The sequence below is a fragment of the Anas acuta genome, chromosome 20, assembly GCF_963932015.1.
Source record: "Anas acuta chromosome 20, bAnaAcu1.1, whole genome shotgun sequence".
Taxonomy (NCBI): domain Eukaryota; kingdom Metazoa; phylum Chordata; class Aves; order Anseriformes; family Anatidae; genus Anas; species Anas acuta.
Window position 1 is genome coordinate 5272171 of NC_088998.1, and position 543323 is coordinate 5815493.

Here is a 543323-nt window from a genome sequence, read left to right on the forward strand (position 1 = left end):
AGCTCCCATGGAGCTGGTGCCCTGCTATAACCCCCTCAAGTCTTTTTACAGAACCCAACCAGCCCAAATTACTCTCCTTTGCTTAAAGTCTGAGCTCCTTCTTCCTTCCCAGGTGATTCTCGCTGAACTGCTGTGATTTCACATTTATTTGGGCCATAATAGTGGTGTTTGGGCTCTTACTGGAAGCGTGCAGCTCGTTACACACCAGGTGCTGGCATTCCACCTTGGAAAAGGGATATTTTTTGTGCCAGGTGTCACCATTTCCCTGTTATCCCTTTTCTGCCCCCAGCACCCTGTGGGGCCATGCTGTGGGTGCTGCTTGAGGGCACAGGCACTGCCTGCAGCCAGGATCAGGTCTGGGAACCTGGGAGCCCAGGTCAGAGCCAGCTGGCCACGAAATGGCCATGCCCAGCTTCCCTGGGACCTGCTTTCATTGCCCTGGCCATGTGCTGTGGCAGCACTATGAGACATTTTTTTTAAAGAAAGCTAAATATGCTGGAAAAATCTTTTTGCACAAAACACTTCTCGCTGGACAGCTGCTAACATCTCCCCCCTCTTCAACCAGCAGGGGATTCCCCCTGTGGCAAACGCCGCTTTTGCAGGAAGAAGACTCCCCGGCAGGATCCTTTTTCCCTGGGAAATGGCTGAATTGCCATCCAGCGAGGCTCCAGCCCCTGAGGAGGGGACGGCAGCGGCCGCTGCATGGCAGTGTTGCTCCACGCAGTGTGCAGCTGTGCAACATCTGCCTCCCAGTCCGGGCTCTCCGAGCACGATGTGACAGCACTTTGCGGACAGCCAGGCAGGCCTGGTGGTGGGACACGGCCAGCCAGAGGTCCCCAGCTCCTACCCAAGGCTCCCAGGCTGGGAATTACATCCCTGCTCCGGGAGAAGGCGGCTGGCCACCCGGGGGAGCGTGACCCTGGGCTGAGCCCCCTGCGCAGCACAGCGTCCCCCACATCCCTCTGTGGGGCCTAGCTCAGCACAGCTGCATGGATAAAGGATCAGCAGCCCACAAAAACCCTCCAGAACTGCAGAACAAAGACAAAATCCCTCTGTGATGGGTAACAGTCCCCAGGGTGAGCAGCGTGGGGTGCTCAGCCCTCCACACAGCCCCACACAGCTCTTGCTGAAGCCAACAGCAAGGCGTGCTTTTCGCTCCCCCCATCCCCTCCAGGCCCTGCTGGAGAAGAAATCTGTAATTTGAGGCTCAGGTTTTCCTCCCATTGCCTTGGTAACGTGTTTCCTTGTCGCGTCCATCACCTCAACAAAACGCACATCAAAGGCAGGAGGAGGAAGGTGAAGCACAGCGTGGCCACCCCAGGAAGCCCCACAGCTTCCAGCTGCAGGCTCAGCCCCGGGATCAACCCCACGGGCAGCCGGGCAGACCAATGGTTTTGTTAAAAAAAAAAGAGACAAAAGGCATCAATTTTGCTTTGGTTTAGTGGAATAACAGTCCTGGTGGTGCCTCACGCAGGGGCAGAAGGAGGCTGGGTTTATGCAGTGGAAATTGGGCTGTCCACAGGCGAACAAAGCCCGTGTTGGCTTGGCAGTGGGGGAAGGTGTTGAATTCAAAAGCTGCAGATTTGTTGGCTGCGTGCCTGAGTGCTACAGCCCGCCAGGAGAGCCTGCCCAGGTGTTTCTCAAGGCCTGACATGTGCCCCAGCAGCCCAGGGGTTGCCCCCCCTCGGTTCGAGAAGCCCAACATGGGGCTCTGAAGGAGAGGCCACCCTCGGGATCAGCAGCGCTTCCCTGCGCTCCCCTTCCCTTGTCTCCACGAAAGGGAAACGAGCATCCAAACAAACTAAACCGTTCCAGACCTCTGGGAAGGTCCTGAGGATTTATTTGTTGAACCTCTCTGTGGCAGCGCTTCCCTAGCGTTGTTACATGGCACCGTTTGCTGCTGAGAAAGTAGAGCAGCTGGTTAAACTTCTTAAAGTAAAATAAATAAAATAATAAAATAAAATAAAATAAAATAAAATAAAATAAAATAAAATAAAATAAAATAAAATAAAATAAAATAAAATAAAATAAAATAAAATATTTTTTAAAATGTGCTGAGCAAAGACTCATGGCCACAGGAGGTTCTGTCTGCAGGCCTGGGCTCACACTGCCCATCATCATACAGACAAAATCTCCTGGGGGGACATTGGACCAAGCTGTCCTTTCGAGCCCCCTGCGCAGATAGCATCAGGTAGGGCTGGGCAACAACCACCCCATCACATGGCAGATGTCCCCAGCTGTCTCTTGGGAGGCTGTCTGAATGATGGAGCTCAGTGGGGCAAAAAATGTACAGGACAGGGGGGTCTGGGAAGCTTAAATTCATGCTGTGGCTAACCCTTAGCCTACTGGCATAGATACTGCTTTCAGGAGAAAGCCTCACGATGCCCCTGTGCTAAGTGGCTCTGCTAGAAGAGGGTTAATCTGCTCCTTTCTCCTTTCAAATCCATTTGCTGGTGCAGTATCAGCAGAACGCTGCTGTGCTTCAGAAAACAACAGGCCAGATCCTGGCTCCCTTTGGGTCTGAACCCAACAGGGAGCAATCAAGCCAGAGCTGTGGAAGCAGCAGCAAGTCCTGACCCTGTTGTGGTCAGCTTGCAGGCTCCGTGCCCCGCTGCGGATTACTCACACCATAAGTATGAGCAAATGGGGAGGATGGCCATGGGGGGCTGGATCACAGTGCTGGAGGCAGAGAGCAGAGACATGAGAGCCCCTGGGCATCACCTGCACATCGCCCATGCACTGTGGTGCCCTGCAGCCCGCAGGTAACATGGGCAACACAGACATTTCTGTGCAGCCAACAGCTTTGCTCGGTGTCTAACATAAACTTGGGAAACATTCCCTGAGCCTTGAAGTTATATAAAGTGTGTTCCCTGCAGTGTACGGCTTCTCTGTCGGCACGGTCGTGCCTATGCAAGGAATATCCATGGTGATGGTGCCCACGGCATCTCGCCTATACTGCCTGCAAATAGCAGGAGTGCAGCTCTCATTTAAATAGGTGCAGGTGCTTGGAAAAGTGAGGAAACAGAGTCTTTATTCTGTCAGCCAATGCTAGCATGTCAAAATGAAAACATCAAAAGACAGCGTCCATTTCTACATCAAAAGACTACGTCCACTTGACAGAAATGTCATGTCAGGGACAGAAGGAGAAACACATTGCTCCTACCGAGTCACAACATCCTCTTCCCAAACTTTTGGAACAAGTTTCCTTGAGTTGTTCCATTCTGAAACATTTTTTTAAATCTAATTTTAGAATATAAAACAAATTAACATGAAAACAAAAAATGTTTCTAATTATTAAAATCATTTTGACCAAGCACTAAATATTTTTTCCAGTCTCTCACAGAGAACTTCGAAACTTTCCAGTTTCTCTCCCAGCTGGAACAAAATTCCTCTGCCAGGTCTCAGTCACCCACACTGTCTGTCCAAGCAGCTCAGAGAAGGTCTGCAAGCACAGACAGTGGAGCGTTGCTTTAAAACCCTCTGCCTCTGCTACCAAGACTCCATCCTGAGAAGAGCAAGACATTATGACATACACCTCTGTTACCAGCATCCACACAGAGCGTGTGAATTATTTTGTTCTTCAGGGCTTATGAGGCACAGAAGTCTTGGATGGTGGAAGCACAAGGGCCATCACCAGTTCTTCACATAAAGAAGGTGACTGGACTTGAAAGACACCTTCACATTTATGCAGTAGAAAGTACATAGCTGGTATTCCCAAGATTTGTCCACTCTCACTATTTAACCACCATCAGGACTTGCAAGGAAAATTGTGAAAGGGATTCCATCTCAGCAAGGCATAGACAATACTCCATGAATAAATACAGACACATGATTTTAAAGCCAGCCTGGCAGCCAGCCCTGACACAGAGAAAGGGGAGCAGAGAGCCACAACTTGTGCCTGGTGACCCACTTTGGCCATGAGAGCCATGAAAATAAGATGGTATCTGGTAACTTGCTGCTGCTTGTTTTTTGCTGAGGGATGCAGCCCCTCTTCCTGCTCTAGCCCTTCCCCACACCCTTTGGCAGTGTCCAGTGCAAGAGCAAGAGCCCCGACTTCTACAGGAGACCTGTCACGGCCCCCACAAGCGTATGCCATATTGCAGGTTGTTTGGTTATTGTGCTCAAATGGTTGAAGGACTGGACAACCTCATGGAAAGAAAGGAAGTGGGCATTCCTCCTTGTAAAACCAGGGCTTTGTCTTTCTGCTTAACACAGATGAAGGGCTCTGGTTTTCCCTGGAATCTGAGGGTCCCTGGTGGGATGCTCAAAATCACACAGCCAAAGAGAAACCCCCAGCTGCTACCACAGGCTCCTGCGGACCTCTTGCAGTGTATGTACCCATTAATTCCCCCAGAACCACAGCCTACCCACTGATTTCTGAGCAAACCCAACCTCCCCAGTCAGCAGTCAGTGCTTGCAGCACTATCTGGGATATCGTCCTTGCTGTGGGCTCTCTGGGAGCAGCCTCCTGCAGGTGCCTTCTCCTCCTCCACCATCCCTGCTGCTCCCCCTCAGGCCCCTCTCCCTGCAAAGAGCCCCGCAGATGCCAGCACCAGCCAAATGTCTCCATGGATTTTTTTTTTCTCAGCCCCAGAGGCATAAGCTTTTGTTGTTAAACTTCTTGAAAAAAAGATATTGCTTTTTTAAGAGTGTTATGGGAGGAAAAGCACCACTTCAAAATTTAAGCAAAGTCAGCATGAATAACACAGACATGCAGGAGGGGGCTACTGTTCCCTGAGGGTGACAGACATGGGAACATGAAGGGAAATGCTTCATTAATGCTTCAAAAATACAGTGCAGGGCATCAGCTTGCAGCCCAGTTCGTTACAGAGCCAGGGACGCTTGTGCTGGGGCCTCTGCTGGGGCTGCCCGACCAGGGCCACCTGCCCTGCATGGGGACTGATGGTCACCCCCAGAGACATCCTTCCAGCCTGTCCTGAAATCACCCAGCCTTATGATCCCACTCTCCCTTATCCAGGAACAGATCCAAAGCCAAATGTCTGTAGTTGGTGGGGGAGAGTTTTCTCCTTGTGCTCCCCTGAGTTCTTGAGGACTTCCAGCCCGACTCAGCATGGCGCTGGGCCTCAGCACGGCAGCGTGGGAGAGGACCTGTATTTATGGGATCTGAGGCACTCCAGGGAACAAAACCCCACAGATGTGGTGGCCTCACTCCCCGAGGAGGCTGTGGCTATGTAGGATCACCGCCCTGAGGCCCGCACCAACCACCCAGCACCGGCTTCTGCTGCGGCTGCGGGCAGCGCGGTCCCCCCAGGCCCTGTCCCAGAGCCCATTTCTTTCCTGTCTCTCAGACAGCTGTTTACATTTTTGTTTGTGTGAATAATCTCAAATATGAAGGCTTCGCTTTGCTTCTTCCCCCATTAGATAATATTAATTACCGTAGGGAGCCAAGTAGCTTGGAAAAAAAGGGGGAAAAAAAAAAACGTTCTGGAAAAGTTGCAGGCCTTGCAAGTATTTAAAGGGCCATCTGCATCTCCTCCAAACTGTAAAGACAAATGCGAGCAACAGTAGCACATATTTATTCAGTAGACATCACGGCAACATTTTTGCTCCTGTCTCAGCCAAGAACTAGCACCAGGAATGTAAGGCTTGCTGTTTCCCAGGTCCTCCTCTCCTTTGGGAATGCAGTAGTGAGGCTGTTTGGATGCATGGACCCGAGACCCAGAAGAAGTCCCTCGGGTTTTGGGGTCAAGTGCCAGCTCTGCCCTCTGCCTCCTCATCCACATGCACTTCACCTCGTCTGTCCCTTTTGAACTGCTGCATGTCTTTTCCTCGTAGGTTTTCCAGTGACATTCTGGACTGACCTGCCACCTGTAAGATGCTTACCCCATGCAAAAAAGGGTTATTCCTCTGGCAAGCAGGGAGGCAGAGAGGCAGATTTCCAATCCCCACCTCCTGCCCCACTCACTGCTCCACCTCTGGGCATCTATCAGCTTGGCTGAGACTGCTTCAGGGCAGAGACTCTGTGGGTTTAGGAGGCCGAGGACATTAGGAGAGAACAATGCAGTCCTGCAGCCCTTGGTTAAGGGATTGTTTATTGTAATACAAACAATATTATGAAGGTTTTGATGCACATATGTGAGAACCTACTCTACTGCAGCTGTATGGCCATAGCAAGCAGGACCAGCACAGGCTGCCTGAGGGGAATGTAGATTTGGGAACAGGTCTGAGACCTCTCACCACAGCCAGGCAACAACCAGGCAGTTTAACAAACCCACAGGCTCACTTGCAGAATGCCCAGCAATTCCCTCTGAGGTACAAAGAGGCAATTGGTGACATGGAGGTGGGTCCTCATGGCTGGGACAGGGAATGCAGCCATCAGGAGAGCACAGAGCCGCTCACACCATGATTTAGGTACCATCCCCATGGGAAACGTCTCCTCATTTCACATCTGGACATTACTAGACATAATAAGGAAGGACCAAAATCCATTTTATAATGTGGAGTGAGACAGACTGAGTAAGAACAATAATAAATATCAATAAGTTTATTAATAATTCATCTAGTTCAAGCAAACGTCTTCTCCAGGTGGTTATTCCATCCTGCTGTCTCTCTTTGACAATGAGCAGGGCTGCTTAGGCCTGTCCCTGATTTTTCATTTGGAAACCAGCCAACAAAGCCTCCAGGTGGATGCTGCTGATTTACAGCCCATCTCCGTTTGCAGCTATATTTACCCTGAGTTTTTTGTGACTTACCTTTCAGAGCAGTCATCAGTTTTGAAATACAGGAAGGAAACGGCAGCGATTGGAGGAAACCTAAAGTGGAATTCAGTAACAAATCTCATATATTAATTCCCGCTCCATCTTTCTGCTTCCTCAGCACTCACGTTGGGAAGTTGTGCCCATTACTGGCATGCTTTTCGACAGAGATATTATATTGCTATAAATGTCAGACATTTGAAGAACAATGCTATCTATTAGCATGTAAAAGAGTACTATTGTCTGCAAGTTACTAGGTTCAAAGACAGCATTGTGCTTGGCAAATTGCTTTCTGCAGCTCCCAGCAAACCGTCTCCAAGCGCCCTGTCACTGGGAGCTGATGGCTCACAGTGGTTAGAGACCGAGGTTCTCATCCAGCTGAAGCCAAACAAAAGGAGAAAATTAGGTAGGGAAATTGTATAGAGGTCTTCAATATGCTTTTGTTGTTTTTGTAAATAACTACTAACTTTTCCTTTCGACCTCAGCTTCTAGATCTTTCCATCTACTTGCAGTAAGCACAGACACCAAAATGAGAGAGGCCTTCAAAACCCAACCTAAGTCATCTGCTGCAGAGGGAGCGCTGCCCAGTCCATGAAAAGGAGCCAGGTTTAACCACCCAAACACCTGGTCTTTGACTGCAGGGGAACTGTGCTTCTTGTGCCGGGTGGTGGATGGCTTCCAGCTGCTCGTACAGCAGCTCTGAGCCACCTCCCATGCCCAGCCCCTTGCAGGAGCTCAGGGCATCGCTGCCGTGCTGCAGTGTGTGCAGAGCTGCTGTGTCTTTGAACCTGGGTTGCAATGACATCTTGGCATGCTCTGGAGTGCCACGTATAAATAGTGCTCATCTCCTACAGCCCTGCTGTCACCCTTTGTCTTGTAGAGAGGAGAATCCATTTCTCTGGTTCAGTAACTCCACCAGGGCACTTCTGCTCTTGAGCCACCTGATTCTCCCCTTCCCCTCCAGCAGCACCACTTGTCATCAGCTCCCATCTGTTTCTTCCCACTCGATGAATTCAGCAGAGGGACTTGTGTTTGTGGGTGTTGGGCCCACATTTAAGACTTGAAATTTGACTGTACAATGCATGAATCAAAGATAAATCTTTGCTGTGTGAAATATTACAGCAAGCACCCAGCACCCAGGGGTGGCACATGGATGGCTGCAGGGGGAGAAGATGACCTGAGAGGAACCTTGTGGAAACAAGTAAGGGTGTGAAGAATATACTAATGGGAATGAAACTACATCTGGAAAGCCTACATGCAGTGATTTGCCCCAAATCATGTTGCTATTAGGAGTTATTACCCCACTGGAGCGTGCAGTTTTGGTAGCTCAAACTCTGATGTCCTCCTTCAGAGGGGCACAAGAGGGGTCCCTTGCCAATCTCCACCAGCCCCAAAACACTTCCTCAAAGGTCCTCTGGTTCCTCTGCACCACGTTTTTCCCCCCAAGGCCCCTCTGCTCAGTGCTGGAAGAGCTCAGCTTCCATGTGGGCAGTGAGACTGGTGCTCCCATGCATCTTGGTATGAAAGCAGCAATAACCCCTGTGACTTTGTAGAAACAGGGGCTGGGGCACAGAAGCTGAGCTGGCTCTGAGGCCAGGACTTGGGGGAAGCAAACGCAGAGCAGGTGGTTGCAAACTGCACTTAGAACACCATTAACAAGCACTGCCGATTAGACTAAACAAGGGCTCATCAGCATGCAGTCCAAAGGCCACAGGCTGTGAAGGGAGGATAATAGATGAACAACAAGAAGGAGGGGAGATGAAAGGAAAGCGGAGATGGGAATGAGTTTTAATAATATTGTTTCCTAATTACAGCCCAGCAGAGGGAGCAGATGCAGGCTGTACGACGGTCAGAACTCAGCCAGGAACGTGCTGGAGCTGCAGCAAGCACCGGCTGACACAGGGGACACAGTGGTGGCACAGCTTGGTGTTGTGTCTGTACCTCCTGCAAGCTGTGCTTGCCCAGAACCCTGCTGATGGTGCTTCTTTTGGGGCTGCAGAAAGCAATTCGAGGTCTTCTGACCTTGGGCAGGAGCTGCCCTGGTGGGGTTGGTAGGAACAGCAGCAGCTTCTTTGGGCCGGGGATGGAAAGGGAGAAGGTTTTGGGGTGTCAGCTTTGCCTGAGTTGTGCTGGGCCTCTGTGGAAAGCAAGAGAAATGGCACACACAGTGCCTGGCATGGAGACGTGTCTACAGTACCAGGTGTGGAAGCATCTCTCCAGCCATGGCACATCCATCCTCCCAGGACAGCAGGAACCTTTCTCATTAAGTCCCAAAATATGTATGAGGGAGATTCAGGATCATTCTCCCAACATAAGAAAACAAAATGACTTCCTGCACAACCCCATAGCACTGTTGGGACTATGGGGCAGAGCCCTGAACCTGTCCCTAGCACACAGATGGGGCCAGTCCTCACCTTCCCCATTTCACAGAGCAATGCACGTGCAGGGAGAAGATTTCAACCCCCTGAAAACCTCTCCCCCAGCTTGGCCCGGTGGCTGTAAACCCCCTACACTCGTCCGAGCTGTGTGCAGAAACCCACAGGATGAGGAGCACTAATGCGTGTTTTGGCCCCGGTCCAAGATAAACGCCGGCTATAATAACCCTCGGGGGGAAAGCCAAACAGAGGAGCCCATTGTTAGGGACAGCCCGGCACGTTACGCTTCATTTGGGCCAACAGCACTTCCCGCACGAGGCTCAGGGCACCGGCTGCTTGATGTGGGCAAGGTGGGCTGAGGCCAGAAATAGGAGGAAAAGGGGAACGTGGGGACAGGGAGCTTCACATGTTGGTTCTTGCATCAGCCTGGCCCACAGAGACACACAAAAAAGCCTGGAAGAAGAGCAGCTGGCAGGTATGTCGGGCCGTGCTGGTGTCAGCTGGAGGTCCTGGTCTCTAACAGGGGAGGAAGCAGCGGTGGTGCCTCCTGTCCCACGCTCCCTCTGTGCATGTGTACGAAGAGGTCCTGCTTCAGGATCCCCCATGGTGAACTCATCTGGTTCCCCTCAGAAAGCGCTACAGAAGAACAGCGTTGGGTGAAACCCTGTGGCTCTCTGCTAGGCATGGCACGAGCTGTGGGCACTTGTGGAAGCTTCCTCGACCCCTGTAGACATGGTGAAGGGACCCAGGGTAAGGTCCACCCCTGCCCCATGAGGGGAGGTGACCCGCAGCCTTCTCTGTCTGCAGGAGGTGGTGGGGGGCAGCCGTAGCAGAGACGTGCCCCATGCCCCACTCATGGCAGGGCTGCTGACAGGACGCAGCGGGGCCACGGGCCGGGTGATGGAGGGACCTCAGCCATGCGGTGGGGCCTTCTCCTGCCCCTACCACGTGAAGGATATCCTCACCGTCCCCAGCAGCCACGTAGGGAGCGGCAGGATGTTTGTTTTTCTGACGGCTCGCTTGTGATGCACGTCCTTCTGGCAAAATTATGAATCGATTATTATTTAGGAGGACAGTGCTGCAAAGAAACAGTGACCTGCTCCCCAGCAGAGACAGGCAGCTCCCTGTGGCACCCAGAAGATCAGGATCAGGGTGCTGCAGCCCTCATTAGCACATACGAAAACTGCTGTGGCCCACATCCTCAGGTCAGTCATATTGTTCAACACTTAACTTGTGGCTCGAATGGGCTGTAAAGCTTACATCTGGTTAAAAAAAAAAAAAAAAAAAAAAAAAGCGGAGGGGAGGAAAGGGGTTACTGCTGTTGTCTAGTCTGTGGGTGGATTGCTGTCACAAGGAGCTGGCGTGTAACCACTGCTACGAGGAGCTGCAGGCGGCGTGCCCACATCTCAGGGTACACGCGGTGCGGCCAAGATCCAGGGCTCAGCCCCAGCAGCTGTTTTTGGGGTCAGGGCTGGTGCCTGCACCATGCTGTGCTGCTCAGCAGCTCTGGGGAGCACCTGGGGCCCTTTACACTTGTAAGCTGCTCTGATAGCCCAGAAAGGAAGTGTTAGATGTGCAAAGAGCTAATCACAAATGAGCTGCTGGGTTGTTCACAGCATGGCTGAGCGGTTCCTGCAGGGACAGCAGTGCTGTGCTCCATGCAGGTCCATGCAGGGGGTGCAAGTGGCCATGTTCGTGCAACAGAAGGTGCAGTGACACCTGAGAGAAAAATAAAAAGGGTGTTTTAGGAGCCAGGAGGGAGAGCAGATGGTGCTGGGAATGACACAGGTGCCCCGAGTCACAAAGCTGTGTGCTCTGATGTGGGATGAATTGCCACCAGCTGGGGGAAGCTGGAGGTGGGCTTTGGCACTTGTTCCTGAGCACTGGGGGTGTGAGGTGTGTCCCAGTGAGGTGCTGTGGGGGGTTCAGCTCCTTCTGTTGGCTCCTTGGGATTGCTGGCATGAGGATGGGTGCGTGTTCAGCTGTGGGCAGGTAAGGTGAGACTGGGTGACGTGCCCTGGTGGCACAGGACACAGCCTTGCGTGGGGGAATGACTGTGGGCTGGAGGTTTTCCTACGGGGTTTCAGGAGGCTTGTTCCCTTATGGAGATGCCTATCCCTGTTCCCTAGCTCCAAGGCTTAGTGGCACTGTGGAGGGGGCTGGTGCCACTTAAGGTAGTGATGGCTTCTCTATTTTCTTTACCACTCTGTGACCTGTATATCATTAATGTGCCAAGTTTCTCGGTTTGTTGTAACTTTAAAAATCCTAACAGTGGAATAAGCTGTTGGGCACCAACTTAAATAGATACTGGGCTGGTGGTGAAGATACAAACTTGGGGCATTCCCAAGCTTCCTTTCCCCAATTCCTTGTCCTTGCTGGCCCCTCAGATGTGCTGTAGCACTGGTGACTGCAGGGTGCCCCCATGATGTAGCCTGAGCTGTGCTTTTCCTTGATTTATTTCAAATCCCTGTGGCTCTCAGTCTGCTTGGAGGGAGGGGAGGATGGAGGAGATGGCCAGCTGGAGCATGAAGCTCTGGCCTAAGCATGTGCCTGACTGATTGGGGTGTCTTGTTTGGTTGATTAATGGGTGAAGATCAGGGGAAAAAAAGCCACCTGTGTCCCCCTGCTGGGAGTTCAGTGCTGTCTATGTGAGAGAGGAGCTGCTGGGAGCATGTCCTCTTTCTCCATGGATAACTGCCTGCCACCATCCAGTTTGTCACCACATCATGCACATCAGCACTGTGACCTCTCCCCCTGTGTGAGCAGAGGGCAGTGCCCAAGCTGGAAAGCAAGAAGTGACGAGAGCAGAGTCTCCAGCAGTGACAGAGATGCTGATGAGGGACATCAGCATAAGGCACCGATCTTCTCCTGTAGCAAATGCCAGCAGGTCTCTCTAATTTGCAAAACTCACGTGGCACGTGCCAGCAGATAAGGCACGTACTGGACTTCTGTGTGTGTTTTTTTGCCCTGTGCACTGGAGATGGCAGCAGAGCACTCCTGGCTCCTGTGCATCTCAGGCTTTTAAATGTGCTTCTCACTTTGAGACCAGCTTAAAGAAAAGTCAGAGCACTGATGGTTTTTTGAAGTGCTCGCTGTGCTTCTGATGTGCTGGTAAAAAGACAGATTGGCTCTTAGGAGCGAGCTTTTCATCAAAGTGTGTTGCCATTGATTTTACTAGAACTGTTGTTTCTCTGAAATGCCAAGTCTATTAGCAGATTTCAGGGCTGGAGGCAGCTCTTAAATCATCTGGTCTTACCTCCCATACAACCCAGTCCTTGCATCTCTGTCCTTTGGGCTCTGGGCTGAGCTGGTGCTTGATAAATGAAGAGAAACCTGCTCCAACCTAGAGGCTGTGTAGTCTAGGGGAAATGGATTAGTTACCTGGCCATTTCCCTCATAGCCTTTGTTTGTTTGTCAAATATCTCTTACTAAATCATGACTGCAACTGAATTTGCAGGCTTCGTGGCTTTGTTTTGCTTGGTTTTTAACCTCGTGTTTATTGGTTGGGTTGGTAGGAGCTCACAGCAGATGCTTGACACTGAATTAAAGATGTCTTTGGTCCAACCCCGTGTGGTAGCTCTTGAGATTGTGCTGCAGTGTACGAAAGTAGCTGTGTGGACCGGCCCAGTGCTGGGGAAAAGCATCCCAGGGAAGCACCTATACACTGGAGGTGATGCACTTGATCCAGCACGCTCATTGCAGTGTTATATCGCCTAGGAGGCGAGGAGCTTGGCTTTGGAGGCACGAGACATGGCAGTGCCCATCACCCCCTGTAGGAATGCATTTATCTCACCTCTGTAAGGGCTGTGGCTCAAACTACCTGGCTGAATAACAGCTCGTGGGGGCCCTGACTGCTACTGATATTATCAAGCTCCCACCAGTAAGTATGTACTGCTGAGCAAGGAAAACAGTATTTCTAGTTAAAAAAACAAACTTCAGTTTTTAACAGGGTTCAGCCCAATAAAAGGTGAAGGGCCTTTGTAATTAGAAAGGATGAAAGTGTGAACAAGCAACCTTTCTTTGTGGTACAACTTTCATTTTTGGTTTGAAAGGACCTAGCGTTTCATAGGGCTTATTTGGGGAAGGACAAGGATAACCGTTTGGTTCAGTTCCTGGCTAAAGCATCAGCTGTTTTGGTATTTTCTTAAAAACAAACTTTTAAATAGCTTTTTGGCTTGATTTGTTATTGGAAATCCAGTTGTCTTACACATTTTTTTAATTGTTTTGATGAAAACCAGCATTGAGTGGAAGGATGTTGTTTGTGCTGCAGAGCGGGTGCAGCTCAGCACAGCAGACCCCAGCTGCCGATCTGCACGCTACATCAAAGCCGTGCAGGGAGGTAAGAGAAGAACAAATCCGTGTCAGTAGGTCTGAACACATGATGCAGAGATCTGCACTTCCTGGGGGGTTGCAGGAAATGTTGAATATCGTTGGATGCTGCTGCAATATCTCACTTGAGCTGCGCCACAAGAGGGCAACCCGAGGCCACGAATGCTCTGCTCAAGCCCAGGAGATGCTGGTAGATCTGGGGAAGGATGACATGCTGGAAAATCGAAGAATCATTAAGGTCGGAAAAGCCCTCCAAGATCACCTGGTCCACCCATCCCCCTACCACCCATGTCACCACCAGACCCTGTCCCCAGGCATCACGTCCAACCTTTCCTTGAACATCCCCAGGGACGGTGACTCCACCACCTTCCTGGGCAACCCATTCCAATGCCTGACTGCTCTTTTTGAGCAGAAACGTCTCCTCATTTCCAACCTAAAAATGCAGCCACCGCCTCCCAGGTGCAGAGCAGGACCTGCCAGTGGTGCTGTGTTTTGTGGGTGTCCGTGCAGCAGCGCCCATCCAAGGGGGCTTTCTCAATGGGAGCAGTCTGGCATTGACTCCATTTGCTCCGACTGCTTCAGCATCGAGTGGATCAATGCAGAGGCTGCTGCTGTCAGCCCGGGGTTAGCGTGCTGTACTGTGCCCTGTGCTGTTAATTACTATCTGTCAACACCAAAAGCAGTAAAATGGCTGAAACCAAAGGCATGAGACGCGTTTCCTAGCAGAACTTGTCAGCATTACATTGCTGCGTGTCTTGGAGCAGCAACAGGCTGGAGGTCAGCTGTGTGACCCCGTCCCCTTGCAGAAAGGCTGCGATGGCTCTGGTCCATGCATGGGGAGCAGAAAGCAGTGAGAAGGGGTCATGGCCTGGATCCCACTGCAGCAAAGGGAGTTGCAATCAGATATTTGGTAAAAGTCCTCTCTGGGAAGGGTGGCCAAATGCTGGAGCCAGGCATGGGGATGTGGTGGAACTTCTTGGGCTGCTCGAGGCCATGCAAAAACAAACACCACCCCCTGCATCCTCCTCCTGCCTCCAAGGACAGGGATGCTGCATGACTGCAGCAGCAAGTTCAGCTGGAATTGGGACTGAAGACACAATTCTCAGCTCACCACCGGCAGTGCCAGGGGAAATGACCCTGTGGAAGCAGACAATGGTTTTAAACCCTCCTGACAGAGGAAGTGTCAGTCTGGAAATGGGTGGAGTGAGCAAAAAGAGCCTTAGAGCTGGTTTAACATGGGTGGATTTTCAGAGAGGGAGCTGGAAAAAAGCACTTTGCATGAGGAAGGGGCTTTCTGGGGCTGGCTGCTCCCAGCCCTGGGTCATGCTGGGCCGAGCAGCCCTGGCTCAGAACAAGGGCTTGTTTAAATGGTGGCAGGAGCGCAATTAAAACCGAGACACTCTGAATTTAGAAGTACGTAACAGCAGGAAAAACAAGCCGCGATGAGTTAAAAGAATTGACTTAGGCCAGCGAAGGCCAGTCCTGAAATAGATCTCGAACAGGGCTTGTTGAAAATGCTTCCATCAGAACAGTTTCCTGATGGAGAATTTGGCATTTCTACTCAAAGAAATCTTTCAAGAAAAGCATCTGCTTCTGTGGAAAATTTCATCTTTTCGGGCTGGAAAAACGGAGCATGTGAAAACCAAAATCTTTCAGCCCAGGGAAGCGTCGTGCCAGTTTTCAGGCAGGCTCCACCTCTGCAGTGAGCTCTGCTTCTGGTTCCTGTGGTCCCACACTACTCCATACAGGAGGGAAAACCCGAAAATTAACAAATCCTCACCCCACTGCTTTTGGTAGCTGTTACACACAGAGTTAAAGTCCCTCCCCAGTGGGGCTGGCTGCAAGGTCAGCTTCTGGAGCCCTGTGCTGCAGCTCCCCTGGGGCACTGAACTCTCTCCATCACCTCCATGCCCCATTCCTCCTGACGTGGGCTGCTGGAAAACCTGTCCCCATCCCATGCTGATGTTTTGTGCATCCTGGGAGGTGCCTGTCACTGGGCTGCCAGGAAGGAAAATTCATTTTTACCGGCTTTATTTTATTTCATGGAAAATAGTTCTTCATCCAGGTGTTTGTTCATCTTCTTGCTCCTGTCCCAGCTCCTGGTGGGAATCTAGTGTGTCAGATGGAGATGTTGGCCACTAAGGTCCACGTGGCAGGGTCAGAGTTAGCCTTGGAACCTGTGTGTGTTGCCTCAGGATGTGTTGCCCCATAAAACAAGTGTTGTTGAGTTTGTCTAGACTTTACTGTGCCTTCCTTTACCAGCAGTGAGAGCTTATTCTTCAAAAGCATTCAAGGAAACGGGGAGGTGCAGGAAGGAGCGGTGACACTGGGTGGGACCTGTGGTCAAGTGCTGAGAAGGGCTCAGAAGAGGTCTGTGTGTTATGGATAATACCTCTTCCAGGTCTAGTGCACAGGGTAAATGAAATAGAAGGAGGTCAGTGTGCTCATCCAAGATGAAAATAGATTATCTATATGTGCTTTAAAATCTCTGAATTGTCGAGCTCCTTCACAGCAGTGCACCAGTGTCTGCGGTGTCTGGCAGCTCCTAGATTTCCCAAGTTGTCTCCTGCTGGTTTGTTGGGCTGGAATAACCACAGGACGTGGATGTTTTGGGTTTTGAGGGTGCTTCTGTGTTCAGTTGGACCCAAGAAGAGGAACCAGTTTTAAGTCTTGATGCCCAGGACACAGCCTGAGTGTCAAGATGAGTTTGAGCAGGGTGGAGCTGTTTTGCTTCTGCACTGTTCTTCTGTCTGCACAAACGCCAAACCCTGGGAAAGGGAGGCACACCTAGCCCTGGGTCTGGAGGAGACCTTCAGGGGAGTTCTGAGCTCTCATTCCAGTTCTTGCTCACTTCTGCTGTGTTTGTTTTTTGTTTTTTTTTCCCCTAGAGTCTTTGGTGTGAATAGATGGTGCTCACCTGATGGTGTGAGGATGTCTCACACGTCTAAGACTATGCGGTGTATTAAGGTCCTTGAGCAGAAGAACTTGGGGAAAAAAAAAAAATCTGATTAGTTATAATGTAGAACAACCAAAGTTGAAACCTTGCTCTGGTACAGAAGTGCTTACATCTGTTTTTAAGCATTGCCTTCAACAGAGAAGACCGGGAAAACTCTGGGGCTCCCACAGAACCAGATACTTATATTCACACTAAGGAGTCCAGCAGACCTGAAAGGTTATGGGGGAAATGTCCTGAATCCTTTGTGCTCCCGAGACTGTCTGCACCAGGCTGGCGAAGGCTCTCTGCAGTCAGTAGAGGGAGTGTCTTGTGGCTGACTCCTGACAGTGAGAGAACTGCTTTAATTCCTAGCAGCCCTGTGCATGCAGAAAACTTCACAGAAAGGGGTTTTTGTGTGTGTCTTTGCCTGGGCATTGTCATGAGATGGGCTTGCTGCTGGCGTGAGTGAGGGGCTGAGCTGAAAACCCGCCCGGACCCTGGGACAAATGTGTTTTCCCCACGTGAACTTTATGAAAGAACTTCTCAGTCCATTTAAGAAAACAAAAAAGTGTTAGGAGCAGAGGCTTGGCCAAAGCTTGGGGTCCTGGTGCAGAGACTGGAGGGAACAGAAAAGCCTCAGTGGAGAGCTTTTCTAAAAAAACAACCCTGTACAGGCCAGGCTTGTGCTTCAGTGCTAGCTCAGGGCCTATTTACCAACCTTCCCCTGCTCACGGGGAAGAGGAGAGATGTGTTAAAGAGAAATAAGAAAGAGCCCTGTGCCTGGAGCAGCAGTGATGGGGAGCCCCAAATGCCACTGCCCTCTGTCCCCCGGGATGCTCCATGCTCCTGGCAGGGGATGAGCTCTCACACTGGTCCCAGGAGTCTTTTATTTTATTTTTTCCCCCACATCTGGGCCTGGATCTATATTATGACAAAGCCACTCAATCAATAGCGCTTGTGTGCCAAATCTCACCGCTGCTCTCAGGAGTAAGTGTGCTATTGGCAAAAAACACCTCGTCTCTTCCAGATGGCCAAGGCATCCTCCAGCACTGGGGAACTATCGAGTCTTCCTGCGCTGCCAGGATTTCTGAAAGATGTAACTGAGACAGAACATACTGCTTTAATCAGCTGGTGATATCTCAGTTGACTTTATTTGCATCTGCTCCCCACCGATCCTGTGGAGCGAGGCAGACCCGAGGTCAGGCTCTGTTGGACCGGGGCTGCACGAGCTTGGATGAGCTCCCTTGGACAGTCGGCAGTGCACAAAGGGCTGATGAGAAAGGGATTCAGCTCGGTGTGTTGGCACTTGTGTGTGGTGCTTGTATTAAAAGTCCTTGCTGTCAAGCCAGCCATCACTTATAATTAGCTTTTACTTCTTCTGTGCGCCTCCTGGCAACAGTGGCTCTTCCCAGGCTGCCTGTGGGTGCAGGCTGTGGGAAGGCTGCTCCGGGCGTGCGAACAAATGGTCAGAAATGGCTCAGGAAGGGGAAAATGGCCCCTTTATCCCCATCTCCAGCTTTGCCAGGGCATCTCAGCAGGAGCATCCCACCCGTGGACTCACTGGGGAGCACTGCTGGGGGGAGGCCAGGTGCCCCTGGGTGCACTGGGGAAGTGCAAGGGCTTTGGGGTGGGCAGGTTTGTAATCACGTTAAGGTGGGAGTCTGTTTTGGGGGAGGGCAGAGGGAGGGTGGGTTTTGTGAAGGTGCTGTGTGGCCATGCTGGCCGAGAAGCAGAAGGAGGAGATGACCTGGTGATGAGCTGGGATGAATGGGGCCTCGCAGGCAGGAGCAAGTGGTGAGTCCTTGAAGCAAGAGTGCCATCAAAGCATTTGTGGCATGATCCTGGCAAATAACCCATTTCTTGGCATTTTGGTGCATGAGATCTCTGTGCTGGCAAAGCCTTTTGGCTGAGTGCAAACCCAGAGCAGCGTGGCGTTGGGGAGGCACCGTGTGCTGCTCTCATGTGCAGAGGTCCCATCGATGCTCCGTGCCACCTCCTGGCGTGTGCCCACAGGTGGTGGAAATGGCCCCAGGGCATCTGCCACGTGGGGAGTCTGGGCCCTCAGCTGCTAGGAGGTCTGCCCACACAGGAACACAGATTCTTGTGCTAATTGAAGCTTTAAAGTCCAGGAAATAAGATTTTCTTTGGAGCGGAGAGAGGCTGGTCTCTCTGGCTGCAGGGCGGAGCGCTCAGCATAGTGCTTTTTCTGCCTGGGGCATCATTGTGGATCACAGCTGAAGGGACAGCAGCAAAAAGCGTGGAGAACAGGTGAGATCAGAGCATATTTATAGTAATGATAACTCACGTGGCAGACGGGACGGAGGAACCTCTTGCTGCTCTGATCTCAAGTGCTCTGTGGACTGATCCCTTTGGCAGCCAGGCGTAAAACTGCCTGACAGAGATGGCTTGAGCAGGTTGGTGTTACTGACAGGCACAGTGAAACAGCATCTAAGCTGGTGATGAGTTTTCTATTCTGAGGGGCTGCCCAAAGTTTTGGGATATCCTAAAATACAACTTGCCAGGTTCTGAGACTCTGTTCTGAAGGACCTTTTTTATTTTTCCGTATTGCCCGGAACACTGTAGCATCGAAAGTTGCAGACGCTTGAAAGTCAGACCGAGACTTCCTCGCAATAATCCCCCCAAGCATTCGAGATGTCACTGTTGTCTAGTCTGTGTATCCTAGACATTACTAGTTCCATCTGATTGCATTTTTATGTTTGCAAATAGAATAATCTAATGACCTAATTTCTGAAGGAAGACTGTTATTTATTAACCATGATGTAAATCCTACCAGCATCAGAATAAAGAACATCAGGCTTTTGAATTTGTTATTTTTAAAGATCCAAATCTCAGGGGCAATTAATCATTTTTCTGACATATTGAATTCAGTCATGTGTTATAGCAACAAAACTTCATATGGGCAGTTTATGATGCAACATTAACTTGTCAGCAAGAAGGACAATTCATGACTGTCTACGACTAGCAAGTGGCAGGCATTTGGACAACTGTCCCATAGTTTTGCAAGCATCAGCAAATTTTATTGGCAAGGTCTATGTAGGCAGAGTATAATATACGCTTTTCTCATATATATTATTAAGAAAGAAAAAAACAACAAAAAAATATAATCCACTGCCAGGAGTTTCCACTTATTTTCCATAACGAGAGCTGGAGGGTCTGTAAAATCTGGCCTCATAAAGAAGTTGCATCGGATGAATTTTTCTTTTACGAGGAAGATGGAAGAAATCTGGGTTTGTTCAGATGCACAAGTCTTCCTAAATTGTAATTCATTGGCTGTGTTACTGCCACGCAGAGGGCTCTGGCTTAGATGGGGCCTGGAGTGGGTGTCCCTGAGCCTCTGTCACCCTTGTCACTGGGCTGCGATGCTGGTTGGGGCGAATGGAGTGTAGTAGCCCCAGGAACAGAGCTGCAAACTGCAGGGTTTGGGAGAAGTGATGGCCTTGGCACACCAGCAGCCTGGCTGCTTTCAGGGTCTTTGAGATATCACAGGAAGGAGCTGCAAAAGGTTGGAGGGAGGAGAGGGATGTGCTTTGCTGTTGTTTGTGTTGGGGGCTCTGAAGTGTCCTTGGAAGTGCACGGAAGTGGCTTTGCTTTGATGCAGTAGAGAAAAGAGAAGCAGAAGATAAATGTGGGAGGAGGAATCACACAGGGGAAAAGCAAAGGGATCAAGAAGAGATCTCCATAGCACTGTTCTGGGCAGATATGTGCTGGAGTGAGTCCGTCTGCCGAGGCCAGAGGCTGGGCTGCTGCAGGAGCCGGGCTGTGAGCAGATCTGGGACCTGAAGCAGGATTTCAGTAGGTTGGGGACATGCAAGGGGCCGTGGTCTCGGAGCAGCAAAGCCCATGCAGTTATTATGCTGGGGTCTAGCCGGGGAGCAGGGAAGGAGTTGCAACCGTGGTCTGGCTTTGGCAGCAGAGCTGGGAGGTGGGGGTCACAGCAATCGAGGAGTGTGGGGGAGGCTTTCTGGGGACAGGAGGGAGAGAGATGAAGGAAAATTTTAACTGTAATTAGGCTGGGTTCAGGGCTGTGCCTACACCGCAGGACATCGGTGGGAAATCAGTAGCACTGGAGGAGCCTAAAACTGCTTGATGCGTTCCACAAGGCAGGAGGGTACTAAGGCGAAGTGGAGGTGGTTATGAACGGCTCGTCTGTTCACAAGAGGTTTGCACTGAGCCTTATTGCAGGAGTGAGATGATGGCCTGGAGGAAAGTGTGGGAGTAGTGCTGGCCTGTGCCCAGGTGCGTGCGGACCCAGCCGAAAACGCCCAGCCCTGTAGAGCTGGCTGCATCCAGCACGGGGTTGGGTGTGTGGTGGAAAAAAAGAAGCACTGGAGGAGCCCGTTAGGTGGGCACCTGGCTTTAAAGAACACAGCTGGAGGAGAAACCATAAAGGCAGTGAGGATGGGAGGCTACACAGTGCATGTGCAGCGTTGTGCACGGCGTGGCCTCATGGTGGTTCTCCAGGGCTCCAGAGGATCTCCATGGCCCAAGCTGCACGAGGAAGATGTGTGCAGCGAGGCTGTTTCCGTGTGAATGGCTGCAGATTGAGTGGGATACGTGGGCTGTATGTATGGCATGTCCTGGCTGCTCCTCCCTGGCCACAAATAGCACACTTCACACGGCAAAGGGAGGCTGGCCTCCTTCTTCCCATTGGGAGTAGGGATACTGCTTAGGTTTAGGCTGGGTAAAAGGGGATTCTATAGCAGCAACCTCTGATGGAAAGCACAAGTTACATGCTGCCTGGAGGTGGGAACACGTGGCCTCCAGTATCCTCACATACCTCCCAGAACGCTCGTTTTTTGTTGTTAGCAATCAGCTGATCAGAAGCAGTAATATGTTAAAGACTTGCTTATGAAGGGCATAAATGCAAATTGTCTCAATGCAAAGGAAACATCAGGAGTATAAGAAGTGATGAGCTCAGCTGAACTGGGAGCTGCTCAGTGCCCCGAGACTCAAAGAAGCACACAAAAAGTGGAAACTAGATGAAATGAATAGGTGCATGTCTGAAAAAACAGCAGCAGGGCAAAACCGTGGTAAGACCAAGCTTTCCTCTGCCTCCTGCCTTTCCTGGAGGGAAACTGATGGTGAAAGTTGCCAGAGCATTTCACAACCTCAGCTTGTCTGTCATACCGCATGGTTGCAGTTCGCTATTTCGGTTAATGCTGTATGGCCACTGATGGTGTGGGCTCACGATAGAGATCTTTAAGTAACTGGCTGGGATGAAATTAATCCTGAAGTGCCCAGAGTAGTGCCAAAGAGATTTTTGAGCACCGGTTTGTTCTTGGCTCCTTTCAAGAGCTGCTGAGGATGGCTGAGGTTACACAAAACTGAAAGGGCAAACCTAGTACTTGGCTCTGAATAACGGGGGAGGAAAATAGGAACTGCAGGGCAGAGTAGCTTATCTCTGGTTTCTGGGTTAAAGGAGCAGCTTGTGGCTGCCTAGGGGATACCAAGGCCTTGTCAAAAACACAGCCTGCTAAAGCAAGCAAGTCTGCTTCAGTAACGTGGGGAGGGGGCCCGTGGGTGGGTAGGAGCAGTGACCTTGTAGATAAGGTTTCTGATGTCTTGTTACTTGATGTTGTGAACAAGCTAGGAAAATGTGGTGTGGGCTGCAATGTGACATGGTTCATATCTGTAGTTTATTTCTTCCAAATTACTAATTTGGAGAACATGGGCAAATTGCAGGTATGAAGAACTTCCCGGATTCCAAGGAGATCAGGAGTAGTGCAGTGGTGTTTTGTCCTGGTGTTCGGATGCCTTAATGATCTGGATGATAGTGTAGGACAGTCATGTAGAAGTTGCAGGTAACAGCAAGGTGGGAGGTTTTCAAGTGTGCTGGAAGATGAATTTCAGCTTGATCCTGAAGGAACCCCTCCTAGATCAAAACCAAACCCTGTGTGATTCCCTAAAAAAACAGGTGAATATGTTTGGGAGCAGTCCACCACATGATTGCAGGAAGGAAAAAACCTGCCAGATCCTGCTCCTGCAGATGACCGTCCCAGCCTTGTTCTGAAGGAAAATGGGGCTTTGTTGGCTTTGCCAGGAGGTCCCCAGAAACCCCTAAGAAATAGGAGGGGAGATAAAAGTGAAGGTACCGCATTCAAAGTTGAGGAGAGTTCATGGGAGATCCCAAGATGAGCAGGGTTTTCAACTTCTGTGCTGTTGATTGGGACGTTGGGACAGGAGCTGCCATAATTTGGCAGCCGGAGCTTGCTCTGCTTCTGCTCACCACGGTGCCTGGCCAGGAAAGTGACAGGGGTGTCTTCAGCTGCTCCTTCTCTAGCAGGCTGCTGGCGCGGCCCAGGATGTAATTCCCTGCACCTGCTGCTTGGGAACCTCTCCAGATCCTTCCAGGTTGTGACGAAGTGGCTCTGCGCTGCTCCTTTCCAAGAGAACAACGTGATCGATGCGTATCTGCTGAGACAAGTCGGTCTGTGCAATGTCAGCGGCTTGCAGAGTCCTGTAGCGTCGGCTTCTTTCGGGTGTAAATCTAGGTATCGCTGTGATAGTTGGGAAATGAAATTTCAGTTTGAGCTTGCCTTTGCTCAGTTCCAATAAATGGCTATGGGTTGAAATGTTTCTTCTGATTGCAAAGAGGCTTTCTGCATTTTTCCTGAGCTAGGTGGCTTTCAGGTGAGCACCACAAGGAAATATTCATGTTTTAGTTGCACCTCTGAGCATTTCCAAATATACCCGTGTAGTCTTAGAGGGGAGCAAGGGTGTTGAACGCAAGGTGATGGATTTCTCTGAGCAGTAAAATCTTTCCCCTGATGACTTTCTCTTTTTGAGTTATGGTCTTGTGTGTAACCAACTGTTCTGGTAGAGCTTGGGAAAGAGGCGTGCTGGTGGTTTGCCTGTCTTCTCACTAGATATTACCATTTATTTTCACGTCTATTTAACAGCATGAGGAGAGGTGTCGTTCTGGCACCGCAGTGTTGTCAAAGGCCCGCTTGCAGTCAGCTTCATGGTGATGCAGATTCTCATGCTGTTCCTGCAAGCATCTAGGGATGCTTGAGCTTTCTTCAGAAGCCTGCAGCTTCAGGAGCCTTGTGCCTTTACCTGAGATAGCGTGGGCTGGCTGCTCCTCAAGAGCTGGCTGCGAAACATAAATGTTGTGCTGTGCTTACTAAGATATTGTGCGCAAAAGCTAGTGCCATGTACATCTGCTGGAGTGTCTCTTTGCAGTGTCAAACACTAAGCAAACTCCTCAAGTCCCCCCCAAGCCTTGCTTTGCAGAGCTGGGGCAAGCCAGGTAAGCGCAGGGAGTTTATTTTAATACGGATGAACTGTTTCAGCCTTGGGAGCTCTCCAAGCAGATGCCAGCTACGTGGAGACAGAGGAGCTTGCTTGTTCCCATGCGTCTCTTGTGCCCTGGGCCTCAAATTCCACTGTGCTGATGGCACAGGCAGAGATGCCCTTGCTGGTTTCCAGCCAAGGTAGTGATGTGTTTTCCTGCCTCTGTATTTATCATACCTGTACATCTCCCTCCAGCTCCTCCACTGCCCATCCCAGAGTGCACAAACAGACCCTGTCACCTCCGCTCTGCAAAGCCTTATTTTTCTTCATCAAAGTCACACCAAAGCGAGGGAGTTTGCACCAAAAAGCCTGCGTTTCTTGTTGCTCCTGGTTTGTAGCCAGAAGACCTCAACAAGCCATCTCGCTGCATGCCAGCCGGCCAACAGAAAACCTCCTGTCAGCCCCCTTGCTCCCACAGGCAGCACTTATCCACCAAATTCCACAAACTTGCCCATAAAATGCAATTAAATGAGATGCCCAGAACAGTATGGACCCATAATGTTTTGCTGACTGCTCAGCAGGGCCCGATGGCTTGTCTGAAAGCTTCCTCCCACCTCCTGCCTCTGCTTTAGCACGTCGCTGCTCCCTGCGGGAGGCCGACTGGCTGTCCTGGATGGGGTCGGGGTTCTTGATTGCTCCCTTTCCCTGCTTGCCAGTCCATTGATGGAGGCTGCGTCGTCTTGAGCAGGAGGACCTCCATCTCAGGGAGTTGGCCTTTGCTTATTAAAACCCATTTCTTTCAGGATTGCCTTTCCACAGCTTCTGGATTCAGAAATACTGAATCCATGTCAGAAGAAAACATGTTCAAAGGTGACAGTCGCTTTGAGTTCCAGCTGTTCCTTTGCACGTGGGTGCCTTCCTGGGGGCTGTCATTTCCTCAACCTGTCTTTTTAATTTTTTGTCTCCGGTGGATGGTATCGGAGCATTCCTTGGCTGCAGCATGCAAATCCTACAAAATCCCTTGATCCCCCTGTCTAGTTTCAGACTTGTTTATGGAACAGAGTCTGTGTAGGTATTAGTGGCTGGTTAGCAGTGGAGGAGCAGAGATGTGTTGCAGCATCAGACTGGATTCTCAGTGGTACTTGGCATAGGTCAAAAAAAAAAAAAAAATATCGTGTCCTGAGGATTGCTCAGAGGATGTTCCAGCCCTGACTGCTCTGGAGGCAGAGTGTGGCTGAGCTGGGTAGCCTTAAATATGAAAGGCAAGTTTGAGCTGTGATTTCTTGGCCACTTGTCCACGTTGACTTGGCCGTGAGACCTGATGGCACAGCCGTGTGTTCAGTAAGCTGGTGTCTGTCATCTGGCAGTGCAATGCTGCAAGTTCCCTCCAGTCTTGTGCTCCGTCCCCTCTGTTTACGTGAAGCCAGTGGGGAAATGCAGTGTTAACTGATACATTGATGGTTATCAGAGCTGTTTTGCTTTTATTTAATCCAGACTTTTCAGCCTCCCTCTGTCTGATGGAACAACGTGTGACCGAGCACAGCTAGTGCCTTGTAGGAGCGATGACGTGCTTGGGAACAAGTGACTTTCTGCATCGTGTGCCACGGGCTGTTGACACAGGATCACTGATGTACCCTGCTGATGGATCCCATGCTTTTCCCTGCAGACTGTGGCACAGCTCTGTGTTATGTTCAGATCTGCCAGTAAGATTACCAGGAGGCAAGTTAATGCAGCAGGAGGGGAGACCTCAGATGGGCTGGTACAGCACATCCCAAACTTGCCCTGCGATGAAAGGCTGGGGACCTCTGGATGTCAGCATCTGGGGCCTGCCTGCAGGTGCTGGGATGGTTTGGGACAGCTGTGCAGGTCCTCTGGCTGAGCCCCCAATGGAGCAGAGAGCTCTGAAGCACACCCCTGAGAGCAGAGAGATGCTGAGACTATTTCTGTTCTGATGGGACTTCTCTAGAATTCCCTGTGGTTGTGGTTCTGCCTTAATTATCCCAAATCTTGATGCCATATGTTAATTTCCGAGTGCTTTGCTCAAGAGAAGAGCTCAGCATTTCCCTATAGGTTCTCACTTCATTAATGTATCGTCAGCCCATAACAGAGCATTCCCTGCTGTTAAAGCAGCCCCAAGACCAAGATAAAACTCCTTGTGGACACCGGGAGGCCTGAGCCAAGACCCCGAGGAGCCCACAGCTGCCTTCCTGTTGAGAAATCTGAGATCGGAGATGGCCATCTCTCTGCAAACCCTGTTTTTCCTTCACCTTTTCCTTTTTTTTCCCTTTGTGTTTAGAAGAATGATATATCTATTCCTTTGTATAGAGGAAAATTCCTGCACACCTAGCTTCTCCTGTGTGTGTGGTGCTTTCACATGGCTCACTTCAACCTGGCTTATTTTGGTGTTTCCAGGTCAGAAGCAGGAGGACATCACCGCCCCCGGTCCCTATTAGCGAGGGCCTTCTTGGCCATAACAGAGGATGCCTAAGGCATCCTTCCACCTCTCCCACGCCAACCTTCTCCTGCACAATTCCTCTTTTCTTCCCCAAGTGAAAGAGCTGCCTGAGGGCTGTGGGGATCACCTGGCTGTGGGCATGAGCCCGGGGATATTTTGGGCAGGGGCATGCGAGGGCTGGGTGCGTGCTGTTTGCCTGGGAGATGTATCGGGGCACTGTAGCTCCGCGAGGACCTTGCCATGTTACACAGCAGCTTTGTGGCTGAGCAAAAATAAATGAGTGACTTATCCCACTGCCAAGGACCGTCAGTGGGAGGTCAGTGTTTGATATTTCCACACCCAAAAAAGCAGCCCCAAGCTAGAATTACAGTACAAAATACCCATTCAGACCTCTCCAGCCTTCTGTTTTCATTGACTTCCATCCCCTGCTTGTACACACAGAGTCCCTTCCTTTCCAAAAGAAAACAGTACTGCTGATAAGGGACACTTATCTCAGCAAGTCATTACAGAACAAGCAAGCTTTTGTGTTTGCATCTGATTCCTGCTGCGATGTTAACAAACTCCTCGTATGGAAGCTTTATTTTCCACTCTAAAGATGGCCCTTAGGGTAATATGCGAGGTGCATTATATATCTCATAAATACTTCCCACAGATGTTCCTTCCTTCCTTAAAAAAAAAGAGAGGGGGTGACTTCTGAAGGTTTCAGCATTCTGTCTGTTCTGTAGAGTGCTTTTAAACAATGATCCCTGGCTCTGCTGCACATGGATATTTACCCTTCCTGTGCTCTCTGCTGGGATGTTGCTGCCCTTTGATCCTCTCGAAGCACTAGCCAGTGCTGGAGTTTTCTCTCTCGTTGCAGTGGGTTCCCATTATGAACTGAAAACTCATCCTCAGTTGCAGCAGTTCAAATTCAGTGTGCTATTTCCCTCTGCACATGCCGGGGCACAGCGTGTGCCATGGTAAGTATTGAGGTACTATGATTATAGATCTTCATAATGAAATCTGTGCTGCAAACAGGATTTCCAATCTAACTTCAGTGCTCAGCACCTTCTGAGGTAGACCCTAACACTGAGGACTTTGCAGAAGAAAGGTCTTTCAGGGTAAATGACAACAGGTTTTGGCTTTCTGTAATTCTGTGGGCCTTCCTACCGAGGAAGGTTGGGCTGCTCTCCAGGTGCCAAGGAAGCTTCCTCTGCAACCTGGGGAAGGGGAGGTAGAGAAGTACCACCAGAAATCCAGCAGTCATGGGGCTGGATGTGGCCTCTCTGCGGAGCTGTGGTGAGATGAGAGCCAAGCTCAGTGGTCACAGTGCTCCCCCCAACCTTCCACCAGCTGCGTGGTGTGCAACTGGAATTAGTTCAGGCCAAGTGGCGAGCTGGTTGCAGCGCTGCAGTAAGGGGGTGGGAGGCAGCTCTCCCAGCATGGTGTCAAGCAGCTACTCGGCATGCAGCTACTCCGCATCAACCTCGTGCAGCCAAGATCTGATGCAATTCTAATTTTTGTTATGTACGCAAAACAAATTGGAGTGGGCTATAGCTATCCTTGACAAATAAACTAAAAACAAGAGCTGGTTGGAAAACGTCCCCCATCCCAATGGGATTTTTTTTTTTAGGCAAAATCCCAGATCGGAATATTCCAGTTCTTCCACGTGATGCTTTGCATTATGTTCCTGCTGCTCATCGGCAGGCTGCCTCGCTCGCGTCCACCGCTCCCTGGTGTGCTCCTGTCCTGGTCCCCGTGTCGGGGGAGCCCCTCGCAGCAGCAGCGTGCGGGATGCCTCGTGCCTGGGAATGTTGCCTGGTGAGCAGCAGAGGGACCCTGAATAGCTGATTACAGCTTCCCATGAGATATCGCGTGCTCTGGGCTTTGTTCAGCAATTTCTGATGTTCCTTCAGAAGGAAAGGTCACACAACTCTTAATGTGAACGAACTTTTTCATTAGGAAAATTTCTTATGGATTTTCTTTTCTGTTTTGTTTTCCTTTGCCTGCCACCTTTTAATTAAAACAGCCCTGTTTTAAACAAACCACTCTTTAAAGAGGTTCTGTTGACATATTCAAAACTCCCCCCATCTTAAATCCTTTTAAAATAAGGATTAAGTCTGGCCGCTTCCAGTCACCTGCCCAAATAAATGAGCTTGCAGTGTACTTGAGTTCAATAACCTGGACTGCTCTGGTCGAAGGAGAATTTCTAAAGCCATCAGTGAAGTGTTCCTGGTCAAAGTAGATACGAACAGCAACCAGCTTAGTGTTGGGTGTGTTGTACCTGCTCAGGGTCTTCTCCTTGGATCGTGCTGGTTCTAGCAATGTGGAAATGGAGGTCCTAAACTGCTGCGTGTCCTGCAAGTGTGCATGCCTGGCAGATCATTCTACGTGGTGCATGTAAAGGTCTGAAAGAACTGAGTAGGTTCCTCCTGCACCAACCACTTTTCTTGTGATATATTTGAAAGCCTGAAAAATTGGAAACACTTAAGTAGCCTTCAGGGAGATTACTGGCATGCCATGGCATATAGGCTATAGCTTGCCGAGCTGCGTATGTTTTTGGCCTTGCCTTGGAAAAGATAAATTGAAAACAGGGTAAATGACAGAGCTGGGACCACATCCCAGAAGGCTGTATCTCTCGCTGTCTGTCTCTTATCCACCCTGGTGCCTGCACGTTACCCTGCTCTGTCTGCGGCTAATGGTTGCTGTTACTCAAACTTTGATAGTGAGGTGACCTCGGAAGAAGCTGACTCTTAAAAACAGCGGTGTTATGAAATGTTGGATTTGTGTTTTCTCTGGTATTTTCACCTTCCTCTGTATCCCGGTTCAGTTCCAACCAATTTCTCAGCACGGGGAGCTCGCCCCATCACTGCAGTGGGAGCAGGACGTGGCTGCTGCAGGTACCAGCTGCCTCTCGGTGGGGCACTTGTGATGAAGGCCGGGCGCGTGCATCTGTCCCCTCTTGCTGCATTGAGTCCGTATGGGGGGAACAAAACCACAACCTATGATACTTCTGAAACAACTCCTTTACTAATTTTAACTATTGCTGGCAGGAACAGCTTTCACACCCTTGTACACGCTGTACTGCGTTAGCCATAATGATTCTCTACTGTCATATAATCTAATTGCAAAAATGGGCCAAATTCTGCCGATGGCACGAGGCCAGAGCAGAGAGCTCCAGAGCCCTAATCTCCCTGGCTTTATATCCTCCCCTCTTGCATCTACTTTTTTCATCTCCGATGAATAGAAGGCTTCATCTTTTTTAAACTCCAGCAGGACAACACACATGTGGACTGACTCTCCCACAAACTCCTCAGTAACACTCTCGCTGTTTGGGGGAAGTAAATATGCGAATTTCAAAAGTCTTTCTGTGTGGAGAATCTGTTTGGATTTGAACAGGAAGTGGGGAGCAGGCATATAGGTAGTAATATTAATGAAGTTTTTTATAAAGACTTCATTCAAGGCTTTCAAAGAAAATATGACTCTTATGGGACCCACAGTTTATCTGCCAAGTCCAAGAATCTGGTTGGAATTTAAAATATATATTTAAAGGTCTCAGAGAAGTAGAAGATTAGAAAATAGAGCAGCCTGGGAAGGGCACATGGGAAATTAGTGCCAGAAGAGGAGATGGGTCCTCGGGGGCCGAGCTCTGCAGCAGGGTGCTGAGCCACCAGACAAGAAATGCTTTGCTTGGCTGTGGAGTGGCAGGAAGAGGGGGTGACTGGTGTAAATCCAGTCACCTCTTCCAGCTCTTGTGCCACGTTCAAGTGGTGAAGGATGTGCAAAAGGCCTCCTGCTGATGGACGTGTGCTTTCGCAAGACCTCGAGTTCAGACTCCTTCCTTCCTTCTTTCTCCCACATGCTCATTTTCTGCCTTAAAAATGCAGCTAAATAATTTTCATCATTTCCTTGAGGGTCCCAGGGTTGCTTGTTGTGGGACTGGGGGACAAGAGCGTTCAGCAGTCAGGTGAACTGGCTGGGAAGGAGAGGTGTCTGGTGGGGAGCAGCCAGGGGCAGCAGTAAGGCATTTCTGATGGGTCTTCCGTGTCCCTAAAGCCCCTGATGTGTCTGCATCATTATTCTGGGGGGCAGAGAATCAATCTGAAAAATCTTTTGCTTATTTTGGGGAGAACAGGCTCCCTGATAGTGGCACAGAGATTTCCAATCATCCCATCCAAGCCTGAGAGGCTGTGATCCTCCTTTATATGGGAGGATCACAGGGAGAGCTTGCTCCCTTGTGGTCCCTCACAGCCTTTATTTTTCTTGGGGCTGGTAGTTTGTTTCCTAATCTGCACTGGATTGTGATCAGAGACCTCTGCTGGCTTGCCCATTCCCTGTGTCTCAACCCAAGCCATGGTTCATTCATGCTTGGGTGCTTCCAGATGTCCTATTCATGTCCCCTTTCCAATGTGCACCCGTAACTTTCTCCAAGCCTCTCTAAAAGCCTGTGTTTGTTGTTTGTGTTGCATGAAAGGCGATGTATGTGTTCACTGCTTTGGGTCAGATGTTGTTAGCCTGGAAAATAAGCAAACAAGCAGAAGCTTGTGAAGGATCACTTCTCACTTCTCAGCTTGGCTGTTTAGTTAGCAACCTGTGTACCGTGGCTGGAGACAGCTGGGCCTTGCACACAAGGTGTCAGGTGTGGCAGTGGTCCCCACCAGAAAGGCTTTGACAGATGATGTGCAAATGCCCTGTTTGTGACGGTTTTACTCTTACCTGGCAGCGATCCTCCTTGTTTGTGCGTTGCCTCTGTGCTTTGCATTCCCGGTGCAGGCAAAGTACTGCGACTTCAGGCAAAAGGCAAGAGCACGAAGCTGCACCCTGACCTTGGTCTTGTTTAGAAAAGTCAGCAAGGCTAATTTGGAGCGAAGGCAATCTCTGTGCATGGGTCAAAGACCCCAAGAACGTATGTAGGAGCACTCAAGGACGCATCTGTCCGGCCTCGTGCTCCTGTCCCTAGCAAGAGCAGCCAGGAAGAGGGTAATGACCTGCATAAAGTGATAAGTTTTCCCCAAAATATGTTTTGCTGGTGACTTGATTCTAGGGGCTTCCTCAGGCACTGATGGTGCCTTTTGGATTCCACACTTAGTGATTGATATTTTTCCAATTGTTTTTTGCCATGTCCCAAAACAAACAGTTTTACAGCTCAGCTGTGCACTGTGCCCTACTGTAGGGCTGCTTTACTCCCCGTGTGAATGTGTTCATGTCTCCAGAGCTGTGCCTGATGTGCAGGCCTGTATGAGGTGATGGAGCTCATCACTGCACGCTGGATGTGATGCTTTGGGGCCATCAGCAGCAGTTCAAGGTGGCAGGACTGTACCAGAAATGTCAGCTGCATTGAGCTTCTGGCATTTCTTTCACCTGGTATCTCTGTTCTACCTTTGCTGGGTCCTGGCCAGGTGTTGCTGTTTGATGCAGTGGCTTTGAGGTGTTAGTGATAATCCTCTTTTCTTCTCCCAGCCCCGCAGTCACACTGTAGCACAACAAATCTGTCTGCTGCAGAGGATTTGCCGGAAAACCCTGTCTGTATTTAAGCTGATGACAAAGCTCATGGGGGTTTAGGCTGTATTTCCATATGATCACAAGACTGTATTTCAGTGGCAGCAGGAATAACTACCTGGAGAACAGGATCAGGCTCCGTCAAAGAATTTGTCAGGTTTTAAACAGTAGCAAAAAAAAGAGGCTCCTGTTCTTCTGCATTCGGTAAGGAGGCATCAAACAGCATGACCCAAAGTACATCTTGACTGATGTACTTGCCTGACTTTCTTTTCACTGAAGAGCACATCCTTACACTTCAAGTCAACGCAAGACCAAATATCAGTATTTACATAACAAAAATAACCCGAGGATTTTTGCTTCAGCATCAAATGAATGGAAAGGATTTCTAAAAAAACATGACTTGGAAATAGATAATAAAATCAGTGAGCAAGCTGCTCTCATGAGCAAGCCTACAGGGCGAAGTCAGGATTTTTTTTTTTTAAAGGCTAAAGTAAACTCTGTGAAAATGCCCACCCTGTTGAAGGAGGTTTTTTGGTGACTCCAGTGGCTGAAACACCCAGAAGAGGGTGGATATTTTGGCGTGCTGGACAAACAGAGGCTAACAGGAGCAGCGAGCTTGTGACTCCCTCCGTGTATAAAATGATGGTGATTCATCCAGGTTTTTATTTTAATAGCAAGGCCACCAAGCCAGCTAAAATACATCTGAGGTCAATGCCATGGAATAAAAGGATCAGCTCAGGACAGCGGAGCGGTGACGGGATGCCAACGCCCCGTGGTGGGTACCAAGACTGGAGGCTTGTCCCACCAGCAGCCAGGTTGCCAGGCACAAAGGAAAGAACGGGCAACTGCTGCTGCTTTGGCAGGGATGGAACAAAAACAAGCACTAAGCAGTCCAGCCCTTTTGGATTTTCATCATTTTTGTCTACCTTCTGTTAAGTTTCCATAGGCTTAAAAACTGGAAACAACCTGGGGCCCTCTTCTCCCCCGCATCCCCAAACCCGACTATTTCTGTGACTTGGCTGGGGCCAGAGGAAGCTATTTCAGTAGGAAATGGTTATTTTAAGACAATCTAGAAAAGGCGATGGCTCTTTGCCAAATTAATAACATAATGCAACTAAAATGTTGCTTTTCGTGTAATGCTTCCAGGGCTAGCACAAAACCAGAGTGCAGTGAGTTTATGGGGCCGCCGGTCACTACCCTGCCTGTAGCGGTGCTCCCCACTCAGCTGCTTCATCTCCTTCCTCCTCCTGCAGCCCAGGATGTCAGGGGCTGGAGCAGAGCTGTTGTTTCTCCACTGGCCTTAATTCTAGCCAGCGGAAAGGCAAGTGACGCATATTTGAAGGGGTGACTTAAGGCTTTGGACCTGCTGAAAAAGAGCAGCTCTCCTCCTGAAAGCTGAGCAGAACTGTAATCGTGGCACGCACAGGATTTCAGATCTCTTGGAAATAATATTTAAAAATTTGTATTTACTTCAGAGAGCACATCTGCGCTTCTGAGTGGTGTTAAACAATATCCAGGACGTGTGAAGGGAGAAGCAGTTGTAGGAAGGGCTGCGTGGCTGGCATACAGATGAGCTCTGAGCTATGCTGCTCCAACCTTCAACCAAATTCTGAGGGCTCCATTTCTCATGCTGCTTTGTGAGACAAAAGGACACATGAATTTTGAGGTAAAATGAATATTAAGGACTAGAGACTGAACCCAGAGCTGTCCAGCTGTTTGTTCTGGATACAGGTTGATTTTTCACATATATCTGAATGAGATTGCAGCTCCAATTCCTTGCTTTTTTTTCAATGTATATAAACGAAGGAGGTGTTTATTGCTGAAGGAAATGCAGTGGGAAGAGCACAATTTTTTTTGGCTTTCTGTCTGGTCTCCACAACAGTGAGAGACTGTGAAAATACAAACAAATCTTTATTTCTGGACTAATTGCTTAAAGCCAGGAGCTTGCAAAAAGCTGAGAATAACTTGATGCAAAATGCAGTTCTGTCACCCCGTTTTCACACTCCTCATTTCTCCATACACTTCTGTTCCCTCTTTCATGTTAGTCCTTCCCTGTAGCCCTGTCCAGGCTATTGAAACCTGTAAGCTCATCCAAAAACTACTGAAGGACACAAAGCTTTCTTTTGACTTAATGAACTTTAAGTACGTAAGGCCTAAACTAACATGGTCCTGCTCCCAGCCCATCTGTGGAAACAAATTCAGATACCAATTCAAATGCTGGTTTGGAAGCACTTTTGACCGTTTACATAAAACTCTGAGATCCTCAGGATTTTGTTTTCATCCTTAACGCTGCAAAACAAGCCCTCAGCAATAGAGGAAAATGGGTTGGTTTGATTCGTTTGGGGAATCTACCCTTTTTCTGAATGCTCACAGGCTGGGCTTGCAGATGGCACAGCTGATGCCCTGTTCCCTCTGCATGCCTTTGAGCTGGATGCCAACCACCTCCCCAGACCCCTGCTGCTTCATTTAACTAGTTGCACTGGGGGCGATAAAGGATCTTTTTTTTTTTTCTTTTCCTCCCTGTCAAAACACTGTCTGACACTTTTGGCTTCTGTTCTGTTTTGTGTAGCAAGGCAGTCCTGGTGCCTCCAACCAAGTGGGACATCACAATGCAGACTTCTCCCAGGGAGGTAACGCTGCTGAGGTTCGCTCTGCAGACAGGATGTGAAGGTGTCCTCTGCTAGGGCAGCACCCGTCCTTCTGCTTGTGCAAAGGCTTCCCCAGTCTGACCTCTTCCACAAGACAATGAGTGCCCAGCTTAACCCAGGGGGAGGAATTGATTCGAATTTAATCATCGGTTGGATTTTAAATGCACATTATGAGTAGATTGTGTGAGTTAAAGATATCAGCATCAGTTTAATAGCAGAGCTGGAGATCCTCGTGTACTTTCAGGCATGGAAGAATGGTGAGAAAAGAGGGGTGTTTTCCACACAGCCCCTCCAAATGTTCATCTCCCGTGTGTGGCACAGAAGTGACTCTGGAGGAGGAGGAGAGCAGCCTTACTATGGAGTGTTATTATGGGACAGACTTTGCCATTTAGGCATTGAAAGAGGTAATGGAAAAAAACTCCTGTGATTTTGTTCCCTGGCTTCTTCCTCTAGCCTCCTTCCAACCGATGTACTCGTCTCCAACCAGAGCACTGGAAGCAACCAATGGTTCTTGATCTGAAATCGAAATCTATTATTTTTTCCCCTCTTCTTAAAGTCTGTGATCTTCCAACAATTGATCCCATTGGCTTCAGAGACTCAAGGCTGGGAATCACTTTGTTTTAGAGTAGTTTTCCTATAGTTTTTCTCTGAGGCTTTTTTTTTTTTCCTTCTGCTCTATTAGTTTAATGCATTAATTTGGCACAGAAGAGGTGGAGCCCATAATATCCTGTTCCTGAGGAAGGAGTGCTGGGTAACACTGTGAGCCACTGTTCCAAGCATGGGCTTATTTACTTTAATTAGAAAGTGCACTTGTTGAGTCGTCAATTAATTAGGTAAAGCAGCACCTACTGAGAGCAGATGAAAGAGCTACTGTGTGAGAGGAAGGAGGGAGGGGGAGACATGAGGGATGAAAAGGGAAAGATAATACCAGCGCTGGAACGTACATGGTGTTGGGGATGCCAGAAAGAGATCACAGGTACAGCTCTGTTAGGGCCTAAATTGGAGTCACTGTGCCTAGACTGGCTTCAGGTACAGATCTTGGGCATTTTTGGAGTCGCTCTGCAGACTGCTTTATAGGGGATCATTGACCAGGGCTTGGGGATGGATTTACTTTGTCCTGTCCCAGGCCTTGCCCAACCTGCCGTGTTCTAGAGGCTGTAGGTCAGGCAGGAGTATCTTGACTAGCTTATGATCTTTTGGCTGGCAAAAGACACAGCAAAAAAAAAGTACAATAACTTGTTTTAGAGAGGAAATAGTTCATTCTGACTTAAAAGACATCTGAATATTCTTTGCTGTTTCATTCTCTTTCTCTCCTTTTGCATTTTTCTTTGAATATATCCAAAATTTCAAAGCAAACAAGCTAAAGTCAGTTTTGAAAGAAAATTTTCATGTTGTGATTCCAGAAACAGGCTATTAATACCAGATGTTTAAAAAGTCATAAATGTTTTCCAAAAATAAGGAGACTTAAATGATACGTCATGCGTAGTCCTTCCCTTCTGACTTCTGTAGTGTGTGGGATTCGTCTCACAGATACGCTTGCATGAAATGAAATAGAGGTTTTGGGGGTTTCCAAGCAGAACTTGAATTTCTTGCACAAGAATCCAAAAGCTGGGGTTTTAAGCAATACGCCGAGCATCATGAGACTTGTGATAAAATCAGTCTGGGTTGCCAATTTTAAACTTAAACCCATCTCCCCATCAAAAAGGTTCTCTTGAACTTCAGCCCAGAACCACTGGAAGAATTCAGTGGAGCTGGGCTGAGCCTCGGGACTGACCCTTTGCCTGGCAGCCCCGTGCTTGTGGTAGCTTGAAGCAACGTAGCTAATCAAAAATGTGTTCAGCCACTGGTCGCAGTGCTCTCCAAAAGTCTGTGCTGACAGATCAATACTCTGGCACGGGACGCAGATAATGGGTTTTCTGTGATCTTCCGTGCACAGGAGGCTTTTTTAAACTGCCCTGGAACGTATGCGCTGGAATATTTCAGAGGCTTCAGATGAAATTTTATGCTCTAGTGATGACTACACAGCAATTTCCAGGGAATTGTAATAACATAATAAACCAGTCTTCTCGGAGGTTGAAGGAACCTTTCCTCAGCATTTCTGAGGTTCGCTGTCATTCCCAGTCTTTTCCATGCAGAAGTGCAAGTGTGGTTCCACGCTGGATAAAGGCGGTGTTCGTGGTGGGCAGCAGGAACACTGCGAGCTGTTGTAAGCCTTTTCCTGAAACCCTGGAATATTCCTAACAAATACATTTGTGTAATGGCACAGGATTAGGTAATGGCAGTCTTTGGAGCCTGACTCTGCTTAATGTTCGTTTCACTCATGTTCCACTGTGCAGTGTCTCTGAAGACAGAAGCTTGGTGCAACAGAGAAGCCTTTGGCAAATGAGGCAGTGAAATGATTACTACAAAAATACGAGCACTTGGGGGAGAGGGTTGGGTTTGTGCATGTGAAAAACAGAAAATTTTGGAGTTGCGCTTACTGTCCACGAGTATACGAGGGACTCACCGCTCTCTTCCTGCTGCTCTTCTTTCGTTTCTCTCTTGGCTTTGTGAATGTTACAACAAAATCTGAACATTCAGATCTGAAGAGTCCCTGCTGTCTGTCTGCTTCCGTGCTCAGCCCAGCTGCTTTAGCTCTCTTTGCTTTTTATGTCCTTGCGTTGCTGATGCTTCAGCCCGTAAAATGCTGCGGTCCCTTTTATTGACTCTGTTCCATCAGTGTATCCTGAAGCCTTTCCTTTCTTTTTTTCTCAAGCATGCAATTTAGCTTTAAATAATTATTGTGAGTTTAGAAATAAATAAATAACTCATGTATAACTTTGTAAATCATCCTCGGAGGTTTTGTACAACAGAGACAACTTCTGAACCATAATGACTGAGGTTTCCGAGGAAGCACAGGGATTCAAATCCAAACCTTTCATTAATTTTAATGAGGAACAGAACATGTGGGTGTGCATCTCTAGAAGTGCTTTAAAATACTTAACTGTTAATGTGTGAACAATCCTGCTTCAACCCCCCCCTCCCCTCCCTTAATACCATAGTCTCCTGACCTGATGCTGCTTCTCTGGAGAATAATAGCAAATGTCAAAGCAAGGTTTGCTCCCTTCATGGAAGAGGACCCTGTGGTGTGGATTGTTGAGTGGTTTGATGCCCCACCAAACAGGAGAGAGAGAGACAATAATAAATTTTAAAAATATACATATTTCAGCCCAGCAGCAATACCTGGGCTTCAGGCATAACCTTTGCCATAGGAATTGATTCTGAAGCCAAAGCAACAAGGAAAAGATCTTCTGCTAATGCAGGTCTAGAGTCTTGCGTGTAACTAACAAATATCCCCACCACAGACACTTCTTAGCTGCAGGCCCACCTGCACTGGAAAAAAAAAAAAAAAAAAAAAAATTTTTTTGGAAGATGTGTAACTTTGGAACTGGGCAAAGAGGTTTGGATGAATAATTTACATGCTGAAAGTTGTTCACTCCAGGTCAACCAAAGGTATTTGTGAATTTTGCCCAATTCTAAGTGCTTTTCAGCTGGGTAAGGAAAAGTTGAAGCAAACCCAGAAGCTTTCTCCTGTATTTGCACATCAAAGTGTTACTGTCTCCATTTCAAAAATTGTTTTTTATTAACTTTGAAAGTGATCAGAAAATCCTGGCGTGCTGTGAAACCATAGAATCACAGAATGGTTTGGGTTGGAATGGACCTATGAAGGTCACCTAGTCCAACCCCCAGTACGTGGGGTTTTGTAATACCCCGGGTGCTGCTGCTTTCAGAGCCAGCATTGCCTGTGAGAACAACCTGACTGTGCTGTAGACCTGGCGCAAACCACTAAAAAAAGCTTTCCTACTGGTATTATTGGTATTTCCACCTTTTTGAAGGGGATGCAGTTTTTCGGCTTTGTATTAATTTGATGCAAGTAAGACAGTTTTGCTTGAAAAAATGCTCATGGGAGCAAACACCCAATATGATGGCAGTGCTGATTGGGAAACTTGTTTCAAGACCAAATGAAAGACCCTTCCACCTTTGGCATCAAAGCAATGGAACCTGGTGAGGTTCTGCCAAGTCCTATAGAAGCTAAAACCATGTACGTGTGCAGTAACTTTGGTGAGGGGAGACAGAGAACTATACATAGAATAGAGTTAATCTTTGTTGGTTATTCTTACAGCGATCTGAATATTTCTAGAAGTGACGTGAAGTGTAGCCTGTCTTGTCCATACTCAATGAATTAAAAAAGCAGTCTAAAACTGCCTAACACTGCTTCTCTGATTTGTCTGTACCAAGGGATTTAAATAGCAATGGATTTTTTAAGGTGGTTTTATATTTTTGGTGTATTTTCCCAAGCTGCCACCCTAAAAAGAGTTGCCTTCATTGAAAGCACCAAAGCCAGATGACTTGACTCATGCAGTTGGTCACAGCTAAATTCAGCTTGGACTTCAAATGTCAAACTTTGAATTTGCACACTGTGCAGGGCTGTTAGAGACAAAATATTCATATTTTCTGAGATGAAGAAGCTGCCATGCCTTCCCAAAAAAATAAGCGGATTAAAATGTTGTATTTGACATTGTCAGGAGACTATTTCCATTCGGTTCTACTCAGTGCTCGTGTACCAGGCTGGGTTACTGGGACACTGAACTGAGGTTGTGTGGATTCAGCTATGGATTGTAGGTAACAAAGTCTCACAAAGGTTATCGTGTTCATTTATTTCCAAAGGCCAGCAGCAATATCTGAAGATGTGCTGTTCTAAGACATTTGATCAAGAGCTAGAAAATTAAGCCCATTAAAGTATTGATTGAGGCTCAGTACTGAAGTAGCTGCCGTTTGATTTAGAGGAACAATTTGACTTTGCCCTTCTCTGCTGTGAAAGTGGAGAAAATTAGGAGTGCTAGTACCGGCCCTCCTGCAGCAGAAATATCAAAACAGAGCCAAATAGCCCCAGGCAATAAGCTGCCAAGTAGTGGAAAAGGAAAAAAAATCATCTTTAGTTGTGCCAAAATGCCAGAGACCTTGAATGATGCTGCTGTGAAGACGAGCATCCTGTGTGGACTTTGTGTTGTCCCATGAGGGGCTCATGGTTGGCACAGCTCAGGCTTGCTTTCATGCTGGCATGTCACGTAAATCATGTGCAGCACCTGGATGCTCAGCTTTCCTTCTGGAAAGAGTGCCAACAGGTGAACCTGAAGTGAAGAGTTTAGGAAGGGATGTGGAGATTCAGCAAGTGTGCCCACAAGAGAGCTTGTAGTAGGTCTTGGGGGAAGAGATGTCTGGTGGCAGAAGGTCCCTTCTTGGGGACCCTCGGGAGCAGAGGGATTGTTCCTACAAACACATGGGTTGCTTCTTGCAGGTGTAGCTGTCTCTGGAAGGATGAACTAACCTTTGATGGGTGGTGGGCATGGGGAGGTGCCGTGGTGTGGCACTGGGAGCGGAGATGCTCTGGAGCAGGAGGATGCTTCGGGTGCTGGTGCCAACCCCCACCTGAGCTTGGGGGCAGCAGAGCACACCAGAGCTTCCTGAAACCTCTTTCATCTTGAGAACAAGAGAGAAAAAGTGCTTTGTGGAGGGAAATAAATAAATATTAAGATATATATATATATTAATTCTATGGGACATGCATCATGACGTTGTCCATGGCAGGGTCCTCCAGCAGGCAGCAGCCTCCTTTTCTGCACGGCCCTGGTGGGTTTGGAGGCTTGCTGCACACAGCTGCTCCTCCAGCTCTCATCATACAGCAACAGGCACCCGGGTTCTGCTCACCATGAAGCACCAGCACACCACCGGGGTGTCTCCAGTAAGCCCGTGTCGGCTGCAATGTGCCATCTTAAGACTCCATCGTTCATGCTTAATTGCTCACCAAGTCACAAGGGGGCACCCATGGCTAAAGCTTTAATTATCCATGGAGAGCTGCGAGCCTTCGTGTCCTGTCGGGTTTCCTCTGGCCCCTCAGCTGGCTGGGGCTGTGGGGCTGCTGCCTTGTGGGGGGAGTGGGGGCAGCCACAGATGCGAGGAGAGGCAGGAGACTCTGAAGTCAGGTTTTGGCAAGGTGAGAAAATTTCCAGTTCCTTTCTGTTGGGAATAGGGGAGAAATCCCAAGACGCTTCCTTTTGTCTGGAAGCGTAACTGAAGTCTGCTAAAACCATGAAATAATAAGGTAGGACCATTAAAATGATCCTTTTAGGCATTTTTTCCCCCTCCAGCCAATGCTGAATCCCTTTTAGTTCATGACAAATTCAGCACCAACTGTTACACTAACAAGAGACAGTCCTTTATAATTAAAGACAGCTTCATATTTTTGCAATTCAGGGATGGAATTAGAATTCTTGAATAAAAGTGGAGCTTTCTAGTGATCTTCTGCTTATGATGTTTATGTAGCAACCTAGAAGGTTATAGAGTTTTTACAGTTACATAAGGACTTTAAAATACCCACAAGTAAGCTGGTGCTTCGCCGAGGATTGAGTTGTTATTGTCTTCGTTTCTCTGTTTATTTTTAAGTTGCTGATTAACTCTCAATACCGCTGAACATCTTTATTCCCCCGGGCCCTTCAATAAGAAACGTGGTTTTCTGCGTTTCTAAAATGGAAAGTTGAATGGAGATCTTGGCTGTCTTTCCCCCACCTTCACCCCTTTCTCCTCTCTGGACTGCGCTGACTCCACATCTGTATTAGCGTGTTGTTCCAGCGACATTACGCATCCCTGTGTGTCCTTAAAACTGCAGCTTTAGAAATTTGCAAGATGAATGGCGTTGGCAAGCAACACCGACAGCGCTAGTAGTTCTTTCCTCCCCAGCTCCAAGAATGGAAAGAGCTTTTCCCACTTTGATCAGGAAAAGCCTGAGCAAACAGATAGGCTCTGGGGCATCCCCCGGGGTCACGGAGCAGGAGGCAGGGACAGAGGCTTGCAGCAAGGGGTTGTGTGCAGGGAGCCTCCTGCTCCAAGGCACGCATCTACAGACTGTCACTCACACTTCTGATGGGTGTATCATGATAAGGTAAATGAGCCTGGAGAAAGTATTATGCAGGGACGAAATCCTGGTGCTTCCCGGTGAGAAATGTGCTCGCTGTAGGAGCTGGGTGCCTGGAGATTCCCTTAGTCCATAACTGCACCCCTCTGTTCACTGCTCTTCTCACCTGGCACACAAGAAACCCAGCAGAAGCAGAGGTTTCTAATTACCCTCTTCTAATGCAGACCCGTCTAATTTCTGCTGAGTGAGCAGCAGCTCTGATTAATTTGGAAGAGGGAGGAAGGGTGTGTAATAGGTAAGGAAGCGTGGATGAACTCCATGCTTCGTTTTGTAATTTTGGGTTTGCATTTTGGTGCCTTATTTTGTTGTTGTTGCTGTTCTTTACATGTTCTGTCCAGCATGAATGAAGTTTCCTCTGGGAGAGCAGATCAAAGCTAGAGCTATCAGCTTCTATCAGATGGACCTTCCAAAAACAAATTAGCAAACCTGTGGTAACTCGTTATCTTCAGGACACGCTGATGTGTGTAAAGCCCACCAGGCTTGCTTGCATACAGCCTTAATTATGGTAAAATAGGGAACACTCCCTGTGATATGATGCTCTGTAGTCTGTAAGAGATGTGAGGTAGGATATAAAATTCATGGCTTGTGTGACTGGGGACTAGAGTCCCCTCAGGGCTCTCTTTCCCCAGACCTTTAAAAGTTTCAGCTGTGGTGCTTTCAGCACTGGGAACGTTTTCTTTGCTCTTATTTAGCCTGAGCCCAGCGAGGACCCCAGTGGGTGCCCAGGGTTTCTGTAACGTGTCAAATAACGGGAGAAGGGTGGACATGACCAGCCTTCTGGTACGGTGTTCTGCTGTATGCACACACATTTCTGTATGCTGGTAACCTTTGATGTGTGTGATGCAAGAGAATGTAAAAAAAATAAAATCTATTGTAGTTTAAAAGATGTGGGGGGAAAGATGAATGTAATAGGAAAAGGGTTAACGAGGACACAGAAGTGCGGAAGAGGCATGTGTAAAGCAACCAGAGATACTGCAAGTCCAGGAAGAAGGGGCAAGCTCTATTTTGAGCCTCCAAATCCATTACAAATCCCTCTCGCCATCCGGTGTGATCTCCGAATCCCAGCAGATCCTTGTCAGCGCTTGTTCGGGGATGCGCTAACCAGGAAGAAACGTGTGCGTTCTGCAGCCGCCTGGCCTCCTCTTGAGGAAACACCTGGGCTGTGTCAGGCTGAAATGCAAACCGCCTACAAGACGGGGAGGTCAGCTCATGCTCCGAGGCAAAACCCCAGGTCTGGTTTGGGCTGGTGGGTAGGTGCTTCAAAGCGTGCTTTGATGTCCCTCCCATGGCCAAAAGGAGGGCACAAAGCCCTGAGGGAGCAGTGATCCTTCGAAGCCAGACAAGGCATTTATCAGGGCTGCTGTTGTCTTCACACCTCCGCAGTCAAAGCAGGGGTTCTGGGGGTGAGCAGCTTGCAAGGAGGGGAAAGAGCAGCACCTGGGCAATAGAAACCTTGGAAAAGTTGGTCTTAGCTCAGCACTTCTTTTTCTTTTGGAAAACCACTGGAAAGAGCCAGGTCACTTTGTGGCGTTAGGACACCGAGCTCTCCTGCCGGTTGTGTGTAGGTGTTGTTGAAAATTAGGAATCTCCCGGTGTAGGAAACGGGGTATAAGACTGTGAGAATGATGCTCGGTATTTGTCAATCCACGCTTTACAACCAGAAGGAAAAAAGTAGCTGATGAATAGGAGAACATGGGGAAAATGTGAGGTTTTCTAATGAGTATTTTGGGATGTAGGAAACCCTTTCCTATGCATAGGAAAATGTCTAGGTTCTTGGGGGGTGCAAACGTGGAGCGCTGTTGGAAAATCGAGCTGTTGAAACAAAGGCTTTTGTTCTGGGGTCACAAGGAGGGTTACGACTGTGGAAGCACCTTGAACCAGTCACTTTCAAAATCTTTGGCTTTAATGTGTAACTTCCCTCTGTGTTTACAAAGTGAGATTAAGAGCTTTACTTCCATTACATTAACGAAAACTGATTTTTAAAGAGCCGTACAAATAATGAAAGACTCAAAATCCCTTCCTCAAAATGCAGGTCTGCCTCCAACGTGATGTTAGGGTGAGCTGTTGCTTCATTTCCCCCTCCTGGCTTTCATCCAAAAGCAAAATGGTGTTTTAGGTATCCAACCCTCCGCACCCAATTTTTCCTTCTCGTTTTCCTTGAGCAAACTGGGGCTGGACACGAATATATTCTCCCCACTTGTTTTATTTAAAGCCTATCTTGCTCACATTTCAGTCAAACAAAGCATAAACTCTTTTTGGAACAGGATCGTGACATGCTAATCTCAGGAGTTTCAGCTGAGATTTCTTTGAATTTCCCTCGGATTCAGTGAGCTGCTTCCTCTGTGCTCCCTCCCAGACCCAAGGAGGTTAAAGGATAATCAAAAGAGAAATCTTAAAATTTGCTTGATTTTCAAAGGGACCCTCCCAGAGATATCTGCTTTGGCTTCTCCTTATTTCCTACCTTCCCTTGCTCATTGTGGATCCTCTCTGAAAAAGGGGCGTGCAGATAGAAACCAGTAATATAAATTTTAAAGGTGAGTCTTTTTATTACAGTTGAGCTGGAAGGATTAATGGTAAATTCTTGTAGAGCAGGCACTGTAAGAGCTGTGGTTGCTGAGCTGCAAGCCCTGAGCAGGTTAGGCTCCCTTTTTCTTGTCTGTACTGGACACTGGGAGGCTCATCCAAATCCACCTCCGCTCAGTACCACAGGGCAGCCCATTGTGCTCGAGGAAGATGAAAGCAGTCAGGAACCTGACTTCAATAATTATCCTCAAACCTCCAAGCTTTGTAACTCGAAACATTATTTTAAGATCTTCTTTGAGAAATGTGTTCAAGCCAGTGGGCATGGCAAGGGTTGGGAAAGTGCAGTAAAACCCCAACAGTTACTGAATCCAAGGCTGATTTTTCAGAAATACAGATTGCTACCGTTTGGTTTGTTCTTTTTTGAATGAGAAAAGGGTACTCATAGTCCCAGGGCCTTAGGAAACCTCTGTCATTGCATGCTCCTGAGGCTGTAGCAGTGTTGCTGACCCTTAAGCCCTGCCGTGCAGCCTCTGCTGCCTGTTTGGGGAGACACGAGGATCCAGCTGCAGCGCCCTGCATCAGCATCCCATGTGGGCTGCTTCCCAAAGTGCTGCCTGCAGCTTTTCTGCGGGTTTGGGCACTTTAGGACAGGTACCGCTGTTAGGATGTGCCTTTCTCTTCTGGATGGCTGTTGGAGGTCTGTCTGTTCCCTGAACGATGCCCACAGGTCCTGCTGCCTCGCTCAGGCTCCACCACAAGCTCTGGATGCTGGCTGATGCGGGGAAAGCAGCTGAACCCAGCAGAACTGGTGGCTTGTGGTTCATCCACATAGCCTAAATCCCACTGCTTCTTTCCAGCAGCGTACTCTCCCTGCAGAGCGTGCTGTGTTATTTACATTTCTGTTCAGCGTGTTCTTCACTGTCTCGAAGAACAAAAGCTCGTTGGTATGGATGGGTGAGAACGCATAGCTTTGTTATTAACATCGGGATTTTTCCTGCTTGGACTCTTTGCATTGGAAATAACATCCAGTGATTAATCTAGTCCTGGCTTTGTTCTTTTTATAACCAGGGGATTGGCTTTTGGAGGACTTCCTGCTTTTTTGGAGGGATTTTGCAAGGTTGATTAATCGGCAGTAATAGTGGCTGCAGTCACCAAAATTTCTGCAGCGATCAGATGGAGATAAGCAAGTACACGCCGGTGGTAGCTGCCGAAGATGCCAGATGCCAAAACTGCAAACTGGTTTTAAACAGATCAGAGGGGCAAAAGCGTTCTGTGGGCTCCACAGTCAGCTTGGACCTGAACGTCCTCTTTGTTTAGCTGAACAAAAACCAGATAAACAAAACACTGAAGGCAATTAGCATTGTTTGCTTGCCTTTGTCCCCTTTTCTCCCAAATCATTGTAAAATTAGGAATAGTGCCAGTGAATTCTGTAGCTATTCAGTGGACTGAAGCTGGTGCATAGGAGATGAGAAACAAATCAGTGTAATACTTCTGTTTTCAATAACCAGCCCATTCAGATTAGGTTTTATTCCATTTTCTTCCTCTGCTCTGAATTTAAGGATGTTTTTTCTATCGCCCTTGAAAATGGGAGCACCAAGCATTGCTTTGGCCATGTATCCAGGGGCTGGTGCCCTGTTTCTCCTGGGAAGGCTCCTCTTTTGCCCAGCACTGGCACTCTGCTTCCTTCAGAGGTCTCACTGCAGCCTCTCACGGTCTCAAGTTGTGGATGTACCACTCACAAATCACAGCGTGTCAGCGGGGACATGCACTGGGCCTGCTGTTAAGTGGCCAATTTCCTGGAGGCAAAGGCCTTCAAGTTCACTGCAAAAAAAAAAAGGGTTAGTTCCAACCTCTCCCCTCCTACAAAAGCTTTTTGTCTCCCGCTGTGTTGGCTGGGGAGCAGCTCCCATCACAGCTCATCACTGAGCACTGCAGGAGTGGGATGGTGCTGAAGCTGGGCAGGTACCAGCCATGCTGTGCGGTGCACGAGGCACTGTGCCTTGATGGGGGAAAATTATGGAGCCTACCTGACCTTGCTTTCCTTGTAGCCACATCCCTCGAGCACCGTGCAGCCCTAGCCTGCAGTGGAGCCCGTCCTTTGCCTGCCTGTACGTGGTGTTCAGCAGCCACACTGGAGCGGTGCGGGTGTGAAACATGTTCCCTCTGTCAAATGTTTACTCCTACAGGTCCTAAAGGTTGGGCTGTGGTTTTGTGCATGAATATCCTCGCTCCAGTCTAAATGACGGTTTTGTGGTCCAGCCTGTTATTGTTTGGAAAGGGCCCCAGGAAGCACTGCACAAACACGGCTACGTGACCACAGCGGACAGTGATGGGCTAGTGGGGCCTTAGGGTAAACACAGCCCAGGTGGCACAGCTTCCCCTAACCCCACAAGAACATCTCCTGGTCTAGGAGGGACAAAGATGGGGACTTCCCATGCTGACGAAATGAAAAGCAATGAGAATGTTTTACGAATGGGTCATTTCTGGTAGCCCTGTGCTTTATCTCCCCAGCTCAGTATCACTTTGTGACAATGCCCAAGCTGTTGGGCTGCCTGTACCTCATCTCCCTGTTTAATCGTGCTCCTCCCTGCCTTTTTGAGGATGCCACAAGGCCACGTTCATGGTTAGTGGGGCCCTGCGAGAGCAGTGCACAGGACAGACCACCAACCACTAGCAGCTGTAGGACAGGACGGCCCCATTAGCAGTGTGCTCGGCCGGTGCCACGTGGCGATGCTCACAGCACAGGATCCCTCCAGAGCTGCTGGTGCTCAGCAGCCTCCTTGGGTTCCCAGGGAACACCCTTCATGCTTCACCTTCTCTAACCCTTTTAGCATTGCCTTAGACATACGGGCTTTGATGTGACTGCAGCTGTTGGCGGCGTGGAGTCTGCCCAGAGGGCAGCGAGCTGCCCACAAGCACGGTTCCTTCAGGATGTGCCAGCACAGCCGGCGAGCAAACAGGGCTGGGGCAGAGCAGCCCAGACATCTGCTAACTCCCAGGGGTGTCACACCTCTGCCTGAGAAGCTTTCCTGCTTTCCTCCCACCCAAACCAGTCCCTGCTACCCGGGGAGATGGGGAGCTTGCACACACCTTGGGGCAGCGGGGCTGCGCTGAGCAGTGGTGGTGCTGATCACACAGCACAGCTCCTTCAAACCAGTACTGGGAGGAAGGCGTAGGGACCGGTTACCTTGTGCAACCCTGCTCTGGGGGGGCAAAACCCAGCCCACACAGGCCAGGTCATTGCTGCTGGTGGGATGAGAGCAGCAGATGCCCCACTCTGTGCTCCTCCGGGCTGCGGCAGCCCACGAGCGAGGCTCATCTTCGTGCCCGGTGCGTTAATTAGCTGTCCCGAGTTGAGGCTGATTGATGTCAGTTTGCTACCTTCACTTTGTGTGGTTATTTCTGGCCAAGGGAAGATGAAGCTTGCAGTGGGTGTTTGGTATGTCAATAACTATAATTAAGTTTTTGTGGTTCCCTCGCAAACTCTGGAAACTATAATTTTCAGCATAGTCCCCTCCTAGCATTGCTAGGGGGAGAGGGTGGTCTTTGTTGGACTAAAAAATATATATATATTAAAAAAATCAGGGCTAGAAAATAAAATGCTGATCAGAGCTATTTACAAATATTTTAATTTGACGTTATTTCTCCTTTAAAGAAGGAGGAAAATAGAAAGCTTGGCATTTCTTGCCCTCTTCTAAATACTTGGGGGAAAGTTTTATACAGAAACCAGTTTGTTCCTGGTGTTTAACAGTGGCATGTTGGTGGGGGGGGGAATCTCACGATGAAGGGGTGAAGAGTACAGAGAAGCTGTGTGTCCTCTCCACGAGGTCTCCTTGCTGACCACCATGCACGTAGGACCCACGTATGTTTCGCAGTGCTTACTGGGCGCAGTGGTGTTACGGGGAAACTCCGTGGCCTCGGGGCATGGTGGATGGAGCAGGAGCCCTGGGTTCTTCCCCTTAAGTCATACCCTTAAGTACCTGGGGCTTTCTGTACATTAAGTGAACAAGGGAAACCCGTGTGGGTGGTGATGAGTTCAGGCTCAAAATAATTGCAAAGTGCTTTTAGGATGCTATGATGAAAGCCATGCTAGGCACATCAAAGAGGTTTTAGGACCGATGCCCTGTTCATCGTGCGTTTGCTTGGGTGTGTTGTGCCTGTTGCTCTGAGCAAGGCAAAGGTGAGACCACACTGCCCACGTCCATCGGTCAGTGCCCAAGGACACGCCAGCCGCTTGGCAGCGGGGCTTTCCACCTGGGGCACAGCCCCATAGGAGCTTTAACAAAGCATTGTTGCCTACAAGGGACACTGGAGATGCAAAACACTCATTAGTTCCTCTTATTCCATTCTGCTGATTAATGCAAGTCTTGCAGTGAATTTTGGTCTGGCTTGAAAGCTAAATGTGGGATTTGGTGGGAAAGGAGCCACAGTCAGAGCTGTTTGGAGAGGAGCATCTCAAGATACACTGAGATTAAAACTTGTCCTTTAAAATCTAAACAAGAAATAGTTTAATGTGAACTCATAATAAAGAAATCCCTGAGAGGAACAGTGTAAGAGAAGAAAGGCAGGTGTTGAAGCTGCCTGTGAAGCAAGATGACACTGATAAAGCATACATTTTGTTTGTGGATGAAGAAAATGTTGAAGCATGGCAAGCTTGCCAGTGGAAAAGTTTGCTGATGACATGCAAATGAGATGTTCCATACGAAGAGGGATTTGAGTGTTTTCTGAGAAACTGGAGAGTAAACAGTGATTCTCCCTTGGTTTTTGGAGTGTAAAACTTGACCCTGATGTAACCCTTGTCAGTCACAAGACTTCTTCAGTCCCAGAGACTTTGGGGAATTGGCCGATGGGGAACAGGCTTAAAAATGCCTCGACTGGGTCTGTACAACGGCCCCTCTATCGTGATGCTACTGCATAGAGCAAAGGAGGACCTACTCCCTTGGCTATGTTTCTAAAATATATAAGGGCCGAATTTGCTGTGCTGCTATGCAAACATAAATTTCAGCTGAACTCACTGAAATTCTTTGAAGTTCTGTTGCTGTAATTGCACAGTGGAAATGCTGGATTTCGTTTGAAGCTGCTGGTGCGAATCTCTGCCCTTTTGCCAATAGAAAGTGGCAGAAGTTGCCCCATTTGGACCGAGACAGTGCAGTGAATTGGAACTTACTGTGTGCTTTGCTGTGCTTTGTAATGGAAAGTCAAAGTTACTTTGCTAACATTCACTCCTCTGTGACTTTTATTTTCTTCTCAAGGCGTGGAGAGGATGTTAATGAGTGTTTGCGGTATTTGTGTATTTATTTCTGTTTGCAAATATACACAGATGTGCTCCTGGTTCCACATGGTGAATGGAGGATGTCCAGTTGCAGTCATGGCACTCTGTCAACTTATATTTGATTAAGAACAAGTCTGGTGATTTAAATCCTCCTAAGCCACATGGGAAGGTGAATACACTGCCTGCTCTAGAACAGCTGCTCCAGGAAGGTTCTCTAGCAGCTCATGAAATGCATCCCAGTGAGACTCTGTCCTGTAAAAGCCTTAGGTATCCTGTGCAGAAGGAATCAGAATTCCTCTTTTGAAACAATAATAAAATAGGATTGGAGGATATATACTTTTAATAGGAAAAACATATCTAAAATAAAGGCTTCTTGTTCCATCTTAGTCACGGTACAGAGATGCCAGTCATGCTGCACACACAGTGCTCTGCTTGGCTGCCGTGGGGTAGCTCACACCGAAAATCTGAGCACTGCAGAGCCGCGTGGGATTTCATCCAGGTGCGTGGTTCAGGGGATTTGCCTTTGGCAGAGAGAAACTGCCTTCAGTAGCCACACTGATGGGATCAGAGTACCTGATGCTCTGATTATCCCTTTAATAAGAGGATTTATGAATCATATGGAACAGACAAGTCCCACAGCCTTAATGTGGGTGGAGAGAGAAGGTCAGCAAAGCAGTTTGTCATGGAGGCAAAAAGCCTCTCTCTTGCTGGTAGGGCTTTACTGGTCCAAGGAGCTGCACTGGAAAGACTGTTAGCTGTGGGGCTACGCTGGTGAGAAGTCCTGGTGAAAGCAGGGCTTGTTGTGACAGCTAGAGAAGTCGGTGCGAGGCTTTCTGTTGGCCCTGAGAGGCTTTGGACAGGATCTCCATGCTGGGAGAGCTCAAGCAATGCTGATTGAGTTGTTTATACTGTATCTAACCCGCTGCAACACGAACCATTTGTCATTCGGCAAGTTCATCCTCCATCAGGGCTGAGCTGATGGGGACGGGCCAGCCCCTGATGTACCCAAGCCTGTGTCCATCAGATACCTTGGGGAGCAATGCAAAGGCTCCTGAGCTTGTGGTTCTGAATGGAAGATCCCACTGCGAAGCTGACCTGATGCACACCACGCAGTACGACTGCACTTAAGTTACAAGGAAAATAAATAAATCCCCCAAGCTCTGAAAGCAAGCAAACAAACAAACAAAAATTCTCTTCCATGAAACCTGTTTCAATCATTTCATTTTATTTTCCTCTCCTCCAGGGAGGAGGGGATTTAATTCACCAGTGGGTGTATAAATATTGACTTGATTTTTTTTTTTTCCTTTTGGAATTGGAGGAGCCGAGACACAACCGAGTCTCTTATTAGTTCTTACCCAAACATAAGTAAATACAGTCTTTCTGCAGTGGCTCCAGTTTGGAGAGCTTTACCAAATGCTATTGCTATTGAAGTGGAGAGAGAGAGCAAGAGTGTGTAGATGTGAAGAAGTGTGTTTGCTGGAAGAAAAAGAGCCTATTAGCTTTGAAGCAGATTTGTATGCCCTCGGTTAACATACCGAGTATGTCAGAAGAGAACTTCTCGGTGAAAATGGGCTGTGTTTCTGCTTTATGTGTTAACAATTCAAGAGGAGTATGAAGAAATCGAGCATTGTTCTGCTCTAAGTGGCACAGATTGCGTTTCAGACGGTGCAGATAAAGTGCTAGGAATTGTCTGCTGTACTCCAGGAGATGTATTTGAATTGGGTGTTTAATCAGCAGCATTTTTTTTTACATGGGACTTTTCAGCCAGATAAAACTAAATGATCTCTAACGAACCATACATCTGGATGACTGCAGGTTGTGGTGAATGTAAAAGCTGGTTGGGAAATAGATTTACACTTTTTCTTGCAGGAGAGGCTGCTGCCAACTGCACAGTAAAGTAATAACAGTTTGCTGGCAGCGATTCGTGTCTGAAGGTCTTAAACCTCTTTACACATACAACAATCTATATCACAAGCTTCACTTGGGAGATGAGAACGTAACAGCACAAAAGCAATGGCTTAAGTTGCTTCAGGTCACCCTGCAGGTCAGTGGGATAGTGAAAACCAACCCCGAGCTCTGCTGAGATCTGGGTTAGCTGTCATCCCTCAGCCACAGCCCCCTCCAGGCAGGGGAGAGCCCGACCACAGCTCCAGGCCAAGCAGCTGTTGAGAAAGGAGGCAACTCCTCTTCCTCACCAGGCAGCCACATCGCCTCGCATTGGAAGCAGCGAAGCACAGCCACGAGCAGCTGGTTGCAGCAGTAGCTGCCTGCAGTCACTGGAAGTGGTGTCAGGGCAGCACGTTTTAGCTTGGTTAAGCAAAGAGATTCCCTGCTCTGGTTCAGTTGTACCTGGGAGTTACTCTTAGACTACACAAATCAAGTTGTTTTGATGTTGATGCTTCAGAATTTAGTACAAGTTTTTGTTTAACATACATGTGTACGTGTGAGGAGCTGTCTCATCCTTGTCTCTGCTTAAAAAAACAAAAAGTGTTTCTGGTGCCATTAGTGAGCCCAGAGCAGGGTGGAGTCCAGGAGATGCTCAGCTCCGTCCAGTCTCGCCGTTCCTTCATTTTGCCATGTACTTATTTCCACTTCAGTTTCTTCTGCCACAAGGCAGGTATGATTTCCCTTTTACAGTGAGCTGCTCCCGCAGCTCTGCCCAGCACCAGGACACAGGCGTTGTCCTTCCTACAGCAGCTGGAGCTGACAGTTTTCCACTTTCAACATCAAATCAGACACTAAAAATTCATCATGTTTTACTTGAAGAAAAAAAAAAAAAAAAAAAAGAGAGAGAACATTTGTTTTCATTTTGTTTTAAATAGTTTTGCCTTAAACATTGTGTCATAACAAAAAGTTGCTTTGGCTTTTTCTAGGCTCTTCTTCCTTTCCCCTTCCCATTGAAACTGCTCAGAATCTGACTCAGGCTTTGTTTCAGTCTGTCTGTCGTGCACAGAACCAGACGTTTGCATTGCATCCTGCTGCCTGGCAGAGGCCAGGGTCCAGCACTGCTTTCTGCCTTCCCGTTGCACTTGGCCAAGCTCCGCATCCCCGCGTGCAGGCACCCGACTGCACAGAGCCAGCGGCACCTCTCAGACCAGACGTCGCACATCTGAGTGGTCAACACCTTCCAACATTTGTTGCCTGCAGCCACTAGTATTGGTCTGCTGCATTCAGAACAGGTCAGGCTGCTTGTGCCTAAATCAATTCTGCACTCCATGTGCTTGCACAAGCAGTGATCCGCACCCACGTCACTGCTCCTGGGATGTCCAGAAAGCTGACAGCATGCTAGAAGTGGGCAGTGCAGCCCAAAATTCAGAAGCAGTGTGCATGTCTGACTTGCAGAATTTTGACTTAAGTTTTAAACACCAGGTTGTGCTCCCTGCCACAGTAAAATGCTGTTGTAGCAGCAACCATGGTGGTAGTTGTCCTTAACCTGAGGGAAATGATTTAGATCAGCAGGCACTGGTAAGCACTGGGGTACCATCCATCCCTGCTGCAGGAGACGGCGCTCTCAGGGTGGTTCTGTTTCATGAAGAAAAGATGTGCTGTTTCTTTAGAGAAATATCCTGTTACCTGACCTGGCCCAGTTCAGCACGTGTCCACCTCCACCAACCCATCGGGGTCGTTTGGCATGCCGGTGGGAAAAGCATTTGTGCTTGCTGGTGCATTACTGCATTTAACTAGCAAACCTCCAGACGGTGGAAGAATTACTGCTCCACGGGCAGCAGCCCAGTGTTGATTTTGATGGTGGACTGGGTTTGTGGTTGTTTTTTTGTTTTTTTTTTTTCTATGGAGAGAGGGGGAAATTGGCCTTGGTTATCTGCTATGCAGCTCAAAATGTAGCACTGGATCACCATGCAGTGCCAAAACCGTTGGAACAGCCTGGTCTGGTGCTTAGATGTAGGGACGCTGCTCAGAACTTGTATTTTCCAGCAGCACCAGTGACTGAATAATCCCTAAACAAAATTTAGGAATCTGCTTAGGACAAACAAGGGAATGGGATATTACCAAAACCAGGCAGCCTTTGCCTGGTACCTCAAATGAAGGCAGTCAGGGACTAGGAGCTGTACTGTCTTACCCTGGAAGCATGCAATGCAAAGCCTGTTGTGGCTTACCTGTCAGTTTGACACCACATGCTTGTAACATCAGTTGAACTATCAGCTTCGCAGCCATCTGTAACACTGCAGTTCCCTGAATGTCTAAATAGAAGCGTATGGCAGGATTGTAATCAGCAGTCAGCATTTCCTTAGGAAGGGTGGGCTTGGACTTGTATCGCTGCATTGTGTTTCCTTTCATTCCGATGGAAAAAGGCTCAGTTTAATGATTAACAGCAATTCCTACCTCTCAGCCAGCTGGGCAGCCCAATGTGATATGGCATAGCCAGAAAGCACAGAAAGATCAGTCTTTGCCAGACATGGCATCCCCGCAGCACCGGTCAAGAGACAAAAGCCTTTAGTGTTCCCGAAAAGAATTTAAAACATTTTACATCAAACGGCTGCAGAAGTTCAAACATGTCACCGCTAGCCTGTGGCACGGGGTGGGATGGGGTTTGTCAAGCTGCTGAGAGGGGGGAAATTGCACTGGGTACTAACTTGGTTGGATATTTGACTTCTGAGTTTTCTGTACATCCCCTGTAGAAGTGATATTCTCCATAGTGAACAAGAAACATAACCCACAGCAGCTTTTGCATCTCAAAGTAGATGTCAGACAACAGTCCCTAAAATCAGAACAGAACTGCTACATGTTCTCTCCTCAGCTGTAGCCTCATGTTCTTACAGAGGTAGCTGAAGCCAGACAGAGAAAACCAACAGGTGAATTGGCTGGACCCCAGCTGGGCCAGCTTTTGCTTTCGTGGAGTCCTTGATTGCGCCATGCACGGAGAGCCTTCTTGTCAGCCACCTGAAGCTCATCAGCAGTTTCTGCTCATGCCCAGGTCCCTTAGCATAGGAAAGACTTGAGTTCAGGGCTTGGACTAGTGCCAGTTTGCCCAAACAGAGCTCACAAGCATGAGAAATGGCAGTATGGTCATGTTAAATATGGGATCTGAATGAAAAAGTTGTGTTGGGATTAGGAGGACCTGAGTTGGACATCGCTTCCCTGCAGCAGAGGGGCTGGGCTGGTCCCAAAGGCAGCAGGAGGGGCTGTGGGTGCTCACTTTGGTGCCAGTGGCCTAGTACAGCCCTGAAGGCAGGGCCCTGTGTCCCCAGCTCTCTGGGGGCTCCTCAATGCTCAGGCTGCTGGCATGCGACATGGCTGCCAGGTCAACCCCGGCCTAGGGCAGCCAGGTGCACCCCCTGCTGCTGTGTGGGCTGGGGCTGAGTCCCGGTTCTGTGGGGGGTTAATCTTTTGTTCCTGCTGGGTTTGCAGGAGTGGATCCATCCTTCCTCTGGAACTCTGCTGTGGGCAGTGTGTGTTCCTGGGCCACGCAGAATGGCCACATAACGTCACCACAGGGCCGTCATTCCTTCATGGCAGTCACTTGCCGCAGGGTGGGTTCCCCTTTCCCTATGGCTCCAGCAGTCCTTCACCAGGCACCAAGGTTAGATGGAGCAGATCCTCAACCCAGAGGGCAGTGAAAGGCTCTTTATCCCATCTCGCCTTTGCCTGTTTGTTTGATCCCTCCCACAGGCTTTTCCTGTGCTTGGGGTTTCACACCGCCCGTGCCTTCTGCCCGGTCATGCCACAGCCCTCAATCTGAATAGGGCATTTATCTAAATATATCCGGACACATCCCTGTAATTCCTGGTGACTACTGGGGGCAGCGAGGGATGCGGGACACTCTCCCAACTTGGGCGAAGGTAAGAACGACCGAGCTGTTATTCAGTGCTGTCCCCTTGCAGGCTGAGCAGGAGGGCAGGCACAGGTTAGTGCCTGGGATTCCTCCAGTCCTCGGAGCCAGTGCTAGGAACTGCGTGATGCCGCCTCACCACAGCCCCTAGGTGCCTTCACGCCTGGTTTTCCAAGAGGAGCGAAGGGACGGGGCGGTATTAATGAGGGCCTTGATGCTCAACCAAACTACGGACCCAGAGGAGAGGTGGGTGCGGGTTCTTTTGGAAACTGGCTAAACACGGATGAATATTTTAGAGGTTGTATTTGTTCAAGCAGTAATGACATGCTGCTTTTTTTTTTTTTTTTTTTTTTTTTGAGAGGTGTGTTTTGTCAAAAGCAAGTGTTCTGTTCCCAGCGTCGTGTGGTGTGTGGTGGCATTTCCTCCTCCCCTGTACTTTTCTTATTTTGGCTAATTAAACTAGGGCGGTCAATTCCCTTTTTTCCTTTTTTCTTGCCTTTTTTGTATTTTTTTTTTTACATTTCACTGCTGTGCTGATTTACTTGAGTTTATTTAGTATTTTAAAATGGCTTCTATTTAAATGTGGAAGGAAAGAAAAATAAATCTGCTAAATATATTTCTATTCAGATCATATGTTGTGGCTTTTCTCTTTTTGAAGAATGAGGTCTAATTTTTGAACCTGAATTCACTTGGCACTACTCTTGGCTTCAGCAATGTTGGGTTTCCTTTTGTTTTAAACTAATTCCCTTTTTCCTACTGCTGGGCTACATTTATGTCTGCATGCTAGCAAAGCTTTTATGCATGTGTTTGGTTTGAAACCATTCATATGAGCAAAGTTAAGTACGTACATAAATATTTGCAGGTTGGGGCTCCAAGTGTGTTTCGTTGTGGTCTCTGCAGCACTACGGTCCTGAAGCTCTGCCAGTCCTTTTGCTTACTGCTTACCTGTCCCTGCTGCATCTGCGTGCATCTTCCCAAAAAGCTGCAGCACGCCTTTTTGCTTTCATTTCTGTCCCCTTGCTCTGGGAAGCTGGACCCTTGTTGTTCTCTGGGATAGTACGGTTTTCTTTGAGGGGAAGGACGGTTGCTGAATACTTGCTGGTTTTGGAAAAGTTAGAAATTAGAGAAGAACAGTAGGCTACAAGGCACAGTCAACAGCACAGGAATTTCCATGCGTTTCTTTGCAAAGTTATATTCATATACATGTATAATAGCTAAAGCTTTAATTGTAAAACACTCTAGGCTTGGCTAGAATATGTTTCTCAGCAAGGAATGCATGACTGAGAAACATGGAAAAACAGCTGGGGAAAAAATAGCTGAGAAAATAGAGTTTTATGTGGTTTCTGACACACTGTGTGACTACCTTTTGTCCCTCAAGTCGCAGTCCTCAGAGCTGGTCTGGGTGGGCTGTCTGAGCTCCTGGGACTTCAGAGCACTGCGACAGGTCTGTCCGTGCACAGGAGCTCCCAGCAAGTGTTTGGGCGCGTAACGTGGCTGCATGCTTCTGGGAAAGTGTCCCTGAGGAAAGTGGACTGCGAGGCTGTTACTTATTTATCCCAGTCATAACACTGCTTATTTCAAATTCCTTTGTGCTTTATTGTTATTGCTTAAAGCTTCCTCGATAATAGCAAGCGAGAAAGAAAAATGCAGATGTTTCAGAGCAAAGGTATGAATAAAATCTCCTGCCTATAGAAACTGGGAGATGCAAAACCACAGTCCCTGCAAGCAACCACGACTCAGCCAAATGTCTGTATTAAAGAAAAGTGCTCAGCATGCCTGGTAACAGGAGACGTCACAGGAGGTCTGAGCTCTGGTGGAAACCTTAACTTTTGGCCACACTGAGGTCACCTTTTCAAGTAAAACCTGCAGTGCTGAGTCAGGCCAGCGGCTCCTTGAATTTTCTGCTCCCAGCAAAACCTTCACATTCAGGGACTCGGTGGGACAGTGTTCATCCTACTTGCAGCTGGAGGTTTTTTTTGAGGCGGTGTATCAAGGTTAGGGCCCACAGCCAGGTGCTGTGGTTCTGCCTAGTCCTTTCCCCCATCTCAGGGGGCGTGCAGCCCCCTACCCATGTGGAGCAAACACCGGGGCTGGCTCAGCACCTGCAGGATCCAACCTTTGCAGCGTAACCCTGGCAGCCCAGGCACCCCAACCTGCCCTCCTTGCCCCCAGCTCTGCCGGGCAGCCTCCATCCCCCCCCCCCCCCCCCTTCACATCCCTTGCTGCAGGGGTGCCCCAGTGCCCCCCTGCCCGCAGGGCAGCGCTGAACCTGCCCCTCGGAGGCTGGATCTCCTCTCATTAGCTGCTGTTTGCTGAAATCGGATACCTGGGGCACCCCAGCCAGCCAGCGGAGTCCCCTGGCTGCAGCTATTTAAAAGGACAAGGGCAGCCTTATAATTTCCACCTCTCTCCCATCCGTGTCCCTCCCGCTCGCAGCCCACCTTCCCTCCTGGACCCGCGGGGCCCCTGCCTGCGTGCGCCCCGGGGAAGGATTACCTGCTGAAATTTGGGGAGAATTCGGGTTACCTGCTGAATCTGGGGGGACCCGGCCCTGCCAGGGAGCCTTGGCTCGGCCAGGGGCCCTGAGCCTGGCAGGCACCCCCTTGGCTCCAGACACCTTGGGACTGAAGGGGAAGGAGGCAGGAAAGGGTTTGGGTGCTTGTGTTTTTTTTTTTTTTTTTCTTTTGTGTTTGCTCCTTTTGCTTTTTTATTTTTTTTTTTTATAAGTAGTATTATTTTTTAAGAAGTAGACGTTGTTGTAAGCTGCTGGGACAAATGAATGCCAATGAAGGTGGGGCTGCAAGGAGACGTTGCACAGCCTCCCGCCTCACCAAGTAAGTGCCCAAGGCAGCGACGCTGTGCGAGGGGCAGGGCTGGGGGGCACCCGGGGGCTCGGCTGCACGAGGGGACCCCCAGAGCTGAGGGCTTTGCCGTGTCCTGGCGTGGACAACATGGACAAGAGGGACCTGCCTGTCACCTTGGCTGCGCACGGTGGATGGGGTTTGGGGGGGGGGATGGATCCTGGCTTGGTGGGGTTTTGCTGGAAGAGTCCAGCACAAAGTCCCCTCTCGTGGCACAGCCGCCTGGGTGGGCTTGGGATCTGCTTTCCTCTGCTGGGCTTCACGTAAGGAAACTCCTAACCCCCTCCCAGCCCCTCAGGCTCCAGCCTCCATCACCTGGCGGTTGGAGGAGAGGGGGTCTGGGGATGCCCCCACCCGGGTCCCTTCACTCCCTCCCCGTGGGATCAGGACAGGGCGAGGAGGGGAGCGAGGGGCTCCTGCTCCAAGCACCACAGCCACGGGGAGAAACCACATCAGGTACCTTGTACCGTGGGTCCATCGCCGTCCCGGTGTGCTGGGCCAGAGCTGCTTTGGGCAGAGGGTTCGTGGCCGGGCAGGTGAGCATGGCCAAGCAGCCATCTCCATCAGCAGCCTCCCCCAGAGCTGGGCCTTCCTCCACGGAGTCACCCTCTCCTGCTTTGTGCAGCCTGGAAGGGGTCTTGGGTTACTCCCCTGCAGCTCTTCTAGCCTAAGTTTCAATTTTTTATTTATTTACTTTGTATTATTTTTTGCAAGTGCTTCAGTACTACAGAGGAGGGCAGCAGAGAGAGGCAGCAGGGACATCCTTAAATAATTTTCATTTCTGAAAATCTGCCTTTTCCTCTTCTCTCTAAGTCCAGAGGAGAGATCTTTGGGGGGGTGGGAGGCACATCTGCACTGCAAATAAAAATAATAATTACAACCACCAACCAAACCAAAAAAAAAAAACAAAACGTAACAGCTAAGAAAAAATACACTTTCAATCAAGGATTTTGGAAACCAGGGATCACAGCAATTGTACTATTAATAAGGAGGAAAAAAAAAAAAAGAGAGGCAAGAAATCCAGCGACCATGGGCCAGCCTGGCTTCCTAGCGTGTACTTTCTGTTCTCTCTCCTTTCTCCCAAGGTAATTGCAGTCTGCCGAGAGGGAGTTAAATGGGATTAAAAGATCTGTGTAAGCAAAAGGACCCAGAAGAGAAGGAGGAAGGAGTGAGCCGTCCGGGCCAGGGGGTGTCTTTGACACAGCTGAGCCCCTTAGAGAGGCAGAGAGCTGAGCTCCTGGGAAGGATGTACCCACAAACCGGCCTGTTCCCCTTTTTCTGATGGATTGCCGCAAAAATTGCCCGAAAGAGACAATGCACTAAACGTGATGGAGCCGGAATCAGAGCCGGTCTCCAGACTCAGAGCTACAGCAGCAGGCAGGGGGTGAGTACAAAGTCCGACTTCTCCCGGCGCTGGGGAAGGGCATCCCGGGGGGAAATGGGGGTTTTGGGGGGCCGGGGGAGCCCGAGGGGTGCGGGCGGGGAGAGCGTGCCCGGGAGGGAGCCCCGCTCCGCTCCGCTGTGCTCGGGGCGGCTGGGGATGGGGTGGGGGAAGACATTCCTGCTGCCAGGGGACGATGTGAAAACTCCTGGGCTGCAGAGGAGAATGGGCTGGGAAGCGGGGAGGCCACGCTGGAGCGGGAGGGTGGGAATGGGGCTGGGGTGTGGGGTCGGGGCTGAGAGCGCCTCGGTGAGGAGCGGAGCTGGGGGTCAGGGTGCTGGGGACGGCAGGAGGAACCCCAGCTTCCCAGCCCTGGGGAAAAGGAGCTCCCAGTATGGGAACTGGTCCTGGGGGTGGGCCACCCCAGTGCGGGTGCTGCACCCGCATCGAGATGCAGCAGCAGGCGATTCCACCTCCCCGGGGTCCCCCAAGGCACCTCCACCCTGGGCAGGCACCGGGAGGTTCCCAGCCCCACTGGGGAGCAGGCTGGGAACGCTGCTCCTTGGCCCTGCAGCGCGGGACGGGGGCACGAGTACCTGGAGATCGCCACCGCAGTCCTCCGAAAAGTGGGAGAGCCATGGGGAGGGCTGGGAGGCACGTCCAGGGAGGCAGGCGGGTGCGTGGTGGCATGTTGGTGTGCTTCGTGTCCACGCGCACAAGGCTATCTTCCCATCTCTGTACCTACAGGGACATGAAAAATGAGGGTCCCCACCCTGCCTGTCCTCTTTCTCATGCAGCCGGGGCCAGCTTTGAGGATTTTCATTGTTAAATTTGTTGTTGTTGTTATTTTGCTGGGGACTAGCAAAGGGTTAAGCCCTCTGGTTGCGTTGTCGGATGTAATGATGATTTACCGACACTCCCTTGGAAGGACTGGGATTCTTCTGCCTGGCAGTTTGAAAAAGTTGTGTACAGGATCCCTGCACTTCTGCCAGACCGGGACGGGCTGTGAGATGGGGGGAAAGGACGGAAACAGGGCAGGGGGATTTGGGGGCACCCCCCCTTTCCCCGCCTGCACCCCGAGGTCACCCCGCTCCCCGCAGCCACCCCGTTAGCGCGGTGCCGGAGCTGGACAGGGATGAATGTGCAGTTTCCTTTGTAGGCTCAGCACACGCCTGCCCTGCATGCGTGTGTCTGTGTGTGTAAAGTTATGTGGCGGGGTCCGAACCGCTCCCACAGCCTGCAAGCAGCTCTCCTCGGGAAGTTGGTGCATGTTTGTATGCTCACAAGGACTGAGCGTCAGGGCTTTGGGGCTTTTTCTGGCCGGACGTGGCTGTGGTGTGTCTGGAAATGCTGGTGACTGCACCGTCCCCCAGCTGCACCTATTGAACACTGGGTGCTCTCTGGAGCCCAGTGCCTGCCTGGGAGCGTGCGAGCGTGGCTGTGTCCCAAATGGAGAAGTGGACAGGGGAGGACAGGGGGATGAGGACTGCTTTGGGGCACCAGGAGCAGCGCTACGAGGCAGCGAGGGGCAGGGCCGGGTGCTGGGGAGACGCTTGGCACAAGGCGAGGTCCCTTCACGCTACCTTGGGGGCATGGTGGCCAAGTTAACCGCAGTCTCACTGCAGATGGGGACAGGGGGACCTTGTTTGAGTCCCAGGGCACGTCAGACCCCACTGAGGCCGGGGCGAGGAAAGGGGCGCCCAGTGGGGGTGCGTGCTTGCAGCAGGGCTGGATCTGCCCTCGCATCTCTGTGCCCCAGGCTTACACCACGCGAGGTGCCACGGAAATCTACGCTGTGGTCTCTTCTGGTGGCTCAATATGTGCGCCTTTTGTTCCCAGGATCTGCTCGGGGTTAAATACCTTGCCAGTGTGCTGCTGATCCGTTCCCTCCTCGGCAGAGGTCGCTTGCTGCCCTTCACATTATCTCCCGATGGGCTTTTCGGTGCTGGGCTCCCACTTGCCCGGCGGAGCTGTGTGTGCATCCCCGTGTCCCCACAGCTGGGTGTTCCTCTTGAAGCCTGTAGGCTCGGGGAGGGTCCTGGGAGCCCGAAGCTGCTCACCAGGACACCCTGGTGCTGCAGAGCCTGCCTCGGGGTGCTGAGCGTGGTGCTCCTGAAGGCAGCCCCTAACGGGAACCTCCTGGTGCCATCCCTCGGGGCACTGGGTCCCCACATGTCCCAGTGCCCCTGCAGCATCCTCTGGAGTAGGGCTGGTGGCTGGAGAGCTGCTGGACTGTGGGACACCCCCAGATGGGAATGGCAGTGGAGGGGAAGCAGCTGCAGAGTGAAGGAACCGAAGCCGCCTGCCCAGGCAGCCAAAGCCTGTAAAACTAGGAGAACACAAAGCTTATGGGCTTTGAAAACTTAAAATGTTATTCCTGATCGTTTCTGTTGATGCATTTTCAGTGCACAGGCTCCCCGATACCACAGAAGAAGGTTTTGCACTCTGCCATTCATTGAATGTGTCCAAGCCGTAGCACTCGTGCTCTTTAGCTGCATCTGCACCAGCCCGGCCCCTTCCAGCCCCAGCCTCCTGCTCCCGAGCCTCAGCTCGCCCTGCTTGCTGCTGCAGCCCCAGGTGGTGGCCCTAATGTTGTGCTGGGGCTGCCTGGCCCACCCACTGGGCCCCTCACGGTGGTACAGCATCCTTCTGGTGCCCCTGGGGAGGTTGGACTTAGTGGCAGGGCAGCCCTGGAAGGGATGGAGGAAAGGCCGGCTCCTGTTTCAAGGGGAGATGATGGCCCTGCAGGCAGGGCAGGTGATTTGGGACAAATTAGGGCAATGCTGGGCAAACGGTACAGGTGGGCTGGTACCTTGGGGTGAAGAGGAGGCAGCGGCACAGACTCTTGGAGCTGTGACCCAGGAGGGAAGGGCAGTGGTGTGGCTGAGGTCCCGTGCCCAGGTTCCCCTCTGCTGCCACCTCGATGTGCCACCCTAACAGAGCCCCAGCTTCATCCCCTTTCTGCTTTGGGCTGCGGGGATAAAACTGCCCGGCTTCAAAACACCACGTTACGTTGCGTTAAAGACCAGGGGACGCCCAGGTCTTGCAGTAGCGAGTTGTATGAAATTTCTAAATAGAGATTTTTTTTTTTCTTTCTCTCTCTCTGACAGTTTTTTTGGGGGCATGAGTAGCAATGATGGACACTTAGTGAAGTGCAAATGGAAACAATGGGGAATTCTATACAGCTCTGCCAAACCCCATTGACAAAATGAAGGAATGCAAAGGCATTTGTTGGAAGGACAAAAAAGGAGTTAGATGACAGATCACGCTTAGCACTTCTGTTTGTCCAGGGCTCCAGTTACTAGCTGCGGACACAAAGGGAAGGGCCGCAGTGAGCGCTGTCACTTTGCACAGCAGCAAAGCCAATAACCCGGGCAGTGATGGTGAGAAAAAGGAGACTGAGCAGCACGTTGTCAGGAAACATCCCCTGTTGTGGGAAGTTGCTGGGGGTATCCAGAAGGGTGTTTGGGTCATCCCAGCCTCATCAGTCGGTCTTGCATCTAGCGATGAGGAAGCAGGTTGTCAGCAGCAGGAGCTCAGAGAAGCAATGAATACATCAATTCCTGGTTAGGAGGACAGGGACCAGCTCTTTGAACCCCATCAGTCCTTGGTCTGCAGGTAACAGCATAAACCTATGGAAAAACAGCACGAGGTGCCTGGAGGAGGGAGGGTTGGCCACACTGGTGTTTCATCTCCACATGCTGTGTACGGCAGGTCTGCATTACCCTCATGGAGAAATGCTACATGGAGCTAGAGGCATGGGGGGAGCAAATACCAGGCCTGTATGCACCCACACCTTCCTTGTGCCTGGCTGTTCAGGCTGTGCTTGGGCCCTGCTGCAGTATCACTGCCAGGCACCGAGGTCCCTCCCCTCTGTGAGTGCGATTCCTCCCTTTCATCAGACCCTGATGGATCATTCTTCACTGCCAGGGGCCTCCTCCTGAGCAAGCAGCAGCTTTTTCTGGTCCACAGTTGCCAAAGCCCTGAGATAGAGCTCTACAGGCACAGCTCGGAGGCTGTTTTCACCCTGAATTAAGATGAGATTTGACCAAAATGGCACTGGAGAAAGCCTGGGAACTTCTGGTTTTGCACCCGTGGTCCAAACCCTGGGGCAAGGGTGCAGTGATTGGGACATTCCTGTTTAGGATCCCCACAAGGATGGGTGCAAGTCTGGCTGAGAGAGTCCCATCTGGGCTCCTGTAAGAGTGGTGGGGCAGTCCTTGAGACCTTCCTTTGAAACCTGTTTTGTGAACTTGTTGCTGGATGATATTTTGGGGAGCTTTTCTGAACGTTAAAACCTTACAGAGAGAGGCACTGCCTTACATTTTCCTTGATACTGGCAAGTTTTAGGTAACTCTTAGATTTCATAATTTAAAATGGCCATGAAAACATATCTGTCTGGACCATATCTGCTTCTCTGTTTTTTCCTTTTTTCTTAAAAAAATAAAAAAAATAAGTGTAGGTGCTGAATGGGGGCTTAAAGTGAGTACAGTTTCAGTCATCTCAGACACGCTCCCCTTAGCATGCTGAGTTTTTCAGCAGAGCCTGGGTACACCAGGCAAAATCTTTGACTGGAGGTCAAAGCTGGTTAATGCTGCAAAAAAAGGGTCTAGCACAGAATGATGCAGGGCCAGAACAGGGACATCCACATAATGATAGGTTCCCATCCCTCTCTCCTGAAACTGAGGGTGAGAGAAGAAATACCATAGTTGCCAGGGTGATCTAGTACAAGATGAGATTTCTACCTCAAAAAGCAGGGAGTGGAATCGATTCTATGGTGCAGTTTAAAATCTCAGTACGTAGGCTGTGATTTTTGTTTCCTGTTGGCTGCCAGAACTGCTTGGGAGTCTTATAAAAAGTCACCTACAGTCATGTGCACGGGATCTTAAACAACATCTACATTTTCTCTTGTTAAGAACTCTTGTTTGTTCTGCAGCTAGAAATGTAGATTTGCCTTCCTTGAAAAGCAATTTTCAGCATCCAGCTGGCTTTCTAGTCTTTTGGACAGGAAAAAAAAATACACCTGAATGGAGGAGAGTGTGGGGGGAATCGTTTTTCCACTCTGCAAGAATGTTAGCAGTTTCAAAGACATCTTGCACTGTAAATGAAAGCAAAAAAAAACCCACTGTTTTGGACCCTTGTAACATTTTGTTCAGCTTCAACCCATCATCTACTCAAACAAGATGTAAAATATTTTGGACTTCCTCTTTTGTTTTTTTAAGCAAAATTTTTAATTAAAGAATGCTGAAATTGTGCCAACCAATTACAGAAATTGCAAAGTGTAGAATTAGCTGATCGATAAGCGTTTTACAGATTGCTTCAGCTTTGTCAAACTTGCACTTTTTTATTGGTAATTCCCAACCAGGTTTGTTCTCAAGGCTGTTATATTGCTCTTGTCTTTAGATTCATCATAGTCCTTTTCTCCTCTGTTACAGAAGCTGTTGGCTGTCAGGTAAGAACTGATACATTCAGCAGGATTTTTTCTTGGCTTTTGCTCTTGAGGCTGCCACCTGAATGTGACCGTACTGGGGCTGGGAGTAAGACACGCTCTGCACAAGCCATGTGGAGCAGTGATAACTTCTGTAAGCCGCTCTGCCACAACTTGCTGCTGTCTGAAGTCTGATTTTTAATGTGCATTAAGAAGATAGTGAGTAAGTCTGGAAGCTGAGAACCCAGGGCAGAGTTTTGCTAATTAGTACACTAATTAGCAGTCGTGATTTCGGCAGATCTCCAGACTGGTTCTCCAGGGACCTCCAGGAGGTGCCAGCCCCAGCAGAGGTGGTGCTGGGACCTTTGGGTTAAGTTTTGTAGGAACTCCTCTGGGTGTTTTTTTTCTAGCTGCTACCTGCACGCCCCCGATTCTCACCGGGGAGATGCTGAGGTCACCACTGAGTCTGAGAAGTGTTACTGACAGCTTTGCACTTGTGTCCCTCTCTCTTGTCTCTTGCTTTCAACCCTGGTAGCTCTGGACAGATCCCTGGGCTCTGCAAAAAGTACCAAAGCCAAATTGCTCTGTAGTCAGTAGCTTCAACATGCTGTAAAGGGAGTTTGTGCCTCCACTGGAAAACTTTTAGGGTTCGTGTGAACCTCCATTGTAGGTGTTTAGGGGCGCTTCTTCACCTAGTAACTGTAGCAGTAGGATCCTCGTTTCGGTATTTGTAGGCCCTGTGCAATAAAAGAAATGAACGCCTCTAGTGGGTGCTTCTTGCTAGAGACTCTGTGGAAATCACCGCTTGTGGGAAGAAGCAGAGATAAAGGAAAGGTGCGCTTGATAGCTCTATAAAAGGAGAAAACTCTTCCTTTACTACTGCTACTCAAACTGCTTATGCAATCCTGTTGCTGCAGAGTTGTAACGGAAAAAGAGCCTGCATTATAAAATCCTGCAATAATTAACAGCCCCATCAGTCACAGGTCTGCCATTTGGAAGCTGCTTTTGCTTTTTCCATTAAGTTGGTAAATTTTGCCAAAGTGTTTTTCTTCAGCGCTTTGGCACTTGGCCCCGCTCTCAGCTCGTACAGCATTGGCTGCACGAGGGGTCCAGGAGCAGGGCTGGGGCCAGCTGGATCCCGTGCTGTGCATTCGTCTCCTTTATAGCCCCGGCGGTGTCACTGGAATGGAATTACGTGCTGGATTTTCCCTAAGGCTTGTTCTCCTTGCTGTGTTGGTCAACAGGAATTTTGGACGCACGTTTGGGTGGTGCCCAAAGAGTTCGCACCCCTCCGAATGCAGGTGGACTTGTGTTAGGTGTGTTGTGTGCACCAGGGTTTGTACAGATCTGGACAAATCTGGTCCTCAACAGAGAAAAGGTGTTATTAATGCTTGGGTCTTCTGGCTTTGGAGCCGATGTTGTGTTGGTCGCCCCCTTCCCCTCATGCTCTCATCAGGTGTCGAGCCCGGTTGCTGGCACCCGGTGCGGCCTTCACTCCATGCACGTGTGGGAGTTGCATCCACATCCTAACACTGTGATCCTTTGGAGGTGAGCACAGAAATGTAGGTCTTCTGTAAAGGGTATTTTAGCCTCTTTTAAGTCATAAAAAGGTTTCAGCTAGAGCTGGCTGTGAGGAATCATCATATTCTCTCTGCCTTCCTACTCCTCTTGAATGAGTGGAGCCAAGAGCTCTCCTGCACACAGCCACGTCTCCAGCCCCTGAGAGCTGAATTCTGTGGGATTCAGCAGGCAAAAAACAGCCCCATCACCCCAGCTGAAGGTCTCTCGAGTGCACCAAAGGTTTCCTGGTTAGCATATGGCTGGCTACAGGACATGGAGAAAGATTTGGCTACTCCACGCTGCTGTTCCTTCGTGCGTAAACTAAAGCAGGCCCAGAGCTCCTGAAATGTGCAGCCCAGTGTCAGGGTAATGGAAACAGCAAAAGACTGATGAGCTTCATCTCATTTTTTTCCCAGCCGATGTGGGGCCACTCCAGTATTTTGTCCCTTCGAGCTTTAAAATATTAGTTAGTGGCTGGATTCCTGCACGGATTTTTACGTTCGAGGCCAGGTTTCCCCGCTGCTGTGTAAATCACCGTGGCTTCGTTTAGCTGTGGGAAAGGGTCTCCTGCTCTAGGTGAGGATCTGGCCCAGGGTCTTGCATTGTCTCAGAGGATATTTTTTTTTTTAGTTAAAGCTGAGACTTGATGGCAGGAGAAGAGTGGTCTATAATCCCATTTGATAAATGATTCCTCTCTGCCAGATCTGAAGAGAGGAGCAAGCTCCACTTTGGCATCGCTTTGCAAATCCCACTGTTCTCACTGGCTTGGCTGAAGTGAAGAGCAACTGGTGGATGTCCCACACTGCTTTATTCTGGCCGGGGACTTTCTGTAGTTTACTTTTTTTTTTTCTCAGTTCCTCCAGCTGCCTGATGCCCTTGCTGATCGAGCAGTTAAATCTCATCTCAAAGACAAGGGAATTCAATCTCCAAACTTTCCACTGACAGTTTTAAGTGAGCTTAACCAAGGAGTTTCCTATGTTCGTTACTTGGCTCCAAATCAAGGAAGTTGGCGGGGGAAAGGGGGCTTCAGCTGCCTTTCTGGTAAAACTTTTCCCCTCTGCTGCTGTTTTCAATGGCACTTGGAGGCTTAAAGTTTAGCTAAAACAGAAAGGTTTGCCCAGTTCCTTCTCAGACATGAAGGAATCTGCGAGAACACTGCGCTTGGGAGGCTGCAGCTCTTGCTTTCTAAAACTCCCTGCCATAACAAACTGATGAGAAAGTCATTAGTGGCAATGGCATAGGTTAGAAGCTGTCCCCCACCTTGGTGTTGGTGTAAAACATGAGTCGATCTCTGTAGGATTTTACCTGTTCAGAATATTTTGAAGTATGTAGTAAAGCAACAAGACTCCCATTTTGTTTGCTGAGATGCAAGGGCCGGTGATCTGTCCCTGCGTGGCAGCCCCTTTCCTACCTGTGTCCTCACAGACGTGCACATGTACTGCTGCCATGTCTTTTGGCCTTCCCATCTTGAATTATTTCTCCATCCTGTTGCATTTCTGCTGTCCTGTCCTAGGCAGGATGAGTGCCAGCAAGCAGCAGTAGTGAAAGGACTGCTGACCTGGCACTGGGGATGCTGTGTCTAAAAACACCGGTCTGGTCCTCGTTCAGGATTTGATCAACAGCCCGTAACACTGGTGGGAAAACCTCCCGCTGAATTCAGGGGGGTTTAGAGGACTTTGAAGCAGCAGAATGAAATCTGTCAGAAACAAGCACCATTCTGCTGAGCACCCGTTTCCTAGAGGTGTGTGAACACCGCCATTGACTTCACTGGACTTGTGGTCCAGGAGAAGGCCTTTAACAGGGCTGTTTTCTGTTGTTAACATTGTAGAAACTCATTATTTTTTCTTCTTTTCCAATTTTAGGGGATTCTGCTTTGTCTGGACTGTGTTATGTTTTAGCTGGTTCCTGGGATTCACACAGGGAAATTCTGAAGGTAAATCACACTTTTTTCCCCCCTCTTTTTCAATCAAAGTAAAAGTGAAGGACTTCTGCATCAGTTCAGGACCATCATTTAATAATCCCTGAGCCTAGTGCACAGAATTAAGTGCATTTATTGCTGATCATTGCAGTGATCCACGTGATGTAGATGACGCAGTTAACAGCTGGCAAAAGAACCGGGTTTTTACAGGTGATTACGTGCCCCCCAGGACTTTCAGAAGTGCCTGTCTGCCTGGTGGAACTGGTGGGAATGAAGCCCTTCAGTGTATCTGAAACGTCACTGGCATCTACCTGCATTTGCTAGTGCTTAACTGCTTTTAGGAAGTGCCCCTTGGGGCCGGGGCATTAAGGAATTAAGCACCTCTGGCAGATGGATTTTTCCTTGACCTGAATGCAACCCAACCACTCCTGGTGCAGACACGTGATGTTGTGCATACAGAAGTTATGGGAGCTCTGAAAGTGAAAGCAAATTTCAGGAAGAAGTATCCCATGGGAGTGGTTGATAGGAGAATTACTGTGTCTGGCTTGGTCCCCATGCTGCAGGGAGAGAGCTCTATAGGGAGTGACCGTGTCTCTTCACCCCAGCTCCTCTAGGCATCCCTTCCCAGTGCTGATGGAGACAGGACAAAAGGTTGGGCTACAATAATCAGTGATCCCCATGTGATGAGGCAGCTTCAGAGTCAACAAAAATAAAAAATAAACGCATCTTTTACAACTGATAGTGGTAGCTGAGCCTCTCTGCAACATCTGTTTGTCAGGGAGCCAGCCCTTAAAATAGCAACACCTCTTCCACACGGATGTTTTACGCGGGTACATGCTGGAACTGAACAGCTTCCTGCAATCAGGAGACAACAATAAGTGGACTAGCAGGCTCCAGGGCTCTCCTCTCAGTCTCCAAAGCATGAAGGAAAAATAGAAAGTTGGTCAATGCTCAGCTGTAAGCCAGCCCATGGAGCACTTTTTACAGAAGAAAAAATAACATCCCTGCCATCAGTAATTTTGAAAAATGTAATATTTTCCGAATTCTGCTTCAATGCAAAAGAGGTGAACATCTGGCTGAATTACTTAGTCAAGCAGTTTTCAGAGCAAGTTTTATGTCAGCTCATAAAGAGGCAGAATAAATACTGTGTCTTGGCATCTCCTATTCAAGGAGGTTTTAATATGCTGTTTAGATTCGTCTTTATCATGGGAGGAAAATGATGGATAATTATGGGATGGTGCCATCTTTTTTGATTGTTACCATCAGTTCAAAGGAACCTCTTTCACTTCGCTCTTAGTGCGGCAGATATCTCCTTTCTGAGATGCTTCCTCCGTGATAAAGGAATTGCAAAGTCCTGCTCAATTTCCCTACAACCAGAGACAGGGGACCAAAAAGCAAAACCTTCCAAGGAAGCAAAGGCTGTAAGGAAACCCTGGTGATTTGAGACTCTATTATCACTCAGGATTTTTGAATGAGAGATCTATGAAAACAAATAAGAGCTTGTTCATAGATGTGCGTGAGGATGAAATGAGGCCAATGCTAGAGGCTATTGATGACCTCAGTTATTGCTGTAAGGCTCAGAGATCTTCCTGCATGCTGGAAAATCAGGGAACATCGAGGGTGAGTTTTCCCTCGGCATTACAAATCCAAATGATCACGAGGTTAGTGAGTTCATCTGATGCTCACTAAGGGTCTGGGCAGTGACTTTTGGAAATGTAGCGTTTGTTCAACCCAGTTTTAGTTGTGGGCACCAGATCTCAGCTGCTGGAATCCAGGAAGCTGCAAGTTATTTCTCTCCTGCCTTTTGGCTTCTTTCTTTATAAAGATTTTTATGTAGGGAAAGGGGGAGGGAGAGCAAGGCGAAGGGTAGCAATAAAACACTTTATCCCCTCTTTCAGAGATGATCGTGTGCTTGTTGATGTGCTGCGTATCTTGCTTCATGCACAGTCTGGTAGAAAAAGTTTTCCCCAGTTGCTCAAGCGTTGCTGCAGGAATGCTGCAGCGAGGTTTGAGGCACCTGGGAGCAGGCAGCTCTAAGTGAATGGATTTTTTTAAATAATGTGTTTTGATGGAAAAATCTACAGAGGAAAAAAAAATGGAAGGAGGAAAAAATGCTTTGCTAAACTTGGAGCTATTTAAAGAAGCCACAATTACCTTGCATTTTACGTTAGTCGATGACATCCCGTCCTCCCTGGAGACATGCCCCACCAGCCCCGGGCTGTCGGCATGGGACGCGGAGGCAGACGGGCTGGGTGCACAGGAGTCCAGAGCTGTGTGCCTGGACCTGGGGCTGGAAAATCCACATCCCTGTCCCGTATGAGGTCTGTTTAAATCAGGCTTTGCGTAGGCATCTAGAATTTGGCTCTACCTTTGTGGGTTTTCAGGGAGAGGAGAGGTTGAGTCGTGCTTTTTTTCCTTTTCCTTAAGCACTGTTTGGTGCAGTTGCTAACAAAGCAGTTGGATTGGTATTGTAAACAGCAGCGGCATCCTTTGAGCAGGGAAACATCCTTACATCTTCACACAGCAGCTACCAAATGAATAGCTCTCAGAGTGTAAAGCTTCTCTGCCTAGCAGAGACACACCGCAGTCTGTCTCTGGGAGTGAACCTAAAAATACATGTAGAAATTGGAAGCTGGAGTCTAGCTCCCAGCTTAAGCAGTAAATTTAGTTCCTTAGGGCTAAATCCTGGTGCCTTTGAAGTCTGTGGCAAAGGTCCCACTTGACTGCTAGAGCCATGCCTTGGCCTTTACTGTTTCAAGGGCTCTGGGAACAATCCAGCCTGAAGATGCTGCTGTGATTCCTGCGTTCAGTGGAGAGAGAAGAGCAAGGCTCTACCTTTGTGGGGTGAGGGACTGCCCTGTAGAGCAATACGTCAGAAAAACAGTGGGGGACCAAGGATTTCTTAGTACAAATGTACTGTTATTAACACTTGAACATGCTGTGCACTAAATTATCCTCTCTTTATGGAGTGGGAAAATATCTGTCCCGTTGCACATCTGTCTGACACATCTTCTCCAGGACAGTCTCTGCTAGCAAATGAGTCAAGCTGCCTTGAAAAAGGGAAGTGGGAATAAAGCTGATCTCAGACAAAGAAAATATTGATTGACTTGTTCTTGCATACAGAAATGGCCATTGTTTTTGCCAAAGACAAGGAACAGAGGTTTTCTCACTATTCTCCTCCCTTCCTGACCAGAGACATTACAGGCCTCAGACTGGCTTGAGTCTACAGCCCCTCTGGCCAAAAGTGAGGATCTCTTTCTAGTGCCGGTTCTCCAAATATTGAGAATTGTGCTGAATATTTAATAGTTGAGGGTAAAAGCGGCCAAATTCCAAGGCCCCTCTAGAAAAGCAGCTTTTTTTTTTCCTCTCCTTTGGACAACCTTTGGTTTGCTTTTTTTTTAATATAGGAAAACTACTGCAATCCCCTGATGTTAACTGATGTGCAGCCATAATTGGCACTGCTGCACTTCTGATGGTTAAATTCTTACCTTGAGAGATCAGGGTTTGGATCGCACAGCCCAGACAAGCAGCCTGCTCAGGCTGGCTTCCCCAAAGAGCGCTTAATGCAAGAGTTGGTCATCGAGTAATGGGGGCTGCATTTGGGCAGGGAGGAGGGAAGGAGATAGAGCTGTCCTAGCTCATTTTAACAGTGATTGCATCATGCTAATCATCATCGCCATGCCTTCATCTGTCTTTACCATGTGGTTGCCATCTTTTGTTAGAGTAAATGCTAGAGCTGGAATAAGAGAATGAGATTTTGGGCACATGGAGCCCTTTTTTCAGGTCTGGGCGTATTTACCTTTGCAGCTGTTCTCTCATAGACCTGAGCATCTTCCCCAGTTAAGTAGCTGAGCTGAAGCTGCAGCCAGCTGGCTCCAGTCTGTGTTGCTGTTGCTTGCTAAGCTGCTTTGGACTCCAAGCTGTGTGACTCCTGTTAGACCTCAGGGCCAGGAACCAGAGGACTCTGCTTGTATGTCTGCTGCAGGCTTCTCCCAGCATCAGCAGCCAAAGATGGGTGCCTCTGGGCAGCAAGTGTCCTGTTCTCTCTTGGACAAGGCACCCAGCTCTGAGGGATGTGCTGGAGGTGACTCCTACCTGCTCAGTGGCAGCCACAGTTTCTCAGCTCTCCACAAACCAAGCCTGGTTCTTCCAACTCATTTTAATAATTTAAAGTTGTAAGATGATCCTCTGGGAAAAAAAAATCACTGCTGTTGAGAACCTTAAGCAGTTCAGTGAAATCTAGGTGCAGTTTTTTCATGCTGGGAGGCACCTTTGCTTCCCTAAACTCTCCAGAGTCTCTAAGATCAAAAGCTGCTGCTTACTAATCTGGAGACACAGATACAAGGCTTTCGCTCCCTTTGAAAGTTCTATTCCTTGCCTTCTGGGGATAGAACATGTTGCAATCCCAGCTCAGTCTGTTGTTCAAATTCCTTTCCAGCTGTGTGGTCAGTACTCAAAATTAAATCCCAGGGAAGTGGAGTATTGGTGCTCAGTGGGAAATTTCCTCGCAGTGAGGTCAGCTCCCTCCAGAACATCTGGAGCCAGTCTCTGGTGGGACAGGACAGCTAGCCAGATGCACCATGGAGCTGTTGCATTTTGACAATTGTTGATGACCAAGTTGAGCATTGCACTTGCTGTTCACACTATGTGCAGGAGGAAGAGTAATGCACTCTCTATTGTCATTACTTGAAAATACTTTTGTTAGATGATGGTTGAGGTTTCCTGAAACCTGTTGCATGTTTGCATGGAATGGCCTGACCCCTCGTAGACATTTCACATGGATCCAGCCCTTGGGTTGCTCACCAACTGACATGTTCTTTGCGCTTCCCTTTCAGATGTGGATGTTCTTCAGAAGCTGGGCCTGGCAGGGAGAAGGTCGTCGAGCGGATGGTCCTCGTCACGTGCAGTTCCTCAAGGGGTCATTCCTTTCAAATCAGGGGTCATCTTCACTCAGCGAGCGCGTGTCGAAGCACCGATCAGCACCATCCTGCCCGCAGGCTCCAGCGTTGACTTGCTCCTAGTGCTGAGCCTGTGCTCCCACCGCATCAACAATGCTTTTCTCTTTGCTGTCAAGAGCAAAAAGAAAAAACTGCAGCTGGGGGTCCAGTTTGTGCCTGGGAAGATCATAGTATACGTAGGCCACAAGCGCTCTGTATATTTTGATTACAATGTTCACGATGGCCAGTGGCACAATATGGCCATCGATATCCGTGGCCAGACAGTCACTTTATTTACTTCTTGTGGGAAGCGCAGAGTACATGCGGATTTGCATTTTAAAAAGGACGAGGCATTGGATCCACATGGGTCTTTCCTCTTTGGGAAGATTAACCAGCACTCCGTGCAGTTTGAAGGAGCCATCTGCCAGTTTGATATTTATCCTTCCGCCAAGGCAGCTCATCATTACTGTAAATACCTGAAAAAACAGTGCAGGCAAGCAGATACCTACCGGCCGAACCTGCCCCCCCTCATCCCCATCCTGCCCAGGGATCCCAGCGCCTCCCCGAGTACCCCACAGCGTATGGAGCCCTCGCTTCAGGGTCTGAAGAACTTGACCACTGCCACCCCATGGCTGGAGTTCGGCAGGGTCACGGCACCCCTCAAGCCTCGGGGTTCAGGTGCAACAACCGCCGCGTTGGTCTCGTCCCCTCTGCCAAGACTGACAACCAAAGCCACGAAGGTCACAGTGGCCCCGTCTCCTGTCCCATCGAGTACCGAGACGCAGCCACCCACTCGTTCACAGCCTCGGGGGACGGCGACCACCCTCAGGGTGTCCCGGCCCACTCCCAGCACGCGGATGGAGAAAACTCCCCTTCCCACTGCCAAAAAGGCCCCGCCAGCAAGCCAGAACCCTGCCACGGCCGGCAGGAAGGAGTCCAAGCAAGAGACCAAAAAGAAGATGAACCAAAAACCGACCATCGAGTCCTCGGAAGTGCCCAGTACTGTAAAGCCCACGAGGAGGAGGATTGATAACACAACCAGCAGTGTCCACTTTGTCACCCTAAAGCAAACCCCAAGCAATGGGCTCCTTCCAAAGAAGCATGCGTCGCCCCCCACCAGGAAGGTGGATCCCAGCAGTGTCTCTCTGGTGTACACCAAATCGCCCCTGGGGTCTGCCCGTCCCGTCTCCAGAGCCCAGGCACAGGCCTTCAACCTCACCACCCCAGCTGCGACCGATGGCTATCAAATCTTTGACCCCCTTGGACCCACTCCTTTTCCATTTTTAGTGGGATTTCCAGGAGTGAAAGGAGAGAGGGGACCCCAGGTAAGTTCAAGCTCTTGATAACTCTTCCCAGTCCCAACTCAGCTGACTGGTTGGCACACCAAAACCTACAGGGCTTTCTGTAAATCTTAGCAGAATGTGGCAACTCAAAACCTTAGCCAAGCACTATTATCTCTCTGATGACAGATTTACTGTGTATCTCAGTGTAAGCATTGGTGCTCTGTGAAGGCAGATGCCCCCTAAAAGTTGGTCATTGAAGTCGTTGCTTGATGTTAGTTTAAAAACAAAAAGGAAATCCCATCCTACAAATTGCTGATGGCAGTTCTGATGGCCAGGCTGGGGTTCTGCTGTGCAGCCCTGGTTTTACTCAGGGTTCCCATTACTTCCCAAAGAAAATCCAGATGCCTCAAAACAGGCCACAAATTAACTCTTTCTTAACCCTGGTTATTATTTTGTGTTGTTCCTAAAATTCACATTTCTGGAAAAGTGCACTATTCAGCAAATACAGAGATTGCTTCAGGGGTTGTTGTGCGTTTTGTTTTGTTTTGTTTTAACAAACCCTTCTCTATTCTTATGCTGTAACTTAATTTTTAATATATTTCTTAAAACGTGCAACGAGTTTCCTTTATAAATTTAACTACTGCATTCCATGCTCAATAACCACTCTCAGGGTGTGTGTCTTGGCCATCAGAAGAGCGTTCACATGTTTAGTAATGCTAAAAGCAGTCAGGCCACACTAATTATCTGCTAACATGTTTTTTTTTAATGCAAGAATGCAAACAGGATCTTTAATCTGGCCAACGTTCAGGAGGATTTGGTGTTCCAACCCAAGCCTTTTGCTATACTGTGTATATGAGGGGGTTGTACATGTATAATAAGTTTCTCCCAGACAGACTTTGGTTGCCAAGTTCCAGCCTAGAGCAAATTTTTACAGCTGACTTCTTAAAATAGTGAAAGAAGGGTTTACAATGGAAAATTTGAGACTAGCTTAAGGAACACAATCAACAGCACTTGTGTCTGCAGATGAGCTGCTCGTTGTTGCGACTAACACCTAAAATGCAAGGGTTGTGTTTTGCTAAGCCCTCCATGGGTGCTTATCTTCAAGGTTTGCATCCCCCTGCCTTCCACATTTCGAAGCAGCGTGTTGGCTCTCTCCTGTAGGGAAGGATGCCTGACTTCACAGGCACGTCCTCTTGTAGTCATTGTGCTTGGGGTTTTGCTAAATCCCTGAGTATGCAGAGGGAGCTTCAGCACTTCTGTCTGTGGGCAGTTTTCCCTGTTCCATGGGGATGCGTTTCAGGCATCTTTCCAAGAGCAGAAGTTCAGCAGTTGTGAACTGCTCCTAAAACACCACTTACCTGTACCGGGCATAGCTGTGTGGCCTGCTGAGCTCTGAAATCCCAAACTTCTTGCCCTACAAATGTTACAAGGCTGACCAAGCTCCAAGCCCATGCTTCCCCCAGCAATTTAAAGAGCGAATTATTGAACTGGAGTGGAAAATCCCTCTCAGCTTGTGAATCACTGCAAAGAAAGTGATTTGGGCTGAGGGGAGAGATGGCAGGCTTTTTCCATCTGCTGTGGGAACAACTGGAGTCCTGAAGCCAGGCAGAGGAGAACATCTTGACGCTCTGCCTGGCCTTATCCTCTCTGGCTGCTGGAAACCGAGCCGGCGCTTAGGGAGGGAGAGGTTACAGCTTGGCTGGAGCCGGCAGCCGCACGGTGTTCGATAGCTGCTGTGACTCACATCGCTGCACCACGCTTCCCTCAGCGTCTCTGACGTGGGAAGGGAAAGAGGAGAAAGGACCAGGATCGGGATGAGGAAATTCATGGAGCGCTCCCATGGCCAGACGAGCGTGTTTCAGAGCAAGCGGTGATAAATGCTCCGTGCCTGAGTAATTACCTGGCACCGTCCTCGTGCTGTTGGGCAGGCGTTTGAGGTGAGGTCAGTGCAGCCCTTCCTGGCCTGGGGGCGATGCCGCAGCCCTGGATGGGGCAGGTCGTGGGCTGGGACCTGACGTGTGAAGTCTGGTGCGAGGGTGGGAGGACAAGGTGATTAATTCACTGGTCTGCTTGTGCTGCCTGGTACGAGGTCTTTTCAAGACCCTGTGAGAACTTCAGGTATCCCACTGCAGGCAGAGGAGGGTGTAGGAAAAGCTTTTCAGCAAGGGCTGGGACCACTTTGGCTGTGATCTGCGTGCCGAGGCAGACTGGCAGCCCCCTCTCCAGGAGAGGAGAGAGGACCAGCTTTCATCCAGATCGTCCCCAAATCGGGGTGTGATTGACAGATGGGGACGAGGCAGCGATGACTCAGGCGCTGTGGTCTCTGTGCAGTTTGTGAACGGTCCCAAAATAACCGCGGTGCAACCTCAGCCACGCAGAGGGGCCCCTTCCCCATGGTTGAGGGATGTGTCCACGTGGTTAGAGGAATACAAGCAAGGGGCTAAAAGGGGACACCTTCACCTGGGAGTAAAAGGCAGCACCGTCTGTGGATTAATCTGCCCTAAAAGACCACCACGGTGCTGTGCAACAGGAAATGGAGGCACTGTCCCACATGCAGAGCATTAATGCTTCAGGAATGTTGGGTTTTCTGGGTAGCCAGAGGAGGGAGGATAAAATGCTCTTTTTAAAAAAAAAAATTGCTTGGGAACCACTAATAACCACAAGCATTTGGGATCTCTGCTCTGAATCTCTTCTGGAGAGGGGAGGAATGGTGCAAAGAGCCCCCAGGCCTGGCGCTAGGGCAGTAGCTCAGCACTGACTCAGCACCGGGCAGGCGTCCTGCTGCGTGTCCCCATGGTCATCGCTCAGGTTTTGGGGCAGGCAGGCTTGCAGCATGCCCCCAGTGCGTGAGCAGCTTGGAAAGCCATGAAAGAAGAAAATACCAAGTTGTGTTTTGGGGGCAGCATCTCCAGTCCTGGCAGGGCTGCGATGGGACGCGCATTGAGTCCTGCCATGGAAGGGGTGGTGGTGGCTGCCTGGGGCTGGGGCTATGGCAGCAGTGGGCTTGTTGGGGGGCATATGGGGCTGCAGCCCCCTCCCCTGCCCACCAGCAGGGATGCTCATGCTCCGGGCATGCCGTAGAGCTGCAGCAACCCTTTGCCTTGGTGCAGCCATGGTCTTGCTGGGCTGCATATAGCATTACCAAACGAGCAAGCTTATCAGACACGTAGGAGCGCCAGCAGCCCCTGTCTGCACAGCCAGGTCCCCGCGTCCGAACCCCGGTGGCAGCATCCCAGACAGGTGTGGCACGGCGCTGGCAGGCAGCATCATTGCAAAGGCAGATGTTTCTGAGCCCGTCCCAAGTCTAGACTGCTCCAGCTGCCATCTTCCGCATGAGGAGTTTGTCTTGGAGCCCGGCTGCTTTTGTAGAGCAGCAGTCCTTGCCAATTCAATCAGCGTGGAGGGGAGAGAGAGGTGATTGGGAACACTGATAAAATATGAAGTGCCTATTTCCAGTCCTCCTTGTACCAGAAAAAGCTGCTCAGGCTGACAGTCTATGATAAATTAAGGAACACACAATGTGTTTGAATGTCTCTTAATGAATGAGTCATGTTTTCTTTTGAAAAAAAAAAAAAAGAAAAAAGAAAAAGAAAGAAATTGCATGCTTTGTATAATACATGGGAAAAGTTTTAGCTTCACTTATGCAGTTGGGTCATAATTTTTTGCTAATTTAACCAAAATTATCCCCAAAGGGAAAAAATCTTGTAGGCAAATGACTAAACATCAGAGAGCTCTTATGTGCATACGACAAAGTTCATTTTGAAGAGTAGTCATTGAGAGTGTGACTGAGATAGATGTACTGCAAAGGATGTGGGGATGTGTTATATGAATATATATAGTTATAGTTATTTTATAAACCTCTAAAAATAGAAAGTGAGTGATAGAGAATGGGATCCCTCTATTTCTTCACACCCCTTCAGACTTCCTTCCAGGGTCTGGGATTGCTCGAGCCTCTGGATTTCTCATGCAAAGTCTGTTCCTGAAACGTCTGTAGAAAAGCGTTTTTTATCAAGCTGGAACCCAAATCTTTTGCTATGTATTGTGCTGCCATGCTTTGAGGAATCCAATTGTGGACAAGGGCTTTTCAGTGAGAGGTGTTGCCCAGACCCAGAATAAACATCTCTTTCTTGCGGAAATGGTATTACAGGACTGGCTGCCCACCAGCGTCTTGGTTTCTGCCAGAATTTCGAGGGCTTTTGTTTATAGCCTGGTTGAAACCCAGATGTGTCCAAATTATAAAATAATAAACCTGCCTCAGAGAAGAACATGACCAAAGTGCTGGACTTTTTTCTCCAAACCTCCAGATCTGTTTCAGGCAGTTGTTCAAGCTGGGTTTTGGTTCAGGTCTTGTCTGCTTCCCTGCAGAGTGCCTGGCAAGGGCAGGGAGGTGAGGAGGGGCTGCTGTGTCTTTTGGGATGAACTTTTCTTTTCTGTTCTCCTGAGCAGAGAAATTCTAATTGCAGTGCTGCCTCTGCAGCTGCTCAGTCCCTTCGTGCTGCTGCTTCCCAGATGTTCAAGGCTAAGCAGTGGATTTGGGGCAGTGGCCTGGCATGTGAAATGTGCCTCGTCTGTCTCCGGGAAGGAAAGGCAGGTTCTCGGTCTGCGGGGATAAATAACATCACTGCTCAGGGTGCCAACCTGGGGGGAAGCTTTCGATGCATTTTCTGAATTCGCTTTTAAGGTGACTTTACTACGTGTGTGAGCATCTGAGATGGAGGAGCGTTGCCTCTTCTCTCTCCTGTTTGCACACAGCAGCGTGCCCAGCTCTGACATGCACCCATTTCTGGGATAGAGGGGAATGGAGCCACTGGTGCTGAGTATGGGAGGCAGAAGTACAGCAGAAGGACCTTAAAACACAGATGTGTCAGCCCATCAGTGTGCTCTGGAATGTGAGCTGAATCGTGTCCTGGGCGGTCATCAGCTATTTACTGCCAGGCTGAGTACCCGTCCCTGGGGAAACAATTACAGAAATACTTTGCTAGCTGAGCAATCCGAATCAGTAATCACCCAAAAGGAAGAGAGTCATTTCCCAAACCACCAGCACCGATTCCTGTACTGATTATGCTTTCCTCGAAGCTCTCCCCAGACAGGCTCAGCCTTGCTCTGGTTTTGAGACCTGAAGACACCTCTGCTGCTGGGTGCTGCTGGGGCAGGGGGAGCCCTGAGGAGGGTCCTGGTGTGGGAAGGGCAGGGGGATGAACAGGCTGATCTCAGCAGCAGGAGGAAACGGTGAGATTTCGCTTGTCCTCAGGGTCTGATGTATTTCACTTTCAGACAACCTAGCTTAATTTGCAATTTGAAGCTCAAAAAGCTAAGAAAAAAAGTCCTTTTTGCGCCAGAAAGTTTCCCAGCAGCAGCTTAGAATAAATCCTGTAATCATTTGGTGGGATCAGGCATCGTTGCTAATGCTACCGTGGGAAACTGAGAAGGGTTAAACTTCCATGTGGCTGCCACGAGCTGCTCCACGGAGCTGTTCAGGCTGGTTAACAGCTCTGCTGCTTGGCTTGAGAAGAGAGAGTGTCTGCTTCTGCCACGTTTCTCCTTGATCTCCCATTTTGCTTCGTGTGATAGCGGGCTGTGTGTTCCCTGCCACCGGTTTGCAGCAAGGAGCAGGCAAGAAGCCAGGGAGACAGGACCCAAGGTGCGAGGAACGGCAGCTTGAAGGCTGCAGGAGGCTGTCGGCTCTGCTGGTGTTGCAGAGCATCCGTGCAGAGGGAGGGCAGGAGGAGTGGTGTGCTCCTCCAGCTGCCAGGGAAGGGAAACTCTGCCTCTCCGAGCCCTTCCCACTGCTTGCAGTGGGCTTCCCTGGGGATTTTCTCAAGGGTTACAATGGAAAAGGTGCACACAGGCTCTGTTTGGTTCATTTAATGCTTCCCCGCATCCCCACAGCGGGGTGAGGATGGAGTATGGGGACTGCCCGGCCACTACCTGCAGGCAGAGCCCGGCTCCTGCTGCGTGGCGGCTTGTGGATGGACGTCTCTCACTCTTGGTGTATCAGAGCTTTGTGTGTTAAGTGGGACAGCATCCATCGTCTGTAAGTAGCTGGGCCCCGGTCCAGCCTTATTCTTCTCTGGCTGCCTCTACGGATGTGCATTTTTCTGCATGTGTGTTTCAGCACTGCTCTTCCCAGGCAAAGCCAGTTGTCTGACGTGGGCCTCGTGTTTGAAAACCAGAGCTGGATGACACAGAGCCTCATGTATGGGGCGCAGGGCAGAGGAGAAGTGAGTAACAAGGAAGGCACGGTGTGTGTCCCATCCAGTCCAGCTACCAAGGAACCACGTGAGAAAGCAGAGCGTGGCCTTGCAGCGTGTCATGTTCTACAACTACATGTGTTCATCCAGCTACCCCCGTCATCTCCACCTTGCCTTGCTTATTCATCTGTTGTCACACTCTTGCCCTATGCATATTCACTGTGGAGTTCTGACACCTTGTGCTCATCCTACAGTCACCTTATTCCTCTTACTCTTCACGAGAGGAAAAGAGGTTGTAGGAAAGGCAGCAAATTAAACCGAAGCAAAGTGGAAGGGACTCCAGAATTCTGCACAGCTCCTTCTGTGCTGCCCCAGCTATCTACTAGCTCTGTATCCCCGCTCCAGTGCAGGTGTTAACTCTCTGTATTTTTTTTAGCTTCATTGTGTTCTGAACAGCACACGTTTTTGGAGAACATTTTAACTCAAGTGGCCAAGTGCAATTGCAGCTGCTGTTAGCAGGAAGGTAGGAGAGGTCACCTCGAGTCTGGTATGCAGGAACACATTTCTCAGGCAGTTGCATCTTCTCTTTCACATCTCCCTTTAGGGGTGAATTTTTTTGGTGGAGAAGAGGTTAAGGACTTGAATTAATCTTTGGTAAACTCCATTAACTGTCACTACATCAGTTGCATTCATCTTCTGATAGTTATCTTCCCAACTGAAAGGGCAAGGGGATTTTTTTAATAAAAGCCTGGATTCTGGAGCACAATTATGTGTGGGGCTTAAAAAAAATAGTACAATTGTGTCTATTTGCACAGCTGTATAATTGTGTTATGTGCGGAGCCCTGAGCTGGCACAATGGCAAATTAAAAAGTTGTGTGTATTGCTAAAATGAGGGTCAGCTGTATCAGTGAGGGTTGTTGATACAAGGAGCAGTAATACTGTGTCAGCCAGCAGCAACTCGCAGAGGGGTCAGATAAAGTGTCCCAGGCCACGGAGGCTGGAAATCTCCAGGACGGGGAGCAGCGTTGGGTAGCAGCAGTGAGCAAGAGCAGTAGAAGTGCATCCCCGCGTGTCTCTGAGCAGGGCATTAGCTGTTCTGTGCTCTGTAGGCTTTTACACCTCTAAATCAGTCATTTTTTTTTTGACATTTTTACAGCAGATAGAAATAACTACAGAAAGAAATGTTCTGGTTCATTTGATGTCCTGTCAAATTAATAGCACAGAGAGAGACTTGCCCTGGGCTTTGTTTGCTCTTCCCCCTGGCTTTTCCCTATTGTCCTGAGGTTTGGTTGGATGTCTTTTAAAATCTCTCTCTTACACCGATAGTTTATTGCTTACCTGCTGTACCTGAGGCTGGTAACATCAGGGGAGTGTTCCTTTGTCAGTTACCTGTGTGCTTCGGGCAGGTTTTCTCTGTTTGCAGTCTTAGGCTGGGTAGGAGCCTTCGGGTAGGGATCTCCAGGGTTTGTTTTTGTTACTAAATCCCGCACTTGACGATTGGAGAGCGTGAACTTTCCACTCCTCAGGGCCAGCAACACGCAGCAGAGCCTGAGCAGTTCTGCCTGGAAGCCCTTCAGCAGCGACAGGGTCGGGCCTGCAGCAGGCCCTGCCGTCGGGCATTGCGTTTCTGCAGGGAAAAGCTGCTGGGAAGGAACCGAGGCCCTGTTGGCACCATGTGGTCTCAGGGCACGAGCAGCACCTGCTCTGTGCACTGCACCCAAATTCCCCCCAGCACGCTGCTCCCTCACCGCTGCGCCTTGGAGAGCTCAGGCCGCCTTCCAGACATCCTTCAGCCGCCTGCTCTGGACCTCTGTCCTCCCTAAATGCTCTGAAAGCCCAGCTTTTGTAACCAGCTACTAGAATATAAATCCTCTGGGAGACGCTTTAATTAACAGCTATTGTTGTTAGCCATGTTTGGCTTGGGGGGAAAGGCGTTTTGCAGAGCTATTAGCAGTTGCAAGCGGCTCTCCAGAAATCGGAATTCTCCAGTCCATTGAAAAAAATAAATAAATACATAAATGAATAAATTCCAAGAAGTTCAGACCTCGCTGGTTAAATGTTGTTTCCTAACCTGTTTCAGATCAGCGTGCAGCTGGGCGGCTGAATATCTCCAGCTTGTTCTCACCCCCTTACAAGAGCCCCCGCTTCTCTGACCTGTCTGCCTCCACCTCTCCTGTATTACAGAGCCGTGTTTAGGAATTCCCAACACCGACACCAATTTTATTACATTTTATAGCATGCTGCTTTAAAATATTAAGTGCTTGGGTGCAATTAGGTGGCAACTCGTGTCGGAGCTGACAATAGCAGTACACCCTCAGGCGGTGTGTGTTGGAACCCGTGGTTTATTCCAGCCCACCCTCGCCAAGGTGCTAACACGTCGCTGCTGCTGTGTGCCAGCACGGAGCAGGAAACTGGGGCTGGGAGGCAGTTGTGTTACCCCTGCCTTCTGGGATGCTGGAAGTGTGAAACATGGCTGTGCTCAGGGAAATGTGGCACTCGGCAGAGAGATGTGAACGCTCTGCCTCCGCTCTGTGGAAATACGTGCTTCTGCAGATGTTATGGGCACGGCTTTTAGCCCCTTATAGTGATAGTATAAGTTGAAGGTGGATTCTGGCCGTATCATTACGTGGTCCATGTTACCAGGTTTTCTCCAAATGGTTGTGCTATGGGTATTTCTGAAGCAGTCAGGAGCAATATCCTGATGTAGAGCTGTCAGTAATGCTTATTTTTATTTTTTTAGGGTCCCCCAGGTCTGCCGGGATTACCAGGACCACCTGGCAAGAGAGGTTCCCGGGTGAGTGGTTTAAAAACTTCTGTTTCTTTCCATCTGTACTTGTATCCACGTGTCCTACTGCTCCAAGGGCTGGTGTGTGGTCCTCTGGCTGAGCAGGGATTGCTTCAAGCCCCACTGCTGAGGTCTGCCCTTCTTCCTTTCTCCCTTTCCATGCTAAAGGCTTTCAGGATGCCACAGCTTGGTGATCTGCAGCCTCGCTGAGCTAAGGTTTGACCTCAGCAAAGCTGGGGATGAATGTTTCCAAATGGCTGTCAGAAGGATGAGGAGCCCCATCTCTCATTTGGTCTTCAAGATCCCTTCCTTCTTGCAAACTTGCTGGTACTGGCTTTGGCTGCTTTTTGCCTGTTCTCCACTGTTCCCAGACTGCTTCCTTTGCAGTCCTTCACTGTCACTGTGCCTTCAGCAGTAGGACCATGGTCTAAGATCAAGGATTCAGTAGCAAGGACAAACTTCTGTGTTTCCCAAACCAGAGACTTGCTCTCTGACTCATTTTCAAGATCTAGAACAAAACACCTGAGCTGTCCTACAAGTTTTGTTGCAAATTCCTGACTTTTTTTTCCTCCCCACACTAAAGTCTGGTGCAGATCTTTGAGCAGTGGATGCCATGCTGAGAAAACGCCTGGAGCTGAGCACAGCAGCTAGCTGTGCTATGTGAGAAAAGCTTTCTGCATTGGCCTAGCTGCAGAAATAGTCTCTCAAAGCTGGGCAGCGTGCCCTACCTCGATACGGTTAACTGTTGGCACATTTTCGTGGCAGCCGTGTGCTGTCCTGCAAGGTATGGTCGTGGAGCACATTTCCTGAGCACAGCACTGATGTGGGTTGGGAATCCAACAGATGTAAGTGTCTGAGGCTGAAATAAGGGAATATTTGGATTTGTGATCCAGGCAGCATCCTGGCCTGGCAGCAGAGGGAGATTTGCTCACACATACTTGGCTCGAACTCAGCCCTATGTAATGTCTTTAAAGAACAACCAAGAGGCTAAGAGCTAGAGGGTTGTACGTTCCCCGAGGACACTTGTTACAGTCCTGTGAGATCTTGCAGCAACTGGTAAAGATAAATGCACCTCCTTTCTGTAACAGTAAAAAAAAAAAAAAAAGGTCTGCAGGACCAACTGCAGCACAGACATGGATATCAACAGACCTGAACGCTGATTGAGGCTGTAAGCATAGGGCACTAGATAGCATCAGGCTTGAGACAAAGCGTTCCACATCAGATACGGGTGTTCCAGTGCTAGGTTAAAGGCAGGACTAGATGATCTTAGAGGTCTTTTCCAACCTAAACGATCCTATGATCGTGTTCTTTGGTGAAATATCAGCACAACTGGTCATGCAGCTCCAATGTCTTCTGTTTACCAATGTCTGAACATCGGCAGATGGCCTGGAGTTTGCCATTATTAGCAAGTCCCCATTAAGGCTGAGAGTTTGGTCTTACCCCAACTCACTGCTCACAGGGGGTGTTTGGTGTTACTTTTTGCAATCCTGTGGTGTGTAAACAAATTCCGTGTCTGGAGCCCCAGCTGCATCCCCTGCCTGTATGAATGACCAGCTTTCACCTCTAGCTCTGAATTCCACTACCTACCAAAACTTGAATTTTTCTAGAAGGAAAAAAAAACATCGTGGAAACCATGTCGCATCTCAGTGTTACTCCCCAGCCGTGGCATGCTCCATCCTATATTTAAGACAATCCCCTGAAAGACAATGAGCAACAAAGGATTTCTGAGCTCAGTCACTGCCAGAGGTGCTGAGAATCAGCCCAGAAAAGAGTTCCCAGTTAGGAAGTGCTCAGCACAGCTGAGCCTGGCTTGACTCAGGCTGCTGCAAAGAGGCTGTGCTAATTTTGGGAGGGGGCAAAAGGGTCACTCTGTAAATGTCTGGCCTGGAGCACTGGAGACAAAACTGCTCTGTGCGTAAGATATTTTGACTTTGCAACATGTTTCTAGTATTATTTTTTTTTCCCGTGGCTCTTCAGGGTTTAAAGATTTAACTGCAAGGAAGAGGAACTGCCAGAAACTAAGACATGCTTAGGGGAATTCTTGCATCTTTTGCTTTTGTTGTGCGTGACTCACTTAAAAATAAACGTGCAACACGGCCGGGGGGATGTTCTACCTCTGCTTTACTTACTCCTCAAACGAAGCAGCCACACAGTTTTTACACCAGCCCAGCCCAAGGGCAGCCCATAAGGTGTCCCGTGAGGCTCCAGCCCAAGCTTGGACCTCCCGAGGTGGGGGTGAGTACTGTGTGCAACTTGCAGAGCTGGGTGCCAGGGGAAAGGATGGATTTCTTCTTGTCACCAATGCAGTCTATGGCCTAGAGCATGAGACATAATTGCCCTTGTTGTAGCTTGCATAATTTCTACATTATTAATGACTGTACAGTAACTTGGCTTATTTGAAAATCTAGCTGCAGCGATTGACTCATGACCTTCTGTAGCTGTGAAGTCCATAAAGTGTCTGTCTTGCTTATGTAGCACAGTATTTCTACTCCTTTGAATTCTGTATCCCCTCTGTTTTATTTCCCTTTCTCTCCTCATATTGGTCAGAGTAAAATGAAAGCTCAGCTTAGCCTTTGCATTGAGGGTGAGACTGTGGTCAGCGACAGTTTGTATGAAAAGCTGGCTGAAGCCATGACGCTGCCTCCTGGTTTCCAGCAGATAAATCTCTCTGGACTCATGCAGTCAGAGCGTTGCTCTCCATGTAAGCAAATGTCCTGGTTTATAGTAACAAATGCCAGCCTGTGAGAGCACGAAGGAGGCTGGGTTTGGGCGCATCTCAGCGCTCAAGTGCAGCACAGCTTAGAAGCCAAGTGGGGAGCATCCCAGGTGGGATGCGTTTTCCGAGCAGCATCACTCAGGCACGCACACAGCCCCCCAAGCAGCTCAGTGCAGGTCGTGCATCGCACTCCAGCCCAGAGATGGTTTTTTGGTGACCTTTACACTCCTTCAAACACCGAGGTTTAGCGGGGAGGTGGCAGCTGGGCTGGGTTCTGCTGGCGGAGCTGTGCTAACAAGCTCTGCAAGCAGCTGCCAACAAGGGGCTCCCTCTGGAGCCGTGGCTGCTGCGCTGCCGGAGCTTCTTTGCCTCACCCCGGCCTCGAGCAGCTTCGCTGCAGGGCTGCCCATGTGCTGGGCTGCCAGCATCTTTGTGTTGGTCACAGACTGTGGCTCATTGCAGGCCTCACTGGTGTAGTTAGGCCAGAAAAGTGCCCACAACTTGATTTGACTGCAGAGAATCCTGCGAAACGTGGTACTTGGTTTTAACTGGTGCTTTTCGGACAAGTGCTTCATAGGCCCTCGTTATTTGTTGTCTCCCCCCGGTGTAAAGGAGATCCTTATTATTTGTCCTCCTCCTGTGTGATGGAGACAGAAGTCAATGTGTGACAGGAGTCCAGTTGTTGGCTTCACTCCCAGGAGAGCAAGAAGGAGCCGTGGTCTGAGCTCCTAAATAACGTAGGGAGCCAGGTCCCGCTGGAAGTCAGCCTCCCCTTCAGACAGGTGAGCTCTCAGGTACCAGGGGAGTGTTTTACCCAAGGGAGGTGTTTTACCCACGGCCACGCAGAAGGCCAGAGGCACAATTTGGAATAAGGCCCCAGAGCCTGGCGTGCTGCAGTTGTTCCAGCCCCTCAGACCACTGCAGCACAAACCCAAAAGGATGGGTGAAGGAAGCACACGAGCATTCACTGATGCTCTGGGATGCCCTTACCATCCTGCTGTGAACTGTAGCAGCTTGAGAGATTGCAAGGTCCCGGTATAACACGTCCCTGTTACATTTGGCCTGTGGTTGCAGAAAGTCTCCCTTTCCTTCAAAATGCAGGGCTTCCCCCCTAAAACAAGCAAGAACTTAGTCAGCTCTTCAGGCTCCCCGGTATCCTCATTCCGTGAGGAAGATTTTCCAGTTTCTGAAAAGAAGTGTTTGTTTGGCTTCACTATAAATATGTAGCTCATTTTTCAGTGAGCCAAAGGTCAGAGTGGGATCTGTAGGTCAGGAGCAAAGAAGTCGCTTTACTCAGTGAAACCTCAAGACATAATGGGTTTTGAATGAGTGGTCATTCCTCTGACTGAAGCCTTCCAGCATTTAGCAGGAGTTTGGAGAGTAATTCCCCCCGCCTCGTGACTGCTGAAGGGATGGGGGCAGCTGTGCACAGTCCCACTTTTGTTAATTTTTGTGGGCTGTGAAGCAATACACATAAAAGCGCTTCTGTGAGCAGGGTCCCATCTCCAGGCACGTCACCCCGAGGAGCTGGATGGTGCAGCGCCGTTCTCAAGTGGCTCTCGTTCACGGGAAAGACATTCCAGGGAGATTACAAACACGTCACCTTTGGGAAACCCTCCTCGCTTGGAGAACACATTCAGGGATTGTTCTGTCCTCGCTGCTGCAGAGCCTTGGGCTGCTGCTGCCCCTTGATAACATTTTCCATGGAATTTGTGGTGCAGCGTTTGGGTGATATCAGATGCAAGGCAGCTTGTCACTAGGCTGGGTTGTTTCAGCAGTTATAAAGGGGTCAAAGCAGGTGGGTAAAGGCACATTTGCAAATAGTAACGTGCTGTGGGATTTTTTAACCCAATGGTCTCAGCGTTGTCCTATCCTGTGTGTAGAAAAGAGAAGCAAAACTAGTATAATGATGATAAATATATTTAGGAGGATACTCATTTCTAGATATGAGCGGGGAATTGAATTAAATCCAGGACAGCCTGAGTAGAATATAGCAATTAGCTGTAGACCTACAGAGCAATTAACTCTTGAATGGCTCCTCCACGGAACAGGGGCTATTTCGGGGAGCACCGGCTGCAGGCGGGCAGTTGTGCTGGGCGCAGCAGGAGGAGAGGAACCAACATTGGACAGGGTTTAATAGAGCGAGGGCGGGGAGCTCGGGGGCATGATGACTCTTACTGGGGTTTGCAGATCAGTGCATGGATTAATTTATAAGGCCTGCCAGTTCAGATTTCATACTGCTAACAGCTCCCGAGGCGGATGCTGTCCCGTACCTTTTGTTACTCAGCCCAGCTAACTGTACCACGCTGCATCTTCCAACTCTGCCAAGAATGTGGGTGTAAGCGTAGATTCAGGACTAACCATGTTGGAACACATCAAGATCAGTTATTTTTACCATTTTTAGGACTGTTGCCAGGCTACGCCCTTTTCTCTCTGCAGTTACGAGAGCAGTTTAAAATGTCTAGCACAGCCCCTAGATTTGGTTCTGGCAGTCACTGCTGTGCCAGGCTGGACTTCCCACCGTCACCCCATCAGCAGGATGTGGCTGCTTCTTGCTAGGATGAGACCACGTTGGTCTTTGGGAACAGGATGGGGTTCTGATCATATCTTTGCTCAGATTACACACTATGAGTCTTGTTGAATTCAGTGTTAAAGCCTCCATCTTGTATGTCAAGAGCCTGTTTTTTTCATAATCACACATTTTATCCCTGGATACTGGGACCAGATGCTTTCTCCAGTCTTTCCTCCTTTACAGTTCCACTTCTGGTTAAGACTTTTTAATGATTATGTCGCTGTGCTTTGGTTTAGCTCTGGAAGCACTGCACCAAATTTGGCTGGAGGAACGATTCGTCTCCTATCCAGGAGCTCTGGGTGGGCGGCCGAGCTTTCCATGTTCCAGGTTTCCTCCTGGAAACTCTCCCTGTCAGCTAGGAGTCACACCAAGCTGTTCCCTCCAGTCTGACGCTGTTTTAAGCCTGCCCCAGGCTATGGTGGAGCACAGATTTCAGCTAACTGCACTGACGTGGGCTTAGAGCCAAGCTGCCGACTTCGAAGTTGAATAACAGCTGAATTCCCTCCTCAAATCTAGCAGTAGCCTAAATTTATGAACCCTGTTCAGTGCTACCTAGATTATTGCTTATGTATAAGTGCTTTTTAGGAACTCATCCTTTATAAAGGCTTTCCTGTTCTGGTTTCTGCCACTTGTATTGATTTTCATCCATATTTAGGACCTGGAAGACTTGGGTTCAGGTGCTTTTGCTACTACAGGCTTGCTGAACCACCTCAGGCAGCACGTGAAGTCTCTGCATCCCACCCAGTGAAGTGGACAGATGATGCCATGTTTTACTGGGGAGATGAAGTTATTCAAGACCACTGGGTGCCCGTGTGCTGTGGTTGCAGCAGCTATATGGGTTTTCAGATGATAATTTGTCATTCCAAGTCCTTAATTTTAATTAAAGTTCTTTCGGTTTCATTGAAAATTCACAGCCAGGCTAAACTATCAGAGAATTTCCGGCTGAAAATCTGGGAGGAAATTAAGAATGGGACAATAAAAGTATTTGGGTAAAAAATGTCCTTTGAAAAGTTCAGTCTCAGCCTTTTAATTGAACAGCTTGTTACAGCAGAGCAGCATGGGTTGTGAAATAGTGCTGAGCACTCATCAACTGTCTATACCACAAGATACAATAGCTAGACAAAAAAGCCTTTATTTTCTATTACAGTGTAGTAAAAATAAAACTGAATAAACATTAGCCCACTGATACTCTTTCAAAAGAGGGCAGGGGCACTGAACTTGGCTGGCAGTCGCATGTTTAATTGCAGCGATCTTCCTCGGAAATCAGATCCTGAAGACTTTGGCCCTACATATGCTAAAGTGCTTATTGGAAATACTACAGCTTACTGAGAAAGCACTTGACTGGCTTTTTATCCCCCAGCCTGTATTCCTCCTAGCTGGAGGGTACATTAAAGTGCTCCTGACGGTGGTGTAAAGCTCACACAGTGCTGGCAGAACAGGAGCCCTTGGAATTGAATCTTCAGGTTGTTTCATCTCCCAGGAACGCGTTCAAGAGGACTTAGAATTATTATTACTTCTGCCTGAAAGGTTAACAGATCTTTTGTGCTATATACAATCCCAGGATAAACTATTCTTAGCTGCTTATTCCAGATAATTCCTTAAATAGGCTTCGGAAAATATGCAGAGTGCTTTTAAAACATGATGTAAAAGGAGATACCGGTGTGTGTGACCCAAGGTGGATACCCTGACAGTGTCAATGGCTTCTGAGACCTATGCAAGAATGCCAAGTTAAATGGTTTAACCGGGGTCCTGCCTCCTCACCTCCCATTTTACTGTCCTGCCATCCGTTCTCTTCCAGGCCTCTAAAGACAAAAATCTTTTTGCCTTGTAGGGGAAAAGAGCTCATCTTAAATAAATAGCCAAGCAATTAAAATTTTCCTTTTAGTAACTACTTCTGTTCTCTTCCATTTTCACCAAAAAAAAACCAACAACTTGTTACCACCCCCATGCCCTTCCTCTGCCCTCTGCCTACCTCTGTCCCTTTTTGCTGGGACTCCTTGCGCAGCTTTCCCTCCCCTGACCCCAGGTAGCTCCTGTTCCTGACCATGGGATGTTTGGTGTCACTGAATCGCCTCATTGGCATGTATCTTGTGGGGATAAGTAAATGTCACCTTCTGTACAGGTGAGGAACAGGTGGCTGCTGTGAGGAGGGCCCTGCTGATGCTGTGTCTCGGCGCTGGCAGGTCTGGCCTCCTGCATCTCTTGTGACTGCCATGGACATCTGCCTCTTGACTAATGTTTTGTGTTTGTTGTGTTTTTTAGGGTCCTCCGGGTCCCCACGGAAACCCTGGCTTACCTGGCCCCCCAGGCCTGAAAGTAAGTATTCGTTGGCACGAGTTTTGCCTTCTCAGAGCTTTTGCCTTTTCATTTCGGAGATGTACCAATAGGGGAAGTTCAGCCTTTTTTCGTCCTGCCCCACACAAAACGAGGAGAAGCTGAAGCCATTTATCCCCTCCCCTCTGCTCGGCACAGGCCCTCCAGCAGCACAGCACAAGCCTTTTCCTGTGCCTGTGGGAGACCCTGCTGTGCGCCTTCGTTCTCGGTTCTCCCTAATTTCAAACACTGCCTAATTAGGATCCCGCTGAAGCTCTCTCTGTGCCAGGGAGCACGCTGCTTTGCTGAGATGAGGGCAGCGGAAGCCTCCCACTCACAAAGTCGCACCACGTCCTGATTTGCTCACTTTATTTCTCATGGATTTTGTGGCCTGTTCATCTGCCTGCACATCCACACAGCAGTGGGGGGCCGGCAGCACCCACATCTCCTCTGCCTTCCTCCTCCTAAAGGTCCCTCACTTCTCCTTCCATCTGCACAGTTCCTGGGCAGCCAGCACTCTTCCCAAACTGCTTGCTCCTAGATGTCCTCATCTGTGAGTCACCTGTGAGGTGTCAGTGCCAGAACCCAATGTTTTGCCCTTTTTATCCTGTGCACGTGTCCCCCCATGGTGCTGGGAGCATCCCCACTGCCAGGCCCCTGCTCGTGCCCGGGGACATTCACACACATTCAGCTCCAAAGGGGAGCTAATTCAGTCTGCTGCAAAATCCTCCAGAAAGGTGTTTGAACTCCCAGCTTGTTCCTGCGTGCGAGACTTTTTGCTGCCTAAAGTCTGTGAAGTTCTTGGGAAATTTGTTTGCTTTGTTTTGGTGTCATCGGTTACACGGGAATAGATTTATGTCTCGTAATGCTTTTCTGGGGCCAAACTGTCGTTGAGTTTCGAGGGGCAGAGCTTCGTAGAGGTTTTCACTAACAAGGAAGCTGCAGGATGTTTCAGCCAAACACAGAGAAAGGTGCAAGCAAGATTCCTTTCTTTTTATGATCTCATCAGTAGGCAGAGCCGTTAGAAGCACTGCTGATGCTCTGGGAAAAAGATTCTGGAAACCTGGCGTGCTGCCATTATGCGATTAAAAATTAGGCACTGGAGACGTGGTGGTGAGCAGCAGCTGTTTTAAATTCTGAAGTATGGCTATATGGCCTGCAAAGTGAGGCCGTAAAAGTTCTATGTCTCAGTGTTCTGCATTTATTCTCCATCAGTGATTTCCAGATCACACTTGCTGAGTTTTACAAGTCAAATCAAAGTCCTTTTTACCTAACTTCCAGGCCTGCAAATTCAGTCTGATCCAATCTGTGCAATCAAACTGTTTTTTTATGCAACAGAATTTATTTATTTTTTAACTTTAGTCCAATACCTTGTCAGAAAACATCATTTGGCTGTAATAAAGCTGTATTCAGCTGGTCTCCTATTAGAAATTAAAACTTCCTATAGCTCTTTCCCCCCATCCTGCTGAACAGTCTGTCTGGCAGCAGAAGCCCTCAGCTGGGGGATGGCTGTAGCAGGCAGCAGCAGAGATCTGGTGCCATCAGTCCGTACTATGTAGTGTAATTTTACCCAGGCAGCATTTGCAGGATCAGGCTGTTGTCCGTGAGGCTTTGTCACAAGAAGCATTGAGTTTGCAAAGGGATCTGAGAGCTCAGCCCAGGCCCAGGTGTAACTCCACCTCTAGTAGCTTCTAGAGCCTGTGAAGCCACATTTGCAAGACCTTTGCATGTGAAGCAGCTCTTAGAAGATGTGTATCATTTCCCAGGGCTTTGACTTCCCTCCTTGCCTTAAGTTCTTAGGTGTTACACCAGTCCCAGAAGCTAGTAGTCACAGAAAAAGAAAAAAAAAAAAAAAAAGGTATTTCATCTCCTTACATTTTAAATACCAATTCCTTTCACCAGGCTAGACAAACCTGCACCTGGAACCTAGTATCTTCTTAGCACATCCAGCCCATGGCCAAAATTATGGATTGTGAAGGGCAGCCCCAACCAGAATTTGTGCTGGGAGCCTTCAAGTGGCAGTGCCAGCAGGGCCAGGTCTTCCCTGGACAACCATTAATAACAGGGGAAAAAAGGAGCAACTTGGGAAAGGAAAATGAATTTATCAGATAGATACAGCTTGGAAATTATGACTAACACCAAGTCACTTAGGAAGTAGCCCAAGAGCACAGTTTTTATGAGCTGAATTAACAGAGCACTCACAAGGTCGGTCAGTGCCTACATACAGTGGATGTGATTCAGCGCTGCAGCTGCCTGAGATGTCCGTGTGCAGCTTTTCTCTGGGTGCATTGTGCTGGTGAGCACCGGTGTTGTGTTGTCAGACTATTTCTGAATCCATCCTGTGCACAGCACACCTTGTTCTGGTGGCTGGAGCTGAGCACTCACAGGCCCTTGTACTGAGCAAGATAAGCTTGAACTTAGCTCACTTTGCACAGAGTAGTATGTAGCTGTTGAGCCAAATTCCCACTGATCTGTTTGGGCACGCTTCCACTGACTTCAGTGGCAGTACACCCACTCGTGCCACCCGAGAAATTAGCTCATCCTGCTTTTCTCAGCAATTTATAACGTGCAACACTTTAAAGAGGCCTTCCTGCCACTTCTTGGCATTTCATTTTTTTGTCCTTGGCAGTTGCAACATTGCTGTTGCATCTAATTAGAAAAGACTGATTGTAGCAGATAACCTCTTAAGCAGATGCAGACATATATTTGGCTGGGGATGCTGGCTGTGGGATCTGTAACCTGCTGGGGAGGGCAGGAGGGGCGTTCTTGCTAATGAATAGATGCAGCTCTGAGGATGTCCTAGGAGTCTTTGGGACCGGGAGGGAAGTTACCTGTCCGGCAGGGTGTGTTTTCCAAAGGCACTACAAGAGTTGGGTTTGTGTTTCTTATCCAGAAGCCTTTGCCTCAGATGTTGGTATGTTCTGCTTAGTTAGCTGCTCTGGATAAGTCTCTCTTGTTACGGTGCGAGGCAAAGTTGAATTTTCCTTTTAGTGAATGGTTTGGCTCTGATGCCTCTGATGTTTGAAATACTATTAGTGGGATTGCAAAGCTGGGGTGTTTAAATTGCACAGCCATCAACTTCTCTCAGGTAGGGAAGAAAAACAGAAGAAAGCAATTTCTTCCTTTACAAGAGGAAGGGGGAAGCGAGAGGCTTGTGGGCAAGGTGCCGATGGACAAGGTGTAGGGGCATCCTCTTGTTGCAGTTGCTGCACAAGAAGAGCTGGGCACTTAATCCGCAGTCTCAGCCCTCAACATCCAACCATCTGTCCTCTCTGGCCCTGATGCAGTCTTGTTGATTAATCTTAGGAAAGTGTGATCGTGCCGTGGCTGAGCTCCCCCCCTGTGTGAGGACTGCAGCAGTGTTGAAAATAGAAGCGTGGTATGAGGCACAGTCCTCGCTAACATGGTCTGGAGCTTTCCAGGGAAAAATGTGAGAGGCTTGTATTCCTCTGCATGGCTTGGAGTCATCTCACGGAGCATGTTTGTGGAGGGTGGTGGGTGTCTACATGCAGCAGTATGTTCATTTTGCAGTGTAGAAACGAATACCCTGTGATCTTGACTGCTGTAATCTGTTCCAAGCAGTGATAGCACCCACAGCCTGCTCAAAGAGTGGGAGAATTGCCCTGATAGCAGCTGTGTGCAAAGCAAGATCGCCTGCATGACTTCAGTTACTGCTTGGAAGGCAGGCAGCCTTCATTCAGGATCTGTACAGACGCATCTGCCTTGAATCAGCAGTGCTCCCTACAGTCCGTAGCCAAGCAGTCTCTCCCTGAACCTTGCAGCTTGTGATGGATGGTGAGCAGGAGAAGGGGAGACAGACACTCTGCTAGGTGGGAAGTATGTCTGGGAAGTCGTCGCAGTGATGCTGCATGGAAAATCAGCTGGCCATAGCTAGATCTTTGTGCTGTCAATGAGAAACGCCAGGTAGTAAATATTATTACTCCTTTGTAGGATCTCGCTTTCCCTCCAAGCACTCCACTTGACAAAGATTAATTACCCCTTACAACTGTCCTGTGCTTTGGGTTAGTTTTGAATCCCAGGCTGCCGACGTGGCATGCAGAGATAGGGACTTGTTTGTGATCCCAGGGGCGTTACACAGCCAGTGCCTGATACTGTCCTGGCTGTGCCAGCATGATGTTATACAGACCTAAGCTGCTGGGTGTGCTAAGCCTTACCTCTCCCCTGCCAAAAGAATCTGGCACGCTTCAAATCTCTTCTACTTTTTCCTGCTTCTGTCTCTTAACCTGTTAGGTACACACGCCACCTTTCCACTGTTAAAGATTTTAAACCGGGATTTTCAAAGGCATCTACTGAAATTAGACGTTCATATGCTGCTGAAATTCCAGCCTGGGTTTGTCAGAAGATCGGTCTTCAGTTGTACTTTCTCTCGTCACGGTTGTTGAACAAGAAAATAATGCATACTGCCACTTAAGATAAAGTGTGCCTCTTCCCTCTGCCAGCCTGAAAGCCTCACAATTGCTCTGGCTGCTGGTGCTGTCTAATTAGTGTAACTTTCTCTCCAGTTTCATCTATTCCCCACAGTTAAAGAAAGCAACAGCAGCTAGGAAGTTGTTAAGAAGGATGGTTTAGCCACAGTAATAGGCTTGGTAATTATTTTTGTGATGGTACTTGTAGACAAGGAAGAAATCACAGCTGTCTAGTCTAGTAAGTATCAAAAGTCCTGACGTTGCCGTCTTCCAGATATCCTTTCTTTAGTCAATTTAATACTGTCAAATACTATTTAAAACTCAACCCTTTAGCAGCAGCACTCACTCACCCAAACCAGCCCCAGGAAAACAGAGCTGTACCTAGGGGCTGTAAGGATAGCTCTTTAGGAGTAGCACTTGAGATGTGAGGACGAAATGAAGATAAAACCATGTTTTTCTAATTTGGGGGCTTGGTGAAAGCAAAAGAATGTCTATGGGCAGGATCCTTAGATTATGTCATTAATTTAAGTTTTTTTTTTGTTTCAGGGTCAGAAAGGAGATCCTGGGCTGTCGCCTGGAAAAGCTCGCAGTGGACAGAAGGTAAGACTGTCCAGACTGCACAGGCATTGAGACTGTGTTGTACTAATTGTATAAGCCCTGTGCGTTCATGTGGAGGGGGTCCGTACTGCAGCCATAAGCAACACAGACACTCAAGTAGATTGTGGTCTTAAAATTAAGACTTAGACCCTGGATTCAGGACTAAAGAGTCAGCTAAGGTAGTGGCCACAGTGCACTGAAGTGCTTGCTGCCACAGCTTCTTGTCATCCAGGTGTTTATCTGTCTTAGGTGTAACCTACAGTCCAAACTTAAGTCCCTGCTGCTGCAAGCATGCGGCTGCTTAAGCTAGGTGCTTAAATAGTGGATATACATCTGTGTGAGATACAGCCACACACCGCCGTCTCTGGGCATGCAGCTGTAGAAAGAGGCAATCCCAATACATGCAATTAAAACCTTGAAGGCAAAAGAAATGATGTTCTTGCTGAGGAGCAGTGCTTTGCCTCCCGTCACAAACGCAGCCCGCAGCAGACTGCTGCTCTGAGAGCAGCTTCGCTGTCTCGCTGGCAGAGAAGGAGAACTTCGCAGACCACTGCACTGCCAAAGTGTGGATCCTGCTGTGTGGTAACCAGAAGCCTTCCCACCAACGTCTCCTCAAATTGACACAAAGCACACACAACTGGGAAGCGTGGCTGCTTTCTGGATGTAGCAACTGTTAAGGATCAGAGTTCTCCTGCTAATTCCTTTCAATGAATTATGAGCCCCTTTTTTGCTGTTTTCACAGCTGAGTGAATTTTACTGAAGCAGCAAGGCCTCACAGAAGTCTAGAAATGAATAGAAGAGCGATCAGAGCTTCCCAACACCTACCTCAGTTACTTCTATCAGTAGTGTCTGCACAATACTTTGTAATTCATGTTCAGGCAAGAAGCCTGCACCTCTTCCTTTCATCATATGCCTTGCTGTAAATTCACAGCTAATAGAAAGCATCAGCCATGAAGAGCTCAGGCCCTTCATTTGAAACCAGATGCTGCAATGAAGTAGTGCACGCCACACAAACACGAGATGGAGGGTGACACTAGCACACAATGAGATGGCTAAGTCTGAAACGATGCCTTTAACTTAACAGCACGAGATGCCTTTTGAAATGTCGGGTACTATATCAGAACAGCATCACATGGAAACCATCCACACGGACAATCTGGAACTGTTCTCTTGTAAGCATGCTTAATGTAAGAAAGGGAGAGATCCAGATCACTTTCAGCTCATGTTAACAAGGCTTTGTTCGTGTTAGCAGTAATAGAAACAAGAAATTTCCAGCAGGACTTTGGAGCAATGCCTAATTTTCAAGCTAGATACTCCAAGTGTTAGAGACCCTAAAGGTTTGATCCTAATCAGAGGAGGCCAAAATGTACTTGTGCTAATGGATCAGATGTTAGAGAGTTCTCACACCAAAGTGCTCTTTCTATGATGATTTGGATTTGCCAGCTGGGAAGTGATGCAATCCCTTTTCAGAAGTGCAGGCCACTGAAAGACCTCTCCCAAGAGCAGCCTGTAAAGTTTCAATCCATGTTACATAGGCAGGTTAAATACTTACACCAACAGAGCCACCTGAACTGGAGCCATGAGCTGAGCCAGCGTGGTAGCGCAATACGAGCAGAACCACAGGATTTGGCAGGGGGTATCTGTTGTTTTTGTTGCATTTAAAAGCTAGAATTTTCTTGCCTTGGAGATTTAAACACCTATCGAAAGGCAAATGAAGCAAGTGGCTGAATAAGAGCCTTTTTTTTAAAAAAAAAAAAAAAGGCATTCATTCTGCTGGTGAAAAGCTGGGCTCCAGCAGCAGCTGTAACTAATTAACTGGGTTTATAATTTATATGAGCCAGTTTAAAAAGATGGTGTTTAAATCTACACTTCTTACCCATTCTGTTTTTGAAGAGTCGCAATTAGAATCACAAATATCAATAGCTGTGTACTACCATAGGCAAAATAATTTTAGTAACAGTGTGCTAAGCACAGGGACAATGTTGCTGAAAATTAATGCAACTTGCTTGCTTCCTACAGGGAGATGTGGGCTTACCTGGTTTGACTGGGTTCCCTGGACCACCTGGTAGAAAGGTAAGTGTGTGTCCTTTTCTAATGGATAAAATCACTTTTGTTAATTTAAATTGCCTTCCTCTAACTCTAGCTGAAAGATTCAATTAAGCACTGATACCCAGCAAAAAAAGTCTTCTGCCTGTTTCACAGGTGTGTAAACCATGACACAGGGCTGGAGCAACTGCCTGGGGGTTGTAACAGCAACACTCTGTATGAGTACAAAATGAAATTCTGAATCCAGGTTTCTCTTCCTTCTTTCTATTTGGTGTCCACTGCACCACATCATCCCTCTGCGCCCTGACACTGGGTCCTCATCAGGAGGCTGAGTTCAGATCTGGCTCAGCTCATATGTTAACTGGGTGGACCTAGAACCTACATCAATACTCAAAGGTTGGATTCAGGACAGGTTTAGGCACTCCAGGGGAAAACCTGACTGTCTCTCCTGCTAAAGCATATTTCAAACAAAACATATGTAGGCCTCCCCTCTGTTTTGCCTGGAGACTGACAGCACCAGTCAGGTTTTGCTTTATTTGCTTCCACATTGATGTTTCAACATTAGCATTGCCAACAACATGCCTATGCCTAGAAAACGACACACGGGGATAGAGCACAAGATCCTTCCATCCTTTATGTTGCAGCAGAGCACGTGCGTGTGTTCACATGTACAAGTCCACACCGCAGTACCTTAGTGATCCCTACCTTGAGTCCACACCTTTCATACATCAAGGACACTTCAGCTGACCTTCGAGCTCCAGGCTGTTTTGGCAGGTTGGTTTGGTTTTCTGGAAGCTGTTGAAGGGAGCTGCTTGATAGTTGGGCTCAGCAGACATGACTCTCCTTCCCAGCGAGCCAACATTGACAGAGCAAAGCCGAACAGTTAAATTTAGCACTCTTGGTTCAAGCACTTTTGGTCAATGGGCCGTTGAAGATATACTGCTGTTCCTCAGGCCAATTAGCTGCACACAAACACCACCTCAAGTATGCTTTAAGACTGTAGGGAGAGAAAAAAGCTCTGGAGGAAGCTAAAAGAAACCCTTCCTCTGCGTGACAGCTCGCTGTATGCTTTATATCGGAATCAAACTGGCAAGGGTAGGGGACTGCGTTTATGTTTCTACTTCCAAAGCTGATCATGCTGTATGGAGCTAGGAGTAGAAAAGCGATTAATTATCCATCTTTTGCTGTCACAAACAACTTCTAATAAATAAGGTGCAAAGAATATCATTTTCCTGGTATAACAGCTCATAAAACAAAACCTTGTGGTTATGATCAGCAAAATGCAATGTCAGGAGAGCAAGGCCTCATAGTGGAAAAAAATGGAGAAGGAATAGGAGATTGAACAAACATTCCTGAGTCCAGCACATGGCCTTCACATCTGATCTTGGCTCCCCTAGGACAGGATGAAGGCAGGGGTATGCTTCTGTTTCTCTGAGTAATGAACAAGTTGGATGCAGAATTTTTTCCTTTGGTACAGCTTAAAAAAAAGTACCTCCCAGTAGCACTAGCCTGGCAGTGGTTTTGGTGTAACCTGGCTTTTATTAGCATCCTGTATTAAGAAAAAAAATAATAAATTACAGCTGTTGGAGAAATGTTTGGAAAAATCTTTTTTTATTTGGATTCCCTCCTGGCATTCTCCCAGTGAAAATATGCTGGTGTTTGGCTGAAAATAGGCAACACAGCTTGGCTACCAGAAAACAGCTACGCCTTGGAAATGGACATCCCTCCCTCTGACTCCATGGGGGACAGTGAAAAGAGCTCTGAGGACTTTGATCTGAGAATTCTGTGTAGAAACTTTCAGAGAGGCAAAAGAAACAAAACACTTCTCTCACTAAATGAAACAAATGTCTCAGCAGCGTGAGCTGGAGCCACAAGCAAGCGGCATACGGTTTTGGACAGCGTGGCTTACACCACAGCGCCTGCCTCGTGGATACACACCTTTGGCTCTTTGTAGGACCAGAGAGCCTGGTCTGCCATGCGCAGACATCTCAGCAGCACTCACTGCATCGTTACTGTCAGCCTCAAATGCTGTGGAGGAGGCAGTGGTTGTAGCAAAGTGCAAGGTTGTGCGGGACAGCAGCAGTGAGAGAGAAGCAGCTCTGCTGAAGTCACTCAGGGAATAAAGGCAGAGCTGTGAATTGGTCAGTGCTTGAAAACACATCGTGTCATGCTGATCTCACTCGCTGGCCTCTTTACTCCTTACATTTCCTATCAAAGTGCAGGATGGTTCCTTATAGCCAGGATAGCGTGAATTATAAATATCATCACAGATGAGCAAATCCTTCACTGGAGTGCAATTTCCTTTCTAAATCACAGCCCTTTGTGTTGAACACCCTGTAATCATCAGGAAGTGTTTGGATAAAAGAGCAAATGCAGTTGTTTTCATACCCTCTGCCCTGTCATTTTAGAGCTATTTGAAGAGGATTTAGCAGGTAAATGCTTTCACATTCCAGCTAACTTCAGCATATACAAGCTTTTCTGTTTTCTCCTCATTATAATTAACCTGAGACAGAAATAACTGCAGTATACCGTCAAGAAAGACACATTTGAAGCTTCCCAGAGCTCACTATAAATAGTGAAGAGGATATTTAATAGGATGCAACAGTAGTAGAGTACGTAGTTAACTTCAGTGGAATTCACTTACCATTATAGAGATAGTGCAGTGCTTGGTGCAGACATTAGCTCAGGTCATGCTTTGAGTGCCTGAGGGGCTCCCCCCCAGCCACCTGCCCTAGGTGGACACCAGAGGCTTGAAATCCCTGTCCTGCAGGAACCCAGCCAGAGCAGGGTGATCCAGAGCAGCCAAGCCAGGCACCTCTGCCTTGTCTGGAGCGAACGAGACCTCTCTGGGGGTGTATATCCATGGAGGTAACTCCTCCAGCTCTCTGGAAGCAAACCTAGTTCCTGCTCCAGGCCGTGGATGGAGGAGCTGGGCAGAGGCCCCAGGAAGAAACCCATGGGCTCCATGCTGTGCCAGGGTGCATCTGGCCATGCTGAACCCCGGGCTGTTTGTACTGGCAGCTCTTTGGAAGGGGTGAGGTGGGCACCAGAACAGACGTCCTCGGCCTCACAGCACCCTGCTGGTCCCAGCTGCAGGGACAGGCCGTGTCTGGCCTTCCACACCCAGGCGAGTTTGGAGCTTTGCGATCCCAACCATCTCCCCTCCTTTCTGGGCCTTGTCCAGGAGCCAGAGAGCAGCTAAACGTGACAGGATCTCGAGGGGCAGACTGCTGGAGGTGTGCAGGGGATCCTGTCTGCTGGTGCTGCTCCAGCAGCTGCTGGGCACTGCCAGTGTAGGAGCCACGGGCTGAAACGTGCTAACAGTGTTCGGAGAAAGGACCTTCTAGGAAGTTCAGATAAGGGCCAGCCGGTAGCCAGATGGTTTTTCAGATCATCCACCGCCTTCTCGGGGGTGTGCAGCTCAGAAAGAGCAGGCCGTGATACATCAGCAAGGTTGAGCAGGGGAGAGATGCGGTGAGAAGGGAATTGACGTTTTTCCAGGCCAAAATGTCTGAAATAACGAGCGAGGAGGAATGCGAAGGGGAGTGGGTAGTAGCCAGGATGGCTGAGAGCATTGCATACCTCCGCCAGTGCAGGCTTAGGCTGCAGGTCTAAAATAGCCCATGGGAAGAATAAAAAAGCAGTTAAGCAGAGGTGTGGACCTGGGAGCAGAAACAGGCCTGGGTTCATCTGGTGAGGGAAGTGAGAGGCTGAGGCCGTGGCCAGGGCTTGGTCAGGGCTTCCAGAGCAGGGGGCTGCTCCCCGTGGGCTTCTCAGACAGGCAACGTGTGCGGGAAGCCCTGGGCTGGGACAGGGCGAGGAGCAGGGGCTGAGTTGCAATTAGCAGTTGTAACCCACCCTGAAAGCCTTTTGTTATTTCTGTAGTATGTGCGCAAGGATTATTTCTTGTTTGTTTTCTCTGCCCGTTTGTTTCAGGTTAAATTTTCTGCCCCCCTCCCTCCTTTTTTTTTTCAGTCTTTCTAGTAGCCCAGCTAAACAATCATCTCTCTAACTGAATTTAATCTTCTAATCTGCTCTGACTCCACTTGACGGAGTTTTGATTTATTTTAAATAGCTGAAGTAACATAATAAAGGGAAACAAAAAATCTGAAGTGCCTGCCACTTGCAGTATTTAGCCCGTGTTTGGAGAGAGATTAGCTAAATCCTGGGGAAAGGGAACTGTCTTAAAATACATACTGATCAGTCTGCAGCTGAACAGGCTACCGTTGTAAAGCTCCAGTGTCTGCATGTCAAAAAAAAAAAAAAAAAAAAAAAAGGGAAACTGAAGCAGGTTTATGAAAGACCTGTGAGAATGATTTGAAGCCTGCAACACCTGCCAGCTAGCAAGCTGGATTAAGAAACTCATTCAAACTAATTCAGCAGAAAGCAGGTTAAGAGAGAGCTCGCTCACCATTTTAGGTAGCTTGATAACGAGGAGCTCTGCATGTTGTCATACCTTGTAATAATTAGATTAGAAAAGCTGGAAGCTAGACAAGTTCAAGCTAGAAACCAAGCTGAAACTTCCCATGACAGTAAGTGGTTTTGGAGCTTTTTCCTATGGCATTTCAACTTCTAAAGCAAAAGTGAGAGCTCTCTCTGAAATGCGAGTGACCCACTTCATGTAAGGATTGGTGCAAGAATTGCCAGATGAAATTACACAGGAATGATCACTGCTTTCACCGTGGGCTTGAGATCTGCAGTTGAGATCCAGGCTTTTCTGAAGGCAGCAGCTCAAGTCCCCCAGATTGCCCAAAGCCAACGCTTTACCCTACAGGCATGTGGTTTCCTAAGGATGACAGATAACAGTGTGGATTACGAATAGCCAGACCTGACTGTAGATACAACTGTCTGTCTGTTGATGGAGCAACTCCTTCTCAAGTAGCTGCCAGCCAGACCCTGGTGGTGCAGGCTGCTGCCACACTGCCTTGCAGCACAGCCTGGGACCATGGGCAGGATTTGGGCTGTGCAGACAAACTAGTACGTTAAAAGGTTATGATCGTGTAGTGCTAGCCCATATCCAAAGACCTGCTTCTTGTCAGAACTTCAGTCCTACCTGCAAAGAGAAATTCAAACCAAACCTTATATACATAATCATTTTTGTTTTCTAATTCATCTTTTTCACCCTATTTCAACAGGGATATAAAGGCTACCCTGGACCACCAGGTCACCCTGGAGACCAGGTGAGTCTTCTCAATTTCCTCAACCTGCAAAGAGGGGTGGATTGACTGACTCTGCTGCTAGTTTGGATCCTGTACAGCCTGCTCAGTGTGGACAGCCAGCTCCTGCCAGGGGCAGCTTGATACACACAGGGGATACACAGTGAGCTCCCACACTGCCAGGAGCTGTGCACACACACTGAGCATCAGCAGGTTGGTGGGAGGACACTGCGTTGAAGTTTCTAAATTGAATTTCTAATTTTTATTGCTCAACCACGTTAGGTTTATGTGGTGGAAGAAATACCAGCTCACCCTATTCCCCACTTTTTTTTTTCTTTTACATTAATTTCACCTGGAGTTTACTAGCAGCATCATATTAAGTACTAACATGTATTTCCCCTCCCAAAGCCCATTCCCCCTCTCCCCTTTTCTATCCCCCCTTTATTTGGTTAAGTCTGATGTTTGCAGTTCAGAAAAAAAAGGGCAATGAATAGCAGGCCCTGTTAGCAATGATGTTAAAGGATATTATACATGAATCCATTTAGTTCTGAAGAATTTTGGCAGTGCTTCCTCACCAGTAAAATGCTTCCATATGCCAGATATAGATGCAGCCTTACACCTTCTCTTAGCCTCCTTGTTTCGAACTATCTGCTGCTTTCACTGCAGATGGAGGGAGAAGGAGAAATACCAACACTTGCTTAATGCATGGATCCTACTGACAGGGCTTCTGCTTGCTTTTTTCCCCTCATTAATTTATTTTGCTGTCCACTTTTAATGTTTTCTTCTTTATAAATTTGCATAAAGTTAATTCATTCCACCCCCTCTTAAAGTAACTGGAAAGGTTTCTCAAGTGCAGCATTCACCTTACCTTGTCTCTCTTCTTTCCAAAGGGTGAACGAGGACCAGACGGAAGCCCTGGTGCCAAAGGTTATCCTGGCAGGCAGGTGCAGTAAATCTCATCGTGCTGTGCACAGACTAGGGATTTGGGTGTGCAGGTAGCTAAATATGTGCCATGCTAAATACATGCCCCACTAAAGACAGTGCAGACCCCTGGAACAAGGAAACTAAGAATCACTGAGGTTGGAAAAGTCTTGATCAAGTCCATGTCTGGCTTTCCTTCTTCCCTGCCCGAGATCCTGTAGCAATGCCATGGCCTTTCACTGAGGGAGACACTAAGGTTGTTAGAACGTATTTTATGACTGTAATGGATAAAACCTGAATTTCTGTAACAAAATCTAAATGGTTTTTGACTCAGTATAAGACTATGAAAAAACAAATAACAGCAGAGAAACAAACATGAAAGCTGCTAACCCCTCACTTTTAGGCAAGTTCTTGCATCTGATGTTGAACACGTTAGAAACCTGGAACATAAAGCATATTTCTGAATTAAAAGATTTTAGCTAGTAAAATTTGCTTATATTATCATATACATGTATATTCATATGTATAAAGTTATACGTGGTCCACTAATATATATAAATCGAATATGTGGCTGCAAAAAAAAGAATGAAAATCAAATTTTTGTCTTCTATCTGAAAAATAAAATTACTAAGACAACATTAGGGATGGTGGAGCATGCAAAGGAAAATGGAGCAGGATCAGACACTTTATTTTCTTACTGATGTAAGATGTGGAGTAGTTGGAAGACAAGTAAGAAGTAGAATCTAAAATACCCTAATTGGAATCTGTATGCAGGCAGGAGACAGGCCCTGTAGAATTTTACAGTGCAATGAGTTTGTCATGTTTTTTTAAATGGACATATTGTTAGATTTCCCCATTTTTGTATTTACATACATAACTAAGAAGGTTGGCAGATGTCAAAGACCCCAGGAAGTCTGCTGTCTTTCAGACTTCCCATGAGTTCATATGAGAGTCTTTACCCAGATGTACATGGTATTGGACTAAGCATGAGCTAGATCTTCAGCACAAGTCTGCATTCCCCCTGCCTCAGACTATCAGTAGTGTATGATCTATTTTAAATTCTAAATTAGATCGATACCTCGCTTAGCAAATTGTAGGTGGAATACACAGATGCCTGCTGGAGAATGCAGATGGTAGACCTGGGGGAAGTTCTATGCACCTGACTAAATGCTGCATTCATACCCTGAAAGGCTCTCAGAGATGTGTGTGCCAAAGAATCTCCTAGGTGTGAATGTGCATTAGATGACTAATATAAAACGGTCCGAGCTTTAATGGACATACAAGGCTAATGAATGCTGTTTAGCAATTCACAGCAGTGCTCTGCCCATCAGATAAGCAGGGTGAAATATTTGCGCTTGACATACGAAGAACAAAAGCACTTTCTTCAAACGTGGTTTGGGTCAAGAAAGTGACTTTTCTTTTTTAAAGCAGCTTTTTTCAGTATATCTGAATGCCGTGTGTATCCAGCATCGGGGCTGTTTACTTTAATGAGATTTTACTACTTGTTACTCCTGTCAGCTGTGCTGGCTCTGCAGCGCTATGGGAGAGCGAGCTTGGCTCTGTTTTGATTTGTGCATCATAGGCAGAATTGTTAACTTCGCCCCGGTGGCTGAGTTCTCTGACTGGCAATGATGCATGAGCCAGAAAAGAGCACAACTTGACTTTCAGATCCCAGGCTGTGCGTGCAGTGCTGCCAGCTAAAGGAAATATGGACATTGCCTTTTTTTATTATTATTACTCTTTTTGCTTCCAAAAAAGCCCAGCAACATTTGGAATTGGATAAAAATTGATCCGGAAACTTGCTAGAGGACAATAAACATGAAAATTCATCATGCATTTTTACAGGGTTCCTTTTCGCAGCAGTAGGGACAGAAATGGATGGTAATGCTGCGGAGGGCTAGAGATGTGCAGCACCTGCACTGCTACGTGACCTTGTAGGCTATAAAAATGAGGGGGGCTCTGTAACTGCATCAGGGCCTGACTGTGTTCCCCAAACAGGTATCAAAATACATTTGTCACTGCTATGTGTGTGTTCAGTTAGGCAGGAAAATGAAATGAGAGCTGTCGGGTACAGAGGATCACTGTATGTTGCTTCTGAAGTGTAATGCAACCTCTGCGCCCTGCTGCATGAGTCTTTCTGATCTTTATGATCAGAAATCATTACTTGAGCCCCGGGGAAGGCTCACTACGTGCAGCTGCCTCAGGTTCTGCAGAGTCACAGCTCCCCAACAATGGGAGATTTGTGTTTGTGTCATTTTGTTGTTTTTTTTTTTCCTCCTTTGTTGATACGCCTTGGACTCAGCACTGAAAGCAGAACCACGCAGGGACGGTGCTGGAGACTTGGCAGTGCTCGTTAGGTGAAGTTAAAGCCTGTCCACATTTGTCTTTGTTTTCTCCCTTCTGTTCTAGGGCTTACCTGGCCCCATAGGGGAAGCTGGTCCAAAAGGCAGTCGGGTAAGCAGCCTTTGATTTGTGTTTACTTGTTTCTACAAAGGGCTTCTCAAGAAACTGTATGCTTAATTTTGCAAACCTGAGACAAGTTCCTCTAAGTTGTTGGATTCAGGGGATTTGAATTGCACACTGGTTACTTACTGAAACACTGTTAAATTTTTTAAATTGAACTCTGAATATACCAAGATTAAAGATCAATGATAGCTCTGATGATGTAAAGCCAACCCCTTACATTGCAGGAAGGGAAGAATGGTATACAAATTCCTATAGAAGACCAAAGTCTGAACTTTCTGCAAGCCCCAATTCCCAAAGGCCTCTTTAGTTTCAATAAATGTGGCTCAGTGGTCTTTGACCGTGCTGAATATGGGCTCTTTTGGGTATAGTCTTGAGTTTGGGAGTGATTTATATCATTATGCAGAAGGGTAAGCCAGCATCTTGAAGCCATGTGCAAATATAAACATTAATATTTCTGTTCTGCTTCCTTTTGCTCATCAAATTGAATTGCTGGGAGTTCTTCCTCACTGCAAAGGATTTTATTTTTTTTTAACAGTTAAGACTCCCTTTAATCACATTTTGTTCTTTTCCTGCAATTGTAAATTCACAATGAGATTCTGACCCAATAAAATTCCCTCTCTCCCTGACACGTGATACTTTCTCTATATGCAATAAATTCAACCAGCTGGCTTTCATCACTGGGAAAACTGCAAGGAATAAACAAATGCTGACCCTCTAGCTAGCTGTATTCCTGAGCTGGGGAGGGAGAACACGTGTTCAGTGTCCTGCAGGGGAGAGGAAGGTCTGGGAGAGAACAAACAGCTTGCTCACCTCACTTCTGCAAGCGATAACATTTTCCTGGAGCATCCGTTTCACTGGCCTAACCAGGATCTCATGTAATTGTCAACTGGTAGCTGTATAATTCTGAGAGCACTGTTTAGCAGAAAGACTTGAAAATTATTTTCTGCTTTGCACCCGAGTGTTGCATACTGAAGTATTTCTAGCTCCCCAGGAAAGCCACTCTCAGTTCAACTGCAGTCAACCAGAATTGGGTACAGAGCTCTAAGGTGAGATCTCTGCATTTTGTGGAGTAAGGCAATCAGCTGTGGGCTCTTCTCCACCTCCCCATCTCTGTTTTTTTTCTTCTGCAGGGAGTAGTTCAGGAGTCGCATGGTTTGTCTTGGGGTTCAGGAGGCAAAGGCAGGCAGCATCATTACAATGTGGCCGTATTTCCCAGCGGGATATCGTCCCCAGAGGAAGTGCAACCCAAAGGGAGCGATGGACTAGTGAAAGAATTTGGTGGGGCTGACAGTAAGAGATTTAGTGATGATGGAGAAAGAAAGATGAGAGAAAATCAGTGTTAGCACTTGGCTCTTGTAACAGCGAGGTGCCACTGAGGGGGCTCCCTGCTGAAATTCACTTCCTCTCGATTCTGCATGTTTGGCACAAACAGTCCTTTGCAAAGGACCAGCACACAAGGTAACTTTGTGCTAACTGCTGAGCAAAGAGGATTAAACACAAGGCTTCAATTGTTGCAAGGGAAAGGAAATGTAGCATTTTATGCAGCGCGTCCTGTCTGAGCGGGATCTCAGAGGCGCTCAGAAACATCGCGTACTCGAAATGCGACCGCTGCTGCTGAGCGTGGAAGGAATGGGTTACTTCTGCCATCACTCCTGCTAACCTTGAACCAAGCTCCCTTTCCCTCAGGTATGCTCAGAGCCAGACCAGGTAAGGTCTCTTGTTGCTGGCCTCTTCCTGCCCGGAACCCTCCTGATCCCTGGTGTGAGGGTATGTGCCCTTGGACTACATCGTGGAAGCCAGCACCATGCAGTCCATGGGCATATACACTTGCCTCAAGGTTTATTTCATCACGGCTGCCACTGACCAACGCTGGAGGATGCTCTGCTGCTCTTCAGGAAAGACAGACTGACTGGCTGCTAATGGATAAATAGAGCTGACTACTTGTTTCTTCTTTCCTTTAGGGATATATCGGTCTCCCGGGATTATTTGGTCTACCAGGGGCTGATGGAGAACGAGTGAGTATTTTCTGAAGAAAACCTTGGTGTATTGCTTGACTGCAGTTCTTCAGAGCCTGGTGTAACCTTTTCTATCCTTGTTCCTGAGAAAAGAGGCAAGCATGCCTAGTGTTTGAACACTCCTTTAGCCTGTTTCTGCCCTTGCATGAAGACCTGTGTCCTTGTAGGATGCTGATATTCAGCTCAGGAAAACCCGCACTTCAGGCAGGATCCTCAGACCACAGTGATGTGTAGGAAGGAGCTTTTCTGTGTTGTGCTTCACTAAAAATCTGCCATCCTCCTCACCCTTGCAATCTCATCTTAGTGGGGTGGGGATGGAGAACAACGTGAGTGGGAATTTCCTGCTCTCACAGAAGTGGCATCCCAAACACAGTATCCCAGCATTTTGGGTGTCCAACTGGAGGTGTCTGGAAGGAGCCTGCCTCTCGGAAGCAGCAGTGCCTGGGGTTCCTGATGATGGCTTTCCTTCCAGTTGCATCAAGTTGGGCAGTCAAGACTGTGGGGCCCATGGAAGGGCACCTGTGGCTGTGTTCCCATGTGTCCTCCCTTCCTCCCACCCTCTCCATCACACCTTCTCCAAACCCATGTGCTCAGAGCCTTGCAGAACCTCTCTTGCTTTTTTGCTCCTTTTCCCCAAGTCCCCCCACCTGCCTCATCTCCACCCATCCAAGGACTCCCCCTTCCCCCAGCACAAGCTCCTAAGGAAGGGCACTGTAAGATGAAGCCTGTTTTATTCTCACTTTTTCTCCCTCAAACGCAAGCTCCAGAAACCAGAGAGGCCCCGGGAGCATGTGGGAGTGAGTGTGCCTGCCTGGGAGGGGACTGCCCTGCGCTCGAGAGTCGCTGATTTAATGCTTGTATAACTAAATAAGAAACATAAACAGAAGTTCTCCAGCGAGCGCCTTGGCGGTGGCCTTCAGTCGGTTCCAGACCAGTAGCTTAATGACTGCTCCTGCTAAGCACAGCCTCAGCCTGTTGCCCTGGGTGTGGATGCTGCCTGCGTGTGTCCTCGGGGCCGTAGTTAGTGGGTGAAGGTTAATTGTCCTCTGCTCTCGCAGCTGACTGCAAGGAGCTGACATTTTGCTTCCCGAACAATGCCGCAGTCATTAGCCTGGTTTGCATTCCCCTTTCTCTTCTCGTTTTGTTTTGTGTTGTTGGTTGGCTGTTTGCTTTCTCAACCAGACCTATTATTTTTTTTTCTCTGTGTGTTTTCCTTGCAGGGGATCCCTGGAGTTCCTGGGAAGAGGGGCAAGATGGGTAGGCCGGTAAAGTTTTTCCTCGTCTATTATGCAGACTTTGTTGAATGTAAACAAAACACACGGCTTTTGGCTGGGCCCTTCAGTGTCTTCTGATGGGAACTAAATGGGGAGATCAAACAAACCTTTCCATGTCTCTTTTCTCAAGCAGGAAGAAAACTGAAGATGCAAGTACTGTTCTCTTCCTTTCATGCTCTGCCCACTGCACAGGCATTTCTGTTCTTTGTTGCACTGCCCATGCTCCCTTGGGTCCTACACTGCTCAGATTCTCTTCTGCAGTGTCTTTCCTCGTGCTCCCACTGAATGTGCTGTTTAATTCCTGCTGTGACTGCCACATCCCAGGTATCTGTGCTTGTTCTATGGGTCCCATCACATTTCCCTGTTTGCTGTGATTCTCTCCAACCTTTGTATCATCTCAGTTTGTATGACGCCAGCATGCTTTGGTATAGGCACGTTTCTGTCCCTGGTGGTACAGACAGGTGAGATGAGGACATGGTTGATGAGCAAGGAGACCAGGTAAACTTGAGCATGACCAGGAGGAAGAGGTGTCTGAAGGTAGGGATGAATAGAAGGTGGAACTGAAAGCTGCACAGAAGGGGGTTTGTGCTGCCTGATTGAGGAAATCAGTGCGGAGATCAGGAGTCAGTGCAGAGAGCAGACACGTTCATGCTCTGGTGTTTCGCATCACCTTTGCACCTTGTTCTTCATGTCAGCCTGAGTGTCTCAATCTCCTGACGTTGCTCTCACAGGCTCCTTGTAAAATATCCTCTCACCCACGCACGGAAAAACCCAGTGCTTTCCCCTTGTCCCCTTGCATGCGAGCGTGTGCTTTCCAGGATCCCCACGCCCACCGCGTGCTGTTCTCAGCGACAGCCGTGCAAGCAGCTCGACAGAGCCCCATTCATCCGGGCTGGCTGCTCTTCTCTCGCCAGGATGGGGGAAGGTCGAGAGGATTTTTTTGGGGGCGGTGGTGGAAACGTGTACCAAGTCTTACAGTTTTGTAAGCCGCTCGTTGCACCAGAAACCTCCGTGATGAATAACTGCAGCGAGCCGCTCGATGTAAGGATGACTCACTGACCAGAGCAAAACAAACAAAGCAACTGTCGTTAGGTACAAGGCTTTCTGCTCTCCGGCTCCTTTCTGCACAGCCCATGCTGTGGGCTCAAAGCATCCCAGCTGTTGTTTGGCTCGCGCCTGTAATCTTCCAGGCAAGGGTTTTTTGTCTTGTGGTCACTGTTATGAACAGGGCACTCCCCTGAGACCCAGGAGTCTCAAAACCTTGGAGGCATTCAGGATTGGGATCTAGAGAAGGGACTAACTGGCTGCACGTGAGCACCTTTGTTCTTCTCGGCTCTCTCCGAGAGCTGTGGCTCCATCCCCGTTTCGTGCCATCAGGTTTAATAAGAACTCCTGAATGGACCAGTGCTGCTGATTTGTACTCCCAAGCGTGAACAAAAAGGTTATGTGGCATCTAGAGGTATTCAGGAAATCCCTGGGAAAGCAGAAAGCAGGAACCAGCTGAGCTGGTTCCCTTCCCAGCACTTATCTCCTGGCCGGGGCTGTCTCCCAGCCGGCTTGCAGCGTTCGTGAGCCTGCTGTGATTTTTCTGGTCTCTCACATCCCCTCTCCGCGAGGTTTGCTGGCACGGCTGCTGTTCCTGTTCTACTTCAGCGCTGTCACAGCAATGGAGAGCTCTTGGGAGCCTTTATTAGCTACCATCCGAGGCTGGTAAATGCTCCGGGGAGTGGGGAAGGAGCTGTTATCAGACACATTCTCTACCTAGTTTTGCTCGGTATGAGACAGCAGCGGATTAAGAGGAGCAGGGGGCTGGGGGAGTTTGCATGTGACACCGTGGGCCTCCCAGAATGATGTAAGAGCAAACGATTAAAATAGACGAGCTGGACATGAGTCAGATTTTGAAAGCGTTCCAGGGAAGTTAAGTTCTGCAGAGCTGTGCGGGACACGGTGGATCTGTCGTGGAAACAGCCAGCCCCACCTCCAGCTCTGCTCTCCCCAGTGAGCTTCCCACCGTGGGCACTGGGGCTCCTGGGCGAGGAGAGGCTGGGGCTGGGGTGGGAGAGAGCCGTGGTCAGAGCACAAAGTGCTGGGGAGAAGGAAATAGCTGCCCTCTGCACATCTCCGGGTCTGCTGCCTGGTTTAGAGGTAGGCTGGAGGCCTGCAGCTGAAGGGGCTGCCTGCTGAAACCTTCAGTTTTGCCATTGCAGTGGCTGGCAAAAATGTTTTTTTTTGTAGTGTTTTTATGGATTTTTTACGGCATTCTGTTTGGTGTCTGGAAAAAAAAAAAAAAAGTATAAAAAGGCCACATTTCCATGATGGCAGCAGGGCCATGCTGGGGGGAAGGAATGATAGATGCTGCTGTCACCTTCCATCATGGCATGCAAGCCATCTATCAGTCTTAATTCACCTTTAGAAAGGAGACGTGCTGACACTGAAGTAACACACAGGAAGAGGAGATACGGCTAGTTACCACTGGAGGTGGGAAAAGCTGAAAGTGGTGTGTTTTTCTTACACCATGGGAGACGGGTAGCTACAGTCAGGTACGTCTGCGCTGTAGATTGTAGTAAACTTCAAATAGAATATGATATTTTCAGAAGTTCTCGTGTCCTGTTAGAGAAAAACTTAAAGGGGAACTTTCAGGCTCCGTCAGGTTGGGTCCTGGGACAGCAGAGGACCAGCCCAGCCCCAGGGCTGGGAGGTTGAGGTAGCAGTAGGGTGAGCCAGTCACTAATACCTTGAGCAGTCGTTTTGGCTTCCCTAGCAGTGCTGGTCATTACTTTATTATCTTTTGCTGCCCTGTACCTCGTGTTGGTGAGTGATACCCAGCTGTTGGGCGGTGTGAGGGGGCGTCCTGTGTGCCTGCAGACCTCCAGCCAGGGGGCAAACGCCTGCCGACAGCTCGGGCACTGCCACCTGGCTCTGCGCAGCCTTTGGGAAGTGCCAGCATTGCTGTTTGGAGGAGATAACGTGATGTGGAGCTGGAAGTACAGGCACAGAGGGAGGCTTTGCACTCGGGATGCGTGGCCAGGAGGCTGACAGCTCCACTGGGGGAGCGGCCGGAGCGTGCCAAGGCCGGGTGGGGAGATGCTGCACTGCCCAGGGGGAGGAAGGGGATGTGGGGACCCACCTTCCCCACGGTGTGTGACTTCAGAGGAGCTGTTTGGCTCTTCCTGGGTTTGTGCAAAGTGGGGATAACATGTTCAGCTGCCCTTTGGGCTCAGCAACCAAAATGTGGCATGTGAGTGACAAGGATTGCTGCTCTGATGTCAGAAGAGGTTCAGTGAAGTGGCGTGGGGATTTTAAGCATTAGGGATCCCTATAGGGGTGACGCCAGAAGCCTCCCTTCCCTCTGCCTGTCGGCCGCAGCATGGAGGTCACGAGAGCCAGCAGTGATCTGGCAGCAGCTCTGATGCAGGCTCAGTATTTGTTGGGAGCATCAATGCGGTGGCAAGCTGCCGAATCTGGCATCCGTTCTCCAGGAGCTGACCACAGCCGGGGTCCCCCTTGCCAGCTCCCAGCTTGTAATGCGGCGGTGCCTTCTTGCCAAGCTATTTTTCATGTCTGCTGTCTTCTTCCATGTTGACTTATAAAGTTAATGTCTTAACTCATGCCTCCAGTGAATGCCAAGCCTCCAAATACTCTTTTTTTTCTCCATCTGATAAGTTGTTAGAAGTGCCTGCGATAGCCCTGCACTCCCTACTGCAGTGGGAAGGCTGTTGCATCATCTGAAAGCGTATTGCCTTGGGAGACCAGATAGCAAAAAGCAGGGCAGCCTTGGGGTTGTGGAGGTTTCGTTTTACAGCCTCCCCTGACCTCCTGACGTATGGCTAAGATAACTTGGTGGGGAACGTAAGCGTGTGCGGCTCTGCCAAGTTACACAGCCGTAGCTGTTGTCCGTGCAAACAATGGGGGGACGAGTTTTGCCATGTGTCTGGAAACGCTGGCATAACCACAAATCACTGAGAAAATAAATTGTGCTCCCTTCTGTAGGGATTGAGACTTTAAACAGCTCCAGTCTTTTCTCTGCTTTGGATGAAGCTGAGGCCCTTCCTTGCGTTTTAGAGGGAACCAAGCTAGAGTCTCCTGCACTACACGAGCTGAGATTTGGGAAGCTGTTAACAGCGTTTCCAAGTACCTCTTCCTTTACGAATCACTGCCAAACTCCTTCCCTGGAGTGGTCTCCTCGGAGGCACAGAAAGGCTGCCCATATGGCAAACGTGGCGTAGGAATGCACCTTGAGAGCTCTCACCAAGTGTTGTGGCTCAGATGGGCTCACATGTAAAAATACTTTAAAGAAGTATTGTAATTAAATTGTAATTTTAATTGTAATTGTGCTGTTAGGGGTGTTTGTGCAGGTAAACCAACAAAATGAGCTTCAGGAGGGAGTGCAAGTGGGCTGTAGGAGCTGATGGAAAGGACTCAGGTAGCTCGCTCTGTCTTGTACTGCTACCCCAGCACGGCACCAAAAACTTTGTGTTTTCTTTGGAACTGTTTGATTTTTTAAAAATGCTTTTAATCATTCTGTTTGCAAGAAATGTAAAGTGGAGGTCCTGAAAGTTGGCAATTAGCAGAACTCCCTCGTTACCAAGAGAGACTTCTAACCCGTGGATTGCGTTTTTCCTGCTAACCATCTAAGTTGATTCTTTGCTATCATTTTTCTTTATTAGCTTAAATTGTTGAAATAATTTAGTTTGAGCAATCGGTGTCTTCTTTAATGCTTAATCTGGTTGCTGAGACTGGGCAGCTGTTCTCTTCTGCCTTCTGGGCCGGGCTCACTGCTCTGAAATGCAGGACCAAGCCCAGAGCAAATCTCACGGTCTCTTTTTTGGCCCAAATTGCATTCCACATGTCCAGAGTTTCCCAAATCTCTGTGGTGAGACACTTGTGTGGTTACTGATCACTCTGATACCAGCACATGTTCTATGCTTGTGATTACAACATCCAAATAATCTGGCAAGCTGGACAATATTGGCATATATTTAATTTTTTAGAGAATAGGCAAAACGAAGCACTGAAAGCATAGGCAAAAGGCTTTGAAAGGTGCCAAGACCCATAACTTCTGCTGAAACCAAGGATGTTTCCAAGAATGTTCTCAGTGATTTGTCCACTGTCATTCAGAAAGCTCGTGAAGAATTAAATCAACATCTCCTAAGCACGAGAGCATCCTTCTTCCTTCGGGGAAACGTTCATTCATAAATCAGACCAAAGTCCAAAATGTTTTTCATCAGAACTAAGAAAAACTAACACAACTGTCCCTGTTGAATCTGAAAGCATTTTGATCTTGACTTGCTTAAATAGGAGGCTGCTTGATTTGGAAATCTTGGCCATGGGTAATTAGAGGCATTGGCAGATTCAGCGCTCTTCAGCATTAGGTAATAGAGTCTGTGTAATGTGTGCTCTGTTAGAGCCCCTCAGAAGCAGGACCAGATCACATACTTGCATAAAAGGAGCAAAGCTGATGGTCGGGAGGGTGGAGGGGCTGTAGGGTGACTTCAGTGGTGTCTGGCTGAAGGGGCTTTGGGGGAAGCTGGCTCACCGCAGGTGGAACTGGCTGCCCTGGAGGGCCAGGCTCCCACAGCTGGAGGGGTAGCTACGCTAAAAACTGCCACGAAATCTTTATCCAAAGGGGATGTGGCAAGGAGATGTGAAGTGTGACACAGACAGAGAGCAAACCTCCCTCTGGGGTGACAAAAGAGCAAGCCCACCAGCCCCACACCCCGCAGAGGGGGCACCCCCTTCTTTGCAGGGATGCGAGCTGTCACGGTCCCGGGTCTAGACTGAGCAGGAGGCAAAGGCTCCTGCGTAGCTGCGTGAAGTAAGGCTGGCGAGGAGGCCAGACGGAGCAGGGGCCTTGCCAGGGGCCCTGCAGGGTGACTCTGGCCTCTTGGGGACCCAGCGCTGGCCCCGAGCCACCCCGCTCGCCCTCGCACCCACCTGCGGGGGGCTCACGTCTGCGCCCTCCACCAGGAATGCTCTCAGAGGTGTCAGCTGCCAACATAAGCTACATTTGTTTATTTTATTCTCCCTCTTTTTTTTTTCTTTTTTTCCAGTCAATGCCTTCTCTCACCCTCAACCTCGTTTCCCCACCACCTTTTTTTTAATCTTTTTTTTTTTTTTTGGTTTAAATTGTTTGACTTGCACGCTCCGTCCCTGGGGAGACTCCTGGGCAGAGATTTACCTGGCCGGAGCCAACTGGCAAATGCAGCCTTTCGCAGACAAGACAGGAGGACTGGTTGGTTCGAGCAGCTTCACCTTCAGCCAACAGGAAAATAAAATCCTATTTTTGGAGAAGGATTCTGTTGGCGCGCAGACCTGCCAGGATTCCTCGCAGCAGCAGCTGCCAGACTTGCCTCCCTTACTCCACCAGGGAAAGTGTTTTAAACTGGATCAGATGGCGCATGCATACAACACACCCACCCACATGCACACACCTGAAAAGGCCTCGGGGAAGCAAAGGGCTCGGCGTATCAGACCGCTCTCGGTTTTCCCCAGGATGGCTGCTTGCGGGGCACGAGGCGAGAAGTGGTGGCAACTGCTCGGAGCAGCCCTTTGGCTGACGGCGAGGACGGGCAGGCTGCTCTGTTTGCTTTAAGCAGAGGAAGAAAGGAAGGGGAGGTGGAGGGGGATGTAATCCCCGCTGCAGGAGGAGCTGTTTCCAGAGTCTGTCTGGGTCTGGTTGTTCTCAGCAGGAGTCTCCTGGCATGCGAGAGGATGCCCTTTGCAGGGAGCGGGATGAACAAGGATTAAGGAACTATTGGGGGACCTCAAGGTGTAGGTTTGGTCACTGGTCCAGCTTCAGGCCTCTCGGTGTTACCTGGGATAAATCAGCTTGCGTCTCTGTGTCTCGGTTCCCTCTCCAGCACTGGTTCCCTGCCTTCACCGAGTGTGTGAGGACAAAGTCTGCAGCCACGGCTTGGGGTGGGCAGGGGGAGCACAGAAGCCCTGGGTCCTGCTTAGTGTGAGCCATCTGCTTGTATGGTTTTTCTCCAGCTCCTCTTCAAGTTTCACCTTGCTTCTTTCATTGAATTTCTCCTTCAGACGATGTGAAATCCATTCAGCTGAGCTTTACTCTTTTTTTTTTTTTTTTTTTTTTTTACCTTCTGTATTTCCCAGCTGTGAGATGGAGCCAAAAGTTTTGTCATACCTGCCTCCAGGCACGGCGGAGGAGCGCCCCGCTGGCTCCTGGCCGGCAGGACGTGTGAGGCGAACCTTTTCCTCCCAGCTCTGCCGCCCTTTGCCATCCCTTCCTGGTCCTGGTCCTTCTCTGCGTGTCCCCTCCCTCCCACAGAGCAAGCAGGATGCTCAGCAGGATGTTTTTCACTAGGGTGCTTTCATTTGTTATCCCACTTCTTTAGCAGTATTTCCAGGGACCAGGCTTCCCAGAAAACAGCTGCACCCTGAGAAAACAGTGGACTTTTCCACACCAAAAAAAAAAAAAAAAAAAAAACCTCTGCACTCACTTTGGGAAGGTCAGGAGACTTGGGAAAATGTGCTGAGCTCTGTGATCCCTTTTACAAACCTCCTGTAATGGGCACGAAGCGAGCTGAGCTGCCTGCCCCCGTGTTTGGGCTCCTCGGGCTGCTGGAGCAGAGCACAGGAGAGGAGACGCAGTCGGACAAAACAAAGGGGTTACCATAGTCCTTTTGCAATTCCTACACTGGTTGTTTCAGTTGAATAGCTCTAGTTTTGTTCCTGAGGAACATCTCTGGCCTTCAGGCTGAGGCAAGAGGGGAGAGGATCTGAAAAAATAGCTTTTACAGACGTGCGAGATCCAGGGAGTTAGGATGCTGTGGTCGCTGGAACTGTTCTTGTGGTTTAAACTGCTACTGCTTATCCCATGGAAAAAGAGGGCTTCCTTTTTTGTTAGGGGCTTAACAGATTGATTGCCTCCTGCTGTGAACAGCACTGTGCTACAAGGTCTTTGGAGTCTTTGGAGACATCCTTCTTCATGCCACAACCCCCAGCTTTGGTCTCATTTAACGCACAAGACTGCTCATACTTGTGTTGCCAAGCTCAAAGTTGGAGGTGCCTGGAGTTCATTGAACTGCAGCTGCTCTTTCCCTTTCTCTCCTCTCCTGGGTTTTATGATGGAGGCCAAAAATTACCAGGGGACCAACCATCCTCACAGAGACCTGTGGGCTGGGAGGTGCGTGTACCAGGAGAGCAGACGGCACGTTAAGGTGCTGCCAAGGATGGGGCTCTGCTGCTGCCTGCTGTCCTGGGGCTGGCTGTTGTAGCTGTGATGCCAGCCCACATCCCTCTGGGTTTTATTCTCTGTTTTCTGCCACTTTGACCTTTTCACAGCCCATCCCAAGGATGGGAGAAGCCCTAGCTCCGTGAGGGAGCCGCAGCATGTTGCTGTGAACAGGTTTCCATCTCAAATCCCTTGCAGGGTGGTGTTTGCCAAGTAGCCTCAGCCCAGGTACGTACCCAGCTCTCTGCCTCTGAAACAGGAATAATCTGCGTTGGAAAATACTTGGAGCTCTGCTGTTGGAACACCTATATAAAAGCTAGATATTTATTAACTCTATTAGTAAATGCCTCGAATTTCCTGTGTCTTTATCTTTAAGCAGTGAGGTTAGTACTAGAAACCGAGACGTAAAAAGAGATTAGTGGGAAACATTCATTTAAATAGTTTCTTATCTGAGCACTTTTCTGGCAGAAAAGTGCATTGTTTATATCGCTTTGGAAGAGATTTAACCCAAATTTAGAAAATCCTCTTAGTCTGGAGCACGCATTTCCCTAGATGATACGCTGCTGTGGCTGTATTGATTTCATTTTACTATTCCAACTAATAAAACCTTCCCAAACTGGCAAGGCCTTAGCTCAACAGGAGAAACCTCAGAAGCCCCAGGGCCAGGTTGCTCGGTGGCATCTGTGGGTCCCTTTGTGTCCGGCTGTGCCCCCTTAGAGAGGGAGGCTGTGGCTGGGGGTGTGCTGAGGGCTGTGCCTGCACTCTGCAGCAGCGTGAGTACAGTATCGGGCTGTGCACACTCATATTTTCCTTGGCAAGTTGTACGACTGTAAACAGCAAAATATTCCAAGGCAGTCTATTTTTTTTTTTTTTTTTTTTTTTTTTTGTCTTGCTTGAGCAATGAGTTTTCCCTACAAATCTCTGTTCGGATCTTATTGATTCAGCATGTCGCAGAGTTATTTTTCCTCTATTTTTATTAAAGAAGGTTGTACCCCCTCGCACCCCCCGCCTGCTTGTTATATTTGACGTCTTTGTCTCTAGATGGCAGAAGGCTTTTTCCAGTGGTTGCTTACCGCAGCTTCTTGGCTTTGTGCACAGGCTGGAGGGATGCAGTGCCCAGCTGGAAAGGCAGACAACTTTCCCATTCGCCGTGATGCCTGTAAAATATAAGTATTGAGTCCAAACAAGCAAGCGATAGCTCGCATCCATTCATGAGGTTATACTGTAGGGAACTGGTACAGAGGAGGTGAAATCCTAGCTCAGAAGTCAGTAGCAAAGTCACAGTTGTCTCAGCAGATCCCCCGTATTTCACCTGGGGTGTGACCAAGCAGCTTTCTGCCTGGTTGTGTTGGCCACGAGTTGTGAGCCACTGAAGGTGAGTGGAGGTCTGGCTCTGGCGAGGCAGCCTTTTACGTGTAAATACAGTTCTTAGTTTCCATCCTGATGTCCACGGTCAGAATAGCGTGGAGAGGAAAACAGGATCGTAGCCCACGTCTAGGAGGGAGAGCCTGGGGCTAGGCTCTGCCTTCGCCCTGTCCATGGGCAGCCTGCAGCCTGCGCCCCGCCAGCCCTTTGCTGACTGGAGTGCAAGCTCAGGGGAAGGCTGGGGCTTAAACTCAACGGCTTCCTCCTTGAAGACAGAAGTGTAGTGACCAGCAGGGTTTGCTAAGCACAGTTATATCCCTGTGCTGAGCTCTGGCTGAGGGACACAGAGCACGACAGGACAGGGGAGAGCCAGCTGCTGGGTGTGTTGGTACGTGGGGCACGGGGGACTTGGTGCAGCACGGGGGCTGTCTGAAAGAGAACATCATACCATTGAGTTCTGGCTCAGTACCTCTTTTATAATGGTTTGATACCTTCCAGATTTGTATCAGATAGAATGAGACGATGCAGAAGGCCTTGTGGTGTAGTTAGCACGGTCTTTCACAGCTCCGGGGTGCAGACCGTAAGGAGCTTGGAGCCGTTTGTTCCTCTGGCACACTGCAAGGTCATAAATGCATCGGAGTGAGTACTCCTGGCATCTTTGGTCAGCTCCATTAAGCATCGGCATGGGCTCCAGCAGGCATTAAGCTATTCAGCTAAAGGGGGAACTGTTAAAATGACTGTGGTAGTCAGTGGGATGAAATGATGCAGATTGACAGCCCATTTTTGAGGACAGTCATTGCAGCGAGGTTTGTGAATTCTTCCAGAACGTAAAGGATTTAGGATTGACTTTTAAGGAGGTATTGCATTTATCACTAGGACATTTCTTCCTAAAGAGGACAGGAAGGACTGTGTCATTAAATACAGAGCCTGAGCCTCCAAATGTGGGATTAAGGTTTCACTTGTAAACTACACAGCGTAATCCTCAGGGCTGCATACCCCTGTGGGACATACTGAAAGTACTTTGGTGAACCAAAAGGAGAAAAAAGCACTGATTTTCACCTTTCTCTCTCCTTCGCACTCTCACGCTTTCTACATGGTGCTGCTAAAGCCTTGCCTGCCATCTGAAGCCTGCCCAGGGCTGAGAGGACCGGGCACAACCTGCGAGGCAAGGCATGAGAAGTTGGGTCCAGCAGCCTCAGCAAGGGGTGCTTTTCACAGCACGGCCAAAGAAAAAGCCTTCCTATCTCCTCGCTGGGTTTTCCTCTCGAGGTTTCCACCACTGAATGTGCAGCTCACGGCTGAGCCTTGTAAACGAGACTTCTGGTTACCCTTCACTGGCCCCAGGAGAGGGGAGTGAATCAGCTCTTGGCCCCGCGGAGCCTCTCGCTGGGCGCGTGCTGGTGGAGCAGGGGTGGTTTGGACAAGGACGAGCAGGCGGCTTGGCCCAGGCTTCCTGGTGACCTGCTGTCAAGTGCTGCGCTGCGTGCTGGGGACAGTTTTTAAGCTGGCTGCCTTCACACCAGGCTGCATCAATAAGTAATACTGATGTTTTCCTCCTCAGGGTTTTCCTGGTGATTTTGGGGAGCGAGGACCTCCAGGCATCGATGGGAACCCAGTAAGTTGATGGCTTTTCCCCTTGTTTCTTTTCATTGTGGCGGACATATCGTGCTAGTGGGAGCTGAGTGAAGCTTCTCAGCTTGGTGGCAGCTGATAGCATTTTGTTGTTCCTCCTAAAAAACAAACGTATGCCCCTGCCCTGCTCGTGCATGCTGCAAATTCCTGTGTTCAGCTCAACATCCTGCAACTGCTGGGTCATCACGTTGCCATTTTCTTTCTGTCTCCCTCTGTCATCTTCCCTGCACCTTGGTCTTGATAGATGCATTCTCATCCTGAGGATGTGATTAGAAGAAAAATCAGGTGAGAGAAGGTAGGGATTCTTCTCATGAGGAGCAAGCAGTGGCCAGAGCATGTGGTCCATGCCACAGGGCCACAGGAATGGCCCTGTTGACTCTGGTGTGCTCTGGATGAAGCAGCGTGTGAGAAGAGCAGCAAGACAGGGCCCACAGAGAGAGGGATACATCGTCATAAGGCACCACAGATGGCTACAAGACTTCATGAGCTCTCTGAGGTGCAGGCCTGCTACTTGGTTGCGGAGAAGTCTAAAAGAGTGTGTAGAGAAATAAGCTACTTCTCTCCTGCTTTTCACCACATCTCATTTTCTGATGAGGGTTAGCTAGCTGCTACTGCATGGTTTGCATCTCACTACCATGTAGCTGTGAGCTTCTAAAGTGCTCCAAGCTTCGTCCCTTTCCTCAGCAAAAGGGAACCATTGGCACAGGTACAAGTGCCAGGTTGCCTGCTCTGGAGCCTGGGTGTGCTGGGGAACAGCTGCAGAGGTTTGGGCTTCTGCACCCCTGCCTCGTGCCTCCCCCAGCCCCAGCACTGTGGTGAGAGAGGTCTGCAGGCCCCTGAGTTCTCGGCCTCCCTCCGGTCTCCATCTGACCCCTGCTGGCTTTCTAAGAATGGGATGTGTCTCCTGGGAACTGGGTCAGGATGGTCCCGGAGACCATCTGAGCAGCTGGATGCTAATAAGAATTATTTTGCTCTGTTCTTGTAGCACTTCATGCCAAACAGTTGGGCATGTGCTGTGTTTTCCACTGCTCACAAAACATGCCATTGTGGACTGTAAAATTATCAGATGTATTAATTATTTGAAATTATTTTCTGAATGGCTCTGTCAGTTCTTCCTCAATTAGCAGACAAGGCGTCCTGATTCATCTTTGAAATTCATACTGTCTTGGCTGTTCGCACACAACATCGCAGTGTGGCTGTGGTGTTCAATGGAGTGATTTGTGTGAAGCAATCTGCGCCTTCCGCGTCTTAAGTTCCCATTCATCACATATGCGGCATAAAAGTTATTTTCACAAGCAGCCCCAGCCAGCAGGCCAAGCTCAGCTATGCTCCAGCCTTTGTGGGAATTCAGCAGCAGAGTTACAATTGCAGTGAGCTGAAAGAATTAGATTCCCAAGGAATCCTTCTGCAGTTTTCCCATCCCTCAGTCAACATAAGCCGTGGGTCAGAGTGGAATCAGTAGTCCCAGAGTAGAAATCTTTCTAGATTGTATTGCTGTTTCCAGCCAGCCCACCAGGAAGAGCAGGAGTCCTGGAGGTCAGGAAGGCTCCTTTTCTACAAAGAACTTGTTTTGTTTTCATTTAAATTTGCTAGTTGTCTAAGCCCCATTCAGAAGATGTGCTCGATGTTAGCCGAACGCCAGTTCCCAGAGCATCGGGGAGCAGCAAATGTCCTTTCCGTTAATTCATCCAGAAAGATCGCTCTTCTTTCATCTTATCAACGGCTTTTAAATATTAATGCGCCTTGGAGATCGTAGAATGAAAACAGACTGTTTCGGCGGACTTGAAGGGAGGTTCACAGGGTCACGAGTGGAGTCACAGACACAGAAAAATGCCAGAAAGTCTGTTTGCGGAACAGACAGCTATGCCGGGCTTGCTAGGTGGAGCATGCAGCTAAATCACGGGCAGGCTGCCACGGGTCCTGAGCTGCCCCATCCTCCGTTTGATCCCCGAGCACTTCGGCCGCTGCCGTCGCACGGGGACGGCCGAAGCCGCCAGCCTCTGATCTTTCCATGCCTCCCAGCCAGAGCCAAGGCTCCCGCGACCGCAGGGGCGTTCTTCCCTCCTAGCAGCTCGCTGAGAACTGTCGAGCCATTGCATTCCAGATCCCCGTTCCCGGAGCATTTTAGCCACTCTAATTAGTGTCTTAATCACAGGAACTGGACATGGGAAAGGACTGTTGATTCATCTCCTTGTCTCATGTCCCAGTGCCAGATTCATGCACTGCAGAGGAGGATGGAGCCCCGTTTCCCTCGCAGGTCAGGGACCAGCCTGTCACTGCTGATGGCCAGGAAGGGAGCACCTGGAAATCCTTCCTTCCCAGCATAGGGAATGGCTCAAACAACAATTTGTCTGGCCTGCCTCTCCCAGAGGAGTCCACCCCCTCCTCTTCCAAGAGGAAATCCTTTTGCATTAGACTGAGGCCGTGTGTTTCCACGTTTACCCTTTCTCTTAAGGAATACCCTGGTGACATAACTCAGAAATCTAGGCAGTCCCACACGGTGGGACTCAGAGCTGAGCATCCAGCTGATCTTCCCAACCACCCTTGGAGCCTGCAGAGCTCCTGGGGAGACCCAGGCCACCGTGCAGCTCCTCTACCAAGTGTCCCCAGGGATGTTCCCTCTCCTCGCTGACCCTAGCAGTGCCAGGCCTCGCCTGGATGCTTGAAGCCGACCTTGTTGCAGTAGCTCTGAGGACACAGAAATCCCACCCGTGAGGAACAATTGCTCCACAGATGTCCCAAGTATGCAGGAAAGGAACCGGCCATAAAAAAGCAATTTTAGGCTGGTTGAGATTATGAAACGCTTTTTGTGTGCGCTTGCCCAATAGTCCTTTACTCCACTTCCCATAAAATAAACACACGTAACCCTTTGCCCAGGAAGGCCGAGCATGTTTAGTCACGTTGTGTCCCCTTCTCCTTCATTCTTTCACTGGGCAAATCTTGCCATAAAAGGGGAGCTTTATTGCACCGAAGGGGACTCCACCAGATGTGCGCCATAAACCGAGCTGGTCTGTCAAAGAAAGTAGCCAGTGTGATCCAGAGCAGGGGTAGGGTTGCCTGAGCCAAGGGGAAGTTTAGCAGCTCCAGTGCACTTGTTTGGGGAGGCCCTACTGGAGCTGGACGTGTGTGAGGGCAGCTCTGACAAGCAACCCGCTGTCCATGCAGACAGGCAGCAGGATATCAGCCAAGGGAGAGGCACAGGGACAGGCTGAGCTTCACCGAGGGGTTGGTGAAGTGCTGGGGGAGCTGGACGGGTGATTTGTGGGGGTCTAACAGCTTCTCTGCTGCCCTGCGCCAGGAAATGCTCCCAGGCACCTGCTGGTACCCCTGGCACCCGCCTGTCTTTGGGATGCTGGCACAGAGGGAGTTTGTGGTGAAGCTGCGAATTCAAAGCAGACCTGGAGAGCAGCCTCTGCCTTGAAATGGGGAGCTCTGAGCCACTTGGAAAGCATCTAAGGGGAGGCCAGATGGATGAGGCAGCACGCAGAGGAGGCTACAGGTCCCCCATGTTATACCACCCCTCCTGGGTGCTCTCAGCCTCGGAGTACCCCATGTGCCAACCACACTGCCAGGGCCCATCCACTAGCACCAGAAGCCAGCTGACCCTCTCTTCAAATTGCCCAGTTTAATTTTCATCTGCATTCTCATTTTTTCATGAGTTTTACTGTTTCTTAACCATTTCCAAACCTTCACCTTTCCCCGTGCAGAGCAGCACCTTGCCGCTCCATCCCACCCTAGCTTTGCAGCCCCTGTGCCCCGTCTCTGCCCGAGCCTTCCCATCTCTCGAGGCAGCTCCCACTGCTCTCCTGCCTGCCCCATGCACATAAAATGCTGCTTTTATCCAGCCTGCTGCTGGGAGGGGACATCAGCCTGCAAATAGCTGCAGAGCAACAAGCAGCCCTGTGTCTGCAGAGGCTGAGCACCCACAAGAGCAGGATCAGTGGAGTGGAGTCTCTCCATCACTTTGGCCAGGGAAAGAGGTTGAGGAGGGGGGAGGAAGGGGGAGGGACGGTGTTTTCCCTGCCCTCAAGCCCTTGAAACACTGAGCTGCCTTTCAGCCTCTGTTTGTCTACAAAGAGCCCATAACCATGTCGGTCTGTCTTTCCTTTTAGGGAGAATTGGGAGCCCCAGGTCCTCCTGGAGTCCTTGGACTCATTGTAAGTATAAAAACAAATGGAGATCTGGCTTCTCGGGGCTTTAACCCTTTTGGTGTGCATAACTACACACAGATTTTCTCCTTCCTGTGCTGGGCAGTGAAAGGGATAACTGTGTATGGGGGAGGCGTGACGGCTGGGGAGAGAGGAGTGGGCTGGTGGACCGGGAGGTGGACGAGAGCAAACCCTTTCTAAGCAAAAGGGAACAGAGTAAATATTTACTGTTAGAGCACTTACTGCTAGATAACTCGCCCTTTTGATAACATTTACCAGGGTATTTCTTCTAAGATGCAATATTCATTCCATGCCAGAATCTGTCATCTTATAAAAAGCGAGTCCCTGGGAGCAGTAACCCAAGGATGCACAGTTCTTGCTCACTGGAGAGACCACGTGCAGGAACTGTCTGTCCTTTGGGTACAGAGGAATTTTGCGCATGCTCCCACTGTCCCACCACTAATCCAGGTAATTGCATACGTAGCCAAATTCCACCCTTCGTTACACCCCTCCCCAGCAGGAGATAAATGGCTGTAAGAAAGGGTGGCAGCTCATCCCCTGGCAGCTGTGGCAGGGGTTAGTGAATGCCCAGCTGAACGTATTCTGGTTTATTTTTAGGGCTCAGTACTTGTTTCAAGGTATTTCCTTGCACAAGAAGTGGTAGGCTCTGTTAGCAACTATAGCTTTCTTTCAAAATAGTTCCTCCTCAGCTATGATAATCCGTGAAAATTTAATTTGCATTGAATGGTTAGAAACAGTCTCCTTTTGCCGTCCCCTAACTTAATTACAGGAGCGTGTAAGTCAGCCCAGATTAAGGCCTTGGCTGCACTGGGCATTGCACAAACACAGAGCACCAAACCTGGAGATTTTATACTCCTTGGAGGAAAAGCAGAGAATATGGTGGTATAAGCGTATCTTGAATTTGGGGGATTGGGGCAAAGGTAGATGGTTTCTGTTGTGGGCTTCTTCCTGGCTTTACTTCTGAGGCAGAAAGTCAATCCTTGGCAGCACTGTTTTTTCGGGAGTCGCGTGCCGCAGCAGTGACACTCGGCTGCTGGCTGCTGGCACAGCTCCAGGCAGATTAAAACCTCAGCCCTAGATTCAGCTCAAACTGAGAAGGATCCTGTGTCCCGGGAGAGCAAGCAGCTCCCGAATTTGTGCTGCCGAAGCGACCCTGGCAGGACTGATCTAAGGGTGATTCCCTCCATTTCCCCAGGGAGAAGGGGGCACTTCCAGCCTGCCTTCTCCTCCCTGCAGGGCAGCAATCAGCCACCCCCTGCCCTGGGCTGGCTGCAGGGCACACGGAGGCGTTGGGGTTTGCTCCTGGCTGGCCCATGTCCGATCCCGATCCCTTCCTTCCTCCCCTCTACAGCCCCCTGGGGACCGGCTGTTCCCTCCGCGTGCCCTGCAGGTGTTTGGGCTCATTTAAAAGGGGTTGGAGAGCAGAATTAGAGGTAACTAAAGCCTCTTGCTCTCCTAATTAGCTGTGCGGGCAAAGCTTTGAGTAAACGCCTTTCTACAAGAAGCCTTTATGCTGGGAGGCATGAAAAGGGCATCTGTTAGGGGCCACGGCCCAGCGCTCCCGGCGTGGCTGCGGGCCCTGACTGCGGGCCAGGGCCGCACTCCCTCGGCAGGGCCGGCCCTGTTTATTGACACGCTGCCCGTATCACTGGCTCCCTTCATGGGCTGAGAGCAATCAAAGCCTGCTTCAATGTCGGCCACTGAAGGCTTCCTTTTATACGTGCGTGTGCAGGTACACACCACCACCATGAACTCCAGTGTCCCAGGCTTCTCGCACAAGGCCCGATACGTGATGCCGGGTTGTCTTCTCCCTGCAGCCGAGTGTCCATGTTGCTGAGGCACCTCTGTCCTTTCCTTCCTGTTTTCCCCTTTCCTCCCCATATCCGTCTAGATATCAGATCTGAGTAGCAACCTGAATTTCTTGACCACTGCCTTTTCTTTTGCTGTTTGGGTCTCTGTCCTTTTTTACACTCCCTTAGCCTCCCTCTGGAGAACTCAGGAATACTGTGGTGGCTTCTTTCTGAGACCACGAGTAACTTCACCAAGAATAAATACGCTCCAGGACTGTAGTAAACCAGCTCAATATTTTATTTTTTCAAATGGTGGAAGAGGGAAAAGAATCTATTCATAAAATGTATGAATTCAGGAAGAACAGACAGAACCAAAATCTCAGACCCTACAACAGTTGCAGGCTTCAAGGTGTTTTCTTAATTAGTTTTTAATTATTTTGCCACTAATTTACCACCCTGAATTCCTTAACTAATAGAGGCTAAACATGAGACGAACATCCCATGCATTTTTACTTAGAAGCTGTCCACATATAACAAGTCTCTTGGCTAGTCCCAGGATGCTACTTCTGCTGGTCAGTGGTGCGGTCCTGTAAATTGAGGGATACTGGGGGACTGGATGGGAGAAGAACATGACACCACATACAGATGTCTGTTGGTTTTGCACCTAATGACTTCGATAATTTTCTTTCTCTTACTAGGGTGACATGGGCTCTGTTGGACCTATAGGCTATCCAGGACCAAAAGGCTTAAAGGTGAGAGAATACCTGAGTTATGTGAGCTCTCGTCCCTCCATGGCACGACTGAAGATCATTCTGTTCCTCCCTCGGGTGACCATCCTGAGGGAAAGGATGGTCCCCAGTGTTGCTTGTCCATTCACCCAGGCACAGGACTGCTCAACACAACATCCTGCTGGTGATCTGCAGCAGGTGCAAGTTACTGGAGAATGCCTGGGGCATTTTCCCTGCATGCCTCCAGCCCAAGAAGGGTGTTTGAAGGTTTGGTGGAGCGTGCTTTGGGAGCAACCTGGTATTTGGCCTTGGGGCTGTGCCAGGCCAGTGCTGTGGGTCTGAGCCACCAGCTACACCAGGGACATCGATGTCAGAGACCTGAGCAAGTCTTCGTGGTGGCTCAGTCTCAGTTTGAACTTTCTTTTGTTTCAGGGGCTGATGGGAAACCCTGGAGAACATGGACTGAAAGGTGATAAGGTGATCTGAATACTCCCTTATTGCACTGTGTTTTAATTTTGCATGGGAAACCCCCTTTCTAGCTTCTCTTTCTTATTAAGCACCATGGTACTGATTCCACTCTGGCTGGCTCTTTGTTCCCTCCCTTCCATCCTACCCCTTTCCTGAAAGCAAAGTTTTGTTTTTCTTTCTTTTATGGTATCTGCCACATCCCCTTTTCCGTGGGGCTCTAGTGTAGATCTAGTGTAGATGCTCAGCTCCTCTTTGGAGCTTCTGTCTCACACTGTTGATGATGGTAACTGTAAGATTATCTGGTGTTTTGCTGGGCTTTTATGGTTTTATATTGGCTACAAGATGGGATGGGGAGGAGGGTGAAGACCTAACACTGGAAGTGGGTTTGCATAAATGTGTTTGGAGGAAACGTGAGCAGCACAGCTCGCTGGAACAGACAAACAACTGGATCCCCAGGAAGACATGTTGTGTGTTAGGTACCTCTGCTCCTGTTCGAGAGGCTCACCTCAGCTCAGCTTCCTGCCGAGAGGAAATTGCCTTATGCCGAAATGATATAAATCACTTTGGAAAAAGAGAAAAGGAGAGGGGCATTGATGGCAATGATTTAGTGCTGCTGGCACAGAAACACGCAGCTTGAGCTAAATCAGCATGAATCTGCCTGTGTAAATGTCTCATTGTCATGAGAACCATCCTCCTACAGATACTCAGCTGCAGGATTTATTTAGTCTGAAAGAGTGGGAGGTGCAGTCATTTATTGTTGGCTCTGATTGCTCAGGAGGGCAATGCAAAATGACCATTAATTGTATTCTCCTCCTTCTGTGTGATGTTTTATTCTCTTATTAGATGTTTGCTTTTAGAGAATGATTTAGTAGCCCAAAACAGCACATGGAGGAAGTAGTGTCAAGCCAATTATTTCCACTCTTATTACGTTATAGCAGTTCTTTGCCAGGGCTCCTGTCTGCAGTTTCCATTTCTCCCCTGTACTGCCTTTTCACTTTTGTAGAGAGGAAGGACAGGGCAACAGAAGGGCTTTTTCTCTAGGACAAGTTTAAGACATCGGAGATGGTTTCTTGACTCAAAACCAATTCCCAGAGGCCACAGACTCTTCTGACTGCTCCTCGGAAGAAACCTATTAAGAACTGGCCAGCATTTAAATCAGTGCTTAACAAAACTAAACTTCGTGGACATTCCAGTATCCACTGCTTTACACAGACTTCTGTATTTATCCCCAGTATTTCTCCAGTTGCTGCTATCACAGTAAATGACCAGTTTTCAGCTCTCCCTGGAGCTATCCTCACAACAGTCCCAAGAGCAGAATTACCCACCATCTCCCAACAGCCCTGTGCTCAGTCTTACAGCTCCTCTCCTAGGGTGCTGGGAAACTTTCCTTTTCCTTCCAAGTTACCTCTCTCACTGCATTTTCCTTGGACAGGACAGACTCCCTTCCTGGCTTTTGTTACAGCCCTTTCCTGATCCAGGACTGACAAACCATCTCTCCTGCTCAGGCTTCCTCTGTCCCTAAGGAGCTGACCTTAGTTTGAATATCCTGGGGTGCTATCAAACACTCAGATCAGACTAACAATGATACCAGAGCTAAGAGAGAGCTTCCAAACAGCTTGTGTGTATCCTCTCCAGCAGTCCGAAGGCCAAAGGGATGGAAAACACAAGGCAAAGGGGAACCAGATTTACTTAGGCATCGATGGCCACAGTTCTCATCTGCTCTGGTGAATGCATGCAGCTCTGACATTGCAGGTTTTAGCCAAAGCATCCGAGTTTGCTGTACCTGCTTGCATGAGTTCCTCAGTTCTCCTTATGTTTGGGGGAGGATTTAGCCAGAAACAGCTTAGTGGGGTTTGTTCAGTTACTTGGTTCTTGGCCCAGTTTATAATGCATCCCTTCTCCAACTGATCAAAAGGCTGTTGTGTTCATTTACTCCGATAATTCTTCAGTGAATTGCGCCTCAAGACATTTTATTTTCTCTCACTCCAATTTGGGTTTCATGAACAAAAACACTCATCCCCTCTTACAGCTTGTTTACATTTGTGTTTTAATTGTTTATGCTCTGGTACCACTGAGAAATGTAAATGATAGCTGGTGTTGCTGCATTTCCTCAGTTAATAGCAAGGGAAAATCGCTGCCTTCAAATAGCTCATGGTCTAAATGTACATGTGGTTGGAGGATGGGATGTTTATGCTCTTCATGAGGGCTTCTGAGTCATAGAAGTGATCGAGGAGGAAGATACTAGAGGTGGGAAGTGTACCCTGGCCTCTTGGACTCTGTTCTTTCTGGCATCATCTTTCCTCTTGTTGCCTGCCTCATTTCAACAAAGATGTTTTCCATCTCAACCTTTATTTAGAAGCTGCGTGATAAATCTTTCTTTATTCCCCCACTTCGTTTTGGCCTTATGCGTTTCAGCTGAAGGTGGTCTTAGAAATGTCTGGCCTAAGGAAATCCTTGGTGTTGGAAAGTAGAGGCAGGATTTCTGTGTTTGCGTAGTGCCCAGCCGTTGGGCTGCAGAAGGACCCTGCATAGAGCTGATTTATGTTGGAGGCTCCATTCTGTCATCTCCAGCAGTCGTCTCACTGATAATTTCTGCTGCTACTACTATTTTGGGGCTGGAACATCTTAACTGATTTCGCTGATTGCTTACTATTCGTTTTCTGTCCATTAGATTTTGACTTCATTAAAATCATCCATCATCATCTTCAGACAAAACTATCTTACTGCTATGACCAGAAACATAAGCAACCTGCCTGAGTCATGCACTTATTCTCTATGCCTGTCAGTCTGAAAGTCTGCCTCCTGCCATTCTTGAAACATTTCCAGAGCATGGTTGTGTGGAAATCTGCCTCTGCAGAGATCCTCATTTAAAGCTCGGTCACCTCCCAGGTAACAGTTCCCTTCTCTGCTGGGTGTTGGGGATGCAATTACCAGGTGAACTTAGCTAACTAATCAGAGAAAACAGTCCAGCCACTGCAGGCTGGTGTTTGCTGGCTGGAGCACACCCATCCTGCTGTGCTACTCAATGAGTACGTGAGGTCCTTGAGCTCCCTTTGAAGAGCAGATTGGTTCAGACTTATAGCTGATGCTTTTTGCCTGCAGTGCCTTCACAGGGCACTGTGAAGGACGCTGCAGAAGGACGGGCTGGCACCATACCTTGAGGTTGCACGGCCCATAGAGGAAGTTGTGTTAGAGTCTGGGAGTCCCGGTTACATCCCTGCTCGTGAACAGGGCTCAGGAAACAGTTCAAGATGTATCATTTCCCATAGGAGCTGAGCTGCCGTCTTCAGCTGTCCAAGCGTCTTTCCTGAGACTTTAAGTGGGCACCCCAAATTGCTAGTTCATCTCTGAAAGAACCGAGCCATGTGCCAAGTGTGCTGAATGTGCAAGGTGAATGCATCCAGGTCCTAGCAAGCACAAATGATGCTCAGGCAGTCGACAGGAGCTGTCAACCTCACCGAACATCTCCATTCCAGCAGCACGTCAGCACCTTACCCCAGAGAGTCCCAGCCTACTGAAGGCTGCATCTTGTATGAGGATGTTAGTTGGATTCTCTTGAAAGCAGTTTCTAATAAACCCGTTTAGAAATGGAATCTTTCTCCAAAGACACACAAGGGATTAGTGCAGAAGTTTCCCATTATCCAGTCAGAGGGGAGAGGGGTGAATGTTCTGCTCCGCCATGGCTTTCAGAAAGCTGGTAAATCTAGTTAAACTTCACATTTAAAAAGGGAAAGAAAAAAAAAAAAAAAAGAAAAAAAAAGGCCCTAGATATTTGGCAGCATCTGAAGTGCTAGATCAGCAAGGGCAGAGAGCAGCAAACCTCGCTGCCCCATGCTGACAGTAATCAGTAACCATTCATAATTAGCAGCTCCTAGCAGATGAGAGCAGCCCCAAGGGTCGCTCCTCGCACCTTCCATCTGCCACCACCTGTGGATTAGCCCAGCTCTGAGGAGCAGTGGGGCTTTCGAGAGCATCCCACATCCTCCTTGGCAAAGGATGGGTCTTTCTCCTGTCACATTTTTACAGATCTTGGCCTCTTCTGTACCTCCCTGCAGAGCTGCCCGTGCTGTGCCACACGCCACTCCCTGGGGACCCTGCAGTGTCCTGGGGTACCTGGAGCACAGCCCGACCCCGTGCCCGGCCAGCCCCATCAGCTGCAGCCCGCTGAGCTTTCTGTGGATGTGCTGATGAAGATTTAATTAGATGTCTGCGATCTCCTGTGCAGCCCATCTGTCTCAGTCTCAGTCCAAGTGTGTGGCCTCATGCAGATTTGTCCCCTTTGCACAGGAGCAGCTGGACCAGAAGCAGTTGAAGCCCAAACATGATGCAAAGTGGCTGGGTGCCATGTGCCTGAGGCTGCTGCCTCTTCCCCCTTGGGAAAAGGTCCTCACTGCGATGCTGCGTCTTTCAGGAATGCTGCTGCTGTTGTCCTTTGCCACGACAGGGGTTTTCGTTGTATTTTGGGTGTTGTTTCCTATGTTGCCTTGTTCAGTATTCTGCAAGGGGTGGCAGCTTAATGTGCAGAGCCCACCAGTGCTAGCCAGCCCTTCTCATAAAAGGTAGCCCAGAAGTTAATGGTGGCTTTTGCAGCTTCAGATTTCCCACAAAATGGGCCTGTCTTCTGTTTCCATTTCCATGTTTTCCTGGAGGCAAGGAGAGGAGGCAGACAGGGCTGTGTCTGCTCTTACAGGGAGAAGTGGAATTACTGCATAACCCTGAAGCAGAGTGGTCTTGAGAAGCCACATGGTGTGATGAGCACAGGGGGAAGGTGGAGGAAGCGGAGGAAATCCTAGCTCCTTGTTCCTATGAAGGAGTTTTATGAATGAGGACATCTGTAACTAGTGAAGGACATGGCTCGGTAAAACACCTCGAGTAGTTTTGCAGTGTTAGCTCCCCATATATTGCCAAGCAGAAAACCCTGGAAGAAGAGATGTGGGATCAAGAGCAAAATGAGGTTTTAGCCCGGACACCTCCTCTGTGTGCTGCAGGCAGCAAACCTGCGTCACGCCTGCTGATCAGCCGCTTCCTTCACAGCCCCCTCTGTGCAGTGTTGCATGAAGAGGGGCCTCAGGGTGAAGCTGCGTTTCTTTTTATAGGTGAAACATGAAGCACAGGCAATATCCCATGGGCAGATCCCATTTGCAATTCCAGATCGTGCATTCCTCCCCCTCCCAATGAGCAGAGTGCTTGCAGCCCCTTCTCGTCATCTCAGCATCATTTTTTTTTTTTGTTAATAAATACTCTGAGCTCTCCTCTTTACTTTGTTCCTCGAGTTAAGCACACACAGCCTGAGTCAGTGTCAGATTTATGTCCAAGGCAGCTAAAAGTGGGTGCCCTGGACCTCAGTTTTGCTTTGGGGTATTAATGGCCCCTGCCAATGCATCGTTCGTGCCCTGCTGTTTTGCTGTGCAGGAAAATGAGCTGGGCCATACAGTAGTTTTTTGCCACCCCTATTGTATCTAATGCTTGTGGTTCATCTGAACCAAAGCTGTGTAAATAGCTGATTTTTTCCATTTACTTGCTTTGCCAAAATAAAAGGGGGAGATGGAAAGTAGTTTAGATGAAGCAAACTGTTTGGTTTGACTCAAATTAAAATACTTCAGGCTAAAAAAAAAAGAGTAAATGCATTTAACTTTTTTTAAGAATGGCATTTCAATTTTGATATATAAAAGACTTGTTTTGAAGATGATTCAGTCAAATGTTCTGAGAACATTTACCAAAACATTTAAGCAAATTTAGCATGAATCCATGAAATGTTTCCGTCATTGAATCTTCATGCTTCTTAATTAACTTTCTTCTGGAAAAGTTGTGTCCAAAAAGTCTTTCCCAAGTCAAGTCTTAACCGTTCACAATTTCATTATCCCATGCAAGTTGCCACAGTACTTATAATTACTTCAACCCTTCGATAACAAGTGGGTGGCTTTTGCCTGAGTAGAAGTAGACTTACTCTTTCATCTCTCTGTGGGCTTTGGCTCTGAAGCAGAAGTCCATGTGTCTTCCACGTGGAGTATGTTTAAACATAGATCCTTTTACTCTTCTGTGTCTTGTTCCCTTACTGGGAAGAACATTTTGGATGCGTGTGCCATGTATGGGACACAGCTCCTCAAGCAGTTACTTCTGGTGGGTCTTATCAGTGTACCCAGTTTTTGATAGTCACTCTTCCTTTGACTTCCTATGTATTGAATTTTTATTTATATATGAATTTTCTCTGCACCCTCCTTGACTCAGCCTTTATTTATGTAAATCACTGTACAAATGAGGTTGGGAGGGACCTCAGGAGGTTACCTGGTCCAACAGCAGGTCTAAGAGGTAATACAAGATAGCCACTGTTTCTAAGAAATCCTTCCTTTAGGGATAACTACTTCTACACAGGGAGTCGGAATGCGTTAGGAAGTCCTGAAGAGGGGAAAGACAGCTCAGGTGGAAAATATTGTCACTGATGCTGTGCTCAAAGTTGGAATCCCCATCCCAGCAAACAGCAGCCTACCCCTCCCAGGGAATCACCCAAAATGCTGCCAGTGGGATGGTTGTAAAGCGTTACGAGAAGTTACTCTTGTTTTCTTTTGGGAGAGAACTGATCTCTGGTGCCTGAAGCAGGGACCCTGAGTATTGTTTTCTGTGCTGTAGAGCCTTATGAGAGAAAAGGCCCATTCATCAAGTGCTAAGCTAACTCTTCTGTTCAGCTGAATTTTAACACTTCGCCACCTTCACGGTTGCTGTTAGCCAGAGGAACGTAGCTTCTCTTCTTGCAGCCTCCATGGAAACACAATGCTTGCACTTTCATATTTTTCTTTCCCTGCAGTTTGATTTTTCAGTTCGGAATCAATGTTGGGAAATGCACACAGTGTTCAGGATCATTGTTACAGTTAATGCTATCTACAGTTTGTCACCAGTTCAGCTTTGAATGGAGCTGGTGATGAGCCTTTGGCTGTACATTGCACCGTCTAGCATCTACCTGGGCATTTGGGCTATTGCTGCTGCCTCTTTTAACTCTCTTTGGTGGTGTGTATCCAGGGTGATCAGGGAGGAGCAGGTGTGCCAGGAGATGTTGGCTTCCAAGGAGACAAGGTAATTGTTCCCCTTTTCTTCATCATTTTTTCCCCTTTTATGGGTAATTTGTGTGGCCACCAGCCTCTCTATGCCTCTTCAAGCCATGAGGAGCTGGAGCTAACTGCAGCCTGTTGCCAGGTCCTTTTCTTTAGATAGTTCCCCTTTGGAGTACTCTGCTAAAATTTATGTCATTAGATGGATTTTGTTGTTACTTATAATAAAAGACGTTCTGCTGGTGGCTTTCCATATAAAGGGCCATATTCTCATGCAGAAACTGGAAATGATGGGACAGGGTTGGACTGGTGTGCCTGTGTGTGGTCCAGCGGCTGCCGACTCAGAGAATTTGAGTGCTCGGTGCAGCAACTTAAACCCTGACCCAGTGAAGCACTTAACGCTGTGTGGAACTGCTGAGCAAATGACTGCTCCCCCAGGACTACAACGTGATGCTGACTAAGGCTGTACTTAGCACCACACTGGGGCCTACATGGCCCTGAGCCACAGCCAACTGCAGCAGTTCATGTGCTCCTCAGGGCTAAAGTCATCCCCAGCTTTAGCAGAGACATCTCACTGATACCAGGGCAATTGTCCTGGCTCCTTGCAGGGCTAAGAAACTGCTTAGAAACTCCTCCTGTCTCTGCAGAATCTGGGGCTGGAGCAGGGGGATTTGGTGTTTTTTGATGCTTTGTTGTGTTTTCTCAAAACTCCTCTCTTTCTCTCTCTTTCTCAGGGTAGCCAAGGTTTGCCTGGGGTCCCTGGGGCACGAGGGAAGCCAGGCCCCCTGGTAAGTAACCAGATGTCCTCTGCTTCCTAATCTCCCTTTCCAAAGGTTGAGTGCCCAGCTGGAAAGACAGCTTGGCAGGGGTATGCTCTGCTCAACAGGAAAGCCAGCAGCTGGGAGCTAGCTCACTTTACTCCATTTTTTTCTGATTTCTGCAGGGAAAAGTTGGTGACAAAGGTCCGGTCGGGTTTCCAGGACCACCTGGCCCTGAGGTATGTCCCACAGTGCTGGGGATTGCTGTCTGGTGGGATTCATTGTTCTTTAATCAATGGAGGTCCGGTTTTGTTCAAACAGGGAAATGGGACAAACTGTCCATCTTGTACCCTCTGACAACCCTACACTCACATTGGCTGATCTGCAGTTAGTCTTTCTGCCTGATCTTTCCAAGCCTTTTTCTTCCTATTTTGTTACTTGCAAGTCCCGTACGTAACATCTTGTTCTGTTCCTGTTCCAAAAGGTCTGTCTCCAAAGATTGTCTGTCCCTTGGCACACAGCATGTCACAACCCATCACCTCTCCCCATCTTTCACTTTTAACAGCTTGGCAGACACACGCTGCAAAGCAGAACATCCTGTTGTTTTGCAGAGGGAAGCTCTCAAGGCTTTTCTTCGGAGCTTCCAAAAGTTGTAAGAAAAAACAGTGGTGAACAGAGATGGAGCCCCACATGGTCTCACAGCCACCAGCCAGTCTCTGTGAACACTAGTCTTTTTCATCATATTGTTCTTCGACCCTTTTTGTTCTTTGGCTGTTCTTCTGGGGCAGAAGATTAATTTCTTGAGTCTTACACCTCACTTTCCACCTACCCTCCTCTTTTCAAGCCTGCGGCTTCACTCCTCTGCTAGGATATGATGGGACATAAGTGGCTATGAGGGGACCAAGATAGGCTCGTGACCCATTCTGCATCTCATGTTTTCCTAGTTTCTTCTTTCTCTATTTGTCATCGATATCCTGAAGATTTTGTGGTTGTTTGTTTTTTTTTTCACTTCTTCGCCTGCAAAATACCATTTCAAGTAGAAAACAACCCTCACTGCCCTTAACAAAAATTTTTATGGTGATACCTTAAACCCGGGCTCGGCTTTCCCCCGGCGTATTGTGGTTTTTCTCCCTCATAAGCAACCAGACAATGCCTGCGAGATGCTAGAGAGCCTCTTCCAGCACGAACGATGGTCTGTTTTCCCTTCATCACTGCTCTGGTATTTTACTGGGTCTGGAAGGGCTCTCGGTCAAGTGCTGCCACTTAGCAATCTTTGCTCTTTGTTGCTATTGGAAATAACTGCAGATTCCTTTGTGTGCTCGGCGAAGGGGTGGTGGGTGGAAAGGAGCCGCTGCCTGGCTGAGGGCGGCCGCTAATGAGCATGTCAGCACCTTTCCTAATTCCTCGCCCGCTGCCCTTTGTCGCCGAGGCGTGCAGTTTGTTTCTCAGAGCAGTGAGATTATGCGCTGACTCATAAAGATTAATTAAAACCCAAATTGCCGTTTTTAGCCCTGTGATGACAGGAAGGCCCTCACAGCAATAAATCTCCTCAGACGATGGACCTAAAGGGAGCTGCTGGGGAAGGCTGCCCTTGTGTCCAGCCGATAGTGCGGCTCCCGTTGCGGTGTTTCCTTCCCTTTGGGTGCTGCGTGGTGGCCCACACAGGGACACCACCAGCATACAACCAGTTTCACAGCATTCAGCCTTTAACTGAATCTCTCACAGAGGCTGCAGAAGTCCTTTGCACCCAAACCGTTTCTCCTTTTCTTCAGGGCTTTCCGGGGGACATCGGCCCGCCGGGAGAAAATGGCCCTGAAGGCCTAAAGGTGAGTGGAGCTGAGAGCGAAGCTCTGTAGGGGTGGGAGGCAGCCAGGGAAAACAAAGTAGTGGGAAGGGGGGAGAGAGAAAGCCCTGGAGATTCCTCAAGACTGTCCTGGCCAGCCTTTCAGCTTGGTCTGTTTGGCTTGAGGTCCCTCCAAGAGTGGGGTTTTCTTTTTTTTTTCAACTTTTTTTTCTGTAACAAAATTGACGTTGGATGACGTCCCGTGGCTGTGAAAGAGACTTTCTCATTTTAATGGCCCTTCTGAGCTAATGTTACTATTTTTCTGAGTATCTTTTCCTTTGGCTTCTTCTCAGGGGAAGCCGGGAGCACGAGGTTTACCTGGGCCGAGAGGACTGCCTGGACAAGAGGTGAGTGTCCTCAGACAAAAAGCAGATTGGTTTTAAAGAATAATGTTGAATTTTGAAGATTAATGCACACTGAAGTGGTGCCTGTGTTTTGAAATGCTTCTGTCCCTCCGAATTTGGAAGTAAATGCTTATATTCACCGGTCAGAAACCCACAGAAGAGGAGCTTCCCCTAGGCCCTGAGGCCCTTGCCTCCAGTCACTGCTGGCATCCCCTGACCCTAAACTCTGCATCGGCTTTTCTTCTTAAGTCTGTTCCCCCACACCCACACACACTCCTGAACGGATGTTAATGCCCTTTTCCCTGCACATCCCTTTGCACAGACATGCCCTGACCTGGCTTTTGCTTTCTGCTCCTTTTAAGTGTGCTTTCTTTCAACTGTGAGACCTGCAGACTCTGCTGTCTCACATGGAGCAACGTTATTAGTAAAAAGATTGCAGAAACTGAAACTGCTATTTGCAAATATTTGTTTGCCCCAGCATCTCAGAGCTTGCAGCTTTCACCTGTCACTGCATAGGAAGACTTGAAGCTTAATTCCAGTCGCAGTCATTGACAAGGGGAAATTGTCATTGATTTAATTGTCCTGGAGCTGCAAATACTTCATGGCGGCAGCAGAGAAGGCCCGAGAGCCCTCCTGCTTATCCCATTGCAACTCCAGCGACTTCAGTGTAGTTTATTCTGGGTCAGACCAGTGTAAGCTGTTTGGAGTCATGATACATTTTGCAAAAAATACTTAGTGCACACATGGGCAGCAGCTCAGACTAATAGCACCAATCATTCTGAACTTTTTCTGGGAATTCTTTTGCTTGCTCTCTAAATGTGATTAATGCAAATTAGCTCATTTATTTGCACTGAAATAGGGAAAAAATATTCTAGGCAATTTACAAAGGGAATCGAAGCCCTGCATTCCAGGTTCAGGCAGGCATGACCAAGCTGCCTTCAATTTACTCTAGTTAGTGAGCATAAAAGTAAGACTGAAGACATGGACATGGACTTTGACGTGAGCTGTGCTGAGGGACTCTGAATGTGCACCACAGAATACGACTGTGCCTTCACTGCTTCTGTTACCTGAAGCAGAAGGTCAAGGCTGTGAATTACACCCTCTTTACAAATGTGGCATACTGTGGGTGGCTTGTCTGAGCCCACCGGGCTGGGTTCCTGACTTCCAGTCCCAAGTTCAGCCCGCCAGCTCATGCCGCTTCATTACCACGGCTGACCACCTAAATGAGAGCAGCAAGAACCGTGGCTGCCAAGGGCGCTTTTAATTTCTCTTGGCAGTTGGTTTTAGACACTTGAGATAATTTTTGTGAAGCTTAATTGAAGGTCTCCTAGAAACTGTAGATCTGATCCTATCACATTAGAAACTGGTGCAGAGCCAAGGGAGAAGACCGAGTCCAATTGCTGTGTGAGATTTTGAGATAGCTCCACCGTGTAGCAAGTGTAGTCCCATTTGAAAGCAAAAGGGAAACCTCCATGCAGTTGCCAAATGGTTCTGTGGGAAATTTTGCATCTCTGTTTTCGTGGGGGAAAAAAAAAAAAAAAAGAAAGAAAGAAAAGGAGTAGAGAGCTCAACAGCATCCATATCCCTGCCAAATCAAATGAAACAGAGCCCTGTGAGCATGTCCAGTGTATCCCATGGGCCAAATGCAGCCCGTGATAAGCCCACCCAACTGGTGTTGACTTCGGTCAAATTTTGGGTGGCCTTTACTGGCAGGACTTGACTTCAGACTGTATTCCTGTGGTGGGGAGAGGAGTTGGGGAGCCTCAGAGATGTTGAGCTTCCTGCTGTAGGGGTTCAGCAGGAATCAGTTTTTAAAATGTGACAGCTGAACACGCAGCCTGTGTTTAACTGCTGCTCATACTGCAGACCTTTCATTCTTATGCATGGTGAGACCAGGCTTTGTCACTACTTTGCCCTTTATTTTAATTTCTTTTCTCCTCAGGGAGATGAAGGACCCTTAGGACCACCAGGAGTCCCTGGTCCAGAGGTAAGTTTTAGTGGTTTACTCAGTTACTACCAGCTCTGTTGACTTTGCCATGAAATTGTAGTATAAATAACATGAAGCTTCAACCCTTCTGGCTTAAAGTGGGAAGTCATCTGCTCTTCTAGAAAATATTGCATTGTCCAATCGCTTGATCCAGGACATATGAAAGTCACAAAACAGTCTTTCACAGGATGTTGAGTAAGACTCTGATTTTATAATTTGTTTAAAGTTTCAGACCTTGAAAAACTATCTAACATTCATACACAAGATAAAGTACTTTGACTGGAAAGCATCTTTGTAAGCAGCTCTGTTGTTTGCTTCCTTGATTTATGGTATTTTTCAATGAAAGTGGAAGGAAAAGTAAGAAAAAAGACAGGACATTGAAGTAGAGTCCTTTTTGTCATCTACATCACGCTGAACATGGTGATGTATTGCAGAAATGCAGTTAAGAGAAGCAAAAAGAGTATTATTGTATCTGTGAGCCTGCCAGCTCACAGGGTTTTATAATGGTTATGAACATAATTGTTATTGCAAGATAGTGAAATATCTTGTAAATTGGAAACTGCTGAGAGCTTCTAGGTGGATGAGGAAATAAATTTTTATCTTGCATTTCCCCCATTATTCTATTAGATACTTTTATTCCTTTCTTGGAGCAACGTAACAAATCCAGTTACCTCAGTGCCTGGGAGAATGCCGTAATTGTTCTCCTAGCTAGAGGGATTCGTGCTTTTCTAAATTTAGCTGTGGATGTCAGCCTGGCTTGCTCCACTGCAGGGACACTCCTGCTCCCAAACCCTCTCTCGATGCCAGGGATAGAGCCCACAAGAAGCCTACATGGCCACGTCCCTGCCAACACCAGGGAAGTGCCATCTTTGGATGTTCAGGAAGCTGGTGTCTTTGCTGGCATCACAGGAAAATTTCTGGAAGTCGAATAAATCCAACTAAATACTGCAGAGAATGAGCTAAAAGGCAGCAACAAATACCTTGGCTTGGTTGATTACAGTCCATGAATAATGTTTCTGATGTGATGTTTAAGCAATGGAATCAAGCTACAGGGGCAGAAATGTGCTGAACCTTAGAGTAGCTGTCTGAACATGTTCCACATAAATCAAACCCAATGTCACTCGAGACAGCATTTTCTTCTTGTGTTGCCTTGGCATCAGTGAGGACTGCTGCATCCTTAGCACGATAGATTGGCTGGGAGCGTTGCTTGTAAGCTGCACCTTGTTATATGGATTCACAGACACATTGCTGTAACCCAGGGCAGCTGCAGGAGTCATTATTTAGCTTTTCATATTTATTGTGTATTTCAGGGTCGACCTGGCCGGAAGGGATTTCCGGGAAGACCTGGTCCTGATGGTCCAAAGGTGAGGAAAGAGTTGGTTAATGATCAGGGAAGCAGTGAGTAGAAGGGAGAAGAGGTGGAGGGATGTCTCTTTTCTCAATTTCATAGTGCTCCAAGCCTAGGGTATTCATTTCAGAGAGGACAAGGGGAACTGAGGTTTTATCTTTTTCTTTCAATTTTGGGGTCTCGGTTCTTGCTTGTTTTCTTCAGAAGGAAGAATGATGGTGTGTTTTTTGAGCCATGTGCTTTGTTATATAGTGTTTCTCTGATATTCACCACCACCACCCTCCATCATCTCATGTTATTTTCCATTGTTTCTCCACATTTTTGTTCTAAAACAATGTACATCATTCCTATCTCTGCTGCCTAATTAGCAGCAGGAGCCATCCCAGGGCAGCCCGCTCCACAAACCCACACTCAAAAGGAAAGAGAAATCCCAACAAAAACAACCTCTTCAAGCAGTAAATAGCAAAAATGTGGTCTGGCAGCACATCTGGAGTATCTGCCTACTGAGAAAATACAGCTGCCGTCACCCAGAGACAATACTGCTGCACGGTGACTCTGGCCCCTGGATGGCCTGTCCAGGGGCACCGTGCTGGCCTTTCATGCTGCCATGGCTGTCCCACATGCAGGTTTGGATTTCTCCTCTTCCTCCTGTTTTTCTCTTCAGCCTTCATTTTCCCCGTTCTCTGAACATCTCTGATCCTACACTATGATTTAGCTTGTGTGCGTCGTTCCTGTGGTTTTCCTGCTCCATGTGACAGTAATTTGCCTATGGTGGAGGTTTTGTAAGAGCAGAATCAGGGTGCAGCATTGCCTGGGAATATTTGGGTTGCTTTTTGTTATTCTGATCCTTCCACCAGCCGGTGAATTTTCTCGATCCCTTCTCCGCTGTCACTCAGGAACAACACCTCCCCATGGCATCCACACTCTTGCTTCTACTAGATGTTCTTCAGATCTTTTGATTAATCACTCTTCCTGTGGCTGATGCATTTCTGCCTTCATCTGTCCATTTTACTCAGCTGTTCAGATAGAAACATTATGGGGTAGAAACACCCCGGCTTCAAGAGGATCCCCAATGAGAACTCACGCCTTATTAACCATAGGGATAAATCACCCAGGACTAGGCTATGCCACAGGAGAGCAGGCAGCTTATGTTTCAATGTTTGAGTTTGGGTTTGTGTAGGTTATGTCACCACAGCAGGACCAACAGCTTTTAGGGGCATTTCACTCAAAACAGCACGTTTCATGTTTGTGTCATGTTTGTCTCCATGTTTGTGGCAGCTATGTTTCTTGCTTTGGATTAGTTTTCAAAAAACTGGGCTTTGTAAGAAGTTCTTGTAAGAGGTTGCCTCTTGCTGGTTTTCCACAATTCAGAAGCAGCTTCCTAAATGATGGTGTACACAGAATCATGTTGTAATGAGTGAGGGGCTGACTGGGAGCAGCAGCTAACCATGTGCCTTCTCTCCTCTTGTCATGCAGGGCGAGCCAGGAAACCACGGCCGACCAGGGAAAGTTGGTGAGCAGGTAAACTCCTTGTTTTTCTTGTCTGTTTGATGGTCTCCTGTGTTTAACATCTTCTGGATGAGCAGTGTGCAGGCAGAGGGCAGTGGCCAGGGGCTTCTGACCACCTCAAACCTCTCTGTGGTCCAGGTGCTCCAGCTGTGACATAGGAAACACGTCTCGTAGTCTAGCTGAAGCTCTCAACAAACAGCACTGCCAGGGGCCATGGGGTCTGTTTTGAGCTAGAGGTTTTCCCATAGAAAAGTGATAAAGTCACAGTTCAGGTGGACATGCTTTCAGAGGAGACAGCAGCCAAAGGACCCAGGCCCTGAGCAGGAGAGGCACTGAGCTGCATTTCAGTGTACCGCAAGAGAGAACGTTCTGCTGGGTTAGCAGGGGACGTTCATTATCCCTGTAGGCTTCAGGGGAACCACAGGCATCAAGGAAAGAGAAACAATCGTTGCCATGTCTGTGATTGAAACCAACCAGCTTGTCTACCACCAACCCTGAAATTGCAGCCGCGGAGCCTCCAACATGTTCTCTGCGTTCCTACATGACCACACCAGGCTGGATGCAGCCGCTGGCCCTGGCAAAGAGGGTGTTGCTGCTCAGCACAGCTGTCCTTCCCAGCACTTTCTCTGCCTATGGTCAGCAAGTTAGGTTTGGTTTAGTTCGTCAGTCTCCCTGGCTTTTCTTTCCCCTGTATCCACAAGCTGGGGGTCACTTACTTGTGGGTTTCTGACCAAGCATGTCAAAAAAAAAAGCCATGATGGATCCTTTTCAGTACCAAACAATCTGATGGGCCTCGGTATGAATCAAGAATGGTTCATATCAAGGATTTATGTCTGGAAATTAGAGGCCCTTCTATATTATGGTTAATGATTTACTGCATGAAGAGCAACAACTGAAGAAACAAAGCTGCTCCACACACCTGAGGCTGCAGCCCAAGTGCTGTTTGCAGCTTTAGCACCCTGTGTATGGCCTCGGGGAGCACCTCCCAGTGCTCCGTGCCTCAGTTTCCCCTCCTGTAGAGGACACAAGCCAGTGCTGCCTTCCAGTCTGGGGCCTGGTGAGAGGAGAACTTCTGGCAGGGAAACACCTTGGGCTAAGCACTATGCCTCCTATTCTCAGGTGGTACCTGTGGATACTGCTGTATTACAGTTAGAAATAGATATTTAGAAATGCTTTCAGAACCTTAACAAGATGTTGCCACTGAAGGACAAAGCATCATTAGGATTATTATGCTTTACCATCCCTCGGGACTGACCTTGGATGCAAACTGTAGGCACTGTTCGCTGAAAAGAAAACACAGCTGGCCTCCGCTGACACCGAAACCAGCACAGTGGTATGAAAGCTGCCTGTATTATTCTTAGTCAATTAGTCTCTGTCTAGAAATATCACCCAGAAAGAATTTCCATTTCCATACCAGTTAAGTCATTAGAAGAAAAATGTCGCAGCGGCTTAGTGAGAAATAACCTCCCTTCCCATCACACCTCTGCTGAACAGTGTGGGAGTGTTGGCTTTTCCGTTCTCCTGAGTCTCAGCATTTGGTCTTGGGGCTGCGTTGGTTTTTTGCAGAGCTCTGAGGGGTCAAGCTAACAAGGTCATTCGGTGCTGAAAGCCACCTTCAGCTTCTCCCTGTTTGCTCCTGGGGAGGCCTTGGAGGCACAACAGCAGTGGTCAGGTATCCCAGACTTGCTGCTCTGCCCTCCCTGTGGGTTTCCTCTGGCTGGAAACCCTCAGCATGACAGCATGAGAAAAGACCGGCCATCCATCTCGTTGCAGCTCTCTCCCCTTTCGTACGGACACCTGTTTAAGCTAACGTGGGAGTTCCTGTAGTGTTTCCAGACACTTGAGCTCTCATTGAGGAGCTGAGTTTTTAAGGCACAGGGCAGTTCCTGATGCGTTGTTTTTCCATCACAAGGATGCTGTCTGGGAAAGTTCATTCATAAGATGCTTGTCGTCTTCAAATGCTGGAAGAAGTCCAGCTGCAATCTCCCCTGTACCCTGAAATGTGTGATTTAACCCTTCCTTGCAAGTAGATGGAGGCAGAATAACATGATGAAGAACACGGAGCCACTGGCCCAGGCCACCAGCTTTCCCATCCCAGAGCTGGGAGTTCACCTCAGTGTCCATCCTGAAGGTCAGAGAGCCCTACAGGAGAAGCAGCACCCTGCACTAGAGGCTGAAAATATCAGTGAAGACCTGTGCCAGCTGACAAACATCCTTAATGGGAATGAGGTCCTGTCATGGCAGGAACAGCTTTCTGAATCCTTCCTCCCATCCAAGAAGCATGGCAACGTTGTGGTCATCTGTGTCCCCATCACACCCTGCAGACACTCATCTAGGGGGTATTTCTTCCTTCAGGCAAGAAGGATGTTGTCCCAACAACAGCAGATGTTATTCTGAAACAATTTGTCAAAGGAAACGAGCACTGTTAGTTCTCTATTCAGTGTGTTCTCCTTGCAACACCCTTACTGAGGAGGGAGGTGCTGTGATATCAGCTCTGCAGGTGGGGTCTGACATGGAGTTGACTTGAACAGGGTCAGATGGGTCGCTGAGAAGCAAGCAGGGAATTCACTGATGTTCCTACATCTCACAGCAGCGCCTTCCCAGTGCCACTACCTTTCCTTCCAGCATCTCTTTCTGAGCTGCAGACCCACCTGGGATTCCCATTCAGGGTTTTATGGGCACGCGAGAGCACGCAGCCTCCTTGCTCTGACCAGGCACGATGTCCACGTGTCACCACGTTCCTGTCACCCATTTCCCAGAGGGACGTGGCCCCGGGTAGCTGTGGTGTGCAGAGGGTTAAACCGCGTGGCTTCCCTTTGCGGGTCAGAGCGTCCTCCCTTAAACTGCGATATTTACTGTTTTACTTTCCCTTTCTTTCATCTGAATGGGAGGATTGTACATTTATTCCCTCCCGCCCTTTGTCCCTGCTTTGTTTTGTTTTGAGTTCTAGCGAACCAGTAAAACAGAAAGGCCACCATCGGTTCCTGCTGGGAGCGACTGGCGGTGCCGTCCCTGGGAGACCCTGCTCACGCTGCGCTCGCCGTTCGCTTGTTCCTCTCAAATGGGCTATGATTTATGCAAGGCCTCATTGCTGACTTGCTCTCTGTTGATGCAGCCAAGAGGGGGGGCTTAATTATGACAGGGCTTGAAAATAAATGGGGAAAACCAGGCAGGAGTTAGGAATTACAATCTGCTGGTCCCCCCCTTTCTGTCCCCCAAGCCCCCAGCAACTTTTTAACAATCTCCATCCTTTTTCTGCCATGTCCTTGGCTGGGGAGTACAGCAACTGAATCAGGAGCGACATGCTGAACTCCCCATCCAGTACAAATGTTTTACATTCCTTCCTGTATACTGTGGCCCTTCATCAGGGCAGCCACCGCTGCTAGGACTTCACGTGCATCATTACGCAATCTGCCTGCAGTCATGTTTGATGTAGAGCTTCTTTTCAACCCTGAGAACTGGGGGAAAAATGTTATGCCACAGCCATTTTAGTGTAATGCCCATAATTCACACACACTTTGATTTAAAGGTTGCTGCCAAAGACTTTTCTGGTTCTTAAAACCTAAATCTTCTGCTGCGTATGTTCCCTTTATCACCTGTACCATTCCGGCCAGTGAAGGATATCGTTACCCGATCTTCCCCGCTTGTTTCAGAGAGTCCCAATAACTTACCAAGATTTATTTTGCCTAGACATATCTATTCCATGCTCTGTCTGCCTGCAGACAGCAGCGCTGGTTAATCCAGCCCAGAGCAGCCAGCACTGGCTGCAAACATCGCAGAGCTACCGTGCTGGAAGCCTGTCCACGTCATGGGGTCCCTGCTCTCCATCTGGCTACAGTGACACCATGGGATGCTCCTCTTCCTCGGTACGCAGGGAGCAGCAATGTCATCCCTGGAGCAGCAATGTGATGTACCAGAACAGGCAGAATTTTCCCCGTTTCTGGAGTGAAAACCAGGCCAGAAATGTTGGCTGCGCTCCCCCTCCATCCATTTACCCACACAGCAGGTGCAGCGTTTGCCTCAGCCCTGCTTGCGTTGGCAGTGCTGGCAGCTTTCTGCCCGAGCTGCGCTAACAAATGGCACATCTGTGACAGAGAGAGGGGTCTCGGGAGGGTGCTGGGCTCGTGGGCCGCTTGCTGTGCTGCAATCAGGGCTCTGCATGCCATCTGGAGAGCACCACCAGCTTGGCCGGGAAGCACAAGCAGTACATCTCGCTTCATGACCCAGATTCCTGAGAGACTTCAGGGTGGGAGCTGATGCTGCCACGGACAGTGTGTCAGAAGTACCAGCCTGCAAGCCTGAGTTTGGGTGTACAAGTTTGGATGCACCCCAGCCCCTGCAAAGTGTTTTTGGAACAGCGGTGTTCTGACTGGTAACAACATTTGCTGCAGGAGCAGGGAATCTCTGTTCTTCTGCAGGGACCGACCTAAGTACCCCAGAAACATCTTAGAGAGCATCTTCCTTCTCTTAAAGGGAGAAAGGAGAGGGATGTCTGCAGGTTTTTGAGAAATTGGAAATGAATATATTTACTATTTCTTGCTTCTTTTGTTTATCTCCTTTTTGTTTAGCAGTACATTGCCTTGTTTCATCTCATTGCTTTTCCATCCTCCCCTCTGCCTTAGCATTTGCCAACTTTGTGGCCTTGGGCTATGGAAAACCTCAGTAACTTGAAGCAGTTATCAGCTATGTATCCGCACTTGTGTCTAATTAAAGGGATAATTGATTCAGCAGCCTTTAGCAATGCCACCCAGTGGCAACCTTGCATATGCAGATCCTGCAGGTTTGCCTGCTGCCCCTTGGGTTCCTGCAGCGGGCGATCTGCTGCTCGGTGGAGCGCGGCTTTGCTCTCACTCTGTGAAGCCTGGCCACAGCAGCACACTTGTGCACTGGGTCTGCTGCAGCTTCAGACACAGCAAAAACGATGTCAGTACTGACGGAAGGGTTGGTGACATGGAGCCCCTGGTGGGATAGCAGAGCTCTCCTGGTAGTTGTTGCCTTCCCGTGGTTAGTCAGTATTTCCATTGCAGCACAGCAGCTGCCTGGGACATCATCCCTGGATGAATTTCTAATGTAAGCATCTAACTCCAGGCTCTGCACTCGTTGCCTTCTCCCATGAGTTTTTCCAAATGCTTCTCACCTGGATATTGCTCCCATGCAGAGCCTGACAAGAGCTCTATGGCTCCACAGAAGCGCGTGGCTGCTCACTGCAAGAGGCACAGCCAGCTGGGCGTCCGAGGGAGGGATGCTTCTGTGCCATCAGTGTGCCTCGGGGAGAAGCTCCACTGAGGTTTGAAGGACGACATTTAATTGCACCATGCAAAGAACATTAATGCACAAAGACTCTTGACATTTGGAGCTATTATCAGAAGTCACTCCTTCTGAAAGGCACTGGAGAGTGACCCTCGCTGTGGTTTATGTCTCTGAATACAACTGCTGGGTCTCGCATGTGGGAATAGCAGTGAGGCTATTTTATGACACAGCTTTATACTGTGAGCGTAACTTCATGGAAAAGAGGCTTTTGGTGGCAGGGGGAAGATGTACAACCTGTGAGTAGCTCCTCTGAAGCACCTTGCACCATCAGAGCACTGATGTGAACAGCCACAGCGATGCACCGGCTGCACAGAGCTCCTCTACAGGCTGCACGTGTATCTTGGGCCAGCTGGGGATGGAGAAAGCAAAGAAACAGGAGTATGGCAAGGAAACCTTTGCATTTTTTCTTGCTATCCCCTTAGAAAGGGGATATCAGGGTGAAAACCTCCCGCTTTTCTGGGACCACACTCCAGAGCGTTGCTTTGCAGGTATAGCTTTTCCCCCCGTTGTGTTTGTTCGTTCTGGATGTTTTCTTGAGGGAGCCATTTGAAAACCTCCTTGGTGTTGAAGTGCAACAGAAGAACTTGCAATTTATTATGAAGATTTTGAATTATTTTTAAAAAGAGAAGTACCAGTGGAGAATCTATCCCCTGTCTCCGACGTGCCCAGCAGCCACCTCCCGGTAGCCGTCAGGATGTTGCCTAAAGTCAAACAAGCCCAGGCATGGCTGAACCGACAGCACCCTGCCAGCTGTGGGCAGGTTAGGAAGTGTTTCAACAGGAAGCGAATCCCTTTAGTTACAGATTCACTGGACTAACTAAATATAGATAGCTATCTCCCAATGACCCTTGCTGAGACTAGGGACGAGGTCATGGGAATTGCGTAGCGGGAGAGCCGGCAGTGGCAGAGAGGATGCTCTTCTGCATCCCCAGAGCCAGAAACCCACTGGGGTTGTTGGGGAGGGTGCTGTACACCATTTCTCAGGGATCTTAGCCCGAGATAGCTTGTTTCCATCTCCCTAATTAAAAGCAGTTCTGTGTTTTTCTTCGTTATCCAAAATGTTGTTAAATGCTGACAAATCCTGTTTAGATTTTTTTTTCCAAGATATGTTCTGAGTAGTGGGACAGGTCTGCTGCCCTGCTGGCCCCTCTGGCTGTGTCCTCAGAGTTTTATTTCCTACTAGCGTCCCAACAGCATGATACTGTCCAAGGCAAAATTAGTTTGCACGAAGGTCTGAAGTGGCTCAGTTAACCCAGAGGAAACGTAGCCAGTGCAGCGGTAAAAATGACGGTGAGTCCCAGCTCAGTGCGACCCAGGAGCTCCCGCTATCGATGCTCCTGGGGAAGCTGTGCTGACGTTTGGGGAAATGCTTGCAAAACAAAGCCACGCCACGGACTCGGCCTTTCTACGAAACGTGCTTAACTCATCCCCTATAGCGTGTGTTGTGGCTCTTGCAGATCCTCGTGCTGCCGTTCCAGCTGGCGCCCAAAGCAGAGCCAGCTGTGGAGTGAGCCGTTCCCATGGCCGGGAGCAGCTCCGTGCGCTCTGGTAGCCAGGAGGAATTACTGAGCTGCATTCGAGGGATGCTCTGCTGCTTCAGCCAGCAAGGTGGACCAAAGAAATTGTTGACTTTCGCAGCGAGTAGAGCTGAGAATTAACGGTGCTTTTCTCTTTCCTCAGGGTCTAATGGGCTTCATTGGTCCGGTAGGGGAGCCTGGAATAGTGGGAGAAAAGGTAAGGTTGCTTGCAATGAGCTGGTTGCTCTTCCTGTTGCAGGATGAGGGAGACTGGGGTGGGGGAAGATTGAAGGGATTTAAGTTGTCATGTCAGTGTAACACCCAGCTGGGAAAGCAACACATCCAGGGTGTCTGAGCAAGTCGTGGGCCAGGCACAAGTCACCCATTTTGCATAGGAATTAGTATCCTTACCCTCCAAGGAGATGCTGTCAACTCTTCTCTGAAAACACCGATTATTTAATCCATAATCTGCCAGAAGGCTTGTATTTGACAGTCAATTCTGTTTTTCCTGGAGACGAAGGACCCGTCAGCCCTGTGCTCCTGGTCACAGGAGAGGTCTGAGGGGTTTAGGTTACAGATGGATTCGTGCAGAGATGTGCTCACAAGCCCAGGCTGCGTTGCTAACAGGGTCACACAGGACCAGGGCTGAGCCTGCTCTGGACAGGAGGGCTCACCAAATTCCCAGGTGCAGAAATCATCTAAAAGCACAGCCATGTATCAGAGCAAAGCTTCAAATGCTTCACTTTTCATTTACCAAGGACCATGCTGTCTGCCTGCCCTGTGCTAGCCTTGGGCACGCTGCTAAGGGCTGGTGCCCTCTTGTGTACAGCACAGATACATGCTTCCTCCAGGAAAAAAAAAAAAATGACTTTATTTTCCATAAAAAGCAAATGGCCATTAATTCCTTTCCTATTAGAGTGTAAAATTATATTCAGGGGTAGCTTTTAAAGAGAAATCATCTATGTCATTCATTATATTTCAGCTGCAGAGTGCTGGTTTTCATTGGTGCCTTAATTATTCACAGTCCAGCCATAAAGATAGTAAAGAGCATAAAATGATGCATTCCGCACATCAGCTCGCTCACTCTCTTTTATTACTTCAAGCCCTGTCCTCTGGGTAATGATGTCAAGCCTCTGTGACAGTTACGCTGTGTTCACTGCAAATGCTTTTTATTGCTTGTCTGCGGCAGCCCTGGGGAGCCCTGTGCTCTCCTCTGGTGGGGCAGTAGCAGAAGCAGGCTCAGTCCAAACTGCCAAGGCACACAAGAAGTAAAAGGAAGGACGTGATGAGGGCTGCGTTTTCAGGAGGAAAGCATAGGAATAAAGCATCTGTGAAGTGTCCAAGGTGGTTACGCAGAAAGTCAGTGCCTGAGTGAGCTCTGTGTGGGTCTCAGTGGCAGCTGCAGATCTGAATTGAATGGGAAATATGAGGTCTGCCAGGCAGGAGACATGGGAAGACCTTTTTCCCACTCCAGTAAACTCCAGTATCACATCTGTCCCTGTTCTGTGCCAATGCCTTGACCACATGAGCTATATCTAGCTGCAGATCGACTGTAACGCGGTGATGTTACACTGGTGTCCAAGCAAACCCGGGCTGTCCTTTTATAATCCGCCCTAGGAGATCTTCAGTACAGCTGCGACTTCTATCAGACTTCTCCTTTACCAACATAAACTTGGAGATGACAAAAATAACTATCATCAAATCAAAACCTCGACCAGGCCTCCAGTTGGCATAGCATCCTGCAGCTTACTATGTTGCTGCGAGCTAAATGAAGTGGGAAATATGCTTTCATTAGACAGAGCTGAGTCAGCAATCTCTGTCCTGAGAGCTGCAAAATTTAAGACCGAAGCCAGTAGAATCCAAAGATTATCAAAGAGAACAATACGGTTAATACAGACTTAATAAAATCCATACATTCACAGGAAAACAAAAAAGCCTTGCATTGGTTTACAAGGGCCAACTGGTGACAACACATACTCTGGGGCTTGCTTTTTAATAAGATGCTCAGAGCCCAGAAAATATTTCCCCTTACAGTATAGCTCTTGGAAGGTAGGTCAGAGTTTGGGCGTAAACTCCTTGGCAGCATTTGCTAACTCCTCCTCTTCATCCCCCCGAGCACACAAACACAACACACCTAATTCCCGGTGCATTACAGGGCACAGGCATTCGTGGTGGGAATTGCCAGTCTCCAAAAAGCAGCAGCTGACATCCCATAACCAGAGCTCTGCCCACAGCATCAGGGGGCGCGGTGGTGCTCGCAGAGCCTCACACCTCATCCCCCGTCCTTGGCTGAGCTGAAGGGCCAAGGATGTCCTTGGAGAAGTGAGACGTTCTGTTTGTGGGGATAAGTAGGACTTTTGGAATTAATAAGTAATTTTGGGGGTGTATGTTATTGATTTTAATGCCAAATGGTGGCTTGTTTTAAAAGGACTGGTGTTTTAAAAGGGCAGGAGCTGGGCTAAGGAGGAATCCAGCTCCGGATCCCTCATAAACACAGGCCTCCAGATCGTTGTTTGCACTGCAGTCTCACTGTGAGCCACAGGATGGGATCCCCAAATGCCTGTGATCTCCTGAATTCACCAGCCATCAGTCCCAGACAGCTTCTCTGCCTTTTTCTGGCATGATTCTCTGCTCTCAGCAAGCCCCTCACGACCACAGCTCTCAAATCCATGTCCCTGAAAAGGGCAGGACGTGTAGGAACTGGGGTAGTGCCGAACAGAGGCATGCAGGCCGTGGGTGGGATGGGCCGGAGCTCTTCTGGGATCCAGCCCCAGCACTGCCTGGACTCGAAGGTGGTCCTGAGTGGGTGGCTCGATTCTCGTCCTTCAGTGGTTTGAAGTCGATAGTAAAGTCTCATCTCTTGGGTCACAGAGGGTCAGCTAATTCTTGCTGTAGTCCTTTAGCTACCCTGATGAGGTGGGTACCTAACGGAGGATGTTTAGCACTCTGTACTGGAAGCCTCTGGTGGAAATCTGACGGCACAGGCTGCAATCTGTGGGTCTTCCAGTTGTTGCATTGCTCTACATCCCCGTTGCAGCCAGCACAGAGTGCTCATTAACACAGCTCCTCACCCTTCCCCATGCACTTTTGTCTCTTGCAGGGTGACCGTGGCTCAGTGGGACCCCCGGGCCCGCCAGGAGTCAAGGGGTCGATGGTAAGGAGTAAGTCTGCATTCTCTCGCTCTTGCTGCTGCCTCTCCCTCTGTCCTAGCAAAGGGTGCAGCTTCTCCTGCTCTTTTGGTTACGTGAGAATAGCTGCAAACTCGTCCTGTATCTGGGGGATGGAGGAGGCCCTTTGTGGGCTGGTTATTGAGGTGTAACCTCTCCCCAGCACTCCTGTTCAACAGTCTCCCCAGTAACAATGGGTTTCCATGTGTGTTCTGCATCTCCCAGCAGCTGAGGACCTGTTGCATCAAACAGATAACGAGGAACTTCCCAGGTGCTATGGCACCCGAAGGCACCCCGAGGATTATCTTTTCCCAAATGTTCTGGCTACGGGCCAGACAGGGCCTGGGGGCAGGGATTTCCAATCTCTCGTGGTCACATCCCACCATGAGATGTGGGGCTGCCTGCACACACAGCCAGGCTGCTTTGCTTTGCCATTTGCACCACTCTCTGGGGCCCCTTGTTGATGAGTTTAACAGAGGGGACGTAGTGAGATCCTGTCTTGCCCCAGCATGCACCCCCTGCATACCATAGCACAAGACCCAAAGATGGATTTTCACATTAATTCAGCCCCCTCTGTTCTGGGCTGCCCAGAAAATCTCGCTGCTTATATTGCTGGTAGAGTTGAGGTTGGGTTTTTTATGGTCTGGCATTTGCCATGTGTGCCCCAGCTCTTTTGCCCCAGCAAATAACAGACCTGCCAGACCTTGCAGGCAGCCAGCACTGCCTCGTTTTCTGTCTTCTCACTTGGGGGAAGAATGGCTGAGCAGATTTTGGGAACTCACACCAGGCATGTCTTCTTTCTTTTCTTTCAGGGGCACCCCGGGATACCAGGAGCAGTGGGTTTTCCTGGAATCCCCGGACCAGCAGTAAGTAAAGGTTATCACCTCCTCATAGTGCTACACAGCATCCTATATCCTGGGTGTTTATGGATTGAGTCAAGCAACTGTGTCCTGGCTGGTTTGAGTTCAAAAGACAGTTTGTGAACAAGACCTCGTGCACTGTCAGAGCGGGGCAGCTGAGCAGCAGCCCCCAGATGTGCCCTTTGTCTGGATTTGCTCATCTGGTGCACACACAGCTGGGGCTGGAGCAAGCAGTTGGTGAGGAGGTAGATTTTACTCCGGCTCCAGTTTCTCACACCCTCTGTTTAGGTGGAGCTCCAGCTCTCCCAGCAGCACGAGTGCCGCCCCGTGAAGGCAGTGCACGTTGTGTGCTGGAACCAGCAGGAAGGCAGCTTTGGGTGGGAACGGGAACAGATTTTGCTCAGCGTGTGAATTCCCACGTTGTGGTTAATTGGGAGGAAGATCACAGCAGTGAGATGGGCAGTGCCAAAGGCTTGGCCTCCAGACCCGTGGCAGCTCTGCCCAACGCAGTGAGCTCAGGGATGCTCTGGGCACACCAGCTGTAGCCAGCTGCTGGCTAGGGACAGATTTCACAGCTGCGTGTCTATTGTGATGATGGAAGGAAAGGATTTGAGGTCAAGCAGCGCCCTGGGGTGACCTGCCCCTACCTGAGGAACAGCAACACAGCACTGGCCAGTTCCTTACAATCAGAGCCCCCAGCAGTGAGCTGCTGCCTGGCCCCTCGTGGCAGCATTTACACTTGCTGTTGACAGAAGTCTAGGAGGCAGATGGATATCTTCAGATATCCCTTTTTAGCACGTTAGCTGCTCTGTGACTTGGGGATGGCCAGGGAATTAGGCAGGCTCCGTGCCTGTAGGCACTAGAGAGGCCGTGACAACATCCTGGGCAGAGCTGGGCTCTGCACTGACCTTGTGGCACAGAGCTCAGCCCTGAAGCACTGCCCAGTGTACCCCTAACCAGTACCCTTGGTGAGGGCTGAATTTTGTCTCACTGGGACAACAGTATGAGAAAGGACATCAGCTCTGACTAGGGATGATGAAACCTCCCTGCAGAGCTCTGGGTGCTGAGACCATCCCAGGTCCTTCTGCTTCCCTCGGTGCCCTGTTCTCCTGCAGGCAAATAACCAACAGGTTCATCCAAGCAAAATGTTTCCTCCAAGGCTGCATTTAAAAAGTTGTAATTCAGTAAGTCAAACTTCCCCGCAAAGCCAGTAAATCAAATAATCCCCTAATATTAAATCCCCGCTCTTATTAACTCCAGCTGTTCCTGCCTGTTTCTCCACCAAACAACCCTTCATTATTTGCTTCTGAAGCCAGACCTGTGGTGTGTTGTTGTTTATTATCAACTGTTAAACTCTTGGAGATGAAGCTATCCAGTGGGCCTCAGCAGCCCTGATGGCTGCTTAATTCGGTAGGGGGTGAATGGAAAGCAAAGGAATAGGCAATGGTAGGAAATGGTAGGAAAATCTGCCCTTAATTTCAGCTCACTTAGGCTTGGGAATTTATTTTCTCTCTTCCTTCTCACCATCGTGGTATATCTTTTCTGTTAATTTGTAATTTTGAAAATGATGTATACATACGCGTATATTAAAGGTCACTCATCTCCTAAAATACTTCCTTGAAATTCCAAGCATGGTATTGAATTGCTCCCCTCAAAACTTTGCCACCACAATTAATCTTTTTGTGCTCATTTTTTTTTTCACATTGGGATAACTATTTGGGATAGCCTGAGATTTACAGGAGGATATTCTAAATGCCAACAAAGAATTTCATTTTAGTATGTGTTTTTCATAAAAATCTGCATAAAACAGGCAACTGACACATCTACTGCTCCTCCGTGCCAGTCACTACTGACCTCACCAGCAACACTGAGATCTGCTATAATTACAAATATAGTTACCATAAACTAACATTTCCATTTTGAGTGCGAACAGCAAAGCATTTGTATTCTGGGTTTACATGCCATGCAGAATAACTCGGCTCCAAAAGCAAGAACTTTATTAGCGGCAGTGGTACAAGCAGAAGGAAGATCACAGTCCAACTTTGTTCTAGGCCTTGGTGGAGCTTGCAGGGTTGACAGTTGGCAAAAACTCTGAATATATAAATAGCAAACTTGATGTGGAATTTTTGAGAGAGTAAGAATGTAATGTGTCATTCTGAGGTTTTCTTTTCTGACAGCAGAAAGGCACCAACTTCAAATATGGGTTATTCAAGTTGTAATGTAGAAATAAGTCCTGTTAATTGAACACATCATTCAGTGTTTGAAACTGATACGTGTTGAACAGAGGAATAGCTATTAAATTTTCTTCTGTATTTCCTGTATGTGTATTAATGAATCAAACGTGTACAAATGCAGGATAAATGACAACATGAAGCCTTTCTGTAAGGGTGTGATGAACAGGATCACCCTCAACACCAACAGTCTGAATGAAATTAGTCTGTCTGCCAGCATGAATATTTGTGCAGCACTAACAACAGTTACTTGAAAATAAAATCAGAGTTTGGCTGAAAAGGTCGAACTTGGATACCTACAATGAGGTGCCTGATTTTGGACAACTGAAAAGCACATCCTGGTTATTATTATTTTTTGTACTGACACCGAGCAACAGCTGCTTTTAATAGTTTTGGAGGGAATTCTGGATGCTCAGCTTCTCTTCAAATCATACCACTTACACAGACAACAGGCTGCAGATACTTAAGCTTACAAACCTCAGCCAGCATCCTTGGCCTAAATGTTGATAATTGAGAGGCAATCGGTGAGTTCACAAAAAGACCATTTACAGACAAGGAAACATGGCCACGTCTTTGGCAAGCGCTCGGGGAGCCAAGTGGCTGCTCCAGGCTCTGTGTCTATGTCCCCTGGGGATCACACAGGGACTTGGGGTCTCACCCCCAGTGCTGCCTGCCTCCTCCTGCAGCTTCACTCTGTTTTCTTTCCCCTCCCAGGGTCCAGCAGGAGTCCGCGGTGCACCAGGGACCAGAGGGATGAAGGGCCGCAGGGTAAGCGCTTCCCGTGGATTTTTTACGCCTCTCCTCTTTCAGCCTTTGGAAGAGGAATCTGGTGGGGTAGTTTGGGGGTGTGAAGATGAGCAGTGGTTGTGGCAGCACCTCCTCAGCTGTGTTTCTGCTGTGTAGAAGGGTCACCGAAGCAAGTCTTACCAGGGATGCAAATACCAAGTGATGGGGATGAGCAGAAGAGTGTCCAAGTGTGGTCTGTCATGGAAGCAGTCCCTCTTTCCAGCCACCTGCAATGTCAAACAGGGTTTATGGATGCTTCTGGGGAGGATGGTAAAGATTTAGTCATCTGAGGGTGGGCCCCAGCTGGGGAAAGGGGTGCAGGTAAAGGACCGACGAGGTGCCTTTGTTGCCAAGGGACAGTGAGCAGCTGAGGTGTGGTGTGATTTAACCAGAGGCAGATACAGCAGGATATGCTGTGCTAAGAAATAGAATCAGGAGTCGAGGCTGGCAGAAATGGGGCTGACAAGGAGCAGAAGAGCCTCCCCGTTGAGCCTCGCTGGATGCAGTCACACCTTCTGGCAGTGTTGTGCGTGGTTTCAGAAAGGTGTGCTGTGCACCATCAGTGCTGCAAGGTACAAGCACGTCCTGTCTTCCCGTGTGATTTTCCAGCCCATAACACAAGCTCTGATTTTATCTGTGCATATCTAACAGTGCCACACTGTGAAGCATGTGTGAATCCATGCTCTGCCTGGGGAGAGCAGGCCCCCAGCTCGGCACTGGGGAATGGCACAGGGTAGCATTGCTGACAGTGCTGCGAGTACTCCTTACACCAGATGAATATTTCACAAACACTCAGTGTCAGTTCATCTGTGGCTCTTCCTGCTCCATTTGGGTGACAGCCGACAGCAGAATGACCTCTAGACCTGCCAAAGCTGCTTGTTTTCCTGGCTGTGACATCCAGCTCATGTCCCACTGAGCTCCTCAATCTTTCTTCTTCTTCAGCAGGACATTCGTTGCAGGAGCATCTCTGCTGTGGGTTGTTTTTCCCTTTGTCCAGCTGCTTTACAAAGTATTAATAACAAGCACACATGGGTTCTGCTGAAGGCCCCAACAACAACATATTTTGCATTTCTCCCTCCAAGGATCTTGTGATATCTGTTTCCATGTTTTGTTTTCAAAGACGTAGGCTGGAGTAAACTAAACATTTTACCCACCCCCAGACTCTGCTTCTACTGCAATTCCTGCTTGGGGAATTCAGGACAGCGAAATGTTTCCCTCTACCAGAGCTAATACTCCGTTCAAGTAGCTGGGACTGGCAAAAGGAAATGGAATAACCAGCTAGAAAGCTTTATAACCACAGAGTTATGTACCCTGGAACTGCTGTAACCTTTAAAAGCACAGCTAGACAGACACCAAAGACATCCAAGCTGAGCAGATGCATATCAGGGTTCAGCTTTTAGCGTGGGGCTGGGAAGAAAATTCCTCGGCTCTGCTCCCCTCAGCGGGAAGGCTCCTAGGTCTCAGTCCCCAGCTCCTCTCTCAGGGAGTCCCCTGGGAGTGAGGTTTCTCTGCTACGCAGCCATGATTTGGGCTGCCCAGGCTCTCAGTGAGCACAACAGATGAGAAACTGGAGGCGTTCTGCCACGGGAGGCCTTGAGTGGACAGCGGAAGATATCTCAAGGTAAAACTGCAGCACGGAGCTGAACGGGAAATGCCTTCTGAATGAATCCCAGGCTGTGTGGGCTCTCGGAGAGGTGGGTCTTCTGAGAGCACTGGGCATTTCTGCCCAGCATACAGAGGGGCAGCAGAGTCCCCACTGCCCCCTCCCAGCCCCCAGCACCGAGCCTGTCCTTACAGCAGGAGCAGCAAACACCTGCGGTGCTGGGTTCCTGGCTCGTGGGAGGTTCACCCATGTAACTCCTGTTTGGCTTCTTACATCTCTTTTGGCCTAAAGGCCTTAAGCCACAAGGAGAGTACGGCTGACGGGCCATTTTCAGCTCCACTTGTACTGGCAGGAGTGATGAAGGAGATGGATATTTATTATCTTGCTAGTAAAACCAAGAGCCAAGGTGGATTCAGCTCCCACGGCAGGAGGTGGGCTGGCACAGCAGGGACCTGCCTTCAGATGGAGCTGGATTGGGTGCCAAACCCTCAGGAGCAATCCTGCAGGGCAGCAGCTCCCACCAGCGATGTCCATCCCCAAAACGACATACCACATGGTAGAGATGCTCAGCTTGGCAGCCACAAGCTGCGTTTCCTCTCCAGAACCACAGTAACACAATCCCTACAGAATTTGCAAGACAGGCATCCTTTCTAAGATCCCCAACAGAGGGAAGGAACTCGGGCCTTGCTTTGAAATCCTACAGATTTCAGTGAGTACGATGTGGGAACGTTGCTGTTGTAAGGACCAGCAGATCTCCTGCCTGGAGGATTTCTGGTTTGTATCTCCGTCCCTCACGTTTTGTTTCTCTTCATGCTCTCAGAAGAGATTCCAGGCACATGCTATTCTTTGTTTGCTTAGTTTGTCCTGCTCTTCCAGCTCTTGGTTTTCTCAGGATGGGGAAACGATCCCCCAGTTGTAATTTCAGGCATTACGCTCTGTCTGTCCCCGTTTACAGAAGGGGTGTAATTCGATTCAGAGTGGAAACATGAAGGCAGCCTCTGCCAGATGTTTGTGGATTCCATGAGCTCTGTGGATGCTGCGTTAAAGTAATTTCACTTTTGAAGAAAATGTAAATAGCAAGTATGGTTTTGATTGTAAAGAACAATGGAGACTTTGGAGGGCCTGTATTTACATTGTGATAGATTTTGTGTTGTCGAGATAGAAGCACAACTTCTGAAAAGAAATTTCTTTAAGAACGGTAACTTTCTTTTCAATCATGACGATTGCTCCTTATCTCTTTGTTTAGAGCAGTCCCACAGACGTGGCTTCCTCTCTTCTCTTGGAGAGGATGAGAAACTGGGACTTGTGAGTCCAGGCTCACTTCCCGTCCTCACCCTTCGCTGTAGCACCTGGGCACGTGGGTAACATTCACCTAACGACAGCCGTGCACACGTTTAACCTAATTGCTTAGCCACGTCAAGGTTTATGTTTGGAGGAGGCTGATTCTGCCAGTCCCTTACTCTATCTCCCTATATTCCAAAGCCTGTTTCTGTTGATCAGCTCCATGCAGGAGGACAGTGCCTGGCCTCCAGGGTCCTCTGCTGAGGAGTTTGGTATTGAGGAGCCTAGGAATTGACTGAGAGCCTCTACAAAAGGCAAAATATTGACTGGAGCACTGACTTTGCAACTCATATGTAAAGCCACACCTGAAATCCTTCTGTAAAGTAGGATTTCTGTTCTGGCCAAGGTGTGTCTGCCCATGTCAATGGGATCTTACCCTCACTGGAGGGGATGCTGGATATTGACAGAGGCGTTTTTCAGGTCCCAGAGCACATTTCTCTCTTCCATTCAGCCGTCAGGTTCCTGCGTTAGGCATTGCCCAGGTGCAGCCTGCAAAGAGGAGGCAACAAGGGCACATCTGCACCCTCCGTGCGAGGGGACCGCTATCTCCTGCCACCCAGACCCGCTGCTTTGCAGCAGCACTGACTGCAGGACTTTAAACACTGGGAATTTGTGGTGTTCTGTAACAAACCTGAAAGCAGTTGCTTATTCCAGGCATAGCTGAGAAGTTGCTTACGGAGAAATAGCAGAGGTATTTTTGTTTTGCTCCTAATTGTTCTTTCTAATTGGCTGACAAGCATTAGAAGTGTTGGAGGAAGCGTTAGCTACAGACCAGTGATGTCTCCAAGCTCCAGCTGAGTCATCTGCTTGCTTTCCACTTGGCCACACTGTGACAGTGACGTACCCGTACTTGGATGAGGGGTGGCACTTGGTCTAGTGGCTCCTGTGCTGTGGTGGCACTGCCCCAGGACATCCCTGCACTGACCGTGGGTGAGCTGCTTTGGGATGGGCACGGCAGTGCCTTGGAGCTGCATTTTCATCCCACCTGGCTTTGGTGAAACAGGTGAGCAGGTTCTCAAATGCTCCCTTAGCCACAAACCTGTATCTCTCTGTGCCTTGGCAGTCCATGTGCAAAGGAGCAGACAGATAGTGATTTAATCCTACTTTTTTTTCTCATTACATTGTAAATCTGCCCAGAGCTCACACTGCTTGTACAGCCCTGGCCCATCAGGACCTCTCCTGAGCTGCATACCACCATAGAAATTGTAACACAACTAAAGAGAAGCTTCCTTCTCTGTTCCGTGGGCTCCTGGAGGTGCTGGGCTGGTGACCAAACCCTGCTTTCTCTCTGCACCCTCCTTACCCTGCTCTCGGGACGAGTGCGTGCTGCGTCTGCCCTCGTGCGCCCAGCTGGGCCGCAGGGGAAGGCAGCGTGCTGCGCGCCGCGGCGCTTGGCATGGGATGCTCCTGGAGAGTCGCCAGGACCTCGCTCACCCCTCTCTAACCAGTGTTGTCAGTAAAAAAGAGTTTAAAAGATTTCGCTAATTGGCTAAACGTAGCCTTTCCTGTCAGGGCGAATTAGGGGAAGCCTTCATCCTGGGTTTCAGCCCAGGAGGCTTGGGGAAGATGAAGCTTGCCACATGCGTTTGTGAACACGGGGTCACTTTCTCCTCCGTCAGGTCAGAGGCTGATGAGATGTGTTGTGATGGGATTAGCCAGGTGACTGCTGCGAAGGGAGATTGCCCTGGCAGGTCCTGCCATGCTGGTGACAGGGCTCTGCTGGAAGAAACGTGGATACTGCAAACACTGCCCCGGCCAGCCGAAGGGCTGGGAGCACCCAGCAGCCTCCAGCAGTGTGGAAAACCCCAGGGCTGGGCCGGGCAGGCTGCAGAAGATGGCTCTGAAGGGGCGAGATGCATCCTGCTGTGCTTTCCTGGCAGCCTGTCCTGGAGCAGAGGCCTCTAACCGGGGTCACTGCTGTTCCCATGTCCCACTTGCCTCTGGACCCTGTTCCTTCATCCTGTAAAACCAGGGCCAAGCTGTTGAACCCTTCCCCTCTGCACAAGCAGGTCAACCCATCATCTTGGCTAGTACAGGTGTAATGCCCCAAACAGCCAAATTGCTTCTCAGAGCCAAGGGGGCTGGTTTGTTTTCCAAGGAGGGCAAGGAGCTGGGTGGCAGTGTGCCGGTGCCATCCACGTGCTGACGCCCCACTGTCTTTGGCAGCCCAATTCCCAGCCTGGGGCAGGTTTTTTTGTTTTTCTGGGTCTTCTGCGTGCTCCCCAAACCTCCCTGTGCTGCTCTCCCGCTGCTCCTACATACAGAGCTGAAGCTGTGGGGAGCCCTGGTGTTGAACAGCTTTCTATTTTATATCATTGTTCTTTGCGGTTCGCAGGGACGTGGGTTAGTAAAATCTGCTCTGGGGTCTAGTGGGCAGCATGAGCCAGGGCAGCAGCCTCTGGAGCTGGCTAGAGCAGCCGTGGTGGCAGTGTCACCCCTCTGCTTGTGCCATCCCTGCCTGTGCACAGTCCCCCTCTGTCCGTCTGTCCCGTGGAGCAGGCGGAGCACCGAGAGCCGTGGGGTGCTGGCATGCAGCACAGGCTCTTGGTTATTCCGCCTCTGGTACGCTCAGCGGCACGGGGGTTTGCCAAGCACAGTAGAAGTTTTTGCATTATTTTATATGGACAGTGTTTGTCTGCTGTAATAATTTGGCGAAGCTTCCCGTCCATCTTCTGCTGCTACACTGCCGCTCTTTGTGCGTCTCCCTCTTCGCCTGTCATACTGGAGTTGCTTTTCTAACGCGTTGGCTCCCTAACGCTCTTATTACTTTTGGCACTCGGTTTGCATCCCGATTAAGCGCATTGGCTCCTGTTTTCCCTATTTCCACATTGGCCTGCTCTCAGAATTCCTCTTACCATTACATTCTAGCACCGCTCTGTGTTATTATTTATTATTTATATTGCAGTAGCGCCTCGGAGTCCCAGCTGAGATCACAGCCTGATTACGAACACGCCATGTGTTAATACAGTCCCTTACTATGCCCTTTGTGGACTGCTCTGTTTCCCTGCCCTCTCTGTTTATTCCCCATCAGCCTGACCCGTGGGTTTGTGGGGTATGGACGGTGCAGGGGGCTGCGCCTTGGGCTCTGCTGCCGTGAGCTCGGATGCTCATCGCAGGTGCTCTCTCTCCAAGCCCAGTGCTCTCCTGGCTCAGCACCCTCTGGAAGAACATCATCCCGTGCTGCAGGATGCCGGAGCCATGCCACGAGCTGTGCAATTTCAACTCATGGGGTCTGGGATCGCTCACTGTCCATACTCACATGGGTGCCAGCAGTGTCACGTACACCTCAGGAGCTCCCAGCCTGTCGGACACCCGCACGCACCCAGGTGCTGGCACAGGACCAGAGGTGCCAGAGCAGGCACAACCGGCTGCTCCCATCCCAGCAGGCATAAATGCATGAGCACCTGCCTGGTTCCTAGCAGCTGCCCCCTCCTTAAATAGCAGGTAATGAACTCAGCTGCCAGCAGGTTTAGCCCTGGGACTCGGGACAGTTGTGAAGGTGCTGTGTGGCAGGGGCTTTGTGCTTCTCCGTGTGCTCTGTAGCTTCATTGCCCCGACCGTGACCATGAGGCAGGTGGTGTGCCGTGGGGCAGGTGGACCAGCAGGGCTTTTAGGAAGGAAGCGAAGTGGTTCTGTGATTGTGTGATACCAGTAAGGCTGGGACTGCAACCCTGTGCATGGCAAAGCCATCAGCATGGAGGTGGTGTCTGAAAATTGGGCTGTTCCTGACATGCCTTTCTCCTCTGGTCTTGGTTTGCAGCTGGTGGTTAGTTGAAAGGGGAATAAAAAGTGTTCTGGAGCCGTGTGCTGGTGAATGGTGAGAAATGAGGCAGAACACAACACAGAAGGGATCTTCTGAGCCCTGGGCTCCGAGCTGCCCTGCTCAGCCCAGCCAGGTGTGGGTTGGCTTCCCCAGGGCTGCTCTCAGGAGCCTTCCAAGTGGCCACAGCTGGGGTGACTGCTGCATTCCCCATGAGCCGTATCCTCTGCATAAATCCTGTAAAGCCTTAGCACAGGAGTGGAGCTCAGGCACCCAAACTTCAACCTCTGAGCTACAGCTCTGCCCTGCCTGCAAAACCCAAATGCCACAAGGGTTGGAAGTGCAAGGACAGCCATGGTGGTTGAGGCTGGAGGCATCCACAGGTGGAGCTCCCCTGAGCTATCTCCTTGTGTGCCCCAAACCTCACCTGGTGGAGGTGGGAGTTGTCAGCCTGCAGCAGGGAGGCTGGGAAGCTTTACCAAACCCAGGCTGCACTGCTGATTACAGTGGCGAAGGAACCTTCCTTCTTCTCCTCCTTCTTTCCCTCTTTTTCTTAATTTATTTTCCCTTCTTTTCCCTTTTCCAGGGTGCCAGAGGCCCTGATGGACCAGTAGGCGAGCCGGGGTCACGAGGTGCCAAGGTGAGTGCCAGCTTGGCTGAGATTGCTCTTAGCAGCGTTATGAAACACCACGGACAGACCAAGGTCCCATCCTCCTCCAGAAACTGGGGCCGTCCAATGTCCCCACAAGAACCAGCCAGCAGGAATGAGTCCTCCACACAGCCAGAGCAAAATCTTCCTCCAAAGCAGCATTTGCTCAAAAGGATGTAGGTCGTGGAGCCCGTTGCCCAAATTCCCCACAGGTTGTGGTGTTCCTCAGGGCAGGATGCTGGGCATCTGGCCTTTCAAAAGCTGCAGGGAATTGGTGTGGATATCTGATGCAGAAAAACACAAGAGCAGGTGGGGTGAGGCAAAGAGCTTCACCAATACAGCGTGTGCTGTCTTTTTGCCTTGCAGGGCCGTCCGGGGGAGCCAGGCAAGCTGGGGCCAGAAGGGCTGCAGGTACGTCCCCTGAGGGACTGGCAAGGTGCAAACCCTCTGGGGGTGCTGACAGTGCCCAGAGACCTGCAGCTTCTGGCCAAAGCGCTGCAGGTGTCCGAGCACATTTCCAGCTGCTAATGGCTGTAACCGTGTGTTCACAGGGGAAGATGGGCGAGACTGGGGAGACAGGATCGCGTGGCTTCCCAGTAAGTACCTATCACTGGTGCTTTCTTTTATAAACTCCTTTTCACTCAAGTTCTTATATTTTGGTTTCTGCTCCAGGAGGAAGAACTTGGAGTGTCTCACACTTGCAGGGCCACCTTTCCACTCTTTTTAGTGTAGTATCTCAAAAGATGCATGTCACTTCTATGAAGCATGAAGGATTTCCGTGGGGTTGGAGCTAACCTTGGTGTCATTTATTTTTCTAGGGTATCCAAGGGCCTTCAGGACCTCCAGGAGCAAAAGGGGCACCAGGCGACCCGGCAAGTGTCTCACCATTCTCTCTCCATCTGTCTCTCCATGCACATACACTTTTCATTTCTTTCTCTGTCTGTTTTTCCCTACTACTAATTCCCATCTCCATCCTGGCCAGTTCCAGTGTGGTCAGAGATGTGAAAGACGTGGCTTGAGTTCTAGGAGGCCTGAGGAAAGTTAAGGTCAGACCCCTAGAAAGGAAAAGGGGACTGTGGATCAACCAGGGACAGTGTGGGATACAGCCTGGGCTGGATTTTGGAGGGGAAGGGAGAAATGCAAGGTTGGGTCTGGGCAGGGTCAGATGTAATGAGAAGAGTTGGGCTGGGCTGAGGGGGGAACAGGAGGGAGTCTGACAGTGTCAGAACTGAGCCTGCAGCTTTGAGGGAGGCACTGGGAGATGAAATGTGCAGACAGACCTGCAGGAGAGCCAGCAGGACCACTGAAACAAGGTGAGGGGCCTTCTGCTGTCTGCATCTGCGGGACTTTCCTAGACTGAAGGGAGAGGATTAAGTAGATACTTCCAGGTTACCATCAACGGTTGTTCTAGGTTGGAGCCAGAAAGGAGAAGGGCCTTCTGAGCTGTTGTTTGCCTGTTTTGATGCCTCAGAGCACCCATTACCGGTCCCTCTGTCTTGCTGGCCATCTCTGGCACACTGCATAGCTCCGCTGCGAGGTGGGAGGGAACCAGTGTTTTATCTTACAGGCTGCAGAAATGATGGCCCTTCAGAAGGGAAAACAGTTGCATGAAAAGAGCCTTGTGTCTCTGTTTTCCAGGGTCCACAAGGACCACAGGGGCCGCCTGGGCCTTTGGGAGAAATCGGGCATAAGGTAGGTCTGGTCTTTGCTCCTATTTATTTTCCCTTTACATCGAGAGTGGCAGGACTGAGAGAGAATCAAGGGTGCAGAGGTGAAACCTTTCACACCCAGGGACATGAGCAGGAAGGATTTCCCTCAAGTCTGAATATCAACTTCCAAAGCAAACAGTGGGAGCCAGAAATCCAAGCATCATTTTCATCTCAGGGCATGGGCATCCCGCTGGTAGGTGGGCAGCCCCATCTCCACAACAAGGGAAGCATTTCAAAGCTGGCCACCCTCCAGCAAGCACACCTCAGGCACAGCTCCACCACCACTCCAGGGACCACCTCTGTACCAGGGAGCAGAGTCAGAAACAAAATAGAGCCTTCAAAATAAAATCTGGTCTTTTCTGCCTCCCTCACTGGTCCCGTTTCTGACCAGGCACAGTTTTGTCAGCCAGCCTGGATTGCTGCAGCAGTCCCATCAGAAGTCTGCAGCCAGTGGAAGGAGCTCAGAGAAACGCCTGCGCTGCTGACGGTGCTTTTTGGGTTGCTGTTGCCATGAAGCAGTGGCACAAACACACCATAACCAAGGCAGCAGCAGCTGCCAAACAGTGCCCTGATGCAGGAGATGCCTCCATGACTTGCCCCTAATTCATTCACAGTCTTGGCCTTATTTGATTCTCGTTGAAATGTTAGAGTTTTGGCTGATTGTACCGGGGTACCAGTCCCCTTGGGTAGCTCCTTCCACAGGTCCTGAGCTGTGAAGCAGCCATGAGGTTTCGCTTGGTTGTGGAAACAGCAGCAAAGGTGCCTTTTAATACAGTCTACTGCAAAGTGTATGAGTCAGGAAAGTTTCCATTCTCATGGCTGCTAGACTGGATGGAGCGAGCTCTCAGCGTGGTAAACCACACTGGGGAGCTGGAAAGCTGCTACCAAGCCTCTCTGGATGCTGCCAACCAAGAAAGTACAGAGGTTTATTCAAATCTGTGTCTCTTCCAGGAGCCTTTCCCTGCACTGGCACTGCTGGGGAAACCAAAGCAGGATTTTTGCTTTCATTGGAGCTTGAGTTTTCTCTTTGCGTGACTTGACCATTTGTTAATAAACCCAGCACTCACCCTGCTCCCTCCTCTGCCCAAATCCATTTCAGCAAGCCAGGAACTGGCTTTATTCCCTGTGCAGCCGAGTGCTCCCTTTGACTATATGCTCTTTTTTCCTTTATTCCTAGCTGCAAAGAGAAGGGGGATTGTTGTCCAGAAAGCAAGTATTATAAGAAAATAAAGCCCTCAAATCCCTTAAAGACAAGCTTTGCTGTCACATCTTGGGGCTTGCTTTCCAGACTGTCATTCCCCATTCTTACCAGGAGTAGCAGAAAATGTACAAAGATTAAAGCTCCCAATAGATCTCAGCACCAAAGGTGTTTAAGGAATTGTGGCCCCATGACTGCAAAGCTGCAAGTGGCAGCTGCACACCTAGTACGAACGATTTGCAAGATGATTCTCTCTTCTACCTTTTTATACCTTAATTTTCCATACTTTGCAGCTCAGGCACTCATTTTTGGCTGTCAGAGGGATCCTGAGCCCCTCTGCCAGGGTTACCAGCAGAGGGTTGGAAGGAGTTACAGAGGAGCCTGGCAGAGGAGGCTGGGGGCGTGAGAGAAGAGCAGAGCCCCCACAGGGACCAGGCACAAGGGGATGCTGGCTTCTTTGATGCTGCGTACCCTGAGCCAGCTCCGGGGAAGTAATTACACTGCAACCAGGGCTGTGCTATCCCAGGAGGGCTCTGCTAAAGGAATTATTCCTTTGATCTTGCTTTCTACTTGGTTACAATGGGTTTTTTCATATTTTTTTTTCCAGGGACCGCCTGGCTCAATGGGACAACCTGGCCTTGCAGGTGAACCTGGCATGAAGGTAAGAAAAAGCCCTTAATGTGATTTCTCTGTCAGAGCAGGGAGGTAATAGGCACTTTGGTTCCTACAGGGATGGGTAGCACTGCAGGCTCACCCTCCAGCAGCCAATGTAGACAGCACAATCGATAAAGATAAGGTTAAAAGGAAAAAAAAAAAAAAAAAACAGTTTAACTTCAAGCCCTTGGCTACCAATTCCTGAGCCCCATCACAGCAGGGGAAGCTGTCAGTGCCAGGGACAAGCTCTGTCCCAAGGATCTTCTGCCTTGAGCTGAGGAAGGGCCGTGGCAATAAACTTCAGCTCTTTCACAGGTCTAAAAGCTGAGCAGAGAAGCGAGCCTCGAGACCCAGAGATCCAGGCAGCTTCTGATGTGAAACAAGAAGAGTCTTAGGAAGGTCTCAAGCGTAAAATACCCTCAGACAAGGTCTTGCCACAGTTTCCAAGCCTCAGCTATGTGGGGACTGAGCTCCTCTAAGGGTTATGGGGGAGGGAGCCCTGCTCCAGGGCCATGAATGCACCTTCTTGTCCACACGGAAAGGCCTATAAAAACCATCTCTTTGTTTGAACAAAATCCCTGTGCAGAGCAGCTCAGAGGGGTTTTTATTTTATTTTGTCCCCCTCTCGGCTTGGTTTGAAGGTCTGCTCCTGTGTGGAGAGCTTGTGAACAGTCTCTGTGTGGGGATTAAATGCAATTTCCTCTTTGCTGTTCTTTGCTCCCCACCCCCAGCCCCATCCTATGCCATGTTTTCCTTGGCAAATCATCTGACAATTCACTGGAGCTACCGTGTCTGTGGCGTCCTGATACTGCGCAGCTCTCTCAGCTCCCGTGCTCCCGGCTGCCCCTGCACTGCCATCCCTGGAGCAGGACACGGTGATTTGCACAAGCACCCCTCTGCCCCCTGACAGCGCAACTCCTTCCCCTTCTGCCCCTGTCACTGCATTTCCTGAGCTCTCTTCCTCGCAAAGCAGTTATCTTGGATGGCACACATGGGAGGCAGCTGTCCCATGTCCCTTGTACCCTCAGAGGGAAATCCCAGCCTCGCCGCCTGTCGCCAAGATCCATCTGCCAGCTCCAGACACCTTCGGGTCACTCATTCGGGGCCCATCGAAGATTGTGGATCTTCTCTGCCCTCTGCAGTCATGCTGGGGCTTGGAGAGCAGTTGGCTGTCTCCTCCACGAGACTGGGATGAGATAAGGATAATTTAATTAAAGGGAACAGGAAGAGGAAAAAAAAAAAACTAGTAAAAGCTGCATGAAAGCACAGAGAGGGGAAAAATAATTTATTCTCTACTTCCCATCAAGGAGCGATGTTCAGCCATGTCCCGGGAAACAGGGCCTCGGTACACGTAGCAGTTGTTTGGGAGACAACTGTGGGAAATGGGGTATCCATTTCCCACCCTTTATTGCTGAGTGTGACACCACACGGTATGGGATATCCCTCTGGTCACTTTAGGCCAGCTGCCCTGGTGATGTCCCCTTCCCATCTCTCACCCACCCCTGGCCTGCTGGCTCTGTGTGAAGTCCTGGTGCTGTGCCAGTATTGCTCACCAAGACACAACACTGGTGTGATACCAGGGCTGTTCTAGCTGTGGGTGCAGAGCACAGCGCTGTATGGCTGCTGCAGGGAATGTTATCCCCATCCCAGCCCCGCTCCTCCATGCCCTGTCCTGGTGGGTGTCCCTGTTACAGCCCCCGAGGAGTGCGGGAGGTGCAGGTGATGCCAGCCTTGTAAGCTGAAGTTGTTTGTGTGAGCACAGGGACAAAAAGCCAAAATGAGCAGCGCAACAGGAAGCACTCCATACTCATTAGCAGCATCTCAATGTCTGTGATGCCTTTTTTCTAGGGTGATCCTGGCCAGCTGGGAGCTCCAGGAGAGCAAGGCCTCATCGGTCAAAGAGTGAGTACAGTCACCTTCTGCTCGGGCTCCTCTCTTACACCAGATCCCAGAGGCAGCAGGCAGGGCAGCACTGGCTGCTCCATGCCACACGGGAGGGAGCAGGGACAGGATGAGTTCATGGACTGAAGCTGGCCATGGCTCTTGTCCCTTTTCGGGACCAAGATCAGCTGTTGGAGCAGGATGGGGAAGCCCCAGGTGAAATGAGGGCAGACTGAGTCCCCTTTCCAGCACAGGGAAAAAGCTCTCCACAGCTGGGTCTATGGAGGAAAAGCTCAGAACAGAGCAGGAGGCTGAGCTGCTGCTCTTGCCCCAGGAAGAGCTCGATCAGCATTAGGGCATGGGATGGGACACATCAGAAGTGCTGGCCTGGGCTCCTCTTGCTGCAGCCTGACCTGCTGCCATGAATCATCTGCTGAAGGCATTGGGGAGGGAAAAAGAGTGTGTGGGCACAGCTTTATGTTGCTTGCTTCTGTCTTGCAGGGAGAACCAGGGCTGGAAGGGGACAGCGGACCACCCGGGCCAGATGGAATCAAGGTAAGATGTGCGATACAAAGGGTCTGCAGCAGGCAGGGCATTCTGGTGCAGTGTGCCCTCGTCTCTGATCCCCTCACTTCTTTGATGGGTTAATTTATTTAGAAATAAGAAGTGAAGGGTTTTTTTTCCTGCAGACACACATAATGGACTCCTCGTGTTTCACTCCTCTACCCACATTTTTGGCATGTGGTCAGATCTCCAAAAAGGTCAACTCCTTCAAGATCTAGTTTCCAACAATTTGTCTGTTTTATTTGAGTTTTTACAGATTGAATTTCCAGCTAATCAGGAATTCCTGGGGCTGGCAGGGGAAATCAAGAATTGTCCATCATTATCCCCTGCACCGCTGACCAGAACATTGTTTGCAAGGAGAGAAATCAGATCCCCTTCCTCTTGGCAAGGTCCCAGGTGCTTGTTCAGGGCTTGCATCGCTCTCTTTATCTGACTGCTGTGAGCTTGCTACCTTGCCTTTGGAACAGGACTCCGATTTCTGTCCCTGCACAGCCGGCCTTTCCAAACAGGCCAACAGTTTTGTTCCATGGAAAGAAAAAGCAGCCGGTCCCACAACAATGCACTTTATTGCTTCGCTCTGGTTAAGCTATTTGCCATGTGTCTCTAGTTCTGCTTATCTCTGAGTGCTGGACCAAAAGATTCCCCATTAGAGACAGTCAAGTTGTCTGTATTCTTTTGCCACCCCAGTTGTCCCCAGGAGCTCTTGAACCAGGCAAGGTTTCCTCGAACTGAACTTGTCTCTGGGTAGCAGAAGAGCCGCTGCTCACTGCTGTAACCCAAAGAGACGTGGCTCTGCTCTAGCACAGCAAAGACTGAGTCCATCGAGGCTGGTTGGTGCACCAGCACGGTGCCACTCTCAGTACAGAATTGGCCCTTTTGATGATCTCCATGAAACGTGCCATCAGCTATAAGAGCAGACATGGCATGATACCTACTGCTCCAACCGCAAACCCTTTGCAGGGTGAGACAATGCAGTTTTGTAGTGTTCAGTCAAGCCCTGGGCTGCTTCCCGCTGGCAGAAAGAGCCAGGTGGCTGCTCCAGACAAACCTGTCCTATTTAAAATCTTCCAGCATCCTGAGCTCAGGGCTTCTGGGTGAGGCAAGGGAGTCTCTCAGATGTTGTCCGCTGTCTCATTCACATGGGAGGTTCAGGCCTCATCGCAGGAGAAGCAGAGTTCACATTACCCTGTGTAATGGGGGAGTTCCTTCTCCTCCAGCCAAGAAACTTTAAAAAAAAAATGGTTTTGCTTATTTTTTTAAATGTCAAGTGTATTATGACTCATCCTCATTCATCCTTTTGGTTGCAGGCTCTCTTCCGCCCAGACTCCTGAAATATTAATTATGTGGTGTTTTTTTTACCTTGCGAGAGGCATTTACGGTGATCCGTGCATGGTGTGGGTATGAAAACTCCCACCTTCTCTCTTCCACAGGGAGACAAAGGAGAGCAAGGCCTGGAAGGAGAGAAAGGAGAAAAAGGCACTGAAGGACTGAAGGGAAAAGAAGGGCCTCCTGGATATCCCGGCATCACAGGTGTCCGAGTGAGTCTGAGAAAGCATCCTGCTCACCTCCGCCAGGCGGTCCATGGGTTTCCTGGAGCAGCCAGGGCTCTGCTCCCAGCTGCACTGGCTGTCCGTGTGCATCACAGCCAGCCAGGTGCACGTCTTGGCCCAGCACAGCTCCTGCACCCTCTCCAGAGGGTCACTGTGATCTGGTTTCCAAATTTTGGAGGTTGCATCTTGCCCCAGAAGGATCAGTGATGAGTGCTGTGTGCTCTTGTCTAAATCCCCTACGTGCAAGATGACTTTTGCCTTCCTCGTGGCTGAAGCGTGAGCCCAGCTGTGCAGTACAGGCATCTTCTGCAACAAGGGGACAAAAGGAAGTTCGCAGTGTTTTGTCTGGGAGGCTGGATTCCATTTAAACCTTAGCAAGAAAGAAATATGCATTTTTATTTGCTTTATTTTTATTTCAAGGACAGCAAATACTGCGGACGTTAGTCCTGCTGTAACAGGACTTGCCATGTTGCAGCAAAACACGTGGGGGCAGACTGAGTGGGAGATGCAGGCACTGAACCAGGACACTGCTTAGGGCAGGAAGTCATCCAAGACATGGCTTGTTGCAAGGGTTGGCGTAAAATGTTATTTTTTTTATACAAAAAAAAAGCTGCATCCAGGGGGAGGGTTGGTCTTTGAGACGTGGATCACTTCTTTGGTTTGCTGCAGGCTTTGCGTAGGCTTTGGGACAGCTTGTGCAGCCTGGGCTTGCCTCTCTGCTGCATCTGCCCTGGCTGTCCCAGCTGGCCTCAGCCTGCAGTTTGGGGATGGCCGGGCTTTGCCCTCTGTCACTTAATTTGGGTGATTACTTCTGTTTTTCCCTTCCAAGATTTCTCCCCTAAATATAGGTAGGAGGAGGAATTAGTAGGAAATGATTTCTGAATCCTCAGGGAATATCCTAGGCTTGTGTGGTTTGCTTAGAGGTCTGATCTCAATGCTGTAGAAAACAGAAACATAATTTTGTCTCTGAGACGAGAGCTGCAGGGCCGAGGGAGTAGGGCTGGATCCGGCCTGGGCTCATTCGGTGGTGCCGGGTGCAGGATGGCGCTGCCCAGTGCCAACGGGCTGCTCTGCAGGTGAAGCCAGATCTCTCTGCTTGAAAAGGGGAGTTACCAGCCCGATGACATGATTTATATTGTAATTATTGTGGTGGATCTCAGCTGTTGGAAGCGTGGACTCAGAGGCTCATCCTGCGGGGCGATAGCCCAGACAGGTCGGATGCAGCCAGTGCTGCTGGAGGTGCTAGGCTCACCTGGGGCACGAGTTTTGCTGCCCCTACAGCCAGAAAACAACAGACCAGCTCCCATCCCATGCATGCCAGGAGGCGTGCAGGGACACCAAGTCTGAGCGAGGTTGGTGGCAGCTCCTGGAGTCCCTCCTGGGACAGGGGAAGGCTGCAGGGCAGGAAGGTGTTCTTGAGCACAGGGTGGATGCTCAATTCTGGAGTGCATTGTTTCTCTCTTTGGTGATGTTGTGGCTGCGAAAAAGGAGAACAGTGTGAGGGGATGGAAGCAGCAAAGGAGCTGGATGTGTGCTGTTTTGGGGCTGAGGTGGTGATTTGAGCACTGGCTTGACTGGAAAGTGGAAACACTGGCTTAATATGGCAGTCCTGCACCGTAAATACACAGAACAAGGCTGTAGTCCTGCCCCAAATAAGGCTGCTTCCCCCTGTGCCCACAGGGAGCCCTTGCAGGGTTGGTGCCATCCCGTGGTCCCCAACGTCCCTGCTGCCTCTCAGCACATGGCCCTCCACGTGCTGCTCTTCTGGCTGCTTCACGTGTTGACATTGCGCGCTTCTGAGAACCAATAAAAATACCGAAATCATGCAAAGGCCTTATTAAGTTATAGGGCATAAAATATAGGTTCTCGCAGACTCCATCCCTGCTCTTTGCCAGCATGTCCCTGGGAACATGATGCCGTTTTCTGTTTTATTTATATAAAAAAAATACTCAATAGAGCCAAGATTCCGGCTCATAATCACTCCCCCATTTTTTTATTATTTTTTTTTACAGCAGAGTGCTATATTTCCATCTACTATTTTAACGTTTCTTTGTATATCCCCTATGCTGAAATTCGAGCAGACTTTCAGGGACCCACACAGGCTCGAGCCAGCGCTGCCTCCTGCCAAGCCCTTGGCCATTACCTAATGCACAGGGTGGTGTTCCTGCGCTCACCGAGCTAATTCAGAGATGGAAGCCCTCTGACAGAAGTACAAATAATTTTTCTCCTCCCATTTTTTCTTGGAGTTTTTTTATCCTAGCTTCCCGTGGAGAAAATGTACAAATATTAGTGGGATCTTCCTCAGATTTCTGCCAAGGTACGAAATTCATGGACCAGAGACGCAAACCACGAGCGATAACCACAACTTCTCCTTTTCAAGCAAGGATTGGAAGCTGCAATACAAAGTCAAACCATCCTCTGTGAGACGAGCCACACAGGCACAGCCCGCTGCAGAAGGGAACGATGGACAGAGGCTTTTAAGGCTGCTGGAGAAAGATAGGAAAAAGCACATCAGGAGAAAATCTTTAAGATATTCACACAAGGGCAAGTGCCAAGGTTACACCGTGACCAGATCCTGTCCAGGATTTGTGGGGAACTGCCCGGTAGCATGGAAATGGCCTGCAGAAGGTGCAGAGGCACCCGCACGGTGGGGACGAGGCACGCGTGCCTTGGGCTTGGGCGTGCTGCGGCTGCGGTGTGTTTACACATTGCGCACGCTGCATCTGGTTTTGTTTAATACAGCCGACGTGACAGCAGTGCTGCATCCAGTACCCGCTTTAGGTGGTGTTAAGGAAAATTTGTCTTTAGCTCATCCATCTGCAGTAGGGCTGTGCTGGGGCAGTACCCAGGGGTCTCCATCTGTGCTTTGCTGCGGTCTCACCTGGCTCCCCTGCCTTTTCCCAGGGCTAGAGGCAGTGGTTTGTGCTCCTGTGATGCTGAGATATCCTCGTCTGCAGAAGTGACAGGGGAGATGTCCGTGTCTCTGTGCTGTTACTGGAAAAGACACACAAGGATCTGGCTGCTCCCTGTGCCAACAAATTGACCTGCAGCGGGGAGCGTGTTGCTTATCTTCTGCTTCTGGAAGAGGTTCGGGTTAGCTCAAGGAAGCTGACACCCATCCACGGTCATGGGCACAGAGATGAGCTTCTGCAGCGCCTCGGCTTGGCTCTGTGCTGCTTCTCTGCACCGGTGCTGGAGGGAACCCACACGGCCGTGACCTCCAGGAACAGCACCAGCTCTGGGAACACCCTTTTCATCACAGATCCCCACAGCCACACCGCCTCCTGGAGAATTTTCCCTAACACCAAGGCGATGTTTAGTCTTGTTCTTAGTCTTGCTTATGTCTAAAGGAAAAAGACACTTCGGTATTGTATCCCCTTGACAGATGTAGGAAATGAGGCAGACGAGTGCTCTACAATGAGGCAGACAAGTGCTCTAAAACAATCTAGCTTTACTGCTGGTACATTCTCAGTCTGTGTTGCACACATGGCCAAGGGAAAGGCCTGATGCTGGCAGCTCCCCTGTAGCCCCACAGCAGGTCGAGCTTGGCTGGGCTCGCACAAACTCACACACCACTTGGCGATGGACCAGCAGAAGGGATGGAAGGGGAGAGCAGTGTGTTTGGCCCGTGAAGTCCTACAGCTCCCTGAGAGGGACGAGGGGACGTCCTGGGGCACCTCCACAGGTGCTAGCGCTGGAGGAGGCAGCAGGAACCTGCTCTGCCCTGCTGGGGCACGCCGAGGAGAGGCTTTCACTGGCAGCTGGTCCCCACGGCAGGGCACAGCCTGGTTTCACTGAGCAAGGCTGTTTTCCAGAGAGCCATCCCGATGCTGATACAGCATTACCGACAGAGCACACCCGCGCTTCCCTGGGTGCTCAGGAAGCATTTTTCAAAGATTGTTAGCTTTAACTTGGCCCGGCCATCTCCAGCGTTAACATATCTGAAAATCGGTTTCCACTGCGGTTTTAAAGCTCAAACAAAAGCAGCAGGGAGGCCCCAGCCAAGTCTCCAGGGGTAGTTTGTACACATTTCAAAGCCAGTGGATTTCAGCAAACAAACCTGGCAGCCGAGATGGGCCATGAGTCTCACAGCTGCGGTTGGCAGGCTCGAGGCAGCTGGAGCCGTGATGCACAAGTATCCTCTGTCTTTTGGTCACTGCGTCCAAGTTCACACTGCTCCGTTCAGCTCCGGGTCCTGCTCCTGCCAGTTGTCCCTCTGGTTGTGAGCGAGGAGTCAGAGCATCTGAAACACCAACATACAGCCGAGTGCAGGATCCAGCTGAGGTTTCAGAAACCCATCGGAGATATGTATCTGTTGTCCTACCTGTCATCTCCTCCCGGTGGTTTCCTACTTCTTCTAACACAAACTCGTTGCTGTCACTCGATCTTGACTCTTCTGGACTTGGCCAATTGACTTCTAGTTGGCTCATGTGAGCCGCAAGGAGCTGGGAACCTCTTCCCCTTGAAGAGCACCACTTCGGGCATCTCTGATCAGGGACTGGTTGGAGATGAAGGTCCCAGGGTGACAGCACGGGGAGCAGTTGTCCTCTGGAGAGGAGAGCAGGAGGAGGCCGTACCTCTGCAGTTTGTGAGCAGAATGGGAGTGAAACAGCCCTTCGACCCCAGGTGTCCTGCAGCAATGCAAGTGTCATGCAAGCTCACGAAAATAAAAAGCTAATTCATTGTAACTGGTAATTGTATGAGGGGACAGTGCCATCGAGTCTGAAATACCTGAACATTTTTAGAGAGCAATGTGTATATACAGAGGATCCAGCTGCTGGTCAGTCCCGTTCTCCACTACAGAGGATGGAAGGAACCAAAGGTTGAAGTCAGGGTGTTCAGCCACCCAGCTGGGCACACAGCAGGGTCACAGAGGGTGACCCCCTCCTGGCAGTGCTCCCTTCCAGCCCCCGTCCAGCCCTTCCCGTGGAGGACGACCGGCCCACGGTGCCGGAGCGCAGGGCCCGGGCCAGTTGGCAGGCGGCAGGCCGTGGCTTTCCAGCTGCTCTCCGTGGCTGTGCGCTGCGGTTTTCGTAACGCGCTGGTTGTCATACAAGGCAGACATCTGATAGCAAGGCTTTTACAGTTCCAGGAAAGCAATTGGAGAGCCTGTAGGTAATGAAATACAACAAGCACAGAAACAAGAAAATCCCTCATTGTTCAGCAAAACTGGGAGCTGAGCTCTTTTCTTTTTCCACTTCCTTTTTAACCTGAAATCCTATCTGCAGTGTCATTCAAGCCACGTCAGGACGTGGAAAGCTTTGAGCCAGATGCTTCAGTGGCAGGAATGGCCATAAACAATGACATCAGAGAAGGTCTGGCTGCCTGTGCCGGCCCTGCTGCCTGGTGCAGATGTGCACCGCCAGGCCCAAAGAGCTCTAGGGCCTTGGTGAGTCCTTTTGCTCCGGTGTGACAAGGTCAGAGTCCTTTGGTTTGCTCTCCCAGAGGGTAGAGTGACAGGACTGGGAAAGACTGAAGACCTAAGAAGGTGTTTGGAGGGAACTCAAAGTGCTTTGAAAAGGGCAAAGCCACTCTCCTGAGAACCGAGAGAACTTGTGGCTCTTGGCTCCAGCACCATGGTCCCAGCCACATCTCCCCAGGGCAGCAGCAACTCCACACGCAGCCTTGGGTGGTGTCCCGAGGACAGCATCCTACCCACTGACTTACACCCGATGTTCCTGTCCTTTCTCCATCATCTACAAGCTGAAGTCTTGAAGCAGAAGGAAGACGTGCTGGTCGGGGAAGACCTTGTGCTCTGAGCTCACATTTTCTCTCCAGTAATGCCACGCCGTGGTCACAGCCACACTGGGGCTGGTTTCTGGGCTCTGTTATAGCAGCATTGGGCAGGAGCTAATTCCCATCCGCCACACTGCTCTGTTATAGAGCTGTCCAAACATCACTTACAGCAGCGTTTGTCCCAAAGCATATTTTTTTTGCTCTTTGTTCTTTTCTGTTTCCTGCCCCTGGAAACATAATTCAAAGGTTTTCTGCAACAAAGCGCCTCGCTGCTGCATCCAGCCATTCACTCCGAGCACATGAGCTCAGCGACAGCTGGCAGCACCACGGCACTGCCATGGCACTCGGCTCAAGAGAGCACTGGGGCTGCCGAGGGACAGTCCCGGAGTCACTTCTGGTTTCAATCTCAGTTGTCCATGCAGGAATCCATGCCTTTTTTTATTTTTTTTATATAATAATGTGCTGAGCTGTTGTTTCCTGGACAAGCTGTTAGTGCCCTGGTGGATGGGTTGGGTGGGGAGCCCTTGCTGCAGGAGCTCCCCAAGGACATGGGGTTGCCCTCTGGCTGAGCAGCAGGCCCAGGATGATGCAGGAGGTCAGTGGCAGAGGCTGAAGGGGAGGAGGAGTCTCCCAGCACCGTTCCTGTGCCCTGGGCATCGTCTCAGCATGGGCTGTGCTGGCCCACGGGCCAGGCATGTCTCAGATACTGCCGTGGGACGCTGTGCTTGTCAAGGGGCACGGGCTCTGGGTGCAATGCTGCAGCAGCTGAGTATCTCTGGGGCTTGTGCATGACCCAGCTCCCAAGGCACAGCCACGGCCTCCATGCAAGAGGAGGGGACGCAGCGGGACGTGCTTCTCCTGCCTGTCCCTTCCAGTCCCTACAGCGCCAGTTCCTCTGCTGGAGCGAAGCTTCTGTAGCTGGAGGTGCTGTGCTTGGCCGTGGCGTGTCATTGTTTAACAGCCTTGGAGCCGCTGAGTGTCATTCCTCGTGTGGACAAACATCCAGCAGAGCCATAAGCAAGTATTGGCCTTGCAGCAAAAATCAAAGGGGAATAGGGTTGCTTAGGAGTGAAGTCAAACGTGCTTGAGCCCTTTGCTTTGGCTAGGGCTGGAGCAAGGGTCGGGGTGAGTGGCTCTGCGGGGCTGCAGCCCCCAGGTTCTCCTTCCCCTTCTGGAAGCGGTGCTGTGACCCCCGGGCAGCTCTGCCCTCCGTGCAGTCCTTGTCCTTCGTAATCACTGCCCTCTGTGCACTCCTTTTCCCTCAGTACTCACGGCATCTCCAATGGCCCCAGGTTCAGCTGCTTCTGCCGCAGTCTAAACATCCCATTTTAGGGGAAGGTACGTGCTGGATTGTGTTGTTTGGGAGCTTTTATTGCTTTTTTTTACCCTCATCTGCTATTCTGGTGTCCGTGACTCAGCCCACCCGATGCACTGAGTCCCCTGGAGCAGACCGCAGCCCCCCGGGGAGCCGGGCACCCCGCGGTGCGTGGGGACTCGCTGCCTGCAGCCCCAGGGCCGTTGGTCCTCGCTGCACGCCGGCCAGCGCTGCTCGGTCCCTGCCGCTTGGGAAGGCAGGCTGATCCCAGCTGGTCTTCGTTTAGAGTTAATAGGAGTTGAAATGAGCCAGAATTTGAAATAAATCCCGTTGACTTGGCACGGTTTCTTTCCTGACTCAGACCAAGGAGACGCGCTTTCTGTGCAGTTCCTCCAAGATTCCCCTCCTTATTGCAAGAGAGGATTTCGTTCCCCTCCTCTTCCACAACCCCAGGGCATTCGTGTCCTTCAGAAGGAAGATGTTAACCCCTAGTGCTTGCAGGAGAAAAGAAAGACCCGAGCAGTGCTTATTAGTGCAAGTAGGAGTTGTACTGCCGGAGCGCTCTCTCTATTGCTTTCTTCCCAGTTGGCAGCCTCCAGAAGTGGCCAATTCTTTGGAGCGTTTTGGTGTCATCTTGTGGGAAAGCTTCCCAGATCCATGGTGCTGAGGGCTTGCACTTCTCCTGCGCCTCCCACCCATCATCGAGCCACCTTTGGGTAGCACCTTTGTCTCGTGTGCTGCCTTAGAGATGAGGAAATAGGGAAGAAAAAAAAAAAAGAGGAAAAAAAAGAAAAATTCCCAGAAACAACAACTCAGTGGCAGTTCAGAGCAATCAGGCCAAACCAGAGTGGCTCAGAGCACACCGCACTGCTCCCCATGCAATTCTCTTTGCTGCCTTGCACTGTGAAACTGCTTACGCTGCTTAGAAGAGATGAGTCAAATAGACGTCCCCATCCACAAAACCAAAGCTGCATATTTCAGAGCGACATTGCCTGCAGATAAGGACTTGCTCTAGAGCAGGGAGTTTGGGATACAAGGTTTAGTTTTGGATTCCACGCTTCAAGCTGAGGAACTCAACTGAGAAGGAAGTCATAGCGGTGCTTGCTGTAGTTTTTCCATCTGAGATCTTTTTGTAGGGTTTCCCAGCTTGCGTTTTCTTTGAATCCAGCCAGCCAGCTCTACCTGTGCTCACCACTTGGGTTCCCACAGGCAGCCCAAGAGCCCGTTGCTTCCCAGTGATCCCAGCAAAACCCTCTGAACCTTACAGTACAATCAGGTCTTTCTTCTCAAGAACAGTTGAGTCTTTCTTCTTTCCCAAACCCATGCAGGAGCTACTGCCGTGTCTCCTCCCCTTGCAAACTACTGCTAGGCAGAGAGATTAGGAAATGTGTTTCTTATAAATCCAAAACATTTATGTCTTCAAATGCCCGGCCCCAATAATCCCACTAATTTCCTGAGTGCTTGTGAGCTGTCCTCTATGGGGGGAGGCTTCTCTCGATCAAAGTTTATTAAGTAGAGGTTCTCATATGGAGACGTTGCTGAGCAGTAGGAAATGATATGGGGCTTTTTCATTTCCCTTTAAATGAGCTGGCTGGCTGGGCCTTGAACAATATGGGCATGGTCATCCTACGCTTCATGCTTACTACCCCTACTGCTGCTTTAGCTTTTCTGCCCTTCCTGCTTCCAGTGCCTCAAACTAGCACCGTTTTTTCCATCACCATCGGCACTTTCTTTTCTTTACTCCTTGGCTGCATTCTGGTTCTTCTTTTTCTTCCTGCCTCACTTTTGGAAGAGGAGAGTGACCTCAGACCCCACTTACTGACACCCAAAACACCCAAAAACATGCTCCACGGCAGTCTTGTAGTCCTGAACCTGCCTGAGACGGGATTTGGGAAGCTGTCTCACCAGGTGCTGTGTCCTCCTAGAGCCTCTCTCCTGTGCCGTGCTTCAAGCCTGCAGGAAAAGCAGAAAGTTGTCCTCTGAAGTGCCAAGAGCCACGGTCTCCTTGAGGCCAACCAGGCTGGGGAGTCTCAGAAACCACATCCCAAGGCCTGGTGCATGCAGAGCGGAGCATCGCTACGTGCAGGGGAAGCCTGGGGCTGCACTGTAACCTTGTTTGCCCCGCTTGGGGCAGATACCCTGCAGTCCGTTCAGCTTCCTCAGTGAGGTTTTCGGGACGCCTCTGTTTCCCTTACAAACTTATCGATCTGCATTGGACAATAAACCATCCACAGCTCTCCCATACGGGAATATCTAACGCTGAAGAAATCTTAAAAAATTGGCTCCTTACTGAAGCTGGCAATGAAATTTTAAACAAACTAGACCTAAGATGAACATTTTTGCTTTCCTGGGATATTTTGGCATACTTGAAGTCATGAAAAACTTGTAAAAACTGCTGCTTTCTGCTGTCCCTGGTCACAAGTACCACCATCTTCTGAAGATACTGATGTGCTTCTCCAGTGACGGGCGCAGTGTGTAAAGAGAAATGGCCATTTAAAAATAATCCTGCTCCCAGAAGAAGCTTGGAAAGATTTGTTTCTTCAGAAAACCAGTGACCCAAAGCATACAACAAAATGTGTACAAACCCCAAGAATAAACATGTCAAGCGTTCAGCGTCTTGGCACACTAACCCAACTGATTTGTATCTAGGAAAAAAGAACCTGGAATGAATTATTGTTATGTATCATCTTTTCTGCATTTCTACCCCTTGTTGCTCTCTCTGCTAAAGGCAGCAGGAAGCCTGGAAACTTCACAGTACAATGAAAAAGGTACCAAATGGTGCTGGGTTGCTGATGGATTTTGGAGACTCTGCATGAGGTGTCAATCCCACTGAATTTGATCTATTGATTGATTTATTTTTTCCTGTTCTGGCCCCATTTTTTTCATCCCCGGATAGATGAATCAAAAGAACAGGGAGAAAGAAAACCTGACCTTTTTTTGAAGGCTACCAAAGCTGGTGCTGGGCTGGTTATTACCCGTGTGACATGTGACATGGGGCAGCACGGTGACTTCTTGGAGCTGTACAAACTGCTGCGTGTGTGCCCTGCAAACTTCTGGGACCGCACCAAGCAGCAACCGCATCTGGAGCATCACAAGGAGAGATACCACATAGCTGGGAACCCCAGACAAATGCAGGACTGCCTCTAAACTCATCTGGGCAACATTCCTGCGCAGTTGGAGAAAGCACATCCAGGAAAATGAGCCATATGGTAGGCTTCCCGCGCACCAGCACAGCTCCGCTGGCCAAAGTCCTAGAAAGCACGCTGGTGGAGCCCAGAAACATCCCTCGCTGATAGAGCTCGCTCCGCTCGAGGAGGTGGCTGAGGCTGCAAGATCCAAGCCACGTCTCGGCCGCCGGCGCTGCCAGCGTGGTTTGACCCATTTATTTACACCGGCGATGCTTTTAACCGGCCGACAAGGGCTAGCACAGCGAGGGAGCCTGAAAGGAAGGGCTCTGTGGTTTACCGCGAGTCACTGCTGGTCGCTCAGCTATCGCTGACAGGAGGCGGAGATGCTGCCAAGTTTTGTTCTCCAGTGATGGAGAAGGAGCCGCACCCCGGCTGAAGGGCTCAGGAGAGCCTCCTGGAGTGGATGAACATCGCTGCTCACCGAGGCTGGTGCATCAGGAGGGGAGAAGACAGCCCAGGAAGATTTCAGAGCCTGTATCTGTATCCCAACACGGAAAGATGAGCCAAAGGAGCCCAGGGAGAGTGAGACCCTGCCTGAGCACTGCACAGTCTTCTGTGGGTTGATTTATTTTTGTGCACAGGCCTTGGGCTGTCAAAGTGGGGTTTGGTTTGTTTTTTTTTCCCACCTCTCTTAAATGACTCTGGCCCTGTAGCTGCAGCACATGATTGTGGCATGAACTTGGATGCTGGCAGATTTTAGGAGTGATGTGGGAATTTTGTTTCTCATTAGGGAAGAGTTAAGACCCAAACCCATCTTTTCAAAAAGCAAAGACATTTTTTGGGTGCGGGGCAGAAGCACTTTTCAGTCATTGCTTCCATGGGAGATGTGCTCAGGTGGGGGGACCAGGCTCTACGTCCTGCTCCTCTGATGTAGCTGTGGGACGTCTGCATTTTTCACAAACCCTGTAACACATCCTCGTCCTGGGGAGGCAAACACAAGTAGCGTGGAAGTATTTGTTTCAAGAGATTTCACATCACAGCAATTCAGGAGCACGTCTCAGCGTGCAAAATGACTCTGTTGGAGAAAATCGACAGCTTGGCCCTCACCAGGGCCAGGAACAGATTTAGCTTCAAACGTCCTTTCTTCAATTTGCAAGAAATATCCACTGCCCAAACTTCCAAAAGATCTTAGAGCACAGCCCAGGGAGACCGATGGAAAAAAAATATTATGCAACTAATTGGAAATCCCAGTTGTGTCTTTGTTCATTCAGGTCTTGTTTTGACAGTAAACTTTTGTGAGTGGTACCACTGTTCCCTCTCCCAGTTTTCAAGCCACTGGGCATCGCAGTACTCCTGCAGAGCAGGGTCTGTGGGCGTTCACATTGCTTTGCTGTGCCTCCAAGCACCGACACGTGGGGAAGCTGAGCGCCCTGGTACCCTGGCAGGGGTTGGGTTGGCTGGGTAGGGGTGGCCACTTCCCAGTCGGATGCTTTTGTTGGCGAGGATTTCTTTGTACTCCTGTCAAAAGTGTACATCGCGGGGTGACGCCAGGGCCTTGTCACCCACAATTCATCGCCTGTTGCGGCTGGGCAGCGTCTGTGGGAAACTAATCCCAAAAGTGCTCTCTGGGGAAGTGGCAGCACAAAACAGCCAACAAAAGCCCCGAGCAGACTGGAGAGGCAACAGACCAGGACCCGTGAAGTCCTCGCAGAGACTCGTCCTTTGTGAAGCTCTGAGAGTGCTGGCAAGGTGGGCTCTTGAAATGTTTGACTTATTTAAACGGAGCTGTTCCCTCGGGGGCACTGAAGAGCTGCCACGATTCTTCAGGGCTATAATAAGCCTGAATTGCTCCTTTGTGTTAAGAGCAGGCACTCAGGAGGCCCATGTTTGAGATCAGAGTGAAAACCCTCAGATATGGCCAGCTTTCCAAGTTGCTTTTGTTCACCTGAGAGAGCGATGCTGTCCTGCAGCATCAACAGGGGTGCAAACGATACCTCCTTAACAGGGCAGGGGAGAGATGCTGTGCTGGTGTGTGGAGGCTGCTGAAAAGCACGTGGCAGCTGCCAAGAAGTCTGAGTTATTTTCTTCAGTGATACTTCTGCTCGTTTCTGTCAAATCCAAAATATGTTGTCTGCCTTGCAGCCAACGGGGTCAAACATTGAAAAAATAATTTCCCTGGGCTCCCCAAGGAGAATGTGCTATACTTAGCCGCTCGTCACCGCTAATTTCGGTTTGTGTGTGTGCGAGGACAGCTGGGGGGGTGTGCTGCACGTGAGACACCCACGGAGGGGCACAGAGCAGGCCGGCGTTTCTGTCTCTCCTTGCTGTGGCTCCCACCTGAAGTGCTGCATCCCCGTGCATTTCTCAGTGCCTGACCAGCACGCTGGGGTTTATTGTGCCGTTCCTTGCAGGGATAGTAACACGGGGAGGTGGTTTCTGCATTGTGACCTGCGTATGGCAGGTAGATAGAAAATGAAACAAGCGTCTGTTTTGTCAATGTGAAGACAAAGAGGATTGCTGCTGAAGCAGTGGTTTCACTGCCATTGTTCTAAAACCCTCTAAAAAGTATTGCTATCCAATTTGGTGCTTCAGCTGATGGTGCGGGAAACGACCCTTGGTGCAGCAGGAGCAGGTACCAGTTTTCAGTTCTTTGGGTGCTTCAAGGAGCACTGCTGAGATTCCCCTTCCATGCCCTCGAGGACGGACGGACACACCAGGCGGTGGTTTGCCATCCCCTGCCTGCCCTTGGCATGTGGGGTGAAGATGAAATCCGCCGCCTTTCTGCCCTGCTGCTCTGTGCTCACTGGGCACAGGGGTCCGTGTCCACGTGCAGGAGCAGCTGAAGAAGAAACTTGGCCACGCTCCTGCCAAGCACCTGGGAATTGTGCCCGTGACTGCCTCACCTCCTTGTTGGCTCCCTTGGGAATGGGATGGGATGGGAGAGGATGCTGTCAGGGTTGCAGGCACCAGGAAAATAAACTGAGGACCTGGTTGGGACGGGATTTCTTTGCTTTCCCATTCCAACAGCTTTTTTAATCTCTCCTAGGGACCAGAAGGGAAACCAGGAAAACAGGGGGAAAAAGGCAAGCCTGGCCAGAAGGTAAGAACATCTCCCACTGATAACGTTTCCTCCTCTGGATCTCCCTTTTCTTTGCTCCTCTTTGATATTTATCTGCTTGTGCTGTTTTGTCCTGCATTAATGTCTGTGCCTTTGTTCTGCAGGGCAGCAAGGGCTACCAGGGGCAGCTCGGCGAGACAGGAGCTCCAGGGAAGGAGGGGCCGAAGGGGAACCAAGGCCCTAAAGGATCCCGAGGTACCCTGGGACCTATGGTGAGAAGAGCTCTGCAGATGGTTGAACACAACACGCAGAAACATGACTGTGCGGGGCACGAGCCCACACAAAGCCCAACAAGGGCTCCCGAGCAGGGAGAGTGAAATGATGCTAGATGAGTTAAATTGACCAAAAGAGCTTAATGATTGCTCTGAGCAGCAGAGGAGACTCCACAGTGGTGGTGGTGCCCGTGAGCCCAGCTCACATTGCAGCATGGCGCTTCTTTACAAGTCCCTAGACGAGCTGAAGTATTGGGGATTTTTTCTTGAGAAGGGAGTGAGCTGATAAGCTATTTTTTGCTAAGATCTTTCCCTTTGAGACTGCACACTCATGGTAAGAGCCGCTTCCAAGTCAAACTGTGTTGTTAAAAGGAACTCTGCCTTGGACTTCTGCCCCGCTTCTACACCCACTCTTGATATACTTATCTAAAACACTTACAGCAAGAAGAAATACAGCATGGGAAAGGGTTTGAGCTGGGGCTTGAAGGTAAGGTTTTCAGAGAGAACAACTCCGTGGCAGAGAGGGAAGAAAGTTAATTGGCTTTAGGAACGTGAGACAAGCAGGTATGGTCAGCAGCAGTAAGTAACGAGCACCTCCTCACGCGTGGCAGGCTGGTAAGAAAACTCGTTGCAATTTTATTTGGTAGAACTTAGTGAAAGAGCAGGAATTATTTATGAACCGGGAATCGCGGTGATGTTTCAGAACAGTAGCAAGTGAGTGATGGAATAAGGGTTCTGCGGACAGTGTTTTCCTGTGTCAAAAATTATGGCCTCCCCATATATCCTCCCTTAGATTCGTTGGCAAAGCCTCCGTGGATTATTTCACAAGGAAGCTGAGCAGTGTCCGAGCAGTGTGTTGGGCTGAGCACGTCTCTGCAGTCTGTCCTGAGGAAAGAGCTTCCTTCCACACTAAATGGGATTATCTGGGAAGGTTGCTCTTCACTTTAACCTGATGATCTGGTTAAAACCCTTTTGTGCAGACTGATAGAGATGCAATGAACAGCTTTTGCAATGCCCTCAGCCCAACCCAGAAAACTCCCTTCCCAAACTCAGAACCCACACCGAAAGGTTTCCTCCCTGCAGTTTAGGATTAGGTCATGCGTGAGGAGGGTCTCGCTGGTGGACTTCCTAGCACAAAGCCAATTTGGGTATAAAGCGAGGGCGTTTCAGATGGCTGCAGCAATGCTCCCCAGCGGCCAGGGGAGAGGGTGGCTGTGCTGAAATGCTCCCTTGCTGTGCTGAGCTTTGCTTTGTGCAGCCTGGTGTGTCCTCTTCCTGCGGCTGCACCTGCGGGCTGCTCTCATGGTGCTTTCTGTGCTTGCCTCTCCAGGGTGCTCCGGGAAGGATGGGTGCTCAGGGGGAGCCCGGCTTGAAGGGTTACCAGGTAAGGTTTTTATTTTCATCCTCTGGCTTCCAGCTCTTCTGAGCTGTAACAAAACTGCCACTGCAGCACGTGGCTATGACTTACTTCTGATCAGAAGTTGGGTTTGGTTTAGTTGTTTTTCTAGTGTCTGTTTGCACCGTGTCAGCTTCTCCAGATCCAGCCTGTTCATCTCTGCCGTGACCTGCGTGTGCCTCCACAGCTGGGGTGTGCAGTGCAGGGCTTGTGCGAGCTGTCAGGAAACCAGGCAGGACCTTTGGTCAGGCAGCTCTCTCCTGTCTCCTCACTTGCTGTCTGCTCTCCGCAGGGACACGCAGGACCACCAGGGCCGATTGGACCACCGGGGCCAAAGGGGGAGAAGGTAAGCTGGCGGCGTAGCCATCCGGTCTGTCATAAACGTGAGCCAGCGCTGCTCTGCTGCTGCAGCATCAGTTACAGCCTCAGCACCAAAGCTTAGCCCCAGGAGGCCTGCACAGCCCAGTCACACAGGCCACAGGGACAATGGTCATACCCTGCAGCAGAAACACAAGCTGTGTTCTTGAAAGAGGCTCGTGCTATAGCCATCTCCAGCAGGAACAGCACTAGGATTGCTGTGTCTCAAAGCTCGTGCACCTCCAGCCCACCCATGCTAAGATGAGGTTATCGAAGCGGGGCAGAACCGGTCTCCATCACCCTTGCCCTGTTTCCATCCTCACTGCTGTGGGCCAAGGGCTCTGACTCAGCCCAGCTGCGGTGAGGGGGCTCGGCGAGGGGTGCTGGGCTGACTCAGAGCCCTCTTTCCCTTTCCCCGTGCGTTTTTCCCCTTCTGCTGAGTCAGCGCAGCCGTAACCAGTTCAGGCTGGAGAAGTGACTCACGCCTTAATGGTTTCCTGCCGGCGGGGCTGGCTGCCGTGCTCCCAGGCCAACCCAGCTGGCTCTGGCCCTGCTCTCGGTGCCGCTGGAGCCCCTCACGTGCCTGCAGTAGCAGCAGTGATGCTCTCTCCCCCGGCACAGGGAGGAAAGTGGTGGTGACTGGGAACGGGCAGCCCTGGGGTCCCAGCGAAGAGGAAAGATGTGCAAACTCCTTCTGCTCCTTTCCGTGTGTGGCTGCAGATGTGCGCCTGCAAGCAGGAGCTTCGTTGCTTGTAAAAGGAGTCTGTGGGACTCAGGGCAGAGATCCCGAGGCCACGTCCGTGCTGGGCCTTTGAGTGCATCCTTTTGGTGTCAGGACACCCTATTCGTGCTGCTCCCCTTGCTCTGCCTGCAGGCTCCTCGTGCTGGTGGCCAGGAGCTCTTGTGCTCCACCAACAAACCTCCCGTGTCTCAGAAACGCTGCAGTTCCTGCTGCTCTTTCTCTCCTCTCCTGCCACTGTCACCCCCGTGGCACAGCAGCAGCTGGTGGTGCTCCTGCTGCTCAGCTCCTCCATCGCTGCCTTGCTGCATTTCCACCCTCTGCACTCTCCAGTGCAGCCTGGCCAGAGGTTTCTCACAGCCTCTCTGCTGAAACTTGAGCATCCTGGCAAAACACTGGGAGCTGTGGCAACCAAGAGCAAAACTGCCACTGGCTTTAGAACAGGAGGAGTAACAGATGTGCAGACAGGTATCTCTGTTGAAATTGTTACTGCTGATTTTTTTTAAATCTCTCCACATTTAAATTTGCCATCTTGAAAGCTCCCATCACCCCAAATCATTAATTTGAAGTGCTTGGTAAGCTGTCTCCCTTCACCAGCGCTGCTGTGACAGAGCTGCCTGTGTCCCTCTGCTCACCCAGCTGCAAGGAAACTTCACAGCCTGCAGCTCCTCGGAGATAGCACGGATCTTGTGTGGTCAGAGCGCAACAACGCTGTGCAATAGCTTAACCATGGATGATAAAATGGACTCTAATTGCAAGTATCCAAGCTGAAGCCTGGCAAAAACTCCAAAGCATCTCATGCATCTGCTGAGAACGATAAGGCCTGTTAATGACCACGGAGAGCCAGGTCCTGCTCACACCATCCTGACAGACAGCAGGTCTGCTGGCACGCTGCAGGGAGAGCCCAGCGTCGTCTGCTCAGTCTCCAGCATTGTTTCCTGCAGCACCCAGGTTCTCCACAAAACCTGCATCTCAGTCTTCTTATCCATCCTTCCTTCTTATCTCCCAAGAGTTGCCTGGACCTCAGCCCGAGGACAGACAGATTCCTCCCCTCCAGACGTCTGTAACCTCGCGCACGCGTGCGCATGTTAAAATGGAAGCCTGGAGCTGGGAATGGAAGCAGAAACGAAAGTGGGACCGTGGCTGTTCTGTGAGCTTTAAGCTGTGTGGTAGATGTAGGTTTGCTGAAGAAAGAGGATACAGGATGGTGGGGAAGGCCTTCCCTCCTACAGAGCAGAAGGTGGAGTGGTGAGAGGCATTGCTGTGAATCCAGCTCCGCTGTGCCATCCCAGCCAGCTACTCTGCTGTGTTTAATACGTTTACAGCTCCTCAAAGAGGCCTTGCTCAGAGCAGACGCCTGCACTTGGCAGCTGCTTAAAGCAGTCCAGATGGGATCCTTTTAAAAATTACAAACTGGTGTATCTCACTTTGGGCCAGGAGCCAACAACAACAAGCCTTCCCTTCTTCTCCATGCATTTTCCATTTGTATCCCAACATGTTTACTTTGCTGCCCTTTACTCTAACTTCTTTTCACTGCAACTTTCCAAAGAATTAGTGCAGACCTTTCATCTCCCTCTCGAGCAGCTGAGGCATCAGGAAGTCCTGGAGGAGCTCAGTCTCGCAGTCCTAGAGCTGACCAGTCCTGCAGGACTTTCTCAGAAGACAAAGGACAAAGTGGCAATAAGAGACAAAACTTCAGAGAGAAGGTCTGTGAGTCCTGATGCTCTTCAGAGCTCCCCAGAGCTGTAAGCTTTCTTTGTGTTCATCACACCCATCTCAGCTCCCAAATGGCAAGGTGTTCACATCCTGTTTGAGCAGAAGCAGTTGGTGCCAAGACTTCTGCGCAGTAACACGTATGCTGGGATTTATTTATTTTCTCTGAGACTTGAGAAATGGTGGCTTTGTTTCTCTTCTATCCTACACTCCTTTGATAGTGATGAGAAATTAAACGAGTTGCCAGGTATTCTGCAGCTGATTTCAATTGGTGAGTTCATTAGCACTGGAAACTTTGTTGGCAGAGCCTGTTAGGCATTGCTTTTCTTTCCTTCTGTTCTGCCACCCAAATCTCTCTGTCCCTATTGCTCAGTACTGCATTCTCAAGCCATACTGTCAGTTTCTCCCCATATATATATATTTTTTTATTATTATTATTTTACCAAGACACCTCCCCCCCAAAAAACCAGGCAAGTAAACAGTTCATCACCCAACACCTGATCTCCTATGGCTATGTGTAACCATAACCTTGGATTATATCTGAAATCCTGGCAGCACCCATCCAACAAATGGTGCAGCAGCAGAGAAAATGCCTCTGTCATCAAGCATGTAATGAAGAGAGATGCACTGAGCTCTTTGCTGCCTGTTGAGGTTAACTGCAGGAGATTTTCCAAATCTCTAGTCTCATTCTACCAAGCTGCAAATGTCAGTCCTGGTGATCAGCACCATGAGAAGCGGCACAGCCCCAATTCCAAGCTGTGTGCCCAGTCCCTGTGGAAGCCAAGCCATCAGCTCCATTGTCAGAGCTTTTTCACTGCTGCTTATTTTCTGCTCCAGTTATGCCATTAGCAGACACCATATATTAGCAACGCACCCCAAAAACCTTCTCCCAGAGAAATTCCCACTGAGAAATTGCACAGGCACCTTACTACCAGCAGCTCCAACTCAAACAGAAGATGAGAGTCACAGAGAAACAGTCAAAGATGGCCATAAGCACACCAGCAAGGGCTGATGCAACCACTGGAAATTGCAGAAGTTTGTGGAAGATGCGTGCCTGCATAGCCATGTGGATTTGGATGTTCATTTTGGATGTTGACACATACCAAACAGTCCAAACACAGCAGCTCCACAGTGCCAGAACCCCCCAGACCTCCTCGCTCCAGTAGCAGCAACATCAAAGCGTGAGATGCATCCATGCTAAGGAGCCTGAGCGCCAGAGACTGCTTGATAGGAAGTAGCCAAAAACCGAAGGGGAGCAAAGAAACGGCCATGTCTGAGCAAGACTCCAGAGAAAACAGGACACCATGACCCCAAGTGACTTGCACAACTGAATTAAAAAAAAAAAATAGTTTCTGTTTTGAGAGTCTTGAGGGATCTCTCCGTGGATGTTTTAGAGAGACCTCAGTTATAAATAATCCGGGTGATATTATCTGCCAGCCAAACCATGAGCTCTGAGCTCCTGCTGGGGAGCATCCCATCGATGAGCAGAGCTGCTCACACAGCGAGCGTGAGGGACCGACCTTCTCACCTGGTCCAACGTCAGAGAAGCCCACGGTGGTGGCACACGACCAGGGAGCCCTTCCAGACCACCCCCATTCCCTTGACAGCCCAGGCTGCTCTCAGTGAGGGTGGGGAAGTGCTTGATTAAAGAGTTTGGTTTGACTGTTGGCAATGAAATTCAGAGGCAGAAAACTGTTTCCCATATTGTCCTAATTACATGCTTCTTGCTTAGTTTTAGGAACTGTTGAATATAACTCTTTGCACCTGGCTCCTTAGTGGGGATGGTTAGACCAGGCAGAAACAACCACCAAGAAATCAGGGAAGTGATGTGAACAGTCAGGGTACCACAGGATGTGAAACAAATAAACAAAACAAAACAAATTTAGACGTTCTTTGGATGAGCAATTAGTAAAATCAACGCAGGCTTTGACTTACATGTCCATGATATGAGAAGACTGGATAAGATCTGTACAGAAACATCTGCTGTATAAGCTGTAATCTATATTCATACGAGTATTTTTACTCACAGGGAGAACAAGGTGATGACGGGAAGGTGGAAGGCCCGCAAGGACCACCCGGAGACAGAGTAAGATGTTAAATCCCATCTCTAATCAGTCCTGGTCTGCTTTTTGCCAGGGGACTAATTGGGTTGCTTCCTTTCTTGTAGAACATGCATAAAGCCATCGAGATTCTGTGGATAAGAGGATTGTTAACATCTAACTTAAGCCTTTTGTTGTGTTGCTGTAGGGCCCCGTTGGTGACAGAGGAGATCGAGGGGAACCTGGAGACCCTGGTTATCCTGTGAGTCTTTTTCCCAGTAAATGATTGTCTTATTCCCAGTGTGTGATTCAGAAATCATAGTTCTGGAGAAGTTCCCCTAATCGGTATCAGCCCCCTGAAGGTCTACCCTTTGCCCAGTAGGCACAATTCATAACCCGCTGTTGTGCCTTGTCAACTGCTGCACGTGGCTGTGTTTCAAACAAGGAAGAGAAATTCAGGTGTTTTTACCTGAAGTGATAAAAATTTTGCTGAAGTCTAATGTAGTTCCTGCAGCTCAGCATCCAACAGTGCTGTGCACATGCTGGAGCACACTAGAAGAAGGAGCAGGAATTTCTCATTAGGATTATTTGTGGTTATCAAGGAAATGCCCTGGGGAAGATGTGTACAAGTTAGGTCATTGTCAGTCAGACAAAATTCAAGGCTGATGTGCCAATGGCTGTAAACAGTTTCATGGGAAGATCTCTGTTAACTTGGATGTCTGGAAGCTTCCAAAATCTTAATGCAATTACTCTCAAAAGCAAGACCAGAGTTACAAATGATTTCCACTTTGTGGGACATCTCCAGCTAATTGCTGTTGGTCGGAAAGTCTCTGCTGACTGTCTCACCTCCAAAAGCAGCTGGTCAGAGCAACCCATTGCAGGAAAGTACAGAAAAGTTTAAATTCACTGGAGCAGCAGTTAAGTTAACTGTGTGCATTTAGGGGCACATTAGAAAAACTTCCCCCTTGCTTAGATGGTTTTTAGCAGTTCCACTTAGCTACTTCTTTCCAATGCATATCCATGGTAGCATGCACACTACCCATGAGCTTCAACGTTTGTGCATTAGCAGAATGCAGATATGTTCATCTTACCCTGCCTGTGCTGCTTGTTACACCTGTGTTTGTTCCCCAATGCCACCAAAATTCCCAAGAACAAACAAATGTTCCTTCTCTTGTTTTTTATTTAAGGGTCAAGAAGGGCTTGATGGAGAAAGAGGAAAACCTGGACAGCAAGGCTTACCTGTAAGAGATGCTGCTTTACTGTAAGCTACCCAATGTCACATGCATATGAAAAAAGAGACGGAGGAAGGTAGGAAGGGCTGCAGTAGGGATGTACGGTGAGGTGTGAAACACAGGGTGTGTGTTTCCATGAGCCAGGCCTATGAAATGGGCTTTTGGAGTCACATTTTGAGACTAATAAATAGGTGACAGGACAGGGGACACTTGCAAAAGCCTGTCCCTAGAACTGGCTTTTGTGAAGAACCCAAGAAAGGCTGGAAAGCTTAGGAGGTGGGCAGTGCAAGATGGCAGTGACACTGGAAGGGGCCACTTGGAAATGATGCTTCTGGGGAGAGCTGGCCCAGTGAGACCACAGTGACTCCCAGTTCAGTGCATTGTGAAAGAGTAAATTAAATCCAAATTTAAGGAAATGATTTTTTATTCCTTTATCTATATAAGGCAGATCTAATTTGCATATGTGAGCACACAGACAGACAGACATATTATATCTGTGTATTATTGCAGCCAAGAGTGCAGTAGCACATTCAATGGAGTTTGTACTGGGAAATCAAGTTGAATTGATTCCCATTTTTTGTAGGGCTGCTGGGAAGAACAACAAATTTCAGTTTGGGTCAAAATCTTAGTGCTCTGTCATGTGCTCTGTCTGGAAATGGGTAGAGCTGCTGCATTCCCCAGTGGAGTAAATTTATTCTGAGGGGTGGTTTCCCCGCAGATGTCAGTGTTTCAAATGGAAGCGGGAGCTTTGGCTTGCCTTTAGGAAAGGGCATGAGAAATGCGGCTCAGAAACAAGCTGAAGAGGGGGAGCTCTGTAGGTGGGTCCTCCAGAAACTGCCCAACACAAATACACAAAAATCTGGATGGCCAGAAGAAAGCATGGAGATGTGTGTGATGGGGAATTGAACAGGACAAGTTTCACATTTCTGTAGGTAGCTGTCCAAGATGTGACATCCAGGCAGAACCAAGGAAAGGGCTGCAGCATGCAAAAAGGAGGTGATACCAACACTGGAGATGTGTTTGCTGTGTGAACCACTCATTCTGCACGTAGCTTGTGCAGTGCCTTTCTCAAACCAGGCTCCCTCCTGCTCACTTCGGGGCATGGTTTTCCAGGCGCAATCTGGAATTTAGTGATTGATTCCCCCAAACACAGGCACCACCCAAGTGAGGGGGTACCGTCGCTTCTTCTCCAATTGGTACCCTGTTAAATGCTCTCTGGAGACAGTTCCTCGCATCTTTTTTCCCCAGGAGGCTTGTCTGAGCACAGGCTGTTCCCGTGAATTGTTTCCATACGGTCAGCATTGTTAGGGCACAAAAAATGCTGTTCTTTGTACTTCATGCAAGATATTGCCAGAAGAGAATTTCAAGCAGATTTTTCTTGCTTATGTTTTGTAGGGGGATCCTGGACCACCAGGCCAGCCAGGAGCAAAGGGATCCAAAGGTGATGTGGTAGGTTTCAGCAGGGTGGATCTATAGTGTCCCAAGTTTGAAGAAAATGTCTAATTAAGAGGACTGTCGTGTGTTTTCCCAATGTGTTTGATTTGGCCTATGGTCTACACCTTGAAAGACTGTTGGAAACCTAGTGGGAGGGCTGTAAACATGCATTTAAGTGTCTAAACCCAATAGTTGGTTGACTTTTTGAAAATGGAGACAATCAAGACCATAACAGCTCCTGCAAGAAAGGTGAATCTGGGGCAGGTCTTTAGTCCTTGCCATGGGTTGTGCCCCCTTCCCGTACTCATCCATGTGCTGCCTCCAAATCCAGCCAGCTCCAGCTCCAGTCTGTCCCTGAGGGGATCTGAGCCAGCCAAGTGTCCCTCCCCTTCACCTGAACCATCAACTTTTTTGACTTGAAACCTTCCAGCTAGGGAGTCAATTTATCCATGCAGTTTTTACCTTTCTTGGAGGAGTCCCTCTAACTCCTTGCCTTTATTGAGCAAGGAAACACAGCACACAGCTCCTTCAAGGTTCAGTGTGGTACCTACTCCAACTTCCACATCTGGCTGTAATGACAGCCTGCTAATTATTCTCACAGAGCGGGGATTTTATTTGCTAAAACATAAGAATGTGACCTCAATACTCAGCAAATTCCTGCTCCCTTTTGGCAGGCAGTAGGGTTTTTATTTTTACCCTGTTGTGTTAATGCCAGAAGATAGCCTAACCTACAGTAGGTGTTCTTGGCAAGGAAGGTACCAGGTGATAAGATGAATAAACTCTACCCATCAGTGGATGATCTGGAACTATCTTTGGGTCTAATGAGGAGCAGAGACAGCACCCCCAGGAATATTTATTTCGTGTAGCTGGTCTGCCTGGTCCTCTGCAGATGGAGAAACAATGCACAGAAAATGCAGTGCCTCAATTTAAAAGTGCTTTAGTGCATGACCTCACTAAAAGAGCCCTAGTGAAGATGGTGAGGCTGAGTTTTCCATTCATTCTGCCGAAATTAATCCTTTTTACAGCTAATAAACCTCTGGAGTATTTCTTATACGTCTTTATTCACAAAGCAGCACTGCAAATTTTAGACACAAGGAACCCTTTTCATTTCCATTAACTTCCCAAAATACAGGGAGCTACTTGGGGAGAAATGCCCTTAGTGAATGCCCTGCAGAAGACTTGCCAGTGCCTTGGTTCTGTGCTGTGCTGTCAATGAACAGACAGAGGACGCAGGTTTTAAGCATCTTGTTCTAATGTTTGCCAGTGCATTGAGTCCTCCCTTGAGTTCATCCTGCTTTATTTGTCCTCATCTGCTCTGTATTAGGAAAAATGTAGGTCCTTGCCTTCTAGCTATTCATTCCTGCCCTAGAACTCTCAAGACATACGAAGAATCACTTGTAATAAAACCAAATAGCAGTTCATTCCCCAGTGCTGGAGCAACTGACTTTATAAATCTCCTTTTTATAAAACTCTTTCCAGCCATTATCCAAAAGCACACCCTGAAGTCAGGCTCTCAAGTGGAGTTGTGCTGGAACTGCTGCAGTTTTAGATGTCTTTCTTATTTTCCTTGCAGGGTCAAAAAGGAAAGCAAGGAGCAAGGGGCAGTGCCGGGAGCAGAGGCTCACCGGTAGGTAAAAAATCAATTTTCTGCCCCAGCAGATGCTGTTCAGGAGTTCCATCGCTAACGCCTTTGTGATTTTAGGGCACCCTTGGGCTACCAGGTCCTCGAGGAGTGGTGGGAAGGCAGGGTCAAGAGGGTGCCCCTGGTGTGGACGGAGTGCCTGGAAAGGATGGCGTGCCTGGGGTGCTGGTGAGTTCACATTGTAACCTCATAGTATTGATAGCAAGTGCAGCTTAGGAGCTGGAAAAATAAAAGGTAACACAGGAGAAATGGATGTAGTCCAGCCACAGATATCCCAGTTTACATGTACCCAGAGTGGATCCTATGTTGCTCTTCCTATCTCACATACAGGCGTGGCCAAATCTGTAAAAAACCTTGTGCTTCTTGCCTGACAAAAAGCTTCTTGCATGCACAGATTTTGCAAGTCCACCCATGCCCAGATGCGTGCTTGCTGCCCCCAGAAGATGTGCACAAGTGGAGACAGAGCGGCGTGTTTCATAACCTCTCCTGGGTTTCATTTCTAGGGAGAGCAGGGAGATGATGGGGAAGAAGGTGTAACAGGGATGTCAGGCAAAAGAGGGAACCCTGGCATACCAGGACTGCCCGGGGCACAGGGACCACCAGGATTCAAGGTGAGTTTGTGACTCTAAAATGCTTCTATGAGCTATGCAGTCTGTGAGCCTCGTGTCTCTAGAGCTTGGATTCTCCAGGGTCTAATGAAGTCTGAACTCCTGCTGCCACCTTTCACTTAGCTGGAGGCCCAGTCAGTCTCCATGCAGTCTTCTCATTCATCCACCCATCCATTTTCATTAAGTTCACAGCAGCTGAATGTCCCAGCAACTTTTCCTCCTTTGTCAAAGTTCTCTGAGCACAGGCGTTTACAAATACATGAACCCACACTGCGAACACGTTAGCCTCCTTTCAGTAGAAACCCGGTTAAAAGAAATGTGACCTTGGAGAAGCTGCAAGGCAACTGCTACAGCCTGCCTGTGAGATGTCCAGGACGGACAACTCCACTGAAACGTGGATGTCCTCCCCCTGCTGCCCTGTGAGGCCTGAGCTGGGGAAGGGAAATTGTGCCCCTTGCTTTTAGCGTGTTTTTACCTGATTGGAATTGCTGGAACCAGCATGGGCTTGGGCATCACTTTGGGTGGAAACAGGGAAAAGCTGCTTGGTGACAGCTGGGTTTCTTACTGGTCCTTGCCCTGGTCCAGACAGGCCCCAGGGCCTAAACTGGACCAACAGCAACTGAGCCGTGTGTAGAAAGGCTCTAAGTAGGAAGACTGCAGCTGGGTTTGGGGCTATCAGGTCTGATTTAAATTATGCCTCCCATAACACATCACGCTTAAACTGTCACTTGCTGCCCTCCAGCTGCCTTGGGCAGAATAACAGGCTCTTAGCAAAAGTGGCTGACAGACCCTTGTGTAGTTGTGCCACGCTCACGCCCTGGCTGCAGGGAAATTGGTTGCCCCTTGGCCACCTGCTCGACCACCCCAGGCACTCGCCACCATGGATGCTCCGTCCCAGCAGCTGGGGTTTGTGCTGCTGCTGGTGCCTGGCGAGGGGAAGAGCTGGGGAGCACACAGCGGTGCTGGGTCTGACACCCTGCTCCTGGCCTTGAGCTGCAGCTGAAGCCTTGGCATGACTTCAGCATTTCCCATGGCTTAATCATCAATTGTTCGGCTGCTAGGGGGACGAGATTATGGGAAACTGCCGGGCAGGACAGGCAACACACACAAGTGCAAATGAAGATGCTTCAACCCCTGCTGTGCTCAGCTCCCAGGCAGGCAGCACCCCACTGCTGCAGCTCCTGCCCCACGTGGAGCTCAGGAGGGGCCCCAGCCGTGCCCCTCACTGGCCTCGCATCCTGCAGCCCTAGCAGACCTGAGGCATCTCATGATGAAACCACATTCCTTATCCTGATGAGCCACTTTTTTCCAGCTTTCCATCTATGGCTATTTCGGCTGAATGTTGTTATATTTAGCTCCTGTCCTTTGGAATTGTTTGAATTCTGTTATTTTTAGGGTGAAAGAGGATTGCCTGGACAGACTGGCCAAACAGGGAAGCGAGGATCACCAGGAGGAATGGGCCTTCCAGGGAGCCCTGGCAATGCAGGCCCCAAAGGCCAGCCGGTGAGTGACCGCTGAGCTGAGCAGCGCTGACCCCTCGCTGTAGGAGGAGGTGCAGAGCCTCACGCCAGGACAGCGGGGTGCACCCTGGGAGGGTCACAGAGAAGGGAACCCATAAACTTTGCACATCAGTGCCAGAGTGTCAGAGCAGCTCCCTCCAATGTGCATGCTTCTCTGCTCCTCACTGCTCACTTGTGTGCAGAGATGTCTAATCCGTGCCTGCATTCCCCAAGACAACGCAGCTGTGCCCATCTCCCCTGAGCCTCCTCCTCTCCAGCCCAAACAACCCCAGTGCCCTCGGCTGTTCCTGCAATCCAAACCATCCCAAAGGTGCAAGGGGCTGCAGCTCCAGCAGGGACGTGCAGGAGATGCAGGAGCAGGCATCACCTGTGCAGGCTGGAAGGCAGCGGAGCTGCGGGTTCAGAGCATGCTGTTGGGGAAGCATCAAGAGCCCTCAGTCGAAGCAGAAGTTAAATTCCCACACCTGTCTGCAGGGCAGGCTCCTAATCCTTTGTGCTTTTTTATTGTACTGGTGGGATTGCCCAGTTTAGCGAGGTGTTGCACTTTATCAGCCCGAGGCTATATTGAGCTATTTAGATTGGGAGCTTTTTAGGCCAGGAGTCACTCTTACAGAGTAGACAAGACTATAACTACTTACATGCTTTAGATTCACTTATTAGAAATCTTACAGAAACCCCTAAGCAGAGCCCTTTTCAAGTCTCACTTAATAAACCCTCTGTCTGCTCAGCATCTTGGCACCAGTGGCATTTCCAGCCACCTGACATGCACAGACATCGTGCAACCTCTCCCTGCCCAGGCAGCCTGAGCATCTCCAGAGCACGACAGACATAAAACCAGAGAGATTAGGACTAACACAAAGCAAGGCACAAGATGGTTATCCTCAACACCTCAATTAAAGGTAGCTGCCCTATTTGCATGTTTTATATCCAACCCTGTGATGGCAGTATTCAGGCTGGAAGGTGGCAGCCAACAACAACAGCATTGTTTTGCCTCTTGTGCCCTCCTCTGGCAGGTTGCTTTGCCCAGAACTGGGGCATACCTTGCTGCGTAAACACTGATCAGGTCCCCTCAGCTGAGTTGACTCCATGGCATTTAGATTTCTCTAAAACCCTTCTGACTTCTCAATTACTTTTGCCCTAAATTCCCCTAGAAAGAGGGCTTGGTTGGTTCTCGTAAAACAGGAAAGGCCTTAGTCCTCTGTTAGTAGCGAGTTTCCTTTCCAGGATCCGTAAGCGGGCAGTGAAATCACTTCGTATGCTTGGAAAGTTTCTTACACTCCACCGAGTCCAACCAAGACCTTTCTTGCCAAGAAGTTTCTCACTGTCGTGGCAGGAAAAAACTTCCTAACAGTAAGGTCTCTAGACTGACTCTGGAATAGCCTTGTAATAGAGGTGGTGGAAACCCCATCGCTTGAGTCATTTACAACCGGGCTGAACAAGGCATTGTAAAACATCCCGTAAAGTACAATCCAGCGTGGGTCACACCGTCCAGCTGAGAGGCCAAACAAGCCTTTTCCATCTCTTGTGTTCCTGAGACTGTAGATGAATCATCTGGTGCATGTTTCTGTCCCATTTTTTTTTTAACATTGAATCATTTTGCATTTTAACATCTGAGAAGCCCAGAAATGTCAAAGGGCATATATCTTAAACATTATGGTGAAATGAGGGTGTTTCTATATGGATGTGCTACCCAGTGAGTTTTTTTTTAATTCTCAGAGTGCATGCTATGTGCTAATCCAAGCTTGATGGCCTTCAAAATATGTTATTATTATTATTTTTCTTAAGAAAGTGAGCAAAAATCCCTGCAGGGATGAATAGGAAAAGAATGAGGGGATGTGTATGGCTTTCCTGGTTTTGAATGGGAGGTTCTGTTGTAGGAACACACACTTTTTTGACAGCATAACTGAGCATAGTTTGAAATTACCCTTCAGTAAATCAGTCCAGTTGGTATTAGAAATAAAAGAAGTGCTTATTTTAAAGGGCTTGGAGCATGGACTTCCAGGATCAATCTCAGAGTAGATGCTCTTCACCCTGCTCCTGCTGACTGTGGTCCAAGCTCTCCAAGCTAGCCAAGCATCTGCTAGAAATATTGTAGGTATGCCTCTTGTCTTGGGGGCAAAAAGGCTTAGTCTGTGAGATGTTCTGGAGTTGCTTCCAGCCTGATGTTTGTGTAATGCCTCCTTCAGATTTCTCTCATACTTCTTTCTCATCAGTCCTGCTTAGACTGAAGAATACTAATGGATTTCTCATTCTCTGAAGCTGCTGCGCTCTTGGCGTGTCTTCAAGTGACCAGTTCAATGTGAACTTACTGTTGCTCTTTGTTCTTGTGTTTGTCTTGGCTGCTGTTTCCAGGGAGACTTTGGTGAGGCAGGATTTCCAGGGATCGCGGGCATCTTTGGGCCAAAGGTAAGAGGCTATCTTGTGACCACTTGGCTTTCTAGTCTCTCTTTATTGTGGCCAGACAATGCAGTAAGTGCTGAAAATTATTTATTAGTAGTTCTGCAGAAACTATTGAAATTAAATTGTGATTCCAACTTTCTTTCATTTATGCATCATAATGTCTGAAAGAATCATTGACAGTGCATTTACATATGCTTTGATGAAATTTATTCCTGTTACAATGGGTGTGTTGTAGATGGAAAATGGCTGTCCTATAGCCCCCCACCTGCACATCTTGCAGTCCCTCATTTCTCCAACATCAACCAGTTTAGACCCATTTTATTGGCGTATACTTTTACTGGTGAAGGGGAACCAGTTTGTTTTCTGTAGAAAGTAAAAGGCTTGCAAAAGAGGAGTGGGAATGTTTAAAACTGGACCATCCCATTTCCATAGACCAGTGGCAGCACCACTGCCCTTGCAGCAGGGCTGTAAGCAGGGGCACACATGTGGGGAACGTTTAACAGGACCTGGCATCTCGTGTTTGCTCGCAGGGGCCCCCAGGAGACCTTGGTTTCAAAGGCATTCAGGGACCACGTGGGCCACCCGGCCTCATGGTGAGTGGTTCTGCAGTTTGCAAAGAGATTTGGTGTCATCACCGAGTCTGCCATGGCAAACTGACCATCGGTTCCCACGTGGTGGTTCATGGATATCTTTTCTTGTCTAGGGCAAAGAAGGAATTATTGGTCCGCATGGCATTCTGGGTCCCACAGGAAGCCCTGTGAGTATCTGCCTTTCTTCTGCCTGTATTTTGTAGCAGGGCACAGTGGTTGAGATCCAAGATGCTTGTGGCCATCTTAACTAAATCTCAAGTCCTACTGTAATGAGGGGAACAAACTGATCTTCAAGATGAGCAGCTTGAGAGAAGCTCAAGACTTAGTCTCTGGCTGAATATGTAGTTGAGGGGGATTACTAACTTAAAAGTGAGGAATAACTCTATTTATGTGCAAGTTTTTGGATAGAGAGATCAGACTGGAAGACAAGAATGTCATTTCAGTTTTGCAAAAGCAAGTTGCCAGCTTTTCCAGAGAACTTGGCCTGGGGGGCCCCAGGGAAGAATAAAAAATAAAAATAAAAAAAATCAACAGAAAACCGATAAATGTATTAAACTGGGACCAGCTGGATTCAGGGAAGTGTTGAAAATCTCTGCCTGCCCCAAGATGCCAAAGGCACTGAACACAGACTAAAGTTCAGGTCAGTGCTTCATAAAAACATGAGCGTGAAGTTATTCAGAGCTCAGCACAAAGAGGCTGCTGTTGGCAGAGGTGAAAACCAGGAAGATGCCGGCAGCCCCATGCTTTGCACACAGGGGTTGCTTGTGCCTAAAGGCAGGCGAGCAGCAGCTCACGGCAGGCAGGGGCTGGGCACCTCTGTGCTGCATGCAGGGTTGCTTCTAGGGTCCTCTGCTTATTCTACGTTTTATCTCTGAAATGTCCAGGAATGGCTTTTTTTTTGTTTTGGATGGAGTTTAGGGTGGGAGTATGATTTATTTAAGATTTGCTTGGGTTCTTGCAAGGCGATTCTGGGTGGCAGTGCATCCAAAAGCGCAGCTTGCAGTCACTGACAGCTGTCTCGTGTGCCTTCACAGGGGCCAAAGGGAGACAAAGGCAGCCGCGGGGAAATGGTAAGTGAGGGCCTCCCCCGGGAGCACCCAGGACCCTCTCTTGCTCAGGCATCGGGTCCCCCCTGGGCGAGATGCTGAGCACACACACACACACACACACACACACACACGTGCCCATGGACACACACTGCACTTAAAACGCCAGCTCACTTAACCCAATGGAACAGCAAAAGCTGCCACTGGAACGATGACTGCGGCACCTCCAGGCACAAAATGCAGCGAGTGGCTGGAGGCTGCACCCCTCGTGTCCCTCCCATGGGACCTGTCCGAGTGGTGGTGGTGCCAGGGCACTTCCCTCCTGCTGCCCCCGTTCCCCTTCTCGCAGGGGCCCTGATGGACTCTGACGCCTTCCTGGAGCTCCTTTTGTTCTCAGCTTGCAGGGGCTGTGTCGGGTGTACAGGACATGTGTTGCTCCTCTTCCTGGGGACCCCAACACTGCTCCCAGTGGTTGTTCCACACACAGGGGCTCTGCCATGACTGTACAGGGTGTAATGAGCATCAATTTAATAATAAACATCTGAAGGTTTCTTTTTTTTTTTTCCTACAGGGTCTTCCAGGTCCAAGGGTGAGTATTTGATATCACTTTTTTCTGACTAATATATTTCATTTAAACAAAGGAGTTGCTTCTAGCAAATATAATGCTGTAGGGTGGGTAACTGTCCATACGGGGAACATGATATGTACCTGCGCATTTGGCATTACTGAGAGCTCAGGAACCAAGGGTAGGAACAAGAGATAGAGCAGGGCTGGACCAAGTACAGACGGATGCACCCGAAACTGGGAAATGGAGGAAACAGAGCCATGTCCTGTCTCCAGAAGTGTTTGAGGGAGAAGATACTGTAAAATGTCAAAAATCTGGAGGATTTTAGCAGGGAACAGGCTTGTTCTGGTGACAGCCATAAGAAACTGTAATGCAAATTGAAGACATTTCACTAACTGATGCCCCTCTGTCTTTAGGGTCCTCCAGGCCCACGAGGACACCCTGGCCCTCCGGTACGTATATGTGGAAAGAGTTCAAAGACATTATTGAAACAAGCTGAAGTTACTGCAGCGATACTCTCCGGAGGGACTGTGCACTCCCTGGAAATTATAGCTTAGCCCCATTCCTCATATGCAAAAACGTGTGTGTGTGAATGGACTAGTGTTTATCGCACTTCAGCCCAAACCATCTCCAAGTATTTTATAGAGACAGCATTGTTGCCTCTCTCACTCATCTGTATTGAGGGACTCAGGGTAAAGAGGATTTCAAAAGGATATAAATGAGCATCTTTGCAACAGTGAGTGCCCATTGTTCTGGCTGATGCCCCTTTTTTGCTTTGATTTCTAGGGACCTCCAGGAATTCCAGCTTCATTTGTAAGTTCTGTTTTTTGTTCATTTGTTAATGACGATAATAAATCATGCAGAGCTGAGGTGCTGTTGGGGCATCAAGAAGGGCTTGCTGGGACTCTAAAAACACGCACTCAGGTCTAGCAAGAGACGCCGTGTTAGCAGGACAAGGCTTGAATCACATCCCTAGACTGAGAAGGGATTGCTTGCATCAGGGCACGTTCAGCTTCTCCCAGTCCCAGTTACCATCTTTTTCACCCCACACCAGCAACAAGATGGCTTTGGGGCTGCTTTCCAGACACTGATCGACTCCAGCACCGCGCTCAAGACAGAGGTACGGGGGTACTGTGGAACTCCTCCCTGGTCTGTGCTGGGGCCGTTCCCAGCCTTGCTCGTTCTTTGTCTGCTTGGAGTTTCTGTCTGCAACGCTCTGCTTTGTCTGCTTCTTGTGGAGTTACCGGGGTTTGTGCATGCAATGGGCCAGTTCAAGGATGTGGTTCTGCTCCCTACTTGTGAGGCTCCAAACTTCATGGCTTTCCCATCATGACTTTGCCAATGCAGCAGCAATTCCCCATGCAGGACAGTGCACACTGTCACAACTCGCTGCCACAGCCTGCCCTTGGCCCATGGAGTTTTCCCACTATAAAGAGAATTCCTTGTGGTTAGAGCACCTCGTGCCCCCAGGGCACACCTGACTTTGCCTCCTGTTCTCTCCAGAGTTACCAGAATCCAGACCTTCTCATGCTAGACCACGGAGGGGAGATCTTTAAGACTCTACACTACCTCAGCAACCTCATTCAGAGCATCAAGAGACCCCTGGGCACCAAGGAGAACCCTGCACGCATCTGTCGAGACCTCATGAACTGTGAACAGAAGATGAACGATGGTAGGAAGCCCTGAGTTATCCCTCCATCCTGGTCTCCTTCCCTGGGACCAGTAATGCAGGAATCAAGACTTGCCTTTGCTTATGCACAGCAAAGTTAAATTTTCTTGTTAATCCCCAAATCCTCTACTTCTTAGGTACCTACTGGATCGACCCAAATCTCGGCTGTTCCTCAGACACCATACAGGTCATCTGCAACTTCACCAACGGTGGGCAGACATGCCTCAGCCCCATCACCGTCTCCAAGGTACACACACCGCAGCATTTCCCATACAACCGTTACGAAATGTTTACCCACAGGCATATTCTCCCGGAACCCGGGACAGTGACCACTGTAACCCAGCAAGCTGCCTTAATCCGGGCAGCAGGGCGAGCGCAGCTGTGCTGTAGCATTCAGCACTGCTCTCATGCAGTTAAAAACATACCTACATTGTTGACTCTTTTCAAGACAGAGCAGCATGTTTCCAGCAGTGTTTAATTAACCCATAACCTTAACAGAGGCCAGTAATCCTGCAAACATGCTGCCCCCAAATGCTTTGTTGGATTAATTTATGTTCAGGTCACTCTTGCATTTTGTTGTCTGCCACTTGAAAAAGTGTGGTCAGCTTAAATACACAAGTTACCGCTGAAGTGAATGCCAGGGAATTTTTCTTGAGGAAGTAACTGGACCGAAAAATACCAGTGGCAGTATCTGGGTTCACCTGCAGTGCCCGCCAGAGCCAGCTGCTTTGCTTCCTTGCAGAAGCACGCATTGAATTCAAGCACGCGTTGTTTTTCTCCTACTTAAGGACCTACCAGGTTGTTATGAAAAATAAAGCACCTGCCGTGTCCCCATGGCAACTTTCCAGACTGACTTTGTGCCTGGTCCTTGTGCCCATACTCACACCAGAACCAGTTTGGGGCTCAGACACCTATCACAGCCATCTCGACTTGCACAGAGCCCAGGGAACTCCTTTGCTGTTGCCCCTTGCACTGACAAACCGCTCTCTCCCCCAGCCCCGCTGCAGGGGGCACACACTAACATCTCCGTCACCTTCACAGCTGGATTTTGATGTCGGCAGAGTCCAGATGAACTTCCTTCGCCTGCTGAGCTCGGAGGTGGTGCAGCACATCACCATCCACTGCCTGAACACCTCCGTCTGGCGGGAAGGCTCATCCAAGAAACCTTCGGACAAAGCCGTGCGCTTCAAGGCCTGGAACGGGCAGATGTTTGAGGCAGAAGGTCAGCTCAAGCCAGAAGTGGCAGCTGATGATTGCAAGGTACGTTGTCCTGAAAGAGGGGAGAGGTGGAGAGAAATGCCAGGCAGAACCCACTCAGCGTACATGACAGGACTCACATTATGCCTGTGGTTCTTATTCCATGACCACCCCAAAAAAAGGGGGGAGAAGGGACTAAGATACCTGTTTAACACTTAATTTTCCAGTCCAGGGTGCTATAGGGTTCTCCTGTTAGGAAGACTGCCTTCAAACAGAAAGTTAAAATTTGAATTCCAAATTTACACATTGTGTGTAGTTACACCGCAGGAGAATTGCCACCAGCAGGCTCAGCTCATGCCCAATGTTGTGCTGCTGTGGTAGCAGTGTGCCTGCATTTGGGTTTCCCACTGCATCACGAGTTTTATGATGCCATTTTAATCTGTTTCCCTCAACTTGACCTGGATAAAGGGTTCCCCAAAACCTCTCACCAGCCCTGCTCAGGGCTTTTCATACACCGCCGTGGAACTCACCCCTCTCCAGCAGCAAAACAACTTTTTCTGTCTTTCCCTCCTCCCTGCGCAGATCAAGGACGGACGCTGGCATCGGACTCTCTTTTCGTTTCGGACGCAGGACCCTCAGCAGCTGCCAATTGTCAACATCTACAACCTTCCCCCATCCGAGCCAGGAAAGCAATACCACCTCGAGGTCGGCCCCGTGTGCTTCCTTTGAACAACGCCGCCAAACCCGGGCTCCAAGGCTTTGACCCCACTTTTGGCCTAGGTCTTCACACAGCATCTCCCACCTCTCTGCAGCAAGGACAGCTGGGCTGTGTCTTTTTGGGTCAACTCTTGCTCTAGCCTTCGGCTCAAGGTCTCAAAGAACCCGTGATCTACTGAACTCAGCAGGTTGTGGAAAGGAGGAATAAGAAGGATGGTGGGGAAGCGGGTATCAGTCGGGACGTGACCAGTGAAAAGGGATCAGGGGACTAGGTGTCCAAGCGGTTCCACACACAAAGCTTTTTCCATGACCAAAGAAAATATTGAGAGAAACCTCAAGCAACTTGCAGCGTGTGGGTTTGGTTTTTTTTCTCCCCTCCCCCATTTTTGTCTTACCTGGTTCCTGAGTTACCAAATGTTCTCTCCATTGAAAAGTAATTAAAAGATGATAGAGCTTCCCTCGCAGAGCTCGTCGCTCCTGGACGGCCACGCGCTGCATCGGGCTCTGCCAGGCGGAGCCGCAAGTCGAATCTGGCTGCTCTGCGTACCGGAAGCATTTTGATGTGCAATATTAGAAGAAACAAAAATATATATATTATATTATTTAAAGCAAAAAGAAAAAGAAAAAAAAAAAAAACATAAAAAAAAACTAAGTTCCTCCTTCCATGGGTGAGTTGAACCAATGTCCCTTCTCAGGCGTGGCGGTGGGGTAGGGGAGAGTCCCAAAGCTGAAAGAGGGGAATGGAAGGAGGAGAGGGGAAGAGATTGGTGCTAAAATAGAGAGAGAGGATGGGCTTGTCTGATTTGTTTCTACCTCTCACTGTGAAATCTCTGGTGCTCTTAAAAAAAGTGTGTTATTTTATATATATGACTTTATTTAAGGTTGTGAAGGTGCTACAGTGTCTTGCCACAGACCCAAAAAAAGCCCATGGGGCCGTCTCTCTAGGAAGAGAGGTGGTCACGCTCTACAGCTAAATCAGAGAAACACCTTTAACGGGATCTTTGAATAACCACGGATGCCAATCCTGCGCGACAACTCAAAGCGCATCCAAAATAATTCACAGGCTGTTTTAAAAGCCAATTTGCCTTTTTTCTTTCTTCTTTTTTTTTTTTTTATTATTTTTTATTTTTTTAAACCAGCACTTCACTGCTTTGGGAGGAGAGCGAGGGCTCCAGCTCACCCGCAGCCGCTGCAGGATGAAGCCTCAGGGCGCTGCGTGGGCCGGTGCCAGGTCACTCACTCGTTTTGCTGTAGCCGTGGTGGCCCCGTGGCCGCGGCTCCGCGCGCAGCGATTCCCCGGGCTCAGCGCGTGTATTTAAACCCAGCTCTGCACCCTTCTGTCCGGGCCCCTCTGCCGAGACTGAGAGGATGGTACCTGGTTCCAGACCCCGGCCGGGCTTGGAGGGGTTTTCTTTTGTTAAGTTTTGTAGAAATCTAGTCTCTGTATGTAAATTTGGAGGATTTTTTTTTTTTTTAAAGAGGATAATTATGGTAATCTTTAATTCTATATAAGGAATAATATTGATGTAATCGGAGCTGTACTGTATCGGAAACGCTTCAGTGCCTGTTTGGAGTTTTCATGTCTCGTACGGACTATGGATTTTATTTTTTTGAGGAAAAAAAAGAAAAAGAAATATATGTGCGTCTCTCTTGGTGTATTCTTTTTTTTTACTACTGCCCGCTGGTTGGCTGCCAACCACCCTCGACACAGGTTAACAGGATCCGTCTCAAATACCTCACCCTCCGCGCTCTGCCCCGCTCACAGATACCTCACCCCCGGCCCCCCCGCTGCCCGTGTGTGTTTGCTCCCGGCCGCAGTTACCGTCTGTTCTCATTTACGCTTTTTTTTCCTTTTCTTCTTCATTTTCTTTTTTTTTTTTTTTTTGGACTTAAATAAATATTTAAAACTGAAGCAATGAAATGGGACTTTTATGTTTGTGGTTTGTTTTTTTCCTTCTTCTTGAGAAATGGTATTGGGGGCGAGGAGCAGGCTCCACGTCCAGGCCCCCACAGGGGAGCCCCCAAATCCCCATCCCACAGCAGCGCCCACCCAGCCCTCAGGGCGATGCTGAGCCCACGACAAGGCTGTGCCCCACAGCTCCCCACCACCACACGTCCCCTGCTGTGGCCACCGGCACCTTTCTCATCGTCACCCCTGTCCTGGCAGTGCTGGGGAGCCAGAGGAAAGGGTGGGGGGGCCAAGAGATGAGCTTTTCTCCTTGCTGAACCAAAAACTCACCTCAGTGGCTCTGAGGTGACCTTGGAAAGAGTCTTCTTGCTCACAGCCTGGGACCTCGTGGGTTGTGTCGGGGTGTGTGGGGCTGCAGCACCGGGGTCACTGCTGGTACACACAGCTTGGGAGAAAACAGAGTGAATAAATAAATAGATGTAACGCACGTGGTTGTGCACCCACCAGCCCCAGCCTCGTGTAACGCTGCTGCTCGTGCCTTCACCTTGTGCCCCCAGCCTGGATTTGGCCCCATCCCAGTCCCAGTGCTCCCATTTGGGTCAGACCCAAGCGCTGGGCACCGCCGCCAGCACCACGGCCCAGGGGCTGCGTTACCAACCCAAGGCTGGGCCGAGACGAGCAGCAATTAACCAAAAAAAGCCAAATTTTTTGGCTTAAGGGCAAAGGCCGTGGGCAGGTGCTTGCTTGCCCAGGCAGGGCAGGTACAAAAGCCCCCAGCAGCACTCGCTGCCCCACGGCACTTTGCACAAACACACCTGCAGCCCGCCCGGCCCGCCACCCGCAGGGTGAATTACGGCTTCCGAGAACAAAGCCCGCGGTGGTGCAACGCGTTTATTTTTTTTCTTCACCTTTTCTGCCGGGAAAAAAAAAAATAAAAAATGCACTCTTCTGCCAGTTTACATCCACTCACCTGCTATTGCTTCACGCCTGAGCAAACAGCCCCGCGGTTAAATAAGCGCCTCGGGGCTGCGGCGGGGCCGTAGAGAACAGTGCCGGCGGGCAGCAACGTCCCACCCGCGCCGCAGCCTCGCCGCAGCCCCCCCAGCCCCGCACGGTGCCGGCAATGCTGCCCTGCCTCCTCCTGCCCGTCCTGGCCGTGGGGCTGGTGCGTGCCCATGCGGACGAGCCCCACGCCTGCGCCCCGCTCCCCCTGGCCGTCATGGACAACGCGACCGTGGATGGGGTAAGCCGTGACACCCGCGGTTCCTAAAATATCCCTCGGGCCCACGCGACCCCCAGGGGAATGAGTCCTCAAAGCCGTGCTCTGGTTCCATCGGCAGCTGCTGGGGCACTGGGTGTACATCATGGGCGCCTCCAACTACCCCCCGCACGTGGCCGAGATGAAGGAGCTGAAGTACGCCACCTTCACCTTCCTGCCCGGCAGCCACGACGATGAGTTCAGCGTGACTGAGACCCTGCGGCTGTAAGGACGGGGTGGGGATGGGCTGGGACGTCCCCAGGGCAGAGCCATCCCAGGCTGTGGTCAGGGCTCTGCTTCCGCCGTGGTGGGGGACTAACATGTGGCAGCAGCCCCCCCAGTGCCTGTCCTGCTACCTATCAACACTAAATTTGGGGCTGGGAGCTGTTACCCCACATTTATCCCCGCTAAGGGCTGCCCTGCCTCAAGCTCAGGGAGGCGAGGGAGGGGGCCGCAGCCCAAGGACCCTCCCCAGGTTTATTCGGGGCAGCCGTGCCCCATTTCACCTCTCTGCCCCCCCAGGAACGAGACGTGCGTGGTGAAGAACGCCAGCAAGATCCTCATCTTCCGGCACAACTCCACCCTGATGCACGGTACGGCCGCAGCCCCCAGAGGCAGCACCTCGCTGAGCCCCTCCTGGCACACGTCCCCCAAAAACTGCCCTTTGTAGGAACCCCCCGGCCCTTTCCTACCCCCATACATGGGTCCGGGGGCAGGGGACACCCCCAGCCCCACACACTGGGGACATCGGTGCCAGGGGGACACACCGGTCCCCAGTTGTGTCCCAGTCACTAACTGGGGTCCCCGCGCTCCCCGTGCCTTCCAGTGGAGGGGCAGGAGGCGTCCATGGCCGAGCTGATCAAGACCGACAAGGAGCTGCTGGTCATGAAGCACAGCAAGGAGTCCTACCTGGGCCTCAGCCTCTCGGGTGAGCACGCTGCCCTGCACGGCTGTCAGGGGAGCACCCCCAAACCCGTCCTTTTTTCCTCTCCCCCCCCATTTTTACGCCACCTTCCCAACAGCGCGGACGCCCAACGTGAGCAAGGAGCACCTGGAGGCGTTCCGGGCCCAGCTGCGCTGCCTCGGCTTCACGCAGGAGGAGACCTTCGTCACCTCCCCGAAGGTAGGGACCCGCGGGTGGGACGGGGCACCCCAGGACTGTGTCTGGCTGGGTGCGAGCCCCTGTCCCCCCTCCCCAAGGACGCCTGTCCCCCCGAGGGCAAGGAGAAGGACGAAGCCACCTTGGCCACCGCAGAGGAGTAACTGGAGTGAGCCCCCGTCCCCCCTGTGTGTGGCCCCCAGCCCCTGCGTGGGGACGTCCCCCGGCACTCGGCTCAGCCTCGGGAGGTCCCGGCGAGTTTTTGTCTTCCAACAGAGGACCCACACCGTGCCCTTCCCACAAGGGATTTGCAGCTTTTCTGTTCTCACGTCGAGCTGGAATAAAGCCTGCGTGACACCCGCCTGCTGTGTGCCTTCCCTGCGCCCACACGTGGGATGGGGACGGCTGGGGGCACAGCTCGGACCCCGTCTCCTACCCAGTGTCAGACAAAACCCCGGGGATTTAGGGGATGGGGTGACCTAACCCTCGGGCTCATGTCTATAAGCAGCCCCAAGGCACACTAGGGAAGCTGGGGCCACGAGTGCCTCTGAGCAGGGCAGGGGGGAGGAAAAGCCACCACCAGGGCCAGCCCGTGGGGCTCGGGGACAGGACACAAACAGAAACCGAGCCAGCCCCCGAGCTGTGCCCTGCCAGGGGTGAGGGCATGGAGCAAGACACAAATGTGGCAGCACACGGGGGGCACTGAGCAGGACAAATGAGGTTACACAGAGGGTTCAGGGCAGGCTCCAAGGAAGTTTTCCTGCGAGCAACAGCACCAGGGCAGCAGTGCCGTGAGCTGCCAGCTGGCCATGAGGCATGGGGAAAGTCCCTGGCCTGGGGCTGGAGGCCGGGCAGCCCCCGGGGGCCATTCCAGCACAGCTCACACCCAGAGGGCTCCCAAAGCCCCGCGCTCAGCACAAGGCAGTGACATTGCCCATGCCCCGGTGAGCAGTGCAGTTCCTCACTTGCAGAGGCACTACAGCAGCTGCATAGGGGGGAGTGAAACGGGGAAATTTTGGGCAGATTTCACTTTTAAATATGGGAAGTGCATCGCCCTCCCCGTGCTGCCCAGCCAGTCAGAGCCCTGAGCTGGGGCTGGGCACCTGGCCCTCACTGGGGCGATTTCCCCGAAAGTCGCCATTGCGCCACCACAGCCCCTGCTGCGCGCAGCCGCCTTGCGAAAGCAAACACCCAAGCGAGCAGCGTCCGTCCGTCTGTCCGTCCCTCCGTCTGTCCGTCCTGCTGGTCTGCTCCCTCAGGCAGCCATGGTAGCGACTGGCATCGCCGCCATCCTCATCCTCACGGCGCTGCCGCCCGTTGCGGCCGCTCCCTGCGAGCCCACGCAGAGCCCGGCCAACGCGACGGCACCAGGGGTAAGGAGGGGGCCGGGTGCTGGATGGGGGGGGGGGGGCGCAGGCAGGGAGCCCCCACAGCCCCACGCCTCTCCCACAGCTGCTGGGGACGTGGCGCTACGTGGCCGGGGCCGCCCAGCTGCCCCAGCACCTCCTGGAGCTGCTGCTCATTGACCACGGCCACCTGCGCGTGGAGCCCGGCGCCAGGGGGCAGGAGCTGCTCGTCACCCAGCACGTGGCCGCGTGAGATGCCCGCACCCCCGCCGGTCCCCAACCCCTTCCTCCTGCCCCCCTGCAGGTGTTAGCATCCACCCTCAGTGCCCAGCCTCTCCAGAAGGATATGGGCAGGGGGGGCTCAGCACCACGGCTCTGCCTCATTTCCCCCTCTCCGCAGGGGCGGCCGCTGTCTCTCCAACAACTCCACCTACTTCCAGCTCCCTGATGGTGGTGGCACGGTGCTGGTGAAGCACGGTGAGTGGTGGCACAGCGTGCAGGGCTGTGGTTAAGTCCGCGTTTCAGAAGGGCACGGGTTGATGCCTTGCATTGCCCCACACGTTTTTATTTTGGGATGGTTTTGTGGGTCCAAAGCCTTGGTAAGCTCCATGTGATGCCAGAGCCCCACCAGTGGGCACCGAGCCCACCCCACAGCCGGGTCACAGCAAACGGCACAGCCGCATGAGGCAGCAATAAAGCCCATGAAGCAATGCCGTGCTGGGAACAAGCAACAAACCTGCCCCCTCCGACGCGGAAGGAGGCCACTTTATTTTCCAAACGTTTTCACAATCCCTCTGGGAACGGCGGGGAACATTTGTGGCACGTTTCACTGCACTAACACAGTTCTCGCTCCCCAACGCCGGCGCTGCTCTCTCAAAGCCAAGACCCAGCAGACCGTGGGGACGCTGCTGAACCTCAGCTCTGAGGACGTTTTGCTCATCCAGCACCAACTGCAGAAGGAGAGGACGTATTCAGCGCTGTATCTCTACGGTACGTGAACCCCATCCTAAGGTAACCTCAAGCTGCCACCCAACACCAAATAATGCACTGAGAGCCACCACCTAACCACGCACAGCTGCACAGTTCCACCACCAATCTGTGATTTTTCCTCAAACCACCACGCCAGGGTCAGGGAACAGTTCAGAATCCCATTAATCCTAAATCTCTGGGCAGAGCAGAAAGAACAAGTTAAAGCCAAAACCCACTTACGCCATAAACATTCAAAGAACAGGAAGCACACACAGAACACCACAGATATCACCGTGAAATCTCAATATTTTCAAGCCAACCGTGATTTTTCAGTGCTTACCTCCCGGGGCAGAGCACGTGGCTTTGCAGGACCAGCACAGGCAGAGCCGGCCAGGCCCACACGCAGCCCCGTGAAGCAGCACACCAGACCACGATAAAGCTCCCCGCTGCCCTTACAAGCTGCAGAGCAATCGCTTAAGGAAGTCCAAAGCCACGTTCGGCAAACACAAACCTGCCTTGGTCCCTGCCTGGGGCACACATCCCTCCGAACACCCCAGGAGCGTGACAAACTATTGTGCAAGCAGTTACAATGGGAACAAGGAAGGAGTAAATAATAAAAATAAAATAAAAAAAATGACACCCAAGACTGGCTTTGACAGGTGGGGTGAGGGACCCCAGCACCTCCACAATGAGTATTTGTGGGAGCAAGGGGAGGGCATGAAATACAGACAGGGAGGAGGCACACAGGGACTACGTGTGGCCCCCGACCCATTTTAACACTTCTGTTTTTCAGCCCGAAATCAGACCGTGAGCAAGGCCCAGCGGGACGAGTTCACCCAGCACGCCCAGCGCCTGGGGCTCAGCGAAGGGGAGATCGTGTACGCGCCATGGAGGCAGGTGGGTGCCCTCACCTCCCCAAGAAGACAGATTTGCTTCCCCAGCAGTTACCACAGAGCCGCAGCTCCCTGAAGCAAATTCCTGCCCTTCAGCAGCCCCAAAGGGAATTGGGGTGACTCGCTGCAGCCACCTCTCCCTGCCCAGAGGGGATCCCTAACCCCCAGTTTTGCCCCCAAACTCCTCATTTTTCCCCCCAGTAGCGGACACATCCCTTGGGAGCTGCAGCACGGGGCTGAAGGGGCTCGTGTCCCTGGGCACACCACGGCCCTGCTTCTACTGAAGAAAAGCTCGGGGTGCTCTGAAACTGGGGCTGGGACTACCGAGGGCTCCTCTGGGTCAGGAATCCAGCCCTGAGTCCGAAAAGCCCAGAGTATCAGGAAAAAAGCCCCAAATCCCCCTCCTGCTGCCGACAGAGGAGGCAGTGCCACTGACCACACCCACTCCCCACACAAACAGAGCTTTTCCCTGCTGTTTTCCACCCAAAAGTTTATTAGGGCCAACCCTCACCTCAGCCCCTGCCCAGGCTAAGGAGCACCCACCTGCCTTCCCCATGCTCACCCAGACTTTCCTTACAGAGGGTCTCCCACAGCTTCACACAAACCAGGGAGGGGACGGACAGAGGGACAGAGGGACAGACAGCCCACCTTGAGCCCCCACGGTGGCAGGGAGGTGCCGGGCTGCTCAGGCAACGAGCAGCACCTGGGGCTGGGCCCAGCTGGGCTCACCAGCTGCTAACGAGGGGCACAGAGGTGTGGGGACTGTCACTGATATTTGGGCAAAATGGAAACGCTTTGAGAAAGCCCAGGTGAGGGGAACGTGCCTGAGCAATGTGTCCTCGGCAGAGCTTGGGGATCACAGCCAGAAGGGGTTTCTGTGCCAGGCCTAGGTGCTAGGGTGTTGAATTGAAGTTAAAGTGGGAAAACAAATGTAATGCAGGCCTTGGACTGAAGGAGCCACAGGTGAGCGGAGGCTGGGGTATCACTGCCTCAGCCCCAGGTGTTAGCAATTCTGAGCATGCAGGTAGTACAAGTTTTTAGCTTATTTCCTCATTAAGCTTGAATCTCCCATTCCTTCAGAGCAAGCTGGTGCAGTGTACTGGTACAGCACAGATTTGCTTCAGAAACCTGGTTTCTTTTGGGCATGGGTGTAGAAAACAGCAGCAACTCACTGCGCGGTCTGTGCTTCAGGCAGCTCAAAAAGCACACGTAATATCTGTGCCTGTTTAAAACGGTAATCAGCTGAAAAGAAAAAATGATAAAGAAACACCCTTCTTTACAGTATGTTCTCTCCTGAGGCCGTGGCAGTTTCATTTATCCATTTATCCATTTCTGGTTGTTCTGAAGGAGCTGTGTCAAGTGGAGGAATCCCAAGATGGCGGCGCCCAAGGCACGGCCCCCCCGGCCACAGGCCCAGAGCCACCAGCACCGAGCGGGGCCGGGAGCACAACGAGCCAGCACCAATAAATGCTTCACTCCAACACGTCACTGTTCATTGCTGAGAGATTAGGGCTCAGGAGTGCAAAAAAAGAGATCGAGCACTCGATTTGCCTCGTGTGTCCCTCGCCTGGTGTTTGGGAACAGCAGCCTCGAGCGCCCATGGCTTCAGGATGAGGCGCACGGGGTGACCGCGGCCTCTCAGCCCCTCATGGCGTGCTCCAGGCCCGGGTTTGGGAACCGGGCTCCTCCAGAGGTAACACTGAAAGCAGTGATGGAGGCTTACCAGAAGAGGGCAATCAGTTACCATGCATAGGAGCATGCCAAGCATCTGATGCATAACTGAAATCCACATGAGGCCAGAAACTTCTCCTCAAACTGTGGGCCGAGAGGAAGATGGGGCTTAACTGGAATCAGTCCCTAACTCCTGCCAGAGCTGGTCCATCTTGCCCAAAACGAGCCCAGCTGCTGCTGCCCTTCCCTCTTATCCCTGTGGGCCAGGCTAGAGCTCCCCAGCCTTCACCCACAGCATGCCCGGCTGTGGTGACACTGGTGGAGCTGGGGCTGCTAACCCAGGCCTGCAGGATTTTGATTCCCCCCCAGAAAAAGGGCTCAATTCCTCACATCCCTGTGAATTCAGCACAGTGCTGGGGTACGGTGCTGACAGACACCCCACACCTCCATCTTCACCCAGGGGAGCGCAGCGCTGCTGCTCCATGCTTGTGACACTAAGGGAAGGTTAAAAAAAGCACCCGTGGTTGCTGCGTGGCTGGGAGGTAATTCAGTCTCAGCTCTAACCTAGTAATTAAGCACTGAAAATATCTCTGCCTTAAAAAGGAGGAAAAGGACGAGCTGCTGGCACACAGCAAGGAGTCCTGCCCCTCCGCAGTGCCACCAGGGTGCCTTTACCCTGCAAGGCAGCGCATGCTGGGGAGCATTTCGCTCGGGCTTCTGGCCCAATTTCTTGTAGCAAAACTGGGTTTTACAGAGTGAAATCAGCACGTTCCCTCGGGGTCTCAGGGCACAGGTACCTGGCCAGCCTTTGCTTCCAGCATCTTTATCGGCTTGTGGCAAGAATCTTAACACCCCACCTCAGAGCCAGCCATGGAAGGGCAGGAGAGGACAGCAGAGAGATGGGTGCTGCCAGCAGCCTTGAGAGCTGTGGGGCAGAGAAGGCTGCAATGCCTTCAGCTGAGCAGAGCTGACACTGCTGGAAAGCAGCTCCTCAGATTGCAAGGGCCAAGGCTTTATAAGTAGAGTTATAGATGAATAAAAGCCTTGAATGACAGTCAGAGACATAAAAACCAACCCCAGTGCAGTCCCCACGGAGAGTTCTGTTTGCTGGCAGTGCAAATGCCGTCTGATTTAGCTGTTTCCTGGAACCTTCAATAGCTCAGTTTTATTGTTGTTGTTTTAGACAGAAATTGGAAAAAAAATTTTTTTGAAAACCTTAAAAGTCCTTCAAGGTTCCTTTGTTCCTTCAGGGGCATTATTTAGACTGCAGTTTCCAGATTTTCCAGGGCTCTCACTTCTCTGAACAAGTTATGGACACTGAACAGATGAGGAAAACGTCCAGCAGCACTCAGAGCTAAGCCAACCATATCCAAGTGTTTCTGAGCCATTACATCCACCATTACTTTTGATCTCATTTTTGCTCTTTTTTCCCTTTAAGAATTCTGTTCTCCCAGGTCCTTGTAGGGAGAACCATTCCCAGCATCACCATCCTTGGTAAAAGCCATCCTAGTCTGGCCACAGACCACCAATAAGCCATATCGAGAAAGAGACAGACACATGGCATCTCTTTGACAGACCTTTATTAGCAGACTGTTCCCTACATGAAGGATCCGAGTTAGATTTGCATATTAACAATTTGTGGTTACAGCTACAAAGATGGTTGTCATTTTGCATTGATTTTTGCATTCTGATATTCATATTTCCATTAGGCCACACTGGTAGGAAGGAGCCACTGCAAAATTTACAATAGATCTCAAAAAAAAAGAGGGGGGGTGGGAAAAAATCTTATCACTAATCCAGACCGCTTAAGATTCCCACGTGGCTAACTACTGACAGCACTGGATAGCCAAGGCAGAGAGCCTCACCTGGAAGGCTCTCCATGAAGTCTGTCAGCAGAAAAGCAGCTGCTGAGTGCTAACAGATCCTTTTCCGACTTCTCAGGCACTTCTCCCCAGTGTCCATTTGCACGTAGAGAGCAGTGGCTCAGCAGCAGGATCTGCTGATTCAGTCTCAAAGCACAACTGCAGCAGCTTGGGTCCAAGGGCAAGTTTCCTCCCATCTCTCTAGAAACTTGTGTTTTCTTTAGTCCCTGAGATTTCTCCCCCCTCCCCTTTTACATAAAGATTCCCCAAGATCGCTCTCAATTAGCTGTTGTGACACCCAACATGCACAGACCTTCTACTTCCCAACTTCAGCCATCCACCCGAAACCCCTTCAGCCGTGCACAGAGGCAATTCCGAAATAAGGCAGGCCTCACGGTGCACCCTCTGCCCTCATCCCTGCTTCCTCACCAGCTCCCTTCTCTCCTATGGCATCCTGCTACAGAATTTCTCTGGGCTGAGGTCCTCCAGCAACAACCCCGGACTGGGGAAAGGCAGCTCAAGCCCCACAGGGAAGGTACGCTAGTGACTTCAGTGTCCTTCCCACGACTCAGCTGTGTGATGTACGAGAACAAATAGAGAACTTTTTAAAACAGGAGAAATACAAGCACAGTAACAATATTTAAACAAGTCTATAAAAATAGTCTGACATAACTCTGTTCAAATAAATACAAAATAAATATGCTTTAAGCAGTAAAACAGTGGAATGCAACGCTGGTCCATCTTGCCCAAAACGAAAAGTTGGATGAGGATCTCCCAGGCCTCAGAAGCCAGATCCTATCAACTAAAGTAGCCCATAATGCAGAGAAATTTTAAAGCCAGCTCTTTCCCTTAGCCTTATGAAAAGCACCCTTTGAAAGAAAAGCAAGCGCGTCCTCGGGACTGAAAGCTCACCTCTCCCAGTGACAACCAGCCCCTCTCCCTAACACCCCTTCCCACAACAGACCCTTCTGGCTCGGGGACTCCATCCCGCTAATGCAAACCTGAACATCAATCTACAAAGAGGTCTAAAGAGATAGATAGCAGCGTAGGCACTGGGTTTGGAAAGGTCCATCAGCTACCCTTGGCACCAGGCAGAATGGAATTCAGAGGTCCATGCGATGCTGCACAGGGGCTCTCTTGTCGTGCTGGGAGCACAGCTGCACAGGAGCTGTGAAGTATTGTCATTTATTCACTAAAGCCATGCATCAAGGTGCCGGTCCACCGAGGACTCTCAAGCCTTCCCCTTTCCAAGCCCCTGCTGAGTATAAGACAAGCCAATCCCGGCATGCAAAGGATACAGGCATGCAGGCTCTAGTCTGCTGCTTCTGTTAGTAAGTGCATCTTGTTAGTGGATTTATGAGACACACTTAAACCTATCAAAAATAAATAATCCTAATCCTTCATCAGGCTGGCCTAAGTAACATTCAGCCTGACCGGATAAACCACTGCCCACCAGCCCTCAAAACCAGTATAGTTCAAAGTTACATTTCATGTCAAGTCTTGGAAGCAGAACATGAATGTCTCCTACCCAAAGGAATATATGTAAACATAATGACAAGCCTGGTGTGGCAGCAGCTCCTACACAAGGTTTGTACAAATTTAAACAACAGGTAGGAAGTTAAACAACTGAATGGAAAAAGAAGCTCTTTCAGCAAGTCAGAAGGTGCTCATCTGCAGGCATACAGCTCTGTACATGTCATATGCTGAAAGCAGACTGTTCCCCAAATCTTTGCTACATTGACCTCAGCAACTCACGCCTTAGGATTGTGCCAGGAGTTCAGCTCCCGGTCTCCCAAAAGGCCCAACAAAACGGACCACCTGATGGTTTACGTAGAGCTCTGAGTAGCAAGATGGCAAAGGACACCAGATGCTCCCCTCCCCTTACTGACTCACAAACTATCTGAGATTTCACAGCTTTGCTTAGTCAGCTTAGTGTCGACACATTCACAGAATGAGAGATGGCTATACGTCTTGGGATTACACCCCAAGATTTCAGAGTTCAAAGTCCTCAGCATCTCCTGGTCACCGTGACTGCACACCCAGAGTCATCTTCAAGTTTTCATACACCACGTAGCTGATGCTTACGGCCGGGATCACCTTCATAAAGTTCGGGGCCAGACCCCGGTACAGACCAAATGCTCCCTCTGTCTTCAGAATGTGTTTGAACAGTCCCCGCATCGTCACTTCAGGAGCACCCTCCACAGAAGCTGCAACACAAAAAGACCCAGTAAGTAATGCAGCCTACGTCATTAAAACACTAAGATAAACCCTGTCTCAGAGAGCAGTTCTGAGTCACGCGCTGCCTGTGGATGTTCACAGACCAAAGGTGCTTTAGGGAGGACAGTACCTCACTTCTCAGCAAGCCGTGGCTGTGCCATGCATCACAGCCTTTTTCCCAAACTGCTCTGCCAATGCCCTTAGCCCCAGTTCCTAACGTGAGCAAAACAGAACTGCTCTGTCCTGGAGGTGCTTGACACGAGGTGCTAAGGGCAGAGCAAAGTCCACTGTCCTCTTGCAGCATGGCAAATAGCCTATTGCTCAGCTGCACGGGCCAGTTAAGGCTGTTTTTGCAATGTTTGCACCAGCAGACCTTTACCCTGCCCAGAGACCATGGCAGCAACTCACACACTACTACAGAGTTCCCCGAAGTTCTCACCTTGGGCCTGCATGCGTGTCCTCACAAGAGCCAGTGGGTAACTGGCGAGCTGTCCACAGGTACTGGAAATGGTGCCACAAGCCAAGAGAACAAAGACTCCAGGGTCAGCACTGTTGACAGCGTAGCGTTGCAACCAGGCATTTTTTAGTGTCTGGAAGGAACAAGCTAGATGTTAGCAGTGAAGAAGCAATCAAGAATATCAAGTTATATAAAAGATCTGGCATAAAGGCCCATGGAGATGTGTGCAATTTCAACCAGGCATCATGGGCATTTTTTTTTGAGCTACTGCTACTTTAGGGGCCTAGGAAAAAAACCCTCAATTTTCTGCTGAAATTCTCTCCAAAAAAAAAAAAAGGAATCATGCATGATGCCAACTATGAAAGTAGGATTCTTGTACTGCATTGTCATTTAGGCCATTTTGAGTAAAAATCCACCTGTACCCCCCTTAAGGCTGATTAGGCCTTGAAAAGTTATTTAAATTCCTGTGGTAACTGACAGGTCTGACAGTGATAAAGCTAAATGAGCAGCACAGCCCTACAAAAGGGTTAAAGGCTCCATACCTCATAGACTGCCAGGTCAATACCAGCATATGGAATGATTCCTAGCATGTTGGGGATGTAGCCTTTGTAGAAGGCAGCCATTCCTTCCTTGGAAAGGATGTTTTTGGCACAGTCCAACATGCCTGAATATTGTCCCGTCTTTCTTAGAGCCATCCGTGTTTTCAGAACCTAGAAGACCAGAAGAAATGCCATGAAGACCCACAAGAGAACCAACAGGAGAAAAACACGCAACGTCATTCTCGGGAGCAGGATGTTCAGGACTAGAGCACGCATCATGTGAGCACCATTACTTGGCACCAGCTTAACTAAGGAGTTCTCAGAGATAAGAGCAGAACACCAGCTCCACGATAAGCTCTCGTCTTGGCACCTCGCCACCACCCTGTGTGGGCTGGGCCGGCAGCCCCGGGGCCTCACCTCCATCGGGTAGATGCTGCTCTGCGCAATGGCCCCAGCCAGAGAGCCAGCCAACAGCCGCTCGTGAATCCTCAGCATTTCTTGGTCGGTGCCGATGAATCGCTTGATCTGCGGAAGCCGAAAAGAAAGGATTGAGGATCACCGAATATCCCAGCTGCTCTTCTTTCATCCTGGCCTTCCACAGACCCCTCTGCAGCCAGACTCCTCCACGCTCTTTTACTCACCTGCTCGTAGGCCATGAACTTAATGGCAGATTCCGGTGCAATCTTCAGCACGTTGATGCCATTCCCCCGCCACAGTGACCTTGGTCCACCCTCTCGGATCATTTGGGTAAAACCGCCAATAATGCACATGTTGTTGCTGCGGGAGGCATGAACCTGGGAGAGAGAGAGCTTGGATTAGCTCCAGGCCTGATTACGACAGCGTTACGTTCTTCCGTAATCCAGGGACAAAAGGGCACTTTTTTTATTTACCCAGAGATTTGCCAAGGCTTTAATCCCTTCCAAATAACTTCTACAATAGAAAAGCAAGCTTCTCTTCCTTTTTGAAAAGTCCAATGTTAGCTAATGAATCTAATCAATATCTCCTTTTCGGAATGGGGGGAAGGGTTAAACAGACAACTCCCATACCTAGAACAGGGCCAGCTACACAGAACAGACTTCTCAGCTGGCTTAAAAGCAGGTGCAAGCTGAAAATTATGTTTTTGCAATGCCTTTGTAACACATAACACTTGCACAGGATGCCAGCTCTGCCTGCCGATCCCCACAATCACTTCAACTCCTGTGGGAAAACAACTTGAACCTGCTTCACCAAAATCTAAACGACAGAGCTCTCCAACTATTGACAGTTTTCACTTCTACCTCCTGAAATCTTCTATCTTTTCTAGACTGTGAAGAATAAAATGCTGACGTGATTTTGATCATTCAAATAACCCAAAAAGATTTCTAAAATGCTAATACAGGAGCAAAAGGATTGATGCCAGTCAGAGTGCTGTACTGTTAGTGAATATTATTATTGTCTCCTCGGCATCACTTTAGCAGGAATATTAAAGGAATCAGCCTGGCTATTCAAACAAACTGGGATTGTTCCATCATACCTGCATGAGCACTTTCAAGCGGTCCAAGGGAGCTGTACAGGTTCTGGACACGGCACCTGCACCTCCACCTGCAACCAGATGTCTCCACCACATCCCTGTTTGCCTCTCTTCCACTGTGAACTCATCAGGGACGGTCAAATTCTCTCCGACATCAAAGATCTGCGAAAATGTAAGGTGTTGAGAAACATTTTATCAGCTGGTAATCTTGCCAAAGTTTTATTGCTCTTTATCAGTGCTAAGTGTTGAAGCAATGAATATGCTCACTCCAAGTCAGCAGCTTATCTGTAACCATTAACTGTTATGTCTGACCAGCGGGACTGCCAGCACCAGAGCATGTCAAAGGGTACCTTACGTTTACAAGACTTCTGTCTGGGGAGCTGGGAATTGCTAAACATTTGTCTGCATTCAGGTGCCGTGGATCAGGATACGGAACAAAATGATCCACTGCGGGCAACTGCGTAGGGAAAAAGCTGAGCCTCACTTCAACCTTCACAGCTTACAGCCAGTTTAATCTCGTTACACGCTATTTACACACACTGAAATATCTCCAGGAAGCACGGCTGCCTGTCACATCAGTTCCTCCTCTTAACGAGTTCAGAACTAGCAGGAGCTGGCCACCAGTACAAGCTCTCAGAGGTAGAAGCCAAACAAACACACTCATCTTGCAGAAAGTAGTTACCACCTGTGCCAGAGGCTCCAGAAATAGTGCCTGTGATGGGTGGCAAGATAAGAGGACAGAACAGGAAGCAACTGGCTTCCAGGCAGCTACTGAACCATAAAGAAAATGATAGAGACTGCTGATTGCATCTCCTGGGGGTCATGGCTTTGACTGAGAACCTGGGGAAAGACCAAGACCTGCTGTGGGGGAAGCATTTCTTACCGTGGAGTGCTTCCAGTACAGGATGATTTCAGGAATGTTCTCCACCGGGTGCAGCAGGTGATAGTCTCGCCACTCGTTCCAGTCAATTGTCATCGTCCCATTTTTATCCATGCTAAAAAGATTTATCATTAGATGAGCACAGACTCCCACTGGGTGACAGATTCCTCCTCCCCTTCCCTTTGATTACTCAGGCCTACGCCAGAAAAAGCTTTGCAAAGCAACTGCTGAAAGACTTCCAAAGAGACACAAGACAAAGCTAGGAAATCTCTTCACCAAACACTGCAGAGAGATAGAAGCAGTCTCCCTTCTCCCCTCCTTCCCCTCTAACTGAACCACGGAAGTTGCTGTACCCCCTCCTACCAAAGCAAGTCCAGCTAGTTTCCCAACTGAAGGGAAGAAAATACTTACTAGGTGACAGGACCCCAGAAGTGTCCCGTCCTTATTCTGACACACAGGCAAACAGACAGAGGGAAGGTTGCAGAGGAAAGAAAGAGGAAAAAAACAGCACAGATAAGTGGTTGTTAACATGTTAGTGCCACATGCAAAACGCACTCAGCATTTCTGAAGAGCAACTGCACAGCCCCTCTCCAAAGCAGCAAGCTCAGGGTAGCAGGACAGGCAGACAGGAATGCAAACCAGCTCAGGTGCAAGCCCTTCCCCACAACAGGCCAGCAAGAAAAGAGGTTCTAACAGTAACTGCCCATAACACATTACAGCATTTAAAGTGTTAATTTGTTGAAAAAAATCAAAAAGTACTGGGCAAAAAGGGAACAGCTGACGTGACCAGAATGTACGAGGTACAGAGACAGAGGTTTCCTTCTCTCACCATGAAGATTTCACGTTCAGGAGGACAGAAGAACCAGCTGACTCCTTACCTCTTCAGTATTTTCTCTGCCTGCTGTTCAGAGATCTTGACTCCCAGGTCCCGAAGGGACTGTACAATCTCCTGGGCATCGATACGGCCTGCAAAGATAAGGCCGTGAGTTCAAGTACGTGTACAACCAGCTGAAGCAAGCAACAGTCTATTGGTGAGCAAGAGAAAGGCGCTTACCATCGTTCTTCTTGTCCAAACTCTTGAAGACCAGTCTCAGTTTCTTCTCGTGGTCTTGGAGATAGTGAACAAATTCCTCAAAATCCAGCTGCCCATCCAGGTCCTTATCTCCTGCCTTCACAATTTTCTGTTCAGAAGACAAAAACCAAAAACCATCAGCTCCTTTGTTTGCTCAGATCTGCCCCTTCTTGCACCATATCCAAATACTATTTCCCACATGACTTTGGCCTTTCCCCCTCAGAAAGCAGCTGACAGAATTATGAAAGTTCCTCAAAGAAATCTGAGCAAAGCATCCAAAAGTCACCTGCTTCCAGGCAACCCTCTTCCAAAGTTAGTTACGCAAACGAAATGCCTCATGCTTTTACTGGGGATACTCTGCTACTATCAGGTATCTCATCTCAGCCCAACATCTTGATTAACATCCTGCATGACAGCTCATGAGCTTCCGCGGGGATTAAGTGTGAGGCAACCAGATTTGCATAAAATCACCAAAGTTCAGTAATAATAAAGTCAGCAGGAGAAGGAATTTCATGCCTAATACGATACTTAGAGAACTAAGCCACCTCTGGCAAGAACCGACTCCGACCAGAAAGAGCCTGTCCAGCTCTAGTGGACACAGCCAAAGATAAAAACCCCTCCGAACTGGTTTCAGTACCCCGGAGCTATGTGCTTTAATTGTACAAGTTTCCCTGAGAAGCATAAAGAACGAGGAAAGGTTCTTAGTAGGGCAAAGCCAGAATCCAGATCAGGTGGTGTCAGACATCTAGGACAAGGCGAATGATGAATTAACTCATTCCAGCATGGGGCAAGAGCAGATGAACTGTCCTACCTAGGGGCACGTGGCTCCTTGTTGACAGGAGAGGTGATCTCCAGGCTGCAGGAATGTGGCTCAGGGAGTTCCCATTTCCCTTCTCGCTCAGTCACTTGCCTTTGACAGCCCTCCCCAACATGAGTCAGTGAGCGACACAAAGCGGTGCGTGATTCCGCCCACTGCATCGCCTGTATTTTGGTTGTAACCCTGGTACCACTTGTGTGAGCGGCAGGCGGGTTGTTAAGGAGGCTCTGAACCACGACCCAGCACCGGGCTGACCCCATTTGCCAGGATTTTGTTCAATATTTAGGCTTCAGAGGTAACATAGAAACATAAGCTTCTGGTGCTATTTCCCCAGCCTCTGGACACTGGTCTCCATTAGCCAAGTTTTGATTTCACTGCTATTTTAAGATAATTTCAATGCTGAACACTTCCCTATGAAAATTCCGCCTTCCCCTTGCCCCGCCGTGCCCTGTCATTGCGGCCCTAATGCTACGAGGATCATCCCTAATCATTTAGGAGCTTTAAATAAGAAAGTGCTGTCCCAACCACGCTGACCTTTGAGGCGTGCCCAGCCTCGCTAACCTGCCACTTATCACATGCCTGACGGAAAGTTCATGCCCGGCTCCGCAGCCAGTTCGCAGGCTATAGATAGCCCAACCCCTCTCACATGCTGCAGCCGCCCCGACAGCTGAACCAGGGCTTCCCCCTGAGCCTAACCCCGGCCAGCTGGCAGCCACGAATAATTCGGGGACAGCGCCGAGATGGGACTGTGCAACTCGCCGTCCTCTATGAACAAAAAGCTGCCTGCAGCTCCTTGCTGTACCAGCAGGGAAGCGATGGGGGCAGGCAGAGCCGCTCCCCGGCTGCGTTGCACAGCCACCCACACAGCACGTGGACCTGCAGCGTGCTCGGGACCCCACGCATCCCACAGCCGGGTTGGTGCTGCCCCAAAAGCAGCCCCACCGCTGGCTGCCCATGCTCTCAAGAGCCTGGGGGTGAAAACGCTGCCAGCAGCAGCCAGCTGGAAGCACGGGCTGTGAGATGGAGCCAAGCAGAGCGCTCGGCAGTCCCTGGATCTGCCATGAGCGGGGAGAGAAGAGCTCCTGGACGAGCTCCCCGCTCAGCAGCACGTGGCCGCTGCGGCAGCAGGCAGGGCTCAGGGACACGGGGCAGACCCGGCAGCACACAGGAGGAAAAGGAAGAGGATGTGCAGCCTTTAATTAGAGCAGAGGAAGCCGCAGCTTGAAAAAAAAAAAAACTATTTTAATTGCGTCACACCAACTGGTCTCAGCAGCCTGAGAGGCACAAAGCTCCTGCCGGAGTTAAGGCACAAGAACCCAGGAGCCCACCCGCACTGCTCCGGGACACGTGGCCGTGCCCCAATATTACAGCGGGGCCCTAACGAGCTTCTCCCCCCTCCAAGCAGCCACCCGGGGCTGTCCGAGCCCCCCGGCAGCACCCAGCCGCGGCCCTACCTGCTTCCACTGGCGGTAGGTGGAGAACTCCTGCGAGGGGATGAAGAGGCTGAGGCGGAAGATGGATTTGAGCTCGGCCGGCAGCCCCTTGGACTCAAAGTACTCGAATTCCGCCTGCTCCTGCCCCAGCAGCGGCACGTACAGGCAGAGGCAGAGCATGGTCCTGAGCCGGAGCCTCGGCTGCCCTGCTCCGACGGACGAGAAGGGACGAGAAGCGAAGGGAAGGCGAGCCCTGAGCCCTGTGAGCTGAGCTCAGCGCGGTGGGAAGGAAATGCCGGCGAGCCCCACGCCACGCGCCTATGAGCGCCCCGGCTCGGGTGGGACTGGCTGCTCAAGCCCTGCCCTTCTGCTTAAAAGGGAAGCGGTAGCAGCCCCGGCGCACTCGTCACAGCCAGCAGCCTCCCACGAAGGCTCCGCCGCCGGCACCAGCCTCCCAGTACACTCCCAGTGATCTCCCAGTACGCCCAGAGCCCTTGCATCACTCCTCGCTGTGGTTAACTCGTTCTGGGTGTCTCCTCTCGCCCAGGAGGCTTCGGCCAACACCCGCAGCACTCGCCTGCTGCTCCGTCCACCCCATTGCTCCTTCCCAACCCTGCTGTGTAACACCAGGGACCTGCACGCCCAGCACTGCGGGATCCGGGCTCCATCACCACCTCTCCCAGCAGCACTGACGCTACCTCCCCAAATTACTTCCTATAAAGCCAGTAAGAAGCAGGGTGGCAGCCACTTGTCGCTTTCACATCGTATTTGGGATGCCCACCTCGAGCAAAAGCCTCAAATTTAGCCACTTGGTAAGTGACTTCCCAAGCTCTCATCCCAAACACAGCCGGACAAGGGGGAGCGTGGCACAGGTAGCAATTACTGCAGGTGTTAATTACAGGCTTGGGGGCGCTTCCTGCAGCCAGGTGCCCAGGATAACGCCCGACCCCGCAGTGAACACACGACTGACTGCCAGCACCACTACAGAACACGAGTTACGAACACAAACTGCATTTCTATCTTGAAACTCTCCATAGAGCTGTCCCGCTGAGGACCCAAACCCGGTGAGCAGGGTCCCAGACGCTTGGTGCTGGCTGCGCTCAAGGCACCACTGCTCGCACAGCGCCGTTTCCTTGTGTTTGCTCTGCTCAAACAGATCTCCCAGCCAGGGCAAAGTCCAGGCAGCGCTCCTCTCCTCACAGCTTGATGCTCAGGGGGCCCTTCCCACTGCCACGGCGATGTTTTGCTCTTTAGATTTGGGGAAAAAGCCAAGGGCAGTCAGGAGCTGTTTGCAGGGCGGCATGTCCATGACACGAAGTGAGGATATTTAATCTGGGGGTTATTTCAAGGTTTGTTGTTGGTTTATTTTGCTGAAAAGCTTAACAGCTCGTGCCCCGCAGCCATGGGGTGCCGCGGGGAGCCGTGACCCATGAGGGCTTCCCAGCACCTCACCTGCCCCGACACCACTGCGTTACCTAACCGGGCTTAACCTGCTCCCTGCTGACGTCTCTGCACGAAAACAGGATCTGCTCAGCGCCTCCCGATCCTCTTAGGGATCAGCTGCAGCAGCTCACCACACGCACGCCACCGCGCACCCCAGCCTGCCCACCCTGCATCTTGCTGCAAGCAGCGCCCCAACTTCACGCACGGGACCTCAGGGCCAGGTGCTGAATGACCAAACAGAACCCAAATTTGCCCACCGAGCCTCGAGATCCCCTGCACGCCTTCCCCCGAGCTGCCAAGCATCACTATTCCAGGCGCTTGGCGGCTCAGTTGCCATGCCGACGTGATGCAGATTTCCCTAATAAACTCCATCGCCAGTTGGCAGCTAGAACAAAAGGCAAAATCTGCACATTTTAGGAAAGAAAGCCTTACCACCTACGTCAGAGGAAAGGAGAGGGGTAGCGAGGCTAAGAAAGCTGATTTATGCAGGGTATTAATTACAGGACAGCAAGCTAAGAAGGAGAGGCAGATTATGAACTAAGCTTATACCGGCAGCTCTGGTAATAATGACGAAGGGAGTTTAAAAAAAGCGTTTACCAGTTCTTAGATATCACCTAAAAATCATCCTGGTAAGTGTGGAAGCACCCAACAGCCGGACAGGTCTGCAAGCTGCCGGATCCATGCTGCCTGCACCCCAGGAGCAGGGGCTCGCTGCCCCCTGCCACACGCAGCCCCCGGGCTTGAGATGTGGGATCTCCGGGCAGTGCATCCCCCAAAAACGGGCTGTGTCCCCAGCCCATCGAGCCAAGGGCAGGGCTGAGAGCAGCAAGACAAGCCAGCCCTGCCAAGTCACCCTTGCTATCACCACCAGCGGTCACCCCACAAATTAAGGCAGCAGCGGAGGGCCCTGGGCTCCTTCCACCAGACACTCGCTTTTCTTCTCACCAAGGAACCCGCCAACCCGTTTTCCAGTTTATTCATGGAATTTGGCCCTTGCTTAAACGTTGTGTTAGCAGCTCAACTGGCTGCCACGTCAGCGTTACCCTCCCCAAGTCATTTGTAGTCCCCCAGGCATCTGCCTCCCCGCTGGCTTCCTCCAGCAGCCCCGGGAGGTACCTCCCAGAGGATGGGCAGACGCAGCCATACAAGGAGCAGAGACTACGCCGTTGGATTTTTAATTTACTTGGCTAAAAAAAAAGTCCCTAAAAATATCAAGTGGCGGCAAGCGTTACAGCCGCACGGCTAACATCCTGCGGAGGCAACGAGCTCTCGGGGCGAGCGCTGAGACCCACGGATGGCAGGAGGTCCTGCTGACTCGGGGCTTTGATTGCTGGAAGTTAGCTGATAATTAATTGTACAGTACAGAAAGTCCTCGCGGAGCACAAACAGCGGACGGAGGGGGGAGTTAATGATTGCAGAGACCCCGCAGAGCAGCGCGGTGCAGCGGTCGGCCAGGCCCGGGGCAGGACAAGGATGGGGCAGGCAGACAAACGCTGTGTGACACAGGGGTGAGCACACCGGGAGAGGTGACAGCAGGAAAGGTGAGCCGCTGCGCTGACAACACCGCTCCAAAGTCACAAGTCCAGGCGGTGACATGGAGGGCAGGTCGTGCCTCTCCTGCGCACACACCCCGGAGCCAACGCATCGCCTTTCGGGGCGGCGTTTTCGCCTAGGTTCTCCTACACCTCGTGTCAAAGCCTTTGGTGAAGGAGCTGAGCTGCCACCGACACGAGGATCGAGGAGCCACGGCTGGGAAGCACCCTCAGGCATTTATGGAGGCACAAATTCCTTATGGGAAGCCCAGCACGGTGCTGTGTGTGCTTTTAGCAGCTACATGCACCCTCAGGAAACAAAGCGGCACGCGGCGAAGACACTTACCCCAAGGTCAGCGCCGTGCAGAGGCCAGAAGCCAGGAGTCCCCCACATTTTCTTTACCCCTCCCATACCACCGGCTGCTCGCAGTGATTTACAACCTGCCCCTAAGGGACTTTTTACAACACCCCTACTACAGACAGGTAATCAGAGCACAGATACACGAGCGAGCCTTGCGAGCTGCTGTCCGTTAGCCGAGCCGCGGTGGCTGGGCGCAGCATGAGCGAGGTAAAACCCATCTGCATAATCCTCCCGAGGAGAGCTCTGCTCCGTATTTCACTGGACAGGGAGGACAGGCTAAAATTACACAGCCCCAGCCCCGCAGCAGATGGGCAGCTCCTTCCTAAGCGGCAGTAACTCCGTGTTAGCGCAGCCTTATCCTCCAGGCACTCCTGCATTAGCCAATTTTAGGGTTCCTACAAAGCCAAGCTTCTCGGGGTCACGGAGGCGAGAGGAGATCGCTGTCAGCGCCCTCCCCACTGCAGAGAAAACCTCATCTGCAGGTGCAGACAGCTGACTGAAGCCATTGTTCCCTCGGCAGGTACCGGAGAGATTTGCAGCCCTGCTCTCTCCAGGTTTTCATCACAACCTCATCTGTTCTGAGCCTCTGTCCTTCTCCAACCTCTGCGCACAGGAGCGCTCCTCTTCTCAAGGCGCACACGCCTCTGGATTTGGAGGAGACGCGCAGTGCTCACTGCTGGCAGCAGGGATGAAGGCAGAAGTCTTCCTCCCTGCAGATATCCCAGCGGGGCTGAGGCAGGGAGTGGCTGCTGCTCAGCAGGATGTGAACACCCCCTGCCCGCTCCCACTCACAGCCCCAGCAGGAGGTGTTCAGCCCCCCCCCAGCCCCAACCACGCTCAGTGCCCATTTCAGGGAGAAGCCCAATCCAGCTGGATCCTGCCAGCCACCCACCGCCTCCCCTCCACGCCGCAGCCAGCCCCGGCTCCCCCAGGGGCTCTGCCGGGTCACAAACCCCACAGGATGCCCCCCCGACCTTCCCTCCCCCTCACAGATAACCCAGAACTGCCAGCAGCCAGCCTCGTACTACGAGGCCAGCAGGAAACTGAGCCGCTTTTGTTCGCCTCCCCCCAGACAAAGCCTCGCCATTCACCCGCCGCCAACCGCACGCCCCCCGCAGCCCCCACTCACCCACCCCGGGCACTTCCCAACCCTACAGATTTTGGCCCCCTCCTCATGCTGCCCGCTCCCCGGGGCCAGCCTGCTGCAGGCCGGGCTCAGTTACTCAGCACATGGCAGCTCTCTGCAGTTTCCAGGGGGTTGCCAAATTACCAGACCGACCCCCCGAGGATTTCAGGACCTTTTGGGGTCCCTCTCCTGTCACTGACCTGCATCACCACCCCCTGCCCTCTGAGTTACGCTGCCTGCAAGCCACCAAGGATCCCAGACCCCCTCCTCCCTTTATAAGTATTTTTCTCCTTGAGCATCACACCCGAAAGGTTACATCGTCCCTTTGCAGCCATTCCCCTGCTCCCCCCCGTTTCCCTCCTGGCAAGCCCACGCGTCGGGCCCGCTCCCTGCTGCCGCCCCCTCCCCAAGCACACACACACGGCTCATCCCTGTGCGCTCCCCCTGCTCCCCACTGGCCTGGCCGACCCCTCTGCAGGCCCCTGGAGGTCCCGTTACCTTTGGAAAATGCTCTGCGGGTCCAACCACCAGTAGGATAGTTGGTCTCCTTTCAGTGGGGTCAGTCCCTCTGTCCTGGGGCTTCCCCACCATCTTTGGCCCTTTCTCCCCGGGGCCTGGAAGCGGGCTGCCGTTCCCGGCCTCATCCTCTTTTTCAGCTGCAGGACCTTGGCACACGGCCCTGGGAAGGAAGCTAGACAGAAAATGCCAAAGGCTCTGCAGCATCGCCTCCGCGGCGAGCGTCCCCGGCAGGGAAAGCCCCCCAGGCTCGCAGCCGCCCGCTGCTGAGGGTGCTGAGCACCCCGCCGAGCACCCCGGGGACGGGAGGGGGCACGGCACCAGCGGGAGGTTCGAGCCGGCGGCTCTGCAGGCTCCGATTCCTCAGGGCCCGGCTCCTGCGGACGCTTCCTGCCTTTGGAAATTGCTGCTAGCGCGGTCGTGCCTGGCCTGCCAAGCAGCTCATTGTACCAGCGCCTCACAAATCTGGTGGCAACAGACAAAGCGCAAGGAGCTCCGGCGCGGAGAAGCCAAGACGCCGAGCTTTGCACGGAAAAGCCGAGATGCCGCGCTCGGGAGGAGGGCTAGGAAAAAAAAAAAAAAAAAAAAGGAGCTTTTCGGAAAGGCTCCGGCTTCTCAGAGGCGCCGAGGCGCATCCCAGCGGCAGGGCTGAGCACCGGGGCTGCGTCCCCACTGCAGCAGCGCCCAGCCAATCGCCGCTCCCAGCGCCGCGGGGCTCCGGAGCCAGGCAGCGCGCGCAGGCGGCCGGGAGCGCGCGGGGACCCGCGGGGAGCGCGCCCGGCGGGCAGGGAGAGCGGCCAGAGCAGCCCCAGGGCAGCTCGGGGCTGGGCACAGGGGTTACCTACCCGCTCCTGGGGCTGGGCAGAGGATGGGACTCCGGATCCGGGGCTGAATGGACCTCAAGCTGCTCCCCGTCTCCCCGGGGGCTGTCAGAGCGCCATCCGTCACCGCAACAGCTGCTGGTGCCGCATTGTGCTCCTGCCAGCAGGCTCCCAGCGCCCTGCTGGCACCGGGTGGCCGCTTATCCAGCACGCTCTGACGCGCCGTGGGTACGGCACCGCCGAGCAAACGGGCTGGGGCTCTGCGTGATGAGCGAGGGATTAGCTGGGCACAGAGCACAGGCAGCACCAGCAGCCAGCAGCGTGTGGCCCAGAACACAAAACATCCCCCTGGGAGCTCCTGGACCTGCTGTGGGGCTGCACCACAGCCCCCGTGAGCAGCACCAGCCCCCCGGGCACGCCGTGTCTGTGCTGGGGTAGCAGGGAGCTCCTTGGCAGCCCCCATCCCTGCCCACCTCCTGTGCCTGCAGAAGGAGGGCACCGCGTGCCTCGCCTCCCGGAGTGGTACAGCGCTGCCCTACAAGCACAGCTCGTTTCTGTACCCCAATAACACAGCACGCTGCACATCCCATCACCGAGGCTCCCAACAGCAGCTCAGTGAGCTCCTTGCCACGCACCCAACCTCCATTTCCACTTTTTAACCTTTGCCGGCACCAAACAGGAGGAAAGTTTTGCTTTACAGTCATCAGGTACAAAACTACAACCCAAAACATGGACGAACGACAAGTTTTAAGCAGCCCATCTGCAAATAGACGTGAGAGGAAGAATGTAAAGCATCTCATTTTAGGGGACTTGCTGCTGCTGAATTCCTTTAAGCAACCTGAGTAATGGAAAAAGGGACGAGCACGCAGAAGAACTCACATTACAAAGAATTCTGCAAATGCGCTTCAGGGTTACCTAACAAGACAAAAATGCTGCTCAATCACAAGGCCCACACACAGCATGGAGAGGTTTTAACTTTAAACCTCAAGGCACACACCGGGGCAGGACCAAAAAGGGGAGAGGCAGCCACACAGGGCATGAGCAGGGACACGGCTCAGGCACAGCAGCAGCAGGTAGGGAGGTGTCTGTGTGGTGCTGCTGCCGACAGCACAGGAGTTACACTGCTTTCTGTGGACCCAAATCACAGCCCTTTGAGGTGGGGTTTTAGCATTTTAATGCTGCTGAGCCAAAGGAGGAGCAAAGCAGATTCTCTGAGCCGGGCACAGTCCTTCAAAATCCACTTTTAGCAGCCTGAGGCTGCAGTCCCAGCAGCAGCAGCGAACTGGAGCTCTCCTGGTGGCCGTGAGCTCCAGGCAGCTCCCACAGCCCCATCAGCCCCATGCTCACCTCGCTCCCACAGCCTCACCGACACAGCCGGGACACGCAGAGCGCTGGGGAACAACTGCGGGCACGGACGGGGTCGGGAGGAGGCAGGCACACGGCTCTACCAGAAGGATCAGAGATACGGAGGGCAGGGCACACGAGCAGGACTGGGCTTGTACCAGTGGTCACGGCGCCGGGCAGCTCCGTGCAAGGACCTGCCAGGCCAGCAAACCTCACTGGGAACCACTGCTCGGCTCCGCCGTGCTGGGTGAGCTGCTGGTTGGGGTGTGTGCATGGCAGGGACCCCATCTGCCTTCGCCCATGCACCATAAACAGTCATCTGTGCAAGAAAGTACTTGCTCGGAGAGCAGTTCCAGCAGGAACTCGGCAACTCTTCCTCGGCTTTTGTCCTCGCTACTGAAAACCTCGGAGGAATTCCCCCAGCTCCTGGAGAACAGACTTTTCTAATCATATTTGGAAAAAAAAAAAAGCATTTATTTTACCAAGCGAGGAATGTTATTAGGTCAGAACAATGAAGGCAGTGACAGCGGGATGAGACAGCTGCAGGCAAGGCTCTCCTCCGGGGAGCCGCACACCAGCACCACCCCAGCACCAGGAGGCCGAGCACTCACGCACAGAAGATGCCACAAACGCAGCAGGTCCGGCCTGAGCCGGCACAAAGAAGAACAAAAATTCATGTTTTTTTTCTAGAAATTGCAAACTGAGGCTGTCTCAAAGCTCCTTTCCCTACCTCACCACTGGCAGGGTCAGGCTGTCAGGAGGGGAGGGCTTCTGGGGACCCCGCTGTCCTGTACCACCAAGGTGCAGCCCTGGGGTCAGGAGGAGAAGGCGGTGATAAAGCCCAAACGGAGACAAAGGAGAAGGGAGAGAGCGGGAGGATGCCGTGTTTTGCTTAATTAGAACAGTGCTCGCCTCGTGGTGCCGGCTGGCGAAGGGAGGTCTCCTGGTAGGTCCCAAATCTGAGGTGTTTTGGATCTTCTCCGATCCCACCCCGTACACCCGGTACCTGCCACGTCTCCCGTGGGCCCTGGGGTTTTTCAGGGCCGGCAGCACCGGGCAGGAGCCGAATCCCAGCCCCTGCCGGCTGTGAGAGGGCTTCTGCACCGCTCCTGGGCGAGCACGCAGCCTTTTCCAGCAGGAACCCAAGTGCGATCAGCAGACAGCTAGCTCACGCCGAAAATATGCGGGAAGGAGGGTGAAAAGCGAGCCGGGCAGAGGGAAGGGGAGCAGCCAAACCTCGCCTCCCGCACAGGGGGAGCTGCCCCAGGCCCGGCGTGACCCCGCGGTGACGCAGCTCCGGGACGCCCCCGAGCAGGGACACCCGAGGAATGCTGCTGGCAGCGCTCTGGCGCTCACCTCTCGTCTTTCCCTACGTAATTAGGGAAAGATGAGACTTGACAGACTTTAAAAGGGGAAAGGGAGCCAAGAGGAGCCCTGCACGGCACTTCTGGCAGCGCGCTGGAGGAACCTCAACGCCTTGGCCACTGCTGCTCAACTACCGAAGCTGCCCAGCACCAGCCAGCCCCGCTCACGTATTGGGGTGGTGGGGCAGAGCCCAGACAGCAGCAGGACGAAAGGCAGGCGTCTTCGCAGGAACTGGGCACAGGCACAGTGCTGGGGGAGCTCAGGGATCCACCACGGCCGCGTCCCATCCCAGGAAGGGCCAGAAGGGCGCCCTCAGCACTCAGGAGGTGGCCACTCAGCCTCTCCCTGCACCCCACGGCTCAGCGGGCACAGCCCCGCAGGAAAGCAGCAGCTGAGCCGTGACGGCCCCACAGCCACGTCACCCAGCCCCTGCTCACCTCCGGGGCCACAGACCCCGTGTGGCAGCGCCTCTCGGGGCCCAGCGGGGTCAGCAATCGCTCCCGGAGCACAGCTCCCTGCCCCGAGCCCCTGGCAGCGATGCCACCGCTGCTCTGCCTCGCTCTGACAAACTCCAGGGTGTCACCAAAGCGTGCTGGTGTCCCACACCTGGGGGCACAGCCACGAACACGGCCTCATTGACCACTTTTCTTCCACATGTTGCTCGTTTGCAGGGGCTCCCAAACAGGAGGGCAGTCCTTGTGGCAGTGCCAACACAACGCTGCACAGCCAGAGCTGTCACTGACTTCTGTTGTTTGAGGAAAATCGAACTACCACCAAGTATGCTCAAGTTTTGGGTTCATTTCCCTGCCCTTATCCCAGTAATTCCTTTTATTCCCCTCCCGAGCTGACCACCCAGCAATGCCCCGGCTCGGAGGAGGATCTGTTTCAGGCTGCTCACCAGGGAAGGCAGCCCGGGTAATTAAACACCGCCGCACAGAGCTGCCAGGGAAAGGCCAAAGCCCCAGCACCAGCCCTGCTCGGGGCGCCAGCTGCCTCGCATCAGCTCCACGATTTCATTGCACCTCGGGGACCCCGCAGGCACTTGGAGTGAGCAGCACCCCCAGGGCACAGCCCCATGGGGACTCAGGGCACCTCTCTGCAGTCTCCCTCCCTCATCTCAGGCATCACACCTGGGGCTCTGGTGGATTGTGAAGGGTTCGTCCACGTCTTCACAACACCTCCAGGGGTGAAACAGAGCTGACTCAGCCCTGAGCACAGACGCAGGGTTTATCTGCAGCACAATCACTGACCTACACCTTGTGTTTCGCCAGCACCCAGGAGCAGGGCTCTCCTCACGCCACGTTTCAGAGCACGCAGAGCCACCAGCCCCGCTCCCCACGGGCAGCAGGCACCCCATTCCTGGCTGATTTAACACAAACCTCTGGAGGTATTTGAGGTGTCATTACCATGAGGTGAAACCGCTCTCAGACAGGCTCAGGGCATCTCCATTTGTTCTCTTAGCCAGGAGAGGTGACTGAGAGGCCACCAGCTGGAACCTCAGCCCGTAACACAGCCTCACTCAGGCAGAGTTGGGGTGGCTTTCTTTGGGAAGGTGAGAGCGAGGCAGTCACACAGGTTAAGGCCGGGAGAAACAAGGATATCAGAGAGGCCAAATCCATCAGTTTTTAGCAACACGCCGTCTCCAGATACAGAGCAGGAGGCACAGTGCTGGCTGCACGACCCATACTCCCATTGAACACATTTTCAGTTCTAAAAACCCACACAAACATCTTCAGGAGGGGAGGCAGAGAGCAGCAAGAACATTGACTGCTCCCGAGGCAGGTTCGTGCTCCCTGCAGGGGACATGAGCCTCCACAGCAGCTTGCCCGTGGCTGTTCCCTTCCCACTCGGGCAGTGAGGTGTGCGCGTTGCTTCCCGGCCCCAGCACAAACAAGCGTTTCTCTGGAAGGCTCACAGATCTGGCACGCGGTATTTGTCAAATGGCTTAAAGATAACAGCACAGCCTTAAAAAAAAACATGGTTTACATAAGCAAATTCCACCCCAAAGGACAATCTGGGTCCGACTTCTCTCCCCGCTGCCGAAGGCCACCCCAGAACAAAAGGCAGCAGCTTCCTGAACGCAGCCCGGGGCTTCATCTGGGTGAGAACCGGGAGGCTGGAGGAGACAAAACATTGCTCCTTTGCTCTGAGTGCCAGCCCAGAGCGGGCGCTGCTGCCACCGGGACTTGTGGCCTGCTGACAGAGCTCAGCCGCCCACAGCTGGCACTGCCCTGGCATCGCAGGGCTGGTGTTTGTCCCTGCTGTCCCTCAGGCACAGGGAGGGAGCTCCCCTATCCAATGTCCTCCTGCATGGGAGGAGCAGTGAGAGGTACCCGAGGCCCTGAGCGAGTTACTGAGCACAAGCAGCCCGTGAGATTTGTGCTCAAATCCATCTCCAACACCACGGCTGCTCCATCGGAGGTTTTCATCCCGACCTTACACTGCCCTGACTGCGACGTGGCGTTAGGCACCCACGTGTCAGTGTCACCCTGAGCCCGGCTGGGGAAGGCAAAGGAACGGCTTTTAATAGAACTCCCTGGGAAACAGGAAGTTTGTGAAGTTTTTAAAAAAAGCCACAGGGCGGAAACTTTCCAGCCGGCTCTCACATGCCCAAGTGGAACCCAGAGCTCCAAACCCTGCATTCAGCCCCTACCCGGAGCTCTCACACTGCTGCAGGGGGGGCTCTGATGCCCCCACCAGCTCCGTTTCTCTACCCAGCCGCTTCCTGCAGAGCAGGAGGGGAAGCAGATGAGGAAAAGGCATTTGGGTTCGTGGCACATCCTCACAGCTTGGAAAGTGTCAGGCTGGACGGAGTAAAGTCCCCAGGAGAAGGGAATGCGAACCAAGAGCGGCACACGGGCACAGAACATTCTGGGGCACAGCCTCCTGCCAGCGCCCAGGACTCCAGCCCCACGGGCAGCAGGCCGGCATGTCACAGGGTGTGCACAGCTGATTTATGGGGTGTGAGGGGGGGCGATTGAGTTTCAGCACCGAAGCAAATTGCCACGGCATGGCAAATTTAGAAGCAGCAGCAGGAAATCACCCCCAGGATCCTCGTGCTGCCCAAGAGTTATCATGCTCTGCAGCAGCAAGGTGCCAACTGAAAAGCAACGGTAACACCTAAAAGGGGTTAGTTAGAAGGGAGCCGGCACCTTTGGGAAGAGTGGATGCACACGGTCAGAGCAAGTGAAGGGATCAGGGAAGGCGCAGGAGCCATCGTTTCAGTTTTCTCCTCTGCCTCAGAAGCTCCCTGCCGGTCACAGCCCAGCTGCAGCCCTTCCCCTCCCTGGAGTCATCCCGGGACACGCAGCACTTTTATGGCCCTACACCCATAACATGGGCCGAGCTGCGTGTGCCCCGATAAGCTGCTTCCTGACTCACAGGGACCTCAACCCCGCTGAGTGCGATGAAACGGGGCCGTGTCCCTACGGCTGGCACCGGGGCTCCCCATAAGCAGCCCCGGGAGCTGTGTGCCCGCAGCAGGGGGCAGCTCCCGATGCCCAGCACCCAGCGGGGCGGTTTATAGGGCTCGTGTGCCAACGGCACGGCCCCAGAACCCTTCCTGCCTACGCTCTGAGTCCCTCAAGGAAAATAAAATAAAATAAAATAAAAAACCTGACATGGGATTACCGAGCACGAACCGGGCCCTGTCCGTACCCCCGGTGCCCCCCGCTCACCAGCAGGTCCAGCTCGGTGCGGTGCAGCCCGAGGCGGCCCAGCCCCACGGCCAGGTCGTGGATGCAGAGGGCGCCGTCGCGGTTCACGTCCAGCTTCTGGAACAGGGCCCGGAGCCGCCGCTCCTGCTCCGAGGCCTCGCACAGCGCCCGCCCGCAGGGACCGGCACCGGGACCGGCACCGGAGCCACCACCTCCACCACCAGCAGCACCACCGGCAGCACCGTCGGTCACGGAAGCGGTGCCGGGAGCGGCGGCGGCCCGCGGGGAGCCGCAGGGGCAGAGCACTCCGCTCACCACGGGGGACGCCAGCGAGCGCCGCGCCCCCGGCATCCTCCCGCCGCCCGCCCCGCCGCCAAATGGCGGCACTTCCGCCACCGCCAGCCGCCGGACGCTTCCGCCTTCGCGCCACGCGCCGCCGCCCCCACGTGACGCCCCCCCGCCGCCCAATGGTAGAGGTTCCCGGCGCTGACGTCAGGCCGGCACGCGCTGCCTCCCGGCTCGCAGCCAATCGGAACGCGGCGCCGCGCGCGAGCCGGTATAGGAGGGTTGAGCGAGCGCCTATTGGTTAAAACGCCGGGGGGGAGGCGGGGAAAAGCGGCGGTTGCTCCAATCAGATCGCGAGCCCGGCCTCCGTTTGATCTTGACGGACGTGGCGCGCACCCAGCAGCTTCCAGAGGGGGGTGGGCGCTGTGCGTTGATTGGCAGGGAAGGAACCAATAGGATTAGAGCGGGGAAATTTAGGGGCGGGCCCGGCCTCACGGAGGCCCAGTGCCATGAGGGAAGCGGGGAGGCGGGGCCTCCCCTCCCTCCCCTTGACGGACAGCCGGATCGACCAATAGCCGCGCTCCTCTCCCACGGGGGGGCGGGACCCTGAGGGTGACGAGCAGCCGCGCGGCCCAACCAGGCGCGGCGGGACGGGGGGGCTGATTCTGGAAGCCATTACGCCAGTGTCGCAGGGCGGAGGCCGTTGAGCGGGGCCCGCCGGCTGCTGGCGGTACGCAAATTGCGTACCGTTGGCGGTTGCTAAGGGCCGCGGTTGGGGGGGGGGAGCGGGAAGGGGGCGCGCGGCCTCCACAGGGCCCTGAGGGGCCCCGCGCCCCCCTCCCCGACCCGGGGGGGGCCGCGACCCCTCGAGGCCTCCCCAAAACCCTTTCACGAGGCTCCCCTCGGGGCCATGGCGTCGCCGCCCGCCCCCCCGGCCAAGAAGCGCAAGATGAACTTCTCGGAGCGCGAGGTGGAGATCATCGTGGAGGAGCTGGAGCGCGGCAAGCACCTGCTGGTCAACCACTTCAACGCCGGCGTGCCCCTGGCCGCCAAGGCCGCCGCCTGGCACGACATCCTGCGGCGCGTCAACGCCGTGGCCACCTGCCGCCGAGAGCTGCCCGAGGTGAAGAAGAAGTGGTCGGACCTCAAGACCGAGGTGCGCCGCAAGGTGGCCCAGGTGCGGGCCGCCATGGAAGGACAAGGCGGTGAAGGACAAGGCGGTGGAGCAGGAGGAGGAGGAGGAGGAGGAGGAGGCACGGCGGAGGGCGAGGAGGCGGCGGGAGGGGCGGCAGCCGCCCCCGTCATCCTCACGCCCATGCAGCAGCGCATCTGCAACCTGCTGGGGGAGGCCACCATCATCAGCCTGCCCGGCGGGGAGTGCGGCGCGGGGGACGGCGGCGAGATCCCCATCACCGCCGCGGCCGCCACCGTCACGCTGACGCAGAGTGAGTGCGGCGCCCGCACGAGGGGCGGTTGGAGGTCTTGTGGGGAGCCCCCCCCCCAACCCCCACCCCAAGTTACTCCGTAACGAAAAGCCCGTTCCCAAAGTGCTGTAGGGGAGCGGCTCCAAGGTGGTCGTGTACTGGAAGTCAGCTTTGACAGCTGGGGTCGGCCTTAAGAGCAGGAATTGTGCAGTCCCCTTCTCACAAAACAAAAGCAAAGGGAGAAATATCTCCCAGGCCGACTCCCTGGTGTGCCCCAAAGAGGAGCTGTCTGGTTGATAAGCGCCGTTCTGGGCCTTTGCCCTTCCGTCAGTTGGTGAATGGTGCTTGGAAGGAGCCCGCCGAACTGCAGGGTGAAGCGGGATTCTGTCTAGACAGACGTAGCGTGCCCTGTTCCCTTGGACTTTAGCGTGTACACCCCAGAAGGAAGCCGAGATGAGGGTGGAGCAGCCTTAAATAGCTCATTTTGTGCGCTCACTGTTTGCTGTACGTTATCTCGGCGAACAGGCAGTGTTACAGTTACCTTCATTGAATAGTTCTGTAGATAAAACCACTCCTTTTGCCGCTGCTCCTTACCCCTTTCTGTCCTTTGTTCTCAGTTCCTGCGGAGACGACCTACCACAGCCTGGAGGATGGCGTCGTGGAGTACTGCACCACGGAAGCCCCCGCGACGGTTACGGCCGAGGCGCCCCTGGAGATGATGGCGCATCAGCACGAGGTGTCGGCCAAACCCCAGGAGCTGAAAAGCCGAATCGCCCTGAACTCAGCCAAGCTCCTGCAGGAGCAGCGAGTGACCAACTTGCACGTGAAGGAGATCGCCCAGCACCTGGAGCAGCAGAATGACTTGCTGCAGATGATCCGGCGCTCCCAGGAGGTGCAGGCGTGCGCGCAGGAGCGGCAGGCGCAGGCCATGGAAGGCACGCAGGCCGCGCTCAGTGCCCTCATCCAGGTCCTCCGCCCCATGATTAAGGACTTCCGTCGGTTTTTGCAGAGCAATACGCCCAGCCCTTCGGTGACTGCTGACCCCAGCCAGACCGGGCAGCAAGATGGCATTATCCAGTGAAAGATATGATACTGGGACGTCTTTCTTGGAAAACAAAACTGCCTCTGCTGCCGTTGGGCCCAGAGCGAGGGCTGCGAGCTCTTGTCGGTGTGAAACGGCCTCTCCTGGGAGGCTGGCCGAGCCCGGACAGCTTTCTTCTCCCCTAATCTTATGCTAAGCTGCCTTTTCAGACTCACCGTGCAGAGGGGTAGCCGGATGTGTAATAAAGCAGGAATGTAACATTGGTTGCTTTAGTTCCTCAGAACAATAGATTTGTTTAAAAAAACGTAGAAAAGACGATAATTATTTTTATATTTGTTTGAAAACCTCTCCTAAGTCTGATACCTCGCTTCCTCCCCCCCCCCCCCTTTCTCTCGCCTTTAGCTGCCTTGTAACAGGGAGAGCCTCCTTGTATCACAGTGCTGAAGCTGCCAAGGTACAGTTACTGTAACTGGTGCATGGCAGTGGGTGATTTCCTGTCTCTTGCTGAAAGCATTTGCTGGAAACGCGGTACCAGGGGCGGTTCAGCCCTGTCTCTGCACTGCGAGTGGTGGATGCTGCTCTGGGAGCACGAAATGCAGCCTACGCAGGCCAGCATCGAGCCTACATGCGGTTTAAATCCCACCCACGTCCCCTTAGGATACAAATGGGGTTAAAAGCGAGCGTTCACCTCGTGTTCTGCCTGTGTGCGGCCAGGAGATTGCACTTTCAAGTCGGTAGAGATGAAAAGGCCGTGCCTTGGTTAGCAGGCGCTGCCCTGGGCTGCGTGTCGGAGCACACACAGGTTGCACTCAGGTGGGCCTGCAGGCGAAACTCCAGCTCTGTCACCTCCCTGATCTGTTCATCCATCGAAGGGCCCGGACTAGAGGGCCTCAGCCACGCAGTGACTCCCAACCCTGAGGAGTTTGTCAGCCCCTCGTTTTAGCAAGGTTTGGAGCATGAATTGGGTCTAGCAGTGGTGTTGGTTCCGTCCTTCTCAGAGCTGGAGGCAGTACAGCAGCTCTTTGTTAGCCTGCTAACAGTTATTTCAGCCAGGTTAGTTTCCTGGCTTTGACCAGGAGGCTGAGAAACGGCTGCAAGGCTCAGCTCAGCCCTTCCTACAGTTACACGGGGTTGGGCAGCGTTCGCAGCCGCTGTTCGTGAGGCGCTCAGGCTGCTGGGTTCAGTCCTCACCGAGCGAGCTCAGTGTCACAAGGCACTAAATGAGATTTGTACGGACCCAGGGTAGCTTCATGACATTTTAGACAGAGCTCCATGTGCACATGCATGGAAACAAACTCCAAAACTAAAGAGAAGGAAGCAGAGCTCTTTGCCCCATACCTTGCAGAGCGTTTCACGTTTAATAGGCTTGGTGCTTGCCGGATGCTGCTTTTGAAACCGAACCTTTTCAGAGCTGGTATTTGCTTGCTGTTACGTCTCCTGTGGGGCTGAGAAGTGGTGAACAAAGACTGCCGAGGGAGTGAATTGGCACAACCAAACGAAACCTTTACATGTGTTATGGTGAGGTGCCGAGAGGGTCCCCCGGGTTGGGGTCCCCCGGTTGAAGCAGGAGGCGAACAGGCTCCCGCTGCCCGCCCCGGTAGTGATCTCCTCTCATCTTCAAGTCTGAGGGTGGAGAAAAGAACAACGCAGCCCCAAGGCTTCAGCCCGGGAGGACTCCTGACCCCCTGACACCGACAGCTCTGCGCTGAGTCAGGGCGGCATCAGCGGCGCCTTCCCACCTTGCCTGGCACCGGCCGCGTGAGTAACGCTCGCCTGACTCCTCTCAGACGCGGTGGAGTCAAATCAATTGCTCAACTGAAGGCTATTTTTAAAGCAAAAAGCTCTGCCCTGTGTGTTGTTTTACCTCGTTTGTGTAACGATCTCTCCTTTGCAAATATAAATTTTAATAAAAAAAAAACACGTTTTTGGTAAACAGTTTGCAGTCCGTCGGCGTGCTGCGGGGCAAGGTGAGCTCGTGAAACCAAGTCAGCAGCACAGAGGGCTCAGTGAGAAACAACCAAAGGCAGCTGTAAACAGCCAGGTGTCACGGTAGGTTTTTTTCCTCATTTATGAACTTTGTGGCCTTGTATTTGCATAATTGTGCTCTTTTTTTTCCCCCCAAATCACAGCTTTTACAGCCTTACCTCCCTGCGTGTGACAGACTCCCGAGAGATACCAACCTCCCAGCTGCTCCAGCCCAAAAGGAGGGATGTGGTGCCAGCCTCCCGACCGAAATCAGCACTCATCCTGGCGATGCGAAGCCCTCAAGGTGTCACTGTTCAGAGGAGTGAAGGCGCTGCCCTCGGAACCTCCCATTTTTCTGGTGTTTTCAGCATAAACACGGAGCTTAGTCAGGCGGGCAGCGTTCGGGAGCGAGTTCCGCGTGCGCATTTTTGTCTCATTAAAGAGTTGTAGGAAGTTTTTAAGTACAGGGTGAGCACCGTCATTAGGGGCTTGGCTCATTTCAAGGTCATCGGGCTCGGGGAGGGAGAGAAAACGTGTCCCTTACAGCCAAAACCAGGGGGGTCGGGCACACGGGGTGCTTACGGGGCAAACACACGCACGGCATGGCGCTGAACGGGGAATTTGTGCCCCAAGCAGAACGAAAGCTAAGGGGCAGCACCTCACAGAGGGCTGTTTGTACTCCTGTGCTGATCTTTTTGTACCAAGAGATTTGTGTTCAGCACCCAGAGCAGCACAGGGCTGTGCTGTGCCTCGGAGGAGAGGATGAGCAGCCGGCGGTGAGCAGCATCCTGCAGATCTCTCGCTGCTGGAGGAAGAAACGCTTCTGGTGGGGCACGAGACCGCTGAGCAGCGAGTCCAGGCAGTGGCCAAGCTGCTTGAGGCACCACCGGGTGCTTCAGAAGCAAAAACCTGGTCGCGAGGCTCAGGCAGCGAGCGGTGTGTGCAGCTCAGGCACGGCCTTCCAGGAGATGGCACTGTGCAACGCGGCGATGCCGAGCTGCAGCCTGCAGCAGGGTTCTGGGCGCCGCAGGGATGGTCTCAGAAATCCCCCGAGTCCTCCAGCTCTCTGGTGGGCCTGCTTCATCCTCCTACCGCTGGGTCTGCTCAGGTCGGAGAGCCCACGGAGGCAGAAATTCAACGGGCAGAGCTCAGGGAGGAGGAACGCCGCTCACCATGGAAAATTCGGGCTGTCTGGGAACGGGGACACGGGCGGTGATGCTGGGGCTCGCAGCGATGAGTTCACTGCAGCACCGAGAGTGGGCAGGCACATGATGAAAAATGCATGAATTCCTTCATTATAACCAAAGGAACCGGTTGGAAGATTTTCTTTCCGAGGCCACACACGAATGTGTCAGCATCCCACGGGCACAGCGCTGAAATAGCTCCCTGCCAGCTCTGGGAGCCGATCCTGCAGACAGGCTGATATCATCCGCACATCCACCGAACCTGCCTTGCCTCCCCCGACATGTTCTTAGTTTGTCGAGGCTGTTTTGGCAAAGCACTCTGCAGTTGGGTCGTCGGGTTGTGTTTTTCTTTTCTGTTGCCATCTGAGAAGTTATCGCCAACAGATATTGTCAACAGAAGCGTGGCCTGCTTAGCTAAGTATGAAAATTGAGGCGTTTCAGGTTCTTAGGGTTCTTGAAAGCCTCTGATGAGCAGCTTACACAGATGACCAGCACAGCTTCCAGGCGAGTCAGCCCAAAGCCCCCACCGCCTGTAAACTGGGTTCATGAGCCCCTGGTGCCATCCTGCACAGGGCAGAAGCCCGGCCCCAGCGGGGTGAGCTGCTTCTGGCTGGGATCCCACACAAAAAGCTGCTGTGGCAGGGGAAAAGCACAGTCCCCTGGTTGTTCCTGCTGTGTTTGGGGTCAGAGCGGTGCTTGCCGGGGCTGCAGGCAGAAGCCTGGATCAGCAGATGGGTTGTGGAGGTGCCGAGGGTGGCAGCGGGGATGCCAGCACTGGGGAAGGCTCGGTAACTGCAGCACGCCCCGAGGCAAAGCAGGTTCCACTCTGAAGGCTTTAGGAGTGGCAAAGCAGCCCCGTGGCCTCCCAGCGAGAAGCGGGGAGCCCCACCGCATGTTCCCAGGAAGCAGGGAGCAGATATGGGAACCAGCAAACACACCAAAGGCAGGCAGCTGGGTTTTCAGGTCTGGCCACGTGCCTGGGGAAAGGAATCCACCGGCTCCAGATTCCTGTGCTCCCTTTGTCTCCGGAGATAACAGGATAACAGGATCCCCGGACCCAGCGGGTCACAACCCCCCCAGCAGGTGTGTCCTCTGCGTGGCCAACAGGAAACCCAGCCTGGTGCAGAAAGTGAAACAGCTCCTGGCTTTTATGGTGATAAGCCCAGTTAAATATGGAACTAGCGAAAACCCCAAGCAGATCAAAGTCGAGCTCGCAGCCGGATATTAAATTAAGCGGAGAAGATGCAAGCTTAGGACAACCGTACCCCAGGAAAACCTTACAGAATTGGGGAGGGGGGGGTTCAGCACGCTGCAGGCAGGGCTGACACCACCACCGTGGGTCCTGCAGCCTCTGCCCCGCTTTGGGGGCTCCCTGAGCTCTGGGGAAGGCAGCTCCCAGCATGGATCCAGGCAGCAGGTGCCTTTGCAGGTGCTTGGCCACCGGCAGCACGAAGAATATTTATAGCAGAGAGCATCGTGTGGTATCTTTTTTGTAGTTTGGTTGGTTGGGGGGCGGATGACAGCACTGGCAGCCCATTAGGGTATTACAACAGAGCTTCCAGATGTAAGAGAGGAGAGCCATTACGTGTTTACGCTGTTGCAGCAACCCTGTGTAATTTAGTTTTCAAACTTTAATCATTTGGCTGCTGGGACAAATGGATTAGTCTGATGATGTTTTCCAGAGGAAGACGCTGATGATGTAGATTACAGGGCTTGATTTGCTCGTGTATCTGGGATTCCTCTGGGATACGAGACAGGATCTGATGGCTCACCAAATGCATTATCTCACTTCACCTCGCTGAGCTGTGTCCCTTCTGAATTTATCTTGCCTCGTTTCTTCCCTGCTTCTTTATCCCAGTACCCTAAGTCGGGAGGGAGGAGGCAAGAAAAGCCACCTCTGTTCCTGCTTGCCCCTTGGTCCCGAGACAAGCAGAGCCCACAGATCCCAGCCCCTGGCTGGCGCCTCTCCAGCGGCAGCAGAGGTGAGGCCCAGCATTAAGCAGAACCCAAACCGATAAATTATTATCTCCGGCTGATACAATAATGCCCTGAACCAGCAAAAGTTGAGGAAGTGGTGGCAGCGCCGGGGAGAGTCATCAGGAAAGGCTCGGGGCAGGAAGAGCACGGGGTAAGGACGTGGCTGAGGTTGGTGGAGCGGAGGTGAAACGGGCACAGCGGGGCCGGGGGCAGGGAAGAGCAACCACCGGCATAAAGAGCTGAGCAATGGGGTCTGGGCTGAGCAGAATTAACGTACATCAGAGCACCCTGATCGTGTATACGACCCCTTAACAAACAATTTGGACCTGGATCGGAAAATAATACAAAGCCAGTGGGATGGTGGATGGGCAGACACACTGCCCATCCCTCTGCTACCTGCACGGGGCCCAGACCGACCGACGGGCTCCGAAATCCCTCCCAGCAGGGCTCACCGGAGACCCTCAGAGAAGCACTGCTCCTTTAAAAAATGTGGCTTTGTCCACAAGTAATTATGCAGCATAAACACAGAAAAATCAACAGGGTGAATTTCGAACTAATAGAGATGTAATCTCGAAGTCATGAGGCTGCCTTTGTTAGGAAAATATACATACCCCTGAGAATCGGCTACGGTTGCTATCTTACACGCTGCTCAGCAGCTCTCTGGGCACTTTTCCAAATCAGTTTATTTTTAACATCAGTCACATTATACCATTAATTATAAAAAACACTGAGGTTTTCAAGAGAAATTTCTGCTAAAACTGCAGGGTAAATATGTGTGAGAACAGCGAGGATTTAAAGCCCTGCAAACTTTACCATGTGAGGCTGTTGCTACAAACAAGAGAAGTCCTCCGAGGAGGTTATTTATCAGAGTGAATCACAGCAGATAACACGAGGCCTCCTCCCACACTGCAAACAGTGATCATTTGGCCTTTACGTGGCGATGGAAGAGGAAGATTGACACGTCTGTCGGTGCTATGCTCGGGGAATGAGAAGTGTGAGGGACCGGGCTGGATTCCTCAGATGCTTCCCGCATTCAGGCATCCCAGCTTACAAATATTAAATATTTAGCAGGCTGGGCTCCTTCCCACCCAGTAAATTAACAAAGTGAAAAAAACAGCCTGTTTCTACTGATGTCTCGAGGCACTGAAAGCGCTGAATATCAGCTGATGGGATGGATTCAGTCCCTAGCCTTAAACAGCCTCCACAACCCCTGCTACGTGGGCAGGCTGACATCTCCTGTGATGGTTTAACTGCACCAACACAATAAATGTTTTCCCAGTCCCAGGCCCGTGGATCTGTTTAACCTGGTAAACAAGAATCGGAGCAAAGCATTTGGTCTAAGCCCGTGCTGGCCAAGTATGTTGCTGTACACTTTTCCTAGCAGATTTACTTTTAAAAGACTTATTCTGTGGTAAAATGATTTGATAGCTCTGATACCGTCTGCATAGATGGCAAAGATTAAAGGCAAGGAGTCTGAGCATCAAAGCTTGGCAAAAAGAGCCGGGACTCCCAGCCTTTCATCCAGGCCTTGCCAGACATGCAAATCAGCCTTGGGAAAACTCCCTCCCACACCAGCCTCAACTTCTCAGCAACACGGCTCCTTCGGCACATCCCTACCCTTAAAAAATAGGCAAATCATGCCGCTGATTGCAGCCTCCTCCGGGACAAGGAGGGACGTTTTGTTCTGCTTGCCCTTAAACAATGGAATCCTGCCTAACCAGGGAGCCCAGCCGCCAGCCGGGGCCAGGGCAGCGACACCTCAGCAGGAGGGAGCCATTTTGGCCAGGAGCTGCCTTGAAGCGGTCGCCACATCGCACACACACGGAGGGCCAGGCTCCTGCTGCAGCCATCCCAGGCGGGTCAGCCTGCCCCACGGCCCGCTGCTGGGCACCTGGAGGCTGCTGAGGATGGGACGGGCACGAAGCCCAAACCCTCATTGCTGCGTCCCCCATGGCCTCAGCCCAGCCTGCAGGGAGGTGCAGACACCTCAGCTCACCCCCAGCGCCATGTGGCTGGCCCCAGGGCTGAGGTGTGCCTCAGGGAGCCCTGACACCCCCTCAGCGAGCCCTGCAAACCCCAGAGCCCACAGGGGGGACCTCAGTGCAACCTTTCAGGACTTGAAGGGGGCTTACAAAAAGATGGGGTGCAACTCCTTGCTCGATCTGATGATGATGGGATGACAGGAATGGTTGTAAACTAAAAGAGGGGGGGGGTTGATTAGTGGTTAGGAGGAAATTCTTCACTCAGGGCAGTGAGGTCCTGGCATGGGCTGCCCAGAGAGGCTGTGGGGGCCCCATCCCTGGAGGTGCTCAGGGGCAGGTTGGATGAGGCCATGGCCAACCCTGTCTGGTGGGTGGCATCCCTGCCACGGCAGGGGGTTGGAACGAGATAATTTCTGAGCTCCCTTCCAACCTAGGCCATTCTGTGATTAAACAATTATTTTAAAAGCCACCTCGGGGCTGTTCAGCCCGAGGAGGTACTCCCAGCACCCCGCTGTGGGGCACCAAGGCCCCACGACGCCCCGGCCGCACGCAGCCCCCCTCCCACCGCGGCGACCCCCGGGGCCGCCACAGAGCCGCCCGCCTCCTTCCCACTCCCTCAGCCGGGAGGGGCGGGACTTCCCCAAAACAGACAGCCCCCTCCTCCAATCCCCGCACGCCTTTCCCCTCCCCTTTCCCAAACCGACCAATCACCGCCCTTCCCTCCCCTCCCCGCCTCTTTCCTCCTACCCAATGGGGCCGCGCCGCTCTCGCCCTTCCCTCCCCGCGGCCCCAGGGAGGAGAGGAAGGCGGCGGAGGGGAGGGGCCTGGCGTAGCGCTGCTATTCACGAAGCGGCGCCGTCCCTTCGCCCTGCCTCGCGGCCGCTTGCAGCGTTGGCGTAGCGGCCGCCATTGGCGTAGCGCGCGGAGCGGCGGCGGGGCAGGAGCTGCGGGCGGGGGCCGGGCCCAGGTCGGTGCGGGGCCGGGGGCGGCGGCGGGAGGGGGGCGGCCGGGGCTCGGGGCTGCGGCTCGGGAGCCTTTGGGGGACCCCGGGAGCCGCTTGGGGGACCCCCGGGTGTCTTTTGGAGACCCCCGGGGCTCTCCTGGAGCCCCCCGGGTGCCTGTTGGGGACCCCCAGGAGCCTTCTGGGGACCCCCGGGTTCCGCTTGGAGCCCCCCGAGTGCCTTTTGGGGGCCCCCAGGTGATTTTGGAGCCCCCCTGGATCCATTTAGAGATCCCCTGGTCCCCCTTGTAGCCCCCCTGGGATCCTTTTAGGGTCCCCTGGGTGCTTTTGGAGCCCCCCTGGATCCTCTTAGGGACCCCTGGGTCTCCCTTGTATCCCCCCGGGGTCCTTTTGGGGTCCCCCAGGTACATTTTGGGGACCCCCGGGAGCTCCTTGGGTCCCTCCTGGAGCCCCCCCGGCCCCCCAGGTGCTGGGTCAGGGCTGTGAGCGCAGAGCCCCGCTGGCCCCTCTGCTGCCATTTCATTGCTGCCATCCCCTGGGGGCTGCTCCCTGGTCACAGCCTCGGCCCCTTGGCACCCCTCGGCCTCACCGCCACGGCGCTGCTGAAACCCGCAGCGCCCCGAGCACCTCCGGCCCCAAAACCCGAGCGTCTGGGGCTGGCGGTGACCTGGTTTGGTGGTGCTGTGCGAGCCGGAGCCGGCTGCCTGCTTCTGCCCTTCTTCCCCTCTGCCTTGGGTGCTCCATTTGTAAGATACAGGTGCTGGTGTGTAGGGCTGCTAGAAAAAAGGGGGAAAAAAACAAACAGATCTGGCATGTTTTGAGACGTTTCTGTGTATTCTCGCCTGCGTGTTCGGCTGATCTGGTTTGCAAAGTGCTCCTGGAGCCCATGGGGGGGAAATGGAGCAGATCTGTGTGAGCTGCTTTGCAAACAGAAATTAGGAGGGGGATGATGACAGCGGAGAAGCTTGCCCGAGGCAAAAAGGGGACAGAGGATATGGGGAGCGGGCTAATTGGGGCCATACCTCTTCAGATTGGTATGAGCCTGGGCTGAACATTACCCCTCCAAACAGGTTTTAGAGGAGGAGGAGGAGCCCGAGGCTGCCTGGGACTAATTTCCTCATTTCCCTCCCAAAGGCTGACCTGCAGACCTGCATCGAGGAGCTGCGCAGGAAGAGGAGAGAGCAGCTGGCAGCTCTCCGCATGTGCTGCACGCAGAGCGAAGGCTTCTTCGGAGACCCAAGATGACTCCCCACGAGAGATGCTTCCTGGAGGGGTTCTGCTGAAGGCGGAGCGCAGCAGCCTCCCACGGGGACAGCTCCTGCTGGTCTGGAGCTGAGGCTTGCTTCCCTCCCTCCCTTTTCCCTCGGAGATGTTGCAGAGGTTTAACCTGACCTCCTCCTCCTCACCTGCAGCCTGCCGTGGCGATGATCCAGCAGCCCGATCCGACCACCAAAGAGAAGAGGATTGCGCGTTTGAAGCCGGGCCCTCGTTGTAACTGAACTGGAATTTACTCCCCTAAATTTACGCCCCTGGAGCCAGAGCTGTTCCCCTGCTCGGCCCTGTGTGTGCTGAGCCGCTCCTCCCCGTCTCGTCTGGAGTTCCCGGGCTTTCCACGCTGAATTTGCCCATGGCTTTCCTGATGAAGAAGAAGAAATTCAAATTTCAGACCAGTTTTACTCTGGAAGAGCTGACTGCTGTCCCCTTCGTCAATGGGGTTCTGTTCTGTAAGATCAGGCTGCTGGATGGAGGAGACTTCGCGAGCTTGTCTACCAGGTAAGCAGCCGCCTGCGGGCTTGCCTCCTGGCTGGCCTTCTTTTCCTGGTTAGTCTTTAATTGAGTGGATTGGCGTTTGGCTACCTCTTGCAACCCCTGGCTGTGATTTCAGCAGTTCTGTTGTAGGGCCACACCGTCCTACAGAGCCGGGGAAGAACACAGCTGGGTTTTGGTGGCTGCTCAGAGCCGGACGGGGTTTTTCAGAGCCGTGGGGAGGAAGGGAACGAGAGGTTGCACCCCAAGAGAGATGGGGTTTAGGGATGAAGTCCTCTTCTATTCTTTCCCCCCCCCCTTACCCCAGTTTTCACACTATTTCAGATGTTTTGCCGTATTGCTTTCATGCCTGATTTGAAACTTAGCTGTGAAGAAAACCGCGTCCAGCTGACCAAACCGGCCCCTTCTGACTTTGCTCTCCCCGTTGGGTTCTGAGTTGCTGTTGGTGGTGAGGGTGGAAGGAGCTCGCTTTGCATTGCAAATTGCTGTGCAAGGGAAAACTGCTGCCTGCAGTCAGGGTTGTCAGTGCTAAAGATACAGTTTATCTCCTTGAGCAAACGCCATGGCGTCTCCCCACTTTATAGCTGTATATAGCTGAAAGTATTTATAATACTTTCTTTTCCGTGTGATTTCTCGTATCGGGATCGGTCCGCTGCACATTTTATAGGGTTGTTTGTGTATGGGCATTTCTCAGGCTTCTTCAGGCAGCTCCGTCCCCGCTCCTGCTGCTAATTGCTAATAAAAACTTGCTTTGTTTCCAGCTCTGCGCGTAGATTATCACCAGCAGTATGTAAATGTAAACGCAAATTCCGTAACAGCCTGGGCTTGCTTTCTGCCTGGCTGTGTGAAGGAAGCCTTCGGTGGCTTTCCAACTTGTTTTTTTGCTTTCCTGAGTACTTGCATTTAAAGGTGCAGCGTGGGTTTGCTGCTAACTGTTCTATCGCAGCACCAAAGCCTGTTTTGCTCTGGTTTTCTTCCTTGTGGTGCTGCGCCTTGAGCTTTCTTATTTTGGGAGAGAAGACTTTTATTGGATGAGTGTAAAACATTTGTCTGGGAGTAGAAGTGGCAGAGCATTGCTCGAAGCCTTTTTTTTTCCCTTTGGAGGCATGGTGCAACCTCAGCTGAAGTCTATAGAAACTGTGGGTGTGGAACGCGGCCAAAAATGGGCCGTGAATTAATTTCTCTTTTGAAGAAAATCTATCAAAAGAGCTTTTCCTTACAGCCTTCCCCCCCTGAGGCTGGGTCCTTGCTGCCTGGTGGAAGCGGCTTATCTAAGGAATTCGGGCAGTGTGTGAACTTGGGAAGGAATTAACCCCTCTGCTGCCCGGAGCTGCGACCAACCGAGTCCAACTGGGGCTGGCTCAGGTGGGCCTGTGCTAGGAAACATCCGAATCCATCTCCTCGCTGCCCTCACGGGTGGCTTTGGGAGCACGCTGCGGGTTGCGTGGGGCTGTTTTCTGAGCTGGCTGGGGTTCAGCAGCGCTCCTTCCAGCTCCCACACCAGCTGGGATTCAAACCAAGCGCGGGCACTGAGCCCCGGTGCCCTGCTCGGCGTGCTGCCTTCCCCTCACCTCTCTGCGCTCGAACCGGGAGCACGTGGAAACCTGTTTCTGCTGGAAACATGATGGTTCTCTCGGTGGTATTGAGTCATTTGACCTTTTCCAAATGTTTTCCTGCTGTGGCAGTTAAAGAAACTTGGAGAGGGCTGGATGTCCAGGAGCAGGGAGAAGTTACTGTGCTCCAGTCCTGTTCTGTGACCTTTCTGAGATGGTGTGGGTCTGGGGAAGGATTGGGAAGCAGATGCTGTATCCGTGGCGTTTGGGAAGTCTGTGTGGTTACTTAGGGCCTGTGATTGTTTGCCTGAAATCAGCCGCTTCCCAAAACGGTCCCATTTGGAGCTGGGAGGTCTGTGGGGTCATCCCACCATGAACCACTCGTGTCAGTGTTGGTGTGCTCTGCAGTCCCTTTGGGCTGCGGCAAGAAAAAGAAGTGTGCAGCTGTGAGCGAGCAGACCAGGAGCTCGTGGTGTCCGTGTGTTTCCAGAGCTGATCTGGACGAGGTGTCCCACATCATTCGCAGTCTGTGAATGGAGGGGGCAGGAGTAGGTATAGGACGTGCCAAGTTGGGATTTCTTTTTCCTCAATTAAGTGGCTTATGACGAGGAACAAAGAGGGTTGTCTGGGAAGATCAGGTTCTCCAGGAACTGATGCCTTTCAGGGCGTTCACAGCAGGTGACCCGAAAGCTGGTGCAGGTCTGTGGTGAGCCCGGAGTGGCCGTGGAGCTGCTGGGTGGCAGCGGGTTCAAGTGACCTGGGAGCAGAGAGCCTCGGCCCCCTGGGGTCCCTGAGGGGAGCCTGGATAAAGTGCCCTCTGAGGAATTGAGGGTGCTCTGGAGGAGGTCCAGGTCCTGCCAGCGCATTGCCGTGAGGATCTGCCTCTTGGTTTTGTGTTTTTTATTCATTTTTTCGTACAGTCAGGTGCCCTCCTTCCACGCGTGCTGTGTTAAGGCCTCAGTTACACCGCGGGTATTGCAGTGACTCAAGCTGCAGCCATAAATTTCCTTTCACCCTCCTCCTCCATTTGTAAAATCGTCTCCTGATGTTCTGGCAGGTCTTCTGAGGATAAGACCAGCTGCAGCTTCCAGCAACCCACCTGACAGCCGCCCATGGTCTGGGGCTCTGCCGCTGCTGGGTTTTAGAAGTTGGTCTTCTGAAAGTGCTTCTGGGCCAGGTGCAGCCTGGCAGGTGCCGGTCCGTGCCTCGAAGGCCCTTAATCCCGGTACCCCTTAATCCCGGTACCGGTACAGTTCAGCTGCCTGGGAGTAGCTTTAAAAATAGCAGGCACGGGGCTGTGCTCATGGCAACCGTCTGTGCAAAGCAGCTGGGCTGCTGCATCCTGCACCGGGTCCGAGCTCTCCGAGGGGGCCTGCACCGCTGCTCCTGGACAGATCCTGGTGAAACAGCCCCACAGGGAGGGCTCGGATCCAGCGGGGTGAGGGAGCGGGGCTGGCCAGCAGCACAGCCTAAAGGCACGGCCCCACGGAGCTCGTGTGCTTACGTCTTTGGGTATTACAGCGGGGGAAGAGTTGCTTAACCCCCCCCTTGCTTACGGGGTCACAATTAATGCCGAGTGGCGGCCAGCTGCTCCTCATCCCGCTGCTGGCTGACTGCTGGCCCGGAGTGCTGCTGTGTGATGTGAAGGGGGAAGGCCAGGTGTCAGCCACGTAGTCCAGCACCTCCTCCTGCCTTCCTCCACCTCCTCCTGCCTCGTTCCGTTAGCTTGCCAGCAGTTCCCCTCCGGTATTCCTGGCCCTGAAGGAAGGGATTGTGCTCTGAAAGCCCCTGGCTGACTCCAGAGGAAAGGCTTTTGCAAGAGCTTAACGGCACTGAGGGCATTTCCCACCTTCTACGTCATCTTCTGAAGGCAAAAAAAATCCCAAATTCCAACCCAGGCTCTGTCTGTCCGCCTCAGGCCATATTTCCTTAGGGAGCACGCTCTCTCGAGCACATTTGGCATTTCAGCCTGGTTTCTGCTCCTGGCACTGCGGCCCCAGTCAGCCCAGAGGCTGGATTTTGCCTCCCGCAGCCCAGCAGCGGCTTGCAGGCAGGATTCAGGGGAGCAGTCGTGATCTGGGAAGAGCCGTCCCTGCCTGTTTGTGTGGTCTGGCCTCGGAGCATTTCGGTGCTGCAGCCTGAACCGAGGATGTTCGTACAGCTTGTAACGGGGTAGGGGTGAGAGGCTGCTTCCTGCCGCCTGTGCGTGTGGAGCCGCAGGAAACGCCGGGGCTGGGGTAGGCTCCTGGTGCCGGCAGCTCCCCGTGGATTAAGGCCTCGTCCCTTTCTGCAGGACAGCAGGAAAGGGCAGAAGCGGTGCCCTAACAGCCGACTTCAGGAGCTTCTCTTAGGGCAGGTGCAAGCCTCTGAAACCCAGCTGTCTGTGGTGCGAGTTAGAAATAACAAATTCCCGTAAATAGCTGTCATGCCTGATGCTAGAAATCCTTCAGGCTTACCCTCTTTGGCTCCTTCTGGCCAGAAAAGCCTCAGTTTGGCTCACCAGAGGCTACAGGACTGCTTCAGCCCCGCGGAGGTGTAAATCTTCCCCACTGCCTGCCTGAAAACAAAGGCGAGGTGACTGCTTGCTCCTGGAGTCAGCCTCGCCAGGAGGGGAAGAAAACCAGCAGAGGAGAAAGAGGACGGTTGCTGGCTTTTCAAAAATGCTCTGGCTGCAAACGTGTCCGAAAAGGCAGGCAAAAGGCAGGCCTTCCCTGTGTGTAAACACAGCCCAGGTATGTGGGTCGAGAGAGCGAGCGTTAATGCTCCGGAGCAGCTTTGCCTTCCACGTGGTCACCTCCTGCTCCTGGCCGCAGCCTCAGGAAAGGGCCCGGCAGTGCTGGAGGAGAGGCGTGGGTGCAGCCTCTGCAAACACCCGGCAGTAACACAGCCTGGGTGGGCACAGCGAGGGCCTGACACCTGCACCCCTCGGTTTCTGAAGCTGACGTGGGGAAACCAGGCAGCAGGGAGGAGAAGAAGGGGTTTTAGAGTCAGACTCCCAGGCTCTGTGACTGGTAAGCTGTAAATGTCTGGGTGCAGGCTGCTTTCAGGCTTCCCCCTCGGGGCTGGCAGTGCCCGACAGTGAACTTTTGGGATCAGCCTCACCTGTGTGAGCTGAGCACCCCGCGGCTCCGAGAGCTGCTCCTCGGGGCTGGGGCCCTGCAGATTTACGGGGTGCCAACAAAATCTGCTCTGGCCGAGGACAAGGGCAGGTAGCAGAGGGTGCCCCCCTCTCCCTTCAGGCCCTGTATTTGTTTCTGGAATACAGGGGGAAACCTAAATGGCTTCCAGCCTGTTTGTTCTCGGTGCTCTTTAGCTGCTGTCAGTGTTGACTCCAGCTTTGAGGCTGTATCTGGGAGGAATTCGGGCATGCCTTCAGCAGCCTGTGGTCTCTGCACGGTTGTTGGTATTTTAATAGGCCCTAAGCTGCCAACAGCAAGTTGTCCCGGTGCTACTTTCTAGACAAACGAGGCAGGTACAGATTTATTTCTTATTATTTCATTGCAGGAAGCTACACCTGCTAGCGTTTCAGGAGAGATCTCCGGCTCCTCGCTCCCAGTGAACCCCTTTTTGCTGCAGGGCACGTCTGTCTGCTCGGGAGCACGAGGAGCAGCGCGGTGAGCCCTTGCACCATCACCTGCCCCGTGCTCTCTGAGCTCTCCTTCCGTGCGAGGACGGACGGATGTGGCTGTGCGTGGCCTCTCTGCTCAGGCAGGATGTGTCCCGCATCCTCTGCGCTGCCAGCCCTGCCCTGCCGGAGCTGAAGCGGGTCAGGAATTAGTCTCTGGCTCTTTACGTAGACATCAGCGGCCTTTAGGAATATCCTGGGCAGAGTTTGGAGCTGCTGTTTCCTTTGTAACAGCACGAGGGCTCGTATCAGGGATCGGCGCCGTGTTATTTCAGGTGGCTGAATTTATTTCATGTTGCACCACCCCAGCACCAGCTGCCCAGCCTGCAGGATGAGAGGTGGGTTTTTTTTCTTGCAGGTTATCCTCGTGATGCCTTTGTGCACTGGCTGGGACACACGATGCAGGGCAGCACCCTGGCTTGGCACCGGGAGCTCTGGTACCACGCAGCGGGACCCAGCAGCCCGTCCTCGAGCCCGCGTCTGAAAGGCTCTTCCCAGCGGCGAACAGTTGTGCCTGTGTTCGCCGGATGAACGGCCGTGTTGTTCGGGGGATTTGTAATCCGATGAGCAAGAAAGGGAATTGTTCGGAGGGGCTGGAGGGCGTCAGGGGTGTCACTTCCACGTGCTTCTCGTGAGTCTGCCACGGAGCCCGATTGATCCGGCTGAGATGGGGAAAAGGGGACGGGGACGAGAAGGAAAACGCACAGGAAGCACATGGAGACAGAGGCTTGGGAGGAGGCAAGTGCTGCAGAGACAGGATGCTCCAGATAAGGCGCTGCACGGGTCTGGTCTCTGTAGCGGGTGCTTTCCCTGCAGACAAGTGGGCCGGCGGGGCGGCAGCATCACGCCCATCGCGCCTTTCCTTGCAATTCATCCAATCTGGTTGCGGAGAGGAGGCCCGGTGCTAGAAGGTCCCATGTTGCTGCAGGAGATGGGCCTGAAGCTAAAAATACTTCCCTTGCTGTACGCTAAATAAGAAATGAGCGCTGCGTGTCGGGGCTGAAAGCACCGGGGCTGCTTGCATGGGAGGGAGCAGGCGGGTAAGGCTGGGAGGAGCAGGGAGCTGCAGCACGGATCGGTGAGGCAGCTTTACAGAGCTGCATCAACCTGCGTGTGGTGGGCAACCAGCTCCAAAATGTGCTCTCTAAAATAATAATAAGAAACCCATTAAAGCTAGAAAACGTTTGTGGGATTACAGCTTCCCAGAGCTGTGCATTAGCTGAAACGAGGCAAGTTTCAGTGCAGAAAGCAAACGCTGAGGTCTGGTTTAGGGCCCTTCACCAAGCATCGTGCTCCAGCCTGGCTCTGCGATGGCAAAGCAGAACGAGGAACTCACAGGAGGAGAAAATCCCATGAATGGGATGTGGCCTTGGGGCTTCAGTTTGGGGCAGCCACCTCTGTTTTGCACCCAGAATAAAACTTTGTGGGAAGTGGCTGCGGAGAGGTGATCGCTCGTGGCTCCGGGGTGTATGACTGCTGGAGGCCCTGCGGCTGGAGGTCCCACTCCTCCTCAAGTGCAAGTTGTGGGTGTGAGCACTGCAGAACGAGTGCTGCCGGGGGGTTGCTTACCCTCTGCTCTGCCCCGTCACTTCTGTTTCCATCTCTCGGGGATAACATTGCTCATCGCAACGCGCTGATGGCCAGGAGAAGGGGAAGGAAAGGCTTGGCTGGAAAAAAAACAAGCTGCAGCCCCCCTGCGTGGCAGCTCCTTCCCTGGCTCCTGTCAGGGGCCTGTTGTGTTTTATTTCATACTTGGCTAACACCAGGCAGTTACATCTGCATAAATGCCGAATTCCTTTCGAGTGCAGAGCTGCTCAGAGCTGCCCATCGGTGCCCTCAGTAGCCTGCAGTGCTCCTTGCCCTGGGGAAGCACTGTGCTGAGGGGCAGTGGGTTTCCTACAGCTGTTTCTATATTTGCTGCCTTCCAGCTTTGTCGAATTATTTGCTGGTCCTGGGGGTAGGTGTTGGTGCCCCGTTTGGCCGCTGTTCTCTTTAAGGCTGCTTTCTGCTGTAGGTTTATGGCCATGGCTTTTTCCGCTCGCCGTGCAAGCGTGACTGCTCTTTCAAAACAAACCTGCGTACTGCCTTCCCTCCCGTAGGGATTCCTGCTCGTCTCTGATTGCAGGGGCTCTCAGCAGAGGAGGATCACAGAGATGTGTCCGAGTGCTGCCAGTGGTGACAGCCCCGGGGGAGGTGAATGCTCCAACCCTCCAAAACCCGCTCCTGGCAGGCGAGCAGCGAGAGCCCAGCCAAGCATCTCCCGGTGGCACAGCCAGCACGGGCTGGTGTGTCACCAAGTGCAGCACTTTCCCTCCTCCTGCTCCTAACCGAGATGTAATTTGTGTAATTACCTCTCTGATTAGGGTGCCGTTACGTCACGGGCTGTCGGTCCCAGAGAACTGCCTTTATCGAGCTGTGGGTCTGGAGGATCTGAAGCCGATCCGACCGCTGCGTCTCCATCCCCCTCCTCTCCCCCCCTGCTGGCTCTGGCACTCCTCTGACCTTACTGTTGCGGTGTTAAACTGATAAAATCTAGCCAAAAGGCAATTTGTCCCTTTCTGCCAGCTCTGCGTCTTGAAGCAGCGTGACACCGGGGCTGACGCACGCCGGACTCGAGGCAAGAGGAAAAGATGGGAAAGGAGAACGGGGACCGGCAGCGCTGGGACTGCCAGCCTGCTGCCACCGGGATGGTGACGAGCTGGGGATGCAGCTGGCTTTGTCCAGCAGCTTTCTGTCATCTGCAGACCTTCGAGCAGCCTTTTTGCAATGAGCAGCACCAAATATTGATGGAAGGGCCTGAGGTGCAGTGTGAGCGTGCCTCTGCCGTGTCCTTAAAGCCTTGTCCTTAAGCGCAGTGACCTGGTTCGTGCTGCTGAACAACGCCTTTATAAACCATCATAAAACATCCGTGATGGGAGGGCAAAGCTGGTCTGAGCCCACAAAGGGATGTTTTCCTGGACCATTTTATTGTTTTTGACGAGCTGTGTGCCGTGTGGAGGTGATTCACTCCGAGCATGTCTGGGCACAGCAGGGTGGTACCTCTTGGGTAACCAAACATACTTTTAGCACCGGGGTTGACTTCAGGCAGCTTATTTACTGAAGAGCTCTTCAGCACACTCGAGCCAAATTGCAGTGATGTTACATCACGCGGTATTAATGAAATTATTCCCGAAACGAACTTGGCCTCGTGCACAGGTTAATTTACACTACAAAGGCTTCTCGGGGACGGCTGCGCCGGCGAGCTCTCCTGGCTGAAACGGGGCCGATACTGGCACAGGATGGAGCTCGAATAGTTGAGCTTCAGCATGGCTTCCTGTGCCATAAATCTGCCTCGGAGGCCAACAGATTTGTTCAGTGCACGTGTTGCTTGTGTCGGGGATTTTGCTCTTCGTCTTGTGGTGATTCCCTCCACGGGTCTCATTTTCCAGACTCGCTGTCCCAGCAAAGCCCTGGAATATCCCATCCCAAATCCCATGGCATCTCACTGCGTGGCTGGGGCTTGTTTTTTTTGCTTGGGAAGGGGGCTTTCTTTTTTCTTCTTAAGAGCAATCTGTTCACAAGCACGGCTTTCTTGCAGCACGGAGTTGTGGCCGTCTCTTGTACCCCTCACAGCAGGGACATCCCCAGAGTTTTCCTTGCTGGATTTTACGTTGCTGTCTGTCTTTAGTAGGAGCCCAAATTTAGGCAGCCAAAGGCAAAGCTGGAATCGCTCAAATTGACAGCCAACACTTAGGGGATGAAGCAAGTTTATAAATATATCAGCAGCGGATAATCGGCCAATCTTCATTTCCCATCTACAGGCTGCCACAAGCAAAAAGCTTCCCAAGCTTTGGTGTCACAGAACCTTGTGCTGTCCCGGGGAGCCTGAATTAACCTGCGAGCGCCTGTTCAGAGCAAACCCATGGGGTTTTCTGAAGCTTTGGTTCCTCTACCTGTTAGAACTGCAAGGCAGATTTCTGTTGGGATTTGTCCCAAGGGCACGCAGGTACTGGGGGATCTGGGAGGTTTTCTTTTCTCCCCTCCAGTCCCACGGAGGTCTCGTCCCCCTAAGTCCAGCTGGCTTGGGCAGTAAGCTGAGCGTCAGAGCTGAGGGCTGACCAAGCATGGTGGAGCTGTTCCTGGTGTTTTCTGTAAATACTTGTGCGTTTGCTTACGATAAGGAAGCGCCGGTGCTGGATTTGGCAGCCTGGCACCTGACTCCTGCTCAGCTCATCCAGCCCCAAATGAGCCTCAGAACAATGCAGGTGGGAGCCGGGGCAGTGACTCAGTGCGCTCGGGTGGTTTATAAAAAGCCAAGGCGTCTTCCAGCCTTCGATCCGCGCGCTGTTACAGACCTGGATTTCGGTAACTGAGTCACCCCTCCAGCTATTCCTTCCTTTACACTGAAGAGTTTGGGTCCTTGGGATGTTTTTGCTCCTGGCACGGGTCCCTGGCCGCTGCCCAGAAGGCGCTGGTGTGCTGGGGATGTGGTGAGCAGCCCTCGGATGCGTGCTGCTCCGGCTAAAGCACAGCGTGTAACAGGAGCTGTGTTGCATGATATTCACTGCTACAGGCCCTTCTCGTCCTTGCTTTCCTCATGGCCAGCTTGTTCTTCAATTCAAGAGGGCAGAAAAAAAGAAAACATAAACCCCTCAAAGCAGCCTGTGCCCCGTGTGCATCCTCGCCGCTCACTGGCCGTCTGTCAGAGCATTTCTCCTGCCCTCACCGTGCTCCACCCTCACTCACCCTTCCAAAACTCATCTGACTTGTTCTAGAGCTTGTCTTCAAGGTTCATTATCCTGTGTCTTTTTTCCTCTGTTTGGCCCAGTTTTTATTTCCCTGAGCAACTTGTGCTCTGGCGTTCCATCACCGGCTGCGTGCTGATTTTTGATAACCACCATCAGAAAGGAAGAGTTTAAAGGAAAGGAAGAGTTTAAAGGTTTGAAGATTTAGATGCAAGAAATGGTTGAAATTCCTTTTTTCCCTCTAAAACAAGCCCCGTTACTAGATTTTGGGAGCCCTGGATCTCTTGGACAGTGAGTCCAGGAGATGATGCACCGGAGGGCTCTCAGCTCAGGGACACCCCGCATGGGGTTTCACGTGGGGATGTGTGGAGGCCAGGCAGAGCTGAAGCTGGTAATGCCCAGCAGGAATGCTGCTGGAGGGTTTGCTGCTGGTGCTTGGCTGCTGCCCCGCTCTGCAGCAGGTATTGCTGCTCCCTGCCTCGTCCCAGTGCACCTTCATCGCGATTGATTATTCTTGGAGGGTTCAAAAAGCTGCGTGTCTTTGGAAGCAGCCCGCTGGAGATAAGCTTAAAGCCATAAAAAGTCAATTGTTCCCCGACCCGATAGCGGCTCGTTTTCATGGAGAACTTGGAAATCGCTCGTTGTATCCTGCTGTTATTTCACGCTCACCTGGGTTTTGCTCCAGCTCTTTCCTTACCCACTTCACACATCGTGGTGCTGTCTTCACCCCAATTGGAGATGGTCTCAGCCTTCCCCTGGCTTCTCACCTGTGCCCGAAGCTGCTTCCCTTAGCTTTGTCCTCCCCATACAGTTGCTGTGTGTCCTTTCTGCTGTATTTGCCTCTGGCTCACATGAGGACTTCACTCCAAAGGCATCGGTGCTCAGACCTGGCCTTTGGAGAGCCCTTTGGCACCTTCCTGCCCCTCGGGTGAGCCCATGCAGGGCAGGTGTGGGGCTGGCAGCAGGTCCTTTTGGTGCCAGACAAAAACCCCTCCATGTCACTGAATTTTTATATCCACAGAGCCAGGCTAAGCTGTCCTGGGTCTTGGCAGGATTTTTTTATCCAGCCGTTTCCCAGTCCTGTGAGGTGCTCCCCGAGGAAGATGGTCTCTCTCTCACCCCTCCTGCATGGAATATGTTTCGGCTGAACCTCTCAGCACCAGGCTCAGATCTCTGCCTCTTCCCTGCTTCTGCTTCCTACCCGCGCTTGGCAGCAGGTAGAGGCTGGGATGCAGCCTGCCTTAATAATACGTGCTGCACTCGAGTGCCCGCTCCTGAGCCGTTATTTGGGGCCACCTACAGCTTCTGGATTGTAAACCTAAACCAGCTAATGGCTAGGTAAAGGCTTGCTCTCTGTTATATGGATTTTCACCTCCCTTTTGTATTTTCCATGCTTAAAGCAGCAATTAGGCCCTGTGTGTGTAGCAGGAGCTGTGTCTGAGGATGGTGCAAACCTCGGTGTGCTGGGAGCCCGGTGGTGTGGCTGCTGGCTACAGACCTCAGCAAATCCCTTTGGGAGGGGGATCTTTGGGTGCTTTTCCTAGGCCCTACCAAAGGTGCCTCTTCCATTAGGGCTTTGCAGTAGATAACCTGGTTAAAATAGGAGCTGTATCCTCCGGGGCATAGCACAGGACTGGTCCAGGGAGCTGGGATCCAGCGAGCTGCCACGGCAGCTTTTTAGTACTTAAAGGGGGTTACAAAAAAGCAGAGTGACTTCTTGCTCAGTCAAATAACACAGATAGGACAAGTAGGAATGGTTTAACTCACAGAGAGTAGATTTAGATAAGATGTTAGATGTAAGATAAGACGTTAGGAGGAAATTCTTCCCTCAGAGGATGGTGAGGCCCTGGCACGGGCTGCCCAGAGAGGCTGTGGGTGCTCAGGACCAGGTTAGATGAGGCCATGGCCAACCTGGCCTGGTGGGTGGTGTCCCTGCCATGGCAGGGTTGGGACTGGGTGTGCTGTAGGGTCCTTCCTACCGGGGCCGTTCTGATTCTAACAGTGTGTGTCTGCAGCTGGAAGCAGAGCCGAGACACGCGTGGAAGGAAATGCTGGAGGAGACGCATGGTGTTGCCATTTAGACGCAATCTGGTGACCTGATTTTGTTTCGTTTTCTCCTTTCCCTTGTGCCTGAGGGAACGCCCTGGCACCTGCACCACCTTCCTCCCCAGCAGACTCCCTGCGGGAGTGCCGGGACCCCTCGGAAGGCAGCTTATCAACCTGCACCGTAAATGGATCCGAGCTGGGGCTGGCCTCCTTAAAACAGTTATCTTTTTTGTGCCTGATGGTATTGAGATGTGGCTTCAGTGACGTGCTGCCATGTGAAGAGGTGAACCGGCGAGGGGAGCGCTGCGTGCCGTGAGCCCTCAGGGATCAGCTCTGCCCCGGGGAGCTCACCCAGAGCCACCCCTCGGAGGCTGGGGGCCGTGGGCGTGCGGGCTGGGCGTCACAAAGAGGAGAGCTGCCCTCAGCCTTTGTGTAAATGAGGAGGAGGGGACGTAAATAAGCAGCTCTTTGTGCACACTTATCTCTGTACCCTCTTGTTTAGCCCGAGGTTTGCCCACATCTGCTGCTGTGTGCGCAACACCAGCCCGAGCCGCGCTGCTCTGCTGCAGTGCTTGGCGTTGGGAAGCTATTTTTGTTGTCTCTGCCCCCCCCCCCCCAGCGAGCCTGTAGGCTTTTTAGGATGTTTCTTGCTTTTAGCTCTCTTACATATGGCTGCTGCCATAAAGCACAAGCCAAGCAACCGCTCTTGTAAATGGGTCAGGCCAAATTGGTTCAGCGGGTTGTGTTTGAAGCATCACACCCAGCTGGGCACAGCTCGGCTTTGAGGCTGTAAATAGAAGTTTTAATCTCTGTTGTGGTGCTTTGGTAGCTGGCTTGCCCTGTGGGACAGACCCCGTGCTTGTCCTGGGCAGCGTGGCTCCTACACGTGGCCTCTTTCTAGAAGCCTTTCCCTGTGCGCTCCTTTTAGCAAGCTCCCGGTCAGCATCGTGGCTTTCTGTAACAGTGCTGCTCTGTCCGTGGCACTAAAATCGCAGTTGGTAAACATCTCTAATGTAAAATCTGTTTGTCGTGCCTTCCTCCGCCTGCCTCCAGGGCTGCAGGAAGGCTGCGCGTGAGACCTGAGCCCGGGGAGGTTTGTGGGTTTCACCAAGCGCGCTGTGAGCTCTGCACGGGATGTAAAAGCCATAAACCAGCGGGTTGCTTTGCGCATCGCTCCCACGGGTCAGGTTCCTGCCACACCAAAACACCTTCCTGCTGCTCCTTGCACAGCCCACCTTTGCTCTACGGGGACGGCAGTGCCCAGGGACGTGGCTTGAGGTCCCTTTGGGCTCGCTGCAGGGCCAGAGGCAGGCGAGGAGCTCGAAGCTCCCCTCGGAAGCCCACTGTTCACAGAAGCCAGCGCAGGGCTGCGTTGGTTTATTCTGCGGCGGTATATTTAGGTCTGCAAGAGTAATTACATAGCTTTGAGTAAGTCTCGAGTCAGAAGAGGGCAAAGCTTAGCCTGGCAGGCATTCAGCCTTCTCAGAAGCTTTTTTTGCAAAATGCTACGGCCAGCTTTTTTTAAAATAAAACTTCTGAAGACCCGTTGAATTGGCACCTAGTGCTTGGCGTTGCTCTCATCTATTTCTGGCGCTTCAAATACAGAGTACGACTTAAAATTAGACACTTTTGGTTTAAAGCTGTTAGCTTCTGCTTTGCTTTTAGGTGCCCTGTGATCAGGATGGAAAGAAACACCTCCCTGTGCATCCCTCGCCGCGCTCCGGGTGTTCTGGAGCTAAATGCAAAACCGCTCCTCATCCGAGTCCACTCTTTCTTCCTATTTTAGTCTTCTCTAATTACCATCCTGATGATAACTTGCTGGGAGGCGGATAGACAAAGCCCATTACTTCACCCCATGCTGGCTCTTGGAAATGTGGAACTAATTTTTTACAGTTTGGCTCGAAACAATGCTGCTGCTTGCTTGTCTGGTGGTACGGCCCCAGCCCCCACCCTGAAAAGCCACTCTGAAAAGACAAAAAAAAGTTGAAAGTCCTTGCTGAATGATTGTGAAACTTGTGACTGGAAAGCAGCTCTGAGTTTTATCTCGGTTCCATCCTGTGCAGCCCCCATGCAGGTCCCTGAGCTCCGTGCACACCTGTAGGCACGTCGCTCGTGGTGCTGCTCGTCCCCAAATCCTCTGCTCGTCCCCTCATCGCCTGGGCCGTGCTGCCCACAGCAGCTTGGAAAGGCAGACGTATATCGTTAATAAGAAACAGGAGGGCTGTTAGCAGAGCTCGTGAAGCAGCTCTTTATTCCCAGGCAGGACTTTTTGCCACATTTTTTACTCGTTAGCCTGTGCTGGGCTTAGCCACATCCAGCAGATGCTGAATCAGAGCCGCTTGGTAGCGCAAGGAGAAGTCACGAGGAGGGAAACTGGCACGCTGCAGGGGCTCCGGCACATCGGGAGGGTGAAGCAGGGAGCTGCTGGCATTGCCAGCTGGGGTGTGCCGTGATGAAGCTCAGGTGCCTGTGGCACGGGGAATGGTCTGGCCATATCTGGGGTCTGTGCTGTGAGCCCGTGCCCAGGCAGGAGAAGAATAACGCTGCTACAAGAGCCTGGGGTCCTCATGTCCCACACACCCTCCTTGCAGATCTGAAGCATGTGGGTTTGAGAGCATTATCCTTCTCTCTTGAATGCTTTTCTCATCTGTGTCTGAATTCTCCTTCCTCTAGGTCATTTGAGTTATGCTGTGTCAGGTTTTGGGCACCTCAGGGCTGAAGCTTCCCTTGGCTAGCTCGGGGAATGTTTTACTACGGGCAAAGCCCCTTTAATCCCTGTGGACATGCATCTCCTCTCCTCCTGCCCCAAGGAGTTGGACTGAGCTGAGTGGAGCAGTGAGAACCAGGCCTCATCTTGAATTAATCCCAAACTCAAAGGTGCTCCCGGCACTGAGATGCCCGGTGTTTCAGTGCCTCCCATCGCCACCAAGGAGTCTGAGTTCACCGCCTTGAAGGGATCGTGGCCTCCTGCTTTCCCTCCTTTTACCCAGGGAAGACCAGCCCGTATCTACACCACAGAGGGTTATAGGGTTTAGTTCTGTCACCTGTCCCGTTTCTGGTCCCTGCTGTTCCCTTCAGCCGGCTTACTGAAGTCCCACGGAGAAGTTTGGAGGACTGGCAGGGAGCTGCTGGCTCAGGACCCACTCCCCAGCATGCTGTCACCTTCCCTTCACCTCAGGGCTGGGGCAGGGGCTGCAGGGCTGTGCTCTGGTGTCTGCCCCGTCCCTCCCAGCAGCAGGCCACACCACGACTGGTCTCGTTTCCCTTTCCTGCAGTCTCTCTGGCTTTCCTGTGCCTGGGTCGGTTGGTGGGAAGCTTCCCTTTCCCTGCTGAAGCAGACAAGGTTTTTGGTGTCCTGGCTCCTTTGTCCCATGCCGAGAGAAGGGCTGTATGCAAACTTGGTAGCTCGGAGCTGCCAGGAGCGCCGTGCCTCCCCTCAGCCTCGTTACTTTGAGTGCTTAATTGGCTGGGGGCCAGGGGCTGAGCTCTGAGCGGCTCAGGTAACCGGATCAGGCCTCGCCGTGCAGCCTGCGGGGGATCACTTGGTACCCAGGGCCTCATGAAAGGCCCCCTGCACCTCCTTCCCCTGCCCCTTCGAACCCTCAGTCTTCAAGAGATGAAGCTCGGCTTCCTCAGAGGGCCTTGTGGAGCCTGAGCCCTACCTGCAGCAGCTCCTGTGCTCTGAGAGGAGCCACCTCATCTTCCTCCTCCTCCTCCTTCACTCTATGCCCGAGTTGCAGCCACAGCCGGTGGTCAGAGCCGAGCGGTGTGAGGGACGCGCGCTCCTCTTCACCTCGGGCTTTTCTCACATGGCCTGGTCCTGTCTGCCTGCACCCACCGGCATTTCCACCCCTTCGTGTCCTCCCTCGAGCTGGCTGTTTTCACAGGCTCAGTCCCCGTGTACAGAGCAGGGTGGGAAGGACACAAAGCACCTGTACTGCTCAGGAGGCTGCACGCAGTGGGTGGTGCAGGAAGAGAAGCTCGGAAACCTTCAGCCCTGCTGAGTTAGAGCCTGGGTCTGTCCAGGCTGGACCATGAGGAGCTAAACCAGCTGAGCAGGAAACGGTGAAGGGCTTGGGAGAATTTAAGGCGAATGCTGATGAGATGATTAACCTGTGCTGGGGGCCGAGTTAGGTTGTAGAGGAGCTTTGCGGACCGTCTTCCCGGTCAAAGGTGACAACTGGGACTGATTTGGCTTTGAACCTGTGTTTGAAGACTGTATTTCTTTGTTTTCTCACAGAGAAGAAGTGCAGGAAAACTGTGTCCGCTGGAAAAAGAAATTCACCTTCGTGTGCAAAATGAGTGCCAACCCCGCCACGGGGCTCCTGGACCCCTGCATCTGCCGCGTATCTGTGCGCAAGGTGAGCGCCCAGCGTCTGCTTCTGGCCGGTACCACCCATGTCTCATTTGGTTCCGAGCTGCTTTTTTAGCAGCAAGAACTGCAGTGGGAAGGGAGGATTTGTAGGGCTAAGACAGAAACCAAACGGAGCTCGCCTCCGCAGCGAGGGTGCTTGACCGAGGGTGGGAGGGAGCAGGGTGTTGGGACAGGAGTTTGTGAAATCCTGAGACCAAATTCCAGGATTGAGTAACGACTTTCCCCATGTTTCCCCAGCGCAGATAATAGCTTCTTTTCCTGTTTGTTTTGTCTCCCATTATAGGAGCTGAAGGGCGGAAAAACCTACTCCAAGGTAAGAAAGGGTAAAGAAAGGGCAAATGTGTCAGAGTGGTGATGGTTTTGTCTGCTGTTAGTGCTCCGTGCCCAGCAGAAAGCAGTGGCTGAACTGTCAGAGCGCAGCATGGCTGCTGCGAGAGGCACTCTGGAGAGGCACTCGTTAGTTCTTCGGCCTGAATTAAGTGATTTCCCAAAAAAAAAAAAAGCTTAGTTACTGGGACAGGATCCAGATTGCACTGGATGTGGATTTGAGAAGGGGGTTGGGAAGATGTTCTGCATGTCCTCAAACTTTGGGGAAGTTCTGAGTCAGATGTGAACTTTCTGGCTTCTGGCAATGTCTTGCTAATAAAGAAATACAGACTCGAGTTACTGTGCTCTCCCGAACACAGTAACCATCTGTGGCTGGGGTAGGCACCTCGCCGCGCTGTGAGACGGGCAGAAACCTACAGCAGAAATCCCTGTCCTCCAGGGCACGGGGGGCACCAAGGCAAGAAACAAGCTGATCATCAGGGACATCAGTTTTTCGTTTCGTTACACACACGCTCGCCCCACTCGTTTTCTCGCTCAGGCTGTGGGAGACAATGGGCTGGGTGCCACCCCTTCGCTTTGTGCTGGAACAAGAGACAATGTTGGCTTGGGAGCTGCGTTCGCACAGAGCCCCAAACCATGTTTGTTTGAAAATGAGTCACTGGTGCTAGTTTCTAATAAACAGATGTTCAGGTCACGCAGAGCCTCGTAAGAATTTCTCCTAATCAATATCCTTCCTGAGACCGTGGGTCTAAAAAGCTTCGAGAGCAGAGCTGCACTCACACCTGGGGACCGCTGTGCCCTGCGGCAGAGGGCAGCGGTGCTGCCCACGCTGTTCCTTTTTTTGTGGCTAACGTCAGGACGCTGTCTCGAGGGCCATCTGTTTCTCTCTCACTAATTTACACCGAGGGGGAGGTTTATTCCTCCGTCCTGCAGAGCTGCCTGTCCGGGGAGTGCAGCGTAGCCGGAGGAAGAGGTGTGCCTGGGAGGTGTAAACGCGCCGGCCTCTTCCTCCTCCATGCCCGTCCTGAGGCTTCCCACTGTATTTGGGAAAAATTAAAGGAAGCTGGAAGGCAGTCTCCGTGGTGGAGTTAACCTGGACTCTTATTCAGGTTGTGCTGTAACCTACTTCCCCTTCGCTCGGTCTGCAGCTGCGTTTAGAGGCGTGTTAAGAGCTTTAGTTGCTCCAGCCCCAAATCAGAGACCAAAGCCCAAGTACTCATCTCTTGAGCTGATGCCTTGCTCGGTCTCCTGTGAAGAAGTGGAAGGAGTCTCATGCATGCACGTGGTCCTCACTGCCTTCCCACAGCTCTCCCCAGCCGGGCTGGATGCCTCGAATTGGGGAAGGACCCGTGTGGAGGTGAGGGGTGCTGCACCAGACGGTGGTTATAGGCTTTGCAGTCTTGGCCTGTGGACTAGGCCTGTTCAGACTCATTTCCAGACAGATTGTTGTGACAGAATCGAGTTACTTGGTACTCCCAATGTTTGTAGCAGCAGTCTGTGTCCGTGCAGTTACTTCCCCATTCCTACACAACCAGTCCTCACCTTCTCAAACTACCTTCGCTCAGCTGGAAACTCCCCTGATGGTGGGAGGTGCAGAGTGCCCTCCCTACCTGCTCCCCCTTCAGCAGCGGAGCTGTTTGTGCTCAGGACAGTTTCCACAGACTCGTGTACCTTTGGTTTGACGTTAATGTCACCTCAGTGTCAGGGGTTATGGAGCGGAAACCACCAGGAAGGCCTGATAAAGCGGAAACTCTTTCCCCGAGCTGGAAGAAACGCCATCAGCTGGTTGGAAAACTGAGGAAACTATTCGGAAAGGTGACATATGAAAACATCCTCTTGCTAAGGGATCCTTCCTCTATATACTGCGAGTCTGCTTCCTGAGGAGGGCTTCTGACCTCAGCACTCAGCGTGGGTGCTGCCAGTCCCGTCCCACATCTGTCCTCTGATGCCCAGCTCCTCAGCAAGGCCCTTGTTAGTGCTTCGATGTGGGCCGGGGGGTCTGGGCACCCCTCGGGTGCCCCCTTCTCCTTCTGGTGGGGCTGTGCCACCTCTCTTCCATCCTCCAGTTCTGGTGCTCTGATGCGTTGCATTGCACGTGGCTTTCTCCTCCCCAGTTTCTCTCTGAGAGCTAAAGTCTCTACTTTTTTGCATTATTGCTGAATATTCAGCAAAAACCTAACCCTCGGCACTGCGAGAGAGAGGAACACCTGCAGCAGGAACTGGAGGAGCACGAGTTATGGGAGCCCTTTCGGGGGGAGAAGAGTGGGAGTGAATTGAGGTCGTTTTTCTTCCTTCCTTTTGCTGAAGAAAGGTTCCTGTTCTGTCCCACTTCTTATTTGCCATCAGCGCTTGTTCCCCTTTGAGAATGGGACGGAGGACAAAGGTACCTTAATCTTGTTGCTGTCATCCCATCTCGTGCAGGCTGTGGTTTAGACTTTTGATGTGGAATAATGGGAGCAGTACTGATACGGAACAATGCTCATACAACAGGGACTGGTTTGGGCTCTAACTCCCTATCAGCTGAGAGCACCACGTTTCCTTAGCGTGCTGCTAGTCTGAGGCTCGTGGTTCGGTTCTGTCATCCAGGTGTCAACACCAGGGGAGGAGAAATGCCCGGTAATTCACAAAATAACAGCTGGGTAGGGGCATTTGCTTGTCCAGCTTCTCTCAGTGTTCTTGTGGAAGCTGACCTGTACGTTGAGGTGATGCTGACCTGTGCTGGGGCTGGTTGGTCAAATTCAGGGACAGCATCTCTTTCTGGGCAGGGTAGGTGAGACACAGCTGACTTATTGCCAAAGTTCTGAGTAAAAGAAGCTGTAATTTTTTTTTCTTTTGGGAAATCACTGTATTCCTAGAGCAGAAGAGCAAAACTACTCCTCATTGTGTTTGTGCTCTAGAGGCATCCATCCCCTCTTTGAATTTGCCTCTAATCTTTAACTTTAGCACCTTTCCTATTTATTTTCTCTTTGTTCAAGAAGGTTTGGAGAGCTGATAGCTAAATCTCTGCAGACATTTCTCTTCTTCCTGCCCGCCAAACGTACCACTGGCTACTTAAACCCTGGAGATGCTGAGGAAGCTTTGCTGCAGGGGATGCCCAGCGCAGCAGCTGATCTGTGGCAGTAGGGCACTCACATGGCCCTGTGGCTCTCTGTTCCCAGCTTGCGGTGCTGCAAGGCCCCGTCCTGTGCTTCAGGACAGTGTCACTTTCCCCTGTAACAATATCCTTTCATCTCCCGGTTCGCATGCTCCGCTGCACTCCGGGATGGCCGGGCACAAAGAGTGCCTTATTATGTTCGTGTGTGTGTGATTCTGTTTTTTCCACATCGGTGACCTAGTGCCTTCCATGTCCTTGGTTATGCAACTGCTGCAGGCTGGTTAACGCTGTCCTGGCCAGCACCACTGCTCTTTTCCTCCCTTGCATGGGGCTGATGTCCCGCAGAGCGTTCACCTGGCTGGGGATGAGGCAGGCAACCTCCCACCCCCAGCTCTAAGGGGTCTGCACCCCATATCTGCGTGTGTGGCTTGTGTTTCTGCCCGAACTCACAGCGGTGCTGTCCTCCTCTGCTCTGGGTGACACTGTATATCCCCTTATTGAAGTGTTTTTTTTTGTTTCTTTGTTCTCTCCCCTTCCCCTCCATTGTTTTTGTGGCTACAGCTGGGCTTCGCTGACCTAAATCTGGCAGAATTTGCGGGCTCTGGATCCACTGTCCGTTGCTGCTTGCTGGAAGGATACGACACCAAGAACACGCGGCAGGACAACTCCATCCTAAAGGTACGGCAGCTGGTTCTGCCACAGTGGAAATCCTGCTATTGAGTAAAAAAAGATCACAGCCAGAGTGCAGCGCTGAGCCTCAGAGATCCTGTTCTGTACGGAGAGGGTTCTGCTTTTAGGCTGCTGTCTGAGCAGGGACATTTGCTGTTATCACAGCTGCCCTTTGATGTCTTGGCATCCGTTTGGCCAAGCGATAACCCTTGATAACATTTTTTTATCATCAGAGAAAGCATGAGCTTGGGGGGGGAAAAAAGTCTGAAGTGCACTGTCAGGGTTGCCAGGCTGGTGTCCTGCTGAGCCCCTACAGCTCGGAGCCACTGATGTCTGCTTGGGGAAGGGAGGGGATAACTGGCTAAATCCCTGGAGCTGATCTCCTTTAGGGAGGAACGGTGTCTCATTAATCTTTACGCTTAGCCCTTGACCTCCTGGCTGCTAAGTGAGGAGCTCACTGCAGGATGGCTAACTGTGGGCCTTGTTCCCTCTCTGCAGGTCACCATCGGGATGTCCTTGCTCTCGGGGGATCCCTGCTTCAAAACGTGAGTTTCTGGGTACTCCTCCTGTTCTGGGGGGACTGGGACTCCTGGTGCTTTTGCAGTCTTCTGTTGGAGACTGAAATTTCTGGGGTGGAGGAAAAGACGTCCTTGAGATAAGGAAGCATGGGGGAAAGCTCGAAAGTGATGGCCTAGGCTGTTGGATCAGCTGGTGTGGTATAGCATGACTGCTTTTGGTTGGTTTGTTCTCTGCTGTTGTTTCCCAGTTTAAAAAATAACAAAAAAAAATCAGCTATAGGGTGGGGAAATTCTGAATTTCGGGGCCAGTGGTAATGTTGACTGGTGATAGGAGATGTGAAGGGTGACCTGCGAGAGCTGCTGAAGCATGTGGCAGTTTTCACTCCTGCTCTGTGAGATGGGATGGCAGGGGGAGTATTTTCAAATTTCCCATTTAAACTCAAACCTGATTTTCCAAATCTCTTGTATTCTTCTGAAGGACTGGGGTCATCTCTCTTTTCCCTTCTGGGGGAAGAAACAGTCTTCTTGTGTGTGGTGGTTTGTTTTTTTCCCTCCTAGTGTCATTGAGTTTTGGAAACTAACAGACGTTGATAATGAACTTTGTGTTTTACACGGGGGACAGTTTCTCATAGCTCTGGGGTTGGTTTTGGTGACCTCCAAGAAGGGAAAGGTCAATGAAGAAAACAGTCTTGGAAATTACCATGTTTCAGCACATAGCACTCAAAATAAAGACGCTGAATTGAAATAGCAACAAAAACAACGCGAGGCTGGAGAATTTTAATTCTCCTTTTCTTCTGCAGGAACCTAGGACCATAATTTGTATTGATTAGTAGAGAAACTGCAGTCATACACATCTTTTATTTTTTTAAATCCATTGTAGCAAGGAAGAATAAATGCAGCAGAGCTGGAGAGCAGTCCTGTTGCTTTGCTAATTGTTGGGGAATCAATTAACAAATACAGCAGTGACGTGTGCCTGTACCCTGCAGTGATCCCAGCCGGTGTGCAGCAAGGTGTGTAAGTGCTGCAGGACTGCCCTGGGCTGGTGGAATATTTCCTGGAATATTTCCTGCTGACTCCCAGCAGTGTGGGAGAAGAAAGCTTTACCTTAAGGTCACCTCTCGTAGCAGCGACATTTTGGGCTAAATGGTCTAATTTTAGGAGCTGGCTTCGAGTACATCAATGAGCTTGCGTTGTTATAAAAAGCTGCCTAATTTGTATGTTGTGAATGCCTTTTCACAGTGCAGCAATATTTGTGAGCCTTTCAAACAGTAAATGCAGTGCCATCAGATTCAGAAAAAGAAATCTGCTTCAGAATTAAACTCTGAGCATCTTCAGTCCTAACCTTGTAATGGTAACAGATGCTTTAACAGATGTTTCCAGCCCAGGTTACTAGGATTAATTTCAATGACAAACTGAAGGGATGGCTGACAACATTTGACAAAAATACCTGTTGCTTTTTCATTGTGGAATCAAACCCCACTGTTAGTACCTGGAAATTATACAGCATCGAGCGTAAATATCCCTGTAATGTAAGTGGGGTCAGGGAAAGTCAAACCTCCGCGTTTTCTTGCAGGATTTTTGCAGTCGTCCCCATTTTTTCTTTATATGGTGATGATGTGCAAATGTCTAAAAATGGAAACTTTGCATGTAGAATAGTCCTTGATCAGGGGAGCTGTTGAGAAATGACACTCGTTAGAGGGTTAGGCAGGAACTGAGCTGGGAAGTCACTCCTGAATGTGCTCGCCGAGCACTTGCTTTCTGCAGCACCCAGAGGAACCTTCCCCTCCTGGGTGTCGTGCAGGAGGGGAGAGCAGGCTGCTCGCCCGACCCGACAGCTGCTGCAGCAGCAGTGGGCTTGATCGAGGCAGCAGGGGCCTTATTAGCCTGGGAAACAAGGTCCCCAAAGTACCTGGCTGTGTGTAAATCACCGCTAACACGGTTAGGGAGGTGCTCTAGTTCTTTGGTGGTTGCTCCCCTCTGCCTCAGGAGGGTGTGCCGGGGGTCTCCTGTGACCTTTGTAGCTGTCTGGCTGCTGTAAGAAATGGTTTTAGCTTTTTATTCTTTCTCCCAAGCTATTTGATGGTCCCCTTGTGTAGCATCTTCCCTCGCTCACCTCAGAGCTCCAAGTGAGACGAATAAAAGTTTGGCTTTCTCGCTCCTCACTTAAAAAGCGTGGTATAAGCCATTAGTTACAGCTCGGCCTTCAGGCTAGAGGGAAGTTAGGGCTCCAGCAGGAATATTAACTTTGCCACGCTGCACATGCCGTGGCTTTGACCCAAAAACCCTCCTGCAGGAAGGGAGGGGGCTCAGGCGCTTGCAGTTCTGTCCTGGAGTCAGCATTTACAGAGGGATGTCGGGAGCACGCAGAACAACCAGAAAAACGATTCTGACAGCTGGAAAAATACTTTAGTCTCACTGAAAAGTAGTTTGATCATCAGTTAAAAAATGGAAAGGTCACTCGATGGTTGTAAAAAGCTCTCGTAGGGGTGCTGGGATAAAAGGCTTCTCTCTGACCCGGGTCAGAGAGGTGTAGCAGGATGGCGCTGGGATTTCAAGCTGGCTGAAAACAAGCTGGTTCCTGTTTGTGAGGCCGGCTGGCTGCTGGAACACGTGTTGGGGGAAAAGGGCAGCTCTGGATAATTTCCTGGAGGAGAGTGTGGTTGTCCTGTACGAATGACTGAGTGGTCGCTTTCTGCCTTAGTTTACCTCAACCTTGCTTTTCCTCGTCATCAGCAGTTTGTAAAGTGCCAGCTCTGCAGTCCGGATGTGTTATGGATTAGGGAAGACCCAAGTTTTAGGGGGGAGGGAGCAAATGGCACGCTGTGCTGTAGCCTGGGGGGCTGCCAGCCCTTCCTCGGGGAGCTGGGGAGGCCTCGTGGCACGGTGAGAGCCCCCCGTGGGATGGGACAAGCCCTGATCCCTGCCCTGCACATCCTAACACTCTTCTCTTCCGATCGCAGGCCGCCTTCCACAGCCAAATCCATCACCATCCCGGGGCAGGACTCCACCCTGCAGCTCACCTGCAAGGGCGAGGGAACCACAAGCAGCACCAGCACTTCGGCCCCAATTGGCTCTCTGCGCCAGAGCAAGCCGCGAGCGACCATCCTCAGCTCGGGTAGGAATGCCCATCCCCGAGCCACGCAGCGCCCGGGGCTGCCTGCACACTCCCTTCTTTTTCCCACCAATTACAAGCACAGATTTTTTTTTAAAGTTTCATGATTTCCCAAACCAATCCTCAGCTCTTTACTCGTTTAAGAAAATTAAGAAAAACGAAGCTAGCTGTTAGGAGGAAGCACCAATCTTTGCCGCGTGCCTACTTGTGTTGGTGGAGATAAAGCAATTAGTTCTTTTTGCTGTGGATTTAATAATTCATGTGTCGCCCTCATCCCTGCCTTCCATTGTGTTCGGTGCCACTTAACATTGTTCTCCACTCAGCTATTTTGGTGCTCGAGCTTATCTTCTCGAAAAGTTCCTCTGAAGGTTTCAGAGGCTGGTTTAAGGTCTGATGGCCTTGTTCCAGCTGCTGATGTGGAGTTCTTTGGCTTCTGTGCGAGCCCATTTTCAAGGACACCGCATTCTCCCATTGCCTTTTTTCCTTCCCCGCACACTCCCAGCGTGCAGGCAGGCACACTGCACCAAAATAGCACTGTCACATCGCCTCACGCTTAGCACGGTGTGCAAGTGCTGCTCTTAAAAGGCTGGCAAATGTTACACCGGGGCACTTCTGGATCAACTTGCTGCAAGAGAGGCAAGATGGGGCAAGGGCAAAGAAGCAGAGGTTATCCTGAGGTTTCAGTGCCAAGTTCGGGTGTGATTTAAATGCTAAATGCCATGGACTCTGACAAGTAATAGCAGGAGTAAAATAATAACAGAAGGAGTGCCCAAATGGAGGTTATAATGCTTTACTGATAGTGGCCATTTGCTTCCATGGTGTTAGCTGTTCATAGTTATAGGTATTAAACTTCAGACACTAACTGTCCTTCTGGGTCCTTCAGGGCCCTAGAGATGCCTGTTAATTCAGGCACTGGGTGGTAGAATTAGTGATCAGAGCTTGACAGAGAACCTTTTCGTTGTCTTTTGTATTTCCAAGGTGCTTGTAGGCGCTGTGCTGGGCTGTACAACAGGCTTTGCCAGCAGACTTGCGCTTTCCTTAATCTGGTGTCCCAGGATCAGTGGTCAGTCGTAGGCAGCGGGCAAGATGCTGGCTTGGTTGTGGTGTAACCAGTGCCTTGTTTCCCAGCAGGTGTCCCAGAAGAACCCGATCAGAATCTGTCCAGCCCCGAGGAAGTCTTCCACTCGGGGCACTCGCGGAACTCCAGCTACGCCAGCCAGCAGTCCAAGATCTCTGGTAAGTGTTGCTCTGTGTGGTTCTGCCGGCAGCGGCCCCATCCCTTTCTCTTTCCTGCTGCGAGCTCTTGTGAGAGCAATTTGCAGCCATCTCTCTTACCCAGCCCTGTAATAGCAGAGTTTCCTGTTTAGTCTCTACAGATGAGTTCACTGATGCGTGCATAAACCTCAGTATCTGGGAACAGAACCGTTGGTCTGAGGCTGCCCTGCCTGTTAGCTGAGCTGCCAGGAAGGAGGTAAAACGTGGTTTGTAACCGCTCTGCCTTTGCAGGTTACAGCACGGAGCACTCCCGTTCCTCCAGCATGTCGGACCTGACCCACCGCCGCAATACCTCCACCAGCAGCAGCGCGTCCGGAGGGCTCAGCATGACGGTGGAGTGCCCCGAGGGAGAGCGTGACCACAAGCTAGAGAAGCCTCCCCGGCCCCCCAGACCAGCTCTTCTGCTGGACAGACCCTCTCGGTAGGTAACTGGTGCAAAGCCCCTTTGGAAAGGAGAGACAGAACCTACTCCTTGGTCTTCAAGCAGCAGTAAAGTGGAAGTAGTCACTGGGAGGCAGGCTGTTGCTCAAAGAAGCAAGAGAGCATCTGAAAGTCTGTCTTGACAGGCTGAGTAAGTTTTCCTTTTATTTTTTCTCCCCAGGAGGAAAAAGGATTCGGTGGAGAGTCATCCAACCCGAGTGGATGACACGAGGATCGATGCGGACGATATAGTGGAGAAGATAATGCAGAGTCAGGACTTCACAGATGTCAGCAATACTGAAGGTGAGAGGATGATCCTCACAGGGGAGGTCTTGGCTTTTCCTTTAGCAAGGCTGCCAAGCTTTTACAGAGCCACATCTGATCTGTTGTAGGCTCCCTTCCCCACTTGACAGTATTTTCTTTCAGTGCTTGCTAGGTGTTTCTGTGGTAGATACAGAAACCATGTGGATTTGAGTGCTGCGGTTTTTGCAAACGGTCAAGCCTAGAAATCGGTTTAGCCTAGAAATCAATCTCATATCCTTTATCTAGTGTGTTTTTTCAATAAGTTTTAAACCTGAGCTTAACTTCTTGTTAGTACTTCTACAGATTACTGTTAGTCACCTTAAATCACTGGATTTGATATTAAATCACATGGGGATCTCCACCTCACTCAGCATGGGTTTAAACTAGGCTGAGTACAGCCACCTCTTGCCAGCAGAACAGGCTGAATTTCTTTTCCAGTGATGAGCCTACAAAAAAGACTCATGGGAGCCCCACAGTTTACCTGTTTAGATGTGTTAAAGCTGACCCAAAAACTTACATCAGTGGAATTGCCTCGAAAGAAGCAGCCGGAGGAATGTCATCGCATTCATTTCCCTGCTTTTACTCTTCCAAAACTCAGTGTTGTGCTTGATTTGTACGTGAGGCTCCCTTTTAAAGCAAGAAGAGTTCCCGAGGGCCCTATTACTATGGGAACACCAGAAAGCGTGCGTATGGATTCACAGAAATACACTTGTTCCTGTGCTGAACATTGTGTAACGCACCTGGGAGAGGGGCACCTGGCAACCAGCAGGAGCTCTGGATTTTGATACCTGCTTCCTTCTCTGTCTGCAGATAGCAACCTGAGGTTGTTCGTGAGCAGAGACGGAACGACGACACTGAGCGGTATTCAGCTGGGAAACAGGTAGGTTTCCTGCAAGCCTGCAGACAGCGAGGCTCCAGAGAGATTAGTTGGCTGTTTGTACCCAGGAAACTTTCACCTTTGTTACGGGAGAGATTTCTGAACATCACGTGCTGCCCGGTGGCTTTATTCCCACATTAACGCCCCCAGGTGTCATGCTGACAGGCTGCAGCCACGCTGGAGTGCAAGTGAATTGTCAGTAGAAGCTCATAGGGATAATTTGATCCCGGTTAGTAGATCCAAGAGCAGAAGTAAGTGAGGAGTAAAAGGACAAAATGGTAGAGGTTGGTTCCTGTTTGCTTCCGCACCCGACCGAAGGCAGGGAGCTTTGCCTCCTGCTGGACTACAGCAAAACTGCAGCAGCTTGTTCCATTGTCCCTTCTCCCTGCCCCCTCCGTCTGTGTCAAGGGCTTTTTCTCTTGTGAAAGACTTCTGGACAAATAAAACTTTGTCTCGCTGCAATAGCCCTTAACGTCGTGCATTGACTGGCTGCGTTTGCCAAGCTTTGTAGCACCTTTGTAGGAAGAAAAGCAGTAATGGTGAACACAGAGATGCGTCAGGTCGGTGGTAAAATTGGAAGCAGAGCCAGGAACGCTGGCTCTCTGCACAGTGTGCTCCCTCCCCAGCCCTTTCCTCTGCCTTCTAGAAGGATTTATGTGCTACACCCAGCTCTTTCAAGTGCTCTAGTGTTAGCTTGCCACGTAGCTGTCTGTTTTGTGTTATGTGCGTTGACGTCCCGCCAGCCTGACTCGTTATTTTCAGTATTTTGTGTGAGGTTAGAGGGCGATGTTCATGAGCTGAGAGCTCTGAATAGAGGCTTGTTTGCTCTGAGCGACCGAGGAAAATAACCTGGCTTTCTCCTCCTCTTCCCCTCTGCCTCCTCAGGGTCTCATCTGGAGTTTACGAGCCAGTGGTGATTGAAACCCACTAAATGTGAAGAACAGGGTAGAGCTGCTGGAAACAGGCCCCCTACCCGGTCCGCTGCCACATGGATGCCAACCTTTACCTCTCTTCATGCAGCATTCCAGAAGGGATTTCTCCACGCCCCTCCCCGTACGTTTGCACTGCAGAACCACTCCGAGACCACTCCAGACCGTGCACTTTCCCTGTCGGCAGTACCCTCCTCGCTTCCCAGTTCTTCCAGTGCCTGCCCTCCCCTGTTCCCGAGCAGACACCAGGTGTCTGTTGGACGTATCCTTGGTCCTAGAGGACGTTGTTCTTCTGCACCCCTCGTTCCACCCATCCATTCGCAACAGGGGGCGTCTCAGCTTTTGTCTCCCCAAAACGTTGGGTTATACCACTGTGAACTCTTCAAACCACTGGGGGAGGGGGAAACCATTGCAACCAAACCAAGAGCTGCTTGTTGGTGACACGGTGGAAGGGCCGCTTGCAGGGTGCTTCATGCATCGGCTCCGCACGGGAGCGTCACCTTCCAAAAGGCAACAGTTTTACTGACCGAGGGGTGCTGTGGTGTGCACTTCACCTGGCTGCCCTCACATCCCCAGACAGCTTCTCATAGGAAATATCTCCCGAAAGTGCATTTCAGAAAATTACTGCGGTCCAGATGGGAGCTGATTAAATGGTTAAATGCTTGTTATACCACTAACTGCATCGTGCCCTTCCACTGCTGGGCATGGAAGGGCAGTGCTCACCTATTAGCATTACCAGGAGCACTTTACAGGTTCCAGATTTTACCTGGAGGAGGCTTAGACTGGCTTTTCCAGGGTTGTAATCCACATTTGCTGGACTGATTCAGCAAATAGTTACTGTTGGAGCTTGGAATTCAAAGCCTCTTTTTCTCTCTTTTTTTTTTTGGCTCAGGAAGGGAGCTGCCCTTCTTGGACTGTGAAAAGATTCTCGTTATCTGACGGCCTCCCCGGGCCGTGCAGTTACCCGCAGTGGTCTCTCTGGTGGTGGTGGTAACAATTGCCTCTCTGGGCCGGGGCCAGTACGGGAGCTGGTGTTGGGTGGCCTCTCTTGACCTGTCAGCAGGGATCTGCGCCTGAGCTGGTTCCTTTAGGGGCTGGGGAGCAGTAGGGCAAGGTGAAGCCCCCGTCTGTGCCCTCAGAGGTAGGACGGATGTTTCCTGCCATGTTAGCCACAGCAGCCGGTCCTACCTGCTCCGTGGTGAGCCAGCTCTGACAAGGCTTCAAACTCTTTTTCTGCTTGCTCCTTCAATTGTTCCTCTTTGGGATTTCTCTGCAGTTGCCTGACACTCGAGCTGCCTCCTTGGCAGAGACGGCAGGCCCTTCCAGCTCCCCCTGATAGATCCTCCGGGCAGCTGCGTTGCAGACGGGGCTCTCTGCAGACTCAGCCCTTCCTGTACAGAGACTCTTGGCCTGTAAGCTATTTCTGTGTAGTGCCCTTCCCTCTTTTTGCCGGTGTACTGTAGTAGCACTCAGCAGCCATGCACTTTGAGCAAGGGCGCGCTCCTGGCCCTGCTGGGAGCGTGCCCTCCTCTGACACACGTGTGCGTGCACACACACGGGCACACACCTGCCCCGCTCAGCAAGGAAAGACTTGTGACTGATCACCTTGTTGTTCAAACTTAGCTATTGTAAAGCCTTCTTAAAAAGAAAAAAAAAAAAAGGATTAATAGTGGTCTCTGCGGCCAGAATGCATGCGGATGAGCTACTGGAAAAGGGAATTTGGCAGAACGAGAGATGAGGAATGAAAGGGCCTTGATTTTAATTTTTCTTGTTTTTTTTTTTTTTTGCCCTGCTAACTAAGGATGGCTGCATGGGGAGGGTGTTAGGCAGTGTGGCAAAGCTATACAGCTGCTTGCTCTGTTTTGATGGTTCCTGTCCTCAAGTCAAGAAGTTTTTTTCTGTGTTTGGACAGACCGCACTAGGACAGGGATCTTTCTCACCCCTTTTGCTTCAAAGGGAGTTAAAATTTGGGTTACGGTTCAAAGGGTTACAGACACCGCTTCGGTTTGGTTTATTGTAGGGAAAAGGTATTGATCTTTTGAGTCTGTCTGAAACAAAAGCTCTTTCACGCTTCCTGGTGTTTTCAACTGTGATCTCTCCTCCGCTCAGTCTGGGGAGGTTTGGCACTCGCCCGCAGGCTGGGGAGCTTCCTGCTCTGGGTGAGAGGTGCCCTGTGCCGGGGGTGCTCGCAGGACAGGGAGAGCTGCTGCTTGCTTTTTTTCACTCCCTGGGGTGCTGCCAGAAAGCCCGGCCTGGCCTGACCTTCTGTTCAGGTCAGTGCGAGGGCAGAAGCGCACCAGACAGCACCGGGTGTCCTTGCTGTGCCCTCGGGTGGCTGTGGCAGGAGCTGGGGGTCAGGCTGCTCCCCGGCACGGCACCTGCTGGAAATGGGGTCCAACGTTGCAACCAGGACTTGAAAGGGGCAGAAATAAGCTAGGAAAGAGGCCAACCCAGCTCAGTTCTGCTGCTTTGCTTCTATTCCCATGAAAAACAATGGTGGTTGCCGTCAGAGCAACTGGGAGCCAAGGGCTTTCTCCTGGGCTCCAGTTGGCACGAGTCTGTCGCTCCGAGATGCTGGCAGCCGGGCGTTGTGAATCTCCTCTTCCAGCAAAGCAAGGGGAGCAGCAGTTGAGCTTTCCAGCGAGCTGCTCTCACCTCCCCAGCCTGGCAGAGCTGTAACCTGCTCCGTCGCGTCACTGTGGCCATCTCTGGCTTCTCTTCCAGCTGCTCGGCACGTCACTGCTCGGGTTCTTGGTAACGGTGTCTCGTAGGGTGTCTGTCTCTTGTCTCCGCATCAGTATCGACTCCACAGATCCTGGTCATTTTATTTTCTAGCTCTCCCACCCCTCATTTTCAGTAGGAAGGCAGCCCTAGTCGTTCAGCCTAGTGCGGCACAGCCAGGGCTGGAGGGCCCTGTGGAGGGAGGGAGGGAGGCAGGAGCAGCCTGCTTCTAGCCCTAGACCTCGATTTGAGTTCCTTGTTGGCATCGCTGCCGTCTGTTCCCTGGTGGGCTTTGAACATTGAAGAAGTGAATCAGTTTCCAGACCCAAACCGCTGGCTAGTTTCTTTGTTTTTTTGTCTTGAAGTTTATTGATTTATTTTTTTTTTTTTATAAACCCAGCAGGCTGGTGTTTGTTTTTCTTTCTTTTTTTTTTTTTTGACTGCGTTATTGTTTCATTGATATTTTATTCCTGGGGGGGCCGAGGGGGGACGACTTTCTTCCCTACATTGTTCCCTTTCTCAGGGGGATTCAGAGGTGACTGAAGCGAGTAAAAGGACCTTATTGGCAAGCCCCTGCATCCCCTGGCTCTCGGGTGCTGGTGAGCAGGGCTGCGCACGCCCGGCTGGCCCTGGAGAGCAGAGCTGGCTCTCTGCTCCCAGCTCGGGGCCAGGCAAAAGCTGTGGGCCCTGCTCTCAGTCTCCGGACCCCTGCTTGGTGGAAGCCCGTTGCAAAAGGCATGGGAAATTTCAATGTAATTTTTTTTTACTAACTTTTTTTTTAAAAAAAACAACGGTATAAGTGGAGTGAATGCCCGGGATGGTAGGCTTAGTTGTGACTTGCTGAAGGAGGTGGGTTTCAATCGGAAATCGTGATGGAAAAAGGGGGGAGAAGGATGTTGCCCCTCTGTCCCTATTTTTTTGGTATGGTTGGCACTTTAAATGGGGGGCTTTGTGCTGTCCTCACCCTCGGTGTGATGGGCAGCGGGCTGGTGATCTCTTCCCCCCCCCGTATTGCCAAATCCCTTTGCCCCCTGCAGAAAGCTAAGCCCTTTTGAGTGTTCGCTTCAGGTTTTTAGAGGGTTCTGAACTGGGCCGAGACCCGAAGAAACGTCTTTCATTCGAATCTTAATAGGAGGGGGGTGACTTTTTTTTTTAATTTATTTTGTCATTGCTGGTTTTTTTTTCTTTTTAAACTGGTGGCTGTGCAGCTGGACTCTGCACGCGCTGTTGTGAACCTCTGGGAAAACCTCACTCCAGGTACGCTAGAGCACCTAGGTGAAACGCCCCTCCTGGAGAGGGGCCCCGTCCTGTCCCCCCCCCTCGCTGCCTTACCTGGGGGCTGCCGAGCCCCCCTCTGCCCCCCTGCCCTGCCCTGACCCCCAGCCTAGGCTCTAGCTGAACGAATTGACGCTCTGGTGACTTAGCCCTGTGGACAAGGCAAGTCCCCAGGGGCGAGTTGCTGCAGACACTGCCTGGTAGCACGTGTTTGCGCTGAAAAGCCACTTCCTTGCTTGGGGGGGCTCCCAAATGAGCTCCCCCCCTTCCCTCTCGAGCGCCGAGTCGTCCATCAGCCCACCCGCGCCGTCCCGACCCCATCCGTGGCTGTCCGGGAGGGAGGGAGCTGGAAACCTGGGAAAAAAGAGAAAGGAATTGGGGTGAAGCTTGGAGCTAGAGGTGTGGCTGAGCCTCCGAACTTGCCTCGACTGTAAGGAATAATGGGAGAGCCCGTATTTTTGTGGGGGGAGGGAGGGGAAGGGGAGATTATGTTTTATTTTCGTGAAAGCCAATTGAGCTCGGTGATCTTCGGATGAGGCGCGCACTTGATTTATATCAGATTCTATAGAGAGATCGCTGATATTTTTGGAAAGGGAATGGGTCTATGCAAACTTCCAAAATTGCTTGAAAGATAGTTTAACATTTTTTTACTTTGAAAATCTAAAGATAAATCTCTAACTTTTTTTCTTAAAGCAGAAGTGCGTTTAGAAAGAGAAGCTACTTCCACTGCTCTATTTTGATGATGATTCTTGGAAAGTTTGGGCTGGAGGGAATGACTATTTTTCACCATTTTTATCTCGCTCCTCTAGTTTTTTGTTTCTTTTTCTAACGGAATGCTGTGCCGTCTTTGATTCAACAGATCGTGTTTGTATTTTCTGTATCTGGTTCCTAACGTAGAGAAATAACAAATATATGAGGAAATCAATATAATGTCAAATGTTGTTATGGTTTGGGGGAAAAATAAAGGTTTTTGGTACTTCACAATGATTCTTCTGGCTTCGTGTTTTTGTCCTAGACAGACGTTTGCTTCAGAAGTACTGGCTGAGGAAGCAAAAAGGTCAGACGGTGCCTGCTGGCAGGCAGAGCTTGGCAGCCAGCAGGGCACCGGGTCCCTGCCAGCCCTCCCGGGGGCAGGAGAGGGGCTGGAGCAGGGCAGGCGCCGCAGCACGCGGCCAGTAGAAGCAGGAGCCCAAAATCCAGGGGGAAGGTGACCTGGCACCACCGCCAGCCCCTGGCACAGCCTCGTGGTCCCGAACACCGCGTCCCTGCCAGGGCTGTGCTCAGCGGCCGCATCCTGCCCCGCTGTGGGGACGCTGCCACAGCAGAAACGTGGCTCCAGCAGCACCTGGGGAGCAGGGCAGCCTCTCCTCTTCCTCCATGAGCTGGATTCACCTTCCCCAGCCTCCCAAAGCTGTAACATCCACACCTTTCAGTCCCAGCCCCCCCCAACCTCCCCTTCCTCTGAGGCTCCCCGCATCCCTCGGCTCTTTGGGCTCCCTTTTCCTTCTCCAGCTGCCTTGTGAGTGAACCGGCTGCAAGGCAGGATGTTAGATCTGCCTGCTGGAGCTGTTGGAGCGCGCTGCTCTCAAGATGAGTCACTTCCCTCGGAACTGAGCAGCAGGTGGCTGTGGGAATGGAAACCTGCTGCTGCAGGAGAGGGGGAAACTGATGCTGCAGGAGCTGCAAGCCTTCACCAAGGGATTTGCTCCCAGCACTGGGGGGTTTTCTCCACTGTAATTCAGCACTGAACTACAGGGTCACAGGAGCACCAGGCCTAGGCTTAGAATCACAGAATCAGTAAGGCTGGAAAAGCCCTCCAAGATCATCTGGTCCTACCACCACTGTCACCCACTAACCCACGTCCCTCAGCACCATGTCCAACCTCTCCCTGAACACCCCCAGGGACGGTGACTCCCCCACCTCCCTGTGCAACCCATCCCAATGCCTCACTGCTCGTTCTGACAGAAATGTCTCCTCGTTTCCAACCTGAACCTCCCCTGGCACAGCTTGAGGCCATTCCCTCTGCTCCTACCACAGTTACCTGTGAGCAGAGGCCGACCCCAGCTCCCCACCCCTTCCTTTCAGGCAGTTGGAGGGAGCAATGAGCTCTGCCCTGAGCCTTGTCCAGACCAAACCCCCCCAGTTCACAGGACTTCTGTTCCAGACCCCTCACCAGCTTCGCAGCCCTGCTGTGGGCACGCTCCAGGGCTTGGCGGGTTCCCTTTACAAGAGCTGGGGGCTGCAGGGCTCCAAGCGCAGGCAGCTGGGGCAAAGAGGGGTGCGAGGGTAGGGGTGAGATATGGGGGTAGGGGTGAGACAGGAGGTTACAGGTGGGATGTGAGGGTATGGGGTGAGACATGAGGGTTCAGGCAAGTGAGATGTGAGGGTATGGGGTTAGGGGTGAGGGTATAGGGTATGATGTTAGGGTTCAGGTGAGATGTGAGGGCACAGGGTGTGATATGAGGGTCCAGGTGAGGTATGAGGGTTCAAGTAGGTGAGATGTAAGGGTACAGGTGAGATATCAGGGTGTAGGTGAGATATGAGGGTACAGGTGAGATGTGAGGGTATGGGGTTAGGGGTGAGGACACAGGTGTGATATGAGGGTACAGGTGAGGTGTGAGGGTTCAGGTGAGATATGAGGGTTCAGGTAGGTGAGATGTGAGGGAATGGGGTTAGATATGAGGGCTCAGGTGAGGTCTGAGGGTATGGGGTGTGATGTGAGGGATCAGGCAGGTGAAATGTGAGGGTGTCATGTGAGGGTTAGGGGTGAGGGCACAGGTGTGATACAAGGGTTCAAGCAGGTGTGATATGAGCGTACAGATGAGATGTGAGGGAATGGGGTTAGTTGTGAGGGCTCAGGTGAGGTGTGAGGGTACGGGGTGTGATGTGAGGGTTCAGGCAGGTGAGATGTGGGGGTACAGGTGAGATATGAGTGCATGGGGTGATACATCAAGGTTCAGCTGAGGTGTGAGGCACTCTCCCCCCCCCGCTGCCCCTCCGCCTCCCGCCACACTCCGGGCGGGGCCGCGCCTACATTTCCCACCACGCCCCGCGCTCCGCTTTTGGGCTCTCCCTCTCTGATTGGCCGCTTGGAGGCAGCGTGACCAGGGGGCGGCGCGCTGATTGGCGGGCAGCAACCCGGAAGGACGGCGCGGGCAGGGGGCGCCCGTCGCTATGGTGAGCGGGGCCTGGGCCGGGGCCGGGGCCTGAACCGGGGCCTGCGGGGCCGGGCCCGGGGCTCGGGGCCCCCCCTGACGCTCTCCCCCCCTCTCCCCTCTCCCTTCGCAGGCCACGGCGACGGATCGCGCGGTGGGCTTCGGCCTGGTCGCCTTCAGCCTGGCGCTGTTCGCCTACTACACGCTGTGGATCGTGGTGCTGGTACGGGGGGGGGGCGGCGGGGAGGGCTCGGGGGGGAGCCGGGGGAGGGGGCACGGTGAGGAGAAACCGCCCCGGGGGTGTGCCGGGGGTAAGAGCCACGCACGGGGCCGGGGGCATCGCCCCTGGGGTCGGGGCTCCCCTCACGGCTGCCCCAGGGTTGGTGGTGCGGGCCCCAGTGCCCCAAATTGCCCCAAAATGCCCCAAAGTGCCCCAAAGTGCCCCCAAAGTGCCCCAAAAAGCTGCAGTGTCCTCAGGGAACGAATCCCAACAGCGTCTCAATAAAACAGGGTCAGTGCCGGCCGTTCCCTTTGGGCTGGGGGCTTGCTGTGCCCAGCCCCTGCCCGCCCCTCACCAGCCCTGCTGGAGCCCTCAGCCTCCCCTCTATCCCCGTGGGCTCTGCAGCTGCTGTGTGAGGGCTGCACCACGTAGGCCCGGCCGCTCTTTAATTAGCAACCCCCTCCAGCCGGGTGTTTCCGTCCTGCTTTTGAAACCAGCCGGCTGCAGGTGTGTGTGTGTGTGTCCTGCAGGTGGTGCCCCCCCCGCTGACCTCCCCCTTTCTCTCTCTGCAGCCCTTCATCGACAGCGCCCACGCCATCCACCGCTTCTTCCTGCCCAGGGAGTACGCCGTTATCATCCCCGTGGTGGCCGGGCTGCTGCTGCTGCTATTTATAGGTGAGCGTTATTTCGGTTGCTCTAATTAAAGCCTTCTAAATGAGGAAGAGAGAAGGGGGTTGCTAGGGGGGTGGCTAATGCACGGTGCCTGTGACGCGCTGCCCGTGGCTCCTGCAGCAGCTCCGTGTGGCAGGGACCCTGGCGGTGGGCTCTGTGCGTGCACACACACACGTGGCGCTGGCTCCTTGAGCCTCTGCACGTGGGTTTGTTTCTTGCTCTCTCTGCTAAGATTCCGTTCCTTGCCGCGGCGTGTTTTAAAGCGCCCCTAATTAGAAATTCTCTGACCTAATTTGTTCTCTCCCGTGGCAGGTGTCTTTATAATGGTGGTGACGTGGAAGAGCAAGAAGCCCACCAAGAAATCGGAGTGAGGGGCGGGCTGTGAGACATGAGGGGGAGGCCCCCAGCCCAGAAGGGGCTGCAGCACCGCGCGGCCGCCTCCTCCACAGCTCGCTCACAGCCACAGCGCCGGGCTGGCCGCTCTCCCTCCCCACATTCCTTCCTGAGAAGCAGCAGCCTCCTGGAGTTTACGACTTACTGACCAAAAGGGAGCAAAACTGGCCGACAGGACTCGCCAGGAGTGGGCCCGGAGCTCTGGCTCTGAGGGTGCTGCTCCCAGCGGGGGCTACGTGCAGCCCCTGTGCTTCAGCTGGGCTGTGCGGGAGCTGCCGGGGTGCAGCCAGCCCAGCCAGACCCCTCAGGTGCTTGGTAGCCCTTCCTCTCTGCTCCTGCTGTGTCCACTAGTTTGTTCCCTGATTTTTTTGTTTTTTTTTTTTTAATCGGATTCAAGACTGTGAATTAAGAAATCAAGATTTTGGGCTAGGAAGAGGCAGTCTCGTGTTCTCCTTTTGCCTGCTGGAAGGGCTCACGGTGCTGCTGTGGGCTCTGGTGTCTCAGAAGAGCCCCCTGGTGAGGCCAGGCTCCCGGGGACAGTCCCCATCTCCTCCTGCAGCATCCAGCTGAGGCCGTGGCCGTGCCCTGGCTCACAGAGGAAGCATTTGGCTGCACCTCTGTGGGGGGAACCGCGTCTACCCACTAAAGGTGTCTGCAGGGTTTCCACCTTTGTCCTCCTCCTGTGCTGCGTGTGGGGCTGCAGCTCCAGCCTCTTCTCCTGCCTCGGGGAGATGAATTTGGGCTCGGGGGGCTGGAGACAACAAGGGGAAAGCATCGGGCTGTGTGTGTTGGCAGCTCTGGGCTGGTGCTGCTCCTTCCCCGGGGCGCTGTTCCGCAGGGGCCCTGCCCCCTGGAAGGGGCTCTGGGGACACGGAACGTGCGCGCACGGTGCCGGGCGGTGCCCCCTGAACCACCCCTGCCTGGGTGGCCAGTGCTGGTGAGGGCTGGGGTGCCCCAGGGGTGTGGATCTACCCCAAAATATCACCCCCACGTGGCCCCTGCCCTACTGCAGACCCCATGCACTGCTCACACCGAATGTCCTCGTCCTGCTGCCCACAGGTCCCCCGGCTGTGGGGCTCTGATGGCAGGGAGCCGGCTGCTGGGACGGTGAGGGGACAGTGACGCTGCCGGGGGCCATGGTGAGCGGTCCCTGGGCTGGGGAGGGCAGCGGGGTGGGAGCACGGGGGGGCTTGGGGTTGTGAGGAGTGAGCTGGAAGGGGCTGGGTCCCCCTCACCCCACCCCACAGCCACCACGGGCACCCCGTTTCCCCCCCCAGGCTGCTGTGACAGGAGGGACCCCAGCGAGCCACCCATGTGCCGGGGGGCTCCGCCTATCCCCGCGGGCCCCCCAACAGCACAAATTCGGCCTCTTCGAGATCGGCCCCGAGCACCAATTCCACCTCCTCACCTGCCGCCTGCGCACGGGGCTCCGCGCCGCCACCCAGGCTGCCATTGACCACCCGCCCGCGGTGAGCACCCCCCCTGCACCCACCGGGGGTCCCACACTGCCCCTTTGGGGACACGCTCACCCTGTGCGTCCCCCCCTAGGACACCCCCTGCGACAGTGACTTCGTGGCGGTGCTGAGGCAGCCGCACGAGGTAGGAGCTGTGGGGTTGCCCCCGTGCCCCCGTGGCCGTGCCGTGTCTCACCGCGTGCCACCGCAGGGCTTCGAGCTGCTCACCTACGCGGGGCCGGCCTTTGCCCGCCTGCGGCGCGCGCTGGGGCTGCCGGAGGAGCTGTACCAGGCGGCGCTGAGCTCGCGGTACTTCCAGTTCGTCAGCAACTCCAAGAGCAAAGCCCGCTTCTTCCTGACGTGAGCGGCGCCGGGGAATCCCCCTGCAGCGGGGTGCGGGGTGCTGCGGGTGCCCCCGGGGTTCCCGGCCGCCCCCGGTGCCCCCCAGGCACGTCTCGCCCGCCCCAGGCAGGACAAACGCTTCTTCCTGAAGACGCAGACCAAGCAGGAGATGCGCCTCCTGCTCGCCAACCTGCCCCGCTACCTGCGGCACCTCGAGGCGTTCCCGCGCTCGCTGCTCGTCCGCCTGCTGGGTGAGGGCGGCCGGGGGGGAATTGGGGGGAGCTGGGGGGGATTTGGGGGTGCCCACGGCCTCACGGCGCTCGCCCCAGGTGCCCACAGCATCGTCGTGCCCCGCCGGAGCAGGGCAGGTGCCCCCGCCGCAGCCCTGCCCTGTCCCCAGCGCTACTTCACCGTCACGCTGAGCGTCTTCTTCCCCGACGAGGGGATCCTTGAGAGGTGAGTCGGGGAAGGGCAGGGCTGGGGCGTCCGTCTGTCTGTCCTGCCGGGCCTGGGGTCCGTCTGCTGCGCGCTGCCCGTGTCTGTCTGTCCGTCCTGGGGGTGGCCGCGTCCTGTTGTCCCGGGGCGTGCGATGTCCGTCTGTCCTGGCAAAGCCAGGTTCTGTTTGGCGCCTGCCCTTGGTGCGTGGTGTCCGTGTGTCCTGGGGAACGTGCTGTCCGTCTGTCCTTGGTGCCTGGTGTCCGTCTGTCCGGGGCCATCCCCCCCGTGCCAGGCTGTCTGTGGGCACGGAGCCGCTGCCCCCCCCCAGGTACGACATCAAGGGCTGCAGCGTGGACCGCTGGGCCGAGCCCGCGAGCGCCGTGGTGCTGAAGGACCTCAACTTCGAGGGCAAGTCCCTGGTGCTGGGTAAGGCGTGGGGGACACGGGGGGGGGACACGGCGAGGCACGGGGGGGGGCTGAGGCTGCCCCGCGTGCCGCAGGCTCCCAGCGGCCGTGGCTGCTGCGGCAGCTGGAGCTGGACAGCCGCTTCCTGGAGGAGCTGCGGGTGCTGGACTACAGCCTGCTGCTGGCCGTGCGGCCCCCGCTCCCCGACGGGCTCACGGCATGGTGAGTGCTGCCCGGCGTGGGGACCCCCTGCTTCGTTTTTTGGGGGTGCTGAGCCCCCTGCTTGCTTCCCCGCAGGTCCCCGGTGCCGTGCCACGTCCTGCAGGGCTCGGGGCTGAGCCAGAACCTGCCCGGAGGCAGCAACCCCCTGCACTGCATCGACGGGCCGCAGCGGCGCTACTCGGTGGGGCTGGTGGATCTCTTCAGCTCCTACACCTTCCGCCGGCGCCTCGAGCACCTCTGGAAGAGGATCCGCTACCGGGACGGGTCCTTCTCCACCGTGCCCCCCGCTGCCTATGCCCGGCGGCTGTGCCGGTGGGTGGAAGCGCACAGCGAGTGACGGCCGCGCTCGGGGATCACCTAAAAAAAAACATTCCTGTGCCAGAAGCTGAGCGGAGATTTGTTATTTGGGATGTGGACACCACCCCCTCGCCCGCCCAGAAGTGTCCCCAGAAATGCTGCCCTGTCCCTGTCCCCGGCTGAGCCTCGTGGGGCTCTGTGCCCACCTCGGGGCGTTCGGCTCCCCGTGGGATAAGCGGGGAATGCCGGGCTGCAAAGGGCAGCGGCCCTAAAAATAACCCTGGGGAGCAGCCGGCGGCACCACGAGGTGGCCGTGCTCCAGCCCAGGCTGAAGGTCAGGGCGCTGGGTGTGCCCCGTGCGGCTCTAGGTACCCTCAGCACCACGCTTTGTGCCTCAGTTTCCCCCCTCGCAGCCTCCCTCGGGGGGCAGCAGGGTGTCCCCACCCCAGGGGGCTGTTTCTGGGTGCAGCCCCATGCCCCATTGTGCCCTTCCCATTTCAGGACCCCCACTGTGGGCCAATGTCCCTGTCCCTGTGCAGGATCCGGCCCCACTCACACCGTGCTCCCCCCCCAGCACACCCAAAATTGGCGTGGGTACGAGAAGAAGGCGGAAACACGGTGGAGAAAAACCAAACCCTCCCCGCGGCGCTGCTGCCGTGAGGCTGGGCAGCCCAAACTGCGGCCCTGAGGGATGCAGCCACCTCCGAGCGAGCTGAAGGATTGAAGAAAATCCATGGCCGGCAATTCAGGAGCCATTCTTGGCTGGTGCGGGATATCCAAGGGTAGGTGGGTGCTCTAGTCCATCATGGGAGGGCTGGTGGACGGGGTCCCCTGTGCCACCATCACTGCCTCTTCCATCCCTGCTGAAGCCTGCTGGGATGGGGGAACCAGCTTCGAGGTGGTGTGTTCAGCCCAACACCTCAAATTGGGGGAGAAGATACAAGGACGGAGCTCAGGGGCTGCGCTAAGGACAGCGACGGCTCCAGCACGGGGCCCCGCAGGCTTCCAGCTCCTGTGTGGGCTCCTCCGTGGGCTGCGGGGCAGCTGCTGCCCTCCTCCTGTGCTGACACACCGGCTGCAGGGCTGTTCCTTGCATCCCAGCCCTCTCTCCCCCAGCTGCAGGGGCGCAGCACTTTTTTCCTTCACTCTGCTCTCCCCAAGGCCCACCCAGCACCGCTCACAGCCCAGCTCCGACCACCAGCAGCAGGTCCCTTTTGGGGTGCCCGGCACTGGCTTCCCGCTGGCACTGGGGAGCTGCTGGGCTCTGCTCCCAGAGCCCCCCCTGCAGCTCCCCAGCTCCCACCCCCGCCACGCAGCCCCAGTACAGAGGTTGTTTCTCTTATTTCCGTGTCTTCTCCTTGGAAAAACAAATGCAAGGTGCATCTCGCAGCCGGGAGCAGGCGGTTCCTACACGTGCTCTGCGCCTTGGCCCCGGTGCCAGGGGCTGCAGGGACGGGCAGGTGGGTGGCGGGTGGCCCCCTGAAGCCATCGGCCAGGACAGGGGCACCAGGAGGCCAACATGCCCCAGCTCCACTCCCCAAATACCCCCCGGGGCAGTGCTGCTGCCCCTGCGTGCGGTGAGCTGCTCCGGGCTGGGGGGCGCGGGGGTGAGAGCGGGGCTTGGGGACGTGGAGGGACCGGCGGGGGGGGGCTGCAGGGACCCCCAGGCTGGGGAGAGGGCTGGGAGGGCACCATAGGAGGGGGCAGAGGAGTGGGGACGGGGGACGGGGGACGGGGCCTGTCCTGGCTCTGTCGGACCTGGGGGACGCAGACTGGGGACAGGGGCGCAGGGGATGGACGGGGACCGGGGCCGGTCCCGGCTCTGCCCCGGGGGCTGGTGCATGGGCGAACGCTCGGGGGGCGCACGGGAGCGCTGCCGGGGGCCGGGGGCGGCTCCGGGGGCTGCGGGGGGCGGCTCGGGGCCGGGGCACACGGGGACGGGGCCGGGACCGGGGCTGGGGCGCACCGGGAGGGGACCGGAGCCGGTACCAGGGCGCACCGGGGCTGATACCGGGACCGGTCCCGGGGCTCGAACCAAGGCACCAGGACGGTCCCGGGGCTGGCAACAGGGCGCACCGGGAGGGTCCCGGGGCTGATCCCGGATCCTGTCCCGGGGCTGGTACCAGGGCGCACCACGACGATCCCGGGGCTGGTGCAGGGGCCGGTCCCGGGAGCCGGGCGGTGGGGCGCGATGCCGAGGCTCCCCCCGCGGGGGCGGTCCCGGCAGTGCCCGCTCGGCTCCGCTCCGCCCCGGCGCGGCGCCGCCAGCCCGGCTCGGGGCAGCGCAGCCCGGTGCAGCGGGGATGCGGGGCCCGGCGGTGGTCCCGGGGGCCGGGCAGCGGCACCCCCGCTCCCGCTGCAGCCCCCGCGGGGGCTCCCGGCTCGGTGAGGGGGGGGCCGGGGCCTCGGCTGCGCTCCCGGCCCCGGGGAGGGGGGGGGAGGAGGAAGCGGTTATAGGATGGGGGGGTGGGAGCTGGGTTTGGGGAGGTGATAGTAGAAGGGGGGGTCCTGGGGGGTCGGTGGGGGACACGGTTCAAAGGGAACGTCCCGGGGATGGGGGAGGTTCTGGGCATGGGGGGGGTGAGGCATGAGCGCGGGGAGGGGGGTGTTGGGGTACCGGGGGGTCCCAGTGGGGTCTCCAGCCGTGATGGGGGGCAACCAGGCACCAGCCCCCTTCCTTTCCCCCCTCCCCACCCCACTGACCCCAGCCTGCATGCAGGCTGCGCGCCGCGACCCCCCAGGTAACGCCGGCTGCCCCCGCGGGACCCCCGCCGGCCGCCCTCACCCCGCAGGATGAAGACGCTGGTGAGTACCCGGGGTGCCGGGAGCGGGGGGCTACGGGGCCGGGGCGAGCCCGCGGGCATCACGGGGCTGCTCACCCCAAACCCCACACTGGGGCACTGGGGCAGGGCCCTGCCCGGCCACCCCGCTGGGCTCTCGGCACCCCCCTGGACCCTGGAGTGGGAGCAGGGGCCCGAGCCTGGCACGATTTGGGGAGCTCAGCCCCACGGCTCGCAGCCATGCAGCGCGTGGGTCTGGCTGCGTGCAGGAAGTGAGTCACGCGCAGGCACCGGCGGCTCCTCGTCCCCACCCCAGCGAGCGCCCGAGCCCGTGCGTCCTCCCCCCGAGAGCCTGGTTTTGCCGCCAGGCGTCCCGCTGCCTCCCCGGGCACCCCACACGGGGCCGGCGCACGTAGCCTGGGCCTGGAGAACCATCCCCGCTCTGCTTCCAGCTCCGCTTCTTCCTCGCCCTGGTGTGCGTGGCCGCCGTCTCCGTGCTCTACGTCCTGCTCTGCTCCCTCGCCTGCCTGCGGCCCTGCTGCCGGGCGGCGCAGCGCTGGGATGGCCCCGCGTACGCTGCGCCCGCCGTGCTCAGCTTCCAGGGGTACAGCCGTGTCCCCGACGGGCAGGTGCGTGGGGACGGGGAGGGGACAGCCCGACCACTGTTCCCCCAATGCCTCAGTTTCCCCCTTCCTCGGGGGAAGCGCTGGCACTCAGAGGGGGCCGTGCTGACGGCGCGTGTCCCCGCAGCCGCTGCGGCGAGCGCCGTGCCACCGCTGCGCCGTCGTCTCCAGCTCGGGGCAGATGCTGGGCTCGCGCCTGGGGCAGGCCATCGACGGGCAGGAGTGCGTCCTGCGCATGAACCACGCGCCCACCGCCGGCTACGAGGAGGACGTGGGGGCGCGGAGCACCGTCCGCGTGGTGTCGCACACCAGCGTCCCGCTGCTGCTGAGGAACCAGCCCTACTTCTTCCAGCAGTCCCAGGAGACTGTCTACGTCATCTGGGGGCCCTCCAAAAAGATGAGCCGGGAGAAGGGGGGCCCCACCTACCGGGCGCTGCTGAAGGTGATGGAGACGTACCCGCGCCTGCAGATCTACACCCTGACCGAGGAGAAGATGGCCTACTGCGACGACGTCTTCCAGAACGAGACGGGGAAGAACAGGTACCGCGGACCCCCCCGGGGGCGCTGAGCCCCCTGCTCTGGCCGAGCCCCTGCTGGGTGTCCGTCTGTCTGCCCGCCCGTCCGCCCGTCCGTTCTCCAGCGCGGCCGCCTGTGCGTTGCAGGGTGAAGTCGGGCTCCTTCCTGAGCACGGGCTGGTTCACCATGATCCTGGCCATGGAGCTGTGCGAGCGCATCCGCGTCTTCGGCATGGTCAGCGACAGCTACTGCAGGTGCGGGGCCGGGGGGCTGCTGGTGGCACCGGGCAGCGGGGGGGCCGCATCCCGCTCAGCTTCCTCCCTGCGCCACCAGGGAGAAGAACCACACGAGCGTGCCTTACCACTACTTCGAGAAGGGCCGGCTGGATGAGTGCAGGATGTACCTGGTGCACGAGCGGGCACCCCGTGCCGGGCACCGCTTCATCACCGAGAAAGCCATCTTCTCCCGCTGGGCCAAGAGGAGGGACATCGTCTTCACCCACCCGTCGTGGGCAGGCGGCTAGGAGCGGCACCGTGGCTGCCTCAGCCCTGCCCGTGCCGTGGTTGGAGGCCTCTTTGCTGTACCCCCAGGTCTGGTGGGTGTGTGGGTGGCAGCGGGGGGACCCCCACCCCATACAAGCACATTGGGGACGGGGCTGGACCCACTGAGCCCCCCCCCAGCTGCAGGCACCAAGCTGCCTTGGACACAAGGGGACCTCGCCGGCACCACCAGATGGATGCTTGCTGTGGGATTCAGCGTTTGGTGACGTGAGGAGGGGAAACTCAGCCCCCTCCAGCCACTGCCTTGGCCCAGGATGGAGCCCCAGTGCCGCGGGACCTGGTGCCACATTTGGGGCACAGGGAATGGGGCCAGGCTGTCCCCCTGGACTGTCCCCAAACTGCCCCCGGGGCAGGGCTCCGCGAGCCCCCTGCCCCCCAGCCCAGGGCCACGTGCCCTGGGAGCTCTGAGTTGCCTTGTCACAAGTGCCCTTGGACCGAGACCAAAGCAAACTCCATTAAAGCCTTCCTAATTCCACGGGCCCCGCGCTGCGGCCGCGGCGGTGACAGGAGCCGGAGGTGCGCGGGTGGCGGGCGCGTGGGGATGGGAGCAGGGGGGGACTAGGGGGGCAGCTGGGGGCTGCCAGCACCTCGTGCGCTGCCGGGCTATAAATACAGCGGGGATTTGATGCTCGGGGTTAGAGCAGGGCCCAACACGGAGCAGGGCACTGGAAGGGGTTATTTGGGATGCGGGGGTGGTGGTGCTATGGGACAGGAGCTGGCCCTGATGTGGCTGTGTGCCCAGAGAGAGGGGGCGAGCCGTGGGCACGGCGTGCAGGGCGCTGATGAACGGCTCCTGGGACGGCCGGAGCGGTGAGCGGGGCGGCAGAGCTGTGGGGTGCTGGGCTGGGGTCGCGTTCACTCCCGTTTCAGCCAGCACCTGCCGCTTTGGGGCTGTTCCGGGGGGTTTTGGTAGCGCCGCTCCCCACACACGGTGCTTGCAGGAGAAGCCGGAGAGCTCCTCGGCCCCGCTCCACAGCGGAGCCAAAAACCCCGGGGATGGCCCCGAGTGGGTCCGTGGGCTCCGTATCGCATCGGGACCTCACAGCCCCCACAAAATCAGTGGGGTGCCGAGGGGGCACGGCACTGCACCACCCCATAAATGCCGCGCACCCACGGGCACCCGCGCACCCAGGGGCACCCCCAGCCACCCACGCCCCCCCGGTGCACCCCATGCGCGCCCCATCGGGGCGGGCGGTGCTTGGATCCCCCCCAGCGCGTCCCCGCCCCGGGCAGCGTGTGCGCGCGCGCGCGCGGCCGGCGAGCCCCGGGTGCGCGCAGCAGCAGCGGCGGCGGCGGCGCAGTGCGCAGCGGAGCGGGTGGTCCGTGGGTCGGGCTGTCCGTGGGGCTGTCCGTGGGGCTGTGGGGCTGTCCGTCGGTCGGTGGGTGCGGGGCTGGCACCGGGACCGGGGGGGGGAAAAAGGGGGCGCTGCATGGGCACGGCCATGGCGGGGGGCAGCGCGCACCGGGCTCGGGTGGCTCCGGGCCCCGGCCTGCATGGGAAATGCAACGGGGGCTGCCGGGGGGGTGGGTGGGAAGGGGGGGTTATAGGGGATTCCCGGGCACCGGGGGGGTTGCATGACGGAAAGGGGGGGCTGCGTTCTGGGAACAGGGGGGGGGCGTCCCGAGAATTGGGGCTGCATCCTGGGAACCGGGGGGCTGCATCCCGGGAGAATGGGGGGCTGCGTGCTGGGAATCTGGGGGGTTGCATCGCGGGTACCGGGGGGGCTGCACCCAGGGAATCTGGGGGGGTTGCATCCTGGGAACAGGGGGGCTGCGTTCTGGGAACAGGGGGGTTGCAACCTGGGAACCGGGGGATTGCACCCCAGGAACGGGGGGGTTGCATCCTGGGAGCTAGGAGAGCTGCTTCCCGGGTACTGGGGGGGCTGTTTTATGGGAACTGGGGGGATTGCATCCCAGGAAGAGGGGGGCTGCATCCCGGGTACCGGGGGGAGCTGCATCCTGGGCTGGGGGAGGATTTGCCTGGCAGAGCACAAAAATGCGGGGGCGCAGGCAGGGCTGGCATAGCGGGGTGACACGGGGGGGGCTCGCGCCGGAGCTGTGCGCGGGTTTGCACCGGGGGGGGGGGGGGTGTGGGGGTGGATTTGGGGGCGGCTGGCAGCGTGGGGAGCCGGGCTGGCTCAGCGCTTCCCCGGCACGGCAGCGATGTGACCCCCGGTGCCACCATGGCCCTGGCGCCGGCTGGAGGGGCCCGGCAGCACCCCGCAGCTCGGGGGGCGCGCGGGGAGGAGGAGGCGGACGAGGCCCCCCCGGCACCGCTCCCCACCCGCTGCAGATGAACGCCCTGGGCCAGGTAAGGGACCCCTGTGCTGGGGTCACCCGCAGCAAAACCCAAAAGGGGGGCCCGGAGCTGGCACCCCCACCCCTGGCACCTGCGTCCCGCGCTGTGCCGTGCCCTGCCCCGTGCGGGGATGGGACCTCCTGGCACCGACCTTTCTCCATGGGGGGGGGGGCACCGTAAAACGCGGCCATTCCCCAGCTGTTGGCACCTTCCTGGGCAGCGACACCAGCCCTGAAAGCCCTTCGAGGCCCCCCGGGAGGGTTAAACACCAGCTGCTGTGTAATTTTCCATCCCGGCTCCTCCCAAGGCAGTCAGTAAAGAGGCTTCGTGTTTTTTTGTGTTTTTTTTTTTCTATTTCTAATTGCTCTTGAGTACTAGGCGGTGACTCACGGTGGAGGACTTCCAAATATTAATCAGGGCAGGGCGAGGGGGGAGAAAAGCGGGTCCCCCGCAGGGCGGGCATCCCTGGGTGCACCCACCCCGTGGATGTTTTAATGGGATTCCGCTGGGAGATCCCGCTCACCTTAGGCGGGGGGGCTGATCCGGTGTTGAATTGCGTGGCTTTCGCCCCAGCGGCGCTGGGATAATCCATCCTGCCTGGAGCTCAGCCCGGTTTGGGGATCAGCCCATCACGTGCGGCTTGTTTTGGGGACGGGCCCCCCGTTGTGGTGCTTTTTGGGGTGACCGCGTGCCTTGCAGGTGCTCGCAGGACGCCAGCGATCGCTGCGCACTGAGGCCGGCCAGGAGACATGAGCGGCAGCACGGTGAGAGCCGGGCACGGTGCTGGGCATCCCATGGGGGTCTGTGGAGCCCCCCTAAAAAAATCAGCCTGCGGGGCTGGGATTGGGGCGGCCGTGCCAGTGCCAAGCAGGGGCTGCCCCAGCCTGGGACCTTCCTGGCAGCTCCTCCTGCCTCTTGGAGCATTATTCACAGCAGCAAACACTCCTCCTCCATCCTCCTCCCAGCTCCGGGGCCGTTCTGTTATCCGGAGGGGGCTGGGGCAGTGGCACGTGGCCGAGAGGGGAAGGGGAGAGATGTCCCCATCACCGTCCCCATCCCCATCCCCTTGTCTCCTCACTGCCCCCCTCGCAGCACCGTGCCGCTCGGTGCCTCCCCACGGCCTCGGGTGTTGTTCTTTAATATCTGGAAGCAGCTGAGCGTGGCCGGGGGAGGGCTCTGCAGCACTGCGTGGGGGCAGCTCCTGCTAAACCCACAGCCGGCGAGGGGGGAGCGTGTCGGGGCGCCGGCACCCCGGGGGTTCTCCCATCTCCATCCCCTCTGGGAGCCGGCACCTGACGCTGTCCCCCCACCCGCAGAGCCAGCGCGCCGCCGTCTTCGTGGTCCTCTTTGCCCTGCTCATGCTGCTGATCATCTACAGCTCCAGCAACGGGACCGAGGTCTTCCCCTACGGCGCCCTGCGGGGCCGAGCCCGCCGGCCCCCCGACCTGCGGCGATGGGGGGTGAGCAGCGGGTACCTGCCCGTCTCCGGGAACAAGGTACGGCGGGGTTGGGACATCACGGTGGGCACTCACTGCCCCGTGGTGACACCCAGCAGCACCGTCCCCGTCGGTGGGACACCAAAAAATTCCCCCTCTGACCCCGTTGGTCATCCGCAGAGCCTGAGCGCCCACTGCCACCAGTGCGTCATTGTCACCAGCTCCAGCCACCTCCTGGGCACCCGCCTGGGGGCTGAGATCGACCAGGCCGAGTGCGCCATCCGCATGAACGACGCCCCCACCACAGGCTACGAGGCGGACGTGGGCAACAAGACGACGTTCCGCGTGGTGGCCCACTCCAGCGTCTACCGCGTGCTGAAGCGGCCCCAGGAGTTCGTCAACAAGACCCCGGAGACCGTCCTCATCTTCTGGGGGCCGCCCGCCAAGATGCAGAAGAGCCTGCTGAAGATCATCCAGCGCGTCGGGGCCTCCTTCCCCAACATGACGGCCTACGTCGTGTCCCCCCGCCGCATGAGGCAGCTGGATGAGCTGTTCCGGGGGGAGACGGGGAAGGACAGGTACCTCGGGGCCTCCCCCGGCACCTCGTCCCCAATGGTGGTGGGGACAAAAGGCAGGGCCGGCTCCCGGGGCTGCTCCATGGGGTTGGCTGCGGTGTCAGGCTGGGGGGATTTGGGGGTTTTTGAGGGGATTCAGGGGGATTTGGGGGGGTTGCTGTGTTTACATCGTGGCCCCGTTTCCCCCCCGTGCCGTGCCCCAGGGAGAAGTCGCGCTCGTGGCTCAGCACGGGCTGGTTCACCATGGTGATCGCGGTGGAGCTGTGCGACACCATCCACGTCTACGGCATGGTGCCCCCCAACTACTGCAGGTACGGCGCCCCCCGTCACCCCCCCACCCCGTCCCCACCCCACAAACCCCAAAAACCCCAAATCCTCATCCCTGGGGGGCTCAGCCCGCTCTCTGCCCGCAGCCGGAGGCCGCAGCCCCGCCGCATGGCCTACCACTACTACGAGCCCAAGGGCCCCGACGAGTGCACCACCTACATCCACAACGAGCGCAGCCGCCGGGGCAACCACCACCGCTTCATCACCGAGAAGCGCGTCTTCGCCAGCTGGGCCGGCCTCTACAACATCACTTTCTCCCACCCCGCCTGGCCTTAGGGCGGCCGCGCCGAGCGGGGACCCTCGGGGACGGGAACGGGGTCCCTTTGGGGTGGGGTCTCCATGGGTTGGGGTCTCCATGGGATGGGGTCCAGGCCACGCTGTGCGCTCTGGGGCTGATGGAGCCGTCGAGGACCGCCTGCCACCGCTGTGCCCAAGGGCTCCGCGTGCCCGTGGTGTGAAGGGTTTTGGGGTGGCGTGTCCCCTCCCGTGGGACAGCGGGCAGGGGAACCGTGGGGACACCGCACGGGGGTTAAATCCTGCACAGATTTAATCCAGCTCCAAACCTCGCCGGCTGCCTCGCAGCCCACCGCCCCGCAAGCACACCCGGGGGCACCGTAGGGGCTGCATTGCTTTCACGGCAAAATTTTGGGGACCCCCTCCCCGTTTTACTCCCCTCTGCCACCCCCTGCACTGCCAGCCCCAGCCCCCCTGGCACAAATCCTGACGTTTTCGGTGGCGTCGCCCCCAGAGGGGGGGCCCTGCCCTGCCACCCAGGTAAGGATCCACCCATGGGGTGCCCACCCCAAAAACCCCTGGCCCCGTGCTCGCTGCGGGGGGGGGCACACTGCCAAAACCTTTTCTATCGGCACAATGGGAATTTGGGGCTTGGGTTTTTCTCTTTTTTTCTCCCCCCACACCTCCTTGTCCCGCTGTCTGTACTCGTTTTTCCTCCCCAAACTGAGTACGTGGTGGTGGGGGGGCCATGTACCCCCCCACACGCTTAGGGGGGGCTGTTATTTGTCTCCCGGTGGTGGAAAATTTGGGGAAAATCCCTCCAAGTGGCGTGTTTGGGTGCTGAGCCCCAGCAGAGCGCGGCGCCATGCCTCAGTTTCCCTGGGGCCGTGGCAGCAGGGGGGGGCGGAGGGGGGATGCACACCCCCTGTGCTGTCAGGGTTACCCCCGGGGGGGGGGACTCAGCCCCATGGGGGGGTCACCCCGCGTTTTGTAGTGATTTGTACAGAATAAACCTTGCTGCAGTCTGTTGCCTTGGGCCCTGACTCTGGGCTGCGTTTTTTGGGGGGCCGGGCGCTGCTTTTGGGGTGGGAAATTTGAGAGGGGGGGCGGGGTGAGAACGGGGACCTTCGGGAGCTCCCCCTCCACGTTTTGGGGCTGATCCTGAGGGGGCAAAAAAAAAAAAAATTATTTATTTATTTATTTTGGGGGGGAGCGGGGGGGTCCCCCCCAGGACACCCAGCAGTGCGCAGGGCCCCCAGCCCCTTGGGACCCTATGGAGGCCCCCGCAACCCCCTGCGCTGTGCTGGGGGGGGGCTGCGGGCAGGCAGCAGTGGTTTCCCCCCCCCCCCCCCCAGCCTGTGTGTGCCCCCCCCTCGCTGCCCGCTCCCGGCATGCTCCTCGCTGCATTATATCCAGCTAGCGGTACCCGAGCAGGCAGCTGCCCGCCCCACAGCTCCCGGCCCCACAGGTCAGTGCCAGCCCCCCCAGCCCCCCCCCAGCATCCTAAACCCCCCCCCAAGCCCTGCAGGCCTTCACCACCCCGGCCCTCACCCACCCCTGGGTGCCCCTCCCCTCTGCTCCCCCTCCCCACGGTGACCTTGGGGAGGGCGTTCGGGCAGGCGCTGCGCGGGGGGCTCCTGGGGGGGGGTTTGGGGTGAGCCCCCCCGCACTGTAAGGGATTTAAAGGGGGTGGGATGGGGATGGGGGGAGTGGGGTTGGGGGGTAGTGCTGGGGGGGTGGGAGCGGGGCAGCGCTGGGTGCAACAAGGGGGGAGATAGAGGGGCTGGGGGGGTTGTATGGGGTGGGGGGGTGTTATATGGGGTGCTGGGGGGGTTATATGGGGTGCTGGGGGGGCATGGCAGGGGCTGCTGCACTATTGCATGGGGTGCTTGGTGGGGGTACACTGCACAAGGTGCTGGGGGGGACGTTTTATGGGGTGCTTGGGGGGCGCTTTGTGGGGTGCTTTTGGGGGCACTGCATGGGGTGCTGGGGGGCTATGGCAGGTGCTGCACTATTGCATGGGGTGCTTGGGGGGGGCATTGTGTGGGGTGTTTGTGGGGTGCTGTATGGGGTGCTGGGGGCATTGCACAGGCATTGGGACATTGCACGGGGTGCTGGGGGGGCATGGCAGGGGGTAACACTATTGCACAGGGTGCTGGGGGGGCATTTTATGGGGTGCTGGGGGGGGGACATCCCATGGGGGGTTTGGGGGTCTCGCTGCTGCTCCTTGGCTGTGCCACCAAGGGGCATTGCACGGGGCGCTGCTGGGGGGGCTGGGTTACCGCAGGGGTGCTGGGTGCTGAGTTGAGGTGGGGGGGAAAAAAGGGGGTGGGATGGGGTCTGGGGGCTCCTAACGGGATCACACCACACCACAGCTTCTCCTGGGCACCCCAATGCCCCCATACCCGTGTCCCCCATGGGGTCCCGCACCCTCCCGGCCACCCCGTGGGGACATGGCGGGGTTCGGCCCCATGGCACGGGGTGGGGGGGTGGGGGGGCCGTGTCCCGGTGCAGGTTTCAGCCCGTCCATTCTTAGCCCCTGCCCTTTCGGGGCTGTAACACGAGCGGGGCAGCGGCGCAGGGCCCCTGGCCCCGGTCTGGCCGGTTTGGGGAGCGCGGGGTGACGCGGGGCGGCGGGGTGCGGGCAGGGAGCCCAAACCCACAGCGGGGACCTGGGGGTGCAGCAATCCTACAGCAATCCTACAGCAATCCCACAGCAATCCCCCACCCCTGGGGTGTGAGGGCAGGCTGGCCCCCCAAAACCATCCCCTAAAACCTCCCCTCCGGCACATGGGGAGCTGGCGCAGTGGAGGCGCCGCCGGCGTCACCGGCGTCCCAGGGCCGTGTGTCACCGCGGGCACGGGGATGTGGTCAGGGCAGGGAGGCGCAGGTAATGCCACCCCATAGCACCCCGTGACACCCCACGTCACCCCGTGTCACCCCCTGTCACCGCCGGCAGCCAGGTAGGCGATGGCCGCGGGAGCCGAGCTCCCCAGCTCCTAAAGCCACAAAATCCAGGCAGCGCCGTGCCTGTCGGATATATTTTAGGTTTTAGGGCCAAACTAAGGGGCAGGGCGGCTTCCACCTCACCACCACGAGTCCCCCAGCGCTCGGCTGGAGACCTGCTGCGTCCCATAGGGGAGGGAAGGGAGAGCTGTTGTCCCAGCAACACCCCCACAGCCCCGGCCCTGGGGACCCCTCGGCCCTGGGGACCCCCCCGTCCCCGCCGAGCCGCTCACTGCCCCCCTCTCCTCTCCTCTCTCCGTCCCCACAGCCCGATTTTCTCCTCCGCCCCGCCGGCAGCATGTCGACAGGTGAGTGCTCTGCTCGGCTGTCCCTGCGGCCAGCTCCTCGTCCCCTCTTCTTCTGGCCCCTTGGCAGCTGTCCCCCTGTCCCCTGTGTCCCCCTTGTGCCATCCCGTGTTCCCTTTCTGCCATCCCGTGTCCCCCTTGTTCCCATCCCCTTGTTCCCAACCCCTCGTTCCCATCCTCTGCGTCCCACTTGTGCCATCCCCTTGTCCCCATCCCCTTGTCCCCATCCCCTTGTTCCCATCCCCAGTGCCCCCTTGTGCCACCCCTGTCCCCCCGTCCCTCTTTTACCCACCCCCTTTGCGCCCACCCCCAGTGTCCCCACCCCGTGTCCATCCCCCGGGTCCCCTTTACGCACGCCCCTTTTGCATCTGCCCCCTGTGCCCTCGTATCCACCCCCCTCTGCCCCCCTCGCACCCGCTCCCCGTGCCCCCCCCGTGCCTCCCCGTGCCCCCCCCGTGTCCCCTTTCCCTCCTTCCCCCGTCCCCCGGTATCCGATTCCCTGCCCCACTTCTCTTCCATCCCCTCTGTCCCCCCCTTGCGTCCATCCCCTGCCTCCTCCACCCGTGTCCCTCCCCTCTGCCTCCCCCTTGTGTCCACCCAGATCCCCTTGGGGCCTCTTCCCAACCCCAATCCCTCTGCCCCCCATGCGCCCCCCATCTCCTGCCCCCCCCTTCCCCACCCTCTTGGCTCCTTCCCCGGCTGCTGGAGGGGCTGAAATTTCAGACGGCCGGGCTGGGGGGGGGCTGTGCCGGGCTCACCGGTATTTTTAGCTCCCCTCGGAGCTGGATCCTGCAGGTGGGGGGCACCCTGAGGGACCCCCCCATGTCCCGCAGGCTGGGGGGGCTCCGTGAGGTGCCGGCACCCAGCCCCTGCTCCCCAGCTGCATGCCCCAGTCACCGCTTTTGGGGACAATCGGTCCCTGGGGGGGCGGTTTAGGGGCTCCTGGGGGTCACACCAAGCACTCGAGGCACCCGTGCCAAGGGCAGGACCCGGATCCGGCCATGGGGTGGATGTGGCCCCCCCGGGGAGCCCCGCGGGTCCCCACCCAGACACCGAGGACAACGAGCGTCTCCGGGGCGCCGGGGGGGGGTTCCAGGCTCAAGGCTGAGCCCCGGGGCTGAGCTCCATGGGGTCCCTGTGCACCAGCCCGGCCAGCTCCGACGACCCAGACCCCTCAGGTGACGGGGACAAGGGGCACGCGTGGCCGCTTCGCACCCCGGGGTGGGCAGGGGTCGGTCCCCCCGCTGGGGGGGCTCAGCCCTGCTGCTGGGGACGGCTCGTTCGATGGTGCCCTATTGGCTTTTAGGTTGATTATTTTTCTTTTTTTTCCCCCCCCCAGAAAAGCTCAAGCACCACAAGATCATCTTTGTGGTGGGTAAGTGGGCGGCCGGGTCCCGCGGCTGGCGGGGTCGAGGTGGGGCAGGGGGTCCTCGAGGCCACCGGGGGGGTGCTGGGGACCACCAGCAGGGTGGCAGCACCTGATGGGGCGCGATGGGATGCGCCTGGGGGCGATGCCACGGGTGGGGACGGGGTCCTGGTGTCCTGGGTGCCATCGGGGTGGCGATACCTGGGTGCTGATGGGGTTGTGATGTCCTGGGTGCCATCGGGGTGGAAATGCAGAGGTGCTGATGGGGTCCTGGTGTCGTGGGTGCCATCAGGGTGGCAATACCCGGGTACCAATTACCCACACCAGCAGCCCGTGCCACCCCAAGCACCCCCAGCTCCCACCAGGAGCAGCTCTCTCCATCCACCTGGTGCTGGGCTCGGGGACCCCGTCCCCTTTCTCCCCAGGCTCTGGGGACTCTGGTGGCTTCCGTGCCCCTTCCCCCGCCTGCCCCCCAGCTCCCTGCTGTGCGCTGGGGCACTGCCACCGCTTGCAGGTGGCCCCGGCTCGGGGAAGGGGACGCAATGCGAGAAGATCGTGCAGAAGTACGGGTACACCCACCTCTCCACCGGGGACCTGCTCCGGGCTGAGGTCAGCTCGGGCTCGGAGCGGGGCAAGAAGCTGCAGGCCATCATGGAGAAGGGCGAGCTGGTGCCCCTGGTGAGTCCGCGCGTGCCCGCCGTGGTGGTTGTCCCCCCTCCCCGTGTGGCCATGGGGACGGGGTGGGCGCGCGGCCCCACGAGGTGTCCGTGCCCCGTCCCCAGGACACGGTGCTGGACATGCTGCGGGACGCCATGGTGGCCAAAGCCGACGTGTCCAAGGGTTTCCTCATCGACGGCTACCCCCGAGAGGTGAAGCAGGGCGAGGAGTTCGAGAAGAAGGTGAGGGCTGGGGAGGCTGCGGGGTGCCCCCGAGGGCTGCGTGGCGCTGGTGGGACCAGATCCCATCCCGATGGGGGGCTGAGCTGCCATCGGGGGGGGGGACACATCGCTCCGGGGCATCCTCAGGGATGATGGGGGGTGGCTGTGGTGGTGCAGAGCCAGGGTTTGGTGTCCCTGGGGTGCCCAGACCCGGGTTGAGGGTGGCACAGGGTGGCACGGGGTGGCACGGGGACACCCTCGTGCCAAGCCCGCACAGTGCCAGCCCCCCCCCGTCCCCGCAGATCGCCGCCCCCACGCTGCTGCTCTACGTGGACGCGGGGAAGGAGACGATGGTGAAGCGCCTGCTGAAGCGGGGCGAGACCAGCGGGCGGGTGGACGACAACGAGGAGACCATCAAGAAGCGCCTGGAGACCTACTACAAGGCCACGGAGCCCGTCATCACCTTCTACAAGAGCAGGGGCATCGTCCGCCAGGTGAGCAGGACCCACGGGGGGGGGGAAAGGATCAACGCCTTGGGGGTAGGGGGCTGATATAGGGTTAGGGTTCCCCAAAAGGGGCTTGGAGGAGCCGGCGCCCCCCTAACCCCTCCCTGCAGCTCAACGCCGAGGGCAGCGTGGACGAGGTTTTCCAGCAGGTCTGCTCCTACCTCGACAGCCTGTAGCCGTGCCGGCCACCCCGCGCCCCCCGCCCCGCGCCCCCCCCTCCGCGCGCGCCGGCAGAGACAGCGGAAGAGCCCTCATCCTGTTTTCGTGGACAGAGCCGCGCGAAGGAAATTTCAAGGACATTGTGTTTGGCTCTTTCCCGTCTCTCCCCAGTAAAGTTCGCTTTAATGAGCCCAGACTTTATCTTTTTCTTCTGTCGGAGGAAATGAGTTTTTCTTTCCAGAGATTTTTGGTTTGTTGGTTGTTTTTTTTTTTTTTTCCCTCTCCGAGCCCCCCCCCCCCCCGAGCCCCCCGCCCGCTTCTGGAGCTGATTAGGGCAGGAAGCGGGTGTTTATCCCACACGTGGGATGCTCGGAGGAAGGGAGGGAGCATCCCGGCCGCTCGCCTCGGCTTCCCGGCTGCCGCCGGGCTGCGGGGGGCCCGTGACCCCGTGCCGGGGCCAGTCCCGCTCACCTTGACCCCGTCCTGCCCGCCGAGCCCCTGGGGAAGGGGGCAGCGTCTGGCCCACGTCCTGCCCCACAGCCCTGGGGATGGGGTTTCCATCACTTTCACCCCGTGCACGTGCCAGCCTCGGTGTCTCCTCGCTGCTTCTGCCCCCCAGTGTGTTTTGGGGTACGTGGGGGCTGCGGGCAGCTGTGGCCAAAGGTGTTGGGGTGGCACCGGGGATATCGGTGCCACTGCGATGCCCTGGGTGCACCCTGACCAAAGGACACGCTGGGGACACCCCCCTGAGCCCGGCCACCAGGGTAGGGACAGGGTGGGGGTCCTCGGGGGGGCTCAATCACAGCCCCCCAGCCCTGAATATTTGGGATGCTGGCACAGGGATGTGGAACGGGGACAGGGGGGCTCCCCAAAGCTGCCCCCAGGCCGTTCTCGGTGTCACTTTGCCCAGCCCCGTGGCAGTGCCGTGTTTTTCCCGGCCGTGGCGCAGGAAGGAGGCGGCAGAGCCGTGGCCATGAGCTTTGGGGCTGCCATAAATCATAAATCATAAATCATAAATCATAAATCACAACTCAGCCGCGGGGCCTTGGGGTGGGCAGCGGCTTGGGGGCAGGCGAGGCCGCCGGGACGGTGTGGAGGAAGGAAGCGAGCGGGGAAGGCGAGGGGGGGGGGAGACAAAAATCCCCCAAGAAAAAAAAAAAAAAAGAAAGAAAAAAAAGAAAGCAAACAAAACAAACCCGACAGAACTCCCGAGCTCGCCAGGCTCGGACGTCAGCCGGGTGCCCGGGGGTGAAGCAGCCACGAGCACGGCGGGGCCGGGGCGCTGCGGGCGGCGGGGCGGGAAGGATGCGGCCATCCGGCCGGCGCTGGGGCACTGCCAGCACGGCTGAGCCCCCCCCTCGTGCTGCTGGGGGCGAGGGGACAGGAGATTTGGGATGCTGAGTCCCAAAGCCACGCTGGAGGAGCTGGGGGAGCCACCTGCCCTCGTTGTCCTGTCCCTATGGGGGTGTGGGGTCAGCCCTGCCTCAGTTTCCCCATGTGGTGAGCGGGGCGGTGGGGCTGGGGGGGGCCCTGCCTCCCCGCTGGTCACTTTGGGTGATTTTTGGTGGCTTTGCCCTGGCTGGGGAGCCTCAGAACTCCCCATAAGCTGCAGGGGGATGGTGCCAGGGGCTGCGGCCACCCCGCACAGCCACCCCCAGCTTTGTCACCCTGCCCTGGGGGCCACCACCGAGGGCCCTGCTGGGGACAGGGGCGCAGGGCTGCCAGCTCCGGGCCCTGTCCCCGTCCCCGCGGTCCCCAGGAGGTGGCAGTGCGCTGTCGTGGGAGGCGGCTGCTGCTCACCCCGGGGACCTGGTGGCCGCTGGGGACAGACCTCGCCGCCTGCCCTGCCGGGTGTCACCCCCCCGGCCCCCTGCGCATCGCCACGGAGCGGTGCGGGGCCACCCCGGGGACCTGGCCCTGGCACAGGCAGGAGGGACGGGGCAGGAGTCCCCCTTGGCCCTCTTGTCCCCCCGATGTCCCCTTGTCCCCGCAGCTACCCCACTCCCCTCCGGCTCCTGCCTCGGTGTCGCTTTGCTGGGACCCAGGACGGGGCTGTCCTAGAGGGGCCCCAAACCCCAAACCTGCCCACCCAGCGGGGACATCCCAATATTGGGGACATCCCGGCAGTCCCCAGCTGTGGCCTGGCCATGGTGCAGAGGGGGCAGGCGGCAGTGTCACACGGTGTCCCCCCAGCCACCAGCAGCCCCGGGGCCGGTGTCCAGAGCCCTGGGACTCTCCGTGCCATGGGGCACCCTGCCCACACCGGGACACCTCGGGGCTGCCCTTGTCCCCATCGCAGTGGGGCAGCTCCTGCCCTCAGTACATGGGGCAGCCCCCCCTTCAGCACCGCACGGGGCAGGCTGTGCTGCTGTGTGTCCCCTAAACTTGTGGGGGGGATATTTAGGGAGGGGGGCGCACCGTGCCTTGGCACCCCGACCCCTGCCTTGGCACCCTTGGCACCCTGCCCACCCTCAGTGCAGGCACTGCAGCCACCCCCTCCTTCTCCCCGCTGCCACCCCAGGGTGGGGGGGACCCCACTTTCTCCCCCTCCTACCCCCCCTCCAGCACCCGGGCTGCCTCCAGGGCGCCCCGCGGCGGTGCGCGCACCCTGCGGGGAAACTGAGGCACGGCGAGCCCGGACCCCCCCCAAACCCAAACTCCCCCCTCTCCGGCCGGCACGGCTCCAGGGCTGCGGAGCGGCATTTCCTCCGGGCGCCGACCCTCCTCCTCCTCCTCCTCCTCCTCCTTCTCCTCCTCCTCCTCCTCCCGAAGGGAGTCGGTTTCCTGCCGCCGCCGCGCCCGCTCACTGCGCTCTCGGCTTCGGGCAGCGGCGGCGGCCGGGATGTGCCTGCGGAGCCCCCCCTCGCTGCTGCTGCTGCTGCTGCTGCCGCTGCTCGCCCGGCCCGGTGAGTGGGGAGCCCGTCGGGGGGCACCGGGGACCACCGAGGGTTGGGGGCTTCGGGCTCGGGGCTCCCCGACGGCGGCACCGGGCTTGGCGCACGGGAAACGCGCAGGGGGGGAGCGCGGAGGAGCCGCCGGTAACTCGGAGGGGAACGGGGGGAGAGGAGGGGAACGGGGGTGGGGGGCGAGGGGTGAGCTGCTGGGGTGGGCTGGGGGTGCGGGGGCCGATACAGCTGGGTCCCGGCTCGGATATTGTCTCCCCCCCTCCGCCGGCCCCAAATCCAGGCTGCGTCACCAGGGTCCCAGGGGTGTCCAAGTGCCCTTTCCCCAGGAAGGGGCAGGCAGCGGGACCCCCTCAACGGGGGCACCGACCCGGGGGGGCTGGGGAATGAGGAAAAAAACCCAAAGCCCCCCCCAGTGTCTGTGGCAATAGGGCCAGGGACTTTTTTGCTGCTTTAGCTGTTGGCCCCGCAGCGCTCGTCCCGTGACCGCAGGCGCAGCGGCTTCGTGGGGAGGATTTTGGGGGGCGCAGGCGTGGGGCAGGGAGCTGGGGACATGGGGACGGGGTGCTCAGGGACAGGGAAACATGAGGGCAGCGACAACACAGGGGCAGTGGGTTCAGCATGTCCCACACGGGTCGGTCCCATGGGGACTGCTGGGGGTCCCCACTGTCACCCCCGGTGCTGTCACCCCCTACAGGGCCTGTCCCCAGGGGCTGGGGCCGTGCCCCGGGGGCTGTGCTGTACGGTCCCCATCCGACGTAGCTGTGCCATATGGTCCCTGTCCTGTGGCTGTCATATGGGCTCCATCCGAGGTAGCTGTGCTGTAGGGCTGTGCCCCCTGCAGCTGTGCCATACAGCCTGCTCGTGTGGCTGTGCCATACGGTCACCATCCCAAATAGATGTGCAACAAGGTCTGTGTCCCGTGGAGCTGTGTGTATGGGCGCTATCCTAAAGAGATGTGCAATAAGGTCTTTGTCCTGTTTAGCTGTGGGGTACGGTCGCCATCCTAAATAGATGTGTGATAAGGTCTGTGTCCTATGTAGCCATGTGGTACAGCCCCCATCCTACAGCTGTGCCATATGGTCTGCATCCTGTGAAGCTGTGCTGTACAGGCCCTGTCTGTGTGCCATATAATTCCTGTCCTGCATATCTGTGCCTTATATCCCCCGTCCTACAGTGCAGTCTCTTGTACGCAGCCGTGCCATACAGGCTGTGTCCTCCGTCCTTGTGCCATACGCTCCCCGTCCCACGTGGCTGTGCCATACAGCCCCTCAACGTGGCTGTGCTACACAGCTGTGCCATACAGTCCCCCATCCTACTGAGCCGTGTGTCCCTGTGCCTTTTAGCCGCGCTGTATGGCCCCCATCCCATACAGCTGTTATGCTGTCCCGTCCCACACAGCTCTGTGGTGCTGCCCCTCTCCTACCCGCTGCATGTTCCCTGCCCTGTGGTGCCCGTCCTAAGGAACTGCGCAATGCTGTCCCTGTCCTATAAATCTGAGCCATACAGCCCCTGCTACATGTGACAGTGCCCCTGAGGTCCCTGAGAGGGACTACTCTGAGTGTGGGGCTATCCATATAGCCCATGTCCTGTATGGCCGTGCCACACCGTCCCAAACACGTGTAGCTGTGCCATCCCCATCCCGTGTAGCTGTGCCATACGGTCCCTGCCCTGTCTGGTGCAGACCCTTGGGGCTGGGGTGTCCCTGGCAGGCACAGCACCGTGGGGCTGTGCAGACACCGGGGGGCTTCCAGGGCTGGGGGGCTTTGAGCCCCCGTATGGCAGCGCCAGCAGGGACCGGTGCTGCTGCCCCGGGGGGAGCGCGGTGCTGGCTCTTCCCTTCCCAGCCCAGGTGAGGCTGCGCCCCTCCTGGGGGCAGAAAGGTCATATAGAGGGGACGCAGGGCTTGTCACCTTCATCCACTTGGGGACAGGCTGATATGGGACAGGTTGGCATGGGACAGGCTGACGTGGGACAGCGTCTCCCCCAGTGCTGCACCCAGAAAACCCGGTGCTGGGTGGTGTGGGCACATCTACCCCATCCCAAACCCCGCTGCCACCTCCACGAGGCACAACAGTGGCCCGGGGGTGACAGCCCCCAGCCCTGTGGTGCCAGCTCCATCCCTGCTGAGCCCGGCCAGCTCATTGCACAAGTGCCAAAGTGGCGCAGGGGGGACATCAGAGCAGTGCTGCCCGGGAGATCCTGCCCCGCTGGAGCCAGTCCCGGCGCCTGCCCTGGCCCCGTGCCCCCCCCCGGCACCCCCGGCACCCCCTGGGCTTTGTTCTGCACCCGGGGCCTTTGATCCGCTCGCAACAAAACAGGAATTTCCCCCCCCCCCCAGACATCCACGCGCCGGGGAGACGCGGCAGCTCCGTCCCCGCTCCCCGCTCCGTCTGCGCCGCGGCGAGGCCGAGGGCGGGTGGGAGGCTGGAAAAACATAAAGTGGATTTTCTTTCTTTCTTTCTTTTAAATTTTTTTTTTTTTTTTTTGTATTTCCTGGAGTACAAAAATAAATGCGCCCTTATCTGATTGACCCCGCGGGTGCAGGCTGGGCCCAGCTGAGCGCCGTTATCTGATGCTGACATCATGCTGGAGGCCGCTGCTGCCTTCCCCCGGGGACGGGGACGGGGATGGGGACGGTGCCCGGGTGGCACCGCTGCCCCTCGTCCCCTCCGCAGCATCCCTGCCCCACGCTGGGGAGAAGCCAGCCACATCCCCACACCCTATGGGATGCCACCCCGCGGGATGTCACCGGAGAGGTGACAATCTGCCCGTCCCCTGCCCCGCGATGCCGGGGGCCGGGGGCCGTGCCCGGTGCCGCCGGGGCAGGAGCGGAGGAAAGAGGGCCGCGGGCTGCGGCGCCCAGATAAGCGGCTGTTTATCTTCCTCCCGATGCTGCGGCCGCCGCGCCGGGGGGAGGAAGCGCCGGACAATAGGTGGGCCCGTGGCAGCGTCACCGCGGGGCCTGCGCCGTGACCCCGCCGCCGCGGCCTCGCCACCCCGACGCAGCCCAGGGACGGCTCGGGGGGGCCCTTGCCAGGCTGCCGCCCGGCACAGCCTTGGTGCCCACAGCCTGTCCCCATGGGGAGGTTGGGTGCCCCGGTGCTGGCACAGGGCCCGGTCACCTCCCAGCATGGTGGTTGGAGCTGCCAGAGAGCCCCCAGGGAGGGGACAGCGCTCGGTGGCCACATCCAAAGCAAGCACGGAACCCCCAGCCCCACGGGGATGCCCCGGCGCAAAGCACCCCGCAGGGCAGGGACCCCCCCGGCCATGCCACCCATGGGTGCAGGGGACGACTTGGGGACAGCTGGGCTGTGGCAGCGCTGCCCAGGACAGGGGAAATGGCCACAGCAACCTCCAGGCGAGGCAGGCTCGGGGCTTCAAACACCTTTTTTTTGCCGTCAGGATTTCCCTTGGCAGCTGCGGGGCCCCGCTCGCTCACCAGCCCCATGTGGGGCTCTCGGTGTCACCGCCGCCCGCCCGCCTCGCACCTCGGTGCCATTTCCACACCTGGGCTTCCCAATTTCCGTCAGCACCGGGGGGAGGGATGCGGGGGGGCCGCTTTTAGGGGAAGCCACGCGGGAGCTCTGGCACGCGGCGGTGCCGCACGGGGACAGCGGGTTTTTCCAGACCGGATCCGAGGGCCATTAGGGGATCGCTGCGCCGGGCAGGCCCTGAACAGAGCCAGGGCTGGGGCCGGCGTCGCTGTGCGGGTCCCCTCCCGCCTGTCCCCTGTCCCCAGTCTGCGTGCCAGTGACTGATTTCTCTTGTTTTCCACCCAGACCTCGTCCCCGCCGAGGGCTGCGACCTGCGGCCGGTGGCGGCGGAGCACCCGGTCACCCTGTCCTACAGCACGAGCACGGTGCCGTGGGGCTGCGTCAGCAGCAGCTCCCTGCACAGCGCCAATGAAGTCCACGTCCTCAGCATCCAGTGGTCCAAGGTGAGCCAGCAGCACCCCACACATCGGCCCCGGGCACATCGGGGTGCTCAGGTTGGGGTTTTCCATGTCCTGCCCCCTCCCTGGTGCTTTTCCAGCCCCCCCTGGGTACATGCAGCCCCCTCGCCCCCGGCACGCTGCGCTCAGCGCGGGGCTGTCGAAAACATTTCCTGTAAATCAGGAGCGGGGAGAGGAACCAGATTAACCTTTTCCACAGTGCAACTTCCCCGCACGGCTGCGCTTCCCCTCTGAGCTGAAGCTGCAGTTTCTCCGTGTCCCCAGAGGGGAAGTTTAAAGCCTTTTAAAGGCCACCATTCTGACACTTCTCTGGCACCGCAGGGACTGTCCCCACAACCCGCACGTCCCGCGGGGAGGTGGCTCTGCGGGGAGCAGCAGCGGGGCAGAGCCCAGCACCCACGGGGACGGTGCCGAGGAGGGCAGGAGGGATGCAGGGAGGCTCGAGGCGCTCACATCACTGGCAGCGGAAACGCAGCCACCAGAGTTTCACTGCTGCCTCGGGGCGATAACCGAGCTGGGCGCTCCGGGTGGCTTTGGGGTGGCGCTGGGCACAGCGGGGCAGCGAGCTGGGGCTGTGTCCCCACCTGGTGCGGTCCTGAGAGCACGGGCAGGGCAGGAGGAGGCAGCTGGGGGGGCAAACCCCTCTGTAGGGCCCATGCTGAGCTTCCCTTGAGCTCTCAGGGTCCCAGCAAGCACAGCACCACATTTTAGCCCAGCCCCAGCTGCCCAGCACCACGTTCCCCCCGCCACCTCCCAGCTCTCCCAGTTCTGCTTTTTGGGGCGCTGAGCAGGGGCGGCGCAGGGGGAGCCGCTTTGGGGGCAGCTTCTGCAGTGCCCCACACCCGCGTCCCCCGGCACGGCCTCACCCCACACGCCCTGACGGGAAACCTGGCCCTGACGCAGGCAGGCGCCTGTGGCTGAGCGTCAGGGCCGGGGGTGCCCCGGCTTTGTCACCGGAGGCGGCAGGGGACACGCGCTGATGTCACGGCTGCGGCACTCGGCTCGCCGGCACCGAGCCCTGGGCGCGCGGGGGGGAGCGGGGCAGGGACCCGGCTCCGCTCGCAGAAGAATTACTGGAAGCCGCTTTCTATAAGCAGATCCCTAAGAAGAAAAAAAAAAAAAAAAAAAAAAACACCGAGAAGAAAAACCTAAAAAAAGGCTGCAGCGAGGCGAGACGCAAACCGAGCCTCCCTGCGCTCGGCGGGCACCAAACAATGGAGCGCCGCAAAACACGCGGCAGGAAAACCAGCGCCGGCTCCTCCCGCCGCCACGGGGCCACCCGGGGTCCCCGGCCACCCACGCGGCCGAGCTCGCCCACGGGGCCACGGCCGGGCCAGGCGGTGCCCTCGGCCCCGTGGTGCCGGGCATGAGGCTGGCACCGCTGGTTGTGCCGTGCCTCGGTGCCCACGCAGCCCCGGGCGGCTCGCCGTGCCCGCTGTTGTGCCGGGAGCGCTGAGCCGGGCGGTGGTTTCCAAACTTAGCGCCTGGCTCCCCGGCTTCCTGACGCGGTTTTCCGGCTGAGCCGAGCCCTGCGGCTGCACCGGGACTGGAGCGGCTCCGCGGTGTCAGGATGGGGCCGGGAGAGCCATGGGGGGGGTGTCCTGGTACGCGGGGTGGGGATGCGTCGGTGTGTGGGGTTGGGGATGGGCCAGTCCCGGTGTGGGGATGTCCTGGCTGCTCTTTGGGGATTTCCAGTTCCCAGTGTGGGATGCCCCAGTCCCCAGTGCTCTGACACCCACGGTGGGCGCCCTGGCCCCATCATGGGGTGCTCTGTCCCTAGTGCAGGGACACCCTGAGCCCTCATCTGGGGACAGCCGGAGGGTTTTGTCCCTCTGTGGTGTGCGTGAGCATCCAGGTGGCATCCCTGCATCCCTCACCTGCCCCAAGGCCATAACTCCAACCCCACAGCCCAAGCATGGCCAGCCTGATGTCCCTCCCTGCTGCCCCATCACTGGGGACACAGGGGGGGCTCTGTCCCAGCCGTGCCGCGGTGCTGACCCTCTCCTTGCTCCCCCAGGGCCCATCCACCACGCTCAATGTGTTGGTCACGGCTCCAGCCAGCGGCTGCACCCGGTCGGCGGTGCTGGTCCTGCAGTGCTCCCAGTGCTCAGCCTCCATCACCTCCCCGTGCCCGGAGCTCATCGTCCTCACCGTGAGTGCTGCGGGGACAGAGCCCTGGGAGCACTCCTGGGGGGGGGGCACAGCGGGGCTGGGGACATCCCCGGGGTGCTTGGGGTGCCCACGGGGGACGCCGGTGCCCTCTCCCTCTCCCCAGGGCCGATGCGCCCGGCCCCCGGCGGCGGATCTGAGCGCGGGGCAGGCTGGGCGGCGAATGACGCACGGGGCTTGAAAAAGCTGCCGTTTCCTCCGGCTGCCGGGAGGAAGGTCAGCGATGGGGTTTGGCTCCAGCGAGCTGAGCCAGGGCCGGGAGCTTTGTTAGGAAAATAAACCTCCGGCTTTGTTTTGCGGCTAATAATAAAGCGGGCCGAGCTCCCCGCGTGCCGCCGGCCGGCCGCGCCGCTCCCCCAGGTCCTCCACGGAGCCGTGATGGGGTCAGGCCCCTGGAGATGCCCACCAAGCTGCCTTCAAAGCAGCGCCCTCCGTGCTGGGAGGGTATTTTCCTGGCTGCAGACGGAGCTGGGGAGGGATCCATGCGTCCTGCCCCGGCTCACGTTGCCTCTCGCCCTCAGGACGCCTTCGTGATCCAGGGCAGCCCCGAGGTGCAGCAGAGGGAGCTGCCGGCGGCCGCCAGCAAGGGGCAGCTGCTGGACTGGGCACGGGGCACCTACGGGGGCATCACGTCCTACAGCGAGCTGTGGGACCCACGCGCCATCCACCTCCGCCTGGGCGAAGGTGCGTGGGGGACAGGGGGTGGCGGGGAGGGGGGACACAGCGGGTGGCACCAGGGTGGGGAGGAAGAGGCTGCAGGGCTCTCCCTGCTCCCAGCACACGCCGGGTCCACGGGGTGGTGGTTCCCCTGGGCACCCTCTCTGTGCCCACCAAGCACAGTTTGGTTTCGGTGACCCCAGCTCTGCCTGTGCCCCCCCCAGATGCCCGCAGCCCCCCGGACTGCGTCCCCCAGGAGCACTTCAACGCCGCGCCACACCTCGACGCCGAGGTGTTCTCCCAAGGGATGAGGAGCTGCACCAGCGGCAGCGCCCACAGCTCCAGGACTGCCCACATCATCCAGCTGCAGCCCGAGCACAGGTACCGTGCGTGTTCCCCCCCCCCCGGGAGGGGGGCACAGCTTGGGGAACCTGGGGAAGGGGTCGGGGTCTCTTGGAGACCCCGGACCCGGCGGAGTGAGGGGCTGAGGCTGGAGGGGGTCTCGTGCTCTTGCAGCTCGCCCCTCACGGAGGTGAACCTGTCCATGAGCTGTTCCGAGCCGGCAACGGGCAACCACATCCTCATCCTGCAGAGCCACACCAACCTCACCTGGATCCTCTCGCCCACCGGCTGCCACGTCAGCTTCCTGGTACGGCGGGGACGCGGCGGCCCCCTCACCGTGCCGTGATCCCCCAGAGCCTGTCCCCACCTCGGTGCGGCCCCGACCGCGGTGGCTGCTCACATCTGGATGCCCCCGGCCCCGCTAAGCCCCCCCCGTGCCACCCCCACAGGTCTCCAGCCCCTACAGGATCACGTCCATGCCATGGCAGCTCATATCCGGAGAGACGCTGCCCGACACGGAGCAGGGCCTGGTTGCCAAAGCCTTTGAGAAGAACTGCAGCGTCATCGCCTCCTACTCCATCATCCCCGCCAGCCCCCGCATCACCCTGGAGATCCAGGAGCGCGGTGGGTCCCCGGCGCCCCTCCTGGGCTCAGGGTTTTTGGGTTGGGGGTGTCCCCGCTCAGCTCCCCGTGTCCTCTCCCCGCAGAGGTGCCGAGGAAGCCGCCCCCAATGCTCACGTCGCCGGCCCCCACCTTGGACACGCTGCCCAACGACCTGCTCCTCATGCTCCGGCCCTGGAAGTGCACGGATGACACCATGGAGATCATCATCACCAGGTCCCACCTGGAGGTGAGGGCACCGCCAGCGTGCTGGGGCGGGGGGGGGTCTCATCCTGCTCCGGGTGCCGGGGGGATGCAGGGGAGGGGGGGCTGGCCGGGCACCCCGGAGGGAGCTGTGGGCACGGCTGGTGGCTTTTCTCTTAGCCCATCAAGGACGTGGTGAACATCACCCTGCGGGACATCAGCTGCCAGGCGGAGAAGAACGCCACGCACTTCATGCTGCGCACCCCCCTCAGCCACTGCGGCACCTCGCTGGAGAGCCAGGGCAACGCCAAGAACGAGGTGAGGGGATACGGGGGGGGCGGGGGGGGCAGGAGGTGTCCCCATCCCACCAGGGATAAGGGACCCCGTCGGCGGGATGCTCACGGCCACAGCTCAAGGCTGACGGAGCCTTCCTCCCCTCCTCGCAGCTCATCCTCAGCCTGTCCAAGGGCTCGGTGCTCAGGAGCGCGCGGGTAAGTGCCGGTACCGGTGCCATGGGGGTCACGGGGTGCCGTGGGGTGGCTCACGCTGTCCCTGTCCCTGTCCCTAGGTGGCCTTCCAGTGCCAGATCCCACGGGAGCTCTTCCTGCGCCTCTTCCCCACCGCCGCCTTCGAGGTGCCGCAGACGGAGCTGGAGGTCAACAAGGAGGCTTTCGTGCAGGTACTGCAGCGCCCGGGCACCACGGGGAGCGTGCCAGGGAGGGTGACATCCCTCACGGTGACCCCGTGTCCCCGTCCCCGCAGGCCTCCATGCGCTGGGACGACTACCCGGCCGACCTGCAGCTGAAGGAGTGCTGGCTGGTGGCAGCGGGGAGGGAGCCGCTGCTGCTGGTGCAGGCCAACAAGGCGCAGAGCTCCAGCGTGGCCGTGCTGGAGGAGCCCCCCGGCAGCAGGGCCAGGAAGATTTGGCGATTCCGCTTCACCTACGCCGTCCCCGAGGGCGGCCACGTCCCCTTCTCCGCCGCCCTCAAGTGCAAGGCCGGGCTGCAGGTCGGTGTGACACCCCCGTCCCCGGGTCCCCGCGGGTGTCCCCAACCACCCGTCTCCAGCGCCAAGCTGGGGACAGCGCCCCGGGGCCCCAGAGCCCCTGGGTATGGGGGTCCCCAGCCCCGTCCCCGTGGGATGGTGGCACCGGGGCGGTGGCGGTGGGGCAGGGCTGTCCCCGAGCTCACCCCAACCCTCCCCGTGCGCAGAACAACACCATCTTCGAGAAGGTTTTGGAGGTGACCGTGAAGGACGTCTGGAGGCCACCCAACAGTGAGTTTGGGGCTGGGAGGAGCCGTAGGGAGGTTTTGGGACGGTGTCACCGTGCTGACGGCCCCGTGTGTGTGTGTCCCCCCCCTGCAGACCGAGGGCTGGGGCTGGGCGCCGTGCTGGGCATCACCTTCGGAGCCTTCCTCATCGGGGCGCTCCTCACCGCCGGGCTCTGGTACATCTACTCGCACACCCGTGAGTACCTCTGTGTGTGCGTGTGGGGGTGGCGAGGGGGGGCCCTACACACGTCCCATGGCTGGGAATCCCACCCTATTCCCCCGTCCCAATCCTCCCGCACGTCCCCGGGGGGGTCCTGCTGCTCTCAGCAGCGCATCCCTTCTGGCCGGGGCTGTGTGAGAAGGAGCCTGCCCGGCGAGGCCGTGGTCCCTGGGGTCCCGGTGAAGCCCATCCCCATCCCACACCTTATCGGGGCCGGGGGGGGGCTGGGGGGGGCCGGGGAGGGGGCGCGAGCCCTGCGCCAGGGCCTGGAGGCTCTTATCGGGCTGGAAAGGTCAGGTCCAGGATGAGCCATCCCCGGCCGGCCCTGCTGGCGCCGAGGTTTGTTTTTTTGTCCCTTCATGTTTTTCTTCCCCCCCCCCCCCTCCCCTTTCCTATCCTACCCCTTTCCAATTTCCCCCCCCCCCACCCCAAACCCCACACCCCCCCGGTGGTAATGCAGGGCCCATCTCCAAACTGCAGCCGGTCTCCACCACGGCGCCGGCCTCGGAGAGCAGCAGCACCAACCACAGCATCGGCAGCACACAGAGCACCCCCTGCTCCACCAGCAGCATGGCCTGACCCCCCCGGACCCCCCCTCGCCGCTGCCTCCACCTCAGCCCCCTTAAAAACCCTTTTTCTGCCCCCCCACCAGCCCCCCAAAAATAATTTGAGGCTGAGCCCGGAGGGGGCCGCGGCCCCTCGCTGTCCCCGGGGCCGCCCTTACTCATTCAGTGAATGCTTTGGCCCCCCCCCGGCAGCCCGTGGAGGGAGGTGGGGGCCCCCTGTGACCCCCCCCGGGGGTCCCCAGCAGATGGGGGGTGCTGGGGGCAAAGGGTGGGTGCCCCCGGGGTGCGCCCCGGTGCTCTCCATCCTGCGTGGGGACAGCATGGCCCCCATGTACCCCCCCCAAATGCTCCCTGAGCAATGGGGGGGGCCCAGCACAGCCCCGATGGGGTCACTGCCCCCCCCCCCAGCACCCCCCCACTCTGTGTCCCCATCCCATAAAGGCAGCGGGGCTGGGAGCAGCGAGAGGTTTATTGGGGTGGGGGGGCTGCGGGGCCGGGCAGCACAGTGTGACCGATGCGCAGAGAGCAGCCCGGCCCCCCCACCCCCCCAAAAACACCCCCCCCCCAGCCAGCTCCAGGTCAAAGTTACAAACTTTTAATAATAATAAAAACCTATCCTACGTTAAATTAGTCGCCGCAACGAGGAGCCTCGGAGTCATACCCGGGGCACCCCCAAACCTCTCCGTGGGGGGGGGGCAGCCTGCGTCCATCTCACCCCCCCCTACACACACACACCCCAAGGGGGGGCCAGGAGTGTCCCCCCCCCACCTCATGGGGACACCCAGCGTGGCCACGGCCACCGCCACCCCCCCATGGGGCTGGCACAGACAGAAGGCACTGGGGTGAGAAGGGCCGGGATGGGGGGGGGGAATCCCATGCGTGCCCCCCCCCCCCCAGCAGTTCAAGTAAAGGGCGCAGAACCCCAAACCCCGCTCACTGGGACAGGGAGGGGTCCAGCAGCTTGAGGACCCCCCCCACCAGGTGCAGGCTGCCGGTGACGAGGACGTGGATGGCGGCCGCCTCCTGCAGCAGCACGGCCCCGCTGCTGGCCACGGGCTGGGGGTGTGCCCCCCCCTTGGGGGGGGGCGCGGGGAGGTGGGGGTCCCGGCCCTGGGCGATCCACTGCAGGGCGTGGGAGAGGCAGGGGAAGACGAGGGAGGGGGAGTTGAGGGGGCGCTCGGCCGGGGGCACCAGCAGCAGGGCTGCCCCCCCTCCCCGTAAGGGGGCCGGCTCCAGCAGCCCCCCCACTTGCCGGGGGGGGGACAACCAGGGGGTCTCCTGCCCCCCCTTCTCCTCCAGCAGCCGCCCCCACGTCTTCTGGTTCTCCAGGCAGCGGGTCAGGGCGTTCTCCAGGGTCACGGTGAAGTTTTGTTGGTCTGGGGGGGAGGGAAACGAGTAAAAAGGGGGGGGTCTGGGATGGAGGGGGGGTGCACCGGGAGGTCCCAAAGCCCCCCCCCGGCACTCACCAGCACTGCCGGTCACCGACAGCTCCGTGAAGTTGGGGCAGAAGACGGCGTAGTCGAAGTGGCAGGGCTGCAGGGAGAGGGGGGCTCAGCGTGCGGGGGGGGCACCGGGACCCCCACCCAGCACCGCAGTGCCACTGGGACCAGTCCCAGCCCAGTGGGGCTCCTGGGGGGGGGCGCACAGAGCTGGGGGGGGCAGGACGGACAGACAGACACAGCAGCTCCACCTCGTGGCTCCTGCACCCACGGCACAGCGGGGCCCAGGGGCACACGGGGGGGGCGCTCAGCCCCCTGCCAGCACCCACTGCCCCCCCGCAGCCCCCCCCCCAAAAAAAAAAACCTCACCAGCAGCAGCTTGAGCAGTGCGGCCGTGTCCCGGTCCCCCGTGGCGTTGAAGAGCAGCACGCGCACCTCGGAGCCGCTGTGGGGACAACGGGGAAAAGGGTGGGTGCCACCCTATAGCCCCCCCCAACCCCAAGGACCCCGGCACGGCCACCGGGTGTTTGTGTGCCCCCCCCGCCCCCCCCCCGTGTCCCCTCCTTACTCCTGGGGCTTGTCGTGGCTGAGGGCAGCCTGGCGGAACCAGCGGACGCAGGCCTGGATGCTGCTGGTGGTGTGCGCCCCGTCCAGGTACCACGTCACGGCGCCGTGGGGCAGCACCTGCGTGCGGCCCAGCCACTCCGTGTCCCTCAAACCTGGGGGGGGGGACACAGGGGACACAGCTGGACCCCCCCCATTTCATCACCGGCACCCCCACAAGCAGGGGTACAGCGGTGGCACAGCAGGCGGCGGCAGAGCATCGCCACGCAGCCATGCCAGGGACACCCGGGATGTCCCCAGCCTGTTACAAATGCGCTGGTGGCACCGGGGGGGGGTCACATGCGGCCCCCCCACCCCGTACCCACCCCTCACCTTGGATCATGGCATCGCTGGGGTGAAACACGGGCGCCAGCGGCACCGACGGCTCCGTGCTGGGCGGCACCTCCGGCAAGACCTCGGGACCTGCTGCGGGACGGGCACCAAAATGTCGTTCACACGCCCCCCCCAGCCCCATTTTCCACCCCGTCTGCCCCCCCCTTTCCCCGCCTTACCCTCGTAGCCCCGCCGCTGCAGCCACGTCCTGGCGAGCTGCAGTGCCAGCGCGGCGTTGGAGCGCTGGTGGCCGCCCGCCAGCCCCAGCTCCAGCGCTTGGCTCCCGGCCTCGAAGGCGTCCAGCTCCGGGCAGACGTAGAGGGGGCACTGCGGGGACAGGAGGCTGAGCCCCCCCCCCCAAACACCGCACGGAGCCCCCCCTGCTCGCTCCCAACCCCGTCCCCGAGCTCACCCCAATCTCCCGGGCTCGGTCCCGCAGCACCTCCAGTGGCCGCTCGGGCTGCGGCACGGTGAACGCCGGCACGCCGGGCTGTGGGGGGGACACACGGCATTAGGGACCCCCCCCGAGCATGGCCCCAAAGAAGCCCCCCCTCGGGGGCATGGGGGCTCGTCCCTCACCTTAAAAATGCCCCCCTTCTGCCAGGCGATCTTCTCCACCGTGTCCCCCAGGATGCTGGTGTGGTCGATGCCCAGCGAGGAGACGCCGCACACCACGGGGGTCCTGGGGACACGTTGGGGGGGCTCAGTGGGGGTGGGGGGGGTGGCACGGGGACGGTATGGGGACGACGCGGGCGCCCCCCCTACCTGATGATGTTGGTGCAGTCGTAGGCGCCGCCGATGCCCACCTCCAGCACCGCCAGGTCCACCTGGGGACCGAGGGCACGCGGGGAGACATCAGCGGTGAGCGTCCCCAGGGATTTGGGGTCCACCGGCACCACAAGCTGGGCACAGCCCCACAGGGGTCAGCCCCTGTCCCCCCCCCAAAATCCGCGGAAGCACCGCGCTGTCCCCTACCTTTTCCTGCAGGAAGACGTGGAAGGCCATGATGGTGAGGAAGCGGAAATACGCCGGCATGCTGGCCTGCGCCGCGTCCTGCCGGGACGGATAAGGATTAGGGACGACCCCAAGGGGCTCCCCGGTCCCCCACTGAGCCCCCAAAGCCCCCCCCTCCCGGCCCCAACGAGCCCCGGGAAGCCCCCACCTTGGTCTCCTCCAGGCGGTTGTAGACCAGCCAGAAGTACTTGCTGAAGAGCTCCTTGCTGAGCGGCTGCCCGTTGATGCGGATCCGCTCGCGCACCTGCACCAGGTGCGGGGAGCTGGGGAGGGAGGGGGGACACCAAAAAAAAAAAAAAAGAGAGAGAGGTGACACAGGTGACACCCTTCAGGTATGGCCCAAACACTGTCCCCATGTCCCCCCGAGCCCCCCGGCCGCTCCTGCCCACCTGTAGAAGCCGGTCTTCAGCCCGTAGCCGCGGAGGATGCGCTCAGTGAAGGCGCACGCTGAGCCCTGGGGGTGAGGCAGTGTCAGCCCTGTCCCCTTCCCTGTCCCTGTCCCCATCCCCATCTCCGTCCCCATCCCTATCCCTGTCCCTTCTGTCCCCATCCCTGTCCCCATTCCCATCTCCATCTCCATTTCCATCCCTATCCCTTCTGTTCCCATCCAAGTCCTCTCTGTCCCTGTCCCCATCTCCATCCACATCCCCATCCATGTCCCCTCTGTCCCCATGTCCATCCCCATTCCTGTCCCCATCCATGTCCCCTCTGTCCCCATCCTTGTCCTCTCTGTCCCTGACCCCTCTGTCCCCATCCCTATCCCCATCCCTGTCCCCTCTGTCTCCATCCCCATCCCTGTCCCCATCCAAGTCCTCTCTGTCCCTGTCCCCATCTGCGTCCCTGTCCCCAACCATGTCCTCTCTGTCCCCATCCCCATCCCTGTCCCTACTGTCCCTATCCTTGTCCCATCTGTCCCCATCCCTATCTCCATCCCTGTCCCTGGCCCCTCTGTCCCCATTCTTGTTCCTGTCCCCTCTGTCTCCATCCCTGTCCTCTCTGTCCCTGTCCCCATCCCCATTTCTGTTCCCATCTCCATCCCCATCCTCTAAGTCCTGTCCCCATCCCCATCTCCGTCCCCATCCCCATCCCTGTCCCTACTGTCCCTATCCTTGTCCCATCTGTCCCCATCCCTGTCCCTGTCCCCATCCGTGTCCCCCCATGCCCCCCCCTCACCTTGCCCTTCGTCCCGGTGACGTGGATGATGTTCAGCCCGTCCAGGTCCTCCACCTGCAGGTCAGCCACCCCGTGGGACCCCTGCGGCCACATCCCAGGAGGGGGGGGACAAGGGGACAAGGACCGCGGGGCCACACTCAGGGGCTGGGGGGTGTGTGTGTGGGGGTGCCCCCCCCTCACCTGCAGCCCGCTCCTCTCCAGGAAGCCCCTCATGGCCTCCAGCTGTGCCCGGGGGTCGGGGCGCTCCCTGCGGAGCTGCTCCAGGAAACTGGCGTTGGTCTGCAGCGAGTTCAGCGTGCGGATGGCGTCCTGAGGGGGCACCGCTGTCAGACACCCCCACAGCCCCCCCACCCCAAAAACACCCCCCCAAAAACACCCCCCCCACACCCCCCCAGCACCCAAACACCCCCCAGCCACCGAGTGCGGACCCCGCTGCACCCCCTCCAGTACCAGTGAGGGTCCCGCAGCCCACTTTTTACCTCAAACCCCCCCAATTTGTTGCCCCCCCCCCCAGTACCTGATAATCCGCGGCGGGGGCACGCGCGGGGCGCGTGCTCAGCCCCCTCCTCCCCCCCCTCCCCCTCCCCGCCGCCGCGGCCCGCAGCGCGCGCAGCCCCCGCGCCACCATCCCCGCCGCGCGCCTCTCAGGCCACGCCCCCCCCCGGCCACGCCGCTAAACGGGCCCCCCCCCCCCTTTTTAATAAGCCTTGACGCCGCCGCCGCCATCTTGGTTGAGGGCACACCCCCCTCCCCTCCCCTCGGCAGCCCGCCGGTGGGCGCCATGTTGGAGAAGGGCAGGGTCCCCTCATAGTGAGGGGCGCTGAGGCAGGGCTGGGAGCTCGGGGAGCCCCACAGCACAACCGCGGGGTGGGGGCTGCGAGCACAGCCTTAAACCACCCCAAAATCCTCACAAAACCCCCCAAGATGGCAAAAAGGCAGCACAGCAGCCCCGCTGCCTCCTCAGCGAGGATGCTCGGTGCCCGCTAGTTGTTACCACAGCGGGCATGGCGCCCTGTCAGCAGAGCCCTGTCAGGGCACGCTGCGCCCCGCTGCCTGCCCCTGCCCGCCCTCTGAGGCAGCTCCCCAAACTTTGGGAGGTTTAGCACAAGAAGCAGGGCCACACACAGCAGGGGGAAGGCGCTGGGGAATGAGATCACCTTTATTCACAACCGGCACGAGGCATCGGGCTGATCACTCGCAGCTAACTTCATTATTTTTTTTCCTCCCCCCTCATTTTTTCCCCACAAGTCCCCTCGCACCCAGGCACGATTCGGGATCCCCCCGCAAATTTACCTTATAGGTGTCCTTTATCATCCTCGGGGGCTGCTCCGCGTGGGGTGAGCTCCCCACCTCCTCCACCACGAGCTGAGCCACCACCACCGCGGCTTTTACATGGGCCTGGTTAATGCACAACCTCTGAAAGGCCAAAGGTTATCACCCGCCGCCTTTCGTGTGCATTTACGTGTTCGAAAGTCTTGGGATCCATGTGGCTCAGGAGAATACGGCCATGTGCAGCCGGCAGCCGTGGGGACAAGGTGCTGGGCAGGACCTGAAGGAGCACTTGTTCCGCACCAGCCAGGCCCCCGAGCTCCAGCAGAGTGAGGCAGATGCACACCAGCACCGTGTACCTCATCTCTGTGCCTGGGGACGGCCGTGGTCCTGCTCCAGAGTCACCCACGGAGGGCCAGGACACAGGAGTGGACGCTTGGGGGTTTGTACGAGTGGCCCTGGCTCCTCCAACACGGCTGTGCCACGCCGAAAGCTCTGCAAGCAGCGGGACAGGGGCTGCCTGCAAGCACCCCCAGCTCCCTTCCCAATCCAAATTCTTGCTGTGGTTAGCACTAAGCGAAAAGCAGGCAGCCAGCTAGGTGTGTCCCACAGGAATCCTAATTGCAGCTTGGAACCAAGGAAGCACGGACGCCGAGCACTGTGGCAGAGACCAATGATTCCCACCGTAAATCCCGGCTGCATGGAGCAAGGAGCTGTGTCAGCCACCCAGCAGGGCCCTTTCCAGGCTGCAGCCCAAAACTCCAGTGAGAGTTAGTCACTCCAGGCAGTATGACGACGCCTTCCCTGAGACATGTCCAAATTACTCAGAGGCACCTGCCTCATCCTACACCAGCTTCTGGGTGCTCAGAGGACACGCTGTGTAGGAGCTAAGAGCAACTGAGAGGCAGAGACGGCCACCAGCAGGGCCCAGTCTGATCCAGGGCAGCTGCTCCCAGCCCTGCGGCTCCCTGCACTGTTTGCTGAGAGCCTCAGCGAGCCCCCGCACTGACACAGCCACCTCCTCCGTCACCAGGTCCCTAACAATTGATCCACGAGATTACCCTAACCAATACAGATTGCCCCAGGGGACACGGGCTGTGGGCCAAAGCTGCAGGGAAACAACCCTGGGCTTGCAGGCGTCACCTCCCCACTCATTCACTCACACACACACACACACACACACGGCTCGCACGCCGCAGCTCCTTAGTGGCAGAGCTGCTGTGCTAGGAGAGGGGACGGCAGAGCTCGGTTAAAGCCACCAGGCACTTCGCCGTGAAGGAAGTCCCTGCCCAGAGAGAGAGAGACAGAGAGAGAGAGAGACCCCGCCAGCACACCCCTGCTCACGGCACCTCCCCGAGCAGCCCGGCCGGGACCCCGCTCAAAAGACCCTGTCGAATTCGGTCTGGTTGGTGGCCGCGGGGTTCCTGCCCTGGTTGGCTGGCTGCTGGGGCATGTGGCCACCCCGCCTGCGCGGCGGGGCCAGGTACTCGAACATGGACTGGTTGTGGGTGGACAGCATGTTTTTGAGGTCCGAGGGCATGGGGTCCGACCAGAAGAAGTCGTGGTTCAGGGCGTCGTCGCTGTCGATGCGTTGGGCGGGATCCAGCACCAGCAGCTTGTCGATGAGGTCGAGCGCGTAGGGGTCCTTGACGTAGGCTTTCAGGCGATCCTTCACCTTGCGCTTCTGGCCCTTGGGGAGCTCCAGCTTCTCAAACAGCTCGTATTTATCCACGTTCGGCCAGACCTGGGAGGGAGCAGGAAGGGGAGGGTTGGGAGGAGATGGTTCCAGAGAGCAGAAGCCATTGAAGCTAACGCCCTCGGGCAAACTGGCGTGAGGTGTGCTGCAAGAACAATGCTACTTCAGAAGCTCCAAGCCAGCAGGCCTTGTTCCCACAGCACGGAGACACTGAAGCGCACACCAAAGCCTACAGACACGTGGACAAGTCAGGACAGAATCCTCCCGGAGCGGGAACAGCACACAGCACAGCGCTCCTGAGGATGCCACAGGATTTCTGTCCTCCCACCAAAAAAAAATAAATAAAAAAAATCTACTGGGGAACCAGCTCAGGCCAACTACAACATCCAGAAAGGTCAACGGACAAAACTCCTCACTGATAACAACGTGGATGTTCGTGGCACCTTTTATCTTTAGGAACCACAGCCCGCTGCAATCACTTGTACTACCCTCAGCCCCAGTCCGGGACAGGCTGCAGCAAGTCCGTGGGTACAAAAGGGAACACCTCCAGTGCACCTACCAGCGTCCCTGCAGCCACGTGCACAGCCGCCCTCCTCTCACACCCTGTTTGATGAAAACCCTGGCCAAGGTCCCTTTCGGCTCCACCTTCCAGCAGAGGGCAGGACTGGCTGCCCTTAAGGAGCTGAGAAAGGGCTGAGCGCTCCCAGCAGGGCTGAGAGCACAGCACTCCTCATCTCAGAAGAGCCACGTTCACCCTCGGGTGTTTCGGAGGCTGCACAAGGCTAAGGAAACATCTGGAGCTCACACGAAGCAGCAAAGAAGCTCATTGTCAGAGGACACGGCCCCCAGCAGCAGGCACAACGATGCTGGGCACGCACAGCAGCCTGCACGTGGGGCAGGGAGAGGAGCGGGAGCGTTTGGCCCCAGCCCCAGCCCTCACCACCCCCCTGCAGCTCCCTCCTCCTGCCCTCACCTCCGGCGTGATGGATCCGCAGAGCTGGCTGATGAGGGTGAGCTGGTGCTGCTCCGTGTTGCCCTGCATGATGGGGCTGCGGGTCCACATCTCGGCCATGATGCAGCCCCCACCCCACAGGTCGATGGGGGGCCCGTAGTCCCGCTCCCCTACGGAGAGGCGCCGCGTTAATCACCCGGGGAGCGAGGAGGGAGGAGGAGAGGACAGAGCCCAGCGCCTACCTAGGAGCAGCTCTGGCGGCCGGTACCACAGGGTGACCACGCGGTTGGTGTAGCGGTTGGGCTGGCTGTTCTTAGCCAGGCTGAAAGCTCGAGCCAGCCCGAAGTCCGCGAGCTTCAGGACCCCGTCCCGCGTGATCAGGACGTTGGCGGCTTTCATGTCCCGATGCAAGATCTGCACGAGGACGGACGGGGAAAGATTGAGCCACCCAGGAGCCCTTCCTTGGCACCCCGGCCCCGGAGATGAAGGACAAGGAAGGATTTCCCCCAGCCTGTGCTGAGACACCCGCTCACAGAGAGCAAGGTGGGCTCGGAGCTCAGTGTGGATCCAGCCCGTTACCTTGTTCCTGTGGATGTAGTACAGCCCGTTCAGCAGCATCTGCATGACTTTCTTGATCTCCGAGAGCGTGAACTTGACGTGGGCGTTGCTGAGGAGGCCAGCCAGGTCGTGCTCGCAGAAGTCAAACACCAGGTAGATGCTGCCCTTGCAGCGGTTGTACGGAGAGGCTGCAGGAGGGGCAAGCAGGGACAGTCAGAGAGGGACCCCCGGTGCCACCACAGCTCCTCCTGACCTCCAGCCATCCCGGAGTAAAACCTCAGGGCACACAAACAGAAACAGAGACCCCACAGGCCTCAAGGTCCTTTAGACAGAGGCACTAAGGCAGCAAAAAAAAGCATTGGAAAAACAAGGGGTGAGCAGCAGATGTCATGAGAAAGGCAAGGGAAGGAGACAAAAATCTTTGAAAGCTTCATTTGTGTGCCTAACAGCTGTGGGGCTTCCTCCCTACAAACCCATCGGTGCACACAGCGCCAGCCAAGCAGGATCAGCACAGCAGCAAGGGCAAGGACAGTCCCAGAAGAAAAAAAAACAACACAGGAACAGAGAAAATCTTTCTAAAATAACATTAGAAAGCGAGGCGTTCTGCAACCTCAAACGGTATCTACGAAAACAGCCCGATCCAGATCAATACGATTTAAAACTCCAATTTCAATTGCCATTTAAAGTCAATAGCAGGAAACCTCAAATGAAGCAATCAATTTCAATCTCGTTCCTAGGGCACACGTGCAAAACATTAAAACGAGAGGCCGATTTCCATCAGCTGTACGCAGCAAAACCGCCCATCAGCAGGCAGAACACGAGGGCTGAGCTCCCCCCTGGCTGGGAGGATGCCCGTGGGTCTCTGCGAGTCCCTGACACAGGCACAGCCCTCACCACGTGAAAGGACAGAAGCTGGAGGTCTGGGAACAGTGAGTGCCACATTCCTATTTTTCACGTGAAACTGAGGTCAAAGCGGATTTGGAAGGAAAGTGGAATTTAAACAGAAACCAAACAATTTTACACGTCCACAAAAATATTTACCTTCGGCGTGCCAGACACAGGCAGTCATCACAACTGGCTTAATCACACAAGGAATTAAAAATTAACTCGGTGGCGGTGTTTTTCCTTGTACCCGCCAGTTCCAAAAACTGACAGTAATCAATAGATGCTGCGGAGTAAATTCCAGTCCCCAGTCCTGGGCTGGAGGTTTCTACCCGGTGTTTTTACAGACCAGCAGCAGCAGACAGCTGCCACTTGCGTTTTATTTAACCGAAGTGACTGGCTAGAGCATGGCAAGCTTTAACATCATCTGTCACCTCCAGAACTGCTTTTTCTGGTAAAATCCACAGAAGGGGTTGATGGATATAAAGCAGGACACGTTTTAACCCCATTTCCCTGGGAACCGAGCCAGGCCAGGTGCACTGAGCACAGCAGGCACGCTGCTTGCCCTGGGGGCAGCCTGCAGGAAGGAGGTGGAGCAGCAGGCAGCTGGGCACCAAACGGGGCCGTGGCACATCTGACCCTGCCCCGAGCCTGAGTGCTGGCTGCAACACACCCAGCGAGGGGCTGAGTGAGCCTCCAGCTGGAACACAGCTCCCAGCACGACCCCAAAAAAAACACAGCCACAAAATCCATGCCAGGAGGAACCCCCTCAGCTTTGGGTGCTCTTCAGCACAGGTTTATTTAAAGCCTCTCAGGCAGCACAGTGACAGCAGCATGCTCTGAAGAGGTTTTTTTTTTTCAGCCAAGCTGTGGCACGGCTCTAACCCGTTGAGAGGCAGCTTCCCAAACCGCGGGTGCTGTCACCCCAAGGCCTGGTAGAGCCATCCCCCCCAGGGCACAGTGCCCTGCTCAGCCGCCACATGGGGCTGAAGGAAAACCCACAGCCCCCCGGCAGCTACCTTTGGTCCTGCAGATCTCTATGAGGTTCACCACGTTCTCGTGCTTGAGCAGCTGGAGGATTTTAATCTCTCGCAGGGCCGTGATCGGGAACTGAAAGGAGAAGCAGAAGGTGTGGGTCAGGAGCGCAGGAGAGCAGCCCACAGCCGCCTGGGGGACAGGGAAGTTGTGAGCACAACAACACGGCAGGGGAGCTGCTGGAGCAGCAAAGAACAGCTTATTTATGTGCCATCAGAGCTTCAAAACGTGACACTGGGACTGTCAGAATTCATTCACCACCGTTGGTAGGGGTGATTCTGCCACCAGGCAGAGGAGTTTAAGTGACCCTGACGCCCGGTCTCCCCTGTTTGTTTGCCCGAGGGCACCGCATGGCCCTGCCTGGCAGAGCGGCCTCCCCGATACCCGTTAACACTGCTCCTCGAGACCTGGCACATCCCAGCTGTGACCATTATCAGGGAACACACAGAGAGGGAAGACACCCTCTGTTATCAGAGATCAACTCCACTCCCCGCACGCTCCCACCCCGACCTCCCCAGTCACAGCCACACGCAGCTCACCCCCTCCTTCTCGTTCTCCATCAGCACCTTCTTCAGCGCCACCTTCTTGCCCGTCTGGCGGTGCTTGGCTTTGAAAACCTCCCTGTGAGGAGGGGGAGAAGGGGCAGAAGGCTGTGAGGGGACAGGGCGGGGGTAGGGGCCAGGGGTAGGGCCCAGGGCTAGGCCGCAGCCCCCCCTCCCGGCCGCAGCCGAGTCCCCGCGGCCCGCGCTCTCACCCGAAGGTGCCCTGCCCGATCTTGGCGAGCTTCTCGTACTTGGAGACCTCGTCGCAGAAGGGGCACTCCACCATGTCGTACTGCTTGGCCATCCCGCCGCCGCCACAGCCCCGGCCCCGGCCCCGGCCCCTCTCCTCACGGCTTCCCCCTTCCCCCCCCTCCCCTCCCCACTTCCTGTTTCCCGCTTCCCGCCGCTTCCGGCGCGCCGCGCTGCCCGCTGGGAGTTGTAGTCCCGCCGCCCGCCGCCATCTTGTCAGCCCTCGCCTTGAGGCGGGCTCAGCCCATGGGGGGGGAGCCGCCTCCGCCCGCCCCTCAGCCCCCCGGGGGCTCGGTGCTGGTGGGGGGAGACCCGTGGGGATCCCCAGCCCCTGTCCCAGTGTACACGAAGCACAGCAAACACGGATGTGAAACACAAGCACTGCCCGTGCCAGGCTCTGTTTGGGGTCGTGGGTGCCCAAAGGGGGGACCCCAAATGGGCAGGGACGGGGGCGCATGGCTGGGCACAGCCCCATGGCTCCCCGCTGCCCCCACCTCACCTCATTCCTCCAGGGCCCGCAGCCCAGCGGGGTCTGGGGGCGTGAGGTGGGCACAAGGCCACCACCCAGGGACTGGGTGAGGGCAGGGGCTGAGCCTGGTGCCCAAATTTATGGGGTCACCGCGGCTGGGAAACGGCTCCGGGATCACCCGGTGCAGCCACCGGCAGCCAAAGGGGGGGCGTCATCTGTAGGGCTGGCACCGCCGTCAGCGGGATGGCACCCAGGGTTTGGGGCAGCCCCAAAGCTGTGTCCCCGGGTGGCTCCTGAGCGGGCAGGTGGGGATGAGAGGACTGTGGGGACAGGGGGACATCAAGGAGCATGGTCAGCGGGTACCAGGGGACAGTAGGGACAGTGGGGACAGAGGGGACAGAGGGCTGCCACACGAGCAGATGACAGCATCAGGGAGGAAGCGAGTGATCAAGAGAGCGAGCGAGAGGCGGAGGGGGGGGACAGGAAGGGAGGAGCGGGCAGGGACAGCCTTCAAGTTTATAAACTTGTCCCTCCCGGTCCCCGCAGCACGGCCATGGCTGAGGGCCAGAAACGAGGGGGCTTCAAGAAATTCAGTAAGTCAGCGGGGGATGGCGAGGGTGGGCGCCGGGTGCTCACCTGGGCAGCCTGGCCCCAAAGGGGGGGATGCACGAGCATGGTCACCTCTTGTAAGGGAGAGGTTGCATCAGGAAACTCGCTGGGGATGAGAGGGGCTCTGGGGTTTTACGTCCCCTGGGCTCGCTCGAGCCCTGGTGCTGATGGGTCAGGTGCTGGGAATGGGACTGGGACCGGTCTGCATGCACTGGGTGCCAGCGTGCACCCAATGGGGGTGAACCCCACGCTCACCCCACTGGGGATTTCAGCTCCCCAAATCACACCTTGCAAGGAGCATTCACCCCGTGTGTGCCTGGGGGTGAAAGCCGGGGCTGGGGGTGTCCGGGACCACTCCAGGTCCTCCTGCAGCAGCGATTTGGGATGGAGGCCGGGGGCGAATCCGCACCGATGGAGCCGCACTCGGGGATGAAGCGCTGGGAGCGGGGCGCAGAGGAAGCGGTGGTGCCCGCGGGGAGGGAGCCGTGCTCTTTCTCACAGTTTCTGGTTTTCCCCAAAGCCCTGGGACTGCACATCGCCAGGCCCCGCGCTGAGCAGGAGCTGGCCTTCGCTGCTGCTCTCCGCATTCCTCTGCCTCCACGTGCCGCTGCCGGCACGGTGGGAGGCCAGCCCCTCCGCTCCCCCGGGAGCTGTGCGAGGGGCTGGGCAAAACCCATCTCCCACGGCCCCGGCTGAGCTGGGATTTTCCATCGGGGTGGGAAGCGAGGCGATCGGGAAGGTCCCCAGCTTTTCCACCCCGCAGCAGCCCCGAGCGTAAAGGATGCTCGGCCCCCGAGGGGGGCTTTAACCCAAAGCACTTCAGCTGCTGACAGCGTCCAGGCCACGAGATTTTGGCTCTGCAGGAGCGATTCTGGCTTGCTGCAGCCCCTTTGCCCCGTCTGGTGGCGGGGGCACCCTGCAGCCCATGCAGGAGGTGGTGTCTGAGGGCTGAGCCCCCCGCACCCAGGCTCCTTACGCAGTGCAGGGTGCAGCTTCCTGCCTCGGCACACCCGGAGGGGAAGAGGCTTTGCAGGGCCCCGCTGCATAATGTAAGAGTTGCAAAACCCCAAAAGCACCCAGAAAACCAAAGCTCCAGCACCGCAGCTCTGCTGCCACCCTTGCACCAACGCAGGCGGGGAGGCAGCGCAGCGGCACGCAGCGCCGAGGTGCGAAAGGCAGAGCCGCCCAGCCGGGGTTATAAATACTCCTCCGGCAACCGCTGAGCGCTCGGCGCTTGCAGGTGGCTCCGGGGAGCCGCAGCGAGGCTGCGAGGGGCTGAGCGAGGAAGTGGGGAGGCAGGAGGCTGCCTCCTGCTCGCAGCCAGCACCGCAGCGCCGGCCCCAGCCGGTGGCCGGATCCTGCTCTGGGCAGGGTGGCGACGTGCACACGGGGCACGTCCACAAGTCCGGGGGCTCTGGGGTAAACGGAGCGTGGGCTGGTGCTCAGCATGGAGAGCTGGAGAGCCCGAAGAGCCCCCGGCAGCATCGTGTGTGCCCCAGGCCACACGGTGACAACACTGCGCTGGGACCAGTGCTGCAGCAGGGCTGACACCGGGCTGCACCATAGCACAGTGCCCGTGCCCACCCCTCATCTCCCCCCTTCTCTCCTCTCTCCTCGCCAGAGTTTTTCAAGTTCAAAGGCTTCGGCAGCCTGAGCAGCATCCCCCGCTCCTTCACGCTGCGGCGCGGGGCCGTGGCCCCCAGCTCTTCCGAGGCGGGGGAAGGGGGGCTGCCCCCACACGGCTTCCTGGAGGAGCCCTTTGGCAGCACTCAGGATGATCTCAACACCATGCCCAAGAGCCCCGGCCCCTACGCCCGCTCCTCGGACATGTACAGCCACATGGGCACAATGCCCAGGCAGAACCCGGGCAAGGTGGGGAAGAGCCCGGGCAAAGCCAGGGGCACCCAGAGCTGTCGGGAGAAAGGGACCCCCAGGGACAAGATGCCCGGCACAACCCCAATGAGCGGCCCCAAGACTCCTGGCACCCCAGACGCCGGCACAGACCCGTCCTCAGCCTTTGGGAAAGCAGAGCAGGAGGAGGAAGAGGCTCTGCCCTCAGGCACCCCAGCGGCAGCGATGTCCAGGATGGAGCAGGAGCCTGCAGGGATCATCTCCTGCCCCAGGATGGAGGCACCGAGCCCTAGAGCAGCCCCCGGCCCCGCACCAGGAACGGAGACCACCAGCAGGGATCTGCTGGGAAAGGGGCAAGAGCACCCCAGCGAGGGCTCCCCGGACAGGTAGGGCCCCATTCCCTGTGCCGGGCTCGCTTTGTGCTCCCCGGGGGGGGCCGAGGGGCTGGGACGCAGCAGGGTCCCCACGGGATGCACCTGGCTGGCGGCACGGCACGGCCTGGCTCGGAGGCTGAGCGAGGTTTCCTGTGGGATTTCTGCTCCCTCCTGTTTCCGCAGGGGGTGGAAACACCCCGCGGCCTCCCCTGACCTGGCTGGCCCTCCTTCCCCTTCCAGCCCTGACGTCCTTCACCCCCCCAAACAGCCCAGCCTCTGTCCAGGTACAGGGGTAATCCCCAAAACCCCCCCAGCCCCAATCCTTTCTGCCTGTTAAACCCCTCTTCAAGGTTTTGGGGGCCTCAGCCCTCCTGAATCGGCTTGTTCAGAGGGTTTTCACCTCAAAATGAATGAGGGATTTTTAGCCTTGCCCATCACCTGGGCGTCTGGGCACCGGGGTCAAACACATCCCTACTGAGGGACTGGGGGCACGGGCAGAGGACTCCAGATTTCCCCCCGTAATGACGTCCCGTTGTGCCAGCCCCAACCCAGGACCCCATAACCCCCCCCTTGCACCCCCAAATCCCCTTTTCCCCCAGAACCACTGCAGGGCTCATCCTGGAGAGGGAAGGGAGAGGGAAGGGGGGGTTGCGTGGTGCCAGGAGCGGGGCGAGGAAGAGGAATCGGTGCTGGGAACCGGCTGCACATTCCTGCCGGCCGCGAAGGGAGGGCCAGAGGAGGGCTGGGACGGGAAGGAGGAGGGTCTGCCGCCGCGCCCCACGTCCCGGCTCGCAGCGAGCACCCTCCAGAGCTTCTCCCCGTCCCGGAGCAGAGGTTCTCGCCCAGCCACGCAGGGCCGATGACAGCGGTGGGCAGGAGGTTTCCCACCTTGGGGCAGGGCAGGTAAGGATTTGGGATCGCCACCACTCTCCCCGGCACGGTTCAGGGCACGGGGAGGGGGAGGCTGGGAAAGGGGCTTCGCTCGGGGCGCACAAAGCCTCGATGTAGGGCTGTGGGAGATGCCGAGGCCCCGGCGTTTGCTGATGGAAAGCACCTGGGCAGCGCTGCTGCACCCCCGGGTGGGCGCAGAGCCCCCGCGGAGGGCACCCCTTTTGCCCCCAAAATTAATTAGCCCCCAGACCAGGGCGGGCAGGAGCCAAGCAGAGTGGGGACGAGTGGTGGGCACCCGGGTGTCTGGGATCTGGGGAGTGCTGGAGGGGGGATTTGGATCCCCAAAACTTGAGCACCGAACTCCTTTGTGCATCACCTGGGGCTGCCCCGATGATGAGCGTGGCCGTGCTGTTTGCTGGGGAAACTGAGGCACGCGCGTGACCCAAGCATCAGGGGTGTTTCTGCCCCTCTGGGCCCCGTTTGGGGTTTGGGGAGCCCTGCTGGGGGCTCGGGGAGTGGCCGTGTGCCCCAGGCAGCCCCGGAGCCATCCCCGCGGCCGGGCTGTGCTGTGGGACAGGCGGCGGAAGCAGGACCGGGGCTGTGCCGCTCCCCAGCCCTTCCTCCTGCGCACGTCCTTGGGACAGGGACAATCCTTCCCCGCCAGGACATGAGGGGGGGCTGGGGACAGCTGCCCAGAACAGGGAGTGCCCGCGCTAAGGGACCGCGGAGGGGACAAGCGTGGCCCTTGGTCATGTTTTCCAGCCCTGGAGAATCTCCAACGCCTCCTGCTTGAGCGCAGGCCCCCAGGGCAGGGCGGGCTGAGGGTGCCCACGCACCCCAGAAGCTCCGTGCAGGATCAGGGACCCTTGGGAACCACGCTCAGCGGGGACAGGGTGTGCAGCGCCCAGCCCCGGGGCTGCTGTGACCCCACAGGAGCAGCGGGGACAGCGGCAGGGACACGGTGACCCACAGGAGGTGACCCACAGGGGAAATTTTGCTTCCCATGGGGCATGGGTTGGGCACTGCCGGCACCGAGGGGCTCCAAGGAGGGGAAACTGAGGCACCGTGTGCCCAAACGCAGCCCCTGGTGTACCCAGGTGAGCAGAGCCTGGGCTCCAAACTGGGGCTGGACCCACCCCACCAGCCCTGGCGGTCCCCAGCACAGAGCCTGGCAATGTCTGCGCTGTCCCCAAAATCTCCCCCACCCCGCGGGAAGCCCAGCAGCAGCTCCGAATCCCAGCGGCCCGGCTGCGGCCGCGCTCCAAAGGCAGCCCAGGAATTTCTCCCAGGCGCTCGGCTGCCCCCAAAAATGCCGTTTCCTCCAGGAATGCGTGGAGCCAAGGGGGGGCTGCGGCCCCCGGCCCCCTCCTCTCACCCTCCCCAGCCGCAGCTGCTGCCCGTCCCCAGCACGAGGCCCCCCCCTCGCCGCCAGCCCTCGCCGCGTCTCCCAGCTGCTCTCATGCTCCCGATTTCCTGCCCGGAGGCCCCCGTCCTCCTGCCGGTTTTTCTCACGGCTCTCGCAGCACCAGGCGCTCTCTGCGGCCGTGTGAAAGGCAAACGGGCTGGAGAGGCAGCGCCAGGGTGGGCAGGCAGCCCGCAGCTGCCCGAAGCAGCTGTGCGCCCCCCCACCCCCAAAAAAAAAATAAAATCCTCTTCTAGCTTTTCCCCCACTTGGTTTCCAACTCTGCTTCTCCTCTTCCGAGCCACTGCAGCCCGGTGGGCTTGGGGATGGAGCAGGATTCGCGTGGTGCCGCGCACCGCAGCTCCCAGAGGGCTTGATTGATGGATTAATTTTTGGACCGATTGATTTTTGAGCCAGCCCCAGCCAGGAGGGAGCTCCCAGAGGAGGGATTTGGCCCCTGGGATGGGGTCTGTGCAGTGCCAGGGGGGCTCTGGCCGTGGCAGTGCGGGTGGCTGCGGGTGCTCGGTGGAGCGAGGCGGCTCCCGGATGGAAAGTGACGTCCCGGGGCTGTGACACCGTTGGGTTTGGTTATTTCTTGGCTGCAGCCGCCTGCCCGGGCCACAGCCCTGTGCCAGGAGGGTGATCTCGGCAGGCAGTGGGGTGTCCGTGCTGAAGCTTGGCGTTTGGGAGGCGATGGGTGCTGGGTTCTGCTTAAAGAAGTCTGGATTTTTGTGTTTTATTCAGAAAGACGAGACCTCAGGGTCGCACATCCCAGCTCAGTTGTTATGGCCTCTCTACCCCAAACTCTCTCAATTCCATCAGGAGTTACCCCTACAGACAAACACCTCACCCCACAAGGGCACAAAAAGCAGAGTTGCTGCGTGCTCAGGAAGGAGAAGGGCATTCAGCACCCCCCAGGAAAGAAGTGGCCAGCCCAGCTGTTGGGTTGGTTGTCAGTAGGGCCAAGAGTGAACACATCGCTGAGACTGGGAGCTTCTACTGCAGTCTCAGACCCGACACCACCCTGGGTTTGATTCTGTGGGTTCGCAAAAAGCTGCAGAGAAACAATCAGACCCCCCCCGGGCGGCGTGTCCCAAAAACCGCCCGGTGGGACTGAGCTCTGCCAGGGCACGGGGCACGGGACCCTGCTTTGGCACGCAGCCCCGGCACCATGACCCAAGGGGACCTCAGCCAGGCTGTCCCCAGCTCTGCTCACACGGTCCCAAGCCGATTTGGGGCAAGATCCTTTCAAAAAAGCCCCATTCTTCCCTGATCGCATTAGGGAGGCTCAGCTCTGCGTCGGGAGCGGGCACGGGGGCCCTTGGAGCATTCCCAAACCCACTGCCTCGCGGAGCACAGCCCCCCCGCTGTGCCACCACCACCTTCGCCCGACCACTGCGACTTGCTGCCCGTTACCCACACAAATTTATTTTTCTCCTTTCCTTCCAGCCACCACAATGGCCTGGAGTCCGGCAGCGAATACGTCAAGGTAAGACACCGAGCGCGGGCGCAGCCCGTCCCGGCTGGGGGACAGGGACAGCAGGGGGACAGCGACCCCGGGGCTGGCCATGCCCTGTGCTCAGCTCCACGTCCCCATCCCAGCACCTCCTCTCTTTGTCCTCGGAGGACATTTGCTGCCAGAAACAGCCGGGCAGGCGAGGCACAAGCCGTGCACGGTCCCCCCGCCGCTGCCTGCGCTTCGCACTCCCCATCACTCGCGGCGCGGGGGCCACCTCCTCCCTCCGCCCCCACGTAGCAGAGGAAGGGTTTGAGCCACTTTCCGTGGCTGTCACATGAAAGTCGGTGTAAATCTCTCCAAATCTCTTGCTTATCCTCCAGCAAACTATTAACATTCCTGAGGACTCTTCATGTCTGGCCAGAAATTCATTAGCGAGGCGCCTGGCTCTGGAGGAGAGCCGGCCCTGCTGCAGGAGGCTGCTGGCACGCCGGGCAGGAGCAGGGTGATGGCCACAGGGTGCCGGCTCTTTTGGGGTCGGGGCACTGAAAACCTGCCCAGAGGGCGAGTTGCTGCCACACGATGGCAAAAGGGAGTTTGTTAGAGAAGGGATAGAGCGTCCTGAGTCCAGTTGCTTGATGGGGACGTGCAAAATGGGGCAGCGGGGCCAGACGTGGCTTGGTGACCCCCAGCACTGCGACCACCCCGGTGGGACTTCTCTCCTCTCTTATTTCCCTTTGGCAACGCGGGACGAGCAGCCTGGCTGCTGGTGGGAGCTCAACGTGCTGGCGGTGTGATGTGCACGGAGCGGCGAGGCTCCTGCCCGCACACACCAGTCCTGCCAGGGCAGGGTGGAGCGGGTGCCGTGCTGTGTTTTCCCTTGCTCTATCAGTCTGTGCACCTGGAGGTGGGCAAATTTTATGGCTCGTGGGTGAATGGATTGAGACAGCGCGGGCATGGAGCGATGGGCATGGCTTTGCCTGTAGAATCCGAGCTGTTTTCGGTCAGCCAGAATTCCCCACTGTCCAGGCGGATGCCAAACCCGATCTGTTTGGCCTTTATTCCTTACTCATCCCCGTGGTGTCCAGATGCAGCCCATGGGCAGTGTGTGTGATTTACACCCCGCTTCCCGTGAGCTACGGAAGCAACCGATGGCTGCGGCGACAGCAGCTATTTTAGGCAAAGAAGTAATTAGCTGGAGTGCGCGTGGCCAAGATGCTGGGGGCACGCCGGCTGACTGCAGGCACCGTGCCTGGCGGGGAGCCCACAGCCCTGCCTGGACGGGGTGCTCAGCACCCAGCAGTGCCCGGCCCCATAGCCTGAGGGGATCGGGGTGGCTGGGTGCCTGCTGGCATCGCTTGGGAGCAAGGCTGGGACCTGGCACCCAAAGCGCTCCCTGCTCTGTGGTGTGTGGGGTAGGCAGCCAGGATCAATAAGCTCTTGGTAATTAACGCACTTTAATAATAGCCTAAGGGCTGGTGTTCCCAAACTGCCTGGGGGATCTGCACTCCGGCTCCGTTTGCTCACCTCCCAGCGGGGTTTGCCAGCGTAGGTTTGTCCCTCTTGTAGGGGAAGGCAGGGAGCTGCAAAACCCCATTACGCCCCGGGGGAGCTGCTGCCAATAAAGCTGATGTGTCCCAGTGAGCACCGGGGGCTTCAGCTTCCCTTTGTGCCTGCGAAGGGGCAGCACAGGCACAGCTCCAGCTCGCTCCGTCGGCGGAGAGCCTCGGATCCGCTGCAGGAGGGAAGCAGCTGAGCCCTTTGCGGAGGAGAAGCCTCTGCCGGCGAGTGATTCACCCTCGGATCCTCGCAGAGCGGCGTCTCCCCACGTGCTGCCATCTGCTCTGTCCCTCGGCCCCTCGCGAGGGGAGAGGAGCAGCCACGCTCCCGCTAGGGCTGCAGGCACCTCTGGGTGCGGGGCCACCCGCTGCCCTGCACCCTGTGCTCTGCCCTCCTCCTCCTGCTGCTTGGCCCCATCCTAAATCCAGGCGCTACCCTCCTGCTCCCCTCTCCCCTGCAATGGAAGGGGCAGAGCACGGGCCCAGCGAGCGCGGTCGAGCTCTTTGTTCTGCGTGGAGGAGCCGCTCTGGAGACCTGTATCTCATCAGCCCTGCCTGCTTCCTCCTCGCCGGGGGACGCGAGGGGCTCGTCTGAATTAATTAGCAGAGAGGCCGCGTGGGTGGCAGCAGGAACACCTCTGAGCTCGCGGCGTGGCAGGGCAGAGGCGCACCAGGAGGCATCTTCGGCCGGGGACGCGCGTTGAGGACGGCTCTCGCTAACTGGAGCTGGTCCCCGCTGGGAGCAGGGCTTATTCCTCCTTCCTTCCTTCCTTCCTTCCTTCCTTCGGCAGCACGGCCGGGAGAGCAGCAGCGCAGGATTTACTGTCACGTCCCCTGGTGCAGGTTCCCTGCCCTGTGCACAGCCTCCTAAATCTCTGTCCGTTTCTGTCCTTAGTGGGACCGCAGCTGCTCAGGGAAAGCCGGGCAGCAAAGCTTCATGGCAGGGACATCCCCGATGGAGTGGTATAACGGGAGGGGAGCACTGTGCCAGCACCCCAAGTCCTGTGTCCCCCAGGACTGCTCCCACAAGGGCTCCCAGTGCCCCGGTCCCCGCTGAGAGAGGCAAAACGAGGACAGCGGGGACACGGGACGCGGTCCCTGGGCTTGGTTTGTGGAGCAGCAGGGGGCTGCGGGGCTGGCAGGCGGCTCGGAGCCAGCAGTGCCGCCTCGTGCATCCCGTTCCGCGAAACCGCAGCCTTAATTAAACCGGAGCGGAGCCTTAATTAAACGCGACTCGGAGACAGCCTACGTGGGAAGCAGGCAGCCGGCTGCCTCCACGTGGGGCAGGAGCCGGCGTCTTCCCCAGAAAAGGACGGCAGGAGGACGGGCAGGGCGAGGAGGGATGGGGTGAGGGGGAGCAGGGACCGAGCCTGTCCCTGACCCCGTGTGTCACTGCGGAGGGCAGATTAGGGTGAGGAGATGAGGGGTGCCAGCTCCTTTGGGGGAACCCCTCGGGGTATGAAGGCGATGAGGGGTGCCAGCTGCCTTCAGGGACACCGGTTCCCTTCAGAAAACCCAGTTCTTGGGACATAGTGAGGCTGGATCCCCTCAGGGACACCAATTCCCCTCAGAAAACCCCGCTCCCCTCAGGACGTGGTGGGGCTGGATCCCCTCAGGAACACCGGCTCCCCTCAGGACGTGGCTGATGGGGGCTGCCCGGTTTCCTCAGAAGACCCTGCTCCCCTCAGGACGTGGTGGGGCTGGATCCCCTCGGGTCCACCAGGTCCCCCTCAGGGCCACCAGGTCCCCCTCATGGCCACCAGCCCCCTCAGGCCGTGGCAGCCCGGGGCCGGCTCCCCTCAGGGCCGCGCTGTGGCGGCTGCCGCGGGTCCCTGCGGGGCGGGCCGGGGCGGAGCAGCCGCTTCGGTGCCGCCTCCCGTTGCCGACAAGGGATGAGGTAATCGGGGAAGCGGCTGAAATTGAAGCCCGGCGGTGGTGGCGGTGGTGGCGGAGGCAGCGTGAGGGGCAACCCGGGGCCGAGCCGAGCCCAGCCGAGCCGAGCCGAGCCGGGCCGGGGGCAGCCCGGAGGGGGGCTGAGGGCGCCGCGCCATGACGGAGCGCTGCAGCCTGTGGAGCGCCCTGTCGGCGGCCGCCTGCTGCTTCTACCGAGGCTCCTTCATGCAGGTCCAGGTGAGCCGGGCCGGCAGCGAGGATGGGGAAAGCGGAGGGTGGCCGGGAGCCCCTCGGCTGGGTGCCCCCGGGGGTGGTGGTGGTGGTGGTGGTGTTGAGGGGGGCTTCGTGGGGATGGCGTTGACCTTGCGGCCGCTGGCCGGGGCTCTGCGGGGCTGACGTGAGGTTTCGTGCCTCAGTGTCCTCAGCCTGCAGCGCTGCCCTGCTCAGGTGCTTGGTTTGGGCTCCAGCATTGCCCCCTGCATCCCCTCTGGATGCCGGGTGTGGGTCGGAGCTGGAGCCGGAGCCCCGGAGCAGCACTCGGGTCAGGGGCTGCGAGCAGCGGCCCCAAAGGCAGCCCTGAGGGCAGGAGACCTCACGGAGGGGAGCATTCGGCTCCCTGCAAGAGGCAGCACATCTCCAAAGGTGCTCCGGGAGCGTCTGCTACACTCTGAGGAGAGACGGAGCCCAGAGGGACCCGCAGCACCACGGCCTGGGGCTGTGTGTGTGAGCTGCACGGCTCGGCCGCGGTGCCGGCACCCGGCCTGTGGCACCTCCAGCGCTGCCACAAGGTGAGGTGTCCTGTTTGGGGCTCTGGCTGAGGAAGGGCAAAGCCCCAGAAACCGGTTCCTTCGTTTACCTGCTTAGGGAGAGCGCCAAGTGCTGAGGATCGCAAGAGCCGAGCAGGCTCTGATCTGAAGCAAGAGCTCCCGGCAGGCTGCAAGTTAAAAAGGGTGAGAAGCGCCCGGAGCTGGCAGCCAAGAGAGCTGGCAGCCTCAGCCAGCGCTGCTCGGGGAGGTAGGTGCCGAGCTGTAGAGATTATGCTGGGTAAGACGGAGCCCAGAGGAAGCGTTTCAAGTCTTGTCATGATTGCTGCTGATCTCAGTGCAAAGCCGGGGATTTTGATCGCTAGTGGGGGCGAGGAGGGAGAACGCAGAGGAGGTGCTCCTGGCTGTCCAAAAGCCACCGAGCAGCACCGGGGGACGTGCCCTAACGCAGCAGTCCTGGGGCTGAGCATCGCAGCGAGCTGCTGCCAGAACAAGGGGGAGACAGGTGGGCACAGGAGATGCGGGAGGGGATGAAGGGCACTCCATCCCGGCGCCGGGAAAAAGAGTTAAAAGCGAAGCCCCGAGTGCTCACCTGGCCCTGCCAGATCTTTCACCGTCTATTTGTGTCCAAGTGTGCCCAGCAAACACACACTGAAGTCCCCATGAATGACTGGAGCGCTTCCAGCTGACAGCCGCATCCCTGCTCACCGCCAATGGCAGTGCACCCAGCCTGGGAAGCACTGACATCATTTCTGGCCAATAGCAGCTCCGAAAAGGGATGCAGCAGCAGCGGCCGCCGCCGTCTCGGAGTGAGATAAGTAATATATAGATGGATGGAGATGTGTGTACACGCACGCCCCAATGCCGTGCTGGAGACCCGCTCCCCCAGGGCAGCGGCGCGCTCCGCCACCCCACAGCGCAACCCGGGGCACCTGTCCCATCTTAAGGCACCCAGATGTTCCCAGGCAGCACACCTCAGCTGCTCCCCACCCCTGCCAGCCAGGTGGAATTGCTCCAGAGCTGCCACAAAGGAGCACAGACAGGAGAGGAGAACCTTTGGGTGGCCAGGAGCACTCCTAGGAAAGGCTGGGAGTGCCAGGACAAAGATCCCGAGAGGCCCTTTGGGTGCCCGGAGTCATGGCGAGACGATGCAGAGAGACAAACCAGTTCTTTCCCATCTGGGCATCAAGATCTGTGAGACCAACTGGTTCACACCAGGGAATGTGGGTGTGGAGCAAGCCCATGACAACCCGGGGGTGTTTGCAGTGGGATTTTTCCCCCGTTGCAGTCCCTCAGGGTGGACCGGCCGCTCTCAGGCACGCAGGGAGCTCACGCAGCAGCCCTGCACCAGGCAAGCAGAGCAGTTCTTGGGTTCGCCATGGCGTTGGCTGCCTCAGCAAGGATGTTTGCTCTGAAATACTCCGCCGTGAAGCAGCCCGTGGGCAGGTAGGGAGCTAAGTGGAGAACAGAGAGATTCTGGTGATCCTGGGGCTTTCCCCATGCACCTGCTCCAAGTGGCTCCGTACTCCCTTCTCTCCCACTTGTGCTTCCCGGGCCCCACAGCTGCTCCAGCCGGGGTGAAAGAGCTTGCAGCAGGGGCTGGGATTTCCCCGGTGAGGGTCCCAACGTGGGGCAGGCAGCAGGAGCAGGAGTAGGAGAGCAGCTGTGCTTTGTGCCCTGAGGTTAGCCAGGAGATGCTATCGCGGGGCGGGGTGGGTGCCGCACACCTCGCTTTCCAGGCTGACTTCATGTTCAGGTCTGGGAGGGGGGAGCTGGAAAGCAGGCTGCAAGTCACTCCCGTTTCGTAAGAGTACCTCTGCGAGGAGAGAAAGCCAAATGCCAGCCTTTGAAGCTCTCCTCGCACCAGGCAGAGCAACAGCCGCTGCTTTACACAGCCCACAGCTGCCAGCACCCTCCATCCCCCCAGATCTCGCCCTTTGGCTGCTAATTCCCATCCCTGCCCTGCAGCTGGGACCAAAGATGCCTCCCTCTGCCAAGAAAGCAGCAGGTAGAGGCAAGGAAACGAGCAGGGATGGAGAGCCCAGGGAATCCCCTCGCGGTGAGCACTGCCCCCACTGCACCGCAGCTCCGGAGGGATCCCGCAGCCCCGGGACCGTGAAGCAGCCTGTCTGGGTGCTGAACGTGACCAAGGAGCTCTCCTTTCTCCAGCCAAACCACGTTGGCTGCGGCTTGGGATTCCTCAGGCAGAGCTTGGCATCATCTCTGGCAGCTCCTGAGCTGGTTTGTCTGGTGGGGCTGGTTTGGGGAACCGCTCTCAGCCCCGTTTCTCCCCCTTCTGTGGGAAGAGGTGCAGGAGGCTGGCACCAGGCACCCGAGCAGTCCAGGCTCCTCTCCGCAGCCAGCCCTCTCGCCTGCGAGGCCTCGCATCGGGCCCGAGCATCTTTTGATGTCCTTTTGGCACAGCTGAGAGCGCCAAGCGGTGCCCTTTTCAGCTCGGCACTCAGACATCCGCTTACACGCTCCCGACAGCTCCTGGCCGGCCGGGGCTGCCTTGCTGTGCCTCGCCGGCACCCAGCCAGCTGGCAGCCCCGCCGCCTCCTCCGAGACACGCCACAGAGCAGAAGGAAGCCCAGTCAAAGCACGAGGACCGGTCCCCGGAGCCGCAGAGCACCAAAGGAAAAGGATTCCTCCCCATGCATCGGGCTCCTGCCGCCACCCTGGCTGCAGGCGGTGGCTTTTTGGTGGCCGTGCAAGCCGGGTGGGACCGTGACACCCAGCCAGGAGGACAGAGGTGGCTCGTGGCTCCCTGTGCTCACAGCCGCCCTCGCTCCCCCATCTGCAAGACGCAGAGCCCCCCGAGCCTCCGTGCTAGCTCAGCACCTGGCTCCTGGCACGGATGCCAGCCAGCTGCTGCCCAAATCCAGGCTTGGAGACGCCGGGTGCTGCTCAGCTGGGTTTGAGTCCCTTATCCCACGCATTTGCATGGGGAGGATTTGGGGGAAAACCCAGCTGTAGGACAGAGCGGAGAGCTGCTAATCCCCAATCCCCTCTCTGGGGGCAGCTGGGGGAAAAGCTGCAGCCCCAAATCGCTCCCAGCTCAGCCCCAAGCGCTGCGGGGAGGTGCTGAGCACAGGGGCAGCCCCGGCCACGGGTGCTGGGCAGCAGAGGAGTTGTCATAGGAACAGCATCTGCTTCGGCCTCGGTCCCCCGGGAGGCAGCTGGACCTCGGCAGCCCCGTGGCTACCATTTATTTTTAATAGGGCTCAGCAGCACTGAGCAGCTTTGTCTCCATGAGGGCCCCGGGGCAGCAGAGGTGCTCAGCACCCCGCGATGCTCGTTGAGGGGGATGTGACCCCAGAACATCTCCTGGTCGGGTCCCTGCGGCTCCAACGAGCAGGACGCTCCCTGGAGATGGGAGCAGAGGGCAGAGGAGCACGCACAAGTTGGCCCCTGACACCTCCCGGGGCTGCTTCCACCACCCCAGCACTTTTTTAATTGTTTGGAGCTGGAACGGGAGGAACAGAGGCAGGTCCAGGCTGGTGAGGGCAAGCCCTGAAGAGCTCAGGCCATCGCATGGCTTCTTCCCAGCCTCCTCCCACCTCCCCAGGCTGCAGCCACATCCCTGGGGCAGGATTGCTGCCCCCGGTTTGGCTGATACGTGCAGCTACACCAGGGAAGGGAGCAGCTGCCCCAGGATGGGGTCGGGCTGCCCTAAGGTGCGGGACAGAAGGGACAAAACCTGCTGAGGGACTCGGCGGAGTCCTGGGACAGAGGGCACAGGGTGGGAGCGCGGTGCAGCACCCTGAGCCTTCCTCACAGCCACAGGGGGAGGCAGCTCGGGGAGCAGAACCTGGTGCTGGCAAAGGGTCTGGTGGCACGCACATCTCCTTCTTTTTCCTGTCCACGATACAGGGATCCCAAGGACCCCAAGCAAGCACCAGCCCCGCTGGTGGTGCCCTCGGGGATGCTCCTGCCATGGAGCGGGGCAGCCGGGGGAGAGGTGCCGCCAGCCTGATCTCCCCGGGGAAGGGAGGATGCGAATTGCATCCTGCAGGCTCAGGTGCACCAGCGCTGGTGAAAGCTCATTTCGATGCAGAAGGTTCCCTTTACATTTGTCATTACTATTCATGCCACCGTCAGGCTGAGCGCAGCCGAGTTAACCCTTTGGGGAGGGGAGATCGCGGCGGCTGCCTGCAGGAGGAACAGCGATGTGGGTTTCCTCCTGGAGAAGCATTTCCCACGGTGGTTCAGCCCTGGAGATGTGCCAGCGGGGAGCTGGGGCAGGCACAACGGGGACACGCCACCAGGAGATCCCCAAAGTGCTCCCGGTGGCAGGACCTGATCACCCCACCCCATGCACACACACACCAGGGCCCTGGCTGACATTCTCTCTCTCTCTCTCCCTCTCACCCCTTACAGTTCTCCAAGGAGAAATACATCCTCGACTCATCACCGGAGAAGCTTCACAAGGAGCTGGAAGAGGAGCTGAAGCTGAGCAGCACCGACCTGCGCAGCCACGCCTGGTACCACGGCCGCATCCCCCGGGAGGTGAGGATGGGGAGGGGAGGGTGGGCAGCTCCCAGCCCACGCAGAGCCACCAGGCCAAGGCTTCTCCAGCCCCAAACTGCCTGGTTTTGTGGGCAATACCCTCCTGAAACCCAGAGCAGGGGGTACCCAGGGGGTAAAACAGCCGAGGTGGAGCACCCACGCCTGCCCCCCTGGGTTCACCCGGTGGGGTTGTGCCTGAGCCTTTGCCCCATCCCCTGCCAGGTGTCGGAGAGCCTCGTGCAGAGGAACGGCGACTTCCTCATCCGCGACTCGCTCACCAGCCTGGGCGACTACGTGCTGACGTGCCGCTGGCGCAACGAGCCCCTGCACTTCAAGATCAACAAGGCGACGGTCAAATCCAGCGACGGCCACAGCCGCGTGCAGTACCTCTTCGAGCAGGAGAGCTTCGACAACGTGCCCGCCCTCGTCCGCTTCTACGTGGGCAACCGCAAGGCCATCTCCGAGCAGAGCGGTGCCATCGTCTACTGCCCCATCAACCGCACCTTCCCCCTGCGCTACCTGGAGGCCAGCTATGGGCTCGCCAACGGCAAGCACGGGGCGCCCCACAGCCCTGCTGCCCAGAAAGGGGGGCACATCAAGAGGAGGAGCATCACCATGACGGACGGCCTGACGGCCGACAAGATCACCAGGGCCGAGGGGTGTCCCACCAGGTGAGTGTGGGGCCTGGTGCTGCCTGGGCAGGGGATTGGGATCAGCCCCCAGGGACACGGCAGGGTTTGGGGACTGCCCCAACGCAGGCAGGGACCAGCGGAGGCACAGGAGAGGAGCCAGCTGCCAGCTGTGCTGCCACAGCCACCACAAGGGCATTTGCAAGGAGTTGCCAAGAGGAGCTGATGAAGCTGCACTGGCAGGGGCCTGCAAAGCCCTGCAGGGCTGCCCTGCTCACACAAAACCTTGCAGCACCTGGGCTTCTCAGGAGGGGTGGAGATTTCCTTCATGTGGCTTTCTGGCTCCTGGCTTTCTTTTGGCAGCCTCAGGGTGCCCAGACCCTGTGCAGGAAGGCAGGGCACACACACAGAGGGGCCAAGGGACCTGCATCCACTCCTGCACCCCCAGCAGGCACAGCCCGTCCCCCAGCAGGCCTTAGAGCCACGCTGCCTTCTCACACCCCGACCTTCTGAGCCCGAGGGCAGGGTGGGAGCTCACCAGCAATAAGCAGACAACCAACTGCTACTGCGGGGAAGAGGGAAGCAGCCAGGCTTCCAGGAGAGCACATGCTGATAGGTCTGGGCTCCTCTGGAAACACTTTTCCTCTCTACTCACATTTCCTCAAACATCTCACCCCGCCGCTGCTCACCTGTCCTTGCAGCACTCCCCTCGCTCATCCCACCGCAGCCGCAGCACCTCTTGCAACGCCTCTGACTCACGGCACGCCTCAGGCTGTAGCCACAGCTCCCAGGCTGCAGCACCTCCCTGCTCTTCTGGGACACAGCTGGGCCCCCAGTGCAGCCTCCAGGCACTTCCACCTCTCCTGAGCACTGTGAGAGAAGGAGCTCGCCTCACCGCCACGCAGCTCTCGGGCAGAAAAACCACACAGAGCTTCATAAAAACCTCCCACCTCGCAGCCAGGCACCACAGCACTAGAAAACAGCCCCACTGCTTCTCACCAGACCCCTTCCCCAGCACCCCGGGGTGCAGCAGAGCCAAACCCTGCTCCATTCCCCCAGGACCAGGCTCCTTGCAGCAGGGCTGCCTCTGCTTTATGTAGGTTCCCCAGCTCAGGGCTCCAGCTGAGCTCGTCAGGGCTCCTCTTGTTGGTAGTGGAAGGGGGCAGTGCCTGGGGGGGGGGTGGAGAATCCTCATCCCAGCCCCTCTGCCCTTGCCCGAGTGCCAGACTAACGCTCCTGCCCCCTCCCCAGCGTGTCCCTGCCGCACCACAGGGACATCATCCGCAACTGTGCCGTCAGCGTGGACCAGATCCAGGAGCTGCACGCCCCGATGTCCCCCATCTCGGAGAACCCCACGTCGCCCGCCTACAGCACGGGTAGGCACAGCCTGGGGACGGCGGGGACACGGCTCGGGCTGAGCTCAGCACCACAGGGACGTGGGGAGGGGGACGGAGCTGGCTTTAAAACAAGCCCCTAAATGCTCCGTGTTGCCCTAAATGCTCTGTGCTACTCCTCCCTGCTGGCAAGGCCCTGCCTGGCTCTGCACAGCAAAAAAAAATGTCCCGAAAGAGGGTCTGAGCTGGGGGCGATGCCAGCTGACCACAGTGCGGCCACGCAGCTCTCCTGGGGCTGGCTGGGTCCTGTCGTGGCACCACTGGGGCTTTCCCTGAGCTCCCCAAACCCCGGCTGTGGTGTTCTTCCCAGGGGTTGGATCCGATGGGCTCTCGAGCTCCCTTCCAACCCCTCCAATTCTGCGATTCTCGGGGCGTGCACCCCTCCCAGCTGTGCTAACGGCCTCTCTCCTGCTCCCCGCAGTTACACGGCTAAAGCCACACGCCTGCCAAGCACCCGGCATCGCCCCGGCCTCCCCGGTCATCAGAAGGTCCAGCGAGCCCCAGCTGTGCCCGGGGAGCACCAGCAAACCTCTCCCGGACCCTGCCCACAGCACCCACTCCACTCCCTGCCACGGCTACGCTCGCGCCTCCCCCTCGCCCTCCGTGAACAGCTACAGCGACCCGGACACGGGGCACTACTGCCAGCTGCACCCCACCTCCCCTGTCGGCAGGGAGCGGCCGTCCCACGACACCAAGCCAGCAAAGAGCTACGTGGAGAGGCTAAAGGTGGAGGAAGGACAGAGAGGGACTGTGGAGAACGGCTCCGGGGAAGCAGAGGCAGGGCAGAGGCTGAAAGGAGAGCGGGACTTGGGGGGCTTCGTGCCCCCCGCCATGGAGACGTGCTCCTCCTTTAACCCTGCCGCCTTCCAGTCCCTGCTCATCCCCCTGGAGAACAAGCCCCTGGAGATGGCCGTGCTCAAGAAGGTCAAGGAGCTGCTGGCGGAGGTGGACGCGAAGACGTTGGCCAAGCACATCACCAAAGTGGACTGCGTGGTACGGCCGGGGCCGGGCGGGAGGGCCGGGCACTGCCCCCCTCCAGGGGAGCGGAGCATCCCCCAGCACCACCCCCAAAAATCAGAGCGTCCCAGCTGGGCTCTGCCTCCCCGCACCGCCTGGGGCAGGCCAGGGCCACCCGGCCTCTCCTCAATTAACAAAGCTCTAATCACCTCTTTGCCTTTTCTCCCCAGGTCGCTCGGATACTGGGCGTAACGGCGGAGATGCAACGGCTCATGGGGGTGAGCTCTGGCATGGAGCTGCTCACCCTGCCCCACGGCCACCAGCTGCGGCTCGACCTGCTGGAACGGTACGGCACGGGGCCACAGCGCTGGGGGTGGCACGGGGGGGGACATGGGACCTTTAGGGGGTGCTGGGCTCTGCGGGGACAGCGTTGGGAGCGTCCCCGTGCTGAGCTCCACGCTGAGCCTCTCGCCCCGCGGCAGGTTCCACACCATGTCCATCATGATCGCCGTGGACATCCTGGGCTGCACGGGCAGCACGGAGGAGCGGGCGGCCCTGCTGCACAAAACCATCCAGCTGGCGGCCGAGCTGAAGAGCACCATGGGCAACATGTTCAGCTTCGCCGCCGTGATGAACGCCCTGGAAATGACACAGGTACGGGGACGCAGCCTCCCCCCTGGTGGCTCAGCCCTTGGGGACAACGGGGACAACGCCCCAGCAGAGGCACCGGGGTGGAAGCAGGGAAGGGACGGAGCCACCCCCTCCGAGCAGACAGCCCAGCCCCACCGGGATGCGATTGTTTTTTTCGGTGGTTGGGCTTTTTGTTTTTGCGCTGGGCTCTGTTCCTGAGAGGAAATGAATCTGCCCTCCGGTACAATACAAATCAGTCTCAAGGCCGTGGCAGCAGCGTCTCCCGGCCGCGCTGCTCCCTTTGGAAGATGAAAGGAGATTAAAATTCAATTTTAAATCAAGCCCAGCTGGGAAGCCTTGCTTCCTGCCTGCACAAAGGAGGTGGAAGGGCTGCCCCCTCCCTGCAGCTCATCTTCAAGGCCGCTGCAGCGCGGGGAAGCTGCTGTCCTGGGGCACGGCAGGGGAAGAAACGCCGAGCCCAGTGCCGGGGCAGGGCCCTGCAGCCTCTGGCGGTGAGTGCCAGCAGCAGAGGCAGTTTTGGGGAGCAGCAGGCGCTGCTGGTGGTGTCGTGCCAGGGCCAGGTTGACTTCGGGAGCATCCCATGGGCTGGGGCTCGGTGCTGGGGCTGCGCTCCCCCAGCACATCCACCCCCAGCACGTCCGTCCCCTTGCAGATTGCGCGGCTGGAGCAGACCTGGATGGTGCTGCGGCAGCGGCACACGGAGGGCGCGATCCTCTACGAAAAGAAGCTGAAGCCGTTCCTGAAGAGCCTGAACGAAGGCAAAGGTAACGAGAGCGGCTCCCAGCCCCGCTGCCTGCTCCTTCCAGGCTCAGCCGGGCACAGCCTTGTAATGGGGATGTGTTTGAGAGCTGCGTCCCTCCCCCAGCAGCGCCAGACGCTTCCCTCCTGCCCGCTGCGCAGCCCCAGCACCCGGCCAGGCCCGCTTGGCCTCAGCTGCCCCTTCCTTCCCAAGGAAGCATTTCATAACTAAATAAAACCAGTGGCTGGGCACAAACACGGCTGGGCCGAGCCAAACCCATGCGCTCGCATGGCAGTGCGTGCCAAGGCAAGGGGACACCAGCCGGTCTGAGGCAGGGAGGATGAAAAGCTTCATCTCTCCAACACGCAGAGCCCCAGGCCTGCACACCCGCTCCTCGCTGCAGCCCTGGGAGCGGCAGAAAGAGCCTGGCTGGTGCTGGAGGAGGCGGTGGACGCGGGCAGAGCCATCCTCAGAGCCACAACCGCATCTGTGCTGCAGCTGAGCCAGAAAACCTCTCCCAGGGGCACGGTGGCAGCCCGGCTTTGTAGGGCTGGGTGGTCGTGGGAGCGCTGCACGGGGCCAAGGCGGGTGGGGAGGGGGACGCGGGGACACCGAGCCCGCCAGAGAGCCTCAGGGCGCTTCTCTCCGCAGAAGGCCCCCCGCTGACCAACACCACCTTCCCCCACGTCATGCCCCTGGTGACCCTCCTGGAGCGGGACGACGCTCTGGTGGACAACCCCGAGCCCTGGGAGAGCACGGACGACGGCGTGGAGGTGGTGATGGCCCACCTGGAGGCGGCGCGGATGGTGGCCCACCACGGGGGGCTGTACCACACCAACGCCGAGGTGAAGCTGCAGGGTAAGCGAGGAGGGGAACGGGGACGGCCCCTCAACCTCCGGTGCCATCCCATGCGCCCTGCGGGCACGGGGTCCCCGTCCCAGACCCGCGGCGCTGACTCTCCCTTCCCCACAGGTTTCCAGGGCCGAGCGGAGCTGCTGGAGGTCTTCAGCACCGAGTTCCAGCTGCGGCTGCTGTGGGGCAGCCGCGGGGCTGAGAGCAGCCAGGCGGAGCGCTACGAGAAATTCGACAAAGTCCTCACCGCCCTGTCCCACAAGCTGGAACCAGCGGTGCGCTTCAGCGAGCTGTAACCCACCCGCACTGCCGAACCCCTCCGCATTAGGGACGGGTTGGCAATTTGGGGACAGAGAGAGGACCGCAACCACCACGACCCCACGTGGCTCAGCACCAGCCGGGGGTCCCGCGGTGCTGTTATAGGGACGGGGACAGCGCCCATGCGGTGCCCATCGCCTCGCCCCATATTTTCCTCTGCTCCCACCCCTTGCTGCCCTCTGTACATACGTCCCCGTGGCCACCGCCGCCCTGTACATAGGTGTACATAGCCCGGCCCCACACACAATAAACCTTTGGTGCCCCCCTCCTGCCTCTGCTCCTGCTTGGGGTCCCCAAACGCCCCCCTGGGGGGCGGGGCCTGTTGGGAGGGGGCGTGGCCAAGCTGCCAGACCACGCCCAGTGGGCGGGGCGATGTGGGTGAGGCCCCGCCCACCGCGCGGGGCACGCCGGGAGTTGTAGTTCGGGCGGTGCCGCCGCCGCCATGGCCCCCGCCGCTCTGGCGCTGGCCGTGGCCCTGCTGGGGGCCGCCCCCCCCGGCGCCGCCGCCGCCTGGGACCTGCGGGCGCTGCGCTGCGGCCTCTCCGCGGACTGCGAGTGCGGCTTCGGGACCAACCTGCGCGGTCAGGGGGGACGGGGGCACCGGGGGGGGGACCGGGAGGGGACAGGGAGGGGGCTCGGGGGGTTCTGGGGGGGCCCGGAGCGGGGATCGGGGGGACCCGGGGGGGACGCGGGGCAGGGGGAGGTCGGGGCTGGAGCCCGGGGTGGGGCTGGGGCACGGCCCCGCTGCTTGTGCCTGGCACGGATCTGTTAAAATCTCCATTTTCTGAATTTCCGGGTTTTCTGTAAAAATGAATTTTCTGAAAATTCGTTTCCTCAATGACTGCGTTCTCTCAATGTCTGGGTTTCCTCAATTTCTGGGTTTTCTCTCACCGCCACGTGGAACTCGCTCCAGGTCTGGAGTGCGACCTGGCCCTCAGCCTGGTGGGGCAGCCCCTGGTGCGGCAGCAGCTGATGAAGGGGCTGCAGCAGTTCCTGCACGGCCCGAGCCCCGCCAAGCCCCTGGTGCTGTCCTTCCACGGCTCCACGGGGACGGGCAAAACCTACGTCAGCTCCATGCTCGTCCGCCACCTCTTCCAGGGCGGGCTGGGCAGCCCCTACGTCCACCACTTCTCCCCCATCGTGCACTTCCCCCACGCCGAGCACATCGAGCAGTACAAGGTAAGGCCTCTCAGCGCTGCTCACTTCTCCTTTGGGCTTTGGTTACATCCTCCTGATCCCCAGCACGTACCCAGGCTGTTTTATAGTGAGCTGTATGATACAGCCCTTTGCCAAGCAGCTCCATGAACCTCCTGAAGGATCCCCCAGCAGCTGGGATGTCCTCTGTCTGTTACCACTTTCGTTTTCCCCACAGCCGTCCTTGCTGTGATTGCGTTCTTATTCTTTAAATATTTACACAGCCCTCTGCGCACACAGAAGGGCCTCACGTTAGTGCCTTCCACCTAAAGTTCTCCCCTTGCTTTGCAAACAGCTGAAGAGCTGTGAAAGCCCCTGTGCTGCTAGGGTGTGTAATTCCTCCTCGCACAGCAAGCAGGTCCCGAACACCAGCTGAACCTGTGCCTCTTAAAGCTGAGGAAGGCAGGAAACCAAAACATGAAGCTTTGCTAATGAAACCTCAGCAGAGCAGGGGAATCAGCGCACCCGAACATTTCCTTTCTGGGTGTTTGGAGAAGTTACGGGTTCTTTTGTGTCCTCAGAAGAAATATGCTCAGTAAGGTAAAAGCTCATGCTGGGCTCTTCTCCCTCAGTGCAGGCACACTGTTTTTGCACCAGGAAAGGAGCTGGCAAAAAGCACATCTCCCTTCTGGTGCTCTGGGAACTCTGTGGATAGAGTGAAAGAGAACGTGGGGAAGTGTAGGAGGCTGAACGCCCAGCTTTGGTTCGCTGCCTCCTTCACACTGCTGCTTTAACTCTGCAACACAAGCTCTACAGTGGGCTAACACCGCCGATACGTCGCTGTGCCAGCTCCAGAACAAAGGAGGCCCCCTCAGTGCTGCTGTTCCTGCTGTGAGGAGGTGGTGCAGTGCAGGGACAAGCTGCTTTCAGCACCCTCACCTCAGCCCTTGTTCGGGCGTTGCTTGTTCCTCCCTCTGTATCTCACCCCCTGACGGCTTGGTGGACGTTTTTCCTAGGAGAACCTGAAGCGCTGGATCCAGGGCAACTTGACGAGCTGCGGCCGGTCGGCCTTCCTTTTCGACGAGATGGACAAGATGCACCCGGGCCTGATCGACGTGATCATGCCCTTCCTGGGCCCCTCCTGGGTCGTGTATGGCACCAACTACCGCAAAGCGATCTTCATCTTCATCAGGTGAGAGGCGCCTCTGCAGCGCGTGGGACAGCGCGGGGCGTTCAGCAGCGTGCTCCTCAGTTGGGCAGGGGTCGCTACCTGCCTCACAGCCTGCTTTCATTTTGCTTTTCCTTCTCCCAGCACTCATCCTCTGCAAAAACAGAGACATTATTTCCTTCTGAACAGGCGAAATTGGAGAGCCTGAAAAAGCTTTCCCGTCCCTGTTATTTGGCTGCCGTTACAGGAGTCATTTCAGGGCAGGCAGGGGGCAAAGCTGGATTGAGCTCCTGCAGGCTGGAGGCTGTCGGCTGCCTCCTCTGTCCTGCAGCACCGCTTTCCTGGACACCGGGTAAGCCAGCACCTTGTTCTTGTGCAGCAACGCAGGAGGGGAGCAGATCAACGAGATGACGCTGGATCTGTGGCGGGCCCACAGGGACCGGGAGGAGATCAGCCTGCAGGACGCGGAGTCAGCCATCTCCAAGGCCGTGTTTGAAAACCCTCAGAGTGAGTCCCTGGAAGTGTTGCTGGCGGGGAGCAGAGCCCAGCAGAGGGAGCCAGGCCCATGCCGCACAGCCGCCGAGCTGCCTGGCACCTCCCAGGCAGACAGAAAGGGATGGGGATTTGGAGGGAAGGGAACTGCAGTCCCCTCAAGGTGTCCTGGCAGAGGGAAGGGATACCCCAGCTCCCCAGGCCAGCAGACCTGTTAACACACTTAGCAAAATTGTTTGGAGAAGATGTGTGTTCACAGCTGAGGGATGGCAGCCAGCACAGCACGCTCACTGACAAGTGCCAGTCCCCCCTGCCTGCCTGCATCTCCTTGCTTTGAACTTGCCCCAGGGAGCAGAATGTAAGGCTGGCTGCTAAATCCTACCCATTCCTGGAGAAAAACAGATCTGTTTGGGGGAGGAGGGTTTAACAACTGGTCGGTTCCACTCCTTGTACCAAACCAGAGCAGATCTGTCTGCAGCTGAGTACTTTGGCTTCACACCAAGCTGTTCTTTGAATTCCAAGGACCGCTGACACTCTGAAGGTAAAACCTGTCTCCTCTTTTGCTTTTGCAGGTGGGTTCTGGAAATCTGGGATTATTAATGAACATCTCATTGATTTCGTCGTGCCCTTCCTCCCCCTGAAGCGCCACCACGTGAAGCAGTGCGTCGTCAACGAACTCATCCAGCAGGGCCTGGAAGTACGTCAGGACGTGGTCCAGGAGGTGGCTGACAGCATCCCCTACTTCCCAGAAGAAGAGAAGTTATTTTCATCAACAGGCTGCAAAACAGTGGCCTCTCGGATCAGTTTTTTCTTCTAGCCACTGTCAGGGGCCTTGCTCGGCTCCACGGGGAACGAATACGGAGCTGTGGCGCTGCAGAGCCCAGGGCTGGCAGGATGAGGCCCAGGTAGCACAAGTGCCCTCCTGCTGATCTCCTCTCTCCAGCCCCAAGGATGCCACTGCAGGATGCAGCTGTGGGAGCCAGTGCAAGTGATGTGACTTAAAGCACTTTATGGATTTATCCTGTGCCAGGTGAGGGTGGATACGACCAGCCTGGTGCACTGCCCAAACATCTGTGATGAAAAGGGGAAGATGCCAAGAGGGACCACAGCGTCAGGGAGGTTTCTCACCCTGCCGGCAGCACCAATCTGCAGCTCTCCCCTCTTCTGGCAGCTACTGATCCACTGCATCAAGATTCTGAGCCCCAAAAATATTTTTTTAATACAGCATTTTAGCTTTTTTTCTTTTAACTTTTTAAGCGTGGCAGTACCTCAGTTCCTTGGTACAATGTGACAGCGTTGGCATTGACTTCTGCACCGCCGGCTGGTGAACACCTTCAACATTGCAACGAAGTTTTCTTCTCAAGGGATTTTTAGAGCCAACTTCTTTCCAGTTTCCTTTCACTGTGAATAGGTGCTGGTAGGGACCAGCTTCACCATCAAGAAGCACGGGGTCACAATGAGGGAAAAGTCAATGCCCAACCCACCAAGAGCCCAGCTCTTCCTCGTCTCCCCGTCCATCTTTCCCCTGAGGTCCTACAGCAAACCAGGAAAACAAAACAAAACACCAGACCTCGCTGTTGTTTTACTAGCTACAAAAAAAAAAAAAAAAAAGTTTGTGCCTACCTCCAGGGGAGACTGTGGTGCTACAAATGGTTTTTAAAATTCCTTTTATTCAATATTGATTTCTACAGCAGACTGAGGAGTTGGTGCTATCAGCTGCTGAGCCTCTTTTACATCTTTCTGCTGGTCAGACCTCGCAAACTTTGGCTGGGCCAGCTCTGCTGAGCTTCCTGGGGGCGCCACTTACGTGGGAACCTGAGGACAAGCGAGAGAAGAGCAGCACTCCGAGCTGTCAGGCATGGGGTGCGTGGCACTGCTGGCCTTTGTCCTGTGTTAATCTCTGCAGTTACTGGAGCACAGGTCAGAGGAACCAGAACCATTCAGTCTCTGGGAACAAAATTCTCGAGGGGTGGGTGAACGGGGATGTTCTGATGCTCCCCTCAGGCCCTGTGCTGAAACTGCCAGTGCTTGGGACCATTCCAGCCTGCCTCCAGAGCCAGAGCTTGTGGGACAGCGACTGCAGGCACCACCCAGCTGTGGCCTGGGAGCTGGCCCACAGACAGGCTCAAACATTCTGCCTCTCTCAGAAACGTTAGAGGTTTCTAATTTTAAAATAAATCTTTTATGAAATAAATAGTTGGGGAAGAGTCGTTTACTTGGGTTCCTAATTGCAGCTATCGCAGGAGGACTTGGGAGACTTGCAGTTGCATGGGCACAGCCGCCTGATGCAACAGCACTTTGGGGATTTGGTGGCCCAGAGATGATGGTCTCTAATTAGGTGACTGGAAACAAGACAGTGGCCTTTCCCAGGGGAGAAGGAGAAGTGGCAGTGGCTGGCCCAGGCGGTCTCTGCAAAGGAGCCAGCAGAGGTACAGGAAAGCCACGGGGCCTGTGCCACAGCTACGGGCAGCCCTTTTTCACCTGTGCAGAGCACAGCTCTGTGTACAAGGCCAGGACTTGTGCCAGAGCAGGAGGCAGAAGGCACACAGCACCTTGCTTCCCAGGGGGGGTCACAGCAGAAGCTGCTGGGTGGCCGTGCAAGCACACAGCCAAGGCAAGGTGCTGGGTGGGTGCTGTGGTGTCCAAGCCCACAAGCTCGGTTAAGGCTGACCCCCTGTGCCCTGGCAGCACACACAACTTGTCACCGCTCTGGCACCATGAGTAATTCAGCAGTTAACTCTGAAGGCAGCTGAAATGGGCCCCAGTGCTCCACAGCAAACAGAACTGCCATGCTCAGGGCTGAGCAAACCCCTCTGGGAGCAGGCAGTGCCAGCAGGCTGGCACCCGAGACAAACCTGCAAGTGCTCACCTGCTGCTGTCACACCAGGTGTCATCGGCCAAAATTGTGGGTTCTGGAGGGCTCTGAAGCGTTTTCTCCAAGGTTTCTTGGGTGAGGCGTCCGGTCTCACTCCTCAGGATAGGCTGCACAGTCGTTCTTGGAAAGAGGTGGTGTGTGAGGGAAAGGATCTGCAGCGGCAACAAGACAAGACCTGGGTGTCCTCCTGATGTACCAGCACGCACGGAAAAGCTTTCCCCTGCAGCCAAACACCTGCCTCGTGCCACCAGCGAGGGACCTGGCAGCCTCCCCGAGACCTGCCCCAACAGGGAGCCCGTTTTTGTTTTTCCATAAAGAAGCCCCTGACCTATTGAGCCGTGCTGCTGCCCCACTAAGTGCCATGCTTGGCAACAGCAGTGTGGGGACACGCTCCCCTCATTGCAGCCAGCTGCAGGAGGGCTCCTGCCTTGCATTAAGTTCAAAGAAACAGGAAAATAAGAATGAACAGGAGGAAAGAGCCCTGCCTGATGGCTCTACCACAGAACTGCTGTAACAGCCAGGCTGTAACCACTGCTGCTTGGCTTGGACCTGTACCCCAGCAGGACCCCTGACCCCCAACTCCTGTTTCTTGGTGCCAGCTGCTGGCCCTGACACAGAACACAGACACCAGGCTTGTCCCAAACCACGCAACCACCAGGCACAGGCACTGCAGCTGAGGCAGCAAGCCAGTAACTGCCTGGTCCCCGAGCAGGGCAGCGGAGAGAAGCAGCAGGGCCGTACCTCACTGTCCGTGGGGTCCAGCCGCAGGCTCTGCAAGGTGTCCTCCCTCGTACTCTGCACCTTCTGTGGGCACAGGCAGGCCTGGTACAAGTGGTGCAGAGCTTCCTGGGGGTCGTGCTCAATGGTAGCAGAGAAACGAGCCTCTGCCTGCTGGTACCACCTGCGAGGGGACAGGAGCACACACAGGGCTCTCCGCAGACCCTCTGGAAGCTGCACCAACCTCCTGCTCACCTCGCCGCCACGTCCCGATGACCCAGCTCGTGCAGCGCCGCCGCAACACGTCGCTGCACACCGAGGTTCCCTGGGCTCAGCTCCAGCGCCTGCTGGTAATCCGCCAGCGCGTGGGCCAGCTCCCCCAGGCGAAGGAAGCAGTCTGCAACGAAGCCGTGCCGGCGTCTCAGTGACCAGGAGCAGCTGGGGGCTGGCTGCTGCCCTGGGCCTTTGCCTGGAGCTCTCCGTGCCGGTGGGAAGCACACGCCTCGTGTTCAGCCCACCCCGGGTTTCAGCATCGTTAGGCAAAAGCTCTGCGACCACCAGGAGATGCAGCCCGGTATGGGAGAGGGCAGCAGATCCCAGCCCTGCCCCTGAATAGATCTTGTGGGGAGGGAGCAGCACAGCCAGTGGTAAATCCTCACTCCTGGTCCTCTCCTCACTGCTGAAACAGGAAAGGCATCTCTGGGGGGCACAGAACTTAGACTGGGAACTGGGATCAGGATCAAGAGAGAACCCAGGAGCCCTACTACCACCTTCAGCCACCAGTCCCTAACACAGGACCCCAGAGCAGGGCCTTTCCCTGCATCCACTGTGTAGGTACAAGCTGCTGCTCTTTGACACCCCAGCCCTATCCCTGAGCCCCCGTTCTTGCCCTGGGGACCCTGCTTTGACCCCCACTTGCCTCCTCTGTTGACATAGAGCCCCTCCTCTGTCCTCTCATCTCGCAGAGCCTCGCCAAGGAGCATCACAGCCTCATCGAGCCGACCCTGGGCGTAGCAGAGCACGGCACGGTCGTTGTAGGTGAGCACCAGCTGCCGCCGAGCCTCCTGAGCCTCTGGGCCCTCGTTGGCACACAGCTGCCTCGCCTTGGCCAAGTCCTTTAAGGCTGCACCGAAGTCCTTCAGCCGTCGGAGGAGGGCCCCCCTGCGACACAGGGACAGAGAAATGAAGACTCGGACACCAGTGGGGCCAACTGGCGGCAGTAACACGTCCGCCACCTGAGGGTGAAGAATTCGGCAGCCAAGGGGTTGGTCTCAATGGCAAAGCTGATCCTGAGCAGGGCCCCACGCAGGTCCCCGCACAGAGCCTTCGACACTGCCTCAGCCTTGGCCTCCAGGCCTCGCCTCCGCAGCCTCTGCCGCAGCGCCTGGGCGGCTCCGTGCTGCGGGTCCAGCTCCAGGGCCCGCTGGATGTCCTGGTGGCACAGGGACAGCTGCCCGGGAGGCCGGGATCCCTCAGGACCCGGAGCTTCCATCTGCGTCCCCCACCTCCAGGAGGAGCAGCCAGGATCCCTCGGGGACCGGAGCAGCCGTACCTGCCCGAAGTGCTCATAGAAGGAGGCACGCAGCACGTACAAGTCAGGGTTCCTCGCATCCTCCGCCAGGTCTCTGTTGAGCACCCGGAGGCACTCAGGGAACTTGTTGAGGGCAGCGAGGCACAAGATGCTGCAAGAGGAAAGGGGCACAGCTGGTGGGGAGCCCACGGCAGGACCAGCGCGGCTGAACAGCCTCGTGCTGCTTCACCTCCTCCTGCGGAACACCCTGCGGTGGGGCTGCAGCTCAGCTGCTCGCGTAAAGGCCTCCAGGGCCTCGCTGTAGAGCTCCTGGTCCAGCAGACATCGTCCCTGCAGGGATAACCTGTCAGCGTGGCCACGGGGCAGGGCTGCAGGCAGGGAGGACGGCGTGGTAGCTCACCTGCAGGTCAAGGACGAGGGCTAAGCGAGCCAGGCAGTGCTGCTCCCGTGCAGGTCCCAATGTGAGCACCTTCCTGAAGTTCAGAGCGGCCGACTGGAAGTCGCAGAGCTGGAGGAAAGCCTCTGCCCGCTGCTCGTACAGCTCTGCCTGCACCACAGACACCCTCAGCCCTTGCTGCCCGCCACCCAGCAATACTCAAGCTCCCCAGGATCAGCCTGGCGAGAGGCTAATGCCACAGAAAGTGCGTCCTGAAACCAGATGCTGGTGTTGCTGGTGTTACTGGTGTTACAGCCAGCCTTCACAACGCTGCCTCCCTTTCCCCGGCATGTCCCCAGACCCCTGGGACCCACTACCCGCTGCGGATCCAGGCCGATGGCTTTCGTGTAGCAGATGATGGCTTCCTCCCACTGGCCGCAGGAGGAGAACTCCAGCCCTTTCTGCCAGCTGCGGGGAGGAAAAGAGCCATGAGCCGGGCCCAGGCTCTCGCTGCCAAACGTGGGAGCTTGTGGAGCCCGTCAGGGTCCGAAGGGAGCTCCAAAGGCAGAGCCGAGACACACACAGGGCTGGAGGGCGGCTGGGGGGATATTGAGGACCATGTACCCCACATGCTCCTGCCCACGCAGAGTGCTGCTGAAGGCAGTTAGAGCAGGTAACGGGTACCGGGTGCCCCAGCTGTGACCATGTTCGGAGGCAGAGCAGCCCCAGCACTTACTGCTCCTGCATCCTGCCCTGCACAACCGCACCGAAGGGCCCCGCTTCCCTGGGGCACTCGATGCTGCGCAGGCAGCAGCTGGATCCGAAGATCCTCTGCAGAGCCCTCTCCCTGCCGGCCTCCAGCTGCTCCTCAGGCACTGCCGTCGCAAACAGCTCCTCGGCAGCCATCTCCGCGCCCCCCTGCAGCGGCACACAGCTCCCTGCAGCCCTCCTCTGCCCCACAACCCCTCCTGAGCATCCCCCTAACAGCCAGCATCCTGGGGGGCACCCCAGCCACGGCCAAAGCTGGGAGGAAGGAGGAAGGGAGAAGGGACAGGGAAGGGTCTCCCTGTACCCCCAGGGGAGTGGACGAGGCAGCACGGAGGAGCCCAGCCCGGCCCCACGATGCCGCCCCCCGCCCGCAACCACGATGGCGGCGGTGCCCGGGAGCAAGATGGCTGCCCCTACGCCCCCCCCCCCCCCCCCCCCCAACAAGATGGCGCCGGGGAGGTGCCCTGTGAGGGGGCGGCTGGCCTCAGGGCACGTCCCTGTGGAGAGGGGCTCAGCTTCCACCCATGGCGGGGTGCTTGCAGCATAACGTGGGGGTTTTGTCCTTTTACCCCACGGGGAGATGATGGGGTTTAGCCCTGCATTAGTGCTGTGCAGTGGGAGGGGGTCCTGGCAGGACAGGTGCTGTCCCCTCCTCAGTGCAAGGCTTGTCATCCCCAGCTCCCATTCCCCCCTCTGCTGCTGACAAGTCCCTGCTCCCCTCTCTCCCCTTTTTCTCTCCCTCTTTTCTCCTTTGCCCTTTTCCCCCCGCCTCCCCAAGGCAGACGCCGTTTTGGCAGGGCAGCAGACATGGAAACAAGCAGCTCTCGCGGCCCCGCCAGGCTTGGCAGGAGCCCGGCGTCCTGGCGCAGCCCAGCACAAACCTCGGCCAGCCTCATGTTTCTTGGAGCTGGGCCCCACATGCCCGGGGAAGGCGTGGGGGCCACTCCTCATGACCCAGCACCATCCCCTCGCCCTTCAGTTGCCTGTTGGGGACCAGCGCTGGCAGCTCCATATCTGCCAGGCACCCTGGTAGCCGGGTGCCATCCGAGTTTGTCCCCACGATGGCAGTCCCAGTGCTGCAAGGAGTGGCCCATGAAGGTGGCTGCAGCTCTAAGGGTTTCTTGTTGGAAGCCCTTAGGGAGGTTCTGGGGGAAATTGGGTGCACCTGGAGAGCTGCAGGGCCAAACTGGAGCGCAGGGCAGGGACAATAGGGACAACATACAGAAGGGATCCGAGCAGGGACATGAATAGGAGGAAGGCAGGAGACCCTTTTTGGCTGTTTGGCCAGCCAGCCCTTCTGACAGGGCCAAGATATCACCACCTTCTGCACCATCATGACTGCAGGGTGGCTGGGCAGGGGCTGCTGCCTCCTGGGTCCCTCCCTGAGGTCCCTGCTGGTGGCTTTAGCCTCACTCAGCACTTTCCAAACATCACCTTCCCGTCCTCACCTGCATGTTCCCTGCTTCGTGGATGTGTGGATGCACTGCAGCAGTGTCCCAGCGCCGTGTGTCATGGAAAGCCAGAGCTGCCTGGAATTTCCTAGCTCACCAGCTCATGAGGTCTGCTCCCACTGAGCTGGAGCAAGTAGTGGGGAGGTTGTGGGGCCGTCATAGTTCTGAGTTAGGGTTTTTGTGCCAGAACACTGGAGTTTTTGAAAGCTGGAGGAACTCTGGCTCCTCCTGGCCAGCCCCGTTACAGGTCCCTTGCCAGAGCGGGCAGCCCAGGGAATGGCTTCTCCCCACCACCACTCCAGCATCCCAAAGGCCCTGGGCTCTCCTTGGCACGTCCTGCCTGCCCTACAAGCCCTGAGAGCACGGTGGCTCCTTGCCTGCATCCCAGTGGGCACTGGAACATGTCCCAGGACCCTTGCTGTGCCACGTGTACCACAGCACTGCTGCTGCTTCCTTCATCTGCTCCAGCTGGCAAAAGACCTTCACCCTCTCCATCTGCAGCTCCCAGCCAAGAGCTCCTCAAGCTGCAAGGTCTGCAGCGAGGTTACCTGCAGCCAAGGGACAGGCAATGTGGCAAAGATGTCCCCAGCCTCCCATCAGCTCTCCATCCTGCCACAGTACCCGTGCACATACTGTCTGGGACCCTGTGACTGCAGGCTGCACGTGGCCACGTCCTGCTCCCTGTTCTCCAGGGGATCCCCTGGGATCTTCAGGCCCTCTGTGACCTCCTGGAGCTGGTGGTTCTCCTGCAGGAGGCCCCTGGTGTAGCTGTTCACCCAGCCCTGAATCACACTTTCCTGGATCATTATTTTGGTGGCTTCAGACATCCTGCTGCCGGGCTCACTTGCCACCTCCCCACCACCTCCATCAGGCTGAGGGGCTGACAGGGAGCTCACGTCTCCCCTCACTCACCCAGACTACAGTTAGTTGAAGCATTTTCAAGGAACTTGCTCCTCCACCTCAGTTTTCAACCAAGCATTGCCCTGCAGAGCATTTACCCGCTCCAGGGAGCTGAGGTTTCACACCAAACAAGCTCAGGCTCTTGAAAAGCAAACACCCTCCTCCAAAGCTGGCCACAAACTTGACAAATGCCAGAGCCCAGCAGGACTCAGCTGCACATCCCGGTGCTCAAGCTGGTGTCAGGTCTTCAGTCCAAAGGTCAAAACCTCCACTGAGAGCATCAGCGCAAACGAGGGAAGTCATTTTCATCGGCGATTCCTGGGGAGAGCAGAGCTCTGCAGGAATGGGTCCTCCTGGCTGCCTCCCAGCGCCAGCCCCAGGGGGACAGCGATGCACGGGGCCACCAGCATCACTGACCGGTACCCACCAAGGGTTGGAGCACACCGATGGCTGCCAAGGAGGGATGGGGCTCTCCCCTGCAGCTCTGGTTTGCTAGAAGGGGCTTTTCCCCATGCCCCTGCCCCACAGAAACACCCCAATCAGCACACTGCACCAGAACAAACCATGTCCTCCACCAGGTCCAGCCCTCACCCCAGGAGCACACAGCTCCATTCCCTATCTCTCACCCCCCCTTTTCCCCATTTCTCCTTTTTCCCCTGTTTCCAAAAGTGATCACCCCGAAAGCACAGGCAGGTCAGGCTCCGGGATGCAATGCGGGGCAGTGCTGCCCAGCACAGCCAGCAGCCGGGCACGTCAGCTCCAAACAGTCTGGTTTAATCCTCCCTGGGCTTCACCCCAGATGTGGCACAAGTGAGGGACAGGCCCGGTGGGTGGCAGGAGGCCTTCCCCCTTCCTCCCACACCTGCAAATCCACGTGAGATGTCCAAAAAAACAGAAGTTTGCACCATTTGGGACAGCGCTGGCACACCAGGAAAATACATCCCCAGCAGAGCGGTCCAGCAGCCCCTCTGCCCAGCTGGGCACCGGCTCTCCAAGAGCCCTGGGGATAAATCCCACCTTGGGGCACCAGCGATGCTCCCCACGGAGTCCCAACGCCTGGTCCCTCGGGGGAAAGGCAGCGAGCATCCCTGCAGGTCCAGGCAGGAGCAACCGTGAGCATCCTGATGCTTTCACGCCGGGCTGGCAGGGGGTCGGGCTGCCCCCGGGGAGGCTCATCCAGCAACCTCAGAGCTCATCACGGGCAGAGGAGCGCAGGTAGCCCCCGCCGCCCCGCGGGTCCCTCAGGGTCTTCCGTGAGCCCGTCCAGCCCGTCTGCTTGGAGTCGTCGTCCCAGATGGTGGAGGTCTCGGTGTCGCTCAGCCAGTTGCTGTCCCCGGCGTAGTGGGTGGGATAAACCAGGAGGGGGTGAGCCGAGAACACCAGCAGGTCCCGCGGGGAGAAGTGCCGCTTGTAGTCCTCGCTGGGGAGAGCAGGAGGAGAGAGGCTGACACACAGAGCGGGGCTGGAAAATCCGTGCTGGGGAAGCCACCGCGTGGGGAGGGCCAGCGGGTAGCGGGGATGGGCACAGACACTGCGTGCTCAGAGAGCTCTGGGTTCTGGGGGGCTCCTCGCAGCTCCCCGTCCACATCCAGAGCACCGTCCACCTTTCACCCTCACATCTCTCCACTTTGATGTCCTGCTCTCTGCTTTTCCCACCCTGTTTCCCCAGGGACACCCCCGGTGCTCCCCTTAACCCCCATCTACCTCCCCCCATCCATCTACAGCCCCACCGCTGCCCCCAACCCGGGATGCGGGGCAGGGAGGTTCCCCCAACGGGGCCGAGACCCCCGTGCGGGGCCAGCACCGTGCCCCAGCTCCGTCCCCGCCACCCCCCCACTCTGGCCGAGGGCCATTTTCCAGCGGCCGGCAGCCAGGCGGCGGCTGGGGGGGGGAATGAGCTCATGCTGCAGATGTTTTCCTCCAGCATGAGCAACGCCAGGGGGAGGACAGGGAGGGGGGGGACGGTGACGACAGAGAAGAAACACATGTTCCCACAGCGGCACAGCCCCACAACCCCCCCCAAAATCCCCCCCGCTCCTTACTTGGGGTGCTTGTCGTACATGATGGGCAGGAACTCGTCCACCGGCAGCATTTTGGAGAGGGGCTCGGCAGCCAGCAGCTTCTGCGCCCCGCGCTGGGAGATGGCGTAGGCCAGCGTCCAGTACGAGTACCCGGCCACCACCAGGTTCCGCACACCCTCCACAGGCGCCTCGTCCTCCGCGTTCACCTGCTTCCTCCCCAGGTAGCTGGGGGGCGAGCGGTCAGAGCCAGCCCCGTGTGTCCCCCCCCTTGTCATCCCCTCCAAGCACCTACATGAGGTCCCAGTCCTGCTGCGCCCCCTCCAGCTCCTCCATCAGGCGCCGCAGCCGTGCCGGGAAGGAGACCTCGAAGCGCACGTCGTCCTCGAACACCACCGAGCGCTCCAGCCCCCGGGACACGATCTGCAGGGAGGGCACAGCACTGTGAGCACGCCCCAGCACCGCACTGGGCTGTACTGGGCCATACTGGGCCCGCTCACCCTGCAGGAAAAACCCTCTCCCTGTGGCTCCGGAGAGCCGGTGCCGCACATGGGGTCCCCACCCAGTCCTGGTGTCCCTCCCCGGTCCCATACCTCCTTCCAGATGCTGTAATGGCTGAGGAAGCAGCCGACTTCACCCTTGGTCAGCGTGCGGCCGGAGAAGGGGTCGTAGTACTCCGGGAGCATGTCCACACCCAGCACCTTGATGTCGCTGCTGTTGAGGGTGCTGCGAGGCGAGGGGTCGCATTACCGAGGTGTCCCAGCCCCCCAAAACGCAGCCCCCTCCCCGGGGTGACAGAAGTGGCCCCGCACGGTCACCTCCCATCCACGGCATCCACCACGTGCACGGCGATCTCCAGCTCTTGCAGGGACGCCAGCATCCGCTGCCGCCGGTCCGGCCGCCGCACCAGGTTGATGAGGAAGATCTGGGGAGGAAGAGGAGAGCCCCGTGGGGTGGGGGGGACATCACTGTGGGGACAGGGGCTCGGCTGAACGCCGTGGTGGCAGGGAGCAGCACACGGTGAAGGAGGGATGGAGGGGAGGCACAGGGGGGGGGCCGCTGGGCACTTACCTCGTCAAAACCCATTTTGGTGAGAGGCTTGGGGGGGACCGAAATGTGCCTGGAGCGCTGCATGGGGGGGCCGTCCACTGCCAAGAGGTGGGAAATCCCTTTGATGGAGCCCGGACCCCTCCAGCAGGGACCCAGGGCTGACGGCCCCACATGGGGACAGCACCAGGACCCCTCACCCTGCGCCACCGGGACCCCCCCAGCGCTCACCCATGGCCTCCAGCGTGAGATGCACGAAGTTGACCCGCTCGTCCTCCAGCGTCTGGTGAGCCTTCACCGGGACGTTGATGTAACCAAAACGCTGCTGGTTGCACACGTGGACCTCAGCCCCTGCAGGACCACAGCAGAGGGGGGTGAACACCACAGAATCCAGCCCCCAAACCCCCCCACCTCTCACCCTCCCCAATCCCTCACCCGCCTCCTGGCAGGAGTAGGCGAAGACGATGATATCGTCGAAGGCCCAGGTGTAGTTGGGGTGAGGCGGGTAGAAGGCGAGCCGCGCCGCCTCCTCCTTGCGCAGGTCGATCAGGAAGGTGCCGTACACCATGGGCACGGCGAAGCAGCCCCGGCGCTGCCGGTTCTTGGTGGGGAAGTAGTCGGCCGTCCGGCGGTAGTAGCCCTGCGGCACAGCGCGCTGATGGCGAAGGGACGCGGGGCACGCAGCGGGGCGGCCCCCCGGGGGTGTCAGGGGCATACCTGGGGCGTTATCCCGCACCAGAAGTTGGAGTAGAAGGTCTGCGAGTCCAGCATGGGGGCCACCACCGATTTGTTCTGCGCCACGAGGAATTTGAGGGTCTGGTTGTTGGTCAGGATGCTGTCCGTGTCCACGTACTGCGGGGGCACAGTGCAGGGGCTGGAGGCGCGGGGATGCCCACCCGGCCACGACTCCTCCTGCACCCTATATGCACGGTGCCCCCCGTGCCCCTCCTGCCCTACCAGGATGTAATGCGCCCGCTGCTCCCGGGCGTAGCTCAGAGCCTCCTGCTTGAGCCTCATGAGGTTCTCGTAGCGTTTGTCGCTCCAGTGCTTGGGGCCGAGCTCGTCGGGGTAGGCGCTGAGCGAGGGGGGAGGAAGGCGGGGGTTAACGGGGACGCACAGACTCGGTGCAGGCTCCGCGTGCCGGCCGGCTGAGTCAGCCCACGGCTGCTGCTGGCAGCCGCCCCAGGTCTGCAGCGGGATCCCCATGGGGCCGGCGGGGCCGTGGAGCCCCACAAGCACGGGACAGGGCTGTGCCGACGCTCGGAGCTGCCCCAAACCCAGCCGATGGAGCAACCCCTCTGCACAGAGCCCTGCCAGCACCCCGCATCCAAGGGGGAGCTGGAAGGAAAAGGGGGTTCAAACCCCAAGGAGAGGCTGTGGGATCGCTCCTAGCCTGGCCCCGTGCCTCCCAGCCTCACCTGGGCCCCTCCACCTCCTTCCACACCACCGAGTGATAATCCCTGCCCACCGCCACCAGCCACTCGCGCAGCATCGCCGTGGTGTTGTCCGAGTTGTGGTCCGTCGCGCACCTGGAGGGGGGAACATCAGCCCCGCGGGGAAAAAAAAAAAAAAAAAAAAAAAAAAAACCTTCCCTGTGCTATAAAAACCTCCAGCCCCACGAGGCCAGGGCAGAGAAGGAGGGGAGCGGGGCTCGCTCGGAGAGGCACGGTGTAATTTGAAGGAACCAAAGCTGCGCTCGCAGCAGGAAGGCAAACGGGTAATTTCTTCCCTGACTCTGCCCCGCCAGCACGGGCTGTCCCACGGCTCTCGCTTGCCCTCCAGACCCGCTCTTGCAGCCCGAAATCAGCTTTGCCTTTCCTGGCCCCGTAGCTGTGGCTCCTTCCCCTCTGCACCCTGCTGCGCCCCTCTGCACCCCCTCCCCAAAGCTTCCCCCCCGCCACACACAGACCCCGTCCCCAAAACGATGCCCGGGGGCAACCCGCTGGGACGGGGCCGAGCCCCACATCGCAGCGGTGCCACCCCCATGCTCCTCACCCCCCTCACCCCACTGCAGAGCCCCCGAGCTGCCCCCCAGGCCCTGGCACCGCAGGGACCCCGAGGACACGGTGGGAAGGCAGGGCCTGGCCCCACACAGCTCCGGCAGCGCCTGCCACAGACATCGGGTCCGGGGAGGCTCCAGGGGGTGGCACAGCGAAGGTGACAGCCCCCCAGCTCCCCCCCAGCACAGCCTCCCCCCAAAAAAACCCTCCCTGCCTCATCGCCCATAAAAGCAGCAGGGGGAAAGTTTCCAGCGAGCTCAGGCAAGCGGCGGCTGCGACAGAGCGGGGAAGGGAAGGGACGGGGGCGCCTCTCCCACCCCACCGGCACGGTAAAAGGGGTTTGGGGGGGCTGTGGATGGGGGTGGGGGGACAGGAACAGGCTCAGTGGGGAGGGGGAGGCAGCGTCTGTCCCTGGGGATGTGGAGAGCCCCCCCCAAACCCAGGGTGCCCCTCCCTCGGCAGCCCCACAGCTCCGGGAGGGGGGCAGTGGGGGTCTCTGCCCCTCGCTGTGGGCTGTGCCCCCCCCCAGCCCCTGGTACCCCAGCCAGGGCAGAGCCCCCCGCACAGCCCCAGCCCCTCTGGTTACCCGCAGGGTCCCTGCTGCCTGCCACAAACGGGGGAGGGGTCACTCCCCAGGTTCCCACTCCCCAAATCTCTGTCGTCGTCCCCCCCCCTTCCCAGGGGCTCCCACTCCTCCAGGACCCCATTACCCTGTCCCTTATCCCCCCCAGGGCCTCCATTCTCCCCACTCACCCCATATTCCCCACGCACCCCATTCCCCCCCCTTCACCCCCACACCCCCCAGAGCCCCCCCAATCCCCTAGAGCCCCCCCAACTCCCCCATACCCCCCCATCCCACCCCCCTCCCCCTCCCCGTAGACCCCCCACACCCACCCCACCCCCTTCCCCCCAACACCCCCATTTCCCCCCAAACCCCTCATTGCTCCCCAGACCCCAAACTCCCCGGGGGGGGGTCCCGGCGCCCCCCCCCTCACCACAGCGCGATGCTCGCCGGGGGGAAATCCAAGCGCTCCAGTGCGCCCAGGCAGTGCGGCAGCGAGTGCTGCGCGTTGCGCGCCAGCAGGGCGAGCACCACCCGGGGGGGTTCGGGGTCCGGGGGGGTCCCGGTGCCGGGGGGGGTCCCGCTGGAGGTGCCGGTGGCCAGCAGCAGCAGCAGGGCTCGCAGCAGCCCCATGGCGGAGCGGCGGCGGCGGGCGGGGAAGGGGCGGGCTCCGCGCCCGGGCTGGGACCCGCCGAGCTCCGCGCACCCCCCGCCCCCGGCCCGGCCCCTGCACGGACCCCCCCCCCTACCTCCCCCCTCGCTGCCACCACCGCCCCGGAGCAGGAGGAGGAGGAGGAGGAGGAATAAGGGGGCTACAGGGCCGAGGGGACGCCCCCACCACCACCACCACCCGGGGAGGGGGGCGCTTTGTTAGATATTGTGGGGAAATAAAGCCGGCATCCCAAAGCCCCCCCAAAGCCCCCCGGTGGGGTGAGAGCCAGGCACGGGATGGCAGCCCCCAGGAGGTGCCCCCCGTGCCCCTTCACACCCCCCCGTACCCCTTTGCACCCCTCTGTGCCCCTTTGCACCCCCCCCGTGTCCCCACCCTGCGATTTCCACTCGTGTCCTGCTGCAGGGGGCGAGGGGCTGGTGGCCACAGGGGGGCTGTGGCTAGCGGGGCTCAGCCACCCCCTGCCCACGGGTGGCCGAGGGGTTTGGCCCCACTGAGCCCCCCCAGCAGCAGGCCCCGGGGCCTTTGCAACGTGTCCGAGCTGCCGGACTTTGGGACATTTGGCCAGAAATTCCCTAAAACCAACCTCCAGCCCCATAAATACCGCCCGGTACCCACAGCGAGCGTGGCCAGGGAGAGGCCATGTCCCGGGGAGAAAACAGCCACCCTGGTGGTGCTGGGCACCCCTCAGGATGGTGTCCCCAGTGCCCCCAGTACTGGGAAGGGACTGGGGGCGCGTTGCCAAACCTGCAGGCCCACCCCACATCCCGGCCGGGTGTCTGCTCCCTGCGTCTCCATCCCGCTGGGATCCTGGCACCTCCAAAACGTGGCCGGGAGGGCGAAGCTGTCCCACAGCACCTGGAACAAGGACAGGGGAGAAAATTACCCGGGGGGGGGGGGGGGCACTGGGAGTGCAGGGACACCCCATAACGGGTGGAAAGGGAGCGAAAACACATCTACACCCCGAGCTCAGACAAGTTTTTTGGGGACGGGATCGGTCAGGAAGCCTCAGGGCGCTTTGCAGCGACATATGGGGGGCTGCGGGACCCCAAAACCCGGCCGCACAGCGGGGAACACCCCGCACACCCCGCAGCAGGGTCCCCGGGCAGGACGAGGTCCCCGCAGCCGCCGGGCCCCGGCTCCAGCAGCGCGGCCGCTGCTGCCACCTCCCGGCCCCGCGGGGACGCACCGGGACGGGACCGGCTGGGGGGGGGCCGCGGGGACCGGGGGCGATGCGGGGCCGTGCCTGCAGCCTGACAGGGGGCAGCCCTGTAGTCCTGCGCCCCTTTACTCCTGCACCCCTTTACTCCTGCGTCCCTGCACCCCTTTACTCTTGCACCCCTGCATCCACTTATTCCTGTGTCCCTTTACTCCTGCACCCCTCCAGTCCTACAACCCCAAATCCCTCCTCCCCAAATCCCTTCACCCTATCTCTTCACCCCTTCACCCCCACATCCCTGCGTCCCTTTACTCCTGCACCCCTTTACTCCCACATCCCTCTGTCCCTTTATTCCTGCACCCCTGCATCCCTTTACTCCTATACCCCTACATCCTTCCACCCCCACATCCTTGCATCCCTTTACTCCCCCACCCCAAATCCCTTCACCCCAAATCCCTGCATCCCTTTACTCCTCCATCCCTCCACTCCCACACCTCTCCACCCCTGTATTCCTGCACCCCTTTACTCCCACATCCCTATGTCCCTTTACTCCTGCATCCCCCGGGGTCGCAGACAGCCCTGCCCTGCCCCCAGCACCCCGCAGGGCCAGACGGAGCTCAGCACCAGCAGCAACCAGGCTGTGCAGAGCCCTGGATCCCCGAAAGGCCGGGTGCCAGCAGCGATTAACCCACAGAATACCCCGTGTGCTCGTCCCCTGCTGTCCCCTCAGCCAGCACTGAGGGGGGTGCTGGTGCTGCGCCCCGACCTGGGGAAACTGAGGCACGGAGCAGTGCGGGAAGGATCGCATGGACCCCGGAGATGGGACGGGACCAGCCCAGGAGCAGCGCACCCCGCATCACTTGGGGTCACTGCTGGTCGTGCACCTTAAATCACATCGCCCTCAGAGCCCCGAGGGGCTGGCGACACCTCACAGCTTGTGCCAAGCAGTGAAAAAAGAAAAAAAAAAAAAAGAAAGAAAGCTGTGAAGGAGCACAGGGAGAAGCAGAGGTTACCTGCTCTTGTGCCTGCCTGCTCCTCAGGGTGCCAGCCCGCCCGGCTCGCTGCGTCTCAGCACCTCCATCGGGGTGGCACGGGGGGGGGGGGCAGGTCCCCAGGGGACCCCGTGCACCAGTGGCAGTACCTGAAACACAGAGCCACCGTCAGGCCCGAAAGCATCCCGCCCCAAAAAGCCCCTTCCCATCATGCCTGGTCATTAATTAAAGTCCTGATTTTATTCGGGTAGGGCTGTAAGATCTCTTTTAGTTTGGTTTTTCCCCGCTCCCCCAGCCGGGCTGATTTGGGGCAGCTGGGTCCTGCAATCAGAGCGGGACCGGGGCCAGCCCAGCGCCTCCTCCACCTGCCCAAATCCCCCACCTGGCTGCCGATCAAGCCCTGCGCCCCCTGGACCCCCAAAACCCTGAATCCCCAGCCCCTGGACCCCCAGCCCCTGGACTGCTGCTGGTTCTGGGCCCCAGGACCCCCCAGGATGGGCGCTGAAACCCCCTCGCCTCCATCCTGCGCAGTGAAGTTTCTCTCAGTGTGTTTCCTTTTTTTTTTTTTTTTTCTTTCTTTTTTTTTTTTTACAGGGAAAAGTTGCTTTTGGACCCAGGGCTGAGGTTTTTGGCCCTCTCCAGCCTCCTGTCTCCACCCCTTCCTTGACATTCGCTGCGTTTTTCAGTAAAGCCTTTGAGAAGTTCCAGGTTCCTCAAACGTCACATTCTGCTGGGTTGAAAGCCTCGGATTCGGTTGCAGGAAATTAATAAATATCTCTATACGCCCAGAAATAATGCGCGTCTGTGTGCCCAGGGGGTTAGTACAAGTCCCCCAGCCTCCAAAAATCCTTTTAAAAACTTATTTCATAGGAAGAACTCCTCATATGGCCTCGCTCCACGGTGTCCCCAGGTGCCCCGGCCACCAGCGCAGCCTCGGGGCCCCTTCCCTCGCCGTGCCACTGCCCGAGTGACTCCATCCCCTAAAAACCCGCTGCCCCAGCTGGGGAAACTGAGGCAGGGGTGGTGCCCGGCTCCCCTCGCCCCATGCCCACCCCGCAGCCCCTCGGTGCTGGCTGTGCTCGCTGCCCTCCAGCTGCTCGCTGCATCAGCAGCCCGGGGCTGGCCTCGCAGCCGGGCTCCGCTCCCAGCCCTCTGCTAAACCCATCGCCGGGCGCCGCTCGGATTTCCTCCTCTCCAGGCCGCTCCCCCCGGAGCAGGCAAAAATATCACAAACAAACCCAGAGCCTCGAAATCCTCCCGTGTCCCACCTGGAAAAATCCTCAGGGGGTTTAGGGCCACCCAAGAGAGGCCCCGTGAGAGGGGATGGAGGCTGCTCCGGCCACCTGGGGCAGCATCCCCGTGTTGGATGGAGGATCCGGGGGGATTTTTACTGGGGATGGGGCAGAAAATCACCGCTGAGCCCCCAGGATGCTGCCCCTCACTGGCTGGGGGATGCTGGGGGTGCTGCTGGGGGGCTGCAAGCGTTGGGGAGGGGAAGCCTCCCCCAGGGCCCCATTGCCCCTTGCTGGGATCAGGGATGTTCTGCTCCATGGGCATGACCACGCTGCAGCCTCCCAGCAGCCATAGGTTCTATGGGGACAGGTTCTGTCCCCATAGGCAGCACAGGGTGCTCAGCCCCAAAACAGCACCACTCAGGCTGGGACCCATCAGCGGTGCCAGGCCAGCATCCCCCCGGAGGGGACCCACTGGGGGCACTGGGACACCTCAGAGCAAGGGGAAACTGAGACAGAGAACTGGGAGGATGCCACCAGCGCATCTCCTGCTTCCCAGCCCCAACCCCAACCTGTCCTGGCCCTACTGGGCAGGATGTGGCCGTGCCAGCACCCCGGGGCACCCCAGCAGGGCGCACTGCTCCGTCCCCTGCTGCGCCCTCTCAGAGGGACGGTGCCATTGGGGTGCCCAGGACAGCACTGACAGGACGGGTCCCCCCACGATGCACTGACCCGTGCGCTGCCATCCCCTCCATCCCCTCCATCCCCTCCGTCCCCTCTGTCCCCTCCATCCCCTCCCTCCTCTCCCACCCACCAGGACTTTGGGTCGGGCCCCGTCCCAGCCCGGGCAGCTGTGACCGAAAACAAAGCTGTCCCCGCACAATGCCCTTCTGTCCGTTCCCAGATGCTGACCGCTGGGGTGGACAGCGGCCGGGCTGGAGGCATTGAAGGGCCGTGCCAGGCCCCTGCTGGCAGGGGACAATGTTGGCAGTGATGGAGAGTAGGTATTTCAAAAGGTTTTGTTTTCGGCTGACCCGCCGAGCCAGCGTGACCCCGCAGCCCCCCACCCACCCGTGCTCCTCCGTCCCAATAGAAACCGGCCACATTCCTGACCTCGGGGGGGAAAAGTTTAAAAACTCCTAGCGAGGAGACAATACCGGTGTCATGGCATTGATTTAGGAGGGACTCTTTCCATCACAAAGGCGAGACAAAGGCGCTCGGCGCTGGGAAAGGGGCTTCAGCTCCCGGCTCAGGAGCGGGGCCGCGGCATTGTGCCTGGGGAGCCGGCCTCGCCGCGGGGCGGGCGGCCAGCGGGGCCCGCCGGGTGCCACCAGGTGCCACCAGCCTCCCCACCCCAACCCCGCGGCCACCCCAGGGACCAGGGGCTGGTGCCTTCGCGGGTGTCACCGTCACGGGGCAGGAGGTAGAGCGTGGGGTGGCCAGGCCCTGTTTTTGTGCTAGAGGCAGCACGAGGACAGCCAGCAGCTGAAAATCCCGAGAAATCCCCGGTTGGGGGCACCCGGGGGCGATGGCTGAGCAGCCGTCCCCTTCCTGGGGGTGCAAGCCCCCAAATCCCGAGCTCCCCCCACCCTGTGGGGTCAGAAGGGCCGAGATCCCACTTGGCTGTGCTGGGGACAGCTCCGGGGACGAGGGACGGTGCGGGATGAGCGGCCGCTCTGTGCACCGCTCAAAGGGGGCTTTGTGCACCCCGGGGTGCGTGGAGCCGCCGGCACCCAGCACCGCCCGCCACCACCAGCACCTCGCAGCCCTCCCCGGCACCAGGTCGGGGCCCCCCACACCCCAACCACCCCCTCCTCCACCAGCCCGGGCGGCTCAGCCCCAAACCATGGCAAACCCCCCCCCAAAAAAAGCCAGGAAACTGCTTGAGAAGGCGCCCGACTTACGGTGTCCTCTGCCGCAGAGCTCAGCCCACGTCTCCGGACAGCTTCCCAGTGCCGAAGGGCTCTGAGGCTGCACTGAGAGGGTTGCTTTTTTGTTTTTTGTTTTTTTTTAAACAGGAGAAATATTTTTCTCCCGGTGCTGGACGGCTCTTCCGAAGCGAAAGCTGGAACCAAGTTCATTGGCTTTTCTCGCTCGCTCTCCTTGCCCTAATTTTTTTTTTCCTGGCAGCCCGCGGGAGGAAGGGAGCTGGCAAGGTGATGCTTTTGAGGAAGAGGGGGACTGCTGGCGAAAGAGGCTTTCGCCGCTCGGGGAGCCCGGGAACACTTTGGCATCTCGGCCGCTCTCCCGAGGGGAGCCGGGGGCGGGCGGCGGGGAGGCTCGTGCCGCGGGGGGCTGCCACCGCGCCGGGGCTGAGCGGGGAGGCCGGTGCAGGTGGAATCCACGGGCCCGGCCACAGGATGCACCCGAAAGCCAATGACATCAGGGTGGTGGTTTTCTGCCTTTTTTTTCTTTTTTTTCTTTTTTTCTTTTTTTTTCCAGGATGAAATTTCATTTGCAGACGCCTTCCCCTGCGGCCCGCAAGCGCTCGGGCTCCACGGCGACGTGCAGCGAAATTCCTCCCCAAGCCACACACAGGCGAGGAGGGAGCGGAGGGCAGGGCCCAGGGTTTATTTTTCCCACTTGGGGCTGAAATAGATCTCAGTTCCCGACCCGCTGGTGCTGCACGGGGCACCCTGAGCACAGGGGGGGACGTTTCAGGCAGGTTGGGGGGGGCCCTGCCCGGCGCCAGCGCCCCGTTGGGGACCCGGGTCCCCCCTCATGGGGCCGTGGGGCAGGAGCCGGCCCCGGCCGCCCAGCCCGGGCTCGCTCCTTGTGCCTCTTCCCTGTTAATTTTGTTTAGAAACTTGTCAGGTTGGTACATAAAGGAGGTGGAAAGATCAATCCCGGCTTTTCATCAGTGTGGGAAAAAGTATTTCACTAATCCATATTTATTGGTGTAAGGAACCGGGGGGGAGGGAGAGGTACCCTAATGGTCAGGAGCAAAGGACAGAAGGGACAGTTTAAGGCTGCCCTTTTCGGAGGGGTCACATGTCACCAAAATCTTTCGGTTGTCTTTGGATTGGTTACATTCTGTTCTCTTTTTTTCAATTGAGGTTGCCAAGCAACTGGCTAAGACCAGCCAAGATATTTTCTTTATTACAAGTGGAGCAGAAAGCAGCAAGGAGGGGAGAGATAAAAAAAAAAAAAAAAAAAAGAGAAAAAAAAAAAAAAAAGGAGAGAAGAGAAGAAGTTTAGACAATTAACATTTATAGGATCACATAACTTCATTAACTCGGCCGAGATTTGGGAAAGAGACTTAAAAAAAAAAAAGAAAGAAAAGGTGGGGGGAGCGTTGGGAATTAAAACGAGTTAAAAGGCCGCCAGGTCCAGGGGCTGAAACAATGCCCAGCGCCCAGGAGCAGCACCAGGGGCTTCCCTGCGGGCCCAGCACCCGCTGAGGGTCCCCAAAGACCCCAAAGACCCGGCAGGTCCCCGCCGGTGGCTCCCAACCAGCTCGGGGCCTTCGGATGATGCTGATGCTCTTTTTTTTTTTTTTTATGCGCTTGGTTTCTTTTGATTTTCACACTCCTAGGAGCGGGTTTAGCACCAACGGCGCTGCCAGGGAGGCGCGTGGCTGCGGTGGGGGCCACGTCCCCGCGTCCCTGCTGCCACCTGGCCACGGCGCAGGGCAGGGGCTGGGGGGGACGCGAGGGTCCCCACGTCCTGCGCCACCTCTGTGCCTCCTCCCTGCCTCGGGGACACCCCTGGTGTGGGTGCCCGGGGTGCTCAGGCCTCACCCGTCACCAGCTGTCCCCTGCCCAGGCCTGGCACAACTGATGGCTGGGGATGGGGACAGGGACAGGGACAGGGACAGGGCCACCCGGCCCCTCTGTAGGGCTTCTCAGAGCATCCCCAGGGCTGTGGGATCTCCTCTCCCAGCCCAAACCTTTCCCTCTCCCCACGTGGCCGGAGCCGTTAGGAGGAGATGCAGGGAGGCGAGGAGGGGCAGGGACCCCCCCAGGGACCCCCCCAGTCCCCAGCCCCCTCCCCAAGCCCCCCATGGCTCTGCCCAGAGCCCCCCAGCTCCCTGGTGGGCTGCGAGGGGGCCAAGGCAGGGAGCAGCCCCGTGTCCTTGCCATGGCTGAGGGGACCCCCAGGCGAGTCAGGGCTGGGGGTTTTGGGGTTGGGGTCCCCCGGGCTGGGCAGAGCAGGCGATGCCCCCGCTCCCCCGGCCGGCTCCAGCAGCTGCCGGCCTGGCGAGTCAGTAATATTCATCAGGGGACAACAATGAGCATTATTTATCCCCAGCACCGGGGGGGGGGGAAGGGGTGCGGGAGGGCGGCGTGGGGTGCAGGTGACCCCACACCGGGGGACCCAAGCAGTGCCCCCACCTCGTCCCGGAGCAGCAGGACCGGGGGGGGACCCCAAAACTCGAGCAGAAACAGCCCGAGGGGGGGTCAAAGGGGGTGCAGGGCACAGCCAGAGGGGGCTGAGCGGGGGGACCCCAGCCCCCGGCGGGGCGCACCCCGGCTGCTGCCGGGGCCGGGCTTGGGGGGACCCGAGCGGGGCGCGCCCCGGGGACCCCCCGAGCAGGGATCGGGCAGCCGGGGGGGGCCGGGGGGGGCCGGGCCGGGCCGGGCCGAGCCGAGCCGGGCCGGGGGCTGCCGGGTGGGAGCTGTGTCTTTAAGAGATGGCTGGCTCCAGGTTGCAGCTGCTGTTTCTGTGCTATAGAGACAGTGGAGATTCATTACTCCTAAAACACAATGGGCATTTATCACCCCGTGGTGTTATTCAAATCCAGTACCAATTGAAGGTCATCCCCATTCTTTTCTCGCCGGCTCTGCAACACATTTATTGTTGTGCCGTTCAACTAAAAGCCCTGCCCGGCCCCGGCGCAGCCCGCAGAGCCCCGGCGTGCGCATCCCTCCCGGGCGGATTTGGGACCCTCCCGGGTGGATACAACGTGGAGAGGACGAGGGGCAGAGCCGGCGGGGCTGGGCACGGCTCGGCCCGGCTGGGCTCGGCTCGGCTCGGCCGGGGGAGGCGCCGGCAGCAGGTGCAGCGGAGAGCCCAGCACCGCGGCCCCGCTCCGCCCCCCCCCCCCCGGGCCGCACTTTCCGAGCCCCGTGGAAACTCGGAGCCCCGCTCCGGAGCCGCGGGGGACCGGGAGCCGACCTCCCGCAGCCCTCCCCGGGGGCAGCCGCCCGGCCCCCGCCGGCTGGGGGCAAAGCGGAGGCAGCGGGGCCGGGCTTTCCCCCAGCTCCGAGAAAGGGGGGGATCGGTCCCAACTTCGTGGGAGCCGCTCGGTGAGAAGGGGCCGGGGGAGGGAGCAACTCGGTTTTTTTTTTTTGATTTTTTTTTTTTCACCTTTTTTCTGATTTTTTAATTTTTTTTATTTTTTTTTATTTTTATTTTCCTCCTCCACTTGCGCGTTCCTGAATTTCGGCGATTTTCCAAGTGGCCGGGTTGGGAGGGCGATGCGGCTGGGAGCGGTCACTGCTCCGATGCGGCGCGGGGCCGGGGGCTGTGCCCGCAGCCGGCGCCCCCCCGAGCCCCCCGGGCTGCCCCGGGCACCCAGCCCCGCCGGCGGCTGCCGGCCCCGGTGCACCGAGCCCCGGCTCCACCGGAGCTGCTCCGGCAGGGATGAATTCGCCGCTTTTCGTTTTCGGGCTTTTTTTTCTCCTTTTTTCTTTTTCCTTTTTTTTTTTTTTTCGCTTGAGCTTGGTTTAATTTTTTTAAGGGCTGATTTTTTTCTTCTTTTTTTTTTTTTCCTTTTTTTTTTTTTTTTTTTTTAAAAAAAGAGGGGTAAGAAGCGAGTTGTTAAAATTAAACCCGCGGCGGTGAGATTAAATCGAAATCGGGATGCGAGGCGCCGCGGCTGCGCTGGAAACTTGTTGGGGCCGCAGGAGCGGCTCCGGCAGGGCCAGAAACCGGGCACCGAGCACCGGGAACCGAGCACCGAGCACCGGGGCTGGCGGCGGCTCCGGGCCCCCGTGCGCTTCTTTTCCAGGCTCCAGGCGGCTCCCAGGAAGATGCTGCGAGCCCGGGACGGGAATCTCTGCTCCTGATTGTCCAAACGCAATTCTTGTGCGATGGAGCCGTACGAACCAAGAATTGTGTCTGGACATCTGTGGCAGAGATTTCAACTTCGGCGGCCGGGCCGAGGACGAGGCGGAGGACCGGGACCCCTTCTCCCCGCAGCGGCGGCTCGGCAAGGTACCGATTTTGCCGGCTGCGGCCCGGGGGGAGCCGCGGGAAGGATTTCGAGGAACCCAAATAAACGCCAGTGGCCACCCCTCACCCCCAGCTCTGCCGCTGTTTCCGTCCTGCTGCGCCAAAAGCCGGGCTCCCAGCCGGGGCCGCCGCCGCTCCGCAGCCCCGACCGAGAGGGGCCGGGACCGGGACAGGGACCGGGATCGGGACCGGGGCTGGGGCCGAGCCGGGAGGGCTCCGGCTGCGGGGTTTGCTCCGGGAGCCCCGATTTCTCCGGCGGGGATGGAGCCGAGCGCTGCGGGAGGCTGCGGCCGCGCTCCCCGGCCCTGCAGCGCCTTGCCTTGCATCCCTCCGAGGCAGATGTGGCTCTCTCCATTTATTTATTATTATTATTATTATTATTTTTAATCGCGTTTTCATTTCGTTTCTTGCCGCCGCCGCCCGGCCCCGGGGCACACGGTGGGGATGCGCAGAGCACCGGGCACGGAGGGAGGGCGGCCTCGCTGCCGGGGCTCCGGGTGCACGGCCCCGGCCGCAGCTCCTGCTAGCAGGGACCCCCTTCTCCTCCTCCTCCTCCTCCTCCTCTTCTTCCTCCTCCTCTTGCGGGAGGAAGCGGCCGCAGCCCCCGGCTGGCCCCGGCCGCACGGAGCCTCGAAGCCCGGCCCGGCTCGGCCCCGGGGCTCCCGGTGGCAGCGGGACAGGAGGGGCCGGGGGCTCAGCTCCGGGGTCTCAGCTCCGGGATCTCAGCGCCGGGACCGGGCCGGGGCTGGGAAGCAGCGGCTGTGAAGGGGAGAGGCCGGGAGCAGAGGCGGTGAAGGGAGGCGCGCTGACCCCGCCAGCCTGGCCGCACCGCCGGGGCTGCCAAGGAAACCCGGGAGGAGGAGGGAAGCATTGCAAGAGCCGAGCAAAATTGCACCCAGAGCCTATGTAGGACAAAGCTGGAGGCAGAGAGTGTTTTCAAAGGGTTTTTATTTCAGAAAGTTTTTGTTACCGGGTTTTGCTGCGCCTCTCTCCCCCCCCCCTCCCCTTGCCCGGCATCCCTCACCTCCCCGTTCCCAGATTTCCAGCAGGGATTGGCAGCTTTTACTCTAGCAGGAGCTGAGCACGGGGCCCACCTGCACCAGCAAGGGCTAACGCTTCCCGGTGAAGGCACTCATCCTGCCGGGAACGAGCAGCTGGGGGGGATGAGCATAGAAAAGCCCAGCCCGAGGCAAAACCGTGGTGAGATGCAGGGCAGGCAGCAGAAAAAAAAAATGCCTTTTCCCAGCTAGGTTTAAGGCCGTTTTTGAGCCACGCAGGTTTGCTGTTTTCAGCCAGTCCTACCATCACCTGGAGCCCCCTCCTGCTCCCCTCGCCCAGCAGGGCCAGGGCAGGGAGGAGCCTTTGGCCCCTCCGTGTGGCTCACAAACGGCACAAGCTGGGCTGGAGCTGCCGCGGCCGGGTTCGGAGAGGGCCGAGTGTCGCTTCGCTAGCGGTGGCGTGCGCTGAAGTTCAGGCCTCTCAGCTGCGGCAGCGTCGTAGCTCGTGGTGCTCGTGGTTACGCAGGTTATGGCGGGGTGAACGTGACCGAGGAGTCACGGCAGCCAGCCGGGGGAATTGCTCGTTGGCACTCCCTCCCCGTCAGGCAGAGGAACTCCTCCACAGCGCGGGATGGGAGAGGCTCCTGGTGTGAGCGCTGCCCGAGCAGGGGCTGGCACGCTGTGCTGTGTGCTCCTCCTCGGCATGGCGGGGAGCTGGAGGTGGTGCAGGGCAGCTCGGAGGGCACGGAGAGCAGCTCCCGGCACAGGCCAGCCCCTCTGCCCCGTGCAGGAACCACCACGAGCTGTGTGAAAACAGAGGTGAGCAGGGCCGGGGGAGCGCAGGAAGGGGCAAGGAAGGAACGCCGCAGCACGGTGCAGACCTGCGGGGCCAACGCCGTCCTCTCGGGCTCCTTCCCCGTGCTCTCGCCGTGGCAGGTGGGCCAGTTCGCCCGTCCGAGGAAACTTCTGGAAGCTGAACAGCATCTCTGTCCTAGCAGAGCCCCACGCTGCCACTTGCGCTGCACCCACAGGACGTCCTCGGGGTGCACAGCGAGAAGCCTCCCCCTGCCGCTGCTGGAAAGGGTTAAAAGCCTCTCTCTCTTTCCCTGCTCTCCACTTTTACCATGCTCTCAAGCCCCTGCCTCCCGCCCTGCCCAGCCTGAAGCAGCAGCACTGCCGTGAACCCGCCCCGCGCCGCCTCCGGCTCCGCATCTCTCCAGGAGCAGCGCAGCTCCCCGCTGCTCCACACCTGCACAGAATGAAACGAAGGCTGATCAATTCTGTCCGTCACCTTGACAGAAAGATAATTTGCTGCCCTTATCGCTCCGTGCTGTCTGAGAGCAGGCATGGGTTTGTTTACCCTCCAACCAAATGGCTGTAAATTGACATTGTTTGTGGACCCGCGCTTCACCCTGCCGCAGCTCAGGTATGCAGGAGGCAGAGGGCATCAGAAAAACAGAAACAAAAAAGCGTGTTTGTCTACTGCCCACAGATAAATAGCGAGACAGGTGGAGAGCCGGCACAGAGGGCTCTGAAGCTGTAACCTCCACCACCTCCCAGTAAAGCCACCTTTTGTCTCCTTGCACTTCCCGTCTCATCCTTCCCCAGGCAGCCCTGTGGCTGCTGCGCTACCCTGCACAACCCTAAACACCGCGTGAAAAGATCCCCAGCACCAAAGCAAAGGCACCACGCCTCACCCCAGAGCGGGTACAATCCCCCCCAAACGCCTCACTGCCTGCAAAGAGGCACCATCAGGGTCCAGCAGCCCTCCTCCTTCCGTCACAAAACCACAGTTGCACATGCAGCAGGTGCTCTCTGCTCGGCAAGGTACCTGAAGTGCAGTCAGGAGAGGTGAAATGAGGACCAAAAGATGGATGCTGTCGCAGCACACAGCAGGCCGCACGTTGGCGAGGCTTTATTTGGATGTGTAGGAACAAGGGAACATGGTGGGAAGGTGCCGAGACCGGGCATGGACAGTTCAAGAGAGTTTTGGGTGGGTTTAGGTTTTTGTTTGTTTGTTTTTGGCCAAAGGTTTGGATTTACGTCCTCTTGTTTTTCCAGGAGTTCACCCGCCGTGTAATGTCGAGATGAAAAGCACATTATCCTGGTCCTGGAGTTTGTAATCCAGCTCACCCTGCAGGCCAAGGGAAAAAAAAAAAAAAAAAAAGAAAGAAAAATGGTTGAAATGTCACTTCCAAATACTAGCTGCAAAGAGAAAACATCTTGTAAAAAGATGGTGAGCGTTAGGGAGAGCAGGAGGGGATAGACGGATGTTTTCATCTTAAAGGCAGCAAAGGTGAGAGATCAGAGAAGGAGCTGACACTCATTATCCCAGGAACACGCCGCTTTCTGGACCACGGTTTTGACAGAACAGGTGGTTGCCTGAGGCAGGAAAATAGTTAGGGACTGTTTGTTTGCTGAGCACAACAGTGGGCTGAAAAGGAGAGGCATTAAGCAGTTGCTTGTTTGGGTAGAAACCTCCCCAGGGCTGTCTTCACCAGCTAGGGCACCACCCTGCTCCTGCTGAGGGGTCTGGCTCAGGGCTGGGAAGCTGCCCGGGACCCCCCAGGCTCTTCCCCCCCGCGTGGATGAGAGCTGGGAGCAGCCAGAGGTGAGCAGCCCGCTGCTGGAGGCCGGGGAATATGAGGGCTCTCTCCTCAGCCAGCGGCTGGCTGATGAGACTCAGCAGGTTGGAGCGAGGCTGCAGGCTGTGGAACAGCCCCGGTGGTACAACGCAGGGCAGAGATCCCAGCCTGCCCCTTCCCCCTCAAATCCCAGACACTTGGCTCGGGGCAAGAATCAGAAATAGCTTCTCTGAGAGCAACTGCAGAACAGACAGAGCAATATTTTCAACAAAGAAAAGTCAAAGTGAAGGAGTACAGACCATTAGTTCCCAGTCTGCGTCGTTGATGAGCACCAAAATTCCTGGCCTCCTGCAGAACACAGAAATAATTAGGATACAGGGCGGCTCAAAAGCTTCACAAATAGTTAAGAACGAGGGACGTTAAAGCACAGATCACAAGCTGGCTGCCTGTAAAGCCAAAGGGAAAAAGGAATCCTAGCATGGAGGTAGGAACAGGTACAGTCTGTGCCCTTTCTAGATCAAATAACGGGGAGGCAGGAGCAATCCCAGAGCTCATTTAAATCAAAATGCACCATTCCTGAGGATGCTCCAGGATGACTATATTTCCGTACCACGTAGAAAAGCCAGGTAATTAAACCCCACACACAACAGTCGAGCGCAGAGAGCTCGATGGGAAGGAAGGGGAAGGCATTCCGGCGCCCCTACCGAAGGCGGCAACCACCTGGGATCCACTGCGAGCCCCCGGTTCCAGGCAGAGGGATTCCCCCTCTTTGATCTTCAGTGTCCTGCAATTGTCTCTCCTGTTACCAGGGGACCTGGCACACGCTTCAGCTCACAAAGATCCGTGACGAATGTTAAACACCCCCAGCGCCACCCCGCAGTCAGGGATGGTTTGCACAGCTCACTCTGCTCCATTTCTCTCTCTCTCTTTTTTTTTTTTTTCCTCCTTTCCCCCTCCACGAGGCTGGCCCCATTTTGACAATAAAAATACATTTCCCAGAAGAAATGTTTGTTGGCACTTCGCCGAGCGACTGCTTCAGTCCCAGTGATGTCAGCAGGGAATGGACAGACCTGCTAAAAGTCCTGGAATTGGGGATATGCGAGCTGCACCGCTCCAGGTGGTAACGCAGAGAGCAGAAATTATCTGGGGTCCTGCTTTGGGTTTAAGGCTTAAGGATTTGGGGTGAGGGCTGCAAAAGGCAGACGAGCTCTCCAGGGAACAGTGGGAGGTAGAGCTTGGAGTTCCTTCCAAACCTAGGGGACACCCTCCTCGTTATCACGTCAGCATATCCCCTGTTTTCAGGGGCATTTCCCTTCCTGCAACCAACAGGAAAAACGCAGCCCAAACCACGGGCATCACCAGAGAGGGAAGCGCAGGGCAGGTTGACAGCAGCTGTACTTACACAGATTCCCCTTGCATAAACAATTCCGGCCGTTCCTTCAGCAGATTCGTTTTGATCCACTTCAGCAGGTTTCTGATATCCCCTGCAAGGAGAGAGGAGAGCAGGTTACAGGCGAGCTGACAGCTCCTGGGCAGTGCCAGGACAAAGCGATTGTTCACCCACCAAAAGGAGATGAGGAACCTGCCAGCCAGATGGGGAGAGCCCCACTCCTCCCACCAGAGCAGGACTGCCCCTCACCAGCAGCTACCCAGGCAGCTCAAAGCCCTCAGCTCCCCGGTTTGGCAGGAAAGGGTTGCTCCTCCCCGCAGAAAGGGTGATTTGGGGACTGGTGCCCCCCTGCCTGAGCTGGTGGGGGTACAAAAAGGAAGTCTGAGAGCTGGAGCAGCTTTTTGGCAAGGGCCTCTTCCTTCAAACCCCCTGCTCTGTGCATTGCAGGCATCCCACAAGGCTGACGCAGCAGCACCAAAGCAGGAGATTCCTGGTAAGATTCCTTCAGCACACCCCACGCCCTGCACATCCTGGGCTTGCCCAACAAATCGCTATTTAACTCCGCGTTTAATTCAATTCTGAAAGTCCAGACAAGTGTGCCGAGCATCTGCACGAACAGCAGAGACACCAGGGGTACCGAAACCAGCTCCAGCTCCCGGAGACGTGCTCTGCAGCTCACAGACGTGCACAGAACCAGGCCCTGAGCAGGCACCACGCAGGCCCTGCCTGTGCCAGGTGTGTTTGGGGCACTCGTCAAGTCGCTCGGCGTTGCTCCTGCTGGCGTAGCCGTGCTCCCCGTGCCCGGCCTCCTCCCTCCCCACCAGCTCCCTCCCCGTGCACTTCGTGCTCACGGCTTCTTTATTAAAGCTCAGCCTTTATCTTTCCATTTCGGTAGGTGACAGGAAGGATTTGTCTTCATGTAAAAGGAGGAGGAGACACTGCTGGCGGGTTTTTATAGTATCAATTTTACTTTGTGAGGCAAAAACAATTTCTTTAGTGATAGCATCAGTTAATTTCCTATTGGAGAGGTGAGAAGAGACGGTGGGGGGGGGGGGGGAATAATCCGTTACAGGGTTTAGAGAAGCTGACAAATTACAACGTGGAGTTCTCCTGCATTTGCCTCTATATTTCACCATTCCACAACCCACTTCATCACTCTGAATCCACGATCAGTTATTCTCCCGGGGCTCCTTTAAACAACCCTTTGAAAGCCCTGGAAGAGTTTTGTTTGTTTTAGAGGGGCGAAGCCGCTTCCCGGAGGCAGCGAGGGCTGGAGCTGCTCTCGGGTCCTGGCGTCTCCTGCACGTGTGGCAGCCCCGCCGTGCTCGCAGGGAACCCTTCTGAACAGAAATCCGACCCCCTGCGTCTGATTCACCAAGCGTTAGCTTCGTGAGCAGCAAAAATAAACGTGCTGGCAGCAGCTCAACCCAGTCCCTGATGTACAGTGGGGTTTTATAGGACCGTGGACATCCAGGACTGGGGTTCTTCCAGTAGGGTCACCCCATCGCTGCTGTCACACCAAGGGTGAGCGGCCCTGGTGATGGGGAGGTGTCTTTTTTCCTAAGGAAAGGGGGAGCTGCTGGGATTCCGCCTCCATTTCCCCTGTTTCGTGGCTCTGGACCACAGAAAAATGCTGCTGCAGCGTCAGGCCCTCAGGATCCCACACCCAAACGGCTCCCGCTCTCCATCACCAAGAAATGAAAGCTGGGGAGGAAGAAAGATGGAGAGAAGCCTTCTGGAGGAGGAGGAGGAGGGGGGGCGCAGAGGGGACACCGGCCCCACCAGCAGCACGCCCGCGAGCTGTTTCATATTTATGCACTTGCGGCGGGGCACGCAACAATGAGCTGTGCCATACACAATTCTCCCTGCCTGGAATGAGCAGCCCTTTCCTCTGGGACCTTTCGGGAGAGATCATTTAACCAGAAACACGCTGCACCAGCTGGATAAAAGACAGCCACCTAGACGCAGGCTGGACTGAGGGGCGAGAGGACTGATTTATTTGAGGCCGCGCTGGAAGATTCCCTCAGCCCTGCTCCTCCCGTAATAAACATTATTTCCAGCCCCACCTGAGCCTACACTCATTTAGCCCTCCCCACAAGTCACGTACACGCACTGAAGAATTCAGGCAGCAGGAAAAAACTGACGCCCTGTGCGTGCCTGGAGCTTCCCTGCTCTTAACAGTGATGAAAATGAAGGCCCCTTCTCTTTGGCCAACCTTCACACTAATACTTGCAGCCAATTTCTCTGCACTGAACCTTGTTTTTTTCCCCCCACCTTCATGTCTTTACAATCTGTGCACCAAGATTACTAGAACGAATCAATTACAAGGGATGAAAAATGACCAGAGATGCCCCAAAACCACCTCGGCCACGGAAGCTATCGGAAAGGAACAAAATTGCTTCCATCGTGGTTGGTCTGGGGAGAAGCCATCCTGCAGCTCAGCGCCTCGATCGGTTCCTACACGGCGTCACGATGGCAATAACCAGGGGTGAATTACCTCCTGCCTCTTGTATTTGACAGACGTGGCCTTCCTGAGGCAGTTTCTTTCTGAGCTGAGTTGCTCCCTGGGCAAAGGATTTGCTCTGCAAGCGGCCGGGCCCCCACACCCGACAAAGAAGGGGGGGAAAAAATATCCCCACCAAAAACCCACCCTGACTGTCCTCACCGTTGGCAGCATCAGCAGAGAAGCCAGAGCAAAGAGGCCGGGGAAGCTGAAATATTCTCAAACTGCAAAGGAGGGACCGGAGCACATGGTAGGAAATCCCTGCCTCATTTGTATACAGAGACAGCTTCTGCTGCCTGTGCTAACAGTACATCAAACCTCTCCAAATTCTCAGGAAAAATAATCTAAAGTTAATTAAAAAAAAAAAAAAAAAGGAAAACTGACGAACGTTTGAGAAAACTGCTTAGTTCAAGTGCACAGATGGGAGCTCAAACCCACAATACATGCATAAAACAAATCACCCAGCGAAACACACAGCTCAGGAAAACGCCGAGCGTGCTCGCAGTGACACAAAGTCATTGGCTTGTCACGCAAGCGGACAGGATGCAAAAACTGCAGTGAGCGTGCATACAAAAACCCCACAGCCTCGGCTCGTTTTCAGCCCAGCTGCAGTACAAACGCTCCTGGTAGTGGCGGGGAGAACTGCACAGTCTGCTCGGTCCCCTCGCGTCTCCTCTGAGGCCTGATCTTCTGCGTTATCCCCACTGCTCCTTGGCGAGGAATCTGCTGAGCTCCCTCTGCAAGAGAAGCGCGCCTGGGACTCCATTTTAGCACTGCCTGGAACAAGAGCCCGGGTTCATTCGCACCCTGAAACCCAGGGCTGAAGCCCATAGATCTTTCCCAGCTCAATAAAACCTCCTTGGCCTGACAGGTTCATCAGCCACAGCTCAGCAGAGAGGGCGCTCCCCGTGAGCAGAGAAAACAGGAGCCTGGAATAAGAAACACCGAGCTGGGGGCTACAGGGGAAGACCCTCACACCGAGCTGATACATGTGCAGAAATGCAGAAGGATTTTGCACGATCCATTTACACAGCCCTGCTCCCAGGAGCTGCACAGGGCACGGGCAGCCTCACACACACACGTGCAGCACCCAGACACCTCCGTGTCCCCGGTCTTAAAATCCAAATACAGAGCAGGAGGCAGCACAGAGCGCCCAGAGGGCATCCCGAGGGTGCAGTCACACCCGTCTCACGCCTTGGCTGCAGAGCTGAGCGCTTATTTCAGGCAAGAGGGGAACCCTACAAAGGGCGAAGCATGGAAAATTCCCTTCTGGTCCGCAATAAAGAAGATCTATGCAGCACTGGTCACTAAGGGGTCAGTGCCGCAGGAGCACGGCGCTTTCCCGGGCCGCCTTGCCGATAGCTCCCCGTGGGGTACCGCTTCTGTGACCCAGAATCAGATCATTTATCATACTGACCATGGCTGAGCTCCAATTTGCTGAGGTCACTAACTCAGGACGAGCGCCGCTCCACCCACATTCTCCGCCACTGGCCTGTAACCATGACAAAGCCCCTTCCCTGCCGCTCCTCTGCCATTATTCCCCCTGCCTGCATGGAAATGTAGGGAGAGATGATCTGTATCCCCCTTCCCTGTTCAAGCAGCATGTTTCTAAAGAGACAAACCGGCTCCCGGTACCTGCTGCCCCGCCAGGTGAACGCTTGCTGTGTGCTTTTCCATCTTACGGCACTCCGGGAACCTGCTCTGTAAAAGAGCCTGCTACAAAACCTGACCTGAGGGATGCTTCAGCCTCTTGCAGCCTCCCATCTGATATGCAAATCGCTCGCTGAAGCAGATGATGGTGTGCCATAAACCGCAGAAGAAGACCTGGAATAGCTTAGAGAAATGGAGTCACAGGCAAACGGGCTCGGTGCTGCGCAGAGCCAGGCTGAGGAGAGCAAAATCCATTTTGTCTGACAGGCAGACGAGCCCACCCGGCCAGGCGCTGGAGTGGCCGCTGCTTTAAGTGCTACAGAAATATCAGGGGGTAACTACGGGAGAATCCCACTTGTTCCTCTCTTCTGTTGTTGTCTGCTCTAAGCAAACATCAAGGTCTTGGTTTGTGTCATTTATATTTGTATTACAACACCCTCCTCTCACTTCCCAGCCCGGAGAGAAGCCTCAGCAGCTCTTCCCCATTTCCTTGTGTCCACGGGATCAGAGGGCTCTTTCATCGCCCTGCTGTTAGCAGCAGAGGCTCAGATCCCAGCCGTCACTGAGCAATTCTCAGCCCTGAGGTTTTATCACAGCTCCCCCGAGCTGCTGAGGAGCTGCTCGGGATCTCCCGTGCCCCGCAGGCTGCTGGCAGGAGACCACAAGTTCAAGGGATCTCCAACGCCCCTACGTAGCCAGCAGCGAGGCTGCAGATCCATCAGCTCCCGTTACAAGAAAGCAGCTCTGGGCTGCTCCTCGGGGTAAACCTAATCCCCGCGCGTTTCCAAAGTCAGAGCATCTAATCCCGTAACACCCGATGCTATTGTCACTCCAGCCTCCCAAAGAAATGCCGGTGCACCAAACCGTCTCCTTTAATTAGGATCACAGATCGCTGGTGCTGGTCCGGAGCCTTGCCTCCTGTTCAAAATTATCGAGGGAAGGACCTGGGAGAGCCTCACGGGCTCCTGCACAGGCAGCAGAGGGCCAGATTAGGAAGCACAGATACAAAAAATTAACAGGTTAACAGCTCCTGCACTTTTATCCCTCTAGCAGCACAGAATTACCTGCAAAAAGAGACCACCCCCAGCCTTGCCTGCTCCGATTTTGAGATGCTGGAGCCACAGAGGCCTGCGACCAGCCCCCCAGGAGGCTGTGCCATGGTCTGACAGTTTTGCAGCCGGGAATCTTCCTGCGACGCACCAAACTCCCTTTTCTGCACTCCTCCCTATCAATCTGTGCTCGATGGCACTGCATCACCCCGCTATCATCTGTCCTTCCCTGTGACCAAGGAGATATCCCACCTCACTGCTTTTCCGCTCATTTATCCCGCTTAACCTTGAATCTTGCTGGTTATTTTTTGTTTTAAGCTGCTGAGGAAGACGATTCAGAGGACGCCTTACTAACTGCAGGCACAAAGCTTAGCCAGAACCCAGCAAACTGAATTTTTCCCCTCTCAATTTTTTCCAGCCTCTGGATTTTGGATGTATGCAGAGGGTTACGGAGGAAAACCCTCTCAGTGTCACAGGAGACTGATGTGAGACCTCACAGAGGAAGGTGGCTGCTCCTGCAGGAGCTGCAGAGGGATTCCCTGGCAGCCTGGCACTGCACGAAGCCAGCCTGGCAGAGGGAATCCCCCGGGGCTGGGCTCTCCCGGGCACTGCCAGCTGGAGAAGAGCTCCCTGAAGCAGACCCCTCGCCCCCCTTCCAGCCGTGCTGGTGGCTGGTGTCCCCTCTGGCTGCTGGATGAGTCAGTGTCACAGCTCAGTGACTGCCATCGTTTTCTTCCCCTAAATACAGGGACCACGCCGAGTCCAGCCCTCGCCTCTCACTTTCAGGCTCGGCTCCGCTGGGCTATTATCACTTTCATACAGGGCAAGCACCATTAAACCGATTCCTGCCCACCCAGCCCAGCCACCCCCACGGATACTCCGAGCCCCTCAGTCTTACTTGAAAGGGGAAAAGAAAGGGCCAGTGAGATGATCAGGGTGGAGGAGAGGGGGGGTAAGATTTACAAGTGAATGGAGGTAAGAATGGAGCAGTTTGTGGGATAAAGGGGCTGCAGAGGGAGCTTTACAGATGTGCAGAGGGACGGCGGCTCATTGTTTAATTAAGCAGAAAGTGGCTCTTTTGAAAAGCAATTTTGCACAGGAGCTCTGAGCTCAGCAAACAACTCCTGCGAGTGAGGGCAGGAGGAGAAAGGAACAGCTGGCCCGGAGCCGTGTGAACCGCATGCTAAGCGGTTTAAAGGGCCCGGATCCTCCTCCCCAAGCCCTGCTCCGCTGCCACCCTCAGAACAGTGCTGTCAGCGCAGCAAATCCCACCGAGAGAAAAGAGAGAGCCGAGGGAGGGGGGGGGCACGGCGCAGAGAGGTTATCCCGCTAGGTGCCCGCACTGCAGCGCGGCGGCCGGGGAGGCGGGGAGGGGGGGGGGAAAAGCCAGGCTTTGTTAGCCCGGGGATTTGGTCGCACACAAGAGCTGGGTTCTGGCTGCCTGGGAAGCTCCCTGCACAATGAGCGGCTCCGCGGCCTCCCTCGAGGGTGCTGGGGCTGCTGCTGTAGGGCTGCGACACCTTTCCCCGTCCCTCGTCCCTCGCCTGGGACCCGCTGCTCCTCCTCGGGTCGAAGCTGGGAGCTGGAGCATTGAGAGCAGCCGTGGCGTCACCACCACCACTTTGATTCCTTTTTGGAGCAAGTTTTAAACCATCAGGGGTAATGAACAGAGCAATAAAGGCATCCCAGAGTACTAATTACTTCCCAACTACCCCACGCTATCTAGCAGCAGCACTAGGCATTCAAAGACAACTTTTACCCTGGATTTTCAAACTTTCACTCTTGGCTTTACAGGGTTTTGTGCAGCACCCAAGTCCCTCCAAACACATGCCATTTTTAGGCCTGTAGCACAGGTCTGATCTCTCGAGATCCCCAGGCTCTTTACTGAGGGGATGAACTCTCCCAGCTCCCCAGCAGTCCTCCACGCTGTGCACAAGGCCCCCGGGAAGCAAAGCTCTTGAGGAGCAGTCCACGCTCTTCTCTACAGGGATTTTAACATAAGCAGCACTTGGCAGATTATTTTAATTTTCCCTCTAAAAGAAAAAAAAAATCTGATTAGCAACAGGCCTTTTTCCCTGGGGTTTTGGTAAAAGGAAACCACAAACAATTACCAAAACAGCCTGATTAAAAATTTATCCTTCCTGGCTTGCAAGTGCCAAAACACACAGCGAATTCTGGATTAGCCCAGAAGGTCCAGGCGACCGCCGCTGCTCCTAAACCAGAAGTCCCAGCACTGAAACCGCAGAAGCTGGAAGTGGAAGGCCCGCAGCCTGCAGCACAACTGGCAGACACTTTACAACCAGCCCCAGCCCCCAGATACAACACCCAGAAAACTTTTGTAAGCACTCAGCAGAAAACTCTTGTAAGCCCTCTTCACCAGCGGGATGCTGCTGATCTAAACCTGAAACGACTACAAGGGTTAAGCAACGGCAGCTACTTCCCACCCCTCCAGCAGCGTCCATGCAATTCGCATGGCCATAGACAAATCCACCACTGTGAGCCCCAGCGAGATGGAGGAAGGAGCTCCGCCACCACTCGCAGAGCAGTCATACAATGATCTATTTGATTACTGAAGCACTTGGTTAAATTACTGTGGCTTGTTTCAGGAGGAAGCTGCCAAATACATTTTCAGTTTTTAATTTAGGGTTTCTCTCTTTTATGCTCCATTGTCTCTAATAGCCTCTGAGATGCTTGAAAATAAAGTTGATTTCCCTGCCAATTTAATCCTCTCTCCATGTGACAAATATCCTTATTCCCCCAGCTGCCTTCTCCCACACACACCGTTTTTATGCAGAGGCAGCCAACGGGGCATCAGTGCCTTCAGATCCTAACAGCATTATCAGTGAGATCACCAGAGCAGCCAGCAGCTCGGGACGAGACTCTTGGTCAACTTCGGGTCCTCTTTCTGCGGCAGCTCGAAGAGATTGCACAGCCCTGCACGAAGCGGGGCTTCTGCAGAGCTGCCTTTCCCTGCAGATACATCACACCTTGTGAAGCTCTCACTTGGCAGCAACACCAAGACAGCAGCGCTTTGGGAATAAAGAACTGCTGTTCTCCTGGCCTTGTAAGGATACAAAAAGCCCCTCGGGTAATAAAAAGAGGTCCTGCCACACAGCTGTACCCCTTGTGGCTTGCTCTTGTCCCATTTGCAGCTTCCTTCCTCCTGCCTTGCCTAATCCCTCCAGGAGCCCATCTTCAGGCATCAGAAAAGGGCAGAGAAACGAAGGTACAAAAAGTGAACTGGATTTGGAACCCACCTACTTTCCACCCAGTGCCTGTTACCAGGAAAAAGGAATTGGCTCCGCAGAATTTTGTTAAAGCAACGTTATCATCATTCAGAGAACGCTGCCCGTGTCAGCTACGGAGCATAATTTGTTTCTTTTTCTTCACATAAATATTTGTAGAAGTCTCCTCATAAAATTTTTCCCCTCCCCTCCCCTCTGGGATAGATATATAAATGCCCAAACAATTAAAATATAGCTGGGCCCAGCGTCCCAGAGAGAAGAAGCTGCTCTGCAAAAAAGAGGACAAAGACAAAAATAACCCAGAAAGAAAGGAAGAGTGGGAAAGAGAGGCCAAACTGGCCAAAAATAAGCTTGACAGCTAATGAAACCAGTTAAAATGGGGTTATAAGTGCAGGTCTTCAGGCGGTCCTCATACTACAGATCTTCCCCCAGAGCATTAAGCGATGAACACAGAAGGCAAGGTGAGCAGCGGGCCACAGCGCAGCACCGAGCTGGTTTGTTTCTCTCATCAGTGTAATTGTGGCTGCACAGGGCAGCAGGGAACACACTACGTAGATCTTCCTTTACCCAGACAGCTGAATCCTACTTCCTTGCTGGGAGAGGACCATGCATGGCATTAGGAACAGCATAAAATTGCAGGAATTTACCAAATTCCTTATTTACACGTTTCTGATTTGATTCTATTGATCTCTTACTTCCCCGATGCAATTCTCACCTGGAATATTACGACGGGCGTCTCCAGTGATCCCCTACCATCGGGCATTACTGCCACGTCTGCTTACCCCATCCTCGTGCCGGTGTAAACACTGCCAGAGCATAAGCCTCACAACTCGGAGCGTCCACTCCTGAGCTTCTGCCATCCCCAACCAGCCCCCAAACCGACAGCACCTTGTCACGTGAAAACCTGTGAAAGAGCATTCACATCAAACATCAGGCTGCAAGCCACGGGAGCTGCAAACCGGACCCAGTGCCCGTTCTGCTGCTCTTACAGGTGCAGGGATAGCAGCAGCTGAAAGGCATGGCAGCACGAAAAGCCAGAAGCAAAAATCTATCAGATGAATCTGGAATGAATCAGCAGAGATCGTGAGCTCGAGCCCTGAGGCTGAGCCAGATCTTCAGGGAAAGATTTATCCTGTAGGATAAAGCCAGCTCTCCGGGAAGTCTGCAAAAGTCTTCCCAGCAGCTCTGAATGGGAACGGGATAGGCCACACACAACTGCACCAACAACCACCTGGCTGGGAGATCACTCTTTGGCATCACTTCCCTCCTCCCCGGGCAGAAATCCACAGCTCAGGCAGCAACCCCTCCTGCTCGAGTGTCTGATCATGGTCTGAACGCCAGCGATGCCGTGCTTGTCAGCAGGTATCCTGAACACACAGAGCACTAAAGAAAATAATGCTCTAGCCCCCACGTTCATAAACCAACCAAACGAGCGTTTTGGCAGTTCTTTACTAGCTCCCGTTTAAGGGCCCTAAGTGCTCTAACAGCACCGGAATTCAGCGCCGAACCCTCCGGTGCCACATGGAGCTCTCACCACTGCTTCAGTAGCACCAGGGGAACGTTAAGCGACATGACTAAATTCACCACACTAGTCGGTCTCAGATCGTGTTCCTAGACTCACTAACGACAGGATAACACGCTATTTCAGTGCTCCTATTATGTTTGAATTACCTATACTTATGTCCAAGTACTCGTACGAATCCCTAATTACTTACAGGCATAGCAAGGAGATTTCAGGCCCGAATATTCACAGCGTGTAGGTTGTGGTATTGCACATTCACCAGATAGTAACTGGTAACATCCCTTGATGCTTTGTGTTCACTCAGTTTCCAATCCCACCCTCCAGCAACATAAAGCACTGCTACCTAGCTGGAAAAATCCAAAACCTACCTGCAGCAGGAGTATGTTGCAACTGAAGTACGCACACACGCAAGTAGGAACAAGAGTTAACACAGCCCTTCCTGGGGCTGATATGCCAAATCACAGAGCAGAGCTTGTAACTGCATCACGGGGATGCTCGAAGCTTTCACTTAACAGCTTCTTAGTTTTTATTGCGGGTAAGGCCGCAGGCAGCACGTCCAGGATCATGTTCAAGCATTAGCTTTGCCCTTTTCAATTGTATTGCTAATATAGAATGATTACACGTACTTAAAAGTATAAAAAATAAGTAGATAAAATACACAAATGTTACACTGCTCTACACACATCTCTACACAGTGCATATATACGCACATTTATTTATACGTGCCTCTTGGGAACCTCAAAAGAGTCAAGGCAAAACGAGGTAGAGCGGGTTATAGGAGTGTCATGCATCAAGATGAACGTAGACATGATGGGCATGTTCCGAGGCTGGTGTCTGTCTGAGAGGAGGAAGGCCAAAGGCTTAACAAAGGACTCACTTCATGATTTGTTAGAGCATATGGAAGGTGTTCAGATTATTTCTGCTCTGTATTCACTTTGAGGCCCAAGCAGCAAGCCATCTGATCAACGGCATGCCTGAAAGTGCTTTTAAAAATACATCCATACCTGTAAACTACAGAAACTGCTGCACAAATAAGCTTTGTTTTGCATGTGAATTTCATTTGTGGTCATTCTTACAAGTTATCCAGCAGGTTCGGATACTCACAAGGCTCTGGCTGAGAAGGCAAAGTCACCTGATGCTTTTTAACACCATCGAACAAGAGTTCTGCACCACCTCTGAAACAAAAAGAACGAACTGCTGAGTTCCTCTTTATTGGCAGAAGGAAGACAGGACAAAAGCAGCAATTGCCACAGATGCCACAACGCAGCACACAAACGACACAGAATATATTCAGTACAGGATTCTCTCGGTCTTTTCTCCACTCTCAAACTGCAAAAGTCCCCTGGGGAAGGTGCCATCTCCTGTTGCCATCACACACCAGAGCCACAGTCACAGGCCAGAACCCCACGGTGCCCGAGCAGGAAGGTGGCTGCATCCCAAAAAGCTTACAGAGCAGCGGGCAGTGCCCAGCCTTCCCTTTCCCATTCGCTATCGGCTCTGCTTCAGTTCCAACAGCATTACGGGCACTGCGCTACAGCTCTTCCCGAGCACCTTTCGGCCAGAAGCCTCCAGGCATTTCAGAAATGTGAAAACTCATGGCATAGCTGTGGAGTCACCATTTCCCCCGTTTCCACTTGTAAGCAGGGAGAGGAAGTGACTCATGCGAGGTTACACGGCGAGGCAGAGGCAGCGCCAGCAATCCTCGAGTCCTGGCAAGCCTCTCCCGACCTTGTCACTACAAAATGCTCCCTTGCAGGAGGGTCCTGCCTGGAAGAAGCAAGCTGAGCAAGTGGCAACGATTACAAATTAACATAAAAAATAAAATCTTCCTCCACGGAACGACCTAACTTCCCTTTTCTGAGACTCAGAACTTACCAGCAGCACTCACCCTAGGTAACAAAGCGAAGCTCTGAGCCACAGCTCTGTACAGGAGAGCAAGTGTGAACAAACTACAGAATAGAGAGAGACCAGCAAGTGCAGGGGCTGGTCCTCACACCTGACAAAACAGGAGTTATATTCAATGCACCTGATCTCCTTTGGCTCTTAAAAAAAGAGTCTTTTTTGTAATTGCAACTTAATAAGGCTCAGCAGGTTCCTCATCTGTATCCATTTTCGGGGGGGGGGGGGGAAGATTGAATTCTGACTGCTTTGAGCTTGACAGACATCAGGCAGCATTCCTGGTGTGAGGCAGCAGGCTGAACTCAGTCTCAGATTATAAAACCTCACCGTGTGAGTAGGAACACAGAGCAGAAACGTGCGTGCTGCCATAAAACACGGCACAGGGGCAGGCAGGACGAGTTCTTGGTTCCAGACTGACCAGGATGGCCAGAGCGTGAACAACTGGGAAACCCAAACCACTCAGCACTCAACTGATACCAAAAAATGCCTAACCCGTTTGGAAGGAACATCTAACCGTGGCAAAATGCTATTTTAACTTAAACCATTTAAATTTATTTTTTGTTAACGAGATTACATTCTGGGAAACTTTACGGGTGCCTTGCATCTCCTAAAAACGTTCTCAATAAATTATTTAAAATAAATAATCCCCGCCTAAATATCAGCAAAGGTGCACCCCCACGTTACCAAGTTCCTTTAAATTCGATATCTAAAAATGCCGCACTAGGTTTTCTTGGCTCTGCCATGGCAGAGCACAACAGGAGCCTTGTTGTGCCCTCAGCAGCATTACTTATATGCAGCAACTCTCCTAAAGAGCACTCTGTTGGTGTTCTTCCACCAGCTCACAAAAAATAGTTATGTGCAAATTGAAGCAGCGATTATTAACATGAGCTGAGACTCGCGCAGAAGAACGAGTCACAGTAATTATATGAAAAACATTTTTTTATGCAATGAAAACAAGGTCACGCTTTGTTACAGCGGGAAATGTAGATTGCAAGATAAGGTCCTTCTGTGATGCGCTAGCTGGGGAGAACTCAGCTGCGATTTGTACATAGAGAGCTCATTTATGCATTTCCAAGGGAAGCAAAAATGCATCTCACTCTTCTGGGAAAATTAGGAGAGTTACTGCAGCTGGAAGCGGGAAAGACTGAGGAAAGGATTCTTCAGGAGAGGGGCATTTCAAGGGTTATGGCGTGTCTGTGTTTGCGAGAGGGTGGGAAAAAACAAATAAAGAGCAGCCTTTTAGCTTCTGCTAAAAGAAGGCTTTAAGGAAGGAGCACAAGTATGGTCACAAACGCTCGCAGCCTTCCCCCACAGCCACTTTTCAGCTTCCCAGGGGCGGAGGGGCAGCAGCACCGGCCAAAATGCTGTGAGCCACAGCCCGGCGGCCTCACCCCCACCTGCGGCAAGGGGCACGAAGCGCACAGCGAGCGCGCGTGAACACGCGGACACACACAGAGAGCACAGCCGGAGTGCGAGGTTTTTATTCATTATTTTAATAATTAAAAAAATAAAGGCAGGGGGAGGCGGGACGGGAGGGGTGCGCTCGCACTGAGGGGCGAGCTCGGCCCTCGCGGCCGCTGTCCTGCCCAGCCCAAGGCCGCCGGTTGCCCCGGGGAGGCCGCAGCCGCCCGGCCGGGCCTGGCGGGCCCCGGGGCCCCGTCACGGCGCCACCGGCCCGCGGGGAGCTCCGGGCGCCGGCACCGCCCGCGGGCCCGCTCGGGGCCTCGGCCCCGCTCCGCCACAGGGCCGCGGCCTCCTCGCGGACACGGGCCCGGCCCCTCCCGGCCCTGCCCGCCGCCCGGCCCCGGCCCCAGGCCCCGCCGCCCGCGCTCACCCGAACTCCACCTGCAGCGACACGGGCGCCGCCATCTTGGCGGCGGCGGGCGGGAAGGGAAGGAGGCCCAAGGCCGCGCCGGAAGTGCCCCGGGCGGGCTTCCGGCAGCGCCGCGTTACCATGGCAACGGGCAGGGAGAGGCGGCGGCCTAGGCCTAGGCCCTGCTGTCCTCAGGGCGGTGCGCTGGGCTCTGGCTGCAGTTTGTGCTGTTCTAAAACACTGAATAAAAAACTGAAACACCAAATAAACCTAAACCACTCCAAATCAACCTAAACCACTCCAAATCAACCTAAACCACCCCACATAAACCCCAAAGCACCCATCCCGCCTTAAATTCCCGCCTCGCCATTCACTGGGCCCTTCTCTGCCTGCTTTAGGTGCACAAAGGCCAGGAGTGGCGGCAGCTTCACAGCTCCAGGGCCAGGCCTCCCTCCACCTGCTGATTGCTGGTGTTAGTGGGGACGCAGAGATGGCCCTGCTGGGTCTGCCCGAGTGCCACTCCTGTAGCCAGCGCGGAAGATGGCGTGCGGCTACTCCACGTCCCCTCGGCCTCCTGCAGCAAGCACATCGCCGCAGCGCAGGGCCCCATCCAGCACCGCGCTAACAGCATGGAGCACATCTGTCGCCCGTTTGTTTGCTCCTCCCGTCCCCAGAGGGAGAAGCGCGTGCACAGGCGGCCGCAGCCATGGTGGTGACAGCTGGGCTGTGCCGTGGTGCAGGCGGCACTGGTGGAAAACTGCAGCCCCTTAACCCTCCCTCCTCCAGCCCTCCACTCAGTGGAGGGCTCAGCTTTAAAATATACATGTCCACGTGCACACATGGAGATAGAAATGTCATATAGACGCGTATACATTATGCATTATATGTAACGGGCATAAATTTACGCAGACAGATTGCTCTACGTTTATGCTAACGGGGGTCAAGGCACGCCTAACCCCGAGAGCAGAAGGTGGTGGTGTTTGTAACGGCCTTTTGTTCTGGGAGGCGATCATTCTCTGGGCTGGGCCCCAGGAAAGGCGCCATGGTCCCCAGCACGACCAACGCCACCGCTGCTGCTGGAGGTTATGCTATGGCAGAGGCAAGAAGCCGCTGCCTAAAAATTCCAGTTGGATTTTGAGATATCTCTAAGTCCTGAGGACTCTGGGTATCTCAGAGATATGGCTCAGGATGTTGAACCAATTGTATAGGAAATAGGCAGAGGAAAGAGAAGCGTTAGACAAAAATCTTATTTCTATACACTTCAGAAATGACTGAAGCACTCTGTATACAGAGGATCTGGTAATCTGGGCTCCAGATCAGTGTTTGTAGATATGGTTTTATATGAGCTATTCTTCTTCCTTCCAGAAATCATTTATGATGCCAAATAATAGCAGAACTGGCTCCTAAAAATCCCGATTCCTGAGCTATAGAAATGCAACAAAAAACTACAGATTTAGTGTTAGTGCTTCTCTGTAAAGGCAAGAAGAAATTAAAAAAAAAAGAGAGAGAGAGAGAGAGAGAACGGTAATAATAAATACCAATTTGGTTCTTTCAAGCATTCAAAGCTGGTTACTGTTAACAATTGCCCTGGAAATACAGTCAGTGAGCATATGAGCTATGGGGGACATTTTTATGGACAATGTGTGCTTGGGAAGAAGAGCAATTCCCATCTCTGTGCCGGCTGCTGAAATCTGAGCATCACGAATTTACCAGCATATGCTTGGGGATGGGGAAAGAAAGCATGTAATCTCCTTGAGAAAGTGTAGTGCTGACATTGTTATTTCTAAAGCGCTGTAAACATAGATGGTATTTGATAATCAGGTACATAAAGAAAAAACATAAAGCCAATGTCCCTGCCGTGAATGTGTGCCCTGCGTTCAGCCTGCTGTAACACACCATCTTCTTGTTCAATCCCAGGGATATGTCATTGTGCAATACTTAAGCTAAACCTCTCATTTCCAGTCAATTTTCAATGTCGTCCTCTTGGTTCCAGGCACAGGAGAGCACTGGCTGAGCCTGCCAGGCTCCAGCATCCCCAGGTCTTTGCAGTGCTTCCCTTGCTGAGCCAGGGCGAGGGGGCCAGGCTAGTCCTGCTGCGCCCGGCCTTCCCCTCCCACAAATTCAACTGCGCCAAACAAAAGAACAGGTTGGAAATTGAGCCTCACAATAAAGAGGGTTTAATTTCTTTTGTCTCAGTCCTGGCTTTTTGTTTTTCAGTTTGCTTGTTGTTGTGCTTTTTTTTTTTTTCTTCTCCCCTTGAGTGCAGAAGGGGTATGCCTCCATTCCTCTGCCAAGGGTTTATTCTGGAGGAAACAGTTTAGGTTGCCATCACATTTTACAGGGAAACATACTTTATAAATACAACAAGGCCCAGCGCTACATAGAAACATTTTATCAGAGAGCCCTGAGCTGACGATTCAATTATTTTTCAATAAAACATCAGGGGAATGCGCAAACAGCTGCTCGCATCCTTCCACACAGCAAGTCAAACTTCAAGGGGAACAATAGATGGCGAAATGGGAGCCATCTCTGAAGCGGTAACAATGGGTTTCCTCGCTCGGGGCTTTGTTTGATTTCCCAGTCTCAGTTTTGAACTCCCTCCGCCGGAGAAAGGCGCGGGGGTAGGACGGGGCGAGGGGGAAGCAGGCAGAGGGGAAGGAGGGTCAGGGGGAGTTAAAGCCTTTTGCAGCCTTTCTCTACCATTCATGTGGTAATTGGGTGTCAAGCAGAGATCAGTAAGATGGAGCCCGGCCTCTGTGCCCGGGTTAAACTGCAGCAGAAAGAAAGCGGGAGCTGAACCGATGGAGGCCTGAATGTCATTAGGGCGGGAGGAAGCGCCTCTCCCCCAGGAGCCCTTCTGCCGGGTGCGGGCCATGGAGGCCGCTTCCCTTTCAGGGCGCCCCTGAAAGCGGCCAGACAAAGCGGGAGGGCGGCCGAACAATGGCGCACCCCCGTCTCCACCTTCAATAGGGAGCTCTAAACAGGCGTTTAACCTTCAGAATAGCTGAAAGCGATACTCCAAGCTGAGAACACGGCTCGTCCGCCGCCCGTTAGCCTCTTCCTGCGGCCGAGGGCGAGCAGGGAGGCTCCCACCGCCATCGCCTCCTCGGCCTTGTTGGTGCAGCACCGAGGGGGGACACGGGAGGTGGCACAGACAGGGCAGGATCAGGACCTGGCTGCTGCTCATCCCAGCACGATGCCGGTGTCCCCAAAGAGCGCTGAGGACGGGGCAGGGCCACAGGATAGAGGTGGTATGGCAGGTGGACATGTCCCACATCACAACAGAATCCGGGCACCGATGCCAATTCAGAGCAGGGTGATGCCCTGTCCGCACAGTGACCATGATCTGCCACTCCAGGTGTCACCAAGACTGTACTGACTGACCCAAACCACCGAAAGCTCTCCCACAGCTTGGCCTTGCATCATTTGTGCCTACAGGAGGGGTTTCTAATTGAACGAGGGAAAAAAAGGGTCAACACCCAGGCTATTCTGGAAGCTATTTCCCAGTGAAACAGGCCAGACTCGGAAAGAGCTGAGAAGGGTCAGTGCCTTTCCTGTTCCTCACCCCACCGATTGCTTGGGAACAGGAGCCAAGCTGCAACCAGCCTTTCAGCCCCTTGGCTCCCGAGTGGGGTCTCTTTGCACAGAGAAGGGCAGCGGCCGCCCCTTCCCCACCACACACAGGGTGCGGGGTGACCTGCAACACCGTGCCATTTGGGCCAGAGGATGCGAAACTGCCACCAATCCCCGGCCTGCTCCTGCTTACACTGGAACTACTCAGGGGAATCACATATTTACATTTGTAAAGAGTGCACCAAAGGATAGGCCCTTCTTTGCTCCACGACGTTTCTGTGCTGCTTAAAGGCAAAGCCGGCTGGCCAGCGCTGGGAGGAGCAGGCGGGCGGCATTGTCTGGGAGGACTTCAGCGCATAAAGAGTGGTGGAGGAGGCTGGGAGGCTTTAAAGCTGGTTGTAGGCTTTCTCTGCAGCAGAAATTAATTTCACCCAAAGGTCCTGAGCATCTTGCAAAGCCCCTGCCTGCCTTTGGGCTGAAATATCCTCCAGTTTTGCACACCAAGCATGACCTCAGCTGGACCGAGAGCTGGAAAGAGATGCTGATCAGAAAGTTACAGCCTTGTTTTTCTTAATATTGTCACTGTCTGGAATGACAGATCTACAAAAAGCAGCCATTTCCATGGTGAAAAGCACGTTTAGTTTGTAAAGCTCTTCGGCTTTGCTTAAATTAATAGGCTAATAATAACCCAGGAAGGGATTTTAATGTTTTCCTAACCTCATGCAAACAGCTTTTTAATTTTTTTAATTAAAAAAGAATAATACCTCATACTTTATGTATAGTACTTTTATCTATATGCAGCTGTTGAGCCAGACTCCAGCTTATTGATCAAAGGAGAGAGATAAGTCTTACAAGGTTTCTGTAATCACTGAAAAGAGGATTCAATTAGCTTTCTCCTTTAAAAAAAAAAAAAAAAAAAAAAAAAAAAAGCTAAATAAAAATCTTTTTATTTATAAGAGAAATAAAATCAGATTAGGCATGGGCTGCTCCCTACCAAACACCTCTCTGCTGGAGGCATTTTGTCCCAGCACAGATCCAGGGCTCAGCAGAGCATGCATATTCCTGGTCTGGCAGCTTCAGTGCCACTCATACCTATGCTTCCTTTTTTCTCTCTGCTCCAGCCAGGTCCCAGCCCTTGGGACAATACAAACTTGTCTTACTTGCAAATAAATAATTGTCATACTTCCATAAGCTTCCAGTGGTATTTGTATTTATGTGTGTTGGACATGCAGTGCCCCTGACTGAAGTTTGCTTATTTGTTTTCACCTGTAACTTTTCTCTCAGAAACAGGGACTGCACCTTCCTCCCAGTCTCTCTTCCTGCCTCTTCCAAGAGCAGCTTTGCACGCACAGCAGCATGGCTGTTTCTTCCAGGAAAGGAGAAAAAGCGCTCCCACCTCTTCCCGTACCACTTCAAACCATGCATTTCCAGCCAACAGCCCCCAAGCCTGCCTTGAGGGAGGTCAGCCTCTCATTTGATCTCTGTAGCAGGGGGCTCCTCAAGAGCAGGCTGTTGTTCAGCAGTGGTCTGGGGCTCGGGGTAGCCCTGCTGCAGCTGCAGTTTCCTCCAGGCAGAGCCCGGGGTGCTGTGGATGCCCATTAGGCCCAGGCCTAACGCAGCCATCTGCATCCAAAGCTTCCTCCCCAGGCCAGGCAGAAGCTGTCTGGGCCCCAGCATAGATAACTCACCCCCAGCCCCAACCCATCACCTCCCTGGGGGTTGAGACCCAGCCTAAAGAGGCCCCCCCCCGATGTGAGATGTTTGCTGTGCCCAGCCTGCCCTCCACCGGCAGGCTGAGAGAGGAACAGGGTCCAAAAGTGGGACCTGAGTACCTACAGCAGCTGCCAGCAGCCTCCTAAATATTACCCCTCCCCAGGGCTGGATAGAGAAGGTCTGGAAGGGAGATTAAGCTATGGAAGGGGATTAAGCAGGGCAAATGGGGGGAGAGGAACAAGCATGGAGTGGAAACAGAGCATGAGATAGAAAGAGGAGCCAAACATGCCAAGGTAGGGGACGAGAACTGGTCCAGAACAAACTGGGAACAGGTCTGGGAAAGAGGAGGAGCAGGTGAAGGGACCTGGGGAGGGTCTCACCAAGGTTTTCACACAGCCATTGAACCCAGCAGCAAAGGGCTTGCTGCCCCCTGCCCTGAAATGAGCTCAAGCCTGCACAGGGAGGTCGTGCTCTGGGGTGACAGCTCCCGCTTCCCAAACCAGCAGTCCCCTGCTCCCACACACTGCAGGACTGCACAAGCAAGAGGTAGGACACTCGAGCATAGCCCATACTCGCATTTAATTGTGAGGACAGGACAGACTGGGGCAGGCAGGTACGTTGGTGTGGAAACACAGCTAGAAGAGCAGACACACCCTGCCCTTGCAAGAGGCAGATGTCATTTTGAGGAGTAATCCTGCTGAAAGCATAAAAACAAACCGTAAAAAAAAAAAAAAAAAAAAAAAAAATTAACCCCAACCCCGAGTTTTCTCAGGAATGGACATTTCTGCATGGTCTCCGAGTACTGGAATCAGACATTGCTGCTGAGGCTGCATCACATCAGACACAACACAGGGAATTCACATAGCACAAGTCAGGTGTTTAACATGGACATTTCAGTTCAGAGGCCTGTCTCCTGCAGTGGAAATGGGGAGAGCTCTTGGAGGAAGGGATGCAGAGCACACGAAGTCAGGCTGTCACAGAGACAACCTTCTGGAGAACTTTCTCCTCTCTAGGCAAGTTGCCTCCTGTGTTCGCGGCACAGGCATTGCAGCAGGAAAGCCCCTCGAGTTGTTCTGTGATCCCAAAGTGCTGAGTATGTCAAAGCAAAGGCAAACCAGACCCTTCATTCCCACTTGTCCACCTGCTTTCTGCAAGGAAGAAGGTGCACGAAACAAAGCTGCATCCATGAAAGGTGGAAGTAAGAGACCCAGAGAAGTGTCCACAAGATAGCAGGGGTCGCTCATGTCCTTCACCATGGAGCAAGGCCACAAGGACATACACGGCTGCGCCCAAGCTGGAAGAGGAGGATCAGTCCCGGACGAGCGTCTCACCTCCCTGCGAGAGAAAAGGGCTCTCCAAGAGAGGACAGGTCTGGGATGCCCCTCCCTCTACTGCACAAACCCGGGACACATTCAAAAGTACAGACAATAAATTAAGATTGGAAAAAAACAAAGTCAGCATGTATAATATATATCTATATATGTATATAATATAATGTGCGTGTGATTGTGAAAAATAGAAATGTCGTCCCCAGAAGAGAGCAAGGCATGGTGGAAACACATCCCTTTCCCTCTCCTGAGCCCAGCACTACCCTGCTCCCCTGATTCACAGCAAAAACACGACACCAGCGGGCCACGCAGGGTAGGGGATGCGCCTGGCACCCAGCTTCCCTCTGGCAGCTGGGGCCCTGTGCCAAGGAGGAGCTGGCTGCGTGGTGGAGGAGTGGGGAAAGAGCCCAGCACTGGTCCCTTCACGGCCTTCACAAGGAAGGGTTGCTGCAGGCAGGGAAAGGGAGGGAAAGACAGGAAAAGCAAAATGGAATGGCAAGGACACCCCACTCCTCCTCGACTGGCCGGGGCCCTGCCCCTCCCATGGCACAGGACCGCCACCGCTGTACCAAGTAGAAAATAAAGCCATAATGAGTCTATGCTTTGGTATGTAACCATCCCCCTCCCCTCAGTCCCCCCTGCATTCCCCCAACCCCTTATCTGTAAAACTCGTTAAATAAAATCTCTAGCGTGCCTTTATACCTCTCCTTGAACCTTTTTTTCCCCCCCCCAGTGCCTGCCCTGCCCTCTCTCCCCCAGCAGGATTTGGGGAGGTGCCTTGCTGGAGCCCCACTGGTTACAGCTTCTGCTGTCCCGACTGGATCCTGCTGAACGCCTCCTGGTCCAGGGGCAGGTAGCGGCCTTGCCTGCAGTCCAGGAAGTACAACTTGTCCTTCACGAGCGAGGGGTCAAAGCCCTGCTTACGCAGCTCCATCTTCTGGAATTTGTAGGTGCCTGTCACGGGGAAAAGAAGAGGGAGCGAGGGGTTGTAGGGTCCCACACTCCTGCCAGGCTGCACCGTGCCTTGCTGCCAAGCCTCACAGCACACCGCAGGGTGGGCAGCTTTGTGCAGGGCAGTCTCAGCAGCTGCCACCCCCCCCAAGGCACCCCAGTGCCAGCTGCCACCCCCAGCCTCATCCTCACACTCCCCCAAGCCCCCAAACCAGCAGAGGAGCTGGTGAGGCGAAGGACTCCATGGAGCGGGCGTGCTCCATCCCAGTGCTGACCCAGCACCCCGCAGAGAACACCGTGCCCCCCCGTGTGGTCCCCCAGCTGCGTGCCCTGTACGAGAGCACACACTGCAGCTCACTTGTCTTGGAGACTTCATGCAGGATCCGGAGGAAGACGGGCCGCGCGTACAGCGGCAGAGCCTTCTTCAGCTCGCTGGCAAAGGTCTCCAAGTCACAGGAGTTGTCTGGGTCGGCGATGGCTGCCATTCCTGCCTTCCCTTCAATACCTGGGAGGCACAAAAGAAGGGTGAGTGCCTGAGCGCACTGTGTCACTTCTGTCTGCCCCACATCAGCGAGGGCTCTGGCACACACCCTTCTCGGTACCGAGGCTCTGACACGTCCTGCTGTGTCACCACCCCGCAGCTAAGGCTGCCAGCGACACCCTGCGGCCATGGTCACCTCCTCCCGGAGGAGGCCTGTCCAGGAAGGACACGGGGTCCCTTCCAAAGCAGCCAGAATCAGGCCAAACCTCAGCCTGAGGGGGGGAACCCTCTGGTTCCTGATAGTCACATCCCCAGTGGCTTCTTCCAAGGAGCCTCAGTCCAGCCTCTTGCAAAAGGAGGCATCGATCTGGACAAGCAGGACACCCTCACATATTTAATTACCACAAGCCTGCGTGCCTCCACTGACCGTCCTCTCCCCTGTAAGTTACCTGGGATCTCCACCCCATAAACAACAACGTCTGTCAGATTGAGGATGCGGCTCAGGGTCCCCTCCACCTCTGTAGTGGAGACGTTCTCCCCCTTCCAGCGGAATGTGTCTCCAGTACGGTCCCGAAAGTACATGTAGCCATATTTATCCATCACCAGGACATCCCCTAAAATAGAGAGGAATTGGGGGGAAAAAAAAAGAGGTGTCAGAGGGGCTAGGTGTTTCCCCAGAGCATCTCAGGGTAGTGCCACTACGCTGGGACAGTCCCCAGGCCCACCCAAATACTCATCGAGCCATAAAATAGTTTGGGTTGGAAGGGATCTTAAAGACCATCCCGTTCCAACCCCCCTGCCATGGGCGGGGACACCTCCCACTAGACCAGGTTGCTCAAAGCCCTCTCCAACACGGCCTTAAACACCTCCAGGAATGGGACCTCCACAGCTTCTTTGAGCAAACTCTCACCCTGTTCTTGGCAGACACAAGGGCCCCGCTCGCCTCACCTGTGAGATAGGCAGCGTCCCCTTTTGTAAACACGTCCCTGGCGATTTTCTTGTTGGTGGCTGACTGGTTCAGGTAGCCATCAAAGTGCTGCAAGGGGTTGCTCTTGACAATGCGGCCCACCAGCTGCCCCGGCTCCCCTGCAGAGAGAAGGGGTGAATCAGGGAAGCGACCACCCACGGCCAAGAAAAAACAGGAGGTTTAACAGGATCGGTGCGGTTTCACCAAGCAGGGACTCGATCCTAGCTAAATTATCATGAATTACACCATGACAGATTCACACAGGGCTGAGGAGACACATCCCTGTGGTTGCCCTTACCTGGTTGGCAGCGGATGCAGACACCATCAGGCCCCCGGATCAGCTCCATGGTGTCCTCGTCCACTTTCACCAGGCCGATGGGGTACACCCCCGGCAGGATCCTGCTGTTGAAGCCGCAGGACCCAACCTAGGACAGAAGGCACTCAGAGCTACGGGTAGCAGGGAGTCTCTCCTGCCCCAAGCCCGCAGAACACGTACACCCAGCACACCAGCGAGCTGGCACCACACAAGCACAGCCAAAACCCTGCAGGCAGATGCTGATGCGTGCCAAACCTGAACCAAACAGCCCTGCTGGGTTTCAAACCCTGCCAGGTTTTGCACGCTCTGGGGCAGGGGGAAGGTGGCAGGGCCTTACTTACATTGTTGTCGAAGTTTCCCAGGCTGCAGTTGCACTCGGTGGCCCCGTAGAACTCGGCCACCTGGGCGATGCCGAAGCGGGCCATGAACTCCTGCCAGATGGAAGCCCGCAGCCCGTTGCCCAGCGCCATGCGCACCCGGTGCTGCCGCTCCACCTCCTGGTAGGGCTGGTTCAGCAGGTAGCGGCAGATCTCCCCGATGTACTGCACGATCTAGGGGAGAGACAGAGGAGAAAGACACATCAGGACCCTGCACCAGGCCCTGGGGCATGCAGGGGCTCATCAGGGCAGGTAGGAATGGAACGACATGCGTGGAGTCCCCTAAAAAGGTTGTGCTAAATCCAGGAGTCTTGCTGGCTTGTCCCCTACCCGCCCATCCCTATAAAACCTATCCAAAACCTTCTGGCTAACGCTGGAGTATCTGAAGGACTTGGAAACATGGAGTGGTAACTAGAGGGGGGAAGGATGCAGCTCAGGACGGCCAGGCAGGACTAGTCCAGGGCTCCCCTCGCAGCAGCCGGGCTCTCCCCAGCTCCACACGGATCTCCAGGCTCCTGTCCCCAGTTCCACCCAGCCCCCTGCCTCGTGGCCTCACCGTGCAGTTGTACTTGACGCAGTCCTCCCAGAAGTGCGAGGCCGAGAACTTCTTGCGGATGACAATGGTCATGCCCTGCAGCAAGCACTGCCCGATCCCCACGATGTTCCCTGCGGAGAGGCAGCCAGGGAAGCCCTCAGACCCCACACAGCTCCCACCCAGGCAGGGCAAGGCGCACGCCACGTGCTGGCTCACAGCAGGCGGGCGTTCATCTGGCCAAAAAGTGACCCTGGGTGCTGGGGAGGAGGCAGGGGGCAGCACGACAGCGACACTGGGGGCAGCGCTTTGTGCCCAGCTATCCTACATCTCGGCCACCGAGGTGGGCACTGCTTCTGCTTCCTCGTGACTTCTCACGTGGGGCAGCGACACAATGCAGCTATTCCAAAGCCAGGCTAAGAGCTGGGAGAGCTGCCCACCCACACACACACACTCGCCCACTCCAAAGGTCAGTGGGATCGATTCCTTGCTCTCAGATAAAGGGAAAAGCCTCGGGTCAGACGCTGCCAGCAGCAGCCAGCTCCTCTTTGAGGCAGAGATCGGGGCTGCCCCAGCCCCCAGCCTGACCCCCGGGCTTGGCGGAGGGGAAGGGGAGTCCAGACAAGCAGGGCTCCAGGGGGCACGCGTTACCTGCAGCGTGGTACAGCGGGAGGCAGTCGTACATCACGTCATCGGGCCTCATCCGAAAACCGTAGAAAACCAGGCTGGACATGCGGAAGTACCTGGGGTGGGAGAACCAAGGGGCACCTCAGCACCAGGGGCTTGGTGCCAGCAGGGCAGAGCTCGGCTCCCACCCTCCCCTCCCCACAGCCCCTGCCCGCTGCCTCACCTGCAATTCACCACGATGGCAGCTTTGGGCAACCCCGTGGTGCCGGAGGTGTAGATGTAGAAGAGTTTATCTGGGGAGCAATGAGGACACACAGTCAGGTACTCGGTACCACTGCAACCAGTCTAGGGGCTGGCTGAAGCAGGAGGAGGGGACGAGTCAAATTGTGCACTCTGCTCATGCCAGTTGAGCCAAAATTTGGTTATGTGACAGCACCAAGAGCGTGCTGGGTTCATCCCTGGCAGGATGTACCCCAGGCCCTGCTGCAGGTGCCTGCCCTCAGCATCCTGAGGGGACATTCTTTCTGGTGTTGTAACCAGCTGAAAACACCAGAAACTCATAAAAACACCACCCTGAACCTGGCTCCCCAGAGCTGACCACGTACCGAGGAAGCCCTTGTCGGGGGGGGTTGGCTGATGCCGCTGGGCCATCTGCAAGAGGGGGTCCAGGTGCTTTGCACCAGAAAGTGCAGCCTCAGGGCTTCCTTCCCCTGACCAGTAGAGATGGATGGACTTCTCCAGGGAGGCCTGGACTTCTTGCATAGCTGAGAAAGTCAGGGAGAGAGGTGGAGAAAGAGAATCGAGGTGGTGAGTACAGCACCGAGACACCCAGCCCCTGAAGACAGTCTCGGGAAGGCAGTGCTCCAGGTAGCAGCACCCTCGTTGCGCTCAGCAAAGTCCCAAAAGGCCCGAGAGCCCTCCCAGGCAGATGTTGTTCTCATGTTTAGCAGATGCCGGGGCCGCAGCCCAGGCTCCTTCAGAGACTTGAAGATCCTGTTCTCCGCCTCTCCCTAGCCAAAACCTCCTGGGTGCCAAGAGGTTTGTTGACACCGCAGCCTCGGGGGTGTGGGCTGAAACACAAGGAGCTGGAGCCGAGGCGCTGCAGGGATGTGGCTACCAGCCACGGAGAGCAAGGGGAGGCTCATCCCTCGCAGCACGGCAGGCCTGGCCCGGCCCAACCCAGGGCTCCACGCAGGGAAAGGACCTGAGGGGCACCCGGAGCACGAGGCAGGATCCTCACACCCACACGGGCCTGACTGGGAGCCGGGTGGTGCACGGGACCTGCCCATGGCCAAAGGGACCGAGGTGGGAGGGGAGGGACAGACACCAACTCCTTGATAACTCAGCTGCTGGAATTTGGAAGAGACCGTGCTGTATTTCCCGCAGGAAATGAACACTAAACCCACAGACCCCTCACCTTCCATCATCTCCACCCCAAAAATGACCGCCTTGGAGCTGGAGATGGTGATGCAGTGCAGCAAGGCCTCCATGCGCAGGTTGGAATTCACCAGGGCCGTCTCCACCCCGATCTTGGCCAAGCCGAGCCACAGCCCCACGTACTGATTGCGGGACTCCATGAACAGAGCCACCACGTCACCCGAGCGGAAACCTTGGCCGTAGAAGAAATTGGCCACTTGGTTGGAGTACTCATCCAGCTGCCGGAAAGTCCAGCTCTCGCCGGTGCCTTGGAAGATCAGCGCCGTCTTCTCCGGGTACTTGCTGGCGGTTTGCTGGAAGATCTTGGCGATCGTGTTCTTCTCCTTCACGTGCCTCCACACCTGCCACTTCACCCGCAGCAGGACCAGCCCCGTGCTGCCAAAAAGAAGGGGAGCAGGAGGGAAGCTGCTCAGTGAGCCCTGCAGAAAGACCTCCTACAAAGCCGGCACAGCACAGGGACCTTGCATGGAGCTGCAGCAGCCCAGCGCTGCTCAAGGCCTTACTCTAGGCCAGCAGCAGCTCTGGATGCTTCCCCAAAACAGCGTGGACATAGGCAGAAGCCCTCTGCAAAAGCCAGGAGGCCAAGGACAGAGGTGCTGTGGAAGGCTGCAGACAGGGATGTCCCCCTTAAAGGGGCGCCTTGGAGCCTCGGGGGCTCTCCAAGAGGTGCCACCACTCCCCACCAGCCACATTTTTGCCAGGACCTGGCACAGCCTGGTACCAGCCGACCCTGCCCAGGCTCCTAGTGCCGTGCCAGCAGTTTTAGGGACAGAATGAAGTACAAGGACAAGGTCAGCCACTAGATTTCAGAGCTCAGCTGAAATCTATCTTTCCCGGGAAAACTTTGACCGAGAGTTTGGAGCCATCCGGGCGCGGCAGAGGGAAACTAAGGAAGTGCCAGGGAGATCTGCGGGCTGGGTGCCAGCAGAAAGCCAGAGCTGTGCAGGGAGCCGGGGGCTGCACTCACACACCCCAATACAAAGCAGCTGGGCTGCCCCAGCCAGGACACTTACGTGACATCCCTTCGTACTGTCTTGATGAATATGAGGAAGAAGTCCCATCCCCCGGATCCCAGGTAGAAGACGAAGAGCGCGGGGATGGCCTGGGCCCAGGACAGCTCCAGGCTGACCCTGAAGAAGAGCAGCAGCGCTGCGAAGGCCGCCAGACGCAGCATCGTGGCCTGCAGGGAGAGAGAAACCACAGAGATTGACCCACGCACCCCGGAGACAGCAAACCCATGGGCAGGGGCTGCATTAGCAGCCCCCAAAGCCCCCCAGCATCACTGCTGCTCCTCGCAGGGAGGATGTAATGCAGCAGGCCAGATCTCCTGCAGGTGTAACGTTAACAGAGCCTGGCCACGGGCACCAGGTAAGCACAGCACAGCTCTGCTTAGTGCTCGCCAAAAGCCTGGCTGTTCCTAGTTAGGAGCCCCAGCCAGGGACACAGACCCATCCCAGCAGCATTAGATGCAGGATAACGTCACTGCACGGATTTGGAAGTGTTGTTGTGCAGCAGAGTCCGTATAGATTTTAGAAGGCACCAAGGCAGGGTGAGCTCAGCTCTCACCCCAGCCCAAATCCCTCCCCGCAACCCCGCTGTCCCCACAGCCCACATCTCCCAGGCCCGCAGCATCAATTCCCCGATACGCCTGGCTCCAGGACAGCCTCCGTGAGTGCCGGAGAGCTCAGCTTCACCAGCTCCCCAGCACAGCTCGGGCAGGAACAGGAAACTCCGTCCTTTAAGCTCTGCTTGTGTTTGTAAACTCTGCTGTCAGCGGGCAGCTTCCTGGCCTGGCGCTGCTGGAGACGTGGCCGAGCGGCTGGGGGGCCATGAGGTTGGGCGCGGGGCAGAAGCAGAAGGGCTGCCCCTGCCTCCAGACACACAGTGACCCCGTTCCCATGCCCCGTGGGCTGTCACTGGTGTTCCTGCCCCCCCCAGCAAGCAGCTCCTCTGTCCCCATCCCAAACACCACCCCCAAGCAGCTCCAGGACCCGGCAGTGATCGCAGTTTAGCAAAGGCTCTTTCCAGGTAGCGGCATCAGGCAGAGAGAAGAGACAGTGGCACGACCCCAAAGGCTGCGAGATAAAACGGGTCCTTCCTGGCACAGAGCGTGGGCCACAGAGGAAGGAAACCTTCGTGTAATTTCCCTTTCCCTCTTGAAAATGAATGCGCTGCTCCAAAGCTGGCAGCCGCGGGTGGCTCTGCCACAGCGCGCGGAGCTGGGAGCCACGCTACAACCCCAGGGCTGCCCCACGCGGGACAGACAACACGAGATGGAGGAACTGAGGCTGTGCCACACGGTCACCGTGCCCTGGCACGTCACACTGCCTGCCTGCAGCCCAGCAGGAGCGGGTCGGGATGTAGCAGAGCCCAGGGTGCTGCTCCCAGCCGTGGGGATGGCCCCCAACACGCAGAACCCAGCCCAAACCTCCCCGCTCACATCCAAGCTCTCCCAACAAACGTCTCCCAGGCTCGAGGCCCCACACTGCAGTCCCTCAGCCCTTTAGCAGGGCAGCACCCGCTGTGTTTCCCCCCCAGGAACCTCTCTGCTCAGTTTACCGGGGACATTCCCGGATCACCGCCAACCCCCTGCGCCTCGGCCAAAGCCCTGAGCCCTGAGCTCCAGGGGGCAGGGAGAGCCGGGCGGGGGGCACGCTGCGTGGGCTGCACGGCATCGCAGCGCCCACGTGAAGGCGAGACAGGCCCAGGCAGGCGCCTCTTATCCGCCCCTCTCATCTCTCCTGCACGCCGAGCACACGGTGCCCTGTGCAGACACAGCAGGGTTGGGGTCCTTATGGGTTCAGCTCCTGTCCAGCCGAGCCAACCCATGGAAATTTGGAGCTGTCTGTAGCTCCGCAGGAGGGTGGCGTGATGGAAAACACCGGGATTTGTCACCCGGGCATGGAAAGCTGAGGAAAGGGCTCTGGTGCCGTGGGGTGGGGGCAGGCAGCGGGACCCCAGGTGCCGCAGCTTCCCCCAGCCCTGCCAAAACCCCACACAGGGCTGGAGCTCCCCGTGGGCAATGCCCCGGGTGGGTGGCACCTCCTCGACACCTCCGGGGGGGCAGAGCCCCGTGAGGACCCCCGCTGACCACCACCCCCCTCCTCCACGAGCAGCCGGCCTTCACCAACAATTTTGGGTTGAAAAAGGGTCGGTTCAGCGCAGCGGAGGGGCACGGAGGCCGTGACCGTGGGCAGCAGCAGCTCCTCCCCGGTGCCCCGGCTGGGGGGGGCCGGGCTGAGCACCGACCCCCCCGGGGCCCAGCCCCAACCCCAGCCAACCGCAGAGGCACGGAGGCTCCCCGGGACCCCCCCCGGTCCCCCCCGGTCCCCTCCGGTCCCCCCCGGTCCCCCCCGGAGCTCCGGGATGGGGTCACCGGGACCCCCCCCGCCCTCCCCAGCCCCTCGCTGCCGCAGTCCCCGCCCGGCCCCTCACCTCCTCACCGCCCTCCCCGCTCCCCGTTCTCCCCATTTCCCACCCCCCCCCGGTACCGGCAGCACCTCCCCGGTGCCCAAAACGACCGATTTCTCCCCAAAACGACCCCAAGCCCCCTCCAGCCCCCCCGGGGGTGGGGTGGGGGGGACACCGGTGGGGCGGGGCGAGGCTCCCGTTCCCATACCCGTACCCGGAGCTGCAGCGGGGACACCGTAAGGGAATAAGGAGGGGAAGGAGGGGGCCCGGCTCTTACCGGGCTGCGGCGCTCTCCGGTGCGGCCCGGCCACCTGCACCGCCACCGGGAGCCGGAGCCGGAGCGGGGCCGGGAGCGGGGCCCGCCCGCCGCTGCGGCACGGCCCGCGGGGCCCGCCGGGACTTGTAGTCCCGCCCGGCACCGCCCTCCCTGCGGCCCCCGCCGCGGTTACGGGGCTGGAGCTGCCCCGGGAACCGGGATCGGGAACGGGAACGGGAACGGCACCGGGGGCTGCAGGGGGGGAGGTGGGGGAGGACTGGAGGGAGGAGGGGAGCGAAGGGAAAAGGCGGCGAGGGCGGCGGGGCAGTCCGACGGCTCTGTGGCGCAATGGATAGCGCATTGGACTTCTAGCGCGGCGTGACGGGAGTCATTCAAAGGTTGTGGGTTCGAGTCCCACCAGAGTCGTATTTTGCCCCCCCTGGAAAAGGAGGCTCCGGGTGCACGGGGACACCGCGGGGACCCCCCCCCTCGGGTGCAGAGGGGAGGGGAACGCGGCTGTGGCTGAGGAAATGGGGGGGGGGCTCTGATTTTTAATGTCTCGGTTACAGCGGGGGGAGGAAGCAGGCAGAAAGCGTGGGGCAGCCCCCACAGCCTCCTCCCAGCCCCACACCTCAGGGCTCCGGCCCTGCTGAAGCCCCCTTTGGGTTTTGGGGGGCGCACAGTGGGGCTCAGCCCCCTTTTTGCCCCCCAACCTCCTCCTCTCTCCTGCAGGAGCCGCCTGCGCCAGCGGTGCTGCTGTCAGCGCCAGCAGCCGGACAGATGTGGGCCGGATGCCGGAGGACGAGGCTATTGCAGGCCCGGAGGTGGATCCCCGTGTTTGTGCCGTGGCTTTATCTCCCGTTCGGGATGAAAATCTTCCTCTCCGTGTCCGGACGTAACAACAAGCCACCCTGACGCTTCAGAGCAAGCAGCAAACCGGCAGCAGGCACTACTGCGGGGTTCCTGGCGTGTTTCTGATTCCGTCATCACCCCTTAACAAAAAATAAATAACCAACAACCCACACAACAAAACCCGACAAAACCCTCCAGCACGGTGATGTGGCAAAACCAGGAGGCTGCCAGGCGAAGCTGCCCGACTGCCTCGAAACCGGGCAGGCCGCAGCCCCACAGGCCGGCCTACGGGGCCAGGCTGAGTTTGGGGCCGTGGGGTGTCGAGCTGGGGGCACCGCGTGTCCCTTGGCACCAGTCGTGCCACTGCTATTGGGAACTGCATGGGAACGAGCCAGGGAAGGAGATTTTGGGGGCACGGCCCTTCCCTTGGCTTAATAAACATGCACCAGTTGGGGGGCAGCATGCGGTTCAGCAGCTGTGTCACCTCAGTGCCAGGTGTTGGTATTTGGGGTACAGCGTCCCCAAACAGCCAAGCAGCCCCCCGCTGGTGGTGATAGCCGAGCTGCCACTTGTCTGCAGCAAACACAACCTGAAAACCACACGTTTTTGTATGGTTTGTGCCTGGCCTGCCAAAACCCTCCCCACTTACCCCCTGCCTCTATTTGTACAGATAGGAAAAGCAGTGGTAAAGGCCAGCAGGAGCCACAGTGGCACTTAAGTGATGTGGCTGAACAGATGCAGTTTAAAATTATATTACGTGCTATTTGTGCAGCCCTGGCACCGGCCCAGCAGGCGACCCGGAGCCCGGCGCTGTGTGAGCATGGCGGGCAGGCCTCTGGCGTCCAACCCGCAGCCAAACGCTCCTCGGGAGCATCAGCTCCTGCGCTTCTTGGTCACTGCTCTCAGGTTTCTGGATGAGGTGAATCTCCCCTGCCCTTCAGTTTAACTGCCTCAAAGCCCCAACACGTTTCTGATGCGGAAAAGCATGTTTATGGGTACGGTTTTAGGGCTAATCGCTCCTATCACCTTGACCAGTACGATACGACAGCCCCCACTCACTCTGTATGTTTATAAAATATCTTTTATTATCTGCTTAAAATAGGACTACAAAATCTGGGAGAGTATTTTGTAAATTACAAGAAACCAGCTCAGAATTAGGACTTAGCCTTTTTGTCAGGGACAGGAACTCCCTGCCCCGCAGGACGGCAGCATGGGTACACCTGGGGGCAGCGGCACCCACGTCCCCTTTGCCCAGTGCTGGGGGTGACTCAGGGCCACATCCTCCAGGTGATGCTGTGGGATCCCAGCCCTCTGCCCTGCTGCTCACAGCAGCTGCAGCCCATGTGCTGGTGTTAGCACGGACTTCAGAGGGGCCTTGTCAGAGCCAGGGTTGAAAATGGGGAGTCGCAATGGAAATCAAACCTATTCCACATGTGCAAATCCCAGCTGCAATGGGGCTGCTCCAGGAGCGGGATGGGGGATTCGCAGAGCTGTGTGGCAGCCCCAGCCCACAGCCCGCTTCGTGCTCCTGTCCCCCTGGGGATGCATGCCCGGCCGCTTGCCTTTGCCACCACCACAAAGAATGAGAGACCCACGTCAGATCTCCCCATCAGACAGGGAGGGTGCGTGGAAGGACAGGGATAATGAACCACGGGCTGCACCACAGACTTTATTAAGCGAGAAGGAATTTCAACAGCAAGGAGACCCACCTGCCTTGTGGCTCTCTGCCGTAGCATTTCACAGCTCTGCAATCCAGCCACTGGCAGTCTGGGTGGCTGTTTAATTAACCCACACAGCAATCAGCTCCCAGACAGCCCAGCACAAACCACCCCAGCAGCCTCCGTTCCTGCTCTCCCAGGATTCAGCCCCTTATTCCCAATCACGCCATTTCCTTGTCTAAGAGGGCGACAACTCCTACTGAAACCCCAGTTCAATCGTGCAGATTTCACATTTTTGATGGACTACAGGGAGACCAGTGGCCGCTTGGGATCTCTCCAGCAGCAGATCCAGCAGGGGTTACATCCAGAGCTATTTCCCTGCCTGCTTCTAGAGAGGAAAGAGGAGCCGGGCTGAGCCACCCTGCCCCGGGCCACAGCACACTGCACCAGGACACCGATGTTCTCCCTGCGTGCCAGGGCATGAGCTGTGTCTGAAAGAGCTTGAGCACTGCTGAGCTGCTCCCAGGGGCACAAAGCACTCACGGTGTGGTAACACAGCCCGTATTGATCCATCGGGGGGGCAGAGCTAGGCACCAGCACTGCTCTGGCTGATGCACACCTCAAACCTGCCCCTGGGCTGCTCTGCAAATCACAGGTTTAGCTCTGACCCAGCACTAACGTACGGCTTTAAACCTCTGGGAGGGAGGATTTACCTGATTTACCTGTGCAGCATTAGAGCTGCAGAGCACCAAAGTGGTGGTTTGCTGTGCTGGCTCTGCTCCCTTCCCATCCCAGCGTTTCAGAGCATCAGTTCCAGAGTGCTGCTGCCAGCGGGACCTGAGCAGCCAAACTCAGCTGGCAAAAGCACAGCAGGACTTGCCAAGTCCCCACCAAATTACAAACGGCACAAAGGGTCAAGTTTTGTCATGGCAGGGGCAGATGCAGCGTGGCCTCTACCAACAGGAGAGTGCCAGCTCTTGGCAGGAGAAAACTCAGCCCCGGGACAGGGCCGGCTGGTGGCAGAGCCACACGGGGCTCACATGGCAGGAGGAGATGGAGTGCTGCAGGGGAGCGGCTGCTGTCTGCCAACGGGGGATCCCCCGTCCCCTCCCTGTAGCTTGAACTCTCACACTCTCACAGCTGGGGGTGGGAGGATGCCAATTTCCTCCCGCAGGGACTCCACGCTCTGCTCCCAGCGCTGCTCGTAGTAGACGTTCAGGATACAGCTGGCATTGCGCCCGCTCTGAATCGCCCAGGGAACCAGCTCCGTAGCCAGGACCTGCAGTTTTCTGGAACAAAGTACGCAGAAGATGTTGATTTTGATTTTCTCCTCCAAGTCCCTTTTTCTAGGCAGATGCAAACCCTGTGCCCCTCCACCCTTCTAGCATTCCTCTTGCTTATCTCACAGGGGAAACTCAGGCACCAAAGAGGACAGTGAGCTGGGAGAGTTACAGTCGGCAGCAAACCTGAGACCAGAACTCAGGTTAACATGCAACCCCGTACTGTGCTGGGCCACCAAAACAGATTTGTTGTGGCAGGGAGCAGCACTGTAAGGGTCCTGCTGGCTCCAAACAGCAGCAGCCAGGCTGGGCCCTACTCCTCCTGCCTGGTGTGCTGGGGAAAGAAGATGCTGACAGCACACGGGAGAGTCTGGGCTGGAAAACATCACCAAGGCTGGCACGTCCCCGAGGGCAGAGCCTCCTTCATCGGTGCCTACCGTGCGTTGAGACGGACGGGGCCGAAGGCTGCTCCCAGGATGCACATTGGCAGCCCGGTCTGGACGGCTTCGAACCATTTCACCACGACCTCGCCTGCGAGGAAGGAAGGGAGCAGTGAGCAGGCAGGGAGCGGGCAGGGAGCACGATCCCATGCCAGGACAAGCCCCCTCCTGCGTTACCCACCAGGGACAGCCCAGCAGCTTGGGAAAAGCCTCCCAGCAGGCTGGGTTCCTGCAGATCCTTAGCAAGGAGATGCTAAACCAGGATTCCCCGCACGGCTCTCCCTGTCTCTCAGCATGGAAAAGCCCGTTCCCAACCCCGGTCCCGTCTCAGCCAAAGCCTAAGAGACCTGAAATGCCGGTTCCCACGGGCTCATCAGCCAGGCTCAGCTTGTGACATGCCACTGAGTCAGACACAAAATGAGGGGAAAGGACACAGGGATACGTGGCTGGGGAACAACCAGGAACCCCCGGCTCTTCTGCCTGTGTGCAGAGCTTGTGACACCGCGCTCCCTCGGGGCTGCACAAACACCCACCCACCAGCAGTGCATTGCCCTGCAGGGTGACAGAGGGTGCATGTCCCGTGCTCTCTTGGCTTCCTGTTGCAGGACAGCAATGCTGCAAACCCCCCCGCACGCCTCTGTGGGCTGAAGGATTGGGGAATCCGACCAGTCTAGCCCCGTTCGGTTCCTGGGAGCAGCTGGTGGCCGCACACCATCAATGGGGCTTGCTGGGCAGCTCAGACCGCCGAGCCCACGGCTGCTCACCCAGCATGTTGGTGGGCATGCCCAGGAGGGTGTGCATCAGGTCGTGAACCTCCCGGTACCGCTGGATCACATACGCCAGCTCTTCGTCATCCACAAACTTGGCTGGCATGCGGGTGTCCGGAGAAACCTTCTGTCAAGGCAAAGAGAAATGTTCAGCCCCTGCAGAGCTCCAGCTTCAGGTCTCAGTCGTTAAACAGCAACATGAGTTCCCCGTCAGCACGTCTCCTCCCTCCTAATGCTGTGGCTGTCATTGACACAGACAAAAACCACACAGCACCCGTGACGTACCCAGCATCCCGCAACACCCTGCACCACATCCCAACCTTGCAGATTCCACTAATCCCCTTCATTTCCTGAGGGTGCCCTACAGGTTTTTTTCCACGGCTCTAATCTCCCTCTAAAGCTCATCTGTGGCTCTCAGCACAGGCTGCCAAGAGACCTATTAGCACCTATTAACCCCCACACTCACATTATCCTCCAAAAACCGGACGTATTCGCGGCCCAGTGTGCCGTCGGGCAGCCCCCGCAGCCGGTCCATGTCCAGGGTGGAGAGGCGGATGCGAGGCCGCTCCCTGAAAGGGAAACACAAGTCAGAGAGAGCCTCGTCGTGAAACCCCCACAGCTGGGGGGCTGGAGAAATGGGGACCTGGAGCCCCCCACCCCAGCTGCTGCCCTCCAGGAGCATCTTCCTTGCATGGACCCTGACTGCTCCCCGCGGGGCCAGCCCCATCCCTCATCGTGCTGGGTCACATCATTGCCGAAGGGCTCGACCCGAAGCCTTGGCACTAGGAGCTCTCGTCTCGCTCCCCTCCAGCAATTTTAGTCGGAAGAACCACAGTCTGCCCCTCACTGAGCCGCCGCCGTGCTGGCTGGCAGCCAGGCCCAGGAGCAGATCTCCTCAGTGCCCCTGCAAAGCAGCCAGGACTTCAAAGCAACAGCCCCAGAGAGGGGAGGGAATTTGTTCTAAATGCAGGTTTAGTTTCTTTCCTGCTCGGGCTTTCATCGCCAGCCACGTGGCAGCCATGCACGGAAAGGTCTCCTTGTCCAGGTTGCTGGCAAACAGGCACCGCACGGCCCTGGGACTAAACAAAAACCTTTTATTTCCGTGCAAAGGACGATTTCTTCTCATGATAAAAGCCTCGCAGTGGATCCAGGAACTGCTTAGCTCCTGGAGTGGAGGTGCCAGGGAGATAAGCGGGACCTGCACCAGCTTTACCCTGGCTGCAGACGCTTCCTTGTAAATCTGGTGTCAAAGGGACCTCATCAGCTTGAAAAAAAACCAACTTGCATGCACAACTCTGGCTGCTACAAATCCCTGCTGCACAGCAGGGCAAGGAATGGATGGGATCGTCCCTCCTCAGCCCTCGGTGTCTGTGCCGTGCCCTCGCTCTGGGCAGTTTCCCCGGGGCTCAGCCCCTGCTCCCGGGGCTCTGCGTGCTTTGCTGGGTGGATGTGCAGAGCCCCAGGCAGGATCAGGCTCTGCACAAACACACGACACGAGGCAGCCTTCCCCAGCCCCTTCATGGAACAACACCCAACCGGCAGGCGTGATGAATAATGAGAAGTGGAGAGAAGGAAAGCAAACGAGCAGTAAGATCGTGGTTAATAACAGACATGTTAACTCCCTCCTGCTCCTGAGCCTTGTTGTGCTCGAGTCCCTGTAGACACGGAAGCAAAAGCGATCAAGTCTTGTCTAGGAAGACAAGAGGCCTCGTTTCACAGCTCAGGGAGATGCCGTGGGCGCCTGGAAAGGAGTATGGAGGTGCCCAAGGAGAAGGCAAACCAGGGGAGATGGAGCCTCCAACGCAAGGAGACGCAGCAGCAGGCACAGGGGAGAAAACCCACCACGAGCATGGATCTCATCGCAGCTGGGACAGACAGCACCTGCCAGTGACAGCAGCGAAGCAGAACAGACAGCAGAGCTCAAACAGGGCCCAGGGGCTTCTGCGCTGCTGCCCCCGGCCCTGCCACAGGCTGCTGCCATCATTCAAAATAAAGCAAAATCAGCAAACTGGGGGCTGGGAGCTGAGGAATGGGGTCGGCGGTGAGCCCCCTCCTCACCCCAACCCGCGGCGGGGAGGGGTGGAAGGACAGACGGACAGACAGATGAGGGACAGGGATGGATGCGGATGCGGGGGGACGCACTGGAGGATGCGGTAACCTTCGGGGTGCTGTCTCATCTTGTCCCGCAGGCTCGGCAGGGCCAGGCAGCCCGTGGTCTCCCCGAGGACTGCCACCATGTCTGCAAGAGAGAGCGGGTGGTGAGCGCACGTGCGCTCGGTTTGGTGCCCCCCAGCCCCCCTTGGGGGGCAGGTGAGGAAATGGGGTGATGATCCCCGCGGCCAGGATCAGGCGGGGAGCTTGTGGCAAAGAAAATCCCTGCTCGGCGAGGATCTTCGGCCTCGGGGCTGCTCCTCCTCGCTGCTGGCTGGGAGCGGGATGGGGCTGGGGGCACCGCAGGGGCTGGCAGGAGACTGCTGGGGGTGGTGGGGACCCCTCGCCCCCTTCTACAGCTCCATGTCAAGCCCTAGCCCTGTGTTTGTGCCTTTCTGGGCCAGGAGAAGGAGCAAAGCCCCATTGCATCACCCAGGGGATGGGGGGCTCGGGGTGGGCTTTGCAGGGAGTTACCGGGGGTCGTGGGCATGGGGGGACTCCCCCGGGGCCCCCTTACCGTGCCTGTAGGGATCCCGCAGTGCTGCCAGCGCCGAGCCGGCAGCCAGCAGCGCCTTCTGCAGCGGGCTGGTGGGGATGTGGCCGGGGTACAGCGGGAAGCCCCCCTCCGCCTCCATCAGCACCTCCTCCTCCTCCTCCTCATCTTCCTCCTCCCGGGGCCTGCCGCGGCTCAGCCCGGCTCTGCCTGCGGACAGAGGGGGGGGTCAGAGCCCGGCGGGGCCCCCCCGGGCTCTCGGTGGGTAACGGGCAGGAGGGGGGGCTCTTACCTGGACCACCGGGGGTCGCCCGCAGCAGCGGGACCCCCACGACCGCAGCCACCCGGCGCAGCATGCCGAGTCCCCCGCCCCGGAAGCAAGCGGCGGGGCGGAGCGGGTGGCACGGCCCGGAACGGCTCGGTACAGCCGGGTACAACCCGGTACAGCTCGGTACAGCTCGGTACAGCATGGCGAGCATCCCCGCCGGGCTTTTCGCCGTCTACAAGCCCCCGGGGGTGTCGTGGTGCCGCGTCCGGGACGCGGTGCGGGCGCGGCTGCTGCGCGGTGAGCTTGGAGAGGGGGGGGTTGCGCGGGGCACCGGGATCCTCCTGGGGGTCTCCGGTTTTTATCCTCCTTCCTCACTCCCCCCCGGACCTTTCGGTGTTTTGGCAGAGCTGAATGAGGCCCCGGAGCCCCCCCCGAGGCAGCGCATCCGCTTCCTACCCGCAGCCCCCGGTGCCGGTGGGGAGCCGGGCTTGGTGCCCACATGGGTGCCGGTGCTGGCCGAGCACCCCCTGGGTAAGGGTCTGGGGTCGGGGTTGGGGGTGGTGGGAGTGTGGCGGGGCCGTCCTGATGCTGCTTCTTCCCTTGGCAGTCCGAGGCCCCCGGTTCAGGCAGCTGAAGGTCGGCGCTGGGCACCGGCTGGACGTGAAGGCCTCCGGAGTCTTCGGTGGGTCCCTGCCTGCTGCGAGGGCACGGGGAGAGCAGGCGGTGAGGGATGGGGTGCTGCGGGGCTGTACGGCCGTGCCTGGCTGCCCAGGGGGAAATAAAAGTGCTTAAACATGAGAAAAATGGGTTGTGGGGTGCTGGGAGCGCTGGGATGTTCTGAGACACCGAGCTCTGCTATGTAGTTATGCCCTGCAGTCCTGCTGTGTTCCTCAGGCACAGCTTTTGAGGAGACGTGGCCCTGTCTGGAGGGGAAGGAAAGCATCACTGATCGTGCCATGCTGCCTAAATGCAGGTGTGGGTGACTAAATGCAGGTAATAAAGGGTGCCCCTCTCTCCCGTGTTTCAGTGCTTGGCGTTGGCCACGGGAACAAGCTGCTCACGGATCGCTACCACTGCCACCTCACCAAGGTAGGTGTCAGCCCTGACTGGGCTCACAACACCCCAGTGCAATGCCACAGCTGACCCCTGCCCAGTGCCCCCCGCTGGCCTCGTGGCAGAGTCTGAGTCTCAAACCCAGCGACACTTCTCAGAGCTTTTCTGGGTCCAGAATTTCATCTTTCATGTGCGTATCCACATGTGGCCTGTGTGTAGAGGACGCAGGTATCTTTTTGTCCAACATCGTAGCAGCTCGCACTTTCTGCCGGCTGCACAGTACAGTATTGCTACTCCATTGCTCACTCTTTCCTTGATAAATCACGCTCTTTGCTCTCCTTGAAGGTTTACACCGTCGGTGGGCTGTTTGGGAAAGCTACTGAGGACTTCTCGGACACCGGGAAGCTAGTAGAGAAGGCGACATTTGGTAAGGAACTGAGCTAACACGTGTAAAAAACCAACAAAACAAATAGCATTCCCACTGAATCCAAGCAGGTAACTTACACAAGGATAAAAGGCATGCCCTAAATGCTTTCTAGTCTGTGTTTATGCATGCAGCCCACATGCTGCAGGCATCAGTCCCCCTGTGCTGAATCCAACTGCAATAAATACAAGGCCAGGCTGAGTCCTGAGCACAGTGGTTGCTGTGGATGGGGCGAGACCCAGACCTCTCCATAAATCATGCCTACAGATAGCGGTTGGAAGCTTCTGCTGAATGAGGCTCCTCAAACACTTGATAGGAGGAACTGGAGCCAACATCTTGAAATCAATTAAGAAAAATGATTCTTCCTTTGCAGTGCTGTGCTGTGCTGCCTGGCGCATTAGCATGGTACAGCGAGTAGAGTTGACTCTGCCCTGCTAAAGCCACCTCTCAGCGGCTCTCATCAGCCCATTTAGATGCAACTGCTTGCCAAAGGGATGGTAATACCCTGATGGCACATTTCAGACTGCTGTCTTTCCAGTTTCTGGATGGATAATTGAGACTTTTGTTTCTACCTTAATATTTGCAGATCATATCACAAGGGAGAAGCTGGAACGGATTCTTGCTGTCATTCAAGGAACGAATCACAAGGCCCTGCTGCTGTACGTATCCAGTGGGGAAATGCAGCTGCCCTGGTATGACTGCCATTTACTGATCTTTAAAAGACTTTGTTTACCACAATCAAAGCCTTTAAAGGTTGGAGTGCTAAACAAGAACAGACAGAAATTACTTGGAGTGCTCTGCACTCTGTTTGGAGGCAGCAGCTAAGTGTCCCTTTTGTGTTCTGAAATCTCCAGCTATTTTAGGACCTATCAGCTACAGCAGGACCTACAAAAATATCTTCTAGATGTGACCAAGCACCTCCCTCCTAAACTGCGCAACACTACTGACAGTACACATAGCATAGCATTAAAATTATGCAAAAACTTGATGCATAGGCAGGTTTAATAATAACAAGTGCAGCTCTGCTTTAACTGGGAGCGGGTATATTTTGAATCCCACTGAAGAGAAGTACTCAGTGTCTGCTCTGCTCCTTTTTTTCCTTTTCCAGGCATTCTAACATTGATATGAAAACACAGGAGGCCTATGAGCTGGCTGTCAATGGTTTGATTCGCCCCATGGGGAAGAGCCCTCCGATAATCACAGCAATCCGGTGCCTCCAGTTTGCGCTTCCAGAATTCCAGCTAGGTAGGACTGGTACAAACTGCACTGGGGAAGTCTGAGCATATATCATGGCAAAAACATTGGCAAAATTCAGTTTCTCGTTAGTAACAACGCAGAATGAATTGGTGGGAACTCTTACATCAACTAGCAATCACTGTAGAGAGGCATGATTTGTAGCTTCCAAGATCAAAAGGATCTTAGACTGAGGCAAGAAATCTTGTAAAGCAAATACTTGTGGGACAAAGTTCTTCCTTTAACCAGTATTTTAGTGTAACACAGCTCAGGGGATGTGGGAGGATGTTTAAGCATGGTTTGCTTTTCTGCAGTTTGTCTCCTATTCCTCACACATCATTTGTCTCTTATTACAAAGGTCCCTCTTCTTATCCACCTTAAAATAGCGAAACCTCTGTACGATTCTTCTGTATCCGTGGGTTTGTTTTCTAAAATACTCATTTCTGGAGGACCCAGGACATCCTGCAGTATTCCAGAAAATCATAATCTACCTGTACTATATGTTAAGTAGTCTATTCTACTGAATTATTTCTTTCAGCATGAGTGTGAGGGTCATCTGTGTTTACAGACAAGATCTGAGGTTGTGCCATCTCTTGGCCTGTTCTTAAAGAATCTCTCTGACCTTCCAGAAATCCACTGCGTGCACGAGACTCAGCAGTACCTCCGAAAAATAGTTCACGAGATCGGTCTGGAGCTGAAATCATGTGCTGTGTGCACCCAAGTGCGAAGAATACGCGATGGTGTTTTCACACTGGACGACGCTCTCCTGAGAACGCAGTGGAACCTGCAGAGCATACGGAACGCAATTTCGGACTGTCAGCTTAAAGTGAGAGAGGAGTTGGAGAAAACGCTGGGCCATCAGGATAAAAGCGTTCCTAAGATGGCTGCTGAGGTGGCCAACGAACACCACAAGCAATCTCTGTAGCACAATAACGTCGCTGCACACTGACAGAATGATGGACAGCAGAAAGAAAGAGGTTAATTGCAGTTCACTTCCACCCTTTCCTTGAGATGACTTTAATCAGAGAGGCATTTTTTCATTGACAGGCTGTATCTTTTTTTTTTATTAAGCATTGCAAACAGTTCATTAACAGGAGTTAGCCGTGCCAAAATTCCTGTTGACTTCAGGATTATTAGGTTGCCAGGGGATAGAGAAACCCATTCCCAAATTGTTGAGCAGCAGGAAATACAGACAGCATCTTACAGAGCTGTATTCCCTTGATTGCACAGATCTGTTTGTTCCTTGCAACCAGCAGCATAACTTATCTACTGCACAAATTTTTATTTTCCCCCATGTTCTCGTAGCAGGAGTGTTTTCCTTACATCAGCCCCACTTTCAGACACACAAGAGCCCAAAATCAGATTAGGAGGCAGTGAAGGAGAAAACACAGCTTCCTTGAAGCAACACAGGGAAATGGCTATAACACGGAGTAGGCGTGTGTGGTGGGGAAAGGGGCTTGTAGAGGACTGATACAAAGATGATTTAAACATAAGAATAAAACTGAGAGCGACCCCAGGGGAAAGAGACTGTTACAGGGTGCAATACTTACAAAGATCACTGATTCATTAAAAAAAGCTTTTTTTTTTTTTTTAGTACCGAAGGTATTCAGGGGTCTGTGGTATCCTGCCCTTTAGCAGCTGCCTGCAGACAGCACGTACTGCTCTTCCATGAAACAAAGTTCTGTAATACCAGTTGTTTTCTATTAGCTCATTAGATGTGGACTGGACTTAGCAGAAATAAACTTTGTAAGTTTAAATGGAAATTCTGAAGATATACTTGCCGTTACAACCTGCAGTGTTTTCCCAGCTACATGTCTGAACTACAGACTTGGGTATTTCTAGATTTATAAACCTTATAAAGCAATAGAAGGTATTTGTTCCTCTGCTGGATTTGGGTAAAGGTGAGCATGTTTTACCCTCGAGGTAACCCTGAAAGTATAAGGAGCAACTCTGGGAGGAGCCCTAAGAGGGACTGTGGGGAAGCACTCAAGTAGTAGAGTCCAGGCCTGAAGCATCCCTGAAGTCCTTAACTCAAACCCTGGACTCTTCCCATTGTTCTGGCTCTCTGTGCACTGCAACTAGCAGCCAGAGCAGCCGTGGAGCACAGCTGCCACCCCGTGGCACGTTCCTGTGCCTGCTGCAGACTCACCAAGGGCAGTTTGCTCCTAGCTGGCTGGGTTTGTGCGCGTTCATCCATCGTGGACAATGGACGGAGATCAGGACACCTTCCACTGACGGCTGTCTTGTGCTGACTGAAGCGTAAACCATCCCTGCAGAAGCAGTCTCGGAGCTGGCAGAACGCCGGCACGGCTACAGCCGCACCAGCGCTCCTAGAACTGCACCAAGTAGCCAAATTTAGGCCGTACAGTCACCCTCAGTCCTAGCACCTGACATTGAAACATTCACACTCTCAACACAATTTTGCATTTTAGGACACCGCTCGCTTTCAGTGACTCTGCATTTAGAAGTGAGCGAAGGGAATTCTGCCCCCACCCGTTACTGTCACGCTGCCTCCACTGAGTCTCCAAACAAGATCTGAATAATAGATCTCAAACTTGGCTTAGAACGCATTTTCAGGATTTGTTCCCCACTTCATTTCATGCTTCCCAGGCTCCTAGAGTGAATTGCTGAGAGATGTGAGAGCTGCTTTATTCAGATTGGGTAGTTCAATACAACTTCACATTTCACTGTAGAAAGGATACAAAAACCTCTAGATACCTGAGTAGTTAAGTACAAAAATATAAACCACTCAAACTTCTCCAGTTCCAGTCCTCAAAAGCAAAACAAAACCAAACAACTTCAACCCTCTGCCCTCCCTATTTCTGAGGGTTTCTCTTTTCCTTCAAAGCAGCCATTCCATTGCACATTCGTATGCCCTCACTTCCTCCATCCATTCAGCAGTAGCTCTTCCACCTGCAGATCAGCATATCCAAATTGACCCTGGATGCTGAAGAGAGGCAAAGGCTTGATGGGAATAGTCTTTGCATCAACCTTGAATTACATTTCCAATAAAAAAAATAAAAATAGTGGTGATTGGGTAGCATACAAAAACAAATTTATCCAAAAGTCCACATCTCCATCGCCCCTTTCCACCAGCAGGAACCAGCTGAGAGATTAATAATTTGACATTCCAAAGCCTCTTAGAACAAGGCTGTTAACAGCACTCCTCAAAGTTTGCAAACACACATCTGAGACAGCCTCCTGCTGGATCTAAACAGGAATGACAGCACAAAACGGGCCGGTAACAGTCATTGCAGGATACGGCAGTCTTCAGGTTCAGTGGTAGTCATTGAGCTCCAGATCATACTCAGGGTACAGCTGCTTTGCAGTAACCCCTAGGATGACAGTTCAGGTGTACCCAAAGGCTTCCGTTGGGGGCACTTTTTGATGGGAGAAAGGGGCTCCGTACGCGTTTTCTGGGGTCCTATTTTAAATTTGTCTCAGTGTTCCGGTTAGGGTTACATTTAGGGTTGTTCAGAAAGAACGAAGACACAGAGTCCGGTTGCATGTGGGGCTGCATAAAGGCTCCCCTGGGGAGTTCAGGTGTACGCAAAGGCTTCTGTTGGGGCACTTTATGGGGTTATGGTTAGGGTTAAGGTTAGGGTTAGTGTTAGGGTTTAGGGTTAAGGTTAGGGTTAAGGTTAGGGGTTAGGGATAGGGTTAGGGTCACAGTTAGGGTTCAGGGTTAGGATTAGGGTTAGGGTTTAGGATTAGGGTTAGGGGATAGGCTTAGGGGAAACTTTAGAGTTACGTATAGGGTTGTTTGGAAAGAGCAAATGCACAGAATCCATGTGCATGTGCAATTACATAAAAGCTGCCCAAGGGAGTCCAGGTCTACCCAAAGGCTTCCATTGGGAGCATGTTTTGGTGGGAGAAAGGGGCTCCGTACATGTTTTCTAGGGTCCCACCTTGTTGAGGGATCGTTGAAACAGCAAAGATCCCATGACTTGCTGCAGCTGAGCAAACCAAGCTACCGGGACGACTGTGAGAAGTTCCCATGACAGTGTTCCCACATCGCCCGACCGAGGAATTTAGAAAAATATCATTGCCAGCAGCTGGCTTCAAGGATGGGATCTACGTGACTGCTAACCACAGGGGGCTGTTTTCTTGCAGGTGGGGCTGTTTTCGTGCAGTTGTTTGAGTGCTTTTGACCAATAATCTCGTGTGAGAGACTCCGAGCACAGACCCGAACAGAGATCGCGGGGAAACGCGGGAAAGTGACGTCTGATGGCGAAACGCGGGAAAGTGACGTATTCCGCTTTTACGCGGGAAAGTGACGTAGTGCGGCGAGACGCGGGAAATCCGGAGCCGAGTCGCGGCGTCCGTGGAAACGGCAAACGGGCGCCACCGTGTGGCGAGCTGGCGCATAGCACAGCGGGGAGATCGCCCCCCTGCAGGAGGCGGCTCTCCAGCTTCTCCCGGGTGTTTTCTCCAAGGCAGGTGTACCTTGCAATGCCAAAAAGACCAAATCCTTGGTGCTCTGGGCTCAGGAGGGTTTGCTGAAGAGAATCCCTCTAATGTTTGGCCCAGCTGAGTGGCAGCACATAGGGGATCGTTTATGGGATAACGCCATCTCCAGTGGGAAGCTGGATAAAGATGCATGTGGGACGTGGCACGCCATGATTAATGCACGGAAACCGAACAGCAGCTCGCTGTGGCGGTGGTGCAAGCCTTGTCAGTACCGTCTGGGACTGACAGACTGCTGAGTACAAAACCTGAGACCTCAGGAAGGCGGCTGGCACGATCCTTATCATCAGTTCCTGCACCCACTCTGGTTTGGGGCGTGACCTCTCCAATAAAGCAATCAGTAGCAGAAATAACTGAGGGACTATCGGAGCAGAGTGCTGATGGGGAGTGGGGGCTGCCCTCCTCACCCCCCACGCCGGAAAATCTTGATAAAGCTGCGCTGCCAGCATCGGTGCCGCTGCCAGGCAGCAAGAAATCCTCTCAGGATGCTTCGCCAACGAGAGGTGCAGCAGCAGCTTGCGAAAATCGACCTTCACTGCAGGAGTTGTCCTAAGAACTGCTAGTGAAATTCAAGAACTTAAAAATTACGGATTCAGAGGAGCTTCCTCTCTTGTCTGCCCCACCGGAGCTGACTCCCTCATTATCTATCTATATTTAACTATTTTAAATTTGTCGCAGTGTTCTGGTTAGGGTTACATTTAGGGTTGTTTGGAAAGTGCAAACACAGAGAGTCCAGTTGCATGTGGACTTGTGTAAAGGCTCCCCAGGGGAGTTCAGGTGTACCCAAAGGCTTCTGTTGGGAGCATGTTTTGATGGGAGAAATTGTTGCCTTAAACACGGAGATCAGAATTTAACGAGATTTTTTTTTTTTCTCTTGAACATAGGAATTAAAGAATGTTTCAGCTTGGTAACGTAAGGCTTGCTATTACAACGCGACAAAAGAGCTACAAAATTAACAGGTTAAAGGTAGCAGTACATTTCTAGAAATGATCCCCAAAACTCCAAACTCTTTTATGTATTTTATTAAATAGGACTCCTAACTAGTTGAAGCCACAGATTTTGCTGTGGGGGAAAAGAAAGTTAAATCCATGTTATTGAAACTGAATTCAGCAGTTTGGTAGGAAAAACACACTCAGCAACTTCGGTGTGAGATGAAAATCACTAACTTAGGGAATGAATTTGACTAGAAAGAATATCTTAGTTTATAAATACTGAATGTGACTGAATGACATTTAAATAGTTCCTGAAACACTGTATTTAATTTATAGGCAGAATATACTTATAAATAGTAGAATGACATACATTACAAAAATATATATTCCCTTAAACTTTTCTAACTCTTTAAATTATTTAATAAACTCTTTAATCCTTTAAACTCTTGGCTCATATATCATTAATAAATAATATATTTTTAAAACCATTTCCGTACTATTTAATGAATAACCAAAATGCATGTCTCAAAACTACAATGCCTTAAGAAATTATTGAGAAAAAGACAACTAATCCAGACAAAAAAAAAAAACACTTTCCTAAGTTTTCTTGTAACAACTGTAGTTACAGACAGAGAAACTGCATAATTCACCCAGTGCCTGCACTAAAAGGAAAACCATATCATATTTTACTTAAAAACTACTTTTGAAAAGAAACTAGCCTCTTTACGGATGAGAATCTCTGGCCTTACCAGTTAAACAGAGTGACAGTATATATAAAAAAGGAGCATAATATTATTCCAGCTGATAGCCAAAAAAATAAAATCAGTATAATATGTACTGGTAACACAGCAAAGATATTCTTCATTTGTTAATTTAACAAATGAAGAATTTTAGATGGTAAATTTAAACATATTTGTAAGGTAACTGTAAGGTAAACTATTTGTTTAGTTAAAGTGACTAAGTAAAAATCAGAAGTCGAAGAAAACGAAGTTCAAAACCTAACAGCATGTCACCAAGCCTGTACTTTTTTTTTTTTTTAAACAAACAAACAAACAAACAAACAAAAAAAAAACAAACAAAAAAACCCACAACAGTCAAAGATTCAAAGAATCCACCAGCAAGATTTCAATCAAGGCTACCAAACAATTCCAGTCAGACATTGCAATTAATTTGGGTATCTCGAAGACAATAGCTGAAAAAACACCAACAGATTTGAAAAAGTATACATACTGACCACAGAAATGGGCCTGAAAAGTTAACCTTTTTAACATTTAACACATGAAAATAAATAAGCAACCCTCTAGCACTCACTGCTGTTCCTCTGTTAGACTCTCGACAATGCCTTGGGTTTCCCGTAACGTCCCTTTCTTCTCCTGAAATGACAAATGAAGGGCAGAATTAATACAAACAGTTGTGACAATTTTACACATATTTTTCTGCAGGTGAAATAATTTATGGATGAAACTACCTCTCGAAGTGTAAATTTAGTGGCTCTTGTCACCTGTTTTCCACCTCTTTCCATAGCTGATGTGGCAACACCCACCTCTTTTCTTCCTTGCCTTAATTACTCCCCTTTTTATTCCTGAACCGAAACCAGTTCTGTGTGCCTTGCATCACCCTCACATAACCTGCGTCCTGAAATGGGGGGGTTAAAGTTACCCAATGCAGTTCCCCCGAGGCCTGCTGAGAAGGCAGCACTGTGCAGGCTTCAGCTGCAGCCTGCCACGAGCCCTGCCTCTGCACGTGGATTTGCTCAAGGCTACACAAGTTTGCAGCTCCTCATCCCTTCTGCACACTCTGTTTCTCTGGATTCTGCTGTATCCTCACTTCAGCACTTAATTTTGTTTACCTAACTTAGGTCAAAGATGTATTCTCCTTGTTTTTACTTTCTCACATTTCCCTGCTTTTGTGGGTTTAAGATACACCGAGCTGTTTGTTTAGGTGTTCAGAGCCCCAACACACTTATATTTATTTTTTAGCAATCCCGGTACAAATTGAAAATATCATTCTAAAGATGACACAGGCACATTTCACCACAGAGAAATCTACCTGAAAGTCTCTTTCTGCTTTTTATTTCGAAAACAAGGTTTCCAAATTTGCAGCTAAAATCACCTGGGGCTGTGCCATCAAACCAGGGCAAACTGCAGTTCTTGGAGGTCTGAAAAACCTCAGCCAAGCAACCAACCAACATATACGCTAATAAAGGAAAGGGTGGCAGAGGTGGTCTGTTCCTTCCTTTAAAAAAAAGCAGCTACACATCCAAACACGTTCCTAAAATAGCAGCAAAGAACTGCTTATCAAACACAAAGGTAGTCCTCGCGGTCCCCTGAGGATCCTTGAAGATTGCTTTTCCCGGAGCACAAAAAAATATAGTTGCTGTGATAGAAATAAAACGAGCACAGATTTATCTGAGAACTCTGGTGGTGCATTCGGGGTGCTGTAGGTTACCAGTAGCCACAATAAGGAGTTTGGCGACTTAACATCCAAATTAGATTTATGCTTTGAATGACAAAATAATTATGCATTAAAAACCAAAAACAGCTGTCATTTAAAAACTAACTTCCTTACTTTCTTGATTAGAGCTGAGTTCACGGCTCCGTGTGCATAATGCCATAGATACAGGATGAAATTAATTTCCTGGGAGAGCCAAAATCACGGGAGGAGGAGGCTTGTTCTGGGCACTCAACCAGTGCCTTGCAGCTGTCACTGGGGATGCCAAAAAAAGGGTCAGGGGGCACACAGCCTCTGCCTGCTCGGCAGTTGGCTGCCTCTTATAATCGGTATCAATAGGAAGGAAAAAAAAAACCCTCATCTGTGCCATTCTGGAGGCTGCAGCAGCTGTGCTCTGAGGATGCCACAGAGTCCCACATGGAGGACTTTCCCCCTAAGGCACAGTCTCACCTGCTGAACAATGCCTCCGAGGGAGGGAGGAACCCCTCGTGCTGCTAACGAGAGTGGCAAGTATAGGGAGACCACTTCTTGACCATAAATACCAGGAAACAAAACTGCTCTTAGGGGTTGGTAAGATTGCAAGCACCCTTCTCACCTCCAAGAATATGCATTTTTTTTTTTACACCTATATATTTTGTATGTTCAGAACTCTACCTTTTTTAAGAACATTCCCTTAGATAGTCACATCTTTTAGGATGTGGGTTCCGCCTCACAGTCCCGAGGAAAGCACAAGCTATGGGCACTGGGGATTACGGTGGCTGAGGACAGCAGGATGCAAGAAGCGAGAGCAGCAGATGAACTGAGATCCTGTTCCCAGGCTCAGCTGACACAAATGCAGTGACTGACTTTGCAGGAGACATCCTTCACTCAGAAGTGTTATCAGCAGAAGTTAATTGCATCTTTGGACTAAGAACAGGAGGGAAAAAACATGACACAAAACCCACTACTCACTAGTGATGATGAGAACAAACCATAGGAGCACTCTGGTTTCACGGTCCATGGTCAGAACCCCGTTTATTAAACATTATAAACGTATCAATGTACACCATTTCCTATATACAAATCAAGTTTATCAATTTTTAAAAAGTGCTGTTTGAAATTAGTTTTTTATTTAAAGCACAAGGTAATCGGAATTGCATCTTAACTGGAAGTGAATCAGTTCACGAGTAGTACTGAGCACACAGACACATTGACAGGGGCACACGACACCTCGTAAATCTTAAATGGTGATTTACTGAAACTTTTGAGGAGAAACATTCAGCTTATTTCATACAAACGGTACACAGTGCTTCCATCAGCTCTATTAAGCACAGTTTAATCCTTTTAAAGCAAGGTACTCTGAAAACTTCTATTTTAAAATACCAGCCTATTTACCTATTCCAAACAAAAGGCCTAAATCCTGCAACTGATTCAAGGCAGGCAAAAATATGTGCCCGTGTAGACTTAGTGCAGGCACGTGAGCTAAGTAAAAAACACTTTCCCAGGGTATCCTACCACAAAAATGAAATGCATACTCATCTCTTAAGCCAACCAACCAGCCTAAGGACTACAAAAAGGTGGCCAGACAGTAAGAAATGTCAAGTGACCACCACAGACGTGTTTAAAATGTAGCTGCACAACAGTACAAACACACAAAGGATGTTCTTTATTCCTCTACATGCCACGGTTACTTTTCCTACTCTATGCTATGCTGCAGTCTGCCAATATTCTGCAAATGCAATCACCTCTGGGGATACTAAGTGATACTGGATCCATTCTTGACTGCTTTTGCTCCGTTTTGCAGCATTAAGGCCAGCCTCCAGGAAGACTGCTGAAGTGATTAAGAGACCAAGTGACACTAAATGGTAGTTTGGCTGAGAGAAGGTCTGCAGAAGACTGGAGAATATTGAATCAATTCACAGGACAAGATGCAAGAACGAACTACTCAAAGGACTTCACCACACACAAATGAAAATGACCAGCCAACAGCTTAAATTCACCCCTTTCAGATTTTTCAGTGAAACCGGTGCGGGGACACTTTTATTGTGATATGAACGCACTACTTCAATGTCACTTAAAGTCAGTACAAAGAAAAAGACAGTAGTGAAAAATTGTTTTATTCCAGGTGCTGGAAAGAGAGGCAGAGAGAGCTCTATCAGTACGAAAGAACAGTGCTGAAAATATCCTTGGCGTTTACGTTAGGAACTTCCTACAGCAAACCTAGCTTTTTGCTCTATTGCACAAAAATTGTAAATGAAAAAAGTTCACCGAAATGTAACATTTCAGAAACCACTTTTGAAAAAGGAAAGTAAGGGCACTCGATCGAAGAAAGTTCATTCGGAAAAAATCAAACCCCACCTCTGGGTAACTGCAGGGCATCAGAGCTGGACTCGAGAGCAACGAGGAAACGGTTCCAGCCTTGCAGGCCCACGAGTACGAAAGTAGTGAAATCCACAGAAATCGTGTTGTCTAAGTAGACACGCTCCTTCACTTTCTTCCCCACTTCAATTGTGCTTTGAATCACCTGCTAGCAGGAGGTTTCCAGCATTCAAAAGGTACTTTCAGCGGCTGCTGAGATCGCCTTACACAGGCCGTGTGGACAGACTGACCCACTTTGTTTACCTGGATCCGCGTTTGGATCTTCACGGGTGGATCTCCGCACCCACAGCTGCACCGACGCCGACGGAATCCTGCTCAGCGAGCTCACCCAACAGTCCTCAGGGTGGGAGAGCTGAGACCCGCGCGTAAAACCACTACAAAGGATTGTCCTAAGGCAACTCGAATGTAAACAAATGTCAGATAGTCTGCTTCCGAAGCACAGCACTCGTATTAAATGCCGTGTTCTCCTAGGATCTCTCAACACATTGCCAAGTGTGTTCTGCGCGCAAACAGGTTTCCTTTCACTATATGATTAGAGGCCTCATAATTTAAAGCATGATCAGCCAGTATAATCTTATCTACAGCAACTACAGTATCCTGTAGTAATGTAAGCCCTAAAAATCATTATAAAAAATATTTCCTTAGAGCGCTTTAAATAATTTACAAAATTCTACAAAACCGAAGTATGTTTATCCGTGATATCCCTGTTAAATAGGTGCTTTTTTCACATTAGTGTGTGTATGATATACATATATCAGCCTCTCCCACCATCTCTCATGTCTCAAGTTTTATCAAGATAATTGTAACAAGTTATTTCCTAAAAATACTGTTACTGTGGGGAAAAAAAAAAAAGTGTACTTACATATGTGAAACTTTTACTTTCAAGAAGGAATCTGGGCAGTCCCCTGCGGGTACATCAGTAAGTTTTGCACAGTTTTTGTCTAGAACTTCCTGCCCTTGGTCCAGCTCACAATCAGCTCCCCTATTCTGCACGGCAGGCAGTTTTCCTTCCAGACTGGATCTGGATACCTGAATTTCTTCCTGCCTGTCACTGTCCTGGTGGAGAACTTCTTCCTCCTTAATGCACACGTGCACGCTGTTATCCACGTGTGCTCCTCCACTAGTTTTATCCGCTGTCACAGTTAGCTCCTGCAGCGGGCAACCTGAACTTGGGTCTGACACGCTGTCCTGCTGGCTATTCTCTGCACTACTGCACACATGTATGCTCTCCTGACACGTCCCTCCACTAATTTTACCAGCTTTTACTGCTGCCATACCGTGTTGTGGGAGAGGGGGATCTAAACTCGAATCTGCCCAGCTGTCTTTGAGGATACCTCCATCCTTCGTACGTATCTCTATGTTCTCAGCTTTGGATGTTCCTCTGCAAGCCTTATCTACTGTTACTGCTGCCACGCTCTGTTCCTGCGAGGGGAGATTCGAATGTGAATCTGAGTGGTCTCCTGCAGTGGCAGCCCTTTGGCAGCCCTCTGTGATATACAAAGGAGCAGCCTCCCGTCTTTCACAGCTTTCTGCTACATGGGGACCTGATGTTTCCACAGTGAGCTTCTGAGAAGAACTGGGTTCTTTTATTGCTGTCTCATTCTCCCTGCTAAATTCACCTTTTGGCTGGGAGGCTTCTCTTCCCTGCCTAAGTACGTCTGTATCCTGGGAATCTACCTCCATTCTTAATGCGCTGCTCTGGCTGAGCACCTGCTCTGCTTTTTGCTTTTTCATCAAAAGCATGGATTTCTTCCTTTCCCGAGCGTACTTGAGACCCGCGATAAATTTACTCGAAATTTTTAAGTGAAAGGTGTTCTTTCTTTTAGATCGAGATTTTGCATTAGCTACTTTGCGTACTTTACAACCTTCATTTTTGCCGTTTTTAGCTGCAAGTGTTTTCTGCACAGCTTCCTTATTAGGGACGTCCTTTTTACCTGTTGCATTTCCAGGTAACTCACCAGCAGCACCACCTTTAACCCCCCCTGTTCCTTGTTTAGCTTTTGACTGACCAGTAGTATGAAGATAAACATTCTCTGCCGAGGGAGCAGCTTTCTCACTGTCAAATAACATTGCACTTTTCCCTTCCATTCTCTGAGAGTTCTTCAACTCGTTGTTTTGCTGGGACACTTTAGTCTTTTTACTCTGACCCAGCAAGAGGCCAACCTCATTTTCACCTGGCTGTTGCTTTGCCTTTCCTTTATTAGCAGTTTGTTTGGTCACCCTCAATAGGTCTAGAGTTGCATCATCTTTTTGCGTCTCTGAATTGCTCGCAGAGTCCTTAGCCTTTTCTGCCAAAAATTTCCTAATTTCCTGTTCAATGCTGTCGTCGCTATCCACTGAACTGCTATCATCAGCGTCTGATACAGCTGTGAAAGTACATTTTTTATTCTTAGCTACCCGCAGGTTATTCTGGTTTGAAATTGGTTCGGGTTTATATCCTTTTTTAAGCTGTAAATCAAACTCTAAGTTCTTAATGGTTTCTGGCCTTTCATTTGAAAGTCTGACATTTACGTTGTCTGGAGGATTTCTGATTGCATTCTCTTTCACAGCTTTTCTAGATTTTGAGAGGCAACTTTTCAGTAGCACAGGATTTTTACATTTCCACTCATTTTGTTGGAGGCTGCTAAATTCATCCAGCAGCTGAGCGTCTGTCTCGGTAAACCTAACTCTCTTCTTGCACTGTGATTTCTGCTCCTTAGACTTCTTCTTTAATTTTCTTTTAGACCGTAAAAGGTCCTTGATAGCACTATCAAGGTCCTCATCACTATCCAGAGAACTGCTCTCATCAGCCGAACCGTCTCTGTCTTGAGTGTGGATGGTATTTTTCATATGCTTTCTCGCACCACTCTGAACCTGCAAAAAAGGATTTACAGAATCCAAGGCCACGCATTTGTCAGCGGATCCGCACAACTCAGAAGACATCAGCTGCTGCTGGGTAGTCTCGTTGCTGTCGAGCCTCCGAGCATCACAGAGTTCTTCAGGGCTGCTTAGGACACACCCCTCGTGGAGCAGAGGAGATTTTGAATAGGTATCCGGCTGGAAAAATCCCGTCCCCAGCTGTTCAGGTGCTTTTGATGCATCTTGTTTCACTATTCTGCCTTCCCTTTTAAGTCTCCTTTTACGACTCAGTGATAGCTTCAGTGTTTTGGGAAGAGAAGGCTCAAGAGTACCAGTGAGGCTGTTCTGATCAGATGGCAAAGGCATCTGGATCGAGCGTGACAGGCTGGGAGGCTTTGTTACGAGGCTTTCCGACTGAGCTTTCAGAGCCAAAAAAGCTCTGATTTCTTGCTCTATGCTATCATCACTGTCCACGAGGCTGTTGTCACTTTCACAAGGGGAGGATGAGAGAAGCTGGGGAGAAAAGAAGGAGTCCGTAGCGAGGGATCTGTTGTCACTTCCCATTTGGGATGGCATGATTGTTTTGGAAATATCGAGGATAGCTTCTGCACACATGAGTTCTGCAGATGTGTCTGCCCTGCAAGAGGCCTGCAGTGTGAGCTCACAAGCAGCAATCTTGTTCTCTGGAGGTACAAAGTGTCTGGCTTTTTTCAGTGGTTTAAACAGCTTGTTAAATTCATTGCTGGTGCTTTCTAACTCTGTCGACTTTGAATTAATCTCTTTTCTTTTGTTGCTGATAGGGTTTTTATGTTCTGGTGAGGCACTTTTTGTTGAGCTAATTGTCAGGCTTGCAGAAATGTTGGCTATCCCCTTGGCGTCAAATTGTTCCCTTTGCAAAAGGACTGAGCCTGTTGGGTGACCTCCCTCCTTCCTGATCTTCTCTAGCTGATAAAGCTGAATGGCTTCTTCAATGCCATCATCGCTACTTGAGTCGGAGGCGTGCATGCTCTCATTCAGAAGTGCTCCCCTCGTTTCCCAGTAATTAGCTCCACTTGCTTTATTTTGCTGCATTAACCAGGGCTGGCTGGCAGTGGCCATTTCTAGATAAGCGCGGTTCACTTGATTGAAATCACCGGGCTCTTCCTGGATTTTAGCCTTCAGACACTTGGACTGTGTGCTGGTTTTCCGTAGCTTGGGATGGTGTCTCAAGAGGAGCGCGTTACAATCTTGCTTCATAGCACCACAGTTTGTTTTGTTAGTTGGTTGTTTGTTGCTTTTTAGGACAGATCTCACCTGGGAATCTTTTTTATCCTCCCCGATTACACACTTGCTAATTTCTTGCTGCTTTTTCTCATTCAAGAACTGCACTATTTCAGCTTGTATGCTTTGTTCAAAGGAATCATCGCTGCTGATGCTTTGAGGGGAAGCGGGCTGTAGCCTTTTACCAAGTCCCAGCTGGTCAGACAGGTACTCTTCAGAGAGCATCTCTGCTTTAAATTTCACAGGTAGCAGGTCGCTAGACATTTTGTTCTGGGAGAACTGTCTCTTAAATCTTTTGTCTCTGCTTATATTTTCAGAACACTCTGCATTCCTCTGTAACGACTGGTCACTTTTGCTTTTTGCTTTCAAGTACTCTTGAATGGCTTCCTCTATACCTCGGTCAACAGAATCGTCGCTATCAGAGTCAAGCAAGAGAGTCTCAAATCCCACGTTCACTTCCACTTCAGTGTCGACTGACCCAGCAGGGCAACCACGCTCGGTATATTTAGGATGCTTCCGCAGCAACGTGCTGCTGGATGTGACCCTATTACCGGCGCCCTTTTCTCCCTTTTGTTTCTTCTGCATAACACAACCATACTCATTGTTCATACCCAGGGGAGACTCTTGACTTTGCAGGCTGTTTATGATCATCTGAACTTTTGCGCTTACAGAGGTTCTAGTGACGTTCCCTTCGGATTCAGAGAAGCAAACGGGGTATCTACAATTCCTGGCTGGCCCAAAGGACTCCCATTGTGTTTGAAGAGCTACCAAGGGAGAAGCATTCATAAGGAACATTCTAGCAGGCAACAGCAAAGTCCACGAAGGAGGCGTTTTTCAGACCGGTCTCTTTTCCATCCTATGATAAAAAAGAAGAAAATATTTTACTACATGGAACTTTTCAGAAGTTAGATATGTAATAATACTTGGTGGTCGAAACTGTAAACCCAGGACAGCTTTTATTAGTTCTGGCTGGGTATTAAACGCATGCAGCAGAGGAACTTCAGTAGCTCGAGGAGAAAGAAAGGGAACCTATTTCTTCCTGAAACATGCTATACTGTAATAACCCTGAGAGAGAAACCATTCTGACCTCACTGCAGGACAAAACCTTTTGGTAGACACAAACCTTCAGGAATTTGTGAGAGTAGTATTACATTATAAACCCCGAACAGAGCAAGGCCTGTTTAGAGGGACAGTGAAAAAAGTCAACAGAACGACTGACACCCCAAACAGAACTTCCATGCGGTCGCTCAAGGGCAGAAGGTTTCACCTGCAGCATCGTTTGGTGGGATGAAAACAACTCCTGGCTGGAACAAGACATACAGCAGCCCCCGTTAAAAAAAATAAAAAAATAAAATACAGCAGTGGGGCTCTCCTCTAAGCCCGATACACCATCTCCCCTGCAAACTCAGCCAGTTCCAATCTACCAGCCTAGAGATATGCTTTTACTTCTAAATTCTCTCCATCTTTACCCCTGTCCATTATTTCCTAGCTTTGGTTTCAAATTAATCAGTGGCAATAAATATTTTAGAGACCTTATTGGATTAAATAATATTTAATAATATTTTAAGCAGCTATCATTCTTAATATTTGAGCTAATATTTTAAAGAATGACTATGGTGATAACTCCTTAAAACTTATAGATGTATTTGCTACTAAGAAAAAGATAACAGTCAACCAGGGATGACAACGCTTTATCACTTTAAAAGAGCAGAGTGCTCCAACACAGATTGTAGTACAGCATGATAAATGCGTGTGTCAAAAGTATTCTGGGACCTGTGCTCAGGGACCAGTTTTATTGCCAACTTGTTGGGAGACTGGAATATTCTTGAAATCCTATTGACTGAGACAGAGTCACCCTGAACATGCCTCACACAATGTCCACAGGGTGGTTAGCTCTGAAAACACAGCTGGTAATGTTTTGCCTTTTCACTCTTTGATTCTCCACTGAAGAACATCTTAGCATTTTAGCACATTTTAACCAAACCTTTGGCTCTGGACATCCATTGCTGGTTTTCTATTCCTCAGCGTTAATCAGTTTCAAAACATCAATCTTGCAGAATTAAAATTGTAAGTGCAGCGATCAAGAACATTCTCGCCTGATGGTTGGTACTTGGAGCAAGCTGACACGCTGTTTAAATTCCACCTTTTCAGTCAACTGAAGATAGTTTAGATTTACTTCTGCTCTACGCTCGCCAATAAAATCCGAGCCCTCCCAGCCTTTCACATACAAAGCCGTGAGGTACCCTGGGAAGCGTCTCACAGAAGCAGCTCAGAAGCCTGCTGTGATGCAGGTCACAACTGAAACTTTTAGGAAAATGTGAATGAACAGAAAATTTCTAAAACAGTCTCCAACACATCCACTGGGGCAATGATAAATTAAAAACGGTTTTCGTTCTAATAAGCAGCAAAGCTTCAAACAGTCAGAAATTAGAACACCTAATTATCCCGAAGAAATGCAATTAACATACTTAAGATTCCAGCTTCATTTAAAAAAAAAAAAAAAAAAAAGCATATATTTCGTATCAACCTACTTCCACAGTTTCCAGAGAAGGGGCAGATGTCTTCATTATCCCACACTCGGATGGCTGTGGCACTACAAACATTACACAGCGTTGAGACTAACTTTCACACCGCCCCTTCGGGCCACGGCCAGCATCCTAGTGGCAGCTGCTGAAACTCAACTGTGCGCTGGTAAATCAAAGGGACGTGCGTTAATAACACCTGTGTTTATTTACCACCTCTGCTGCCGAAATATGACCGCCTTTGGAGAGAAAACACGATGGGTGTTGTGGTAATGCACCACGACGCTTGGGGCTAGGACGGGACGCCGAACCCCAGGCACAGCTGATGGGGACAACTTTGCGGCTCCCCAGCCGTGGCTGACGGGGACAACCTTGCTGCTCCTTCCTCACACAGCCGAAAACCCTCTTTTGGGTATAATTTGTGGAATCGCAGCCTGGTTTGGGCTGGGACAGCCCTCAGAGCACACCCAGTGCCACCCCCTGCTGTGGGTATGACCCCACCAGCCCAGACTGCCCAAATCTCCCCAGCCAGGGTCTCACCTCCCTCATAATTTCTCTGTGTCCCCCCCCAGCTCCGTGCCTCAGTTTCCCCTCTGGGAGCAGGAGATGGGGAAGGGTGGGAATGAGGGGGAGGCGAGGAGATGGCGGTGGGCCCGTCGCCCGCTGCCTGCTGGGGGGCTCTGCACCCACGGAGGGGACAAACTGGGGGTCGTGAGGGGGGGCCCTGCCCACCGTGAGGTGGCTTTGAGGCACACCCACGAAGGGTGTGTGGGGACACCCACAGAGGGGGTGTGAGGGGACACCCAGCGGGGGGGGGACGACACAACCACGAGGGGACGTGAAGAAGCCACGAAGCGGCCCCACAGCGCGAGGGGCACCCTTAGGGGTCCGGTACCCCCTGCTTAGCAGCCGGGGGACAGCACCGGGCACCCCCCGGGGCCGGCGGGGCGCCCCCTTCCCTCGCCGTGCCCGCCTCAGGCCGGGCCGAGCGGCGCCGCCATGGCTCCCCCTTCCCGCCTTCCGCCGCCCTCCGCCGGGCTCGGCCTCGGCTTCGGCCCCGCCGCCTCCTCCTTCTCCTCCTCCTCCTCCTCCTTTTCCTCCTTCTTCCTCCTCCCGACCCTCACCTGCTGCCTCCGCGGGGGTGACCGAGGCGGGGACGAAGCGGGGGACCAGGCAGCGGCGTCCCGGTGCTTGCTTCCCTTCCCCGGGGGCCGCTCGCAGCCTCTCGGTCGCGCCCCGTTCCCCGGCTTCCGAGCGGCCGCTGCCCGCCGAGCTCGGTGCAGGGGCGGGCGGTTCTTCCTTCCCTGCCCCCGGCCAGAGGGAGGCATGCGCCGCAGGGCTCCGCCGGGGAGGCGGGGGGCGGCCGGGCCGGGCCCTCGGTGGCCGCCGGTGCTCGCTGAGGGGGCGGCGGGGCAGCACCGGGCGGCACCGGGTCGGTTCGGCCCCGTTACCGGGGCTTAAAGAGAGGCACGGCCGGGCCCCTAGGAAGGAGGCTGCAGCCCTCATGGCTCCGCTGTAAGGGGAGGAGGACAAGGGGGCGGCCGGTTAGTCGTGGGTGCAGCCCCACGGTGGGGAATAGGCGAGGTGTGGGCTCCGTACCTCGCCCCCCCTCCCCTGGAAACACGCGTGTGGGGTGGGTGGGAGCGTGGCCCCGGCTGTGGAAATAATCCCCACGGGTTGCAATGTGCTGCCCGCAGGAGAACTCGCAGCATTTCCTTCGGGGAGCAAAGAGAACCAGGCTTAAAATGTCAGCAGAGCTATGCCAGCTGCTGGCCCAAACCTAAAGTTCGGGGTGTAACGGCTAAAGTGGTTATAAGAGCCAAAGCCTGCTTTATTTGTTTGTTTTCTTTCCAGAAACTTGCTGCTACGAGTACAGGTTACCCACCGGAAAACCCCTGTGCTTCCTGGGGTTACAGCCGTCCTGACCCACCCGACTGTGCCCTTGCTGCAGGGCCACATCCATGCCGACGGCGTTACGGATCCCAAAGCACCAGGGTCCTCCCTTATGGGACACCCGTTTCAACCTGCTCCTTCACTAGAAGCTTCAGGATCACTCATAGCCCTTGGTTTCTACATCCTCACAAGCACTTCCATTCTGACTTTCTGTTAAATAAATAAATTAACACTTTAACCACAGGTGCTGCCTGTTCTCATTTTGCCAGTGTGTTTTATAGTCGTGGTGCTTGAATACCTGTGATAGTACAGGGGAAACTGGTATCTTTTGGCTGGGTGTTGCTGAAATCAGTGGGGAAATGCTCAGGTGATGAAACATCAAGCGAACAGCAGTAGGGAACAGCAGGTACAAAGGGTCCCAGGATGAAGAGGGTGCCAGCTTGTGGCTGTGCAGACCAGACACTGTGCTCCCATCCCGCTGGGCTCCTCTGTGGTTAAAGGAATTATTCCCAGTGACCAAGAACCTGGCAGATGTCAGGGCCCGTTGCCCTTCATAGGTGTATCACACAATCATTTTCCCTATCCCTCTCCATTCAAAGCTCCAGGCTCTTTGCATGAGCATGGTGGCTGACACTGCCATTTCTGCTGTAGCTCTGACGGCACATCACAGCCCTGCAACTCAGGAGAAGTTTAACTTGGAGTTAGGGGGCAGTTTCCTGATGTGGTGTTACACATCGGTGAGAGTTAGCTCGGCTCCAAGGCAAATCCATTCTGTCTTTGCAGAAAGAGGTGTTGCTGGAGCTAATGATGCTCCCAGATTGAGCCTGCCCTGTCGCTGGTACAGGTGCAGGGTGGGTGCTGGATGCTGCAGCTCTTTGCTGCAAGGCTTCTCTGATGTTTTTGTTCTCAATCTGCAGCAATACATCACAGGATTTGGGGCTGACATATGCCATGTGCTGTGGAAGGTTTTCTATCCGCTTTCACCCTGAAGGTACTTCTTTTGGGGAGCATTTTCAGCCTGAGGCAGAAGGAATTGTGCTCTTTCCTAGACTCCAATCTCATATTCTAATCTTTTCTTAAAAAAATATATTATTATTTTTTCCCCAGGAGTTGCTTACCTACTGGACCAGGTCTGATCCTGCTTTTATTCAGGACACGAGACAGGACCATGTTTCAAGCAATCACGCACATTTATAGACTCAGCTTAATTTATCTCCTGCTCTTACAATAAATAAAACAGCTTTTTTTTTTTTTCTTTTTTTCTGGATATGCAATAAGCTTTTATATTCTGAAATGGCTCGCTTGAATGAAACTGCTGAAAACAGCACAGCCAGCATCTGTGTGCAGAAGAAAACAATGAACATGCTTTTCCTTAGCTGCAGAATTGCAGCCCGGAGGTGAGGAAACTTTGCTCTTTTCACCATGTTCCTCCTAATGCCACTCCAAAGGAAAGAAAGGGCTCTTGTATTCCTGTATCCTCCCAGGCCAAGTCAATTTGCATGTGAATGCACTTTAAAAATAAAATTGAAGTCAGAGCGATGGCCAGAAGCCTGATAAATGTGCTTGTGCACATGCAGTTGCTTGGAGGGGAGGGAGGCTGGCTGCTGCTGGAGAGCACTGCTGTCACTGGCGGGGGTGGCAGTTTATGGCCCCGCAGAACAAGTTGGCCTCCATGTGCATCCTTTCACTTGAAATAAAAACGAAGCCTCTCCCCGAGGTCCCATTAGGGATGATTTGTCTTCCTGATCCATGATCTTTGTGGAAATGAGAGCAGTGGTCCCCATCCGCGCGTCCCTGGTGGATGGATGACAAAGTCACAGGCACTAATTGGACCCCTTGTTAGGACGGCTGGGATGGCAGGGAAATGTTCATGTTTTCAAAATGAAACATCTTCCCTGACCTCAGGATCTGCTCATCCCATTTGCAGCTTATTGCAGGGGGTAGGAACAGGCTCTCATTAGAGGTGGCTCCGGCCACATTAGAGGCGAAAGCTGCTGTGGATTATCACGGCTGAAAACAGAGTTCAGGTGATGCCTTTTTTTTTTTTTTTTCCCTCCATAACAAAAAAAGACAAGATTAAAACCAAAATAGTAAGAATGAAAGGACTCACCTCGCAGATGTTCCTGTTGTCTGGAAACCTGTGGCTTCAAGGCCAATTACAGTCCTCACGTGGAGCCGTGTTCCAACGCCAGGCATTTCTGCGCTGCAGTTTGGCTGGGATGTGAGTCACATCCGATGCCAGCCAAGGGCACAACCACGTCTAGGACGTGGGGGAAATCGATAGCCTCAGGTTCTGCAAAGCTTTTCCTCTGCTGGTGCCAGCTGTGAATTCACCAAGTGTGCCGTTAAGTTTCGGGGCGAAACCACTCCATTAAAGTGAAATCCCACTGGGACCTTTAAGTTTTTGGTGGAAGCTGTGTATGGGAAAAGATGCGGAGTGAGCGTGGTCTGCACCTTGAGCTCAGCTAGTGTTTGGGGTCCACATATCACGAGGCTCCACCGAGCTTCAGGAGGTCCAAAAGTTTTGGCAAAAAAAAAAAAAAACGAAAAAAAAAAAACAGTGCAAGCATTGGCTTTAAATAAACTGAGTGGGCTGCTTCTGTTTGGTTCAAAACAAGGCTCAGGTGGGGCTTGAGCACCTGCTTCCCTCCTGCATGAATTTGCTCGTGCTGTGAGCACATGGCACGTCCCAGAGCAGCGGTGGTGGCCCCGGTCCTGTATGTCCCCCCCTCGGTTCAGCCCCTTCAGTCTGACCGCAGGCAGCACGTCAGCTGGAGTACAACTGCATCATGTAGTAACATGGCAAATTGAAGGGTTTAGTTGTTATTTAATAAATGCCAAGGAGACTCATGAGGCCTCGAAGTTATAATAGAAAGATCTAATTTAGAAAAAAAAAAAAAAAAAAAAAAGGAATAGAGATGCCTGTGAAAGCTGCCAGCCAGCAGCAGATATTGAACATTTCTATTTACCCTCCGAGCGGAGCGAGCAGCCGTAGCAGCAGGGCTGGTGCTGCCGGGGAAGTGGCACCGGGGGCTGGTGGAGGGCTGGGGTCCAGCTCTCGGAGGAGCCAGCACGGATCCCACAGCCATGGGAGGCTCCTCTCTGTCTTGCCTCGGCAGCCTCCGTTGTAGTAAATCAACCTTGCATGTCAGATTTGTGTATATATATATTTTTTTTTTTATAGAGAACCACTGGTTCTGTGAAACGCATCCGGTAGAAAGTACAGCACAGAGGCATGGTGACAGGGTGTGTTTAGTGGTTTTGAGTCAAATCCGGTGAACTTCCCGTTCGTTACTGACCATTAAAAGGCAGCTGAAGGGCTCCAGGGTGCACAAGTGCCCGGTTTAGAAGATGACCCCTTTCGGTGGTAACTCCTGGGTGTCTGGCGTGAGGAGACAACCCCAGAAGTACAACGTGGTGCCAAGAAGAGTGATTGAAACCCTTCCAAGTAAACTTGATATCATACGGTGCTGGACAGTTGTGAAGTGAGGGCACCTCCCTTGTGTTCTGGAACTCGAATCTTTGACTGGTTTCAAAGATGCCCTTGGCACAATTCCTCTTGTGCCCGTTAGGTGTCACAGTGCCACCTCCAGCCCTGGCACCTCGCAGAGCAGAGATCTGATCCTGAGAAGCCCCTGAGGCACCCATGGGGCAGGGACCAAGCCGTGGGAGCTCACGGGCAGGAACCTGGGGCTTTCTGCTGGCCACAGGCAGCTCTGGGACCACAGCCTGCTCCTCCTGGGGCCGCAGGCTGAGCGCACGCAGCATCCTCTTGGGGACGAGTGGTTGGAGTTGAGTGCTGAAGGCTGGTGCCAAGCCATCGAGCAGCATGCTTGCGCGGTGCCGGGGCAGCTCACATGTTTCCTGCATCTCAGGGCTCGGGAGCACTGAGGAACGCAAGGGTTCATTCCGAGACAAAGTCCCTTTCTTTCTTTTTTAATGAACTATTTGCAGTTTCCCGCAGCAGCGCTTTGATTTTGGCCACGGGCTTGGATACGAAGGCATCGGGTGCCATGAGCCGTGGTGAAAGGTGATGGAAAGGGGTCCGGGAGCTTCAGAACGGACTTTGTAAAGGGCAAGATCAAAGCTGTACAGGGGGATTGCTGCTTTCCCTGCCACGCAAAGAAAAGCCGTAATGAAACAGGTTCTGCGGTCGCGATATATTTCAAAAGGAAACCTCTTTGCCTTTGTGCTGCAATTGCTGTGAGCTTTGAGGGGACTGGCGGAGGAAAAGAAAATGCCCTGTACCCTCCAGCTCCTGTTATTACGGCTCCGCTGGCTTCTGCTGAGAAGTCCCAGCAAGACCACGGACTTGTCCCTGTGCTGCTAAGTGTCATGTTTGCAGAGCACCTTTCTGACCTGCCCAGGAGCATCCCTGCAGCCCCCTCAGGGCAGTGCTGGGGAACCTGCTGGGAGGGCTGGAGGCTGCCTGGGGTGCACCTGGATAATGCCCAAGCATCACAGGCATCTCTTGGGATCATGGCACGGACCTGATGTGGACCTGATGTCACATTGGAGAGGTTGTGCCTCCCTCCTGAGCTGATCTGGGAGCAAAGTGCCTTCTCCTGAACCATGGGGTGATTTCCTCCACCACGGGGCAGGGGCATTTGTGGGCTCCCTTCTGGCAGCTCCCAAAGCTCGCAGCCGCAAGCACTGAAGCACTGAGCCCCAGAGATGGGGCTGCAGGGTGTGTGGGACGCTGGATTTGCTCGTGCCCTGCAGCACAGTGCCCGAAGCTGGCACTAAAATAAATAGGAACTTCATTCAGCTCCACCCGTAATGCGACTCCACCAACATCCGTATGGGAGCTCCAGGTGCCCGGCAGAGCCGGCTGCAGCACCCTCCCAGCCCACTAGCTCCAAGCCAGCTTTTTCAAAAGGCATCTTCCCGTTTCGGAAAGCTTTTCAGATCACCTTCAAGGAGTGCTCTCTATTTTTAGCACTCGCGGACTCTCTTGGCTGCAAACAACTGAAGCCTCTTGCAGCGAATTCACAACGGGGTTGCTGGCAGGAGTTCAAAGCCTCGGACCGGAGCACGGCACAAAGGGATCGCCTTCCCCCTGAGGTCCCCGTGGAGCAGGATGAGTCCGTGCTGCCCCCACAGGATGCTGCCACCACCCCGGTCACACTGGGGTGGCCGGGGAGGGGACAGGTTGGGGTTTGCAGTGCCCAGCGGGGCTCGCTCACCCACGGCTTCGCAAATGCAAGGCGCATTTTGTGCGAGCAGGCTTTGATTAAGGATTTGGGAACTGCTGCTGCTCGGCTGAGCGGCCAAAATGCTGCATTAAATAAGGTTTGGATCAAACCAAAAAGCACCACTGTTTTGGGTTTTCAAACTGGTTAAAAAAAAAAATATATATATATATATATAAATCCATGCTGAGACAGCAAAGCCACACAGCTCTTTGACCTGAGCTCTCCTCCAACAAACCAGCACAGCCACCCTTGGCCAAGCAGCCAGACAGAGCAAAAACTTCCCGGCTGCTCTGCGGGGTGCAGGCACCTCCCAGAAACCATTTCAGGGTGGTAGGAGCAGCATTTGGCAAATATGCCCGAAGTACTTCCCTCCCCCAGTCCTCATCCTGAGCCCAGCGTGGGCCAAAGTCACCTCCTGGTGCTCCAGGGGCAGGTTCCCCCTGCCGGTCCTCAGAGCTGTTGGGGATGGAGAAATATTAACCGAGCACTGCGAAGGGCTTTGGGGCAACAGAGCCCAGAGGGAACACTGGAGGAGACCAAATCCTGTCCTTTTGGACCATGTTAAAACCATAGTTTATAGGGAGGTGCTTGCTCCTGGATGGGGTTAGTGCTGATGGCATTATCCAACAGCCCTTTTAAAATGTCCTCTTGTCCTGGCATCAAATCCTCAGGCTGTGGTCTGAGCCCTTTGGAAAACCACCCAAACCCTCTCTGGCCCATCCTGCACCCTTGGGACAACTGGGGTGAGACAGCAGCATGGGGTTAGAGCACTTTACCCAAAATTTGGCTCCTGCAGAGTGAGCGATGCTGCACCCGTACCCGGCACTGCCCTGGGGAGACGCACCAAGTCCCATCACCCGAAGCACTTGGCTGCATCCTACACAGCATGGGGCAAGGGCAGGCTTCCCTGCTCATCCCCAGCTTGGCCACGGCTCAACAAAGCCATGAGCACGGGTGGGAAGGAGCGGGGGCAGCCCCCCAGGCTGTGGGGCAGGCGTGCGGGGGCCGGGAGCAGCTCGCAGCCGTGCACGGCCCACGGGAAGGAGCCGGCTGCGAGGAGCTCGTGGGAGGAGGAGAGAACCGGGTGTCAGCAAGCGAGGCAGATTGAGAGCTGAGCCGCGTCCGTGGTTGCGTTTGGGATGTGATCAGCGTTGCCTTGTGACTTGCACAATCTGCAGAGGCATGAGTGGTAGGCAAAAAAAAAAAAAAAAAGAAAGAAGGCAAACAGTGGGAATGGAGCTGCTGCATCCCTCGTGCTGCAAAGGAGGGAGAAGCCCTTCCCTGCGTCCCTCCAGCCATGGCCCTGGTGTTTTGCTGCCCAAATCTGGATGGAGGAGCTGTGTTTGCACAAACCTGCCTCGTGCTCCTGCTCTGAGCAGCGGCGTGGCCCCAGCACCCCGTGGAGCAGCAGCAGGATCCAGCAGGGCAGGAGGGCGCTGCCAGGCACTCGCTCACCTCTCCACAATCCATACGAGTGTCACCGGCACATCTGCTCGGAGAGGGAGAAGTAATACAGGTCCAGCTGAGCAATGAAATTGCTTTCAGCACTGTTGATTCCACGCTCGGGGGTGTGCGGTCAGCCTGGCTGCAGGCTGGAGAGTTTTAATTTATTTTTTTCCTCTCCCTTGCAGCCAGAAGAGAGATCAGTCACACACTTAAAGCAGGCAGTGCCATCATCTCTGCCTCCTGTTCCTCCCATTCCCATTCTCTGGGAAAGACAGGCCATCTGGGCTCATCAGTGAGGCCCTGAAGTCGCTCACACCGAGCCTGCCTGAAGGATTCACACCTCTCTCACAACCAGGCTGCTTTGCTCATCCTTTTCCTACACCCCATCCACCTCGGCTGCTTTGGCCTCTGCTCCGGGACCAGTAGCCACGTCTCCTCTAGATGGTGCAACAGCCACTGGACACCAATTATGCACCGTGATGTGTCCAGGACCCCTACCCACTGTGGGGCTGTCCTAAGCCCCCTGCCATCGCACCCCGGTCCCCTGCTGCAGGATGGGTGCTGTGGGGCACCCCACTCACATTAGGGTCTGCACCAGCTACCTGGGGAGCACCAGGGCGCTGCTATAGGGCTGCACAGAGACAGGTGATGGGAAGAAGCCAACTGGTGCATCCATCCCACTGGAGATCCATCCTCCTTGATGGCAGCAGGAGGGACACACGGAGATGTTCTTCTCCTCCAGGGCCCCCAGCACCACCCCAGGAGAGCCACCCCTGCAGCTGCAGGGATTTTATGGCTGGGGGGCTGAGGAGGGTAGAGGAAGCTCAGCTGGGTGAGGAGAGGCACCTAGAGCAAGGAGAGGCACCCGCTGGCCCAGCAGCTTGGGTGTGGGCCCCTGCAGGAGCGGAGGAAGCCTCGGAACACCTCTCACTGCAACATCCCTCTTTGTTTAGGCTCAAATCAAATAAATACGAGCTTCATGCTTTGGGTGAAACAATAGGAGAGGTTCCAGCCTAAAGAAAGGTTTTCTCCGATCGAGCTTTGCTGGCAAGCTTCGGAGCCTGTATTTTAAATAAATGTTATGGGTGCATTTTAAAACACACCATATGTTCTCCCGCGGATCTTTCTGGTAGCTGCTATAGCGCGGCTCTCAGCTGGGTGCGCTCCCCTCCGTCAGCTCTCCAGGGTGTTCGCCGTGCCGCCCACGGGCCCGATCCCGGCACAGGGGAAGCCACGTGTGGGGGCATCCCTGCCCCAGGGCTGGGCACCAGCTCCTTTCCCACTGCCACTGAAGTCCCTGCTGCATTTGGTTTAATGCAGGTCTCAAAAAAAACCATCTCTGATTAAAAGTCAGGACGCGTTTGTTGGAGAGGTCGTCAAGTGGTGGTGCCGCTGGGGACCTGCCCCGCACCCCTGGCATCGTTCCCTTGCAAAGCCCATCCCTTGCATTTTTTATTTGGAAAACACCTCAAAACCCAACGAGAGGGAGAGGTGGAGAAGAGAGAAGGGCAAACAGACCCAGGGAAGCTGCAGCAGGTTTTCTTAATTCTCCCGGATCGCTGTAGATGGCAGTCCAGCCCCGCGCCGCAGCGCCCAGCCCAGCCCAGCCCAGCTCGCTAATGAACGGTAATGCATGCTGGCAAGGAGTCAAGGGATGAGCTCTGACTAAGTTTACAGCACATTTTCCCTTCTGACAGACTACTGCTTCATTTGTACATGGAGAACTTCTCATTAAGGACATTTTTGACATTTTGTTGGGGGGGGGGGAAAGAAACCCCTTGTGTTGCCAAGCGTGCTAAAGTGCGAGCGAGGCTGTCTTCACAGGTTTGGGTGCTGCTTTATTTTATTTATTTATTTATTTATTTATTTCCCTTGCTTTGGCACCAAAGTCTCTTTTCATAACTACTTGTCTCCGAGCACAATTGCTGCGGGTGGGAGGCCCGTTTATAACAGAGCCCAGCTGAAAAACCAGCAGGACTTCGTGGTGGAGAAGTGGTGGCTTTGCGCTCCGGCACTGCTCAGATTTCAGTGCTAAGCCAATAAGGGCTGATTAAAGTGTATTTTCCAAGCAGAATCAAGTCTAACTGCTATTATCGCTGTGCTCAGTGCTGGGTGAGGCTCTGGCCAGGCTCGGGGCTGGCTGCGCCTTTGGTGGCTCCGTGCTGGGCTCCCAGATCCGTCCCAAAGCCCTGCACCCAGGGGCCTGGCTGGCACCACACAAAGCCCTGCCCTTGCCAGGCTCTTTGTGAGCCATCTTCATCGTTATGACACAGCGAAGACTAATTTTGGTGTTAATTATGCAAATTGGTCTTGATGGGAAGCTCTGGAGCGAGGTTGTTCCCCCCGCTGTTCCCTCCCAGCCTGCTTTGTAAAATAGGAATTTCCACATCCAGCCATGGGCAGCTTTTGCCGGACCCCTGGAGGCTCCTCTAAAGGCTTTTTTTTTTTTTTTTTTCCAGGGCGGGGAACAGCCCTTTTGGAAAATCCTTCTTCTTGCACAAATGCGAATCTTTCTGTCCCTCGGGCTTCTTTCAAGAGAGAACATGCTGAGCAAGGCTGTTATCATAAGCTCCGAGGACATTTTCATTGATCCATATCATACTTCTGGAGAGAGAAAGTATGAAGAAGCATTGGATGATGCTATAGATGTATTTTAATTGCGAAAAATATTGCAAGTGCCTCACAGAAAGCAAGCACTCCCAATATAAAAAGCATTTCACTTATTTTCCCTCGGAAAACACTTTTTTCTCATTACCCAAAGTGCTGAAATTGTGCGTTCCCGTATCAGCGGTGTGGCTGGGGGTACCCCGCTCCCCTTCGCTGCTCCCTGCCCCATCTGCCTCTCAGGGCTGGGCCAAAACCCAACCAGCAGCAGCTCAAACCTTCCTCCTCCTCCTCCTCCTCTTCTTCCTCCTCCTCCTTCTCCTCCTCCTGCTCTGTCCTGTGGGGACAAGAGCTGCAGGAGGGGCATCAGGTGGTGACACTGCTGGCAGAGCCAACCCCATCGGATTTAGGGAACACGTGCCTTCAAGCAGCACGGCTGGGTTTCTCCCTGCCCGTCCCCACAGGCTGCACGCTCTGTGCTCTGGAGCAGAGCCCCCGTCGCAGCCAAGTTGATAAAATCTTTCTCCCTTAGCGAGCGACATGCCCCTGCCCAAGAAAATCAGATTGCAGGGTCTTTTATCCACCATGGCTCGAAGTGCTGCAGGCTGACTTGTTTCTGGAAGGAGTCCTGCAGATGGAGACAACCCTATGGGCGTTAGGGCTGAGTGCCGCAGGCACCTGGAAGAATCCGCTTGAAGCCATGGATTTCCAAACCCGGCCACCTCCTCACCTGCTGGCACGGGGCTGTCGTGGCAGAGATGTGGGGGCACGAAAAGGAGCCGCTTGCTCCCCAGGCAGAAACACAAGGACTGGTAATGGAAATCGGCTACACCCCACGGCAGGCTGAGTGGGCCCAAGCAAGTGTTTTTTATTTTTTATTTTATTTTTTTATTTTTTCTTTTTAACTAGGAGGGCTGCAGCTCCGCACACGGTGGCCAGGCTCCCGGCAGATGGTCCCCCGGTTTCACTGCACTTGCCGGGCTGGTGGGAGAAGCTATTCTGAAAGGCTGCTGCGACATTCGCAGCACAGATCTGCCAAATGGTGTCTGGAGGAGATGGGGAGAGCACGTTGCGTTGCTGCATAAATTGGTGCAGAGATACATCTGATGCTGTGCTCTGTGGCAGGGCAAGAAGAAACCTTTGGCTGCCTGTGATCAGCATCCCACTGAGCCCCTGGCCGAGCTGCAGAGGGGCCGAGCCCTTGAGATCACATTGGTGTCCCATGCCATCAGGATGCTCACCCTTCCTAAACACCTGGCTGTTCATGGCAGTGCCATTCCTCAAAGGATTAGAGCTGGGGGTCCTCCCAGGGCTTCCAGCTGTGCTCACCCGCAGGGTCTGTCCCAGGCACAGCTGAAGGTCCCATGGGGCCAATTAGATCCATCGTCCTGCTGCTTTTTGGGTAGGAAGCAAAAATTAAAAAAAAAAAAAAAAGTGAAAAAATCCCCTCACCAGAAAGAGCATGGCCCAGGTCAGATTTATGCGGGATTTATCTTCATACTTTTCCCTCTGCTTTTATTTCAGGGTCAATTCCCCTTCACAAGTCGCCCACCCCGGGCACTAGAGCAGGAGCACCACCAGATGATCCTCTTCCATTTTCGCTCCTTGTTAGCTCTTTCATTTGCTTCAGCTGAATCCCGAGGAGGGGTTATTGTCCCACACCAACTATACCCGTGAGACCTCCCCCAGCCCAGGCAGGTGCCGTGTGGGGCAGGAGGATGCTGAAGGACCGGGGGGGATCCTGCTGAGCCTGGCTGGGACCCGATTCCTGCTGCCACCCTGCCCACAAACAGCCATGGCAGGGGTGCTGGAAGCCCTGCCCGGGGGCATGGTGGCAGCAGGAGGCTCCCCGTGGAGCAGAGGGACGAGGTGCCGAGGGTCCAAACACCAACGTTTGATGCAGGGCTCTGTGAAGAAATAATTAGTTCTCTGTTTTTCACCAGGAGCTTCTCTCCTCCCATGCCCTCTTGTGCCACGATGAGGTGTCATCCCTAGAAGCTGCAGGATCATTTCCATAAGATAAAAAAAAAAAAAAAGGGAAAAAGCTCCTATTCATCATCGTGCTTTGTGCTAATAGCCCGTGCTCTTTAAAGAGGGAGCGTGGCCAGGGCTGTTCCTGCTTCCATCTTGCAGAATAAAGGATCTCTTTGCGCTGCAGTAATAACCTCTTTCATCTGATGCCCTCAAAGTGCTTTTGGACATAAATTAATTAAGCCTCACAACACCCTGTTGAGTTCAAGCTCACTCGAGGGTTTTCATCATGCGTTCAAACAATCCATTGCATCTTTGCATCGCCAGTTTTCGGCAGCCCAAGGGTCACGTCCAGCTGGGGTGGGAGTGGGCGCCCGCTCAATTATTTCTCACGTGTCGCCTGCTCCTGCCAGAGCCCGGGCTGCCCTCGGGGTTAATGGTCCTTTCACACAGCCTCATCAAAAAGCATCTCGAAACTGCATGGACACCCGTGGCACAGCTGGGCAGCCTTACCCAAGCCGAAATATCCCCGTGCATGGGACTTGTTTCATATTTCAGCCTTTGGGGGATTTGTGACCCCCCTTTGCCCCCTGCCTCCTGCAGGATGGGGTCCTGCCTGCCCAGGGCGAGGAGCTGAGCACCCGTGGGGCTGGGACATGGGGCCAGGCCCCCTTGGCTCCCTTCTAGTTATAAAAATCTGGGGGCAGGCATGTCATCGAGCACTTACAGCCCCGAGGTGCCCCCAAAGGGCAGGGCAGGAGCTGAAACAAGCCCCCGAGGCCAGACCTGCCCTTTGCAGGTGCCCCTCGGGACGATTTTCATTGCAAAAACCAGAACCTGTGTGTGGGTCCTGCAGCCAGGGGGTGTGCAGGGAAGAGCTCTGGGTTTGCTCCTTGTTTTCTGCAGCCCCTGACGAGGCTGTGCTGGGGCTGAAGATGTTTTTCTTCCCTGTGCCTGCTGGGCAGAGCACACGGCCCTGCTCCGGGGTCCTGCGAGAGGGGACGGGGGGCACGGAGCCGCCTGCGCCAGGCTGCAGTGCTGGGGAGCCGGCGTGCCTCATCAGCAGCATCAGGTTCCTAATTATATCCCTTTAATGAGCACCCTCACGGCTGTCAGGGGTTCCTCTGGGGCTAAGCAGCGATCTGGGCTTTTCTAATTACTTCTGACTGGTAATTTTTGTGCCCACACTAATCCTCCATTGTTCCCCTTCCTCGCTCGATGCAAAAGGCTCATTACTGGGAAATGTATCTCGCCCTCCGTCCTCCTCCTAGCACAAGCTGTTCGTCCCTGCTTTTTTTTTTTTTTCCCCCCCATATCTAACAGAAATTACATGTGCAGACACCGAGCAGGTGCCAGCATCACCAGCACTGGGCACTGAGGGCACCAATTCTGCCACCGTGCTGCTGTCGCCATCCTCCCCTTGCTCAGGGCAGCCAGCCCGTGGGCAGGCTTGGCTCCAGAGCATCCCAGAGAGGTTTTAATTCTAATTTTGGCTTTTGCTGGCCGGTCCTGCTGGTGCAGGGAGGGTGCCCTGAAGGACACATGAAAGCGGAGGAGCTTCAGAGGGACGAGGAGAGGAGGACGCGTGCTGGGAGAGGCAGCCCCGGCTCTTAGCACCACCCCAGTGGCCTTTGAAAGCCAAGTGGGAAGCTGTTTGATCTCCAACCAAGTCCTCGGTGTCTGTGATCGTGATGAAACCTCTCCTGCCTGGAGCCTTTTTGGGGCCGGAGCCTGGGGAAACCTCCACGGAGAGACCCTTGGGGAGGTGTAGGAGTGCTGCTGGCTTTGGGCTCCCTCCTGCAGTGCTCCGAGGGGATGCTCTTGCCCTCTCCAGGTGCCACCAGCATGGAGCTGAGCTCCAACACGGGGCTGCCCTGAGCCCCACGGGTGGTGACAGCCCCCAGCGGGACCGGGAATGCTGCTGGGTGCAGGGACGGGGGTGCTGGGGCTGCACCCTACACGTGCTCCCCTCTGCCCTTCGATGCTTTCACCATTTTTTCCCCTTGCAGAAGGTTTTTCCAAAGCGGGTCTTGGGCCTTGAAGTGACAAGTCATTGAAGGTGGTAATTAATGGCACTGCTGAGCGCTGTGTAAAAAAAAAAAAAAAGGAAAACTAAAGGAAAAGTGCCACTTGCAATTTTGCCATTTAATTAGGTTTGCTGCTTTTCATAGAGAGGAGCGAGGCAGGCAAACCCCACAGGCACGGGACTTTCTGCTGCTGCTAAAAATACGAGGGAGGTGGCAGAGGGCTCTGCAGTCATGTTTTCCTGAGGAAAACTGCACAACTGCCGTGCATTAAAAGGCAGAAATTAGCAAAAGACCCTTTTAATTAATTAATTAATTTATTTATTTTTTCCCTGAGAACAGAAGAGCTTCTTGAAGCAGAAACTTTCAATAATTAAAAAAGGAGAAAAGAAAAATAATAGTGCTTGGTAGAGAAAGTGTATGAAAAGAGATGGGTGCTGCTCCAAGATGCCACCAAGCTGAGCCCCCCAGCAGTGGCTGGGCTGGCTGGGGCCAGACATGGCCGGGGAGCCCCAGAACAGGCAATTTTTTGTAGGGTAGAGGCTGGACAGAGAGCAAGAGGGGAGCTTTTGTGGCTGCAGCTTGAACGGGAGTGTTCTCGGTTGTGTGGGTCCCATAAATCTTCCCCCCGGCTGAGGGAGCGCGCGCATAAATATGTAGATCCAGGCTCCAGCCCTCATGACTTATTCACCAGCAGCATCATATTGTTTCTAACTTCGGCGCAGTTCCTGGAAACTGTGCGTTCTTCAAATTAAAAAAAGATATATGGCCTTGCCGGAGCAGCCCTAATGCTCTCCCGAAAACGCTCGGTTTGCTGAGCAGGGGCTGGCGCGGCGGGGCCGTGGCCCTGCAGGGATCCTGGGGTGCTCGGGGCGGCCACCCCTGCCCTGCCAGCACCATCACAGCTCTGCCCTGACCCCCTGCTGCGAGTAAATGCTAGAAATCTTCTCCCGGGGGCTTTTCTCGCATCTCTCTGCTTGTCTTGTGCCTGTGCTGCCACCGCAGGCTTGTTCACGCTTTTCAAGCCCCAGCTGCTTGTGCCTAAACGAGCTCCCTGCACATTAGGATTTGGGATCGGGACCCGAAGGTGACAGCACCTGGCCATAAACGAGGCAGTTTCCCCGCAACGGATGGGCGAGCAGCCCTGTTTGGGGCCATTTCCTGGTAAATGAACAGTCCGGAGAAGGCTTAACTGCAGCGATTGTTGCCCATCCCCAAATACCACGCTTAATGGACTCCATCAAGTCCAAATTGTCCTAAATGGTTCGGAGCGAGGAGCGGCTGAGGCAGTAACAATGTGGACGTGCCATTTGCAGAGAAATTATGCCTCCCCGAGATTCATCGCTGAGCTCCAATAGCTGTTAATAAATCCTGCTTTTGCTGGTGCAAGGGAAATTGGTTTTCACTGGGGCTGGAGGGATGCGAGCGGAGCGATCTGGGTGGCACAGCAGGGAAATGAGCTCCTCTGATCCTCACACAGCGAGGGGGGGCCACGAGGCTGCCCGGCCAGGGAGGGGAATCTCGATGGCTTATCTCCTTCTAGTTTCTTGGCCCTTGAAGCACGCTGACACCGTTTCCAATGGGTTTTACACTTCTCTCCATTCCCAAAAGCTCCCTCTGAAAATGCCCCCATGCACAGCCCAGCCCAGCTCCCACCCATCTCCCTGCCTGTTCCCTGCCTGCTGCCTCTGTGCCGCCTCCCCCAGCTGCCAGACACCATCCTCGTGTGGTGAAACACAAATTCAGGAGCCAGCCTCTTATTTATTTGCTGCGGTTGTGTTGTTTTCCTTGCCCAACCTGCGTGCCGCACGCGCTGGGAGGAGCGGGTGCTACGGGAAGGGCTGCGATTTGATTTGGGAATCCTTCTGCTCGGAGGAGCTGCCGGGAAGGAATGCGGAGATCTCAGGCCCCGATAATTCATGGCTCGGTGGGAATTTCACAGCTCTGCACACCACTTCTCGTGGTGCAGGGTGGCCACGAGCATCCCTCGCCCCCATCCCCTCTGCAGCAGGCCCTGTGCACAGAGATGCCTGAGATGGGGAATTAATATTTATTTAGCCTGTTTGCCTAAGAGGCACACATTTGCCTGATGTATTCTTGGCAAATCGAGGACATTAATTACCGGGTACCGGAGCACTGGAGTGCCTGTAATCCACTCCACACCTCGGCAAGTCCCTGCTCTCATATCTGCTAATCCAATATTTGGAAGACAGCCTGCAGCGAGAGCATCGCAGAGGAGCCTGGGGTTGTGTTTCTGGGCAGCCTGCAGGGATGCTCCGGCTAAGGGGGCTCAGTCCTGGCCCCCTGCTTGTACCAGGGGCTGGGGGCTCCCAGCACCCGCTGACATCTCCCCTTCCCAGTCCCACTGACGGGGAGGTGGCTGGAAAATGTCAGAGCCCAGGAAAAGCCACGTTTCCCCTCCCATCCCCACCTCACGGAGATTAAACCAGAGATTGAGTCGCTTTGGAGAGGTGAGCAGCCCTCTCCACTGCTGCCAGAATAGCAGTGACCAGGAGAGATAATTAGCTGAGCATCTCCAACCCCGAGAATTAATTGAACCTCTCCAACCCTGATAATTAATTGAGCCCCTCCAACCCCAATAATTACCCGAGTTTCTCCAAACCCTGGTGAGGAGGGGGCTGCCCCAGTGGGTCTTTGCTTACGGGATTTGGGGGGTTCCCAGCGATCCCTCAGCCATTTTTTTCCCAGCTCTGCCCACCCTGGCCCCCCCCAACCACCAAAAAATCCCAAAACCCACTGAAGGTTTGGGAGCGGAGCAGCAGCATCCCTCCCAGCAGCCAGCTTATGAGAGACTCAGCAAGGTGCTCGGGGGATGGCGGGGAGTTTTTCTCCCTGCTTATTCCCGTCTAACAAGAACTGGCAGCTTTTTTATTTTCTGCTCTCCCAGGCTTTTCCAGCTCCGCCATCCCCCCTCTCCCTGCAAGGGCTTTCAGCAGGTTCCTTAAGTTTTATTGCTTTGATCCCGTAATGTGCCGTTATGCAATGAGACAAGCTCTTTCCCGTCACTTCCCTGGCTTCAGCCAGGCCTTTTGCTGTAATAGGCACAGTCCTGGCTTGAAATATTAACGAGTTTTACCTTAATTACCTTTTGTGCTTCTCAGGGCTCTTTTCATTTCCCTTCTCGCTCTGTTTAATAGCAGCGACGAGCGGAGCCCGCACGGTGCGGGACCATCCTCAGAGGGATGGCAGCCCATGTGAATGGGCACATCTTCGTTTTGGTTACTTTTGGTCTTAAGGCAAAACATTTTCCCTCTGAAATCCAGCAGGTAAGAGGAGCAGAGTGTCTTACGTTTTCCCACCATTTCAGCCAAATGAGCCTCTTTCTGAAGATGAACTCTGGGGTACCCAGACCCGTGCCACCCAGATGCGGTCTCTCCATCCCTTGGGAAACCTCTGCCCTTTCCCCACAGCCTCCTGGTCCCCTGTGGCCACCCCGAGCAGAGGGCAGTGCCCTCAGCACTCACAGAATAAAAGGAGAAACCCGCTCCCTGCCCCACACAGGGAGTAAATCCTGCTCCCTGCCCTGGGTTCACCTGGGCACGGGAAGGACGGAGCCTTCAGTCGCTGTCTGATTTCCTCCCCCACATTTTAAACATTCACCCAGGACATCCCAGCCTCCTGGGACAGCCCAGACGTGGCACCAGCAGCCTGGTTTTACATCCTGAGCCCTGGCCCGAATCTTTCTCCCAATCCACCAAATCTCCGTGTTTTTCCCCAAAGCTGCTCCAGACGGGGCCGCACCGCGTCGCGCAGGGCAGGCTTCTCCTGGGCAGCGAGGGGACGGGCTGTGATGATGTTATTAACGCCACGGACAGCTGCGAACCCAAACTAGACGCTTTAAAATGGTTTCTTTTTCCCATACAACTTGATCATCTCTGCTCAGATCCGCGGCTGCTCTAATGAGCTGTCTCACACGGCCGAGAGGTTGGGAAAAAAATGGGGAAGCAGAAAAGTGGCGTGGAACTGCGGGGAGCACGGGGCTGATGGTCTGACCCCCTGCCTGGCATGGTGGTACCCCTGCAGGTCCCCAGACCCCACCTTTGGGGACATTTCTTGCTTTTTCAGATGTTTTCTAGGTAGAAAAGCGATGGGTGAAATTCCCTGTATCCTATCAGTGCAATGCGCTGCCACATCAGCACCAATAACTGATAAACATTTCAATGGGGGAGTCATTTCCTAACGAACCGCCTGCTTTCTCTGCTGCCACATCTTGCCTGCCCCTTAATTTCTGGGTGGTGGGGGGCTGCGAACGTGGCCCCAGCTTATCCCTCGAGCTTCTGGGCTGAGGAGCCTGAGACGCTGTGCACACACAAGCTGGGGACAGGGCTGGGGACACAGCCCCCTGCTCTGGGGGATGGCTCCCCACCTGCGCAGGACCCCCCGGGGGCTTTTGGTGCTGAATTTTGGGGTCCCAGCCCCCCCAGGCTGCTCTTTCTGCCCCCTCTCCCCACGCTTCATCAGCCTCTGGTGCTGCAGGCGCTGGGAGCAGCTGCCACTGTCTCAGGCTGTTTTAACTCAAAAAAAAAAAAAAAAAAGCAGAGATCAATACGTTCAGCAATAGATTTTCCTTCTCTCTGTTCCTTACACGACTTCCTCAGTAAGAGCTTCTGTTGGGGCGATGTAAACCTGCTCAGGAACAAGCAGCAAAGAGAGCAACAAACGGCTGCGCTCGCAGGGACCGAGGCTGCTGAGGGAGAGCGCGGAGCAGAAACCCCAATCCCCCAAATCCCCAAATCCTCCGCAGGAACAGGAGGGTCACGGGGGTGCACAGCACCGCCATCAGACCACTGGGACACGTGTGTGAATCAAACAACGCCCCGAAAGCCCAGATGTAAAGCCAGGAGGGACCCCTTACCCACCAAGCTTAATATTCGTGAGCAGCTCCACGGAGGAAAGGACACCAGGGCCATGCAGCGTGCCAGGGGCTGGTGGTACATCACCCTGGGGGTGTCAGGGATGGGACATGTGTCCCTTTTCTGGGATGCTCCGAGCAGCTGGTGCAGGGTCTGGCCGGTCCCAGAGGCAGGGTTGTGCTCCCTGGTCAGGCTCTGCTCTGCCAGGGCTGGGGACATGGTGACAGCCACCACTGCCGGGTGTTTTTTCCTGCAGCTCTCCCACTTTGGAGCATCTTTTTTTCCCTGGCAAGTTTTGCTGCCAATGAATGGGCAGTGTCTGAGAGCGCGCTGTCTGCGTGGTTCATTAATTACTCAAGTTATAGGGCTATTACAGCCAAGAAATTGCATTATTAAAAAGAAATCTCTGCAGACGCTTCAAATGCGTCAACCTATTCAATAGCTGACACCGGGTCGTAATTAAAAGTAAAAAGTGTGGGCCAGAAGGGGACAAAAAAAGGCAGATTTCCTGAATATGGCTAATGGAAACATTATTAACATTAGGAAATTGTGTACGAGAAATTGCTGGCTCCTGGCCCAATTTAAATATGCATAAGGCTCCTGACGTGCGCCTATGGTGATTAATAACATTAACAACAAAAAATGCTAAATTAAATTCATCAAGATGCCTTTAATGTCTGTGGGAGGCTCCTTTTCTCCCCACATTGTAGCTGGCAGAGGGGGGCCAAAGCCCCCCAAGGTGCCGGGCTCCAGGTGAGGCTTTCCCTGCGCTTTCCTCGGCTCGAGGTTCGTGGGCTTGTCACCACTTTGCTTTCCTTTCCCTCTTTTGCATTTTTACATTCGTTCTTTACGAACGTCGCCGTGAATCAATCTGTCGTCGGGCCTATTCTCCACCTAATATTTCTAAATAATTTATTATCAGTGGTTTAATCCTCGAGGGAGCTCCTTCCACATTAAAGCCAGTTGTCGAGTCAGGTCATGTCCCGGGCTGGAAGCACTTCCAGACCTTTGATTTGTTTGTGTTTTATGTTTTTGTTGGGAGAGCAGTAAAAGATATGAATTTTTCCCCCCTCTTGAAATTGATTTATTTCAGTTGTTTCCTTTATTCTCTCCAATTGAACCATAACTTTCTGGCTGCTCTTGTCTCCCTCGGCAGCAGCCCTGTTCCATATGGATGCCGGGGGATGCCGCGGGATGCAAATACGGAGCAGAGCCCGGCCGCTGGGAGCTGCTGAGGACCACACTCGGTGTCCCTCATCTCCTGCCTGGCTGGGGGGGGCCTGGGATGTCCTCACCCTCATGCACAGCCTGTTCCCCCCATCACTGGTGTTTTCCAGGGAGAACAGCCCCCTGGTGACCCTCCTTGTCTGGCTTGTTGGGGTATAAGCGGAGCTGGCTGACTGCCCCCTCCCTCCCCATCATATCAACCCAAATCTGGCCTCAAAATCTTCAAAAAGATACAAGGAGCTCAAAAGCTGAACTCCCAAGGATGAGGGTTGGGGCTTGGAAGGAGACTTTTTTTTTGGTTTTAGTGGGATTTTTTTGGATGAACCCATCACTGCCACTCCTGTGGGTGGGTGACCCCAGGGCAGGACCTCGGTGTCTCCGCAGGGCGCCCAGGAGTTACACAGCATCACTGCCAAGGGGTTCTGTGATGCCTGGTTAAAACCAGCCAAGGAGAATAACATTAATCAGCATTTTTACCCTCTCCCTACGAGGAATTAAACTGTGTGTGTTCTTGGTCTTGTTCACCTTACTACTTTGGATCCTGCATGCTCTGGGCAGGGCAGCGCCCTGGGTGCACCCCCGGCTGGGCTCATGGAGCCAGGATGTGTCCCCTGCCAGTCCCTGAACTGCAGTAATTCACACGGCCTCCAAAGTGACATAACAGAGAGATTTTACCCCAAAGAAAAGCAGAAGCAAAGTGTGGGGCTGGTTGGTGCCAGGTAGAGCCCAGGTGCCTCCCAGCACCATGGCTGTCAGCTGGAGAAGCGGCTCGTGGATGAGGAGCGGGCACAGAACGGGGATGGTGGCACCGGCAGGGGACACCACGCCGTCCTGGCTTCGTCACACGCTCTGTCACACTGGTGACAGGCTGGGCTGGTGGGGACATTCAAAAGGAGGGAGAGATTCATAAAGATCCCGAAAAAAATCCTGCTGGTGGTGGGGCGGAGCTGCTGCGGAGCTGCAGTGCTCCTGTTACACCTCCGCGCCCCAGAGGTGGGTGCACCGAGCACGCGGCTTAAGCCAGAAACAGGGGCAGCTAGCTGGAGATTTGCATATAAAATATTGAGATCCTCAGCCCGTCAAAGTGGAAGGCAGAGCCGATGCGGCTTCTGAATAAATCATTGGAGCTAACACATGGACTTGCTCGCAGTGACGTCTTCGAGGGGAGAGTGCATGCGTGCGTGGGGATTGGGAAAGAGGCAAAATAAAATGCGATAAAACAAAATACAGGGCACTCGTTCCCCTAAGAGCTTTTGTTAGGGAAATAATTAGCTCATCTCAGCCTCCTATAATGTGTCAGCCTAAATCTGTTCCCTCATTTGTCTCTCATCAGCTCCCCATCCATCGTCCTCCTTCGCTGCGTAAAAGGAGCGTGCCTTGGCAAGGAGCGGTACGTGGTTAAAATTTCATGGCCTCTGTGTAGCTGGTGGCCAGTTTGGGAAAACGCCGAGGTCCTGGGTCTGCGGTGCTGCCCTGAACTGGGTGAGTGCTGGCAGAGGCACGGCCACAAACAACGCGCGGAGAGCAATGCACATGCAACGCTTGGTTCAAGGGATGCTCTAAAATTCAATCGGCTGCCAGGTGAACCTTAAAACCCATTCCTGTTAAGTGTTTGATTGCTTCCCAGCACATCTGAGAGGCAGGCAGTTGTGGCAGAAGTGAATATTTGATTGCAGAACGGAGCAGGCTGCTCGGCGTGCTGACGTGCAGCAGCATTTTGCATAGGAGTGAAACTGGGGAGAAGCTGCCCTCGGTGGGGGGGGTCTGGGCTTCTCCCCCTCTCCCTGCAGAGGCTGATGACACTTCCCAGGGCTGCTGTGGGGCTTGGGGGAGAGATGGGAGCATGGGAGCCCCATGCTGCACACTAAAGGCATAAAAAGCCCATTCTGATCAAGCAGATCCCAGAGCCTCCCCAGCACCTTCCCTGCGTGCTGTGGTCCTTTCACAGCCCTGCACAGGAGGCATGGGGACCTGTCTGGGACCCGGTGTAGCCACATCCTTCAGCAAAGGCTCTCCCCACCCAGTTTCCTTGAAGCCTCCAGTGTAAAGAAAAGAGGGAGGCTGAAAGCCCTAAAATCCTTCTGAGCCCTCCGAATGGCAGCGATGCAGAGGCGGGGAGGGCAGAGGCAGACACAGGCACAGAGGGTGGTACTGAGCTGGAGGAGTGCTGGCAATCCCGGTGACACGGAGCCGTGCCCGTGCTAGGAATCAAATATTTCCCAGGGCGTTAATTCGTGTCTAATTAACAGCTTCTGAGATCCACAGAGGAGCAGCTTCAGCTGGTTCCCGGCCCTCCCTGGAAATGATGTTTTCCAAAATTTCTAGCATCTCCCTCAGAAGACGTCTCTGGAGTTAAATCCTCAGGACAGACTTTGGTTCTTGAAAAATGCATCGCAAGCACATCATCCCCTGCACCACCACCCGAAACTAGGGCAGGCACGGCGTGTCCCCCCCCTCCTACCCGCTGGGAGCTCCGGGCTCCTGGGGCTGCCTTAGGAGCAAGCCCTGGGTCCTGTGCCGTGGTTGCCCACCTCAAATCCAGCTCCCCTGCTTCCACCTGCCCCCTTCTGTGCTCCTCTCCAGAGCTGTCCTGGTGCCGTGACGGCCTCGTGGGGCTCGGTGCTGCCCTGGGACATGGCCACAGCTACTCCTGGAGCCCAAGTCTGCTCTGCTGGCACACCCCGTGCACAATTAGATCTGATTGCTGCAATTAAGGTGGCGCTGGATGGTGTGTGTTGTGATAGGAAGCAATTATATGCAAATAAGAGCCTGTGCAAGCATGAGTAAACGTTAGCTTTTTTTTTTTTTTCTTTTCTTGCTTTTTTTTTTTTTTGTCCTGCTGAACCCCTGTGATTTAAAAGCCATTAAAGGGAGCAGCCTGCGCACCGATGTCAGCAGTTTCCCGGAGCTGCTCGTGGCTCTGAAAGCCATTTGCTCACCGTTGTGTGGCTCGAGCTGCATTCAGACACTTCCCTCCTGCAGCTCTGCTGCCTCTTGCACCATCATTTGGCTAAGACCTGGGCAGGACATCCCAGTCTGAACCCACGGGCACGCTCCTCCTGGGCATCCTGGTGCACACCAGCGGCTGCTGCACATCAGGGCTTGGTTCCTGCTGCAGGACCAGGGGTTTTCCATCCTACCTGGGGCCGCTGGCTTCTGGGGAGAGCTTGGAGCAGGCTTGGCACTTTCAGAAGTAAATGAAGTCCCTGCCCCTCAGCATCTCTGCTAATAAAGTGGCAGTAAAAGTGAGAGCTGCTGGTAATGCGAGGACGGACATGCGGGAGCTGCGGGACCAGCAGGTTATTGCCTGTGTCTGTCTGTTGTTTGCTGCTGGTGCTGAAGGAAATGAGGGCAGCAAGGGCTGGATGTGGGCCCTGCAGTGGGGCTGTGGGGCTCGGTGCTCTGTTAAAGGGCAGAGAGGTTGGGAAGGGACAGAGAAAACCATGGGTTGCTGCGGCTGTGGGATGGGGCCTGGGCAAATCTTTCCCAAGGGATGGACTCAGCAGAGCTCCAAAGTGCTTCGTGAAAAGCCTGGGGTTGTGATCCCACACGGTGCTGCTGGGAAGGGGGTTTCCAACGGGATTTTTTGGGGTGCCGTGCGACGGATGCTCTGGGGGCAGAGGGAAAGCTGCAGCCCAGCCACGGCTCTGTTCAGGGTCTTGCTCCTTCAGGGATGCGGGTCCTGAGGCTGGTCCTCAGCCTCGGGGTCTTCTGGCACAGAGTGCTTCTCCTGGGTGCTATTGGGGTGGTTATAACTTCATCCCCCCTATAGCCTCCCTCCAAGTGGGGATTCAGGATGGCTCCTTGCATCCCACCCTAAGCTCTTGGTCAAACATTTGTCTCTCCGGTGACCGGGGATCTGTGTTAGTAAAACTGCAATTCAGAGCAAGAAAATCACTGAGAAAACAAATATGGAGCCCCAATCCAGCCATTTGTAACACATCACTCTCCTGACAGTGCCGCCAAACAGCCCCAAAAAAAGCTTCAGCCTTGGAATTTTTCTAGCGCGAAGATAAATGAAGGAGATTCATGTCTCTGTTGGTGCTACATTGTTTTGCTCAGCTGGCTGCAGAGCAAATAAGATGCGGTGGTGCATTGATTTGTAGTCGGGGAGCTGTCCTTGCAAACAGACAGGCTGGGAAAAAACTTCATTTGTGCCTTAAAACGGAGAAGGCAGCAAGTGGGGGGGCGATAACAAGTTAGGGGCAGTGTGCAGCGGGTGTGGGGACAGGGCAGGGAACCCAGCACCCCGGTTAGGCTGGGCTGGGTGCTGAGGGCACGGTCCCCAGCCCAGGGAAGGAGGGGACACACGGAGGGCCTGATCCTGCAGCAGCCTCAGCGGGGTGTAGGTCTGAGGGCTGGGCTTGTGCAGGGGCTGCAGGGAGCAGGTGGATGTCACCGGTGTCACGCCTCTCCCCTGCTGTCCAGTGGGGCAAAGGATGCTCGTTAGCTAAATGGGTACATGAAAATACCAGATCAGCATGGAAAAAGGAAAAATAAAATGGCAAGGGTGGCATGTTTGCACAAAGCTGGGGGTCCTCAGCGTTCTGGTACAGGGGCTTCTCCAACCAAATCCTCGGGGACAGCCAGGGCAGCGCCTGGCCCTGCTCCACAGGCGGTGAGGATGAGGAGGGCGAGGAGGATGCTTTAGGGCTGTGAGGAGGGTTCCTGCATGGTTGCTGCCCCCCAGCCCCACTGGAACGATGGATGCGATGCAACCTTCACTTAGTAAATCCCCCCCCAGTGCTCTCGAGAGGCAGGAGGTGATGTTAAGGACCCGGTGTTTCCAAACGGAGCCGCGCTGGCTGCGTCCTGGTGGAGCGGCAGCTTGCTTTAACGCAGAATGCAAATGAAAAGGTATAAATAAACAATTGCCAACAAATAAGTGTGTGCCTTTAATGAATATTTCATATACAAAAGAAGTCATTGACATTTTGCTGGATTGCTTCAATTAGCTCTTAAGCCTCGTGTTCATGCAAATAATAAGCTTGCTTATCATAATGCTTTGTTAATCTGTTTCATAGTGTGAATTTATACAGTAATGCATCACACAGACCTCCTGCTGCATCCCTTATTGGATATAAATGACTTAGTAATTGCTATTGATCATTAAAGAAGTGCGGTGCTATTTTGGAATTAGAACATGGGGGATCTTGGAAAGGCTGCGGGATCGGGGTGGCTGGCTGCACGCAGACCTGGTTTGCATTCAGGGCCGTGACTGACGGGTCCTTGGGAGGAAAAGTCAAAATGTGCCAAAACCGAGTCTGGGGAAAAACACGGCTGAAGTCATCGCTGGCTTCACACCATGAAACGCTCCTGGCTATGTATTCAGAACACACGTCAATATATTCCATTTCACACATCGATCCCCCCTCTGAGCCCGACTTTGCTGGGAGAAGCAGGCAAACGGCCGGGCTTGCAGGGGACAGCTCACAGCCAGGGGTCAGGGCAGGCACCGGGCACAGCCACAGCTGGCCTGGGGTCCCCAGCGAGGGCTGAGGGTGCTTCACCTGGAGAATGAACTGATTTTCCAACCTTCAGCTGCAATTTTCAGTAATTACAGCAAACGCACGGTCACCCAGCTTGCAGCGTGTGTGATCCCAGCTCCAGATCCCGAAGCCAAGCAACTCACCTTGAAATGAACAGAGCTGGGCTTTCACTTTAAGATCATGTTTTTATATTAGAAAAACCCTTTTCTTTTTGCTATTGGGAGTTTTTGATTTTCCTCCCCAACATTTCCTCTGTGTCCCCACGTCCTCTCACTGGAGGAGCCTTCACCAGCCAGCACCTGCTCGTGGTCCTGCCACCGCTGCCTCTTTGCAGCCTGTGTGCCCTTGGGAACCTCTCTGCGGCTCAAAATCCTGCCTGCTGGGGGCTGCCAGACCCCTGCTCACCAAACAGGCACCCCACAATGCTCCCCCAGCTGCAGGAGGGGGCATTTCCATCAACAGATCCCCCTAGAAAAGAGTTCGGGGCGTTAACTCTTCTCTGCCTCGAAGGGGTGCCCTGGGACTTGGTTAATTAACTTCTTGAAAGGGCCGCGAGATTCCTCCATGACACCGCTTTTATTAAAAGCCTGCATGCACATTTCTCCCCTTCCAATTTACAGCATTTCCCCCCTGGAATGTGCTTTGATTTTTAAGCAATTTATAAGTCCTCAGGCTTTGCCTGGAAGGTAATTTATACTAGTTGGTGTTTTTATGCGTGTGTACATGCGCTGCAGCGCGTTGGGGAGAAACAGAAGAAGCAATCAGCTCTGCTGAGGCTGGTATTGATGGAAGCAGGGGGGGGAGTTACCTCCAGGAGCTGCCAGCTTGTGCTGGCCTGCCCAGGCTGCTGCTGCCGCACCAAACTGCAAATGAAGCGAGAGGCTGGGACCTGCCTGAGCTTCCCCAGGCTCCACCTGGGCTATTCGGCCACATTCCCTGTGGGATGTGGCTTGGGGAGGGTCACAAAAGCCTTTCTGGGCAGGTAGGACCATGGCACGCACCCATCCATGTGTGCTGTGTGGCAGGTGGCCCTGCTGCAAGCGCCGTGGAAAGGCTCGCGTGGCTCAGCCAGGGGGTTTTTGGGCAGCCTGGTGCTGGGAAGGTGATGTCCGCAGTCACCATCAGCTCGGCCAGTGCAGTTGGCATGACTTTGCTCTTGTTTTGTCACTGGGAAAGCCAGAGGACTTCGCCAATGTCTTTATGTGATGTTAAAATGCTCCCGGAGTCACCCCCATGCCCCCTGGGCTGTTCCAACGCTGATCCTTCACGCCACAAAAGTAATTTGTTTCGGGGAGTTTTATTTATGCAAATGCCTGGCCGTATTTCATGGCATTCACATCTCCCGAGACAGGTTTTTAATAAAGGCTGGAAGGCAGGAGCATGGCCAGGAGGCGGGCGGGTCGGAGAGCCGGGAGGTGAAGCGCCGCCCGGGATTTAACGGCACCGCATCGATCCGTGCTGCTGGGACCTGACCCCCAGCCCCGGCCACTGCAGCTGCTGGCATTCCTGAGGCTGCTCTGTGGCTGCCCAGCCTTTCTCTTTTCATTTCTATTTTAGATCAAACTGCTGTGCACACCGCCACCAGCCCCCTGCCTGTTGCAGTCCCCGTCCCCTGGGCATCGCGCTTGTTTCCTCCTTGTGCAGCCGGTTTTCTCCTCACCGACTGCTGTGAAGCAAATCCCCGGGCATGTCGCAGCGGGAGAAGACAAAGTTGAGCTTGGGGATTTCTTTTTTCTGGGCTCAGGGGCCCTAGCATCCCCTTCTCTTCTCGTTCTTGGGGAAATTAGGAAGGTTTGGGGTTGGCTTCTTGGGTTTTCAGGGGTGTTCGACTGCCCAAAGGAGAGGCAGAGCCCAGCACGATAGATGTGGGTACCCTGCTGCAGATACCCTGCATCAGCACCCTGCAGAGCTTTTTCACCACTGAGCTGTGAGAAATGCTTGTGTTTGGCTGTCCAGGAAGGATGAGAAGGGAAGAGCCGATCTTTCCCAAAGCCCTGCCAGCAGAGATACAGAGGGGCGACCGTGGGCTCCACCAGGGCTCATCTCTGAGCCTCCCAGCCCTCGGTGGTCATCATCAGCCTCAAGGAGAGCATCTCTGCCCAGCAGAACTGATGGATTTTCCTCCTCGGCTTTCAATTCTGTTGCTTGTATAATTTATTTACAAATTGTATGGAGGTTTGTGGCATTTCCGTTTTTTAAAAACGCTTTTCAAAAATGAGAAAAAAAAAAAGCAGTAAAGGATTTTTCAGCCTCATGTTCTCAGGGGGACACATCTGGCACTTTGAAGAGCGGGCCTTTACACGGGCAGTGCATTTCCATCAGCAGAAAGCCTTTGTCTTCAAAGGGCTGGTTCGACTCTCCACCTGGTCTCCACTCTGTCCTGCTGGGGGGCAGCGATCAGCCCTGCTGCCTGTTTTGGGGAAAATGTCCTGGGGCAGGGCAAAGCTTCTCCTGCAGCAGCTCCCAGGCACAGCCTGCATCCATTTGGGTCTCCTTCAGGATGGGGCCAGCTCATGTTTGCACCCAAAATATCCCCTGTTCCCCTCCAGGATCCTCTGTCCCCCTCCCACACCCAGTTTGCTCCAGGTACCAGCATTTCTCTTGTTGCTCCTTGCCCAAACCAGAGTGAAGAGGAAAAAAAAAAGCCCCCCAAAAAGCCACCTCCCAATAACAGGAGAGGGACTGAACCAGGAGCATTGGGGCTGATCTGCATTTAAAAGAAGGGGAACCAGCAGAAGGGACCAGGCGAGTGGTGCAGGGAGGGGAGCCAAGGGGGGAGATAAAAGGCAGAGAGGCCTGGATTTGCATGTTGTTTTTCCTCATGGCAAAAAATCATTTGAAAGCTGATGTACTGCCAATAGGAACAAAAAGAGCCCCATTGGCAGGGCCCCAGGCTCTTCATTTACTCTTTTACAGCGAGGAATACTTATAAAAACTGAATAAAAAATCTAATAGGTCTGTTTGGGATTCCTTGAAAGACGTCTCCATCAAAGCAGCCGGGGTCAGCCCGGTTCCCCCTGCCCCTGCTCGCACCCCCTGGCCGATGCTCCTGGTACCCACACACCCTGCCCGTGCCTGGGACCCGCTTCTGCTTCGGCACAGAGAGGTGCAGGCAGCAAATGTGAGCTCTCGATAAAGGATGGTACTGCTGCTTTTACAGGAAAACCCGAATATGCAACATAACCTCGTGGCTGTGACACGAGGCTGATTTTGGCTGCCCCAGCTGCAGCCGGGCTCGGCGACCACCGCGGGGTCTCCAGGTGCTGCCCCACGGTGCTGGGCACAGGGGAGCTGCTGGCATCTCGCTCTGCCTCTCACGCACGCCTGCATGCAGGAAAACCTCTCTCCCATCCTTTCCTCTGCTAAATTAGCCCGAGGGGTTCATTAACCGGGGTTACATTAAGCAGGGATCAGCTGGACCCACTGACTCGCCAGCGGGGGAGGCAGCCACGTCAGGCACCCCACGTATGCCCCAGCTGTTAATTCTCGCCTTGCTGGTGCACGGGTCCAAGCCATAAGAAAATGCAGTTGTTGATGGAATGCAACGATTTTTACCAAACCGATGAGAACAAACAATGGAAGCACAAGGACCTGGGTTCTGTTTTATTCCCGTTTCCTAAGCACGGAGCAATTCAGTAAGAAATGGCTCAGGGACAATGCCGCAACCCAGGGCCTGCACCAGGACACTCTGCGCTTGGCTCCTAGGATGCCTCGAAGCCCAGACCTGACCTGCCTGCCCTGGGCGTGCAGATCACCCACTGTAGGATAAAACCTTTTTCCCCCACGCTGGTTTCTCCCAGCACCGGTGCAAAGCTCCTCTGCAAAATGCCAGCAATTTCCAGCCCTGCACAAAGCCTCCCTTTGCTCTGCATTAAAGTCAGGAACTGCCACCACAGTTGCGATGATGGAAGTGTCCAGCAGAAAAAAATAACCTGGCCGTAAGCTCCCAGGCCATTAACAACTTCCCTGCTTGTAAAGGATCACGCACAAATAGCCGGGCCCTGCTCCCGTCTCCCTCACTCTCGGTGTTGGAGAGGGGGTAGGGAAAGGAGAGCAATCACTGCTGTTAATAGGTGTAAATATTTTAGAGTTTTTAATTAAATATTAGAACCATGCTGGGGATGGGAGCGGGGCCATTCTGGAATATGAGTTATCAAGAATCCGCCTTCCCAGATGTTCACTCTTTCTACCCCAGCCTCCAGGCATTTCAGACAAATAAAACAGAAAATAAATCCAATTTAAAAAACAAAAACAAAAACACAACAACAACAAAATAACAAACACCACAGCCCTGTGTGGCAGCTTGCAGCTTTCAGGATTTTTCTTCTGCCCTGATATGAAAAAGGAATAAAATCTGGGGGGACAAAGGGACCTGAGCACGTGAAGGATGCTCACCAGGATTTGGCCGTGACTCCGTGAGACAAGTTGCTGGTCTCAGAGGCAGCTGGATTTGTTTTGCACCAGCCCAGCCTCATTCCCTGCTGCTGCTGGGCTCTGGCAGAGGGGCTGCATGGCACGGATGCTCGGCAAGGAGCAGCTGCTGAGGCTGCTTCTGCTCTGGTGCTTTGGGAAGAGGCTCCTGGGGGGGTGTCCTCCCTGCGCCGGGGGCAGGCAGTGGTGCAGGGAGGCTGGCGCATGGAGCACCTCCTGCAAGCTCTGCACAGCAATTACGTGGTGCCTCCGGAGAGGAGATTAAGTGGATACAATTGGCCAGGATTGACCTCAATGGATCTCTCTTGATTTACACCAGCTGGGGAGCTGATCCAGGGCGTGCTTGGGCATCCGTTACGCAACGCTTGTCCTCAGAAACCCAGGGCATGGCTTGGATGGCTGGTTCTGTATAAAGGGGAACGGCACACAGCCTCTCTGCCAGGCCCCTGGTGCAAATGAAGATCAAGGCAAGGCAAAAATTCAGCCTGGAAATCATTTATACCACTCGCCCTCCACCCTGAGGACCGAGGGGTGGATGTGCATTAGACTGATCCCTGCAAGATGCTCAGCTTCATGCTGGGGCCTTCTCATGGGAAAAAAACAGCCAGAGCTGCTGATCCTGCCTTTCCTCCAGGAGCAGAAAGCCGAGGACACAGCTCAGAGCATAGCTCAGGTCCAACACACGGGCAAGGGGGGTGCGAGGAGCCCACCGAGCAGGGCAGAGCTGGCTGCGGGCAGCCTGGTGCTGCAGGAGGTAACAGCCACGTCTGGGGGGGCTGAGAAATTTTGCAGAGAACTCTAATTAATCCAAATCAATGCTGGTACGGTGTCAGAAAGTGAAGCTAGAGCTTTAAGGAAATGAAAACTGCAGAACCAGGGCAAATGTTGAGAATCAAGGGGGAAGAAACGTGGAGGGCTGGCTGCGCTGAGTCAAGCAGCGAGGAGCTCTTATTCCTCAGCGCCTTGGGAAGCAGTGTCCAGGTGACTAACTAATAATGTTCTGTGCTGGAGCTGGGGAGCACAGCGGAGCTAAAATGGGCACAGATGGACCCCTGGGTGCTGCAGGAACATCTGCATCTTCCCCAGCAAAAGGCATCACCTCCTGCATGAAGCTGGTGCCTGGGGCAAAGCGAGGCGCCAGCAGGGAGTGGATGAGCCTCTGCCGTCCTGTGATGTTCCTAATTAGTCTGTTGGGCAGCCTGACATACATTATTCGCCTCTTTGTTAATAGATGTCTCTAATAAGAGTGCCCTTAAGTGACCTCGGCGAACATTCCTCTGCTTCCACCTGGATTTATAACAGCCACGGAGCTAAGCGGTGCCGGAGCTTGGCGTGGTTTGTTCCACGGCTCCGCTCATCTGCGGGCAACTGGATTCCTCCCATGCAGACTTCAGGGCTAGCGTCTCCTTCAGCAGCTCACAACACTGGTGAGAGAGATCCCCTGAACCTGGAGTGAACAGAAACCCCCTGGGGGGTTGCCAGCTGTGGTGCCTTCATTTGGTGAACCACCGGCCTCCTGGGGCACCACATCGCCCCTAGAGATTTAGTCCTGAAAGCTTCAGGCACTGCTTGACCCTGCTTTTTGACCCTGTCTTTTCTCTGCAATGCTGAGTGCGCCTCCCCAAATTCCCCCGTGTTCAGGGGCTGCCAAACCTCATCCCCACATCGCTCCTCTTCCATCAGCTTGTCCACCACCTGGCAAGCTGGTTGACCACCAGATGATGAGAATAACTCAGACCTCTTTGGTTCCTCTCCTCTATAAGCCAAAAGAAGAATCAAGCATCATTACAAACGCTTCTTCACCTCCTGCAGAGCACCCTGAGGGAGTTAAGGCACGCTACGCCTGTCTCTGCTGCGTGGGAGCACCGCTGCCCGAGGGGTGCTCTGGGGCCTGGGATGAAGGCAGTGCCTCCGTTGCCTTTTCTTCTCTCTTTTTTTTGGTGCTGGAGCTGCAGGATCGTGGCTTGAGCTGGCAGTGAGAGGAGGGAGGTAAATTCCCTCGAGGCGTGTTCTAAAAGAACAGCAACAGATAAAATCCCAAGCAAACAGACTTCCCAAATGGCTAAAAAAGAGGGCCACGGGTAAAACAGAGGGCCGCGGCTAAAAAAAGCTGTCTGCACCCCCTTCACTGCGTGCAAGTGTGAGTGAGCATTAATGTCAGGCACCAAACATTAAATCCACTCGCTTTTATTCTGAGCTTCCCTGCGTGAGCTTTCGGGAAGGCGCTGAGCCTCGGGGGCTGTGGTGAGCTCATGGCACAGGGACCGAGGCACCGGCGTGTCCCACTCTGGCAGCAGCCACCCAGGATGGAAACATGGAAACCACCACGCTCTTTCCGAGGAGGGTGGATTATTTTTTTCCCAAAGCCTTCTCTGAGCCAGCACCGCTGGGGAGAGCACTGCAGCAGCCCTCCCTCGCGAGGATGCTGATCAAGTGCAGACCTTCGGGGACCTTTTTTTCCTCCCCAGCTAATTGACTGCCATTTGCCACTGGTAATCTCGCTCGCTCGCTCTCATTTCACGACAAAAGACTCAATTCAAGGAGGCATTTTTGGTTAGCAGCTGACCCTGGCTGGTCCCCCATCAGCACCTGTCTGATTCCCTTGCTCAGTAATTGCATGTTTGAAAGGCTCTGGGATTTTTTTTTGCTGGGATTTTTAATTGCATGCTGAAGCCAGCCTAGGGGAATATTTTTATTTTTGGAGCATTGGCTGTTTGGTCAATACCCTTCTCACCTGAGAAAGTCAGTGCAGGCGTGCAGTCCGACTTCTTAGCAGTAGTGATTTTCCATTAGCCTTTGAAACTGAACCAGCTCCGGAGCTACATGGGAATTCTTTATGGACTGTGCTCTTGATGAATCTGCATCCCGGAGCAATGAGCTAAGCTCTTGGTGAGAGACCGGCTTTGTTAGGCTGCCTCACTCAATATTCCCTCCTGCAGGAGGGGGAAGGAGGGTGGGAGGAGAGGAGGAAGAGACGGGAGGGTGAAGGCTTAGGGAAAATAATGTGGAATCCTCAAAACTTCCCCCGGATCTGCTTTGTAAGTTGAAAGCTTTTTTTTTATTTTTATTTTTTTTGTTGAATCGACCTTGTTTCAAAATGTTGGTAAATGCCCCTGCCCTAAGGCCTGCAGCGAAGTGTTATGTTGAAAGACAAGGTCCGGATCCCTCAGCGAAGACATTGCTGAATCTCTTGGTCCTGCAGGAGAACAAAAAACTTTCTCCTGGGGCGCTTCAGCCATGGCAGAGCATTCCCACCAGCCCATCACCTGCACAGCACATCCCTGGTTTAAAAATGGATTTCTTTCCCATGAAAATCTGAGCTGGCTGCTGCAAAGTGATACCAGCTGAAGCATATATACTGAGCACATTGTTATTAGCCCAAATGCTTTGGCTTGCTTTCCTGCTTTCTATTTTTTTTTTAATTTTTTTTATTCATGCTGTCGGCAAGCAAAACCAACCAGCTCCATTATGTATAATTTATTCTGGATTAGATCAAAGGAACAGTTTATGAGGTAGGTTTGGGCATTATTTTATTTTATTTTTTACCTTTTTCTATTTTTTATAAATATATATTTATTCTTCCCTCCTTCCACGCTCCCAATTGCCTTTCCTGATGAGCAAACTATAAATTATTCACCAGCCCGTACAAGACAAGTGTTTTTCAGGACTGGAAACCAAACCGGTGCCAGTTTTGGGGAACAGAGGTGGAGGCAGGGATGGGGAGAGGTGGGGGGGTACAATGGGGAGGCTCCAGCTCAGGGGGTTCAGGGGGTTCATGGGGTGCCTTGGGGCCCATGGAGGGGGGACAGAGGAGCTGGGGGGGCTGTTTTTGGCCAAGATGCCCCTTCTGAAGCTGTGCCTTTGCATCAGAAAGTCAGAGGGCTTTTTGGTAGCAGGCCCCCAGGGAAGCACTTTGCTCTCCGCATCTCGCTTCGCGTAAAGCTCCGGGGTCCTGCAACCTGAAACATGTGTTCTTGTAGCTGATGCAGGCCCTTTATTTCCCTGCAAAGGCGTTTTTAAAGCCCAGCAGAACGGCGTGCTCTGGGAACAGGGCCTCTGCTCGGCAGCCAGCTTGCTGGTGCTGGAAAAAGCTGATGGTAATTTAGCAGGACGCCGAGCCAGGAGGCATCTGCTCGCCCACACCACCGGAGCCTCCAGGGGAATTGGGGAAGCGCCCACCTGGAGGAGGCATCCTGCAGGGCTGGGGGATGCAGGGCCAGCCCCAGGCACCCAGCTGGGATGGAGAAACCCAGGGAAGTGACCGAGGGGCCCCTTTGGCTCAGCTGCTGAGCCAGTGGGTTGCTCGGTCTGTCCCCGTGGTGTAATTAAGTGATGGGAAAGCATGGGGGGGGGTTCTGCTATGGGATGGAGAAGCCAGGGAGAGCCCAGGCAGGGTCACTCCTGTTGTGGAGCAGCATTTCATTCCCTTTTTACAAGAGGTCTTTATTCTGCAGGGCCCAGCCCGAGAGCCCTTGGTTGCGCTGCTGGCAAAGAGGCAAAGAGCAGGGGGAGACACCAGAAATACCAGCATGTTACCCCAAAAGCAGCGCTTCCGTTTTTAGTTCATTGATTTTGTGTTTGCAGGTGAGGCCTGGAAAGAGTCCCACAGCCATCAGAGGCAAGAGAGGGAAGCAAAATATCTCCTGTCCCCACCTCTGCAGGTCAAAAGATGCTCGACCCAAGCAGGGGCAGCGAGCCTCAGCAGCAAGTGGAGCAATGATTGCTCCTGCACGACCCTACATGCTTCTACATGCTTCTGCATGCTCAGGGATGGGCTAGAGTTTGCTTTTTTAGGCAAATTTCCTTCTGTTCAAAATTCACTCTTTTTTCAAGTTCCCTTCCTACAAGCTCCCAGGCTGGGGCAGCAGCGGGAGGCAAAGCCCAAGGCTCCGGTCCCAAAGCAAAGCCCCCAGGCATTGCTGGGGGGCATTGGTGGTGGGAAACCCTCTCCAGTCTCTCATTTTGGGGCCTTTTCTGCTGCCACTGCAGTCTCAGGAAAACAGAGCCGAAAGACTTCCATAAAGCACAGGGCAACAGGGTACGGCTCTGCAGCTGCACAAACGCTCCCAAATGACAGCTCAAGGGCACGGAGCGCTTGAACTGCATGCATGAACCTCTGCCTTCCCAGCACGTAAAACCATGTAAAACCGGTGCTAATGTCGAGTGAATACACAGCAGCAAGCGAAACGACAGCCTGCGGGGTCTGCAGCACCTCGGAGCAGCCACAGGCGTGATCCAGCTCTCGGAGGTGTGGATTTAGGGAACGGGTTTCCTTGGGCGCGTGGAGCTCGGGGTGCTCTGTGCCAAGTTTGGGGTGCTCACACAGGGGCAGCAAGCAAACATCATCACACGGGGGAAGCAAGAAGGCAGGGTTAATGGGAGAGGAGCGACTGCTGGCCCTGCTTTTCCAAGACAGAGAGCGAACATGCCCGGCTGGGTTAGGAGAGAGACACAGCAGAGAGAAGGAAATTGGAAGGCACTGTTTGCAGCTTCTCGTTGCCCCCCTCCCAGCCACCCGCCTGCCTCCCAGGGGAAGGATCAGGGCCTTCCTCTGCCCCTGATGCAAATATCTGAAGCCAGCCAGAGCCCTCAGTTAAAGGCTGATCCCCAGTGAAGCCAGGGCAGACCTCCTCAGTCCAGATGTGAAATGGGCCCTGCTGGATGAAAAGTCAAATTATGGCTCTGGCCGTCATGCCGATGAGTTGATCCAGTTGGATCGGCCCCAGCAGTGCCACTGTGGTCCCCAGGATTAGCGGATGCCTCCTGTCCCTTCCAGCCTGCAAATAAAAGCGGAGGCGGGCGGTCCCCAGCCCAGCTTCGCAGGCTCTGGATGGACCAGCCAGGCAGGCACACCGAACCCGCGCTCATTTTCAGGATCAAAACCGGGTCAGAATACAGCGGAAACATCTGCCGTTGATCAGTGTGTCACGACAGAGCCGGCGAATAATTGTCTCTTTGAAAATCCATTATCACCTCCACCCTGTTTTGAGCTGGAAGCTTTCCGCGCTGACACGGGCTGCGCTCCGAGCGCGGATGCTAAACACAGCGCCAGATGGCTGCGGTGCTCCTGGGCTCCTGATGAAATGCCATTATCATGCACATGCGTTAATAACTCCCGCATCTTTGGAGGGTGCACGTGTGCTTGTGCACAGCTCACTTACTGAAAATCCTTCTCTTCCAGGACGCCTCGCCAGCAGGGATGGGTGCGCGCTGCAAATGGGGCTGGGTGGCGCGGCCAGTGCTTTGGGCATGCAGAGGGAAGCCTTTGCTGGCACTTGATCTCTGTTCCTCTGTGCTTCTCCGTCTTCAAATGGAGGTTGGTTTTTCCAAGGAGCCTGCTGGCTTTTTGGGCAGATCCCCCTGGGGAGGAGGAGGGCTGGGAGCGCTCGCACACAGCGCTGGGGACGCAGGAGGGCTGGAGGAGCAGCACCCACAGGGACGTGGTGAGACGTCTCCTCCCCAGCTCCCCGCTTCTGCAACACCATTTTTTCTTGCTAAAACCGCTTTCTGCTCACTGAGCTACACGAGCAGCCCTTCCTGGTGGCAGAAGGAGGAAAGCTTTCCTGGGGCAGACAGGACGCATCCGTCACAGCCTGGCTGAGCCCATCGGTCACCCGAGGCAGCTCTGGCTCACCCTGGGCTCATCTCCCATCTCTCCTCCGCCGCACCCTCCCTCCCCCTTTGCTCCAGACAATCCCATTGACTGCAACATCCCCAAACCTTGCTGAAAGGTGAAAATTGTCTCATTGACAGGTGCTGTGCAAATTACCCCGAGATTCATTGCCGCGGCAGGGGGAGGCTTTAGGAAGACGCCTGAACATTTCTGAAGTGTAGGGTTTAATGTGATTGGATTTACAATGACTTTTAGATTGCTTTCTCTATAACTCTTCCCAGACTCAGGGGCCATCTCTCTTCCTCCCGAATACGGACATTTCTCCTCTCATTTCTGGTGCGTGGATGAAGCCCTGGGCTGAGGCTGTCAGGAGCTCGGAGGGGCAGGCAGGGGGGCTCCGTCTCCTGGTGCCTCCCCAGCTCCCCTCCTTCTTTTTCCCATTTTCCTTTTTTCTGGAGAAGCCTCTCTGCAAATGACCCTTTCCCCCCAGCCTCAGCACTGCCTTTCCAGCCCAGCACAAAACTAACAACCTGCTGCTGGCGATGAATCGGTGCAGAAGAGCACTGCCCTGCTCCGAGCCAGGAAAAAGCAGCAGAGCCCTGCAAGACCCACTTCCAATCGGCTCACATTTCCCCAAACACCCTCATTTTAATTGCACAGTGCTGTAGCCCCCTCCTGAGCCCCCAGACCCCCAAAGCAGACGTGTCCCAGCCGTGCCAGCAGCACCTTGGTGGCATTTGGTGCTGCCCAGCTGTAATTAACGGGGCTCCTGCCCCCCAGCTCTGCGTTAATGCACTATCAATTATTGAGGCTGAGCTGTACTTTTCCGAGCTGGTGAATAACCGAAGGGACTGCTGAGGGTCCAGAAGTGGCTGTCATCTTCTCATTAGGTATTTATTAACCGGAATTTAGAGGCTGTGCCCGCCTGTTAATGGGATCACAGCAGCGAGGCGCCTGCGCGTGGGCTGGGGTGGCGCAGAGCTGCGGGCACATGCGAGCAGGATCAGGCCCTGCGGGAGGCTGCAGAAACAAGCCCTGGCCTCCAGCTCAGGAAAACAAACCCTTGGATGAATTACTCATCTAGAGTTTATCCTGCCTACCCCCTCACATCCCATCTCCTCTCCTTTCCTGGGGACGCGTTACTTCTCGCTACCCTCCTTTGAATAATTCCTCTCTCTGTTGATTGCTGCACCTCCTTGGAGAAGGTTTAACGAGACCAACAATCGAGGGCAAATTTACAGTCAACTTTCTGAACTTTGGTCAAATTTAAGCTGCGATGTGAGAGCAGCCAGGCTGGGAGCTGCCTGCAGCCTGGGGAGCTCGGGGAGTGCTTGCGGGGTGCAGGTGGAGCTGCTGCCCCGTGCTCCCCTCCTGGGCATCCCCCGTCCCTCCGGCCTCACGTCTGCTTGGGGAGCTGGGGAAGGGATTAGAACAAAAAGAAACAAATATTTCCTCGGATTTATTTTATTTTATTTTTTTCCAGTGGGAGATGCTGGGGTTTCCAATTCCACAACAAACAAACAAACAAAAAACACAAAACAAAACAAACAAAAAAAGAGTTGTCTTTTTTTTTTTTTTGACAAGGAGAAGCAGGTTTTCTGATTCTTCGCACTGGTGAAATCGATTGCCAAAATGGGATGTTTGCAGCTGGGGCTTTGAGTAAAATCCAACACTTTCTTTTAAAACAAGCGAACAAACTATATATATATATATATATATATATATATTTTTTAAGAAATGCATCTCAGGGCTGAGGAAAGGAGGAGAGCAGAGGTTTATTTTTGGGGGCGAGGCTGTGCTGCTCCTGTTGCACACGCCATCGCCTTTATCTCTCTGTGGCCATCGTGGGGTTTGATCACAGCTGGGGGCCTGTAAGCCGCCTGTAATCTCACAATATTCATAAATAAAAGTGCATGTCCCAGCGCCTTTGGTCAATCCCTTTTTATCTGGTGCCTGGCGGGGGGATGCTGGTACTGGAAGGGGGCCCCTAGCCCCTCACCACACACTGGGGCCAGGACCAAGCAGACGGGACCCATCCACGAGGTTTTTTGGGGAGCTTTGCAAAGCAAAACCCCTCCTGGTCAGGGTGCTGGGCAGTGCAGAGTTGGAGCTGGGCTGGGGGCTTTATCCAGGACCCCTGGGCTCATGGGCATCCTCGTGGGCACTCTGTAAATCCAATCCCACTCTGGGGCCATCCATCCCAGGCTCAGCACCTCCCGGGGGCTCCGTTCCCAGCAGGGCTGCAGCCGTGCTGCATCTGCCGATCATTTCAGTAAATCTCAGTGCAGACACTAACGGTGTCAGCGGTGATTGATATATTTGCTAATTGAGGCTTGCGCTTGGGCTGGTAGCTGGAGTGTTTTATTTCTTTTATTGTTTCGTGTTATCTGATGATTGGCATGTTTGCAGGAGCACTTCTTTAATCTGATAGAGCAAGAGCCCTGGGGAGGTGGTGGCGTGCGGGGTCCGCGGGGATGAGCTGCTCTGCAGTGCCCTCGCTGCAGGGGGAGGCTCGCAGCAGGGAAGGGGCTGCCAGTGCCTCAGTTTCCCTCCTGGTGAAAGATAACTCAAATAGCTGATGAGAAGGTGCACTGAGAGTTAATGACGTCCCGCAGTGCTGCAGTAAAACGAAACCCTGGCAAAGGCCAGCACTGGGAAGGAGAGAAATATTTGGTTGCTTTTACCTGTGAGGGGAGTTGTCTGGTCAAACCTCTAACGAAGTAAAGGAGTGCTCCAGAAATGCCCCGGGTGGAGCAAGCGGGGAAGCTGCCACCTCCTTCAGATCTCGGCACAAACTGGATGAATTATCCCACAGCTGGAGACCACCGATTTTCCTGCAGCACCCCAGGTTGACGGGTGGATGCTGCGCGATGCCGTGCCTGTGCCCAGCACCCTGCAGCGGGCTCGGCCCCTTTCAGCGCAGCGTTTTGCTTTTGTCCAACACCTTTGTTCGAAAACGCACGCCGGTGCCAGGAGGCAGCGAGGCTCTGCACTCACTTAAACCACCAATTAAACAATGATCATCCCTTGAACGGCGGCCAGACCTAAACCCCACTGCCCGCCTTGGAGGGGCACCAAAAGCGGCATCTGCGCTCCCCACCCTGGAGAGCTCATCAAGCACCAGCCCCAGCCGTGCTCACCGGGGCGCTGCCCGCAGGAGCAGGGCACGGCTGGCATCTCGTTCCCCTAAATGAGTGCTGGGACCTGTTTTTATTAACCAGGCGAGCACGGCGAGGCTGGGAGCTCCGGGCAGCTGTCTGTGGCCACGCCAACGTGCCAGGGCTCGGTGTTAATGCCCATCTGGTGACCGGCGTGACAGCGCCCGCCTGCCCCTCTGCTTGTGGAGAGGGGAGGTGCGTTTGCATAGCTGGGGTAGGAAATAAGTAAATAAAATGGGGCTGCTTGAGCTGGGGAGCAGAAGCAATTTTCTTTCAGCGCAGGCCCATCTGCCGTGCTTTGAGAGCACCATCAGGCAGGAGGAGGCACGGGGATGGCGGTGCCCAGGCGGGTGGCCGCAGGAGGGATGCGATGCTGGGCTCACCGATCCCAGCCCTGCTCCCTTCACACCCCGGGGTGCTCCAGATCCATGCAGCTCGATCAGGACAGCCACCTCCCTTCACCCCTGATGGCTTTTCTCTGCAGATCGAGGCTGATAATGAGCAGTAAATGAGACATAATGAAGCGTGCCGTGCCCTTGGCAGCGTCCGGTCCTCGCATGACAGCGGCAGGGCTGGGCAGCCCATGGTGTGCTCGGGGCCATGCAGCCTCATCCCATTAGCAAGCCGTGGGTTAGCAGCGAGCAAGGAGGGGAGAGGAGGCAGCCAGCCTCGCCAGCAAGGCAGAAAATGTGTGGTGGCCAATTTAAGCCAGCATCCTCTGGGGAGGGCTGTATCTGCAGCCAAACCCAACCAAAGGACCTCCAGAGCCCACCTGGCACACGTGTGCTCGGAGAGGCGGTGTCCAATACTGCCCTGGGCTGGCTGGCTTCCCAAAACTCACAGGGTCAGCCCCAGGAGAGCAGCGGGATGAGCAGAACCTGCAGCATGCTTCGAAATGTGACCTCTCTCCAGAGCACCCAACACCCCAACACTTAGTGGTGCCGACTGTCATTGTTGCCTAATCGAGTGCAGCTGATAAATGGGGAGTGGGAACCTAAAGGCTTCGCAGCTCCGGGAAGGAGCAGGTTGCCATGGCGATGCCAGCTTTTTTCTTTCTTTTTTTTTTCTTTCATTTTTTTTTTTTATTCCCCCCCTCCCTTTCCTCCTCTTTGGGGTGGAACAGGAGGAGCCTGGCAGGCTGCTGGGGGGATTTATTAGCTGCAAAATGGGCCACGGTTCAGGAATGGGGAGAAATACTGCTGCTGTGAGCGGGGCCCTGATGTACGAGCTGGGCTCTGCGGGGGGGCATAAATCAGAGCTGGGCAAACACCGGGGCAGCATGGCATGGAGCTGCTCACCTCCCTCGCCTCATCCACAGAGGGGCTCCATGCAAAACTCCTCAGGGATTTTGGTGGAGCTGCTGCTGATGAAGGCATAACGAAGGAGAGGAAGAGGAGGGCAGGCATCTTAAAACCAGCAGGGTATGGCCCTGGTCTGGTTTGGAGTCCCCAGGGGCTGGGCATCATTTTGGGTGCCAGCCCAGAGCTATTTTGAGTGTTAATTTTTGCACGAACCTCGCTGGGTTTTGGTCAGGTCTTGCTGGTGCTCTCCCCTTGGCTTCATGGATGTTTTTGGGGTCAGGATGTATGCAGCAGGGTACGAGTGAGGGCTGTGCGGGGCAGCTCTGCATTGAACTCTATGTTTCCCACCCCTGGGGTTAGGACTGTGCCCGAAAAGGGCTGGGGGAGGCTGGCGGGACCCTGTGCATCTGGTCTGTGGGAAGCTCCAGCCCTGCTGCTGCCCTGGTTCCAGGAGACTGGAGCTGGCATAAGGGAGCTTCTCGCAGAAGAAAGAGAGGGTAACAGGTAAATAAATGTCTTTACCAGAGTGCCTTGAAGTTTTTATCCTCTTATTTCAAGTGCCGGGAAAAGAAAATGCCGATCAATCTTGAAAGAACAATATAAAGAAGAAGAGAAGATTACTGGGGAGGATGCTTGAGGATTCAGAGCCACGAGCTGGTGTAGATGCACGTAACGTCTAACATCTAATCCGAACCTCTTCCTAATCACCAGCTGCTGGAATACATTTGTTTCGGGTTCCCAGGGTGGCTCTTCTTCCGCAGCTCAGCCACAGCTCTCATGAATTTGCAGCGGCAGGGCCACGTCTGGCTGTCAGAGCGAGCGGCTCTGTGCCCAGCAGCACGGCTCGCACCCGTTTGGGCTGGGGCTGCGAGGAGCTGGGACCCCCCCCCCGGGCACCTGCGAGACGTTTGCTGGGGTTTGGTCAGAAAGACGATGGCACTGGAGGGGCGTTTGCTCTCTGAACCACGTTATTCCCTTGCTTCATCGCTCGTCTTTCTTTTTCCAGAGTTATTCTGTGTGTTTTAGGCTCTTGGAGTGTCCCAAATTGAGCTGATTTTGCACCGTGAGCCATGGACAGGGCTGCAGGGCCAGTAGCACCTCGCGGGTGGCAGGGGAGCTGCGCTGAGCCCGGGTCCTGGTGAGAGCAGCAGCAGCCTCCCAGAAACGAGGAGAGCTGCATTGCTTTCCATCAAGCTCAGAGCATAAAGAATACCAGGCCAGATGGCAAATTGTGTGTGCTCCTGAAAACAACAGTAATGGATGCTGGGCTTGAACGGGGCTTTGGTGCTGTTAATACATCTCCAAAACGACCCTGCTGGCAGGAGCTCAGCCACGAGCAGCCGTCTGCCCGCTGCGGGCACAGCTTTCGGGTTTAACCTTAAAACCTGCATGGGTGTGAAGGGGGAGAAACCCCCCTGGAGCACGAAACTGGTGACAGGTAAAGCCAGCACGTTTTGGGCTGGGATCGGTCGTCTGACCTTGATTTGCTTCGTGTCCTTGGGTAAGTCCCTGGCCTGATGTGTGCCACTGCTCCTCCCGCAGAGCAGGAGGCAGCAGCAGAGGGTGCCCAGGGGTGCTGAAGCTGCAAAGGCTCAGGGATGTGTCGGTTCCAGCAGGAACCAGCTAGCCCAGCAAGGCTCTGCACCTTCCTGGTGCTTTACCACAATTAACTAATTAGCAGTCAGTGCCCCATCACGGGCTTGCGCCACACAAGTCAGACATTACCTGGCGTTTCTGCATTTATCCTACAATTTCCAATTAATTTATGATGGACACGTGAATGGGAACAGGAACTCAGGAGCCTGTGCGCACGGTCCTGGGCTGAGGTCCAGCTCCACAAGGCTCAGGGGAGGCGCTCGGGGCCAGGACCCACAGCAAACACCCTCCACCCCGCTGGGTGCCATCTGTGGAGTGGGGAAAAGTCCGTCCTTCCCTGCTGGGGCAGACAAATAACTTCCCACTATAACTTCCAATGCCTTGAGGCAGTTCCCTGGGGACACCCGGGAGCTGCTGGAGAGGGGAGGAGATGGTGCCTCACCCAGATGGGGTCCGTCCCTGTGGGAAGAGCACCAGCCCAGCCCCGCGTCCCTCCGGGCTGCAGCCAGGAGCTGTCATTAAAGCACGCTCAAAGCATTAAAAAATTAAATTAATTAAAGTGTGCTCAAAGCATTACCCTGCCCTAGGAGTTCTCACTGGTTTAGGAGCATCACCGACACCCCTGGTGTCTCCTGATCCGTATTGGTGGATTGCTCAGCTTCCCAGGAAAAGCCTCATTACACGGCTTACCCCGTTTCATTACACAGCTCACCCTGGGCTTCTTCTTTACCCCTTGTTTCATTACACAGTTTATGCTGGGCTCCTCCAGCCCCACCGCTGCTCCCCTGCGACCCCACGGTGCAGGGGGGCTGCAAGGAGGGACCCCCGGCTCTCTGCATCACTGTGGCTGCTCCGGGAGGGGGGATTACTGAATTAACTGAATTAACTGAATTAACTGAATTAACCCCAGCGCTGCCCAGCTGCTCTGACTGCTGGCCCCTTTACGAGCTGCAGAAAGCGCTCAGCTGCTTTTTGCCTTTTGCCCCTGTGCTTTTCTCCCTGCTGTGCAGGCATCCACAGGTGGCATCGGGATTGGGATCGGGATCGGGATCGGGATTAGGATCACCTCGCTCCCTCCTGGTTTTACTGACACCAATGCCTGGGTGCCCTCGTCCCAGGCAGCTGGGGGGTGAGCGTGCCCACCAGGAGCCAGCCAGCCTGCATTAGGCCTGATTGCCCTCATTCGCTCTCTGATGACAGCAGGCAAAGTCACCTCTCTTTTGTGCGACGCGTGTGTTGTTTTTGCTTTATTTTTTATTTGTTTCTTCCCTGATAAAACTCATGTGAATAGGCCAGATGCGGTTTCCATAGCAACCCTCGCTCTTCCAGCGGCAGATGCTGGAAAAGGGTTTTTCGGTTTAATCCTCCTGGAAATCTCCCCAGCAGAGGCTGCTGGTATAAGATGATACTAAGAGATGCACAGCAGCGGCGGCTGGCATATTTTAAGTCCCACGTGCTTCTTTTTGCATGAGGAACCTGCCCTTTCACCCCTTGGAAATGGCACATGTCACGGTAAGAGCAGCAAACCTACCCTGATGCCTTGTCTTACCTTTCAGCTGCGCGGCTTCCAGAGCACTTTCCAGAGTCTGGGATGGGAGCACATCGTCCTGCAGCCCCGTGCTTGTCAAAAGGGGCAGCTGCCTTGGCGACCCCTGCCCAGCCCACCCCAAAACACCCCCAGCACTCAGCACACAGCTTGGGACATAAGAGTGACCCCCCCCTTACTGAAGAAAAAAGAAAATAAAATCCTCCTTAGGACTTAGCATGAGTGTTTCCCATTTTCCATCCACGGATCAGTCACTTGTGCATGCCATGGTCATGTTGTAGGAGACATATTAATGCCGTCTGCCACCACAACTGACCCGTTCTGGCTCCACAAGGCTGCACACACCTCATTTTCTGCTCTGTGAGCGGGGCTCTAAACGCAGGCACCTGCCCCATCCCCATCACGCTCCGTCTCGCTCTCTAGACTGTGTTGCTGCAGCCACATCAATCAGGCTCCTTAAGGGGATGGATGGAGAAGGCAGGATTTCAGCTCTGCTTGTTTAACAAAAGTATATCCACTTAGGAAAAAAAAAAAAAAAAGTCTGGATTCAGAAGCTGAAATTTATCTAGTGCAGAGTGAGCTGTTCAGCCTCTCTCCCCAAAAAACAATCCTGTAGAATTTGACTGAAAGTAACAGCCATTGTATATATATATTTTTGTAATTATTTTTATTTAACAGTTTTGGTATAGGTTTAGGAATAGCAGGAAAGTTTACCCTGATGAATTTTAACTCAGTGTAATTAAAGGAGTTGAAACGGAGTCAATTCCCTGCTCCCCAGTGCAGAGCTGCACAGCAAAGCAACGTGCTGATTTGAGTCAATCTCCTTTAGCCATGCAGCTCCTAAAGGGAGATTTTGTTGTGTCCTGCAATCCTGGCCTCCTGAACCTCAGACCTGACTGGTGGTGGCATGTTCCTGCAGGAAAAACTCGTTAAGTTTCATGTCTCATTGCAGCAGGAGTACGGCACATCCTCGCAGGGTCAGGCTCCAAGCTGCCCCAGGCAGAGGCAAACCGCCCGGCCACCGCAGGCTGTTGGGAGCTTTCTTAAAAGAGTAAAAGAGGTAATTGCAAAGTGATCACGACACAATATGTGGGCCCAGATGCTGTTTCCAGAGAGCCCGTTCCTTGATCCCCAGCCTGTGTGTGGAGGGAGAGCCTGAGCCCTGGTCCCAGCACAGCCCTCGCCCCTCTGGGCGCACTGCGCGGGGTAAAAGCCTCCAGCCTGGGCACAGATGCTCTTGCAGAGCTGTGGACTGCTGAGAAATGGAAATGAGTTAAGAGCAGAAACAGGGCGAAACTGGGATTAACAACTCAAATCTGAGCAGGAGTCAGAACATTTGCAATTCAGTGCGAAGCTCCGCTCCAGTTCCTATCTGTTTGCTTTCCATCAAGAGCAACTTTCTTCTTGTGATTAAGCTGTGGAGGTAGGGATCAGGACTCCTGGGCTCTGTTCTTAACTCTGCCATTAATTTGCTTCGTTTCTTTGGAGAGGTCACATATGATTAAACATCCAGAGCTGGTGCAGGCTCAAAATTCCCACTGACGTCACGGGGACGACAGGTTTTCAGCACGGGTGGAAAAATCCAGCCTTTAACACTTCCTTTGCCCTGTCTTCCCAGGATCAAAACCCTCCCAATCCTGGGGCATGGATGGGTTTATTTAGGTTGATCCCGGAGCATTCCCCTGGTCTGCTGGGATGGCGAATAAAAGGGAGCTGAGCACCATGGAGCCAACCTGCTGAAAAAACACCCCACCAGACGGTTCCTGGGACCTGAGCCCCATCTGGGCGCAGGGAAGGGGAGACCACGGGGGGCATGCACAGCCCAGCGGGCAGCTGGGATCCAGACTTGCCCTCCATAAAATGCTGGCAGAGGTGATTTACCCATTATTAGCATGGCCACTATGTCCCCAAATGCCACACCATGAGAAGTGCTGGGCAGATAATTGCTTGTGCCAGCATGGACAGGAGAGCAAAAAGCCCACATCTTTAAAGCTCTGCTGCCAGAGCCCACTTGTTTGGAAAACAGCAGTGCCCGACCCCCTGGCTGTAGACCATGGGCTTTCTCGCAGATAAATGGCATCCACTTTAAGCTCTGCTCTCTTCTTTCCTTTGTGTGTTTTTTTTTTTTTTTTTTTTTTTTTTTCCTTGATGTGTTTGCCTGGCAGAGGTGCGGTGAGATCACGGCAAATTGTCCCATCATTCTGATTGTCAATCATCCCTTGTCAAAGTGACAAACACAGACTAAATCCCCGTCCAGAAAAGCACTCTACCTGCATACCTGGCCTTCAGAAAGGGCAATGGGCTGTAAGGAAAACGCAGCTCTAGTCGCCTGGTTTGGTCCCACAGCTTCTGGGACATTGCCATGGGTTGGGCAGCGTAGCACTGTCTGTCCTTTTATTTCTGAGGGGCTGTTAGGAGCGATTAAATATAATGATGGTACTTATCCCCTTTCCAGATATCTATCATGGAGTCCAAAGTAGATGCTTTTTACTCTGGGAGAAAGGCCTGGCATTAGGAGCTGCAGGGACAAGATTGTCACAGCCCCCAGTGAAACAGCCCCTGGCTTTGGGGAGACCAGGACTGGGGTGGCACAGAGCATCCTGTGTGGGGAGCATCCCATATGCAGAGTGTGCCATGCACTGAGCATCCCATGTGCTGAGCATCCCACATAGAGAACATGCTGGGGTGCTCAGCCCCTGGGTGGGTCAGGGCTGAACAACCCCCCCGTAGCCAAGGGCTGAGGTTTAGGGAAAGAGGCAGAAGGGAGCAAAATGGCAGCTCGTCTATTGCCATCGAAATCAAACGGAATTCATTTGTTTGAGCATTGTGGATGTCCCAGGGAACTCCCCGCTCCAGATGGCATTTGTATTTGAATTCTCTGGGGTGTGCTTCGATCCACAGCTCTGAGTTATGTTTGAAGGATGCAAGTCCGTGGTGTAACTGAAGTATAGCTCACAGGAACCTTGCAAAAGGAGGCAAATCTTTTGGCCTAAACAAAACAATTACAAAAAGCTATTTTTTTTTTTTTTTGTGTGTATCAAACTGTACTCCATAACCCAGAGTTAAAAAAAAAAAAAAAGAGAAAAAAAAAAAGAGAAAAAAAAAAAAGAAGAGAGCAAGAGAAAAAAGCAAAAGGCAGCAGAGGGGCAGCCTGTAGCTGCAGCATGCAGCCAGCTCCCACTTAGCATTATTTATCATCAATGATCTCCAGGCTGGGCCACGATGCATAATTCATTTTCCTTTCGGAGGCTGCATCTCGAACGGAGCAGCGTCCTGCCCCCCTGCCACAGCCAAGCTGAGTCCTGGCTCTTCCCAAAAAGCAACGTGGGCACCTCAGCCTGCGGGCAGGGCTGCTGCTCAGTTTCTCCCCACGTGTTGCCCCTGGTGCCTGGCCCCCTTGCTGCATCGCTTGGGGCTTTGGATGGGGACACCGAGGGAGCTGAGCTGAGCTCCACGGGCTCAGGAACAGGCTGAGAGCTGCTGGAAAGAGGGGACAGATCCAGGTCCTCGTCCTAGACTCTGCCTCAATCCCTGCTGGTCCTGAGCTCAGCATCTGCCCCTGGGGGCATGGCACCACGTCCCCTCCCTGGACGTGCAGGGCAGAAGGAGAAGGAAAGAGGAAAGAGGAGCCAGCAGCCTTTTATTCTGGGGCCCGCTTGCAAACGTTTTCTACAAGACCGGTAAATAATTAATAGCTGTTATAAGCATATTGCAGACACGAGGAATTTTTGCTGCAGATGGTCATAAGGACGTTGTCAGCAAGCTATTGACTGGAGGGCTGCATAATCCATCGCCATCGACTGGCCGTTTATTAAGACATCTATTCATTAACTCTTAATGGACAATGAGCAGAAGTTTAATATAAAATAGAGCGGCCGCAGCCCCCCAGCATGGCTGCGCTTTGCAGCGGGGAGGAAAAGTTGTGTCCTCTGTTGCAGGGAAATTGGAACCCAGCACGAAGAATGAAGAGTGAAGGGTGATAGTGGCCAAACTGTTCCCAAAATCTGTGTCAGAGCCAGAACCAGAGCCTCTGCCTCCCCCTCCCGAGGGCCAGGCGCCGTCCGAAGGCAGGTGCCCGGGTGTCTTTCCCAGATCAATTCCCCTTCACGTAACTTTGTCTCCTCAGAGCAGACACCTTGTTCCACCAGCAACAATAAATATATCCCACTGAGTAGGACCCACAAGTTTTCAGAGGCATTTCCAAAGCCTGGAGGAAGTGTCTGCCCAATGACTGGGCATACTGGTTGTTACTGGTTTCTCTCCCAGGTCACCAATTATTGCTGGGTGGGTTCGCTCAGTGACTGGGGGAGTTCACAGCCAGCAAAGGGAGCAGAGGAAGAGCTCTGGATGGGTCCCTCCTGCAGAGCAGGAAGACACTGATGATTTATTTCACTTTCTCTCTAAGGTAATTATGTACCTAGGCAGTCCTAAACTGTGTATTTCTTTTCTCTGGCAGACCAGAACAGCCTCTTTGGTTCCAGTCTAGCAAATAAATATGTATTTACACACTTTATTAAGATGGGTATTACTTTCCCAGAAGACTGGCATAACTCTTCTGCTCGGGTATTTTATGGAAAAGTATATTTGCACATTAGTCTGAAATATATATGATGGGCAGGACGGACCACAGCAGCCTCGGCCGTCGCAGAGTGGTGCTCAAGGAGTGGTTTACAGGGCTGTGGGTGCTCTGGGTGCTCTGGGTGCTGTGGGTGCAGCCCACACCTGAAGCTTCCCTGGGACCGTATGCAGCACATGCAGCTCTGGCTCAGCAGGAGATGCCCTCACCACACTCTGAGCTTTTCTCAAAATTCCCAAAATTCAGCAGTAAAATATCAAGCCAGCTCCAAAGCTGAGGAAGGTGGGTGAAATTTTGGAGAGGTTGTGCAGGGAGTTCAGCCCCTGCTGCAGCACACACCTGGCACAACCTCAGTACTGAGGCACCCAGCAGCAGCAACGTGCCCGGATCGACCTGACGAGGAAGCTGTCCATAGTATGTTAATTCCAATATAATTTCATAAAGCCGCTTAACTGTGAACCTCAATGCATTTAACACACATTAGTAGGTAATTGCAATTAATTTCTGGATAAAACACACATCTAACACTGGCAGGACAGCTGCTCTGGTGGTGGGCAACTATCCACCTGTGTGCGCGGCAGGATGGAGATGGTGTTTGGCCCCGTCCTGGCACAGCTCTGTGCTGTGTCCCACCACTGCTGCAGCAACAATATCTCAAATTTGAAATATCTCAGATCAAAAATATGGGATTTGAGCTGTCCCTGGGAGAAGTTGAATAAGGAATGGCCATCAGGTGTGTAATCTTAAAATGAAGTGTTATGTAGGAAGGAGAGGTGGCTGCTAGGGGCGCACAGCACCGTGCCAGCCCCATGGCATGGGTAAGAAGCATCTTGGACTTGGTGCTAAAGCAGGCTGGAAGCCTGGAAGGGGCTGGGAGCCAGTAGCAAGCTGATATTTGCTCCGCTGCTCTGCCAAAAGGGCCAGGGAAGACCTCAGGCAGGCCATAGGTGTCACCATCCAATAAATGGGTGCTTGCCACATCAGCTGCTTGCTCTGAGATACCTTGAAGTGGCTTTTTGGGGGTCACAAGTCCTACTGACTTCCCTCTTCGTGCTGTTGACAGCCGTCAGCCTTTCCTAACAGAGCAGCATCCATCCCCTTGTCCCAGCCACGCTGTCGCTTTCAGCAAAACATCCCCACATGTGCCTGATATTAAGCAATGACTGGCTTTAAGGGAACTATCTCATCTCCTTTAAATTAAGCATATGATTGGGTTTTGGCTAGATTGGGGCCTTGGGCCTTAATCTCTTTATGCCCCACTTTTTCAATCTGCAAAATAGTAATTATCTCCTTCATGGGGCTAAATTAATTTCCCATATTTCAGTGATGCTCATTTTGGCAATATGCAGGTTGCCGTTCTCCCAGAGATTGCAATTTGCATGCTGCTCAGCAAATTATGTATTATATATCCACATACACACATACACACGCACACAAATCTAAGCCTCAGGGGAAAAAACCTAAATGCCACAATGGCCGAGACAGGATGTAAGCAATAACAGAAAGGATAACAAAAATGCAATTCAGGGATTCAGAGGATTTAGTGGATGGAGAATAGGCTGGGTTGCATAAAAAGAAGGTAAGAAACTCAACCGAGTTAGGAAGTAATGAAAAGACTAATGAATATCAAACAGGATGGAAGAGCTTAATTAAGAATTAACTTTTTTTTCGAGTACAGCCTGGGAGAGCCGGCTGTTGTCAATGTAGAGGACAAGGAAAGAAACAAAGATACTGTTTTCAACCCATTTGTGAATGTCAGGGGAAAAGGAATGGCAAAGGAAGTTTGTGCAAAAGGAAGCGGGGCAGGCTCTGCCTTGCGGGACTTGGAGGTGTGTGGATTTGGGGAGAAGGGACAGACGTCGTGTTTTGGGAGAAATCACGAAATGAAGAAGGCTTTCACATTGCCAAGAAGTGAGGATATGGCCCAGGGCATGGCCATTGTGGGACACTGCAACACGCATAAAATGTCAGAGCTGATCTGGGGACACGAGCATCGCGCCTTGGTGTGGGCATCTGGCTGGGTCCCCGAGCCCAGCTGGGCTTTCGGTGCCCTTGGGATTTATTGCACAATTTGCCACACATACAGGGATCCAGCACATGGCTACAATGCACAGAAGAAGAAAATCCTTTCCTAAAATTACTTTGGGAATTGCCCCTCTTTATCTTGCTCAAACAGCCTTGCTGCCTTTGCTCCCCGGGACTCGAGGCACGCAGCCCGCTGGGACCCGGAGGAGGTTTTGATTCTGCACCCACCACTCGGATGTTCCTTGTTTGTGCTGGGCTGGAAACAAGCAAAGATTACATTAGGGATGGTGCACTGGTGCAGAAATGTTGGACAGATTAAATCTTGTTTCGGTGCGGCTCTCTATCACATCTCAGCACAGCTTTGCTGAATGATAAGGCTTGAAAGGCTGCTTGCTAGCACTCGCTGGGTTAGTAATGTTCATTAAGATAAAACCAAAGACGCTCTCCTGCTTTCTGTATTCCAGAAGGACTCATTCCATAAAAAGGTAAAAAAACCCCAACACCTTACTAAACAATCCTCATGGGAAGCTGTGGGATTTGACTTCACGGTTTTTATTTATTTATTTTTTTTCCTACCACAGTCTGCAGAGAAAAAGGACAGGCAAGAGACCAGAAAGGAAAAGAGAGAAGTCAAAAAGTTACTCAGCAGCAGCAGCCTGGTTAAGTTTAATTCCAGTGCATTGACTCCGCGCGGCTCCTTGGGGAATGAAGGAATGAAAGAAAAGGAGGAAGCGGAGCAAAATAATTGAAAGGAGTAATTCAATTTGGAAAGAATTATTCTGCTAATGATTTATGGCTTCATTAATGACTGATTGAACGAATGATTTTTTTTTCTTCTTCTTTTTTTTACTTATTAGGAATTAAGGCTGCTGGCTAAAAGGTTATTGGATGTCACAGCAACAGAGACTCATTTGTCTCCATTTAAATACTTAATGATCTCTATTTTCTCCCCCTCGATCAATAAGATCTAGAAGCACTCTGCTGCAAACTTTCCTGGCCTCATAAAGATGTGATCGGGTGCTCTGAGGAGAGGGAGGACAGGCGGTAACGAGGCAGGGCTGAAAGGGCACGAGCACTGCAGGGAGAAATGCTGGCTCTGGTGTGAGGCTGTGCCTTGTCCCTGTCCCTACCCCTGTCCCTGTCCCCATCCCTGTCCCCATCCCTGTCCCTGTCCCTGTCCTGCTGTGCTGGGGGCTGCCACCGTGCTCTGACCCTGCCACTAATTCAGGGTCTGTTCTGATGGAGTTGATCACTTTTGGGGCACATCATTGCTCCCGGCTCTGCTAGGAGCATCAGCCCCAGTTTGCAGCTCCTGCTCCTCCCTGCAGCCCATGAGATAAATGTATTTTCCCTTTTAGGGCCCCCAAACCCTCAGTGCCATTGCATTCGGTGAGGCTGTTGGTGAGACCTGTGCTGTACACGTCTATAAAGGGAGCTAAGGCCACGCTCACGTCTGCCTTCCTGGCCCTGCACAGCCATGTACGTGGGTGTGCCTGCGTAAAGGAACCCACACACGATGTATGTGGGCACACACACATCGGGCACACCCAGATAATTCACTGGTGTGCATGTTTTATGCATTGCTATTAGAAGTAAACACAATAAATGCAGACTTAGACCAGTTCACAGAGCACACATCAACACAAAAGTCTCCGGATTGCAAAAAACCCCTGTGGGTGCAAGGCTACTGGGTTAGCAAAGCGATTTAAAATTCATTATCCATCACTCAGCACTCAGCCGCCTCCAGGCTCGGCAGTGCCCGAGTCAAGCGCGTGTCCTTCAGCTCTCTTCAATTAAACAGCCTCCTAAAGTTCAGGCCCCGTTAATTGGTCTCAGAACTGCTCAGTGCCAAAACTGGAAGGTCTCTGCTGGAAGCGATGGCGCTGTAGGGTCTGAATATGGTTGGGGTTGTATGGCAGCATCCTGGCCCTGTGCTGGACCCACGCACCATTGCAGGAGCCGGGGCTGGATGCTGGAAGCAGGGCAGGAGCAGAAGAGGGTAATGAATTTATCCCTTCACCCAGAGATGCCCTCGCAAAGCCTAAATTCAGCCTGCAGGCTCTCCACCAGCTCCGATTGTGTTTTGGTGGTGCAAAGGGGCCAGGCAGCAGAGCAGCGGTGTCCCCATGGGTGTCCCCATCGCCGTGCTGAGGTCGAGCTGCCCGGCAGCCAAAGCTGTTCCCTCGGTTTAGCAGCAAGATTTGAGAACCGCACCACAGCATGACCCTGTTGCTATTGGATATGATCTCCATACAGATGATATGCAAACATATTTAAGGTTTTTTCTTGTCTGTTTGCAGGAGCAATATCAATTTGCCAGGATGAGCGCAATTAACATAGCTCATTACTCTCCCACATGTAACTTATTTATGTCAAATGAACACCTCCTTCAAAGAGACTATCAAGGGGGAAATAGCTTGAGCTCTGTCTGTGTGTAAGCCTGCTGCTGTGATATAACAGCACAGGTATTTTCTTTTCCCATATGATGGGAAAACTCCCTTTTGCTAAGCAGAGGGAGAGCTTGCATGGAGGCTGAATAAAAAAAAGTCTTTGGCAATTCTTTTCGCACAAATATAGGTTTGGGGATATCACTACAGTCTGCACATTCATGGCAAGTACAAACTGCCTTCTCATCCTGTGATTTTTCATAGGAATGAAGAAAAATTTTCCCCTGATGAAAAAGATTTGCAACCATTCTGAAGATATTTAATTCAAGTATTTTTCCTTTCAGATTAACCCCTTCTTCATTTTACTATAATAAAATATTAATTCATCTCATTGATAATACCAAGAACTGAAGTTAATAAACCCAAGGAGCAGAATTGCCTCTTTTGACCCTTCCTGTAAGCCCCAGGTGCTCCTGTTAGACATAGAGGACCGTCCTGTTGCCCGCCACCTCCCCATAGCTGACATCTTAAATTCATTTTACCAACAGGAGCCGTGGCTTTTAAGCCCACAGACTTCAAAACACCAGCCCAGCAGCAGAGATAAGCAGCCTTGGCCACGTGTGGTCCTGCAAGGGGCTGGGGCTGCACTGGGTTTTGGCACAGGAACCATCGGTGGCTTTTGGGAGACACCGAGAACAGCGGTCAGCAGTCCCTAAGGCATTGTGGCACCTCCACTTATTTTCTCCCTGAAGAAGTCACTTTAGTTCTTACATAATGTACATCCAAGTGGCTATTATATGTCTTTGGGTTGTTGGTTCCTCTTTCTTCTAAAGATTTCTAAGGGTGTTTAAAACAAAAAGGAAAGGCACACAGCTTGGTGTCTCCACATGTCTGCACCCCCATTTCTTGACGAATAGTTTGGGTTTGGGATGCCGCTGACCCTACAGGGCTCGTCCCCACAAAGGGCTCTGCTGGTGCTCATCCCTGATGAACCTCCTGAGCTGAAGTCCCCATCAAAGGGAGGGGAAGAGCCACGGCTGCCTCCCTGCACCGATTTCCTCTGAGCGCTTACAACTGCTTTTATTACTGCTCCAAAAATATTTGGCCTAGTGATTTTTTTTTTTTTTTTTATTCTCCCCAAGGAAATATGAGGGAAGGAAAAATGTCACCGGTGTGTGTTTATGCTGGTTGGGGGAATAAAGCCATCGTGTGTGGCTGCTGAGCACAGTTCATGGGCAGGCAGAGGGGGTGTGTGAGACCAGGTGTGGGCCCCACCACGTTCAGGGGCTTCTCCCTCTCTCTGATTTTTCTCTCTTTTTTTTCTTGCTTTTTGGCCATCAGGTGGGCAACCCCAAAGCCTACAAGTAGTCCAGTCTTACTCGGATAAGGACACTTTTGTCCCAGTTTTTTGCTTTTCTGCAGAGCCTGACGGCTGGCTTGGATGCAGGGATGTTTTTTCAATTAGAACAACCTCCCCCTCCCTTTGCTCCTGGTCTCAGCGGAGCTTTGGAAATGTTTCTGCACTTAACATTGCATGTAATTACGGGCTTGCTGTCTCAGAAGCAGCCCCCGATGTACACAGCAGCAGCAACATCTGATTTTCAAAGCAGCGCTTGCTGGGCAGGAGGGGAAGGGAGAGGAATTGCCCAAATCTTGCGGGAGCAATGCAGCACGCTCAGCTTTTTCATCCCCTCTGTTCGGCTGGAGCTCGTGGCTCCTGGTGACACGGCCACCACTGGCCAGGGACCTGGCCTCCGTGCTAGCCACAGAGGCCACAGACAGGCTCGGCTGAATCCTGCTTCCAGCACCAACCAAAAGAAATGCCAGCAAATGGGGTCTTTGGGGATGAAGTTTCCTTTTTTGATCCATGAGCCAAATTAAAAGATTATTTTTCTCCCTCAATAAACAAATCCCCTCTTCCCCTTCCTGCTAGCCAAGACATCTGCTCTGCTGCAGAAAGCCTGCACCTCCCACCACGTGTCCTACCGTCCTTTCCGTGTTTGGGTTGGTACCCTCTATATTTTCTTTGGGTTATGCCAGTCAGTCTCCTTGCTTAGATGCGGTAATAACGCCGTGGGGTTTTCATATCACTAAATGCTGTTAACCTTTTGCGATTATTTGTCTTATGCGTCGGCATGTGCTGCAATACCTCTTTTGTTATCAGAGTGGGAATCCTTCAGGACCACTATCAAACACTGCGCCTGAGCGGCGGCAGGGCGGAGGCAGCTCTGTAGTGGTAATGAGCAGCTGCGTACATCTCAAGTCCTGGAGGTTAATGCCTGGAGCTTTTAAAACAGGAAAGATCAGAAATGCTGCGAGAGACGGGTTTAATAGGCAACCGAGCGCCCAACCGGGGACCCGAGAGGCAGGCTTGAAAGAAGACAAACCGACTGATTTGCGTTTGCGTTGCCATCTCCGAGCGAGGGGGATGGTTGGGGAAGCTGCCAGCCCTGTGCTATAAAACAGGTGGAGGACGGAGGCTCCCCCAGCATGGGAGGTTCCCCAGGGGGGTTTACTGTGTGTTTCCCCCCCCGAGATGAGCCAGATGTACAAAACTGACTTTGCTGTGACTACCTGGGTACCTGCTCTGGGGCTGGAGGACACAATTTTACCAAAGACCTCCCCACTGCAGCAGCCCCAGCCAAGACCCGTTTTGGTGCCCCTGTCCCTGCCTAGCTCTGGGGTGGGATGGGTGCAGGGATGGGGCTGCATTTTGGGGTCCCTGGGCAGCACCCCTGATGGAGAGAGGAGCGTTTCCAGCCCCAGCCCTTCCACCAAGCTCGATGCCAATGAGCAGATCCTGTTACTTACTTCAAACTGCTCACTTTGGTTAAGGAAAAGGTCATTCTAAGCCATGGAAAATGTAATTTTATTGCAGCACAAGCTTTCCAGCTTCTCCCCCATGCCCAGTAAAAATTCCCATAAGATTCATTCTCCCCTTCCTGGTGTCTTTTTCCTCTTCCCAGAGAAGAAAAACAGTAGGAAGAGAAACACACAGACTCCAGATTAGACAGATTGTGTGAAAGCACATCGTGTTTTGGGGGAGCAGAGACTCCATGAAGATTTTCCCAGCAAGGTGGCATGAGTGTACATTTATACCCAAGGGGATCTGTCACTGATCAGATTTATTTTTCCCCTACTGATAGCAGCAAGGAGCACAGCCCATGCCCCATGCCCTATGCAATGCCCCATCCTCCCTTGTCTGGGCAGATGGAAGGCAGCAGCTTTTTAATTATTAAAATTAGTGCATCCTTGAAAATAAGTAGCCTGCTTTTGGCTCTGCAAATCATTGCTTTCATGAGAGAGAAGCAGTAATAAAATTAACTGACGGAGAGGAATAAACAAGTGGCACAGATGTAAATATTATATAATCTGCATTTCCTAAAATATCCCCAGCTTGGCACCAGGCATAGGATCGAGAAGAGAAGCGGAGCGAGGATGCTGATAGAAAACAAATAATAATAGCAGGCAAATAGTAATTAATCATTCTGTGCAAGGGTACTCATGTTTGCAGCCAAGCTCAGTGCCAGCTGCTCAAGGTGTGTGCAGGCACCCCGGGGTGCTGTGGAGCAGGGCAGGCAGGAGGATGCTGATGGTTTGGGACTGATGCTGCGAGGGGCTGGGTGCTGCCCACCAGAGCTGGGTTTTGGTGGCGTCCTTCTGGGTGCACAGGGCGACACAGCACGGGGAAACGTCAATATTGGCTCTTAGATTGTGCCTTCTGAACCCTCCAGAAGAAAACTGGTTTTGTTTCAGTTTGGAAACCCCACTTACAACCCCTTTGCACCCTCTGCACCGCCTCAGCTTCGTGCTGGGCACCAAATCCTCTGCTCCCCTCTGTGGGTGATGCTGGCCTTGCTGCCCGGACCCAGGATCAATACCCCAGGAGATTAACTCCGGCCCTTCTGTGTGGCAGGCACGCTTGACATTTCTGATCAAAAGCCCTTCCTTAATCTGGGAGACAACAAGGGGGAACTCGCTGACAGCAATCGATGGGAAATTAACTGTGCTTTAGCCCTGATGTCTCCAGCACCGAGGGGCTGCTGCGGGGGATGAACTCGCTCCTGCTCTGCAGTGCTATCAAAAGGGGGCTGGTCCCAGCTGGCTCCCTCTTTTATTTTTCCCTTTTTAACCAGACTTCAAGCAGCATCTGTTGCAAAAGGATGGTCGGTGCCTCGGTGTGCACAAATTCTTTGTCTCGGTGCAGAGGTGGGGACAGGGTCCCCGAGGCAGCAGGGACAGGTTTCCCCGAGTCTGCCTCCTACACTCCCAGTATCGCTCACATCCCAGCTTTGTCCAGAAGCAGGACTACAGGCAGGCACTCTCGTCAGTGCTTTAAATGCGATTTCTCATGTCAGACACATAATCTCCACACAGAAAATAGGTGAAGACCGTGTTCTCCCAAGGCACGGCCTTTATCATAAGCAGCCTACCAGCACTTAGCATCCGAGTGACAGCGAAATCAAAAGAATAAAAATAAGTGAATGATTACAGAGAGCGTAAAATCTCCTGCCAAATTGTCCCAATTGCCTTTGAAGTTTCAGCCAGAGATACTATTTCTTTTGGTGTTATTACTGTTTTGAAGCAGAAATCTGTATTCTCCACAAAACGGGTTGCTGCTGTACTTTTTATAAATGCCTTCTCATCAGTGCCACATTAAACCAACATTTTGAATTCAAACCAACTACGTGAGCGGATAAATGTAGTAGTAATGGCAGGAATTAGAAAGCAGGGCAAGGACTGAGGCAGGGATGATTTACGAGACCCAGGCAGGAACAATCAAAGGCATCGGATCACCTCCCTGCTGCCCTGCAAGCACCTATTTGCATTTTATTCCTGACGGTGGGATCTTAGGGCTCAGTTCTCACCCGACCAGCAAAGAGATGTTGTTCTTTTGTTCTTAGCCAAGCAAGGTCACTGGGAAATGGGTGAGAGGACTGGAATTGCTGTTCCAGGGGCTGCCAGATGTCGGCACCCATTAGGGGAAGCACTGAGGTGTGCTGGGCTGGTTTCCCAAAGCGTTGATCCCACTGGGCCCTGAGACACCCTCTGTAAGGATGCCACCATCAGTGATGCACAGACACACTCTCTTTCACCACCACCTCTGCCCCGTGCCACAGGCAGATCCCCTGAAATTAGGAAGCAGCTGCTAGGAAAGGGGATCTGGATCTGCCCCCAGCCCTGGGGAGCCAGGGGCTACTGGAAATGAAGGGTGATGGGACTCCAGTGGAGTTGAGCCTGGTGTGTTGGAGACTGTTTCTCCCAGTGTCGGAAGATTTTCCATCAGCACTGGGCTTGTTCCCGTGGCAGAATGCAGTTTTGAGCCTCACCTGTGGGGAGGAGGACAGGCAGGAGCCGTGCAGGGCTGCTGAACTGTGCCGGGGTGCTCCAAGGCTGAGCATCCTCCTCACACACCCCATCATCTGTAAATCAGCCACGTTGTCTCCCTGAGATTCTTTTTATGGCAATGAGTATTTGATCAATGGACTGCAGGCAGATACTAACAGGGTATATGTGACCCCGCTGGCCTCGCATTGGAGGCAGTGACATTGGGGGCTCCTCCAGGGCAAGGTTTGCTCTCGTGCCATCAGCTGCTGAAGCACAGCTGGCTTTCGGGAGGGGGGGAGATGGAAGATGCGTAAATAGGGGAGAGATGCGAGCACCAGGATGGATGGGGAAGTGTTGGAGTGCTGCAGCTGGACCCCACAGCCCCAGCCTCTCCTCTCTGTCCCTGTCCTCCCTGCAAGCACCTCAGGCATCCACCTGCAACGGAGCAAAACCCCACAGCCAAGAGAGAAAACAGACGTCCCGGAGGGGTGCTGGGTCACAGGATGGCACACAGGGGTCCCTCAGCTTTTCACCCCCATCCGAGCATTTTGGAGTTTCGTGCCTTTTTCTGCTGAGCCCTCTCCTGAACAGCAACGATTCTTGTTTTGATCCATGCATTGAGCACAACTTCTGCCTAATGCTGGAAGGGACAGGTTGGGCTTTTGAAATCCATTGCACGTCCACTTCTTGGTACAAAATGCCTTTCACCTTGTGAGATGTTTAGCTAGCTGAAAAGAGGAGGGATGGGGTTTGTTTTGCTTCCCCCCACCCCTTTCAGCTTGCTTTTCATGCAGGGGCAGAAGCCAATATTTGCTCTTCAGGCTCCCTCATGCTCCTGCATGCATTTCAGCCACCTCCCTTTGCCTGCAAACAAGAGGAAGGTGACAGCTGCCCCATTTGTTCCCTTTGGTCTCCCCACGTCTCCCACCTCAGCCTCCTTCCTCCAGCTTGAACCTCGCTATTTAATCAAACAGGAAATTTTTTGCACTTGGCTCTCCCCCTGACCTAGGGCTGAAATAATGTTGTGACAATCAGCTTTGCCTCATCATCAGATGTCACCACAGCCATCAGATGCAAAAACCAAACCGAGCCAGGCAAATTAAGCAGCTGGGCATTTCTGTTCTCACAGAAATCACCTTCCCCAGTACCTAAGGGCAGGGATGAGCAGTGAGAGCTCAGCAGGGCTGTGGGTCCCTCACTGCTGTGCCCACCCCGCACCAATTTTCCCTTAATTTCCACCTTCCAAAACCCGCCCCACCTCACCACTCACACACACAGACCCGGCCTGCCATCTCACGGCATTAGAAACTTCAGAAGGTCTTTAGATTTTGGAGGATCAGTGGGAAAAAATGCAAGACACCTGGGGAGTGCTCAGGCTTTGACTTCCAAAGCTCCACGGCGGAGGGCACGAACCCAGCCCTTTGAGGAGCGGGAGCGAGGGGCAGGGTTTAGCTGTGGATGGAGCTGTACATCAGACAGCCCTTGATGCCACTTACAGACTGGGCTGTTTCGGCTCAGAGACACTCATCTACCCACTTCTGCCACCACGCATATGTGAAAAAAGATGTCGCAGGGATTCCTCCTCCAAAATCCCCCTGAACAAATGTTCTCTTTGGACCAGCAGTGCCTAAACCCAGGGGAAGTGGGTGGACTTCAACATTTGGAATGAGGAGACGATTTAAAAACATGTCCTTAGTTCACTAAGCGGGGAAATACACTCCTTCAGCCAAAACACTCACCCGTGGAGCCCAGGTTCCCTTGCAGGCACCAGGAGGTCATCGCGCAGGGGTGGTTTGTGGTGCTCAGCAGCAGATGGGGACAGCAGTGGACACCTGGAGGCCACTGGAGGAGGCTCTGGGTTCCCTCCCAGCTCTTGTACACACAAGCAGGACTTTTAATAGCAAAGCAGGGCCTGGGATGGGTTTTGTAGGTGCTTGGCCACGAGTAATGAGGAAGAAGGTGCCGTATTGGGAGCCTCTGTGTCTAATAAAAGCAAATTTATTCAGAAGGCTCCTGAAACGTCAGACCATGACAATATCAACCTCGGCGAGCTGCTTCCTGATCTGAATCGCTAAGTGGCAGGAAAAAATTGCACCCTCCATCCTGCCGTGGAGACAAACGTAAGTGGTGACAGCAGCAATAAAACACCCTAGGGACAACCATGGAGCTGCTGTCCCCCACAGCGGTCCCATACAGGGATGACCGAGGTTTGCAAGGACAGAGGAACCCGAGGAGCTGGAGGTCTGGGACTTTCATGGGGTGCCACATCCCCGGCCACACAAGGTGCCTTTTGTGCTGAGTCAAGGCCAGGAGCCAGGTGGTGCCCGCAGCCTTGCAGCATGCCGGGGGGGTCCGAGGCACTGCTGACCCCATCCCTGCTCAGCTCAACTTGGGGATCGCTGTTTCCTTTCAGCGTGGCGAGCAGCTTCTGCACAAGATTTTTTTTTTTTTTTGATCTGTGCTTGAAGCATGACCCAGCACGCTCCTGACGAGCAGCAGATGAATATGTATTGTGCCTTTTCTGTGGGTATTTTAATACAATTTTGCTGACGAGCTCTTTAATCTATTTTTATTGCTGGTGAAGTGCCTCGCTATCCCTGCAGGCGCGGGTGGAGCTGGCTGGGTGCTGCCTGCCCTCGCTGTCCCACTGCTTGCTGCAGTCCCTGGGCACCCATGGGTGCTGTGGTGGGGGTGACACATCGACCAAGGCCTGGGTGAAGCACAACCTGTCCCAAAGGGCTGGCCAGCTTGGAGGGACAGGCAGAAGGAAATGAAGGGCAGGCAGCTCTCTTAGAAGTGGGAATGTTTAAGCAATTCTTGCTTAACTCGGTTAACTCGGCAAGCCTTTCTCGGATAGGAAGTTTGCAATTATTACCTGCATCCAGACAGCTTAATTAAGCAATTAGGGTGTGAACAAAACAGAATGGGTTGCAGTGCCTTTATTTCAGAATTGCTCATGCGTGCAGGAGAGTCTCAGCTGGGGAAAAGGCCACCTTTTTCTCCCTCCCCAAACAGCAACAACAAATTATTCAGATAGGTCACATCCCCAGCCACTTGCAGGGGTTTTGCCTGAATCCGGACGCAGCAAATCACAGAACAAAGCCCTGTCCTCGCCGCGCAGCACGGGAGGCGATGGCTCCTCGGGGAGCCTGCTGCAGCCAGGACGTCTCGCAGACATCCCTCCTGTGGCTTCTCGGAGCTGCACAAGGAAGCAAACACGACAGAGAGAGATGGCTCCGGGGAGCAATGTGCTGCTCCTCACCCAGCAGCCATCGAGATTAACCAGCACCAAACCACGATCAGAAGGACCCAGAGGAGCAGCCGAGGTTGGGGTACGGACACATGGGCTGGGGGTCTGCCTCGTTTGTGGACTCTCTCCATCTATTTAGGCAGACTGCAGGTCCCCAGCTTGGTGGCATGGGCACCCCTAGGTCACAGCATCATGAAACAGCGGTGGGAAGGTGCTGGCATGATGGGCAAGCTCCCCACCTCCACCCTGACGGACCTGCCTTGGCATCCTGCGAGTGAGACATCTCGATGTCATGGCCAGCAGCTCTGCATGACACAGCTCCTCTTCCTGCCGGTCTGGGGAAAGCCAGCATTTCACAGAATAAGCCTACCGGGTTTGTAAGCTGCTTAACCTCCATCTCTGGTGACCTAGAAACACCATAGCTGCTTTAGTGTCCCATGTGCTCACATCCTCTCCTGCCCACGGATGGATTTGACAGCTCCTGATGCTCGGAAGACCGGCTAAGCCTGAGGCTGAGCTGAAGGAGTGTAACATGACTGGGGAAAGTATAAAGCTGAGTGATTTTTGACTTGGGTCATAAAATCTTTATGGTAAATAAGACGAACCCCTCGGGGCTTGAAACTGTAAAATTCTGGTTCCAGGCTGTTGGTCCTGGAAATTAAATTCCCATTCTGCAGCCTCAGATGTGCCTCACACACTGCTCGGTGGTACCAGGGGCGAGAAGTGATGCTTGCCAGCCCCCGTCCCACCACGACCTCCAGGAGGAAGCAACAGGGGCTGGCTTGGCACAGCACCCACCGGTCTGGAGCAAGCACGAGGGAGATGACAGGTTCGGAGCTCACTGCAAAAATTATGGGAGCGCTACTCTCCGAGAACAGGAACATTTCTCTACTACTTCCAGTCCGCAGTTAATAGCACGGATCCGACACATCCATCTAAATGTGTCTGACGGAGAGGGCTCCAGCCTGGCCCACGGCCAGTGCTAGCGGTGTTTCAGTTGTTTGGATGGATTTTGGGGCTGCCCTCTGTCTTTTAGGGTCTGAATTAATGGCGGCTGAAGTCAATGGGAATCTTACTAAGAACGATTACGCACACAATAGATGAGCAGAAGAATGAGAAAGGAAACGGGTTTCCATTTCAGAATATTAATCTAAATAGCTCCCTTGGGGCTGCCCCTTTAAGGAAGTCTAAAATCATATTTAAAGACTGCAGGCACAAAACACAGCTTTTTCTTAATATCTTTGGGTAATTAAAATCTGGCAGTGGGGGAGGATTAGCACACGTTATATATAGTATTTCAATTTAAACTTTTTCTGATCCCTTGAAGTTTCTACTTATTATTTTTTAAAGAAACTTTAATCTAGCTACCGTGGATCTGCAAATTAGACCTAGTGCAATAATGAGGTGCGCATCATGTGAGACTGCTGACATGTTTGATTTGGAAGATGATGGTCTGATGGAACAGACTGAGCTGTGAAGGCTGAGGACCCAGCCAAAAAAACACAGATGTGGGAAAACTGATCTCGACTGGAATTAATGCTTTGAAAGCAGTGATGCCAAGGCTGAATTAACTGAAATTTCAAGCCAGAGATGCCCAGGCATGGTCCTGCCTCCATCACGTGCCTTCAGGCTGAGGCATGGAGCCAGGCTGAGACCTGAAGCAGAGCTGTGCTGCCCTGTTTGGGAAAGAAGTGAAGTGGCTGATCCCCAAACCGGACCAGCAGAAAGCTGAGAGCTTTGAACAGGAGGAGGACAGAAGTTTGAAGCAGGAAAGCCAGGACTCCAGTAAACCACAGGGCGGTTCAGAAGCACAAACAAGACCCTGCAAAAATAGCTTGTGAACTGACCTCCTGCTGGTTACACACAGGTGCAAAAAGAGGAGTTTGCTCCTTGGTCATGATAAAAGACTTCCCAGGGGAGTCCCAGAGGCTGGTGTGCTCCAGGATGGGGTGATGCAGCAGCCAGCCCAGCCCCAGCAGCTCTGCTTCCACTTCTTGTACTCACGTGGGAAAGAACGGCCCCGAATTCAGCCGATAATGATGAATCCTCTTTAGTCTCCCCTGACAGAAAGTCACTTTAATAATCTATAAGACATGGTTGATTGAATAGGGAAAAAAAACAACAACGGCGCAGCAACCCAAGTCAACGCTCAATAGCAGCCCATTGTTTGCTTCCCGCAGCAGTCCTGCAGGACTGCGCCTTCCTCCCGGCTCCACTCGCCCCCGTGTTTGTGCTTCGCCTTGAAAATGTCACAGACCTTGTTCGCAGTGAAATTTGAAATAAAGTACTCGGATGCCCATTGGCCACCTTGGGGGGATAGGAACAAACACGGTTATTTATCATTGGGCACTCCGGCTAGAAATAAAATATCAATTGTAATTTATCATGCTGAAAATATGGCAACATTTTTTACTCCCAGTTCCCCCTCCTTCCACCCATCAACAGAAGTGGGTGGAAGTCAAAATTGCTGAGCAAAAATATAATGTATGTACATAAGGAGAGGAAGCAAACGACTGGGATTACAATTTATTGCAGAGACCGTAGGCGGCGTATGTGATTGCACACAAGAAAATTGCCAGAGATGCAGATATTTTGCAGAGCTTCTTATTTACTCTCTTCTTACTTTGCAAGTAAATAAGATATTCGATAAGAGATGGCAATTTTCTCACAGCCTCCAAACAGCTCCCTATTTTTGATGATGAGTTGTAATCCCGATATTTTGCCTTTGAAAACAACACACACAAAACCAGCCCATCTCCCACACTTTGTATTTTCCTATCGGAAAAGGTTTATTCTTGTAGGAAATTACTCTTCACTTATGAAAACCTTTTGATTACTATAAAAAAAAAATCACTACGGTGCCACGCTGATGCACGGTATTGTATTTCTGAAACACCCCAGCTTCTTTTGAGAACCCGCTGGCATTGACGTGAGAGTCAGATGGCATTGATGGGGCGGGAGCTCAGGAGAGCTGTGAGGTCCCCATCCCATTGGCATTCGTCTTCCTTAGCCACATCGACTGGAAATATCTGATGCCTTTTCTTGGAGAGGCAGCTGAGGATGAGTAGTGGTGTTGGAGGAAGCAGGAGCATGGGGATGTGTTCTGCCTGATGAGTATCGATGGTGCCGGGCGTCACGTCACCAATAGGACATTTATCCTACTAATTAGTGCCATGTACAATCCTCTCCCCTTTTTGGAGGAGACCTCCAGGGAAGTCACTGAAACACAGCTGCACCTGCCCCACTTTTGGGGACACGGGGCCAGTGGCAGAGCACATGTTCCCCCCATTCATTTCTCTGTTTTTTGGTACCCGGCCTCCACTGGGAGGCCTCTGACCGATGGCCAGCCGGGTGCCAAGAGCAAGGCTGGAGGAGCCAAGGGACCGATCCTGTGCTGAGCTTTGATGGATGGTGAGAGCGAAATTGGAAAAAGCAGAGTCCTTTGAGAGCAGGTACGAGACAAATGAACTGCTTTACAACTGCACTTCAGTATTTTTAGCTCAAAAAAAAGGAGGCCCACATGCCAGTAGCATACACATGGGCATCTTCATGCACCTTTCCTTTTCTCTCCTAGTTTTTGAGCCCGTGGCTGACCTTGGCTGATGCCATTAGATGGAGCAGAGGCAGGATTCACACCAAAACCTGTGCCTGTGCCTTTGCAGCTGCCCCCACAGCTCTGCTGGCAAGGGCAGGAGGCTGAATCCAACCTGTGCTGAGGCAGCTGCCTGCCAAGGCTGTGCCTCGCGGCACGGAGAGCTCCTGGGAAGACGCATCCCAGGCACAGAATTAGCTCCCTGCAGCTTAAAAAAGGCAGTGAATAATGTTGACATCAAAACGAGAACAGGACAATCTGGATGTCATCCAGTTTATCCAAATATTGCTATTTTTGGCTTTGTTCGAGTTTCTTTGCAGCTCAGAGGCACATCCCAAGATCCCAGTGCTTTTGATCTGGAAAGTACTGAATAATTCCCTTTAAACAGCCATAAAAGAGGAATTTTTGACACTGCAGCCATAGCAACGACTGATGTCATAAATGCAGGAGCATGACTTCATGGCGGGATGGGAGATCAGACGGAACTTTTGCTCAAGAGCAAACATCACCTGCGGTAGAGTGGGGAATAGAGAAAATTGTGAGTAAACACCAGCTCGCTGCTTTGCATAAACATCCCTTTACCTTGAGTGCTGCTGAGGACAAACACACCCCTCCTGAGGTATCAGACCGGTCGTTACAGGCAGGGCTCTTCAAGAAGACACAATTTGGAGGCACGATTTAGCAGGACAAACCCTGCGGATATTAACCCATTCCCAGCCCTCCCATGAGGCTGGCTTCGGACTGCACAAGCTGCGAGATGCTGGATATTTCCAGGGAGATCAAGGATGATCTGGTTCCTGCTGGCACTCACAGTGCTGTTTAGCTGTGCTAAACTTGGGTGGAGATGGAGGGTCGGTCCTCATCCCCTCAGCCTGTGGTGGCAGCAGCAGATGTTTTCTCAAAAAGGGGACATTTGCTCCCTGAGTGCATTTAAGCCACCCGGGTGGCTTATGGCTAGTGGCTGCTGCAGCAAAAGATGCTGCTGGAGGAGCCCCTTGCACATCCTAGGGACAGCTTGCAGGATGGCTCACTGCTGCTGCTCCTAAAAGGCATCTTGGACAAAAATAAAATGTACCGAGGCATTTTAAATTCAGCCTGGAGGCGATCTCTGTCTGCAGCCCTTGGTTCACATCACCATCTGGCAGGAGGAGCTGAAATCCATTTCCATCAGAGGGCTTGCCAGCAAGCACAGCGAAGCGAAGGTGGGAGCTGGTTCCTCCAAAAGCAAGGGCTCCTTCGAGCTCCCTCCTCTGCCTGGCAGCCTCCCAGAGTAGCGCCCGGGGGAGCAGGAGGGTTTGACGCGAGGCTGCGTTGTCATTGCCTAAATCTGCATTGAAAAGCAAGCACGGAGAGGGCTTCGTCTCTCCAAGTTGGCCATGCACATTCTGGGGCACTGGCCAGGGCTTAGAAAATTTAACTGCTCACGGACTTTTTAGTTCAAGGGCCCTTTCTTCTGGTCCTTACTGCTGTAAAGCAAAGACAAATTTCTTCTGGGGGATTTCTTTATCAGAAATAACCTGAAAAATGTCGGCAGAGGCCAACCCCCAGCATCCCATAACGGCATCCCTGCACCCCACCACAGACACAGCGCCCATATCAGAGAGAAACCAGGAGGCACCTCTGGGTGCTCGCAGAGTGCTCAACCCCAAACCGAGGCGGATCAGGAGGTGAGACAATTCTGCAAGGGTACGGCGCATCTACGCACATATTTCAAGTAATATTTTGTCAGGGAACGTTGTACAACAGAGAGGACTGTGTCTAAAGGGAGTCTAATTTTCCTCCATGACGGAGCCTGACTGCCTGCCAATACCAAATAGCTTCATTTATAAAATCTCTGTCATTGTCACCAGGCAAGTTTCTGCAGGGCTACTGAGAAACGGGCCTCGGGCCAAGCTATATTGCTTGCTTCATCATCCCGCACGGCTGTGTTGTCTGCACCAAATTTTCAAAATCTATTATTCACATCAGCCTGGGGGTTGAGGAAACAGATTTCCGATAGTTTGCAAATATCACATTTGGAACAAAAGCCGTTTCCCTTCTGCAGAAAAACAAAGGGACGTGCGTTAGAGGCCCCAGCAGGTCCCTGACCCGAGACTGAAGGGCGATGTCGCTGGCTTGGCACAGACCTTGGGTGGGTGCAGGGGAGCCAGCCCTGGCTGTGGGGGCTCCAGTTTGGGCATCCCGAAAAGCCCACCAACTTGATGTCAGGAAGCTCATCTCTCCCCAGCCACAGCGTGCTGTGTAGGGTGCAGGGATGAGGAGCTCAGGGCAGAGCTCAGCTCATTCTGGGCTCTCCTGCAGCAGCCCTAAATCTCCGCCGCTTCTCACCCTGCTGGGTGGGCACCCCTCTGCCTGGGGGCCCCGTGGGGTTCCCGCTACAGCAATGGGTTTTGCTAGCATTTTCACTGCCCCAAAGGCATTTCCACTTCGTGATCTTGAGTTCCTCCTCCGCTCTTGGTAATAACTGCGTTTCAGCCACCGAAGCAGGACAAATGGCTTGACACTGATTTCATATTTGTTTTCCCAGAGATTAAATACTCTGAAATAATAACAACAGCAAGGCTTAGAGCAACAGAGGGAATTTTTCTGAGCTCATATGCATTCAGCACAGCGAAGAGACAGGAGATTACGGGGTGGGGCCGGGCTCTGCCCACAGGAAGGTACAGGATTGATTTTTCCTGAGACAATGGGTTTTGAATTAGTGCACACACAGTCCCGTGTAGCTTATAGTCAGGGGAACATTAATCTGCTTTTATGGTCCATGCCTTTAATCAAAGCCTGTTGTAATTAAGGCGCACACTAATAACTCCATAAATGCAGGACAGATTTCATAGGAAAATTTACACAAAGGGAATTTTGACCAGAAAACACAGTTTGGGCTGTGTCTGACTGTGGGAGCATCCTGGACACATCACCTCCCTCTGTTTGACCTCAGAGGCTGTTGCATGCTTTGTAATATTTGTAATATTTTAAGTTTTCACAGCTCCTGCTATAGGGGATCAGACGTTTCAGGGGTGAAGGAAGAGCCTGGTGCCTGTTCAGTGTTTCACCCCAGGTGGTCTGTTAGGGAAGAGCGGAGCCTTGAAGAGCTCTCCCCATGAATTACTGGTGACGTTGCTCTCATCTAAAATCCCAGCCCATCTTGTGAATGAGGAGGGCTGCAAGCGTGGGGAAAAGGGTGCCAAGGGGGTTTCCCACGCTGCAGAGGGTGAAGCTTACAGCAAAAATAATCAGCAAAAGCCGAATCTGGTGGCAAGCTGAGAAGCAAGGCGCTGGCAATGCGGCAAGCGAGGCAGAATCCTGCCCTGCCGTTGCACACTGTGCTCCGGGGAAAGAAGCCTCCTGTCACTGGGCAGGGGGAAACTTGTTGAATTAATCCAGAGATTTAACGTCCAGCTGTTGTGGAGTTTACAGGCATAAAAGATTACGGTGCTCAGAGGTCCTATGCCACAGAGACTAACAATTTTTGCTGCAATGGGGCTATCAAGAATTGGGATTGTGTTTTATGGGACTGATATACGACCCTATAAAGAAGAGACAAGATCTCTTTCTTTTTTCTCCGAGTAGCTGGGGTAGCACGCGACAAAGCTGCAATAAACTCTGCTTGAGTATTCAGGTGTTCCAACACAGCAAAACCAAAGTTTTCATATTATTACTATTAATTATTACTATTATTACATTAATTTCTAAGGCATCAATCTCCATACTATCTGAGACTCATGACATAAATTTAGCACAAAATTAGCATACATTAGCTAAATTAATGTAACATACCATATGTGGCAAAAAATAACGTAACATAATGTGGAATAAATTACAATAATTTAACATTGACTCTCAGGACTTGATGAGACTGTAAATCTTCTTAAAGAACTAGGATTAAAGCAAGAAACATGAAAAAGTGGATTCATTTTACAAAGGAACAGCCTTTGCAAATGCAGCGTTTTGAAACACAGTTAATTTAGTGAAAGGTTTCATCCAATTTGCCACTTAATAGCATTGCTTTGCAATTACAACATTCTCTTTCACCCAAAGCACCTGCAGCCCTTTGCAAATAATAATTCATTTTCCCCGTGTCTCGTGGAGTCTCAGCGTCCTCGGGTCTTACACGGGGTGGAAATGAGAGGCAGATAAATGAAACCATTTGGGCAAGCCCAGCAGAGGCAGAGCTACACCCCAGTGCTGCTGCCCCCAGTCCTCTGCCCCCATTGCCCACCCGCTTGCTGCTTCTGCTCACCTAGGGCTGGGTGAAACCCCTTCCCCTTTCTGCTCAAACACAGCCTGAATGTCTGCGTGCCTCTAAGGGCATGAGCACAGCGTGGAGGCGCTGGGCTGCAGGTGGCTGCCCCAGCTGGGGCTCGAGCTGCTGCCTCTCACCGCTCTCCTGCTGCTCCAAGGGGATGTTACATCCCATTTTCTCCCCACTGGTTTGTTTGAGGAGGCATCTGGCTTTAATGGAAGGGATGTTTTTACCGCAATAACCATGCAGAGCTCAATTTCGCTCCTGCTGAAGCAATCCTCCCTGCTAGCTTGTGATTTAGAGCTGACAGAAAGCCCATTCTCTGGGTCCCCATCCACCTCCAGACCATAACCCTACAACACATGGAAGCCGTTAACCTATTTCTCCATCCCCGTGCGGTCTGCCTCTTGCTCGGATGATCGGAGGAACACAAGCAGCACACGGAGCTTTATTGCAACTGCTGCACTCAGGTCTGCTGGGAAGGCACACGATTGCAATTTCCCCTCCACGTGAAGCGTTTTGCTGCCATTAGCTCTGGAGAGCCACGCTCCTCCGCGCCTCTGGGGGAGGGAGAGAGGAGGCAGAGTCAAGACACTGCCCTTGAAGAATGCAGCAGCGAGTATATTAGTCATAGGAAATCCATTGCTCAAGATGATGAATGCCCTTCCCTGCTCTGCTGCTGCTAGTTTTCAGAATTAAAACTGGGACACAAGTTGCAGCTCCGTAAGGACACTAATTTACGTGGCGAGTACACTGGTTGCAAACCACAGCAGAGGCGGTATGGCCACTGGTGAGCTCTCCATTTCCAGCTGCCTCTCACCCCCAAAATTTCCTTGGCACATGCCATCTGCCTTGTGTGATGGACCACGGATGGCACTGGTGCACACCTCCCCTGTCTCTCAGAAGGGCCCCTAACATGCACCCCCAAGGGAAGGGAGCCCCTGTGGGATACCTGCCACCCAAGCAGAAGGGGGTTGCTCATCCCAGAGGGCTCAGGAATGGACACAAGAGCCAAAAAGTAGCTGATGAGGAGGATGAGGGGACTGGTTGTTCCCCACTGCCAACCTGCAGGGTAGTTTTGAGCCCCCAGCATCCCAACCCCAATCCCCAGCTCCTTGAATGAGGCATTTAGCCCAAGCCAAGGGATGATGCCACCAGGGAGGGCAGCTCCAGGGTCAGAGGCTGAGCTAATCTGCCCTTATGCTGCTCATCCTGAGCCGAGGCCAACTCTCCAGCACTCTCTTTGCCCAAGCAGGCAATGCACGAGCATCCTTCTGCTCCCACCCCACCAGAGCCATGGGGGAAGTCACTGCGGTGATGTTCCCAAGGAAATTGCCATCCCCATAAACACGTAAGAGAGGAATGGAATGCAAATAGGTGGAAGGATGACAAATGCCTCAGGGCCCCCGACACACCAGGGTGGCAGGAACCTGTGGGTGGAGGGAAATGTTGGTTTTCAACACAAAACCAATCCTGCACCAATTCAGAGGCAGGTGACAGCAGGGCAATTTAATCAACTGCTCCAAAACCTTTCAGGTTCAGAGCAACAAAATGCTTTAGTGAAAATATAGCAAATGAAACATTCCCAGACTTCTGAAATTCAGATCTGTGTTTCAGACAATCAGTTGAGTTATGACAACGCCAGAATGTGGCAATGCTGGAATTTTCTGAGGGGGAAAAAAACTTAAAATTGTGCTTGCTCCCAGTTTGTCACACATTTGATAGCGTGACAGAGGTTTTAAAGCTCTAGAGGTGATGAAATAATATTAATGATAATCTTAGGTGAGCAGTAAAATACACAGGTGTTGCCAATAAATCGAGTGTGCTTTTTCCACCGTTGGGATGTTGGATGGATACAAGCTCCTCTGCGAGACATTTTTGTTGTGCTTTGCTGAAAGCAGCGGAGGAGGAAGGTTAAAACCAACGACAGTGCCTGTACTGGAAAGAGCCTGTGAAATTCGGTAGTTATTCATCAATTTAAAACAATGCAGACTGCGATTGAAGGAACTATTATAAACCCAGGAAGGGTAGCGTAAAACCTCAGAATTATTCATCAGTCCCCAACCCAGGCCTCTGCTTGTGCTTTTTATCTTGCAAATAAGATGTCAGATCTCTGGAGGCTTAATTCAGTCTCTGCTTCCCCAATTTGGTGGACCATATATAACGATTTGCCATTAAATATCCCACATTCACAAATTTCTACATTTATTGGCTTCATTTTAAAACATCATGGCTATCTTTTTATGTCAGCAGGAGATATGACAGAGCTCTTCGATGAAGAGAACCGACTATAAAAGGTGCTAATAAAGAAATCAATCTAACATTATAGCATATATTTAGAATTAATTCTACCTGTTCTCCCCTATCCCCCCCCCACTCCAAGCAACAGACAGCAGCTAATAACGGCAGGATCATCTGAAAGGGTATATCCCTTGATTTAAAAACTGATGTGTGTCAGGGTAATGGGATTAAAAATGAATTGCCTTTTCTAATAGCTTCCCACCAGCATCTATCTCACTGTCAGGGCTTCCCAAACAACAGAACACAAAGGCTCAGCCTGAAATTAGCCCATTTCATTTTAAGACTCTTCTTAATGGTCTTCCGAATGAATTCCCGCTATTTTGCAACATAATCTTAGAATTAAATATCAGCTAATTTATTTTTTTATATACTGGTAATGCACAACAGGGATCCTCACTTAGCAACGGTGCCTCACAGATTAAAACAGTGAATCCTTACGGGGAGATCAGGCTCTAGGAGCTTTCCTTGCTCCGTTAGCAAAGAGCAGCAGATGCCAGCCCCTCTCCCTGCCTTGGGACACAGGGCAGGACCTCGTATGGGATGCCGGCAGGTTGATGGAAAGCAGAAATCCCCTTCAGGGAGTTCTCCCCTGTATCCCCTAGCTGAGGATCAGGACCTGCAGTGGTGGCAGAGAAACTAAAGGCAGGTGAGGCTGCTGGCTCAGGCAGGCAGCACCATTCCCAAATTTATATTCTTGTGTACTCCAGCATGCGCTCTCAATTGACAATCATGTCCTGTTCTTAACTGCAGCCTTGACACCACTCTGTTTCTTTGGTGTACAAATCTGTCAGGGGTGCCGGCTGAGGAAGTACATAAAAGCATTTTTTTCCTTCCATTTGCTTGAGTCTGAGAGTTTTTACATATCCGAAGAGAAATAAAAAGATGATGAGTCTTTGATACTCTACGGCACATCTTGTGCAAAGATCACTTAGTTTTATTCGTGGCGTCTATGAAGGATCTCCTGACGCTACGCCTGCCATCCAAAGGGGAGGAGGCAGTCTAGGAAAAGGCGCGGGTGGAGACAGATCCAAAATAGATGTGAGCCAGTGCCTCCCCTCCCGGCACCTCCACATGGCACACAGAGGGCTCGGGCTAAGGCAGGATAAATATATTCATGCCTCGTGGATGGAAACAGCCCTGCAGGTACCAAGGTCTGAGGAGCTCCCCATGCAGAGGGCAGCTGGTGCAGCATCTCTGATGTGCACCCACCCTGATCAAGCCCAGGGTTTCCCAGTTCTGGCTGCAGGCTGGGACTGGGGACTTGCAATTGCAAGAGCCATCCTCCTGGGTGCCAGAGGAGATATTGAAGGAGCTAATTGCAATTTCCATCTTCTAAGGGATTTATTAATAAACAGTGCAGGAAAATATCTTCTTTCCAATTATGACAAATACCTTGAAGGTATAGTGTCCTTTTAAACAAACATTAGAAGCCTTATTAAATCTAAATTAAATGCTCACTAAGGGGCATTCATTGACAAAAAGTGTTTCCAAAAGTAATGAGCAGGTCACCTCACTTGTGTATTACCGCTCGACCTTGGCTTCCCTGAGAGACAGCCCCAGATAATGCACCAAATGCTCGGCTGATGAATGACTCTGACAAAACGCTCTTGACCTTAGGAGGCACTCCAAAGTGATGAGCAGTTAATGATGAAAGGCTCCTGAAAGAAGTTGTTTTAATTTCTGACCATAACGTGCAATTTTCAAGCCACTGCTCAGGGGGAGAGGGAGAAGAGTACAAGGGAAAGGGGGGAGGTGGTTGTATTGCAATATTTAACGAAACACAAGTTAACAGCATCACTGAAAAGCACTGTGCTCTCAGTTAAGGGATGCTGAAGGGGACGCACACTGCTTCCCTAAACCCCCCTAACCAGTGAGTCTTTCCTTTAAGTCTTTGGTGGGTGTTACTCCTAACACACCCCACCCTCCTCAGCTTACAGCTGTCCTCGTGGTCTGCCAGAAGAACCCCGCTTCATGGCAGAGGGGACACCAGCTACATGACATCTTGTCCCATCCCTTCGTGTTGTGCCACCCTCCATCCCTTCTCCCCAAGCTATGGCATCAGCCCAGGTGCCTGAGAGAGTCCAACACCTGCTTGTCAGCCTGTGATTGCTCCAGCCCCTGAAGCACTCACTTTTCTCCCATTCTGAAGGCAATAAAAGTAATGAGAAGACTGATTGTGCCATCTGCTCCTGAAGATTTTCACCTGCTCCAGCAAGGCAATTTGTTTCCTTGACTCCATCAGCCACCATCCCCTGGGCAGCAGCTGGGAAACCCAGCAACCTGGGTGCCTTTTTCAGCCCATACGGGCTTCATGAGAAAGAGCCATCAAGGTGCATCCCTTCACCTGGAGAGGCAGAGCAAAATGAGGAGAAGTTGGGAAAAGGGAAAGACTTGGCCTCAAAAGTCCAGCTTTTGGGACCAAGTAGGTCCCAAGTGCTCTTTGGTAAACGATACTGAAACATCACAACTCTCCTTGGGGAATACTGACGTTGTACACTTGATGCCCTGGTAACCCCAATGCTGAGAGCTCAAGGCCTCACTCAAGGTCACCAAGACAGGCAGCAGTTGATCATGGTGTGACCCCTCACATTTCCCACAGGAGCCTCCATCTCCTGCTCCTTCATCCATCTCTCCAAGAAAATTAGAGAATTTTTTTCCCCCCTTATAGCTGAATGCAGCAAGATGTATTGGTTCAATCTAAAGGCACAGCAAATAGTCACAGGGCCTTGGCTCCAGAGGGATTTTTGGTCTTTTTTATACCAACTAATTACATTTAAACAAATTCTCACTGTTGAGCTCATTGGAAAGTGTCAGCTCCTGTTTTTGTCGTTTGGCCTCACAATGCTCATTCTGGCTGCGTTTGCCTAGCACTTTCATTAACCTTTCACGGCATTTTGCTTATGAAACAGTGGGGGGGGGGGGGGGGGGGGGGGGGGAAAGAAGTGCTACTTTGCTTGAAGTTTCAGTGCAGTTGCACTTTAATTGGCCTGTGTCCTGAGTTCTGAACTGGCCTAGTCTTCATTCTGTATGTTTGTCTATGCCCACTCATCACAAAGCTAATGCCTCAGAGATATGCAATGCATGCACTTCCCACCCCCCCCCCCCAAAAAAAAAAAAAAATTAAACCATCTTCTATTCTTTGCCTGAAAGGCAGGACTCCACTCTATTCCTTAAAGCATATGATCTTTCATGAAAAGAAAATGAAGTTGTAAAGTCTTTTGGGAACCCTTCATTGCACCTAACTGTAGGCAGCTAACTCAAAAAACTCAGTGGAGACCTTAATCATCTTAAGACAGAACAGAACTGAAAGGAGTAAATGCCTCCAGAGGGCTATTCTGAGTCACGGGAGACAGGGTGGAAGGACCTTGAGAAATCATTGAGTCCATTTCCCTTCCTCCAGGGAAGATCAGCTCCACCAGAACCACTCCTGACAGATGTTTGTCTGATCTCTCCTCCAGAATATCTCTTGCTGTTATTTTAAGCCTATCACTTTGTGAGCACAGTGAACCTGTAAAAAATAAAAAATAAAAAAAGAAAATAGAAGCCTCTTCCTCTCTGTGGAAAATGTGAACATATCTGGTAAACTGTCTTTCCCTTCAGCCTTTTCTTCTACAGAAGCAACAATCCCTGTCCATGTTGCTTTCCTCTGTCGGGGTGATCTCTGGACCCCTCACTCTGTTCATTTCTTTTTCTGCCCATTCCTGTGCCTGATGCCTGCCTCAGAAGCTCTCAGCTTCTCACTGGGTCCTGCCCATTTCTCTTGCTCTGCTTTCCAACTACACACGGCTAAGTCAGGGCTCTAAAACAAGGCTTAGCAACTGTCGCGTTAAAGGGGTGTAGCTGATTAACCGTTACGGGCCCGGTTGGATTCAGAGTACTGAACCAGTCGGACATTCACCAAAACTGGGGGTCCGTTCGGACATTCACCAAAAACGTAATAACCGCCTGGGGGTCCGCTCAGACATTCACCAAAAACGTATTAACCACCTGGGGGTCCATTCAGACATTCACCAACAATGCATTAACCGTCTGGGGGTCTGGTTAGATTCAGAACACTGAACTATCACGGATAACCACCCTCACCCTAGTTGCATTAATGAGAGCTATCACAAGGCAATCAAGTATGGTTTATTACAGCAACAGATAATCAGGTTCTTTTGGATTGCCGGTGATAGTGACTATCTGCAAAAGCAAGCTAGTATGCATGAAATACACAGGTGTTACAGGTGTGGGTTCTAGGTGTGGGTTCTAGGTGTGGGTTCTAGGTGTGGGTTCTAGGTGTGGGTTCTAGGTGTTACAGGTGCGCAGCCTAGAAATAAACGCGTTAAAAGGATCAAAGACTCTATAGAGATTTATAAACAAATATTCAGATCTCACCCAAAGGTGTCCCAATGGGGGGGGAAGAGAGGCTCAGCCCGTCGACTGATCCCAGGAGTCAGGAGGTCCTAAGGATGTTGTATGTCCTCGGGATGGTATCTCCCCTGACGATGGTATCTTCCCTAACATCCCCTCTCTCTTGGGCCAATTTATATTATTTTCTATCTTTTAGGTGGAGCTTGAGTGGCTCTAGTCAAGCATATCTTAGTTATGATTGGTGTAAAGTTTTCCCGTCTCCGTTTAAAGTAATAGGCTCCGAGAAATTCAGAGCGCATGCTCAGTGAGGGGTGGTCGCACCTTGGAGGCGGGTAGCTTTTGGGATGGAGGTGTGTTTTGGTATTATAATGATATTATAATGAGCAAAAAGTACACTAGGGTACAGCATTTGTCAAAACATGACAGGTCTTTGGCTTAGGGTGGCAAAAAGTGCAGCTTTGTGCACAAGAACAATCGAGGCCCCACCTGATTACAGAGCCTAGCCGTGGTGTCTCCACTCCACTCCACGCTCCGTGGTGTTCCTTAGGGCTAGCACACCAAGTTTCCCCAGCGCGATAGCATCTAAGGTTGGGAGCCTAGGGAATGCTCAGATAATGCAGTTATGCCCTACCCTGAAAGCCTCTTCAATGCTGTACCTTTTCCTTAAAAGTGTGAATGTTAGTTTTATTTTCCTAGTTACTTCAGGCATTTACACCACAGCAACTACCCTTCAAGAATTATCTGAAATTGCTGTGTCTCATGCAGCCAGAAGGAGGTCAGAAAAGCAGCTCTGGTTTTGTTTTGTGATCCTTGAAAAGATGTGTGAAGAATGCAGGAGATTCATGCAGGATTTCACTCTGATCTCAACATCCAAGAGGCTTGAGAGACACCCCAGGGCCAGCACATTTTAAAGGAAAGTTTTTAAATGCTTCTGACCTTAGGTGAGGGCTGCTAACTTGAGTCTTTCATGAAATCCATCCTTCATTTACCAGAAGAAAATGTGCACCACTGGCAAGAGAAACTTGAAGGAGAGTGGTGCTCTCCCAAGCTCTCCTCTTGGAGCATGTTTCTCATCAAGCTCCTCTGCAACCTCCTAAGTCTCATCCTCCTACGATTTTGTTTCCTATTATAAGGAACAGCCAACTCCACGGCCCTGATTTATGCCCTCTGCCTCCAGGCAATAACAACCACTTCATCACTTCCTCCAAAAACACAGGAAAAACTCCTTGAAACATGTGGCTCTTCCTGACCCAACACATAGCTGGGGATGTTTAAACCCAAAAGTTTCTTTGTAATGATCGTGATGGATGGGCTTCTGAACATTTCAGTCACAATACCTCCAGCTGGTAATGTGAAAGCGAGTGGGGAAGGAAGATCAGAGGATAAGGCCACGGCACACCTCATAAGTCAGGCTATGCAGAGCCGGGACAGCCAGCTTTGAATTGCAAAGTTCCCCTTACTGGGGAAGGATGCAATCTGTCTTGCAATGAAATGAACAATGAGTAGATGTTAAACTTCTGGAAAGCTGATTTAGGAGACCCGGTGCTGAATGTCTGTAGGGGAACCACCTGCTAACATCAAGTGGGATAGATGGGCCTTTCTAAAAGCATCTCTGAACTCATTCTGGGGTCTTTATTTTGCAAGGGTGGGGACTAAAGACAAATATTCACTCTTCTAAACCCCTGCATATGCAACAATAAAAATAGAGAATGGAATAGATGTGCTTGAGACAAGAATCACCCCAGTATGAAACCTGCAGTCCAATTCAGGTGGGCTCCATCTCACCTCTGGCAACCCCCTGCAGCCCACCTGTGTTAGGTTGGTAAAACAGTCACTTATTGGAAGTTCAGCCTCTCCTGCTCCTGCAGGTAGAAAAGCCCCTGTGCTGTAGGTGCTACAGAGATCCCTGGGGACAGGGATATCAGGAGCAGGACAAGCAACAGCTCCACAGCATCCCCGGCCACAGCTCTGCAGGCCATTAACTGACAGCACCCAAATGAAGGGCTCAGTGCAGAGCTGCAGAGAGCATCCATTTGAAGCTTCATTTCAGCTGCTAAAAATATGCACGAGCTGTACCTCTCCTTCATGGTTTTCCCCTTACAAGACAAAAACCCTCCTGCTAATGCCTCGTAATCTCTCTGCCAGTCCTAGTGGCAAAGAGCTGGTGAGTCCCGAAGGGTGAGGGAGCTGACTTCTGCTACTTCTGCTCTCACAGATGGGAAGCATTAGCACTGACGGCTTGAGCTGTGCAATATGTTTTGCTCCGCAAGGAGAGAAGATGGTGCTGCAGGAACAGCACGAACGAAACCGCAGAGCGGTGCAAGCCACCAGCTCAGGGCTGAGCAGGGAAGGAGCTCTGTCCTTGCTGGTCCGCTGGCAGCAACCTGGCTCACCCCATGCCTTCTGCCCAGCATCTCCCCTGCCCCAGCAGGAAGGCTCCTCCTGCCCAGCAGAGCCTCCCCGAGGGCTGCAGTCATCCGGAGGTGGTGCTGGGCCATCGCTGCACAGAAGGATGAGCTCAAAGTAATCTACTCCAGCAAGATACGGAGGCAGGCTTTTGGCCAGGATCCAGGTTTTTTATTAATATCCCTGGCTGGGGGAAGGGAAAGCTGTTCTTCCTTTCATAGAGAAAGTGCTGAGAAGAGGGGAGAGACATTTCTGTTCGAGCTTTCTGCTGCCTCCAGGCTCTTGCTGCCCTGGAGGGTGTCTTGTGGGCATGTTTGCAGGTCAGCAGGAAGGCACAGAGTGATGGATGTTGACCATGGAAGGACATATGTGTAAAATTCCTTTTTCATTATATACTCTGGTGTGTGGAACTGAGAGGAGGAAGTTTGCTTATTTATTTTTAATCCTAGCCTGTGAAGACACCTGACTCCTGGAGCAAATGCTCCAGCCAAAGCAAAGAAACTGCAGAATTCTGGCCAGCTCAGGGAGTTTTAGGATGAAAAGCACTGTTATCATCTCTGCTCTGTCCCCAGGGGTGCAGCGCATGGCCAAGACGGGAGGTTTCATCCCCAAAGGCTGCTCAGCCCACAGTTCCCAACAGGGATCAATTTGTGCCTTAATTTGAGCATCAGAGCTTGAGCCATGGCAAACAATCTCTGCCAATTATTTGTTTTAAGGCAGCCAAGATGCCCCAAAGCCTCCATAAGAAATTTTAAATGCAGAGCTGCTAGTCAAAAAGGAAGGATTTGGGGATTAACAAAAATATTAACAGCAGGAGAGAGGTGGAGGACGGACCCATGCAGTCCAACTTCTGTGGGTAATGTTTATTTTTAGGCTATTTTAACCTTTTCTTTCTTTTTTTTTTTTAAACAGAGGTTGGGGGTAAGGCTCTAGACTGTCACAGATGACACCACTAATTTGGATTCCAGGAGGCCCTCAAGGAAGATCTCTGGTGACAGCTCTGCTTTTTATTTAGCTACTAAAAAAGCCAAGGAGATAGAGGAGAGCCCCGAGGGCAGAGCAGGAGGACAGACCCACAGCCAGCCCTGGACAGGCAAGCCCAGGTGCATCACATGGAAATTTTATCTCCAAGGAGCATAAACCCAGGTGACACCGGGAAGCAGGCACCCTACCTTTGGGAAATGTCACCTCATTGCAGGAGCATCACATAAGCTCTCTTCACAGGGACTCAAATTTCCCATGGCAGCCACACCATTTTTTTTTTTTTTTTGGAAACAGAGGGGCTGCTTCCCTGCTCTGGAAGCCACCAGAGCAGGCACCAGGATGTCCCTGCCCTCCTGCATCTCCCCGCTTCGCTTCCCACCTCCTGCACAACGGAGGCAGCAAAGCAAACTCCTCCTTACAGGGCCTTTGTGGACTGTGAGATTTAATTTGCCTTTCTGGGGGATCAGCTCCTCTCCTCTCAGCAGCTCCATATGATTAACCAGTTTGAATTTTCATAATGCCATCACTCATTCCACGGATACATAATGGGCTCTCGCTGAAATGAGGCTTTCACATACAAACAGCACTTAATCTGGGCTTAGTGCTTCTTCCTCACAGCTAAATGCTGCACCTTTATTTTGTCATCTCCAGCAGCAGCACATCGCACTCCCCTGCCTACGCACACTAAAGCCACCAAACACCAGAAACCCAGGATCTTAATGAGCAAGCAACCAAGCCCCAGCCAAAGTCCCAAGTTACCCAGGCAGTGAGAGCAGTTTGCTTGCAACTTATTTACAAGCAACACAGAACAGCTTTTTTTTTTTTTTTTTAATGTCTGCAGGAACAGGAGCACTTTTTCTGCACCTGTATGCCCATACTGTTTGTGACATGGAAAGGACACGTCCCAGACCAAGTCTCAGCTCCAGGAGGCTGAAGCTGTAAGTGAGCTGCTTTGAAATCAGTAAATCAGTGCTCACAGGGCTGGGAAGGGCACATTGCCACCCCTCCTGCTGCTCCTCCTTCTCCCCAGGGAGCATTGGGCAGGGAAGTAAAATTGGAAAAACAAGCAAAAATCTTCTACCGCTCATTAACCACACTTCTGACTTTATTCTCACCGGCAAGCATCTGTGCTTACAACAACCCCCTGTCCAAACACAAGGAAGATGTTTGGCTTAGAGCTGTTACAAAGAGCCAGACAGTTCAAATGATACAGCCTAGCTTGTACTACTCAAAGACTCCTCTTCAGTCACTTTTACAGGCTTTAATAGCTATGATTCCTAACCCATCCCTCGTCTTTTACATGACAGCATGTATTTAAACATACAGCTTCCCTACAACAAAGCCCAAGCAGCAAACCCTGTTGCTAGAGATCCCAACATTTATCTTTATCACTGCATCTTGGGCATCAGCATCTTGTTATTGGTTTCATACCACTTTTTTCCAGCGCTGAGAGACAGAAATGGTCAGAGAGGTGGGAGTGCATCCTAGCCTGTAGTCCTGATTCGGGCTGGACTCTTAGAGCTGGCATGAGGCTGTAGCTCTTGCCTGATTGCAGGGAAATGTGAGCCTGCTCGGCAGAAGTCAATACTAAAAGCACAAGTTCACCCTGCCCTTAATGGCTTGTTATACCAGCAAAAAAGTTTGTGCCCAGCAGTGCATGAAGATTTCTTGCAGATTTTTCCTCAGTGCCAAGCTTTAAAAATTCTCATTTTCTGAGCTCTTCAGGCTCATCCCTGTTTCACAAACAAGAGCTGCTTCATTTCCCACCAGCGTTCCCACTCCCCACCCTGCCCACCGTGTTCTCTGTACAAGGCTCACACATGCCCACCGCCTCTCCATCCCCAGCCCTGCCATCCCACACCTCTCAGCCCTCTTGTCACCAAGTGAATTAAATCCACCCAGCAGTGGAATTGCTCCTCACTGTCCTCATCCACAGCTCCAGCAGCACCTGCACTCAATTTAACACTTCGACCTCTCACCCGAGCCCTCTGTCTGCACACACCTCATTTTTCAGTGCACCAGGGAATTTCAGATGAGTCTGTCTACCTTGCACTGAGACAATTCAGTCCCCAGGTCTTTATTTAGGAGGCTCTTAGAGCACTGACCACGTTATGTATTTCACCCTTTGTCCATTGAACTACAGCTCTGCTGTCCTCTCTGACAGGGCTATGGGCTTTGCTTCCATGAAATAAAGGAGTCTGCTTTCCTGCCCTGATAAAATAAAGCTGGTTGCACAAGAAAGAGGTGTCACCAGATCAGATCAACCCATAATACACAGCAGTATTTGAGACAAGCCACTGCTTCAAGTTAGAGAATGCAGACCCAGGAGTTACACTCAAGAGGAAAACAAGCCAGCAAGTTATGCTCACAAATGTTTGTTCAGAGATACTAATTCAGCAGCTACATTTTCAAATCTGGCAGCAGCAGGAGGCAGAGGTTGCATGGCATGAGCATGCATTGGGTCTGCAGGATCCCAGGAAAATCTTGCAAAAAAAAATAAAAACATTCCACACTGAAGCACTACGGGCCAAATAAATGTTGAACAATAAATGCTGTGAGCACAGGACAAGTTAATGCCACTGTGGCCAGCACAATGGAACTGCTCCATGGATTCCTTCCGAGCATCATGCTCTCTGGTGGGGACCAGAGGACCAAGATTACTCAAATAGCTCACAAGAGACATCGTGCTGGCCAATTCCGCAAGATCAGCGACTTCTGCTCTGTAATAATCCCTCAGCTGGAAGTACAAAGTTCCTGTTTAGTGTCCTGGAGAGCAGCACAATGGCAAGAGCAAATTATGCAAGCCAGGACAAAGAGGCTGGAAGAGAAGTGTGCAAGGAACAGTCTATTAATACCTGCCTGTGCTGTCATTGGCTTTAATCAGCACTAACAATCCTTCACTGTCAAGAGCATTTCCACTCACCCTCTAATTTTAAATAATTATTATAATAAGGATTCTACTAGAAAATGTTAGAAACAACTTCCTTGTCACTAAAACTGTCTAGTAATTGAAAAACAAACCAGCAGAGGATTTTATCAAGCATACATGCAAAAGAAAAGAACATTAACTACCGCACTGCAAAAAAACGTTACTTGTCATAATATATTAGGTGTTTCATTACACATCCTGCTGAAGCTGCTAACGCATGGAAACCCAGCTAGTGTGTGGGAAGGAGAGACCTAAGGAGTCAACTTCTTCTAGGGCAAATCAGATTTGATCATATTGTCCTGCTCAAATGAATGAAACGACCATCAGAAGGACAGACTTCCAACTTGGGAACTCGAGGATTGCTTTTTTTGGGTGCCTGGGAAGCCACCCACCCAGCTGCACATGGCTCACGAGGGTGTGAAATTCTTGACGCACATCAGCATCACCCATCTCCGAGTTAATTTTGGGCATTGACTTTTCTCGCATTACTTTAATTCCGTCCTAAGGACATCCTTGCCTTTGAACTATCGTTGCTGTAACGCAGCTTCAAGGTTCGCGGTGCTGGAAACTCTGTGCCAGGAGTACAAGCCTAATTAAGACAGGGGAAGAAAGGCTGTAGTCTCCCTGATCAATTAATCAATTTCTCAGTCACACAGCACACTGATGGGTGCTGCCCAGTTGGGCTGTCCAGGGAAGTGAAGCATGAGCCCAGCACTGGTTCATTGAGTTGATTGCTCAGCCTCCACACAAGCCAGTTTGCAGCCACCCAGCAGAGTCACTGGATAAGGGATAACCAGAGGGCAAGCAAAATATTTCTAGGCTGCAACAGGAGGGCAGGAGGCCCTCCCCAGCACCCCCATGCCCACTTCCATCACCCCAGCACCACCACTTGACTCCCAGGGCAGACACCCTGCAAGGATGCTCATTTTAGGAAAAAATGTGCTTTGTAACTCTAGAACAGAGCTAAAGATAAGAGCTGGTTTGTCTCAATTCCCTCCCTCTCCCTGGGAAGTCTGGATGGAAAATGAAGCCAATTAATTACATAAAAACAGAACTGCAACATAAATTTAATTATTTAAGAACAGTAAAAATACCAGAAAAAAAGTGGTGGCTGTAAAAGTTGCTCTCTACAGAGAGACAGAATTCTGTCACTAAGTATAACCACAATGTACAGTTTTCCACCAGTGCTACCAAAGGTGTTTAAGTACTTCCCCAAATAGCACAGCAACAAGATCACAATATAGAGAAAGATCACCCTTCCCATTTCATTAAGCATGGGCATGAATTCCAGAGGCAATAACAGTTTGCTTAAGACCAGAAAAAAAACAGGAAAGAGACATAAATTTCAACTGCTTCCTTTTAGCCTTTCCATGGGCTCAGCTCTGTTCCTGAAGAGCTACTCTTTATGTGGCACCAGCTTCTCCTCTGCATTTTACTGTCCTTGAAAACAGGGACTCCTAGCTTTGGCTTAAATTTATTATTGATAATAAAATAAATAAGCAATCATTGCAAAAAGCCCTAAAAGGCTTTCATGCTTAATTTAAATGCACCAGTATAACATTTGGAATAATCTCATGAATAGATGCAGAAACTAAGATCACGTAAAATAACATCAGCAAATTATCTAGTTGCCAACACAACTTTCTGATAATAAAAGGCAGCTCAGGACGATTTACCATTGTTTAAGCTAATTTATTTATCTGCACATAATAGCAGCACAGCCCTAGGGAGAATACAGAGGGGGGGAAATAATTGGAGTTGATTTATTTGTATTTGTTTGCTCTGAATTGGAGCAAAATAAGAAACATGGAATATTTTACTATATTCTTTTGAAGGAGCTGGTTTTTGGTTGCAAGTTGCCCACCAGGTTCTTCTGAAGGCAGAAAGGAAATTGGGCAGCAGCTGTCCCACAGGCACCAGGGAACAGCCATTCCCCTTCCCACAGGGGCAAGATCCATTCTTTCATTCAATAAAACCATTTTTTTGCTGCCAAAAGTCATGATTTTTGTAGAAAGGCTATTTTCCTGCTAAAATGCCAACCCAATCTGGAAATAACAGAGCAGGCCCTGCTAGTGGAAAGTTTGAAAAGGTTAAAGAAAGTCTGAAAGCTATTTGGAAACACATGGCCACCTCTATGGGAAAGAAAATGCATCATTTCAAGGGTAAAACAACAACACCTGGGCTCCACAGCCCAGCAGACATGTTTTTTAAAGCATGCAGAGAAGATGCATGTCTTCACCTGCTACAGGCTTGACAGGAACACAAGATTTGGGGAGAAGAACAGAAAAGCTCATTCCATATTCAAGGTTTAATGCATCAAAGACACCTCTTTGCAGGGGAAACAAAGAAAGGTTCCTGCACACATCATGGTAGTTGAACTGATTTTCTCAGACAAGAAAGTATCCTCCAAACTGACTGCTTTTGGCTGGACTTTCTTGTAAACCCAGAGCAGATTTAGACTGAGAAAGATGTGCATGAATTTCAGAAAAGCAGAAGGCAGTGCTCTCTTAATTGCCAAGCTGGGAATCTGGTGACAAAACCAAAAAAAAGAATGAAATCTGACATGTAATTTTGGATTAGAACTTAGCAAAAAAACCCCTCCTACTGAGCTCCTTGCTGCAGAAGCCTGCCATTCGAGAGCATTTCATTGCTCCTGAGCTGGAAGAGGTGCTGCCAAAATGCTCACCAGAATCACCAGTAGGACCAGCACAGGCTGGAGGGCTGCTCCTGTCTCCCCTGGGATAACTGGGGTCACCCAAGCCCACGTGGCTCCTGGGTTTGATCCCACCACAGTCTGCAAGCACTTGACAGAAGGCAGGACTTCAGAAGCACTTGGCTTTCTATCTAGAAAGAGGTCCCCTTAAAAAAAAAAAAAAACAACAAACAACAGGACCACATACTTAATATTTCGCTAAAGTCTTGCATTGAAATCTTCACACAAGCAGCAAGACAAATTTCTTCATCTAAATCCCATGCCACTGCTGATTCCCTCTGTCCCCACCCAGCCCCATCCCAATGCTGGGTAAGGGCCAGAGGGGATTTGCTCTCCACCTCTGCAGAGTCCCCACTGAGAGCCCTCTCCAACAGCACACAGCTTCAACCAGCCTCATTTCTGCTGCTGCTCAGCTGCACACTTGGGAACTCGAAGCTGTAAACCCTTTCAACAGTATGTTTGTTGTTTTCCTTCCACTGTTATCCATTTAACATCTTTATACATCAAAGCAGGCTATTTATAGTTGCCTTCTGGAGGCAGATCTGAACGTCTCCTTTGGCTGTAGCAGGAACTCTTAGCCATAGGCCACATCAAGCGAGCGCACAAACTGAGAAAGATCTGTCTTTACGTTGCAAATAGGGCTGCTCTTTCAACTCTGCTTATAGACAAAGCCAAGCAGGAGCAAGGAACCCAGTTCTCCCAGGGGTTCTCTGCCTCGCCTGTGAAAACAAAGTGCCTCGCATTTTCCTAGCACTAGGCTCTGCTGTAAGTTTTGTCTTGGCAACAACATTTCATTGCCAGACTGCCAAGGCTGAGATTGCAATTAATGATTTAATTTGTACGCGGCTTCTCGGATTGTTTGGGTCTAATTATTCCACTAGGTGGACCTGCTACCATTCGCAGTGCCACGTGCCACTAAAGGGCTGGGGGTCACTGCCCTGGGACAGGTCTCAGGGAGCAGGAAATGTCCCCAGCACAGAGCAGCCCTGAGCAGTCCTGGCTTGCAGGGTTACAACATCCTAGAGCATCAAAGTTACATTACAATTTCTTCTTTGGTCCCACATCACCATCAGATCTATGGGGAAATGATTCCCTCCAGTCCTTTGCTTTAATTGTGTGTTACAACACCATTTAAATGAAGCTATGGCAAGACCAGCACGCAGCTGCCATGGGGTGCTCCCAGGGCTGCCTCTCGCCTGCCTGTTATTGAGCAGAAACATCACAACCTGGAAAAAAAATTGCAAGCTCTGTGGTTTGCCTTGTTTTTGTGTCAAGCCAGCCACTCTTTTCCTGGGAACAGCTGCAGTGCTGCAGGATGGATGTCCATCTAAACAAGACAGCAATCTCTGTTGCCTTTGGCATGTAGGTAAGCTGCCCCATTGGCATTCCTGTTCCCCATCCATCTGAGAGCTCCAGATGGCAGGCCTCATCAATATTTTATTGACCTCTGCCACCATCTAAAATCCCCAAGCAGTTTAGTTTCTGCTTTCCTAAGTCTACTAAAATAGAAAGTTTACCCAGAGTGATTTTCAGCCAAGATGACTGAAGACGGAGTCCTCAGCTGAACTCCCTCCGCTCTCCCATGGCACAGCCATTTTCTGCTCTTCTTACTTGCAAGCACAGAAGAAATAAAAGGACTGGGCTCTCAGACACTCGGTGAGCACAGTTGATCTCTACCAGTGGGGTGCCTGGACCAGCACAGGGACTGCTGGAGCCTGGCTGAGTGTTACTGGGAATGAACAAACAGGGAGCTGGTTCCCGTGACATCCCAGGGCCCATCCTGAGACACGAGCAGCCCAGGGAGCCTGTGCAAGTTAACTCCAAGCTGCTTTCAAGTCTTAGAGAATTGCCAGAATGATAGTTTTCTCCAAAATCTTTAGAGAAAAGCAGTCCACTACTACTAATACCTAACACTATGATTTGAGCAAGACTAAAAGCACTTACAGTGTTACTAAGTACAAATAAGAGAGGGTTTAATGCCATGCCTAGTCTGATGCTGCCAAGGGTGTGCTTAGCACAGGTTGTTGCTGCTGCGCTGGAAGCCTGGCACCATGGGGGTGTACAGCACAACACACCCCACTGCTCAGCACCCAGGGGTCCCTGCTCTGACTATGCCAGTGATGTGGAGAGAAAACAGCCCACAATGCTGCTGCAGAGGCAGCCTTCATCCATCCCGTAAGGTCACATCATCACCAGCAAGCAAAGGCTGGAGGATGGACATCAGAGGTGGCTGTAGAGAGGTCCGGTTATTTCCCTGACACAGCATCCCCAAACTCAGGAGGCAGGCTCCAGCAGAACCAACATCAATGGGCTGCGCCCTCCAGACACAGGCTCCCAAATCTCTGCCCAGCTTCAGAAATCGAGTGAGAAAAGCAAAGCAACGCAGCCAAGGTCACACAGACAGCGGAGATGCCAGGTACTCACCGGGACGCAGGGCTCCTCCTTGGTCCTACCACCAAAAAACAACCACGTCCCACAGCCTGGGCACGGGCACAGCTCCAGCTCTCCAGTCAGAGGCAAACTGCCCCCCCCCCCCCATCAGGAGCTAGGCTCTGCATCTGGGGGGTATTTCATTGCTTGTGGCAAGTGGGAGCTAATTAGCCTCCTTTCTCACCAATTTCCTTCTCACCTGTTTCTTGTGCTGATCGGGTACCCACTCAGCCTGTTCAATTAGCACCCTCTCCTCGTGGGGTGAGGGTGGAGGGGATGCCTTGCCAGCAGAGACTTAACCCTTCACTGAAACCCATCCAGAAAGCCCACAGACACCAAAATGCCCCTCTCCCCTTGCACCCGTGACAATCAGGCTTCGGCACTGGGGGTCCTGCCCTGCTCGCTGTGATGGTTCCTCGGCTGCATGGTTACACTTCCCAGCTGGCATTTACTGCTCAAAGCAACACCGATTTTATAAACTTACACCTCTTTAGCCAACGGGAGCAATTTTGTGCTTTGTCAGATTTGCGCAGCATCAAGCAGAAGGTTTGATGCAGAAGATGGGGAATTACTTGATTAATTACTTACACAAACCTCCCTGAGATGTCTGGACTTAGAAAAGTATTGTTTTCTTTTGTTTATTTTCTCCTTTATATCTTAAGATTCTGCATAGCGTCTGCTGATGAATGGTAATTCATGGAGCCCCCATAATTTAATCTCCTGCAACCATCTACCCACATCTTGAGCACTGCCAACAAGAAATGTTGTTTATGCAACTGTGGCAATTTATGTTCATAGGGATGCTCCAGGGCATCCTGAATAATCTAATCTTTAGAAGTGATTTGTATACACATTTATGCCTGTATCCTTATAGACAGCACCTTTGTCTCTTCAGCTAGACATTAAATTGACTAAAACACAGCCCCCAGACCCCAAACCCAGTTCCTCTTGAAAACCCGTGGATGTTGGTGTTTGCTGATTCATCCACGGGGCCCCCTGTGCTGGTGGCTCCCCACCAGGTAGATCAGGAAACCACCAACTGGGGTTCGTTGTATGGCAAAGCACGGCGCCCTGCAGTAGCATCCCTCCGCAGCTCCGCTCCTTGCATTTTCCCTGAAATAATTGTCTAGAATCCCAAACCCGATCAACGAGTGGGTGCCCTGGCCCAAGAAAAACGCACAGCTGGAAATGCACCAGGACGTCTGATTTCTCCAACCCGTGTTATAATCCCACATCATACTTTATAATGACTAACCCTCCGTCTGTGTTTTTGCGCTCCTGAAATATATTAATGTCGGCTTCTTTGCCCAGTTCCAGGCATTAAAGGCACTGCTGGATTTGGACTGTAATCCTTGATGCAGAAGTGTAATCCAAGCAGGACGAGCGCGTGTGTGTATAACTGGCCAAAACACCAGATTAAAGGGGCAGCATCTGCCTCAAAACCTCCGCTGGAATTCCTGTGCCGCTCCATGCGAGAGGATGAAACAACTCAGTGGTTTAATTTTCATTTCAAACTAACCCAAATCCGCATTTCTCATCTTCTTCCTGAATTTTGGGGAGGATTACAGGGAACCCATTGGGCAGGCTCTCCCTCCCCTACACGCGACTGCTCCCACACCCAAGCTTGCTCTGCCGTGGGGGCAGGCAGGGTCCCATGTCCTGGGGACAACGAGACCCCCATCTCATGGGGGTTGCAGTGAAAGGCACCGAAAACCAGGGGCGATTTGCTTGGCACTTTCACATCCCTCCTGGGTTTTGGGTTGGCAGGAGGAGTGACGAGAGAGAGGCGCCTGCAGTTTGGGGAGGCTGTGGGCCCGGATGGAACAGCTTTCAATTATCACGAGCCTCAGACACGGTAATGAAAATAGCATCCTGCAGAGCTGCAGCCTCTACCAGCAAGGACAGCTTCCCGGCGCAGGCAGCACCCCGTGGTTTCTCAGCTGCAGGGCTGCGTATCCTGCCCACACGTCCCCATGTCGGGCTGCAGACACGGCCACGAAAGAGGACAAACTCCTTGAAGCAGAAGGGACAGGGCTCATTTGCACCAGAGGGTCTGGCTGCTGGTGCTGTGCTCTTGCTGGATCTAGGCACTGGTGGCTGTTGCCTGCACCTTTAGGAACAGACGCCACCCCATGCTGGAGCTCCTCTCTCCCCATGCAGGAGCAGGGATTGCCCTCTCTGCTCCAGGGTTTATTCTCCTGGCTCAGAGGCTGTAAGCCAGAGCCCCAAAACCAAACCACTTGGTTTTTCATGCACCCTGTGCCTTCCCCACCTCCACCACCTTCCTGAACACTGTCCCTGGCCGCAGGGTAGCAGCAGAAGCACCCATCTGCACATCCTCATCAACCGCTTTTTGTCTTCTTGCCCGTGCTCCTCCCGGCACCCTCATTTGCAATTTTCCCATGTTTTTGCTCTGTCTCCCTGGACTATAAATCAAACACCCGAGAAAGGCAAGCTGGGCTGACAGAAGACATCAGCAATAAGCCAGACAAGACAAGAGATACCATGGCAGCAGAAAGCAGGACAGTGCTTTAATAATAGCATCTATTTTATTTATCATGCCATCTAAAAGTTCTTGCCGTCTGCGTCTGAATGCTCAGTGCCAGGGGATGGGAAGGACAGCTGGAATATAAGAAGAGCTGACCTGAGCTGTTGTGAGGAGCTGAAACAAAAGATGAATAGGGAAGAGCCTGAACGATAAAAAATAACCTCAATAATACAGGTCTTCAGGTGCCGCCTGCTCTTTCTCAAATCTTTTGAGGCTGATGCACGGCGATCCAACACCACCTCCGGACCTGCCTCCCCATTTGGGGCTGACATCTGGGATGGGGTGACTGGGTACTCCATTATTCCTGGTATTATTACTTGCACCAGGGCCACGAGGGTGTAAAACGCCACCGTTGATCAAGGGAATCTACTACGTGCTTGGCATGGGAGAAGGGGACGACCCAAATTACCTTCCTGGTGGAATGCGTGGCCCAGACCCCAAACATTGTCCTCAAGCTTTGCTGCCGCCTGGCACACAGCAAATTGGAGCAGGACCTTCTAAATATAGAGGTTTTCTACTGGCTGCAAGTGGTGAAAATATCCCGGCTCCATTTATCTTTGCGGGGGAGCACTATGGGGATTTAATGATTAAACTGAGCGCATCCAGTTGCTATGGAGCTCTTACCAGTCCCTGCATCCATCAGCCAGAGGAAAGTGGGTCAGGGTGGCTTTTCGCAGCCACTGGTTCCCAAATCTGGTTCCTCCCTCCCAGACCAGTGACCGAGCCCATCATATTGTGGAGATGGCCACGGATTGCACCAGGCTCGGTGCTGGGTGGGATCCCACAGGGGGGTCCAGCAGCGTTTTGGAGCTCCTGGCTTCGTAGCCATAGCACGGATGAGGGCATGGGAATCTCCACCATGTCACTGTGACTGAGCTCCGAGCCTGCAAGGAATCACAGAATCACAGAATCACAGAATTTTCTAGGTTGGAAGAGACCTCAAGATCATCGAGTCCAACCTCTGACCTAAAACTAACAGTCCCCACTAAACCATATCCCTAAGCTCTACATCTAAACGTCTTTTGAAGACTTCCAGGGATGGTGACTCCACCACCTCCCTGGGCAGCCCGTTCCAATGCCTCACAACCCTTTCAGTAAAGAAATTCTTCCTAACATCTAACCTAAAACTCCCCTGGCGCAACTTTAGCCCATTCCCCCTCGTCCTGTCACCAGGCACATGGGAGAACAGGCCAACCCCCACCTCGCTACAGCCTCCTTTAATGTACTTATACAGAGCAAAAGGAGCCCTTAGAAAATCTGCCTTCGTTTTTCATCTCTTCAACACCGTCAGTCGTAACTCTAAAAAAAAAAGTAGAAGAAAAACTTTCCTTGCTGAACACCACAGACTGGGTTGGTTGCTCTTTCTTTCCTTCAATTTCTGGCTGCAAAATTCCAAGGGAAATCTCAGAGAAGTTCTTCCTGGAGATAGACATGCTCTGCTTCACTCACCTTCATTTTTTTGTGAAAGAAAGCGAACGGCCCTGCTACCCTGCGAGCGATTCTTTGGAAGAGAGCATTGCAGATAAAACACATCCCTGCTCCTTCCTTCAAACCACTCTGGGAAACACACGTGGATTTCCTGATCACCTTTAGCTGGGTTTATGTAAAAGGTCACAGCAGCTGTGTCCTCCCTGGATCCAGGGGAGGGGAAACCAAAACAGACAGCCGAGCAGCTGTCCTCAAGGTGGTTTTGACCTTATCAGACGTAGGCAATGCAGGAAAGCACATTAAAGAAAATATTGCTGGTGCAATTAGGCAGATGCCTCTGAGACTGGGACAGTGAAAGCTCCTGCACAGCCAGCATGGGCTGCGACGTGGGCTGGAGCTACAGCAGGTCTGAAAATTGCCAGGCAGTGGAAAGCAGTGGGAAATGTGCATATATTACAGGATTAGCAGTAATCTCCCAGACCCCTGTTTGGAAGAGTCAGAGGGATACGTTATTATTGCTCATGTTCAATGCAAGAACTTCAAGATTTTCTTTAATCAGCTGTACCGCTGGTGATGATTAGTGTTTTGTTGGCTCAGAAATACGCTAGGATGGGTTTTGGCAGGCGAGTCTGTCCTGAATTATCGCGGGGTGTTACAGACCCGCTTGCTGAGCCCATCAGGAGGAGGAACCTGTTCCTACAGGGCCACGCAGCTCCTGTGGGACCTCAGGACAAGATAACCACCTTCCACGGGGAAGAGGCGATGTGGGAGGCTCTGCCCGGTCCCAGATATCTGCTCGGTCAGGGAAAACAATGTCAAGTGGCTGCCAGAGGTTTTGCAAGGCCCAGAAAGGTGCCTGGGGACAGGGCAGGGGCAGGGCAGGGACTTTGCAGCCTTGGCACAGAGCTGGGGCATCGCAGTCGCTGAAGAAACAGCCAAAAAATTCCCAGCCCCACGCCTGGGCTCCTGTGAGCTTGCTCCCACTGCAGGGCTGAGCCGGGACTGGACCGATTCTAAGCCAAATGCAAAGCTCACTTAATGAAGCTTAATTAAAACACGGAGCCTGGTGCCGGCCTGCAGCTGCAGACGCATCGGCAGTGCCATTAATACTGGGGGTGCTGGCAATTAGCACAGTGCTGGCAATTATTTGTTTGCTGCTTGTGTCAGGCTTGCTGTGGGTTTTTGCTCCTCGGGAGAGGGCTGCAGACCCCACGCACCCCCCGAGCTGCTGCAAACTGGGCCCGGCTCCAGGTCAGAGCTGAAACGTTGTCAAAAGTGCACCCAAGGCACAGCCAAACTGCAGGGAAAAGAGAAAATTGACGAATTTTAATGTAAAGACTAATAGCGCAACAGAAAAAAAAAAAAATCCAGTCTTTGATATTTTCTAAACAAAGGGGTAGTCCCAGAGGCAAGCTCAGGCCCTGCCAGGGAGGCGGAAAAGCACATTGTGCAGTTCTGAGAGTTTCCAGGGCTGTTCTTTGCTCCTGAGGTTATACCTCGTACATTTATTTATGTGCCGCGGACTTAATTAGATGTTCTCCTGTCTCAGGCGGCAGCGAGATGAATCAGCACTCCCGTGCCCTGCAAGGTCTCTGCTCAGAGCAGCTCCGGCTCGGATGGAGGCTCGGAGGGGAGTTTTGGAGGGGAGGATGCTCTCACCCCACTCAGGACCCTGTCCCAAATCCGCCCAGCACCGCATCGTCTGCTCCAGTCGCAGCAGCGCTGCTGCCAGCGGATACAAGCAAAGGCAGCACCACGCTGACGCTTGCATCTTGGGCTGAGGAAGTCCAAGGCCCCGTGGGCGAGGGGCTCACTGGAGTGGGAGGTGTGAGCGGAGCCCCTCCTGCCCCTCACACCCCAGGGATTTGCCACAGATCAGCTGGAGCTTACGGTGCTAAAACTTGTCAGGCAGAAGAACCGGGGAAAGCAGATGAAAAGGCTCCTTCTGATTAATCTATTTTTTTTTTTCTTCTGCCTTTGCTGATTATATTCCTCCTTCTACACCCGCTACTTGAACACACGGCCTCCACTTCCAAACCCCTTCTGGCATCAGCATCACGTCCTCTTTGCAGCACCAAAGCCATTTATCCAGCAACCCCTCCCCATTCATCGCCCCCAGGTGTGCACCCACAGGGGCAGGGCAGGGCTACGGGCACCCTGCTCACATCACAGAGGTGCTGAGCAGCCCCCATCACTTCGGGGCCATGGGTGGGCACCCATCTCCTCCAGACAGGTCCCTGGCAAGGCAGAGCACCCAGAGCATCTGCAGGTGCTGCAAAGGGGCCCTGGCTTCTCCATGCTGTGTTCTGATCTTCTTCCAGCAGAAGGACTGTTCCCTTGCTGTTTTTTTTTATGAGCTGTGCCCACATGGTCATGTTCAAAGTGATGCAAGCCTGAATTAAGTTTTACACATTTTCCCCGCTATCTGGTTTCATTTTTCTTCAGCGCTTTCCTATAGCACTGCCAATATCACATTATAAAGCAAACGCGTGACTCTGTCGGCCAGATGCCTGAGCTCCAGCACATTTATCAGCTACCAGCAATTCTTCCTGGCTCTGGGGAGGGGCTGGCCACCGGTTCCTGCTCCGACAGCATGCAGGGGGCACGGAGCACAAAGCAGGTGCCAGCGCCTAGGGTACGGCGCGGGCTGCAGCCGTTCTTCCCAGCTCCCTTTCGCTTCCATTTGGGCAGGGTTTGTAGCTAGCAGATGGGAGTGGGCTGCAGCATTATTTGATTGCTACCTATTTATGGCACTCTCACAATATTCTGTTCAACCAGGGCAAGAAGCCATTCGCAGAGGGTTGGACGTGTGAGTGGGAAGTCGTTAGGAGCCGCTTTTCTTCTGCCTGCTGATTATGCAAGAGAGGACGGGGTGTCCCACCTGCAGCATCGGCTGGAGCTTTGCCCTGTGGAGGCAGGTCCCTTACGGGGCTACAAGGGCTGTGCCACCCACCTCTGCTGGGCTGTGGTGGCCTCCCAGGGACGGAGGAGACAAGGCTCCAATGCGCCCACGTGGCTGTGGGCCCTGTGCCGCACGGTGCTGCAGGGGGTTGCAGTTTGCTCCTCGTGCAGCCGAGCTCACTGCAGGCAACGCTCCACCAAATGTGGCCGGGCTTGGGCAAAGAGTCCTCATATTCACGTCTTCAGGGAGAAATTGGGATTTGGCAAGGGAAAGGGGTCTGAGCATCCCCTGCACCTGTATCCAGCTGCCCGCAGGCATGGGGACGGAGCAGGGACCAGCTGTGGGAGCTGGGGTCAGAGCAGCCCTCGCACCACACCAGGGCTGCTGCTGTTATTACTTCCACGGCAGAGGCAATATGATTTATTGAAGCTTTTTTTATTTCCCAGTAGCTCATCCAGTGTTGTGTGTGTAAGGAAGACAAACTGTCTCATTATTGTCCTGATCTCTAATCATGTCACATTTTCAGTTACTCTGCAGTCACGGTGACATGTTGGTGTTTGGGGCTGCTCTGATGAAGGGAAAAAAAAAATAAAATAAAAAAAAAATGAGGGGAAGGAGTAAGGGAAGCTAATGCAAGTGTGATTCTGACTCCAAACTGGCATTTTCCTGGCTTTCCCTGGAAGACCAACACACACTTAAAGGACTCTGCTCGGGCCCGTGGTGTCCCAGCGCAGACACCTCCACCTCCGGAGGGCCTGAGAGCAGAGCACGGACTCGTAAAGCCTCCAGAAATCTGAATCAAGAAGAAAAATGTGATTTTTTCTCCCTCTGTATAAGGAGGCAACACATAGAAAGGGGGAAAACCCTGAACCCAGCCATCTGGGAGCTAGCAGGGTGCTCTCAGAGGGGCCTTTTATCTCCTCCAGTGGTGAATGCTCACCTCTATAAGCATGCTAACAGCTCACTGATGTACAGACAGGGATTTTGGTCCCAATGGTGGGGTTCCTCCTTGGGCTGGGGATGCTCCAGGTGCTGCAAGGGCTGCAGGCACAGGGGTGAGCAGCCCTGTGGGCTCTGCCTGCAGGGCCTCTGCATCACCTGCCTGCAGGATGGTTTCCATATCTAGGGCAAACGCTTCACACAAAATACTTTTTTTTTTTTTTTTAATTTTTATTTTTTTTATGCTATCATTAAGTAAGGGAATAATATGACCAGATGCTCTGAAAGAGACTGCTGGATTCATCAGTGAACAACAGAGAAGCTGTAATGATTAAACATATTACATAGTGAAAGACAACAGAGGATTAATTTCAGCACTTAATTAGAGTACCTCTAATCTTCCTTTCCATCACGATTTTCCTTCTCTTCCCTTCCCTGCTTTGTCCACATGTGCTTCCAGAGAGCATCCTTCAGGGAAGAGGGAGGTGTGAGATATGCCAATGTTTATTTTAACAGCTCCTTTTTTAGGGATCTGCTGCGAACACGCTCCTCCTGTTGAACAGGCTTGTTGCTATGGGGTAAAGTGATCCAAGTTCCCCAGTTTTGTACTTTTTCTCCCCTCTGCTTACACGCAGCTCCTGTTCCTGGCTGGCTGTGTGGTGGCACTGGAGGCACCCCTGGGAGCGCTCCCATGGCGCAGCTGCAGCCTCAGGAGCACCCGAGGGCTCCCAAGAGGATGAGGGCAGGGTGTGAGTGTTTGGCCTAGCAGCGTATTTCCAATACTGATTTAACAGATGGGAATTATAATATTAACACCGCATCTAATATTTAAAATGCAAAACATCTTAGAACAACGCTGAGGACTATCAGGTCTGGTAGCCTGCTTCCAGAAGCAGCGACCGCTGTGTGCTTTCAGCAGAAGGCAGCGCAGCTCCTACCACAGCCCATTAGGTAGCATCACCCCTAGGACAAATCTCTGCCTGACCCTTAGCTGACAACCATCGTGCGCCCTGGTGCACGAGGGCTGGCTGCCCTTACGCAGCTTTTATCCCATCTGCTTTGACTTCAGAGGCTATTTTTATGCCCGAGGCTGGAACGTTTTACAGTTCTCTGTCCCCGATTTGCTCGTGCTGGGGATGCTCGCCCTGGCTCCCAGCCGGGCATGGGCAGCGCTCGCCTGCTGCTTGCTGAGGTGGCGAGGGGGAGCTTTGCACGGGGTGCGAGCATCTGGCAGGCACGGAGCAGCCTCTACTCATTCTCATTACCATAACGTTGTAACGATGTTGGGTAATTAAAAGTCTGACAGTTTTTCCTGTGCAAAACACCGGTTTATTGAGTTTTTGAAAGAAAGTGTTATGGCTAAAATCTGGGCACGGGGCCCTGCTCGTTTGCAGCAGCTTTCCCTCCCCTCTGTCTTCCCAGCAGTGACGGATGTGCTACAGGCATCTGCACCTGAGCAGTGCTTGTGTCTGAAGCTTTTGGGCACTTCGGGAAGCTCTGCAGGAATGTGGGACCTGCTCAGCACCCTGCCTTTCCCAGGGCTGCTTTCCCTCGCAGACATGAGTGGGGTTTTGAACTTGAGCTTGGACTTTTCCTCACTGCAACAAAAAACCTGCATGTGGGCTCAGGAAAGTGGATTTGTGCTGATTCTGCCTGCTCTGTCGGGGGAAATGACAGGAAAGTAGAAATGTGGAAGTTCTGAGACATTTCTCAGCTCTTACGCGAGCTCTTCAATGCAGCCTGTTGGTCCGCAGCTGAAGGCTGCCAGCTCCTGAGCACTGTTTGCAAGAGGAAATCTTGTTTGAGAGCACAAATATTTGTGCTCAAAGACGCTGAGCCTAACCTCACACCTTTCCTTCCTGCAAACCCCTCCTGGATTACAGGACTCATCCGAGTTTTCACTTCCCACTTTGCTCCCCAAGCACCGTCCAAACCCTGGCTCCTGGGGCCACCAGATCCATGCGTGCTCCCTCACCAGGGTGCTGCAGAAATCCCCGTCCCTGCCTGCATCCTTCCATCCATCCCTGCACTGAGATCACCCCGTGTTTCTGCCTCCTCATCCTGCTGGTCACGAGAAGCACCACCAGGAGCCTGGTGCCACCGCCGTGCTTCCCTGAACCTTGCTCCCGCAGCTGAGCACGGCTGACTGCCCTGTGCTCATGGCCAGCATCAGTGGCAATTAGTGCTCAGCTGCTAATTTAAAATCCCAGCACAGCTCTTGAGACTCACCCTTGCGGCTTCGCATTGCAGAATTGCAATAAAACTTTAATTGAATGCCTTCTGCACAAGGGGACCTCCCTGAGCTAATGTCAGCCCCTCCGAGTGACCCTTTGCAGCCACAGTATGTCTATTTTATTATGGCATGCCATGGCCAATTTGATGGGAAAAGGAGACTGCTTGGGCCGCAGAGAGGGAGCGCTTTAACATTCATTCAAAGTGACAGTGCCCTAGTGCAATATGACTGGTAAATGCTAAATTGCCACAGATGGCAGATTTATGTTTCCTTTCCCCAAGGTCCCTTGCCTGCCTTGCTGGGACTCGATGTGTGTCTGAGGGAGGACCCACACTGCTGCTGCAGGTGCTACTTGGCCTGTGGACACTTTTTTTTTCTTTGTAGCTGGTTTCTCAGAAAGTATGATACTCAGAAATGGGAAAGTATGCATAGAAAAGCATAAAAAAAAATATTCTGGAATCAATGAGGTCTTTAAAAGCCAGATCAAAAAAGCCAGGAGGAAGGCGAGAAGCAGAACTCAGCCCTGGCCTGTCGAGAGGGAGCTGATTCACTGCGAAGCCACCCCAAAGCTCTGAGGACACTGGGGGCCAGCAGGGAAAAAACAGCCTGTGGGTAAATGGAGAAATGGTCCTGAGCCCCTGCCTGGGTGCTGGCCGGTGCTCTGGGATGCTGCTCCCTGTGCTGGGGTTCAGCTGCCTTATTCCTCCCCATGGGGCACAGCAGAATCACGAAGCTGCCGCTGCCCAGAGTGGCCGCGGATGCCTGCGTGGCGAATGCCTTATGTAAGCCCTCCTTTGCATTCCTCCTCTCGTTCTTTTTTTGGTTGTATTTGACAGATTTGCTTAAAAAACAGCGTGGGAATACAAATGACATGTTCAATCCAGATCAGCTCACGGCTTTACAACATCCCAAAGAACATAAGCACCACGTTATCAGAAGTCCTCGGTGCAGGCTGAGAACAAAAGCCCAGAGCACGGCGCACGGCGAGGCGATGCTCGTCGTGCATGGCACTGAACTCTCCTCGCAGCTCTGCCCCTGCCAAAGCCGCGTCCCTCGATGGCTCCCCTCGGTGACGAGAGCCTTCCTGGGGTGATTAGACAAGATTCTTAATGACCATGAACTTGTTCAGCCTGCCGGGCCTGGGGACTGCTTTGCAGGAGGAAGGAGCTGTTTGCGGTTGGTTAAAGCTCGGCGCAGCTGAGGTTTTGGTTAAAGCCTGCTGCAGACAGGCTACGTCCCTCCTGCACGCCCTCCAGGTGAAATGTGGAGACAGCCGTCCCTTCTAAATGGCTTGGAACCCATTTTTAGGAGGTTTTAAGCAAATCACTTAGCCCCTCAGCCTTCACCCCAGGACAGGGGAGCCACTGTGGCTCCGGCACTGCCTCCTCCTGCTCTGCACCAGCTCCGCAGAGACTGGGAACAGCTCGGCCCTGGGCCGCCCACCTCCCTCTTTTCTGGGCCACCAGCAGCAGACGCACCCGAGGAACCCAGGCAAAGGCTGTGCAGCTCAGAGCCTTGCAGGAGAGACCCATTTTTCTTCTGCGCTCACGTCTCGGAGCTGCACTCCTCCGGTGAACAGCTTGCGCAATACAGCGAATATAATCCATGCCCATCTGGCTTTTATTTATTCATGACGGGCCCGATCCTGCAACGTGCTGCCGGAGGAGCTGAGCCTCGCTCACTCCTGCCAGCCCCTGCACAAACAGAGGGGCTCAGCACCTCTCCTCATCTGGCAGGGACTTATCCAGGGTAAATTGATATAAGGAGGGATGCGCACATTTGTTTTTATAGTTACGGTGCTGTAAAAGTGGACTTATTAGGACATCAGCCCATAATTGCCCTCTTAATGATTCTTACTCTTCTGCACTCATTCAAAGAGAGTTATCTCTATTGTGTTAGGTATAAAAAGTGTCATTGGCATAGTTTATGACTTTATTAAACCCAAGGATTTAATATTAATAGCTATCAGCTCCTCAGCTATATATCCCTAATGAAGGAAATGTTTGTATTTGTCTAGGTCCAAGGTAATTTGTAAACACAAAGTATTAAAAGGCTCAACAATTCCAAAAAAGTTTTAATTGGAAACTCACCAAATTGCTTGCAACATCTTAATGCTTCAATATGGAACTCCCAGATAATGAGGAGCTAATTAAGGGGCCAGGATTCATTTTTTTATGATAACTGTCTCCATATGGGCTCTGCATTCGGTGCTTGCAGAACTAATGAAGGTCAGAGAAGGAACAGCAAAGAAAGAAAGGAAAATTTTGAGCTCTCGGTGTTGTGACGATGCTCAGCAGCTGCCAGTATTTCTGCCTGGGTTGGAGGCCAGGTGTGGAGTGAGTGGCACATAACGGAGTGGGACAGCCTGGCCATGCACTATCGCAGCACCCAGCTGTATTTCATAGCCCACAGCTGCTCCCAATGGGCTTTGCTGCTGGTGGGGAAGTATGTAGGGATCCCATGTGTCAGAATAGGAGCTTCCCCTGTGCACACAAGGCCAGTTATGCCTGTACCAGATGCAGCCGGGAGCACCACAGGACTCCCAGGGTGAATCTCCCTAGGAGGTGCTGAGCCTGCTGCTGGTGCCCGTGCTGGCCAGCACCAAGCCACTTTCCAGGAGGCTGTAGCCGTGCAGGAGCCACGCCATGCCCCGAAACTGTGCCAGCGTCCTCCAGGACAAGGACTGTGGCTGCAGGGAGGAGGACTTGTCTCAGGGTGAGGAACAGAAAGGGCTGGGGGAACTGCAGGAATGGAAGCCAGCCTCGTGACTCCATGAGCAGATACACTCCATTCATCCTCAGCTCATCCAACTCAAAGGACAAAGAATAGAGGAAACATGACAGGCAAACTTAAAGCTGCTGTTGGTTGCTCAGATTCCTTGCCAGGACTCATAGGGCTGGGAGCAGACCCTGGGCGCTACGGAGCCCTCTGAGCACAAGGCTCCTCTCTGTCCAACTGAAACACCCACAAATAACTTGTAATCTGCTTTTAAATTAATCCCTTGTAAAATATTAACAACACATAAACAGACATACAAATGTACGGTCAGATGTTTTTCTGAAGTAACTCGCTGACTCCCATGACTAAATTTGGACCAGCAAGCCTCGTGCACCAAATAATTAAGTCATAGGCTATAGAAAGCAATCCTCTGGGACGTACTTGTCTTTGAATGGCTCATCCACTTGAAAAGTAATACATACCATTAACTATATGACCATATGGCATCCATTTATAGAATATTGCACTACAGGCAAATAGGACAAAGGTACACCCCTTAAAGCACTTTTCTCATCTCATTAACTTTGGGTACATGTTACAGAAGGGCTGCTCTGCCTTTGTTGTGTTCAAGGACATTTTGTGCTGTTGAGTCTTGTATTAAATGAATTGCGCTAGGAAAATTAGAGTCTAAATGTAGCTATGCCCTAAAGCAAACAGCATTATTTTGC

At 53.8% G+C, this 543323-nt stretch overlaps 23 protein-coding genes, 5 long non-coding RNA genes and 1 other non-coding gene across 61 annotated transcripts; 17 read left to right on the forward strand and 12 right to left on the reverse strand.

Annotated features, from left to right (window-relative positions):
* The first annotated feature begins 10953 nt into the window (after positions 1-10953).
* LOC137842783 (uncharacterized) lies at positions 10954-26375 on the forward strand. Of its 2 annotated transcripts, none has more exons than XR_011089212.1 (3): positions 10954-11083; positions 13330-13430; positions 25104-26375. It is a non-coding gene; the product is annotated as an uncharacterized lncRNA (long non-coding RNA). The 2 variants fall into 2 exon arrangements; XR_011089211.1 differs by lacking the exon at positions 25104-26375 and adding an exon at positions 17383-17717.
* A 23826-nt stretch (positions 26376-50201) lies between these two features.
* On the reverse strand, positions 50202-61151 carry LOC137842862 (uncharacterized). Of its 4 annotated transcripts, none has more exons than XR_011089255.1 (4): positions 60888-61151; positions 59624-59768; positions 58107-58501; positions 50202-55883 (listed from the first exon to the last, which is right to left on the reverse strand). It is a non-coding gene; the product is annotated as an uncharacterized lncRNA (long non-coding RNA). The 4 variants fall into 4 exon arrangements; XR_011089254.1 differs by lacking the exon at positions 60888-61151 and adding an exon at positions 59939-60074; XR_011089253.1 differs by lacking the exon at positions 60888-61151 and having other exon boundaries at positions 50202-51756; positions 53113-55883; positions 59624-59914.
* COL27A1 (collagen type XXVII alpha 1 chain) lies at positions 54897-207609 on the forward strand. Of its 3 annotated transcripts, none has more exons than XM_068657457.1 (62): positions 54897-55031; positions 58732-59030; positions 67878-67948; positions 72769-74195; positions 83085-83138; positions 90680-90733; positions 95704-95757; positions 97774-97827; positions 102936-102980; positions 103847-103900; positions 106287-106331; positions 108305-108358; positions 109579-109623; positions 120753-120806; positions 124936-124980; positions 127481-127534; positions 127943-127987; positions 134993-135046; positions 135756-135809; positions 135965-136018; positions 137552-137605; positions 137916-137969; positions 139909-139953; positions 141264-141317; positions 142778-142822; positions 149801-149854; positions 152738-152791; positions 153617-153670; positions 156610-156663; positions 163972-164025; positions 164401-164445; positions 164586-164630; positions 164853-164906; positions 165673-165726; positions 167549-167602; positions 169444-169497; positions 169978-170031; positions 171471-171578; positions 184816-184869; positions 184992-185099; positions 186430-186483; positions 186788-186841; positions 191334-191390; positions 191552-191605; positions 192531-192584; positions 193971-194024; positions 195583-195636; positions 195712-195819; positions 196155-196262; positions 197655-197762; positions 200132-200185; positions 200710-200772; positions 200883-200936; positions 201804-201839; positions 202387-202404; positions 202797-202832; positions 203167-203193; positions 203435-203500; positions 203884-204052; positions 204187-204296; positions 205091-205309; positions 205829-207609. In XM_068657457.1, exons 2-62 carry the CDS (start codon positions 58975-58977, stop codon positions 205973-205975), a joined length of 5229 nt encoding a protein of 1742 aa, XP_068513558.1. In that variant the 5' UTR covers positions 54897-55031; positions 58732-58974; the 3' UTR covers positions 205976-207609. The 3 variants fall into 3 exon arrangements, with proteins under 3 accessions (XP_068513558.1, XP_068513559.1, XP_068513557.1); XM_068657456.1 differs by lacking the exon at positions 54897-55031 and adding an exon at positions 57181-57619; XM_068657458.1 differs by lacking the exons at positions 54897-55031; positions 200132-200185; positions 200710-200772; ... (8 more) ...; positions 205091-205309; positions 205829-207609 and adding exons at positions 57178-57619; positions 199760-200113.
* Positions 207610-208892: 1283 nt separating this feature from the next.
* On the forward strand, positions 208893-210589 carry LOC137842681 (alpha-1-acid glycoprotein-like). The gene is made up of 6 exons (XM_068656999.1): positions 208893-209115; positions 209213-209355; positions 209653-209723; positions 209957-210058; positions 210153-210253; positions 210331-210589. Exons 1-6 carry the CDS (start codon positions 208996-208998, stop codon positions 210391-210393), a joined length of 600 nt encoding a protein of 199 aa, XP_068513100.1. The 5' UTR covers positions 208893-208995; the 3' UTR covers positions 210394-210589.
* A 251-nt stretch (positions 210590-210840) lies between these two features.
* Positions 210841-214760, reverse strand: LOC137842683 (uncharacterized). 2 transcript variants are annotated; one of them, XR_011089162.1, is made up of 3 exons: positions 213981-214760; positions 212885-213113; positions 210841-212525 (listed from the first exon to the last, which is right to left on the reverse strand). It is a non-coding gene; the product is annotated as an uncharacterized lncRNA (long non-coding RNA). The 2 variants fall into 2 exon arrangements; XR_011089163.1 differs by having other exon boundaries at positions 212885-213003; positions 213981-214753.
* On the forward strand, positions 211469-214983 carry LOC137842680 (alpha-1-acid glycoprotein 2-like). The gene is made up of 6 exons (XM_068656998.1): positions 211469-211602; positions 211682-211824; positions 211976-212052; positions 212455-212565; positions 213338-213441; positions 214785-214983. Exons 1-6 carry the CDS (start codon positions 211495-211497, stop codon positions 214902-214904), a joined length of 663 nt encoding a protein of 220 aa, XP_068513099.1. The 5' UTR covers positions 211469-211494; the 3' UTR covers positions 214905-214983.
* A 1688-nt stretch (positions 214984-216671) lies between these two features.
* On the reverse strand, positions 216672-238480 carry SLC25A25 (solute carrier family 25 member 25). Of its 6 annotated transcripts, none has more exons than XM_068656977.1 (11): positions 238081-238480; positions 223628-223754; positions 223452-223539; positions 222985-223020; positions 222577-222688; positions 221697-221855; positions 220825-220977; positions 220601-220708; positions 220187-220354; positions 219627-219777; positions 216672-219177 (listed from the first exon to the last, which is right to left on the reverse strand). In XM_068656977.1, the coding sequence occupies exons 1-11, from the start codon at positions 238408-238410 to the stop codon at positions 218993-218995; spliced, it is 1617 nt and encodes a 538-aa protein (XP_068513078.1). In that variant the 5' UTR covers positions 238411-238480; the 3' UTR covers positions 216672-218992. The 6 variants fall into 6 exon arrangements, with proteins under 6 accessions (XP_068513078.1, XP_068513080.1, XP_068513082.1 ...); XM_068656979.1 differs by lacking the exon at positions 238081-238480 and adding an exon at positions 230856-231425; XM_068656981.1 differs by lacking the exon at positions 238081-238480 and adding an exon at positions 225917-226434.
* Positions 238481-238994: 514 nt separating this feature from the next.
* NAIF1 (nuclear apoptosis inducing factor 1) lies at positions 238995-241131 on the forward strand. The gene is made up of 2 exons (XM_068656994.1): positions 238995-239789; positions 240386-241131. Exons 1-2 carry the CDS (start codon positions 239255-239257, stop codon positions 240847-240849), a joined length of 999 nt encoding a protein of 332 aa, XP_068513095.1. The 5' UTR covers positions 238995-239254; the 3' UTR covers positions 240850-241131.
* Positions 241132-249692: 8561 nt separating this feature from the next.
* LOC137842684 (uncharacterized) lies at positions 249693-251858 on the reverse strand. Its single transcript, XR_011089164.1, has 2 exons — positions 250737-251858; positions 249693-250515 (listed from the first exon to the last, which is right to left on the reverse strand). It is a non-coding gene; the product is annotated as an uncharacterized lncRNA (long non-coding RNA).
* On the forward strand, positions 250507-283476 carry EEIG1 (estrogen-induced osteoclastogenesis regulator 1). Of its 2 annotated transcripts, none has more exons than XM_068656991.1 (11): positions 250507-250652; positions 266835-266955; positions 267253-267282; positions 270952-271068; positions 271558-271604; positions 274538-274692; positions 275818-275925; positions 276196-276385; positions 276566-276687; positions 277498-277567; positions 278450-283476. In XM_068656991.1, the coding sequence occupies exons 1-11, from the start codon at positions 250507-250509 to the stop codon at positions 278493-278495; spliced, it is 1152 nt and encodes a 383-aa protein (XP_068513092.1). In that variant the 3' UTR covers positions 278496-283476. The 2 variants fall into 2 exon arrangements, with proteins under 2 accessions (XP_068513092.1, XP_068513093.1); XM_068656992.1 differs by having other exon boundaries at positions 275821-275925.
* Positions 283477-285554: 2078 nt separating this feature from the next.
* Positions 285555-287362, forward strand: DPM2 (dolichyl-phosphate mannosyltransferase subunit 2, regulatory). The gene is made up of 4 exons (XM_068657000.1): positions 285555-285666; positions 285778-285867; positions 286437-286539; positions 286849-287362. Exons 1-4 carry the CDS (start codon positions 285664-285666, stop codon positions 286905-286907), a joined length of 255 nt encoding a protein of 84 aa, XP_068513101.1. The 5' UTR covers positions 285555-285663; the 3' UTR covers positions 286908-287362.
* A 149-nt stretch (positions 287363-287511) lies between these two features.
* On the forward strand, positions 287512-290667 carry PIP5KL1 (phosphatidylinositol-4-phosphate 5-kinase like 1). Its single transcript, XM_068656993.1, has 9 exons — positions 287512-288068; positions 288207-288398; positions 288478-288528; positions 288595-288743; positions 288852-288976; positions 289055-289181; positions 289492-289589; positions 289664-289790; positions 289866-290667. Exons 1-9 carry the CDS (start codon positions 288066-288068, stop codon positions 290125-290127), a joined length of 1134 nt encoding a protein of 377 aa, XP_068513094.1. The 5' UTR covers positions 287512-288065; the 3' UTR covers positions 290128-290667.
* Positions 290668-291526: 859 nt separating this feature from the next.
* ST6GALNAC4 (ST6 N-acetylgalactosaminide alpha-2,6-sialyltransferase 4) lies at positions 291527-295041 on the forward strand. Of its 3 annotated transcripts, none has more exons than XM_068656997.1 (6): positions 291527-291547; positions 292807-292892; positions 293320-293496; positions 293618-294030; positions 294153-294260; positions 294340-295041. In XM_068656997.1, exons 2-6 carry the CDS (start codon positions 292881-292883, stop codon positions 294527-294529), a joined length of 900 nt encoding a protein of 299 aa, XP_068513098.1. In that variant the 5' UTR covers positions 291527-291547; positions 292807-292880; the 3' UTR covers positions 294530-295041. The 3 variants fall into 3 exon arrangements, with proteins under 3 accessions (XP_068513098.1, XP_068513096.1, XP_068513097.1); XM_068656995.1 differs by lacking the exon at positions 291527-291547 and adding an exon at positions 292320-292472; XM_068656996.1 differs by lacking the exon at positions 291527-291547 and adding an exon at positions 292322-292472 and having other exon boundaries at positions 292796-292892.
* On the forward strand, positions 295007-299627 carry ST6GALNAC6 (ST6 N-acetylgalactosaminide alpha-2,6-sialyltransferase 6). Of its 7 annotated transcripts, none has more exons than XM_068656988.1 (7): positions 295775-295885; positions 296728-296877; positions 297565-297629; positions 298182-298361; positions 298482-298879; positions 299080-299187; positions 299272-299627. In XM_068656988.1, exons 3-7 carry the CDS (start codon positions 297615-297617, stop codon positions 299477-299479), a joined length of 909 nt encoding a protein of 302 aa, XP_068513089.1. In that variant the 5' UTR covers positions 295775-295885; positions 296728-296877; positions 297565-297614; the 3' UTR covers positions 299480-299627. The 7 variants fall into 7 exon arrangements, with proteins under 7 accessions (XP_068513090.1, XP_068513084.1, XP_068513085.1 ...); XM_068656987.1 differs by having other exon boundaries at positions 295785-295945; XM_068656990.1 differs by having other exon boundaries at positions 295786-295945; positions 299290-299627.
* Positions 299628-300823: 1196 nt separating this feature from the next.
* On the forward strand, positions 300824-305846 carry AK1 (adenylate kinase 1). The gene is made up of 7 exons (XM_068657135.1): positions 300824-300905; positions 302712-302751; positions 304088-304123; positions 304629-304792; positions 304897-305013; positions 305295-305486; positions 305609-305846. Exons 2-7 carry the CDS (start codon positions 302742-302744, stop codon positions 305672-305674), a joined length of 585 nt encoding a protein of 194 aa, XP_068513236.1. The 5' UTR covers positions 300824-300905; positions 302712-302741; the 3' UTR covers positions 305675-305846.
* A 2556-nt stretch (positions 305847-308402) lies between these two features.
* ENG (endoglin) lies at positions 308403-319081 on the forward strand. Of its 2 annotated transcripts, none has more exons than XM_068657123.1 (15): positions 308403-308563; positions 312343-312500; positions 314533-314667; positions 315206-315368; positions 315566-315722; positions 315858-315990; positions 316133-316307; positions 316391-316533; positions 316668-316805; positions 316934-316978; positions 317056-317166; positions 317250-317495; positions 317699-317762; positions 317853-317954; positions 318439-319081. In XM_068657123.1, the coding sequence occupies exons 1-15, from the start codon at positions 308500-308502 to the stop codon at positions 318555-318557; spliced, it is 1953 nt and encodes a 650-aa protein (XP_068513224.1). In that variant the 5' UTR covers positions 308403-308499; the 3' UTR covers positions 318558-319081. The 2 variants fall into 2 exon arrangements, with proteins under 2 accessions (XP_068513224.1, XP_068513223.1); XM_068657122.1 differs by having other exon boundaries at positions 318459-319081.
* A 42-nt stretch (positions 319082-319123) lies between these two features.
* On the reverse strand, positions 319124-324534 carry FPGS (folylpolyglutamate synthase). Of its 6 annotated transcripts, none has more exons than XM_068657129.1 (15): positions 324400-324534; positions 323287-323415; positions 323107-323160; positions 322323-322387; positions 322082-322196; positions 321895-321972; positions 321685-321746; positions 321499-321601; positions 321332-321409; positions 321099-321246; positions 320920-321012; positions 320552-320702; positions 320353-320428; positions 320011-320077; positions 319124-319920 (listed from the first exon to the last, which is right to left on the reverse strand). In XM_068657129.1, exons 1-15 carry the CDS (start codon positions 324418-324420, stop codon positions 319478-319480), a joined length of 1683 nt encoding a protein of 560 aa, XP_068513230.1. In that variant the 5' UTR covers positions 324421-324534; the 3' UTR covers positions 319124-319477. The 6 variants fall into 6 exon arrangements, with proteins under 6 accessions (XP_068513230.1, XP_068513229.1, XP_068513228.1 ...); XM_068657128.1 differs by having other exon boundaries at positions 323107-323187; XM_068657127.1 differs by lacking the exon at positions 324400-324534 and adding an exon at positions 323624-323780 and having other exon boundaries at positions 320920-321009.
* CDK9 (cyclin dependent kinase 9) lies at positions 324240-330420 on the reverse strand. The gene is made up of 7 exons (XM_068657133.1): positions 330253-330420; positions 330038-330119; positions 329483-329573; positions 327603-327769; positions 327266-327437; positions 327045-327193; positions 324240-326119 (listed from the first exon to the last, which is right to left on the reverse strand). The coding sequence occupies exons 1-7, from the start codon at positions 330342-330344 to the stop codon at positions 325754-325756; spliced, it is 1119 nt and encodes a 372-aa protein (XP_068513234.1). The 5' UTR covers positions 330345-330420; the 3' UTR covers positions 324240-325753.
* A 797-nt stretch (positions 330421-331217) lies between these two features.
* Positions 331218-351780, forward strand: SH2D3C (SH2 domain containing 3C). 4 transcript variants are annotated; one of them, XM_068657118.1, is made up of 12 exons: positions 331218-331351; positions 332989-333604; positions 337335-337374; positions 345938-346066; positions 346289-346737; positions 347947-348071; positions 348511-349082; positions 349277-349392; positions 349529-349700; positions 350350-350461; positions 351088-351294; positions 351409-351780. In XM_068657118.1, exons 1-12 carry the CDS (start codon positions 331312-331314, stop codon positions 351582-351584), a joined length of 2754 nt encoding a protein of 917 aa, XP_068513219.1. In that variant the 5' UTR covers positions 331218-331311; the 3' UTR covers positions 351585-351780. The 4 variants fall into 4 exon arrangements, with proteins under 4 accessions (XP_068513219.1, XP_068513221.1, XP_068513222.1 ...); XM_068657120.1 differs by lacking the exons at positions 331218-331351; positions 332989-333604 and adding an exon at positions 334256-334495; XM_068657121.1 differs by lacking the exons at positions 331218-331351; positions 332989-333604; positions 337335-337374 and adding an exon at positions 340245-341030.
* Positions 351781-351999: 219 nt separating this feature from the next.
* TOR2A (torsin family 2 member A) lies at positions 352000-356594 on the forward strand. Its single transcript, XM_068657134.1, has 5 exons — positions 352000-352187; positions 352520-352785; positions 353757-353932; positions 354288-354415; positions 354973-356594. The coding sequence occupies exons 1-5, from the start codon at positions 352049-352051 to the stop codon at positions 355215-355217; spliced, it is 954 nt and encodes a 317-aa protein (XP_068513235.1). The 5' UTR covers positions 352000-352048; the 3' UTR covers positions 355218-356594.
* TTC16 (tetratricopeptide repeat domain 16) lies at positions 356051-361071 on the reverse strand. The gene is made up of 12 exons (XM_068657132.1): positions 360972-361071; positions 360636-360817; positions 360277-360367; positions 359924-360070; positions 359753-359853; positions 359545-359674; positions 359228-359442; positions 358912-359153; positions 358248-358389; positions 358017-358176; positions 357270-357427; positions 356051-356215 (listed from the first exon to the last, which is right to left on the reverse strand). Exons 2-12 carry the CDS (start codon positions 360803-360805, stop codon positions 356131-356133), a joined length of 1641 nt encoding a protein of 546 aa, XP_068513233.1. The 5' UTR covers positions 360806-360817; positions 360972-361071; the 3' UTR covers positions 356051-356130.
* Positions 361072-363771: 2700 nt separating this feature from the next.
* CERCAM (cerebral endothelial cell adhesion molecule) lies at positions 363772-370081 on the reverse strand. 2 transcript variants are annotated; one of them, XM_068657131.1, is made up of 12 exons: positions 370063-370081; positions 367502-367612; positions 367041-367158; positions 366801-366935; positions 366519-366723; positions 366315-366434; positions 366108-366184; positions 365855-365961; positions 365630-365762; positions 365332-365459; positions 365061-365264; positions 363772-364438 (listed from the first exon to the last, which is right to left on the reverse strand). In XM_068657131.1, the coding sequence occupies exons 2-12, from the start codon at positions 367573-367575 to the stop codon at positions 364204-364206; spliced, it is 1536 nt and encodes a 511-aa protein (XP_068513232.1). In that variant the 5' UTR covers positions 367576-367612; positions 370063-370081; the 3' UTR covers positions 363772-364203. The 2 variants fall into 2 exon arrangements, with proteins under 2 accessions (XP_068513232.1, XP_068513231.1); XM_068657130.1 differs by lacking the exon at positions 370063-370081 and adding an exon at positions 369079-369330.
* Positions 370082-381748: 11667 nt separating this feature from the next.
* On the reverse strand, positions 381749-397682 carry URM1 (ubiquitin related modifier 1). Its single transcript, XM_068657420.1, has 5 exons — positions 397551-397682; positions 394922-394992; positions 383861-383942; positions 382758-382806; positions 381749-382007 (listed from the first exon to the last, which is right to left on the reverse strand). Exons 1-5 carry the CDS (start codon positions 397670-397672, stop codon positions 381939-381941), a joined length of 393 nt encoding a protein of 130 aa, XP_068513521.1. The 5' UTR covers positions 397673-397682; the 3' UTR covers positions 381749-381938.
* Positions 397683-403375: 5693 nt separating this feature from the next.
* SLC27A4 (solute carrier family 27 member 4) lies at positions 403376-413678 on the reverse strand. The gene is made up of 13 exons (XM_068657417.1): positions 413520-413678; positions 410845-411011; positions 409812-410206; positions 409000-409158; positions 408618-408687; positions 408419-408510; positions 407792-407901; positions 407200-407409; positions 406841-406967; positions 406524-406661; positions 406025-406189; positions 405453-405599; positions 403376-405097 (listed from the first exon to the last, which is right to left on the reverse strand). Exons 2-13 carry the CDS (start codon positions 411003-411005, stop codon positions 404940-404942), a joined length of 1932 nt encoding a protein of 643 aa, XP_068513518.1. The 5' UTR covers positions 411006-411011; positions 413520-413678; the 3' UTR covers positions 403376-404939.
* A 154-nt stretch (positions 413679-413832) lies between these two features.
* Positions 413833-413924, forward strand: TRNAR-UCU (transfer RNA arginine (anticodon UCU)). The gene is given in 2 exon segments: positions 413833-413869; positions 413889-413924. It is a non-coding gene; the product is annotated as a tRNA-Arg (tRNA).
* A 2082-nt stretch (positions 413925-416006) lies between these two features.
* COQ4 (coenzyme Q4) lies at positions 416007-421618 on the reverse strand. Its single transcript, XM_068657419.1, has 7 exons — positions 421432-421618; positions 421164-421349; positions 420638-420734; positions 418962-419064; positions 418493-418622; positions 417726-417819; positions 416007-417297 (listed from the first exon to the last, which is right to left on the reverse strand). The coding sequence occupies exons 1-7, from the start codon at positions 421616-421618 to the stop codon at positions 417135-417137; spliced, it is 960 nt and encodes a 319-aa protein (XP_068513520.1). The 3' UTR covers positions 416007-417134.
* On the forward strand, positions 421580-425880 carry TRUB2 (TruB pseudouridine synthase family member 2). The gene is made up of 8 exons (XM_068657418.1): positions 421580-421704; positions 421813-421938; positions 422015-422089; positions 422435-422496; positions 422806-422887; positions 423471-423543; positions 423993-424129; positions 424747-425880. Exons 1-8 carry the CDS (start codon positions 421608-421610, stop codon positions 425040-425042), a joined length of 948 nt encoding a protein of 315 aa, XP_068513519.1. The 5' UTR covers positions 421580-421607; the 3' UTR covers positions 425043-425880.
* Positions 425881-432949: 7069 nt separating this feature from the next.
* PPP1R26 (protein phosphatase 1 regulatory subunit 26) lies at positions 432950-442211 on the reverse strand. 2 transcript variants are annotated; one of them, XM_068656823.1, is made up of 3 exons: positions 442070-442211; positions 440955-441111; positions 432950-439279 (listed from the first exon to the last, which is right to left on the reverse strand). In XM_068656823.1, the coding sequence occupies exon 3, from the start codon at positions 439216-439218 to the stop codon at positions 435184-435186; it is 4035 nt and encodes a 1344-aa protein (XP_068512924.1). In that variant the 5' UTR covers positions 439219-439279; positions 440955-441111; positions 442070-442211; the 3' UTR covers positions 432950-435183. The 2 variants fall into 2 exon arrangements, with proteins under 2 accessions (XP_068512924.1, XP_068512925.1); XM_068656824.1 differs by lacking the exon at positions 440955-441111.
* Positions 442212-442319: 108 nt separating this feature from the next.
* On the forward strand, positions 442320-443076 carry LOC137842588 (uncharacterized). The gene is made up of 2 exons (XR_011089112.1): positions 442320-442460; positions 442800-443076. It is a non-coding gene; the product is annotated as an uncharacterized lncRNA (long non-coding RNA).
* Positions 443077-543323: the final 100247 nt, after the last annotated feature.

Coding starts and splice junctions, on each gene's coding strand:
- COL27A1 (XM_068657457.1), top strand. CDS start 58,975: ATGGAGCCGGAATCAGAGCCGGTCTCCAGACTCAGAGCTACAGCAGCA. Junction 108,359..109,578: donor CAGGGGCTGATGGAGAACGA/GTGAGTATTTTC, acceptor TTTTCCTTGCAG/GGGATCCCTGGAGTTCCTGG. Junction 153,671..156,609: donor CTGGAATCCCCGGACCAGCA/GTAAGTAAAGGT, acceptor TTCCCCTCCCAG/GGTCCAGCAGGAGTCCGCGG.
- LOC137842681 (XM_068656999.1), top strand. CDS start 208,996: ATGCTGCCCTGCCTCCTCCTGCCCGTCCTGGCCGTGGGGCTGGTGCGT. Junction 209,356..209,652: donor GTGACTGAGACCCTGCGGCT/GTAAGGACGGGG, acceptor CTGCCCCCCCAG/GAACGAGACGTGCGTGGTGA. Junction 209,724..209,956: donor CAACTCCACCCTGATGCACG/GTACGGCCGCAG, acceptor CGTGCCTTCCAG/TGGAGGGGCAGGAGGCGTCC.
- LOC137842680 (XM_068656998.1), top strand. CDS start 211,495: ATGGTAGCGACTGGCATCGCCGCCATCCTCATCCTCACGGCGCTGCCG. Junction 212,053..212,454: donor CACGGTGCTGGTGAAGCACG/GTGAGTGGTGGC, acceptor GCTCTCTCAAAG/CCAAGACCCAGCAGACCGTG. Junction 213,442..214,784: donor TGTACGCGCCATGGAGGCAG/GTGGGTGCCCTC, acceptor GTTGTTCTGAAG/GAGCTGTGTCAAGTGGAGGA.
- SLC25A25 (XM_068656977.1), bottom strand. CDS start 238,410: ATGCCGGGGGCGCGGCGCTCGCTGGCGTCCCCCGTGGTGAGCGGAGTG. Junction 223,540..223,627: donor TTTGGACAAGAAGAACGATG/GTAAGCGCCTTT, acceptor TTATCTTTGCAG/GCCGTATCGATGCCCAGGAG. Junction 223,021..223,451: donor GCAGAGAAAATACTGAAGAG/GTAAGGAGTCAG, acceptor CCTGTGTGTCAG/AATAAGGACGGGACACTTCT.
- NAIF1 (XM_068656994.1), top strand. CDS start 239,255: ATGGCGTCGCCGCCCGCCCCCCCGGCCAAGAAGCGCAAGATGAACTTC. Junction 239,790..240,385: donor CACCGTCACGCTGACGCAGA/GTGAGTGCGGCG, acceptor CTTTGTTCTCAG/TTCCTGCGGAGACGACCTAC.
- EEIG1 (XM_068656991.1), top strand. CDS start 250,507: ATGGCTTTCCTGATGAAGAAGAAGAAATTCAAATTTCAGACCAGTTTT. Junction 266,956..267,252: donor GCCGCGTATCTGTGCGCAAG/GTGAGCGCCCAG, acceptor CTCCCATTATAG/GAGCTGAAGGGCGGAAAAAC. Junction 271,069..271,557: donor AGGACAACTCCATCCTAAAG/GTACGGCAGCTG, acceptor CCCTCTCTGCAG/GTCACCATCGGGATGTCCTT.
- DPM2 (XM_068657000.1), top strand. Junction 285,868..286,436: donor CGCTGTGGATCGTGGTGCTG/GTACGGGGGGGG, acceptor CTCTCTCTGCAG/CCCTTCATCGACAGCGCCCA. Junction 286,540..286,848: donor GCTGCTGCTGCTATTTATAG/GTGAGCGTTATT, acceptor CTCCCGTGGCAG/GTGTCTTTATAATGGTGGTG.
- PIP5KL1 (XM_068656993.1), top strand. Junction 288,529..288,594: donor TGCTGAGGCAGCCGCACGAG/GTAGGAGCTGTG, acceptor GTGCCACCGCAG/GGCTTCGAGCTGCTCACCTA. Junction 288,977..289,054: donor GCTGCTCGTCCGCCTGCTGG/GTGAGGGCGGCC, acceptor CGCTCGCCCCAG/GTGCCCACAGCATCGTCGTG.
- ST6GALNAC4 (XM_068656997.1), top strand. Junction 293,497..293,617: donor GCCGTGTCCCCGACGGGCAG/GTGCGTGGGGAC, acceptor GTGTCCCCGCAG/CCGCTGCGGCGAGCGCCGTG. Junction 294,261..294,339: donor GTCAGCGACAGCTACTGCAG/GTGCGGGGCCGG, acceptor CTGCGCCACCAG/GGAGAAGAACCACACGAGCG.
- ST6GALNAC6 (XM_068656983.1), top strand. CDS start 295,737: ATGCGCGCCCCATCGGGGCGGGCGGTGCTTGGATCCCCCCCAGCGCGT. Junction 298,880..299,079: donor GGGGAGACGGGGAAGGACAG/GTACCTCGGGGC, acceptor GCCGTGCCCCAG/GGAGAAGTCGCGCTCGTGGC. Junction 299,188..299,271: donor GTGCCCCCCAACTACTGCAG/GTACGGCGCCCC, acceptor TGGGGGGCTCAG/CCCGCTCTCTGCCCGCAGCC.
- AK1 (XM_068657135.1), top strand. Junction 304,124..304,628: donor CAAGATCATCTTTGTGGTGG/GTAAGTGGGCGG, acceptor CACCGCTTGCAG/GTGGCCCCGGCTCGGGGAAG. Junction 305,487..305,608: donor GCAGGGGCATCGTCCGCCAG/GTGAGCAGGACC, acceptor CCCTCCCTGCAG/CTCAACGCCGAGGGCAGCGT.
- ENG (XM_068657122.1), top strand. CDS start 308,500: ATGTGCCTGCGGAGCCCCCCCTCGCTGCTGCTGCTGCTGCTGCTGCCG. Junction 314,668..315,205: donor CGGAGCTCATCGTCCTCACC/GTGAGTGCTGCG, acceptor TCTCGCCCTCAG/GACGCCTTCGTGATCCAGGG. Junction 317,763..317,852: donor CGTCTGGAGGCCACCCAACA/GTGAGTTTGGGG, acceptor CCCCCCCTGCAG/ACCGAGGGCTGGGGCTGGGC.
- FPGS (XM_068657124.1), bottom strand. CDS start 323,734: ATGGTGGCGCGGGGGCTGCGCGCGCTGCGGGCCGCGGCGGCGGGGAGG. Junction 321,602..321,684: donor GACTGCACCAACATCATCAG/GTAGGGGGGGCG, acceptor ACGTGTCCCCAG/GACCCCCGTGGTGTGCGGCG. Junction 321,410..321,498: donor AGAAGGGGGGCATTTTTAAG/GTGAGGGACGAG, acceptor TCCCCCCCACAG/CCCGGCGTGCCGGCGTTCAC.
- CDK9 (XM_068657133.1), bottom strand. CDS start 330,344: ATGGCCAAGCAGTACGACATGGTGGAGTGCCCCTTCTGCGACGAGGTC. Junction 327,438..327,602: donor ACTACATCCACAGGAACAAG/GTAACGGGCTGG, acceptor GTCCTCGTGCAG/ATCTTGCATCGGGACATGAA. Junction 327,194..327,265: donor GCCGCCAGAGCTGCTCCTAG/GTAGGCGCTGGG, acceptor GCCTCTCCGTAG/GGGAGCGGGACTACGGGCCC.
- SH2D3C (XM_068657118.1), top strand. CDS start 331,312: ATGGCTGAGGGCCAGAAACGAGGGGGCTTCAAGAAATTCA. Junction 349,083..349,276: donor TCACCAAAGTGGACTGCGTG/GTACGGCCGGGG, acceptor TTTTCTCCCCAG/GTCGCTCGGATACTGGGCGT. Junction 350,462..351,087: donor GAGCCTGAACGAAGGCAAAG/GTAACGAGAGCG, acceptor TTCTCTCCGCAG/AAGGCCCCCCGCTGACCAAC.
- TOR2A (XM_068657134.1), top strand. CDS start 352,049: ATGGCCCCCGCCGCTCTGGCGCTGGCCGTGGCCCTGCTGGGGGCCGCC. Junction 352,188..352,519: donor CTTCGGGACCAACCTGCGCG/GTCAGGGGGGAC, acceptor AACTCGCTCCAG/GTCTGGAGTGCGACCTGGCC. Junction 353,933..354,287: donor GCGATCTTCATCTTCATCAG/GTGAGAGGCGCC, acceptor GTTCTTGTGCAG/CAACGCAGGAGGGGAGCAGA.
- TTC16 (XM_068657132.1), bottom strand. CDS start 360,805: ATGGCTGCCGAGGAGCTGTTTGCGACGGCAGTGCCTGAGGAGCAGCTG. Junction 358,177..358,247: donor CATCGGGACGTGGCGGCGAG/GTGAGCAGGAGG, acceptor GTCCCCTCGCAG/GTGGTACCAGCAGGCAGAGG. Junction 356,216..357,269: donor ACCTGGTGTGACAGCAGCAG/GTGAGCACTTGC, acceptor GCTTGTCCTCAG/GTTCCCACGTAAGTGGCGCC.
- CERCAM (XM_068657130.1), bottom strand. CDS start 369,278: ATGGGGCTGCTGCGAGCCCTGCTGCTGCTGCTGGCCACCGGCACCTCC. Junction 367,159..367,501: donor AAGGAGGTGGAGGGGCCCAG/GTGAGGCTGGGA, acceptor CCCCTCGCTCAG/CGCCTACCCCGACGAGCTCG. Junction 365,460..365,629: donor ATTACAGCATCTGGAAGGAG/GTATGGGACCGG, acceptor CCCTCCCTGCAG/ATCGTGTCCCGGGGGCTGGA.
- URM1 (XM_068657420.1), bottom strand. CDS start 397,672: ATGGTAACGCGGCGCTGCCGGAAGCCCGCCCGGGGCACTTCCGGCGCG. Junction 394,993..397,550: donor TCGCTGCAGGTGGAGTTCGG/GTGAGCGCGGGC, acceptor TTTTTGTTTCAG/AGGTGGTGCAGAACTCTTGT. Junction 383,943..394,921: donor GCCTTCTCAGCCAGAGCCTT/GTGAGTATCCGA, acceptor CTCTCCTTGCAG/GGGATATCAGAAACCTGCTG.
- SLC27A4 (XM_068657417.1), bottom strand. CDS start 411,005: ATGCTGCGTCTGGCGGCCTTCGCAGCGCTGCTGCTCTTCTTCAGGGTC. Junction 406,968..407,199: donor TGGGAAACTTCGACAACAAT/GTAAGTAAGGCC, acceptor CTTCTGTCCTAG/GTTGGGTCCTGCGGCTTCAA. Junction 406,662..406,840: donor CTGCATCCGCTGCCAACCAG/GTAAGGGCAACC, acceptor TTCTCTCTGCAG/GGGAGCCGGGGCAGCTGGTG.
- TRUB2 (XM_068657418.1), top strand. CDS start 421,608: ATGGCGAGCATCCCCGCCGGGCTTTTCGCCGTCTACAAGCCCCCGGGG. Junction 421,939..422,014: donor GCTGGCCGAGCACCCCCTGG/GTAAGGGTCTGG, acceptor TTCCCTTGGCAG/TCCGAGGCCCCCGGTTCAGG. Junction 422,888..423,470: donor AGTAGAGAAGGCGACATTTG/GTAAGGAACTGA, acceptor TAATATTTGCAG/ATCATATCACAAGGGAGAAG.
- COQ4 (XM_068657419.1), bottom strand. CDS start 421,618: ATGCTCGCCATGCTGTACCGAGCTGTACCGAGCTGTACCGGGTTGTAC. Junction 419,065..420,637: donor GAAGGTTACCGCATCCTCCA/GTGCGTCCCCCC, acceptor TTTCCCTTTCAG/GGAGCGGCCTCGCATCCGCC. Junction 417,298..417,725: donor CCCGTCCGTCTCAACGCACG/GTAGGCACCGAT, acceptor ACTTTGTTCCAG/AAAACTGCAGGTCCTGGCTA.
- PPP1R26 (XM_068656824.1), bottom strand. CDS start 439,218: ATGTTCCTTATGAATGCTTCTCCCTTGGTAGCTCTTCAAACACAATGG.